The sequence below is a fragment of the Manis javanica genome, chromosome 7 (genome assembly GCF_040802235.1).
Source record: "Manis javanica isolate MJ-LG chromosome 7, MJ_LKY, whole genome shotgun sequence".
NCBI lineage: Eukaryota > Metazoa > Chordata > Mammalia > Pholidota > Manidae > Manis > Manis javanica.
This window is the reverse complement of record NC_133162.1, coordinates 84624934-85201649: the sequence shown is the minus strand read 5'-3', so window position 1 is coordinate 85201649 and position 576716 is coordinate 84624934. Positions and strand designations below refer to the sequence as shown.

The window sequence follows — 576716 nt, the reverse complement described above, 5'->3', positions numbered from 1 at the left end:
GATATCAATAAATGGAAACTCATCCCGTGCTCATGGATAGGAAGAATTAATATTGTCAAAATGGCCATCCTGCCTAAAGCAATCTACAGATTCATTGCAATTCCTATCATAATACAAACAGCATTCTTCAATGAACCAGAGAAAATCATTCTAAAATTCATATGGTACCACAAAAGACCCCAAATAGTCAAAGCAATCCTGAGAAGGAAGAATAAAGCTGGGGGGGGGGGTTATGCTCCCTAACTTCAAGCTCTACAACAAAGCCACAGTAATCAAGACAATTTGTTACTGGCACAAGAACAGACCCACAGACCAATGGAACAGACTAGAGATCCCTGATATAAACCCAAGCGTATGTGGTCAATTAATACATGATAAAGGAGTCATGGACATACAATGGGGAAATGACAACCTCTTTAAAAACTGGTGTTGTGTTGGCAAATCTGGAAAGCTACATCTAAGAAAATGAAACTGGATTATAGTTTAATCCCATACACAAAAGTAATCCTGAAATGGAACAAAGACCTGAATGTAAGTCATGAAACCATAAAACTCTTAGAAGACAACATAGGCAAACATTTCCTGAATATAAGCATGAGCAACTTCTTCCTGAATGCATCTCCTCGAGCAAGGGAAACAAAAGCAAAAATGAACACATAGGACTACATCAAACTAAAAAGTTTCTGTACAGCAAAGGACACCATCAACAGAACAAAAAGACGTCCTACAGTATGGGAGAATATATTTGTAAATGGCATATTCGACAAGGGGTTATCATTCAAAATATATAAAGAACTCACATGCCTCAACACCCAAAAAGCAAATAACCCAATTAACAAATAAGAAGAGGATATGAAGAGACAATTCTCCAAAGAATAAATTCAGATGGCCAACAGACACATGAAAAGATGCTCCACATCACTAATCATCAGGCAGGGAAATGCAAATTAAAACCACAATGAGATATCACCTCACACCAGTAAGGATGGCCACCATTGAAAAGACTAAGAACAACAAATGCTGGAGAGGATGCAGAGAAAGGGAAACCCTCCTACACTGCTGGTGAGAATATAAGCTAGTTCAACCATTGTGAAAAACAATATGGAGGTTCCTTAAAAAACTAAAAATAGGTATACTATTTGACCCAGGAATCCCACTCCTTGGAATTTATCCAAAGAATAAAACTGAGATTCAAAAAGACGTTTGCACCGCTATGTCCAGTGCAACACTATTTACAATAGCCAAGATATGGAAGCAACCTAAGTGTCCATCAGTCAATGAAGGGATAAAGAAGATGTGGTACATATACACAATGTAATACTATTCAGCCATAAGAAAGAAACTAATCCTACCATTTGCAATAACATGGATGGAGATGGAGAATATTATGATCAGTGAAATAAGCCAGGCAGAGAAGACAAATGCCAAATGATTTTCCTCATTTGTGGAGTATAACAACAAAGGAAAATGGAAGGAACAAAATAGCAGCAGATTCACAGACTCTGAGAAGGGACTAGTGGTTACCAAAGGGAAGGGGTGTGGCAGGGCAGGTGGGGAGGGAGGGAGAAGGGGATTAAGGGATATTATGTTTAATAAACATGGTGTGGGGGTATCATGGGGAAAACAGTGTAACACAGAGAAGGCAAACAGTGAATCTGTGGCATCTTACTACACCGATGGACAGTGACTGCATTGGGGTATGGGTAGGGACTTAATAATATGGGTAAATGTAGTAACCACATTGTTTTTCATGTGAGACCTTCATAAGATTGTATATCAATAATACCTTAATAAAAATTTTAAATAAATAATGCCTCCCCAAAAATACCAACAGCTTTATTAAAAAAACTAGAATAAATAGTTCTAAAATTCATATGGAACCACAAAAAACCCCAAATAGCCAATATAATCCTGTGAAGGAAGAACAAAGCTGGCGAGATTATGCTCCTTAACTTCAAGCTCTACTACAAGGCCACAGTATTCAAAGCAGTATGGTACTGGCACAAGAACAGACCCACAGGTCAATGGAAAGGAAAGAGAACCCAGATATAAACCCATGCATCTATGGTCAATTAATATATGATAAAGGAGCCATGACTATACAATGGGGAAAAGACAGCCTCTTTAACAACTGGTGTTGGAAAACTGGATATCTACATGTAACAGAATGAAACAGGATTATTGTATAATCCCATATATAAAAGTAAACTCAAAATGGATCAAAGACCTGAATGTAAGTCATAAAACATCAAACTCTTAGAAGAAAACATAGGCAAAACTCTCTTGAATATAAACATGAGTAACTTTTTCCTGAACACATCTCCTAAAGGAAGGGAAACTAAATAAGAAATGAATAAATGGAATGATATCAAACTAAAAAGCTTCTGTACAGCAAAGGGCACCATCAGCAGAATAAAAAGGCATCCTACAGTATGGGAGAATATATTTGTAAATGACATATTCAACAAGGGATGACATCCAAAATATATAAAGAACTCACATGCTTCAACATCCAAAAAGCAAATAACCTGATTAACAAATGGGCAGAAGATATGAACAGACACTTCTCCAAAGAAGAAATTCAGATGGCCAACAGGCACATGAAAAGATGCTCCACTGGCCATATCCTGGCTTCAATAGCTCTTCTTTGGTTTGGATTCAATTGTACAGGAGAGGCAGCAATGTGTATGAGCCTATCCACTGGGCTCAAAGCTCCTTTACATGACTTCTCATTCAAATGCTGCAGCACTGTCCTTAGGTGAACTGACCAACCCCGTAGACTATTGCTGTCTGACTTTCAGACCAGATTTCAACAAACCATTGTACCTCTCTATCGTGCCTGCCCTGGTAGGATTATATGGTACATGAAATTTCCACTTTATTCCTAATTGCTGCACCCATTCTTGTAATGCATGTCCAGTAAAGTGGGTGCCTTGATCACTCTCAATCACCTGTGGCCAGCCATAAGCTGCAAAGAGATGCTCCAGACCCCTCTTGGTGGTTTGCTGATCTGCACAATGTGCAGTAAAAGCAACCAATAGTCCAGTAGCTGTGTCCACACATGTCGTGGCATACCGATAACCTTCTGATATGGGAAGAGGTCCAATATAGTCTATTGGCCTCCTTACTATTGTCCCATGTTGCTGTGGGACTCTGTGTAAGTCCCTCTTAGAGCACACAAGGCATTCCTTCTGGGCTTTGCTGACTTCTTCAAAGGTCAATGGCAAGCCCCACCAATGGGCTACAGCCCATATTGTTTTTTGCCCCGCGTGCAACAAATGCTGATACAGCCATTGGGCCACATCAGAGACAGGCTTTCCTTCCAGCCAGTGCACCTGGGCCAATGTCTCTGCTTCATCATTCCCTGGGGATGTCAAAGGCAAATGGCCAGTCACATGATATTCAGTAACAGTCTTAGTCTGACCGGAGGCCCATAGATCTTGCCACAACTCTTGCCCCCAAAGGGGACAGTGACCAACCATCTAGTTGCATGATACCATGTTGGTAGCCACAGGGTCAAACCCCGATAGACGGCCCAGCTGTCAGTGCAGACAACTATGGGATAAGGCTCCTGGGTGATCATGAGCTATACCGCCCACAACTCGGCCCATTGGCTGCTCTTCCCCTCGCTGTCCTCCATCCATATTGCCTCAGTCTTAGGATGGAAAGCCACAGCCCTCCACTTCGGTGGCTGCCCACCACTGGAGCCATCTGTGTACCAAGCATCTTCAGGTATAGGGGATTTGTCTTCCTGATAAGGAGTCTCAGCTACCAGGGGCTGAAAGGCAAGTTCTTCCTGCTTTCCACTGGTATAGGTCTCTGGACCCACTAAGTGTTGGAATTCTCCACTTAAGGGGGTAGTAGAGAGGGCACTGCACTGCTGTAAATATGTGCCCCATTTGGCCAGTGTAGGTGTCTGTGCCATGCCACTTCATGGCCTTTGGTTCCAGTCTTGCACCCACCCCATGATAGGATAGGCGGTTATTACCTTGGTTGGAGCTGTTCCAGCAATGGGCTCCATAGCCAGCAAGGCGTGGTACACAGCAGCCAGTTGCTTCTCTATCAAGATGTACTGGACCTCTGTTCCTTTCAATAGTTGTGACCAGAATCCAATAAGTTGGCGTGTGTGTTCAAGCCGCTGCCAAAGACCCCATCCATAACCATCTTCGGTTGAACATCTAGTTCACAGGGCTTTGATGAGTCCATTACATTCAAGGCCTGTATGGCCTTGACTGCCTGCTTGGCAGCAGTAAAAGCAGCTGCACATGTCTCATCCCAGTCCTACCTGATGCCCTTTTGTACCAACTGGTATAAGGGCTTCAGAATTTGTGCCAAGTGTGTGATAAACACTCTCCAGTAGCTCAAAAGACCCAAAAACTCTTGTGATACTGCCACAGTGGTAGGGGTGGGGAACGCCTGGACCTTGTCTATAACTGCTTTAGGAACTTTAGTTTTACCTGGCCAGATGACCCCCAAGAATTTCACAGACAAACCAGTTCCCTGAACTTGGTGCTTTTCACAGCCTATCGTTTTTACTGTAGATGTTGCAACAGTCTAGGAACTGCCCCTTCTAAATATGAAAGAGAATCAGATGTGAGCATAATATCATCAATGTAGTGATACAACCACACTGTTTGCAGTTTCTTCCATGTGGACAAGCCCTGGGCTACAAGCCCATGACAGATGGTGGGACTGTGGAAATATCCCAGTGGAAGGACAGTGAATGTCCACTGACAGCCTTCCCACGTGAAGGCAAACTGTTCCTGGCTTTCCTGTGCTATGTCAATAGAGAAATAAGCATTAGCAAGGTCTACTACATAATGATACATTCCCAGTTCATGGCTGAGGGTGTCCAGAATGTCTGCTATAGAGGGGACAGCAGCATGCAAAGGGGGTGTGACTTTATTCAATTCCCTGTAGTCTAGTCATATGCCAGGAGCCATCTGGCTTTCTCACTGGCCACACTGGGGAAATAAAAGGACTATGAGTGGGCTTTATGATGTCCACCCTCAAATCCTTTAGAGTTTCTCCAATATCCTTGTGCCCCCAGGCAATTTATACTGCTTAATATTTGTCACTCGCTGAAGTACAGGCAGAGCTACAGGTGGGTGCTTAGCATATACCCTCAGAACTGCCTTTACCACACGCACCCTCAGTCTGAACTCACCTGCAGTGGTCTGTAGCCACAGGCCCTGCAAGATATCTATCCCCAAAATTTATTCACGGATGGTAGAAATGTACACAGTATACTCCTTTGGGGGTAAATGCCCTGTCCTCAATGAGATTTGGGCTTTCTTCACTCTAATTTCCTTACCCCCATAGCCATCTAGCACAGCAGGAGTCCTGGGAAAACACTCAGGGTTGCCGTGAGTCAAAAAACACCAGCGTCAGGACACATTGTACATTCACAAGGGACCAATGAATTGCTAATTCTACATGTGGCCTCCAGTCCCCACCATGTTCCCCAAGGTGGGGACTTTGACCTCCCCTCAGTCAAACTGTGATGCCCAATCATCCTCCTGTGGGATTGAGGGCTCAGCAGAATCCTGAGTACTGTCTATCATGAAGTTTTGCAGGGACACAGGCTGGGCATGAGGCCTTGACTCTGGTTTCCATGTCCTGGACCTCAGCGGCTGGAACTGCTGCTCTGGCTTTAATTGGTGCCACAGTTCTCACAATATTCTATTGGGCTGCCCATCGAGTTTTTCTTTCACTACCATGGCCTTTATCAATTAACCCAAATCTAAGTCCTTGAGACCTTCACAGGGCCTTTTGCACTTCTCCTTTCAGTCATGGCCCGTACTTCCCTCTGTGCCCTTATTGTTTCAACCTCCCCCTGCTAAAGTATGAGTAGCCTCACTTATGGGTTGCCCTAGGTGGGGGGCAAGAGTATTTGCTAGGGACCCAAAGAAAGATGTGGGAGCTGTATGCAACACCAGATTTCTCATTCCTGTAGTGAACATGCCCTCATCAGGGCCCAGGGGGTCCATATTATATATGATATTTTTCATACCCAATTCCTGCAGTACCTGTTGGAGCTCTGCATATGTTTTCCAACTACAGGGAAAATATGGTAAATCACCCTGATTAGGCCAAACTATCCTGATGGCAGCTGTCAGCCATTCCAGGAGTGTTTGATTCCCTGAGGCATGATGGGCATTTTGCAACCACTGCCAGAGGGAAATGTGAGTCATCAGAGAAGCCATTCTACTCATCTCAGTACCCAACACAACAATGTTTTCCACCCCCCATGTCCCAGAGATTCTTCTGGCTTCTGCCTATACTGGACGCTCCTGTCCACTAGCTCATCCTGGGTATAGGGGTGGAGCATGGAGTGCTCCACAACCTGGGGAGAGGGCTGCTCCTCCCCCTGAGGAGTTTGTGGTTGTTTCATTTTTATTTTCTTAATTACAGCTGGGCAGGCCTTTAAAACAGAAGATTGTACCTCCGGCAGTGGCTTGGGGAGCAGATCTGCCAATGGCCCCGCCTTCTCCTCTTCTCCCTTGGGCTTCCCAGCAATGGCTCCCCCTCCATCATTTCCGGGCTGAAGGCACTACTCTTTCCTACCCCTCCCCCACAGCATCCTGCAACTTGGCTTTTCCTGCCATCTCCCCCCTCACCACTGCTAAGGCATCTTCAGGAGCATGACCTGCCTTTTCAGTAACTGTGTTAGGGTCCGGCCTTCCGAGGCTTCTCCAGAGAACAAACTACACAGGCATAGAGATGTAAATTCAAGCAAAGTCTTTATTCAGCCAGCTAGCTGGGGTCCAATGTCAGCCCTAGCGGTCTCAACAAGGACCCTGAGCACTCAAAGCCAAGGGTTTATATAGCATTTTCAAAACACTTAACTCATAGTAATTTTCCACAGCTGCACATTATTCTTGCAAGACATACATCCTGGGGTTAGGCAGGAGCAAGATAAGACCACTCCTCAATTGTCAGGGAGGTTCTGCACGATAAGCTTGGTATGTAGGATTAGCTGACCAAGGTTAGCTGACTAAAGGCCACAGCTGCCCACCATCTGGTGTTCATGATTAGCTTGTTTTTCAAGGCCTTACCCAGTTCCAGTTTTTCTTTCTAAGTCACATACTCAGAAAATGGCTTCTAGGCTTTTAAGATGGCTATGCTTATGCTAACCTATTTCTATTCTTACAACTGTCTCTCTTCTTTAACAGCATCCCATATGTTATTGTCCAGTCCCTCCAAGCAATGCTGAAGTGTGTCTCTCTCCTGCCTAAGTCCCTTGATAATCCTCTCTTTCTCCTGTATAACATTTTCCACTATCTCAATGAAAAGAGACCCTACAATGCCAGCCGCTACAGTGTCCCCTAAGGTCTCCAAGCAGTCTTCCAACTCACGGAGGGCTAATTCTGCAGCTTCCAGTGTTTCCACCCTTTCCCAGTTCTGGGAAAGGCCCCACTCCTCTAAGAGGTACTTTACCCTAGACCAACTCCTCACTGGGGGTTCCCAACTTGGAGGCCCCACAGTTGGGGGGATAATAACAAGGGAAGCAGCACACTTTGCCACTGCATCCACTGGGCACTTCCCCCACCCCCCATCCACAGGAGAAGCCTTCCCAAAGGTTGCACCCATTATGATAGATTTTGGATTCAGAGGCACCCTACCAACTGTTGCCAGATGTAAGTCCAGGGAGAGGAAATCCCGAGGCAAAATACCTCTAAAAACTGAAATAATTCAAATAAAGTTTAAAACCCATTTATTGCTTATAAACTTCAGTCCAGGGCCATCTCTCTCCTCTGCTCCTGAAGAAGCAAGCAATCAAGCCCCTCCCTTCAAACTATCTGGTTCAGACACACCCTTGGATGCTCAGGTAATTACCCATTGATATGGAGATGAACTTCTCTCCACCCGTGAGGATATGCAAATGCACTAAAGCCAGGCGAGATATTCTGAAACTGTTACAATTTTACCCACATACCCCTATGTTTATCACAGCAATATTTACAATAGCCAAGACATGGAAGCAACCTAAGTATCCATCAATAGATGAATGGATAAAGAAGAAGTGGTACATATACACAATGGAATAATATTCAGCCATAAGAGAAAACAAATCCTACCATTTGCAACAACATGGATGGAGCTAGAGGGTACTATGCCAGATAGAGAAAGACAAGTACCTAATAACTTCACTCATTTGTGGAGCATAAAAACAAAACAAAACAGAAGGAACAAAATAGCAGCAGCCTCATAGACTCTGAAAAGGGACTAGCAGTTACCAAAGGGGAGAGGTTGGGAAGGGTGGGTGGGATGGGAGAAGGGGATTAATGAGCACTATAATTCACAATCATAATAAAGGTAGGTCACGGGGAAGGCAGTACAGCACAGAGAAGACAAGTAATGTCTCTATAGCATCCTGCTACACTGATGGATAATGATTGCAATGGGGTGTGGAGGGGGACTTGATACTATGGGTGAATGTTGAAACCACAATGTTGTTCATGCAAAACCTTCATAAGATTGTATATCAATGATACTTTAATAAAAAATACAAGTGTGTAATTACTTAGTGTCTAACTCCCACTAGACTTAAACTCCAGGAAAGCTCTATTTTTTAGCCACAGTATTTCTTGGCCCTAACTCCACCTCCCCACCTAACCTGAAACCTGCCTAAGACCCTAATGACTGGCTTTTGCTACTTCCTTATCTTCCCCTATATAACTGGGCTTCTGATGCAATAAAGCTGAGTTTTGCTGTGCCTCCAAGGCTGACACATCTCCCAGCTTGGTGTGGTTTGTGTTCCCCTGCCTCAGAAGGAGGGGGAGGATCAAGCCGTCAACACTTGCCAGGGAGCAACAGGCTGGTCCCGTTCATCTTCGCTCCATTGTTGCAGAGCTCAACAGGTTTTTAATTATAATAAAAACAACACAGTGACACGATAATATGCAAAATCACCAAAAAAGGGTTTCTGAGCTTGAAACAACATGATTCACACCTTGACCAACTATGGCAATTATTTCTGTTTAATCAATTAATCCTGCCAATAACAGCACATACAGTTTCAATTCATAAGTCTAAAATCATATTATTTCTTTCACTACCTTTTTAAAAACTTGGACAATATATATTATTACACTTTTTCTTCTGTGATAATATTTTTATATCACTATTTCTAAATTTGTAGCCACACAGTCCTATAAAATACGTCTTCATGGGTAAGGAATGAGAACAATAAAGACATGAGAAAGAAACTGATCCAATCTTTAGAACTCTAAGGCAACTGTCTGCAAATAATTTGTAACATCTATGTTATTGTTTTGAACTGATATTGTTGGATTCCCCTGAGGAAGGCGCCGCCCCCAAATCACTCACCAAAGACGTTTCTTGATGCAACAAGCAAGAGGAATTTATTCAGAAGCCAACTAGTTGGGGTCCAAGTCTGCCCGTCGCAGCGGGTCTCAACGAGGACCCTGAGTACTTACAACTAAGTGGTTATATAGGATTTTCTGAGGCATTTAGCCCTAGAGATTTACCATGGTTACAGATTATGTTGTAGTAACAAGATAACAATACTACATAGCAAGATAACAATACTACAAAGGCAGTAATTTTTCAAACCTACGATTTCTGAGTTGGTGCCACGTCCTGGGGGTGTAGCAAGGTAGGGTCAGCTTTTATGTTTAACTAACCGAAAGGTTAGCGCTGCCAGCAGTCATGATTGATTAACTTGTTTTTCCAGAGGAGTTACCTGGTTTCAGTTGTTCCCTCTGAGTCATATATCAGAATGGCTTTTTGGGCTTCAAGATGGCTACTCTTAGGCTAACTTATTTCTCAGGGAGGTTGGGGTCCTACAATATCCTCAACTTTTATTACTGTGTTTTGGGACAAAATCATCTTGAGAATCACTGGTGTAACCATCCCCTCTCCTGCATCATCAGTTTCTCTTCTCTGGGCAGTTCATATGAGCAGCCAGTTATGTGCTGGAAAATGTTTAACATGTGGACTTCAAGAATGGTGGGAAGAGCCCTGTGATGTAGCAGTTGTCTTTCAGTGGTGTAAATACTTCCATTCCTGGCCAATTTCAAGGTACCAACATGGAAGAGATGTGCAAAATTGGCTCTCACAAGCTGGTATGAGCCAGCTCCAAGACATCACTGAAAGTGTCTTGCAAACATTTTAGTGTGTTATAAGCAGCATTTTTTAAAATGCAAGATTAGAATGCTTCACACATAAGAAGAGTACTGTTTTGTGAAATTTTTGTATTCATAATTTTAGGTATGTAACAAATCACAATGTAAATGTAGTTCTTAATGTGGCTTACTTGATAAAGGTCTAAAAGGTGCCGCTGTAGTATCTTCTTTTTTTAAAACAAAAATTTAAAAAATCAGTAACTTCCCTTTACAGCTACAGCTTCCTTAGCTACAACACTGTTTCTCTGTTCCTCTTCACAGCAAAATTTCTTAAAATATTTACAGTCATTATTTCCACCACTTTTTCTCAACCCACTTCAGAGTTAGTCACCCATGTTGCTTCTAATATGCTGTTGAGTTTACCTTTTTATTTTATGTGACTTCTCCTGTTGGATTCTCCCAGAGGAGGACGCCGCCCCAAATCACTCACGAAAGGCATCTCTTGATGCAATAAGCAAGAGGAATTTATTCAGGAACCAGCTAGCTGGGGTCCAAGTTAGCCTGAAGCAGCGGGTCTCAACAAGGACCCTGAGCACACAAAGCCAGAAGGTTTTATAGCATTTTCAAAGGGGGCAACATTTTCCACAATCACAATACAGTGTTTTTTCATAGACACATAAATCTTTGCCTGGGGCCACATCCTGGGGTCTGGTTAGATAAGATTACCTTCGGAATGTTTAGGGTGGTTCTAGCAAGATAAGCTTGGTGTGTATGATTAACTGATTTGAGGTCAGCTAATTAAAGGTCACTACATTTAACACTGGCTGACTAACTTGTTTTTCAAGATTCTAATAATTTTCCTCCTTCTAGGTTAGGGGGTGGTATTTAAGCCTTTAAGATGGCTGTACTTATGCTAACTTTTGATTCTTCAGATCCTACACTCCCACTAAACCATAGGCTCTGTGATTACCGGGAGTTTTTACTGTTCTTGCTTCAATGGAATTTGCATTCCACTGGGGACAGAGATAGTGCTGTGTTTTGGAGATTAGATGTTGCTTCTATGTTGCTAAATCCATGGGTCACTTCTATGTTCTTTGAGCTCTCAGGAGCATTTGGCACAATTGTGTGTTCTTTCCTAAAACACTGTCTTTTCTTCACTTTAAGGGCAGCACTCTTAGCAGATTTCTACAGCTGTCCCTTCTCAGTCTCTTTCATTGGTTTTTCTCTTATCCACCCAGAGTTCAGTCCTAGGTCAACTTCTCCATCTACCAACTCTCCCTAGGGGAACTCATCCAACTCCACAGCTTCATCTCATGTCATTGTTTCCTCAGCTACTCTGCTTCAGCCATCCTTGTGGCCTGTTCCTGAACATGCTAAATGCATTCTCAAGAGCCTCAAGGACTTTGCATTAGCTGTCCCCTCAGCCTGGAATGCTCTTCCCCAAGATTTTCACATAGCTGCCTCCTTTCATTCATCAGCAGCTTGAATTTTCACCTCTCCGGAGAGGCTTTCCCTGACACCCAAGTAAAGTAGCTACCCAAAGCACTGCCAGTTACATCATCCTATTCTAATCTCCAAAATACAGCAGTTTCTGTGTCCCATTGGACATGTGTAAATTCCATTGAAGCAAGAACAGTAAAAACTCCCGTTAATCACAGAGCCTATGGTTTGGTGGGAGAAGTCACATAAAATAAAAAGGTAAACCCAATAGCATATTAGAATATGCTAAGTGCTAGAGAAAAACAAGAGTGATAGGGATTAAGTGTGTGTGTTCTGGGAAGGTGGTTGCGGTCAGGAAGGGCCTCACTGAGAAATGATACCTGAGTATATTTGAAGGAGGCAAAGGAAACATCCAATGCAAAGGTTCTGAGGGGGGAGTATGACAAGTATCTACACTGGTGTGGATGCTGTAGAGGAGGAATGCAGTAAGCAATGAAAGTCCCAGTGTGTGGACACGGGGGGGTGGATCATGAAGTGCTCTTGTAAGGACTTGGGCATTTACTTAATGAACAAAAGCTGGTGGAAATGTTTAGCAGAAGAGTAACATTATTTGAATTATGTTTTGTCACCATCTCTGGCTGCTGGGTTGAGAACAGACTGCAGGCCGACAAGGGCAAAAGCAGGAGACTCATTAGGAGGCGAGTGCACTAATCCAAGAGCTGTGTGACTACGATACACCTAGGGCTCTTCTCTGCAATGACAAGGGTCCGAGGTACAGTATAGTACAGTACATATACTGTGAGGCGTGTGCTAAAGTGAATAAGCGAGTTTTCATGCTGACCCACTCAATGCTATTCAGAAATCAATTGGCTTAGCACTTTCTCATATCCTTAGGTGCATTTAGATTGTCAGAGTTAACCTGCATTTAAAAAAAAAACTAAAAAACAAAATACATGTATATACTTAAAAAAAAATAAGGTTTCCCTCTCGGGAAAACAGCAGCTACATGCTTCTTTCCTATACCACTGTAGCAAACCAAGGCATTGATGAGAGGGCATGCAAATTGTGCCTCACTTTACAGTGTTTATCAGAGCACTTAATAAAATGTAAGGCTGGTATTTATTTGAAGTTGTACAGTATGACTTAATTCACATCCGTTGGAATAGAAAATATATTCTGTTGAGTATTTAAGAGGCTGTACATGTTTTCTTTTGTGTTTCGATTCTTTGTATTTTTTCATGTTCAGTACATCAATAAACAAAGTTGAAGAGAAAAAAAAAAAAAACCTGGGCTACGCCGGGTAGCTGTAGCCCATGAAGCTGGCGGACGAGGCGGCATACGGGTACTGGTCGAAGGTGGCTGGCGGGTACTGGGCGTAGGCTGGGCTGGCTGGTGTGTATTCGATGTAGGGCGAGGGCAGTGACGGGACCGGGGTAGCCGGGATCACTACACTGGGCTGGACAATGGCTTGCGGGTAGACTTAGTGGGGTCAGCCCGTAAGTCCGCTGGATCAAGGTGGGGTGCAGCTGCTGCACGCCAAAGGCAAAGCCCATCTGGAGGCTCCTGGGCTTGGCACCCAGATAGGCCAGGTTCACATACTACAAACCCTGCGTATACCCTACTCTTTATCACTGCCTTGTCTTGGTGGGCACTCAGCACACATTTGCTGATTTTAATGATACAAAAGATGTACTGAGTTCATTGGACAAAACAGGGACTAATCAGTGGGTTATTTATAAGTTCTCTGGGTTTGCGAATAACTTCACTAACACTGGATTTCTGGCTCTTTTATTTAGTTCCATTTGCACCTAAATGCTACTTAACAAAGAAATAGAGCACTGATGTGTATTTATTTCAACTTACTTTGTAAAGGAGAGATACTCAACCCAGGCGAAATGTGAAGACTTTCAGTTGCTCCTCTCTTTATTAGTAACCTATTATTTCAACCTAATATTTTCATGCAAAGCATGACATTAGCATTGGGGAGTGTATGAGACAAGTTCCTCTTCTCAATTTAAAATCGAGTTGGATAGATAAATCAATGCATAGAGAGATAAGTACAAATCCCAGGTGGTGTATGTCAAAGGTTACATGAAGCTATTTAAGAAGGATCCTGAAGAGTGACTCAAACTTTAAAAATAAATAGAAGAGGCAAGTAATAGTGAATTGGAATGTCAGTTCGCTGGCATGAGATATGTAATGAACTCAATTAAAAAAAAAAACAAAAAAACAAAGCCACAGGAGAAAGCCAGTAGCAGCGACACCAAAACATGCCTTTCTAAACAACGTGGATAAATATCAACTAAAGACAAGTAGGACAATGAGAGCTTTGTGGTGTCTAACAGAAAACTGAAAGCAGCCCAGCTGTCTAAAGTGGCTTACATAACTTTATTTGTATTTCTGCTTTTATAGTCAATAGGTCAGACATGCAGTCAATGTGGGTTAATGTGACTGAAAAGTCAGGTATTTATTGAGCATCTAAGATATTTGGAATTGTGCTCCATACTGCTTACGTTTTTCTTTGGGTAAATGTTTAACTTAGAGGGAAAACACCCACACACCAAATAATTAGCCAATAATCTACAGTGGCTGTCTCGAGGGCGTGGGCTAGGTGCAGACCAGCAGTACTGACCTATCTCCCCACCCTTTCACCTAACACCCAAAGGTGTGTAATGGCACGAAGGTGGCGTTCCCAAGTCAGGTAATCTTTTATGGCACCGTTTGGACTCCGATCCAAGGCAGACGAGCAGGCAAACCTTTGAAATACCTGGCACTGATTTGGGCGGCGAGGGTCACGGGTCAAGGCAAGACTTGTACCGGGTCCACACGGCCCTACGCTCCCTCCTAGCCTTTGGGCGACGGAAACACGCTGGCCCATGGAACTCCCGCTGCCCTTTGCCCTCAACTCTCCCGCAACCCTGCCCCGACTACCAACCAGACCCGCCTAGGCACACTGTGCCTTCATCCCCTTCAGCTCGTCCCGCAGCGAGCCGGTAGCGGTCCAAGCGCCCAGAGAGTGCGCAGGAGACGCACGCGGGGAGCCAGCAGGTGACCCCGCCGCAAGGTAGGCCCAGGCTCTTCCCAGACGCAGTCGCCGGCCGACGACAACGCCTGGGGCGCGCGCTCCGAGGACTGGAGGTGGACTGACTCCTCTCGCTCCCCGTAGCCACACACCCCTCGCGCGTCAGCCTCCCCCTCCCGCCGCTGCGGCCGCCGAACAACCTGTGTGGGCGCCGCTGGTTGCAGGTGAGTAGCGGGGCGGCTGCTGCGGTGGGCTCGCTAGCCGAGGAGGGGTTCGGACGTCGCTGTCCCCGAGTCCGAACTGGGCGGGCGAGACCGTCTCGGGCCAGCCCGTCGCACAGACGCTCCCTGCGACGGAGTTAAGACCGGGTGGCCGGGAAGCTGAGGTGTACGCGGGCGCCGCGCGGGAGCCCATGTCGCGAGTGGCCCTTCAAGCAGCGCGCCCGGCATCGCGCTTTGGGCGCCAGGGCGCCGCGCTGCACACCCAGCCCACCGGGGCCGTCGTCTTCCCTGCTCCCCCAGGCCCATGCCGAGCGCCCCCTCCGTCGGGGAGGTTTCCTCCCCGGTGTCTTGAACGACAGATTCTTTACATTTAATGACAGATCTCCAAGGCTTTCCCGGACTCCGAACACGCTCTAAGGTGCCAGGTCATTTGAACGCAGGTTTCCTCGTTGGGAAACGCAAGTCACCAGCGTTGCTTTGAGCGTCCGTAGAACAAAACATGTTACTAACAGCAGGACCGGTCCCTGTGGGTACTTCGGGGAATGGTTCAAATCGGATCACTCTCTGATCTCGAGGTAAATTGTGAACGTGGCTATGGCCTGTCTGTACCTTGTCTTTTTGCTCTTGTACGTACTTTATGCATTTTATGGAGAACTGAGCTTTGAGGTTTTGACAAACGTGTGTTAGTAACATCGATAAGTGCTAAACAGGGATGCAGCTTCTGAATTTATAATAGAGACCAAGTGCGTTTAATGTGTATTGCTGGAAGGTACAATGACAGAATTAGCGGAAGTAGAATGTAGGAAGTTTTGGTTTCGTTTCTCTTTCGGTTCTGCTAAAAGCCTTGAGGTTTCCTCTGGAGTTGTTATGGGTACTTCAGTCATTCAGACTGTGGTTGATGATCCCCCCCTGTGATGAAAGCCACAGGGAAAACTGTCTTTCTAAAGATTGCATTTTTTTCCTTTCATTTGTTTAGAGGAGAAAGAACAAATCCTTCTATTAGTAATAGCTAAAATTTATAAAGCACTTACTATTGCTTTGTTTTATTCATTGAGTCAGAGACCTATGAGGTGAATACTGTTTTATTCTCATAGATGAGAAAAAAAAAGAGTAGCTCAAACAGTTGAACCGGAGTATTTGCTATTATTTTAGTAATTTTAATAAGTTTCATGTTAGAAATGTTCTAGTATGTATTTTTAGATTTATTGTTTTTGTTTGCGCGACCTCAGGATTTTATGGTGATATAAAAGACAGTTAATGCTAATTTTAATGTCACTATTAACCCCTTTGGAGGAGGTTGCTATTATTTAAGTTGCCTGATGATGTAATAAACCTGTTTTTTTTAAATTGATGAATAACTGACATCCGGTATTAGTTTCAGGTGTACAATATAGTGATTTGATATTTATGTACATTACACAATGGTCACCACTTAAGTCTAATTATCTGTCACCAAAGTAGTTGGATTATTCTTCACTATACTTCCTGTTCTGTATCTTACAACCCCCATGACTTATTTATTTTATAACTGGAATATTGTAACTCTGAATTCCCTTCACCTATTGCTTCCAACCCATGCACCCTCCCCTCTGGCAACTGTGAGTTTCTGTTGTGTTTTGTTTGTTTGTTTTGTTTTTTAGATTCCACATGTAAGTGAAATCATGGTATTTGTCTCTTATTTCACTTAGATAATGCACTCTAGATCCATCCATGATGTTGCAAATGGCAAGATTTCATTTTTTTTTATGGCTGAGTAATTTTCTATTATACACCACATCTTCATTCATCTCTCAGTGGACATTTAGGTTATTTTCATATCTTGGTGATTGTAAATAGTGCTGCAGTGAACTTTGTAAGGTAAAATTGAGCCGAAATGACTAGGCGAGGAGGCAACAAAGGAGCCAAAAGTTTAATAGGGCGCAATCCTGGGGAATGTTCGCCAGTCTGGTTAGTCACAGGCCGGAGAAGTCGTGCCCAGCAAGGCAGGCAGCGAGTTTATAATGAAGTTACAGGGAGGGAGAGCATGGTGGCCGGGAAGCTGAGGTGTACGCGGGCGCCGCGCGGGAGCACATGTCGCGAGTGGCCCTTCAAGCAGCGCGCCCGGCATCGCGCTTTGGGCGCCAGGGCGCCGCGCTGCACACCCAGCCCACCGGGGCCGTCGTCTTCCTTGCTCCCCCAGGCCCATGCCGAGCGCCCCCTCCGGGTTTACAGTGGTGTGAGGATTGGCTAGCCTAAGGCACCTTTTCCAGGTTGGGAGGGGGCAGCAGCTGTGGATTTTGGCACGTCATCAGGCAGAAATCTGTTGGTCTCTTTCCCTTACTAGGCTTGAGTTGGGGGCTTTGCTGCCCCCTTTCCCTGTTTGGTGAGGGCTGAGCTTGTCCGATGTGCTCACGCCTCCCTCTGGTGCCTCCAGCCTTACAAAACTTAAAGGTGCATATGGCTTTTCAAAATAGTGAAGTGTCTTCTTCAGCTAAATGTAGAAGTGGAATTGCTGAATCACATATGGCAGTTCTATTTTTAGTTTTTGAGGAAACTCCATACTGTTTTCTAAGTAGCTGCACCAGTTTGCATTCCCACCAACAGTGTGTGAGGGTTCTGTTTCCCCACATCCTCACCAACACTATTACTTCTTATCTTCTTGGCACTAGCCATATTGACAGTGTGAGGTGGTATCTCATTGTGGTTCTGACTTGCATTTCCTTGATGATTAGTGATTTGAGCATCTTTTCATGTGCCCGTGGGCCATCTGCATGTCTTTGGAAAAATGTCTATTCAGGTTCTCTGCCCATTTTTTAACCAGATTGTTGTTTTTGATTTTGAGTTGAGTTCTTCATCTGTTTTGGATGTTGACCCCTTATCAAATAAATCATTTGCATATATTTTCTCCCATTTAGTACCTTGCCATTTTTGTTGTTGATGGTTTTGTTCACTGTGCAGTTTTTTAGTTTGTGTAGTCCCATATGTTTATTTTTGCTTTTGTTGTCTGTGCCTGAGGAGACAGCATCAAAAAAATATGCTAAGACTGATGTCGTGGCAGTGTTTTCTTCTAGAAATTTTGTTTTCAGGTCTTACACTTATGAATTTAATGTATTTTTATTTTGTATATGCTGTAGGAGATCCAGTTTCATTCTTTTGTATGTAGCATTCCAGTTTTTTCAACACCATTTCGAAAGACACTGTCTTTTCTCCGTTGTATATTCTTGCCTCCCCTTTGTCAGAGATTAATTGTCCATGGGTAACCATGGGTTTATTTCTGGGCTCTCTGTTCCACTGATCTACATGTCTGTTTTTGTGCCAGTACCATATTATTTGATAACTATAGCTTTGTGGTATAGTTTGAAATCTGGGTGTGTGATACTTCCAGCTTTGTTCTTTCTCAAGATTGCTTTGGATATTTGGTTATTGGATGTTTTTGTGGTTCCATACAAAATTTAGGATTGTTTTACTTTTTGAAAAAGTTCATTGGAATTCTGATAGGGATTGCACTGAATCTGTAGATTGCTTTGGTTAGTATGGACATTTTTAACAATATTAATTGTTTCACTCCATGAACATGTTATGTATTTCCATGTATTTGTGTGATCTTCAGTTTCTTTCATCACTATCTTAAAGTTTTCAGAGTACAAGCATTGCCTTTTGGTTAAATTAATTCCTAGGTATTTTCTTTTTTATACAATTGTAAATATTATTTACTTAATTTCACTTTATGATAGTTCGTTATTGATATATAGAAATGCTACCAATTTCTATATACTGATTTTGTATCCTGCAGCTTTGCTGAATTCATTTTTTCTTTTTTGGTGGCAGATTTATTTAGGGTTTTCTATATGCAGTGTCATGTCATCTGCAAGTCAGTTTTATGTCTTCCTTTCCAGTATAGATGCCCTTTATTTTTCTTGTCTGATTGTTGTGGCTAGGGCTTCTAATATTCTGTTGAATGAAAGTGGTGAGGTGATAAAACTTATCTCATTCCTGATCTTAGAGGAAAATGGCCTTACATGGTCTTTTGTTAATATATGTTCCCTCTGTGCTCATGTTGTTGAGAGTTTTTATCATGAACAGATGTAGAATTTTGTCAAATGACTTTTATGCATCTATTGAGATGATATGACTTTTATCCTTTGTTTTATTAATATGGTCTATCACACTGATTTGTAGATATTGTATCATCCTTACATGTCAGGAACATACCCCACCTGATCATGTTGTGTGATTTTTTAATGTATTGTTGAATTTGGTTTGCTGATATTTTGTTGAAGATTTTTCTGTTTGTGTTCACTGGGATATTGGCCTGTATTTTTCTTTTCTTAAAATGTATTTGTCTGGTTTTGGTATCAGGGTAATGCTTGCCTGGTAGAATGAGTTTGGAAGTGTTCCGTTCTCTTCCATTTTTAAAAATAGTTTGAAAAGGATAAGTATTAGCTCCTCTTTAAATGTTTGGTATACTTAAGTTGTGAAACCATCTGGTCCTGGACTGTTGTTTGTTGGGAGCTTTTGATACTAAGACAATTTTGTTACTAGTAATTGGTCTATTCAGATTTTCTATTCCTGAGTCAGTCTTGGAAGATTTATGTTTCTAAGAATTTATCCATTTGTTCTAGATTGTCCCATTTGTTGATTTGTAATTATTTGTAGTAGTCTCTTATGATCTGTTGTATTTCTGTGGTATCAGTTGCAACTTCTCTTTCATTTCTGATTTTATTTATTTGGGTCCTCTCTCTTGCTGAAGGTTTATCAGTTAAAATTTTTTGTTTTTCAAACAACCAGCTCTTAGTTTTTTGGGTCTTTTCTATTATTGTTTTAGTTTCTATTTAATTTGTTGCCACTTTGAACTTTATTATTTCCCTCCTCCTAACTATGGGCTTTGTTCTTTTTCTAGTTCCTTTTGGTGTAAGGGTAGATTGTTGGAGATTTTTCTTATTTCTTAAAGTGGGCTTGTAAAGCTGTAAACTTCCCTCTTTGAACTGGTTTTGTTGCATACCTTAGAATTTGGAATGTTTTCATTTTTATTTATCTCAAGATGTTTTTTAAATTTCCTCTTTAATTTTTTTTTATTGACTCACTGGTTGTTTAGTGACTACACGTGTTTATGTTTTTTTCCAGTATTTTTTTAAATTTGTAGTTTTATACTGTTGTGGTTGGAGAACATGCATGATAAGATTTCAGTCTTCTTAAATTTATTGAGACTTGTTTTGTGGCCTAATATGTGCTCTATCCTGGAGATTGTCCCATGTGCACTTGAGAAGAATGTATATTCTGCTGTTTTTGGATAGAATGCTCTGTATATATCTATTAAGTTCATTGTTTAATGTGCATTGAAAGGCAGTGTTTACTTATTAATTTCCTGTCTAGATCTATCCATTGGTGTGAGTAGGGTGTTAAAAATCCCCTACTATTACTGTGTTGCTGTTAATTTCTCCTGTGGTATCTGTCAATATTTGCTTTATATGCTTCGGTACTCCTTTGTCAGGTACATAAATATTTACCAGTGTTGTATCTTGTTGGATTGAGTTCTTTATCATTATGGAATGCTCTTCTTTTTTCTCATTCCAGCCATTGTTATAAAGTCTGTTTTGTCTGATATAAGCTGAAACCCCAGCTTTCTTTTCATTTCCATTTGCTTGGAATATATTTTCCCATTGCTTCACATCCCAATCTCTGTGTGTCTCTAGACTTGAAGTGAGTATTTTGTAGGCAACATACAGATCAGTCTTTTTTTAAATCCATTTAGCCACCTTATGTCTTTTGATTGCAGCACTTAGTCCATTAACATATAAAGTAATGTTAGGTATGTACTTATTACCATTTTATTAATTGTCTTCTGGTTGTTTTTGTAGTTCTCTGTGTCTTTCTTCTTCTCTTGCTCTCCTCCATTTTGATGACTTTCTTTAGTGTTATGTTTGTATTCCTTTCTCTTTATTTTTTATGTCTCTGTTACAGGTTTATGGTTACCATGAGGTTTATTATAACAATCTATATTTATAGTTGTCTATTCTAAGTTGATGGTTGCTTAAGTCTGAGAACATTCAAAAGTACTGACATTTTATGCTTTTAAGATCATATTTTAACTAATTATTGTAGGTATAGTTGATTTTACTACTTTTGTCTCATAATCTTCATATTAGCTTTACAAGTGGTTGATCCACTACCTTTACTATATGTTTGCTTTTACCAAGGAGATTTTTTTTCTTTAATATATTTTCGTATTTTTAGGTATGACCTTTTCTTTTCTGCTTAAAGAAATCCCTCTAATATTTCTTGTAAACATGGTTTAGTGGTGATTAAGACCTTCAGCTTTTGCTTGTCTGGAAAACTGTTCATCTTCCCTTCAATTGTGAACAATAACCTTGCCAGATAGACTATTCTCGGTTGTAGATTTTTTTCTCTTATAGCACTTGGACTGTATTTGTCACTCTCTTCTGGCCTGTAAAGTTTCTGCTGACAAATCACCTGATAGTCTCATGGGGGTTCCTATATTTGTAACTAATTGCTTTTCTCTTGCTGCTTTTTAGATTCTCTGTCTTTACTTTTTGACATTTTAATTATAATATGTCTTGGGTGGATCTCTTTGGGTTCATCTTGTTAGGACACTGTGTGTTTCCTAGACCTGGATGTCTTGTTTCCTTCCCCAGGTTAGGGAAGTTTTATATCCTATTATCTCTTCAAATACATTTTCTACCCCCTTTTCTCTCTCTTTTTCTTCTGGGACCCCTATAATGTGATCGTTACTATGCCATATATTGTCCCAGTGTTCCCTTAAACTGTCCTTGTTTTAAAAAATGCTTTTTGGTGTTCTGTTTGTGTGGGATTAATGGGATTAATACATAAATCAAGTAATATAGAAATCAAATGTACAAATACATGTGAATTTATTTTTTTTCCTACAACTCCTGATGCATGATCAGAAACAGAATGATTAGAACCAAAATAGTTCCTACAACTTGTGACCACCCTCACGTGGTTTCGGTGTCCTTGAGGAGCGTCACACCCTAGGACTAGACTCAAGGTCAGATGATTGTGTGTTGATCATATGTTGAACCCCCTACTCAGAATTCTTTAGGTGTTAAGTTCATTTGCTCAATAGATATGAGGAGGGCCTTTTCGGCATTACTCTTGTGCTGCAACGCCTTGAGTCCCCTGGCTGGCCTTTCAGATCTTCAGCATTCTTTCACATTCCCTCCAAATCTGCAGGTCAGAGGCATGCGGGGAGCCGACACATGGAGCCTGAACAGGGAGCTCAGAGCGGGAAAGCTCCTTAAGATTGTCAGTCCAGTAAGACTCCCGGGAAAGCATACGTAGGGAAAGGATCCAGACATCAGGGACATTATAATAGGCCAACATGAAACTAAAGCAGATAATCCAGAGGATTACTTAAAATTACTCTGTGCCCTCCTAAAAACATCAGGAGTGAAAATTTCTAAAAAAGATTTTGTGCAACTTCATAAATATATTAAAAAACATTGTTACTGGTTGTCCCCACAAGGAACCCTAAGACAAGCTGATTGGAGTAATGTATTAAGAGATTTCAAAAAGGCTCACAGACAGGGAAACATTATCCCTGTACCTGTTTGGGTTGATCAGTGGCCCCTCAATAAAGAAAAACTGGCAGCTTTACACACATTAGTTCAAGAACAGCTTCAGTTAGATAGATTAGAATTTTCGACAAGCCCATGGAATTCCCCTGTATTTGTTATAAAGAAGAAGTCAGGAAAATGGAGACTCTTACATGACTTAAGATAAATTAATGCAGTCCTTAAACCTATGTGTCCTTTACAACAAGGCCTCCCTTCTCCAGCTATGATTCCAAAAAACTGGGACATGGCTATCATTTATCTTAAAGATTGTTTTTTTTACTATTCCTTTAGCTTAAGCAGAGAAAAGTTTGCTTTTACTGTACTCCTTCAATTTACAAGCTCCTTCAGAAAGATTCCAGTGGAAAGTACTTCCTCAAGGAAGTTAAATAGACCTATAATTTGTCAAAATTATGTGCACAGGGCTCTCTTGTTCCTTCCTGGTGTAAGCCAGGAGCTCTGTCTGTCCTTTCACTTTATTGCTAAATAAAAGCCTCCCCTTAGCTCTCCTACCTTAACTGTTTGCTAAGTTCATTCTTTGACTCTGAAAACAAGAACCCCGGCATCATTTTGGGGGGCTTGTCCGGCATAACTTCGGAGGTGAGTATCGGCATCCAAGCCTGCCTTTTCTTTCACTATCCTTATAGAAGGAAGCTGTTTGTGGCACACAACATTGGGCGCTCGTCAGCCACTTAAATGGGACTAGCCTGGCTGCTGTTCTCAAAGTCTTGAGCAACAGGTTCCCCTGCATCTCCCTCAGTGGATACCCATCTCCCTTGGGAGCCGGGAATGTCACCTGAGTGAAGGCCAGGATTCCCTTTCAGAGGCTCTCCTTGGATACGAGGGTGGGCACCTGCAAGAGTCTAGGCTGAGGCTACACTTAAGCAGCTTCTCAAAGGTCTGCGTGTCTGGAATCAGACCCTGACAGCCTGACTGGGTATCTGTGAGGAATGACTATCTCTGACTTCCAGCCTGCTTCTTCAGGCTGCCCTGGCCTCTGGGTGAGGCAGGGGACGTTCCTAACTCTCTTCTAAATTCATCAGTTTCATGGAACCTGATGCTCACCACTGCAAGGTAGGAGATCCATGCTTTGCTCTTATTCCTGACTAAATGCTGTATTCTTTATCTCATGAAATGTGTCTGGGCACCTGTTAGCCACTTAAAAGACGATTAGCGTCAGCTACCAGTCTTAAGTCTCTGATTAGAAAGGCTTGGACCCTGAAGTATACAATATAATAAGGTTATGCAGCTAAATATATTTTGATGCAAAGAAGGGAAATGGTCAAAAATCCCATAGGCTACAGTATGGAACTAGTTATCTAAATGTTTTTGGTGAAAATCTCTTCTACTTATTGGGTGCATCATTATCCTCAAAAACTGGGAGTTTATTTTTTGTTGTTGTTATCATTAATCTACGATTACATGAAGAACATTATGTTTACTAGGCTTCCACCTTCACTACGTCCCCCCAACAAACCCCGTTACAGTCACTGTCCATCAAATGGGAGGTTTTTAAACTAGACTCCCTGAAACAGAAGAAATTTATCTTCTGCAATACAGCCTGGCTTTAGATAACTGGTGCTAGAATTGTACTTGCATTTCATTTCCAGCCCCCTAGACACACAGTCCCTATCAGTACAGAGCCTTCATGGGCCCTGTTCATCTGGGGCTGTCTAAACCTTAACCCAGTTTTGTAAACTGCTTGCCCTTAGAGTGTATTCTTGAAAACTGAGACACTTTTGATCAAATAAGCTGAAAAGAAAGAAGGCAATTGAATATTAGTAACTCAAATCTTTGTATCAGTTTATCTGTCTGTGTATATGTTCTTTTATGAAAAGTGTTGCTAACTGTAGTCATTACATCTCAATCTGTGTGTCTATGTGTGTAAATTTAAAATATTTTTCTACCTCAGGATGGTATTAATAAGAAGTAGTTGATTTAAAAACAAGTGCTTGTAAAAATTGGGCATTCTAAAACTTCTAGAAAATTCTAATAAAAGATTTTAAGCATTAATGCTAATTTAAGTTAAACTGAAATGGACATGTCCTTTTATGGTTATCAGCTGCCTAAGTTTACCTAAAGTCATTTAAGTTGATGTTATCTGTTAAGTCTTTCAAGAAAAAAAGGCTTAAAAAGAGGCTTGACTTTGTCTAATATTTGGTAAAAGTTTTGTGAGCATGGTTCTTACGAATGAGTAAACTAAATAAGTGTAGCAAGTAAACATCTTAATAATTGTGTGTTACAGTGTGTATACCTACAAACAGCCTGGGAATCTTTGTGGTAACCTAAAATCTTAAAAGTTTTGCTAAGTTAAATAGACATTTTATGCTTAGTGAGAGATTGTGCTGTAAAGCACATGGTTCCAGAAATTGTAAAATATGTTCATAAATTCGTCAATCTAAAGAATGCTGGTGTAAGTTTACAATAGCCTACTTCTTAGTGTTCACTGAAAATTAAAGTTCCTAATGGTTTTAATATCTAATTAAAACTACTTAAAATAAGAAGGAAAACATTTCTTTCTGCATGCTAAAGAATGTATCTTTTGATAAAAGAAAGTAACTTAGTTCTAAAGTACAGCTGTTTATTTAAAGAGGAAGAACTCTAAATGTAAAAAAAATCGTAGAAACTGTGGAAGAATTGATATGGTCATGCTGTGTAAAATTAAAGCAAATGAGTCTAGATATCAAGTACACAGCAAATTAGAGTTTTCAGTTAAAAGGACAAAGTTTTCTTAAACTGTTAGTCTGCTCTTAATGTTGAAAAATTGCAAAAGGTTTTCTAATTGTTTTATCAAAGCAGTTTCTCATGCTTAAAGTCTCAATGAGTTGTCTGAGTATTTAAGAAAATAAGATCTTAATATTAAAAGGACTAAAAGTTAACTTTGCTAACAACTGTGTAACCTTCTATCTTTGCCTTTGAGGTATTTTGTTTTCATTATGGTTAAATGGATAATTGTTGCTTCATGGCAACCTATAATTTTATTTAAGCAAGTGCCAAAGAAACTTTTTCTGACAACTTCCCAAAATCAAATTCAAAAAGGTGCTTTTACCCCTATCTAATTAACTCTGATATTTTCCAGAGGGCCCCTGGAACATGTCAGAGGAATTTTTTCTCATTGGGGAAAGTATTTGAGTAATTTGGTTTCTTTATCCAATATGTAAAATTACCTGCTTAATTACCTGGAAAGCACTGTCAAAGGGTATGATGCTAAACTTTGTTACTAAATGTTTTGTGTTACAGAAATACCCAAATTTCCTTATGTCAGCTGTCTTATAGTAAGCTGTCATCAGATCTTTAGCCATTGCCATTTGTAAGTCTTTTGTCATTTATAGTCACTGTTTTATTACTCCTAAACTAGTAAAGAACTACATTTCAGCAGAACAGGTATTGGTTATATACGATTAAGTAAACTAAGGAGATGATTTTGTGGCTTTTTGTTTTCAAATATTGCTGATAAAGTGTTTTGAGCTTTTTCTCTTAAGCTGACAACAGTTTAGTAAATGACAATGAGCAGAATTGAAACATTTATCTTTCTCTCTACCTAATACTTCTAATAAAAATGAAGGTGATTTTAGAGAGAAGTCTTGTTTCAATAATGCAGCGTTGGCTATACTGAATCCTAATACTCATCATTAGGACATAGATTATATCCAGAATTCTAGTTTCCCCAAAATATCTGGCTATGAATTCTCCAGATGTTTTACTTTTCTCTTATCATTTCATTTAAAATTTTACTATTTCTCATATTCAGCCATACATTCTTAATCTCGTCAAGTTGATCCAAAATGCAAAATCCAACTCCAGATGTTGCTACTTAACCTAATAACACAATTTGTTCTATTTTGCCTAGAAGCCATAAAACTGCAATTAGTAATAGAAATGAACCCAAGATGGAAGCGCCAATCTTCCAAGGCCCTCTCGACCGGCCACTGATGGAGACCTAACTGTACCCCTTACTGCGTCCCCTCTCAGCATGAAACAGCCAGACTGGTCATCGCCCCCTTTACCTAGTAGCTTGGGTCTCCATCTGTAGAGCGGGGGATGAGACAGGGACTGTGGGTGTAGTCAGAGTAGGGTGAGGGCCTCCGGAAAAAGGAAGGCATGATATTTACAGTCAAAGCAATGTAACAATGGGCAAAGAAGTCCCAATCGAAACTCTGTGTTAAGCATTGTGCAAAGTCAAGGTCACACTAATTCTCTAAGGTAAAGATACCAGACTAGGAATATAGACATCTTCAGTGAGAACAGTTAAAGGTCAAAAGGCCAGGAGCAACTTGGCCTGGAATGTTTGAGTGTTCTGCAAATAAAGAAAGGTATCTCAGCATAACCCGTGACTTCACTGTAAACAGCTCTGGCAAATAGACAACAACCCAGCCCACCTTAGGGGCAGGGCAGGTGGTACAAGTCCACCCCTTAAGGCCTCTCTTCACATTATCAAGGTATATGTGGCATAGGACGCATCCTTCCTGCTCTAATAAATTATTCCGGAAATAGTCATAAAAGATTTCTCCAAGCTCTGACGTCTGATTGTGACAACTTGAAGCTTTTAGATCCCACTGCTGTTGCAGTTGGAGCTGCATTCATCCTGCTGGTTCCTGGACTTGTTGGTGGCATGCAAAAGGAAATATCCAAGCTGCCCTGTGCTTATAGCAAGACAACGAATTTGACTGCTTCCATATTACCTGAACCTCAATCAAGAGCTAGGAGAAGTATGAACTGCAGTACTTCAAAATCGTGCTCCTATAGACTATCTGCTGTTAAAAGAACATATGGGATGTGAACAATTTCCAGGAATGTGGTGTTTTAATTTGACTTCTCTCAAAAACCATTCAGAATCAACTAGACAATATACATAATATTATTAATAAGTTTTCACAAGTGCCTGGGTTACTTTACTGGTTTTCTTGTCTTTTTGGATACGGCCCTTAATTGTGGGTCTGCTTTTGTTATGTATCTGTATTCCTGTTCTGTTAATGTGTGTACATAGTTAATTAATAGTCTGTTAAAACCTATACAGGCTTATGCTGCTCAACAAGAAGTTATGTCATAGAAATAATCTTCTCACATTTTTCTTCCATTTGCTACTTCTATACCTTTTCTTCTCTCTTCCTGAATACAACCCTTTTTCTAGAATTTGTGCCTCATACATATAATTGTAGTGCATCAAAGCCTTTCCAGATAATGAAGATACCTCAAAACAAGTGCTGGGCATAGTAGCAATGAGGCATAAATTTTCAAAAAGGCAGAAAGCTAACCTCTTAAAAGAATACTACTTCTTTCTCACTTACCAACTTTACATTTCCCTGTATGGCCCCGAAGATGGCTGGTTAGCCAGAGACAGGTAAGATTCCTCAAGGGAGGAACAACTTAAGACAGGCACAGTCACAGAGGGGCCATCAGGTGAGAAATTGGGGGTCAACAGAGGTGAGGCTTAAGAACCTCACCCCCCGAGTTTTGACAGAAAGCTTCTGCACCCATGGCTGTTTAGCTGCCCTTGCCCAACTCAGATCAAAACTCAGTAAATAGGCATAGACCTGATCACCTGTAATTACCTTCTTTTTTTAAAATTTTTATTAAGGTATGATTGATATACACCCTTATGAATGTTTCACATGAAAAAACAATGTAGTTATTACATTTACCCATATTATCAAGTCCTGACCCATACCCCAATGCAGTCACTGTCCATCAGTGCAGCAAGCTGCCAGAGATCCACTACATCCCTTCTCTGTGATACACTGTTCCCCTCATGATCGCCCACATGGAATTACCTTCTAATTGCACTGAATCTATTTTCTATCTTTATTTCACATCACGTAAATTAACTATGTTAAAAGCCTTCTGTTAGAAACTGTCTACTTGCTATATTCTTTATTGTATCTATCTACTACTTAAGAGAAAAGGGAAATGTGAGATTAATTGGATTAATACACAAATCAAGTAATACAGAAATCAAATGTACAAATTCATACCACTTGTTTGTTTTTCCTATAATTCTTGATGCGTGATCAAAAACAGAATGATTAGAGCCAAAACAGTTCCTGCAACTCGTGACCGCCCTCACATGGTTTTGGTGTCCTTGAGGAGCATCACACCCTAGGACTAGACTCAAGGTCAGATAATGATTGTGTGTTGATCATATGTTGAACCCCCTACTCAGAATTCTTTAGGTGTTAAGTTCATTTGCTCAATAAATACAAGGAGTGCCTCTTCGGCATTACTCTTGTGCTGCAATGCCTTGAGTCCCCTGGCTGGCCTTTCAGATCTTCAGCATTCTGTCGCATTCCCTCCAAATCTGCAGGTCAGAGGCAGTGGGGAGCCGACAATGTTTGGATGATTTCTACTACCCTTGTCTTCCAGATAGCTGATCTGTACTTCTGTAACATCTAGTTTGCTGTTTATTTCCTCTAGTGTATTTTTTATTTCCATTACTTTATTCTTTGGTCCTGATTTGTAGTTTCTTACCATTTCCTATCTTTGTGTTGAGGTTTTCATGGTGTTCATCAGTTCTTCTCTTCAGTTTGGTAAACATCTTTATGACCATTACTTTGAACTCTATTGGGTAAATTGCTTATCTCTGTTTCAATTAGTTGTTTTTTTGAAGTTTTGTCTTGTTCTTTTGTTTGGAACATATTTTTCTTTTCCCTCATTTTGCCTGACTCTGTTTCTGTGTATTATGTAGGTCAGCTGTGTCTCCTGATCTTGAAGGAGTAACCTTATGTAGATGTCTGTGGGGCCTAGAACTGTCCCCTGGCCCCCTGAGCCTGGTGCTCAAGGGGTGTCCCCTACATGGGCTGCACGCACTCTCCTGTTGTGGCAGGGCATGACTGTTGTGGGTGCACTGGTGGGTGGGCCTGTACCCTGCCTGGCTTGAGGCCTGGCCAGGCCTGCTGTGGGGTGGGGTGGTCCCCAGCCCTGCTGGCTGTAAGGCCTGCCCATGACTATTGGGGTCTGCTGATGTTCAGGGTTGTTGTCCTGTTGGCCAGGGCCTGGCTGAGGTGGGCCCTGAGGCTGCAATGTCTCAGTCCCAGCAGATGGCCCTGGCTGCCTCCTGACTCCAGCAGGTACTCTGAGATTAGTAAGTGGGTCTTTTTCACCATGGGCTCTGTGTTTTGATTTGGTGTAATTAATTAGTTTCTAGGTAGTAATATCCTGTTATTTGGTATCAGTAAAATAATTTATACCCTGAATTTAAAAATAGTTATGACATGAAAAAAATACTGGATGTTTATTTTTCTTTTCCTTTACTTTGATTTTACACAGGGCAAGTGCCTCAGTTTCAGTCTTGGAAGCCTTTAAATGAAACTTGCTTAAGATCTTAGATCATACACAGAAGAGAGACTCCAAGCAACAATAAGGTGGAAAAGAACGATGTCCTTACATAACCTACAGAATATCATCTATAACCCGGTAACTGATTTTTATAAAATCACTTTTTACCTATGGCAGGATTGAGAGCAAGTCCAAGTGGATAGTTATTATCCATTGCTGGGGAGGGAGGATGAGAATAAGATACAGTAAGCCTAGTAAAGCACCCACTGTGTGGTAGGGGCTGAGGGTGCTGCTGACTGAAACACATGTGCAGCCATTGGAGCTCAGTGTAATGGAAGAGGTTGTGGTTATAATATAAGGTGATGGATGGAGAGCATGGGGGTAAGTGGAGGGAGCCTACTTTAGTGGTGGTGGGAAAGCTCAGATGATCCTGAGACATAATTTTCAAAGGGAAATGGGTTTCTTACTTTACAAGTTTTTAATTTTCTTTTTTAATTAGACCTGTTCATGAGAAGTTAATATTAGCTTTTCCCTCTGCCTTTCAAATACTGCCTGGCACTTGAACAAGGAAAATGTCAAAAGCTGGTGGTGAGATGGAGAATGAGAAATATGAAAGGTCTCATCCTCACCTCAGGCTGGTAGAACCCTTGAGTGACTGTACTGCTCGAAGTTTTAATGTCCATCCTGGGAAGTAGTGAACTTGTGTTAGCTTTATGTGATGATGGGATCTGTAGAAATGTCTAGTTTACACATATGTGAAGCTCAGTCATGTACTTAGTCTAATTAGAGTTGCTGCTTTTTTTGCTAGCCCCTTAAAAGACTCTTGGGCAAAAAGGTGGCTGGGAGCCGTTTGAAGTAAGGCCTTGAACAAGTCCTGTTAGTGTTTGTTCAGTCTTATTATTTACTTTGTAGCCATAACTATATTTTCCTTATGTTTTAATGTCATTGTGCATGAATGAGGTACAACCACCATGTCAAGCAAATTCAGTCTTAGAAGAGAGCTTTCAATCATAGAAGCTTTAAAAAAAGGAACTCTTACTGAGTTTGAAGTTAGTGAGACATTTAAAATGATTTTGTGTATCTTCGAGTTAAAAACATATCAAGGTTAAAAACAAGAAAAAAGGCTGCCTGCCGATGGTGACTGTTAGCTCAGCCAGGAGGAAGAGCAGATGGTCAGGTCACACAGTTCAGTTTTGTCCTTCCTGCGCAAAGAGCCTTATTTGAATGTTATTTAGAAAGTAACTTTATAGGTTAAAATCCCTGTACGTCTTCTGATGGTTTCTGTAATTTCTGGAGTTAGCATATCAACCACAGAGTTGAAACAAAAACAAGTTGACATTCATTTCCTGATGAGGGGCCAGGTGAGGTAGTGCTGCTGTAGAGCACTAGAGGCACTCAGGGCCCCCAGACGGCCCCACAGTTATTCTGAGGATAGTTCTCAGTAACAAGTTTCCAAAGCACATATTGTTGGCAAATAGCTTTTTTGTTTAATTAGTTTTTCTGTTTTATAGTCACATCTTATAAGCAGAAAAATCTAGAGGTAGAAAGACTGAACTGAATGGCGAAAATAACATTTTGATCTGTCTTAAAATTTCCCTTATTGTTAAGAAGTCATAGCATTGAGTGCCTATATGGCACTGAGGCTCTTTCTCCTTCTAGCATTTAAAAGACAATGGGAAAAACAAAGGGGCAGCAAATAAATAACTTAGATATTTTTTTTATTTACCACAAATGTTTTATTGATGAAATTCAAAATGTATGAAGTACAATATTTTGATATACAGGTTTACTAATAAGAAGAATGGAATTTCTGGGAAGTGCCAGAGTCCAGCTCCAGCTGGTGGGGGGCTGGTGTGTGAAGCCCAAAAGGATGAGGCGGAGTCGGTGCACAGAGAGACAGGACACAGAGTCAGATGGAGGTGGTCTCTCAACATAGGGCTAATGACAGCTTTATTTATACCATTTTGCACAAGGATATGTTTATTTTTTATTTGTTCTTTTGATTAACAAGCATAGGCAAGCTTTTTTCTTTCTGTTTTCTTCTAATCTATACATGGTTAGCCAAGTGTTAGACAGGTGATCTTTTTCTATTCCTTGACTGAAACTTTTCCTAGCAACATATACTCTATTGTGTCTCCTGTTTCTATTTAAAGCTGTTTCTAAGTAATGCATGCTACCACAGAAATGTGCAGCATGTAATAGTGACTATGGAGTCTATCAGCTCAGGGTGAAATACAGGTCACTCACTGCTACAGTTAGCTAGGCAGGTATCATCATCTGTATTTCTAATGCAATGGGTACATTTTATCCCCTTATAATATTTATTCTATCATAGGTAGATGCAAGACAAAGATAGAAAGCATGATTTAGAACTGTAAGAAGGCAAGTGTAGATGATCAGGTTTGTGCCTGTAGACTAGGTATTAATCCAAGCCAGATAAGGGCAACAAAATATCCATAGGTATAGACAACTTCTCTCAAAACTGGGGGGGTGAGGTACTAAGCCTCACCTCTGTTGGCCCTCATTTTCTCACCTGATGGCTCCCCTGTGACTGTGCCTGTCTTAGGTTGTTCCTCCCTTGAGGAATCTTACCTGTCTCTGGCTAACCAGCCATCTTCTGGGAACATACAGGGAGATGTAAAGCTGGTAAGTGAGAGAGAAGTAATGTTCTTTGAAAAGGTTAGTTTTTCACTTCTTTGCAGATTTATGCTCTGTGGCTTCTATGCCCAGCACTTGTCTTGAGGTATCTTTACCACTTGGAAGAATTATGGTACTTGGTAATTTCACATATGAGGCACAAATTCTAGTAAAGGGCTGTAATTAGGAAGGAAGAAGAAAAACTATAGAAGTAGCAGAGGGAAGAAAACATGAGTAGATTGATTAAGTGTCAGACAGGGTTATTCCATTCAGTATTCCACTATATCTCTATTTCTCTAAAATTTCTATAAAACTCTTCATCACCAATTTCACAAGGTGAGGCAAACAAGGGGGGCATTCCTACTTAGGTGGAGATGGGGTAGTCAATTTTTGACTAACTGCAGGTTTCAGTATTCTATGCCAACATCGCCATCTGGCCCCTGTGTGTTCTATTCTTCAGGAGCACTGTCCTGAAAAGCTTTTGGGAAGTTTATGTTCTCCTCCTTTCCGTGCTACTTATCAAAGGTTAGCTTAGTCTTTGGCAAAAATGCAAGCAAAAGCAAAGCCAGTAGTATAATGGAGAATAACAAAATCAAGGTAGGTAATGGGGGAGCCAGCTGCAAAGGCCCTTGATTTGTGGAGGTCTTCCTCCAGTCTGAGCTTTGCTACACAGCTTGAGTAGCATGGCTCCCGGCAGGGAAGGAAACCAATTTTGCTTAACCAGTTTTCAAAGGTAGTGTTTTCTTGCAAATTATTCTTCTAAAGAAACCATTCTTCACACACAGACCAGTGGGTGGGATATGCTGGCCCATCGTTAGCTGATCACTGCATTAGATAGTTGCTAGCAGGATGACTGGACAGCCTGGTCTGCTGGGAACAGGCCCTATTCATTCTTTTTTTTTTTAGCTTTTTTGTTTGTTTTTTATTTTGGTATCATTAATATACACTTACACGAACAACATGGTTACTAGACTCACCCATTACCAAGTCCCCACCACATACCCCATTACAGTCACTGTCCATCAGCGTAGTAAGATGCTGTAGAATCACTACTTGTCTTCTCTGTGTTATACTGCCTTCCCCATGCCCCCACCACCACATTATGTGTGCTAATCATAATGCCCTTTTTTCCCCCTTCCCACCCATCCTCCCCAGTCCCTTTCCCTTTGGTAATTGTTAGTCCATGCTTGGGTTCTGTGAGTCTGCTGTTGTTTTGTTCCTTCAGTTTTTTCTTTGTTCTTATACTCCACAGATGAGTGAAATCATTTTGTGCTTCTCTGCCTGGCTTATTTCACTGAGCATAATACCCTCTAGCTTCATCCATGTTGTTGCAAATGGTAGGATTTGTTTTCTTCTTATGGCTGAATAATATTCCATTGTGTATATGTACCACATCTTCTTTATCCATTCATCTACTGGTGGACACTTAGGTTGCTTCCATTTCTTGGCTATTGTGAACAGTGCTGTGATAAACATAGGGGTGCATATATCTTTTTCAAACTGGGCTCCTGCATTCTTAGGGTAAATATCTAGGAGTGGAATTCCAGGGCCAAAGGGTATTTCTATTTTGAGCTTTTTGAGGAACCTCCATACTGCTTTCCACAATGGTTGAACTAATTTACATTCCCACCAGGAGTGTAGGAGAGTTCCCCTTTCTCCACATCCTCGCCAACATTTGTTGTTGTTTGTCTTTTGAATGGTGGCCATCCTAACTGATGTGAGGTGATATCTCACTGTGGTTTTATTTGCATTTCTCTGATGATTAGCTATGTGGAGCATCTTTTCACGTGCCTGTTGGCCATCTGAATTTCTTCTTTGGAGAAGTGTCTGTTCAGATCCTTTGCCCATTTTTTAATTGGACTTTTTGCTTTTTGTTTGTTGAGGTGCCTGAGCTCTTTATATATTTTGGATGTCAACCCCTTATCAGACATGTCCTTTTTGAATATATTCTCCCATACTGTAGGATGCCTTTTTTTGTTCTACTGATGTTGTCCTTTGCTGTACAGAAGCTTTTCAGCTTGATATAGTCCCACTTGTTGATTTTTGCTTTTGTTTCCCTTGCCCAGGAAGATATGTTCATGAAGAAGTCACTCATGTTTATGTCTAAGAGATTTTTGCTTATGTTTTTTCCTAAGAGTGTTATCATTTCATGACTTACATTCAGGTCTTCGATCCATTTTGAATTTACTTTTGTGTATGGGGTTAGACAGTGATCCAGTTTCATTCTCTCACATTTAGCTGTCCAGTTTTGCCAACACGAGCTGTTGAAGAGGCTTCATTTCCCCATTGTATATCCATGGCTCTTTTATTGTATATTCATTGACCTTATGTGTTTGGGTTAATATCTGAACTCTCTGTTCTGTTCTACTGGTCTGTGGTTCTGTTCTTCTGCCAGTACCAATTTGTCTTCATTACTGTGGCTTTGTAGTAGAGCTTGAAGTTGGGAAGTGAGATCCCCCCTGCTTTATTCTTTATTTTCAGGATTGCTTTGACTATTCAGGGTCTTTTGTGGATCCTGTGAATTTTTGAACTATTTGTTCCAGTTCGTTGAAGAATACTATAGGTATTTTGATATGGATTGCATTGAATCTGTAGATTGCTTTGGGTAGGATGGCCATTTTGACAATATTAATTCTTCCTACCCAATAGCAAGGGATGAATTTCCATTTGTTAGTGTCCTCTTTAATTTCTCTTAAGAATGTCTTATAGTTTTCAGAGTATAGGTCTTTCACTTCCTTGCTTAGATTTATTCCTAGGTATTTTATTCTTTTTGATGCAATTGTGAATGGAATTGTTTTCCTGATTTCTCTTTCTGATAGTTCATCTTTAGTGTATAGGAATGCAACAGAATTTTGTGTATTAATTTTGTATCCTGCAACTTTGCTGAATTCAGATATTAGTTCTAGTAGTTTTGGAGTGGATTCTTTAGGGTTTGTTATGTACAATATGATGTCATCTGCAAACAGTGACAGTTTGACTTCTTCCTTACCAATCTGGATGTCTTTTATTTCTTTGTGTTGTCTGATTGTCATGGCTAGTACCTCCAGTACTATGTTGAATAAAAGTGGGGAGAGTGAGCATTCTGGTCTTGTTCCCAATCTTAGGGGAAAAGCTTTCAGCTTCTCGCTGTTGAGTATAATGTTGGCTGTGTGTTTGTCATATATGGCCTTTATTATGTTGAGGTACTTGCCCTCTATAGCCATTTTGTTGAGAGTTTTTATCATGAATGGATGTTGGATTTTATTGAATTCTTTTTCAGCATCTATGGAGATGATCACGTGGTTTTTGTCCTTCTTTTAGTTGATGTGGTGGATGATGTTGATAGATTTCCAAATGTTGTACCATCCTTGCATCTCTGAGATGAATCCCACTTGATCATGGTGTGTGATCCTCTTGATGTATTTTTTAATTTGGTTTGCTAATATTTTGTTGAATATTTTTGCATCTATGTTCATCAGGAATATTGGTCTGTAGTTTTTTTGTGTGTGTGATGACTTTGTCTGGTTTTGGTATTAGAGTGATGCTGGCCTCAAAGAATGAGTTTGGAAGTGTTCACTCTTCTATTTTTTTTTTAAACTTTAAGGAGAATGGGTGTCATGTCTTCTCTATATGTCTGGTAAAATTCAGTGGTAATACATCTGGTCTGGGAGTTTTGTTCTTGGGTAGTTTTTTGATTACTGATTCAATTTTGTTGCTGTTAATTGGTGTTTTTAGATTTTCTGTTTCTTCCTTGATCAGTCTTGGAAGGTCGTATTTTTCTAGAAAGTTGTCCATTTCTTCTAGGTTATCCAGCTTCTTAGCATATAGGTTTTCATAGTATTCTCTAATAATTCTTTGTATTTCTGTGGTGTCCATCATGATTTTTCCTTTCTCATTTCTGACTCTGTTAATGTGTGTAGATTCTCTTTTTGTCTTAATAATTCTGGCTAGGGGTTTATCTATTTTGTTTATTTTCTCAAAGAACCAGCTCTTGATTTCAATTATTTTTTCTATTTTAATCTTCTCGATTTTATTTATTTATGCTGTAATGTTTATTATGTCCCTCCTTTTGCTGATGTTGGGCCTCATTTGTTCTTCTTTTTCCAGTTTTGATAATTGTGAATTTAGACTATTTATTTTGGATTGTTCTTCCTTCTTTAAATAGGCCTGGATTGCTATATACTTTTGTCTTAGAACTGCCTTTGCTGCATCCCACAGAAGTTGGGGCATTTTGCTGTTGTTCTCATTTGTTGCCATATATTGCTTGATCTCTGTTTTAATTTGGCAGTTGATCCATTGATTATTTAGGAGCATGTTTTTAAGCCTCCATGTATTTGTGAGGATTTTTGTTTTGTTTGTATAATTTACTTCTGGTTTTATGCCTGTGTGATCTGAGAAGTTGGTTGGTACAATTTCAATCTTTTTTAATTTACTGAGGCTCTTTTTGTGGCCTAGTATGTGGTCTCTTCTGGAAAATGTTCCATGTGCATTTGAGAAGAATGTGTATCCTGCTGCTTTTGGGTGTAGAGTTCTGTAGATGTCTGGTAGGTCCATCTGTTCTAGTATGTTTTTCAGTGCCTCTGTGTCCTTACTTATTTTCTGTCTGGTTGATCTGTCCTTGGTGTATTGAAGTCTCCTAGAATGAATGCATTGCTTTCTATTTCCCTCCATTAATTATGTTAGTATTTGTTTCACATGTAGGTGCTCTGTGTTGGGATCCTCTTGTTGAACTGACCCCTTTATCATTATGTAATGTCCTTCTTTGTTTCTTGTTACTTTCTTTGTTTTGAAGTCTATTTTGTCTGATACAAGTACTGCAACTCCTGCTTTTTTCTCCCTATGGTTTGCATAAAATATCTTTTTCCATTCCTTCACTTTTAGTCTGTGTGTATGTCTTTGGGTTTAAAGTGAGTCTCTTGTAGGCAGCATGTATATGAGCAAGTTAGATATTTTAAATTAATCAGTTCGTGTGGTGTACAAGCTAGATTTACACAAACTTGTTTTCTTGCATTATGATTATCTTGTGAGTGATCAATTCAAACAATATGGAAGTGTTACCAAGTTTCTACTATATTCTCTATTGAACATAATGAAGACACAGAACTGCCACATGTTCTCTTTGATCTCTGAAGGTTTCTAAAGTTTTGGTCTACATTGGTGGCAGACACATTCTATATTGACTCTTCTTGGAAAAGATAAAGTATATTGTATAACTGGCCTGTGCTTTTTTCATTTTTAATATATTTCATTGACTAGTTCAACCAGTGGAATTGCAAGACTAAAAAAAAGTCAGGCTCACTTTTCTTTCTATTGAAATTGAATGAAAACTTCAGATGACAGTTTTTTCACCATATACCAGAAATAGCCTCAGTGAAATCTATTGTTTGGCAACTCATAGCATGTACCTAAATGTTTTTTTATTGTTGTTCATAGAGTTCTTAAGGTATGATTAAGTGGTAGCTGGTTAAGAAGTAATTTAGAAGTGAAACATATTGATTGTGAGTCCAAGTTAACAAACCACTTGTTAACATTAATTCTACCCAGTCCTAAAAAAGCTCATCATTCCCATTTCCTTGGGATCCTCCATTCCACATTTACCCTCTTCCCCATAGTATTCTTTGTACCTCCCTTTCCACCTTACAATTTAATCTTCAGTCACAGAAAAATACAGTCTTTCTTTTTCAGCCTCCAGGGTCCCGTCCAGCCTTCGTTCCCTTGATGCTCTTCTGCAGAGCCTCCTGAAAGGGGAGGGTGGGTCCGTGTCCACTGCCTTGATTTCTTCAGTGCAGCTCTGCTCTCTGTGTAGTCTTTTAAGTTCTTTCTTTCTTTCATCTATTAACTGATGACATGTAGACCTTTTGAATGTGTATGCAATCTGCATACAGTCACCTAAGATAATCTCCATCTCTCAGATTCCCTGCCAGCCCTTCAGGACTATGGATTCAAAACTAAGCTCACATCTCCTTCCCCACACCCAGCCTCCCTTTTGTGGTTTCCTGTTTTGTCAGTGTCTTTCTGCTGTTTAATTTCTCCCTCGTGGTCTCTCAAGCCCCTAGTAGTTTGAGAATAAACTGTCTTCAAAATTTAAAATTCATTCATGTCAAACCCAGTGGCTTTGCCTTTTTCATTATTATTTTTTAAATAATAGAAATAATGTGTGTAAATCACTTTTTAAATTCCAACAGTATTTAAGGGTTCCATTAAAACAAATTTTCCTTCTGTCTTGGTGCTCAGTTCCCCTTCCTAAAGGCAATTATTTTCTACCTGTTTACTGTGTATTCTCCCTTAGAATATATGTGAATATCCAAGAGTGTGTGGGTAGTGTATATCAACTTTTTTATATCATGTTTCTTTATGTGCATTTATCATACTATATTAATGGTTCTCTACCCTCCTTTTTTTTCCCCATTTAACAAATTTTGGAGATAAAACAGCTCATTTAGAATGCCTCACTTACTTTAATGGCTGCATAAGTAGTCCACTGTGTAGGTGTTCTCTAACTTACTGAGCCAGTTCCTGTTAGAGGGCTGCTCCTTCGGTGATGTACCCAGTGTTACGGTGTACATCCTTGTACAAGCATCTCTGGGCACATGTGCAGGTGTGCCAGTGTCTGTAGGATAAATCTGTAAAAGAGGAATCACTGGGTCAAAGGGTATGATTTTCATTTCATTATCTTTTTTGTTTTGAATCTTCCTTATTTTCCATGTTAAAGATATTGACAGTCCTCAAATTGAAAGTGACTTCCTTGATATGCCCGCCCTTCTCTGATGCTTCTCTTTTCTTTCTCTTCTCACCCCCTGCATTGAGGTCTCTACCACACCCCTAGTTTTGATGATTCACCGGCATAGGTCCTATTTTTTGGCTGGGATTTATTACAGTGAAAGGATACAGAGCAAAGTTACAAAGGGAAAAGGCCCACAGGGCCAAGTCCAGGGGAAGGATACTCTCCCAGTGGAGTCGCACAGGATATGCTCAAGTCTCCCAGCAACCAGCTGTGACAACATGTGTGACATGCTGTCTACCAGGGAAGCTCATTAGAGACTCCCTGCCCAGGGTTTTTACTGGAGGCTGGTCGCAGAGGTAAGCTTCTGTCCAGTACCTACTAAAATTTCAGACTCCCAAAAGGAAAGCTGGTGTTTAGCACAAATATATGGAGAAAATTTAAATCCTGTGCCTCAAAACAATTGTAACACTTTTGATTTATTTCCTTAGAGTGTTTCTTTTTCTTCTAAATGTTTATTAATAATTAAGGTCTTACTGTATATAGTTTTCTAGGCTCTTTTCTTATTGATATTTGTATCCTAATATTTTTATTATTAAATATTCTGTATAATTTGAACATATATAAAATTTGAAGTTAAAAAAATTACTCTCATGTTATTAAGAGATTTACAGTATGGAAGCTGCTGCTCTCAATTCTTGGGATCAGCTGAGGCCCAAAAGATCAGTATAGAGGCGTAATTCCTTCCACATTCTTTACACACCAGAAACCTACCATTCTGATGTGTAGCTGTAGCCACACTCTGTATATGTATTGTGTTTTCGTTTTCTGGTCTGATGGGCTTTGTTCATCCCACCCACACTGCACTCAGCAGTTGCCAAGACACCAGATGATTACTGGGTTTGGTAGTTACTTACTGCTTAAGGCAACAGTGGTGACAGAACTGGGTCTTCAGCAAGCAGCTGCATAGTTGCTACTCTTCTGCGTGTGTGAGGCCTGCCAGAGCCCCTTTTCTGAGCTGGGGGATATCATTTTTTCTCCATGTAATCATTGATCATCTTTGGACCTCTATCCTAGGGATGTAAATGTGATGACCCAAGCCTGCCCCATGCAGCTCACAATTTAGGCAGAGAAGTGTCCAAGTGAACAGAGTATAAAATGCCATGAAGGCCCTCAGAGAGGGGCTCAGTTGGCCTAGGGGGTGTGAAAAGGCTCCACAGAGGAGACAGTGCTTAAGATGAGATTTTTTCAGCTTATAAGCCACCAATTTACAGCTACTTTAATATGGCCTCTTCTTTTATTTATTTATTTCTGCATAATCAGAGCTACTGTGGATAGATTTTAACATATATATCATAAGTTGGATGAGCCTGGCATAAAGCATGATGGTGTCTGGCCTGGTGAGCTTGGTCTGGTGTTCCGAAGTCAGGGAGGAGATGGTTGTGGTGCAGGAGATGCAGCCACAGTGGGCAGGCAGGGCAGTGGAGTGATCTCTGGGCAAGAAAATGACAAGGCCTGATGTGTGTCAGGCCCCAGACAGAAAGGCTGGGTTCCAGGTGATGAAGGGGCAGCTTGAGATGGAACAGTGCAGAACTGCCTGTCAGAGCCCATGTCTGCAGACTGGGCCAGCCAGGAGGGTGTGCCACAGGCCTTTGGAGCTTATCTTAAGGCCACACAGCTCTCTGGTTTCCAGCAGTGTGGCATGGGTTGCAGTCTGGAAGCTGAGTGGAGATTCAGCCTCAGATCCCATCCCAGGTGTGGAGGAGTGACTGAAACCTGAGCTGCCTCCACAGGCAGTGAGTGCCAGCATCTCTGTCAGCCTTGGCTGAGGGCCTTCTGTGGTCTTGCTGCCGTTGGGACATCAGTGGAACATTCACAAAGGGTGGGGTATGCCATTGCAACAAGTTGCTCTTTCTATTTCACAGAAGCACCAGCCAAATAAAAAGTGCTGTGGGTAGTATTTATCTTGTGCCTGTTTTCCACAGAACTCAGAGTGGTTTGCAGACACTGAATATCCTAGCCTTGTTGTTCCCTTATAGCTGTTTGAATAGTGAGGATAACTTGGAAAACTGGGGTCTGTGCAACTTTATATGCAGCCTTTAAGAATGTAGTCTTTCAGTTTTGTTTATGTGAACATGCACTTATTAAAATCATTTTTTCTAGGTAATCCCCTACGTTGGGACCATTCCAGAGCAGTTAGAGCCTGGAACTTTGATCGTAATATGTGGGAATGTTCCTAACGATTCGGACAGGTAAAAGTATTGTGTTAGATGAAAAAACATGAATAAACTGTCTTTGTGATTGTGGAACAACAGCAGACATAACAGGGAGAGCCACTGTGACTCTGTGAGGCCTGACTCTGCTTCCATCAGTAGCCCTGGCCAAGGTGACCAAGTCAAGAAAGGCTATTTGGATTTTTTTTTTATTACTACAAGTCTGATTTCAGTGTAAAGAATATGAAGTTAATGAAGGAGTTGTGGCCAGATGACAGGGACAGTTTGGTTATAGTGCAGCATCCACAGCATGTCTTAAGATCTGTTTGAGGTAGTGGTATCCAGCGCTTGCTTTGGACAAGGCTGTCAGTTACTGGTGGGCTCAACTCTGTGTGGCTGGCATCCAAATTCCAGTGGTTTCAATAAGATGTGAAAGTTAAGTCTAAAGGAGACAGCCAGATATTGCAAGGCAACTCCATAGGGTCTAATATTAGAGAGATAGGCCTCTTCGCTCACCACTTTGCTGTCCCTAGTGTGGGGCCCTCTTTCTCCTCCATGGAAGCTAGAACTCCAGCCCTCACATGTGTGTCTTAGGTAGCTGGGTTGGGTGCATGTGGTCTTGGCAGGGGAGTGGGGGTGTTGATTGCAGGTGAAAAGCAGAGGCCAGTGACTTTTAAGGCTGTTTCCAGTGGTTTTCCCTGAGCGCCGCACTTCCTCCTCAAGGGCAGAGCTGTCAGCCCATGTGCAGGCCTACCTGCCAGGCAGGCTGGAAAATGTGGGTGCTTGTCCTAGACAGATGGGGCCCCAGCAGCAGCTCAGGGGCTGTCGCTAAGGAAGAAGGAAAGGAAGATGAAGCGACCAGGTGTTTAGGCCACGCAGCTGACTGAATGGAGGATTGAACTTCGGACTTGCTGGGCCTTGGCTGGCAGCCTTCCAAGTACTCATGTGGCCATGTTTCCTTCCTCGTGTAGATTCCAGGTGGACCTACAGCGTGGCAGCAGTGTGAAACCTCGAGCTGATGTGGCCTTTCATTTCAATCCACGTTTCAAAAGGGGCAACTGCATTGTTTGTAATACTTTGAAAAGTGAAAAATGGGGATGGGAAGAGATCACCTATGACATGCCTTTCAAAAAGGAAAAATCTTTTGAAATTGTGATTATGGTGCTTAAAGACAAATTCCAGGTAGGTTTTGGAGAATGAATGTTGAATCCTCATTAATGAGAGTAAGCACATGGGGAAGCTTTCCATGTTAGTGAACTTATGCAATACAGAGAGAGTGGCTTTATAATTTTTCTCTAAAGTAGGGGCCAGGCAGGTAGCTAAATGTGAGATGGGGCACAGCTACTGTCTCCCGCCAATGTTGCTGTGCCAGAATGCAGGTCCAGGGCAGCCAGATCATATTATTAGATCCTATTTCTCCCACAAATATGGGCTGAGCTTAGTTCTGAACTGGCACAGTGTTAGATCAATTATGGGATAGTAAATTATAACCACCATGACCCATTTGTGGGGGAACCTGGAACTAACAGAGATGGGGAAACCTATGGTAGAAGGTAGAGCTCAGAAGCATTTTTTAAAATCTGGTCCTGTCACAAATATTCTTTAGGATCAAGAGTTTAGACCCAGAGGTGATCTTAGAAATCCTAGGGGTAGTAAGCAGTACCCATGGCTTTAGTGGAGCATTTTGACGCTAGTGCCCATTGGTGAGGCAGGGTCTGGCCCTGGAGGCATGTGCGCCTGCCCTCCCTCCAGCCTGGAGAGCCTCAGAGCAGACTGGCTCTCCCATCTCAGGCGCAGACTCTGTCCTGCAGACACCACTGCCACCAGAATATCTTCCCTAAATCTCCTAAACCCTGTTCATCCCTCCCTTCTCTGGTCCTTGAGTGCTTGTGTTATCATTCTTTTTAAACTTGTTGCTGTATGGTTGTGTCTTCTGTCTGTCCAGGTGGCTGTAAATGGAAAACATACACTGCTCTATGGCCACAGGATTAGCCCAGAGAAGATAGACACGCTGGGCATTTATGGCAAAGTGAACATTCACTCAGTTGGTTTTAGCTTCAGCTCGGTGAGTGCCCATCCATGACTTTGGGTCATCTTTGATGATGTTTTCTGATGAAATGGTGATGATGAAATAGCTCTCATTAGTATCTTCTATTAAGATAAAAATAATGTAACTTTCTCATTAGTGTATTAATTTCTAGGAAATTAATCTTTCAGACTATTGGGATGCTGTTTATTGACCAGGACTTTATTTTTAACAAAAAAAACCCAAACAATAACAAACAAACGCCTTTTTGGATACATAAGGGGTATTTCCTTGACATAGGAGTACAGTGGAGCATTTCTCTAAGATAGTCTCTTAGAAGTGGAGTGTCTGAGTCAGAGGGTGTTGGCATTTTAAGTTATGACTGACTCTACAATTGCCTGCCAAAGATTAAACAGTTGACAGTCAGCAACTGTGCTCTCAGCTGTTTGCTCACCTCCTTTATGACATTAGCCCTGAAGTCACTCTGATGTAGTCATTCTCTTTGTTTGCCAGTTTGATAGGGGAAAGGACACTAACATTAAGTGCATTTTGGGAGTATAATGGTCCAGCGTATTTTCATTTAGTATCATTTATAGCTCTTTTTGATGGGTAAGCTGCTTATATTTGGAATTCTGATGGATATTAATATTTTATTCTTCAGGATGTAAGAAGTACCCAAGCATCTACTCTGGAACTGACAGAGTTAAGTGGAGAAACTAAGTATTAAATCTTTTAATTACCAGTTTAAGTGTTCTTTTAGCTGCCATGTAAATCAGGTGGCAGGCAGGCTGAGTTTTTTAAATTAAGCTTTTAATATTAACAGGCTGGAAGTAATCATTTGAAAATGAGGCATTTACTTGTGTGGTGCCAGACATTGTAACTGTGCAATGCTTAAACCATCAGTGTATCTATCTGACCACCACCCACCATTCTTAGTAAAAAGGACCCTCTTGCTCTTAACTCTGAATAGTGCTGTGCTGAGGTGTTTGGAAGGACTGAACACCATCATTGCACTGGCAAATGAACTTCCTCACCTGCTCTCTCCCCTGTGGGAACAAGTGCAGTTTAAGCACAGGTTTTATAGGTGTTGGTGGGGGAAGTGAGGGCTGACTGATCTCAGTACACTGAGATCTGAGGCATCTCAGTACCTCATAGGTGGCATGTATTCTCAGCATTCTGGGGGCACCCTGGACAGACCGAGTCAATCATGTTTGAAGCTTATGTGTGATCTTGTCAAAAATTAACTAATAGTGGAAGATAGAGTTCAGATGAGCAGGACTATTGGACTGTGTCCCCAGCCCAAGTGGCCCTTCTCAGCTCCATCCACTCCAGAAAGCCCATAGCCTGTGGGCAGCCCAGGGCGGTGCTAACACCACTGCCCCCAGGTCCAGCCATACAGCCAGTGAGAGCCAGCTGCTGACAAGCATGATGCCGTCTTTGCTTTCAGGCATCCTCATTGTGTCTTTCTCTTTCAATAGGTACAGAAGTCTGGCATGTCACAGTTGGTAAGTATTTTTGCCTTGGTTATAATGTGGGACATTTTATAAAACTGCTGAGGAAAGTGAGTAGTTTAACCTTTGGAAGACAGCTTCCTTCATTCCCTGCCTTATTGTAGAACTGTTTCCCTATAGCCTAGTAATAGAGGAGACATGCCTCAAATTGTCCCCAGCGCTGTCTATACCAAGAGCAAAGATTCGACTGCCAATCACACTTTGCCTTGTGCCAAAATACTGCCTACCATTTATTTGTCAGAGATTTGAAGAGCTAAAAGTTTTCTTAATTCTATATAACGAGTTAAGTTTTAATTAGCTGGCATGTGTAACCTCTACCCTCAGTAGAAGCCCAGAACAGCCACTTTGTATTTATATGCTGTCCCTGGACAGATACCAGTCATCCAGGCATAAGGGCTGAGCCTGAAATGTTTCCTTACCCCCTCCTGTCCAGGCTGCTTCCCCTCTAGGCAGTATACGGAGCATACTTCACACCCCAAGCACAGTGGCTTTCTCAGAATGCATTTCACTCATACAGAGGATACTGGGTTCCACTCCATGTCCACTCATGTCGTCATCTAAACGCCCTCCTGAAGTGTCTTCTGGGAGCCCCGTGCAGTGGAGGCCCACCTGAGACCAAGGCAGATGTAGTTTGGGCCTTCATGGGGTTTACAGAGTCATGGGCTTTAAGCCTTCGCCAGTGTCTTTGGGCAGCTCCTTCATGAGATCTCTTTCTGCAGGCTTCCCTGTGCTGACTGTGGTTTCTTTTCAGACTCTGCCATTTGTTAGGAGATTGAACTCCTCAATGGGCCCTGGGCGAACTGTCGTCATTAAAGGAGAAGTGAATACAAATGCCAAAGGGTCAGTATCATTAGTTTCCATTAATAATAGTGTGCATGCTTTCCACATGTATTGCCTTATGCCCCATAACAGCCTTGTGAAATTTAGGTAGGCCTTGTGTCATAAGCCTTATTTGAAAGGTGAGAGTTTAAATGCAAGACCAGCCAGTAGCATAACCAGCACTAAATTCCAATGTTCTGCCCTCAGCTTTTTATGGCCACACGAAGGGTGGCATTTTGTCCTTGGCATGCCCTTGCCTTGTAGAACTCCAGGACAGCCCTGTGAGAGCAGGTAACTTATTAGGGCCCCTTGTCATTTGACTTAGAAATTTCTGCTTTAGTAACCTTCTCCAGAGATGTTCAGACTTACAAAAGCTTGAAATTAGAGCTGTTACCTAGATAGCAGTACACTCTTAAGAAAAAACATGTAGATATTAGAATACTTGCTTGAAAGAATCCCATATTCGCGCAGCTGGAAGTAATCATTTGGTTTATTTGCTCTAATTCTTCAGTTTCTTCTCAACCATATCTGTAGCTTCAACATTGATTTAAAAGTTTTTGTATTTTTATTTTGGAAGTAACATAGTTTTATCAATGGACTGCTAACTCAAGAGTTTAAGATTTGACCTTCATCTGAATTCCTTTTATGTGCTATGTTTTGTGTAGTTACAATCAGAGTTCAATTCTGACTGTTAAAATTGTAGAAACTGTGCTACTCTCTCTTGTTTTTTTTTTTCTCTCAAAAGCTTTAGTGTTGATCTAATGTCTGGAAAAACAAAGGAGATTGCTCTCCACTTGAATCCACGCCTGAATATTAAAGCATTTGTAAGAAATTCTTTTCTTCAGGATGCCTGGGGAGAAGAAGAGAGAAATATTACATATTTCCCATTTAGTCCAAGGATGTACTTTGAGGTGAGATTATCTTTTTTGAAAATGGGACAGGAAAAAGAATCCTGAAAGTGGGAGTAGGATAAATGGTCCATTTAAATAAAGATTTAGTATGTGGAGATTATGTTGGTTTTGGTTTCTTTGGTGTTTTTATTTTGAATGCCTCCCTTTACACAGTTAATATAAATGTTAAAGCCAGTAGAATATCACATTATTTGCATTGGAATTATTTGACATTTGTTGTTATATTGAAAATTACTGTGTAGGCCCTATTAGTTAAGGTTCTAGACTCAGAACTGGAGTAACATGTTAATCCTAAGTGAACATGAGTATATAGCAACCAGGAAACTGACTTCACTGTCCATCATACCCCACCTTGGTTATACACAGCTTCAGGTGGCAGTCTGTTCTTCCAAAGAGTTAGACCTCAAGGAAAGTGTGCTTAGATATTTGGAACTTGAAGGCGTGATGTAGTTATGAGTCCCTAGTTTTATGATATATTGGGATTATGGAGAGATTCATATGATATACAACTATTATAATATAATATTTCCCAAAATATGTTTCTGTGACACTGAGCAGAGAATGAAGTTTCCCTGACATGTGGATGCTGGGTGGTTGGCTAGGTTCACTCACCAGCTTAGGTGACACTGCCTCACATAGTTATTTAGGATTATTGATTTTCAGCTTAGGTGACACTGCCTCACATAGTTATTTAGGATTATTGATTTTAGGTCACACTTCTGCATTTTAAACTGTCACATGAGCTGGCCCATTTTAGTTCTCAAGGACTAATAAAAACTAGCTGTTAAAAGCATGGACATCAAAGCTGAATAGAACTTGGGTGTTTGACTATTATACTTATTTGTAAGTTCCAGTCTTAATGCTGTGCCCTGGTATGTGGAGTAACATGCATGTGAGCTAATCATAGAAGGTTCCCTGGAAGTTGTGGATATTGGTTTATAATTCAGAATGATGTGGGAGGTTGAAGGTAAAATTGGGTTTTCCAGATTTAGGGGATAATGGAGGTGGGAAGGGCAGCACAAGGTTTTGTTGACTGGCAGGAGTCAGAGTAGAAAGGGTGACTTGGGGTTCATGGAGGGACAGAAGAGGTGAAGTTGAACTTTGTGGTTGGTGATGGGAAACCAGTGATATAACTTGTTTCTTGAACTGAGCCCCAGTTGGAGCTCCTGTATTACAATTATAAAGGGAAATAAATCCTTTTAAATAATCATTTTTCCTTTCGTTAGTTTTCTACTTTGGGGACAGTAGTTATCCTTGTGTAGGAACACTGTTGTCAGTTTTCTGTAGTGATAGATTTTTTTCCAATTGCTTCAAACTCCTGCCTCTTAAATACAGAGATTCTCTGATCTTCCCATTATACCACTACTTTGATTTTAAACTGTATCTTCTGTGCCTTGCCATTTCAAATGCATTTATTGATTCAACTACAGCCTTTTAAAAAAGTATCTTTCAGTTTTATGGTTTCGTGAGCTCTTCTTTTAATAAAAATTCATGTTACCAGGTATTCTGTAACGTCTGGTGGTTGTGAGGGATTTTTGTTCCATTCTTCTAGGCTCTGGGGGTCTTTATTTTGAATGGTATTTACTTTTCTTCTGTTCTGCAATAGCGTGTTTACCTAACTGCAAGCCCTTTCTTTTCTATTTGTTTGTAATGCTTTGGCTCTAATAAAATATTGACTAATATTTGACTAATTGACTAACAAATTGTCTTTTTCCACTGCATCCGAGGCTACTTATTTTCCCTTCTGAGCATGAGGCTGTTTATGTTCTCTTCAGATTTTGTGAAATGTTTATTATTGGGATTTCCACCATTATTGTGGGGAAAGAATCTGATTATGGACATTTTCCCCAGTTCTCCATGTAGTCCTAGAGCCTTCATTTCTGTCAGCTGTGTTATCATGGAATTTCCCCTCTCCTAGTTCCCCCCAGCAGCCATTTCCACAAGTCCTATTGAAAGAACCAAGAGACTCAGTTTGCTTCTCTCTGCAGATCCCGATTTTGTGCCTTAGTCTCGCCTCAGGAGGCAGCCAGGTCAGCAGCAAGGCTGTGCTGCTCCCCTCTGCTCTTCTGAAACCCTGATACAGAGGCCAGAAGCACGGGAGCACAGCACAGGCTCACCCAAATGGCCTTTCCGTGTGGGTGGAAAACGTGGTAGAATTGTGGCCAGACTGGCAGTGGGAAAGTGGTATCAGAAATAAGAGGTTTAGGTCTGAAAGTGATTTAAAAGAACAGTTTATTTTTCACTGGAGTTTTAGACAAAGACAACTTTGAAGGCTAATGCCAGTGACAAATCTGAACTGAGTCTCTCAGAATGCTAATTACTCCATAGAATCATACTGAACTTTGAAGAACTTTTGAAAAAAATAGGAGCCAAGATGTGCTGAGATGGAATGGAAATTAGGGTCACCAAGCAGCTGTGCAATCCCTAGCAAGTACCCTAAACTGAAATTTCATATTGTCTGACTTGTCAAAGATCCTGGAGTTTGAGGCAGAAAAGTCAGAATCCAAGTCCCTCGGTACCCAGCCTATTAGTTGGAGTCAGCTCCTCCATGAATGACATTTAAGACATCAGCAGTTTTCTTCCTTCGCTGGAGTTCCAAACCTTGGTGATGAGGGGCAACTTTCCACTTCCCCAGGGGCTGGACTGCTGCAGAAGAGAGTGCGGGGGAAAGGAAGGCCAGCCAGGCCTGGGACAGTGTGAGGTTCCAAGCATGTTGAGTCACTCCCCTGCATGGGACAAGACAGATGGTGCCAGTACCAGACACATTTTAGATTAGGGTCTTAGAAATCACAGAAGGGGAGCTATTAGCAGCAGGCTGGGAGAACTTCTCTGTGTATAAAGTGAACCAAATGGTTTGCTTTTTGACACTATGAATATGGAGAAACAATCTATTTTAAACCAAGGGGAACCACTAATGGTGTGTGTACTTTCCTTCCAGATGATAATTTACTGTGATGTTAGAGAATTCAAGATTGCAGTAAATGGTGTACACAGCCTGGAGTATAAACACAGATTTAAAGAGCTTAGCAATATTGACACGCTGGAAATTGATGGAGATATCCACTTACTGGAAGTGAGGAGCTGGTAGCTGACTGACTGCTACAAAAACTGAAATATAAAATGGCTTATGTAACACTGCCCTTGTTACAAGGTATCTATCATTATATTGTTTCTATATATTGTTAAATGAGCTTGTATAACATTAAGTTCTACTGGGTATTCTCAGTACTTCCCATGCAGTCCAGCACAGAAAGGAATTTCAGGCAACAGCAACTTATAGTCATTATTAAGGCCTTTCTGCTGTCTTTTTTAAATGACCTTCACATTCAACAAGTTCTTATTAAGTGTAATAAGCCTACTGTGTAATATAGCTAACACACACTGAGCACTTATGTTTTTGCTAGCACTGCGCTGGGAGCTAGGGATACACACACACAGGAGTGCATAAAACAGTTCTCTCTGTCCTGTCCTGGAGCTCAGAATCTCCTGTGCTCTGCCATTGTGCCACTGATTCCTACAGTATCACATATAAATTCACCAGATGCTTAGAAGAATTACTCAGCTATTAAATCACCTAGAGACTAATTTAGAGAAGACATTATTATTTCTCCAGCAATGGCTTTCATAACCAATGTTCTTTCATACTCTGTAATTGAAAAGATTGATGTTGACTTATATCTGGCAATTTTCTTCAGCAGAATACGTAGCTCTGTTAGCTGTTAAGCATTATCAAATAATTAATGTCATGAAATCAGAACATAACACAAAGATTAAGGCAAGAAACAAAACAAAAACAAATGGTGTTTAAATGAACTTGAGGTCAATCCCAAGGTCACAGATTTCTATACCAGTAAGTACTTATTTTAGAATATATGAATTTAGGGTAAGTAAAAGGTCTGCTCATACTCCTGTACAAAGTTTTTGGTAGAAGGTGAGTTTAATTTGTAAAATGTTTATGGGTAATTGGCAGTATCAAGATTAATGACTGTTTATAAAATAGGCACTATCAGAAAATTAAAATATAACCAGACTAATGAAATAGAGAGGCAATATAAAAATCTGTTGTTTGCATGTAAATCAACACCACCTTTTTGCTCTTCTGAAGATTAGTCCATCATCATTAGTGACTTGAGATCAAAACGTTGTTCCGCTTTAAGTGATTAAAATCAAACCTGTGTCAGCAAGTCAAATGTTGCATTTCTGTAATTTTTTCCCATTATTCTTTGAAGTGAGTTGGCAGAAAGTTCTTTGTAGAATTCTCACAGGTCAGATCTTGTTACAGGAAATTTCAAAGGTTTGGGAATAAGGTAAAAAGCTAAATCAGTCAGATAATTTTATTGTATTAAATTGCTGGGCTGAATTCTGCCAGGATTTAGGAATATTTTCCTAACAGATTCTGGTCAGATATTATTTCTAGTCATATGCTGAAAAGAATACTGTTAACTAATCTTAATTTTTAAAAAAGTACTCAGCATAAAAGCCTCTAGTGCTTAATTCTTTTCTACCTTTTCATGTTCATTTGTGCTGATTGAGTCTTGCCAAGCTAAAAAGAACTGTGTGCTTTTTGGGAGAGCAGGGGGGTAGGCGGGTGGTGTTTGGCAAAGTTATAGAAGGCAAGAAGCTCTAGAATCCCTAATAATCAGGTTTTATTTTTCTTTCATTAAAGAACATCAGAGAGCATGACTGAGATGCTGGAGTCTGCAGGCCACTTAGGAAAAAGTAAAAGCCCACTTACATTACTTCTAATTCTTATCAGTTGTAGTTCATGTTAATTTTTGTTTTACATGGAGGTATTACTAAGACCTAAGCTGATTCTTTTGTAGAATACAGTATCTTAACAGTTTTCGAAAAGAAGCTATTAGTGTTCATTCATCTTCAAGATGCAGGCTTTAATCTATAAGACTGCATATCAGCCTTTTGCTTCTGGCATAAATCTGCACTAAATTTCTATTAACTGGGTCAAAGATTTTCAAAGTAAATTTGAACTTTGCATGGGACAGTCCTTAGATGCCTTTAATAAAAGGGCATAAATAAAATAGAGGTGAGTTTGCTTTCCAGCTTTGTGCCCTCACTTTCCAGCTTCACCATGACACAGTGGAGAGACTCGATAACTTCAAAGCTTAAAAAAAAATCGGTTACTTTCTCATACAATTAATTCTTTGGTTAACCACCAATGGAAATGTGATCATTTCTAATCCTGAAGGGGCTCCTTCATGCCACCTAGTGTTTCTGGGCCCTTGCTATCTCAGGAATCAGCAGGTGTAGATCATTTTATAAACAGCCCACCCGCTCTGCCCCCCAAAAGACTGAAGATAAAGGAGACATCAATCATAGTCTTGAGTTAAAAATGTATTCCAGAACTATTTGTCTCTATGGGCACATATAAAAATTAAGGCTGAACTACCATCTATCCAAAATGGAGAATAAAAATCCAAATGGCTTTACAGTCAAAAGCATACTTGTTGAGTGCTGAATCAATCATCTTGAAGAGCTACTTTGAATGAATAATCTGACATGGATGCCACACCATATACATAAGCCATTCCTTTACAGGAGTTTATGGCTTTATAGTTAGCTTTGGGTACTGATAATATTAAACATGCCTGTAATAATATCAATTAGAAAAGATTAAACAAACACAGCAGTCTGTATAAAAATACCATGTATATTTTACTCTTTTTGCAGTTCTATACAACTGGCAGAGAGGCTTATGTGGTAGCATGAACCAGGTGGGAATTTTGGGAAGAAGTCCAAGTGGGTGTTAAGGTACCAAAAGTAACATGGTACCAAACATCCAAAAAAAAATGTATTAAAAATTGAACTCTGAACAGAATATGAAACACCAAAAAACCCTGAAGTTTCAGAAGTAGCTCTGGAGTGGCTCTCCTAGTATAGCTTCCAGTTGCTGAATAGTCTTTTGGCACTGATGTTCTACTTCTTCACATTCATCTAAAAAAAAAAAAAATTAATCTTCCTCATCATTAGCCTAATTATTCATATCTTGCATTCTCTATCATTTCATCAAAAGAGAAATGAAGTGCAATAATGAAGCAACATCATGGACTGCTTCTACCACACTCTTCCTTGCCTTCATTCCCTTCTTATAATTTTAGCCTTGGAAGCTGAATAAGATAGTACCTTAACATAGCAGTATATAAATGAAATCCCCAAATTCCTAGGAGTGGCACTCTTTTTTATTTTCTTTACAGATGGCACATGGTGCCAATTTTATCTGCAGATTTTATAGTACTCCAACTTAAGTTTCCAAGTTATGCCTTTGCCACAGCCTTGGCTAGTGGTACTCTTTTTTGTTTCCTTTTCAAGACATAAGAAGCAAGGTGAATGTTTTGGATAAGCAGCAGTATGAAAGTATCTGCTTGCCTCCATCTCCCCTGCTTGATGGTAGAGGCACCATTATTTCTAGGGTTTTATGGTGGCACACTATTAACTGCCGTCCAGACCTCACAAGCTGGGCTTCACCCAGTTCCACCTGTCACACTCACTGTTTATCAAATTACTTAGTCCTTTTAAAGCCTCTAGTTTCTTCCTGTATAAAACAGGGATAATGGCAAATACCCGGTCATAAGGATTAAATGAGATCATCCATGTGGAGCAGGAAGTAAAAGCTGGTCATACTTACAGGCAGCTACCCTATTGCATCCTCAATGGCATCAGATATTTTGATAAAATAACCCCACTGCTGGGGGCCAAAATATTCAACCATATAAACATAGGAGGTTAATGAAAAACAATATTATAGTCTGCACTATCACAAAAAAACGTAAAAACAAAGACTGAATATTACACTGGTCTCAAGTGATGGTGAGGTGGTCCCTTCCTAATGCCCTCTTCCCTCCACCCGATTCAAAATACAAACTCAGCCTCCCAAGTTTACATATGAGATGGGGGGCGAGATAGAGGACTGGCACCTGGGGCTAATCACATTACATCCAAATCTGCATTATCAGTGGGCACATTTTCACAGAATTTTACTGTACTTAGTAGTTTGGGAATTACCTTCCATCAATTCAGCTAAGAAAGGAATGGATTCTGGTAGCAAGACAATATAATTCTCCTTTAGTTTTTCAGCCAGTGCTAACACAGTGATCAAAGCAGCAAATCGAACCTGAAAGGGATAAAAAGGTACACAATTAAAAAAAACTAGTATTGCTTCATTTATTAACTTAAGATCTGACTTGAGACAAGCTCTCTTTAAGTGTTACTTCACTAGAGTTTATTTTATATCCATTCATTCAACTTTCACCTTAGAATACTAGTTTATTTAACAATTTGGGATCTGTTTACAATATGGGCAACTTTATATAATCAGTTTTTCAAACTGTGTTCCAGTACTGCAGGTCTTTAATGTGAATGTCTTTTTATGGTATTTTCCTAAAAAGAAAGCCACATGCAAACTCATGTATGTCTTCGAATCCAACTACACTGGAGCTCACAGCTCACCTGGCTGACAGATGATGCCATCTGTCTGCACAAAGATGTCTTCAGCCATTGCAGGCAGGACACCTGCCTGGTCACCACTATGGCTGTGTGAGGGGCCAGGGCACTGGCTCTGGTCACACTCTCACCCCAGCTCTGAAGAAGAAAAACTGTGTGTCACCATATCCTCATTTTGGACCTTAAAAAAAGTTTTGGGTGTTTCTCACATGTCTTTTCTATGCCAAGTAATGCATACAGGTGTTTAGATAAAACAGTTGTTAGCAGGTAATTTACTAGTCCTCTCTGGTTTTGGATAATTTGAAGAATATTTGGATTTGGTGGAGTTCTTTAATTCTGCAACTTTCTAAGAACCTACGATTTAAAAATTGGGGCTCCATCAAAATAACCTCGTTCTCGTATTTACTAATGTTATAAATTTCAACTAATAAACCTAATAGTACAAGTCTGCTCTGGTCTGTTTTATCCACCGAGCTTCCAGTATGATGATTAGTTGAGAAATGGCTTCTCTGCTAGAGGAGTTTGAAATCTTGATACTCATGTACGGAACTTCTATTCACCCTCCCCCAAGTTAATGGGCGTCAGCTACCCCCACTTACTTTGTATTATTTCACAAAATCCTAAGCCTAAAACATGAAACAGAGATGATGTACTGCTCTAATGTGAAAAAGTTCTGTGACACTGAAAGCATTCATCTGGGAGCACGGTGACATTTCAATGGTGCTTAAAAGCATTTAGAATGTATTGTAGCATTGTGTATTTAGTAATATTTAGTATTGTGTCAAACACACCATGGTGGTAAGGGAACTCCTATTATCTACAAATAACCTATAAATAAAACCCAAAATTTTCTCAGGCTCAAACTTCTCCCAAACACAGCCCAGCCCCTAGTCCCAGAAGATAAGCAGCAGTTGTCCTTGCTGGCTTGCCATGGTCCTACACCAGGACTGCTTTAAGGCTGCTAGGCTACACGGTGAAGATGCACAGCATCAGAGCTTGTCAAATGCAGCTCCTAACCTTGGCAGAAGAGTCTCTCATCTTTAGAAGAATCTGGTAGTTCAGTGGTTTCCAAAGAGAGTCATCTGCCATGGCCACTGAAAACTGTGCAATGCATGGTATTAGGTGCTTCGTCACCCGTTCCTGGAACTTCTCTTCTCCTCCAAGCCTGTTTTCTAGCTATTAAGAGTAAATGAGACAAGGACTTTCAACAACAGGTTGTAGTTTTGTATGAAAAATACCCAGTGTATAAATAGTATTTACTATCCTTCATGATACTAGTGGGCTCAAAATCCAGAGGTTATTCTAACAACCTCTCTAAAACAAATTTACCACCTTGTGGAATCCAAACGGAATCTCACAGCCTTTAGCATTACCCTTTTTCCTCTAGCAGGACATCTTAAGAGTTCTTCTAGAGGACAGACAAGCCCTGAAATATTCTCAGCAAATCCAGTTTTAAAAAATTGAAAATTTAACCATTAGACCTTTCATTTGAAAAATTCCAAAGTAAAACTCAGTGCATACTAAAAAGTAATAAATTTTGTAGAACAGGGAAAAAAACAAAAAAACAGGAACAAACAAAGACCTGGAGAAAGAAAAAGCCCAGCAGGCTGTCATTTTGGTAGATATAAAACCTATAAAGCTTTAGCAGCAATGGCTTCCTCATCTTTAACAAAAGATGGTTCTATCTGGTTACCTGATCCACCAGGGGCATCATCAAGGCTTCTGCTCTCTCTTTACTTACAAAATGCTGGGTGTCAAAAAGGAAGATTTTATATAAACAATTCAAAACAAACTGTAACAGCAAGCAGCATTTTTCAGGGTCATTTTCAGAGTCGAAAAACACTTCATCTGTAAATAGGGGAGAGTAAAGATGAAGAAACCTGAATTTCACAAATTTTATCTCCACTGTTTAAATTACTATTTAAACACTAAAATCAGAATCATTTCTAAAATGACCTGGAAATCATAATCAGGATGAAGGTACAACACAAAATGATGGGTGTCACACATAAGCAATTCCTTCTTTAAGAATTGTTAAGACTGCTTAAATGACAAGTTGTCAAGTGGACTGCTTATTAGCATTAAAGAATAAACCAATCTTAATTTTTATATTTTAGTTATTTCCAGTAACTTACAGTGATGTCTATCCTCGCAAGTGAGTCAATTAATTAATAACATGATTTCGTTATGCTAAAAAAATACGTCAGTGCCTGACAATGGAGTATGAAGTAAAAAATTCACCCCCCTATGCTGCCTGTACTTTGTGTGATGTACAAAGAACAAGGGTGTCAACTGGAGTCAGCTACCAACCTGTTTTGGAGATGTTCACCTGGTTCAAGGTGTCAGCAAAAGGCTTCACTAAGTGGCCAGCAAACAGAGTAAAAAGCCCTTTCAGTTTTTCAGCAATGCAATCTGCCAAGTTATAAAATGTCAATAGTCTGTCCTTTGGGGCATCCTCTGTTTTAGCCCAATCAAACAGCTAAAAAGATAAAGTCATATTAGTTTCTTCTATATATCTTATAACTTTGTATAGAGGACAAAGGACATGTGGAAGAAGAAAGCTTACCTTGAAGAACAGAGGTCTGAATGTCACTTCAGAAAGTTTCACAACCATGGTTACTAGACAGTCAATGATAAAATTTTCTGTTTTTCCAATTTCCTCGAGATCATCCTGTAAACAAAGAACTGATTTATTAGCCAGAGTGCTGACATCTATCTCTTAGTAATTTTGGCAAATCCTACAGGTTATCAGGTCATGCAGATTTCTGTCTAGCCTTTCAACAGGCAGACGGTTTAGGGTCTGGGTACACACCTCAGGGTGCTGTGCGCGAAAGTCCAGGGCCTCCAGGAAGAACGCAGTGAGCTGAGGCTGATGGGAGCTGAGCTCTTCCTTCTTCATCACCCCCAGGTGCTCTTGCAGAATGCTCATAAATGGACCCATATGATTCTACAGCAACCAGTAAAGAGATATGTCAGTTTTTAATATTCCTAGAGTTTATTAATGAGTTTGTAAAGGAATTAAATAACCATATTCTTAAAGTAAAAAGTATTAAATTTCAGTACCACATCTCCCTTCTCCAAAGTCTAACACCCAACAGAATCTAACCTTCCAGTTCTCAATATGCCTGTACGTTTTGTTGATGGCTGGCAGTAAGACTCGAGGTGAGAGAGTGGTGGCCAGTGTCTTTTTTAGAGATGTGAGATGAACATTAGCTTGTAAGGCAGAACCCATTTCACTGGTGACTTTCTCCAAATGAACCACCTAGAGGAGTATGAAAGAGACGGAAGACCATTACAGGTACTCACAGAACGTCTACACACTTGCAGGGAGTCACAGAGATGAGCTGAGAAACCAATCCAAATGTTATAAACTGGGAAAAGCCCAGCCCACTTCAACTTTACACAACTCCTTTTAAAGCCAACCTGAACATTGTAGGTAAAATGGACAGATGCCCCTTTTCCAACTAGAGTCAGGGATGCAGATTAATGGTGGAAAGCAGAAGGACATGGAGCACTCAGGCTGAAAATTTTTTTAGAGGACAGTAATTCAGGGACTCTGGGAAGTGTCAAATCAAATTCTTCCTAAAAAAATCTAGGAAGCTCCTCAGATGTCGAATCCTTTTCTGTAAGAAGTCTAGTTTCAAGCCCTTTGGGGGGAGTATGTGAATCAATTGAATCATCTGCATCATAGCGTTTTATGACAAGGTGATACCCATATGAGTGCATGATTAAGCAGGAGGGACAATGGGAAAGAAAGAGGCACATAACAGACACTAAAAACTGAAAGTACAAATAAATTTATTACGTCTGTCATTTGTCCCTTTCTCCACCACCACAAACAGCATGTTGTGGCCACTGTGGCTCACCTGTGACAGAACACCTTCGAGGTAGGGGCTGATGAAGTGTGGGAGAGTCTCAACAACCTTCTGCACAGCTGCCAAAGCACTGAGCAAGTAGACTTCTCCAGAGACCTGCTCGCTGGTATTTTTCATTGTTGCCAGCAGTGATGGCATCAGGCTAGAAATAAAGAACATGAGTTCTAGAGTAACTAAGCAGCAAGAAAGAATGGAGAATGGAATAGAAGTCATTATGAAAAAATTCCAACATCTGTGCTCATGTCCCAGCCTACAAAACGCTGTCTGCAGATTATGTGACTAGAGCGAGAAATCCCCCAGGGCCTACAGCACTGACGTAACAGTCATTTTAAAAAACATCTTTCAAAATTTAACACTTGCTGTGTGTCAGGCACTGTGCAAAAAGCCTTACAAGCACTCCCCCCATGGGAATTCCATGAGGTAGATACTGTCTCAGTTGTTCAAACAGGCTAAGTAACCTGCCCAGGCTACACAGCTGGTAAACACCAAAGCCAAGAAGAGTCAGAAGCATCCCACTTCTGAATGTGGTAGCAGGAGGCAGCTTTTGCTCTACTGGGTGGGCCTGTAGAGAAAGGAGCTTCACCTATTGCTTCCTATTTACAATGGTCAAAGGGAAGCAAAAATTAAGGGATAGTAAATATGGTAAAGGTAAATGAGAATGTTCCTTCAGTTTGAAGAAAAGATCAGTTTTTTAAGAAATTTGATTTTATGTTACTGCTACTTACAGAAAGGTTACTAAGATAGGATTTTTCAATTTGTACCAGAAACCCTAGGTAATGGTTCCTCTTCCAGGTCCTAGTCAGCATACCTGGAAAGCTGAGGGATGGCCAGTACTTCGAGGGTAGCAGTCACCTCTGCTACACACAGCAGGGCACTTCCCAAGACATTTTTCTCTTCTTTTGATTTTGGAGCAATCAGTTTCACTGTGGTGTTCAGCACTGAGACAAAATGCTCTGGATTTTTGGCACCAAAATTCTTGCATAAAAGTTTTAGGGTATACAAAGCTGTTTGTCTGTTTATTGCTTGTTCTTCTATCGCCTTTTTTTTATGCTGCACAATGGCCAAAAGGACTGGAACCAGTTTTAGGAAACGATAAACCTGAAGGGGATAGCCAAATTCCCAAATAATTAAAGCTGCAAAAAAAAAAATACTAACTGATTTTTCCTTTGGTACTGCTTGAGACTAAATGGAAATTAAACCAAGAGGTCCTAATCCACACAACTATACACAAGCAGCTGTTTCTCCATCTGCTTTACCTACTGCTAAGCCAGTGCATGTGCTGGTGACCAAATTTCTGACTTAAAGAAAGCATCCTATTGTTTTACAGTAAAAGAGAATTAGAATTATGCTAAAGCTAAGGCAATGCATGGTTTTTATATTAAGCAAGAATTCCATTAAGCTGAAATTCCATTCTAAACTCATATATATACTATTAGAATTAATAGCACATTTTAAACATATGTCACAGCATTATGTTTAGACAATAATATGCCAACTTAAATTGTATTGCTGGACAAACTGAAGGGAGTTAAATGCTGCTCTTTGATAGAGCAAAAAATGGTAAATGTGTCTGATATACACTCTTCACTTACGATTTTCTTTTTCCAGGGTGTATTCTGCTGTAGCTTGTTGTTCAAAAGATCCAATGCTTTCCGGCGAACAGATGGCAGTGGGTTACCCAGCAGCCCTTTGATCACAGAAATGAATGTTTCTGGGGGCAGCAAGGCATTGACCTATAGAGCAGTTTTAACAAAAAAAGTTAAAAAAGGGAAGGTGGACTCAGATTAAGATAGACTTTCACTCAGTGTATACCTTCTAGGCACCAGGGATTTTCATACACATTTTCTTATTTACTTCTTACACTAACCCTTCAGCGTCATTACTAATCACATTTATTAAAAACAAACAATAAGAAAACTGATGCTAAGAGTAACTGAATTGCTCAATGACATATACCTAATTTGGCTAGATTTTGAACAGTGATCCTAATGTCCAGGCCAGTGACATTTCTAATGTACCACATACTCTGCCTAATAGGTAATTTTCCTTATTCCATTTGAATTAGTGAAACATTATATAGTAGTAAATGACTGAATATTCAAAGCATTGTATTTGAGGTACACATTCTCATAATTGGTAGGGAAATAACTATCAGACAGATTTATTTCTAGTCATCAAGAGAATCTTTTCCAAGAAAAATCTGAGCATTATATTAAGAGAAGCTACTGATAAGTTTATTTTCAAAGTAAAACTTTGTTTCAGAATGACACAAATATGGCCTTACAGTGACATAAAAATGGCAACAAAACACAGTAGCAGGGAGACATGAAAACCTACCTTATCCAACATGTCATAAGCTTTACTGAGTAGTGCTCGCCAAAACTTCACAGTTAGTTTGTCTTCATTTTTCTCCACAGACTGTGCTACAGTATTAATATAGCCAAGAACTGTTTCTAACAACCTAAAACACAGGAGACTTGTATAAGAGTTTTGCGTACTACTTTTCCAGCTTTTTGAGAAGAAGGTTGAAGTTACTGCCAAATAAAAACTCAAAGGAGGAAAGTAACATACCTCTGTTCAAGGCCTTTTAAAACCTGAGGACCACCACTTTCAACTACCTACTTTTAAAAGAAGGCATCATTAGAACAGTATGGAAACTAGTAATAAAACAACCATTTCAACAGGCTCAATGAAACTCATCTAAGATTGTTCAACTCAAACTTCCCAGTGACTGTTTTCTGATGTTACAATTTGCCAGGTTCAGATCATCGCCACTATTCTGTAATAACTATTTCCCTTAATTACATTCTATTCCATTTTCATTAGTCTAGAGGTATTTATAAATCTGTAAAGTACTACAAAGATTCAGAAAAATACGGCAAGCAACCCACACTCATTTTACCCACTGCTTTAATGAAATGCTAATCTTCCCTTAGCTCATAGCTAATTTTAAGATGTTAGTTATGAATGCAGCTGCGGTCCCCTATACACTGCTCCCTAATCCTGTTCTCCACTACCTAGCCCTACTAACTTGCCTCTGCTGTTAAACGTTATCAGACAGTATATATCATTCATCAACATGCTTTTCTGGTAATACCAGACTTTTGAGATCTCTCTGTAGTGATTTACATTGGTGTAGTTCATTTTAACTGTTCACAGTATTCCTCTATACCACAACTTGTTTATTCATTCACCTCTTTTGGTAAGCATTCAGTTTATGTACTTTTTGTTACAACAATGTTAAAAAAGAACATTTTTACTTGTTTTCTTGAGCATCTAGGTAGGTGTGTATACCTGAGAATGTACCTGAGAATGGGAACTGTTAGATCATAGATGGTCTTTAACCCGACTGGACACTGCTAAGTGCTTCCTGAAGTGGTTGTACTGAGACTCACACTACCCATGCTCTATGCACAAACAACCAAGTCCCCACTGCCCTGCCACTTCTTGGTGTTGACAAGTTTAAAATTTTTACTAATCTGATGTACATTATAGTGGCCTCTCATTTAATCCCCATTTTCCTTCTTACTAGGGAAGTTCTGTTGTATATTCACTGACCATTTGTGATTCAACTTTAGTGAATCCATGTTCTTTGTCAGTTGATCTAATGGAAACGTATGCTTTTTGATTTAGCCTATGGCTTTCTTTTCATTTTGTTTATGGTGGCATTTTGCTGAACCGAAGTTTTAAAAAAATTATTTTCCATCCTCTGGTCACAATGTTCCCCTTGATTTTCTTCCAAAAGTTATAAGTGTTCCTTTTCACACAAGTTTTTAACCTACCTAAAATTTTCTTTTGTATGTAAGTGTGAGATCAGTCTTTTTCCTCACATGGAAAAATCATGCAAGCTCTAGTTCTTGGACAGGTCTCTTTTCCCACTGCTTTGTTTTGCCACCTGCCATGTAACACATTTCTTACATGTGCATGTGTGTCTGGGCTTAGACTTCAGTCACACTGGTCATTCTGATTGCTCTTGCAGCTCCACTGCCCATGGCAAACTTGCTTGATATAAAACAGGATCTACACTGACCCCATAAGTGAGCTTGCTGAACTAATTACTAGTTTTATGCATTTGCTGATTCTTAAGCTTCATTTCTTTTGCTGAATAGAAACAATGACAGAGGACATTGCTATTCAGATTTTCTGTCTCATCATGAATTATGATGTAAACTCGTTTCTCAGAGGTATATTTATCAGGCCATGGAAGCTCCCATCTATCTTCCATGGCCTGATAAATGGAAGCATAAGTAAGTATTGAATTTACTGAATTACTTCTCTGTAAATATTTCAAATATCATATATGGTTTCCCCTCTTGATCTGTTCATGCACTGTAACATATGTATAACACAGATACTCTAATGGTAAACCGCTCTTGTGTTCCTGGTCATGACCCTGATCCTTCTTTTTCTCTCATTATTTCTTTCTTTCTCCATTTTATTTTTCTATTTCCTTCTTGTTTAAAGTTTAACATTAAACAGAAAGGTGCACAAATCAAATGTACAGCACAAAGAGTGTATTATCAGCACCACAGAATCCCTCTTCTTCTTGGCCCCTATTACTACCTTTCCCCTCTTCCCAAAGACAAATACTATCCTTACTTCTAAAACCAGATCTGTTCTGCCTGTTTCTGAACTTTATACAACTGGAGTCACAGGATGTGTTTTTCTGTGTCTGCTTTCTTTTTCAACATGATATGAGATTCATCAGATGTCATGGAGGTTCATGGGCATCCACCTACAGAGGCAGATACCTTTTCCCACTCCAATGCTGACAGCCTCTTGGGTTGTTGTCAGTTCTGGGCAACCATGAATCATGTGCTCATGAACATTCTTGCTGGTATCTTCTGGTTCATATGTTCATACATTTCTGTTGGGTTGATACCACTCAGAGTGGAATTACTGAGTCAGAGGATTTATATATATACAACCTTAGTAGAGCACACAGGTTTTTCACGGTTAACTGGATTATTTTTTTCTATTATTTTTTAAAGGTATGCCCCACATCTTCATGAGGTATGTGCCAAACTATTTCTACTAGTATAAAACATAGTTCCTTCAGAAAAGCAAAATTATTTTGTCATAAACACATTTAAAGAATACATCACCTTTCTGATAAAATTATTGGAAGCCAGGAGCTGAGACATGAAGGACACTGACAAAAATTTAAAATGCCGTAGTTGCTTGCTAGTGTGAGTCTCTATGTTAAAAATCTGTAGCATGTCTTCTTGTGATTCACTCTTACTAGAGACTGCTTTGGGAATGGTTTCTGAAAAAGAGCAACAAAACAAGTGACCTCATTCATCTTCAACCTGACTATTTAGTGTAGACATAATGAGCATGATAAATGGGATACAATTTTCAGAAAGAAATTTGTGAATCTGTTTCACCCAGTTATTCCTCTTGTAAACTAGTGAATGATGTTAATTGTATAGTGAACCCAGTGATGCTAAGTTACCAACAGCCCTGAGAATAGTGTAGGACAAAAACAAAAACAGAGCAACTGACATAAGTAAATGGAAGACACGAAAATTACAATAGGGCCTTTAAATGCTGGCTCCACATGTGATTCTGAAGCCTGAGGTATTTATACTTGGTGACCCACAGTAGGCTGATATGAGTCATGTCCAGCCTTCAACACTTAATTCTGAAAGTCTGAAGATGTGTGTCCTAAAACTCTGTAGAATCCCATATTCAAATCTATCTAATATAAAAAGGTTGGGAGTGTAGTGGCTGGGAGTCCATGGTAGGCCACTTGAAAACCACTGTCCTAAGAGTGCCTCAAAAATGAAGCCTTCTTCCTTAAGCATGTCACCACATACAGCTCTCCAGGAACCTTCCTTGTCTGTCCTTGCCAAACCTGAGCCCACTATAGGTGAGACAAGTCACCTCCTGGCCAAGCAGAGAAGACAGGACAAGCAGCTGGCCACTTGGGAAACAGTCCCTGTGGAGGTGTTTTGTACCTTCTTTCTAATACACCTTGCTTTTCTGCTTCCAAGGGCAGAGAACTAAGAACCTTCAGCCTATCCACCCTTTAAGCCAGTCTCACTGGTGCTGCAATTACTGGAAATTTCTTCAAGACTCCCATATATGGTAAAATTTAAAATTTTACCACTATCTTTTATTTCTTCTTGTAAATGTCTTAACAGATATTTTAATGGAAAACTAAGAGAGAGGTGATAAGGTCCTGCTAACTTGCTGTCACTTTGCTATAATTGATCCAACACTCCACAGCCAGCATCTCAGGGCAAAGGCACAGAGGTGTAAGAGCCAAGTAGACAGAAAAGGCAAGTGGAAATCCTACTTATTACTCCTCATATGGATCTGAGAATATACACAATTATATATTCAAATTAAAAATTAGTAGCTTAAAGAATCCTTCTAAAGAGGCACTATGACTTCTAAGTATAACTTGCATTGTCTTTTCTTTTTCTTGAATTTCAGATTAAATAGTAATTAACACTTGATTTATGCCTACCTTCTTTTTCCTCTGGCAGCTTTATTAAGTACTGGAGGATATTCATCAAGCTTTGTATCTGATGCTGGACACCAAATTCACAACAGACGGAAATCCAAAATTCAGTGTCTGCCTCTAAAATAGCATCCTATATAGAGAACAGAAAAAGGTAATAAAACTATACCTATCAAATTTATGTTACTTTATAAGCAGAAATAAGGGAAATGTTTTAAAAATTCCTTAGCATGCAAAGGTACTACCTATTGTTCCTCATGGTCATGGGTAGAAGCAGATGAATGAGTTACTGCGCTCCTTGCATAAAAAAGTCAATATATGAACATTGCTGAGGGTGTAATTCCAGAATCACGTGCATCATGACTTCTGGTAGAACTGAACATACTACTGAATACGGTCTAGAGCTGTTCCTAGATCCCATGTCTAAGAAGTCAGTCATTTAACAGTCCTGGACCTAGATGCTGACCCTCATCTATCCAAAAAGGGCTCTTCAAAACAATCACTGTGTCTTCAGGATTTCGACAATGCCTACACTCCTCTTTCCTCATGAAATGCCCTTAAAACCACTTTCGAGAGACACAATTTAATCACTTTACAGTCATATTCTGCTGGGCTTAAAACAGAATAACCCAGTATGGCACCAGGCCTGTTTTGTAAACAAGTCCCCACAGCAGATGACTCACAGTGCCACAGGCTCTGAAAGCAATTCTGAAGAATGTCAAACCACATCTGACACTTCTGAGCAAGTACTGTTTAATAATGCCCATCAAGCATTACTAGCCCCCACATTTAAACTGGAAAACATCACACAATCTGGGTGAAACATCACTTTCTGTCTTACCAGCCCCCCTATATTCTGACCTTTTCTCCATAGGCAGCTGTTAGCACTGTTTTAGTGACATATTGTTCAAAAAGCAAGATGAGGAGAACCCAGAGGAATCTTTCTGCACCCAGTGTGTCAACAAGCTGGACAAGGACAGGCAGGCGCCTGTGCTCGGGAACATGTGGCAGTGCATCCACAAATACACCGATGATTTTCATTGCGACTTCTTCCACGTTTCTCGTAACTTCCACAGTGTCTCCATCAGACTGCAGAGCAGCAAGCAGGCACGGTGAGCAGGAGCATACAACCCTCCACAAAGCAAGCATAAAGTGGTTGCAAAAAGGCCTTCGGATGTGCCCCAAGAAAGCCCTCAAAAGAATTTTAATAATCAAAGACCTACCAGTAGATCTCCTGTGAGTACAAATTATGCCCAGGCACTGTTAGGCCCTGAGGGGAATGTAATCAAGTGTGGGACGTGAGCCCTGCCCCAAAGTGTGGGAGATTTATCATCTGTATTGGAACAAGACACACATGCAAAAAGAGAAAAGCAGGAACTAAATGGTAGGTGACAAATATGTAGCACCAATAACAAGTCTGCTCTCAGGCCATCTCAGAGGTTGTACAAATCAAGCAGGATTTGTGTTTTGCCTCGAGAAGAATGGGTACAATTGAGATAGAGTACAGAAAGATCATCAACTTCCTGCTGCTTTCAGAGGCTGAAATCACTTTACTCTGGTACTGTGCTCTGAGTATAGCTGATGAATGAATGAAAGAATGAATAAATACTTGAATAAATGAAAAAACTAATGCCCTCTACTTCTAGCTGTGTCAACTCTCCACCAAATCAATCTACAGAACATTTTTCATACACACTGTGTATACTCCCAAGCCATGCCTTTTTGCATGCTATTGATGACTCAGCCATTTCCCTGAGCAAATCCTATCCATCTTTCATACCAGTTCAAATTCTGTTTCTTATATAACTGGTTTGGCCCATAAGGACCTTCCCCTATTCTAAACTCTTCACATTTATCTAGTTTATTGGCATATATGGCATTAATGCATGTTTTTTTTTTTTTTAATCTGTGCCCTGTACTTGCCAATTTGTTGGACACAGAGACCATCAACTGAATTAAAAATAGACAGTGTTGAATATGGTCATCCCTGAAATGGTAAATAATGTGAGAAAAGACATTAATGATAAGTGGATGCAAACAGAAAACTCAAGATGTCCACGCTCTTTCACATCCTCCAGGCTGCTTTTTAGTTCCAATGTGTTCATTCCTTACTGGCAGCGACTACATCTCACTCATCTGAGCTCTTTAAATATTATAGGATGCTTGCAAAATGCTGACTTGGCTGTACAGCAGAACTAGCTATGAATGTTTATTCTTGCTTTTGGAAAAGACATTATTTCTAAGATTACTTAACTTCACCATTCTAAAATTTAAGAGGCACAAATACCTGAGCATTGCAGAAAGGCTTTTAATGTCTTGTTTACTTCTACTTGAATTTCGTACCATGTAAAATTTTAAAACTTAAAAAAATACTATTAATGATGGTATAAAGACAGCTTACGTGAATAAGTGCAGGAATAACCATTTTCACTGTCTTGTTAATAACTTGAAAGCTGTAAGTATCATCCAGACGCATGACATTGGCTCCCATAAATGTAAAAATAGACATGATATTGTGTAGAACTTTATCCTGAAAGAAAATAAATCCTTCAACATTTTCTATCTTAAACACATCAAATATCAATGACTCAGCAATAAAGAGAAATAACTCACGGTAAAAATGAGCAAGGTCAAAGATAAACAAATGGTCAATTAGCACAAAAAAAGATGCTCAACATTATTAGTCATTAGGGAAATGCAAAATCCAAATCACAAGACACTGCACCCACCAGGATGACTAATAAAAGACAGACAGTAACAACCATCAGCAAGGATGTGGAGGAATCAGAATGCTCATAACTGCTGGTGGGTACGAAATGGTGCAGGTGTTTTGGAAAATAGTCTTGGCAGTTCCTTAGAAAGTTAAAGTTAACGTTAACTTATGACCCAGTAACCCCACTCCCAGGTACACACCATAGAGAACTGAAAACATGCTCACACAAAGCCTCACAAATGAATGTCCACAGCAGCGTAACTCATAATAGCTAGAAAGTGAAAACTTAAATGTCCATCAGCTGATGAACAGATAAACAAAATGTGGTATCTCCATACAATGGACTATTATTCAGCCACAGGGAGGAATATTATGCCAAGGGAAAAAAGTCAGAAACTATTAGGCCATGTGAAAAGAAGTCAGAACACAAAAAGAGCCTTATATGATATGATTCCATTTGTAGATGTCCAGAATAGGTAAATCCACAGAGGGAAACTGGGTTAGTGGCTGTCAGTGGCAGTGGTTGTGGTGGTACAGGGAATGGGGAGTGACTGCTAACGGGCACAGGGTCTCTTTGGGGGATGACATAAGTCTTCTGGAAGTAGATAATGGCAATGGTTATATAACATTTTGAATATACTAAAACCTCTGACTTGTACACTTTAAATGGTTGCATTTCATGGCACACAAAATATATTTCAATAAAAATAAAGGAAAAAATATTAATAATTGTTTCTGGATTATCAACCCTTTTGAGACACTCTCTTCCAAGAAAAGAAAAATCCTATACACATAAAATCTTGCACATGATTTCAGTGAATCAAGAGGCCCCCTAAAGCTCATGGAGGACCTCAGGTTGAGAATCTCTGACCTAAAATCTCTAATATGAAGGTAGTTTCAGTCTCTCCAAAAATCTTTAAATGATGTCTTTCTCTAAGGGACATGACTAATTTGAGGTAATTTATAATTGAATTAACTTTAAGTCATTGGTTGAAAGCTGTTTGAGAAGTAATGAGATAGTAATTTCCCAAATAACACTACTGCTACCACCTACTGGATAGCTATGCTGAGCCAGGCACCATGCTAAGTGCCAATCCTAAATTACCCAATGGCACCCTTACAGTAACCTGTGAAGAAGGATGCTGTTATTCCCTTTATGAAAAGAGGAACCAAATCTTTAGGAAAATCAGCCAGCTCGCACTGTCTCAGCTAATTAAGAGAGGGCAGAGTCCCACCAGCAGTGTGAGATCCTCAAGTCCACTGAATTCAAACCAGTGAGTACTTATGCATTTCCATGGAAGAAAGTATCTGCAATATCTGCTGAAGTCTCAAATCATTAGTACTTACTGGGAATATTCCAGCAACTGTACCCAAAAGTAAAAGGGCATGGTGGTGGGTCTGAGGCATCTCTGAAACACGGATGCACTGGACTATCAATTCCACATTGAACTTCTCCTCATCTAGAACATCTACAGTGGTGAGAAATAAAAGATCTGTAAGTGGGAGGGACATTCATCCTCTCAGTAGATAATTTTTCTACGCTTTCCTTTCAAAAAGTACGTACCTTTTGGTATTTTGCTGCCATCTGGAGAGAGTTTCTGGCAGATGTTGAGCAAACAACTTAGAATTAATTGTTTGGTGTATTCCATATTTCCCTGCTCCGGTGGCAAAGGTTCTAAACACCTTCAGGATGCCAGGAAGGGAGATGATGGGAAATTAAAGAGTTGTACTATTTCATTGATGCATTAGTGACCACTGTCCAGAACACACTGAATTACAGTAACTACAATATAAGCATTCAGCATAAAGTCTATCAAGAAGAGGTAAGATTTCTAACTCTTCACTTGTACATAAAGGCAAGCACTTGTGTCACATTACCTCCCTTCTCTATTGCGCTTTCCATCCACCTGTTTAGAACATTAGAGGACAACCTTGAGAATTACTTTGCTTTTCAGATGAAAGCACATGTCCACAATTCAATGACATAGTTCTCTATCTAGTGATTTACACCCCCCCAAAAAAAGTGGGTGTCACACTGTATCTTTAAATACATGTAATGATGCCCCAAGGACATGGTATCAAAAGTAAGCGAGCTGTAAGGTGAGTGGTCATTTTCTACACAATACAGAATAAAGGTCACTTTTGGTGACCAGCAATGGGTACCTAAACCATTTTTTTTAATGTTTCAACCACAGTATTTAACCTGCTCTGTTTTATAGACTAGATAAGCAAGAAGATAATCTGTTGAAAAGAGAAAGTTAAATAAAATAAGATGTGCAAGAATTAGAATTCTGTTCTCTCAGGGGTCAGAGGCAAGTGTCATTACCTCGACAGCAGGTTAAAAAGAGTTGGTATCAGAATCTGAGGACTTTTAAGTTTCTTTTTATGCTGCAGTAATTCTAGGATGAGGGTTACTCTTTGCCAGTAAGAATCTCCAACTTCCTGAATGGACTCCAGATCTTGTGATTTTCTGGGAAACAGATAAGATAAAAAACTGGAAAAGCAAGCACTAGCAATACTAAGTAAAAATTATCGTATCTGATTTTGCCAAATTGTTGGGTATCAAAAAAACCAACAGTTTTTTAATATTCAAGGCCTGGGGAACAACAGTATGTTCTCACTGCATTCATATTCCTTACTTCTGCTGCATTTTTTGCCTTCTTGTTTGCTGAATTGTGCCTAAGGACTTAGTTTTATCTGGTGGCTCCAGCTCTATTCTGACTTGTTCAGCATTAACAGAAATCTGAAATAGAAAGAAGAATGGCTGATGATACAATCCACGGGATTAAATTAGAGCAGTACATATTATTTAAAAAGACACAATGAAAACATTTATGTCCACTTTTCTGCCTCCCTATGACTCTAGAGGCCAGACCAGCTGCCTGAGGCGAACACCACTATTTCCTATGTAGTCTTTCGGAAATTTACATAACCAACAGCTGTATAAAGAGTAAAAACAAAACAGTACACAAATAAGAGCATAGTATACACTGCTCTGTACTTAATTTGTTTCACTTAATGTATTTTAGAAATTTGTTAAAATTCTGAGAACTATTGAATCTGGATACTGGGACTTTACTATTATCTGTTTTTGTGAACTTGTTTCCTAAAAATCACAACAAAACAAAACACAGAATAACTAGGTGGTTTTTCTGATATACAGCTAGGTTTCAGTATACAGTTGATCCTTGAACACAGCTTTGAACTGTATAGGGACATGTATACATGGGCTTTTTTCAATAAATACAGTGGAAAATTGGAGACCTACAACAATTTAAAAAAACATTTTCTCTATCTTACTTTAAGAATACGTTATATAATACATACTGACTACAAAGTATGTGTTAATCAACTGTTTATGTTATTGTAAGGTTTCTGGCCAACAGTAGGGGCCGTCAGTAGTTAAGTTTTTGGGGAGTCAAAAGTTATACTCAGATTTTCAACCACATGGGGGATTAGGACCCCTAAAGCCTGCATTATTTGAATCAGCTGTACATATAAATCAATGAGCAGATTCTCAATTCCATTACGTATTTATTTAGTTAAATAGCTTAACTAAATTTAACCTATTTAAATTAAGAATAACCTGTTACCAGTTGAATATCAAGTCACTACTCATTCCTATTCCTTGCTTAAGACAAGTACAACCACCTAATATGACTAAGATCCAAACCAAGACTCATACCCTACCTGGTTAAAACTGTAACTATTCCATACAATAAAAATAATGAAGATATTGCACTTTTCTATGACCTAGTTTTCCAAGATTCTTGTTAGTGGTAAAATCTGACTTCCTAAAAGCATCATAAAATGGAGGAGATGCTTTAACATATTACTTGAAAGAGAAAGAACATAAACAAATTACAGAAAGTATGCAACTCACCCCTTTAAAAACACTGCTAACAGTCTGAGCACAATGTGAATTTTTACAGTTCACCAACAAATCAAACAACATGTGCAAAAGTTTCTGCTGAATTTTTTCATCTGCTATAGTGGCAAAAAATGGCTTTGTAATCTAGAGGAGGTAGAAAAAAGGCAACTGTGATCAACAAACAAATTTGAATTCCAAAAATGATCTCTGTATCATTCTCTCATGATATAAAATTATTATCTATTTTGTCAGTTAAAGTGCAATTCTTTTTAATCACCCATGTACACCATTCAGTTTTGCAAAATAGGTCAAATACATGTTCCTTTAAAACATGTCCAGTCCACTTTATCTTCTCCAAGTAAAATATTACAAGGGCTTAAAAGCGTGAAATGCTTTGGTTTCGCAAAGAACTCACTGACCTTTTCAAGGGCTGTAATCTGAATGGACGATATTCCTGTGCAAAGTTCGCTTGTTGTGTGCAAGGCTTTGATAAATACATCTAGACTCTTTGGGTCTTTATGTAAGAGAGGAGCTGAATATTCGTTATATTTCCCCAGAATGAGATGCAAAACAATGGCCTCATCTTTCAGGACAGCTGTGGGCTCCTTCTGGATCTTTTCTAATAGTTGTTCAACCATTGGCAATAGCTGAGAAAGTACCATCTAAAATTTGGAAAAATTATTAATTGCTATTTATGGTGATACATGTCGCTTGCTTAACAAAGACATCCGAAGATATTAGGTTGGAAGACTGGGAGCTTAGCCTGGAGAAAAAATTCAATAAAGATGATCTCCTGGACCTGGGGATGGCTATTAACCCCATTAAATACTCAGGTCTCCTCTGATAGTTCAGTCTGTAACAGTCAAAAGCTCCAAATCCTTCAGAGATGAGTGAAGTAATTTGTGTGTCCCAAGACTTTTTAAAAACAGGAAATACAAACTAAAATTTCAAGCTATGAAGTTTAACTCTCTCTAAAACACTGCACACTTTCCCAAACAATGTTTCCCACTGGTATAATATAAATTATGTAGGTGAAATCTTTAATAACAAACAAAGAGCCAGCAAATAATGGCTTGTGAGCCAAATTCAGAACATCTGTTTTTGTACATTTTGTTTACTGAAACACAGCCGTGCTCATGTGTTTAGATATGTCTATGGCCACAATACAAAGGTAGTGCTGAGTATCTCCAACAGAGACTGTATGGCCCGCAGAGCCTAAAATATTCACTGTTTGGTCCTTTAAAGAACAAGACTGCCAACTCCTAGTTTAACCTACACCAGGGATGACACGGAACTGAGATACCATCTGTTTGCTCCCACCAGGAAAATATAATAAGCAGTTCTCACTCCATTTTACCCATTTAATTTCTCCAGGCTGCAGTCAACCCCAGGCTAGTGAAGCAGAGAGGTGTTTCTGGAATACTAGGATGAGGAACATTTTCTCTGCTGACTGGCATATAGCATTACGTAAACAAGTGTTTCATAACCTCTTTTCTATTACAAGTGTCCTTGGCAACATAATGAAAGCTAAGGCTTTTCCCCCCAGAAAAATATATAAGCACATACCTTTTAAAAATGAGTGAATGATTTTGGGACGTTCAGACTCTGTGGTCCAAACATACTACCTTGTGAAGAATAGACACAAACCAACAGTTTTTTTCAGCAGTGCATCTTCAGTGTTTTTCCCGATGTGATTTTGAAATTCACTTAAAATCAAGTGATTAGATGGGGATTAAAATGGAGAGATACTCATCCGTATTTGCTTTTTGTGTCCTGTATCATTTTTTCCACCTCAACAATGCACCCTCCCAAAACAGTAACAAAATTTTCACTTCTAAGTATATACATGTAACTCCTGCAAATGTCTTTCTCATACATAAGCATTTGAAATAACTTTTAGTAAGGTCACAAGAAAAGTACAATCTACTTCAACCGCACATACCTCACCATTGACTTCTTGAAGTACTTTCATCAAATCTTTTGCTATGTAAGATGGGCTATTATATACACAATTAAGTAGGTTTTTCAAAGTTTCAGACAACATTTGATGAGATTTCAGTTTCTTTTCTCTTTGCAGTTCCTCAAACAAAGTAGCAAAGTCCTAGGATACCAAAAAGAAAATTGCATAAAAAAGGAATAAGGGACTACAAAGGTTAAATGTACTAATTATGGAAGATTCTTTCCCAAAAGATGTGACATGGCTTATACTTTTCCTTTTTCCCTTGAAACCTTAGTAGGAAAGGGTATTAATACTCGTTACTTTTCTATTAAACACCAAATACTGGTCTTTTAGCCAATGAAAGGAGAGCAGAATTGAAACGTGTTACTGTTATCTTCTAAAAGTGGTGGGAGAAAGACGTGCAGGTACTGACACATCAGTTTTGGAATTTAGTCACTTAAAGTCGATCAAAATCCCAACAAAATGTCAAGAAAAGAAGAAACTTGGATGGAGCTAAATAAAGGGTATTATGCTCAGTGAAATAAGTCAGGCGGAGAAAGCCAAGTACCAAATTATTTCACTCATCTGTGGAGTGTAAGAACAAAGTAAAAACTGAAGGAACAAAACAGCAGCAAACTCACAGAACCCAAGAATGGACTAATGGTTGCCAAAGGAAAAGGTGCAAAAGGACTGGGGAGGGTGGGTGGGAAGGGAGGGAGAAGGGAAATAAGGGGCATTACAATGAGTACACATAATGTAGTTGGGGGCAGCACGGGGAAGGCAGTATAGCACAGAGAGGACAAGTAGTGACTCTGTAGCATCTTACCATGCTGATGGACAGTAACTGTAATGGGGTATGTGGTGGGAACTTGATAATGGGGGGAATCTAGTAACCACAATGTTGCTCATGTGATTGTATATTAATGATACAAAAAAAAAAAAAGAACAGTAAAAATAAAATAAAAAAGAAAAGAGGAAACTGTTCTTGTGTACATACAGGTATGTGTGCACACTCAATTTCTTTGCTGATAAGTTTACCTGAACAACATAGGTGGCATCTGAGGTGATCTCTTCTGCTTTAGGAACCAAATGATCTATTACCAGATGAAACTGGGACCCCACTCCACTGAGGGCCTGGAGACAATGAATGGCAGCCCTTCGTACTTCTTTTATGGGGCTTCCCAGACTAATGAGGAGAGATATCACCACTAAAGCCAAAGAGAGAAATTTTAATAACAATTTAAAAACTGAAAGTACAAAATTTAAATAGTATAAAAGGGTACATGATGAAAAATTTTCTTCCCAACTCAAGCTCCCTCTCAAAAGACCATTTGCTGTTAAACTGTTGACTATCCTAGAAAAATGAGACATATGCTAGTATAGTCTTCTGAAAATACACAAACGAGAGCATAGTGTATATATATCCTGCTCTGCAAGAACTGTTGTATCTCAATGTACTTTCCATATAAGTACATACAGATCCAAATTAACTCATTCTTTAAAATCGTACAGTTCTCAAAGGCATTGTCCATATTTTTAAAACTAGTATCTTACTGGTCAAAGTTTAGGTTGTTTCTAGTCTTTTGACCTTAAAACTGCCAGAACATCCCTGTACATACACCCTTGCACAAGTGTGCAGAGGAAGTTACCCATTTGTGCATCATACTTTGCAAATGTTTTGTCCTAAACTGAAGTTTATTTGACTTTATTTTTCAATGTAGAACTTTTAGTCAAATTTTTAGTCAAATTTTTATCCTAGTTTTGATGTTGGTTAGAAAAGTCCCTCCCTACTCTAAGGGAATTTTAAAATTATCTCTGTTGTTTAGAGAGAGATCATATGCAGTCTCTGTATCTTCTAATACTACAGCTAAGTTTTTTAACATGAACTATTTAGTCCACATACAATTTTTGTCTAGAAATGAGGGTGTAGTCATCAAACTTCTGAAATGTTTCCAAATGGCTAGCCAGCTGTCCTATTTTTAATCATACACCTAAGAATTATTATTAATAATCTGGGCTGTCAGGGTTATCATTCATACTTTCCACAAGTATTTGAGGCATCTGTTTCTGCCAACTAGCACTTCTAGCACCACGTTCAGTAACAGCGATGAATTTATAATAGGAATATTGTGTTTCCCCAACTATGCAATGAAAATGCAAAGCTTTTGATTTGAGAGATATTTTCAGCAAGTTACTCATATTTTGCTGTCACTTGAATAGGAATAATTACTGATTTTTATCTAAAGGTTTTTCAAATCTCAGAACACAATAATGTGGGTTTTCTCCTACATTCGTATGGTCAGTTATACTAACAGAGTTCCTTATTTTGAACCAATTTTATATTGTTGGAATGAACTCTATTTGGGCAAATGCTTGTTTTTAAAAATACGTTGCTGGAGTCAATTTGCAAATATTTTATTGAGGATTTGATTTTTGCATTATTATTCAAAACAACTCTGGCTTATTGTTTTGTTTTTTCTATAAACATTGTCAATTTTCAATGTTATACTTGTTTTAGACAAAGAATCTGGAAGCTTTCCTTCATTCTGTGCCCTGCCCAGTTCAACAGCACTAAATCATAATCTGCTTCAAAGATCTGGTAGAATGCATCTGTTAAGAGCAACTGGATCATAGTTTTTTGAAAAGATGTCTCTGGGATAAAGAGGTATCCATTTTATGGCAACTAGTTATTTAAGTTTTATTCCATGCTATCTATGGGGGCAAATCTTGGTGATACTTATTTTTCTAGAATTGATCTGTTCCACATATTCTACTTCTAGAATGCAAAGAAAGAGACTAACAAGCTTTTAAATTTTTCTGAGATAATATGAAAGCTGGAAATACTTTCTGGTCTCTGTAACATTAATTTATAAAATAAAGTTAGAAATGAACAGCTGTAAAGTTGAATTCACACAAAGGACAGTTTCATGCCAAGATATCTATTTGCTAAAATTCCTTCAATAGGGAATTTTCAAAAACAAATTCAAAATACTAAGTACTACAGTTACCATGTTCAAGTAAGGTACTGGAACTCAAGATCAGTGAAAGCTACATTCTTTAAGCAATCAGCTTTCAGAAACATTCTTCCATTTAAAAATCTACATGCCATCATTCTCCCAACTCATTTTTATATTTAAAATAGCATATTTTACATAAAAATTGACTGAAATATTTGAGTTTTATTTTTAAACATGTAAATAAATTTACTATATTGATCAGGCATAACAAACCAAAGGTAGCTTCTACCTTACAAATGATATTTAATGCTTATTTTTAAGTAAATTAAAACAAACATCAACCAACACTTTCTAGACTCCTCATGGGCAAGTATGGATAGAAGCTCACTGTGGACTCCACGTGGAGAGCACTAAGAGGTACTACAACTAGGTGGCCATCTAAATGAGGCCCTGTGGGACTCTAGTGTATGGTCCACAAGGGGCATCTCTCCTGTTTTCAGTGGAGTACTGTGATGTCTGGGTAGTATAAATGCAAAAGTACTTTAGGAAGCGTGGAGATGACAGCAGATGAGGCATCTGGGGTAGCTAGGAAGCCTGCCGTCTTGCAGCAATGCCAGAGGAAAAATTAAGTGCTTTGGTCCTGCCATTTATAGACAAAAAGACATATATTCCTCAGGGGCCACCACGTTTGATGCCAAAGGATGGTAGGCTTTCATATCTAATTAGAAATTGAAATAGTTATGATCTATAAATAAAATATATATACCTATTGAAAACTCACAAGTTTAACAGTCAATAACCAGTTTAATAAATAATGCCATTTGCATACAATGGGATACTCTGCAGACATTTTTTTTTTTTTTTTTTTTTTCTGCAGACATTTTAAAAGACTTATTTCTGTATTTTTAAATATAGAATGCTTATAACATATTATTTGAAAAATTAAATTTTTAAAAATGTACAATAGGTTCTCATCAAAAAAAACCTGGAAAAAGAAAACCTTTAAAAGTAAATCCCCTAAAATAGTAAAATTCACCTATTCTATGATGAGTAGCAGAGAAATAATTACATTCATGGGATTTTATTTTGTAAGTAAAGCTTAAAATTACGCATTAACTTTACCTTTTATTTAACAAAAGTTTGGCTATGATTGTAATTACTGCTCTTTCAAGAAACTAATAAAAAATAAACATTGAGAAATTATTCTAGGAAAAGCACATGATTATTCACTGTTTTCACAGAACATTTGTAAAAAGCAATTTTGGAATACAAAAATTAATCAAGAGTATCTTCAAGTTTCCCAAGGGTCACTCATTCCTCTGTGAAGTACCAATCACATCCATTATCCTTGGCTTTCTCATATTCAATCACTATCAGGTCTAATTCTCATTCGTCAGTAGCTTTGTAAACCAACTGATGTTTAACATCATATTCATCAGCTCTGTACCTTTTGCACAACTGCAATTTTCCTTTATCAAAAATACAAATTTCACTTTTGGTGATTCATTAATGAGCACCTAACCTGAAAATTACTTATACCTGATGAAAGAGACAAATCCAGGAGGCCTGTCTGAGTGGAGGCCCATTCTTTAAGTAGTCAGTTGAATACTGAATTGTATTATGACTATAACTGCTGAAGTTCAGAAAAATGAAGTTGGATATTAAGAACCCGTGATTAATTATCTACAATTTCTATTACTTATTTTGGTGAGATTTTGCAGTTGACATTTGTAGCTTAGAAGTAACCAGAAATGGTATGTATGTGAGTGTATACGTATGAATGTATAAAACATATGTAAAATGTATGTGCATATAAAAAGAGACCCAGAGAGGGAGTACATGTGGTCTATTTAAAAAATAAAATAAAAAATAAATTTTCCGAACTATAACCAACATCAGCTACATATACAGTTGCTCATGACAGAACATAACAATGCTACTTCCAGTACCTGGAGAAGAGAGAGATGCCAGCTGGTGTTTATACTGTGCCTTCTGAGCAGAGAGCACTGCACAACCTATGTAAAGGGCCTGAGTCTGCAGCACTGTTTTCACGTTGCAGTTAAGTGGATTTGAAAGGCTTGAACTGTAAGTCCATAAAACAGAAAAGAACTTGAATAACTGAAAAACATCTTCCAGATGTACCTAAATGTAAAAACAAAAACAGACAGTGAAATTTAATTTTTACTCATATAGGTGGGTTCCAAATCCTGTTTTCATGAGTGTACATTATAGAAAACAATTTATGTTTTGCTTTGTCTAATCACTTAAAATTACTCTATACTCATTTTAACCAATTGGGAAGAATGTAAATTCAGAGAATTGATACTCAGTGATATTCAGAGGACTTGCTGTAACTTTGCACTTGAACACACTAAAAATGACCACAAAAAAAGATAACACAAAGCAGAAATCCAAGACAAGAGTGATGTTTGGGAAGCCTCATTAGGAATGCACTTCAAATGGAGTGAGCAACAACTGTCAAACGCTGCTGAGGAGCAAGTAAGATAAGAACAAAGAACTGACCCCTGAACCTGGCAACACAGAGGTCACTAAGGCCTGATGAAATTTCTTAACTGGGTGACACTGCTTATGTGAAATCATCTCCCTGAACATTAGTTTCTCACTGGTAGTGGCAGCAACTAAGCAAATAAGTCTGGGTTGCTTGGTTTTATTCCTGCTGCTATGACATACATTTACCAGCCTAACACATTAGTAGGCATGCAGCAGTTTTTGTTAGTCTGTCCAACCTGACTGGTGTCATGTGTACAGTACTGCTTTATAGGGCCTGTGTTTATTATTATAATCTTCACTGTTTAAAGGTCTACTTTCATCTTCATTAAAAACGGTCATAACTAAAACAATCTGCATCTTCTTCTTAAAGGGAAGACCAGGCCTGAAAAAGATAAGGCTGATACCTTTGTGAAGAGTTTCATCAGAATCCTGAAATGGATGGCATCAGCACCATTGAGAACAATCTCAAAGAGCCCAATAAGCAACTGCAGATAGTTTCTGCTGTCTTCTTGCAGTTGTGCAGGATTCCACCATATGTCATCTACATGGACATAAAGAGAAGGAGAAATGATGCATAAATGTATGTGAACACACTACTGGGAACTTTCCACTCAAAACAAAGAACAGTCAAGAAATCAATAATTTAGTTTTTTAGAGCACCACATCAAAAGATTCATACCCTGTCTTACCTTTAGGAAAAGATTTAGGAGGCTTTAGTGCATGAATAAAATTTTTCAGTGAAAATACAAGTAATACTGAGTCCTCCACAGCAATCCTCTGGGCATTGTTGAGCTGTTCTATATAATGTGCCCACAGCTCCACTGGTATCACTCTGTCCATCATCAGCTCAAAATGCCAGTCTTTGGGGATTTCCTGAGATGGTAAGGGAAACAGAAAGAGTACAAATTTAAGGGGTTCTGAACAGAGTTTATATAGGTGGACTGCAATGGATGTATGATAAGGTAATATGCAAAATTTTGTCTATGTGGACAATTAGGTGGGGAGAGGATTAGTAGCTTTAATTAGATTTTTAAAAAGGCTTAATTATCACTACTTAAAAGATAATAAGTTAACATAATAAATTAACAAACAAGTTAACCCTGGCTTCTTTTTATCTATGTTTTCTTTAAAAAACAAAATCCCCAAAAAGAAACGTTATTCATATAAATTGTTCTTTATTAAATGGCACACTTCTAAACAGAAAATGAGTTGGATTTCCAAGAGCTCCTTAAAGAGACTTTTCTAATTTCACATTTTCACTCCTAATCTGAATAAAGTATGTGGTGAAATCTCCAAACTTGGAAATGACTCTAAAAAGAAAATGTTGAGATGTTTAAAAATTATACAGAAAATGCCAAAGGGAAGCATGAGAAAAAGTGCAGGAAAATGACAAATGAGACTCCACATAAGTTAGTCCAGAGTCTTAACTTGGAAAGAAAATAATCCAAAACTAGACTTATATGATAATATCTTTAGTGATGGATTTCATTGGTTCATCATGCAGCTACAGCCAAAAGGATGCTCATGACTCTTAGGGAATTAAATGTAAAACAATAGAAAACAATCTGTTATATAACACAAAACACTCAGTTTGTCCATACTTTTAAGACTGAGAACAAATGCAGTTCAGATTATTACACCTTACAAAAGATAAAGAAAGAAGTTAAAGCCTATCAGGCACAGAGAAAACAAGTAATGACTATTTAGCACTTACTATGCTGACAGACAATGACTGCAATAGTGGGGGTGAGGACTTATAGCTGAACGTTGAACTCACAATGTTGTTCATGTGAAACCTTCACAAGATTGTAATATTAATGATACTTTAATAAAAAAAAAAAGAAGGGCCTATCAGGGCTAATTTTAAAATGCAAAGAATTACTTTTAAGGTTTACATTATTTTACCTAACAATGATCACAGAACTTATAAAATACTGAGGACATATGTAAATATGAAAACACGTGATTCGTTCTGCAAATCCTATGAGGAGCCTCTGAAATGAAGTTTGGAGGAAAAAAGAAACAAAGTATTTTATATTGGTATCATTACCAATATAAAATTTGGTATCAATTAATTTTGGTATCATTAACACAGTCACATGAGCAACATTATAGTTACTAGATTCCCCCCATTATCAAGTCCCCAGCACCTACCCCATGACAGTCACTGTCCATCAGCGTAAGATGCTACAGAGCCACTACTTCTCTTCTCTGTGCTGTACTGCCTTCCCCATGCCCCCCGACCACTACGTTATGTGTGCTAATCATAATGCCCCTTATTCCTTCTCCCTCCCAGTCCCTTTCCCTTTGGTAACTTTTAGTCCATTCTTGGATTCTGTGAGTCTGCTGCTGATTTGTTCCTTCAGTTTTTGCTTTGTTCTTATGCTCCACAGATGGGTGAAATCATTTGGTACTTGTCTTTCTCTGAATGGCAGATCATTAAAAGAAATTATCTTAGTACCTCCAGATGTGGTACTGGCAAAAATACAAACAACTGAAACAAGATCCTTAGTAATAATGTCTGGCAAAATCCAAATCTAATGTAGTATTAGAATAATACTTAGTAAGTAAAGTCATATTTTGTTCAATGATTAATATATTGAATAAATTCTTCATCATTATAGATAGTTACAGTTTGAATAATCACTTAATAAAGAAAATACATGCCAGAGTTGATCATCAGACACCAAGCACTGCAACCCTAAAATTATGTAACTGAATCAAATTTTCTGTAAAATTCACTATTGCTACTCATGGCTTCTTCTCATTTCATGTCTAACATCAAAGACTCAGCATCTCAGCCTCCAATTTTCAGCTTTACTGTGATTAACGGACCAGGCTGTCATTTCACTCAATGTTCAACTTTCCAGACTTTGTACTTCTTACCACTGCAGTAATGATACTTTCGAGCTTCTTTATTCTTTTCTGCAGCAAACTGAAGACTCTTATTGCAAATGGAAAGTGAGTTTCTTTTAAAGATGAACAGCAAGACACCAACACAGCCATGATGACATGAAAAGTTACTTTCTGCTTCAGGCTAAAGGACTCCTTTTCCCCAATACTTATTAAATCTTCCACCTTGAAAAATAAACACATTCCATTACTGGTAACTCTTAGCTATGTAAAATAATCTTCTCTACCTGAGACCTATCTAGGTATTATGCTTTTTACATTTAAAGTACAATGACAAATATAAAGCCTTAAAAAAATAGTAAGCACTGACTTATAAGTATTATAAAAGTACATAATTTCAGAAATTACAATGAACATAATTACAACTGCCAAGTGGATAAATGTCTTTAAATTATACACCTAACACTTTCACAAAGGTTTATTTACTAAGGCAAGGGAAATTTTCTCCTCTTTTAGATTGTATTTTGCTATTTTTTTAAAATATATGATTTCAGTATTTTAAATGAGAAGAAAAAAGGAAGGTGAAATAGAACACATTATTTTTACTGGTCCAATATAAAACCACAATGAAAAAATTATATAAAATGCTAAGGGTTTCAAACAATCTGCAGAATACACTGAAAAATACATGTTTAAGGCAAAACAAAGTACTGAAGAATACAAAATTACTTTTTTAAAAAAAGGCTGATCTAGTAAAATACTGAGAATCTATTAAGATTATGAGAAGGAAACCCAGGGATTATCTTCAAGAGCACACCTACCATCTTTAACATTGAAGAAGGATCCCCCGAATTTATATTGTCAGCCAACAACTCAATCATCTTCTGATTTGCTACACCAATTAGTTTTCCTGACTTTGTGCTTTTAATCACATTTTCAAGAGCTGTAAAAAAACTTTTTTTTAAAATTGAACACAGAAGGCCCTTATGTCATCAATACTCATCTAAGGAGTCCTGTGAATTTAGGCAAAAATTTTACACAATTTTCCTATGAAGATTTGCTTTTTTTTACTTTTCTTTTTATCCAATTCTGAATCTGTCTGCACATCCGTTTTCTTTTCATTGTATACTTTTTATCTTAGCAAAAATTTTTAAAAATCTTGCTGGCATGTATCAACAAACATGATTTCAAATAACAATTATAGCCAGTCTTTAATTGTAATTATCTTCTTTTTTCAAGTGTTTAAAGTGTTTTCCCCCCTTTAAAGAACAACTGAATTTCTTACTTTCTTCCCAGCCTTTTAACATAGGGTGTAGAGAGCAAATCCCTGATTTTGATAAGTATATAGCGAGTTTCATCTCAGCAGATTCCATATCATCATTGTCAATAACGAGAAACGGCAGCAGCTGTACCACTACCTGATCAGACAACTGTTTATTTTCACTCAGTATCTCTTCTTTAATTAGTATGTCTGCTGCTATTTCAAGTACCTTGTACCTGAAAGATACATAAGAAATTTGGTTGAAAGACATGTTAGAAGCTTCAGTTCAGCAAATATCACCATTACATTGTTCTACCTCAACAGACACCTTGGTCTCTTCACCAGACACATTATTCAGAGACACCAAGATAATCACTTAAAATCTATGTAAATAAAGGAGTTATTTTAGGTTAAATTTAGGAGAAATCATTAGGTTAACTATAAACATAAAACATACTTCACACTATGTATCTCAACTTCACTAGAAATCAGAGATTCACTCATGCATTCAAAAAATATCTGAATATATACTGTGCACAAAGAACTAAGTATCATACAAAAACCTGTAAGACATGCTCTCTCTTATGAGCTTACTCATTTTTCCATGTAAAAAGCTTAGGTGCCCAAAATGAATTAATCAGAATTCATCAAATACTTACTATAGATAGGTGCCATATGCCTATGAGCTTATTTTTTATTTGTTAAATATGTATTTTTAATTATAAAGTAATATACTATCCTTATAAAAAATCAATTATATAAAGGATTTCAAAATTATATGAATTATATGCTTTTTTCCATTTTATCAAGAAAATTTTAAAAAATAAAATGAACCCATACAAACCCAAGTTGTTTTTATAATGCAAAAGTGTTATATTAAGATCCTTTCCACTACCATTACCAAGGCATCAATATAACTAAACTGTATGTTGCAAAATTGTAAAGAAAAAGAAAACCAAAATAACCTGATGCAAGAGTATTACTGATTCAAATAGCATAAGGAGAAATGAATACATACCACCCTTTATTTTTTGAAAGTTCTGCTCTTTGAAAGAGATTCAGAAGATTTGAAACAGACACTTCTGAACTAAAATGTTGTTTAAAAACCTAGAGGGAAAAAAATAGCCATGAGCAAATTTGTACTTGCTTCAAGTACTTATGGTGCTTGCTAAATAAACTATGAAAGATAATGAATTATAATTTATCCCTTAAATCCTAGTATAGATTTAAAAGTTTTATGAGAATAATTTCTTAAAATTGGCATTTATGAGCCAATATTCCGTGGTCCCAGGGTATTTACTGATAAAAATTCACAAAGCACTTTATCTTGTTAAAGAACTTCCATATATATAAACTTGTGCAGTCTAATTACGCCTGTCAATTTTCCCTAACAAGCTTAAGTCTGTGTTCTCAAAAGAACAAATTTCCAAGAGAAGAATGATTTCCAAATATACTCTTACTTAAAGCAGAGAATCATGTGAGAAGCACAACAAAATACTTAAAAACAAAATGTATACTTAAAAGGACAACAAATTGACTCACCTCAAAAGCACTTATAGCTGACAAAACAACGTCTATACTATCATCAGCTAATCGGGTTAAAACAGCATCTTTTATGAAAGACTCATCAATGCTCTCCTAAACAAGAGAAAAAATATATTAGTTTACTTGTTTTTAAAATCTCCTAAGACTTTACATTAGAAAGGAAGCTTGGTTTTGTGAACAGCATTCTAGAACACAGTCAAGGAAACAGGTTCTGTCCTGGATGCAAATTCAAACATACTAATTGTATTTGGATTGAACTAGATAATCATTAAAGGCCTTTTTAGATGAGCAACTGTTTGATACAAACTTTTCAGTTTCCACTGACAGTATAATCAAGTATGTATACTCCAAACGTAACTTTGGCATTAAGGAGTTCACCTTGTTAAAATGAGAGCCCAGATATTCAAAATGCATAGAATAAAGAACCAGAATGTCTAGATTTAAATCCTAGTACTAGCTGTGTGACCTTAAGCAAATTACCTAAGTTTCTAGGTCTCACTATTCTCATCTACAAAACAGAGCTAATAATAGTACTCACCTCAAAGGATTGTTAAAGGATTAACTAATACTTGTCATTGCTTAGAAGAGTCCCTTACACACAGTAAATACTGTTAAAAGTTAGCTATTATCATCAAAATTTTTGTAAGGATTAGGATATGCACTGAGAAATGCAGTCTGCCAAAACAAAGATCCTATTTTTTTTAAGTGATGAAATAAAATAAAGCATGTAATCCTTCACAATAACAGAGAAGTAAAACTGCAAATCAACCTGAATATATCCCTACTGTAGGTGGTGAAAAAAAGCTAAATAATCCTACCAAAAAATACAGGTCTATACACTATGCTGGGAAATAAACTAAAATCCCTAGAATTCACAAAACTGAAGTCAAAGTTTCATGTACCAAATGTCACCAGAATTTTCTCAAGAGCTAACAAGTAGCCAAATATCCAATCTGAAATTCTAGAAAACCTATGTCCCATCTGATGAAGAAGGGGAAAATGAAATTAATGCATGCAAAGAAAGACACTAACTGTAATAATATGTAAGTCTGTAAGCTGAAGGTATACAGTGCCCTTCCCTGGAAAACTAAACCAAATCCAGAAGAGGACAGGGGTGGAAGAGATGAAAAGTAAGTATGAGAATAGCTTCAGGAATATTAGGAGATTCCAAGGATCCCTTTTTTTATTCTAGAAACTGAAATTGTCCTATTACTGCAAAGATGTGTAGTCAATGAATTTAATTACCCAACACATCAATAGACAAACCTATCAGCAATTTGCAAAAGCAATGTAATTTATGCTAGCTTGAAAATAAATCAAATAAAGTAATATATTACAAATTTGAGTATTATATCGCCCACTTTTAAAGAAACATTCTCACAGACCCTAATTATTTATATATCATTTTAAAATTAATTTTAACCCTTAAAAATATAAACACTAAAGACATAAAACACTAATTTGTAAGTCAAATATTAAAAAAAAACTCTACAAAACCAGTAAAATTCAAATTGAGATGCCACATTTAATGTGGTCATTATGATTAGCTGAAATTTAATTCTACTTGTAACATTAATCTGGTTCTAATTGTCATGACACAGTTATAGAATTCAACATGGTTATACTACTATGCACAATGGGAGAACTCTGCTATGACTTTTCCTATTCAAGAAAGCTTCCAAATATGCAAAAAATAGCACAAGATGATTTTAGGTATTACACAAATTCTCCTATATTAATTAGAGTTAACTACAGTAAAATGTACATAAAATTTAGTACTTCAAACCCAGGATTTGAATGCTACATAAAATAGTGAGTCCATTTAAAAGATAAAGAAAAATTTTAAGAAAATAGTACAGTGGTAAGCTAATAGCAAAAACTGTGAAGGTACTGCCTGAACAGATAAAGTTCAGAAACTACTGCTCTATTTGAAACACTGCAGTCTTAGTAAAACATCATTTTGGTATAAAGACATTATTTACAAATTAATTCAGCCTCTATACTTACTATTTGGAGCCACCAAAATTTTAGACACAAATACAACTGCAGGTACTGAAATCATGGGGCAATGCTCCAAAAGCTATCATTCTGATATCCCCAAATAAGTTTATGTTAAACTTAATTAAGGCCATCAAAATCGAATTTCAAAACTTTTAGACTTTCAGATAATTTGTGAACCTTTGTAAAGTTATCTATAAACTCCTGTTTGAAAAATACTGAATGAGAAACTAATAATCTGCAGTGTGGAAGCACATAAAACCACTTGTTATTAGGGCATATACAGGTTAAGATGGTGGTTACTGGCACGTACAGCCCTAAATCTTTGTCCCATATTCTCATCCACTTTATTTAGTTTATCTGTGTAATTACAAAGTACTGATTCTAGTTGGTGGCTTTAATTTCTTATTCTAGAATTACATTGTTCATCCTAAGGATAAAAACATCACAAATGAAAGTATTTGATGCAAACCTTTGATGTTTTCATGATATTTTTCAGATGATTAATGGCCAGAAGTCTCACAGGAGCAAGTGGATGATTCAGACTGAGCATCAAGGAGGTATCAGAATCTGCTAAAATCTATAGGATTCAGCAGAAATACCAAATGATTTCACCATTAAATCTGGCAGCATATGATCAAGAAGAAAATCCAAAGAAAACCACCCCAAACTGCCCAACATACTCAGTAACAATTGTCTAACTTCAGAAACCAAAATGTAAAGTACAATCTTTGTTTCTAGAACACAGCAAAGGTTATAACAAATAAAAAAACTGTATCATTAATATTGTGATTTTATGTATACTTATATCTGTGTGTAGGTTTAATTAATTTTTATATTCTTTCTGTAACTCTAATATAGTAAAAAGAATCTAAGATAAATCACCATATTATTACCTAAATGATAACATAAATTTTAAAAAACTGAATTACTGAAGACAATACAATTCACTGAAATGATAAAGCAGTGACACTCAAATTAGCAATGACTTAACTTCAGTTATATAATCAGACTAGGAAGGAAGTCTATAAACATAAGATTTGGAAATGAAACACCATTAAAGTTGAGTCTAATTATTGAAAAGAAAAACCAAAACATATTTCTCTTTCTAATATTTATCTCCAAGACTACTTATTTTAAGAAATGCTCAAATATCTAACTTCTAGTATAAAGATTTAGAGTGAATCATCAGGAAATTTCTCAAGTACTAACATGATCATAAAATAAAATTGCAGCTCCCTTTGTCTTATCAGTGATTTAAATAGCCACACATGGGTAGTGGGTACTGCACTGCAAAGTACAGTTATGGGAGAAAGGTAAGGAAAACTGGAAACCTAAGTAAGATCACCTTTTGGCAATTATTCAACTCCTACCTCACGGCCTTACTTCAGTTAACTATACAAACTGTGTATCTCATCTCTCCATGAAACTTTCCAAACAGAGCAGAGAAGTAGCAAATTTCCTTCTGGAGCTCTTCAAATAACCACAGAAATATACCCCTAAGTGTCATATAATTCTTTTGAAGAAACAAAGTACCTGATACTTTCCTCCACTTGTAGAAAGAGAGATAAATTGGTGAAAAAGCTCTTGTTTTTTTACATCTGTAATTTCTTTTAGGCATTCCTCTAATACAACATCTAATGTTCTAGGATATCTGGAAAGAAATTAAAGAGTTAATTCATTATTCTTAATAAAGTTAATAACCACACACATCAAATATGCATGCAAAACAGAATTTTAAGAATTACTGAAATTAAGAGATAAAATTTTAACAAATAGTGTATGTAAAACCAAATAATATTGATCAAGTTTGTTTCTATGACTATTCCAAAAAGTCTTTTATCAAGAAAGAGAGGGCAAAAAATAAACAAAATCAGAAACAATAAAGAAGTTACAACTGCAGAAATACAAAGAATTATTAGAGAATTATATGAAAAATTATATGCCAATAAATTGGACAACCTAGAAGAAATGGACAAATTCCTAGAAACATGCAATCTTCCAAGACTGACCCAGGAAGAAACAGAAATCCTGAACAGACTAATTTTCAGTAATGAAACTGAATTGGTAATTAACAGTCCAGATCCAGATGGCTTCACAGATTAATTCTACCAAACATTTAAGGAGTAAATAATACCCATCCTTCTTCAATTTTTCAAAAAAAATAGAAGAGGGAATACTTCCAAACTCATTCTGTTAGGCCAGCATCACTCTAATACCAAAAGCAGACAAAAACAATACAAAGAAAGAAAATTACAGACCAATATCTCCAATGAATGCAAAAATTGTCAACAAAATATTAGCAAATTGAATTCAAAAATACATCAAAAGGATCATCCATCACGACCAAGTGGGATTTATTCCAGGTATGCAAGGATGGTACAGTATTCATAAATCAACCCATGTGAAACACATTAACAAAAGGAAGGACGAAAACCATATGATCATCTCAACAGATACTGAAAAAGCATTTGACAAAATTCAGTACCCATCATAATAAAAACTCTCAACAACATGGGTACAGAGGGAACATACATCAACATAATAAAGGCAAAATACAACAAATCCACAGCTAACATTATGCTCAATAGCTAAAAGCTGAAAACTTTTCTTCTAAGATCAGGAACAAGACAAGGATGTCCAATCTCACTTTTATTTAACATAGTTCAAGTCCTTGCCACGGCAATCAGACAATATAGAGATATAAGGCACCCAAATTGGTAAGAAAGAAGTAAAACTGTCACTATTTGTAGATGACATGATACTAGATATAGAAAACCCTACAGATTCCACCAAAGAACTATTAGAATAACTGGATTCAGCAAAGTTTCAGGATGCAAAATCAATACACAGAAATATGTTGCATTCCTATATATTAATAATGAACTAACAAAAAAGAGAAATCAGGACAATTCCATTTACAACTGCACCAAGAAGAATAAAATATGGATAAACCTAACCAATGACGTAAAAGACCTTTACTCTGAAAACTGTAAGACACGCATGAGAGAAACTGATGAAGAGACAAATAAATGGAAATCTATCCCATGCTCATGGATAGGAAGAATTAAGTATTATCAAAATGGCCACCCCGCCCAAACCACTTTACAGATTCAATGCAATCCCTATCAAAACATCGATGGCATTTCTAAATGAACTCTAGAGCAAATAATCCTAAAACTTAATGGAACCACAAAAGACCCCAAATAGCTAGAGCAATTTTGAGAAAGAACAAAGCTGGAAGTATTACACTGACTTCAAGCTATACTACAAACCCACAGTAATCAAAACAGTATGGTACTGGCACCAAGACAGACCCATAGATCAATGGAATAGCCTAGAGAGCCCAGATATAAACCCATGCATATATGGTCAATTAATATATGATAAAGGAGCCATGAATACACAATAGAAAACAGTCTCTTCAATAACTGGTGTTGGGAAAACTGGACAGCTAAACACAAGAAATGAAACTGTATTACTGTCTGACTCCATATACAAATAAACCTGAAATGGATTAAAGACCTAAATATAAGACGTGAAACCATAAAATTCTTAGAAGAAAACAGACAAAAATCTCTTCAATGTGAGCATGAGCAATTTTTTTTCTGGACACATCTCCCCAGGATAAGGGAAACAAAATAAAAAATGAACGAGTGAGACTACATCAAACTAAAAAGTTTCTGTACAGCACAGACCACCATCAACAAAACAAAAAGGCATCCTACAGTATGGGAGGATATATTCCTAAATGATTTATCTGATAAGGGGTTAGTATCCAAAATATATAAAGAACACATACAACTCAATACCAAAAATCAAATAAGCCAATTAAAAAATGGGCTGAGGACCTGAAAAGATGTTTTTCCAAATAAGACATAGAGATGGCCAACAGGACCATGATAAGATGCTCCACATCACTAATCATGAGGGCAATGCAAATCAAAATCACAATGTGACATCACTTCATCCCAGTTAGAATGGCCACTATCGAAGACAGTGTTGGCAAGGATGTGGAGAAAAGGGAACCTCCTACACTGTTGGTGGGAATGTAAGTTAGTACTGCCACTATGGAAAGCAGTATGAAAGTTCCTCAGAAAACTAAAAATACAAATACCATTCAACCCAGTAATTCCACTTCTAGGAATTTACCCAAAGGAAACAAAATCCCTGATTTGAAAAGATAGATGCACCCATATGTTCACTGCCACACTATTTACAATAGTCAAGATATGGAAGCAACTGCAGTATCCATCAATAGATGAATGGATAAAGATGAGGTGATACATATATAAAATGAAATATTATTCAGCCACAAAAAAGAAGAAATCCTGCTGTTTGTGACAACATGGATGGACCTAGCGAGCATTATGCTAAGTGAAATAAGCCAGGCAGAGAAAGCCAATATCATATGATCTATACATAGAATCCAAAAAAAAAAAAGACAAAACAAACAGAACTGCAGTAGAATCACTGAGAAGTGACTGGTGGTTACCATCAGGTGGGGTTAGGGTAGGTGAGTGAAATAGGTGAAGCAGCTAGAGGCACAAAATCTCAATCATAATATAAATTAGTCATGGGGATTAAAGTACAGCATAGAGAATATAGTCAATAGTTCTATAGCCTCTCTTTGTATTGACAGATAGTAACTATACTAGTTGGGGTAAGCATTTAGTAATGTATGTAACTGCCATATCACTATGTCACATATACTTGAAACCAATGTAATACTGTGTATCAACTATACTTCAATAAAAAATTATCAAAGTCTCTACATAAAATATCCTCTCCATGGTCCGCACATAACCCCTATTTCCATTTATAGCTTGCCTATTTTTAAATCCTATGCCTGTCCCTTCCTGAAGGGGAGGAAAAAAAGTAAGGATAGTCTCTTTACAATTCATTCACTACACTAAAATGTTACTTGTGAATACTCTCTTTATAAAACTTTAAGAGAAGGGAACAAACACACAACTTACTTGCTTTCTAAAAGCCTGATAAGTGGAAGAAACTGTTCATTAAGCAAAGACACTTTATTAGGATCAATTTCTTCCTGTGAACTGTATGAAATATACTCTTCAAAAAGAAGGCTGCAAAACAAAACAAGTGTCAGCAGGCACACAAGTTACTATTTAATGAGTACCTATTATATTCTAGGATGGGGATGAAAGTACAGCATAGAGAATACAGTCAATAGTTCTATAGTTTTATATGCTATATAGTCAATAGTTTCTATGCTTTACAAATATCTTTATCACATCTATATGAGGTAAAAGTCATAACCTATTTTCTAGAAACAGAAACTAGAACTCAACAGTCCAACAGTCTTAGAATTTGCCGGAGTCAAATGACAACAGTAACAAGAGTCAACACTTAGTGAGTCCTACTGGGCCACCAAATGTAGAGCACTGCTTTCAGCCCTTATCTGAACTGAAGTTCTCAACAGTACTTCAGGTATGCTCTCATTTAATTCACAAGCTAAACTGAGAGCTGGAGCACAAGTGATACCCATCAGAAGACAAGTATCCACCCCATGTTACAAGATGGCAAAACCAGTTTCAGGCAATCTGAACTCCAGAAACTAACTACTTTCTTGGCAATGACAGAGGCAGGACTCAACCCTATTCCTGACTGCAATGCCTACATTCTTTTCACTGTATCAAGTTGTCCTGTAAGAAAAAGACAGTTTAGAAGACTGAACTATTTTTACAGAAAGGGATGAAATTGTCTTTACTTCCCATCAACCCTCAAACTTCATAGACGTTTGAATACCAACTGTGATGTAGATTTTTCAGGCATCTGGGCCCATTTATTAATAGTAAAGTCTAAAGTCACAAATTACATGTAGCTATAACCCATATTTATCTTAACTATTAACTTTCTGATCACATGTAAGCACTAAAGACAAGCAAGAGAAAGCACTTTTTCTTCTGTTGCCATAATTATTGAACTATGTTTTTATAATTAATGAAATATGGGGAAAGTAAGAAGTACATTATAAAGGGATACTGGAAAACTGCTAACCAACTCTGAGAAATACACTCAGCCACAAAAATACCAATCAAAAGCATGTAAAAAATAGCTTACCTAGCCAATAAATGGTCTAAGTTGTTTTTCAGTGATATATTTGTGAGTATAGCTTCTAAGTGTCTCCTGTAGATTTGACCATCAATCCCTTCAGTTTCTTCTCCTTAGTATAGAACAAAAATTAAAATTAGGGAATATTTTTTTGCATGCTTATACTATTAAATTTATTTACAGCAGAAAAATCTTTCTACAGGAATAACTTTAAAATATATAGATCAACATCCAGGTTTTTACCTATTTTCAAAAGCATAGTTCACCAATATAGTCATTTATATTTTTCAAAGCTTTTTTGTATACGTTACCCTTATTTATCCTTTACCTGATATTCTGTACATTTTTAAAGACAGGTATTATCACATCTATCATTTTAATAAAACAGAAATCCAAAACACAGTCTTTACCCAGGTCATATTACAAGTGGTTTAAGTTGGGACCTGAACATAGACCTCAAAAATCTTTCTGAAAACAGGCTAAGCTTTCATCTCAATACTTCCTTACTGAACCAAGAGCTGTCATCTTCTAGACTGTAGATAAATGAATTGGATGCTAGCCCTGCCTTCAAACACAGGATCATATTACTCATCACCATCAGAACAGGAAAAATACATATTTATGCTAGTCACGTTTCTGAAACCCATGTTTAAATCACGATCTGACTGAGCAAACCTTGATTTTCCAATAGACTCACATTATTTTAAGGGATGGCTTTCTTAGTCCAAGTAGCAATAGGACCAAGTATTCCTTCCTTGTATTTATTTATTTATTGAAGGGTAAAAAAATACCATGCAAATTAAAATTTGGATTTTTATGCAAGATATTTTCTTGGTCTTATATTTGCAATGACTCAAGGGTGAAAAACTTTTTGGCAACTGGGTATTTGTTGTAAATGAATCACTAAATTCACTACATAGCTAAATGAGAAGGGAAGTTTACTTGGTAACTTTTTAAAATTGTTTTCAAATAATTCCATAGTCCTTTTCATGTAAAGACTGTTTCATGTAAACACAGTTTAAAAACAAAAAAATTCTAAGCCACTCAATTAACAAAGATTTCCCTGCAACCAATCTGCTTGCCACCCCAAAAGTTTCTCACATGAGAAAAATTGATAAATTACACAAAAAAAATTGGATAGCAGAAACTTCTAAGTATTTTAAGATATTAAGAAGGGTCTAGGTCCTATTTTAAGAGAATCAAATCTTTTTTTTTTTCAAGTTCAATGAGCTTTTATTTATTAGGTTTAAGGGGAAATTGGGGAGGGTTGTTTTGAACAAATGTTCATCAGCAAAGAACAAGAGTGTGAGATTGTGGAAATTTCTCATCCGCTGCAAGCGGTGGCTACTTCCTTATTTTTTATTTTGATATCATTAATGTACAATTACTTGAACATTATGGTTACTAAACTCCCTGTATTATCAAGTCCCTCCCACATACCCATTACAGTCACTGTCCATCAGCGTAGTAAGATGCTACAGAGCCACTACTTCTCTTCTCTGTGCTGTACTGCCTTCCCCATGCCCCCCGACCACTACATTATGTGTGCTAATCATAATGCCTCATTTTCCCCCTTATCCCTCCCTTCCTACCATCCTCCCCAATCCGTTTCCCCTTGGTAACTGTTAGTCCATTCTTGGGTTCTGTGAGTCTGCTGCTGTTTTGTTCCTTCAGTTTTTTCTTTGTTATACTCCACAGATGAGTGAAATCATTTGATACTTGTCTTTCTCCACCTGGCTTATTTCACTGAGCATACTACCCTCTAGATTCATCCATGTTGTTGCAAATGGTAGGATTTGTTTTCTTCTAATGGCTGAATAATAGTCCATTGTGTATATGTACCACATCTACTTTATCCATTCATCTACTGATGGACACTTAAGTTGCTTCCATTTCTTGGCTATTATAAATAGTGCTGTGATAAACATAGGAGTGCATATGTCTTTTTCAAACTGGGCTGCTGCATTCTTAGGGTAAATTCCTAAGAGTGGATTCCTGGGACAAATAGTATTTCTATTTTGAGTTTTTTGAGGAACCTCCATACTGCTTTCCACAATGGTTGAACTAGTTTACATTCCCACCAGCAGTGTAGGAGGGTTCCCTTTAAGAGAATCAAATCTTAAGACAGTAAGGTTCTGGACACAAAATATACGACCACATACCTGTAATATGATTAACGATGGACACAACTAGATGGGGAAGCATGTAGTGCAGAAGAGGACTGATATCATATATTTCAGAAATCCCATGAAGTATTGTAATAAGATCAGGAACATTACACAACTGAGGAAACGGCCTTGGAAGAAACAAGTACGTAATATGTTGACTTTACAAGTTAGACAAGAAATGGCAATAAATTACAAAATTTATCTGTGAAAAAATTATTCAAAGTCATTTCTTTCACTTCTATTACCATTTCTCAATTCAACTGTACATACTTTTTCCCAAGGCTCTCTGGCTTCTGTCTCTGCAGGAGCACTATCAAGCAACCTAATCCATTCTTGATCAAAGAGGGAATCTTGGTCAGTGTTTTAATGATCTGTGAAGCCAATGAACTAATGAAGGTATCTTCCATTGTCACTTTTACGGAAATCTGACATATTATCATGTATGTTGCAGCTCTGTAATCTGGCAAAGATGATTTCAATCCCTAAATATTTTTTAAAATATAAGGAAAAATAGTAAAATGGTATTATTTTATTCTACTTAAAATGTTACTTTACCTTGACAAAGAAATGCCATAAATCAGAAATTAATACTACCTAATTATATACACTGACACTCAACCACTCCTCGAAAGTAAAAATTCAAGATGTTTCCTGAGTGGACATAGAGATGAAACAAGTCTCCTGGATGACAGAAAGGATCTCAGAGGATCTCCTAACTCAGACACCCAGTACACATCCTAACAGGACTCAAGGAGCCCTTCTTTTATATGCAAACACCCACTTGTGTAAGGAAGACTTCGATCAGAAACAAAACAGTGTCTGATTAAAGACAGTAATTTGGGGACATTGGGGGGAAGAAAAGCAGCACCTCCACAAGGACCCTGGGAGGGTACTATGCAGTAAGGCACTGAGGAAAAAGAAACATTAAGAAGTAGAAGTCAATGCAATAAGAATGATAAGAGTCTATTTCCTCAAGATCTTCTAATCCATTCTTTTTCCAGTGAGGTAGCATGACTGCTAAGAAATTAGATCTGGGAGACTGTGGCAGGGCCAAATAGCCAGTATTATTTTTAGGGAGTCCTAAATAAGATCTGGTAAGGTTTTAAGACAAAAGAACTCATATTTTTTATCTAAGAGTTAAATATCATTAACCATCTGAAATAAATTATCAATTTTAAAACATTTGTGTCTAATGACATTTTCAAAAGCAAGAAAATTCCTTTAAGTACAAAAGAATCTACTTTACACATGAGCAGGGCCAACCTTTTGGACATATGGAAGTAACTTGGCAACTATATTGTCTGATATGTTCTCAGCAGCCACTAGAGCAGACACAATGGTAGAGGCATAAAAAGTTAAGAGAACTCTCAACTGAGCTGAACTCCCAGGAAACTCAGCAAAAACCTGGAACAAAAACACAAAGCACATTTAAGAGTGAAAGGCCAATTTGAAAAAAGAATAAAAATATTTACAACTCTCAACTACCTTCAGGCTGACATTTTCATTTTTTACCATATGTGACACTTAATCAATGCACAAATTCAATGGTCTAGTGAAATCTGAGAAGGAATACTCTTTCTGACATTTTTGGACTCTGCTTAAACAGTCACTGTACATAGAATTTGACAAGGAATAGAGTAATTTAACTTTATAGAAAAATACCTTTGGTGATGAAAGACTGATTAAACTGCTCATGGTGCAAAACTAGATCATTTAACAAATGGAACCTCTTCAAAGTACCATTATTCACAGGGAAGGCCTTAGTAGTTTTCCTCATTCTGAGCAATGTTTCAATGGAATTATAGTCATGAAATAATATACTACTCACCTTCACAGATTTTGTCACCAGACTACAAATGAAATCCATGAATCCAAGATCTTTGTAGCAGTGGGTAATCAAAGTTCCCTTAGCTAAGGGCACTCCAGATTGCTGTTATAAACAGAAAGAACCAAGAATTACTAAGGATATTCATCAACTAATTATTTTTAAAGTACCTACTAAAGTAACAGCTTTATACTGTTACAGTTCATGAATGTAAAATACAGTCTCTCCTTGAAACTGGTGGTACAGATGAAATTAATACATAAAATTGTACCACAAACTCTTAAGAATTCAAGAGGTCAAGCAAGAAAGGTGGAGGTGCTCAGTGAAAAATGCTTATCGTGTTCGTTTTGATGTGTACTTACCTAAATCTGGATTCTCTGGCCTCTTAATAATTACTGGTTATGTTTGTTTTTTGAGCCAATGCGATATGGTTTTGTAGCTACTTTAAAATAACATTAATAGAAATAGACTAGGAACTGGGCCAACTTATACTATTTCCACTGCCTGGCATCATGCATGGCATGTATTGGCTGCCCAGTAAATACTGAATAAATCAATGAAAGGAGAATCTGAAGTGACCTTTAATATGTGAGTGGAGTTTGGATATCTGTAACAAGTGTGCATCAGGGTCTGTGTATAGACTAGGGGAAAAAATGGTCTTGATGTTATTAGTAGGGTAAATGCTGAGAAGTATGAAAAGTTTTATGAGAGGTTGGCCGTATCTTCTTGAACATTCTTTAGTTCAAGGGTTTTAAAACTAAGTCTTAAATTCTTCTTCTAATGAAAAATTCCCATCCCTTTCTTTTTACTAATTCTGATCATTGACCTCACTTTCATCACCCACAAAGTTGACTCTTTCCAGAGTCTCAGTCTGTTAGTCCTCCATCCCCATTTGACCTCCTCCTAGCCTGAAATGCCATGCTCAATATTCAGTAAAATTCCTAATAACCTACATCTACTTTCCTCTACTATATGTTGCAAAGTGATAATGGCAAGTCAGTTGTTTTATTACAAAATGCTGCTATCTGATCTTTGTCGGATCCCTCCTGTAAGGCAACCATTCTTTTATTCACCTATAAATTAATTCCTAGCATCTTTCTTACAACTTTAATATTTCCTGAAGTCCTTCAAGTTATCCTCATCCCTTTAATTTTTTAAAGTATTTTCTGCTTTTCTTCACTTGCAACTTTTTAAAAGCAATTCAGTTGCAAAATTTTAAGTGTCAGACAGCATGGTATAGTGGAAAAACACAGGCTTAAAAGAGATTTGGATTCAAATCCCAAACCCATCACATTATAGTTAGGTGAACTCTGGCAAGTAACTTAATGCTCTGAGACTGTTCTCATTTGTAAAAATGGAGTTTTTGAGAATCCAAGATGTGAATTGCCTAGTCTCATGTCTGGTACTAAATAAAAGTCAGCTCTTTTTCATAATAGCTTTAACTGGAACTTAGGAAATAAAAGTGGTGGAGTAAATACAGACTACCCTCAAGAGCACTAATGACTTTATTTTTGCCAAACTGTATCTCTTAATCAAGATTTATAATGATTATAGATAAGTGTCATTCAGCAACCATACCTTGATTGGCAGCAACCAGAACCACTTATGCTTTGAATTATTAATTTTTAGAAGCTGTATAACTCGCACAAATATTCTTGTCTCATGGTATGGCAAAACACAAGCAATGAGGCTATCTTGATTATAAAGATGGATATGGAACCTGGGGAGGGGGAAACAAGTAATTCAAAACTTAGAAGCACATTATTTCCTTACATGTTCAATCCTCTTATCAGTGAGTTAAAATTACTTAGAATGAATACCAGTAAAAATGCATAGCATCATCAAGATGAGCACTTAAATAAGTCTTCTATTTTGCATTTCTAGAATTTCTTTGCAGTTTTTTTTTTACTTGAAGTAGACATACATTATCAGTTTCAGATGTGCAACATACTGGTGATTTTCTTTTTAGTTAGTCTTTCAGTTTTAGAATTATGACAGTTAGGGTTCTGCCAAGTCTTATGCAATAATGCCTTTTAATATTCAATAAGACAATTTATATTCCATTTACTTTCAATATTTTTTAAACCTATTATTAATGTAACTGTGGGATAATTGCAGTCAAACCAAGAGAAAAAAAAATGGGTCAACTAGGCAGCAATGCTCAACTTTTCTCCATGGTTCTAAGTTTACTGTCCACAGCTCCTTTAGCTTACCTATCATAATTCTAAAACCAAAAGACTAATTAAAAAGAAAATCACCAGTATGTTGCACACCTGAAACTAATACAGTATATCTACTTCAAGTAAAAAAAAAAACTGCAAAGAAATTCTAAACTTAAAAAAAAATTACATTGCTTCCTTTAAATTAAAAAAAATTATCAAATTACAACCATAAATTTGTCCATAACTTGACAAAATTTTGTATTGGTCTCTCCACCCTAACAATGTAAGACAGACTTATTAATTCTGTCAGATACATTAAATCCTTTCTAGCTTTGAAGTCTGAACTCAAATGCCTTTTTCAAGATGCTTTTGGTAATTCTCCTAGCCAAGTGATCTCATATGCCTGTCTATAAACTATCGTTTCATCTTTATCTTTCATAGAGTACACATCACTCTGCCTTATACATTTGGCTTTAGTATGAGCCAAAATGTTACTTTCTCCATAAGCATTCTACAACTACTTCAGGCAGCACTACATGCCCAAAACTTTGCACACACCTTTATTGTGGCATTTACTTCCAAACCAAGGGCAGCCTACTCATCCTTGTATCCAACTTAATGTTGCTAACCAAGTTACATGAATAAATAAATGCAAAAAGTACATCAGTGAACTATCGGGGGGAAATTAAATGCCAGAAACAGAAGTAAAACAGACTTTATTTCTTTGTCTGATGAGTCTGTTCTGATAATCAGAAGACCCAAGTAAAACTTCTGTTTTTTTCAAAGACTCACTTGCTTCCTAAAGGGAAATCATTTTACCTCCATGTGTCCACTTAATGAAATGGGAATCACTCTACTTTTAAAATTCCTATTTGGGGGAATAAACAAAATTGTGTAAGCTGTGAAATAATACCAATATCACGCTAATAAGTGAGAAAATGAACTGAGTAAACTTACTGAAACAATTTTCAAAGTGAATGAAAGATCAGACCTTGGAAACAAACTTGTATCTCAGCTCACTAGTTGTGACTCACGCAACTTAACCCTTAAAATGGAAATAACATAGGTATCTCCCTACAGGAATGCTGTGAGCACTGGGATAATGCCCTTCAAAGGCTTACCAGAGAACTTGGATGCAAATGTTTAATACATATTATCTGCTGCTGGTTTTCTTAAGTTAAATAGTATTTTAGAGGATACCATCTGTCTCTTCTAAAACCAATGTTTATTGTTTTGGAAAGAAGTTTAATAATACTCTTTGCTCCAAATACACAAACAACTTGCAATGGCAAAGCAACATGTGCTCCTAAGAACTAATGACGTTAGACTATTCATTCGAGATCTTCAATAATTCTAGTTTTCTTTAGGAACAAAAACAAGTTTCACTGAAGAACACACCCACACCACAGACATCATGATAATCTCTTAATACACCTGATTTTTAAACTTTATATTGATCTAAATGTTTTCATTATGTTTTTAAGAAAGATCAAAGTCATTAGCCCATAATCATATCCGTAATTCTATTTGCTACCTGTGAATCAACCACTCCAGACATTTCTGTGCTGGTTTCAGCAGGAAATAAGGGGACAAGTGAATAAGGAATAACGAAATATTTTCATTCAGCTCTTTGTTCACTGCTTTGGTCTGAATGCTGCGCTCCAGAGTTTTTGCTAGCTGGCTGAACAACGGTGCTTCGAACTGCTCAAAAGAAGGATCGATTCCAAGCAGCTCTTCCAGGCCAGTGCATCCTAAAAATACACCAGTTTATTTAACAATTCTTTGCAAGCAAACTCAACTCACCCCTCTTTCACAGTTTTACTTACCCCCAAAATCTCTACATTGTTTAATCAAGTTTAATCCATAATACAGACCTAAATACAGATTTCTAGTTTTCAACATAGAGAATAATTCCTATCATTCCTATCTGATCAACTAGGAGAACAGAAAGTACTTCCTGGCAGGGGCTCTTCTTTTTTTAAAATATCCCTACTACAACTAAGCCAGTCCTCTGGGAAGACTCCTCCACTGCAGCCACTGCCTCCAGCAACTTTTTTTTTTTTTGGTATCATTAATGTACAATTACATGAGCAACATTATGGTTACTATACTCACCCCATTTTCAAGTCCCCACCACATACCCCATTACAGTCACTGTCTATCAGCATAAGATGCTATAAAATCACTACTTGTCTTCTCTGTATTATACTGCCTTCCCAGTGGCCCCCTCTACATTATCTGAATTTCACAGATGAAGAAACTAGGGAGGTGCTAGTCGTAATGCCCCTTTCCCCCACTTATCCCTCCCTTCCCAACATCCTCTCCAGTGCCTTTCCCTTTGGTAACTGTTAGTCCATTCTTGAGTGCTGTGATTCTGCTGCTGTTTTGTGCCTTCAGTTTTTTCTTTGTTGTTATACTCCAGATGAGTGAAATCATTTGATACTTGTCTTTTTCACCTGGCTTATTTCACTGAGCATAATACCCTCTAGCTCCATCCATGTTGTTGGAAATCGTAGGATTTGTTTTCTCCTGATGGCTGAATAATATTCCATTGTGTATATGTACCACATCTACTTTATCCATTCATCCATTGATGGACACTTAGGTTGCTTCCATTTCTTGGCTATTGTAAATAGTGCTGTGATAAACATAGGAGTGCATATGTCTTTTTCAAATCGGGCTCTTGCATTCTTAGGGTAAACTCCTAGGAGTGGAATTTCTGGGTCAAATGGCATTTCTATGTTGAGTTTTTTGAGGAATGTCCATATTGCTTTCCACAGTGGTTGAACTAATTTACATTCCCACCAGCAATGTAGGAGGGTTCCCCTTTCTCCACAGCCTCGCCAGCATTTGTTGTTGTTTGTCTTTTGGATGTTGGCCATCCTGATACCTCATTGTGGTTTTACTTTGCATTTCTCTGATGATTAGCGAGTCTGTTGGCCATCTGAATTTCTTCTTTGGAGAAGTGTCTGTTCAAATGCTCTGCCTAATTTTTAATTGGATTATTTGCTTTTGTTTGTTGAGGTGCATGAGCTCTTTGTATATTTTGGATGTCAACCCCTTATCGGATATGTCATTTTATGAATATATTCTCCCATACTGTAGGACGCCTTTTTGTTCTATTGATGGTGTCCTTTGCTGTACAGAAGCTTTTCAGCTTGATATCATCCCACTTGTTCATTTTTGCTTGTTTCCCTTGCCCAGGGAGATATGTGCATGTCCAGCTCCTTTTGACCCTTCTTCCTCCCTACACATTAGTTGACCTCCCTAAGTTTCTTCATCTGTGAAATTCAGATACTGCTGCCTATATGCATGTCAGGCATCTAGCACAGTTATTTGTCACCCTCTTTCCCTGAACAACATGTCAACAAGTTAGAAACTGCTAAGAAGAAGGGCAAATCAGAAGAGAAAATACAGCAACGTCCAGAAAACAAACGTTTCAAAGAGCTCTTCTAAGTTAAAGCGTAGCTCACCAATGGCAAAGGCGGTGTCTCTGTCGATGGTGGCCGCCTCCTTTGGGTCAAACAACAAAGAGGCAACTTCATCTCTAGAAAAGAGACTGGGGTCACTCTGAGGGAGGGCGAGTCGTTGGAGCTGCTGGGCTAAGGACGTCATCTCTCACGCCAGCGAATTTCTGTAAGCACGGGCTAAGAAACAACCACTGTGAGAAGTCTCAGAAAACATAAGGTGGCTTTACCACAAGAACAAACGCCTCATGTAGAAACAATCCCCTGGGCCCCAAAGCTTTCTTTAGCCCCGACCCCGCAGAGACTCGAAAAAACCCGCGGACACCTTAGCTTGGTATGCCACTTACTCATCTGCTGCTTTTCACCCGGAAGACGACTTAAGGCAGCACTTAGAAGTCGGCAACTCCACACAGACTCTCCCGCATGGCACTTCAGGGTCCAGCTCTGGTCCGGAAGCTTAGAGCTCACCTCAAGGGAACTTCCGGCTTCGGGCACTACGGCGAGAGAAGAGGTACAAGCTTGCCGGAAATGCTACGAGACTGGCTCCGCCTCTCTGCGTCAAGCTCCGCTTTTTTCCCCCCAAGCCGTTTGCTTTTGGGTACCTTCTCCTCCCGTGCGGACACGCCGTCTGTGCCCTGGCTTTTTCCTGACAGTTTCAGGCTCACGGTGGGCCTTTTGTGAGCTTAAAGGAGGTGTAGTTGGCATCCTTCATTCAACATGTTTATTCAGCTTTTACTGTGTACCAGCAAGCAGCGCGGTAAGACTATGAGCTGTGAAATCACGTTGGCTGGATTCAAACCGTGACACTAGTGCCTCTGTGGGCTCCCACCAATTTTCTCTCTCTGGGTGTGTTACTCCTCAATAAAGTGAAAGAGATTGAAAATTTCATGATAAGAACTTCTGGTGTCTAGGGGGCCGCTTTATAAATGCTGGACTCCCCTGCAGCTTGGGGCTGTCTGCTCACCACTTTGCATTCATACAGGGCAAGTACTTATTTTTTTTTTTATTAACCTTGTTGAGATTTACTTGACATATGAAATTACCCACCTCAATCGATCAGTTCGATAGTTTTAACAAATGAATATGTAAGTCTAACTATCTCCCCAATCAAGACAAAAAGCTTCTATCGCCCCTAGGGGACCCCCCCACCTTGCCCCTTTGTGGTAAATCACACCCCCACTCCGCGCCCCAGGCAACCCTGGTCTTGGCGACACTAGATTAATGTTACTGAAAAGAGTCCCGTATGGATGCACCACCATCTATTCCCAAAGCAGTGTGGTATGTGCTACAAATCGAGGGTACTGGCCTCTCCAAAAAGATGCACTGGACGCAGGAGTGATTGCATATCCTACCATCTTTTCTAAATGCATTTCTTTCTCTGAAGAGATGGAGTATTTCGATGCCAGGGTATCACTCAGTAACTTTTCCCTGGACAATGTTGAAACACATTTACAAATATGGGCGCTCACTCCTTCCATACCCCACTCAGATTCCCCTCTCTTTTATTAACACAATATTTTGTTGTTGTTTTACTTTAATAGTATTTAAAACAACCAAAAAATATATTCAGTTATTTCTACAATGAGTTAATAATCTCCTTTTGCATGCGGTGTTGATCTCCTTGCCGAGAATAACATGATTTTTAAAGTTCTAATGGTATCTTATTTCATCCTCACAGATCTCTCAAAGGAAATTTTTTGTCCTAATGTGTCACAGGAATTTTACTTTTGCAAATGCAGTTTTGGCAGAAATGAAAGTAGTAAGAAATGAAAGTCAGTACTGTTTTATCCACAAGACATACTTGATTTCTTGCTCTAAAAAACCTCTCAGTATCTTTTTAAAAGCTTTATCAAAGTGAAAATAAAAAGAAAAGTGCTACAGGTGTTTGTTCAACCTTTTCTAAGTCAGTTCCAATGTAATGCGGTGCCATGCTGAATTTTACCTTTGAAGTAAGTTGGCAAAGTGAGAAGAAATCAAGTCAGAGATACTTAAATATAATTCTTTTTACAAAAATCTTTGGCTTAAAAAAAATACTGTGGTCATGGATTATATCTTTTCCTCCATTTTAAAAGAATTCTTCTTATATACTCCTGAGTGTTTTCTGATTATCACTTCCTCGGTTTTTGGATTATATGCCTGTCCAGGTTGATTATTCAGTAGAGGATTAGAGGAAACTGAACTTTCTCAGTTGTTTGAATTTAAATTACCATATTTATATAGTATTGCAATTCTCTTATCTCATAATCCTTTTCATGGCTTTGCTATTTTATCTTCATTAAATCTGTAATTTTATCAATAACTGATACATACTTCTTGATGCAGGGAGGAACACTGTTTTCAGATAGGGCATAACCATACATTCTTTCATCTGATGAGCAATGTCTATGATAGAGTGATGAATTCTGCTCCTCATTTCAATCATTGCTCATGGTAAAGACTCTACCTCAAAAAAAGCAAATTTGTAAGAATGATTTGAATGAATGAGTTTTTTCTTAAAGGACATTCTCCTGCCCTCACCCCACCCCTTTTAATCCAGAGTACTGATACCTTGATTAATTGCAAGTGTATTTTATACCAGGCTAGGCATATGGTGGTGAGTAAGATAGCTGAGGGCTTTACTTGTGGAACTTAGCATTCCACCAGTAAGAGACAAGCAATAAACAAATATATAAACCAGAAAACCATCAGGCAATGAATGTAGTGACAATATTACAAATCCATTAGATGAGGTGATGGAGAGAAGCCATGATGAGTTTCAGGGTCTGGAGAAAGAATCTCAAGAGGGAACATTTAAGCTGAGACCTGAAAGAGAAATTTTGGGAAAAAAGATGGAGGTCATCCCAGAAAGGATGATCATGACATTTAGTCTACTCTAATTGCAGCAGAACTTCTTTCTGTCCATCAAATATACAGGGCTTATGTTGGGGGGTTGAGTTTGTTCTCTGTTCTTGTCCCTACCACAACAAAGAATTGAAGCGCAGAGACACAGCAGAGAAGCAGAGTTAAGGTTTTATTTGAATACACTCCAACAGGGGAGCAGGCCAGAGTCAAGGCAGGCAAAGACAGGTTTACAGGAATAAAGAAGAGAGGAAGGGGAAGCTTATTGAACTGCTTCTCAGCATAGGGCACATCCCCTGCCAACTCCTAAAGCCAGTGTCACCTGGCATCTAGTGTCTGCTTGAATTTGCACAGCATGGGAATTAAGTTGCTACCACCCCAGGGTTTGGGGGAGCTGTAGAGCACTGGATGGAGGGAGATTATGTTCTGAGAACTTCCCAAAGCAAAGAAAGGAGATTTTCAGGCAGGCTATTAAGGAGCATGTTTGTATAGCTGCAGTTCTGTCTGGGTCACCCAGGAGATGGGAACTTGCAAGCCCAAACCAGAGCTCTCAGCAGTCCCTCCCTACTTTTCTGAAGTAGGACAGAGAGAGTGACACAGTTGAAGAAAGGCAAGTGCGGGCAACCTCAGAAATGAGGTGCACTTAAAGGCTTAGAATTCTGTCTTTTAAGGCTTTCAAGAATGGGATAAAGGTAAAGGGTTGGGGGCACAGCCTTGTCAGGTGGGACCCATGATGTCTATCTCTAGTGACAGATAATACGTTATTGTCTATAGCTAGTCCTCTTGGTAACTCTGTAGAATAAACTTTTTGTTCCTCTCCTAGAAAGTGGCTACTCCCAAGCACTGGGAATCAGTTAAGACTGCTTGCCTTACCTTAAGATAAGTCATTGGCTGATTATCAAAGAATATGTTAGGAATCTAACTTCTCAACTCTCTGTTTTTAAAATGAAATCTTAGCCTCAAGATAAGTCCCTCCTGTTCCCACTATGCTATTCCCATCTCGGCATTTTTAGGAAAATTAATCATAATGCTTGTCTCATGTCTCTGCTCATCTCACATCTATTAGCTAGGGCAAGTCTCAAGGTCAGCCCAGATTCAGGGTATGTGGAATGAACTCATATTGCAAAGGGTGTTAACTCTGAGTCTGTTCTGGCTTTCTGGTTTTATCTGGCTAACTCTTTGAGTTGCATTTAGTGGGCTTTACTGGCCTTACTCTCACTCCACCTGCTCATATCTATTTATCTGCCTGACACATGTTTTCTTTACAGTACTTATTACTATCTTAAATGATCTGGTTTGTTTACCTATTTATTTCTTTTATCTCCTCACTAGGTTATTGTCGTCATACAGGCTGACATGAAGCTCTGTGAAGATTTGTAAAGCCTGGGAGCAAGAGTGCAAATGGAGGCTTACCTACTGTCTGTCTAAATATTTATAAGTCATAAATCAACCTAAAACATTGTTAACTAAGGTATGTTATAACCTCTGTCTCTGACGAGTACACATTTATAATGACAAAATAAAAAATGTTTTTATATGGCTGAAAGAAAGTAATATATAAAAGATGACAACATTTAATTATTATTGTACCTGTCTGGTCACAATGTTGATTGGCTAATAAGTTTGAATAAGTAATAAAGACATACAGATCTAATACATTTCCTATATATTTAACCCATAAAAATTAATTTTGTTTAATCCAGATTTTCATGAATTGTGTTCTACTGGCAAAAGAAGATTAAAAAATAAAATTGAATTCAAAGTATACAAAATTTGAATATACTTTCATAAAAATATGAATTAAGTGAAAACTATATTTATTTTTCACTTACTTTCAAAAGTTATCTTTCTTCTAAGTGAAAATATAATTAAAGAGAAAATTGCAAATAAAATTAAATAAAGATAAAGTTTGGTAAATATTATTACCTTATTAAATATTTTCATAAAAAATACATTATTCATGAGTTTATCATTCAATGTCTATCTAGTCACCAGTGTAAAGAATTGACATCACCCTGTATGTTACATTCATATCTACCTATTTTCAAATTTAAGAGGCACGTGAATTGCTTAATGTTGTTAAACAATCCTCAGCTACCACATCCAGTTATTAAGAATACTACACTAATTCATGAGTACATCCAGAACCATAAATTCAAAAACTAAAGGAAACAGGAAATTACATGTTTGAACTACTTGGAAATAATATTTCTTTTTACAAAAATCTATTATGTTCATGCAGTCTGAAAGAAAGAGTGTGACAAGTTGGTCAATTTGTCTTTTCTTTTACCCAAGCACTGAAACACTGCTTGCACTCTGAAGCAATGTCCAGAGGCAATACAATCCATAAACCTTCAGAGTTTTCAAACAGAAAGAAAAAAGAGCCCTGTTCCTTTGAAGCTTAATCAAGTAAGTCAGAGACTGGATTTCAGGGTTATAGGTTATGTGACAGCAGTGCCTCATAACAGATTTTGACAGATAGGCTTCCACATTGTTTAAACAAATTTATTTTTTATGTTTTTGTGATATGCAGGGTGCAGGCCTTTCTCTGGTTCAGGGAGGGGGATGTTGAAGATGGCATTATGGTGTTTACTGCTGAATCCTTGCTATGAAGTAAAGTGCCTGGGACATGGTTGACAATAGATATTTATTAGCTGAACAATGTAATTAATGAATGTAAATGTATCTATCTGTATTTCATGTTCAAGAAATGTATATAAGAATACAGGTGAGTAAGTGCTATTAGAAGAGTAATTTAGAATTATTCTAACTATAATCAAAGTAAATGACTTGGGATACTACCTACTTGACAATGTATCTACTGAGGAGAAAGGAAATAAGATGTATGTAATTAGCAATGTTTATTCAGCATGTAAAAGCTACATTTTAGTCAAGTGTCAACAAAAACATGACCAGTTCAATGACAGAGAAATGAAGTCTTTGTTTCTTCATATTGTGTCTCAAACAAAGTCATTTACATTATTATGAATTAGAGCATTTGTGGTCTTGTCACCAAGAATTACAATTATTTTTCTGGTTAGTTTGAAATGCTTTGGTAGGGATCTTGGGGTTGAAAAAGATGGTTTGGAAATCAACCACAGCAAGTGCCTGGTATATCTTTAAGAACCAGCAGGTGGCACCAAAGGTTTTTTCCTGATCTTGAGCTCATGCAGCAGTAACCCTAGGTACCTGATGTGGAGCAGCAGTTGTCAAAGGTTTTAAATTTGAAAATTATGAACAATTATATATATAAAAATTGGTTCATTAAATCTCTCATATGTTATGGAATGCAATGAAAATAATGTTTTAAGCATTATTTAGAGAACCGTGGCACTTTAAAATGTTTAATTTTCTTAGCTAATGAGAATCATTTAAAGTCATCTGTTTAATAAATACACTAAATTGTATGTGCACCCACACATGAATTCCTTTCTCCACCTCCCCCTCCTTATTCCAAATGAATTTCCATTGAATATTTGCCACTGGGGAGATTTTTGTGTTGATGTAAGTAAAGTAGAGAACTGTGAAGGACAGCAAGGCAAAATTAATAGAAATATATGAGCACACCTCCTGTTATCATGTTTCACTTTATTGTCCTCTGTAGATACTGTGTTTTTTACAAAGTGAACGTTTGTGGCAACTGTACGTCAAGAAAGTCTATGAGCACCATTTTTCAACAGCATCTGCTGCTCACTTTGTGTCTTTGTGTCACACTGGCTGTTCTTCCAGTATTTCAAACTTTTTCATTATTCTCATAACTTAGATCAGTGATTAGGACTCATTGAAAGCCAGATAATGCTTAGCATTTTTTTAGCAATAAAATATATTTTACTAAGGTATGTACATTGGTGTATCAATCATAATGTTATTGGACACTTAGACTACAGTATATTGTAAACAAAACTTTTATAGGTGCTGGGAAACCAAAAAAAAAATATTTGACTTGCTTTATTTTAGTGGCCTGGAACTAAACCCTCAATATTTCCAAAGTATGCCTCTTATGGCAAAGAGTTATCAGAAAATCCAGGAAAGTTTGGGGGCAGGGGGTGGGTGGTAGAGGACTTGACTCTGTATGAGCTGGATTTGAAGAACTTGGGTTAGAAAGAGAGGAGTTTGGGGGATAAATTGGAGAAAAAAGCAGCTCCCTGTGACTGGTGATATTAGATTGATAGGAAGTTAAGTGGAAAGATAAAAATTTTTGCTTTGTGCTACATTTGTATTCTCTCTTTGGTATTCTTAAAAGAATTCAACTTATTTTCAGTTCTATTTGAGAGACAGACTAATATATTTCTATAGTATGTAACTCTATGCTGTAGCTAGTTTCAAAGCGTAGTAAGTCAGCTTAGTTTCATGTGGGTTGAGTATTTGTAAATAAAGAGACAAAAATACCATTATTTCCTAGTGACATGATTATATACTTAGAAAAGCCAAGTATTCAGTTCTAAAAACAAAGGATATAGTATAGAGTATAGGAAACTAGACAGCTGCCAGTATATACACAAAGACACACATACATACATGTGGTGTCAGCAACATTTTATCTGTAATTGTAGGAAAACAAACTGACAAAATAAAGATTAATTTCTAATAGCAAAGCACACACACAGAGTACTTGAGAGAAAAATAAATTTATAAGATCTTTGTGAAGAAACTAAGAAAACCTTACAGGAAATTAAAAGATTTAAATGAGTGGAAAAGATTGACAGCTACATTATGCTCCTAGATAGGGAGACAAATATATAAAAGGTCTGTGTGTCATTCCCAAGTTATTTTACATATTTAATTCAGTCTTTTAAAAAATCCCAGAGTGGCTTTTTAAATTAGACAAAATGCTTCTCAAATGGATATAAAAGAATGACAAAGTACTTTTAAAAATTCTCTGAGGGACACTTAAGGTAAAAATATAATAGGGGAGATTAGCATTACCAGATATTAAAAATATATGACAAAGCAGCTTCAGGTAGAAGAGTATAGCTCCAGGGCAAAAGCAGACAAATAGATCCCCAGTACCAAAGAGCTAATACAGAAATCAGACCCCAATATATGCAAGTATTTAATATAGTATAAGGTAAATATCAAAAACAATCAGGGAAGAAAATATTCACTAATTGATGTTGGGGGTAAGTTCTTTAGGTAGAGGAAAAATATCAAAATAGGTACTCACTTCAATCCATACACAAAAATAGATTCAAGAATACTAAAGAAATGAGAGTTCCAAACATGATGGAGTAATAGAGACCATATTTACACACCCACAATCAAAACATGAACAAAAAGTACATGAAACAACAGTTTGCAAGACACTGTATATTAGGTAACTAAGTTACCAGTGATCCCAGAGTAATATCTGAGGGGAGCCTCCCAGATGCCCCAATGTACTGCTTTGGGAGAGTATCTTGGTCACAGACCAAGGAGAGGAGACCCAGGCAGAGCACAATGGACTCTCTGAGTTAAAGACATGGAGTTAAGAGTCTAGGGAAAACAAGGCAGCTAGAGTTTGCAGGACAGTCCTGAGGAAGAGAAAGCCTCAGAGAGAGCTCTGGAGATCTGCAGGGGGTCCCCTTGAGTGCTGGTCAGTGCTTGCTTGTGAGGAAATTACTCAAAGCTGAAGAAAGAACCAACTTAAAGGATTCAAGGGAGCAGTAATTGCATTCACATGAAGTTGGGAATAGAGCCTGTTCCTAACAGTGAGGTGAAAACCTTGTGCTTGGGTAGAGTTCACAGAAGGGTCTTCAGAAGTGGGGAGTAATTAAGGAAATAAGGGGCCCTAGACTGAGCCCTGCTCCAAGCCCACCTAACATATCTCAGCAGGAAGACATGGAAGACAAAACTGTTTCCAAGTAACCTAACTGCAGAGCAAAACTCAAGAATATCTAAATGAACAGAAAAATGTCCAGCACCCAACAAAGTAAATTTCACAATAAAAAACCTGGTTTCCAATAAAAAATTGTGAGTCATGCAAAAAGGGAAAAAAATATAACATATAAGGAGGAGGAGAAATGTCAGTTAAAACAGACCCAGAACTAATACAGATATTAGAATTAGCAGACAAGGATAAAGAACTGTTTTATAGTTCATATGTTCAAAAAGTTACCAGAGACATGGGATCTTGTTTTTTTTTAAAAAGACTCACATTGAACTACTAGAGAAGAAAACTACCATTTGTGATATGAAAAATGTACTGCCTGGGATTAATGGCAAGGTGATATCACAGAAGAAAAGATTAATGAACTTGAAAGCATAGCAAGAGAAATGATCCAAAATGAGACACCTAGAGAATTGAGAATTTTTTAAATGAACAAAGCATCATGAAACTATGGGACAACTTCAAGTGGACTAACATATTTGTAAAACTGGAGTCTCCAAAGGAAGGAGGCAGACAGAAAAAATTTGAAGAGAAATGGCTAGATGTTTTCCAAATTTAATGAGAAATGATGAATCCATAGACTCAGGAAGCTCAACAAACACACAAGACACAAGAAAATGAAGAAGATACTCAGTTCAGGGGTCAGGCTTCTATAACAGAAGGAGTAATGGGATGAATTCACTCTGTGTAGTATACTTGGACATTGGGACATTTTTCATTATATATCTCAGAAAAATGACTTTCTGTAAAAGTCATAATTATAAAAATTTTAAGCTACAGGTATAATGGCAGACATTAAAGAATTTAAGGCCTCAGATTAAGGGGTGACATATATATAAGGCAGTTATAATTTTATTCTATCAGAAAGGTAAAGGGGGAATCTTTTCTATTAAGAGCTCCAAACTTGATTGGGTCAGAATTATTTGAACATTTTGAAAGTTGGAAGGATGACGGTGCATCTTTAGAAAATAATCGGATGAGCATTAGCCGAGTGACTCCTATTCTACTCTATGCATGTTCCTAGTCTTGTGTTTTCATTGAACATGCTTTCAAACATGTCAAAAGGCCTCAGAATCTCTAGGGATCCATGGCTTTTATACAAGAAATATTTCAATGAAATAAACAGGAGTATATCAATAAACTCTTTCTCATGTCACCTTCTCCCAATAATGAGCTTGAGATCACCAGTGATTTGTTAGTAGTTTGAATAGTTGGTAACCATAGCTTATTTGACAGTGCTTTGTTGGAACTTTTGCCAAAATTACCAAGAAAATGAGTGTTCAGGTAATATGAGATTTGCCACTGTGTCATTCAAATGAGGTCAGTTCAATTAACAGTAACTACTCCTTACAGCAGGCCTGGCCCTTTGATAAATGATGGGAAGATGACTGACACACTGAAAGAAGCATTAGCAGAGTCTACTAGAGAAGCCAACCATTTAAAATAACCTCTGTGGAATACAAAAAAGCTGAGGCACAGAGCAAATAAAGAATCTCTAAGAATGAAAGAATATTGAGAGAACTGTGTGACCAATCCAAACAGAACAATATTTGCATTATAGAAGTACCAGAAGAAGAAGAGGGAGAAAAAGGTATAGAAAGAGTCCTTGAGGAGGTAATTGCTGAAAACTTCCCCAGTCTGGGGAAGGAGATAGTCTCTCAGGCCATGTAGATCCACAGATCTCCCAACACAAGAGACCCAAGGAAGACAACACCAAGACATATAGTAATTAAAATGGCAAAGATCAAGGATAAGGACAGACTGTTAAAAGCAGCCAGAAAGAGAAATAAGATGACATACAAAGGAAGACCCATCAGGCTATCATCAGACTTTCTACAGAAACCGTACAGGCCAGAAGGGAGTGGCATGATGTATTTAATGCAATGAAGCAGAAGGGCTCCAAACCAAGATTACTTTATCTGACAAGATTATCATTTAAATTTGAAGGAGGGATTAAACAATTTCCAGATAAGCAAAAGCTGAGATAATTTACCTCCCACAAACCATCTCTACAGTGTATTTTGGAGGGACTGCTATAGATGGAATTGTTCCTAAGGTTGAATAGCTGTCACCAGGGGTAATAAAACCACAGTAAAGGAAGTAGAACAACTAATTACTAAGAAAATGCAAAACAAATTAACTATCCCCAAAGTGAATCAAGGGATAGACAAAGAGTACTAATGATACCTAATATGTAAAGAATGGAGGAGGATGAAAAAGGAGGAGAAAAAGAAAAGAACCCTTGGATTGTGTTTGTAAGCATATTAAGTGAATTAAGTTAGACTCTTAGATAGTAAGGAAGTTAACCTTGAAACTATGGTAATCACAAATCTAAAGTCTGCAATGGCGATAAGTACATACCTATCGATAATCACCATAAATATAAATGGATTGAATGTGCCAATTAAAAGACACAGAGTCAACGAATAGATAAAAAAACAAGACCCGTCTGTATGCTGTCTACAAGAGACTCACTTTAAACCCAAAGATATACACAGATATTTTTTTGTTTGTTTGTTTGTTTGTTTTTTTTTTTGAGAGGGCATCTCTCATATTTATTGATCAAATGGTTGTTAACAACAATAAAATTCTGTATAGGGGGGTCAATGCTCAATGCACAATCATTAATCCATCTCAAGCCTAATTCTCATCAGTCTCCAATCTTCTGAAGCATAACGAACAAGTTTTTACATGGTGAATGAATTCTTACATAGTGAATAAATTCTTACATGGTGAACAGTACAAGGGCATTCATCACAGAAACTTTTGGTTTTGATCAAGCATTATGAACTATAAACAATCAGGTCAAATATGAATATTCGTTTGATTTTTACACTTGATTTATATGTTGATCCCACATTTCTCCCTTTATTATTATTATTATTTTTATGTTTAATAAAATGCTGAAGTGGTAGGTAGATGTAAGATAAAGGTAGAAAACATAGTTTAGTGCTGTAAGAGGGCAAATGTAGATGATCAGGTGTGTGCCTATGGACTCAGTATTAATCCAAGATAGACAAGGGCAGCAAAACATCCACGGATGCAGAAGATTTCTCTCAAAGCAGGGGGGGGTGAGGTTCTGAGCTTCACCTCTGTTGATCCCCAATTTCTCACCTGATGGCCCCCCTGTAACTGTGCCTGTCTTAGGTTGTTCCTCCCTTGAGGAATCTTACCCGTCTCTGGCTAACCAGTCATCTTCTGGGGCCATACAGGGAAACGTAAAGTTGGTAAGTGAGAGAGAAGCCATATTTGAAAAGGTTAGCTTTTTTACTTCTTTGCAGATTTATGCCCTGTGGCTTCTATGCCCAGCACTTGTCTCGAGGTATCTTTACCACCTGGAGGAATTATGATACTCAGTAAATTCGATATGAGGCACAAATTCTATTTAAGGGTTGTAATTAGGAAGGAAGAAGAAAAGCTATAGAGGTAGCATATGGAAAAAAACATGGGAGTATTGATTATTTCTTTGACATATCTTCTTGTAGAGTACCTTAAGTATGTATAGGTTTTAAACTACTAACTAATTTGCACACACATATTAACATAATAGGAATACAGTGACATAAACAAAGCAAATCTATAATTACCATCCATCTCCAGTGAAGCCAAGAAAACCAGTTAGGCACCCTAGGCATTTGTGAAAATTTATCTATGATATGATGGATATTGTCCAACTGTACTTGAACAGTCTGAGAGAAATCAGAGAAATTAAAGCAGCCCATTTCTGGGATCTGTTCACATCCCATATGTTCTTTTAACCGTAGATAGTCTATAGTCATAAGATTTTGGAGTGCTACAACTTGCACCCCTCCCAACTCCTGGTTGAATTCCAACAGTACAGATCCGGTCAAATTCGTTGTCTCACTGTATGCACATGCCAGCCTAGACATCTCCCTCCTCATTCCAATAGCAAGTCCAGGAAATGGTGGGGTGGATGCAGCCACAACTGCAGCATCACCCAGATCCCTGTGGAGGCTGTTTGTTGATCATCCCCCTGGCACAAGTCCTCCAGAGAGTGCTGATGCTGGAAGCTCCTCCTCATATCATATCTTAGTTCATTTTCTGGGTATCCAAGCTAGGCCTTGATCTTCTGCATAGAAACAAACAGACCCTTTGCCCACACTTTGACATGCCCTCTATACCACTGTGCAGAACTCATTGGAGGTCAGTACATAGGAACTGCTTTTTTTTTTCTTATTAAGAGAAAGGAATATTATCAGAAAAGAGTACCTCCATAGCTGATCATCTGACACTTTTTAAGTGGTCAACATTAAGGATATTTAAAGCATGCGTTGATCTTTGATTTACCAATAGTTTTATCCTATCAAGGAATAATCCCCCTTTTCTTTCTTTCTTTCTTTTTTTTTTTAATCTTTAATCTACACTTACATGAAGAATACTATGTTTACTATGCTCTCCCCTATATCAGGTCCCCCCTAACAACCACATTACGGTTACTGTCCATCAGCTTAGCAAAATGTTGTAGAATCACTACTTGTCCTCTCTGTGTTGTGCAGCCCACCCTCCCCTTTCTCCCTCCCTCCCCATGCATGCTAATCTTAATACCCCCCTTCTTCTTCCCCCCCACTTATCCCTCCCTGCCCACCCATCCTTCCCAGTTCCTTTCCCTTTGGTACCTGTTAGTCCATTTTTGGGTTCTGTAATTCCGCTGCTGTTTTGTTCCTTCAGTTTTTCCTTTGTTCTTATACTCCTCAGATGAGTGAAATCATTTGGTATTTCTCTTTCTCCACTTGGCTTATTTCACTGAGCATAATACTCTCCAGCTCCATCCATGTTGCTGCAAATGGTTGGATTTTTCCACTTCTTATGGCTGAGTAGTATTCCATTGTGTATATGTACCACATCTTTATCCATTCACCTACCGATGGACATTTAGGTTGCTTCCAATTCTTGGCTATTGTAAATAGTGCTGCGATAAACATAGGGGTGCATCTGTCTTTCTCAAACTTGATTGCTGCGTTCTTAGGGTAAATTCCTAGGAGGGGAATTCCTGGGTCAAATGGTAGGTCTGTTTTGAGCATTTTGATGCACCTCCATACTGCTTTCCACAATGGTGGAACTAATTTACATTCCCACCAGCAGTGTAGGAGGGTTCCCCTTTCTCCACAGCCTCGCCAACATTTGTTGTTGTTTGTCTTTTGGATGGCAGCCATCCTTACTGGTGTGAGGTGATACCTCATTGTAGTTTTAATTTGCATTTCTCTGATAATTAGCGATGTGGAGCATCTTTTCATGTGTCTCTTGGCCATCTGTATTTCTTCTTTAGAGAACTGTCTGTTCAGTTCCTCTGCCCATTTTTTAATTGGGTTATTTGTTTTTTGTTTGTTGAGGCGTGTGAGCTCTTTATATATTCTGGACGTCAGACCTTTATCGGATCTGTCATTTTCAAATATATTCTCCCATACTGTAGGGTTCCTTTTTGTCCTATTGATGGTGTCTTTCGCTGTACAGAAGCTTTTCAGCTTAATGTAGTCCCACTTGCTCATTTTTGCTGTTGTTTTCCTTGCCCGGGGAGATATGTTCAAGAAGAGGTCACTCATGTTTATGTCTAAGAGGTTTTTGCCTATTTTTTTTCCAAGAGTTTAATGGTTTCATGACTTACATTCAGGTCTTTGATCCATTTTGAGTTTACCTTTGTATATGGGGTTAGACAATGGTCCAGTTTCATTCTCCTACATGTAGCTATCCAGTTTTGCCAGCACCATCTGTTGAAGAGACTGTCATTTTGCCATTGTATGTCCATGGCTCCTTTATCAAATATTAATTGACCATATTTGTTTGGGTTAATTTCTGGAGTCTCTAATCTGTTCCACTGGTCTGTGGCTCTGTTCTTGTGCCAGTACCAAATTGTCTTGATTACTATGGCTTTGTAGTAGAGCTTGAAGTTGGGGAGTGAGATCCCCCCTACTTTATTCTTCTTTTTCAGGATTGCTTTGGCTATTCAGGGTCTTTGGTGTTTCTATATGAATTTTTGAATTATTTGGTCCAATTCATTGAAGAATGTTGCTGGTAATTTGAGAGGGATTGCATCAAATCTGTATATTACTTTCGGAAGGATGGCCATTTTGATGATATTAATTCTTCCTAGCCATGAGCATGGGATGAGTTTCCATTTATTAGTGTCCCCTTTAATTTCTCTTAAGAGTGACTTGTAGTTTTCAGAGTATAAGTCTTTCACTTCTTTGGTTAGGTTTATTCCTAGGTATTTTATTCTTTTTGATGCAGTGGTGAATGGAATTGTTTTCCTGATTTCTCTTTCTATTGATTCATTGTTAGTGTATAGGAAAGCTACAGATTTCTGTGTGTTAATTTTGTATCCTGCAACTTTGCTGTATTCTGATATCAGTTCTAGTAGTTTTGGAGTGGAGTCTTTACGGTTTTTTATGTACAGTATCATATCATCTGCAATTAGTGACAGTTTAATTTCTTCTTTGCCAATCTGGATTCCTTGTATTTCTTTGTTTTGTCTGATTGCTGTGGCTAGGACCTCCAGTACTATGTTAAATAGCAGTGGGGAGAGTGGGCATCCCTGTCTTGTTCTCGCTCTCAGAGGAAATGCTTTCAGCTTCTCGCTGTTCAGTATAATGTTGGCTGTGGGTTTATCATATATGGTCTTTATTATGTTGAGGAACTTGCCCTCTATTCCCATTTTGCTGAGAGTTTTTATCATGAATGGATGTTGAATTTTGTCAAGTGCTTTTTCAGCATCTATGGAGATGATCATGTGATTTTTGTCTTTTTTTTGTTGATGTGGTGGATAATGTTGATGGATTTTCGAATGTTGTACCATCCTTGCATCCCTGGGATGAATCCCACTTGGTCATGGTGTATGATCCTTTTGATATACTGTTGAATTCTGTTTGCTAATATTTTATTGAGTATTTTTGCATCTATATTCATCAGGGATATTGGTCTGTAATTTTCTTTTTTGGTGTGGTCTTTGCCTGGTTTTGGTATTAGGGTGATGTTGGCTTCATAGAATGAGTTTGGGAGTATTCCCTCTTCTTCTATTTTTTGGAACACTTTAAGGAGAATGGGTATTATGTCGTCTCTGTGTGTCTGATAAAATTCCGAGGTAAATCCGTCTGGCCCGGGTGCTTTGTTCTTGGGTAGTTTTTTGGATTACAGTTTCAATTTCTTTGCTCGTAATTGGTTTGTTTAACTTTTGTGTTTCTTCCTTGGTCAGTCTTGGGAGGTTGTATTTTTCTAGGAAGTTGTCCATTTCTTCTAGGTTTTCCAGCTTGTTGGCATATAGGTTTTCATAGTAGTCTTTAATAATTCTTTGTATTTCTGTGGAGTCTGTTGTGATTTTTCCATTCTCATTTCTGATTATGTTGATTTGTGTTGATTCTCTTTTTCTCTTAATAAGTTTGGCTAGAGGCTTATCTATTTTGTTTATTTTCTCAAAGTACCCGCTCTTGGTTTCGTTGATTTTTGCTATTGTTTTATTCTTCTCAATTTTGTTTATTTCTTCTCTGATCTTTATTATGTCCCTCCTACTGCTGACTTTAGGCCTCATTTGTTCTTCTTTTTCCAGTTTCGATAATTGTGATGTTAGACTATTCATTTGGGATTGTTCTTCCTTCTTCAAGTGTGCCTGGATTGCTATATACTTTCCTCTTAAGACTGCTTTCGCTGCGTCCCACAGAAGTTGGGGCTTTGTGTTGTTGTTTTCATTTGTTTCTATATATTCCTTGATCTCTGTTTTAATTTGTTCATTGATCCATTGATTATTTAGGAGCATGTTGTTAAGCCTCCATGTGTTTGTGAGCCTTTTTGTTTTCTTTGTAGAATTTATTTCTACTTTTATACCTTGTGGTCTGAAAAATTGGTTGGTAGAATTTCAATATTTTGAAATGTACTGAGGCTCTTTTTGTGAGCTAGTATGTGGTCTATTCTGGAGAATGTTCCATGTGCACTTGAGAAGAATGTATATCCTGTTGCTTTTGGATGTAGAGTTCTATAGATGTCTATTAGGTCCATCTGTTCTAGTGTGTTGTTCAGTGCCTGTGTGTCCTTACTTATTTTCTGCCCGGTGGATCTATCCTTTGGGGTGAGTGGTGTGTTGAAGTCTCCTAAAATGAATGCATTGCAGTCTATTTCCCTCTTTAGTTCTGTTAGTATTTGCTTTACATATGCTGGTGCTCCTGTATTGGGTGCATATATATTTAGAATGGTTATATCCTCTTGTTGGACTGAGCCCTTTATCATTATGTCGTGTCCTTCTTTATCTCTTGTTACTTTCTTTGTTTTGAACTCTATTTTGTCTGATACTAGTACTGCAACCCCTGCTTTCTTCTCACTGTTGTTTGCCTGAAATATGTTTTTCCATCCCTTGACTTTTAGTCTATGCTTGTCTTTGGGTTTAAGGTGTGTTTCTTGTAAGCAGCATATAGATGGGTCTTGCTTTTTTATCCATTCTATTACTCTGTGTCTTTTGATTGGTGCATTAAGTCCATTTACATTTAGGGTGACTATTGAGAGATATGTACTTATTGCCATTGCAGGCTTTAAATTCGTGGTTACCAAAGGTTCAAGGTTAGCCTCTTTAATATCTTACTGCCTAACTTAGCTCGCTTATTGAGCTGTTATATACACTGTCTGGAGATTCTTTTTTTCTCTCCCTTCTTATTCCTCCTCCTCCATTCTTCATATGTTGTGTGTTTTGTTCTGCTCTTTTTAGGAGTGCCCCCATCTAGAGCAGTCCCTGTAGGATGCCCTGTACAGGTGGTTTGTGGGAAGCAAATTCCCTCAGCTTTTGCTTGTCTGGGAATTGTTTAATCCCACCATCATATTTAAATGATAGTCGTGCTGGATACAGTATCCTTGGTTCAAGGCCCTTCTGTTTCATTGCATAAGTATATCATGCCATTCTCTTCTGGCCTGTAGGGTTTCTGTCGAGAAGTCTGATGTTAGCCTGATGGGTTTTCCTTTATAGGTGACCTTTTTCTCTCTAGCTGCCATTAAAACTCTTTCCTTGTCCTTGATCCTTGCCATTTTAATTACTATGTGTCTTGGTGTTTTCCTCCTTGGATCCTTTCTGTTGGGGGTTCTGTGTAATTCCATGGTCTGTTCAATTATTTCCTCCCCCAGTTTGGGGAAGTTTTCAGCAATTATTTCTTCAAAGAGACTTTCTATCCCTTTTCCTCTTTCTTCTTCTTCTGGTACCCCTATAATACGAATATTATTCCTTTTGGCTTGGTCACATAGTTCTCTTAGTGTTGTTTCATTCCTGGAGATCCTTTTATCTCTCTCTATGTCAGCTTCTATACGTTCCTGTTCTCTGGCTTCCATTCCTTTAATGGCCTCTTGCATCTTATCCATTCTACTTATAAATCCTTCCAGGGATTGTTTCACTTCTGTTATCTCCTTCCTGACATCTGTGATCTCTCTCCGGACTTCATCCCATTGCTCTTGCATTTTTCTCTGCATCTCATCCCATTGCTCTTGCATTTTTCTCTGCATCTCTGTCAGCATGTTCATGATATTTATTTTGAATTCTTTTTCAGGAGGACTGGTTAGGTCTGTTTCCTTCTCAGGTGTTGTCTCTGTGATCTTTGTCTGCCTGTAGTTTTGCCTTTTCATGGTGATAGAGATAGTTTTCAGAGCTGGTACGAGTGACCGTTGGAAGAGCTTCCCTTCTTCTTGGTTTGTGGCGACCTCTAGTGGCTTATGCTTGTCAGCTGTGTGCAGACAGGGCTTCTGCTATCTGCCCGTTTGCCTTGGAGTTTATCTCCGCTGTTGCTGTGGGCGTGGCCTGGCTGGGGCTGCTCCTCCAAAGTGGTGGAGCCCCATTGGAGGGGGAGCGGCTGGGAGGCTATTTATATCCGTAAGGGGCCTCTGTGCTCCCTGTTGCCCAGGGGATTAGAGTGCCCAGAGATCCCCAGATTCCCTGCCTCTGGTCAAAGTGTTCTGTCCTGCCCCTTTAAGACTTCCAAAAAGCACTCTCCAAACCAAAACAACAACAGCAACAATAAGAGAGGAAACAGCAAAAAAAAAAAAAGGGAAAAAACACGCGATTTTTTTTTGTCCTCAGGTGCCAGTCCCAGGCACCCGCTCACTGGTCCTGCTGCCCTTGCTCCCTAGCACCAGGGTCCCTGTCCCTTCAAGGCTTCCAAAAAGCACCCACCCACCGGTCCTGCAGGGAAAAACGCGCAATATTCTTTGTCCTCAGGCGCCGGTCCCAGGCACCCCCTCACCGGTCCCGCCGCCCTGCCTCCCTAGCACTGGGGTCCCTGTCCCTTTAAGGTTTCCAAATGCACTCGCCAAAAAGAGAGAAAAAAAAGGGGGGAAATCGCGCGATTTCCTCCGTCCTCAGGCGCCGGTCCCAGGACCCGCTCACTGGTCCTGCTGCTCTGCCTCCCTAGCACCGGGGTCCCTGTCCCTTTAAGGCTTCCAAAAAGCCCTCACCAAAAAGAGGGAAAAAAAGGGGGAAAAACGCGCGGTTTCCTCCGTCCTCAGGTGCCGGTCTCAGGCACCCGCCCTCCGGTTCCGCAGGGAAAAATGCGGGATATTCTTTGTCCTCAGGTGCCGGTCCCAGGCACCCGCTCACCAGTCCCGCTGCCCTGCCTCCCTAGCACTGGGGTCCCTGTCCCTTTAAGGCTTCCAAAAAGCACTCGCCAAAAAGAGAGAGAAAAAAAGGGGGAAAAACATGCGCTTTTCTCCGTCCTCAGGCACTGGTCTCAGGCACCCACTCACTGGTCCTGCTGCCCTGCCTCCCTAGCACCAGGGTCCCTGTCCCTTCAAGGCTTCCAAAAAGCACCCGCCCACTGGTCCTGCAGGGAAAAAACACGCAATATTCTTTGTCCTCAGGCGCCGGTCCCAGGCACCCCTCACCGGTCCCGCCTCCCTGCCTCCCTAGCACCGGGGTCCCTGTCCCTTTAAGGTTTCCAAAAGCACTCGCCAAAAAGAGAAAAAAAAAAGGGGGGGAAATCACGCGATTTCCTCCGTCCTCAGGCGCCGGTCCCAGGACCCGCTCACTGGTCCTGCTGCTCTGCCTCCCTAGCACCGGGGTCCCTGTCCCTTTAAGGCTTCCAAAAAGCACTCGCCAAAAAGAGGAAAAAAAAGGGGAAAAACGCACGGTTTCCTCCGTCCTCAGGTGCCGGTCTCAGGCACCCGCCCTCCGTTTCCGCAGGGAAAAATGCGGGATATTTGTCCTCAGGCGCCGGTCCCAGGCACCTGCTCACCGGTCCCGCTGCCCTGCCTCCCTAGCACCGGGGTCCCTGTCCCTTTAAGGCTTCCAAAAAGCACTCGCCAAAAAGAGAGAAAAAAAAAGGGGGGAAAACACGTGCTTTCCTCCATCCTCAGGCACTGGTCTCAGGCACACGCTCACTGGTCCTGCTGCCCTGCCTCCCTAGCACTGGGGTCCCTGTCCCTTCAAGGCTTCCAAGAAGCACCCGCCCACTGGTCCCGCAGGGAAAATCGTGCGATATTCTTTGTCCTCAGGCACCAGTCCCAGGCACCCGCTCACCGGTCCTGCTGCTCTGCCTCCCTAGCACCGGGGTCCCTGTCCCTTTAAGGCTTCCAAAAAGCACTCACCAAACAGAGAAAAAAAAAAGGGGGAGAAACGCACGATTTCCTCCGTCCTCAGGCACCCGCCACCGGTCCCGTAGGGAAAAACGCGCGATATTCTTTGTCCTCAGGCGCCGGTCCCAGGCACCTGCTCACCGGTCCCGCCGCCCTGCCTCCCTAGCAATGGGGTCCCTGTCCCTTTAAGGCTTCCAAAAAGCACTCGCCAAGAAAAAAAAAAAACCGCTCCGGTTTCTTTCCACCCACCGGGAGCCGGCGGGAGGGGCGCTTGGGTCCCGCCGGGCCGGGGCTTGTATCTTACCCCCTTTGCAAGGCGCTGGGTTCTTGCAGGTGTGCATGTGGTCTGGATGTTGTCCTGTGTCCTCTGGTCTCTATTTTAGGAAGAGTTTTCTTTGTTTTATTTTCATAGCTCTATGTGTTTTTGGAAGGAGATTTCCACTGCTTTACTCACGCCGCCATCCTGGCTCCGCCCCCTACACAGATATTTTAAGCAACTAATAGAGAGAAAAAAAGCAGGAGTTGCAGTACTTATATCAGACAAAATAGACTTCAAAACAAAGAAAGTCACAAGGGACAAAGAAGGACATTACATAATGATAAAGGGGCCAATCCAACAAGAAGATGTAACCAATCTAAATATCTATGCTCCCAACACAGGAGGACCTACATATGTGCGACAAATATTAACTGAATTAAAAGGGGAAATAGAGTACAATGCATTCATTCTAGGAGACTTCAACACTCCACTCACTCTGAAGGACAGATCAACAAGACAGAAAATATGTAAGGACACAGAGGCACTGAACAACACATTAGAACAGATGGACCTAACGGACATCTGCAGAACTCTACACCCAAAAGTGGCAGCATACACATTGTTCTCAAGTACACATGGAACATTTTCAAGAATAGATCATATACTAGGCCACAAAAAGAGCCTCAGTAAATTCAAAAAGATTGAAATTCTACCAACCAGTTTCTCAGACCACAAAGGTATGAAACTAGAAATAAATTATGCAAAGAAAATTAAAAATCCCACAAACACATGGAGGCTTCACAACATGCTCCTAAATAACCAATGGATCAATGACCAAATAAAAACAGAGATCAAGCAATATATGGAGTCAAATGACAACAATAATTCAATACCACAAAATCTGTGGGACGCAGCCAAGGCCATGCTAAGAGGAAAGTATATTGCAATACAGGAATTCTTTCCTACCTCAGGAAAGAAGAACAATCCCATATAGGCAGTCTAAATTCACAATTAATGAAACTAGAAAAAGAACAACAAATGAGGCCCAAAGTCAGTAGAAGGAGGAACATAATAAAGATTAGAGCAGTAATAAAGAAAATCCAGCAGAATAAAACAATAGAAAGACTCAATGGAACCAAGAGCTGGTTCTTCAAGAAAATAAAGTAGATAAACCCCTAGCCAGACTTATCAAGAAAAAAAGAGAGTCTACAAACATGAACAGAATGAGAAATGAGAAACAAAAATCACTATGGACACCACAGAAATACAAAGAATTATTAGAGAATACTATGAAAAATTATATGCTAACAAACTGGATAACCTAGAAGAAATGGACACCCTTCTAGAAAAATACAACCTTCCGAGGGTGACCAAGGAAGAAACAGACAATCTGAACAAATCAATTACCAGCAATGCAATTGAACTGGCAATCAAAAAACTACCTAAGAACAAAACTCCTGTACCAGATGGCTTCACAGCTGAATTTTATCAAACATTTAGTGAAGACCTAATACCCATCATCCTTAAAGTTTTCCAAAGAGTAGAAGAGGGAATACTTCCAAACACATTCTATGAGGCCAGCATCACTCTAATACCAAAACCAGGCAAAGACACCATAAAAAAAGAAAATTACAGACCAATATCCCTGATGAACATAGATGCAAAAATACTCTACAAAATATTAGCAAACCGAATTCAAAAATACTCAAAAAGATCATCCATCATGATCAAGTAGGATTTATTCCAGGGATGCAAAGATGGTACAACATTCGAAAATCCATCAACATCATCTACCACATCAACAAAAAGAAGGACATCTTCTCCATAGATGCTGAAAAAGCATTTGACAAAATTCAATATCCATTCATGATAAAAACTCTCAACAAACTGGGTATAGAGGGCAAGTACCTCAACATAATAAAGGCCATATATGACAAACCCACAGCCAACATCATACTTAACAGCGAGAAGCTGAAAGATTTTCCCCTAAAATCCAGAACAAGACAAGGATGCCCACTTTCCCCACTTCTATGCAACATAGTACTGGATGTCCTAGCCACAGCAATCAGACAACACAAAGAAAAAAAAGGCATCTAGACTGACAAGGAAGAAGTTAAACTGTCCCTGTTTGCAGATGACATGATATTGTACATGGTTAATCCTAAAGAATCCACTCCCAAACTACTAGATCTAATATCTGAATTCAGCAAAGTTGTAGGATACAAAATTAATACACAGAAATCTGTGGCATTCCTATACACTTAACAATGAACTAGCAGAGAGAGAAATCAGGAAAACAATTCCATTCACAGTTGCATCAAAAAGAATAAAATACCTAGGAATAAACCTAACCAAGGAAGTGAAAGACCTATACCCTGAAAACTACAAGACACTCTTAAGAGAAATTAAAGAAGATACCAATAAATGGAAACTCATCCCATGCTCATGGATACAAAGAATTAATATTGTCAAAATGGCCATTCTGCCTAAAGCAATCTATAGATTCAATGCAATTCCTATCAAAATACCAGCAACATTCTTCAATGAACTAGAGAAAATTGTTCTAAAATTCATATGGAACCACAAAAGACCTCGAATAGCCAAAACAATTCTGAGAAGGAAGAATAAAGCAGGGGGCATTACGCTCCCCAACTTCGAGCTCTACTACAAAGCCACAGTAATCAAGACAATTTGGTACTGGCACAAGAACAGACCCATAGACCAATGGAATAGACTAGAGAGCCCTGATATAAACCCAACCATATATGGCCAATTAATATACCATAAAGGAGCCATGGATATACAATGGGGAAATGACAGCCTCTTCAACAGCTGGTGTTGGCAAAGCTGGACAGCTACATGCAAGAGAATGAAACTGGATTATTGTTTAACACCATACACAAAAGAAACTCAAAATGGATTAAAGACTTGAGTGTAAGTCAGGAAACCATCAGACTCTTAGAAGACAACATAGGCAAAAATCTCCTGAATATAACTATGAGCAACTTCTTCCTGAACGCATCTCCTTGAGCAAGGGAAACAAAAGCAAAAATGAACTCATTGGACTACATCAAACTAAAAAGTTTCTGTATGGCAAAGAACACCATCAACAGAACAAAAGGGCATCCTACAGTATGGGAGAATATATTTGTAAATGACATATCCAACAAGGGGTTAACATCTGAAATATATAAAGAACTTACACTCCTCAACACTCAAAAGGCAAATAACCCAATTAATAAATGGGCAGAGGATCTGAACAAACACTTCTCCAAAGAAGAAATTCAGATCGCCAACAGACACATGAAAAGATGCTCCACATCACTAATCATCAGGGAAATGCAAATTAAAACCACAATGAGATATCACCTCACACCAGTAAGGATCGCCAGCATCAAAAAGACTAAGAACAACAAATGGTGGCATGGATGTGGAGAAAGGGGAACCCTCCTACACTGCTCGTGGGAATGTAAGCTAGTTCAACCATTGTGGAAAGCAATATGGAGGTTCCTCAAAAAACTAAAAATAGAAATACCATTTGGCCTGGGAATCCCACTCCTTGGAATTTACCCAAAGAATACAGCTTCTCAGATTAAAAAAGACATATGCACCCCTATGTTTATTGCAGCACTTTTTACAGTAGCCAAGAAATGGAAGCAACCTAAGTGTCCATCAGTAGATGAATGGATAAAGAAGAGGTGGTACATATACACAATGGAATACTATTCAGCCATGAGAAAGAAAGAAACAAATCCTACCATTTGCAACAACATGGATGGAGCTGGAGGATATTATGCTCAGTAAAATAAGCCAGGCGGAGAAAGACAAATGCCAAATGATTTCGCTCATTTGTGCAATGTAGCAATAAAGCAAAACTGAAGGAACAAAATAGCAGCAGACTCAGAGACTCTAAGAATGAACTAGTGGTTACCAAAGAGGAGGGCTGTGGGAGGGCATGTGAGGAGGGAGGGAGAAGGGGATTGAGGGGAATTATGTTTAGTACACATGGTGTGGGGGATCACGGGAGAACAGTGTAGCACAGAGAAGGCACATAATGGATCTGTGGCATCTTACCACACTGATGGACAGTGACTGTATATGGGTGGGGACTTGATAATATGGGTAAATGTAGTAACCACATTGTTTTTTCATGTGAAACCTTCATAAGTGTGTTTATCAATCATAACTTAATAAAAAATAATAAAAAAATAAAATAAAATAAAGTAAAATAACCTCTGCCATTAACTGGCACGAGACCAGTTATGATGGACACAAAGATCAGCCTTCCTTGGGGAGTTTACTTTCCCAGAAATGGGGACATTTGAGCTGCGTCTTGAAAGTTTGAATAGAAACAAAGAAGGGGATGATGTGCTGGGAGACAATCATTCTGGGCATCGGGTCCATATGTCAGAAGGCAGATATGAAGCAGTGTTTTTGGAACTGCCTGTCTGATGGCAGGGGTTGGGGCTGGTACCATGGGGTGTGCTGGAAGTAAAAAGGAGAGGGGAGAGGTGGAATCGGGAGATGGCCAGATATGGAAGACATTCTAAGCCAAATCTTCTCTTGTAAGGCAGGGAATAGTAGGTGGTGACTCAGGCCAGGTGAAAGGGGTGGAGGCTGAAACCAGTAGGAGGTGAGTGCAGTAGTACTAGGCTTATGTTAACATTTAAATAAATTTCCCTGCAAATGCCATTTAGAAATTATTTCCTCCCTTCTTATAGTATGATTAACTGAGATTTTAAAAGCTAAAGGTTTTTCCGAAAGTTTCTGTGATGAATGCCCTTGTACTATTCACCATGTAAGAATTTATTCACTATGTAAGAATTTGTTCACCATGTAAGAACTTGTTCATTATGCTTCAGAAGATTGGAGACTGACGAGAATTAGGCTTGAGATGGATTAATGATTGTGCATTGAGCATTGACCCCCCCTATACAGAATTTTATTGTTGTTAACAACCATTTGATCAATAAATATGAGAGATGCCCTCTCAAAAAAAAAAAAAAAAGCTAAAGGTTTTTAAACTGCACAAGGATTTTATGAAACAAAACATACTACCAGAAAAGAAGTCATAAAAAAAAGCTAATGGTTATCAAGAAGTTAACCTTTAGGATCCTGTGGAGTTTGGGGGTGGGGCTCACTAGTGCCCTACAGCTAGGAGGTGGCTTCCAAATGGCAACTGAGCAGACAGGATAACGCTTAATGGAACAACTGAGTACTGGAGCCAGAAGGTGACATCAGTCAGACTGACCTTTCCCTGGTAGATTTTCCACTGCTCTGTTACAGTCTTTTTTCCCTAAGGGCTAACTGTAAGTTTCATTAGCATTGGCATAATATGTACATTCCAAAATTTAGCCAAAAAGCAGATATTAACTGAGATAGTTGAACAGGTAGAATTATCAGCAAGTTATAGAGTCCCTGTCACATGCTGCATTTTAAATACTGAGCTTTTGTCCTTTCTTTATGATATACAGTACTGAAGAAGGATTATATACTTTTAGACTTTATGTTTCCTTTTATTTTTTGTCCTGTTTACCTCCTTTTAGTTAAAATTGCTGAAAATAGCAACGTTTGCCTTCCTTCACTTCCAATGAAATTGACAGGTCCCACATCTCTAACTGGGGCCCCACTTTCACTGGAACTCCCCACGGAACTCTCAGGACTGTGCATTATCATTTCTCCATGGGTCAGTAAGGGACCAGAAAAGCCTATTATCATCCCTGACATTTATGTGTTTAGGTCAGCAATTATATTTTCCATGTAATTCCACACATAGCATTTTAGAAATCAAAGTCCTTAGATATCATGCAATCCAACTCTTCATTTTGTAGATTAAGAAAGTTTCAACAAGGTTCCATTTTCACTGATCAGATTATCAGAATATAAAAAGATATATTATATTCACTTTTGGTCAGGGTGTGAAGGAGGAGCATTCTCATACCCAATTGGTGGAAACATCCAGTGGTAGGTTTTTGGATGGCAACTAGGTACTACCTATATAAATAATGTAAAATACAGATAACTTTTGACTTAGCAATTCCATTTTTAGAAGTAACTTTTTCAAATTATTCAAATGGTTAGGACCAGAACCCAGGTTTTCTAATCTTAACTGGGTGCTTCATCTACTAAAGGAAGGCCTTAAGAGACATTTAACTTTAAATCCAGCTTCCTCCCAATCTAGACAGATCTTATATTTCTTAAGAAATAAATGTGTGATTTCCTGCTTTCATCAAGGCAAATACATTTCTGAGCCTCTTGATCACCAAATATCACTCTCAAGATTTTTTTCTCTGTAAACTTCTGTAGTCATCATAGAAATAGAGTTGCTATACATATATAACCAATTCTGACCACTTCCCTAACCACTAATCCACAAAGGGCAGGATTGAAACCAATTTGGATATTATTCCATAGTTGAACAGAAGATCCAGACTTTCCAACAGAGCACACAGTCTGTTCGTAAACTACAGAGAAATTTGCTATCATATTTCCTCATCTGTTCTTAGTAAGAATATCTTCTGCCAACTTATTCAACTATAGTTGTTGTTCTTAGCTGCATTTTGTGTTCATAATGGATACCACTGCTCTCCATTAAATAAAATAAAATACATGAAATTTTTGCTTACCTTAAAATCGACAGCAATATTAGCTTTTTCCATATGTTTATTTTTGAGGTTTAATTTTAGTGATTCAAAAATTCCAAGGGTAAAGTTAGAATTTTCAAACTTTAGGAATGGACATAATTATTGGGCTGGTTTTGGGAAATACCTGAAAGTAATTCAAGGGTAGACCTTAAAAACAACATGTTTAAAAGAATAATTATGTTGGAAATGTCATAATACCATGTAACATAAAAAGAGACACAAAAAATGTGTATCTCAGATTATCTCTATTCCATAAACATACTCTATATTTTATATGCAATCATATATGCATACAATAAGATCTTGAAAGAAATGTGTGCAAATATTAACATTAGCTCTGGATGATGAGACTATTTCTTCTCTATGCTTCCTTGCATTTTCTCATTTTGTCAAAAGCATGTTTATTTTTGACATCAGAAAAAATTTTTTAAAGATCTGGAAGCCAATATAATGTAAAACAATACTGAGTGGGTATAACAGTCAATTTTAGGCACTTCTAGAGGAGAATGACATAACCTCATATTAACTTGAGTGTACACTTCCTGGTGGAGAAGTTGAATTGAAGTTTGACCTTTGTAAAGAAGAATGGACTTTATTAGAGAGAGAAAAGGAAACCTCGGGGAAATGAAAGACAGGAAGGAGTGAGTAGGCTGGCTGCTGATCTGCTCCGGGCTCAGATTTCAGACAGAGAACGTACAGAGCTCAGGCACTTCCAAAAAGGGACTTGATGGAAGAAGGCAGGCAAAGAAGGTGTGCTAGAGAATGAAAGGAAATGAAAATATTCTCTTGGGCTCAGGCAAGGAGCAGCTGTAACTGGGCTGTCTCTGCTTGGTTTTGCTTTTCTCATCCCCACCCCTCAGCCAGAACTTAGCATGTCTAGCACACGGCAGGCTCTCCACCTTTTTTTTCAAAAAATGATAAATGGAGGCAAGTGCAGCAGCTGTCTGAACCTAGACTTGACTGAAGCTAAAATTACAGGGGAAAATCCCACAAGATAAAATACATGAGTAAACTCTCGCTAGAATCATGATGCTTCTTTTACTCAGCTGAGACTTGAAGAGTCTGTAATTGAAAGCACTGTCTTGGGTACCGGTTTATTTATTGGGCAAAGAATAGACTGAAAAGAGGAAACTGCACTAATTATCATAAAGTATTAGACTTATAGAAGGAAAAAGAAAAGACAAATTATGTAAATAGTTATTCATTGTTTTAATTTCTTAGGGATCAAGAAACCGGTGAGTAGGAGGTAAAAAGCTCTTAGCCACATTTACACAGATTAATCAAAAACCCCAATATCTATTATTTGGTGGGCCACTGACTTTCCAAATCATCTTGTATAATTTCTTTAGTCTCTGTGTGTCAATATTCTCCTCTGTAAAATAGGGTTCAAGTTACACATGCCCCATTATCCTTAAACATAATGCAAGCATTAATGGGCAACGCTTATTGTGACAAGTTAACAGGTAGTAAGTACTCTTGGGGAAAAAATCTCTTACCTACTCATTCCTGTTGAGTAAGAGTTTATTTTAGGTGAAATAAGAAATAACAAGGAATTATTTATAGTTTCCAATATTAGAAAGGTTATTTATTTGGTCCCTTATTTTTCCTCCTTCTCCATCCTTAAGTTCAAAATCAATTGAATGCTCATTACTACCTTTTCAAGTGGTGGTCCAAAATAGGAAGTGTAATGACAATTCCATCCCTTTCTTTTTTTACTTATTAGTACTCATTTCAAAAGTCATATCAAGGAAGACAGTTGAAACTGTAGATTAAAACAAGAAATATTTGATTGTCTATGAATTTCAAGTGTAAACTGTACTTTGCCAATAACCATAATAGTTGACTGCATCATGGAGGGCAGAGTGGAGTTGGTTCCTAGGAAGTAACAGAGTGAAGGTTTGGGAGATTTTGTTATGTTTTGTTTGTAATAATGCATATAAATTAGTATTGTTTTCATGTTCCCACAAGATATCTTGATGTTAGTTTTAAATCTTCTGAAATCTGTGTTTGCTCAAAGACATTTATTAAGAGCTTAATATGACAGAGAGATTTATGCTAGGGGCTAGAAATAAATAACAGTCACAATCTCAGATTACATTCTAAAATATGAAAGAAGCAAAAAATTTTAAAGCTTGGTCCTTTAACACAAAAGTAATATATTTCATTGCCTTTTTTATTTAACTAAGTTAAAGGAGGAAATATAAAATCATCCATTATCCTTACCACCTAGAGAAAACTTTTAACATTTATACACATACACAAGCATGTATTAAGAAGAAATTTTTGAAATGTCTACTGTTTTTTAAACTTCTTTTCCCCTGGGAAAAGCTCTTTTAATAGCTACAAAATTTGAGAATACTATAATTGATAGGTATTATAATTTACTTAAGTACTTTGTGATGGTCAATGAGGCTGTTCTCTTGCCTGCTTCTATACTGCCAGCTTTTCCTTGAATCTTCTTGTCTCTGTGGACTTAGGATCACAATGCTCCTCATGCCCGCCAGCCAAAGCCCTGGTCCTTAAGCGTGGCCCCTAGTCTTTCCATTCCCATGACTATTTTTTCCATTCCCTATGGAGCTGAAAAATGCTGTTCTTAACAACTCCTAAATTACAACCATCCTCCTTACCTACACTTAAGGCAAACTTGGCCTCTGAGCATCACTATCCCAAGTTAGCGTAGCCCTATGTCATACTGTGAGTCCATAGCCTATAAGGACGCTACCCTCCCTATATCTCTGACCTCTTCTATTTCTCTGCTTTTCTCTCTCAACTCCAGCCACACTTGTCTCTTTGCTATCCACTGTTTTTCTAACACAAGAGACACACTTCCACCCCAGGGCCTATGTACTTGCTGCTTCCTTCACATTTAATGCTCTTCCCCAAGATATCTCCAAGGCTCTCTCCCCTTTTCAAGTCTTTGCTTACATATCACCTTTGTGGTGAGCCCTTACTTGAAATCCCATCTAAAACCATCATGACCACCACTGTTGTGATGCTCCTACCTCTTTTCCCTTCACCCTTGTTATCTAACATCTAGGTGTCTTGCTTATTTAGCTTGTTTACTATCTGTCTGTCCATCTAAAACATAAGTGCCATGGATTGGTGGGTTGTTTTTTTTTCCATTTGTTACCTGTGTAGTGTTTAGAACAGTGATTGACACATATCAGATACTCAATAATTATTGGTTGAATTTCTTGATTTCTCAAGTTGGCTTTAGAGTTTCACTTTCTTATAGCCTAATTTCTTCATGAGATGGTGGGCTGGTACCAAATTGCAGACATATCTTGGTGATCCACAATCCTAGTTTTAATTTTTTAATACTCTTCAGTTGGAAGAGTACTCGATCCCAGGTGACTAAGACAGAGGAAATAGAACCTCTAGAACTCCCCCAACATACAAAGTCATGGGTTCCAAAGTTCATTTATAAGCCAACTGTTTGGACATCCTAAACTTATCTGCAGAACACAATTGGGCACATCTAGTTAACTGCACAGAGCCTGAGAAGACTGGAAAGTGCCAGAACTTGGAACCAGATATGCCTCCTGAGCAGGCAGGTGCTGGAAGGACAGGAACAGGTGTCGCGACCCTTCAGGGACTGAAGCAACACACCCAAGGTCTTGATTCTTCTCTAGGCTTTATTGTCTAATCTCTCATGGCGGTTACAGCAGTTGTCGGGCAGCTCCTCTCCCTTCCGGCGGGCTCCCTTATATTCAGTCACCCAACCAATCCAGGACAGTATCATGCGTGACCTTTAAGCGGATAGGTGTCACACGCCACTCTAAGGGGCAGCACGAGCTGTGCATGGGTACGGAAGTCTGCTGGGCCAATCCCCAACAGGGAAGAGGGGAAAGGGTGGTGAGCAGGAAGCAGGCGCCATCGTTGTCCAGCTAGAGTGGGGCTCAGCCTCGGCTGTAGGCCGGGCCTCCACATCTCCCCCTTTATTGTTTTATAACCAAAGGGCTGTCAGGATCATGCCTGTCTTAGGTCGTCCGGAGTCTGCGGCATTCTTACCCGTCCTCAGGCAACAGACAGCTTAGGTCTGCGCCCTGTCTTAGGTTGATATGCGCAGCTCCCGATCTTACCCATCCTTGACTACTGATCATATTAAGAGCATATTAAGCCATACTCTAGGGGAGATGCCTTCCTCTAGCACTGCCATGGCCTGCAACAGGACCTTCTGTTCTCCCCGTTGCTGTTTTTGTAACAGACTTTCCTCCCAGGCAGGAGAGGCCCACAATTAGCAATATTCCTATGACACCTACACCTGACCAGGCTTTGGTGGCATTTAACATCTTGCCTGTCTGGACAAGTTGGCAGCTTTAGAATAATTATGAAAAGGAATACCCCTTTTCATATCAATTATGAAAAGTAATACACCCCTGTATAAGAATGGATGCAGCCCACAGACAAAACCTCCCCCAAGAGGTATTGTTCTTGAAGAAGGTTCATGCGTTGGTTGACCAAGGCCATCCCATTCTTAAAATGGCCATTGATGATGTTCTGCGCTGTCATTGCCGAGGCAGTGGCCTGGGACAGACCATTCAGCGTCTCTGCCGTAGGAATGGTGATAGTCAGCGTGGCAGTGGCTGCAGCTGCAGCTCGGCTCGCCGTCACCTGCTGTAGGATCCATGGCAGGAGCAGAAGCAGTGCGATCATCTTGTACCTCCGCTCCGGGGTTTTCCACTCTGCGTATCAGACATTCAGGCACCCAAACGGGGTTCTGCTGGTCCTGTGGAAAAACACAAACCAAGCCTCGGTCCAGATTATCACTGGGTCCGGGCCTTTCCATGTTCCTTCCAACACATCCTTCCACAAAACTTTAGGCATGTGTTTTGGATTGGATTGTTGGCCGTGCCGCTCTGCTGCACTGCGGCCATTTTTGTCCAGTGTTAAAAAGTTTAAAATGAATAAGATGATGTTTAATTTGTCTCTGGGGGATCTAAAGTCTTCTCCTATTCCCCCTTTTTGTTTATATAAGGCATTCTTGAGGGTGAGGCATTCTCAAGAATGCCTTATATAAACAGGTGCGTTCCACCATACCCTGACCCTGAGGGTTGTCTCTAGCTCCCTGCTGCTCTCATGACACAAAAGGATGTCATCCATATAATGATAGATTATCAGGGGAAACTGTTTCCTGACAGTTTGTAAGGCCTTCTTTACATACACATGGTGGGGCTATTAGCCATACCCTGTGGCAATAAACCTTTGACAGTCTCTGGGGTGAAGCGGGATGGAGAAGAAACAGTCTTTGATACTTTTTCCTAATTACAAAAATAGGTGTGTTCCATGGCGAGGTAGAGGGCTGGAGGTGACCAGCTGCTATCTGTTCTTGTACTAAAGTGTGGGCTGCTTCCTTCTTTTCTTTGGTGAGGGGCCACTGAGGTACCCACATGGGCCTTTTTGACTGCCATGTCCTCATCAGATGGCAGTCCCTGTTCAGATCCCCCTTCCGATGCCTTTGCGAAGGCACGCTCTTCTCATACTTCCTCTAATATTTCCTCCCCCTCTTGGATGGCCTCTCGGCAGCTTGGCTTCTGTCCCTTCAGGCAATTTTTTACTCAACCCCAAATAGGGATTGTCCCTGGTGGAAGGGGCTCCCTCTTGTCTGCCCGGCGTAGGTCATCCCCCAGCCTGTCCCATAAAGGGCTGGTGATCTTTCCTTCATCTAAGAACCATGGGGCATGATTCTCTATAGTGTTCAGGAATGCCCTGGCAGGCTTCATTTTCAAAGGGGTTCCATTAGCTCTAAGGAGCGCTTTCAGAGGTTCCTTGGCCCTAACCCTAGAGGCCTCCGTCCCCATCCTCTCTCTAAAGGGGCAAGTATCCTAGTTATGATTTAGATGGACTACGTCACTAATTCCGTGAACCTTTTGATTTCGTCGCCACTCTGCGAACCTTTTGATTTCGTTCCCGCTCTGCGAACCTTCACTGGCGCCTCCTCATTCCATATATTATAATAAACAATGTCACAAACACTAACAGGACACACACACTACACATAAACACCCACCGCTACTGCCTGCCGTCTGCCCTGCTACGTATACTTTCAGTTTACTCGCCGATCCACTCACCCTCCTCGGTTCCCTCTCCCAGTCTGGCCAGCCGACCGAATGGCGTCCAGCGATGTTCCTGAAGAGTTACAAGCTCTACTTCATTGGCAGGCGCCAGGGTCAGCGGATCAGGTCGCGACAAGGTTTAGCGATTCCCGGGGTTCGGCACCACTTGTCGCGACCCTTCAGGGACTGAAGCAACATGCCCAAGGTCTTGATTCTTCTCTAGGCTTTATTGTCTAATCTCTCATGGCGGTTACAGCAGTTGTCGGGCAGCTCCTCTCCCTCCCGGCGGGCTCCCTTATATTCAGTCACCCAACCAATCCGGGACAGTATCATGCGTGACCTTTAAGCGGATAGGTGTCACACGCCACTCTAAGGGGCAGCACGAGCTGTGCACGGGTACGGAAGTCTGCTGGGCCAATCCCCAACAGGGAAGAGGGGAAAGGGTGGTGAGCAGGAAGCAGGCGCCATCGTTGTCCAGCTAGAGTGGGGCTCAGCCTCGGCCGTAGGCCGGGCCCCCACAACTGGTGCACTGAACTCTGAGGGCATCCAATGAAGCCAGCAAGAGACATTGTCCTGAAGGCAAAGGCACAGGTTGCAGTTAGCATTAGCCAGGCCCCACAGGAAATGGAGTGGCCCCACTGAGGAGTAGGGTTTATCAACTGGCCGTCTAGGAGTTGCACTACCTAAAAAACAATTTTATTAAAAAACACCATGAAGACATTGCAAACACAAGCCAAAGAACAGAGAAAACATTTGTAATATGTATGTCTTATAAATGATGCTTATATACAGAATAGTTAAGGAACCGCTTCCAATCAAAAAGAAAAGAGAGGCAACCCAATAGAAAAATGGGCAAAAGACTTCAACAAACACAATATCTGAATGTCTAAAAGCATATGAGTATGTTCTCAATACCAGTTATAAGCATTCAAATTAAAGCCACAGTGAGATTTTACTACACACCCACCAAAAAGGCTAACACTAAAAAGACTTGCAATATCAAGTGTTGGTAATGATGTGGAACAATTGCAATTCTTTTACACTTTTGGTGGATGTGAAAACTGGTATAATGCTTCATAAAATTGTTATTCCACAATTGTAAAACCTCTTGGGTAAAAACTCAGCCGATATGTAGGCATATGTGCACAAAAAGGCATGTGCAAGAATGTCCATAACAGTGTTATTTGTAATAGCTTAATCTGGAAAATATCCAGATGTTTATCAACAGAAGAATGGACATACACTGTGGAACAGTCATACAATGGAACACCATTCAACAATGAGAATAAAGAAGTCACATCCACATGCGGTATATGACTGATTCTTGCAGGCATAGTGTCAAGTAATAAGTCAAATGCAATAGAATATATACAGCATGGTTGTATCTATATAAAGTTCAAAAATAGTAAAAATTAATCTGCAATAAAGGAAACAATGGTAGTAGTTACCTTTGTGGAGCAGGGATAGCTAGTAATTGAGAGGGGGCAGGAGGGTTTCTGGGGTAATAATAATATTCTATTTCTTGATTTCAGTGGTAAGCATATTTTGTAAACAAAATCATCAAACTATACACACTGTTTTTCCTTATGTATGGTATACTTTAATAGAATATGTATTTATTTGTTTATTTATTAAAGAAAGAAGACACAGGGCCAGCATTAGGAAGCATCTCAGTATATAGCCAGGCCCAAACTCTAGGCCGGGTGTGAGGGATTAGAACCTCATTCAAGCAAGGGGAACTGAAAAGAGTAATTCCATGCCACAGGACTTGTTCAGACAGCTTTTAACCCAGACAACCTGGGCTCTGATTCTTGCTCAACCACTTATACCTTGGGCCACCTAACTAACCCTCTGGATCTTAGTTTCCTCATTTGCAAAACAGGTAATGCAAAACTCTCAAGAACAGCTCTAATACATATTAGCTATTAATAAGAATAGCCATTTTACCCCAACAAGAGCAACGAAGAGATTTACCACATCTGTGACAGAGTTCATGCTTTGCATCTTAAGAACTATGAAGAAACCCACCAGTGGGAACCAAAGATCAAAGTCAGAGCCAAACATGCCCCAGAAGGGACTCTAGTGAATTTCTGAGTCCTGACTAGAGATGTTCATAATTCTGCAAAGTCTTGGGGAAGAGGGTGGGAGGGATGCAGAGGTTGGACTGGACCTGATGGGGGAGTTTGGCTTATAAATATGACCACTAGCAATTTCTCCTCCTACAGGGAGGTGGGGTCTGTTTTTCCTCTCCTTGCCTCAGTGTTGGCTGCGGGACTTGCTTTGACTCATGGAGTCAAAAAGCAATGATGTTGTCCCTGGTAGTTTTCACTTTCTTTCTTGGAAGTCAGCTGTACTGTAAGGCAGTCAAAGCTATTCTACTGGAAAGAGAGGCCACGAGGAGAGGCCCAGGGGATGAAATAGCACATGGAGAGAGAGGCCACATGGAGGAGAAACAAGGTGCCCCAGCTGACCATCAGCACCAAAGCCCCACACATACTAAAGTTTTCCTTCCAGGAAAACTCAGCTGCCAGCTGAAAGCAGACACACACAGGAGTCAGCCTTGGCCAACATCTTGTAGAGCTAAAGAATTGCCCTTTCAACCCATAGAATTGTGAGGAATAATAAATAATTGCTGTTTTAAACCATTAGTTTAGATGGCTTAAAACAGTTAAAATGGTTTATATATCAATAGGTAAGTGATACAGAAATGGGCCCCTGAAAGTAGTTGCTACTGAAACCTAACATGTGTTCCACTGGCTATGGGACCAGGCGAGTGGAGGCGAGAGGGGTGATAAGAACACTACAGAGGGTTGGAGGAGCAATGAAGGAATTGTCACCAGAAGCTGGGAAAAGGGCATTGCACCCTGCAGAATGGCAAAATGCATTGAGCAAAAACATTTGCCTGCTCTACTGGCCGAGCTTGCCAAGAGATTTTCCAGCTGAATGTGCAAAGTGCCAATTGGCTTCTTTTAACTGCCTGTGGTAAAGAAAGGGAAGAGAGAGATGAGTTAAAGAGGGAAAACATTTTCAAGCAAAAGTTAGAAGACATATTTCTGACCCGGACTTTTTGGGTTGGAAAATAAAACTGTGTCTTATTTTTAGCATCTCCGAATGAACAAAAAGTTTTCAAGGTGAGAAATAGTCTCAGGGCAAAGATCCCACCCAGGGCACCGTTAGTTAAAGGCAGTTTTAGGATCAAGATAAAAACAAGGATCTCTAAAGCTCTTTTGAAGGCTCCATACAGTTTGAAGGTGGTGCCTCATAGATCCTTTCTCTCAGGCTTCTGAGAACCTTAAAAATGTTGCTCCGCAGTGCTGTGACTTGGAGATGTGGACTGTCTTGTGGATGTGGAGAGCAGATTGGAAAAGAATTGTGAATGTGGTTTTCATCTAATGAAATAAATCATAATTTGGTAAATAAAAGCCCACAAAGAGTTTGAAAGAATTGTATCAGTTTAGACTAAAGTCAGAAACAGTTCAAGATGAAAAGAGATTTTGGGGTTCCAACTTTCTTTGGATGGGAGGAAGACTGAGAAAACAGTAACAGCCGTTAAGGTGTGGGAAAGGGAACAGGATGCAGGGGGCGGAGTCGAGAGCTCAGAGGGCGGAGCCAAGGGCAACGCCACATCCAGAGAGCAGAACTGGGCCGTAAACAAGAACTTTCTGTGCCTCCCAGGCCTGCCAACGGAGTCAAGGGAATTCATATGGGCTTGGCTAGATTTCTTAATGGGTACAGACCAGTGGCTGCTGTGAATCAGGCTACCTCTGTCTCCTATTAGATGTGTGGGAGGTAAATAACTTATGTAATTCATTCGTATCCAGAACACAAGAAGTCATACCTGAAGAACCTTTTCCACATTCAGATCAGATGCAAACTGCAAAATACCAGACTTCAAGCCATGTCGTGCCATAATTGGGTGAGACTTTGGGAAGTATTGGGAGGGAAGCGAATAGTCATGGTCGGAGGGAGAAGGCTGTAATGGATGGTTTCTAAAGATTGCTGCCAACAATTTCTCTCATCCATGTATCCTGCTTCTGCCACCAAGAAGTGGAATCTATTATTTTTTTTTGAATTTAGGCAGATGTAGTGGGAGTGACATTCTATGACTTCCAGTCCCAGGACTAAGTCATTGCAGCTTCTGCTTTTACTATCTTGGGATCCAGCAGCCTAAAATGGAGTTCCTGGAGAGACGACTAAATCATGAGAAACACCAACAGACGGAAAGACCCCGCCAGCCCCCAGCCTGATCAGCCGCCGTGGCTGAGGTGTATGGTTCCCTTACATACAACTAAGGCAGCCAGCTTTGTTTGTTCAGCTCCAGGGAAGTCCCTGCTGAATGCAGCTGCATGGGTGACCTCAGTCAACACTTCATAAAGTAGAGTTAAGCTGTCCCCAGCAAGCCCTACCCAGATTGCAAAATCATGAGCAAAGAAATGTTGGTAGTTGTTTTAAGACACTAAGTTTTGGGGTGGTTTTCACACAGCAAGAGACAACTGAAGTGCCTGACACTGAACAGCATACAGAAGGTAATGACATTTTCATATTCCTTACCCCAGTGGGAAAGGTCCAGAGCTGTTTTTCTGCCTGCTATTCTTGCTTCATTTGGTATTACTCCCTGTGTTAGTCAGCTGGGCTGTCATAATAAAATACCATAGATTGGGCAGCTTAAATAACAGAAATCAATCTTCTTACAGTCCTGGAGCCTGGAAAGTACAATATCATGGTTCTGGAAAGGTTCAATTTCTGGTTAGGACTGACTCTTTTTTGGCTTGCAGATGGCCACTTTCTCACTATGTTCTCACACATCAGAAAAATAAAGTGCATGTGCTCTCTGATAACTCTGCTGTAAGGACACTGCCCTACCCCAATTGAGGTACTGTGATACCTCAATGCTATCACATTGAGAGGTTGGGCCTCAAATTATGATTTGGGTAGGATATGACTCAGTCCATTGCACTGCCTCTTACTTTTTTCCAGCAACACTACCTTTTCAGCTTCTTTTTTTTATTATTATGGTATCATTGATATACAATCTTATGCACTTGTTTCACATGAGCAACATTGTGGTTAGTACATTCCTACCTATTATCAAGTCCCCCCCACATGCCCCATTACAGTCACTGTCCATCAGCACAGTAAGATGCTATAGAATCACTGCTTGTCTTCTCTGTGCTATACTTCCAATCCCATACCTCCCTACATTATGCGTGCTAATCATAATGCCTCTTAATCCCCTTATCCCTCCTTCCTACCCACCCTTCCCAGTCCCTTTCCCTTTGGTAACCATTAGTCCATTCTTGGGTTCTGTGAGTCTGCAGCTGTTTTGTTCCTTGAGTTTTTGCTTTGTTGTTATACTCCACAGATGACTGAAATCATTTGGTACTTGTTGTTCCCCACCTGGCTTATTTCACTGAACATAATACCCTCTAGATCCATCCATGTTGTTGCAAATGGTAGGATTTGTTTACTTCTTATGGCTGAATAATATTCCATTGTGTATATGTACCACATCTTCTTTATCCATTCAGCTACTGATAGACACTTAGGTTGCCTCCATTTCTTGGCTATTGTAGATAGTGCTGCAATAAACATAGGGGTGCATATGTCTTTTTGAATCTATGATCCTGTTTTCTTAGGATAAATTCCTAGGAGTGGAATTCCTGGGTCAAATGGTATTTCTATTTTAAGTTTTTCAAGGAACCTCCATACTGCTTTCTACAGTGGTTGAACTACATTCCCACCAGCAATGTAGGAGGGTTCCACTTTCTCCACATCCTCACCAACATTTGTTGTTGTTTGTCTTTCAGATGTTGGCCATCCTAACTGGTATGAGCTGATATCTCATTGTGGTTTTAATTTGCATTTCTCTGATGATTAGTGATATAGAGCATCTTTTCATGTGCCTGTTGGCCATCTGTATTTCTTCTTTGGAGAAGTGTCTGTTCAGATCCTCTGCCCATTTTTTAATCAGGTTATTTGCTTTTTGGTTGTTGAGGCCTGTGAGCTCTTTATATATTTTGGATGTCAACCCCTTATTGGATATTTCATTTATGAGTATATTCTCCTATACCATAGGATACCTTTTTGTTCAGTGGATGGTGTCCTTTGCTGTACAGAAGCTTTTTTGTTTGATATAGTCCCACTTGTTCATTTTTGCATTTGTTACCCTTGCCTGAGGAGATATGCTCATGAAAAAGTTGCTTGTGTTTATATTCAAGAGATTTTTGCCTATGTTTTCTTCTAAGAGTTTTATGGTTTCATAACTTACATTCAGTTCTTTGATCCATTTTGAGTTTACTTTTGTGTATGGGGTTAGACAATGATCCAGTTTCATTCTCTTGCATGTAGCTGTCCAGTTTTGCCAACGCCAGCTGTTGAAGAGCCTGTCATTTCCCCATTGTATATCCATGGCTCCTTCATCATATATTAATTGGCCATATATGTGTGGGTTTATATCTGGGCTCTCTAGTCTGTTTCATTGATCTATAGGTTTGTTCTTGTGCCAGTACCAAATTGTCTTGATTACTGTAGCTTTGTAGCAGAGCTTGAAGTTGGGGAGTATAATCCCCCCAGCTTTATTCTTCCTTCTCAGGATTGCTTTAGCTATTTGGGGTCTTTTGTGGTTCCAGATGAATTTTATAACTATTTTCTCTAGTATGTTGAAGAATGTTGGTATTTTGAAGGGATTGGATTGAATCTGTAGATTGCTTTAGGCAGGATGGCCATTTTGACAATATTTATTCTTCCTACCCAAGAGCCTAGGATGTATTTCCATTTATTAGTGTCCTTTTTAATTTCTCTCAAGAGTGTCTTGTCATTTTCAGGGTATAGGCCTTTCACTTCCTTGGTTAGGTTTATTCCTAGGTATTTTATTCTTTTTGATGCAATTGTGAATGGAATTGTTTTCCTAATTTCTCTTTCTGCTAGTTCATCATTAGTGTATAGAAATGCAACAGATTTCTATGTATTAATTTTGTATCTTGCAACTTTGCTGAATACAGATATTAGTTCTAGTAGTTTTTGAGTGGATTCTTTAGGGTTTTTTCAGTACAATATCATGTTATCTGCGAACAATGACAGTTTAAGTTCTTCCTTACCAATCTGGATGCCTTTTATTTTTTTGTGTTGTCTGATTGCCATGGCTAGGACTTTCAGTGCTATGTTGGATAAAATTGGGGAGAGTGGCATCCTTGTCTTGTTCCTGATCTTAGAGGACAAGCTTTTAGCTTTTCACTGTTAAGTATGATATTGGCTGTAGTTTTGTCATATATGGCCTTTATTATGTTGAGGTACTTGCCTTCTATATCCATTTTGTTGAGAGTTTTTATCATGAATGGATGTTGAATTTTACCAAATGCTTTTTCAGCATCTATGGAGAAGATCATGTGGTTTTTGTCCCTCTTTTTGTTTATGTGGTGGATGATGCTGATAGATTTTCAAATGTTGTACCATCCTTGCATCCCTGGATTGAATCCCACTTGATCATAATGTATGATCCTCTTGATGTATTTTTGAATTCAGTTTGCTAATATTTTGTTGAGTATTTTTGCATCTATATTCATCAGGGATATTGGTCTGTAGTTTTCTTTTTGTTGTTGTTGTCTTTGCCTGGTTTTGGTATTAGAGTGATGCTGGCTTCGTAAAATGAGTTTGGAAATATTCCCTCCTCTTCTTTTTAATGGAAAACTTTAAGGAGAATGGGCATTATGTCTGATAAAATTCAGCAGTGCAGCCATCTGGATGGGGAGTTTGTTCTTAGGTAGTTTTTTAATTTCAGATTCAACTTCATTGCTGGTAATTGGAGTGTACAGATTTTCTGTTTCTTCCCGGGTCGGTCTTGGAAGGTTGTATTTTTCTGGAAAGTTGTCCATTTCTTCTGGGTTATCCAGTTTGTTAGCATAGTATTTTTCATAGTATTCTCTAATAATTCTTTGTATTTCTATGGTATCTGTAGTGATTTATCATTTCTCATTTCTGATTCTGTTTATGTGTGTAGATTCTCCTTTTCAGCTTCATAAACATGGCTCACTCATTCATACCTTGGGCTATTCCCTGTCTAGAACATTGTGCCTCCCAGATCTTTACTGTTTCTTTCCTATCATTCTGTCTCAGAACAAATATTACTAGTATTTCCTCAGTATGGCCTTTCCTGACCACTTGCTGTAAAGCATGCCACCTTACCAGTCTATCACATCTCCCTGTAATATTTCACTCACAGAATTGAAATGTCTCTGAAATGATTGTATTTATTTGTTTACTTGCTTGTTTGTCCATCCCCCACTGGGATGTGCTGAGGACATTTTAGTGGCTCCTTGAAGAATGAGTAGCAAATGGGTGAGCAGGTGAAGGGCAATCCTTCCACACCGAAGAAAGACAATGAACAAAGGGAGAAGTTGTGCAGTAGCCTATGTGCAGGGATAGTGCAGAAAGGAGGGAGTGTGACAGACACAGCTGGAGGGCAGAATGGAACTAGGTTATGAAGGGCTGTGGACCACGAGGTATACTCCATCCTATAGGCATTGTGGAAACAAGAGCAAACCCCACTTTGACAGAGTCTCAGCTGTGCATGTCAAGAACTTAAGTCTCCACTGCTGCTGTCCTAAAACTAGATTCAGAACTCCCCAGCCTACACCACCAGCAAGAATCCCATGGCCTATGGCAGAAGTTATGGAGCCTTGGAGCCTGGGAGGAAGAGGTGAGAAAAGGTCAGGTTCCTGAAGAAGATTTATGGCAGGAGATGCTGGAGTGGAGAAGGGCTAGGAGTAGACAGGGCAGGCAGCAGTGGAAGGAGGCCCCTCTGGGTGGTGATGGCAATGGTGTGGCCCAGGGGCTCCAGAGCAGGGCGGGACAGCACTGGGACTGACCTGTTTTGGGTCAGTCTGTGCCCAATCTTCCTCTTAGTTGTCTCATCAAGGACACATAGAGGAGAGAGGTGGTGGGGACGGGGAGGAAGGCACAGCAGCAGGACAAGGTAACAACATGAGGGTGATCCCATGCTTCCTCTCTCCCCTCCACATTCAATACCAGGGGCTAGTGTTGGGGTGGGAGGAATGAAGGGGCCAGGGTGAGGAGGGGGACTCTCTCTCTCCTTTTCTTTTTTCCATCTCTGTCTCCTCGCTTCCCCTTCCTCCACTAAAGGTCCTATTTCCAACAGATACTCATACTAGAACCAGGAGAGGAAGTTGAGGGATGTCATATGGTAAACAGGACTGGTTGTGTTCGGACACAGTAGTAAGCAATGATTCTGCAATGGCAAAAGGAACAGAACAAGGAGAAGAAAAGTGTGTGCATGCACGCGTGTGTGTGTGTGTGTGTGTGTGTACATTTCCAGTGTTACAGAGTGAGGAAAAGGGAACCTCTGGAATAACCTAGTTGGGAGAGCAGGTTCAAGTGGCCAGTGTAGGTCAATATACCACCATCAGGGATGGGCAGTACAGGACAGGAGCCTCTAGCAGACAGGAATGCGGACAGCCTGCTGTTGTGGTTTCACCACGGTGACTTCTGTGGTTTACTGCCAAATGCTGATGGACTCCCACAGGAGTGGTATTGACCTTAGTGGAAAGAATGATTCCCAAAGGGTGGGACTAAAAGAGTGTAAACTAGAGAAAAGTATGCTAGGCATTTGCTGCTAAGCTTGCCTTTATTTTTTTTAACATTAAGGAGCATAGAAGACATATTTTCTTTTAAGCCTTTTCACCAAGCTTCTAGGAAGCTTCCACTTGAAGGCACTGCTTTTCTAAAGCAAAGGTTTAGAAAAATAATTTGCACACTTGCCATTTCCACCAAGACTTCATTCCATTATTAATAGAAATAATTGTTTAATTTTTAATGGAGTCAGTTTAATTATTAAAACCTTTAATATTTAATAATATTAAAAATTATTATAAATGAAGAGCATTTAGATACAAATAACATTTATATATATATTTAATAGGTTCAAAATATAAAAACTCTCTGGTGACACAACCCCAGTATTTTTTCTTAGAATTAAAACACTAAAACGGTGCCTTGGAGAAACCTTATACTTGACCATGTTTTCAGCGTGATCCTCACATCCCATTCTCATTTTGTTGATAAGAGTCAACAGTCAAGGAAATCCCTCCATGTGTCCTTGACTCAATGAAGTTTACATTTTATCCTTCCTCCTCAGACCCAGGATAAGTTGGGGGCATAGTGTGGAAGACTAATACTTGGGTACAGAGCCACAAATGATTAACCCATGAGTGGCAGCCTCCTCCTCTTTTCCATCCCTGTAGAATTTACTGAGGAATAAGAGAGGATTATGAACTTACCATATAAAATCAGCTGATAAAGACATCATTCATTCAATTAAATAAGGAGATATAAATGAGCTTATGAAGAAGGTTTATTAATTTTTTGAGCATTGTATCTCACTGTTCATTTTGTTTTGTTATGCAAGCAACTAATATCTATTTAGAAGAAGGTTCTAGACTCTTGCTGTAGCTTCCAGAATTCTGGGGGTGGGGGAGGGGGGAATTCTAGAAGTATATTCCTGTGCATCCTTCATAAAAATTGCCCTTCTCACGTGTATATGATTCATGGAGAAAACAGAATAAAGCTTATAGACTTCATCAATATTTGATGTTGGAAATGTGCTCTGGAAGAGAATAGAATTTATGCATTTAAAGGGTGAATATATTTCAGCAAAACTTGTCCAAACCCACCTATTTTGTGGTTGTCTTTAACATTTTTGTCCAGAAAAATTCAACATGTACATGTGTACATGTAGAAAAACTCTTTGTATATATGTCTTCTCTTGCTAGCTTATAATCCCCTTTTAGTCAGGTTCCATGTCTGATTTACGTTTGTAGATCTGTCTGGTTTAACACAGTGCCTTGACCACAGTAAGGACTAACTAAGTGGTTGTTGGCTGATATATGGTCCTCTGGACCACAAAAGAAAAATGGGTCTGGACAAGTTTTGCTAAAACATATTCACCCTTTAAATACATAAACTCAATGCTCTTCCTGAGCACCTTTCCAACATCAAATATAGATGAAGTCTACAAGCTTTATTCTTTTTTTAAATTATTCTTTTATTTTGGTATCATTAATATACAATTACATGAGCAACATTGTGGTTACTAGATTCCCCCCATTATGAAGTCCCCACCACATACCCCTTTGCAGTCACTGTCTACCAGCTAGTAAGATGCTATAGAATCACTACTTATCTTCTCTGTGCTATACTGCCTTCCCCTTGCCCAACTACAAGCTTTATTCTACCTTCTCCATAACAAGTAGGCTTTCCAGAAGGCACACCTCAAGCAGGGAAAAGTATACAATTTCATAACACTCCCTGTCCATACTTTTGTCATAAGCACTCAGCCCCAGACCATTCAGCTTATACAGTACTAGCTCTGAACATCACCCGAGGTTACAATATCGTTCAGGCATCCCGCGTCATCACTTTCCATTCCCCCAGCTCCGGAGTCTCATTTTAGCTTTGAAGATCACGTGGCATGGCACGTCTGTAATGTCACTTGGAGAGACACCGGGACTGTTCTGCCTCTGCCGTCTGGTGCTCCGACCCCAACAGCCAGTGTCATGTGCTGCGCATGTGACTTAGAAGAAGAGGGTCTATGCAGACCTCAAAGACCTTGGGGTCTTTGTTCACAGCAAATGTTTCAAAAAGAATATGTGAGCAAGGCAGATTCAGCCACAACATCCATGGAGCTATAACCCACATTATGTGTTCCCGAAGGTGACTACATAGCAAGAGCGTCGATTATCCTGCAAATCCTCCTGTGGTTTTATCCAGATTGGTGAAGGGGATGTTAGTAACCCATTTGTCTATCCAGGAACATCTCTTTAGGACAATCACTTTCATTTTACTGCTCTTCGCTTCCAGGCCCATAAACGTAAAGACGGAAATGCAGAAATAGAAGCAGAGGGACAGGGAAAGCAAGCAATGGAACAAAATACTTTTTAAGAGCTACATGGACTTCATGGAATTTCCTTTCTTACTAATCCCCAGGATCATCAGAAATAGGTCCCGGCTGCCCTTTTTGGTCCTGCAAAGTTCTAGTACATGTACCCCTTCTAACCTGACCACTCAGCAGGGCAGGTGGGAGCACTCAGAGCAGGGGTCCCTTACAGAGCAGCTGCACATAAGCTTCATGAGCTGAGGTTTGCCAGGCCTCCTCTCGCAAGTTGCCAGGTTTCTGGAGTGTTAGAATACTAAACAGTTGTTTCTCAGAAGCAGAGATAGGATTATCCACAACCTCACATGCTAACTTTAAATTTAATAAAGCTCTTTCCTAACAACCTAGATCAGTGATTTTCAGCGCGGGTGAGGGCAAGGACAGGTCTGTCTCCAGGGGTTTGGGGAAGGGAATCTGCATGTGTCATTTGGAAAAGCTCCCTGGGTGACACTGTGTCCCACCTCAAACCCCAGTGCTGCATCTTCAAACCTCTGGCACAGGTCCTGGATGTGAATGGAGTGCCTCTCTAGCTTTTGCTGCAATTGCCCCCAGTGCTCCTGGCATTTCAGAATTAACCTCTGAAGCCCTTAGCGAGGATCACATTGGGAGATGTCCTAAGCCCTTTGCCTCCCTCCCTGGTGTTGCCCTGTGAACTTTCTCACAGTTGTAAGGGAGTAGCTAGAGAGGCTGAACAGGATAATGACCCTGAGGTAGGTATAATTAGATGTTGACAACAGTTGACTGAGAGTCTTAGGTTTGATCCTGGAAGCTGCTGAAGATTTAGAGTGTGAATTTGGATGTCATCAGCCATGTCTTCCATAACTCCCTGGAGAACCGGGGTGGCTGCATGGATAAATGTCAAGGAAGCCTAGAGCAAAAGGCTGAAGGTGGGACTCATCCTTCTGCTGCCTGCGTTGCAGACCCATCCTTCCCCTCAGTACCCTTCTCTTGGAAGGGGAGCTGCCACCTGCAGAGACTCCTGGGAAGAGGGGATACTCAGACATCATTGTTTGCACCATGATTGAAAAGACCTGATGACCTTTGAAATCTAAATGCATATAAGGGAGACCAAACTGAACACATGTTTTTCAAAACTGCTGGTAGTTTTCTGTTTGCTAAGTTATGAACAATTGCACCTAACTGTGGGGAAGATTGTTTCCTGCTTCAGAGATTAACACTTGACTTCTCCATTTAGTTAGGCAAATCAAAGGCGAAGCCCCCACATTGGAACTAGAGATTGGCAGACACCCTTTGATGCGTAACTCAGGGCTTTCAACTAATGATCATACCTGTAGTGCAATGGTCCTCCAAGTGTCCTGAGACCCTTTCAGGAGTGTGTGGGGCCTATGTTTGTAGTGATACTATGACAGTATCAGCCCTTGCCACTCTCATGCCCTTGTGAGTGTAGAGTCCAGTTTTCCTGGTGTTCTGTGATGTTAGATAATGAAACAGATGGTGGGAGCAGATGGGAGAACCCAGCTGTCTTCTATTAAGATACATAATAAAGAGATGTGCAAAAAGGCAAAACATTGCCACTGTACCCACAAATTTTTTGGAAAACAAGAGTTTATGTTTCATCAAAATACATTCTTTGTGTTAAATCTATATTCACATGTAATGGGTTTGTTATTGCTATTTCTAAATGAATTAATAAAAATTCTTAACATGTCTCCATTTTAAAATGGTAAATATTGATAGAGACAGATAGATAAAAGCTCTTCATGGTTTCTCAATTTTAAGATAGTATAAAGGAGTCCTGAGGCCAGGAAGTGTGAGAACTGCTACCCACTGCAGGTGGGAGGCACACTGAAGTGAGCAGAGGATGGGCTTGAGGCTGTAAGCTGCCAGCCTGTGCGGGCCTGTCCTGCTGCCCCGAGGGGGCACTATGACTGCATGGTGACCTGTGTCTTTGCATTCCTGCAGGGGAGCTCTGGGACCCAACAGCCATTCTCAATCCCCCTCTCTTGTCTGCTTCCCACTATCAAAACTGCAGAAAGCAAACAAAACACACACACACAAACAGATAATTTGCTTTCCTGGCCTACGTTGCAGCCAGCAATAGCCATGTAGCTCAGTTCTCACCAATGAGACATAAGAGGAGGTGTGTGGAAATTGTTTCTGAGAAAGCTTTTGCTTCCTTACAAAAGGCACAGGTAGGAAAGAAGAACGTGCTGACATCAGCCCTTCTCCTTTCTCTTGCCTGAAAGCCTGGAGCTTAGGCAGCCATATTGCAACTACGAGAAGCCAAGTACGGGGCCTTTTAAATGGTGGACGGAACACTGGCCTGGACAGCGTCATTGGGCAGCCTCCACATTCTTTCGTCACATCAGAAAAATAAATGCCATTTGTTTAAGCTCTGTTGTTATGATTTTCTGTTCTCAGCATTCAGAAGCACACTAACAGATACAGTTTCCTGGGCTCAAAGTTATATATGTGGCAGGCAAATTGAAGTACTGCACATTTTGGTTGCCTTGAGAAAAAATGTTTTATTAAATTTTTTTTCTTATGTATACTTAGAGATGACTCTGTACCTGAGAAATAAACCAATAAAACAACACACAAAAGGCAATGTACAATGGGAGGAATGCGTGTTTGGTTTGAAAGGTGCTGGGCAGAAGTCAGGGGCACAGTGCTCCCTGCTTCAGCAAAAACAGCCCTGTTTGGGCTCCAGAGACAGACTGTGGGAGTGGAGCAAGGCAAAGGGCTCCAGGGCCTTTCTCGCATCCTCTGTACACCAGCCAAGCCCTAGGGCTCTGGGAATAGTGACCATCCAAAGAAACAAACCTTCAAGACAAGAGTCTGGAAGCATCACTCACACCAGCCCCTTCCCAACTGAGCCTTTGCTTTTGCTGGGACCCATGACTCTGGCTCAGACTTTCAACTCTTTGTCTCCAGTTCTGGCTTCTCTAGTTTGGTGTTCATCTCAGTCCTCAGCTCATCTTAGTGTATGGAATTCAGGGTCCTTCTGCCTTCACCCTCTCCTTGACCCATTGCACTGAGAGGAAAACCTCATGCTCTTGGTCCTGGCCGCTGGGAACCTTACCCCTCCCACCCCAGGATTTCCTCAGTGGTTATCTGGCCAAGCCAGCTCCCTTGAGAGGGCTGTGCAAGCTGCCTCCAATGAACTGAGGCAATCACTCTGAAGAAATGATGTGTGTGAAAATAATGTCTGAGAATACCCAGTCAATATTTACTATTACTGTTGTCCCAAGTTTTGGTCTTTGGTGAGTGTCAGGGTAGAGTAATCCACTCATATTCTTCACCACTTCCTTGGGTGCTTAATTTTTTTCTTAAGATTATCCTAATTTTGGTTTTATGTTGTTTCACTGGTATAAAATATGTGTGTGTGAGAATGTGAGGGAGAGGACAGGTGCCCGGGTGGAGTGGGGCAGGAGACACCGTGCACACCGAGGTGCTACCCAGACCCTGTGGGTCAGGTGCGGAGGTTCTCCTAACTCTCAGAGACCACCTTTAGGACTCAGTACAGAAACACTGCAGGTAGAGTGAGAAGAGGTATAATCCGAAGCATTTCCTCCCAGCGTGGCATTGTAGGGGGTCTTGCTAAATTCCTGCTCATCCTCTTTTTTTCCTCTCTGTGTTTCTAATTACCTGGTTCTTTCTTTCAGGTACAATTTGTATAATATGCACTCCTAACTTCCATTTGTTTTCCTAAAGACTTTCTGGTTTTCTTTCTTAGACAGATCTGCATGTTGAGCCACCAGCTGGGCAGGTACAGTACCGTGCCCCCTGGATTCCCTTCCCAGACCAAGGGGATTTAGACAATGAGATTGTGAACACAGTGTCATTAAGTGCTCTCTCTCTCATTCTGTTGCCCTTTCATGGCTTTTCAGGAAGGGGGAACTATTGTGCACTGCAGCAGCATGATCGGGGAGGGGCAGAGGGTAGACCTAGCCAGTCTCTGTAGTCTGTCCCCAAGACCCCATCTGGGCCAGTTCCCACGAGGAGTCTGCCCTGGGTGCACTACCAGTTGACTGATCCATTCAGCTTCCACCCTTTGTTCCTTTTCCCTACATGCTGGGGAGAAGGTGGGTCTGAATTAAATGTGTTGACTGAAATCAACATGACCTTTGCATTTAAGAAAAAGTTTGCTCAGTGTTTTACTGAGGACCATAGCCTGAGAGCAGTCCATTAGTCTCTTCCAATAAACTGGGTCCAAGGTTCCTTTGTTTGGGAACATCCTAAATACTATTTTTTACAACAGGAGTGGAAGGAGAGAAGAGGTTATGTCAATCAAGACAGTAGGAAGTGACCTAGGAAACAGTGAATATTCGAATACCATCTATGTATGAGAGGAAGCAACGATTAGGATTGCTAATTTTTCTCCTAAAGAATTTCACCGGGGAAACAAGAACCTGACTGGTTTATCTTCTTTTGAATGTTCCAGGCTGGTTGTCCCTGGTCATGGGTGAGGGGTGAGGGTCCTGAGTCTTGGGACACAGGCAAGAGTGGCCTCAGGGTGTATTGTCACAGCACAGCAGCACCTGACCAGGCCAACTTGGGGCCTCTGCCCCTTACACAGCCTTTGCCTGTGCTTTCCCCACCATGGGGAACCACAAAATCACATTTTATTTCACAAAAGCATGAAAATTAATGAATCTGACTGGTTTACACATGGGACTCTAACAAGATGTTAGCCTTATTGCCTCTGTGGCCCAACCACATAGAGAAATTGGTGGTAAGAAAGGGTGGCAAGAAGCTACTGAATCTTAGGCTTCTCAGGTGCCACCTTTCCATGCTCTTTGGGGTCTTCCCAAATTCACATCTGATAATTATCTAGACATGAGGTCTTTTACATGTAATTTGGTGTTGGCAAAGGAAATATTTCAAAAAGAAAAAAATCACTGAGCAAAGAAAAAAGATTAAAGGGTGTCTTTTAGTTTAACAATAAAAGAGACAGACTAAAAGCTAATTCCCAAACCTACAGGAATATTCTTCCATCTGTAAGGATTACCATTAAATAATGTGAATTATGGAACTTGAATGCTTATTTTATATTGATTAAAGGAAACAATGAAGAAGGAGGAGAGGGAGAAGGAGACAAAGAGTAAGAAGAGCAAGAAGGAGAAGAAAAGGCTAAGAGGAAGCGACATGCAGCAGAAGTAACGTGCCTAGTGTGCAGCAAAATTATATTTTAAATGTAATTGGTAATATGTGATAATATGCTATAAAGATGCATGCACAATTAGTATGTAATTATATAAATGTAACTTACTACATCACTTGGTATCCATGTTTAATTAAAAATATTAATTATCATATATAATTACATGTATAAAATTAATAATGGCTTTCCTATATTTATGGAATTAGTGAAGATGCAATCATGCAGAGATATCCTTTAGTGTGCTGTTAGAATATGTACGAATGTGTGACTAAGCAATCTAAATATTTTCTCTTTCCAATCTGCTCTCCACTATTTGATTAAGTGAGATGATGTAAGCGAGCACTTTGTATTGTGTCAGTGCATAGTCCGTGCATCATAAGCAGTAGCTGTTTATGTTCTATACAAATGTGAGTTTCCTGAATGACTTTCCTATTCTAGTTCCAATTTGGAGGGCAAAAAAAGCCAATTCCTAATCAAGAAGGCTATTGAAACCTCTCATGTATTTAGAACTGATCCTCCATCTACAGTGTTCTAGTATTTTGCTTATACCTCTACTGAGGTTTTTCGTTCTTTTTGTGTTGTATTTTGTTGTATCTCCTCTCTAAATTCTTTAAGGTCAAGCCTATAGCACCATTACCTGTGATTTGCACATACCAAAATGTTCTTTGAATGGAAACTTTCAACTTACTGAGTCAAACTTTATAGATGTCTTTCAATATATTGTTCTCATGCCAAATGTATAGTACCCTAGAAGAATCTAGTGAGCACATCACATCTTTTCCTCTGGTAGTTATTAGTAAGGCAAGGATACACAAATACAAGATTTTCATTCATAGTTGAAAGTGTAAAGGTGTCTACAAAAGGATAAGATCAAGACTGAATTAAGTTAAAAAAACTTTGGGCAAACTGGGAACCAGGATGGCGGCGTGAGTAGAGCAGCAGAAATCGCCTCCCCAAACCACATATATCTATGAAAATATAACAAAGACAACTCTTCCTAAAATAGAGACCAGAGGACACAGGACAACATCCAGACCACATCCACACCTGCGAGAACCGAGCGCCTCGCAAAGGGGGTAAGATACAAGCCCCGGCCTGGCGGGTCCCAAGCGCCCCTTCCCCCAACTCCCGGCAGGAGTAGAGAGGTCTGAGCAGGAGGGAGAAGGAGCCCAGGACTGCTGAGCTCCCAGCCCCAGCCATCCGGACCAGAGCGCAGACACAGTGCATGCACGGGGCCCTGGATACTAGGGAAACAAGGCAGCAAGAACAGTGAGCGGGTACTGGAGGCCGGCGCCAGAGGACAAAAGAAAAGTGAGTGGCCATCTTTTTTTTGTTGTTGTTGTTGTTGTTGTTTTGTTGTGATGAGTGATTTTTGGAAGTCTTAAAGGGACAGGGTCCCCAATACTAGGGAAACAGGGCAGCAAGTCCAGTGAGCAGGTGCCCAAAGCTGGTGCCAGAGAATAAAGAAAAACAAGCAGCCATTTTTTTTTTGTGGTTGTCATTTTGTTTTGGTGGGTGCTTTTTGGAAGTTTTAAAGGGGCAGAGCGGGACACTTAGTCCAGAGGTAGGGAATCCCAGGATCTCTGGGCACTCTAATCCCCTGGGCTGCAGGGAGCAGGGAGGTCCCTTATGGAGATAAATAGCCTCCTGGACGTTCCCCCTCCAACACAACTCCAACGCTTTGGAGCAGCAGCCCGAGCCAGGAAACGCCCACAGCACCAGCGGAGATATACTCCATAGCAGCCAGGCAGGAAGCAGAAGCCCTGTCTGTGCAAAGCTACCCAGCACAAGCCACTAGAGGTTGGTATTCCCCAGGAGAAGAAGGCCACAAACCAACAAGAAGGAAAGTTCTTCAAGCCGTCACTAGTCCTAGCTCTGCAAACTATTCCTATCACCATGAAAAGACGAAATTACAGGCAAACCAAGATCACAGAGACACCAGAGAAGGAAACAGACCTACCCAGTCTTCCTGACAAAGAATTCAAAATAAAAATCATAAACATGCTCACAGAGATGCAGAGAAATACACAAGAGAAATGGGATGAAGTCTGGAGGGAGATCACAGATGACAGAAAGGAGATCACAGAAATGAAACAAACTCTGGAAGGATTTATAATCAGAATGGATAAGATGCAAGAGGCCATTGATGGAATTGAAACCAGAGAACAGGAACACATAGAAGCTGACATAGAAAGAGATAAAAGGATCTCCAGGAATGAAACAATATTAAGAGAACTGTGTGACCAATCCAAAAGAAAAAATATCCGTATTATAGAGGTACCAGAAGAAGAAGAGAGAGGAAAAGGGACAGAAAGTATCTTGGAAGAAACAATTGCTGAAAACTTCCCCAAACTGTGGGAGGAAATAATCGAACAGACCACGGAAATACACAGAACCCCCAACAGAAAGGATCCAAGGAGGACAACACCAAGACACATAATAATTAAAATGGCAAAGATCAAGGACAAGGAAAGAGTTTTAAAGGCAGCTAGAGAGAAAAAGGTCACCTATAAAGGAAAACCCATCAGGCTAACATCAGACTTCTCGACAGAAACCCTACAGGCCAGAAGAGAATGGCATGATATATTTAATGCAATGAAACAGAAGGGCCTTGAACCAAGAATACTGTATCCAGCACGACTATCATTTAAATATGATGGCGGGATTAAACAATTTCCAGACGAGCAAAAGCTGAGGGAATTTGCTTCACACAAACCACCTCTACAGGGCACCTTACAGGGACTGCTCTAGATGGGAGCTCTCCTAGAAAGAGCACAGAACCAAACACCCAACATATGAAGAATGGAGGAGGAGGAATAAGAAGGGAGAGAAAAAAAGAATCTCCAGACAGTGTATATAACAGCTCAATAAGCGAGCTAAGTTAGGCAGTAAGATACTAAAGAGGCTAACCTTGAACCTTTGGTAACCACGAATTTAAAGCCTGCAATGGCAATAAGTACATGTGTTTCAATAGTCACCCTCAATGTAAATGGACTGAATGCACCAATCAAAAGACACAGAGTAATAGAATGGATAAAAAAGCAAGACCCATCTATATGCTGCTTACAAGAAACTCACCTCAAACCCAAAGACACGTACAGACTAAAGTCAAGGGATGGAAAAACAAATTTCAGGCAAACAACAGTGAGAAGAAAGCAGGGGTTGCAGTACTAATATCAGACAAAATAGACTTCAAAACACAGAAAGTAGCAAGAGATTAAGAAGGACAGTACATAATGATAAAGGGCTCAGTCCAACAAGAGGATATAACCATTCTAAATATATATATGTACCCAAGACAGAAGCACCAGCATATATGAAACAAATACTAACAGAACTAAAGGGGGAAATAGACTGCAATGCATTCATTTTAGGAGACTTCAACACACCACTCACCCCAAAAGATAGATCCACCGGGCAGAAAATAAGTAAGGACACGGAAGCGCTGAACAACACAGTAGAGCGGATGGACCTAATAGACATCTATAGAACTCTACATCCAAAAGCAACAGGGTATACATTCTTCTAAAGTGCACATGGAACATTCTCCAGAATAGACCACATACTAGCCCACAAAAACAGCCTCAGCAAAATCCAAAATATTGAAATTCTACCAACCAATTTTTCAGACCACAAGGTATAAAAGTAGAAATAAATTCTACAAAGAAAACAAAAAGGCTCACAAACACATGGAGGCTTAACAACATGCTCCTAAATAATCAATGGATCAATGAGCAAATTAAAATAGAGATCAAGGAATATATAGAAACAAATGAAAACAACAACACAAAGCCCCAACTTCTGTGGGATGCAGCGAAAGCAGTCTTAAGAGGAAAGTATATAGCGACATAGGCACACTTGAAGAAGGAAGAACAATCCCAAATGAATAGGCTAACATCACAATTATCGAAATTGGAAAAAGAAGAACAAATGAGGCCTAAAGTCAGCAGAAGGAGGGACATAATAAAGATCAGAGAAGAAATAAACAAAATTGAGAAGAAAAAAACAATAGCAAAAATCAATGAAACCAAGAGCTGGTTCTCTGAGAAAATAAACAAAATAGATAAGCCTCTAGCCCAACTTATTAAGAGAAAAAGAAAATCAACACATATCAACAAAATCAGAAATGAGAATGGAAAAATCACAACAGACTCCACAGAAATACAAAGAATTATTAAAGACTACTATGAAAACCTATATGCCAACAAGCTGGAAAACCTAGAAGAAATGGACAACTTTCTACAAAAATACAACCTTCCAAGACTGACCAAAGAAGAAACACAAAAGTTAAACAAACCAATTACGAGCAAAGAAATTGAAACGGTAATAAAAAAACTACCCAAGAACAAAGCACCCGGGCCAGACGGATTTACCTCGGAATTTTATCAGACACACAGAGAAGACATAATACCCATTCTCCTTAAAGTGTTCCAAAAAATAGAAGAAGAGGGAATACTCCCAAACTCATTCTATGAAGCCAACATCACCCTAATACCAAAACCAGGCAAAGACCACACCAAAGAAGAAAATTACAGACCAATATCCCTGATGAATGTAGATGCAAAAATACTCAATAAAATATTAGCAAACAGAATTCAACAGTATATCAAAAGGATCATACACCATGACCAAGTGGGATTCATCCCAGGGATGCAAGGATGGTACAACATTCGAAAATCCATCAACATCATCCACCACATCAACAAAAAAAAAAGACAAAAACCACATGATCATCTCCATAGATGCTGAAAAAGCACTTGACAAAATTCAACATCCATTCATGATAAAAACTCTCAGCAAAATGGGAATAGAGGGCAAGTTCCTCAACATAATGGGAAGGCCATATATCATAAACCCACAGCCAACATTATACTGAACAGCGAGAAGCTGAAAACTTTTCCTCTGAGATCGGGAACAAGACAGGGATGCCCACTCTCCCCACTGCTATTAAACATAGTACTGGAGATCCAAGCCACGGCAATCAGACAAAACAAAGAAATACAAGGAATCCAGATTGGTAAAGAAGAAGTTAAACTGTCACTATTTGCAGATGGCATGATATTGTACATAAAAAACCCTAAAGACTCCACCCCAAAACTACTAGAACTGATTTCAGAATACAGTAAAGTTGCAGGATACAAAATTAACACACAGAAATCTGTAGCTTTCCTATACACTAACAATGAACCAATAGAAAGAGAAATCAGAAAACAGTTCCATTCACAATTGCATCAAAAAGAATAAAATAACTAGGAATAAATCTAACCAAAGAAGTGAATGACCTATACTCTGAAAACTACAAGTCACTCTTAAGAGAAATTAAAGGGGACACTAACAAATGGAAACTCATCCCATGCTCGTGGCTAGGAAGAATCAATATCGTCAAAATGGCCATCCTGTCCAAAGCAATATACAGATTTGATGCAATCCCTATGAAGCTACCAGCAACATTCTTCAATGAACTGGAACAAATAATTCAAAAATTCATATGGAAACACCAAAGACCCCAAATAGCCAAAGCAATCCTGAGAAAGAAGAATAAAGTAGGGGGGATCTCACTCCCCAACTTCAAGCTCTACTATAAAGCCATAGGAATCAAGACAATTTGGTACTGGCACAAGAACAGAGCTACAGACCAGTGGAACAGACTAGAGACTCCAGACATTAACCCAAACATATATGGTCAATTAATATTTGATAAAGGAGCCATGGACATACAATGGTAAAATGACAGTCTCTTCAACAGATGGTGCCGGCAAAACTGGACAGCTACATGTAGGAGAATGAAACTGGACCATTGTCTAACCCCATACACAGAAGTAAATTCAAAATGGATCAAAGACCTGAATGTAAGTCATGAAACCATTAAACTCGTGGAAAAAAACATAGGCAAAAACCTCTTAGACATAAACATGAGTGACCTCTTCTTGAACATATCTCCCCGAGCAAGGAAATAAACAGCAAAAATGAACAAGTGGGACTACATTAAGCTGAAAAGCTTCTGTACAGCAAAAGACACCATCAATAGGACAAAAAGGAACCCTACAGTATGGGGGAGAATATATTTGTAAATGACAGATCCGATAAATGCTTGATGTCCAAAATATATAAAGAGCCCACACGCCTCAACAAGCAAAAATCAAATAATCTAATTAAAAAATGGGCAGAGGAACTGAACAGACAGTTCTCCAAAAAAGAAATACAGATGGCCAACAGACACATGAAAAGATGCTCCACATCGCTAATTATCAGAGAAATGCAAATTAAAACTACAATGAGGTATCACCTCACACCAGTAAGGATGGCTGCCATCCAAAAGACAAACAACAACAAATGTTGGCGAGGCTGTGGAGAAAGGGGAACCCTCCTACACTGCTGGTGGGAATGTAAATTAGTTCCACCATTGTGGAAAGCAGTATGGAGGTTCATCAAAATGCTCAAAACAGACCTACCATTTGACCCAGGAATTCCACTCCTAGGAATTTACCCTAAGAACGCAGCAATCAAGTTTGAGAAAGACAGATGCACCTCTATGTTTATCGCAGCACTATTTACAATAGCCAAGAATTGGAAGCAACCTAAATGTCCATCGGTAGATGAATGGATAAAGAAGATGTGGTACATATACACAATGGAATACTACTCAGCCATAAGAAGTGGAAAAATCCAACCATTTGCAGCAACATGGATGGAGCTGGAGAGTATTATGCTCAGTGAAATAAGCCAAGTGGAGAAAGAGAAATAGCAAATGATTTCACTCATCTGAGGAGTATAAGAACAAAGGAAAAACTGAAGGAACAAAACAGCAGCGGAATTACAGAACCCAAAAGTGGACTAACAGGTACCAAAGGGAAAGGAACTGGGAAGGATGGGTGGTCAGGGAGGGATAAGGGGGGGAAGAAGAAGGGGGTATTAAGATTAGCATGCATGGGGGGGAGGGAGAAAGGGGAGGGTGGGCTGCACAACACAGAGAGGACAAGTAGTGATTCTACAACATTTTGCTAAGCTGATGGACAGTAACCGTAATGTGGTTGTTAGGGGGGACCTGATATAGGGGAGAGCATAGTAAACATAGTATTCTTCATGTAAGTGTAGATTAAAGATAACAAAAAAAAAAGAAAGAGAAGGGGATTACTCCCTGATAGGATAAAACTAACTGTAAATCAACAATTAATGCATGCTTTAAATATCCTTAATTTTGATCACTTAAAGGGTGTCAGATGATCGGCTATGGAGGTACACTTTTCTGATAATATTCCTTTTCTTAAAAAAAAAAAAAGCAGTTCCTGTGTGGTGACTTCCAATGAGTTCTACACAATGGTATAAAGGGTATATCAAAGTGTGGGCAAAGGGTCTGTTTGTGTGTATACAGAGGAACAAAGCCTAATTTGGCTACACAGAAAATGAACTAAGATACGATATGAAGAAGAATTTCCAACATCAGCACTTTCTGGAAGAGACATACCAGATGATGATCATCAAAAATCTTCAACAAAGATCCAGGTGATGCTGCAGTTGTAGCTGCATTCATCCCACCAGTTCCTGGACTTGCCATTGGAATGAAGAAGGAGATATCTGAGCTGGTCTGTGCATGCAGTAAAACAACAAGTCTGACTGGATCTATACTGTTGGAACTCAACCAAGAATTAGGAGAAGTGCAAGTTGTAGCACTCCAAAATCTTACAACTACAGACTATCTACTGTTAAAAGAACATATGGGATGTGAACAGTTCCCAGGAATGGGTTGTTTTAATTTGTCTGATTTCTCTCAGACTGTTCAAGTACAGACGGACAATATCCATTATATCATAGACAAATTTTCACAAATGCCTAGGGTGCCTAACTGGTTTTCTTGGCTTCACTGGAGATGGCTGGTAATTATAGATCTGCTTTGGTTATGTAACTGTATTCCTATAATGTTAATGTGTGTGCGCAATTTAATTAGTAGTTTAAAACCTATACATGCTTAAGTTACTCTACAAGAAGATATGTCAAAGAAATAATCAATCCTCCCATGTTTTCTTCCATCTGCTACCTCTATAGCTTTTCTTCTTCCTTCCTAATTACAACCCTTAAATAGAATTCGTGCCTCATATCGAATTCACCGAGTATCATAATTCCTCCAAGTGGTAAAGATACCTCAAGACAAATGCTGGGCATAGAAGCCACAGGGCATAAATATGCAAAGAAGTAAAAAGCTAGCCTTTTCAAACAATATGGCTTCTCTCTCACTTACCAACTTTACATTTCCCTGTATGGCCCCAGAAGATGTGGTTAGCCAGAGACGGGTAAGATTCCTCAAAGGAGGAACAACCTAAGACAGGCACAGTCACAGGGGGGCCATCAGGTGAGAAATTGCGGATCAACAGAGGTGAGGCTTAGAACCTCACCCCCCACCTGTTTTGAGAGAAATCTTCTGCATCCATGGATGTTTTATTGCCCTTGTCTAGCTTGGATTAACACATAGTCTACAGGCACACACCTGATGATCTACATTTGCTCTCTTCCAACACTAAACTATGTTTTCTACCTTTATCTTGCATCTACCTACCACTTCAGCATTTTATTGAAAAAAATAATAATAATAATAAAGGGAGAAATGTGGGATTCACATATAAATCAAGTATAAAAATCAAATGAATATTCATATTTGACCTGATTGTTTATAGTTCATAATGAATGATCAAAACCGAAAGTTTCTGTGATGACTGCCCTTGTACTGTTCACCATTTAAGAACTTATTCACTATGTAAGAATTTGTTCACCATGTAAGAACTTCTTCGTTATGCTTCAGAAGATTAGAGACTGACGAGAATTAGGCTGGGGGTGGATTAATGATTGTGCATTGAGCATTGACTTCCCTATACAGAATTTTACTGTTGTTAACAACCATTTGATCAATAAATATGAGAGATGCCCTCTCAAAAAACAAAACAAAACACCATAAACTGCAAACTTCATAAACTGAAGGAAAGCAGAAGTGGTTAGAAGGACCCCTTATAAAAGTCCACTCAGTTTGTATAAATGATTTAAAATAAAAAAACCATTTCTTAATAAATTAATTGAAAAGTATAATTTCTCTTGCAGAAAGAATTCCTGCAAATGTAGCTAATTAATTTGTAAAATAAAAGTGATATAAATGTCATACCTAAGAACACCACCTGCATCTACCAAGTTCTTCTTTAGCATGTTAAAAGCTTTCTCCTGCTCCGTTTGAATTATTTTCTTGTCAATTTTGGGGTCTGTAGGAACTCTATATTCGGGAAACTTCTGTACCTTTTTAATATAAATCGTTTTTATAAGAAAAAGTATTTCATTATACTGTAATCTGAAGAAAATCTAACTTATCAACCAGAAGTTTACTTCAAGCATTAAAGTTTAAAGAAAATTCAATTAAAAACAAAAAAACAAAAAAACTTTGGTACAACCATACTTAGGAATACTATGCAGTCATGCAAAAAGAATGCAGGGTATCTACATGTACTGGTATAAAAAGACCTCTGAGACACACCATTACATAAGTCCTTCTAAGCTTCCCTATTTTTATTAATATGTATTCCACTCTTCTAGTAACACAGGATCATCCCTCTTCTCTCCTCACACCCAGTGAGTGAATCATGCTGTCCTTTGCACTTCAAGATCTGCCATCTTAATTCCAACCCACAGCCCAGCACTCCACATTGAAGACAGACTACAGTCTGTCTGTTTTCTAGTTTCTTCCTTCTGCTGCTTGGTGAGTCTTCCTAAGATATGACTTTACATACATCACTTCTTCACCCCACATTCTTCAGGAGCCTCCATTTAATAGTTTTAGCTAAGTAGTCAAGATTTGCCATAATTTCACTCTTACCAAAACTTGGGTTTAACATTATCTCCCATCATCTACTTGTTTTCTAGCCAAACTCAGTTTGGTTTGGTTCCCAACACTACATTCTTGTTCCCAGAATCCTGGGTACCATGGTGCCCACCTTCATGTTGGGTACTGTAATGAAGGGCACTCTGCTGTGAATCGGAGTGGTGGCCTCTGTTCTCCACTGTGGCCTTCACTAACAGAGGTGTTGCCTGGCAAATCCATCTCTTGGATTCTGCTGCTTCACCTGTGAGAAAAAGATGGTGTCCACTTCACCAACCTCTCCAGGATGCGAGAAAGAGCAGTGAAGCTGTGAAGCTATGTCTGCAGGGGTTTAAAGAAGTGTAAATAATAATGTAATTGGAAGATTTAATAACTGATAAAAATGCAGACCAGGCTAGACCTCTTTAATGAAACCTTTCTCAATGTTTAACAATCACCTTATTGTCATTACACCTGATTTTGCTGCCTCACAGTAATTACTTTTTTGTAAATATCTCCTCTCCCCAGCTATATTTTAGCCTTACATGGAAGAAATTGCATTTTGGGGCTCTTTGTATCCCTAACATGTAACCTAGTACCTGTATACAAGGAACACTCAATCAATGGGTAGTTGTCCCCAACATAACTATCAACAGGCTCCCCCTTCACTTTCAGATATATATGCAAGTTTGGACCATAGATTTTTCTGGTCACTCTGCAAATAAATGACTTTTGAGAGACATCCTTTCTGCTGCATTTTATCTGGCTTCTTTTTTCACTTTCCTTTCCTTTCTCAATGTGACAGCCAGATTTTTGATGTTTGTTATTGAAATCAAAACAAAACCATTCATTAGTGGTTCTTTCAAATGGAAATATATGGAATTGTAATTTTCATTTCAAGTCCAACATTATGTTAGGATGAGATAATATCTCCTGAATGGCTGTATGCAAAATATCGCTTTTCTCCTTTTAGCTTAGCTGACAGAGATAAGGGCAGAAGCTGTTGGCACCGAGATAACTCAGAACAGGCTTGACATTCCTCAAGTAGCCTGAGCTCATTAGGATTTAGACTCTTGTTTCAATTCTTTTGAGAATAGAAGATATTGCCCTGATCCGAATTTAAGAAGGCTAAATTCCTCTGCCTCCCAACTGATAGCACAAATTCATTTTCCAGCTTTCCTAAAATCTTTTTTTTCTAAGTATTATTGATATACAATCTTAGGAAGGTTTCACATGAACAACCAGCTTTCCTAATATCTTAAACCTTTCCTCTGGGAAAACTAGATATAACTTGCTTTTATTCTCTCAGGAGCTGTGCACAAATGAGGTCTATTTTCTTTTACTCTGCCCCCTTTTCTACTTCTCTATCCAAGTCTGATTTGGAAAAGACAAACTGTGATAGGACAGTGTCTTACCAATGGATTTCAACCCCGGGCAAGTTTGCTGTGGATTCAATGTGACCAAAGAAATTGACAGCAAAATGTTCTCGGGATGAAAGGGTTATACCCAACTTTATTTCCAAGTGGCAGGTCGGTCACTAGAATCCCATTCACTCAGAGCAAGTTTGCATGCAGCAAGTGGTCTCTGCCTCTGGGCCTTTCTGCACAGCCGTCCTGCACAGCCATCCTCTGGGCCTCTGTCCTCAGCGCTGCCACCACTCCAGCTTCTGCTCTCCTGCAACCTTGCAGCTCTGCCACTGTGTCGCACCCAGAGCACTGGGTGGAGCTCTTTATATAGAGTCGACATCCATGTATTGCCCACAGGTGTGCAGTGAGCTAGGGCCAGGTGAGAATCCTGGCCACAGGAACTCTCATTTTATACACACTCCACTCCTCCAGGATTCTCTCCTCTCAATCCATGTGCCCTTAGTCCTCTGCAATGGTCCCTGTGCAAGGAAGCTTGAACATTGTTCTCCAGCCTCTCCAGCAAAAAGTCTTGCAGACAAACAGGCTGTACTAGTGGCTCTGTCTCTGACCTCTGCCTCTTTGGTCTTAATGGCTGGAACTGCTGCACTGGTTTCAGTTGTTGCCATAGCTCCATTAAGATCCTATTTGGCTTCCCATTTAATTTCCTTCCATCTTCTCCTGCCCATATCAAATCAACCCACATCTGGGTCCTCATGACCCTCACGGGGCCCCTCAAATTCCTCCTGTGAGTAACAGGTCTTACTTCTTTCCGGGTTCTCATTGCTTCAGCTACTGTATGTGCCACCTTGCATTTTGTAATTGCTGCCTCATGGTGGGCTGCCCTGTCAGGGAAGACAGCTTTCCCATCTCTGATCCCAACAGAACAATTCCATCCACTCCTAAGTCCCACAGCCACCAGCTCAGCCTGAGTAGAGGGGCGGACCATAGAGTGCTCCATGACCTGAGGAGGGGGCTGCTCCTCTCCTTGGGGAACTTTCAGCTTCTGGGTCTTTATTTTCTTTACAACCACTGTGTGTGCTTTCAATACAGGAGGGGCCAGTGCCTCCGGCACCACCCCTTCATCCTTCCCCAACTCCTCCATTTCTGGGACTGATGGCAACTTTCTCTCCACTCCTCCAAGTGCCTCCTCTGCTACAGTGCCTCCCAACAGTGCCAGCTCAGTCTTCAGAAGGTCTCTTACCTTCAGCTCAATGCTTTGCAGTGGATGTTCTCATGCCACCTCTGCCTGTGCTTCCCTCAGGAGTTCATCTTTTTCCTTGATGGCCTCTTCCTCCTTCAGAACACCTGGCAGCACTGCCGTCTTGCCTCCAATGGCACCTTGCTGCCAGCGCACTCATGCTGCCTCCTCCCACATCAAGGCCATCTCCTTCCTCAGGGATTCCATAGAAGTTTGCAGCTCGTGTTCTTGTGCTGCCACTTCTTGGGTCTCCTCTGTAGACTTTTTTAATACTGTGAGAAGCAGCCAACCTACAGTCCCTGCTGCCTCATGGGCACTCTGCTTCTCAAAGGATCTGCTTACTAAACCAAGGGCCACCCCTACAGCCTCAGGTGTCACCTCCACTTACCTCCAGTCCTGGGGTGGGGCCCAGTTCTCTAGGAGGCAAGCCACCTCAGACCACATACCCATTGGGGGATGATCCATTGTTTCCCCATTTACAGGGGCAGCCCACTGAAGCACCCCTCCCATAAGGGCAGCTTGTCTTTTTCCTTGGTCAGCAGTGAATCCTGCCGACTACACCAATTGTCTTGCCAATGGGTTTCTACCCTGGGCAGGTTTGCTATGGATTCAATGTGAGCAAAGAAATTGACAGCAAAACGTTCTCAGGGTGAAAGGGTTATACCCAACTGTATTTCCAGGTGGCAGGTCAGTCACTAGAATCCCATTCACTCAGAGCAAGTCTATGTGCAGCAAGCTAGTCTCTGCCTCTGGACCCCTCTGTCCGCACAGCTGTCCTTTGAGCCTCTCTGCCTACACAGCTGTCCCATACAGCCATCCTCTGAGCCTCTGTCCTTGGCACTGCCACCACTCCAGCCTCTGCTCTCCTGCAGCCTTGCAGCCCTGCCACTGTGTCATGCCCAGAGCACTGGGTGAAGCTCTTTATATAGAGTCAACAGTCATGTATTGCCCACAGGTGTGCAGTGAGCTAGTCAACCAGGGCCAGGTGAGAATCCTGGCCACAGGAACTCTCATTTTATCCACAGACAGGAAGATTCAGAACTGACATTTGTTGCTAGATTTTCTCTTCTAAAGTATGTCTATCTTTGGTACAAGTGATGCTTTATTAGTGTTCAGTGTTCAGTGTGTTTAGATAGGTTTTGAAAAGCACAAGATTTCAGAGGTGGGTGGTGTGCTCAGTTATCCCTGTGCTGTAGAAAAAAAGTCAACTCTTTGATGGAACCAAAGTAATATTTTATTGGTTTGGATGAGAAATCTTACCCTGGGTTCAGGCATTCTGATATAAATTTTAATCCTGTTATCACTGGTTTTGATTGAATTTTGATTCTGGTTTCTTTTCTTGGTCACCTTCTTCTGGAAAGTGTCTTATATTCCCCACAGATATCCTATAGGAACCATCTTCTGAAGTGTTTCTCAATCCACTTCCTACAAAAATTTTGTTGCTCCATATGCTGAACTCAGATGTTCTGCCAGTGAATTCAAAGAATAGTGACTATTTCTTAACCTTCAGAAAACTGCTAATTTAATGGATAGGAGTTTCTCAACTTTAAATGATTTTTTCTATAATTTTCTTTAAACTAAAAACTTGGGTTGACCAAGGACAAAATGGATGAAGATTTAGCAAATAAATAAAAGTTTACAAAATGCTTTAATAGGGTTCCTGTTTGCCTTTTTTTATATTCATAATGACTGTTGTGATTTTTTATCACATCGGTTAAACACAATTATCCCTTCTTTTGGTCATATTGCCTTGGTTTTGATGAAGGAATTGAATGTATCAGTAGGTATCAGAGTCTAACATAATGCAGTTACTCAATAAATGTTTGTCAAATGTCTAATTAGTGGATGACTAGGTCATGGTCTTCTCAGACAGCATGGCCCCTGGGAGTATCCTGCCCCTTAAAGAAGTTGACGGATTTCCAATTAACCAAAAGCCAGGCATTGTTCTCGGCTCTCCCAAAGAGATAAAGAAGAGGTGGTTTCCACCCAGAGAACTGATAATCCTATCCGAGAATTGATCATTTTTGGCAAACTGTAATTGGCAAAATATGGCAAGAACACAGGTTTCTGCATTACCATATAGTTGTCAAAAGAGAGCAATTTCTCAATGGCAGGATGAATATTATACTTGATTGGAGGTAATCTGGAGACTTCACGGTGTTACTATACTTATCCTGGGCTCTGAGGGACATACCGCATGTTGCTGAGTGCTTACAAGATGTGTGGAAGGAATGGTAGTAGGGGCAAAAGCAAAACGTGGGAAAGCATCAGAGCAGATCCAGCAAACCTTGAGTTTGGTGTGTGTGACTTAAAGCAAACTGGGGCTTTTCTATGTGAAAAGTCTTCCAGGTCTGGGCAAGGGGTTATTGCTAAATAGGTAAGCAATGGGAACCACAGAAAGGTTTTGAATGGAAGAGGCTATGTAATTGGTACTGTTCATTGGGAGGGCCTATATGGGATGGATTACTTCCCCACTGGAAATGGGTAGGATCCTACAGTCATCCAGGGAAGAAGTCATGATTAAAATGCTCTTGTAAGTCCTACTTCCACAGCCATACCAAGGTCAATATGCAATAAATATTAATTTTTGACAATGATCCACAGCTGCTACCTCCAGGGAAATAGTAGCTAAAAGACAGATCTGTCAAAATCCCCACAACCATGGATCCTTAGAAAATAGAGAAATTAGTGTTATAATTTTATATTACATCTATTTAATACAGTTACCTTTTCTTTTCATCCAGTTGTTTTGGTTTTGAGGGGACTGACTGTATCAGTAGGTATCAGAAGCTGGCACAGTGCAGTTACTCAATATACATATATGTCGAATGTCTAATTAATGGATGAATAGGTCATGGCCTTCTGCAAAAGAGTATCCTGCCTCCTGAAGAAGTTTAAAGGCTGGGCAAGTTGTACCAATACAACTCCAAGAGCACCATTTACTTTAAGGCATCACAAATTTGTATGGTAATAATGAGAATTTTCTGGCTTATGGCTGCAAATTGTCCTGAGGAAGGACAATTATCTAAAATGCACAAGTCTCCCTTTATGCAGGCAGTGGGGCTGCCAGCACATGATCCTTCAGAGGAGAAGAGAGTTAAATTTCTTGGTATTTTAGAATGGCTTCCCCATGTTAGATGAAAGCTAGCTATTACCTTCATTTCCAATCTGCTAACATCTCATCATTCCAGCCACCCTTTACCAAGTCTGGTGCCTTAAACACTGGCAAAATCACTCCATTCTTAGTGAACGCATCCTCATGTCCCCTAGGTACCTGTGAGACCGAGAACCTTTCTCAGTCAGTCTGATAAATCCTTAATTTAGGCCATGACTCTTTCAATCTCTCATTCTTTTTGTCCTCTTGGCATTGTCTAGGTTGTCTTGTTTCTCTCAGTTAAATGCCAGTTACCTTCAGGAAACAAAATTAATTGGATTTTGGCTTTATACTTTCCTCATTGTTGACATACAACTACAGGACTGTATAAAACCCAAGAACTATTATCAGCTCTGACCAAAAGGAAAACAAGTCAGGAGGTATGCCAGCGCAGGAAACTCCATCCTAAAAAAAGAAGTGGCTGTCTTCACTGTTGCTTCCCTAGCCATGACCCCACTCACAGCTGCCTTGGTCCTGCAGCTGATCTCACTTGTGTGTGCTTTCAGGTGAGGCCCTGAAGTATTTCTCCTCTTAGGGGTAAGATCATGAGGATCCTGACCTGAGAGAAAGGCTTCAGAGGCAGTGCTCCTTGGGCTAAGATTCACCCCTTAAAAAATATGTATGTTTGTGTAATAACATTGTTTTCTCCCTGGAGGTATTATTCTTTGAAATGAAGACTCTCCTGCTTAGAGCCTGTTAAGGCATTTCTGCCTGGGGCAGAGAGGAAAGCCTGGCCCACTGGTGTGCAGGGGACAGGAGGGAGCAAAAGAAGGGGAGAAGTCCTCAGAGTCAAAGGACAGGACTGGACTGCACCCTGCCCTATTTTGGCAGAGGGCTGCCTGCACGCCTCTGCTGGGTGGCTTAGCAGACTGGCAAAATGCCCGTAACTAAAAAAGTAATTTCTAAATAAGCCCATTTCTTTGGATGTAGAAGCAGTTTAAAGGTTCTTAATAGTTTTTAAGGTGCCTGTCCAAAATGACATTTGTTCATTTACCCAAAGTTTATTTGTAACACCAAAACTATGAACAGGATTGGCTACACAATTTACAGGGCCAGTACAAAATGAACATGCAGAACCTTGTTCAGAAATGAAGAATTCCAAGTGGTTGTTGACAACAGAGAATTAAACCAAGCGTGAGACCCTTCCCAGTGGTGTGGGGGCCTGTAGGACTTGCATGGCCATGGAGCAGCCCAGACTACGAATACACTTTATTTAACTACTTCCTTTGACCAGAGTTTTCTCAACTGCCACAAGCTAGTGGCTCTCAGGGGTTAGGCACCCTGGAGATCAGTATTAGCCACATCTGGGAACGTGTTAGAAATGCCCAGTTTGGGGCCACCATCTGGGTTTTATTTAGCAAGCCCTGCAGGTGACTGTCTCAAGCTCAAGTTTGAGAACACTGCCTTCTGACAGATTGCAGTGGTGGGTCTCCGAATGGAAGCCATGTTAGGGATCCTGTGGCCTAACCATCTCACAGCATGAGGAATAAAGGACAGGGTGAAGAGTGGGGTCTAACATTCATGGTTAGGTCTCTTCATGCACTGAAAAATTTACAGAGCACTGAAGGATGTTTCATTAGTAAACTACTCATAGTCGCCTTCCGGTAGAGCCAGCTCATACCCCAGTTTTAAAGATGAGGAAAGGAAAATGCCAAAAGTGTTCAATGAGTCAAAAGTGGAGCCAGGATTAAAACCAGAGCTCCTAAATCCCCTGTCCGCGGCCCGTCACTGGGCCTCCAGGTAACATGAAACAGCCGTCAGGGTAGCTGAGCTGCTTTCCGCCCTCCCACAGCCGCAAACTCAGCACAGTCCGCACAGCCTGATTGGCCCGGGAGGCTGGCTCTTCCAAGCTCTGTTTGGTGTGATGACAAGAGACTGAACGGGGACTTGGTTGGTAAGAAGCTGGTGTTTGTAGGGCACACTGTGGGGACTCGGGATCTCAGCATCACCACAGAAATAAGTGGGACTTCACTGTCCCAGTCTAAGCAGCCACAGGAGAGCCAGTGGTCTGCGCTGGCGGCCCTTGGCCTGTAACGCGGTCTTCTGTATCCTTAGGCCTGTCCCTTGCATTCCTGTCATGAAGTCACTTTGAAAAGCCTTGGCTGCAGCTTATCATTTTTTCCATTCTTAGGCCAAGGCTATTTGTAGTCTCTCCACCTGTCGCAGTACATGTTAGGCTGCAAAGGGCGAGCACGGCTTCATTAATAGCCCCATACCAGCCCAAGCTCATGTAGAACGCCGTGCTTTCTTTGAATGTTCCATTTTAGGGGCACTTCAGGAATCGGCAGAGCTTTTCAGCTGTGCAGTTTCATATGGGGTGGGTAATAAATACTGAGTTAGTATAAATTAGGTTAGTTTCTTTTAAGGCCTCAATTAGTTCCTATTGTAAATGAGGAATCTTTGATAATTTACTAATTGCATTTATACTCATGATTCAAGAAGTTACTAAATGAATCCTAACAATACAGATGGATTATTATAGAAGAAATATTTATGGGAAAGAAGGAGGAAAACAGTAGGATAAAAAGTAACAGGAAAACTGAATTTTCAGAGCACAGGTTTACATTTCAGGGCAAAATGGAGAATAGTCACCAATGCAATAATTAAAATGGGAAATTGTGGACAGCATTAATCAAAAAAAAAAAATAGAATGTATCACAGACCTGCATGTAAAATGAGAAAATGTAAAACTCCTAAGAAATAATGCAGAGGAAATCTAGGTGACCTTGGGTTTGATGAGTTTTTAAATAGAATACCAAAAGTCCATCTGTGAAAGAAAAAATTGTAAGCTAGATTTCATTAAAACTTCTGTTCTGTGAAAGATACTACTAAGAAAAAGAAAAGACAAGTCACAGACTGGGAGAAAATATTTGCAAAAGGTAGGCCCTGCCTCTTCACGTGCACTCTTTGTCCCACCCATCCCATCCCCCTTCCCGGAGATCTTGCTCTGTATTTCCCATTTCTCCCTGGAAACACAACTTTTCCCCTCTCTCCTGAATTCTTTCCCTCAGCATTCAAACTTGTTCTAATATGTTTTACCTTTTTACCATTTTTTCCCTCAATCTAACTTTTCCCCTTTACTACTTTGGAAATTATACACTGTATTTCTTTTTTTTAATGGATTTATTTTTAATTTACTTTCTATTTTTATTAAGGTATCATTGATATACACTCTTATGAAGGTTTCACATGAGCCACATTGCGGTTATTACATTCACCCATATTATCTAGTCTGCCCGATATCCCATTGCAGTCACTGTCCATCAGTGTAGTAAGATGCCACAGAGTCACTACTTGTCTTCTCTGTGCTACACTGTCTTCCCCGTGACCCCCCCACACCATGTGTACCAATCATAATACTCCTGAATACCCTCCCTCCCTCCCCACCTGCCCTCTCCCACCCTTCCCCTTTGATAACTGGTAGTCCCTCCTTGATGTCTGTGAGTCTGCAGATGTTTTTATACACTGTATTTATATTGTTTTAGTGGTTACATGGGGATTTCAATATGATATGTAAACTGTCAACTTTAAAGTTACACATCTTTATCTTCCCCCAGACAATGCAGGGTCTCAGACCACTGCACACTGGGTGCCTGTTCCTGGCTTACATGCTACTGTTGTCATGTCTTTAGTTTCCATCTTAATTTTTTTTGGGGGGTGGAGTTAAAATAAACATGATATAAAATACACATTACAAAAAATTTGACATATTAACCATTTTTAAGTACACAGTTCAGTGGCATTAAGTACATTCACATTGTTGTGCAACCAACACCAGAACCTTTTAATCTTACAAAACTAAACTCTGTGCGCATTAAACAATAACTCTCCATTCCTTCCTCCCCCTGGGTCCTGGCAGCCACCATTCCACTTTCTGTCTCTATGAATTAAATTCCTCTAGGGACCGCATGTAAGTGTAATCATGCAGGATTTGCTCTTTTGTATCTGGTATTTCACTTAGCATAATGTCCTCAAGGTCACTTATGTTGTAGCACATGTAAGAATCTCCTTCCTTTTTAAGGATGAATAACATTCCATTCTGTTAATACCACATTTTGTATATCCATTCATCTGCCAGTTGGTTCTACCTCCTAGTTCTTGTGAATAATGCTGGTATAAACATGGGTGTACAAGTATCTCTTCAAGTTCTGGCTTTCAATTATTTTGGGCATATACTGGATCATATGGTAATTCTATATTTAATTTTCTGAGGAAACATCATACTATTTTCCATAGCAGCTGCACCATTTTACATTCCTGCCAACAGTGCACAATTTCTCTACATCTTCTCCAATGCTGTTATTCTCTGAATGTGGTTTGTTCTTTGTTTTTTGTTTTTGTTTTCACATAGTAGCCATCCTAATGGGTGTGGGGTGGCAGATTCGGTTTCCTTTTAATCAACATGATGCTTCCATATTCAAATTTTGCAAAATGTTAATGGTGGAAGAATATGGTCAATGCTGAAATTCCCATTTCTATGTAGGATTTTTCCAGACACATGCCTCTGTGTTCATGCACGCAGTCCTAAGTGCTCTAACACTGATTTCTCTCATGATATTGGAGCTTTGTAAGATCAAGTTACTTTGGGTTATAAGGGAAAATGGAATTGTGTTTCAGTTACTTGTGTATTTTTTTAGGGTGGGAGTCAGCAAACTCTTCCTGTAAAGGGCAGGATAGTAAATATTTTAGGCTTCATTGGCTACATATGGTCTCTTCTGCACCTACTCAACTTATCATACTTATGAAAATATAATTATTATAATTATATTTTGTACTTATAATGATATAATAATATTCCATTGTATGCATATTCAGTATTGATTTTTTAATCATAAAGACATTACTATTTTTGTTTCCACAGCTTTTTTTAAGATTGCCTACATACATAGATGCAAAAATACTCAACAAAATATTAGCAAACCAAATTCAAAAATACATTAAGAGAATCATACACCATGATCAAGAGGGATTCAACCGAGGGATGCAAGGATGGTACAACATTTGAAAATCCATCAACATCATCCACCACATCCACAAAAAGAAGGACAAAAACCACATGATCATCTCCATAGATGCTGAAAGAGCATTTGACAAAATTCAACATCCATTCATGATAAAAACTCTCAACAAAATGAGCATAGAGGGCAAGTACCTCAACATAATAAAGGCCATATATGACAAACACACAGCCAACATTATACTTAACAGTGAGAAGCTGAAAATTTTTCCCCTAATATCCAGAATAAGACAAGGATGCCCACTCTCCCCAATTTTATTCAACATAGTACTGAAGGTCCTAGCCATGGCAATCAGACAACACAAAGAAATAAAAGGCATCCAGATTGGAAAGGAAGAAGTCAAACTGTCAGTGTTTGCAGATGACATGATATTGTATATAACAAATCCTAAAGAATCCACTCCAAAACTACTAGATCTAATATCTGAATTCAGCAAAGTTGCAGGATACAAAATTAATACACAGAAATCTGTTGCATTCCTATACATTAAAAATGAACTAGCAGAAAGAGAAATCAGGAAAACAATTCCATTCACAGTTGCACCAAAAAGAATAAAATACCTAGGTATAAACCTAACCAAGGAAGTGAAAGAACTATACTCTGAAAACTACAAGACACTCTTGTGAGAAATTAAAGAGGATACTAATAATGGAAATTTATCCCATGCTCTTGGGTGGGAAGAATTAATATTGTTAAAAATGGCCATCCTGCCTAAAGCAATCTACAGATTTAATGCAATCCCTATCAAAATACTGACAGCATTCTTCAATGAACTGGCACAAATAGTTCTAAAATTCATATGGAACCACAAGAGACCCCAAATAGCCAAAGCAATCTTGAGAAGAAAGAATAAAACAGGGGGGATCTCACTTCCCAAATTCAAGCTCTACTACAAAGCCACAGTAATCAAGACAATTTGGTACTGGCACAAGAACAGACCCATAGACCAGTAGAACAGAATAGAGAGTCCAAATATTAACCCAAACATATATGGTCAATTAATATATGATAAAGGATCCATGGATATACAATGGGGAAATGACAGCCTCTTCAACAGCTGGTGTTGGCAAAACTGGACAGCTACATGTAAGAGAATGAAACTGGGTCATTGTCTAACCCCATACACAAAAGTAAACTCAAAATAGATCAAAGACCTGAATGTAAGTCATGAAAACATAAAACTCTTAGGAAAAAAACATAGGCAAAAATCTCTTGGACATAAATATGAGCAACTTTTTTATGAACATAATTCCCCAGGCAAGGGAAACAAAAGCAAAAGTGAACAAGTGGGACTATATTAAACAAAAAAACTTCTGTACAGCAAAGGACACTATCAGTAGAACAAAAAGATATCCTACAGTATGGGAGAATATATTCATAAATGACATATCCGATAAGGGGTTGACATCCAAAATATATGAAGAGCTCATGTACCTCAACAAACAAGAAGCAAATAATCCAATTAAAAAATGGGCTGAGGAGCTGAACAGACACTTCTCCAAGAAGAAATTCAGATGGCCAACAGACACATGAAAAGATGCCTCACATCACTAATCATCAGAGAAATGCAAATTAAAACCACAATGAGACATCACCTCACACCAGTTAGGATGGCCACCATCCAAAAGACAAAGAACAAATGTTGGCAAGGATGTGGAGAAAGAGGAACCTTCCTACACTGCTGGTGGGAATGTAAATTAGTTCAACCATTGTGGAAAGCAATGTGGAGGTTCCTCAAAAAACTCAAAATAGAAATACCATTACACCCTGGAATTCCACACCTAGGAATTTCCCCTAAAAATGCAGTAGCCCAATTTGAAAAAGACATATGCACCCCTATGTTTATTGCAGCACTATTTACAATAGCCAAGAAATGGAAGCAACCTAAGTGTCCACCAGTAGATGAATGGATAAAGAAGATGTGGTAGATATACACAATGGAATATTATTCAGCCATAAGAAGAAAACAAATCCTACCATTTGCAACAACATGGATGGATCTAGAGGGTATAATGCTCAGTGAAATAAGCCAGTTGTAGAAAGACAAGTATCAAATCATTTCCCTCATATGTGAAGTGTAAGAACAAAGAAAAAAAGTGAAGGCACAAAACAGCAGCAGACTCACAGAACCCAAAAATGGACTAACAGTTGCCAAAGGGAAACGGACTGGGGAGGATGGGTGGGAAGGGAGGGATAAGGGGGGAAAAAGGGGCATTATGATTAGCACGTGTAATGTAGGGGTTGAGGAGACACAGAGAAGGCCGTATATACAGAGAAGACAAATAATGATTCTATAGCATCTTACTACACTAATGGACAGTGACTGTGAATGGGGTATGTGGTGGGGACTTGATAATGGGGGGAGTCTAGTAACCATAATGTTGCTCATGTAGTTGTACATTAATGATACCAAAAAAAAAAAGAAGCTTACCGACATATTTGTCACTTTTTGGGGTGCACTTTCTTGCTTCTCAGGCTTTCTGACTGTGCTGACTTTCCTTTAGTCTGAAGTACATTTAGAATTTCCTTCAGCAAAAGCCTATTGATAGCAAATTCTCTCAGATTGTGCTTTTCCTGAAAGTGTTTTTAATTTAAATTCATTCTTCAAAAACAGTTTTGTTGAATGTAATTTAGGTTGATGGAAAATTTCTTATAATACTTTAAAGTGTTATTAGTTTTACACTTTTGCATACTCTACTACCGTCTTCTGGTTTTCCTTGTTGTCTTTGGGAAACAGTTGTGAATCTAATTCTTGTTTCTTTGTGGTATTCTATTTGGGTTTTCTGAGTGACTTCTAAGATCTCTTTCTCTTTGGTAAGCTATGGTTTAACTATGGATGTGTCTACTAGGTATGGATTTCCTTTCGTTTATTCTGCTTGAGATTCAATAAATTCCCTAAATCTGAGGATTAGATTCTTTCATTATTTGGAACAATCTTATATAATTATTTCCTGAAATATTGCCTCCTTCCTATTCTCTATTTTGTCCTCCTCCAACTTCTACTGGTAATATATTAGACTGCCTCAACTCTCCTCCGTATTTTTAAAACCTGCATATTTTCTGTCTCCTCTCCTTGCCACATTCTGGATTTTTTATATAACATCACTCTCCTATTGATAGCTATTTATTTTCTCTACAGCATTTCTGTATTAGTCTTCTCTTTCTGCCATAACAAAATACCATAACTTTAGTGGCTTTAAAAAACACAAATGTATTATCTCACTAAACATCAGGTCAGAAACCCATTGACGATTTCTCTGCCCACCTCTCACAAAGCTGAAATTAAGGTGTTGATAGAATCATGTTACTTTCTGGAGGCTGCAGGGGAGAATCTGTTTCCAGCTGATTCAGGTTGTTGGTAGAATTGAGTTTCATATGGCTATAGGACTGACATCCCCACTTTCTTGCTGGCTGGTAATCAGGGATTGTTCTCAGCTTCTAGAAGCTGCCCTCCGTTCTTGGCTCATGGTCTCCTTCTTCTGTTTTCAAAGCCAGCAACAGAAGGTTGAGTCTTTCTGATACTTGTAATCTCTCCATTGTCTGTCTGCTGCTGCATCTCTCTCTGCCCTTAGCTGGGAAATGTTCTCCACTGTTAAAGGCTCATACGATTACATTGGGCTCACTCAGATAACCCAGAATAATTTCCTCATCTCAAGATCTATAACCCTTAATTTCATCTGCAAAATCTATCTGCATTTGTCACGTAATATAACATATTCATAGGTTCTAAGAATTACAGCATAGCACATGGAGTAGGGGGGACAGTATTATTTGGTCTACAACAGTATATTTCTAGCTGTGTCTAATCTGCTGTTAAATTTCTTTGGATTTTAATTTTCAATTGTTGTATACTTGAAAAGAAAAGTTTGTTTGTTATTTAACAATATTCTTAGTAATTTTTTAGTCCTTTATGTCTTCCTCATGTTTGTAATTTTCTCTTTTATTTCTGTAGACATACTAAGCGCATTTTGTTTTATATTCCGATTTCAATCATTCCAATATCTGAAGTGTTAGTAAATAGATTTTGATGCCTATTTTTTTTTTTCTGTGAGCTCTTGCTTCTGCTTTATTTTCTTAAGTGTTTTGTGATTTTGTAACTTGTGCTCAAATTCTTCTGAATTTGCTTGATGGGAATTTTTTGACACCAGTGCTTAAGGTGTGTGATCCTTCACATTACATTTCTACCAGGTAACTGTGGTCACTAGAAATTGGTGACCATTTTGTTTTGTTTAAAAATTTTATTGAGGCATAATTAACATATAATAATGTACACACATTTAAAATGTATAATTTGATAAAGCTGACACATGCCATGTACCTGTAAAACCATCACTGCAATCAAGATAATGAACATATCACCCCCAAAAGTTTTCTGGTGTCCCTTTGCAATATCCCATTTCTGCCCTTTCCCATCCCCAGGGAGATGATTTTCTGCTTTCTGTCAGAATAATTTGCATTTTCTAGAATCTTATGTAACTGAAATCATGCAGTATGTACTCTTTTTGTTTGTTTTTGGTTTGGTCTGGCCTCTTGCACTTGGCATAATTATTTTGAGATTTAGCTGTATTATTGTGCTATCATGTGTTCGGCCCTTTTTATTATTGAACAGTATTCTTTTGTATGTATGTTAGTTTCCTGGGGCTTCTGTAACAAATTACCACAAACAGAATGGCTTTGAACAACAGAAATTTATTCATTAGCAATTCTGGAGGCTAAAAAAATCTGAAATCCAGCAAGACCACTCTTTCTCCAGGAGCTCTAGGGAAGAAATTGTTCCTTGCCTTTTCCAGCCTTGTCTGGTGATTTCTGCATTCCTTTACCTGTGACTCTGTCACTCCAATCCCTGCCCTTGCCTTTTCTGTTTGTCTTCTCCTCCACATGTCTCTCTCTTTTTTTTTAACCAATACATAATGAGATCTTTATTAATAATTTTAGATTCAATAAAAGAAGGAATGAAATAGACTCAACCTGTGCATTTGTTATTAGACAGGTAGTTGAAAGCTTTATAGAGTTTCTTCCTCTGCAGGCATTTAAGCAGATAGATTATTGACTAATCTTTTTTTTTTTTAGATAATTATTTTTTATTGAAGGGTAGTTGACACACAGTATTACATTAGTTTCAGGTGTACAACACAGTGATTGAACATTTATATACATGATAATTCTAGGTACCAGCTATCACCATACCAAGTTGTTACAATATTTTGACTATATTCCTTATGCTATACATTACATTCCTGTTACTTATTTATTTTACAATTGGAAGTGTGTATTTTTTTTTGTGAGGGCATCTCTCCTATTTATTGATCAAATGGTTGTTAACAACAATAAAATTCTGTATAGGGGACTCAATGCTCAATGTATAATCATTAATCCACCCCAAGCCTAATTTTCGTCAGTCTCCAATCTTCTGAAGCATAACGAACAAGTTCTTACAATGGAGAACAAATTCTTACATAGTGAATAAGTTACATGGTGAACAGTACAAGGGCAGTCATCACAGAAACTTTCGGTTTTGATCATGCATTATGAACTATAAACAGTCAGTTCAAATATGAATATTCGTTTGATTTTTATACTTGATTTATATGTGGATACCACATTTCTCTCTTTATTATTATTATTTTTAATAAAATGCTGAAGTGGTAGGTAGATGCAAGATAAAGGTAGAAAACATAGTTTAGTGTTGGAAGAGAGCAAATGTAGATGATCAGGTGTGTGCCTGTAGACTATGTGTTAATCCAAGCTAGACAAGGGCAATAAAACATCCACGGATGCAGCAGATTTCTCTCAGAACAGGGGGGGAGAGGTTCTAAGCCTCACCTCTGTTGATCCCCAGTTTCTCACCTGGTGGCCCCCCCTGCGACCACATGTCTCTCTTATTAGACTACTTATGTGCTACTTAAGGTTCATCTGGATAATCCAGGATTATCTCTTCATTGCAAGATCCTTAACTTGATCATATATACAAAGATCTTTTTTCCAAGTAAAGTAACATTCAGAGGTTCCAGGCATTTGACTTTGATGTCTTTGGGGGATAATTTTTCAGCCTACCACAGTAGGGATATACTATGGTTATTTTACCCATTCACCTGCTGATGACATTTACTTTATATTCAGTTTTTGGCTATTACAAATGTGGACAGTCATGTATAAATCTTTGTATGGACATATGCTTTCCTATCTTTTCGGTAGAATTCTAGGAGTGGATTGGTTGGAACATAAGGTAGAATGTATATTTAGCTTTTTAAGAAACTGTCAAACTGTTCTCCATCAGCAGTCAGTGAGAATTTTACTTCTTTCACATCCTGCCCAACCCTTGGCATATTGTCTTTTTAATTTTAGCCATTCTAGTAGGATGTAGTGTTATCTTGTTGTGCTCTTATGTGCAATAACCTAACAACTACTGACGTTATGCATCTTTTTCTGTGCTTATTTTCCACCCTTATGTTTTCATTAAAGTGTTTAAATATTTTGCCTACTTTTTAATTGGATTAGTTGGTTTTTTATTATTGAGTTTTGAAACAGCTTTACATATTTTAAATATAGGTATTTTAGCAGATATGATTTGTAAATATTTTCTATCAGTCTATAATTTGTCTCTTCATTCTCTTAATAGTGTCTTTTGAAAAGCAGAATTCCTTAATTTTGATAAAGCCCTATTTATCAGTTTTTTTCCTTTTGTGGATAATGCTTTTGGTGTTCTCGTTAAGATATTATTTGTCTAACAAAGGACAAACAAATTTTCTTCTAGGTTTTCACCCAGAAATTTTATAGGTTTTCGTTCTATAGTTCTTAATGTAAAATAAAAACATTTAGGTCCTTGGTCCATTTTGAGTTAATTTTCGATTACAGAACTTCATTTTTTTTTCATATGGTTATTCAATTGTTCTGACACCATTTTCTAAAAAGACTATCTTTTTTCCATTGAATACTTTTGCACCTTTGTCAAAAATCAGTTGCGCATATGTGTCTGTCCATTCTTGAAATAAGACAGTGTTAGCTGTCCAGCTTTGTTTTTCTTTTTCAAATTTGTTTTGGCTGGCTGCTTAGATTTTCATTTCTGTGTGATTTTTGGAATCAGTTTCTCAATTTTTGCAAAATGCCTATGACTCTGATTGGGATTGCATTGAGTCTATACATGAATTTGGGGAGAAAGTACATCTTAACAATATTGAGTTTTCTGAACTTTGAGCACAATGTATCACTCTTTTTATTTAGGTCTTCCTAAACAAACTTTGGTAGTTTTCAGTGTTTAGGTCCTACATATCTTTTGCCAGATTTATCCCTAAGTAGTTCATATTTTTGATGCTATTATTAATGCCATTATTTTAAAATTACATTTTCTGATTGTTCATTGACAACATAAAGAAATACAATAAATTTTTGTACATCAGTCTTCTGTCCTGCAAACTTATAACCCTAATTGGTGGAATTTATTAGGTAAGCCATCTGAGTCTGGAATTTTTTTTGGTGGAAAGGTTTTTAACCACAATTTCAATCTCTTCAATCAGGCTACTTAGGATATCTACTTTTTGTTGACTGAGATTTAATAAGTTATGTCTTTCAAGGAATCCAACCATTTTATCTAACTTTGTTGACTTTTTATTTGCATATCAGTTGTTCATAATATCCCTCAAATAGTAAATGTATTGGTCTCTGCCCCTGGTTCCCGACACAGCTCCTGAAACTCCTATAGTTTTCTAAGTGATAAGACTATTAGGAGCATCTCTTATTCAAATATTTGTCCTTGACCCTGTTCCTGATAAGTGATAAGACCACTAGGAGTATCTTTTGTCCTAATGAGGTGACTCTGGGTAGGTTCTTGGTTGGGGGCTGGCCACCAGAAGGACCAATGCATGGTTAGAAGCTTGACATTTTCAGTTGCACCCCCCATCATTCAATCATCCAGGTGGAGAGGGCCTGGAGATGGAGTTAACAATGATCATGTCTGTATGAGGAAGCTTCCAGAAATTCCCAATAGAATGGGCTTCAGAGAACTTCCAGTTGGCAAACTTCCACACTGGGATTGGTGCTGCATCCCAACTCCACAGGGACAGAAGGTCCTGTGCTTGCGACCCTCCCAAAACTTGCTTTATGATTGCTCATCTGTGTGCTTTATCATATCTTTTACTACATTGGTCAATGAAAGTAAGTGTTTCTCTGAGTTCTGTGAGCTGCTCTACCAAGTTAGTTGAACCTACAGAGGGGATTGTTGGACCTCTGATCTATAGCTTGTTGGTTAGGAGCCTAGATGAGAACCTGGGCTTGCAACTGGCATCTGAAGTTGTGTGTGTGTGTGTCTGTGTGTGTGTGTCTGTGTGTGTGTGAGAGAGAGAGAGAGAGAGAGAGAGAGAGAGAGAAAGGGGCAGTCTTGTGGGATTAAGTGGGACTGAGCCCTTAACCTGTGGGATCTGATGCTATCTTCAAGCGGTGTTAGAATTGAGCTAAATGTTTTGAGATCCAGTTAGTGTTGGAGACTTGCTTGTTGTTGTGGGGGAACTCGACACACATTTGGTGACTAGAAATGAAGTGTTTTGTGTGAGTTGTAAAGAAATACACAGGAAAGAAAGTCACAATCGGTAAGAAGTAAATAGTAAATAGAAAATATTTACTGTTTCCTCTATGGAAGGAGGAAAACTGTTTTTTTTTTCCTTCTTAATTATCCTTCTGATATTTGAAGAATTTGGTATTTGAAATTCAGGGAAGTGGTGCAAAAATGATACTCTGGCTACTATGTACAGTGATGACTGTTGATTAAACTTATTGTCGTGATCATTTCACAATATATACATATATCAAATCACTATGCTGTACACCTGCAACTAATACAATGTTATATATCAATTATATCTCAAACTGGAAAAAAGGAAAAAAGGTGAATTTCTTATATAGTGGTATATACTTGAGTTTCATTTCTTTATCCAGTCTGATAATCTCTAACTTTTAAGTGGAGACAGATTTATATATAGTTTAATGAATTTATATCTAATGTGATTGTTCACATACTTATGATGTTCTATGGTGTTCATGTCTATCACCTACTTAATTTGTTTTCAATTTGTTCCACCCATTCTTTGTTCCTTTTTCTGCTTTCTCCTGCTTTCTTTTTGATCAGCTGAGTTTCTGATGATTCCATTTTATCTCCTTTGTTAGTGTTTTAGCTCTAACTTTGGTTTGTTAGTTTGGTGATTGCTTTAGGGCTTGTAGTATGCATCCTTAACTTATCAGAGTCTAACATATATATCCAGTTTAGCATATATATCCACTTCACACAGTGTACTTCTGTGTCTCCCTTCCTACTGCTATTGTCATACTTTTTACTTTCATATTAAACTCCATGCTACTTGCTATTATTTTTCTAAACTGCTAATCCTCTTTTAAAGAGACATAAAAAATAAGAAAAAAGCTTATGTGTATCCATTTTGTCATGATTTCTAATATTCTTCATTTCTTTGTAGATCCATATTTCCATATGACATCATTTTCCTTCTGTTTGAAGGACTTCATTTAATCTTTCTTGCTGGTGAAAAATTTTTGAGTTTTATTTGTCTTAAAAAGTTAGTACCTCCATTTTGAAAGATATTTTCACTGGATATAGAATTCTAAGTTTATAATGTTGTTGGAATACTTTAATATATTGCTCCATTGTCTTTTGCCTTGCATTGCTTCCAGTGAAAAATCTGCTATAATCCTATAATCTGTTTGTAACCTGTCTTTTTCTTCTGTGTATAACATGTCTTTTTTTCTCTGTCAATTTTCAAATCTTTTTATCTGGTTTTGAGCAATTTGATGTGGTTTTCTTCATGTTTTTGTGCTTTTGTACCTCTCCTACTGTAGAACTTAAGACCTAAGGCAATTAACTCAAACACAAAGTGCTGTTTAAAATAAAACTTCAAGTGAGAATTTACTCTTTCACTGTTAGAAGAGATTTCCTGATTCCCAGATTCTGTCAAGTGAGAAAACTGGATTGCCTTTAACCTCACAGCACTTGTCATATTTTGCTGAGTTGCCTTAAGGTCTAAATAATAGGGGGACTTGGAACTTGGTTTACTTTCTGTGATTAAGAGGTAAAAACAAAACTCATCCTTCCCTTTATCATTGTCAAATCTCCCAAGAGGGAACTTTAATAGTCATTCCATTGTAGTCTTCCCACACTTCCTTCACTACCTGATTTTTTATTTTGTTTGGTCTCTCATGGTCCATTTTAAGAATTGGAAAAGAGACACTAATAGTATAATTTGTCTTGAAAAGATGTATTTGAAGATTTCTTTTTGATAAAGGTAATAAAAATTCTAATGACTTTCCAGTTTTCCAGAAAGCAAGGATATTTGTATGAACATTCAGAAAAAAGAAAGCATATTACTTAACAGCACATACAAAATAGAGAAAAGGACAAAAATAGAATAGAAAAATGTCAGGCTTTCTACCAAAGAAAAAACTACTCACCTTTTGGTATATATGGTAGTTCCACATACCCTGATTAAATCATTTTGAATATCCTCTAAAGAAAGTTTATCCTACCAATAGGCTTTGTCCTGAGCATGGAATTTCATTTAAACAAACATACTGAAGCAGAACTTTTTCAATGAACAATTTCATCTATGCTAGAGCTGATGCTTTCCACATCTCTCACTCTAACCAGATCTCCATCCTGTGCTCCCGATCACAAATCACAAATTGTGTCTGACTATTGAACAGATCCCCGACTCAGTTCTCCATACCCACCATTGCCTTACCGCCATTGTCTCGAGGTTTAATGGTACATCCTCCCACTGACCAGGTCATGAACTAGGAGGAAGCTTAGATTCCTTTCTCTATATTCCTTTGCCTCCATTTAATTAATCAAAATATCTTCTTTTACTTTACAAATGTCTCTCATGGACATTTCCTCTACTCCACCCCCATTGTCACTGTCCTATCTTGTCCTTTGCTGCTGGAATGATCTTTTTTTTTTTTTTGAGAGGGCATCTCTCATATTTATTGATCAAATGGTTGTTAACAACAATAAAATTCTGTATAGCGGACTCAATGCACAATCATTAATCAACCCCAAGCCTAATTCTCAACAGTCTCTAATCTTCTGAAGCATAATGAACAAGTTCTTACATAGTGAATAAGTTCTTACATGGTGAACAGTGCAAGAGCAGTCATATCACAGAAACTTTCAGTCTTGATTATGCATCATGAACTATAAACAATCAAGTCAGATATGATTATTTGTTTGATTTTTATACTTGATTTATATGTGAATTCCACATTTCTCCCTTATTATTATTATTTTTTAAATAAAATGCTGAAGTGGCAGGTAGATGCAAGATAAAGGTAGAAAACATAGTTTAGTGTTGGAAGAGAGCAAATGTAGATGATCAGGTGTGTGCCTGTAGACTAAGTATTAATCCAACCTAGACAAGGACAACAAAACATCCACGGATGCAGAGGATTTCTCTCAAAACAGAGGGGGTGAAGTTCTAAGCCTCACCTCTGTTGATGCCCAATTTCTCACCTGATGGCCCCCCTGTGACTGTGCCTGTCTTAGGTTGTTCCTCCCTTGAGGAATCTTACCCATCTCTGGCTAACCAGTCATCTTCTGGGGCCATACAGGGAAATGTAAAGTTGGTAAGTGAGAGAGAAGCCATATTGTTTGAAAAGGCTAGCTTTTTACTTCTTTGCATATTTATGCCCTGTGGCTTCTATGCCCAGCATTTGTCTTGAAGTATCTTTACCACTTGGAAGAATTATGATAACTCGGTAATTTTCGAAATGAGGCACGAATTCTACTAAAGGGTTGTAATTAGGAAGGAAGAAGAAAAGCTATAGAAGTAGCAGACGGAAGAAAACATGGGAAGATTGATTATTTCTTTGATATATCTTCTTGTAGAGTAACATAAGCATGTATAGATTTTAACAAACTACTAATTAAATTGCGTACACACATTAACATAATAGGAATACAGCTACATAACAAAAGCAGACCTACAATTATCAGCCATATCCAGTGAAACCAAGAAAACCAGTTAGGTACCCTAGGCATTTGTGAAAACTTATCAATGATATGATGGATATTGTCTAACTGAATTTCAATAGTTTGAGAAAAATCACACAAATTAAAATAACACATTCCTGGGAACTGTTTACATCCCATATGTTCTTTTAACAGTATATAGTCTATAGTCGTATAATTTTGGAACATTGCAACTTGCACTTCTCCTAATTCTTGGTTGAGTTCCAACAGCACAGATACAGTCAAATTTGTTGCTTTACTGTATGCACAGGCCAGCTTAGATATCTCCTTCTTCATTCCAATGGCAAGTCCAGGAACCAGTGGGATGAATGCAGCTACAACTGAAACAGTGTTGAAGTTTCTTGATGATCATCTTCTGGAATGACTCTTCCAGAGGATGTTGATGTTGGAAGTTCTTCTTCATATTGTACCTTAATTCATCTTCCGGGTAGCCAAAGATACCTCAAGACAAATGCTGGGCATATTTCACTGAGCATAATATCCTCTAGCTGATCCTCTGTATAAACACAAACAAACCCTTTGCCCACACTTTGATATGACCTTCATACCACTGTGAAGAACCTATTGGAGATCACACAGGGACTGCTTTTTTTTTTTAAGAGAAAGGAATATTATCAGAAAAATATACTTGCATAGCTGATCATCTGACACCCTTTAAAAGATCAAAATTAAGGACATGTAAAGCATGAATTAATCGTTGATTTGCAGTTAGTTTTATCCTACAGGGAGTAATCCCACTGTTTTTCTCTCTTTTTTTTGTTATCATTAACCTACAATTACATGAAGAATATTATGTTTTCTAGGCTCTCCCCTACACCAAGTCCCCCCCACAAACCCCATTACAGTCACTGTCCATCAGCATAGCAAAATGTTGCAGAATCACTACTTGTCTTCTCTGTATTGCAAAGCCCTTCCATTTCCCCACCCCCTACATTATACATGCTAAAAATAATACTCCCTTTCTTCTTCCCACCCCCTTATCCCTCCCTAGCCACCTATCCTCTCCAGTCCCTTTCCCTTTGGTACCTGTTAGTCCATTCTTGGGTTCTGTGATTCTGCTGCTGTTTGGTCCCTTCAGTTTTTCCTTTGTTCTTATACTCCCCAGATGAGTGAAATCATTTGGTATTTGTCTTTCTCTGCTTAGCTTATTTCACTGAGCATAATACCCTCTAGCTCCATCCATGTTGTTGCAAATGGTAGGATTTGTTTTCTTCTTATGGCTGAATAATATTCCATTGTGTATATGTACCACATCTTCTTTATCCATTCATGTAGTAATGGACACTTAGGTTGCTTCCACTTCTTGGCTGTTGTAAATAGTGCTACGATAAACATAGGGGTGCATCTGTCTTTTTGAAATTGGAGTGCTGCATTCTTAGGGTAAATTCCTAGGAGTGGAATTCCTGGGTCAAATGGTATTTCTATTTTGAGCATTTTCAGGAACCTCCATACTGCTTTCCACAATGGTTGAACTAATTTACATTTCCACCAGCAGTGTAGGAGGGTTGCCCTTTCTCCACAACCTCGCCAACATTTGTTGTTTGTCTTTTGGATGGTGGCCATTCTTACTGGGGTGAAGTGATATCTCGTTTGGTTTTAGTTGGCATTTCTCTGATGACTAGCGATGTGGAGCATCTTTTCATGTGCCTATTGGCCATCTGGATTTCTTCTTTAGAGAACTGTCTATTCAGCTCCTCTGCCCATTTTTTAATTGGATTATTTACTTTCTGTTCGTTGAGGCATGTGAGCTCTTTCTATATTTTGGATGTCAATCCTTTATCGTATCTGTCATTTATAAATATGTTCTCCCATACTGTAGGATACCTTTTTGTTCTATTGATGGTGTCCTTTGCTGTACAGAAGCTTTGTAGCTTGATATAGTCCCACTTGTTCATTTTTGCCTTTGTTTCCCTTGCCCAGGGAGATATGTTCACGAAGAAGTCGTTCATGTTTATGTCCAAGAGATTTTTGCCTATGTTTTTTTCTAAGAGTTTTATGTTTTCATGACTTACATTCAGGTATTTGATCCATTTGGAGTTTACTTTTGTGTATGGGGTTAGACAGTGATCCAGTTTCATTCTCTTACATGTAGCTGTCCAGTTTTGCCAGCACCATCTGTTGAAAAGACTGTCATTTCCCCATTGTATGTCCATGGCTCATTTATCAAATATTAACTGACCATATATGTTTGGGTTAATGTCTGGAGTGTCTATTCTGTTCCACTGGTCTGTGGCTCTGTTCTTGTGCCAGTACCAAATTGTCTTGATTACTGTGGCTTTGTAGTAGAGCTTGAAGTTGGGGAGTGAGATCCCCCCCCCCACTTTATTCTTCTTTCTCAGGATTGCTTTGGCTATTCATGGTCTTTGATGGTTCCATATGAATTTTTGAACTATTTGTTCCAGTTCATTGAAGAATGCTGTTGGTAATTTGATAGGGATTGCATCAAATCTGTATATTGCTTTGGGCAGGATGGCCATTTTGACGATATTAATTCATCCTAGCCAGGAGCATGGGACGAGTTTCCATTTGTTAGTGGCCTCTTTAATTTCTCTTATGAGTGTCTTGTAGTTTTCAGGGTATAGATCTTTCACTTCTTGGTTAGGTTTATTCGTAGGTATTTTATTCTTTTTAAGGCAATTGTGAATGGAATTGTTTTCCTGACTTCTCTTTCTATTAGTTCATTGTTAGTGTATAGGAAAGCTACAGATTTTTGCGTATTAATTTTGTATCCTGCAACTTTGCTGAATTCCGATATTAGTTCTAGTAGTTTTGCAGTGGAGTCTTTAGGGTTTTTTATGTACAATATCATGTCATCTGCAAATAGTGATAGTTTGACTTCTTCTTTACCAATCTGGATTCCCTGTATTTCTTTGTTTTGTCTGATTGCTGTGGCTAGGACCCCCAGTACTGTGTTGAATATCAGTAGGGAGAGTGGACATCCCTGTCTTGTTCCCGATCTCACAGGAAAAGCTTTCAGCCTCTTGCTGTTCAGTATGATGTTAGCTGTGGGTTTATCATATATGGCCTTTATTATGTTGAGGTACTTGCCCTCTATGCCCATTTTGTTGAGACTTTATATGATGAGTGGATGTTGAATTTTGTCGAATGCTTTTTCGGCATCTATGGAGATGATCATGTGGTTTTTGTCTTTCTTTTTGTTGATGTGGTGGATGATGTTGATGGATTTTCGAATGTTGTACCATCCTTGCATCCCTGGGATGAATCCCACTTGGTCATGGTGTATGATCCTCTTGATGTATTTTCAATTCGGTTTGCTAATATTTTGTTGAGTATTTTTGTATCTATGTTCATCAGGGATATTGGTCTGTAGTTTTCTTTTTTGGTGGGGTCTTTGCCTGGTTTTGGTATTAGGGTGATGTTGGCTTCATAAAATGAGTTTGGGAGTATTCCCTCCTCTTCTATTTTTTGGAAAACTTTAAGGAGAATGGGTATTATGTCTTCTCTGTGTGTCTGATAAAATTCTGAGGTAAATCCATCTGATCCTGGGGTTTTGTTCTTGGGTAGTTTGTTTACTACTGCTTCACTTTCTTTGGTCATAATTGATTTGTTTGACTTTTTGTGTTTCTTCCTTGGTCAGTCTTGGAAGGTTGTATTTTTCTAGGAAGTTGTCCATTTCTTCTAGGTTTTCCAGCTTGTTAGCATATAGGTTTTCATAGTAGACTTTAATAATTCTGTGTATTTCTGTGGAGTCTGTCGTGATTTTTCCGTTCTCATTTCTGATTCTGTTGATGTGTGTTGATTCTCTTTTTCTCTTAGTAAGCCTGGCTAGAGGATTATCTATTTTGTTTATTTTCTCAAAGAACCAGCTCTTGGTTTCATTGATTTTTTTCTATTGTTTTATTCTTGTCAGTTTTATTTATTTCTTCTCTGATCTTTATTATGTCCCTCCATGTGCTGACCTTAGGCCTCCTGTGTTCTTCTTTTTCCAATTTTGATAATTGTGACATTAGACTATTCATTTGGGATTTTTCTTCCATATTTAAATATGCCTGGATTACTATATACTTTCCTCTTAAGAATGCTTTTGCTGCATCCCACAGAAGTTGGGGCTTTGTGTTGTTGTTGTGATTTCTTTCCATATATTGCTGGATCTCCATTTTAATTTGTTCGTTGATCCATTGATTATTTAGGAGCATGTTGTTAAGCCTCCATGTGTTTGTGAGCCTTTTTGCTTTCTTTGTACAATTTATTTCTAGTTGTATACCTTTGTGGTCTGAAAAGTTAGTTGGTAGAATTTCAATCTTTTGGAATTTATTGAGGCTGTTTTTGTGGCCTAGTATGTGGTCTATTCTGGATAATGTTCCATGTGTACTTGAGAAGAATGTGTATCCTGTTGCTTTTGGATGTAGAGTTCTGTAGATGTAGGTCCATCATTTCTAGTGTGTTGTTCAGTCTCTCTGTGTCCTTACTTATTTTCTGTCTGGTGGATCTATTCTTTGGGGTGAGTGGCGTGTTGAAGTCTCCTAATATGAATGCATTGCATTCTATTTCCTCCTTTAGTTCTGTTAGTATTTGTTTCACATATGCTGGTGCTCCTGTGTTGGGTGCATATATATTTATAATGGTCATATCCTCTTGTTGGACTGAGCCCTTTATTATTATGTAATGTCCTTCTTTATCTCTTATTCCTTTCTTTTTTTTTGAAGTGTATCCTGTTGTTTGCATGAAATACCTTTTTCCATCCCTTGACTTTTAGTCTGTGCCTGTGTTTGGGTTTGAGGTGAGTTTGTTCTAAGCAGCATATAGATTGGTCTTGCTTTTTTATCCATTCTATTACTCTGTGTCTTTTGATTGGTGCATTCAGTCCATTTACATTTAGGGTGACTATTGAAAGATATGTACTTATTGTCATTTCAGGCTTTAGATTTATGGTTACCAAAGGTTCAAGCTTAGCTTCTTTAGTATCTTACTGTCTAACTTAACTCACTTATTGAGCTGTTATAAACACTGCCTGGTGATTCTTTATTTCTCTCAATTCTTTTTCCTCCCCCTCCATTCTTTATATGTTTGTTGTTTTATTCTGTGCTCTTTTGTGTTTCCTTTAACTGCTTTTGTGGGTAGTTAATTTTATTTTTTGCCTTTAGTTAGTATTTGGTTGGTTGGACTGCTTTGTTTACTGTGATTTTATTTTGTGTGGTGACATCTGTTTAGTCTTAGGAGTGCTCTCGTCTAGAATAGTCCATCTAAAATACCCTGTAGAGGTAGTTTGTGGGAGGCAAATTCCCTCAACTTTGGCTTCTCGGGGAATTGTTTAATCCCTCCTTCATATCTAAATGATAATCGTGCTGGATACAGTATTGTTGGTTCAAGGCCCTTCTGTTTCATTGCATTAAATATATCATGCCATTCTCTTCTGGCCTGTAAGGTTTCTGTTGAGAAGCCTGATGAGAGTCTGATGGGTTTTCCTTTGTAGGTGATCTTTTTCCTCTCTCTTGTTGCCTTTAAAACTCTGTCCTTGTCCTTGATCTTTGCCATTTTAATTATTATGTGTCTTGGTGTTGTCCTCCTTGGGTCCCTTCTGTTGGGAATTCTGTGTACTTATGTGGTCTGATCGATTATTTCCTCCCCCTGTTTGGGTAAGTTTCCAGCAATTATTTCTTCAAAGACACTTTCTATCCCTTTTTCTCTCTCTTCTTCTTCTGGTACCCCTATAATGCGGATTTTGTTCCTTTTGGATTGGTCACACAGTTCTCTTAATATTGTTTCATTCCTGGAGATCCTTTTTTCTCTCTCTGTGTCAGCTTCTATGCATTCCTGTTCTCTGGTTTCTATTCCATCAATGGCCTCTTGCATCTTATCCATTCTGCTTATAAATCCTTCCAGAGATTGTTTCATTTCTGTCATCTCCCTCCGGACGTCATCCCTTAGCTCTTGTATATTTCTCTGCAGCTCTGTTAGCATGGTTATAACCTTTATTTTGAATTTTTTCAGGAAGACTGGTTAGGTCTATCTCCTTCTCAGGGGTTGACTCTGTGATTCGTCTGTCTCAAATTCTGCCTTTTCATGGTAGTAGAGATCGTTTGTGGAGTTGGTGCGAGTGACGGTGGGAGAACATCCCTTCTTGTTGGTTTGTGGCCTTCCTCTCCTGGGAGAACAGTGACCTCTAGTGGCTTGTGCTGGGCAGCTGTGCACAGATGGGTCTTCTGATTCTTCCCTGGCCGCTATGGAGTTTAGCCCTGCAGTTCCTGTGGGCGTGGCCTGCCTCAGGCTGCTGCTCCGATATGGCGGAGCTGTGTCAGAGGGGATACAGCCAGGAGGCTGTTTATCTCCATGTAGGGCCTCCGAGGTGTGCTGCTGCCCAGGGGGTTAGGGTGCCCGGAGTTCCCCAGGATTCCCAGCACTGGGCTAAGTGTCCCAGGACGCTTCCATCCAGCTGTGTTGTCCCTGTCCCTTTAAGACTTTCAAAAAGTGTTTGCTGTTCTTTGTCCCAGGGGCACCAGCTGTGGGGACCAACTCACAGGTCTTACTGTCCTGTTTCCCTAGTTTCCAGCACCCCCTGCATGCACCGTGTCTGCGCTCCAGTGCAGATGGCTAGGGCTGGCTATTTAGCAGTCCTGGTCTCCCTCTCCCTCCCTGCTCTGACTCCTCTCCTCCTGCTGGGAGCTGGGGTGATGGGCGCTCGGGTCCCACCGGGCTGCGGCATGTATCTTACCCCTTCGCGAGGTGCTGGGTTCTTGCAGGTGTGGATGTAGTCTGGCTGATGTCCTGTGTCTTCTGGTCTCTCTTTTAGGAAGAGTTGTATTTGTTGTATTTTCAAAAATATATGTGGTTTTGGGAGGAGATTTCTGCTGCTCTACTCATGCAGCCATCTTGGCTCTGCCCCCTGGAATGATCTTTTTAACATGATCATCCAATTATGAGCCGGAGTAAATTCTCCAGTAGCTCCTCCTGGCTTTTAGAACATCTGCATTGTCCAGTGTGGTATACAAGTACCCTCCTAAAGGTTTGCACCAGCCCATGTGCCCATGTGTTCAGTTATTTCCTGCTATGACCCCTTGCCACCTCCCATTAGACTCTCATACCCAGGACTCTAACAGGCCTCCATACCTTTGTGACTATTGCTCCTTCTTCTTAAACACCAACCCCTGCTTAGGTACCTGGAAAGTTCCTGCTCACACTTAACATCTTAGTTCAAACACTATTGCATTTGAAAAGTCTCACTTGATTAGACCTGTGTCCTGTCTCCCTGTACACCTATGCATTTTTCCTTACTTCCATTACAGCTATTAAATTATTATTGCACTGCAGCCCTTCTTTTGTGTGACTCTCTCCCCTTTAGTCTATGAACTTCTTGTGGGTGACAGAAGTTTGCCTTCTTCTTGGCATCACCAGCACCTACTATGGTCCTTGGTACTTTGAACTGTTCAAAAAAATATTTGCTTAATAAAGAAGTGAACTGTTTAACCCACCTTGTCTAAATTGTTTGGCTGAGCCAGAGATTATTTGGGGAAAATTCTAGAAATTCCTCTCTTGTTTATATGGGAGTATTTCTAAATTGGAGTGGCCCAGGAGGTTGGTTATTCAAGAACAGGAGTTGAACCTACCTTCCCCCAAGCACGTGTTTGGCAAATTATTTTGCCTTGAGTTCCTTATACACTCTTAGGGAACATCATTATACCAAATCCCAGAATTGCCTCAGAGGACATTTGACTAGCTTGGATCAGAGTCAACCAACTAAAATGAGATAGACTGAGATTACTGCCTTTGAGAGAAGCTGTATGACACAGTGGCTAAGAAGTTTGAAATCAGCCAGATCTATGTTTGAATCCTAACTGTGGCATTTACTAGTTTTGGACTGATTAACTCACTGATTTGACAATCATTTTTTCAATGGCCTACTATATGCCAGAGACTGTTCTAGATTCTGGGGGTAATGAGATCTAGCATTAGTGATGCACTTTTAATGTGCATGGCAAATCGCATGCCCTCAACATGTGGTAGATATTTTTACCAGCAATTCCATACTTCGACATCCAAAATTCAGGCATTGATCCCTAAGGAACCAAAAATATGCCAATGGCATTAAAGAGGTCTTTCAGAAGTATTCCAGCCATCACCCAAGTTCTATCTTATAGATAATTACATAACTACAAAGCATGTCAAAGTCTTGGCCCACCTCTCTGACTTCCTCCTTCTCTTCTAACATGTGCTTTGTCCTATGTCATCTAACATCCTAGGTTCCACCCACCCAAGCAGTCTCATTTTGCAGAAGTCCAAATTAAATCTCACCTAGAACTTAAACTCAATATTACCAAGTCCACCTCAAACATTGCCTGTATAAAACAGTTGATGCAAGTGGATGTTTCTGTAAGGGCAAACTTAACCCTGTGTGTTGTCCAACCTCCCAAACCCCACAGGTATTCCAGAATGCTCTCCTGGGGCTAACCAGGACTGAGTGGATCCTGAAGGGCAAGTCTGTCAAGGAGAGGGTCTCCTCCCTAGAGACTTAAACTTGTCTAAATGGACAATAGGGAAACTAGGGTCAGATGGCAGGGAGAGTGTCCAAAGGCATTGTCTGTAGAAGAGCAAAGCACTGAGGCAGATACTAAGAGATGGAATAAAAGGCCAGGGCATGAAGGAGCCAGGGATTTGAGAGTAGTGCCTGAATGGACTGAGCAAATGCAAGGTGACCGTAAAAATGCCTGCAACAGGGGTGCTATCTAGGTGCTTGCTGCGCTGTGATGACAAGGTCATCTGCAGAAACAACATCTGTCTCTTAAATGAAGTCTATCACTCTTGATGCGTTTCCCATTAGTGGAATATTTGGGTGTAATTTTCAGCAGACAGACTTGTCCTTGCCTTCTGAAATTTCAGGAGGACACATATATTCTCCTCTCTACCCTTCCCTCTGGCCCTTCTCCCCAACCCTCCCACATGTACGTCAAGATTGGTGGTCAAGAAGTCAAACATTATTGAAGTAATGCTGCCTTTAGGAAGAATGATTTGCATGAACAATACAGAAAGATATCCAAGATACAATGGTATGTTAAAAAAAGGAAGTTACATAGGTTATATAATTGAATCCTACTTAAGTTTAAAAACCAATACTGATGCATATGTGAATATGCTTACAAAAATTATGAAAGGATTCACAAGAATCTGTCAATACTAATTGTAAGGCTGGGGGAAAGCACTGCATTTGTAAATATACATTTATAAAACCAAACAAATTGAGATACCCCCAAGCCCTGTTGAACAGCTGTATCTGCACACCACCCACCTGTCCCTTTTCATGTTCTTAAGGGACTAAACCTCGTGAAAACTCAAGAAAACTGTAAACATCATCAATAGGACAGAGAATGTGGGTTGATGCATTAATGAATGTTCAAAATGCCAAGGACTTCTTGTTGCTTTAAGTCTGTTCTTAAGAGTAACAGAAATTGGATTGAATTTTATCTCTTGTTATATTACTCATGCTGCTCTCTGGTTCTGTGAAAAAAGACCTTGGTGTCTTAACTGATGACAAGTTCAATAAAAGCCAACTGTAGGCGGACAAAAAATCAAATGCAAAGTTAAACTGGATTAATAGATGTGATGTTCAGTCTTTGTGATGTATTGTTCTCTGAGCTGGAGCGAGCACAGCTGGAGTAATAAAAGCTATAATTTATTATAGATCTAACATGTACTCTCTGTAAAAAACAAATAGTACAAAAGTGCATGAAATAAATAACTGAAGTTCCCCCATCTTTCAAATTGATAAGAACAGTTTGGAGTGTTTTCTTCTAAATACAAACATTTTATAGACATATATAATTTTCTCCCACAGATGAATCACTTTTGCAACTTGCTTTTCATTTCTAAATCACAGACATCAAAACTTAGAAATGGTCCATGACTTCGTTAATCAGCCCCCACACATGGACATTTGTCCTTATCTGTAGGATGGATTCATAAGGACAAAATTTCTGAGTCTGAGAGTACATTCACAATTTTTGATAGGGAGTAACAAATCCTTTCCAAAAAGGTTGCATGGAAATCACATTTTAGAAGCACACACACACACTCACACACACACACACACACACACATTCCACACATTCACATACAGTAGTATGTCCAGGAAAAAAAATTAAGAAGGTAATAAGGTAGGCTGTTGAGTGTAGGGGTTTTGTAATAACCCACTTCATATTTGAGCTGCATGATCTTGGATGTGTTACAAAACCCTTCAACTTATTTCCTCATTGTAAAATAAGAATCACAGCTCTTGTCTCCTAGTGGTTGTGGAGATTTAAAGAGATAATTTATGTAACATGACTTCCACAGTGTGTATTACACATAGAGCCCTTAATAGTGTTAGTATGGTGAAACATCTGGAAAACAAGGTCATGAGATGGTAGGAAAGAGCTTTCTATGTACCTTTGATTGTCTTAAAGTATTTGAAAGGTGATCATGTGGAATCAGATTAGATGTCTTCTCTGGAGCTACAGAAGACAGAGGGGGCTACTGATGGGTAGAAGTTACAACACCCTCTTCCTCCAAAAAATAGGATGAGTTCAGGGAGCTGTATGTTATTCAGTTTGGTGGGCCTTATTTAGGAAAAAAAAGAATACAAAATTATGAATTCGAAATTTGGGATGAAGTCTTGGAAAAGGCCATGCAAGCAAGGATCTCTGAAACTTAAGATTCAATAAATCCACCTCTGCATGTGAGTTGCTTTTGAGGCAGAGAGAGTTCTGGGACTGGAAAATTATTTTCAGGGTCATACCAGCCATGCCTTTGGTCTAGAAATAACACAAATAAGGCTGCTGTGAACATTGGTGTGCAAGTGTTGGTATGGATGTGCTTTCTTTTCTCTTGGATAAATACCTTGAGTGGAGTGGATGAGTCAGTAGGCATATGTTTAACTTTTTAAGAAACTGTCAAACTGTTTTCCAGAGTGGTTATATATATTCCTACCAACAATGTATGAGAATTCTAATTCTTCCATATCCTTGCCAACACTTGATATTTTCAGACTTTTTAATTTTAGACATTCTTATAGGTGGGTAATGGTATCTCATTATGGTTCTAATTTACATTTTTCCAATAACTAATGATGCTGAGCATTCTTTCATGTGCTCATTTGCCATTAGTATATCCTTTCTGGTGAATTATCTGTTCAAGACCTCTGTCCACCTTTTCAGTGGGTTGATTTTCTTACTGTTTCATGAAGAGAGTTCTTAATGTATTTTTGGATATAAGTCCTTTGTTAGATATGCAATTTGCAAATATTTTTACTCTTTTTCCACACTACTGGGTTCAGTTTGCTAGTATTTTATTGAGCTTTGCATCTGTGTTCATGGGGAAATTCGTCTGTAGTTTTTTTTTTTTTTCATACAGCCTTTGTATGGATTTGGTCTGAGGTAATGCTGGTTTCATAAAATGAATTGGGAAATGTTCCTCCCTCTTCTATTTTCTGGAAGAGATTGTGTGTGATTGAAGTTATTTCTTTAAAATTTGTTAGAATTTGCCAGTGAAGCCATCTGAGCCTGGAGATCTCTTAATACAATTGGTTTTTGTACATTAATTTTGTATCCTACAAGACTGATAAATTAATTAATTAGTTCTATTAGCTTTCTTGAAGGTACCATTGGATTTTCTACATAGATGATAACTGTGAATAAACACAGCTTTAGTCTTCTTTTCCAATCTGAACCATTTCTCTTTCTTGACAATTATGATTGCCCAGGCTAGAATTGCCAATCTAATATTGAATAGAAGTTGTGAGAGCAGGTGTAACTGTTTTATTTCTGATTTTAGTGGGGAAGAATTCAATTTTTCAACAGTAAGTATAATATTATCTATAGTTATTGTTTTTAATAGATGCCTTTTATCAGGTTCAGGAAACTTTCTTCTATTTGCTGAGAGTTCTATTACCACTGGATATTAGACTTTACAAATTTTTTTTTGTTGTCTTCTGAGATGACCACATGGTTTTTCTTTATTAGTCTGCCAATATGATGAGTTAAATTGGTTGATTTTTGAATATTTAAACCAATCATGAATTCCTGGAATAAATCCCAATGGATCAAAATGAGTCCAATTTGCTAACATTTGGTTGAAGATTTTTGCATATATTTTCATGAAAGACATTGAGCTATAGTTTTCTTGTACTGTCTTTATCTACCTTTGGTATCAGACTAACATCAGTCTTATAGAACAAGTTGAAGAGTAGTCCTTTGTCTTCAATTTCCTGGTTCTGGATAACTGGTATTATTTCTTAAATGTTTGATAGAATTAACCACTGAAGGGCATCTGTGCCTTAAGAGTTTGTGTGTCGCAGGAACATAGAGGGGAGTTTTAAACTATGAATTGAGTGTCTTTAATACATATAGGGCTATTCAGATTTTTTATTTCTTCTTGAGTGAGCTTTGGTGGTTTCTGTCATTAAAGGATTTTGTTTCATCCAGAGCTGTTGAATTTATTGGCATTTAGTTGTTAATATTCACATAGTATTCTTTTAGTATTCATAGAATCTATAGTGATGTCACATCTTTCATTACTGATTTAGATAATTTGTGTTGTTTCTTTATTTTTTCCCAATCAGTGTGGCTTCAAGTATGTATACCAATTTTATTGATCTTCTCACATAACCAGCTTTAGGTTCATTGATTATCTCTACCGGGTTTCTGTTTTATATATTTAATTGATTTCTACTTTGATCCTTATTATTTCCTTTTTTTTCCCCTTACTTTTCTTACTTTTTACTCTGCTTTTCTCCCCTTAGATTTTTTTTTTTGGTAAAGTATCATTGATATACACTCTGATGAAGGTTTCACAAGAAAAACAATGTAGTTATTACATTCACCCTTATTATTGAGTCCTCCCCATACCCTGTTGCAGTCACTGTCCATCAGTGAAGTAAGATGCCACAGAGTCCCTATTTGTCTTCTCTGAGCTGCAGTGTCTTCGCTGTGGCCACACACACACCATGTGCACCAGTCATGATACCCCACAATCCCCTTCTCCCTCCCTCCCCAACCACCCTCCCCCATCTCTCCCCTTTGGTAACCACTGGTTCCTTCTTGAGTCTGTGAGGCTGCTGCTATTTTGTTCCTTCAGTTTTGCTTAATTGTTATACTCCACAAATGAGGGAAATCATTTGGTATTTGTCTTTCTCTGCCTGACTTATTTCACTGAGCATAATACCCTCTAGCTCCATCCATGTGTTGCAAATGATAGGATTTGTTTCTTTCTTATGGCTGAATAGTATTCCACTGTGTATACGTACCACATCTTCTTTATCCATTTATCTACTGATGTACACTTAAGTTGCTTCCATTTCTTGGCTATTGTAAATGGTGCTACAATAAACATAAGTGTGCATATGTCTTTTTGAATCTGAGAAGTTGTTTCTTTGGGTAAATTCCTTCCCCTTAGTGTTTTAAAGTGGAAGCTGAGGTCATTAATGTAGGATCCTTCTTCTTTTCTAATATAGGTATTCAGTGCTATAAACTTCCCCTTCAGTACTGCTTAGTGACATCCTGCAACTTCTGATATGTATAATATGCTTTTGTTTTCATTCAGTTAAAAAAATACTCTCTAATACCTTTTGATGTTTTCCTTTGGCTCTTGGGTTACCTAGAAACATGTTATTGAATTTCCAAATATCTGGGGATTTTTCTAGAGACACTTTTGTTACTGATTTCTAACAATTCTATTGTGGTCTGAAAACACACTTTGTAAGATTTGCATCCTTTTAAATTTATTGATAGTTGTTTTGTGGCCCTGAAGATGATCTACCTCGCTGCTTGTGCCGGTTCTCCATGATCTCCAAGTCCCACTGGAGTCCTGAGAAGGGCCCATAATGGAAGTCTGCTCACACTGTAGGGTTTTATTCCAGGAAAGAAACATTTAGCTCTGGGTTTCATGACTTTTTAGCAAGCAGAAGCAAGACTGCTCTTTGTTCAAGGGTAGAAACTGCTCATCTGTCGTGATTGTTCACTGCAAATCCAACCCTGAGAAATGGCCTGGAGAAATGCTGCTAGGGTCTCACAATTCTGGAATACCTGCAAGAATGTGGAGGCCTCCAGGACCCATGGCGGTTATGTCTCCAGCAAAGTCACTGTAGCTCTTGTTCTTTTGGATTATTTTTTTCTTTCTGTATTTTGGATAGTTTCTATGTCTATGCTTTCAAATTCACTAACTTTTCTCCTACAATGTCTAATTTACCATTAATCCCTTCCAGTGTATCTTTCCATTTCAGATATTGTAGTTTTTATCTCTAGAAGTTTCATTTGGGTCTTAAAAAAAATGCCTTCTATGCTTCTATTTAACTTTTTGAATATATGGAATATAGTTGTAATAATTGTTTTAATGTCCTTCTTTGTTGACTACTATCTGTGGTAGTCTTGGGCCAGTTGCTTGCTCTTCTTGTTATTATGAGTTGTGTTCTCCTGCCTCTTTTTATACATGGAAATCTTTGATTGGGTGCCAGATATTTGGTTTTTACCCTGCTGGATACTGGATTCTGTATTCTTATAAATCTTTTGAGTTTTGTTCTGTGATGGAGTTCAGTTACTTGGAAACAGGTAAGTTACTTGGAAACAAGTTACTAGGAAAGAGTTTTATCCTTTTGAGTCTTGCTTTTATGATTTAGTGATTGTTTTATGATTTGTTAGGCTGTTTTAGAGCAGTGATCATTCTAGGACTAGTGTAGAAATAATTAGTTCAAACTACTACCAGTCTAGGAATAATTAATTCCACAGTACTGAGGCAAGACCTTCCTGAGTACTCTACCAAGAGCTCTGTGAATTTGAGTTTTTGCAGTCCTCCAGTTGGAGCGGCCCCTGCCTGACCCTGTGTGAATGCTGGCACTGGTCCCGCTAATGCTTTCAGTTGGCTCTTTCCTTGTACGTAAGCTCTGATCAGCACTCTGATGAATACTCAGGTGAGACTCTGAAGAGCTCCAGAGCTGTGTGTGTGTGTGTGTGTGTGTGTGTGTGTGTGTGTGTGTGTGTGTGTGTGTGTGTGTGTGTGTGTGTGTGTGTGTGTGTGTGTGTGTGTGTGTGTGTGTGTGTGTGTGTGTGTGTGTGTGTGTGTGTGTGTGTGTGTGTGTGTGTGTGTGTGTGTGTGTGTGTGTGTGTGTGTGTGTGTGTGTGTGTGTGTCCCTCTCCACTCTGATACACCAGCCTATGACTATTAGCTGCCTTATGCCTGGATTCTCACGGAATCCTCTAGACTCAACCTCAGAGCTCTGCCCTGCAACCTTTCTCAAAGCTGACCTGAGGCAGTCATAGGCCTTTCACTTGTTCCCCAGCTCTCAGGATACCTATCCTTCATTTCCTCATGGCCAGTGTCTTGAAAACCTTTGTTTCATAGGTTTTGTCTTTCTTTCTTTCCCTTCCTCCCTTCCTTACTTTCTTTCCCTCTTTCTCTTCTCTCTTTCTGTGAACTCAGTCACTATTACTGCATCTTGTCCAGACATAGAAGTGTCCTTACTAATTTCTTGACTTTAGCTATTATTTCTTCAAATATTCTTTTCTGTCCTGTCACCTCAGGGACTCCAATTACATATATACTAGGCTTCTTGAAGCTTTCCCATGGTTCACTGATCCTCTGTTTATTTTTTTAAAGTCTTTTTTTCTCTCTGTGTGTCATGTTGGATTGTTTCTATTGCTGTTTTCAAGTTTTTCTTATGCAGTGTTTACACTGTAGTTAAGACCATTCAGTGTATTTTTTATCTCAGATGTTGGACTTTTCACCTCTATATATTCAATTTGGGTCTATTAAAAGTATTTCCCATGTCTCTACTTAGCATGTTCAACCTTTCCTCTAACTTTTTCAATATATGGAATATAGTAATAATTACTTTTAATGTTCTTTTCTACTAACTATCATGTTGATTTTGGATCAGTTCTGAGTCACTTGGTTGTTCTCATTATGAATTATATTTTCCTGTTTCTTTGTATACCTGGTAGTATTTGATACATGCCAGAAACTGCAACTTTTACCTTGTTAAGTGCTGAATATTTGTTTTCCTATAGATATTTTTGATCTTTGTTTTGGGACATGGTTAAGTGTCTTGGAAATAATTTGACACTTGTGGATCTTGCTTTTGAGCTTTTTCAGGCAGGACCAGTATGTCATTTAGTTTTGGGCTAATTTTCTTCCACCTCTGAATATTCTGTCTGATTCTCTGTGAACAATGAGATTTTCCCATCTGGCTAATGGTAGCAAGAACTATTTCTGACTGTTTATGAGTTCCAAGGGCCATTTCTTCTCATTCTTTTGGGTGCTTTTTCCCTTGGCCTCAGGTATTTTTCTCCCATGCTTTTACTGATCAAACTGGGATGCAGAGGCTCTGCAAATCAGGGCTCTCTCTCTTTGGAGCTCTCTCCTCTTCTGTAATTGGCTTAGCGCACTTTACCTGCCTTGATGTCTCTGAACTCTCAGTTGAGGAAGATCACTCAGCTATGCCTGGGTTCCCCTTTAATGTATTGCATCTTGGAAAATTTCTCTAGGCAATAATCTGGGACGACCATGGGGCACATGTTGTTTACTTCCTGTCTTTCAGGGACCATCATCCTTCCTTGTCAGATAACCAATATCTTGAAAATCGTTTTGTTTCATAATTTTTTCACCCCAGATTTCAGTTGTTTCAGGCAGGATGGTAAATTTGGTGCCTTTTATTCTGTCTCATCAGAAAACTGAAATCTCTACACCTCACTTTTGAAGACTAAGATTAACAGTTTTGTAATTATTGATATAGTTTCTAATAAAGTTTACTGATAAACTTGTTCAGAGAGTATGATTAGAATCCAAAAATATAAACCTAAAATTTAAAATTTAAATACAAGCAAACTAGCTCAATCACTATTTCTAAGAGTACTTATTCCTACAACAAATACTTAGCACTTACTATATAGTAGCCACACGTCTAGTTGCTGGGGATTGCAGCTGTGAACAAATCTCTGTCCTCATGTAATTCACACTTTAGTGAGTATGTTTTTTAAAATGTTAATGCAATATACTTGATAATTTGTTAAAAACTTTTTGCAGAAAGCTCAAAACAATAGAAGTTTTAAGGAGCAATGATAACTCCAGGCATACTTTCATCTTGAAACATGTTAACAAATTACTAGCCCTGACCTATAACAGTTGTGTAGCATCTGTGGGCAACTTATATTTAGTCTGGACAAAAACTGCAGGAGGCGAGTCCCCTGCCTAGATTCCCCAGTGCTTAGCAGAGTGTCTGGTGCTTAATAAATGCGTGATGAAAAACTTTCTACCCACTCATCCTTTCTCTTGGTTCCTACAGGGGCATAACTGATAGGTAATAGCTAGCCAGCACCATAAGGATGGAAAGGCACCATAGTGCACCACATCAGGGTGAGATGGAGTTGTAACATGAAGCTGGCTGTTTGCTCTCCATTGTCAGTTCTTTCATATTTATGAATGGCAGGGGAGGAGAGCTGACACTTGCTGCCTTTGGTTTGGCTCCTGACTTTTGAATATGGTTGGTTCAAATCCCTTGCCTTTATTTCCTCAGTTGAGGGCCAGGAAAGGAAGAATAGGGATCCTGTAGCTTTTAAACTTTACTTTTTAGAGTATTTGTGTTTGATATCTAAAGAATTTGCGGAAATATACGGAAAACGTGAATATGCAAATCACAAGTAGAAAATTTGGATGCGTTGGGGGTGGTAAAGGACCCAGACTGTGGGTGTTCCTATCCTGGCCCGCCTACGCCCAACCGCACAGGAACCGACTCAGGCACCCCCAAGTCCAGTAGCGCCGAGAGCCAGAAGGGTGGTGGGAGCCGTGAGCAGCTTGCAGCAGCCTCAGTACGCGGGGCAGAAAGCTGAGACGGCGACGGGAGAGGGGTCCCCGGGGAGGCGCTGCGCCCTTGCGCGTCGGCACGTGCTGGGAAGGCTGGCGCGGGCGGGCCGGGGCGGTGCTGGCAGGGACTGGGGCGGGGCGGGGGTGCGGCCGCGGTAGCGGCCGCGGCCACGTGAGGGGCGGTGCGAGTATTAAGCTGAGCGGCCGCTGCCGGCAGCCTGAGCTGGTACTTCGCCCGCGACCCAGCGCCCAGGCGTGCTTCCCCGAGAGGAGCCGCGCGAAGGTCACCCCGCCCCCGTCTGCCCGCCGCCCGCACCCCGCCGGCCCCGCCGCGTGTCTGTCCGCTCGCCGGTCCGTCTCTCCGAGCCCCGCGCGCCCCGCCGCAGCCCCGGCCACCGACCATCATGAACCAGATAGAGCCCGGCGTGCAGTACAACTACGTCTACGACGAGGATGAGTACATGATCCAGGAGGAGGAGTGGGACCGCGACCTGCTCCTCGACCCCGCCTGGGAGAAGCAGCAGAGGAAGGTCAGCAGGAGCCCCGTGCCCGCCGTCTGCGGGCTTGGCTCGCTCGCGCGCGGGTACCCTTACCCACGGGTGGCGCCGAGAGGGCGCTGGATGGAGGTGCAGTGTTGCCCAGTGTCATCGCAGCCCGGTGCCCCGTTAGAAAGAACACGTCCAGGGATAGGCACGAAACTGGGCATCTTTGTGTGCGCGCGCGGCAGGGTGCGAGAGCGCGCGCGTGTGTAAGTAGCAAGAGTTACAGGAGGAAGGTTAAAGGAAGAACAGTGCGGTGTACGTGTGTTTCTGTTCTATCCTGCTCCAGACCAGAATGTTCGAGTCTTAGGTCTGCCCCTGACCCGTTGAGTGTGAGACCTTGGCCACAGAGCTGCACTCTCCTGGCCCCGTTGTGTCCGTTTCTCTTTAGCCCAACTCTTCCCAAATGTAAGAGGACTATGAACATCATCAGATCATTCCGATTTTCACAGGGCTGCTCCAAAGAGTAATTGAAAATTATTTCTTACGTGTTTTGGGCTCCTTAGAAAGGGATGCTGTACGAACACCAGACATTCACTGATAAAGTCATGATTATTTCACACCCTATTTGTGGTTTATTGAGGTAAGCACATGGACCAGGGAGTCAGCCAACTCTAAAAGCTCCCTGCCCATCTTGGTTGGTGTCTCCGGGGGCCCAATGGAATATTCCACTATTTCAAGGTTTCTTGATCCCCTTGTCTACTGCAAGTAGGGAATGCTCACCAGGAGGCTAAATCCCGCCTCCTGTATGGGCATGGAGCCTGGTTGGGTCAGGCAAACCGACACAGACTTGCTAACCCAACCGTAGACGAGAGTGTCATGGTAAAAGGAAAGTGCCCAGTGCTTTCCCCTCCCTGTTTTTCTGGGAGTGGGGCAAAGTGCATTTCCCTTCTAAGGGCCTGTTTTTCAGTGAATTACCTCTGTTGACCATATGTGTGCATGGTTAGCGCTCTGTGTAGCTGCCGCTGTGGTGATTATGTGATTTGAGTGTATGAACGTGGCAAACACATACGTCCCATACTTCTCTCCCAACAAAGTTATTAGCTGGAAGGAGTGAGGTCCCATATTTGGATACTTGTCAAATAACCCAGCATTATTTTTATAGCAAGATTTCTCTTTTGTTGTCCATCCTATCTTTTAAAATACCACTTACTATTATTTTAAAGCTTTAATTTAGCTGCATTTCATTCTTTACCTTAGTCTCCTAAGATTTTCACTGTTCCTACCTTCTTGGAAAAAGAGAATGGGAGTGATAAATAGAAGTTGAGTCTATAAAGAAAACTACTTCATACGTTTTACAGATTTTTAAATGACTATTGTGAGGGAAACGCATGGCCCCAGGATTGTGAATTGTCATTTGGACTACTTGATGCACCATCAGTCAGCCAGAAGTTAAAAAGTGACTTTAATATTTAACAGTGAGTGTTTCTTTTTAAAAAAATTTTCCCACAATTTGACTTCTACAGTTTGCATGGATTTAAGAAAAAAACACCCCTATATCTTTCTTTGAAAGATTGCTTTTTTCCCTGTGAGAACAGTATAATAGTGAAGAAGTTGGACAGGTAGTCTGCCCATCATTTTTGGAAGTAATCATCTAATCACAGTGGTTTCTGTTGATATATTTTGAAAAGTATAGTACAACAGCAGGATAGAGGCTAATGTCACTTTCCAAAAGCCACATTGACATATGTCTTCTGTCATATTTAATTTTTTAACATGCTCACAATGTTTTGGGATACAATGGCATTTGTCATTTTACATTTGGAATTCCTATAGTATTATTATTATTATAAGCTATGAATATTATAAATACATAAAATAATGATTATAATTTATTGTTAGTATAATACATATTATACTTTTATAGCACTTAAAGTAATATTATTAAAAAATAGGTATACTTCTTAGTCCCAGTTCAAAATAATGCTAAAAAACTTAAAGTGAGAATTCATTTTTTCCCTAAGATTGGCTGAGTGTTGAAGATGCTGGAGGAAAACAAAATGCTCTGTTAGGACATAGACTTGAGCGGTTCCAGAAGATACTGGGGGTCTACTTTTGGTATAGAACCTAAGAAGTCAATAAAATACTGCTGAACTGTGAGCTCAGGGCAGCCAAAGCAGTGGCCTCTATTTATGTCCTATGAGACAAACTCTTGGAACAGGGCAAGGATAAAATGCCATTGTTTCTATTGTGGGCTACCTTTGCACACTTGCCATTTCAGTGATATGCTGGGTATGAGATCTGTCAACAGATGCTGGTAACACAGATGACGTTGGTAGCATTACAATGGATGGGGTGCCTAATTATATCCACAGTTCAGAGAGTCTCATGGGTATGAGACCTGTCAACAGATGCTGGTAACACAGATGACGTTGAATCCTTGCTCTCTGGTGTGGAATTCCTTGCAGTACTTCTTTTTTGTTTTTTTATGAGAGACCTTTTTTAAAATTGTGGTAAAATACATATAAAATGTACATCTTAACCATTTTTAACTGTACAGTTCAATAGTGTTAAGTATATTCACACTGTTGTGTTGTACAATCTCCAGAATTCTTCATCTTGCAAAGCTAAACTCTACCCATTAATAACTATCCATCCCCTCCCCCCAGCCCCTGGCAACCACCATTCTACTTTCTATCTCTATCAGTTTGACTTCTCTGGTTACATCATTTAAATGGAAGCATATAGTATTTGTCCTTTTGTATCTATCTTATTTCACTTGGCATAATGTTTTCAGGGTTCGTTCATGCTGTAGCATATGTCAGAATTTCCATACTTTTTTAAGGTTGAATAATATTCCACTATATGTATATATTACATTTTGTTTATCCATTTGACTGTAAATGGACATATGTGTTGCTTCCCCTTTTGGCTATTGTGAATAGTGTTGGTATAAATATGAGCATACAAATATTTCTTCATGGCCCTGCTTTCTATTTTTTTTTTTTTTGTATCTGGAAATAAGATTTCTGGATCATGTGGTAATTCTGTTTTCAATTTTTTGAGGAAGTGGAATGCTTTTCCAAAAGGCAATTCAGAAGATGTTGAATTTTAGCATGAGTATGTACAGGCATTTCAGAGTGCTCTCCTTACCTGCCAGGGTTGTTTAGTAAACAGGGGCAGGAATATTTATGTTCATGTAAAGTAGACTCTCTTCAGCAGACTTTTGAAATTTCTAGAGTTTGGTTTATAGAAGCAAGCTCCTCCTGAACTCAAGACACACATTCAGCCTTTAATTCATCCCAAGCCTAAGCAGGAGGTGACTTGTCAGGCCAGCAATGCTGAGTATGTGTGCTATCTCCATAAGCACAGGAGCTGTCCTTCACCAGACCAGGAGGCTAGAACAGACCTTTTAAGGAAGTGCCCATGTGTTTCAGTACATGAAGAATCCTTACATCCTTACTCTCTGTGTGGCTAGATGATCCATAAACTTCTCTATCAATTGTTGGGCGCATAAGAGAGTCATTTGTTTATTCCATAGAGTTCTGATTGATTTTATTAGTTTCTAAAGAAATCCAAGTTCTGCAGGTTCACCATTTAGACAGACTGATTTGCCATTCATCTTGCAGCACCTCCTGTCAGTCTTGTCACCCAGCCTAAACTGTTGTCATGTTGGGCCAGGCTGCAAGAAAGGACACATGTGTGAGAGCAGCTGCCCACAGCCTCTGGATTGAATAGTCTGGGAACCTGAGTTTGGCCTTTTTAGTGTCCTGCGGGGAGCAGTGGCTGATTAAGGGCTCAAGGTGAAGGCTCTTCTCCCCTGCACAAGGAAATAGACTCTGGCATGAATTTTTCCTGGGAGAAAGGCACTAATTGTTCTAGCAAGGTGAAGAATTAAAGAAAAGCTTGTGTGATTTTTCAGTGCCCTGAGGTCCAGATAAACCTCAGCTCTGCCTGGGACTCTTGGTTTGGCCATCAGCAAGTCACTAAGCCTTTTGAGTTTCCATTTATTAATCTAGAAAATAAAGATAAATGTTTATGTGTCTTTCTTACCTTGCAGGAGTTTCCAGGACCAAATGGTTAAACTAGTTTAGTGTGAAGGGGCTTTATACACTGTAAATATTCAGATATTATTATCCTTGTTCAGCAAATATTTGTTCATTTTATCAGGTGCTTTAATAGTAATCAGCACTATGCTTGGACTCATGAGAGATGATGAATCATAAGATTTTCTCTTTAGTGACTTTGTTCTATTTTTGTTTTATTGTGGTAAAATATACATAACATAAAATTTACTATCTTAGCCATTTTTAGGTATATAATTCAGTGACATTAGTGCATTCATATTATTGTGTAACCATCACCCAATCCATCTCCCGAACTGAAACTCTGTCCATTAAACAATAACGTCCTATTACCCCTCTATGTACTTTTTAAAGATAAGATTTATACACTTGAACACTTAGAAAATAATAAATCATTTACCCTTAAGTGCCAGATGCTTGTTGTATAAAGAACAAAAATTGTAGGAGGTCAAATGAGGAAGATCATTGTGGGTGAGAATAATGAGGAAACAGCTTTATAAGCAAGCAGGACTTAGATGGGCCTTAATTTGAGTAATATCTAAATTAGCTGAGTGGAGAAAAGGGAAAAATAGCATTCCTGGCTAGAGAAATAGAGTAAACAACCTCTTGTGGATTTTTGTTTTTTTGGAGAGGGCGTGATAAGTGTGGTGTCATCATACTGTTTATTAACCTTTTAGCACTCTGAAAGCACCCTTGCATCCATTATTTTCCAGGACCTCCTTACTTACCCTTTAGTTATGAGGGAACAGGCTCAGAGAGATAGAGTACAGAAGGAGAAAGTAATCCAGGTGGCCAGACCGGGATTTGGGTCTCCCAACTGCCAGCTCCATGTTGTTGGATGTGTCTGCTGCTCATGGTGTGTGTGAGGAAGTGTGAAGAGGAGATAGGCTTAACAGAAGCTAAATTCAGATTCGGATTAGAGAGGAAATCAGATAGGGCCAGGGTACAGAGAACCTGGGATGCTGGGGTGAGTGTGGGCTTTCTTCTCCCAGCAGTGCAGAGCTCTGGAGGTGTTTGAGCTGGGAAGGGCCATGCTTAAAGACGTATATTGTTTGCAGAATGAATCAGAGAGGGTAAGGGCCTGAGGCTGGGAGACCCAGGTAAAAAAACCTGTTATGGGACCATATGGATTAGAATCTTTAGGACTCATAGAAGCAGTAGTAAGGAAGACATCAATTTGAGAGTGATCAGGAGGGATTAGAAAAAGTATTAAATAACCCCATGTTGTTCCACGGCAAGCTGTTGTATAAATCCAGTTAAGCAGACATGATCTCACCATTAGAGCTCCAGGACTTAAAACTCAAGACAGTGGTACTGACAAATAACAAACAAACTAGTGAGGAGAGGCTGCTTATCTGCCCAGAGCTTGTGTCTGGATGGAAAGCTAAATGTTTACAAGATATGTCATTCAGTGCAGGGAGCGCTAAGGGACGAGTTATGTGTCCATATGGCCATTACCTGACAGGTGGGCTGGAGTTTCAGGTAGCCTTTCGATGTCCAGAGAGGGTTGTTGATGGGCAGGTGTGTAAAGGAAGGATCTAGTATTAGCCCTAAGAAACCTCTGCCCCAGAGGGACTGTCATTCTGAATGTACACTTGGTTTGCTGTGCAGAATCCAAGGTACAGGAGTCGTAAGGTAGAAATACCTGTCTGGTCCCTGTATCTTCTCTCTGGCACTTCGGCGGTCCTGGGTTCTGCGCTGCCCCATCAGCCAGATTCAAGGGAGAAACCTGTACTCAAAATAAGATTTTCTATGAGTGTGGGAGGAGAAATAGAACTCTTAGCTGGGAAAGTTAATTAACGCAGCTTCAGAAAACTGTCAGAAAGAGCTGCATCAGCTACTGCAGCTGGGAGACACCTACAGAAAAGACACAGAGCTGGAGTGGGCGCCGAGCTACCGTGCAGAGCAGAGGAGTCAAATTGGAATACGTTGGAGGACAGTCAGGATTGTACCGCTGTTTCCCTGGGAACGGGACTAATTCTTCCAGAGAGAACAGAAAGCAAGGATTGGGGGGGTAAAGCTTGCTAACTACTGGGCTAGACAAATGTCAAAGGAAAGCAAATCTTGAGTGCAAGAAATGGGTCTTTCTAAAGAAGTCTGAGGAACAGTTTTTACACTAACACATATCCAAGCCTGTGCACACACACACACCCCACTCCACCCCACCCCTCCCCATGATTTTCTAGATCAAAAACTGGAAGGTGTTTTTACCTGCAGTCCTACTGAGCAAATGTAAACAAGCACAGCCCAATTGTTCTTTCTTTAATTCATTTCGCAGATATTTATTATTGTCCTGCTAGGGGCCAGTGATGGAGGAGTGAGTTGATACCACCTAGGCTTTAAGGAGTTTTTACAGCCTAATTCAGGAGACAGAAAGGTCAGCAAGAAACAGAGAAGGGACACCCAGGCCAGTCAGGCTGGGGATGGAGAAGAGAGAAGGTCTCCAAAGTGCCCCTCCTGCTGATCCCCTGTCTTGGGGAATGGAAACACCCTCCTCCCTGGAGCCCAAGCTGGGAACAGAGAGTTAGGTGTGTTCCTTCCCAGCTCCTGTGGAGCCTGCCCTTCCTCCCAGTAGGTGTTTCCCTGGGTTTCCTCCCTGGATCGGGCTGCAGCCTCCTGCTTCAGCACCCTTCCACAGGTCATATAACTTCAGGTCTCCTCCACGATGCTGGCAGGAATGAACTTTATAAAACAGAGGCCTGGCCAGGGCATTTCCTGCCTAAAGTCTCTCTGTGGTTCTTACTATCTGCAGGAGAGAGGTCAGACCTCTTGAGAGTGGTTTGTGAGGCCAGGCCTGAGCTAACCTCAACTCCTCTACTTCCCTGCAGGTTCCAGAAGACCCAGCCCTGCCCTCACCCTCACCATGTTACTTGCCCCTTTGCCTTATGCCCAGTCCCTACCTCCCCCACCCCTCCTGGGAGTTCTGCTCCTTCAGGCCACTCCTCTGGGAGGCCCTTTAGAACATGGGTCACCTGGAGTCTTGGTCTCCCCTCAATGCTCTTCTTTGATCCCCTGGGTCTGGCACTGGGCCTGCTGAGGGTCTGCACTCATGTTTGTGGAATGAAGGGACTGTGAGTCACATTTCTGAAAATACTTTAATATCATTCAAAATTTTAAATTTAACAACTGAAAAATTTTCTTGGAATCTTTATAATTCCTTGAGCTATTAGTATATTACCTCCCACTCACACTGGTTGTTTAATGCTTTTAAAGCATGTTTTCTCAAAGTATATTCTCAGGTCCTCACAGTGATGGAGTTGTCTGACTTAATTCTTATTCTAAGACTGAGCCTTCAAAGGCAAGCTGCTAAAAAAAATCCTTGGAATTTAGGGAATTTTTGGAACTAAAAAAACATCATACATGCAGATTTGTTTAAATTACAATAAAATATGTTACCATATTAACGACCAAGGTTCCAGTAACCCTGATTGATTTGAAAAGACATTTTTTTCTAGATGAAAAAAACGCATTCAATTAGTAAAGAAAATCCCAAATTGATTAGAGACTCAGATAAGTATACATTTAAATTTGTATTTTTGTATATGAAAACATGGTAAAAATTCTTTTTCAGAAGGTGTGCTCTGCGTCATAGTAGTGGAACTGGGAAATAGAGAGTAGGTGCAGGGGATTCTGAAGAGTGTGTATGATCCTGGAAAAGAATCTGTGTGAGCAGAACTGATAGGTGCCAAGTCCAAAATAAGACATTAGCATGACTTTCATTGTTTTGTTTGTTTTTGCTGGGGGGGTGGAATGTGTCAGTGACAGTCCCTAGAAATGACTGTACATTGAAAATAGGTTCTTATTAGTGTCCATTACAACCTTTTCATTAAAAGGCGCACTAGCTTGGAAGAAACTCTTATGAGGACCCCGTGGACAAATAGGCAACTGTGAGATTGTTCTGGGGGAATGAGGAACAGTATTTAATAGGAATACATAGACAATTATAATTGAGATTGGCAAATCAAGAAATCCTATTTTTTGGAGTCATAAGGAGACATTAAGTTACTTGAGCATAGTCAAATGAGATGTAAAATAATAATTTAGAAGGTAGGTAATCTCATTGCTCTTCATAAAGATTGAGATACATGTTACAGGTTGAACCACACGAAATTCTCAATGCTGACCATTTTGACCTCTAAAAATTGCAATTTCTTATGGTTCAACCCAAGAAAAGCACGTTACCACTATTGTCGCACTGAGTTTGAGATCCTTGACCAATATCACACAATAGCTGAGCTTTAAAACTGAATTGTAATCATCTCTATAGCCTTATCTCTTATGTCCTTGGCATTCATTTGGGAAAGCAAGGTGGGTGTTGGGTTTTGTAGAAGTTAAATATGTGATGTTTGAGTAGCACAGAGAGGGCAAATAGTGGATTTGTGGCATCTTACTACACTGGTGGACAGTGACTGCATTGGGATATGGGTGGAGACTTGATAATATGGGTAAATGTAGTAACCACATTGTTTTTTCATGTGAAACCTTCATAACAGTGTTTATCAATAATACCTTAAAAAAAAAGTGAGGTTTCGATTGAGGGCTGATTTCCAATGGAAATATCAAGGATAAAAGGCCAGGCTAGGAATTTAGCTTTAGGAGTTCTCTGGTCAGAGGCAACAGTTGAATCTGGAGGGACGGAGAGCGGAAGAAGATGCACCTGGAAGGCTCTGAGGTGCGCTAAGAAGGGCGGCCTCCAGGATGAAGCAGCTCTGACCTGGACCTGGACGCATCTACTGTCTGGATGAAAACCTGTGTGCATTTGGTGATTTGCAACTGCGTGAGTGGTGGAGATAGCTTTGATTTTCTTCCTGGAGCAATCTTACCTTGGCATTCCACTGGAACCTCACCAGTCAGTCTGAATCTGGCATTTGAATCAGTTTAGTTGCTGGAACAGAATCTCAGGGATTTGGTACTGTGGAATAGGTATCTTCTAGCTCATGAGATAAATTATGCTGTCAAAGGAAGTGAAATGGTATAAGGAATTATTTATGGTGTTGTGCTCGAGTCTGACATAAAAGCCTCCCACAATTGGAATGGCCAATGGTAGGCTTTACTGAGGAAGACTTCACTGAAAATTTGCAAGGGTTACTGAAAAGAGTAGCATTTCTTTCATCTTGACATCCTATGTATAGAATTTAACCCTGAGATAGCTTTCCTTCTTCTACCTTATCATTTATAAAATTAAGGACATGAAATGAATTACTGTCCTCAGTTAGGTGTTTTGGTTTAAGGTTTTAAAAAAATATCAGTGTTTTGGTATTGGACAGTATTAGTCATGAAAATGATAGATGACATCTACAGGATTGTAATCAATTGAGAGATTTCCCATAGAGGGTAATATTTTTCTATTTTGAAACAAACACATGTGAGTGGAGGCCAGAGTGAGGGTCAAGTTGGGCTGGGATGTGGGGAGAGGTACTAGTTGGGAAAATGCAAACCGTGTGTTTTACATTTTGCAAACTGTATAATTTCTATCCTGTTATTGCAGTTTATGAAATAGATGGTGGCTGAGTATATACATCATTGGGTGCCCTGATCTTCTTATATTAAATTTTGGGACAGAGAGATGTTTTGTTCAGTATAACACCAAAATGAAAAGAATTCCAAGAAGGCAGTTAAAGTGATATTTTGCTCTGTTTTTTTGCCAGTGGAATAAGAAAAAAGAGCAGGAGGGGATTTGGCACATTTTTCTTAGTATTTCAAAGTATTCACTGCATAGGGCAGAGCAGCTGTTTATTGAGAATTGCCAGGTACTGTTTTAACTGTAGATATTATTTTATTTGATCCCCACAACAGTCATGAGAGATGAGTATTTGTTATCCTCATTTTTTAGCTAGGGAAGTTGAATAACTTGCCCGAAGGTGGTTGAGGGTGGGAAAGTGGTAGCTGGAAAATGCACAGAGAATTTTGTCTAAATTACAAAGAGATATTATGTCTCACAGATGAAGTTTTGTAAAATGTGGACATGCTAATTACTTTATTACGTAGTGCAGTCTACAAGTGGCAGAGCTGAATCTCAAATGCAGGCTACTTAACTCAAAAGTGCTTCTAACTACTAAACTTCTGTCTTTGCTGCTTTTTGCTCAGGTCTGTCACCAACAACCTAGAGCAGAAGCCTGGGATTCAGTATTCCTAATTTCTCACTTATCAGTAACCTACTGCTTCTGTGGAAGAGGTGTGTGTCTGGATTTTTAGTTTCTAAATTGCTACCACTAGGAACATCTGATGAGAAAGAGAAAACTGAATTTTGAAGCATGGTAAATATTGTCATTTAAGTTTTTTTCCAAACCAGCCTCTAGCAGGTGCTTTGTCCAACAGAAATGCTGAAGTAGGACAGAAGGGATGCCAAGAAAAGCCAACTACTCCTCTCATATGGACTCTTATAGGACATGCCATTAAGGGCATATCTTTGGAATTAACTGCTGGTCTGAGTGACTCAGTTCCAAAAGTAGCCAGAGTTCAGGATGCCTAAGTATTTGAGTCAACTCCTTTTGGGAACTAGAAAATGAGACTTCAAGAGGTAGCAAGAGCACAGATTAGAGTTATCCTCCTACAGGCATGATGTCTTAGTGGACAGGAACATGCTCTGCAATTTGGGCTCCACAGAGAAGTGGCCTAACATGTTGTGAAATGGAATGGGGATACCAAGGACTCCCTTTACTTTACATTTTAAATACCCTGCTTTTCTTTTTTCTTTTTACTTTAATTAAAGAAATTTAATTTCTTACTATGAAAAATTTCAAACACACACACAAGCAGAGAGAATATTAGAGAATATTGTGAACCCCTCTGAATCTAACTGGCCAAGGAAAACCCCAGTTTCATGAATAGACGATGCCCAAATCTTTTTTTCTCCCAGCTTTATTGAGGTATTGACAAATAAAATGTTGTATGCATTTCTAGTGTACAATATGTTTTGATATATGTATACATTGTGAATTGATTACCAGGGATGTCTCCTCTAAACAGGAAAAAAAATGTTTATATGTTCAACAAATGTCTTATTCACTAAACAAAATTTTGAAAGAAATTGGCAGGGAGAGCCGAACAGCTATAGTGAGTCAATTGTTGCCTGCTCTACTTGTACATCTCCCCTGACCTCCAGATTCTCCTAATGATTTCTCATGTTTTTTACAATATAATTGTCTGTTCTTAAAAACTAAAGTTTCTCCACACCTGCCTTTCCAGAGATTTTTAAAGGTGACTAATATTTTAAAGGTGAATTTTGTTAGACAATAATCTTGTCTACTTCCAGCAAGTCCCCTAATGGTGAATTTCAGATCCAACAGCAGAAGAGGGTAGAATTCTGCTAAGGGAGCGCTTCTGGCAGAGGTGAAGCCTTGCAACATCCTGTAAATGTGGATGGTTACCCACTCTTTGTGCCCAATTATAAAGTCAGTACTGATTGAATGTATGCTATGTGCAAGGAGTGCTTCCATTCTCTTGCTGCAAACTGATCTCTTCAGCCGACCCTGTAACCTCATTTGGGTTTACTGGTCTGGTCTTCTCTTAGCTCTTATGACCATGGCTCCTCCTGCTTTGCCCGGTGAGCCTGTGTCTGAGACAGGAGGTGGAAACAATGTCTGAGAATGCTGAGTTTAATACTTCTGCATCTTTATTCCCTCCGCCACCCCCAGAGTATAGCTGGAGTAAGGAGAGAACAGACATTTAAAGGGTTCTTGGGCAAAGGTTATTTTTAGGAGCGGTCTTGCCAAGACTGCTTCCAGGGATTTTATTTAGACAAATATCAAGCCCTTGTCTGCTTTGATATGGAAAAATTGCTAGCGTAATCCTGGAAGTGATGGGGGGCTGCATGCATACCACAGTTCTGGGCTCCCTCATTCCTCACAAAGATTCTTGTTTTATTTTATTGTTTTATTTCATCTTATCTTACTGTTCCCCCAGCTTTATTCAGGAATAGTTAACATAACATTGTTTAAGGTGTACAATGTGTTGCTCATGTCTCAGGGCCTATATTTTCATGAAAAGAAATGAGGAAGGAGGGGGCGTAATTTCAGAGGTGGGGGAACTTACATCCAGGTTTGCCCAGGACATCCATCCCCACTTGTGACTGTTGTCCCAGAGACTTTAGAAGTAGGGTGTCCTTTGACTCTTAGATGTGGTCCAGTTTAGAGTACAGACTTCGGCCCCTCTGTTCTGAGGAAAGATGCAAGGCAACCTCAGAGATGGTTAAAATAATGCTGAGTCCCAAGTAATTTATATACAGGATAGTAATGACTTTCCTCAAGTTTATTTCTGAACCTTAAAAAAATGCAAATACTGGTGAAGTGAGATTTCAGATACTTTTTCTCATTTAAGTACCAGAGTCTAGTAATTTCTGAATCTTCTAAATCAGGAGTTCTTTAGGAGACCAAGCCTTGCAGACAGCTGTGGCAGGGAGAGATATGGGACCACCCTCCTCCCTGGAGGCCTCCTGTGGGCCAGCTTCCCCTCTGAAATACTTTTGGTATTTTATATGCTATCTATATAGTTTTGTAAATATTATATATGCTCAGACTTCAGACAATTTGATATTAATATGTGCTAGGCTTTAAGACGCTTAGTTGTTTGGAAAAACTAAGGGTTACACATTCTATAAATATATGAGCCTGTCACCGTCAGAGCTCTCGATTTGTGCTGGCAGTTTAAATCTTCTCTTAAAAAAATGATTTGTGTTCAGACATTTGAAAATCTGGGAATGGAGTGGGGACAAATATAATTACTGTATGATAAAATCATGTTTAATGTAAAAAATCCCCATGTTTCTATAATCAGACATAGGTTGAACTGTCCCCATTTAGAGTCCTTTAAGGACTTGGTAAGGAAGCAGGAAAAATCTTGTCAGAAATACCTGGTGTATGACAGTTGGTTCTATTGCTCTAACTGGTATCTGCGTAACTGGATATGTAGGACTCCAGAGGATTTCTATTCTGCGGCCCTTAATCTTGGACAGTGTGTACCTCCTCCATTAGAATTTTAAAATGTGATGTTGAAATAGGGATTTTAACATGAAACTTCAAAAATCTAGAAGTAGCGCTTCATTAGCTGATTAATCTAGTTAATTCAGAAATCTTGCATTGCTGGATTATATCCAATTCAAGTAGGTTATATCCAATCCTTATTCAGGTAAAAATAAGGAGAATTAATGAAGTAAAGCTAGCTAACATAATTATAGATAACCAGGAAAGAGTGAAGACTTTCACTTTTTAAAGATACATTTAAAAATAATTGCATAAGTCATACTTGTTCCTTGTAGAAAATACAGATACATTTTTGAAGGTCACTTGAAAAAAAATAGTGTTAACATTTTGCCATATTGCCTGCTAAATCACTTAGTGCTATGGTATAGGAGCATATATTTATGGGTTTTATACTATAATACATAATTGCCCGAAATGGCTTAAGATACAAAGCCTTTATTATATACTTGTGTGCAACTTTCCATTCAGCATGAGTCCTAGGGAAGAACTTTTCGATGGAGGAGATCCCAACCTGGTTCCCTCCAGTGTGGAGTGGGCAGGAACAGCTTCCCCATTTTTTTTTATCATTCTGTTAACCAGAGCTTTTCCCATCTGTACACCTGCTTGACTAAGGGCTCGTTCTGACTTAGAATTATGCTGTTGTCCAAAACACCAGTGCAAAGAATGTGTATTTCAGAGAGCTGTTTCATTCTAAATGAATACTTTAATCTCTCTGTGTAGGCAGCCATTCATTTCAGTCCCTGAAAATACTAACAGTATGGTGAACTTGAATTAAAGAATATTTATCTTGCTGTCTTTGTAGTACAAGCTGCTTCCCTAGTCACTGGGGTGGGCTGAGGAGGGGAAACAGTTTGCTTCTCTTGAAGCTTGAATTCACCCTCAAGGAGAGAATATTGAAAGGACAGTAAATGGTGCTATTGCCTAAAACTGAGCAACAGTTGGGTCTGCCCTGTCACGGAGCCACATCTTGCACGTAATTTCCCAGGCTCCAAGGGAACAAGTTATTTTGGGAAGCGTAGCTCAGTATCAATCATATGTAAGGCTGTTTGTTCAGAGCCTGAAATGCTTGCTTACCAGAAAGTCCTCAGAGGAATTCTCCACGTAGGTTGTGCCAACTTGGGGGAGGCAGGTGTGACCCTATCGAACTCCCAGCCAGTGGCTAAGTCAGGCTCCTGGCCTCCAGATTTCTCTAAGCTCGGATCACCAGTCACCAGTAGCTTTCATCTGATTCTTTGAGCTTACCATTTTTTTTAGCCTCTCAGAGCAAAAATGACATAGAGTTTGATTCTTAAGATACTTGGTTTGGTTAGTTTAACATATGCTTCCAGCCCTAAAATAGTTCAGGAAGAATCTGCATATTTCTAATCTTAACTCTTTTTTTTTCCATTTAACAGTTAAAATGGGGAGTTTTATCAGGATCACTTGTTAACTGTCCTTTAGAAGAGAGAATGCTATAACTTTTCTTATAATTAAAATTTTGTTTCAAGAATTTTAAAACACCCGTCAGAATTAAAGTAGAAATAGCTTGGATTGCAAACTAGCATTTGGACCAATGGCTCAGAGAAATGTTCAGTGTCCTTGCTATGTTGCTTAATTCTACCTTGAGGATTATAGACATAGAGATGAGTAATTGCAGCTGAAAAATAAGAATTAGGAAAATGAGTAATAAGGACTCCTTTAAGTGATAATAAAATGTTTGTAGGAAATTTTCTTGAGCTGGAAGGAAATTAACAGATGGAAATACTTTAGTTTCTAGATAAATGTAAGATCTTTATGAAACAGAGAAAAGTGCTAAATAGTTCAACCCAAATCCAGTATTATTGTGGTGATTCATACAAGAGGGAACATGGGGACACATATTGGATTTGAAATGGAGAGTTTGACATGGAAAAGGAATGCAGTAAGCTGAGACTTAGGGCAGTTGTCATTTCACAGGACGAGGGAAGCACACTGTAATTTAAGATCAGCAAGTCATAGACTTCAATTAGTTCTGTGTCTCATTCTTGTGTATTTACTATTCTTTGTCTTCACCGAAGTCAATGAAATTTAGATTGGAATAGTTAGCATGTTGGAATGTTGACCTTTTTCAGAAGAAAGACTCTAAAACTAAATATTAAAAGACAATTCTTAATTAAAGGTAAAATCATGACTCTCCTACAGATATAAAACTGAACACCTGTCAGAGATGTTACGTAACTCATGATGTTAATGAGGAAAGTGGATAGGCATTACAGTCAGTTCAAAAGAAAACTGAAAGAGTAAGCACATTTATAGACCAGCAGCAGTGAAACGAATGTCTAAATGGAGACAGGCTTTTTTCCTTGGGAAGAAGATTGTCCTTGTTCAGAGCAGAATGGATTTCTTTTCTATGGACAGGAGTTATTTTGTGGTACACTCAAGTTATCTGTGACTTAGAGTTGCACAGTAGTGAAGAAGGGGTGCTGTAGACATGCACAAGTTTTCCATGGAAGCCCAGATTTTTCCCTATATGAAGTAGCCTTAATTGCCATTTCCCCTTTCCAAATTCCGTTTAGTTTAATCTGTGCTGTCCTTTCTGGAAGTTATGGCAGTGATTCCACCTATCAGAAAGGTGACTTCTCAAACAGGTACTACTGGCTAGATTTGCCTTTGTTAAAAAAAACCTGAAACACATTTTTTTCCTGTTAGGCAACCTCAGAGTTTTTAGCACCTTTCTTTATGTATTCTGAACAGCCCAGGAAGTAAATGGTGATTGAAGCCTAAAACTCATGGTTCAGAATTTCTGATTAAAAGCAGGCATGGATAGACTACCTGTTCAAGTGCCAGGTAAGCATCTCTAACCTCCCCACTTTTGTATCATCCATTCGCCGCCTTCTATTGTTAGATCCCCACAGCAATGAGGTTGCCTTTTATTTTTTACATGATATTTCTTTTATTTTTTGCAAGATTATAGAGTCTTTTTTTTTTTAACATTTAAGGATTCTGCAGTTAAGTTTGACATGACCACAATTTTTAAAAACCTATAACTTGAGCAGATCAGATTTTTAGCTCCTTGGTCTTTTTTTTTTTTGATCCCTCCAAAAACCTGATTGCTGTCTCTTTGATCTGTCCCAGGAAGTCTGATAAGTAAGATCTTATTCAACCAATAGTTAGAGTGCCAGTATGTTCCAGGCACTGTCTAGAACAAAACAAAGGCCCCTGCTTCTCCAAGGGTCCCTCTCACCAGCATTCTATATTGTTCAGGTGGTGGTGTCACACACCAGGTAGTTCTCTGACAGTGTTCTTCCTGCTGCCCTGCCTAGTCCTTACAGGACTCTAGCAGTGACAGCCTCAGTTAGTTGTGTTGTTTGTGGGCTTTCCTACCCTTTAATTTGAGAGCGTTTCCTGATATTGGAAATAGAAAGAGATCCTGAACCCTGCCGGCTGGCAGAATGTGTCGAGGGTGAATCAACAGAAAAAGGCTGCCTCTCTATTTTTTCTCCTTGCCTTGGAGTAATTACATTTGTATTTATTGTATTGTATTGTATATTGTACTATTAGTATCCCTGAAACTCAAGTTACAAGCAGTATTTTGGTACTGTGGAGGTACCAACTTAATTATGACTGAAATCACCCCAGTTGAGATGTGAAATACTGAAAATTCGAGTAGGTATTAGTTCTCTGTGTGAACACAGGTGCACCAGCTGGGTGCGGGCAGCCTTAGGTGATGCAAAGGTGAAGGAGGTAGGATTAGAGGCTACTGTGTCCATTTTTGGTTCTTAGATTCATAAAATGTAAGTTTGCAGGCATATAAAAGTCTGAGAAACCATTTGAAGGCCTTCTATTTGCAATGAAATGCAACGGGATTTGCCTTTTGACAAGAGTTAATTGTAAGGCTCTTTGTATTATGAATCACATCCTGATTCAAAGGTAGCTCTTGGTATTAGTTGTTCTTGGGAATAAAGTCTTTAAAAAAATCACACGGGCAAAATTTTTACCCTTATCAGCAAATACCAATGTTCTGAACACCTTGTGCCTTGAGGAAGTTAAGATGTGCGAATGATGCTTGTTGTTTCCTGACCAGTGTGAATAATTAGGATAAACCAGGTAACAGTGAAGACCCGGCATTGTTCTGGGTGCTTGGATCACAGACCTTCTTGCAACCCTTTTCTGTCTGTGTACAGCAACAATTTAAGAAATGTGCTCAGCAACTTAATTATTGGAAGTGGAATATTTCCTATACTCACCTTAAATTGCAACTATAAGCTGTCTTTATTTTTCTATGCAATGGCTTAATCCCCTTTCATTTCATATCCCAAGCACCTCAACATTTCTTTGAATTGCTATCACTGGCTGCTGTTCTTTTGTGTTTCTATAGCATTTATATTTCTGAAATATTTTGCAGTCTCTTTAATTCATCATACCTCACAGCACACTAGTTGAATCAGTAGTGCCTTGGGGGAAGAATAAGCCACAGGAGGGATGAGCGGACTTGCCCACAGCAGACACTGAGTTGGTCACAGAGCTGGGCTTCAGATTTTAGGGCCTCTGATTTTCAGGGACTGCTACACAAGCTGACACATGCCATGATATTGAGCAGAATCTTGGAGACTAAACAGAGTTCTGCGGGTGGAGAATACAAGGGCTACCCACTGCATAGTTAGATGCCTGGTTATGCAATTTAGGAGAACATTAGGGCCCGAATGGACTTCTAAGACATCTGATAATTGATTGTAGCACATGCAGAGAAGTAACACTCTTGTACTTACTTGGTTGAATTGAATTTTTAAAATACTGTGTAAGTAGTTGAAAGGTATATAACTTGGACACTGGGCAACTTTGAAGTTTTGGAATGTTTTCAAGATCAGATGATTGATATTCAGTGTTCTCTGTGCTGAAGAGTCAGTTGCCACTGAGAGTGACTTCTGGGTCCAGAGAACTTCCCTGGTGTTAGTGTAAACTCCAACAGAAGCCCTTTATAAATGTTTCAAAAGATTGAGTGTCTGAATATTTAAATTTAAGATCTATTGTTGATTTCTGGTGTGACCCATTGTAGTGTTTATGAGGGTCACTCTGTCATTCCTCCTTTGATGTGTGGATCAAGGTCTTCCTGGATGAGAGGACTGTGAAGCGCTGCCAGGCTCGTGGATGCAGGAATTTCGGTCCCCTTAGAGGAGTGGGCTCCTACTCTTTACAAGGGCAGCATCTCATTCCTTAGGTGCTAAAACTGAAACTTATACTTCAGAGAAACAGCTCTGACCCTCCTCTCTTACCTTAACTGCATATTTTACAAACATGTGCAGCTTTCTAGACACCCCTCACACACACACACACACACACACACACACACACACACACACACACACACACACACACACTTTCCTAATACTTAAAAAGAACCAGGAAAGCAATTAGAAGGAATCTTGGCAAATTGGGAATTTATGAAGTAGAAAACAAAGCACTATTAAAGTGATTCTTATAAATAGAAAAATAAATGGAGCATTTTTAGAAAATCAACTTAAGAAACCACAGAGTGTTTTTTAGTAGTTTTATTTTTACGGGAGAGGGTGTTAAGAAGCATCGTGATAGGTAATGTTGCCCAGTTGGTTTTCATATTTTTGTCCTCCTGATAACCTTTTGAGCTACTTCATAAAGTTGATCATAACAATTACTATTCCTTTTTTGAAGCTGGGAAAGTGTCAGGGCATGAAGGACAAATAATTGCATGGTGTCAGAGTCAGAAATAGAATCTGAGTTCTGGGCCATGGCTGCTGATTGGATGGGCTCCCTTGTCCTTGCAGCCCTGCTTACCTGGGGCTCAGGTGCCCACCCCACAGGATGCAGGCCAGGAATCTACACAGTGAACCTTGTATTGTCTTTACTCACTGCAGAAAGTAAATGTTATGCAACCTCAAAATCACAGAACACTCTGACAGTGCCCCAAACTATTTTCGGCCTGGCAGACAGTGCTGTCTTATAAGAGTGCATTTAATAACTGAACGCTCTTCAGCCCTGCCTACCCCCCAGCCTCAGGCTGCAGGCTCTGCTTGAATCGCCCAGGCCTCAGTAGACCCTATTCTGTTTCACTCAGAAAACCTTCAAAAGCTTTTTTGAGTCTCCATTCCAGGGATCTGAAATCAGTATTTTATGTAATTATTACTAAAGTAAAAGCTGATTTAAAAAGCATAAAGGAAATTTATAGTGTTGTGTTGCCAAATTTTCTGTTTGGGGAAAATGGAATAGTAAATTGAACAGTCTTAGGGGTGTCAGCCCAGGCCTAAAACCTTACTGGTAAAAGAATTAATAATTAACTGACAGCATGCAGTGGGTTCATACTCAGAGAACTGTGCCAGACTCAGTATTGATTTTGTTTTTTTCCTCATGTGTGTATCCAGGTAATAATCTCTTCCAGGTAGAGATGTGAACTTGTGTTGTATAAATAATGATATAAATAATCACAGTCATTACTCGTTTTGATTAAAAGCCCCTTTTCCCCTTATTTCTGTGCATAATCTACAATGTAGGTTATGTCTATAGGCTTAATTAACTTAAAAAGAAACCAGATACAAATGCATAGCATTTGGTAACACAAGCTTATCTCAACATTTCAATAGGGACATAAGTGTTTTTTTGCCATTCAGCACTTGGTACTGATTGTCGTATTATAGAATTTAACTTTGAGAAGGACAATAGTCTTATAGTTGCTATGGACAGGGACTGCTAACAAGTTCTTTATGAAGGAAGGAATGGCCTTGCCTGCCATTGAATGGGGCTAACAATTCTTGCTAACAGATATTCCTGGCAAACTCCTTGGACTGATATTTTTCTCAACTGCCATGTTTTGGGGACTGAGGAACATTTTCTGGGCCCCTAGGTTATGTTCAGGAAAATAATGGAGGAGAGACTACCAATGGTTTGAGTATCCCTCAGACTTTCTGCTGGAGCTCCAGGCCCTCCTTTGCTCCCTGTGGTTGGAGCATTTCCTGACTGTGGCCAGCGAGGGCCTGTGTGGGCACGGAGGCCAGGCTGCACCTACAGGACTGCCTGTTCTGGCCTGTGACTCATGGGCTGTGATTTCTTGGGTTTTGAGAAGAGAGGCTAATATTTGTTCCCCTTATCAGCAGAATATACATAGTGAGGCAGTGACTTCCACTGTCTTTGCTTCTTTTCTCTGTGTCTTGAACAGCCTTTCCCTTACTTTTTTGTTGTGAGCTTCTGTGGAAGGTGATAAGGACTAGAAATATCAGCCTTTCCTTTCTGGAGGTTCAGCTGTTCTTTGACTTACGGTGGGGTTACATCCCAACAAACCCATCTTAAGTTGTAAATATAGTAAGTTGAGCATACACTTAATACCCCTGACCTACCGAGCCCCACAGCTTAGCCTTGTCTACCTTAAATGTGCTTGTAACACTTACATTAGCCTACAGTTGGGCAATAACATCTAACACAGAACCTTTTTTATAATGAAGTGTTGACTATCTCATGTAACATACTGAAGGGCATCCTGAAAACAGACAGCAGAGTGGTTGTGTGGGTACAGAACTGCTGTCAGTGCAGTGGCTGGTTACCCATGTGACTGCATGGCTGGCTGGGAGCTGTGGTTCATTGCTGCTGCTCAGCATCCCAAAAGTGTCTATCATGTATCACTAGCCCAGGAAAATTGGAAGTATGGTTTCTACTGAATGCACACCATTGTAAAGTAAAAAACCATAAGTCGAATTGGGGACCTTCTACAGTGGTTCTGTGGTCCCCCATCTTGAGTCTCTTAGGATGGCTCTGAAAATTTTTTCTGTGCCTATTTTTGAGATGCACTTAGCTGTCCTCCTGGAGAAAAGCAGAGGAAAGTTTGAGTTGGGAGCAAGCAAGGAGGCTGGAGGACCTCCGGTGTGAATGAGCAGCTGCTGAGGTGAGCAGGGCCAGGAAGTCATTGGCCCCTTTCCTCAGTAGTCCAGGTCTGCTTCACTGAGCACTGTTTCTCTTGGGAAGGAACATCTGGCTTGTAGTCTGGTTTGATCCAAGCAGCCTACCTCCAAAACCATGTGGACCTACCTTCATTCCATTTTAGTTTTCTGAGATTTAGTTCTCATAAACCTTAAGCATGTTCCCATCAAACAGTAGGAACATCCATGAAAAGCCTCAGGCAGAATGTGTGAGGTTTTTTAGCTGCTGCTGTTGCTTTTGTTTGATCTCCTCCATAATTAGTAGGCTTTTCACAGAAACAGAGGGTGATGGTAAATGCATAGGAGCAGTCTCTGTAGGCCATAGTAATTTGTAAATAGGATGAAAATTAAACATCTCACAAAGTTTAAAATTCCCTTTTCTGGTGCACTGCCTTTTTGCAAGCTGTTATTACAGAGCGTTGGGGTCCTTCTTCGCATTTAAGTTGGCTAGTTACCATCTTCATTGGCTCTTAGGAATGCTCATTAAAGATAGGGAAACTTCATTAGACTTAACTAAATAAATAGACTTTTAGGTTATATTCATTCCCTGGATTTGCCTAACAGAATAATTACCTATGGTAAATTACCTCCATTGTATGTTTACCCGTGAAAAGGTAATACTAAACAAATTTTCACAGCATTCCATAGTGGGAGTCAAGAAGCTGGCATCAATTTCATAAGGAGCTTTGGGCTTACATCCAGAAGTGCTTCTGATACTTTTATTATAAAGGGATTTAAATAACATGGGAACAAGGTAAGGTAATTTGCCCCAGCCATCAGTTGCTCATTTTTTAAGTAGAATCTAAACAAAAACAACTCTAAATATTCTATATCCTTATATTTTCTCTCTCTATCAGTTCCCTTTTAAAAAATCACAACTGCTATTCTCTTGTGCCTTTCCTTAAAGAGTAGGTGTATGATTAGTCTCAGTATTATTAGTTAAAAAAAAAACCCAACCAAACACCTTTAAAATATTTTTGCTGGCTGAAAATAGGATCTGGGATGTTTTTCACTGTAAGAACTTTGTTATCTAGGAACAACCTAAATGCTCATCTGTAGGGAGCTGGTTATGTAAAGCGTGATATATACACTGCAGTGGAATACTATGCAGCCATAAAAAGGAATGATTTGTACTGATAGGGAATGACCTCTAGTTATGTTTTTTAAGTGGGTAAAAAAAAGCCATGGGTAGAACAATGTATTTTATGATCTGTGTTAAAGTGACAAAAAAAAACTGATGTCTTTGCCTGTGTATTTATATACACATAGAATATCATGAAGAGATGTACAAGAAACTAAATCTGTTTGTTCCAACAGCAGAAGGGAACTGGGTGGCTAAGAAGAAGGCTGAGAGGGACGCTTTTCGCCTAATACCCTTTTGAGCCACTTGAATTTTGACCCAAGGAAATATATTACCTATTCAAAAAGCAAATCAATAAAATTAATATTTAAATAAATAAATAATAGGCCCTTGTAATAATCATAGCCACAAAACCAAACTTTGATTATCTGAAGGTGCACTGTCTAGTTGAACACTCTGTGATGCTGGAAGTGTTCTAGATGTGCACCATTCAGAACAGTAGCTACCAGCCACCTGTGGCTTTTGAATACTTGGAAAGTGGCTTATGCAACTAAGGACCTAAATTTTAAGTTTCCTTTTACTTTAATTTACATATAAATGACCACACTTGGCAATCAAGTGCTGCCACATTGATTGGGTGCACATCTGGAGTGTATGGTTTACAGTATCTCTTCTGTTTAGAACTGACTGAAGTTTAGATGTATTTTAGAAGGAATAGTTATTACTTTAGGCTGTAAGGGTAAAATTTATTATTGTAAATCCAAGAAAATGCCTATATTTTCTTTTTGCCCTGGAATTGAATGCCATCACCTATTTATTGAAATAAGTGACTATTAATCAGATTGGAAAATCCTCTTTATTACCCAGAAAAATCATTTTCATGGAAATTATGGCTTTTCATGTTCTTCCTCAGAAGCTGTGTGCTTCTGGGAGATTTGTTTTCTCATCTATAATACAAACCCTACTTGTGTGTCTCCCCACACACAGCTAGTGTAACATGCTAGCACTTTGTGCTTGAGCCCAACAGCTGTTATGAGACAAGGGGACAGTTTGCGTTCTTAGCCAGCAGGTGCCAGAAGCATTTTCTAATCTGGTTTTGGCAGGAAATAGTGCACAAGTGGAAGGCAAGTTAAAAGAAGCTTGAAAAATAAACAGAATGACTTTGGATGACACTTATTATATAGTCCACCTTTCGGCTGAAGACTGTCCTCGTCATTTGTTAACATGACTAGACTGTGAGCCCTTCTAGGGCAGGACTGTAACTAATTGCCTTTGAAATTCAGGGTCTAGCCTAGGGCCTGGAATATGCTAGTAGGAGGTCATTATTACTATTACTATCATCATTATTATTATTATTATTTAATGGTTGACTGTAGTGCAAATTTATTTAATTGCTTTAGTTACTAGCTTAAAGTCGTTGTTCATACAGGATAAACTAGTTGTAGCTAATTAGGAGTTATGGGCCCCTCCTCCCTTTTCCTTTTTCTACTACACAGTTCCACTCACATTCTGCTTCCAAGTAAGACATTTTCAACATTCTTTCAACACTATTTATTCATCCATTCTGTAAGCAAGCTTATTTTTCTTGTATGCAGGGAATAAGCACATCCTAATTTAGTCCCTTTCCAACAGAGTAAGAGGTTTTTAAGAAGGTGAAGGTGTAGGTGTAAAGGTCGTGCCTTTTAAAACTAAAGGCAAAAATTCCTCAGGTTGGTATATCAAATAAATGAATTTTTGTCTTGAAAGAGGAATTTAACTAAAATTCCACTTTGGGCCTCAAATTATTCTTTCCTTCAAATGTTGTCTGGAGCCTCTTAGGCCTCCCAGAGTATAAGATGTCAAGTGTTGTCCACATGGAGGGGCCGATTGCTGATGGGGCTGTGCTGAACAGTGTTTGGTTCCCATTGCAGACCTTCACTGCCTGGTGTAATTCCCACCTGAGGAAGGCGGGCACCCAGATTGAGAACATCGAGGAAGACTTCAGGAATGGTCTCAAACTCATGCTGCTTCTGGAAGTCATCTCAGGTTGGTCTCAAGTATTTTTCACAGGTGTTATACTCCAATCCCGTGCTTCCATATGGAAGTAGTAGATACAATCTATTTAAAGAGGACTGCATGAAAACTTATCTTTGATCCTGTCTGGGCAAGAACGTGGTATTATTGGCCACAAAAACCTTTCCAAAGAACAATCTGCCTCGAGTTATTTTTCCGTTCTAAGAAAGCAGTGAGTTCTTTTTTAAATTGGCTTATCAAAATAATACCACTGCCTCAAAACAAAATAAGAACAAATGACATTTATATGCCCTGCAGCCACTCTGTGGTTTAACCAGGCTATCCTGACCTCCTCTAATAGCTGGTTGGCAACTCTGAAGGCTCCAGGGACACCAATCAGCTTTTCTCTTTACTCATTCGTAGGTTGGCTCTTACGCCAAAATGTACTCTCCAGTTTGTTCCAGCAGATCTGAAAAACATATGGCTTTAATAGTATGGCTCCCCACTGGTCCCTTTGATCTTAAAGTGTTTTGATTAGTGTTCCCTAATCACAGTGTACTGTGCTTTACAGGAACTGGGGAAACATCAGGAACAGTCAGATAACTATTTCTGTTTATGGAAGGCTGGACTTGTGAATTTTGGCATCTTTGATTCTGCATCAAGGGTTACTTTCTCTATGTCTATACTATTCTTCTTTCATCTAACAGGGGAAAGGCTCCCCAAACCTGACCGAGGAAAAATGCGATTCCACAAAATTGCTAATGTCAACAAAGCATTGGATTACATAGCCAGCAAAGGTGTGAAACTGGTGTCTATCGGGGCTGAAGGTAAGTGAGGTGTGACGGGAAGAACCCTGACTGCCACACCCACCTCACAGGGGAAGCAGGCCTGCTGCTGGGTGAACTCTTCCCTCCCTTTCCCCCACCGTTTACTGTGCCCGCTTCACGTTGGGCTCTCTGCCAGGTTCTGGGCGCACAGCAACGAGAACAAGTGGTACTGAGAATGGGAGACTAGGCTCTAGGATTACTGTAAAGTATAGAGTCCAATGTAACACCCTCTCCTTCAAACTGATTATAGGAATGAGAAAGAACTTGTACATCCCAGGCTTTCTTAATAGAACAAATTCATAGGAAGGAAGTGGTGTCTTCAGTCTCTGTGGGAGATTGGGAGTCTTGGTGAGTTTGGTAGGAGCTGAGATTACCCTGTTTCTTAAACACAACTAAGTTCCACTAACCTGCCCACCAGGCAATGCTGGAAGAAGCATCTGGGTGAAGATGAGCCTGTTTTACTGTATTTGATTATTTAGAGCCTTGACTAAGTGAGTCTTTAAACTTTGGAAACTCCCAGGTTGTTTTCAGTGAGTATGCATATGCAAGACTTGTACTTATTAACTCAGAATTCATTTAAACAGGAGACATTTGGTTATGAATACCATGTTTATAACTAGACATGCTGCAACTCTTATAAAAACATAAACTGGTCTTACCACATATATATATTTCCAATAGCTCTGAAGTCAAAACTTAAAGGAATTTATAACTTACAGGAAAAACTTATGTGCTAATTATGTTATCTTTATACTAATTTGTGCTGTTTTTCTTACCTAAAGAAATTGTTGATGGCAATGTGAAAATGACTCTGGGTATGATCTGGACCATCATCCTTCGCTTTGCTATTCAGGATATTTCAGTTGAAGGTAAAAGATATGGTTAAGCATCTGACTGTATTAAGATACTTAGAGTAATTTGCAAATTGGCCATATAAAGTAAAAGTTGAATAGTTTTTTGTAAAATTCAACAGTTACTTACATGGTTGAATGAAAGATATGTGAGCTGGGTTTTCACAAGTCTTATATTTGTATGAGAAAAGACCCCAGCCATGCTGTTTTATTCGTGGGGGTGGAATCCTTTTGGAAAAGATGAGCACATGTTCAGAACAGAAGTTGTTTTTTAAAATGAGCATTTTTTGAGCTTCTTAATTGCTTATTATGCTGGTGGGTTCACAACTATGAGTTCTTTAGTACAGCTGAAACACTTTTTTTCAGGTGAAAAAAATACTCAATTGAAATCTGAGTTTGCTCTCCCTCTCTCTCCTCCTTGCTTCCTTTCTCCCTCTTCTCTCTCTCTCTTTTTAGCAAAATCTCTATTGTTATTATATCTTTTGGCCTAACAACAACAGTTCCATCACTGTAAGAGAATCCTAAATCTTGGCACTGCCAACTGAAGATGTCCATCTTTAGTCTTTTATGCCCACTGTACTCCTAAATATTTTGATGAATTCAGCACTGTCAAAGAGTGTCAATTTCAAATTCTTAAAATTAGAATTTTACCTATTTAGCCCTCAAATCACAAAATGTGTAGCTGCAGAATGTATTTAAAGGTGGTCTGAATTCTCCAACCAGTCAGCCTCCCCTAACCTTGTCACCTAATGTGTGACCAGATACCTGAATGGTGAGGGGTAGGGGCATTATTTGTAATACTGCCCAGGATGGAGTACTGAGTACTCTCTGATGCTGATCTTCTTAAGTGATTTCAGTTACTAATCAGTCAACAAATATTGAAAAGCAACAGTTTACCTACTGTTGTATCAGATGACATGAAGCCTATGGTACTTACCTTTAAGGAGTTTCTGATCCACTTAGACTATTTCCTTCTATCACTGAAGTCCTATTTATGGCATCTAAAAATCAAAGTAAGATATAATGATATTAAAAGCTCAAAAATTTAACCTTAGGAATGGCAGCCAGCTTGGATTAATAAATAGTCTGAATTTTAAAACCACACAATGTACTTTTATTAAAGTTCATTCCTTTCATGCTAATGAAAATAATAACATGCTTCTTAATATTCCTGCTTTATTAAAGAATAATTTATAATAATTTTATCAATTGTATATACTTCTAAATTTAAATATTTAAACAGTAGAGCCCAACTTTAAGGAACAAATACTGTTTTTAAAAATCTTTTTCACATTATTGTGTTTGCTAGACTAGCAAATCCTTTTCCAAAGAGGTGAATTTGACCTCAGGTTTTTTTCTGATTGCTTTCAAGTTTCAAATTAATGATAATATTAATTGAAGGCAATTCTATTTCAAATGTAGTTATAAATGATATTATCCATTAGAGATTTTTTTCCCCAAAATTATTATCAATGTGCCCCAAATCAGATAATCAAGTCACAGTACTTTGCAAAGCATCACAATACAAAGACATATTAATCAGCTTTTCAGAAGACTCAGAAATCAAACATTCGAAAGTGGTCATTTCTTTAGCAGAGTCTAAATCTCTTCAAGCAGATATCTTTCAGTGTCCAACACAGTAGATGATGTTAGTTTTCTAACTTACATTTTTATTTGTTTTACTTTATGGAGTCATTTCTTAACCTCAACTTCTGTAAGTCTATTAAAAAATAATCTTAATTTGTTTTAATGATGTCTATTATTTAGAAAATTGTTTAATGACACTACATACTTATAACATGTTTTTATACCCATGGTCAGGGTTTTATGGGCGGATGTATGGCTATGTGCCAAATGGCCATGTTTCAGATTTTACCTACTCCTGCAGGCAGTGGTTACCACAGTCAGGCACACAGTTGGCACAGGCTTCTTAACCTTTTGCGGAAAATCTAAAAATGGACGTGGGGCTGTGATTAGAGTAGCCAATTAAAAAGAGGGGAACTTTGTTCGACATTCATGGCCTAAGTGTTCAGACATATTCAGACAGAAATTAGGAGAAACTTAATGACTTGTAAATCTAAACTTTAGTATCAGTTAAAAGATTATATTGCTCTAATTTACCTCCATTTACTTTTCTAACTAAGTTTCATTTCAATTTTATAAGATATAGTACAGTATTTCCTCTTGATATCCTTTTTCTCATTAATTCCATTAGGCAGGACCCCAAAAGCAGGCAGTTACATATATAGCAGAATAACTAGATATGGAGGTCCGTATCACAACATCCACACCAATAATACTTAAATAAAGTCTTAGAACTTTCAGTCTTATTCCTTAACAAGAATTTGCTAGATAAGGGACATGAACAGGAGTTATTCAAATCATTCTTATAGCACATGAAGTTTTGGGAGTGTGTTTATTTCAACAGGTTACGGAGCAAAGAAGAGTCTGAACTAGAATGAACAATTTAGGTAAATAATTACAGAATACTTGCTTTTATTTGAAAAAACCAACTTTAAGCTCTTACTACAATAAAATACCCAATGTTAGCAGAGGGTCTACATGTTTATAGGGACTTTCTAAATTGTTAACACTTAAATCAAGCAGAACCTTAGGTTCTGCGAGTGGCTTTCAGGAGCTGTTTGGATCTATGTACCCTTGAGTCCTCCAAGAAACAAGTGCCAGTGTGGTATGAAAAGCGCAGTCTGCTCTGGTTGCCATGGCAGAGTATCACAGACTGGGGGCTTAAACAACAGAAATTAATTCAGAGGTTGAAGGTCCATGATCAGGGTGTAAACATAGGTGGTTACTGGTGAAGACCGTCTTCTTGGTTTGTAGATGGCCACCTTCCCAGTATGTCCCCACATGGTAGAGAGAGAGAGAGAAGGAGAGGGAAAGAAGTCCTGAAGCCTCCTTGTAAGGGCACTAATCCATCATGAGGCCCTGCCTCGTGACCTCATCTAACCCTAATTGCCTCCCAAAGGCTCCATCTCTAAATACCATCACACTGAGGTTTAGGGCTTCAACACAGGAAATTTTTGTGGGTTAGGGGGAGATACAAGCATTTAGTCTATTACAGAAATGCAAGAGATTGACTGGGGGAAATGCCTGTGGAGGATTAAGTGGGGTGGGGAGAAGCATGAGACGGCTGGGAGAGCCGTCCGGCCAAAGGTCCAAGGAACACCTGTGCAGAAGGGGAAGGGAGGGCACAGGGAAGAAGAGTCTCATTCTGTAGTGCTGTCGTTGGGCTGGTGGGAGTCCTAAGCCTAGGTTTTCCTCAGAGGAGTTGCATTCGTGGCGGGAATGGCCCAGCCCAAGTGGCCCTCTTGCTCGGTCATCAGTTTCTGGGGATTGCAGGAGTGATTCGGAGTGTGGCCACTGGGACATCTGCTGCCTGCCCTCTGCTCCCAGCAGCAGGACACCTAAGGAGCACATCCTCTTGGCTACCTCAGAGGGTCATTGTTCTTTTAACTTGGCCAGAGCTCAATCAAATGGCCAAACTTGAAATTTACCAGTAAAAGCCTTTAAATAGTATATAAGTCACTAGGTAAGGGAATACATTTCAGACATAATGGCCTCTGTGAATTCCATTTACTTAGCCATATAAATTATAAATGAGATGGATGACAGGTTAGTTAAGTTATAAACTATGTTCATTTACAGTTTTTACATTTTCATTTAAAAAAATGGTTAAAATTAAAATTTTTTTTCATTTAAAAAAGTCATTAAAAGTTACCACTAACCCTGAAATCTGGTTTTATGTTTGTTGTGTCACAACTTGCACGGCGCCTGACTGTCCTTTTTAAGTCCCTTATGTGTCTTCAGAACCAGTCCCTGGGAACAGGGATCCAGTTTACATCCTCTTGAAAAGACACAAGAAAGATGATCATTTGTGGTTGTCCACTGTGGGTGGGGGTCTCTTTGGAAAGCACCTAGGAGTTGGGGGAATTGAGTGGTGACTATTTCCCTGTGGACACTTGTCCCTCTCTATCTTTTCAGAAACCTCTGCCAAAGAAGGCCTACTGCTTTGGTGTCAGAGGAAAACTGCTCCTTACAGAAATGTGAACATCCAGAACTTCCACACTAGGTGAGCAGCCAGGGCCCTGGGGTTCTTGTATCTGTGCTGGAATCCTTGGATGGTGGGACAGCACTGTTTGTTTACACCAGTGTTTTCTTCCCTGAGAGTCACCTTATGTAGTAGGAAGACTGAGGCTGTATGATTTTTGGTGCTTTAGGTCTCTTGGAGGAAAATGTTTGATGGAGATTTGGGAGGCTGGTAAACAACATACTATATAAGTGACTCTCATGTTTGCAACTGAATGGGTCTTCAGAATTTGGGAGCGGGTGCAGGAATGCACTTTATGTGGCCTTCACCTTTTGCTAAGAGAAGGCGGCAGGAATGTCTTCTCAGTGAGAAGGAGAGACTGAAGCAGAGTCTGCATACTCACGTCCTGTCTGCACCCTGATCCCTGGTGCACACAAAAATCCATCATCAGGCAGCTTTGTATTCTGGAATTCAAGAGGAGTGGGGAAATCATGTTTAGAAATTATAGAAGCCAGATGAATGAATCCGCATATAATCTGAGAGTGTGATTTTTGTCACTTGCTTCCAACTTCTTTCTCATGCAGATCTTTTTTATTATTCTGTGTGAGTAGGAGAGTGGTTTACATTTCACACTGTGTAGTGGAGTCCTCTGCTGCCATGGATAATCAGACCCTGAGGAAAGGCTCAGAGTTGAGACTTGGAGAAGAGAGGGGAAGAAATCCGGGGCTGGTGGGCACCGAGGAGGGGGCAGCAGAGGCAGTGGGGAGGCATCTGCCCACCTGTCACCGCACAGAGCCAGCAGGGACAGGGGAGGAAGCCCAGGCAAGGGTGGGTCTGCAGCTATAGGTAGAAAAGAGAGCAAGGGGGCAGCTGTCCTCAGCCGCTGAGGGAAAAGAGTGCTTAAGGAAGGGGCCACAAGGTCCTGGGGTGCGTTAAGCCAGACAGAAGGAAGTTCGGGACCACACGTCCCAAATTTCAGGCCAATACCTGACCAAGAGCAGCTCAGGCTGCTGCCTTCTTTCCATTAACATGTGTTCCTGTTCTTCTCGACCGTCATGCAGCTGGAAAGACGGCCTTGGACTCTGTGCGCTCATCCACAGACACCGGCCAGACCTCATTGACTACTCAAAGCTTAACAAGGTCATTCTGGTGGCCCAGCATGCGGTGTCCCGCCCTGCCCCTTAGCATGTCATCCTGCAAATGAGCACATTGAGCACCGAACTTGACCAGACACCCAGGTGGTGCAGCCTAGCCTCCCAGCTGGCCCTGCACACAGTGGGAACAGGAGGGGTAGCCAGGAAAATACTGGCATCATTAGGGCATGACGAAACCCCAAGCCAAGTCACCATTTTTGCCCAAATTAAGATATGCTTGGTGATTTGACTTGATTTCCCATGAAAGCTTCATACATGTTTCTTAGAGATTTTGCATTCCCAGATTTTAAATATGAGAAGTGAAGTGAATAAGGAAAAAAAGTTCCAAATACTCCAAACCTTTTTTAATTCCCTATACCTTTTCTGAAGAATCTAGCTACAGACATATGCATGGGGACTGATTAACTTGTTTTTCACACAAGGAACATTATCATCATTATCTCACCATTGATACAAGATATTAGTTGCCGCCTTAGAAGAGGAATTTTGAGAATTTTTTTTTTTTTTTTTTGGTTTTGCTCTCTTAAAAAATTCAAGTTGGGAAACTTTAATTCTGCCTTTAAGCTTCCATGTGTTTCAGTTTCAATAGTCTTCAAATTTTTTTCTGAATGTAGTTTAAAATTTTAATCTGTGACACAACAAAGAAAAATATGCCCCTCCTAAGTCCTGCAGTGGACAATCTATGCTGCCCTAGAAATAATGGTCCCATGAACAGTCCTACGGGTGGTAATTACAGCACATTTCCTTCTGGTCACTAGCGGGCTTAGCTGGCCACTCACCTCGTGTTGCTGTATTTGGTGTGAAATCCAGTCCTGTTGCATGCTGCCCTCACCTGCGTGGCGTGGATGGTCATTGGCAGAGTGTCCTGGCCTTTGCCACCTGTTTCGTTGCTGACCACCCCTCACTTGCTGGCCACCCCTCTCCTGGCCTGTTTCCACAGACTGCATGGAAGTACCTAAAGAGTTTCCTTGTGTCCTAATGATTAAGACTACATTCTTTGATACTACAGTGCTGTAATGGAACATGGCCTAAGTCACTGTGCAACCAGCATCGCTCAGCTTCATACAGCATGTATTCTCTCATCTCTGAGTTATTTTGAAATATTTCAAGGATAAATACAGTGTATGTTTTTTCCATTAATCTTGATCTCATTTGCAAAATGAGGGGACTGTACTAGGTAGACCTTGTTTCCCTAGCAGTTTATAATGGTAAGTTTTTATTACAAAAGATCAACAGACCTGTGGTAATTGGCCATTTCAGATGAATGAAAAAATTATAGTAATAAATAAGAGCAGTTAATACTGCATAGCTCTAGGTCAGACAGTTATAAATAGATATATATTTATTATATATGTATATTAATGTTATATATGCATATATTATATATACATATATGTATACTAATGCATATATGTTTGTTACATATATGTATATTACACATACACAGTATGTGTTTAGTCTTCACAATGTAGAGTAAATAATCCTATATAGTGGGTACTGTTATTATCCCAGCTTTATAGAGGAAGAAAGTAAGGAATTCAGTAATCTACCCAAGGTCACATAGCCAGGAACTGAGCCAAGAAAATACTTAATTGCCACATTTTATCTCTTTCTGTTAGAGTCTAAACAAGATAGTTTTCAAAAGTCTCAGAATCATTACTCTATTTTTAATGCTGAAATTTTTCTTATACATTAAAGACAAAAAGAAATTTTTACTCAGCTATTTGGCCTTGTGACCATTTGTGTAAAATACACAGGTAAGACTCAGTTTTTGATATGGCTGCTTTTATGAAATGATTATATGCTTTGTTAAAACAACATTTATTTGAAGAAACTTTTTGCCTGAAATAATTGTATACTCTGAGGCTGGAAAGCTTACTTTGGTCTCTTGATTGAGCACTGTAAATATGTTTTGGAAGCCTGCACTCTTTAAATGTTTCACTGCATTAAAATGATTGTGCTCACTGCAAAGCACTGCCATTTCTAAAATGTTTAAATGACTTTGATGTTAAAATACATTAAAGTTATCCCTGGACTAAAACTACTTTTCATTCTGGTTTTTCTATGTTACCCCATCCCATTTTAGATTCATAATTTATCTCTTTAATAGATCAAAACAAGAGGTGTTAAATAAGTCTTCATTTTTCAGTTTTCAGTTGTACACCTCTGGTTAAATTTACTTATATATATATATATATATATTTTTTTTTTTTAAATAAGTTTTACAGTGAAAGATAAGTGTAATCTTAAAATTTTTTAACAATTTTTATTTACAATTTTAAGTTTCTTTAAATTCTTCTAGTCTTTTATAGGCTAGAAATGTAAATCTTGCTCTTTGTGGTTATCTTGTAACAAATGTTCCTCAGTGATCAAAAGTTTCACCATGTAGAGTTTTCTCCCCTTTACGCCTTGACTTTCTAATATTTAAAACAACAATGTTGTAGTGAATATTCTCCATGGTCACCTTCCACATCTGGAAAATGTATGTTTCATGGTTTCTTTTGGAATCATTTAAGATTTGTTGCCAACAGACTTGAAAATAAACTCTGGGTGGTCAGGGTGTTCTTATTAACTGTCCCCCATAAAACATCTGACAACTTTTGTCCTATCTACAAAGCAATTGTTCTCTTAAAGCCTTTTGCTCACATTTTATGAATTAGAGTGTGCATACACTGTGTGGGTTTCATATCATTTTTGATGTTTCTCTAAATGAGGTTGATCAGGAGAAGATAAGGAAAATCGTGTATGCTGTCATGACTATGTGTGGATAGGAAGGTCTCCGCCCGAAAGGGAGTATATAAAACACATTATTCATAAGCCCTGTTCAAAAAAATATTTTTAAAAACTGGTTATATTTTTTATGCAGGATGACCCAATAGGAAATATTAACCTGGCCATGGAAATTGCAGAGAAGCACCTGGACATTCCCAAAATGTTGGATGCTGAAGGTGAGATGAAAATTGTGTTTATTGACTTATAAAAAAACCTGTGGACTACATATGTTAAGGCCATACAGGGGGATTTGTGAAACTGTATAGCCACATATGAAGTACTTAGATTCCTAAGAAGTTTCTGTCATTGGCCACATGAGTATTAGAGAATTTCATGTGTAGCTTTTTCATAAATTATGTTTTAAAATCCTGCTCAAAATCAAGTCAGCAAAACCATAACGAAAGGATTTTGGTTAAAGTTCCACTTTGGCAAATGGAATACTTTGTTTTGTGATTTTCAAAGAAAAACTTCCTGTTTTTGTTTTTTAACAACATAATGTATTTTCCTTACCACGTAAAACTCAAGTCTGTTTGGCAAATAAATCTTCTTGTGAAATGCTTTAGACGCCTAAAGACAAAAATCCTTCCTTCCGACTATAAGTTATAGCATGGGTATATAGAATATGGGACTGTCGGCCAACAGCATACCTCTCAGACATTCACGTTTTATTTTCAATTAGTCTAAATTATATTTAGTTTAGTTAGACCTGGAAGAACTTCTGTTTTGCAGTTTAGCATCACTCATGCTGTGGACTAGTTTCGAATACCTTTTGTGCCCTTTATATGTGATGAATCCTTGAGAGTTGTACCTCTGATACACCATTTAAAGAACAGATATGTGGAGACCATTCATTTCAGTTCACCTATTCATGATGCAGTTATCACTTAACAGACATTTATTGAGCACCTACTATAAACAAGATCCTCTGCTAGGTGCTGTAGGAGATAATGAGATTATAAAGTAGGAACTTATACATCTGCCCTCAAGGAACTTATGTTACTATGTTTGTCATTCATATTATTCCCTAGTGGTCCATTGCTTCCATTAATAAACATTGTCAGGGAAAAACAAAGAACTTGATCATAATCATTTGTCAGTTATTTCCTCCTCCTCTGTTTTGGTGATCACATTTCAGCTACCATAACAGATTACCACAAACTAGGGGCTCAAAAACAGAAATGTATTTGTTTATGTTCCATAGGCTGTAAGTCTGAAATCAAGGTGTTGGCAGGGACTTGCTCCCTCCAGTGCCTGTAGGGGAGGATCCTTCCTTGCTTCTTCCTGCTTCTAGAAGCCCCAGGCCATCCTTGGCTTATGATAACATCACTGTATCTCTGTCTTCCCTCTCTATCTCTATGTCTCCTTCCCTCTTATAAGGACACAGGTCATAGCGGACTCAGGACCCTCCCTGCACCAGCATGACCTCATCCTAACGTGATTATATCTGCCAAGGCTAACTTCCAAATAAGGTCACATTCACAGGAAAGTGGGGGAGATAGGACTTCAACATACCTTTCTGGGGGACACAGTGAGACCCATAACAGTGATCTTTCTATTAAGATTCTGACTTTGCCCACTTACTAATTTAACATTTTAACAAACATGTTCCTGTATTATTGGGTGTTAACACTTGACTATACTCTTCAGAATCTACTGATGGTTTTTAAAAAGCCCTTTAGTGGGAGGAAGACAAAGAAACAACAAAGTAGTAACGCAGAAAAGTTCCTTTTGCCTTTTGTCCATCTGACCTCTCTAAGCTAAGTTTATGTTTGTGTGGTGTCTCCTTTGACCTCCCATATGGTAAATAACCACCTAGACTTTGCCCACTTGAATTGACTGCTAGGGCACTAAAAGCAGGAGAAAGCAGGTGACATGCAGTACATCTTGCAGCTCATCAGTGCCTCCCTCATTTGCTAAAGCTGAGGGTGACTTCAAGCTGACCATCATTGTTACTCTGGCATGCTAACATTCCTCATGGTTCTTGGGGTTTTCCATCACCTCTGAGTCCCCATTCTGGGCATATGTCCAGTCTGTTTATCCTTTGAGGCCAGTGGGATATTTTAGCACTCCATTCATTTCCTTCTTCCTCATGACACATGCTGGTTTCCTTTCCTTTTCTCTTTCTTTTCTTTCTTGGTTCAGAAAAATGCTTACTTGACTACATTATTTTCTTTGTGGAATAATTTCTTGTAAGACTGTTCTGGCAAAGTGCTATGAACTTTGGCAGATGTGGGTATGGGCATGCTGTGATATAGTTACCCAGGAGAACCCCCAGCAAGTGACCCGCAGTGTCTGCTACCTGCTTCTGGACCTACCGTCACCACAAACACGTTCTTATTTTGGCGCTCCTTTATTGTAATATCATGTACCGGCCTTCTCTTGGGTCACTGGTCCCTTTGGTGAGTCCATGCCTTCTCACCTGCAGCTGTCGACCTTATTGTCAGTCATGTTTGTTGGTCTCTGTACCCTAAGTGGGGATTTTGAGTGGCTAATTGGCTACCCACCCATGAACTGTCACTGGAATGAGAACTGGTGAAACTTCCTCATCTTCACTGTCTTCCATGCTTCTAAAAGGTTATGAAAGGTTTTCCCTATTTTTGTGCATGTGAGGTGAGCACCAGTTAGATTTGTGGGTGCATAGGTTCTGTGTGGGCTTGCAAAGGGCTCCTTGTTGGCCCCAGGCCCTCCATGTGTAGAGCTATGGAAAGTCCCTGGGAATGTGCTGTTGTGTGCCCTCTGGAATTCTCAAGGTCTAATTCTGCCTTGGACATGACTCACCTGCTAATTTAGGGCTCCTCTGAGCTAACCGTGCTGTTCTCTTTGGCAAGTCTGAAAAGTGCACAGAGAGTAATGACTTTGCAGGTGTGACCTCTGTGCTTTGTGCCAAAGTTTTAACAACAAAAGTGTGTGTGGATGAGGGGGGAAGGTTCATTACTTTGACATTTGAGGCAGCACTTGGTGGAAGCCTGATGGTATTAGAACATCTGAGCAGTTAAACTTCTTTCTCCACACAGATTTAGTGTACACTGCCAGACCTGATGAGAGAGCCATAATGACTTATGTCTCCTGTTACTATCATGCTTTTGCTGGTGCACAGAAGGTGAGGATGTAAAACATGAGTCATGACTCACCCTCCTTCTGTGTCTTCATTTTTTTTTTCAATTGTTTTTCTCTTTTATCCCTTCTTTTCTGGACATGGAACCCTGTCTCTTACTAAGGAGGCAGTGGTTTGTCTTTCTTAGTCTAGTTTTCTTTGAAACTTACTTTCTGTCCATGCAGTAGTATGCCATTCATGTTTGTTTTCCAGAAGATTCCATACTGTTACACACTGCCACATCCTTTCTATTAATATTGTCTGAAAATACAATGGCTAGGTTTCACCTCAGGGAATTACAAGGTGTCTTTTTAGCTTCATTGTGTCCAGCGACTGAACTGAGTTTAAAGGTAAAAATCAATTCAGCCAAAAATGGTGTTGCCAAGGTAGAGGAAGAAAGGATGTGTGTTCACATGGTTCTGCTTCTCTCTTCCCGTTGGTTATTTCGGCAGCTAGTACAGATAGTAGGAAGGGCCATGAGCAGTGCAGCCATGTATACTCTTCTCCTTAGATATTTTGTCACTCCTGGTAATTTCTATAAATATGTGTGGTAAGTATGTTAAAGGGACAAGAAAAGACGTGCCTTCTCCAATGAATTTTGTCACACAAGCCAGGGCCGTTTGCAGAGCAGAAAGCCAACAGTTCTGGAGGTGGTTCAGGGAGGGGCAGGAGAGAGGGGCATGAGAACTCTGCTGGGGTTCCTGCCACCTCGCAAAGCAGCCTGCACTGCTCAGGGCAAGAGTGGCTGACAACCTGATACAGTCAAAAGGGAGGACGTGGGGCCTCATGAGTCATTTGGAAGTGGTAATAATAAGCTCAGCCATGCGCCACGCGGTTCCTGTGCTACTGTCTGGGGTGCAAGCCCATCGGGGTGGGGGAGCATTTTACCCTCAGTTTGATTATTTGAAAAACATGTCCGTTCAAGTCATTCTGTTCACGAACCTACCAGTACTGTACAGCCTTCCTGAGATTCGGAATTGTGGGCCCCAAAGCTGCAGAAAATCAATGAGTGTGGCCCAGTTTGTCCTTCCCTTTGCTCACCCTGGTTTCTCCTCTTCATCTGTGTGTGTGTTTGTTTCTGTGTTATTTTTTCCCTCCCTTCAGACATTGTGAACACTCCCAAACCCGATGAAAGAGCTATCATGACATACGTTTCCTGCTTCTACCACGCTTTTGCGGGAGCGGAGCAGGTATTCAACACTTGTCCATCTGGGTCATGTGCTGCTCTTCTGCATCGGTTTTAGTTGTGTGTGCGTGTGCATACCTGGGTGTGTGTTTGTGCGCTTCACATCTTACCTTGGACTCTCTCTAAGTGTGTTGTAAAGACCTAATATCGCAAGTTCCAAACTGTGAATACTATTTTTTTAACAGCTTTAACTTTAGTTCCTAAAGTGTTTTCCTCTCTTTCCTTCCAAAGGTCTCACTTTCATTTCATTAGTAAATTGTGGGAAACATTTGTACTTTAGGAAAAACCAATAGCCCTTAAAGCAGCCACACTCACTGAGCAGGGAGGGGGACATTTGACAGGGAGAAGTGAAGGCCTTTCCAGTGCCTCTTGCCCTCCTCTGCCTAGAAATTGCCTTCACTGCTCAGTGATTTGTTCGGATGTCTTGCAAGACTAATCTTAATTTAGCTAAAATAGTGAAAGGGTAACAGTGTTAAAACCTTCAAAAAAATTCACACCCCTTAAGACACAGCCTGAGGGACAGAGTGGATAAATGTCCCTCAGTTTTCCCACACACACCTGTTTCTATCTCTTGCCCCTCCGCATATCTCTACGTGGAGAAGCCTGGTAACTGGGATGGACGGAATATGTATTATTTCTGTGAGCTCTTCAGCCCATCACCAGCAAGTGATAGTGCCTGGAAATCAGCCCATACTAGGGCTTCAGAGGTGAGGCTTTGGGGCGGGCCACAGGCCTGGAAGCCCCCATGCAAATTGCTCTTCTTAGCTCATCATGTGATCATATTTCAGGCGCTTCGCCGCTTCTGGCCCGAGTACCCTTCGCCCAATGATGACAGAGAGTTATTCATACCTTAGCCACTTCTCATGCAGGTTCAACAAAGCCTTAAAGCAAGTTCAGCTCTGTGGAAAGATCCCATCTAGCACTTTCTGTGTATTCATTTCAGGAGCAGAGGCCTTCAGGGAACTCGATGCAGTGACACATATGTTCAGGACACAGTCACTTTTGCTTTGCTTTACAAAGGCTAATGTCATTCAGAGAGTGCTCAGCCCTGTAGTCAGGAGAGTGCTCAGATGGACATGCAGGGAGCAGAGATTTGGTTTCCTTGACCCATATATTTCTGTTACTAACTTGCTTAATGTTTTACAAAGCCTGTGTTTTAGACTAATGGTATCTCCCCATTATTTCCTACAGTATATTCAGCCTGCCGTGTAAGTCTGTGTGAAAACTGTAAAGAAGGTGTGAAATGATTCATAGCATTAAACAACCATGCCCTCAGTCTTACTCCACCCTAACCTAGAATCTGCACCATCTGCAGCCATACCCTCTTTTCCTCTCCTGCCCTGCCATGCTCAGTTTTGTGCATGCACATCCCTGTCGACAGAGCTGTCCTGTTTACCTATTGTGTTTTACAGGCCGAGACAGCAGCTAACAGGATATGTAAGGTTCTTGCTGTGAATCAAGAGAATGAGAGGCTGATGGAAGAATATGAGAGGCTAGCAAGTGAGGTAAAGGAAACGGGTGACCTGCAGTCCTGTCCCATACCACCCAGAGGGTGAACAGGGATTGTTGGTGTTTTTTTCTTTGCATTTTTCATCTCAGATAGAATAAAAGTAGGAAAATACACTTGATCTCAGAGGTTGTTCACCTTGACACAAAGGTAATCCTGATGGGGTCCTCTCAACCTTCCCAAAACATAGAGGTAGTTTGCATGTTTTAAGAAGTAGAATGTGAGTCTGTTCTCAGCCATGCCCTCCCAGGGTCAGACTCCTCTGCATGACATTCACTGCTGGTTTGGTTCCTGCCTCCTTGGCTACTGCCATCACCTCCGGGGCTCCACACAATGGTCCAGCATCAAAGGAACTTGCCCAGCCTATTGGGAGACACGGCTCAGCCTTGTGTGTGTATATAAACATCTGGAGGGAAATACAGGGAAGACAGAGCTCTCTGTCCAAGATATCTGAGCATGAGTTTCTATGTAGAACAGCTTCCTACAGCTCTTCAGCCAGGGTCTTGGTTAGAATAGCACTTTACATGTTGCTCTCCTTTTTGTTCTTATTACACCATAAATAGAAAGTAAGCAGTCTTCTCCCTGCCACTGCATTATTTTCCCCACACAAGGTACAGGCTGTGTGAGGTCCACAGTGATATCCCCTCTAGATTGAATTCAATCATAGTGACGTATACCAACGACCAAATAGTTTTTGCTCTGACTTAATTTAGTTGATATATTTGGTCCGTCCTGGGAAAGGTACCAGGACACTTGGAATAAATCTTCCAAAGTAGTGGTTTCTGCAAATCCAGTCCAGTGATACTGGACTTATGTTGTCATACCGCTGCCATGGAGCGGTTCAATCGGGCAGCTTTGTTTAATGCCAGTGATCAGCTTCAGGGTTGGAGCATGACCAGGACCAAGGACAGATGCTCCTCAGTAATTAAATCCTTCCTTTCCTTATGTGGTCTTTTATTTATCCTCCTCAAAGCCTTATACTAATTTTTATTCTTATCTGCGGTCATTTTTCACGATCAGAAGTGTAAATTATTAGGGCTCTAAGCAGGCCATTTCTAGTTCAAGAGAGAGATATACTGCATCCTTAGGAATTCACTACCATTCTTATTTTACCATGTGGATTTCCTTGAAAGCTAGGTACTAAATTAAAATATATAGGTATTGAGTCACTCCCAGATTTACAATATATTTGTCTGGAAAATAGGTTCATTTGATTTGAGCTTATTTCAAATATAGGTACATTTTAAGGTAAACCAAATTCTTTGCTGATTTTATTGTACTGCATTTCACCTTGTCAGGGTTTTGTTTTTGCTTTTCATTTGAAAGCTCCATCCAGCATTTGTCTGCTAATGTGTGGTCCCTGAGTTTCCTGTAAACATCACACTTTTGTAAACATGATGCGTGCTGACTTTAAGATTCCGTAATGTCCTTGGGGGTGATCACTAGAGCCATGGGCGGACCCTGACATTCTCATTCATGCCACAGTGCATGGGGATTCCTTTCCTCTCGTGCAGTCAGGAGAATTATATTCATACTTCTGTAATTTTAGAAACATTAGGTTAATCCATTCCCAGTTGTTAGGTGCCTCTGTTTTTTCAATTTTTTCAACCTGGGGCAGTTTCCTGGTATTTTCAGCAGTATTTTCATGTTTTGGGAGCAGCTTTTGGAATGGATTCGTCGCACAATCCCCTGGTTGGAGAACCGGACCCCTGAGAAGACCATGCAAGCCATGCAGAAGAAGCTGGAGGACTTCCGGGATTACCGTCGGAAACACAAGCCACCAAAGGTGCAGGAGAAGTGCCAGCTGGAGATCAACTTTAACACCTTGCAGACCAAGCTGAGGATCAGCAACCGGCCTGCCTTCATGCCCTCAGAGGGCAAGATGGTGTCGGTAAGTGACCCAGGCTCAGAAGTGCCCTGGCCTTATGGAAAGGCCACTTTTTCCCATGAAGTCTTTTCTGTGATGGGCTCCAAGAAGGAGGCATTGACTTCTCCAGTCTTTTCAGTTCATTACTATAATTTTAGCACTGCAACCACATCATTCTTGATATTTTCTCCCTACCATCGTGCAGCTCTTGGTCCTAGCTTTGGTGTGATAGCTCACAAAGAGCAGCCTTGATGAACACTTAACAGACAGCTCACCTCCCTGCTTTTGCGGCCTGCCCTTGCTTCCCTGAGCAGGTCTATTCACCAAGGCCCTGCACCCTCTGTCCCCTGGCACCTGCTGGGGCTGCTTTCCTTGCCCTGTCTCCTCCATCCATTTCCCTTACTGAATCATTCATGCCAGTGCACAGGATTAAAACCTCTGAGTCCACATCTCCCTACAGCCACTGTCCTGTTCCTTGGCTCCCCATCATGGCAGAACATCTCAAAACTTCTTTGTGGTACCAATTTCCAGCTCCCCAATGCTCCTTTACTTCTTTTGCTCTTCATCTTGCCATCATCTAGCTTCTGTTCACTTCCCCCTGAGATTGTTCCTTCTCATCATCCACGTTGATAAGCCAATGGTCTCTTTTAGTTTCTCTCTCTGCTCCTCTGACCCACTTAACCACTGCCTCCTTCTTGAAACCCCCTCCCTTCTTGAACTTACTGCTTTCTTCCCACCCTGCCTATGCATCCCAGCATGCCTGGGTCCTGCAGCTCTGTCTCAGGAGGTGGCACAGCTGTCCAGGCTCCTCCAGTGCAGCCCTGTCATCAGGGATTCTCCCTTCAGATCATTTCCCTGCATCCCATTTCTCAGCCAGTCCCATCGGTGCTACCTCCAGATTTATCTGCCACCCATGCCCTTTGCACTACTGGTGCCTTTTCCCTGCACCAGGTCACTGTCATCTTTCCCTGCAGTTACCCCATGATGCTGCTTCCCTTTCTTCTGACCTAAAATCCATTTTCTGCACAGCCACTACATCAGCTTATTAAAATGTGCCTCACAGCATGTCTCTTTCCTTCTCAGAACCCTCCAGTGATGCCCCAAAATATTCAGAATAAGATCCAGATTCCCTATCCTGGCCTGTGGGATAGGCATGATAAGAGCTTGCTGACTGTGACCTGTCTTGCTGGGCCTTGATGCTGAGTACCTCGCACTTAGTGGCCTCACCTGCCACATGTGGTGTGTGTGCCCTGCTCACCTTTGAGCTTGTACCTGGGCCTGCAGCACCCACTTCATGTAACAGCCCTTTTCATCACTGGGGTCTGAGCTCACCTGCCTCCTCTGAGGGGCCTTCTCCAAGTTGCCTGCCTGAAGGAACCCCCTCACTGGCCTCCCAGCATTGCTTAATGACTTATTTATTGTTTTTCTCCCAAAAATCATGACAGCAACACAGGGCAGGGCACCTCAGAGGTGATGCTTACTCTCATATAAAGGTCTCTTGATAGTGCCAGGTGCATGCATCATGCCCAGGAAAGTACTATCGTTGGCTGGCTGGCTGGTTGGCTGGTTGACCAAGTGACCCAGTCACTGAGAGAGTTGTGTTGTTTTGAGGCATCATCTTTTTCTAGCCGGGACATTAAAGCCCTGTAAGCCTTTGTGCACATCTGGAGAAGTATCAGGTATTTATTGGCTATATTCAAACTATATTAGTTTTCTTTTTAATTAAGGCATCATTAACAATCTTATAAAGGTTTCACAGGAGCAACATTGTGGTTTCAACCTTCACCCATATTATCAAGTTGACCCCCCCACCCCACTCCCCATTGCAGTCACTGTCCATCAGCGTAGTGAGATGTGACAGAGTCACTACTTGTCCTCACTGTGCTGTACTGCCTTCCCTGTGACCTACCTATATTGTGTGCTAATTATAATGCCCCTTAATCCCCTTCTCCCTCCCTCCCAACCCACACTATCCAACTCCTTCCCTTTGGTAACCGCCAGTCCCTTCTTGGAGTCTGTGAGTCTGCTGCTGTTTTGTTCCTTCAGTTTTGCTTTGTTCTTATACTTCACAAATGAGGGAAATCATTTGGTACTTGTCTTTCTCCACCTGGCTTATTTCACTCAGCATAATACCCTCTACCTCCATCCCTGTTGTTGCAAATGGTAAGATTTGTTTCTTGCTTATGGCTGAATAGTATTCCATTATGTACATGTACCACATCTTCTATATTCATTCAACTATTGATAGACACTTAGGTTGCTTCCATGTCTTGGCTATTGTAAATAGTGCTGCGATAAACATAGGGGTGCATATGTCTTTTTGAATCAAGCATCTTGTTTTCTTTGGATAAATTCCTAGGAGTGGAATTACCTGGGTCAAATGGTATTTTGATGTTTATTTTGGGGGGGAACCTCCATGTTGTTTTCCACAAGGGTTGAACTAATTTACATTCCCACCAACAGTGTAGGACAGTTCCCCTTTCTCTGCATCCTCACCAGCATTTGTTCCTTGTCTTTTCTATGTTAGCCATCCTAAGTAGTGTGAGGTGATATCTCATTCTGGTTTCAATTTGCATTTCCCTGGTAATTAGCAATGTGGAGCATCTTTTCATATGCTTGTTATTCATCTGAATTTCTTCTTTAGAGAATTATGTGTTCATATCCTCTGTCCATTATTTTAATCAGGTTATTTGCTTTTTGGGTGTTGAGGCATGTGAGTTCTTTACATATTTTGAATGTTAACCCCTTGTCGAAAATGACATTTACAAATATATTCTCCCATACTATAGGATGCCTTTTTGTTCTGCTGATGGTGTCCTTTGCTCTACAGAAGGTTTTAAGCTTGATATAGGCTCATTTGTTCATTTTTTCTTTTGTTTCCTTTGCCCAAGGAGATGTGTTCAGGGAAAAGTGGATCATGTTTATATTCAAGAGAGTTTTGCCTATATTGTCTTGTAAGTTTTCTGGTTTCATGACTTACGTTCAGGTCTTTGATCCATTTTGAATTTACTTTTGTGTATGGGGGTAGACAATAATCATTTCATTCTCTTACATGTAGCTGTCCAGTTTTGCCAACACTGGCTGCTGAAGAGGCTGTCATTTCCCCATTGTATATCCATGGCTCCTTTATCATATATTAATTGGCCATATATGTGTGGGTTTATATCTGGCCTCTCTACTCTGTTCCATTGGTCTATGGGTCTGTTCTTGTGCCAGTACCAAATTGTTTTGATTACTTTGGCTTTGTAGTAGAGCTCGAAATTGGGGGCATAATCGCCCCTAACTTTGTTCTTCTTTCTCAGGATTGCTTTGGCTATTCAGGGTCTTTTGTGGTTCTGTATGAATTTTAGAACTATTAGTTCTAATTTGTTGAAGAATGCTGTTGATATTTTGATAGAGATTGCATTGAATCTGTAAATTGCTTTAGGCAGGGTGGCCATTTTGACAATATTAATTCTTTCTACCCAAGAGCATGGAATTTATTTCATTTATTAGTGTTCTCTCTAATTTCTCTCAAGAGTGTCTTGTAGTTTTCAGGGTATAGATCTTTTACTTTCATTGTTAGTGTTATTCCTAGGTATTTTATTCTTTTTGATGCAATGGAGTTGTTTTCCTGATTTATCTTTCTGCCTGTTCACTGTTAGTATATGGGAATGCAACAGATTTCTGTGTATCAATTTTGTATTCTGCAATTTTGCTGAATTCAGTTATTGGTTCCAATAGTCTTTTGGTGGATTCTTCAGGTTTTTTTATGTACAATATCGTGTCATCTGAAGACGGTGACAGTTTAACTTCCTCCTTATCCTAATGGATGCCTTTTATTTCTTTGTGTTGTCTAATTGTCATAGCTAGGATTTCCAGTACTATATTGAATAAAAGTGGGGAGAGTGGCCATCCTTGTCTTGTTCCCCATCTTAGAGGAAAAGCTTTCAGCTTTTTGCTGTTAAGTATGAAGTTGGCTGTGGGTCTGTCATACATGGCCTTTATTATGTTGAGATACTTGCCCTCTATACCCATTTTGTTGAGAGTTTTTATCATGAAGGGATGTTGAATTTTGTCAAATGCATTTCCAGCATCTATTAAGATGATCATGTGTTTTTTGTCCTTCTTTTTGTTGATGTGGTGGATGATGTTTATGGATTTTCAAATGTTGTACCATCCTTGCATCCCTGGAATAAATCTCACTTGATCATGATGGATGATCTTCAAGATGTATTTTTTAATTCAGTTTGCTAATATTTTGTTGAGTATTTTTGCATCTATGTTCGTCAGGGATATTGGTCTGTAGTTATCTTTTTTTGTGGTGTCTTTGCCTGATTTTGGTATTAGAGTGATGGTAACCTCATAGAATGAGTTTGGAAGTATTCCTTCCTCTTCTACTCTTTGGAAAACTTTAAGGAGGATGGGTATTAGGTCTTCGTTATATGTTTCATAAAATTCAGTGGTGAAGCCATCTGGTCCAGGTGTTTTGTTCTTAGGTAGTTTTTTGATTACCAATTCAATTTCATTGCTGGTAATTGGTCTGTTCATATTTTCTGTTTCTTCCTGGATCAGTCTTAGAAGTTTATATTTTTCTAGAAAGTTGTCCATTTCTTCTAGGTTGTCCAGTTTGTTAGTATGCAATTTTTCATAGTATGCTCTAGTAATTCTTTGTATTTCTGTGGTGTCCATAGTGATTTTTCCTTTCTCATTTCTAATTCTGCTTATGTGTGTAGGCTCTCTTTTTTCTTGATAAGTGTGGCTAGGGATTTATCTATTTTGTTTATTTTCTTGAAGAAACAGCTCCTGGTTTCATTGATTCTTTTGTTTTATTATTCTCAATTTTGTTTAGTTCTGCTCTGATCTTTATTATGTCCCTGCATCTCCTTACTTTGGGCCTTATTTGTTCTTCTTTTTCAAGTTTAAATAATTGTCAGTTTGACTATTCATTTGGGATTGTTCTTTCTTGACGTAAGCCTGTATTGCTATATATGTTCATCTAAGAACTGCCTTCACTGCATCCCACAGGTTTTGGGGTGTTGAGTTGTTGTTTTCATTTGCCTCCGTATATTGTTTGACTTCTTTCTTTATTTGGCCATTGATCCATTGATTATTGAGGAGCATATTGTTAAGCCTCCATGTGTTTGTGGGCTTTTTTGTTTTCTTTGAATAATTTATTTCTCATTTCATACCTGTGTGGTCTGAGAAGCTGGTTGGCACAATTTCAATCTTTTTGAATTTACTGAGGCTCTTTTTGTGTCCTAGTATGTGTTCTCTTCTGGAAAATGTTCCATGTGCACCTGAGAAGAATGTGTATCCTGTTGCTTTTGGATGGAGTGTTCTGTAGACGTCCATTAGGTCCATCTGTTCTAATACATTGTTCAGTGCCTCTGTTTTCCTTACTACTTATTTTCTGTCTGGTTGATCTGTCCTTTGGAGTGAGTGGTGTGTTACAGTCTCCTAAAATGGGTGCATTTAATTCTATTTCCCCCCTTCAATTCTGTTAGTATTTGTTTCACATATATAGGTACTCCTATGTTGGGTACATAGATATTTATAATGGTTATATCCTCTTGTTGGACTGACCCCTTTATCATTATGTAATGTCTTTCTTTGTTGTTACTTTCTTTGTTTTGAAGTCTATTTTGTCTGATACAAGTACTGCAACTCCTTTTTTATCCCTATTGTTTGCATGAAATATCTTTTTCCATCCCTTCGCTTTAGTCTGTTTTTTTTACCCATTTAGTAACTGTGTATCTTTTGATTGGTGCATTCAGTCCATTTACATTTAGGGTGATTATCGATAGATATGTACTTATTGCCATTGCAGGCTTTGGATTCATGGTTACCCCTGGGGTTCAAGGGTAGCTTCTTTACTATATTACAGTCTAACTTAACTCACTTAGTACACTATTTCAAACACAATCTAAAGGTTCTTTTTTCCCCTCCTTTCTTTTTCTTACTCCTACACTTTTTATATATTAGGTTTCATATTCTGCACTGTTTGTCTGTCCCTTGACTGACTTTGAGGATAGTTAATTTAATTTTGCATTTGCTTAGTAATTAATTGAGCTACTTCCTTTACTATTGTCTTATTTTCTCTGGTAACAGCTATTTAGCCTTAGGAGCACTTCCATCTATAGCAGTCCCTCCAAAATCCACTGTAGAGATGGTTTGTGGGAGGTAAATTCCCTCAACTTTTGCTTATCTGGAAATTGTTTAATCCCTGATTCAAATTTAAATGATAATCTTTCTAGGTAGAGTATTCTTTTATTCTTGGGTGGAGGCCCTTCTGTTTCATTGCATTAAATATATCATGTCACTCCTTTCTGGCCTGTAAGGTTTCTGCTGAGAGGTCTAATGATAGCCTGGTGGGTTTTCCTTTGTAGGTGATCACTTTTCTCTCTCTGGCTGCTTTTAATACTCTGCTCTTCTCCTTGATCTTTGCCATTTTAATTATTATATGTCTTGGTCTTGTCTTCCTTGGGTCTCTTGTTGGGAGATCTGTGCCCTTCCATGGTCTGAGAAACTATCTCCTTCCCTAGATTGGGGAAGTTTTCAACAATTATTTCCTCAAAGATACTTTCTCTCTGTGCCTCAGCTTCTTTGTATTCCTGTTCTCTAATTTCTGTTAGATTTACCATCTCCTCTACCTAATCCAATCTGCTTTTAAATCCTCCTATTGTATGTTTCATTTCAAATACTGTATTTTTCAAAGTTTTTATCTCTTTCTTGAAGTTCTCCCTGAGGTCTTGACTATTTCTGTAGCTCCATGAGCATGTTCATGATTTTTATTTTGAAATCTTTATCAAGAATATTGGTGATTTCAGTTTCACTTAGCCCTGTTTTTTGTGTCTGTTCTATTCTTGTTTCTACAAAATTTTGTTGCCATTTCATATTTTTAGTGATTCCTGTGGAATAATAACTTTGTGTAGTCGGTGCCTTCTAGTGCCCAGAAGCTCTACTCTCTGGAGTTGCCCATCACCTGGTGCAATGGCAGGGATCCCAGGTATGCGACACCAGTGCCTTCTGGCAGGAAAGAACTCTTTCCTGCTTCCCGGCTACAGTGCCTGCCTCCACTGCCAGGTCCAGTGGGCCGAGTGCACAGGGAGGAGCCTCTGGGCTATGCTCCTGTAGCTGTCATAGATGTGACCACCCTTTTGCTGGCCTGGTGCAATGGCTGGGGCAGTTGGTGTGTGGACCAATGCCTGATAGGGGGAAGGAGCAGTACGCTGCATATCACAGTCAGGGGCATCAGGGCTGCCTGCCAGCCAAGAGGATAGATTGCCTAAAGCTCCTGAAAGTTTCCAACCTGCTGGGCTGAGTATGCCAGGATGATTTTGTCCACCTGTCCTCTCTCCTGAGTAGCCAGCTCTGTGTAATCCTTGCCCCTTTAGCAGCCCTTTCACTGGTGGGACATCTTTCAAAGCACCTGCCTTTCTTTTATGCTAGAGCAGCTGGTTGTGGGTACCTGTTCTCCACAAGCATCTGGAATCTCAGTCTCTCTGAGTATTCCACCTGTCTGTGCTTTCCAACTCCTCTAATCTCCAGAGCACCATGTAATGTGGGTCCATGCTCCCAGAGAAGATCTCCAGGGGTGAGTGTTTAGCAGTCCTCAGCTTCTACTCCCTCCCCGCTCCCGTTTCTCTTCCTCCTACTGGTGAGCTGGGAGGGCTTGGGTCCTGCCAGATCACAGCTTTGCTACTTTACCCTGTTCTGTGAGGTTTTCTCTTTTGCAGAGATGTAGGGGGTCTGTTCTGTAGTCTTCAGTTTGCTTTTTCAGGATTAGTTGTATTTGCTGTATTTTCATGTTACATATTGTTTTGGGAGAAGGTTGCTGCATCACTTCTCATGCCACCATCTTTTCCCCAAAAAAACCTATTTTTAGTTCTAAAAGGCCCCCTTGATTTAAAAGACAATTAAGACAGTTAGAAACCAAAACAGTTGAATGGTTATTTTGTTGAGGAGGCTTGGAAAAGAAAACAGAAAAGGAAATCCTGTCAATCTCGTTGTGGAAGCATTTATAGAAAAGCCTAAAATTGGATTATAACGAATGTAACTTTGCTTGTCCTCAAATATCCAGGACATTGCTGGGGCCTGGCAGAGGCTGGAGCAGGCCGAGAAGGGTTACGAGGAATGGTTGCTCAATGAGATACGGAGACTGGAGCGTGTGGAACACCTGGCAGAGAAGTTCAGGCAGAAGGCATCGACACATGAAACATGGGCTTATGGTAAGAAAAATGGGTTCCCATTGGGTTTCTGCAAAATCAGAACCAACCTGTGCACAGAGCCACAGTATGCAGTTACTGCTGACTCTGTTCCCAGCACCTGTGACCAGCGGGCAGGTGTCATTCCCTCTCTCTGCTCCAACTGTCCCAGCACTAAAAATCTCTGCAATAGGTGGGATTGAAGATGTATTGTCTAATCAAGCAGCTAATACTTTTCATCACAAAACAGCACTGGAAATGCATCGTTCCCACACTTACTTATATAAGGCCTGGCATCCTCTGTCTTCCCCCAACTTTTTTCTCTTTGACTCGACAAGTATCTGTTTATTCCCTGTGGGTCAGTTAGCCCTTGATTGCATCTGCCAATAGAACAAAGCAATAGAATTTCCCATTTAGAAAATCTGCTTGGAAAGCAAGTGGATGGTATAATTTTCTAGAGTCTTCACTTCCTTCTCTGACTTAGATGATCTCTTCTTTCAGGCTGTGCAAACCAAACTTTTTCCATGATACCATGGTCATAATATTTTTTTGACTGTCTGCTCTTTCCTGAAGTAGAAGAACAAAACATTTCCCCCATCACAGTAATATTTTAAGAAAGATTGGGGCGGCTCCCATTGCCTTTTGCTTTATAATTGTCTGATGATTGCTGTTGCACAGCAGGGTAGGTACAGGTGTGGATCTGGAGACAGGCAGGTTGGAGACCAGCTCTGACACTTTGCATCTGTGGGCCTTGGATGAGTTCTTAACCTTTCAGTGCTATATCCCCTTCAGGGTGGAGTAACTACAATAGGGCTTCGATGGAGATTTAGTGAATTCACATTTACAAAGTATTTAAATTGGTATCTGGCACATAGTAAGTGCTGTGTTGTTTGTCATTGTTAAACATATAAACCTTTGCTTTCCATTCTAGCTTTATAGAATTAAAATTTTAAAGGTCACCACCAAGGGAATAAATGTGGATGCACTTACAGTCACAGCAGTGACTTAATTTAAGAAATATTATTTGTGGGCAAATAAGTGAAGGTTCAGAAAGAAAAATTTCTATTATCTTCAGGAAAAAAAACAGGCTATATTTAGCCACAGTAGAAATTCAAACAAAATGAATTGGGTTAAAGGTAGAACCTATGGATGAGAAAATGGAGTTCTAGTTTCTTACCTATCCCAGGTTACTCTTGTGAGCTAATGATTACTGACTTAGCTGAGCATCATCCTGGAAAACCAGTTACTTATTACTCAGGATTATGAATACTGCAGACTTGTTATTTAGAATGTACTCTGCATGCTTTCCCCCTTATTTGTAGACATGAGCTTTCAAAACACAGAGGGACTCGGGACTCAGTTGCAGAGTAACAGCCCGAGTTCCAGTTGAAATATTGCCTCTGCATCTTCAGTGCGGTCATTTCCTCCTCCTCCTCTTGGTTATTTGGTCTCTTAACCATCACCAGAGCTTTTCTGGTGCAGAGACACTAATGTCTGATGCCAGAAGATTTACACTTCTGGTGCTGCCACCTTTGCAGGCAAAGAGCAGATCCTGCTGCAAAAGGACTATGAGTCAGCATCACTCACTGAGGTCCGGGCTCTGCTGCGGAAACACGAGGCATTTGAGAGCGATCTGGCGGCTCACCAGGACCGCGTGGAGCAGATTGCAGCCATCGCGCAGGAGCTCAAGTAGGTGCTATGTGCTGGTGGGTGCCATGGGCTGTGGGCTTTGGTGCCAGGGTGCAGGGCTGGCAGGGTTCCATACAGGGGCAAGGTGCCTCCCTCCCTGTTCTAGACTGGGAGAGAGACAGGCTGGAGGACTTGGCCAGGGATTCATCTGGGTTCTTTAAACAGATGAGCTGACTCCTGCTCTCGTTCTTTGGTTGTGGTGGCATCCCGGTGTCCCCCATCCACAGCGTTCCCAGCCCCACCACAGACGGCTCATATATCTGGAGGACTAACTCAGCTTGCAAAGGCCAGCCCTCTCAGGCCTGGAGCAGGGGATCTGGAAACCCCACTGGGGAACTACTGCCTGAACTCTGAAGGAAGAGACACCACACCCTCTTTTTCTTTATCATCACTTTCACACTTCTTATTTTATGGAAGGAAGTAGCATGAGATTGAGCCCATGCTGGTTGAAGCCAGAGTGGCAGTTCCAAATCTGGCTCGGGATGCAGACCCTGGCTGTGGCCACCTCCAGAGCACCTCCTGGCAATATTCCTAAGCTTTTTAAGGAAATTCCTTGGCCCCTTTTGACAAATACAAAATCTCATTCCCTTTCCCCCTCACAATCACTCATATATCTGCAAAATTTTAGAGCCTGTCATATATAATCACTTTTAAATATAAGCAATAAATGTTTATTTTATTATGTTACACTTTAAAACCTATGTTCCTCAGTTTGGACTAGAGCAAACTTCTTAATGAACAGATATGGCGTCTTTCAAGGGTGTCGTATATTTTTAGCCTTGCCCAGATAAACTCTTAGTTATTTGTGGTCTTCGTCTCTAAGCTATGCTCTATGTTCATGGTCTTTGCATTATCTTTCTTATGCTTCATGAGTGTCAGATGTTTGCTCTTTAACAATTACAAATAAGGGGATAAAAGAAACTCAAGCTATTTAATGCTCTGTTAAAAGCTCCCATACAGTTTGGAGTGGTTTTAAGTGTTGCTCATAAAATTTAAGTAATAATTTTATATTATTACTACTGGAATCCCCAGTGCCTACTTCTTCACACCATCAAGAGAACAACCACACACAGAACTTAAGTGTATGTTCACTTAATGTTATTAATATTCCTTCCTTTTTCACCTTTCCTAAAATAGAAAAGTGTTTTCTGCAGCTCTCAAAATGCATACAAAACAACATACGCAGTTAAGCAAACCCTAAATCCTTAAAAGCAGACACATATAGAACTCAAAAATGAATTAGAAAGGAGGGAGAAATGTATACCTAAAGACAGCCATGGACAGATGAGTATTGGCATCTCCATTATTCAGTATTCAGTAGATTCCTAGATTTTTATTTTTGTTTTAACTCTTTCTTCCCTTGACTATTTGCCTTCTGAAGAGCCACAGTCTTTTCAGTTTCTATTCAAGGCTGTGCAAATGGCTGATGTGTTTTGGTTTTTGGGTTATAATAATAAGCACAAGAATCTTAGTCCATCTCAGTCTAGTAACGTGTATGTATCTGTAGAAAACTGCTCTTGAGAGCTGGACAAGCTTTAATTGGGCGATGGGAGCATCTTACTGCTGAAAAAATACTGGTCACAACCATGAACTCTTGCTTTATTCAGTAACAGAAGCAATAACATTCAATAAGGACCAGTTAATATTATTTAAGAGGAAAAACAAAGCAATGAACAACCATTGCCTTAACTTAAGGTTGACAGAAGAACTATAACAAAATCAAGCTTCAGGGAAATGGATTTGATAAGACAGGAGGGAATTTCCTGCAGGCTGTCTTATCATGGTCTGTGTAAGAAGTCGTCTCCTGAAGATGTCTTTAAACCTCTGGGAGTTTCACTTTCATCTTACCTAAAAGAGTGATTAAGTTTTGTACAGGAGTCAAACTTTATTCCCCAGAGATACTGGGTTAACCTTCTTGAGAATTTGATGATTTGCTTTAACAGTGAGTTCAAATTATTTCACCTGGAAACGATACCATTAGAATGTAGAGACAGGGCTGGTGAGGAAGAGCATCAGTAAGAAATTACTTCATTCTTGCTGTCTCACTAGTGGCATCAGGCAAGTCAGAACCTCTTTGTCCAGAAGAGGAAGGGGCTGTCCTCCCGGGCTTTGGAAGTCCCTCCGGTGCTTGATGAAATGACAGCGCCCCTGCTGGACATGATGCCCTCCCCAGAGGGAGCCCAGTGCCCTTTGAGAGGAGCCTAGGACACAGTGGGGTGCAAGCTGATGCCTCCACCCCTCCCCGCCCCCTGTGATGTGCCAGGCACTGTGGCTTCAGCTCAGCCCACAGGACTCCAGCTCACATAGTCAGTGTATTTCCAGGCACACTGCCACTTAAAAAAAAGCTCTCCGGGGGCCTGGCCAGGAAGACGAAAGGAGGGTGAAGTTAGCCTGAGGCACTAAGAAGACACCATTTCTCTCTGTCTAGAAATCTGTTGACCACCAGAGTTTTACTAATTCTTCTCGCAACCTGTCAGAGAAGAGTGATCATGTTTGCAGTGGTGACGATAAACAACACCCTGAAATACTGTTCCAATTCTCTGCCAGATCTTTAATTTAAAAAAAAAGAATGATCTGTCTGCTTTGAGCCCATGTCCACTTTTCCTTGTATTATCTGAGTTATTTTTTAATAACTTTAAAGTTAAAATAAAGAAAATAATCTTTATTTTTCACTTTTAATAGTGAACTGGATTATCATGATGCTGTGAATGTCAATGATCGGTGCCAGAAAATTTGTGACCAGTGGGACAGATTGGGAACACTTACTCAGAAGAGGAGAGAGGCCCTGGAGGTGAAGTCTTTAAGCCACCTGTTGACATGAAATCTTTTAATAGAGGCTCTTTAATTAAGTCCCTTGCTATTAAGTTTCTGATTTTCTGTGGCATTATGTGTATAAAACAGATTATCTAGGGAAAGGAGCCATTAAGGAGAATATGAAAAGTAGGAGTAAGAGGGAAATGGAAAGTTGGTAGCTATGTACTATAATTTATCCATAGAGCAGTGAAGCCTACTTTTGATTTAAAAAAAAAAAACCCAGGGGTGATAAAATTATGGTATAAACCCATTTTGTATCAAACAGTAATTACAGTGAATTTCCAAAAATCCTTACATAAGAGTAAACTGAGTTGTGAGTGAGGAAATCAAAAACTTAGCTTGAGATGTGCAAAGGGAAAATGGCAGCAAATGTTGAAGTCAGGAAAAAATCAATATGAAACAGAATCCAGAAGAATTTGGCATTATTCACATGTAAGACTTGGATGAACAGCAGTAAGTGCTTGGTATTTAACTACCTAATTGGCTTTCACTGATGAAGATTCATAGTGTGAAGGAAAGAAGTGGTTGGCAGTTTTCTGAGGCTTTTCACTCTAATAAAACTTATAAAGTACATGATACCAAGCATCCTAGACACAAAATAGCTGTTCCATATCCACCTAAAGAAATAAAAGTGGAGAGAGGAAGGACCAAGCCTATAACAGAGACAGCTCAAATATTTTAGAACAGGAGAAAGATGAATCTAATTACGGGAGACTTAGAGATTCTGCACACTTTCCCTGTCTGCTCCCCGTCAGCTCTGCCATATGACACAAGTGTAGTATCACTCTCTGTTGCTCACAGCCATGTGCTTTCACAGTTTGCCCAGAAAGGCAAAGAGGATCTCTGTGTTAAATCCTGAGTGAGGATTTGAGAACATTTTAATGTAGCTCCTTTGTCTTCACCGGGTAGGTGACTTTTGGAAGAGGCACTCACCTTCTCTTTGCACACTGGTGACTGTAAAATGAGAGAAAGACCTTGAATTTCCTGTTTCCCATCATGGTTAGGGAGTCAGGTCCTCTAACTAGAGAAGTACTGTTTCAGCTGGAAGCAAGTTACTCTATACCGTATGTGGATTCTCAGTTTTCCAAAAGTAGCATGCAGTAGAGTAAGTACTTTTAAAATGAGGCTGCTTTGGATGTTATTAACTCCTTCCTTCATTCAGAAGGCACTTCAGAGACCTGCAGGACTCAGTCTCATCATTTGAACATTAGTTAACCTTTTCTATATACATGCCAGCGATGAGAGATGAGAGCATTGTGATTAACAAAATGTCAAATGATAGTTGATTGTTCCAGAAAGCATATTTATATTTTCAGAGAATTTTTATTATGTAATCTGTGATAACCTTTGCTTCTGTTTAATCTTCAGAGAACTGAGAAATTGCTAGAAACCATTGATCAGCTTCACCTGGAGTTTGCCAAGAGAGCTGCTCCTTTCAACAACTGGATGGAAGGTGCCATGGAGGATCTGCAAGACATGTTTATTGTCCATAGCATTGAGGAAATCCAGGTAATGGAAAACCCAAGTCTGTACTAGAAATGAATGATAATTCTAAAATTATAATTTAAAAAATTTAATTTTACTTCATTTTATTTTTTTACTTAGAAAAATATGCCTAGAAATTACCCTTTGACCTTTAGCTTGAAAATATGTATACTACTCTTAGCTGCGACTAAATTACCATCAATCAGATAATGGTGAATACATCCAAAAGTGTCTGTTTTTAGAAAAGGAAGGCAGAATCATTGAGCAAAACAGACATAGCTGCTCTTGGAATTACAGAAAGTTATGAGTTTATTGACTGCCGAGTTAACTACTTTGTAAATGTGTGGATATTACTGTTTCTTAAGATCTACTGAGTTTTGCTAGATCATAAAGCATAAGAAATCACGTATCAACACAAATTCAAAGAGATATATGCAACTCTGTTCACTGCATCATTATTTACAATAGCCAAGATAATGGAAGCAACCTGTGTTCATCAATAGTGGATAAACTCATCAATGATGAGTGGATAAAGTTCATCAATGAGTGGATAAACACGAAGTGTATGTATATATAAACACACATACAGATACGCACACATATGGTGGAATACTACTTAGCTATAGAAAATAATGAAATATGAAATCTTGTTATTTGTGACAATGTGGATGGACCTAAAGGGTATTATTCCAAGTGGTGTAACTCAGAGAAAGACAAATACCAAATGATTTAATTTATATGTGGAATCTAAAAACAAATGAATAAAAGAAACAAAATAAAACAAACTCACAGATACAGGAAACAAACTGTTGGTGCCAGAGAAGGGCATTGGGGAATGGGTGGAATAGGTGAAGGGGATTAAGAAGTACAAACTTTGAATTATAAAATAAATGGGATGAAATGCACAACACAGAGAGTATAATCAATAATGTTGTAATAACTTTGTATGGCAAGATATGATAACCAGACTATCATGGGGATCATTCTGTAATATATAAAAATATCAAATCACTACGATATGCTCCTGAGACTAATAGAATATTGCATGTCAATTCTATGTCAATAAAAAAATTAATAAGTGGAAATGTCACATTAAAAAAAAGAAACCACAAATTAGCACTTCTGCCTCCTATAATCCACAATGTTCTGCTTCTGATTTCTTCTGGAACTTCAGAGTTATAAATAAGGCTTCTAAGTGGTCATGTTAAGGAGGATGGTTACTCTCAAACAGCCAGGACCCAGTGTATTTAGAGACCAATGTACAGTGAATTTGATGTACAATAGAATACAAAAAGACAAGATTTTTTAATTCTTTTTTCTGTAAAATAGATAGGTCATTGAAAAGAATCCAAATATAAGGGAAATATCAAAGGTTGGGATTTGAACCCACATCTCCCTGCCAAGGAACATTCTAGAAGGGTTTGTACCTAGAAGGTGTAAGGGGAAATATGTTACTTGGTTGAACTCTGCATTTGTGTTCTGAAAGAGGCCACGGTGGTGTTTCTTGCTTGAGCTCTCAAGCAGAGATTAGAAATCTGAAATTATTTTTGGAATAGGTGAGACTTCTAAGTGTGCCTTGGGAGTCATACTTAATGCATGAAGTAGTTTCTTTGTTTACTGAAGGATGTGTTGGCTGCTGATCTGTAACCTGAAGTAAAGGTTAGCTTCACACTGGAAGGTGGCCCACGTGGCACCTCCAAATGGCTGAATTTAAGGGGCTGATGTCATGTATGTTAGAACCAAAGGATAGAGTTTGACAAATGGTGGCTTTATAAAATCTGAGGGGAAGAGTTGACTTCTGTGGCTATTTCTTTTTGAGGAGTAGGGATGGGTTTCCTGGTGGTCTTTAAGTGTAACAGCCGCAAATGTTAGGCTCTTTTGTTGAACTGCAAAGGTAAAAGTGGGCACAGAAAGGGCAGCTAAGGGCAGTTGTGTTTGCCAGTGGAGGGTAAGACCTCAGCAATAGCTGGGGATCAAATATAGTGAAAGCAAACATGACTTATTAAAAAAGAAAAATATTTTTGAAGGCTTTGGATTAATAGTCATCAATTAAATAGTCCTTGTGATGTCTTTTTAACATTTTCAAAGAACTTGACTTTTGTGCACCAAATAGGTTTTCTAAAACATCCAGAATTTGTTTTCCTCCAGAGATTCCTGCAGGTATAAAGGTATTTACACATGTGCAGCAAAGAACACCAAAGCCTGTAAAATTCACACTGAATTCAAGCTGGGTTTTCTCTGCTTCTGTCTCTGGTTAGAGTTTGATCACTGCACATGAGCAGTTCAAGGCAACGCTGCCAGAGGCGGACAGTGAGCGGCAGTCCATCATGGCCATCCAGAACGAGGTGGAGAAGGTGATTCAGAGCTACAACATCAGGATCAGCTCCAGCAATCCCTACAGCACTGTCACCATGGATGAGCTCCGGGCCAAGTGGGACAAGGTGGGTGACTGAGGAGTGGGTGTGGAACAAGGTGGGAGTCTTTGAAGGCAAGGTTGAGGGAAGAGGTAAACACTTGGGGGACTTAGAGTGACTGCCTGATTTTGCATCACAGTCAGGGTTTTCATTCACCCCATATTTCACAGATGTGTTAAAAGGTAAGCTAAAGCATATGAATAATTTTAAAGTTTATTTGAGCAAAAACGGATTCAAATTGGGCAGCCTCCCATCTAGCAGATAGATAGGAACACCAAGAAGCTGTACGAAATGAAAGGCTTTTATAGGCAGAAAGGAGCGGGAACAAAGAAGTTGTCTGGCAAAAATAGCTTGCTTGTTACTGCAAAGTTACTTTCCTCCGAGGGACACGATGGGCCTGTCCGGCAGATGACGTAACTGGTACTGATCAGGCAGTTCCTGATTGACAGGTTTAAAATTCCATCTATGAGAGAGCATAAACTATAATTAAGTTATTTCAGTTTGGTGACATGGGCTTAGCAGAAACAACTCCTTTTGGGGCCTGTTGCCTTGTTTTTAATAGATGAAATTGTTAAATTCTTAAATGCCATTCCACAACTTCTGTGATTTATAAGGAAAGAAAGTAAAAGTGATTTTCTTTAAAGAAAATCTTACAAAAGTTGGCAAAATCAGTAGATGTTATGATACTAATACCAGAAGGGAAACTATTTTTAAAACCCCAACTAAAAATTTGGTGAAATTAGCTTGCCTATAACTTCATTAAAGAAATTTTAGACTGTAGGGTAGACCTATTCCAATTGTGCATGAATTTTCAATGCAGAACACTTGCTTAGAAAACTAGGTCTGGGAAACTAAAGTGCTCCTGTTGACTTGCTGCCTTTTAAGTTTTGGGAGACTGTCCAGAGATGTGATTACAGTCAAAATGGGATCATTTGAGCCTTTTTTGTCTCATTCTTCAGAAAAATTTATTTTCAGGGTTTAAATTATAGCACAGTCAGCTTGGTGTGCTTCTACATAGTCTGTCATGGATTTGAGGTGGCTTGCTGTAAGAACACACATGGCAGCAATCATTTAGTTAAAAACAAAGCAAAGGAGGGGAAAAAATATATGGGAAAGAGAGTGTTCATCTGAGAGAATGTACTTAGCTATTGCACTTGAGCTTTTCATTCAGCTGTAGTCTTCTGACAGCCAAAGTAAAAAGGGAAACATGGTAAACAAAGTATTTCCCTTGAAAAAAAAGGGAAGTAGGCCATTTTTAAAATCAAGACAGAGTTCTCTCCCACCATTAAGTTGTAAAGCAAATTGCCACATGAACTTTTGTAAAAGGGCCATTGAAAAATCATGTCTGTAGCAGTGGTTTTGCAGGAGACACAAACGAGACTGCTGAAGTAGCTCTTTGTGGGTTTCAAGAAAACTGAGGGCCTTAAAATGTAAATCACAGGGTACAAATGGGATGGAGGAGGTAGGCTAGGCAGAGGACTTTCTGTGGCCCCAGGAAGCTAGCGGGGATTGTTAACTTTTTTAGTTTCCTTTGGCAGTCGGGGGGAAGCCCGCAGGGCCCTTCTGATAATATTTGCAAACTGGTAAAAATACTTACATTGGAAACAAATTATATTAAACTATAGTTACTAAAATAGTAAAAATTTGTTTGTTCCCCTAATTTTTTTAAGGTTGGGCCATAGTAATGTAGGTGCTTCTTTACTAACACATTTAAAACCAAGATCTAGCAGCAGGTCTAATAGTTTTGAAGTAGTGATGAATATATATGATCTTTTGAGAAGCAGGCAGTAACTAATGTTCATAATATGAAGGTTTGTGATTCTATCGCCATAAAGTCACAGTACTGCTTAAATACCATGGATTTGCTGCCCACATTCATAATTGAAAGAAATGCTCCCTTTCAATTGAAGACAGTGAAAATAAAGAGGAACAAGTTAACCCCTTTCAAGTTCACAAATCCTCTGCACACTGGACCCAGCCCCTGGGGTTCATGCTACAGGCTGAGAGCCCCTGGCGGGAGGAACAGTCCTCGTCCCTCGTGAGCCTCACCACAGCCTTGCAGCAGACACTCAGGCCCTGGTGGCGGTCCAGGCTAGATTGGGCTCTCCCTTCAGTCCTGCAGTCAGGACTCCCACTCTACCATACTCCCCTCCTCCCCTCCCGCCCCTATCTTTTGTACTGTTGCTAAATGTCTCCATCACCCTTGTTGGGCCAGAGCTGGCTTCTAATCCCTGATGCCCTTGGTCCCTGGTAGGTGAAGCAGCTTGTGCCCATCCGGGACCAGTCCCTGCAGGAGGAGCTGGCCCGCCAGCATGCCAATGAGCGTCTGCGGCGCCAGTTTGCTGCACAGGCCAATGCCGTCGGGCCCTGGATCCAGAACAAGATGGAGGTAGGTCGGTGCCCATCAAGAGGAGGTTTACCATAGCCCTGAATGGAGTCCCTGAGCTGATATAACAGCGACGCGTCTCATGCTGCAGCAGTTCTGGTCACCCCACTCAGGGTGTGCGAGCTCTGCTCCTGCTACTCTGGGCTCCACCCCTTCTGGCCCCTGGGCTTTTGGCCTGTGTGTGCCTGTGGGCATCAGTGCAGCACATGGAGGCTGTTCTTTCTGCACCTGCTCATTTTGTCAGTAAAATGACTGGATTTTACTGGATTTTTCTAGATTTTAAATCATCCATAAAGAGAACATGTGAAGAGTCACAAATGCTTTGTATTTTCAAAACACTTAAGGCAAAGTGACCTCTGAAGGACACTGATTCCTGGGTTCATTTTATCACTAAGAACAGACATTTATTGACCCAGTTATTTTTCTCACAAACTTCCTTCTGGTGATAAAATGCTAACTTTTTTCTTAAGAAGAATATTCAAAAATATAAGCACTTCTGACCACCGGTGAAGGAAGCATCCAGTGGCCTTAAGTCTGCCCGGCAGCTGCAGTGCCACAGGCTCCCCTCCTAGGGAGGTACCCATCTTCACTGGTAAGAGGCCGTGGTGACTCACTGCTTACCCCTCTTAGTTTGCTTTTTTGGATCTAGGTTGTTTTTGGATCTAGGTTGTTTTTTTGTCCATCCTCTAGACAGACTCAAACAAGAGCTTGTTTTGTTCTGTTTCCCACTTCATCTGAGAAAAGCAAGTGGCTTTGCTGCCTAAGGCTGGCATAGCTTCTGAAGCATTGTCAGGAATGACAGCTTCTGCGTGGTTTCCTTTGAGGCCAACTCTTGTCCTGTCCTTGCCTCCACCAGGAGATTGCCCGGAGCTCCATCCAGATCACAGGGGCCCTGGAAGACCAGATGAACCAGCTGAAGCAGTATGAGCACAACATTATTAACTACAAGAACAACATCGACAAGCTGGAAGGGGACCATCAGCTCATCCAGGAGGCCCTGGTCTTTGATAATAAGCACACCAATTACACCATGGAGGTACAGTGGCCAGACAGGCTGTGTTGCTGTTGTTTCTAATTGTGACCATTTCACCTTCTTGGAGTTTTCTTTCTGCACTTGTCTCTGGTTGTTCCCATTAAGTTCTACAAGTATGAAAGTTAGGGCTCTTAACGCCTTTCCTGTCACTGTATATGAAAATGCTTTGTGAACTCTATCAAACACTATATAATTACTCATCATCATCACCATCAACAACGTCATCATCATTGTTATTATCACAACAATGAATTCTTTGCACTGCTTCAGAGAGGGCACCAGAAAAAGGACTCGGCCCAATCTGATCACCCTGAGAGCCAGCAGGTGTCTTCCAGGGCCCATTCTGCTACTTGGCAAATGGAAAGATATTTCTAGGGACAAATAGACTCTACCTTGTATATTTTATTTACAGAGTACCAGTTGTCACTCTTAAAATCCTGGTCTAACTTCTAAGTACTTTCTGCTACAGAAATCTTATAGTAAGTGGAAAGGTAAACTAAAACAAGTATAGTGGAGTCTATTCATTAAGCCCCACTTCTCTCCCTTTGAGTCTCTCCCTTTCATAACAGCCCTCCTGTTATGGTAATGGGAAGCAGGATTGACATGCTGAAAGAACCTAGAGTCGATCACTTCCTTTTTTCCATCTGTAGCATATTCGTGTTGGATGGGAGTTACTGCTGACAACCATCGCCAGAACCATCAATGAAGTGGAAACCCAGATCTTGACAAGAGATGCAAAGGGCATCACCCAGGAGCAGATGAACGAGTTCAGGGCCTCCTTCAACCACTTTGACAGGGTACTTCACTCCCTCCAGTTACTTGAAAGACAATACTGGGGACATTAAGTAATGTATTTGAAATAATATCCATGCTATTAATTTATCCATGTGACCTTTAACTTTAAAGGTAACGGGGAAACAGGATGATTAATGCCAAAGGAGATTAGCTGCCAAAATGAAGTGTGCTGAGCTCTGATGTTGCTCAGGGTGACACAGAGTCTAGGTCTGTGTGTGGTTTTATGCAGATCACTTAACAAATGCCTTTGTAGTTGAAAGCAAAGTTAGATTTGTTCTAAGTGAAAGTAGAAACCTCAACACAATGTGATTGCTGGATTTAGATCATTTTCTAAGGACTTAAATACAAAACTCTGATGTCTTTTCCTAAGTATTCACTAAAGCACCTGATGAAAATTTAACCTTCTCTTTTGACACACAAAACTTTTATTTTTTAATTTATAAAGTGAATCTATGAAATGTTTTAAGGAAAATGTACCAACAAAATGCTGATCATTTTCATACTAGAAGCATATAAAGAATGAAGTACTGCTTTTAAAATATCCAGTATTTTGATTTGGATAATATTGACTAAAATCAATTTATAAGAAAATTCCCAGTTGGTTTACCATGTGGCTAAAAGTGACTTTTAAGGCCCCATTCCATTTATTAAAGATCCCTAGAAAAGGGTATTCCACTATTTTGTACAGGCCCCATTTATGACTTACAAATATCACTAAGTGGTTCTTAAAATGCCTCCAGGACAGGTCAGCCAGATTCTGCCTATTAAAAGATTTAGACAGTGGACTTCTGATCAGGGAGCTAAAGCATAAATAAATAATTAAAGACAGAGCTGGATATTGAAGTTTAGCATGGTTACAGCACAACTTAATTGTGTAGAAATATTCTGTAACACCAACCAAACTTTATTCGTTGAGGCTCAGATCACGTTTCTCCCATGGAGGGAAATAATTGATTGCTTTCCCTGGACAGATCTATCTGGGCTTGTTGGGGGCATCATGCACTCATTTGGGCCACCTCCTAGGAAGAAAGCAGGTTGATTGGAATCCAAGCTAATGAGACTGTCTTTTGTGACAGAAGTCCAAAGGACAATGCAGAACCTGCCAAGTTTAAAACTTGTTTAAACTAAATATTAAGGATTACATGTCTTGGGGGGGAAATGAAGTTTGCTTGAAGTAGTGGGGAGGGATGCCAGGGACAGGGAATCCACTTGGCTCCATCTTCTCACCAAGTAGTAACAGCAGAGTGGCGGGGCACAGAGGACCTGAGCTGGGGGAGTTTCCCCGAAGCTTGCGAAGCACAGGGGTAACACGATCAGAGCTGAGGGTACGATGGACTGGAGGCACAGAAGAGGGGAGAGCAGGCAAGCAAGGGGTCAAGACAGGAGGCTCTTAGAGAAAGAAGTGAGAGGAAAGGACCTTCGCCTTCTGGTCTGAGGCATGTAATTGTCCTTTTCTGGCAAGAGGGTCTGGAGAGTAAGAAGAAAGAAGGACCCAGGTCTTAGGGAACTGGCGACATTAAAGGAGGCAGAAAGGCCAGAGCAGGAACACTGAGGGAAGTCAATGGGGGCTAGACATCAGTGAAGTAGGGAAGCGTTGCTTCAGGCAGTATTGCTGAGAGGCCGTGGGCAGCGACTGTGGGCCAGACACAGATGTGACAACAGACACATCAGGTTCCCATCCATAGAAAAGAACTTTAGGGACTGGGCTCTTTCATGGGCAACTGAAAACACCAGAAAATAACCTTCCATTTAATAATTGGCTTGACAGATAATAAGTGTTTTCTTATCTTTAAATTCATATTGATGCTTGAACCTTAGCTGTCCTCTCAAAACCCGCAAGGAAATCTTCAGCACAGCCCTGCACATCCCGTGACATTGAGGGCTTTGCATTGACACCTCTGTAGCTAGGAGCTTGGGGTGGCTGTTTTGCCCTGCCTGGCCATTCCTCAGCTGGGAAAGCCACCATCTGCTCAGGCCTTCATGCACTCTGCTCTGTGTAGACCCTCATTGGATTTTCGGGGGAGGCTGAGTTGCCCGCACAGAGGGGTCACTGACTGCATCCTGGCCCAAGAGCCTGAGAGTGGTTGTGGGGTAATTGTCCTGTTGTTTGCATTCTAAGAATGCTGTTGTCTTAGGGGGAACTTTACAAAACGAAGACTACCTGGGGCCATGAGATCATCCTAATGTCTCAGAGCACTTACCATTTGTTCTGTCATCGGTGGGTGGCAGGTCATTTTTGATGGCACTTCCTGCTGCTGCTTACTTACTTTAATGGGGGGGGGTCTCCTTTCACTTTTCTCTGGTGTTTATCAACTCCCTTCCCCTTTTCCCCTTTTTAATAAATTATTTTATAGCATCCCTGTGTTGGCTTCACCATTCCTGTAAGACAGTGGTGACTTTTACAGTCTCCTTGGCAGAGCTCAGGGTGGCCCTTCTCTTACTAGATTTTGTTCACTTGGGCAAGTAGAGTTACTCATTTTTTTGCCTCTAATTCTGAGCTTCTCTGTTCTTTCTGTTTATTGGCAGAGGAAGAATGGCCTGATGGATCATGAGGATTTCAGAGCCTGCTTGATTTCCATGGGTTATGATTTGGTGAGACAGAAGTTAAAATTTTACCAAGACTTGATATTTTGATTTATATTATACGAGATGAATGGCTTATTTAGATATAATTCACATACCATACAGTTCATCCATTTAAAGTAAACACTTTAATGGCTTTTGATATCCTGACAATTTAAAATGCATTTTCCTCTAATATCTTCAGAGGTTAAAAGTGCTTAGTAATGAAGCAGCTGAGAAGGTCTTACATTTCCCTGTGGGTGGGGAGAGCACCAGTGCATCCTCACTTCTCTGTACCCATTAATGTGTATTTCGTACCATGAGGTGTTCTGATTCCTCTCAGACCTTAAATAGAAAATCACAAAAGCGATCTTCCAACCTGTCCTCTGTTTAGCAGTTTTCTTCTTAATCTGAGAAAAGGCCCCAATCTCTCTCTCTTGATTCTTGTTCCCTAATTACATGAAGGCCTGAAGGCAATATGGGTCATCGAGGAAGGAATTCTAACATTCAGGAGCTTCTGGACTGCGGCCACAGCAACTTTTAAAGTCAGAAGATGGCAATAACTTAAGTTTCCTGTAGGGGAATCTGTTCCAAAGATTGTAGGGCAATGCAGGGAATATTTAAGTTTTCAGATAATAAGGAACTTGCATGTCAGTAAGTAAAAGCAGAGGAATGGCACTATAGAGAATTGTGTACTGTTGAAATAAATGTTTCTTTGCAACCTTTACCCAGGGTGAAGCTGAGTTTGCTCGCATTATGACCCTGGTGGATCCCAATGGACAGGGCACTGTCACCTTCCAGTCCTTCATCGACTTCATGACTAGAGAGACGGCTGACACTGACACGGCCGAGCAGGTCATTGCCTCCTTCCGCATCCTGGCTTCAGACAAGGTCTGCATTGAGAAATGTTCTGCTTTGGCAGCAGTCCACTGCATTATTCTAACAGGAAGAGAAACAGTGCTGCAAATAAAAACCATTTTAATGCTAGTGCATTTTGTACCACATCAGCACTGAGTTCAGAAAGCAGCCTGTAAACGTGACAAAGGTGTACACCGAGCAGAGGAAGTGCAGACATTCTGTCTGTGGCATTTCTGCCCAGGCTCCACAGTGGTTTCTAGAAGGAACAAGGAGTATGTTTTCTGTAGAGTTTTTTCTGAATTTCAGTAGTTCAGCCCTATTTTACATTCTGCGTTGGTGGCTATGACTCAGAAAAGAGAAACCATGCAGTTCAAATATTGTGGAACTGGGAACCTTCTAAGGATCAGTGACCCTGACTTTGTGCCCAGCCACTGGAGCAAAGTTTAATGTAGCCATTTGTCATTTAAAAAATTTGCAAGCTTTTCATTACATGTAACCTAGAAATTAAGTGGAGTTTAACTGCATGTTCAGAATTTTTTAATCTCATTCCCATAACAGTGTAACATCTCAATATGGTACAGATTCAGTTTGGGATATGATTCTTTATCCCGTGTTCTAGCTGAGAGGAAAGAGGAAGTTAGGAATGGTAAAACACATCAGCAGAGCCATGTTTATTTCCTTAAAGCATCAGACAAGGTAAACCATCTTAAAAGGAAAATACATTTGTTTTAAAATGAATCCTTTACCTCGGGGAGGGGGTGGAGGGAAAAGAGAGCCCGCCCCATGTGGGAGGTATTAAACCATGGCCCATTTAGCCCCCCAAAAGTTCCCACTCTAAATTACAATATGGTGTTTGCTGTTTATTTATTTTCACTCTTACCCACCAGTTTGTTTTACCAGAATTATCCTATTTTTCTGGTAGACATTTGACAATTAAAAAAAAAAGACTCCATTGTTAAAGGTCAGCTTTACTTTGTTTTAGAAAGAGGTTTTCTCCAGAGGCAACATATTTCTAGTTTTTAAATGAACTGAATAGGAAAAATGACTCCATTTTCTAAAAGCAGATATCACATACATTAAAAAAAAAAATGCATTGATTATGTTAAGTTAAATATTTCTATGTTCTCAACAGTGTATGATAGAAACCAACTATCCTTTATATTTCTGGTGTGAAATTGAGACCATAGTATTTTTCACTTGCCTTATGGTTCCATCTGAGAAATATTGATGCCTATGTTCCTGTGCTTTTGTAATAATGTTCTTGCTGGCCAAATCACCTCACAGATATGCTCTTATGAGTAAAACTCAGCATTTTTTTGCCTGTCCTCTGCCCATTAGACTCCCTGCCTTTAATCCTTTCTTAAAATGAAACAAATGTAGCAATGTATAAGTAAGTAAAAGCATCTATGTTCTAGTGTCTTCTGTGATCGGTTATGTAAACACTTGTGTATGTTTTCTAGCCATACATCCTGGCAGAGGAGCTGCGCAGGGAGCTGCCCCCAGACCAGGCCCAGTACTGCATCAAAAGGATGCCGGCCTACTCAGGCCCAGGCAGCGTGCCGGGCGCCCTGGATTACGCCGCCTTCTCCTCTGCACTCTATGGAGAGAGTGATCTGTGATGCCGAGGGTCTGTATTCAGTGTCCCATCAGAATGCAATAAAAGCTGAAATCACTGTTTGTTTCTTGGAAACTTTGACAAGGTTTAATAAGTTAAGAAAGAGAAAAAATATTTTGCAGTTCAGTAATTGCCAGCAATGTAACATGGCTGAAATTAAGTTTCTGAAATTATGACATAGTGTGCTTCATTAATCAGGTTATTTCTGAATTTTTATCTAAATGCAATGAAATAATCAGGTTTTTGTTTGTTTGTTTGATAAAACAAAGCAAATTACTTGAGTAATATGAAATTTGGAGGATCAAGAAATACAAGAAAAGTGAAAAAAACTGGAAATTACAAAACACCCAAGACCAGGAAAAAAAAAAATCCACAAGTTTCATAAAATGTTTGATATTTTTAAAAATATTCTTCAAATCTAATATGCTTATGTGATTTATACCTAGGGTAATATATTTGGGATGTTAGTGTTTTACTTTCTTGCTTATCCAAAGATTAGCTATATTTAAGTATAAATGGTACTATCGTCTTCTTAGTTAAATTTAATATTGTGAGATGGAACTTCAGGGACTAGAAATAGACTACCCGAAAGATCTTCAGTACTTAATGTTAATATAGAGATTATAGTCTGCTCTGCATTATTAAGGACTATGTAGTCAAATTAGTGGGTTTCAATGCCTTAGTTATTCTCCAAAGTAGGGACCTCAGGAAATACAGAAGTCTGTTATTGCCAGAGAGGAAGACAGAAGTAGTAGGTAAAGTGAGTTTTATTAGGATTATTTATTCTGTGCTTTTTCTAGAGCTTGTTAGTACAGGTTCTCAAGAGATGCCCATATATAAGTGCTCTGTCTTTAAATAAACAGATGTCTGTAGTAATAATTCATAACAGGGCACAAATCAGAAAGTGGTATCCTTCTAGCTGTCCAGGAAGAGCTTCTCCTTTACTGTAATGAACAAGACTAATCTCAACAACAGTAGAGGTAAGATCTTCCATTGCAGAACCTTTACGTATTTGGGAGTGACTTCATTTGCGGAGTAGAAACTACTAGATATTTTTGCTGGCCCTCGGTATGTGTTCAGCACTGTGCCTGGGGTGGTGCCTCCTAGCAGGTTCTGAGCCAGGCTCTGGCTGCATGTGCAGCCCTATTGTCGAGGACACCACATGTGGTCCCAGGATCGGCTTGATCTCAGCGTTCATTCATTTTCTGCTCATGCTACCCTATACTATAATCACACCCTCTCCCCACCCTGCTCTGTTTTCCCATCTCTTTGACAGCTTGTAGAGAATAAAGCAGGAATTCTTTCTATATCTGAGTCCTTAATGATCAGGAAATGAATTAGAAACAAATGGAAACAGTTGTGAACAGCAATTAAAGTATTACTAGAAAAGCAGTAATGTGCCCATTACCTACAATCTGTTTCCTTAGATTTTTATAGATTTCCACCAACAGCAGGAAGTGTGATATTTTGCATTCATAACTGGTAAACTAATACTTCTACTACATTGGCCCCTTTAGAACCTTCAACCTTTATACATTTTATTAATTTGCTTTATTATTAAGTAGTTGGTAGTTTGCAAATTCCGGAAATATTTGAGTCCTTGAGTTTAATGCCAGACACTTTTGGGGTGCTGTTTAGGTAAACTTTGACCCCTTATTTTATTTCAAGCAGGTGCTATATTCCAGCCATAAATGTTAAGGAAAAGCCTGGAAGCTGTTCTGCCTTTGAGGCTGCTAAGCAGATTTGTGGTGGTGTTGGATGGGTGTAGGCAGTGCATTTACCTAAAATTTAAATTTATTTATAATATTCAGGCTAGAGACTGGATCGGTATGATCTGCTAATAAATGTAGAAAAGAAATCAACTCTGAAAAACACTTAACAAACATGTTTATACTCCCATTTTAGAAGTTATTTTTATTTCTGAAGCTGAATTATCGATTAAACTTAACCTGTAAAAGAAAAAAAAATCCCTGGTTTTGTTTTGTTTTTATTTCAAAGAATAGCCAGTTTCTTTGGTTAACCACAAATGTAGTCACTTAAAGTTTCCCTTATATTTAAAAACTCTCATTTGGGTTAGTATTTGCCTCTCTCACATAATTAGTGACTGGCTTGCTGGGTGGAAAGTGAATTTGAGATGAGGAATTAAAGTTGACTCAATTAGAGGTGAGTGATGAATGGATCAGGAAACTAAGTGATTTAGGAAATTTTTACCTAGGAGATTACTTCAAAAATCCCCAGTAGGTATTTTTAAACTGCGTACATTTTCAGCCCTAACCCCAGAGTTTCAGGTTGTAAAAGTCTGTGTTAAGACCTGGATATCTGTATTTTTTAAAAGGTCCATGGAGGATTCTAATAACTGTCAGTTGAAAATCATTGGATTATAGGTAAAGAGTCATCAGTAGTTAAAAAATCTAAAACAATTGAAGAAGCTTTTACTGGAAAGGCTAATAGTAGACAATATGAATGGCCAGGCAAACTCTGTGCCGTGTGGCTAGTAACATAGAAATGCTTGGCAGTGCTTTAGTTTTAGATGCATACATTTGGTTTGACATTTTTTTCTGCTGTGTACCTGGTTCATGTTTGCTCATGATATAAGAAGCTATAGAGATGAGCTCACTACAGCCATAAGTGAAAAGAAACAAATCTAAATGACACAAAGTTTGAAACTTGTATTTTAAGGAGATGTTGCTAATTATTACCAAGATGACAGAAATTCACCCAGTTTCTTTGACAAGAAGGCATTGAGTGTGCCCAACTGTGTCCTTAAACTTTCTCAAATATCCAGGAGCTTATGCAATGGTTTTACCATCCTGTTTGAGGCATTTTTGTGTTTCAGATGGAATCAGGAGAGGAGACAGAGTTTTTGCCTTTTTGGATTCATTAATTAATAACTCAATACTTGGGCAACCAACAGGCCATCATTCTTTTTAAGGTGGAGGTGGTTGCGATTTGTCAATGAGAATCCCTCATGAAGGATTTCCCAAGGGCCTTGACGTCCCCCCGGCAGTGCAGACTTCCCCACCGGTAAGGCGGCAGTGCAGCAGCAATGCTTGAGGGCCCACCAAGGCACACTTACAAATCCTTTGGAAGCCTGGGTGTTCCAGGAAACTACAGTGGCAGATAGACAAAGTCATCATGTCTTTACAAGCCAAGCCACCAGAAATGGAGAAAGATTAGCTATATACATAGTAATTGTAGAGAGGGTAAAGAGACCTTTTGAGTTGAGTACTCAGTATGAACAATGAAGTGGTATTATGGTCAGCACTGAATTGTCTAATTTCAAAATTTCCTAAGTGACAAGTGGCCAAAACCAAGAATGGCTATGTTCTTCTCCAGACCACTTCCTGGGTGTGCAAAACCTTCATGCTGCCCTCAAGTTCACAGCGATTGCTGGGAACATTTCCTTCCCCTGACCTGGTTTTCCCCAACATGTTCCAGTCTTGTATCTCAACTCCAGATGCACATTAGATTCATCAAGGATGCTTTTTAAAATAAGTGCTTCCTGGACCCCATCCCAGACTAAATCAGTAGTGGCAGAGGTGGGCGTTCCAGTTATCTGTATTAGTTTCCCCCTAGATCAGCCTAATGTAGAGCTGAGGCTGGGAACCACTGTGCTAGGCAATCAAAACATTGTCTTTCTGTGCCACAGGACTCTGTTCTCTGCTATGTGACTGTTGCTCCTGGAATATGCAAATCTAAGGAAGCCAAGTGATAATGTCAGTGCCAGCAGGTGACCAGCTGCTCTCTGGCCACTCTTCCCACATGCATCGCATACCCATCCCTCCCTGAGCAGTCTTCCTTTTTTACAGTCATTTCAAATGTTTCTGAAGTTGGACAGGTTCTTTGCCCTAGAGAAGGGGGCACATCCAGTCATCCTTCTAGGTCTGTCTCCTCCTTTGTGAGGCCTTTCCTAGCCTAGCACAGCCTTCACAGGCTTCATCTCTCCTTTCTGAGTTTATTCTTGCTCCTGCTGTAAGCTTCTCACACTCTTCCCTGGATTCGAGCTGCACAGGGGTCAGCTGCCCCTGCTAGGCAGAGCCCACCGAGGTCAGGGACTTGTCTTTCCCCTGCATCTTGTAGCCCAGGACCTGGCACATGGCAGGTAGTAAGCACTGAATGAACAGTTTTGCTAGACTGTGAGTCTGAGTAGTATTGAATGGCACCCACAAGAATGAGAAAAGATAGAAATAATCAGGTCAGCGGCTCATTGGAGAGGGGAGGGAAAGAATTCAAGCTGATGAATGACTTAGCATAGCGGTTCTCCGCAGGAGTACCCATGCACGTGAAGGTATCCAAGTGCTTCATGGAAATGGAAATGGATGCTTGTAATGCATTTCAGTCTTCACCTTCCATATGTACTCCTTCCTAATAGCACATGGTTGCTTGTGTCACTTCTGCTTGTGAAGCAGAAAAGTACACCCTCACACACTCTAAATCTTACAAAAGTTCATGGACCCAGAGTGTAACAAATCTCCAGGGCTCCAAACAGAGGTAGTTTGAAATATTATTTGGAGCAATCCCTTATGGGGTGCTTCATCAAGGCAGTGTACTCCCACCCTAAAACCTCCTATCTTTTCTTGTCTTATTTATGGTTCTGCTAAAGGTATACTGTGGCATAGGGAACAGGATATTTGGCCCTAGCCAGGACATGGTGAAATCAGATACATGTGCTATAGGGTACTGGGACTGACAGTCAAGCCAGTTTGCAGTTGCTGGCTTCTCCTTTTCCATTCTTAAGTTACTGTCAAAAGAATGAGTTACTCATTAGGGAGATTAATGGGCAATCAGGGCATCAGTTAGAAATATTAACCTCCTAACTGGCTTTTTTTTGCCTTGTTTAAAACATAAGCAATTCTTTTCAACTACCCTCAAGAAAAGTCCTTTGAATGAGTTAGCTGATTGAAAAAGCACCCCTGAGCAACGAAAGCAGCACAGGCCGATAACAGAAACGCTTTCCCAGACAACCACAATTTTCAAGTTTCACTAGATAAAACCTATGGTAATCATTTTACATAATTTCTTTTAGATTTGGTGCATCTTACACAAAAGGTTATTTCAAACATATTAAACATGTATGTTTATATATAAACATATATATTTATAAATTATCTAGAAATATATAGAATATACCAGTTGCAATCTTATTTTGTCTTATAAAATATTTAGTATGTACTATTTTATGTTAGCAAAAAACTAAAATTTATAATAGACACAAAAACAATTAATCTTTAGCAGTCTATACTCTTTCATTAAATACTTGTAAAAGCTCGGTCAGTATGTCTGTCAAAATTAATGGAATTTTTTCTTAATCTTATACATGATTTTTATTTAATTATTTCCAGACACCAGAATTCAGTACACATATACACATTTATGAAAGAAATACCATTTCTTTTATTATCCCCCTTGCTTCATGAATAGCTAAAAGTTGTAGTTACATACTTTACTGCAAAAATGAGAAAAACTTACTTAATGAGAAATTTAGCACAGCAGCATTGTAATCTTGACAACTGTTCTTACAAGATTTGTTTCATTATTTCTCTCTCAGTGGTTTTTTCTACTGTTCCTCAAACTGTGTTGACAATGAATTGAAAAATGAAGTCCAATTTTTTTATGACAGAAAGTAAGACTGATTTAGTTAATCATTTAGCCTGATATTGATAATTAGGCTACATGGGAGACATTTTCCAATTTTTCAATTTTCTAAATCTTCAGCTCCAATGTTTTGATGACAATGTAATTAAAGCACATGATAATATAAAAGCATCTTTTAAAAAAATTTCTTTGTTTAATTGTAAAAAACACAGCAAAATTTACCGTTTTAACCATTTCTAAGTGTACATTTCAGTCATGTCAAGTATATTCACATTATTGCAAAAAAGCAGATCTCCAGAATGTTTTAATCTTATAAAACTGAAACTGTCCCCATTAAACAATACCTACCTGTCCCCACCTCCCCAGTCCCAGCACCTGACAACCACCATTCTCTCCTTTCTGAAAAGCATCTTATTTTTAATAAGGCATTTGCAAATGTGTTTAACAATTTCCCCCAATCCTTCCCAAGAATATTGGACTAAACAAGGAATCTTTAAGAGAAAAATACCAGGTATCGCTAACAGTCACCGGATGGTAAGTCTGAGGGATGGACCAGTACAGCTCAGAAGAAATTTGGGTTCCTTTTTAACAGATTTACCGCAGTGACACAGACTGTTCACCTCAAGACTGCCATGTGGAAAGAGAAATGTGTATATGTTTTAAGCCATTGTACTCAGGGGCTCTGTTACAACAGCTTAGCTTTACCCTAAATAACACATTATTAACCTTGACAGCTTCCTGACTTGGCAGTATGGCTACATTTATAATATTTTAGATTGTACTAAACATTTCCCCATTTTTTTCTTTCAACTCTTTGTATGCTTTTTAATAACAAAAGATAATGACATTTTGTACCAAATTCAATACATTCATTCATTCATTCATTCATTTTATTTATTTGTTTGTTTGTTTATTATTTTGGCTATCATTAATCTACAATTACATGAAGAACACTATGTTTACCAGGCTCCCCACTCACCAAGTCCCCCCCACACACCCGACTACAGTCACTGTCCATCAGCGTAGCAAGATGCTGTATAATCACCACCTGTCTTTTCTGTATTGTACAGCCCTCCCCGTACCCCCCACAACACTATACATGCTAATTGTAATGCCCCCTTTCTTGCATTCATTCATTTTAGAACTTCTGCATATTATTTAATTTTAAACAATTTTCAGATGTTTCCTCTTCACGTGCTTTATTCCTGTCTTACTCTGCAGTGCCCATCTGACTCCTTCCCATCAGAGTAAATGTGAGCAATTTGCTGTCAGAGACCTTTTATCTCTGGCATTAATGTTCTTTGCCCTTCCCAGTTCCCCAACCACCTGTTGTTCTTTTTAAAATAATAACTTCTGTTCTCTTTTGAGAACATTGTGAACATATGTTTGTTTATTTTTAACAAAAAAGCCGGTACAATATGGATCTAGGAGGATGACCATGCCAAATGTCTTCTCTTCCACTTGGGCCTTCCATCACCACATCTTATGAGCAGATTTACAGGAACCAATGACAGGCTCCTGCCCAGACCTGCCTCACTCCTTGTCATTTCTCTTTTTGACCCCTGATCATTCAGTGTGTTTGGGATGCTGGATATACTGGCATGTCACATTGCATTGCTTCAGCCTGCTTCTCTTGCCACACTCTTACTAATGCACTGCCTCTGAGCCCAAGAAATCGGCCACAAAGGTTAAAGCTACTGCCTGTTCTTTCCCTACACTGTTGTGACCTCAGGGCCAGGGGCTCACACAGCAGTACCAGACTCAGCTCTCTCCCTGCAGCAGAGGGATCTACTTTGGGATTCCTCTGGAAGCTCACATGCTGAATGAGTCTACATGTCTTGACCCCATGGGGAGCTGTGTGGGCACCACGCTGTTGCTATGGAACTAAACGAAAGCCTTCCTTCCTATATCTGGCAGCCCCCAATAGTTACCATAAAACTAACCACTTACTGCCCCACTTACTTTTGATAATTATGCAAGGCTGTGGGATAGTCTTGATAGGCAGCTGGAGTTTGTGAGGCTGAGTAAATCGCAGGCCTCAGGCATATCTCCTGAGCAGTGCTGGACCTCTTATCAACTCTGCCTTGTCTGCCATAACTATTCCAATAAGGAATGTTCTTTCACATACCTAAAAAAAGTATGTTTGCAGAAATATTGATTTAAAGATATAAACAAGATTTCAAAAAATTATGTCCCAGAGAAAAATCTCCTCCAGATCCCTTCATCTGATAGGAATGAGGCCCAGAGAAGATAGGGGACACATGTTATCATAGTTCTTCATAGTAGTCCCTTGTGTTAAATATTTTCATTCTATAGAAAACTGATACCATAATAGTTAAGTGATTATGGTCACCCAGCTAGTAGAGTTGGGGCTAGAATTCTTATCTTCTGACTTCCGGGACTTCTTATCCATTACTCCAAAATGGATTTTGAAGGTAGACAATTCTGAGTCTTATTGTAATACCAAACATTGGCCACATTCCATTTCCTTCCAGGGTGTAGACTGTGGTAACTATTCTTCGATACATCGAAAATCTTCACTTCCCCAACACAAGGCCAGGTGTCTGAATCACCCAATTCTGTTCTATGCATGAAATGTTCCATCCTAAATGGCTTACAGAAAAAAAAGTGGACACATAAAATATTAAATGGAAATAGGTGAAATTTTCAAAGCGAAATTAATCCTTAGCCTGCTGGAGTATTATTAATTTAAGCAGTAAACATAAGAAGCAGGCTATTTGCTTCAGAAGAATGAAAACCCTATGGCTCTGGATTTAAACCTAAACATTAAATTTACATTTAGTATTTATATTTATGTCCTAATACATGTACATCTTCAACTTTATTATGAGGTTGACAATGAAACAGATTACTTATAAGCCTGGAGATCAGAAACAAACCAAGTCTCTCAGATAATGCAAACTACCTGTCTTTCCCTGACTTTGCTAACGACTTTTCCTTAAAAGTCAATGGAACCACTGATTTGGAAGTCTTTATCACCTGTAGACTGCAAATTCTTTAAAGGCAGGGGACATACCTTATGTTTGAATCTTGACTGCTTATTATTACAATGCCTGCATACAACAGGTGCTCAAAAAATCTGTGTTGAATGAATGACATCTAAACTTCTAAATATGTTTTGGTTTTCTTTTTTGGCAAGGAACACACGGCCTTGGTCAGTGCTTGCATATTCTTCATGCTATATCCACTGCTACCCCAAAGCTTTCCGGTCTCTGTTCCAGGCTTACGCCTCCAGTGGTTTCCCAGAGTCTCCTGGGTGAGTGCTTTCTCTAGTGCAGCTCACTGAAGGAACAGACTTGACAGATACTCCTGGGCTCACTGCCAACTTCCTCAAGGTTGACTGAGCCTATTTCCCAAATGCTTGCAAGGTCTCTTTCTGCTATGGTATGTCCCACTAACACATTTTTAAAAATAATCAAAATGGAGCTTGCAAATGAACGTGGCAGTAAAAAATAAAACAGAATATCCTGATGATTCAAGGATGACCACCAGTCTGAATATTACATATCCTATTTCTATTCTTTTATCCAATTTTGTTTTTGTTGTTTTTACATTCTCTTTAAGATTTAATAAAATCTGGATGTACCTTACAATTTATGGTGTTACAATTGCTGCTAGCCAGATGCCAGTTATAACATAGTTATGTGAAACTGTTGAAAGATTCTGGTAAGATTAAAAAAAATAACATATCAAGGTATCTTAAATTCAGTGGGATACAATAATATAGATACCCTAGAAAAAAATTAATTCTAGGTCCATGCAAACATGGAGGAATTGCTGAAAGTGATTTGGAGAAATCAGAATGAGTTGAAAACAATTAAGATGACAAATTTTAAAAAAGAGCTGACATTAAAAAAAAGGTACATGAGAGGAGAAGGAGAGGAAACCAACGATACAATAACAGAACTAAAATCTGCAACAGAAATTTTTTTAAAGACAAACTATTTTGCAAAAATTGAAAGAGGATGGAGGAGTAGCTCAAAATTTTAAAACCCTAAATATAATTATTCTAGAACAAGTAACAACAGCTAGAACAGAAGCATTAATCAAAGATGTTAGTAAATATGATTTTCTAGAACTTAATTAAAGATTTAATATTCAAGGCAAAAAAGCACACCTATACCAGGCAAGATGATTTAAAAAAAACTAACACCTAGACACATTCTGCCATTTTTTAGAATTATAAAGATAAGGAAGAAAAAAAATCTACAAATAACGAGACAAAGAAAGAGAGAAAAAAGATAATCTATAACATAATAAAAATCATTCTGGTATCAGACTTCTCTGTCATATGAAATACAAGAAGACAACAGAGGAAATGACAGAGAAGATGGCAGAGTAGTAAGGTCCAGATATCTGTCCCTCCACCAAAACAACAATTGAATTGGTAGATGTCTGAAGCAATGACTTTGGAACTCTGGTTCTAGCAGAACACTCACAGAGTCTAAGAGAGAGACAGATGAAGCAGCTGGTGAATTTCCTCAATTTTAGCCAATTTCAAGCAGCTACCACCTCAGTTCCTTCAACTCTGTGGCAGGAAACTGGGGCAAGCATTCCTGGTGCCACTTGTTGGCGCTAGACTGGGCAATAAGGACTTCATCCTCTAATAATCAGGGTTCTGTATTTTGCTGACTGCTGCTTTTGATCACTGGGGGGACAACACAGAAGTCATCCACTGGGCAGTCACAATTGGATTAAATATGGCAGCATGAGAGGTGAAACAGAGACCTCCTCCAAAAACCATATATAATACAAAAATATAAATAATAAAACTAATCCTGAAAGAGAAATGGGAAAGAAGGCTGCACCAGACTGTTTACACCTGGAGAAAAGAGCAGACCTCACAGAACAGGGTAATGTACCACAGCAGTGACCCAGCAGGACCCAAGCTCTTCCCCCACCCCAGCTCAGCAGCAGGAGGAAGAGAAACAGAGTGGGGAAGAAGTGGAGGCCTGGGACTCCTGAACATCTAGCCCTGTAGATCTGCTCTGGAAGCACAAACCTGCATTGCATGGTTCTGTGGTGATTTAGTGGGATTGGAAAGCTAAGACAGGTGGAATACCTGAAGAGACTCAGATTCCAGCTGCTTGTGGAAAACAGGGATTCATATCCGGCTGACCTGGGGGGGCAGTCTGAGAGACTTACTAAAAGCAAGAGGGCTGCTAAAGGGGCAAGGATTGCACAGAGCTTACTGCTCAGGAGAATGGACAAGTAGACAAAATTGTCCAGGTGCACTCTGCCCAGCAGGTTGAGACCTTAAACTATCTTGAGATGCTCCATCCCCCTGGCTGGCTACTCAGCTCCAAGGCCCCCCTCAATGAAAAGCAGCCTGCTGTGTCTTCCTGCGGGCTAGCCTGCACCTGGCTCAGGCTTGCAAACCAGCAACCCCTGCCCTGGCATCAGGCCAGCCAGAAGGAAGCCCTGCCTATGGCAGCTACAAACACAAAGCATAGAGGCTTACACCTGTGTGTTTGGCCCACTGGTTCTGGCAGTGGAGACATATATAGCAGCCAGGAAGAAGGAAACAGCTCATTCCTCCCCGCAAGAACTAACACCACTCCACTGGGAAACCTGACATTCCTCCAGGGGCTGAGCAGTTCCAGAGAGTAGAGCTTCTGGACACTAGAGGGAACCACAGACAAAATTATGAAACGTCAAAGGAACCTGGTTCAAAGCAAAATTATGAATATACCTGAGAAAGATTCTAATGAAATGGACCTCATGCAACTTCCTGAAAGACATTTCAAAATAAAAATCATTACCATGCTCATGGAGATACAGAAAAATATTCAAGAACACAGGAATGAATTTAGGAAGGAGATCCAATCACTGAAGAACACAATGAAGGGCATTAAAAGCAGATTAGATACAGTGGAGGAGAAGATAAATGAAATAGAAATTAGGGAAGAGGAATACAAAGAAGCTGAGGCACAAAGAGGAAAAAGGAACTCTAAGAATGAAAGTATACTGAGACAACTGTGTGACCAATCCAAACAGAACAATATTTGTATTATAGGGGTACCAGGAGAAGAAGAGAGAAAAAGAGAAACTGTCTTTGAGGAAGTACTTGCTGAAAACTTCCCCAATTTGGGGAAGGAGATACTCTCTCAAGCCATGGAGGTACACAGATCTCCCAACACAAGGGACCCAAGGAGAACAACACCAAGACATATAATAATTAAAATGGCAAAGATCAAGGGTAAGGACAGACTATTAAATGCATCCAGAGAGAGATGATCACATACAAAGGAAAGCCCAACATCTATCATCAGACTTCTCAGCAGAAACCTTACAGGCCAGAAGGGAGTGGCATGATATATTTAATACAATGAAGAAGGGACTTGAACCAAGAATACTTTATCAGTCAATATTATCATTTAAATTAAAAGGGGGGATTAAACAATCTCCAGATAAGCAAATGCTGAGAGAATTTACCTCCCACAAACTATCTCTACAGTGTATTTTGTAGGGACTGCTATAGATGAAAGTGTTCCTAAGGTTAAATACCTGCCACAGAGATAATAAAAAGGGATAGACAAGGAGTACAGAATATGATACCAAATATGTAAAGAATTGAGGAGAAAGAAAAGGAGGGAAAAAAGAAAAGAACCTTTAGATTGTGTTTGTAATAACATACTAAGGGAGGATAGTTAGATTCTTAGATAGTAAGAAAGTTACCCGTGAACCTTTGGTAACTAAGAATCTAAAGACTGAAATGGCAATAAGTACATACCTTTTGATAATCACCCTAAATGTAAATGGTCTGAACGCACTGTTGAAAATACATAGGGTCACTGAATGAATAAAAAAACAAGACCGAACTATATTCTCCCTACAAGAGAGTCACTTCAAAGCCAAAGAAATAAAGAGACTAAAAGTGAGGGGATGGAAAAAGATAATTCATGCAACTAATAGGAAGAAAAAAGCACATGTTACAGTACTTGTATCAGACAAAATAGACTTTAAAACAAAGAAAGTCACAAGAGACAAGGAAGGACATTACTTAATGATAAAGGGGTCAATCCAATAATAGGATATAACCATTCTAAATATCTATGCACCCAACACAGGAGCACCGATATACATGAAACAAATACCAACAGAATTAAAAGAGGAAATAGAATGTAATGCATTCATAATAGGACACTACAACGCTCCACTCACTCCAAAGGACAGATCAACCAGACAGATAATAAGTCAGGAGACAGAGGCACTGAACAACACATTAGAACAGATGGACCTAACAGACATCTACAGAACTCTACACCCAAAAGCAGCAGGATACACACTCTTCTCAAGTGCACATGGAACATTTTCAAGAATAGACCACATATTAGGCCACAAAAGAGCTTCAATAAATTAAAAAAGATTGAAATTCTACCAACCAACTTCTCAGATCACAAGGGTATAAAACTAGAAATAAATTGTACAAATAAAACAAAAAGGCTCACAAACACATGGAGGCTTAACAACACGCTCCTAAATAATCAATGGACCAATGACCAAATTAAAACAGAGATCAAGCAATGTATGGAGACAAATGAAAACAACAGCACAATGCCCCAATTTCTGTGAGATGCAGAGAAGGCAGTTCTGAGAGGGAAGTATATAGCAATCCAGGCCTATTTAAAGGAAGAACAATCCCTAATGAACAGTCTAAATTCACAGTTACTGAGACTGGAAGAAGAACAAATGAAGCCCAAAGTCAGCAGAAGTAGGGACGTAATAAAGATCAGAGAAGAAATAAATAAAATCAAGAAGAATAAAACAACAGAAAAAATTAATGAAACCAAGAGCTGATTCTTTGAGAAAAAAAACAAAATAGATAAAAAACAGAATTTACACACATTGTAAAAAACTTATTGAGAAAAAAACAGAATCTACACACATAAACAGAATCAGAAATGAGAAGAGAAAAATCACTATGGACACCACAGAAACACAAAGAATTATTAGAGAATACTATGAAAATCTATATGATAACACATGGATAACCTAGAAGAAATGAACAACTTTCTAGAAAAATACAACCTTCCAAGACTGACCAAGGAAGAAACAGAAAATCTAAACAGAACAATTACCAACAATGAAATTGAATCGGTAATCAAAAAACTACCCAAGAACAAAATCCTCAGACCAGATGGATTCACCACTGAATTTTATCAGACATTTAGAGAAGACATAATACCCATTCTCCTTAAAGTTTTCCAAAACAGAAGAGGAGGGAATACTTCCAAACTCATTCTATGAAGCCAGCATCACTATACCAAAACCAGGCAAAGACACCACAAAAAAAGAAAACTACAGACCAATATCCCTGATGAACATAGATGCAAAAATACTCAATAAAATATTAGCAAAGCGAATTCAAAAATACATCAAGAGGATCAAACACCATGATCAAGTGGGATTCATCCCAGGAATGCAAGGATTGTACAACATTTGAAAATCCATCAACATCATCTACCACATCAACAAAAAGGACAAAAACCACATGATCATTTCCATAGATGCTGAAAAAGCATTTGACAAAATTCAACATCCATTCATGATAAAAATTCTCAACAAAATGGGTATAGAGGGCAAGTACCTCAACATAATAAAGGCCATATATGACTAACCCACAGCCAACATCATACTTAACAGTGAGAAGCTGAAAGCTTTTCCTCTAGGATCAGAAAGACAAGAATGCCCACTCTCCCCACTTTCATTCAACATAGTGCTGGAGGTCCTAGCCACAGCAATCCAACAACACAATAAAATAAAAGGCATCCAGATTGGTAAGGAAGAAGTCAAACTGTCAGTGTTTGCAGATGACATGATATTGCAGATAAGAAACCCTAAAGAATCCACTCCAAAACTACTAGATTTAATATCTGAATTCAGCAAAATTGCAGGATACAAAATTAATACACAGAAATCTCTTGCTTTCCTGTACACTAATGATGAACTTGCAGAAAGAGAAATCAGGAAAACAATTCCATTCACAATTGCATCAAAAAAGAATAAAATGCCTAAGAATAAACTGAACCAAAGAAATGAAAGACTTATGCCCTCAAAACTACAAGACACTTCTACAAGAAATTAAAGAGGATACTAATAAATGGAAATGCACCCCATGCTCTTTGATAGGAAGAATTAATATTGATAAAATGGCCATCCTGCCTAAAGCAATCTACAGATTCAATGCAATCCCTAGCAAAATACTGACAGCATTCTTAAATGAAGTGTAACACATAGTTCTAAAATTCATATGGAACCAAAAAAGACCCCAAATAGCCAAAGCAATCCTGGGAAGGAAGAATCAAGCATGGGGGATCTCACTTCCCAACTGCAAGCTCTACTACAAAGCCACAGTAATCAAGACAATTTGGTACTGTAGACCAGTGGAACAGGATAGAGTCCAGATATTAACCCAAGCATATATGGTCGATTAATATATGATGAAGGAGCCATGGATATACAGTGGGGAAATGACAGCTTCTTCAACAGCTGGTGTTGGCAAAACTGAACAGCTACATGAAGAGAATGAAACTGGATTACTGTCTAACTCCGTACACAAAAGTAAACTCGAAATGGATCAAAGACATGAATGTACATCATGAAACCATAAAACTCCTAGAAGAAAATATAGGGAAAACTCTTGAATATAAACATGAGCAAATTCTTCATGAACATATCTCCATGGGCAAAGGAAACAAAAGTAAAAATGAACAAGTGGGACTATATTAAACTAAAAAGCTTCTATACAGGAAAAGACACCATCAGTAGAACAAAAAGGCATCCTACAGTATGGGAGAATATATTCATAAATGACATATCCAATAAGGGGTTGACATCCATAATATCACAAAGAGCTCATGTACTCAACAAACAAAAGCAAATAACTCAATTAAAAAATAGTCAGAGGATCTGAACAGACACTTCTCCAAAGAAGAAATTCAGATGGCCAACAGGCACAGGAAAAAAATGTTCCACATCGCTAATCATCAGAAAAATGCAAATTAAAACCACAATGAGATATCATCTTGTACACACAAAAGAAAAACAACAACAAATGTTATCAAAGATGTGGAGAAAGTGGAATACTCCTATACTGCTGTTGGGAATGTAAATTGGTTCCACCATTGTGAAAAGCAGTATGGTGGTTACTCATAAAGCTCAAAATAGAAATACCATTTGACCCAGGAATTCCACTCCTAGGAATTTACCCTAAGAATGCAGGAGCCCAGTTTAAAAAGACATATGTACCCCTATGTTTATTGCAGCACTATTTACAATAGCCAAGAAATTGAAGCAGCCTAAGTGTCCATCAGTAGATGAATCCAAAGAAGATGTGGTACATATATACAATAGAATGTTATTCAGCCATAAGAAAACAAATCCTACCATTTGCAACAACATGGATGGAGTTAGAGGGTATTATGCTCTGTGATATAAGCCAGGCAGAGAAAGTACCAAATGATTTCACTCATCTGTGGAGTATAAGAACAAAGAAAAAACTGGAAGAACAAAACAGCAGCAGAATCACAGAACCCAATAATGGACTAACAGTTACCAAAGGGAAAGGCACTGGGGAGGATGGGTGGTAAAGGAGGGATAAGGGATATAAGGGGCATTATGTTTAGCACACATAATGTAGCAGGGGGGCACAGGGATGGTAGTATAGCACAGAGAAGAGAAGTAGTGATTCTATAGCATCTTACTATGCTGGTGGACAGTGACTGTAATAAGGTATGTGGTGGGGACTTGATAATGGGGGGAATCTAGTAAGTATATATTAATGATACCAAAAAAATTAATGAAAAATAAATTTAAAAAAAAAAAGAAAGTCATCCACTGTTTCAATCCCCACAAGCTGAAGTGGTTTCCCAGCAAGGAGGGTATTTAAAGAAACAGGATCTATGTTTTCCCCATTGTGGGAGCCAGATATTTAAGGAAATCTTTGTAAGGTTAAGACTAATTGCAGAGACAATGGAAGAGAAAGAGAAACTTTAGTGATCATGCCTAACCTATCATGATCTAATAAGGACAATACACTTTGAAAAATTATTTTAGAAAATTCACGTGGCTCCAGCCCTGAACATGCAAAAACTGCAATCCCTAAGAAGTTGGACAATTCAATTTCCAGAGTTACCACATTATACTCAGAATAGCCAGATTTCAACAAAGAAAATACTAAATACATTAAGAAACAGAGAAGTTTGGTCCATTCACTAAAAATAAACAATTTGATAGAATACTGAAGAATTCGATATTAGTATTACCAATCAAATACATTAAATTAACTGTGTCAATTATATTCAGTCAGCTAAAGGAAACCATGAACAAATAACTAAAGGAGGTCAGAAAAGTGATGAATGAATAAAAAGAGACTATCAATGAAGATATAAAAATGACCAAAAGAAACCAAAGATAAATTCTGGTTCTAGAAAGCACAATAAGTGAAATGAAAAACTCAGTAGAGGAATTCAACAGATTTGAGGAGATAGAGGAAAGGATCAGCAAGCTTGAAGACATTTGAAATGACATAGTGTTGAACAGTAAGAAAAACAAAATAAATAAAAATGAACAAAGCCTGAGGGACCAGTGGGGCACCATCAAACGTGAACATATGCATTATAGGAATCCCAGGTGGGGAAGAGAGATAGAAAGGGGCAGAAAAATTGTTTTGAAGAAATAATGGTCCCCAAACTTCCCCAGTCTGCATTAAGGCATTAATACACACATCCAAGAAATACAATGAACTTCAGCTGGAAGAACTTAAAGAGATACACACTGAGACATATTATAATCAAACTGTTGAAATCCAAAGACAAAGTTAGAATTTTGAAAGCGGCAAGAGAGATGTGAATAGTCACAAAGGATCTTCAGTAAAATTAACTGCTGATTTCTCATCAGAAACAATGTAGGACAGAAAGCAGTGGGATGACATATTTAAAGTCCTGAGATTACAAAAAGTAACAACAATTCTTTATGAGGAAAACCTATCCTTAAAGAATGAAGGTGAAATTAATGCATTTCTAGATAAACAAAAGCTGAGGGGATTCATTACCAGTAGAACTGTTCTAGAAGAAATTCTAAAAGGAGTCCTTCAAGCTGAAATGAAAGAACATTAAACAGTAACTCAAACACATAAGAAAAAAAATATTAGTAAAGGTAACTTCATAGGTAAATACAAAACCTAGTATTACTACACTTTTGATTTGGTTTGTAACTCTTTTCATTTTTCCTATATGATTTAAAACATAAGGGTATAACACAGTAACTATAAATCTGTTAACAGGCACACAGTGTGAATAAATATAATATGTGAAAATAACATGGAGGAAAGAGAGAATATAGGAACAGAGTGTATTATTGGTATTACTCAAATTAGATTGTTATAAATTTAAGATTCACCAAGGCAACTACTTAGAATATAGAGATATACATAAAAGGAATTAGGGGAATAAAAATAAAGCACTATAGACAGCAACTAAATATTTTGAAAAAGTCAGTAATGGAGGAATTGAGGAACAAAAAATACGAGACACATGGAAACCAAAAAGATTAATAGAAAACATAAATTCTTTTCTTCAGCTTTATTGATATATGTGCCATACAGCATTGTAAGTTTAAGGTACACATTAAGCATAATATACATAATGTACATAATATATGTACTGAGGTGGATATATTATAAAATGATTACCTCAATAAGTTTAGTTAACATCCATTACCTCATAAGGTTTGAGGTAAAAAAAAAGAATTTTTTGTCTTGTAATGAGAACAATTAAATTTACTCTTTTAGCTAGTTTCAAATACAGTACAGCAGCATTACATACCCAGTACTGATTTATTTTATAACTAGAAGTTTGTGCCTTTTGACCACCTTCACCCAATTCCCCTATACCCTATACCTACCTCTGGTGACACAAATCTAATCTATTTTTCTACATATATCTTTCTTTATCAGTAATCACATTAAATATAAATGAATTAGATTCTCCTATCAAAAGTCAGAGATTGTCAGGCCAAATAAAAAACAAAGCAACAACAAAAAAAGGGGCTCCTGTGTGCTGCATGGAAGAGATTCACATTTGATATAAAGACACAGGAATTACAAGTATAAGGATAGAAAAAGATATTTCATGCAAACAATAACCAAAACAGAGCTGGAATGACTATAATATTGTCAGACAAAGTAACTTTTAAGTCAGAAAAGTTTTTTTAAAAAAAGACAATGATACTATATACTAATAAAAGGCCAATGAAGCAAGAATATGTAACAACTTACAAACAAATATAAAACAAACAAGGAGCCCCAAAACATATGAAGCAAAAACAGATAGAATTAAAGGGAGAAATAGTTCTACATAATGGTTGGTGGCTTCAACACTTTACTTTCAATAAGTGATAAAACAGCCAGACATAAGATAAGTAGATATGGAGGTCCTGAAAAATACAATAAGCAAACTAGATCAAATAGACATATACATAGAGAACACTCTTGTGGATACAAATTGTTCTTGAGTGCACATGGGACATTTTCAAATTAATTCCTTAAGAAACTAGAAAAAGAACAAAGTAAACCCAAAGCTAGTAGAAGGAAAGAAAGAAAAGTTAGAATGGAAATAAATAAAAGAGAATAGAAAAACAATAGAGACAAGTCAGTGAGACCAGAAGTTGGTTCTTTGAAAAAAATCAACAAAATGAATAGACCTTTAACTAAGCTGACTAAAAAAAAAAAAAGACTCAAATTGCTGAAATAAGAAACAAAAGTGGGGATATTACTCTGATTTCATAGATATAAAAATGATTAAAAGAGAATATATTGTGAACAGTTGTTCAACAAATTAGATAACCTAGATAATGTGGACAAATTCCTAGAAACACACAGTCTGTGAAAACTGACCCAAGAATAAATAGAAATCTGAATAGAGCTGTAACTAGTAAAGGAATGAATTAGTAATCAAAATCCTTACAACAACAAAAAAAAGCACAGGACCGCAGGACAGTATTTTAAAAAGTAAACTAGGAAGAGAGGGCAACTTCCTCAATCTGGCAAAGGCCATATGAAATGAAAAACTCACAGCTCACATTTTACTCAACAGTGAAAGCCTGAAAGCTTTTCCTCTTAGACTAGGAACAAGACAATACCTGTTGTCACCACCTCTATTCAATGTACTGGAAGTATAAGAAGTTCTAGACAGAGCAAATAAGCCAGAAAAAGAAATAGTTAGAATGGAAATAAATAAAAGAGAATAGAAAAACAATAGAGACAAGTCAGTGAGACCAGAAGTTGGTTCTTTGAAAAAAATCAACAAAATGAATAGACCTTTAACTAGGCTGACTAAAAAAAAAAAAGACATAAAATTGGAAAATTATCTCTGTTAAGAGATGAGATGATCTTATATACAGAAAACCCTAAAGAATCCACAAAAAATTTCTAGAGCAAATAAATGATTTCAGCAAAGTTGCAGATACAAAATCAACACCCCTAAATAGTTTTATTTTATACTTGCAATGAACAATCAAAAAAGGAATTTATTAAATGATTCCATTTACAACAGCATTACAGAGAATAAGACACTTATGAATAGATTTAACCAAGGAGGCGAAAGACTTGCACACTTAAAACTACAAAACATTGCTAAAAGAAATTAAAGAAGACCTGAATAAATGGAAAGATATCCCATGTTCATGAATTGGAATATTATTAGATGTCAATACTACCAAAAGCAACCTACAGCTTCAGTGAAATCCATATCAAAATTCCAATGGCATTTTTATAGAAACAGAAAAACAACTTAAAATTCATATGAAACTTCAAGGAACCCCAAATTGCCAAACTCTCTTGGGAAAAAAAAAATAAAGTTGAAGGAGTCATACTTCGTGATTTCAAAACTTACTTACAGTGAACATCGTATGTGAGCACAGTCATCTCTATTACACTAAGATTTCATATTTGAGGTGCTGTATCTTATTGAAGTATCATAACACAACTGAAAGAGATTGGGGGCTGTCACCAAAAATATGAGCAGTAATGAAAGAAAACATAGGTAAATGTGACCAAAGTCACAGTATCAGAATCCCCAAAATAAGGACCACATGAGGAAAAAAGACAAAGCTGAACAGTGTGGTACTGGCATAAGGATAAACATATAGGCCAGTGGAATAGAATAGAGATGCCAGGAATAAAACCTCACATACGTGGTCAATTGATTTTTTTTTTTTACCCGGGGCTAGACAATGGTTTATTACATATGACACCAAAAGAACAAACAACAAAAATTAAGACAATGGGACATCATCAAGCCTTTTAAAACTTTCATCACGATTTTCAATTCTTTTGGATATATACCCAGGCCTGAAATTGTGGGTCACATAATTCCACGTTTAACTTTTTGAGGAACCTCTAAAGTGGTTTCCACAGCAGCTGCACAGATTTACATTCCCACTAAATATTCATAAGGGTTCCAGATTCTCCACATTCTTGTCAACATTGTTCATTTTCTATTTCCAGTGTTTTGGCTTTGTTTTATTTCTAATTATGATGGGTTAAAGTGGTTTTCATTTGTATTTCCCTCATAATTAATGAAGTTGTTTTCCTGTGTTTCCCATTATTTGCATATCTTCTTTGGAAAAATACCTATGCAAATCCTTTGCCCATTTTTAAACTGAATTCTCTTTTTACTGTCAGGTTATGCAAGTTCTTTATATATTCTGGGTACTAGACCCTATCAAATAAATGATTTTCTCCCATTCTGTAGGCTGTCTTTTCACTTTCTCAGTAATGTCCTTTGATGTACAAAAGTTTTAGATTTTGATGAAGTCCAATTTACCTATGTTTTCTTTTGTTGCTGCTCATATTTTTGGTGACAGCCCCCAATCTCTTTCAGTTGTGTTATGATACTTTGATAACATGCAGCACCTCAAATATGAAATTTTAGTTTAATAGAGATGACTTTGCTCACATACGATGTTCACTCTAAGATTACACTGTTGCTAACATAGCTAAAATCCTTAAAACAATACTTTTTCTAACAAAAGTAATGAAAAATTCCCTCTCCCCAGCCTGTTTTTTTAAGCATACCTCCTATAGAAGTACCAGTCATACTATTGCTTGTAAGAGAGCTGACATCTCTGACACTGTGTAGGCTTGGCTACTAGTGACAGTTGAAGCCGTATCAGAGGCCTGCTCAGAGGCAGATGAATCTGAATTGTTGTGAATGCAAGTGCTTGTGGTCTGAGATTCCATTCTTGAACAAGTGAGTGGTACTACAGTAAGTTCGTCTTCATGATCATCAACAGTGAGGTCCACAACTTCTGCTGCATTCTGCATCAAAGGCTGCATCACAAATCCTGCTGTAGGGGCTTGGCTCCTGTGGCCAACTTGTATGGAGGCTTGAACTTTGGCTCCAGGGATATCTGGAGTGTCCAAGTGTTGACCATTCTCCAGCTATCATGGTCTCCACCTCACTATCAGTCAAGGTAACATCAATTTCTGCATAGGCAGTGACCTGGGGAGTGGAGGAAGCTTCTGAAACCACCACATCTTCCTCAATTTCATCGATAGGTCCTGAAGGAAGAGGTGGATTGTTTTGGTGGTTTTTAGCAGCAGAATCAAACACATCTTCCTCTCCTGCAGGTGATGGGTGAGGAGAGGATTCATTCCTGAGCTCACTCTCACTGGAACTACTGGAACTAGGGAGCAGCGCATATTTTCTCAGAGCTGGCACTTCTTGTTTCTTCCTCTGCATTAACATCCTCTTTTTTTGTTTCTGTGTCCTCTGTGAGGAATTCTTTTTTACAAACCTCTTTCTGCATGGACTTTTCCTTAATGAACTGCCATGAAAACAGGATCTTTCCATTAACAGTCCTGAGACTGATTCAATCTCAGTGCGAGGCCACTTTTGGCATCGTGCACTATGAGTTCTACTTTGAGCATTCAATATTCCCTGGGAATGTCTTGCAGTGACTTCTTTATCCTCATCCGATGTCACAGTATCAGAATCCCCAAAATGAGGACCACATGAAGAAGAAAGACAATGTCTGAAAGAGGAATCATTATTTTCATCATTTAGTGTTTCTAGGTGTTGCCTCAATCCTGATATTCCCTGGTTCTCTTTAACACAATTTTGCATGTGTGAAGGGCCAGTCTGCTGGCTTTTGTGTTTTTTCTCATAGCAGCACATTTTCTTGCTCTTGTTGGTTACAATTTATGTCCTTCTCTTGTTTTTGAGAATCATCACACAAATGAGAGGATTCACTCCCCACTTCACTATTAATCATCTCAACTCCTGCAGGAACTCTTCTGGCTGCCCCAGTGGGCTCTGGATGCATGAGGGTTCCTTTAAGGCTCTTCTGTGTCTTTGACACATCAGGAGGAATCTCCCTCTTCACCCGCACTGTTAATGTATAGGGTTTGTTATATTCAGGAGTCCATTGAAACATGAGAAGCTTTAAGGAAGGCCTCTGAAGTTATCCTGGACGAGCCCCAAAAGATGATGCCGGGGTTCTTGTTCACAAAGCCAAAGAATGAGCTTCACAAACACTCAAGGTAGAAGAGCAAGGTACAGGCTTTTATTTAGAGATAGGGTGAAAGGACAGAGCTCCCAGCTCACACCAGGAGGGGACAAGAGAGTCCCTGGTCAATTGATTTTTTACAAGGATGCCAAGATCATTCAATAAAGGACAGTCTTTTCAACAAATGAGTGGGAAAATTTGGATTTCACATGCAAAGGAATACACTTGGTTTCTTATGTATACCATATGCAAAAATTAACTCAAAATGAATGAAAGACCTAAACTTAATAGCTTAAACAATAAAAATCTTAGAAGAAAACATAGGGGAACATAGGAGAAAATGTTCACAACATTGGATTTAGAATGATTTATTGGATATGACACAAAGAGCATAGGTGATAAAATAAAAAAATAGATAAATTGAACTTCAACAAAACTAAAAACATTTGTGTATCAAAGGACACTATCAATAGAGTGAAAAGTACCCACAGAATGGGAGACAATATTCAGAAATCACATATCTGATAGGGATTAATTACCCAAATATATAAATAACTTCCATAATACAATGAAAACAAAAAAATATACAACCCAATTCAAAAATGAGCAAGTGATTTAAGTAGATATTTCTCCAAAGAATATATACAAATGGTAATAAGCACATGAGAAGTTATTCAATATTACTAATCATTAGGGGAATGTAAATCAAAACTACAATGGTATATACCATTTTACTTTTATTAGGATGCCTATTGCAAATAAAATTTAAAATAGCAAGTGTTAGGAAAGATGTAGAGAGAGTAGAACCCTTGTACATTCCTGATAGGAAAGTAAAGTTCTGCAGCTCTTATGGAAAAGAGTGGGTAATTCCTCAAAAAGCTATTGTCATGTGACCCAGCCTTGCTAACTCCTAGGAACTGAAAGCGGAGAATGGAACAGATACTTGTAAGTACCAGTTCACTGCAGCATATTCACAATAGCTAAAAAGTGGAAACAACCCAAGTATCCATTAACAAACAGATAAAAAACATGTGTTTATGCAACGGAATATAAGTCAGCCTTAAAAAATAATGAAACTCTGATACATGGACCTTGAAAACATTATGCTAAGTGAAATAACTCAGGCACAAAAGGATAAATATTATATAATTCTACTTATATGAGGTATCTAGAGTAGGCAAATTCATAGAGACAGAAAGAAGATTATAGGTTGCCAGGGACTGAGATGAGGAGGAATCGGGGTTTGCTTAATTGTTAGAGTTTCTGTTTGGGGTGGTGAAAAAGTTTTGGGAAGAGAAAGTGGCGATGGTTACACAACAGTGTGAATATAATTAATGCTACTAAATTGTATTCTTTAAAAATGGTTAAAATTGCAAGTTTTATGTTACATATTTATGCAATTTTAAAAATTAATAATGTAATACATAAAAACTATCAAACTGTATTCCTTAAATAAGTGAATTGCATGGTATTCAAATATATCTCAAAAAGATGTTTAAAAAGGTAAAAACAACTCAGCAATCAGCTTTGAGGGGAAAAGGTAGTGATTCAAGAATTTCATAGGCAGCCAGCCAGTTGTTGATGTATATGAGCAGAAAAAAGACACTTTATATAGGACAGAGTTTAGAACATCTATTGTCTATGTTCCCTTCTTCAAAAAATTACTTGCAACCAAGGAACAACCTTTTATTTTAAAATACATATGTTAAAATAATATGTAACATAAAATTTGCCATTTTAACCATTTAGAAAGAGTACAAGTTAGTGGCATTAATTACCTTCGCACTATTGCATAATAATCACTACTATTCATTTTCCTTCCTATCCATTTATTTTAACCCACTTGGGCCACTATAACAAAATGCCGCAGACCGGGCAGCTTACAAACAACAGAAATTTATTTCTTACAGTTCTTGAGTCTGGGAACTCCCATATCATGGTGTCAGCATGGGCAGGTGAGAGCCCTCTTCTGGGCTACTGACTTCCCATCATGTCCTCTCATGGGGGAGGGAAAACAGGGGACTCTCTTGGGCTGCCTTTATAGGAGCTCCAATCTCATTCATGAAGGTTCCACACTGTGTCACTCAAGGCCCACCTCTTGATACCATCACACTGGTCATTAGGGTTTCAACACACCAGTTGTGGTGGTGTGGGGGGTGGAGATTGACACTCATATCCAGCCTATAGCATTGATTTTTACATTGCAGTCCAAACCCCTCCCCTTCCATGAATCTTCGGGTCTTTATATTTGGACTTTTTCTTTTTCTCTAGTCAGTACCTTTTCATTTGTATTTCCTTTATGCCATTTATTATGATCTCCTTTGTCCTTTTCATTTATAATTTCCCTTGGTCTATATTCTAGTATCTTTGGGGAAGGAATCCTATCTCAAACATCTTTGTATTCCCCAAAGCACCTGACAGTGCTTATCCACTTTAGGCACTTAATTAGCACTTGTTTCATTGAATTTTCTAAAGCCCTGCTGTCAATATTAATTATGTATTTTGATAATATGAACAATGTCATCAGTTTTAATTTATTTGAAATTAAATTGGTTTTTAGTTTTAAAAAAACAGCAAGATATACAGCACTAACCCTGCAATGTATATTAATGGTGTTTGGCAAATAGAATAAATAATTAGAGATTAAATATTTATTTGAAGAAAAACATTATTTCATTTTACGAATTCAGGAAATATTTGATTTTTGTGAGGCATACAAATTAATGGTTTTAATAAGAACATAAGGTCCTTAATACCAAGTTGCCATCCAAGTATAAAAGCAACTTCAGATACTATTAGTAGTACATGATAGTTTATGCATGGGTATTCTTAATCATACACCAGGTATATTGCTCCATTTTAAATGGAAAGAAGAATCTAAACATGGTTATTTGTCACCAGAGAAGGGGTAACTGGTCACCCAGGCAATAGCTGGATGACTCTGAGGATTAGTATTGTCAAACCATCACAACCTGAGGTATGGCACAGCCCATCCAAATGCCAGCTGCACCTTCACCACTAGCAAGGTAGGTGCACACTCCTGAGTACCCTCTGTGCGTCCATTCCTAACCAATGCTCAGCCCCACCCCATCTGACACTGGCTAACGCCCTGAGCAGCTTGAAACTGTTTGTTTTGACCCATTTTTATGTTAAGACGTGACGTTTTTCAAAGTTGTTTTTCAGTTAAGTTCCCAGAAGCAGTGTAACCACCAAACTGCACAAATGTGGGCAAAGCCTCACCTCAGGGGAGGCGTCTGCGCACAGGCCAGCAGGTGCTCCAGAGCAGCGCTTCACCTCGCAACCATGGTGACGCCCGCTCGGGGAGCATAACACAAATCCAGGTACAGGATGTGTGCAGAAGCATGATCAGCTAACACGCCTGTGCCCGCTTCACCCCACTTTACATGTAGCCACAGAACTTCCCAGTTAGGACATTCATCCCCCTCAGGAACCTGCTTCCCCTCAGGCAGCGAGTCATGGCTTTGAGACATGATGCCCCATGGTCTCCTGATTTGCTGCAGATAAAATTTACTTTGTGAGCCAATTACTTTGGGTGAAGGCTTTTGATTTCAGCTCACCAAAAAGCGGACCCAGGTCAGTTCAGTAACACATTCCCCACATTTTCTGAGGGACACGGTGTTTATGAGGATTAATACCATTCATCAAATTACAGTCAGCTGGACCTGGGGATTATTTTGTGTTATTTAATGTTAGCCTAGAGAGGGCTATCTTACCATTGGCAAGTAAAGGAATCATATTTCTCTAAGGTAAAATCGAGCCAAAATGACCAGGTGAGAAGGCAACAAAGGAGCCAAAAATTTAATAGGACGCAATCCCGGGTGATGTTCGCCAGTCTGGTTAGTCACAGGCCAGAGAAATCATGCCCAGCAGGGCAGGCAGTGAGTTTAAAAAGAATTTAGGGGGAGGGAGAGCGTAGGTTTACAGTGGCGTGAGGATTGGCTGGCCTAAGGCATGTGTCATTGGCCTTTACAGTAGACAAAGGACTAGGAAGTTACTACTCCTTTTCCAGGTTGGGAGAGGGCAACAGCCGGGGATTTTGGCAAGTCATTAGGCTGGAATCTCTTGGTTTCTTTCCCTTATTAGGCCAGGGTTGGGGGCTTTGCTGCCCCTTTCCTTACTTGGTGAGGGCTGAGCTCGTCTGATGTGCTCACCCCTCCCTCAGTGCCTCCAGCCTTATATTCCAGCCTTTTGGTAATAATAATGGGCACCGAGTCCATCTGGCTACTTCTGGCTGAGGAGGGGTGGCATGGGCAGGGTTAAGGCAGTGCTAGGCCGGAGGAGGTGTGGAGGGGAAGGGGCGACTACTGATGTACCAGCATAGTCTTGTGCATCTCTACTGTCCGACCTCTCTATCCGTGGCTGGAGGTCCCAGCAGATATGTTGTCCTTGTCTCTCAGGAAAGACATATCCAGCATGATTACCCAGGCTTCGCCCCGTCCAGTACTCTTGTCCTGAAGATGAGAGACAGATGGAGGCTCATTCGTAGCAGGCAGCCTGGATGAAGGAATGGAAAGACAAGCATTAGGTGGGACAAGGGGGTATCTTTCCTTGGGGATTTGGTGGAGGGTCTGGTACCCAGCAAATGGTATTGCCGAGTCCTCCTGTGCAACCAGTTTGGAAATTTATTAACATTATAGCAGCCCAGTACAATTGGTCTCCCTGCTGACAAGGTACTTTTTGAAAGTAGCATGTCTGGGGGACCAATTGGTGTAGTTGGAGCATACCCAATATGACGCACTGGTTACAGACCCAGTTTGCCAGAGCCAGATAGGTCATTGTGCCCAGCACCAGTGCAAGTATGGCACAAATGGAGGGGCCCTGTCTCTCTAGACCTCCACCTATAATGACTGGGCACTCATTTGAGCCTGGAGATGTGGTACCATGGGGAGTGTCCCAATAGCTTGGCAGCTGTGGGAGTGGTAATGATCGCCATGTATGGCCCCATCCACCATGGTTGGAGTGACCGAGGTTGGAGTTCTTTAAGAAGGACTTCATCTCCCGGCTGTAGAACCTCCGTGATTCCTGGATCAAAGGGGGAGGTGGGTTGAGGCAGGAACTGGTCTGCGGGTACCCTGAGGAGATGTCTTAGGAGTGAGAAGTAAGGTAGGTAGGAGGCTAGAGAGGGTGGAGTTATAGGCAGGCCTGTGTTTAGAAGGAAGGGTCTACCATACATTAACTCAAAGTCACTTAGTCCGGTGGGTCCCCTAGGGGCTGCTCGCAATCGGGTGGGAACAATTGGGAGTAGTTCTGGTCAGAAGGTCTTTACCTCTAAGGAGAGTTTGGTAAGTTGATCCTTGAGAAGGCCATTGGCCCTTTCCACCTTACCTGAGGATTGAGGTTGATAGGGTATATGTAGTTTCCAGGAGATATTTAGAGAGTCAGCCACCAGTTGTGTGACCTTTGAGATGAAAGCTGGTCCACTGTCTGACTGGAGCAATATAGGGAGGCCAAAACAAGGGATGATGTGTTCCACCAATGTCTTTGCCACCACTGATGCAGTCTCTTGGCAGGTAGGAAAGGCCTCCATCCAACCTGAAAATGTATCAACCATGACCAGTAAATATCTGAACTTTTTGTGTCTAGGCATGTGGGTAAAATCAATCTGCCAATCCTGTCCAGGTAGTGCACCCTGCAGCTAGTGGAGGGCCACATGGTGTTTGAGGGTGCATTGAGAAGAAACATGATGACAGGTGGTGCAAGCCATATGTACCTGGTTAATGGTTTTTCGGAGCCCAGGTTGGGTGAAGATAGGGGAGAGAAACCTGTATGTAGCCTCTGGACCAATATGGAGGAATTGGTGAACTGTAGATACGATTTCTCTGGTCTGGTTCTGGGGAAGGGCTATCCTGTCCTTAAGATGTATCCATCCCTGTTGTCCAGCCATTCCGTCCTGGTCTAAAAGTTGTTGTTTTTCCTCTTTGGAATAATTAGGAGTTATACAGGGGGAGAGAAACAATACTGGGGAATAATCAGGACCCAAGGTTAGTTGTCGGGCAGTAGCATCAGCTAGAGCATTGCCTTTAGTGTCTGGTGTCCCCGGCAATGAACAATAGCCATCTCCTTGGGTTCCTGTAAGGCCTGGAGTAGGTAATGAATTGTTTGACCATTTACAATTGGGGTCCCTCGGGTAGTGAGGAATCCCCTTTCCTTCCAGGTCACCGCATGGCTGTGTGCGATTAGGAAAGCATACTTTGAGTTGGTGTAAATGGTTACCCTAAAGCCCGCCGCCAACTGTAAGGCTTGGGTGAGGGCTACTAGTTCTGCCTTTTGGGAGGTGGTCCCCATTGGCAGGGGAGCTGCCTCCACTGTTTCTGAGGAGGAGGAAACTACTGCATAGCCCACCCACCGGCACCCATTTGAATCCCTGACTGAGCTTCCATCCATGAACAGAGTTAAATCTGGTTCAGTGAGAGGTGTGTCCTGGAGACCCCAGCGTGGGAGTCGAAGGGTTTCCACCAGCTCCATAAAGGAGTGGCTGGGCGTGGCAGATGAACTGGCAGGAGGAAGGACAGTGGTTGGGTGTAATGATGGTGACACCTGTAAAGTTAACTGGGTGTTTTCAATAAATAGGAGGTGAAATTCCCACACTCGTGATGGGCTGAGAGAGGCCAAGGATTTGTGGCCCAGAAGGTCCTATAAACGATGAGAAGAGTATACAGTTATCACCTGTAGGAGGGTTAGTTTTAGAGCTTCTTTGGCGAGCACTCTGCCACTGCCAGGGCTCTAAGGCAGGGTTGCCACCCCTTAGTGGTGGGATCCAGTTGTTTTCACAGGAAAGTGACTGGTCAGTGTCTGGGTCCTACTGGCTGGACCAGCACCCCAGTTGCTATTCCCATCTTTTTTGTAGTATATAAGAGAAAAGGTTTGTTAGGTTTAGGCAGCATAAGTGGGGTTGAGGAGAGGAGGGCATTTTGCAGTTCTTCAAAAGCATGGGCCACTGCTGTAGGAGAGGTGAGTGGCCCAGAGGGTGTTTCTTTGGCAGCAGCATACAGAAGCCTAGCTAATAAGGCAAAGATAGGGACCCACTGTCAGAAAAACCCCACAAGTCCAAGAATCGACAAGATATCAGCTCCTGAGGTGGGTGGTAGAAGAGATCTAATGGAGGCTGTTCAGTTCACCGTGAGTGCCCTTGAAGAAGGAGTTAGGGCCGCTCTAAGGTATGTAACTTGTGGGGTGGATAAGTGAGCTTTAGATGGAGAGACTCTATATCCCCGCTGAGCCAGGAAGTTTAGGAGGGAAGCCATGTCTTGAACAGAGGCCTCTTTTGTGGGGCTACATAGGAGGAGATCATTGACATACTAGAGGAGAGTGCTGACTCCCATGTCATAATGGGACAGATCTTCTGCCAGTGCCTGTCTGAAGAGGTGAGGACTGTCCCTGAAGTCTTGAGGGAGGATCGTCCAAGTTAGTTGTCTAGTTCGGCGGGTGTCTGGGTCCTCCCAGGTAAAGGCAACCAGTAACTGGGAATCAGGGTGTAGAGGGATGGTGAAGAATTCATCCTTAAGGTCTAAAACTGTAAAGTGGGAGGTGTCCAGGGGAACCTGAGACAAGAGAGTATAAGGGTTAGGGATGATCAGGTGAAGAGGGACTACAGCCTCATTGATTATCTGCAGGTCTTGAACGAGCTGGTAGGCTCCAATGGCTTCTTGACTGGAAGGATGGGAGTGTTACAGGGAGAATTAGTACCAGAAGCCCTTGGGAAAGAATACGGTTAATGATAGGTTGTATGCCTTTGCGATGGGCTTGGGAAATAGGAAATTGGGGCCTAGAAGGAAAGGAGACAAGGTCCTTGAGGTGGATGAGGACCGGAGCATGATGGCTCACCACTACAGGAGTAGAGGTGTACCAGACCATCAGGTTAACATTGGTCGATGGTACAGGAGCGTCTGTGGAGGCCTCAGGGCCACCACTTATCCTGGCTAGGGTGATGAGTGAACTTGGTTGGGGATGACTAAGTGGCTGGGAGATCGAGGCACCAAGTTTGGATAGGAGATCACTCCCTAACAAAGGGGTGGGACAGGATGGGATGGCTAGAAATGAGTGGGTAAGAGGATGGCCCTCAAACATGCAGGCTACTGGACCTGTCTCCAGAGGCTTAGAGGGGATTCCTGTGACACCCATGACTGAGACCTGGGAAGGATGTAAATGCCCATGAAAGGAAGGTAAAACAGAGTAGGTAGTCCCTGTGTCCACCAAAAAGGAGATGAACTTACCCGCTACCCACAGCGTGGCCCTGGGCCTGGCAAGGGTGATAGGGGTGTTCGAGTCCAGACAGCTTCAGTCTTCGAGTAGGCTCAGCAGGTCTGGAGGGGAGTCCCTCAGGGACCCTACCTCTCACGAGACTCTGTGACAGTGGGACGACCTTCTCCAGCTGGGAACTCTATCTTCCAATGACCTCTCTTACTGCAAACCAGGCAGGGTTTAGTCAGCTTATTGGCCGGTTTGGGGCATCTCTTTGCCCAGTGGCCTTCCTGACCACACCAGAAGCAAGATCCTGGAGGCTCACTAGCTCCTGACCAGTCTTTGGTGTGATGAGACCCCTGTTCTGCCAGTTGTAGGACCGCCGTGAAGGCTCGGGTCCAGGATGCTATCCTCCTCTCATGTTCTTCATCATGGGTATTAAAGACTTTAAAGGACATGGTTACCAGGTCATGGAGTGGAGTCTGGGGCCCCTCTGCTTTTTTTAACTTATGTCTTATGTCTGGGGCTGACTGGGTAATAAAATGAGTAGCCAACACCGTGGACTCCAATGATGAGTTGGGGTCAAGGTGGGTATGTATAGAGAGAGACTCGGTGAGCTGGTTAAGAAAACAGGCTGGGTTCTCACCAGGTCTCTGAGTAATCTTTCTCAGCTTATCATAATTAATGGCCTTTTGAGCCATCTTATTCATACCTGCCTATAAATACCAGAGCATTTAGTCCCACTCAGTTCCCCCATCTTGGGTATTATAGTCCCATTGGGGGTTTGTGAGAGGAACCACCTCCATCCCAATTGGTTTGGCCTGATCCATGTTATGGGCCTCATTTTTACAATGTCAGGCAGCGGAGGTAACATGGTCATATTCTTCAGAGTTAAGAGTGGAGGTTAGGATAACATGTATATCATGCCAGGTAAGTTCATAGGCCCGAGTTAGGTAGTCAAACTCTTTGGTATAAACTGTGGGGTTAGAGGAAAAAGAGCTCAGGCATTTTTCAATCTGGGATAAGTCTCCTCCGGAAAAAGGGGTGTGAACCTGGACAACCATTTCTGCCCCTGCAACCTCTCAGAGAGGGGCTACTAGTTGGGCCTTTGTTTGGGGCGGCCACTGGGCCTTGGAACTAGTGACCAGATGGCTACACCAACTGGGTGCTAAGGGCAGCACAGGCACATAAGATGATGGCAGGGTGGGAACAGGAAGTGAGGGACAAGATGGCAGTGATGCTGGAAGAGGAGGATACAAACTGGGAATGGTGGGTGTGGGGAGGGTTGTAGGGTCAGGAGAGAAAGGAGACAGATCTGCGCTGGGAGGAGTCTTGTCCATGGCTTCTGGAACCGGTGTGCAGGAGGAGCCTGTTCTGGTGGGGAAAGAGGGCAGTGAAGATGGAAGGAGAGGGGGAGGGTGTGGCACGGACACCGGAAGAGGAGAGGAGCAGGAAGACGGTGTGGCTGAGAACGAAGGACCTCAATATGGCGGCGACGTGTGTGAGGACAAAGGACCTAAAGATGGCAGTGATCATGTGAGAACAAAGGACCTAAAGATGGCTGTGGTGAGAGGGGGAGGTGAATGTGGGCTGACGGAGGCAGGCAACTGAGGTCCTCTGGTGGATATGAAAAGGAGGAAGGACTGGGCAGACTTAAAGGATGACAAACCTTAACTGGAGATCGGGCCAGGAGAACCTGGGTCATTGAACACCTAACATAAAGGTCAGGGTGGGAGCGCAATGTCCAAAAGGCCTGGACATACGGGCCTTCAGACTACTTCCTGGTACCGTGACAGAAATTAGTTAGGGTGGTGAGAAGGTGAAAATCAAAAGTTCCCTCCAGGGGCCAGTGAGATTGATTGTCCAGAGGATACTGGGGCCAAGTCTGAGAACAGAGTTGGACCAGTTTCCATTTACACATCTCCTCCACTATATCTCGGGTCACCAGATTGGATATGAGATACCACAGAGGGGTCTGAGCCTCCAGTTTAGAGGACTGGCCCCCCATGTCTGTTATCTGTTTCCTGGAGCCCCTAAACTGGCAAACCCAGCATCCCAAACTCGCTCAGATTAGGAGGAGACAGGGAAGTATCCTACTCTTCTCCAGAGATCTGGGAGCCTGGATGAGAACGTCTCCTCTGTCTCGGGACCAGGACAGGCTTAATGCATGGAGAACCTGGATGTAGCTATGATTTCAAAGTTAACTGAACCAGGTTGAGACAGGACTGGGAAAACAGACCGGAGGAAAGGAGGGACTCACTGAATCGCTGTCTGAGGTGTTGAGAGTAGGCGGAGGCCCCAGATCAGGGAAGAAGGGGTGGGAGCTACCGGTGGCCAGCCGCCCCACACCTTATCTCCTTCCCAGGTTTCAGCACCAGATGTAAGGTAAAATCGAGCCAAAATGACCAGGTGAGAAGGCAACAAAGGAGCCAAAAGTTTAATAGGGCACAATCCAGGGCAATGTTTGCCAGTCTGGTTAGTCACAGGCAGGAGAACCCATGCCCAGCAGGGCAGGCAGTGAGTTTATAAAGACGTTAGGGGGAGGGAGAGCATAGGTCTACAGTGGCACGAGGATTGGCTGGCCTAAGGCACATGTCATTGGCCTTTACAGTAGACAAAGGACTAGAAAGTTACTACTCCTTTTCCAGGTTGGGAGGGGGCAGCAGCCAGGGATTTTGGCAAGTCATCAGGCTGGAATCTGTTGGTCTCTTTCCCTTGCCAAGCCAGGGTTGGGGGCTTTGCAGTCTCCTTTACTTATTTGGTGAGGGTTGAGCTCATCTTACGTGCTCACCCCTCCCTCCGGTGCCTCCAGCCTTACAATTTCCAATTTTAGAGAATGATTTCAGCTTTCAAGTTTTAGCCTGGTAAAAACAAACAGACAATCAAAAGCTCTCTTCTACAGAGTCTGTTGTGAAGTGAGCTATTAGTATTCATTTGATAATGCCCCCAAAATGGTGACTGCTGTATTTCTTCAGTAATTTATTCTTGCAAATGTTATTTATTCACTTGTTGCTGTGTGCCAGTTATTAAATGTTGCTGTAGATACAGCTGGGTGAAAAGGTATATCTCCATGACCCTCCTTACCCCAGAATGACTCAGGAGACATGGGCCCATGCAAGAGATTTTATTATCTGAAAGAGAAAATGGCTGCCCCCAGAGAGAGGGAGCAGCAGCTCGTGGGTGAGGAAGCATGTTTTTACGGAGTAGGGGTAGAATGTGTTTTGCATTGGTGATTGGATCTTAAGGGGTGGGTGACCATCTGGTCATTGGTGATTGTATCTTAATGGGTGGGGGTCTTTGTGAGCCAGAATTTGCCTTCATTCCCATCTTTTTCTTTTCTTAATTGGGTCTCTGGGGAACTGGGCTTAGAATCTGATTCTCTAGCTACTTCCTCCTGGAAGTTAGTGAGGCCATTGCTGTAGAGTTGGGGAAGGGTGGGCATCCTGAGATGATCCATGATGTTATCTAGCTGGTTTCCTTTCTTCGTGAGAAGGCCTTTATAGCCCTGGAGGAGTAACTGGTTGACAGTATGGTTATAAATTATCAAAATTTGATTGTGAATGAATTTTTGGAATAGGTTAATGAATCAGGGAAGGAAAAGGAGAAGAAGAATAATAAAGGTAATAGGGGCTAGGAGGGGCAGAAGCCAATTGAAGGGGTAAGGGAATGGATAGTTAGGGGAGTTTTCTAGGAGTTTGGAGGCTTGTTCATGGAGGTGTTTTGCACCATTCTGGACGAGACCAGATTTGTTGGTGTAGAAGCAGCATTGTTCTTGGAGTAGGGCACATATGCCACCTTATGCAGCTGTAAGGAGGTCCTGTTTGTGTTGTAGAGTAGATTTCTGGACGATTTGTAAGTCTGTGGAGTTCAAGGTGTAAGTGATCCCATTGGGATGGAGGAGAATTGTGAAGAATGCATTTTTGAGGTCAAGGACAGAAAAGTGAGTGGTGGAAACAGGAATGGTGGACAATAAAGTATAGGGGCTAGGGACTACTGGATGGATTGTAATAACAGCTGCACTGATAATTCTTAAATCTTGAACTAGCCTATAAGAGCCATTAGGTTTTTTGATAGCCAGTATCAGGGTGTTATAAGGGGAATTGGCTGTTCTCAAAAGGTTCTTTCATAGAAGGGGTATTGAGATTGTGAGGGGAAGTAGGCAGAGTCTTTGTGTTTGATGGTTATGGATGGGCAGGTGGTGATGGAGGAGGTAGAGGTATCCCAGACTATGGGGTTAACTTGACAAAGGGTAAGGGAAAAGAGGAGGGAGGTGGGTCTGGAATGGTTTGGAGAGCAAGTAGGAAAGGGATCGAAGGTGAGTCAGGGTTGAGGCATGGGCTAAGAGTAAAGGTGATGGAGGCCCCTAGCTTAGACAATAGGTCCCTTCCTACAAGGGGAACTGGACAACAGGCAATAACTAAAAAGAAATGGGAGAGAGCAATGCCCTTAAAGAGGCAGTGAAGCATGGGAGTTTGTAAAGGCTGATAGGGTATGCCCTCTACCCTGACTATAGAGGACTGTGAAAGGGAGGTAGGTCCCCAAAACTCCTTTAGGACTGAGTAGGTGGCCCCGGTGTCCAAAAGGAAAGAGATGGGCCTACCCGCTACCACACTGGTTACCCTGGGCTCCTGTACAGTGATGTTAGTGGTCTGGTGGAGGAGTCCTGGGCCCCATCAATCATCAGTTGCCAGACCCAGAAGGTCTATCTGTGGAGTGTTAGAGCTGAATGGCCTGGCACCTCTCAGTGTGTGAGGACAGTCAACAGCCCAGTGTCCCTCCTGATGGCACTTAGGGTATAGACTGGGGGGCTTCCAGGGATTTGGGCAGGGTCTAGCCCAATGACCCTTTTGACCACATTTGAATCATGGACCAGGAGGTCCTCCTGGCTGCTTCTTAGGAAGTAAGAGATACCCAAGCACCAGTAGTTGGGGTAGGTTGAAAGGCCTTAGCCAGCATTTGATATTTTTGTTTATGGGCCTTTTCATCTCTTCCATTATATACTTTGAGGGCCACTGCCAGGACTTCTGCCTGAGGAGTTAAGGGTTCCTTCTCTAGACATTTAAGTTTAGCCCTAATGTTGGGGAAACTCTGGGTGAAGAAGTAGGTCATTAATAATTGTCTCCCATCTGGGGTCTCAGGGTCTAGGTTTGTATATTGTAAGGGAGCTTTGGTGAGGTGGTCTAGGAACATAGAGGGATTCTCATTTTTATCCTGAATAACCTCTTGGAGTTTTTCATAGTTAATGGCTTTATTGGCTGACTTCATTAGAACCACCACAAGGAAGGTGATGAATTGATTTCAACTGGTGACTCCCCCTGCTGAATTATAGCCCCATTAGGGTTTCAGTCAGGAACCACCTCAGCACCAATTGGATGAGCTGGAGTAGTTTGGTGAACCTCATTGGCATGAGTTCTAGCTTGTTCCCAGACTCACCTATGCTCCTCAGGCAAAAGTGTGTCAGATAGGATCATGTGAATATCATGAAAGGTAAGATCATATGACTGAGTTAGGTACTGGAACTCTTTTATGTAAGTAGCTGGGTTGGGGTCAAAAGAGCCTAATCTTTTCTCAGTTTGAGGTAGGTGAGAGAGAGAGAAAGGGACATGGACCTGGACGATGCCCTCTGTACCAGCTACTTCCCATAGTGGGACTAGGATCTGGGTTCTAGAGAAAGTGACTGGAGGGCTTGGTGCAGGACTGGGTGAGGGAAGGGGAACTGGTTGTGGAGGAGGAGTGTGGCTCCTGCAATGGCACTAGGGGAGCTGGAGGGTTGGGAATTTGATCTTGCAGAGAAGGAGGTTGGGGTGGAAGAGGAAGTAGTAGTTGAGGGGGAGCTGTAGGGGTTTGAGATCAGTAGGGTGGAAGTTCATCAGCAGAGTGAAAGTCAGAGAATGTGGTGGGAATTGATGGGTGGTGGGGTGAAGTTTTTTAGAGCGAGGAAAAGATGTTTAGGATTGCAAGGGAGACAGAGAGCAGGCTTGGTTCAGAGGTAGGAGAAAGCCTGTATATATGGGATCTCTTTCCATTTGCCCATGCACTCACAGAAGTTGTATGAGTCATGGAGAATTTATGATCTAAAGAGCCACTGGGAGGTCATTTGCACGGATTGTCCAAGGAATATTGTGACCAGATCTCATTACAGTAGCAAATAAGCTTAAAAGGTTTGAGGTCTGGAGTGAGGTGGAGGAGTTTTAGATTACTGAGTAAGCACCCTAGTGGTGAATCTGCAGGAATGGAGGGGCCAGATCCCATGGTGAGAATGAGACTGTTCACAAGTTGCTGAGGTGTCCTAGAGTGATTGAGAAGGTCACAGAGAAGACCAGACACAGTTAGGGGGTCATCACCACCTCTAACCAAGTTGTTGAGGCAAAACTGCTGAGGAGGCTCGGTACCTGGTACCAGGAGTTTATGAGTAGATAAAGGGAGATGGGGCCTCAGTGAATGAGGATTCTCACCATGGGGAGGCAGAGAAGGGTTGGCTATGGGGATTAACCATGACTCTGAAATTTGTGGTTGGGGGTGCCCCCTGTTCCAGAAGAGCCCTTGGGGGTGCTGGACACTCAACGGTCACTTCCCAGGTTCCAAAGGGACATTTAAATTGACCATGAAGGGGAGACTTACCAAATTTAAGGCCAGTATTGGGCGAGAAGACAAGCGACTGGGGAAATGGATGGTGAGCCCGTGGAGGACGATCAGGCAGCGAGGGTTCCCAAACCAGCTCAGATTCCTGGAGGAAGAGTAAAGTCAATGGGAGAACCTCATCCAAAGTCACGGCACCAATGAAAGGGTATCTCACCGAGACCCTCCTTACACCAGAACGACTCAGGAGACACGGGCCCATGCAAGAGATTTTATTATCTGTAAGAGAAAATGGCTGCCCCCAGAGAGAGGGAGCAGCAGCTTGGGGTGAGGAATCGCATTTTTAAGGAGTAGGGGTAGGGTGTGTTCTGTGTTGGTGACTGGATCTCAAGGGGTGGGGATCTTAGTGCACCAGAATTTGTATTCACTGGGACCAAGCCAGAAAAAGTCTGTGCTTGAATAAGACTTTCTTAAACTGAGTAAGGTAATGTATGTATGTATGTATGTATGTATGTATGTATGTATGTATGTATGTATGTAATGCATGTATGCAAGTTAAGAGGGTGCACAGCATAGCCAGCAAGGTACCTGGCCCACCAGAGCTCAGAAAGATCTTGTACTAACACTCTGAAAATGATGCGTGACGATTTTCCTTTGAATACTATATTTTTATCTATCCCAAAAAGCTGAGGATTTTCTCCCATTGAAAATATAGCATACTTAATTAAAGGTTCCAGTGTTTCATGAGTGAAGATGGCATTTGTTAAACTATAAGGATGTGGCAACATTTTATAAATTCATGTTATTTCTGTAAATGAAAGCCAGGAGATCTAGTAACAACTGAAATTATAAGCAATATTGTGTGTCTGTTTTCTACAGAAGGGGCTCTCTCAGCAGCTGCTCAGAGGGAAGTGTTGAAAGGAAAGGAGCGACACACAGCAGCAATTCACCGGAGAATTCCACTTTATTAGGGAAAGGTGCTGGGTTATATAGGAAGGGGCATGAATTGATTGAGGTGTCACTTCTACGGGGCTGGTGGCTGTTGGCTAGGTGCTGGGATTGGGAGGGGGGCGAGAGGTGATTGGGCTTCAGGTGGCACCGGCGGGAACTGAGTACCCCAAAGAGAAGCCGGAAGTTTGCCATCTTACTGGTGGAGGCCCTTCATTCCCCACTTTCTCCTCTATGGGGTTGTGGACGTTGCTTTCTCTCTGGCTGCTTCCTGCTGAACGGGGGCGGAGAAGGGAGTGAGGGCTTGAGGACTGGGAGGAAAGGGTTGATAGGACTCCTTACAGTAAGGACGAGTAGATGTGGACTTCTTCAGGTTGGAAATCAATGAAGATTCCCTGTAACCATAGGTTGAGGACCTGTTGATTCTAATGGTGCCAAGAGGATATGGGTGTCAGGAGCCAGGCGTCTGTGGCCATTGTTTCCAGGAACAGTTTCCAGTGGAGAGATGGGTCCATCTCAGCATGTGGTGAGGAGGTCACGTGAGGGTGAGGGATCTTCTGTGGCCAGAAGCTGGTAGTTCCTGAGTAAAAGTTGGTTGAAAGCTTGATTAGAGATTTTTCTGACTTGGGATTTGATGAACTTTATTATACAGGGTAAGAAGAGACAGGTGAGAAGAATGATTATTATGGGGCCTGCAATGGGCCAGAGCCAGGTGAGGAGGGGGTTTGTTAGTATTGAAGAGAATGGGTTGGAATTGGAAGCAGAGTGGAGGCTGGAGGCAAGGTCGGTGAGTTTGGTAATGTCAGTTTCTACAATGCCGGATTCGTTGATGTAATAGCAGCACTCCTCTTGAAGGAAGACGCAGGTGCCGCCCTTCTCGGCTGTAAGCAGATCTAAGGCCCGCCAGTTTTGAAGGGTGACTTTAGCTAGCGAAGTGACCTGTCTTTGGAGAGAGGCTAGGGAATCGGCAGTGGATGTCAGGGCTCCCTCAAGTTTGCGTTGAGATCTCTAACTGCCCATAGAGAGTGACTCAAGGCTTCTTCCGAAAACCCTGCCCCAATGGCTGAGGTGATCAAAGAGATACTGACCATGATGGGAAGGAAAGCAGCCCTTTTTGTGCGCAAGGGCAAGGGAGGTTGGAGCTCAAGGAATTCTGCCATGCTGTAAAGTGTAAACTGTGGGATTAGGGTGACGAGAATGCAGGGTGTGCTGGAGTTGGGAGGCAGTGAAGTGCGCTGGAGAGGGGTGGAGTTGGGCCTACACAGTGGTGGATGGTGAGATTATCTGCGTATTCTGGTTCTCATAGGGGTATGTCTGCCAGGGGGCAGAGGGGTTGTCTTTCTGCATGGAAGGAGTAGTTGGAAATATTAAGCGGCACGGCGGCCAGCAATGGGCGCTGTAGTGATGTGCACAAGAAACAATTGGCGGTGTTAAGGGTGTGGTTGAGAAAGATGGTGGTGTCCTGAATGAGCTGTAACGAAGAGTAGGAGAAATGGGAGGAGGGGCGGGGATAAGAAGATGAAGAGGCGCCATCAAGAGTTTGGATAATGACTTTTTCAGAATGTCTGATATCTGATGCAACTTGAGAGATCTGGGAATGAGAGGGAACATACTTTTGAGAGATATGAAGGGCACCGTGGGGGGTTGAGGACCCCCCCCCATAGTAAACTGAGGCTGTGACTCTGGCAGCTCATCAAGAGTCCCAGGGATCTGGGATTGATAAGGAGAATGAGCCGTTGGGATATTTCATGAAATGGTTGGAGGAGTAATACTGTGGGTACTGGAAGTTACTCATGTAGTGAATTGCACAAGACCAGTAGGGACATCTCTTGTAGGTGTCTGGCTATCGCCTGCAATAGACTTGTTTTTGGTCATAGAGGAAGCAGAGGTAGGGAGAATAAGGGTAGCTGCTAGTGAACACTTCGGTGGAGGGAGGAAAGTGGAGGTATAAAGGCTCAGAGCAGCTTTTCAGAGGGCAGTCTGGTGTGGTAATGAGGGCAGTAACTCTTGTTTGATGCTGTGTGTAAGTCTGTCTGACTTTGAATAGCCATACAAAGGAGGCTGGGGTGGCGGGGAAGACAATAAGAATGAGGAAAAAAGCAAGAGAGCAGTAAAGGAGGAAAAAGTTATGATTCGGGTATGGATGGCAAAGGGGGTGAACGGGATTTTGGAGGAAAGAGGACAGTAAGGTCAGGAGTCTGGAGGGAGGGAGAGTCTGTAAACTTTTGTAGGTTAAGAGATCTTTTAGGTGATGTGGGGACAGAATGGTAAGGGGCGCCCTGAATGTCAGTTTATGAGCTGCCTTCTGCAAGAGCTGTCTAGCGATTAATGCTCGTAGGCAGGGGGCCCATTTCAGAACTGTGGGGTCTAATTGCTTGGAGAGATAAGCTACTGGGGCAAAGGATGGGCCATAATATTGGCCTAGGACTCTTAGAGCTTGACTGGACCTCTCATGAATGTATAATGAGAAGGGCTTCGACAAATCAGGAAGATGGAGAGCTGGGGCTTCTACAAGGGCTTGATGGAGCTTAATGAAGGAGTGTCGGGGTGAGGAGGATAATGGTTTTTTGGGGGGGAGGGGCTCTTGCTGAGGTCATATAGGGGTCTTGCCAACAGGGAGCAGGGAGAAGTTAGGGATCTACGTTCTAAAATATTTAGCCAGGCTTAGAAAGGGCCTAGAAAAGAAAGGATTTCTGTCTTGGTTTTGGGAATGGGCAGGTCAGAGAGGAGCTATTTTCTGTCTAAGGTAATGGACTTTCTTTGTTGAGATAGAAGGAATCTGAGGTAAGTGACAGGAGGGGAAGAGATTTGAGCTTTGACGGGGGATACTCAGTAACTTCTGGAAGCTAGAAGGTTAAGTAGGGAGGCAGTGTCAAGTTGAGACTGTTCTCACGAGAGACTGCAGAGTAGAAGATTGTCCATGTATTGTAATAAGGTGGACTTGGAGTGATCATGATGAAACTGTTTGAGGTCCTGAGCTAGGACCTGTCTAAAAATATGGGGACTATCTCGGAAGCTTTGCGGCAAAACTGTCTAAGTGAGTTGTTCAGAATGTCTTGTGTATGGGTCCGTCCAGGTGAAGATGAAAAAATCTTGGGAGCAGGGGTCTAGAGGGATAGAAAAATGGGTCCTTGAGATCTAGGACTGAGAAGTGGGATGGTGAGGCTGTATGGATTTGGAACTAAGGGATGGATAGGAACAATGGCTATGTTGATGAGGCAAAGGTTTTGGACAAGGCAGAAAGATCCGATGGTTTTTTTAACAGCTAATATGGGGGTATTAAATGGGGAGTGAGTGGGTCTGCTTGAATGATGGGTTGGAGGCCTATGAGGGCTGAAGTGGTTAGGGGGTATTGGGCCTGACAGATATACTGAGAGGGGTCACATAATTTGATAGAGGCAGGGGGACATAGGGCCATGGAGGGGCTTGTAATGTCCCAAACTTTGGGATTTACAGGGTGTATGAGGGCGGAACTGGAGCTTTCATTGGGTAGAGGGGGGTTGTCGGCTATGAGGGCCATCAGAAAGGGAGTACGGGGGGCTGTGGGAGTGGATATAGTTATGGAAACGTGGAGGAGGGAAAGGTTGTCTCGTCTTAGTGAAGGGACACTGGGGCATAACTAGGAAGGAGTGGAAGAAAGGTATGGGACTGTCTAGGATTGTGCATAAAAGGGGGGGGGGTTTAATGGGAAAATCTGTTTACCTCCTACCCCGACTATAGGAGTAATGGCTGGCGTGGTAGGGCCCCAGTATTCTTGCAAGACTGAGAAGGTGGCTCTTGTATCTAGGAGGAAGGAGATGGGACAACCGTCTACTGTTAAAGTAACCCTGGGCTCCTGTTTGGTGATGGAAATGGTCAGGGGAGAAGCCCCTAGGCCCCGTCAATCTTCTTCTGCCAGCCCCACTATGGCGGGCTTAGGATGGGGGTTGTTCATCCAGCCTCCCCTTTGGGTGGTTGGGCAATCAGACCCCCAGTGGCCCTTTTTGTGGCATCTGGGGCATGGGATGGTTGGAGATCTGGGGGAGGAGAACGCCCTTGACCAATGTCCCTCTTTTCTACACTTGAAACAAGCTCTTGGTGGGCGCTTGTTTGTAGAGGGGCGCCCAGGTTGTGATTTTATCAGCTGGGCCAATATCTGGAAATTGGCCTGATCAGCCTTTTGTTTACGGCCTTCTTTCTCCTCCTCCCAGTTATGGAAGACTTTAAAGGCCACTGTTAGGATCTCAGTCTGTGGGATAGCGGGGCCCTGTTCTAATTTTTTGAGTTTAGCTTTAATGTCGGGTAGCTTTGAGCTAGGAAGTATGTCATAAGGACATGTCTTCTTTCAGGTGTTTCTGGGTCCAGGCTGGTATGCTGTAATAGGGCTTGAGTGAGTCTAAGAACTCAGAGGGGGTTTCGTCTCTCTTTTGAATTATGTCTTGGAGCTTTTGAAAATTGACTACTTTACGAACTGCCTTTTTCAGACTTGCTATTAAGCAGGAGGCAAAAATATTTCGAGAGCAGAGACTCATGGCGGTGTTATAATCTCAGTGTGGATCTTGTTCAGGGACAGCAGTGGGGCCAGGGGGATAGGTGGGGTCAGTCTTGTGGGTTTCGGTAGCTTGCATTTGGGCGAAGTCTCAAACTCATCTACGCTCTTCAGGGAGGAGAGTATTGGCCAGGAGCATGAAAATGTCATGATGTGTGAGGCTGTAAGACTGGAGGGTCCATTGAAACTCCCTGATGTATGTCATGGGATCAGTGGAAAAGGAACTTAGGCGTTTCTCTAGTTGGGCTAAATCTCCTAAGGAGAAAGGGATGTGAATGCGCACGAGGCCTTCGGATCTTGCTACTTCCCAGAGGGGGGCGATAATTTTGGGAGGCTCTCGGGACTGAGTCTGAGGGGGACTGAAGGGTTCTGGCTCAGTCTGTGGGGGAGTGACGTGGTCTAGCTGCGCCTATTCAAGCAGGTCCTGAAGTGCGGAAGGGGGGCAAAGAAAATACAGAAAGATAGAATCAGACTCACGTGTTGCCAGCCTGCAGCCCAGCTGCTTGCCTCTGCTGCTTTAGTTGGGCTTGAATTCATGACTCTGAGGTTAAGAGTCTCATGCTCTACTATTTGAGCTATAGCAGGGCTCCAGTTAATTACTTATGGAATGCGTTGTTTTCTATTCTTGCCACATCGGCAAGTGGAGGAAGGGCATAGCTAGAAGCAGGTGTGGTGTTTCTACACATCTTTAAGGTCTCCCTATTTTCAGAGTGAGGAGTCATGGCAAGATATGTTTTTGTGGACAGATAACTTCTAAGGACTGCACCAGTTTTGTGCTTTCCCATGCTGCATTCAGACATGGGGAGAGGTGCTTTCCCATTCTCTCTACAAACATGTGAGAAGACAAAGGCAGTCCCTAACAGGGGAGAAACAGGTGATGAGGGCAAAGACGGAGGAGGCCCCTGGGACTTAGTTAAAGAGGGGCTGAAAGGCTCAGGCTTAATCTGCAGGGAATGAAGGTGGAGGAGGTGAGATGGGGGAGGAGATGGTTGGGGAGGAAGGGAGGAGGGCTGTTGTAGGAGAAGAAGGGGAAGGGAGTGAATGGGAGGCTTCTGCGGGGGCGGTGGCTTCCAGGCTAGGAGAACTTGGGAGGGGGCCGGGAGAGGAGGAGGCAGAAAGCTTCGATATAGGGAATCTCCTTCCATTTTTTCAGGCGCTGGCAGTAGTTAAAGAGATTGCGAGTGATGTTAGGATCAAGAGTTCCCCCTGTGGGCCATTGGTTGTTATTGTCTAGGGGTATGTCAGCCAATCTTGGGAGCAATATTTACGGAGAAGTTTTGGTTTTATATCATGCGTCAGGGAGAGGGTAGCCAGATGCTTAAGCAGGCATTCAAGAGGTGAACTTTCAGGGAGGGATGAGGAGGCTCCCATGGCTAAAGGACAGAGAAGGAGACAAACAGGGGAAGACGAACAGAGATCCTCGGACTGGAAGCAGACCACAAGGAGACAAAGGGCGTCCCCGATGATCCTTGGTGGTCTGTGGAAACTCGTATACGAGTCGGAATTTCTTAGGAAGTGTGGGTTGTCACCCAGACTTCCCTAAGAAGGCAGAGTGCCGGAGTCACGAGGTACCTAGCGCTAGGCATTTTCGGCGGACGGAGCAGAAGGAGGAGGGGGGGAAAAGGGAGCGTTCTCAGACACAAAGGAGTCACCTCATTTATGGCTGTTGGAGGGGGGTGCCTCAGTGTCGGCCGCAGCCGTGAAGGCCTGAGGCGGGGATTAATGACTGTCGGAGGAGGGGCCTGAGTGTCAGCCGCAGCCGTAAAGGCTTGAGGCGGGGATTTATGGCTGTTGGAGGAGGGGCCTGAGGGTCCGCTGCAGCTGTGAAGGCCTGAGGCGGGGAGCGTTCCTTCCTCATCCCCAAGCGTCAGGGCCTTGCCAGACGATCACGGTCAATGGCACTGCGATAGCTTGGAAAAGAGTGGCCCACTCCGGGGGGAAAACTTACCTAAAGGCCAGAGAGGAGTGGTGAATGTGATGAGCCAGCGCCGGAAAAAGAGGACGAGGGCAAGCTGCTGCTGGTGTCGGGGGGGGGGAGACGGGGCCCAGTTGGGGTGTCCCGGCTCCCGGGTTTCGGCACCAATGAAAGGAAAGGAGCGACACATAGCAGCAATTCACTGGAGAGTTCCACTTTATTAGGGAAAGGTGCTGGGTTATATAGGAAGGGGCATGAATTGATTGAGGTGTCACTTCTACGGGGCTGGTGGCTGTTGGCTAGGTGCCGGGATTGGGAGGGGGGCGAGAGGTGATTGGGCTTCAGGTGGTGCTGGTGGGAACTGAGGACCCCGAAGAGAAGCCGGAAGTTTGCCATCTTACTGGTGGGGACCCTTCAGTGTCAATAAATATTTGTTAAATAAGAAACAAATATAACCCCAACAGTTCATAGGATCTGAATGTAAGAATAGAAATAGGTTAGCATAAGCATAGCCATCTTAAAGGCCTAGAAGCCATTTTCTGAGTATGTGACTTAGAAAGAAAAACTGGAACTGGGTAAGGCCTTGAAAAACAAGTTAATCATGAGCACCGGGTGGTGGGCAGCTGTGACCCTTGGTCAGCTAACCTTGGTCAGTAAATCTTACATACCAAGCTTATCGTGCAGAACCTCCCTGACCATTGAGGAGTAGTCTTACCCTGCCCTTGCTTAACCCCAGGATATATGTCTTGCAAGAATAATGTATAGTTATAGAAAATTGCTATGAGTTAAGTGCTTTGAAATTGCTATATAAACCCTTGGCTCTGAGTGCTCGGGGTCCTTGTTGAGACCCGCTGCTTCGGGCTGACTTGGACCCCAACTAGTTGGCTGAATAAAGACTTTGCTTGAATTTACATCTCTATGCCTGTGTAGTTTGTTCTCTGGGGAAGCCTCGGAAGCCTGGACCCTAACATTTGGGGGCTCGTCCGGGATACGAGCAGCTTCCCTGAGAACAAAGGACAGCTGGAGGCAAGGTCTAATTGTCCGGACGGGGCAGTGTAATTCGAGGGTCGCCCCCTCGTGTCTGCATAAATCCATTATAAAGCGGGAGTCGCCATCCCGTGTATGGTCTCGGGTTAGTGGTCCCGAGTGAGGAAGTCCGGGCTGGTAGTCCCGGCCCCCAGGTTAGCGACCCTGGGTGAAGCCCAGGTAACCAATCCTGGCCCTAGGGTCCGAGTGACTCGGCCTTAGGAAGGCAAATCCGATCGGCAGAAAACTGGCGCCCGAGGAGGAAAAGATCGAGCTCGTCACCCTGCGGCAGTCCGAGTGGACGCCCTTCAGGAGAATTACGAGAGTTTTTGAAGACCCTGAAAGTGGTGAGTGTGGTGCGCACCAGAGTGAGAGAAGGACCGGTCCGAACGAGTGCGATCAGATGTGGTGTGTGTGTGCTTAGTGTTATCATTGACTGTTTTACTGTGTTTTGGTTTCGGTTTATATTTTTTTTCGCTTCTCATTTTAAGTTTCCTTGTTCTAAGGTTCTCCTGCTCTCTCCGTTCCTCCTTTCTGCCACTACATCATTCCCCGCGGGCACGGGTCGGGCAATTAAGAGCCATTAGGGCGCCCGCCGCTAGAAGACTCCCGTGACAGGATAAGGGGGTCACAGCCGCGAATCCCAGATAAATTTGCGTCCCCCGTGGAAGGAAAACTGTGCAACGACAGGCACTCGTTCACAAGCACATACAACAGTCATTTTGTTTGAAGTGGCATCTTCATCCTTCGCCTTTGTCTCCCTCATATTCTTTTTCCTTCTTTCTCACCATGAGACAGACTCAGACGACCCCCTAAGTGTGTAAATGAATATATCTTTCTACCTCCGGATGGTATTAATGAAATTGATTTAAAGACAAGCGCTTGTGAAAATTAGGTAGTCTAAAACTTCCAGAAAACCTGATAAAAAGTGTTAAGCATTAATGCTAATTTGAGTTTGCCTGAGGCGGGCATGTCCTTGTAGTTATCAGCTGCCTAAATTTACCTGAGGTCATTTAAGTCATGTTATCTGCTAAATCTTTTAAAAATAAAATGCTTAAAGGCTTGGCTTTGTCTAATATTCAGTAAAGGTCTTGTAAGTAATCTAGAATAGTTGTTACGAATGAGTGAACTAAATGACTGAAGCAAGTGAACCTCTTTTTAATTGTGTGTTACAGTGTGTATACCTACCTACTGCCTGAGAATCTTTGTAGAAACCTAAAACCTTAAAGTTTTGCTAAGTTAAGAAGATATACTCTATGAGAGATTGTGCTGTAAAGCTCATGGTTACAGAAATTATAAAATGTGTTCATAAATTTGTCAATCTAAAGAATGTTAGTTTAACAGTTTACAATGGCCTGCTTCTCGGTGTTCACTGGAAATTAAAGTTTCTAATGGTTTTAAGTTTTAATTAAAACTATTTAAAGTAATAAAACATTTCTCTATGCTAAAAAATGTATGTTTTAATAAGAAAAAGTATAAAGAATGAAAAGTCTTCTGCATGCTAAAGAATGTGTTTTGTGATAAAGAAAGTAACTTTGTTCTAAAGTACAGCTATTTGTTTAAAGAGAGAAAACAGCGTGGTGCCTTTTGTTGTAGAAGACCCGCTCAGCCTGTTGCTTTGGGGGGGAGGGTCAGGATGTTTAGAGATTAAGTGAGATAAACCCAGTCAAGCCGCAGGCAAGCCCAGGCTAATTCTCACCGGCTTATGTGCTTGGGACCATAGGGCAAATGAAGAATAAATTACTATATTCTTACAGATATAGTCCTGCCTAGTGAAATTAAAGCAAGTGAATCTTGATATCAAGTGCACAGCAAAATTAGAATCTCGTTTCTAGTTAAACAGTTTTCTTTAACTGTTAGTCTGCTCTTAATGTTGAAAGATCAAAGCAGTTTCTCATGCTTAAAGTCTCAGTGAGTTGCCAGAATATTAAAAAAAAAAAAAATGAAATCGTAATATTAAAAAGACTAAAAGCTAAAGTTTGTTAACAACTGTATAAGCTTTATTTGCCTTTGAAATATTTTGTTATTGAAAACGATTGCATGGCCTGAGAAATTGAATTATTTATTCCATATATTTTTATAAGTGGAAAAATCTCTAACCAACAAATGATTAAAGTTGTTACTGATTATTTGTTTTCTTAATTTATCCTCCTAAGCAGAATGGTAACAAAGCTTTTTTCAGCTGATTAAATGCACTTAGTTAACAAACCAAAATTTATTCTTAAAAATTAAACTAGAATCTAGACAAGATTATGTTTCTCCCAGAAAAACAAGTTTCACTGTAAAAGTTTAAATGGACAAACGTGTGACCACTTTTGAGAAAGGTTGTAATAGATTTTTTTGACAACCACCAGGTCTTCTTGTTTAATTTATATGCTGTATGTTTTAAAAAAAAAAAAAAAAAACATGGGGGATGAAAGGAAAGGAGCGACACATAGCAGCAATTAACCAGAGAGTTCCGCTTTATTAGGGAAAGGTGCTGGGTTATATAAGAAGGGGCATGAATTGATTGAGGTGTCACTTCTACGGAGCTGGTGGCTGTTGGCTAGGTGCTGGGATTGGGAGGGGAGCGAGAGGTGATTGGGCTTCAGGTGGCGCCGGCGGAAACCAAGGACCCCCGAAGAGAAGCCGGAAGTTTGCCATCTTACTAGTAGTAGTCCTTCAGAGGACTCTTCATATTTTTTTAATGCAAATGATCTTAGAGCTTTTAATAGAATTTGCATAGCAGCTTATATCTACTATTAAAGAGTAAAACATTCTTGAAGCTTTCAGAGAAGACCTGTAGACTTAAGCACTTTCTCTGCTTTTTTTGTATCTGGTCTTGGACACTTATGCTAAGTTCAAAAAAAAGTGCTTTTACCTCTAGTTAACTCTGATATTTTCCAGAGGGCCCCTGGAACATGTCAGAAGAATTTTTTCTCATTAGAGAAAGTATTTGACTAATTTGGCTTATTTATCTGATATATATTTATTTATTTACCAGGAAAGCACTGTCAAAGAGAATGATGCTAAACTTTGTTACTAAATGTTTTGTATTACAGAAATATCAGAATTTCCTTATGTCAACTGTCTTACAGTAAGCTCTCATCAGATCTTTAACCATTGTCATTTGTAAGTCTTTTGTCATTTATAGTATTATCCCTAAACTGGTAAAGAACTAGATTTCAGCAGAACAGGTATTAGTTACATAAGATTACATAAACTAAAGAAAATGATTTTGTGTCTTTTTGTTTCAAATGTTGCTGATAAAGTGTTTTAACCTTGTTCTCTTAAACTGACAACAGTTTAGTAAATGACTATCTTTATGAGCAGAATTGAAACTTCCTTCTCTCTACCTGATCCCTCCAGAGTTTAAAAACTTTCAGTGACTGTTTTTGTATTCCATGGCAGTATGTTTATTTGCATGAGTTCAATAAGAATCTGCTTTCCTTGTGAGAAGACTACTTAAGAACACTGGTTATACTGCCAGGGCTTTGACTGGAATGTCATACCTGAGAGACATGTGCATGGACTCAGATGTGAACAACTTTAAGGAACTAAGATTGACTTTATAAAGCCAACAAAGCCCCTTGGAAGAACTGGCCTGGTACCTTGCTTACAGAGTTCCCAGCAGCCTTACCAGGTGAGTAAAGAAGGTCACTTCCTGGCAGGTTCAGAGACCTCGAGAAGAGAAGAATTCATCCAAATCTACAGGTACTGCAGGCAAAGCCTGATGGCAAGTCTAGCTTGGCTGTCTGGCCTCAAGAGGCCTTTAAAAGTTCAATCTGAAATTCCTTACAAAAAGTTCCAGCAAAGCATATTTAAAAGAGCCTGTGTAATCAATTGCTCTTCTTGCTGCACTTGTGCAAATGATCAAGCCAGCTGTTAATTATTTTCTTAACCTGGTTACTTCTAATAAAAATGAGGGTGATTTTAGAGAAAAGTATTGTTTCAATAACTGCAGCCTCCAGAATAGAAAATCCAACTCCAGATGTTGCTACATAACCTAATAACACAATTTGTTTTATCTTGCCTAGAAGCCACAAAACTGCAAATAGTAATAGAAGCGCCAGCCTTCTGAAGCCCTCTCAACTGACCAGTAATAGAGACCTAGCTGCACCCTTTACTGCACCCCCTTCTCAGCACGAAGCAGCCAGAGCGGTCATCGCCCCTTTTCCCTAGCAGCAGCTAGAGTCCCTATCTGTAGAAGACAAAGACCGAGACTCACTTTATCCTCTGCAAGTAGGCAAAGAACCTGCATTGAGAGAGTTCCTAAAACTTACACCTCCCTCTACAACAAGACAGAAGTAATCAGCACCACCCCAGCTTATTCTAACAAGTAGTAGGCCCGCCAAACCGGAGTCACTCCATGTGTTACCTTTATCAAAGAACGCATTAGCATCGTGCAAATCATAGTGTTGAGACAGAACTATCAGAGTGTTAACCAAACAGATGACCCCTAATTTCATGATTGAAATAGATACAAGAAGAAGAGGGGAATGTAAGAATAGAAATAAGTTAGCATAAGCATAGCCATCTTAAAGGCCTAGAAGCCATTTTCTGAGTATGTGACTTAGAAAGAAAAACTGGAACTGGGTAAGGCCTTGAAAAACAAGTTAATCATGAGCACCGGGTGGTGGGCAGCTGTGACCCTTGGTCAGCTAACCTTGGTCAGTAAATCTTACATACCAAGCTTATCGTGCAGAACCTCCCTGACCATTGAGGAGTAGTCTTACCCTGCCCTTGCTTAACCCCAGGATATATGTCTTGCAAGAATAATGTATAGTTATAGAAAATTGCTATGAGTTAAGTGCTTTGAAATTGCTATATAAACCCTTGGCTCTGAGTGCTCGGGGTCCTTGTTGAGACCCGCTGCTTCGGGCTGACTTGGACCCCAACTAGTTGGCTGAATAAAGACTTTGCTTGAATTTACATCTCTATGCCTGTGTAGTTTGTTCTCTGGGGAAGCCTCGGAAGCCTGGACCCTAACATGAACATTTGGACCTCTAAATGCCAGTGTACCAAGGATTCTTATCTTTTAATGTTTTTGAATTATGTCTCTGATACTATACAACTGGATTATCTTAATTGGGCCTGCCTTCCAAGCAGGGCCATAAAACAGTACTGGCAAGTTCACTTGTTTTTTGTTTTTTCTTTTCTTTCTGGCTATCTCATGTAATTCTTTTAAATCACCTCTATTTAAAAATTTGCCTTAAAAGGAAAATAAAAGCAAAATACTAACTTGGCTTAAATTGCAGGACCTTGTAAGCACTGAACATAAATTTTTCTATTAATGAGTGTAAGTTTGGGGAGAGGAAATCCCGGGGCAAAATACCTCTAAAAACTAAAATCAGTCAAAGGGAGAAATAAAGTTTAAAATCTGTTTATTGCTCACAAACTGCAGTGTGCGGCCATTTCTCTTTTCCCTGCTCCAGCCCTCCCCCTCACCTCTCAGGTACAGATAAGCTCTCTTTGCCCAGGTAATTACCCATTGATATGGAGATGAACTTCTCTCCATCCCTGAGGAATGATGCAAATACATTAAAGTCATACTTCTTTCCACCTCTGAAGGCCTATTGATACGCAGATGTACTAAAGCCAGGTGAGATAGTCTGGAAATGTTACAATTTTATTCACAATGAGTCAATTCAGTTATGAGAAAAGAATTTTTTCTCATTGAACTCTTTACTTAAAAAATTATTTCTGATTTCCCTCTATGTTTATGGTGTCAATTTTAAGTGTTTGTCAGATCACTTTCCCCTCCTTATATCTCATTTATAAAAGAGATTCGCAGTTAGCAGTTGTAACTCGGTGGGGGGGGGGGGTAGAATCCTGGATCAGAATACCTTTGAAACCAAAATCAGTCAAAGAGAGAAATAAAGTAGGAGAAACCTATTTTTTCTTACAAGAAGTCATCTCTGACCAGCTGTAGAAAAAGAGAGAGCTCCACCCAACCACTCCATATAAGCCATGTAACTACCTATTCATTTGGAGTGGACTACTTCTCTCCACCCCCTGGAAACACCTATTGATTGGAGATGCCCTAAAGCCAGGTGAGATATCTGGAAATATTGCAATTTTACCCACAGCAGTTGTCAAGTTTATTTCCCCATTCACCGTCTTAAACTGATGAAGTACCAAATCCTGTCTATTAAGCAAAAATATTTGTACTCTTAGTCAATGCAAAGCAAACAAGTAAACAAACCCAAATAAAAAATCCAAACCAAATCAAATAAATATAAGCAAAACCCTCCACACTTTGGATTTTCTGGAGAATCTTGAAATAATCATTGAAATGAATGCATAGATGTTCTCCTGTCTTCTAAATATTAATGCTGTTGGGGGGGTATTGTTTATTTTCCTGGTTCTTGTCCCCACCGCAACAAGTAATTGAAGGGCAGAGACACTTATTAAAGTAGAGAAGCAGAGTAAAAGGTTTATTTAAAGTTACTTATTTAAAGAGAGAAAAAGTGCAGGCGACCTCAGGGAGGAGAGGAGCCCTGAAAGGTTTAAGTTTTATTGAGAGAAAGTGCATTGTGGGTAAAATTGTAATATTTCCAGAATATCTTGCCTGGGTTTAGTGCATCAGCATATCAACAGATGTTCTTCAGGGGTGGATAAAAGTTCATCTCCATAGCAATGGGTAATTACCCGGGCAATGGAGGGCTTATCTGAATCTGAGAGGTAAGGAGGAGTGCTAGTTTTGCTTCTGCTGGATCAGGAAAGGGAACCATTCCCAGACTGAAGTTTGTAAGCAATAAATGGGTTTTAAACATTAGTTCTCCCTTTGACTGATTTTGGTTTTAGAGGTATTTTGCCCTGGGATTTCCTTTCCCCAGAGTTACATGCACTTTTAGAGAAAGGTCAGGAGTGCACGCTACCTCAGAGAGAGATGTGTTAGGGTCCAGGACTCCGGGGTTTCCCAGAGAACAAGACACACGGACACGGAGATGAAAATCCAAGCAAAGTCTTTATTCAGCCAGCAAGCTGGGGTCGACAGCACCTCCCCTGACATGCAGGCCGATTCCGAGCTGCCGACCCCGAAGCAACTTTGGGTACTGATTATATAGGATCTTCACAGCCATTACAACAAAGGCCGTGCAGTTCTACAACTAATAGGTTTAAAACACACTCTATATTGTGACCAATGGGAAACATTGTAACCTTTTTAGGGGACGCTCCAGTTGCCTGCCCGCTTCAATTGTTATCTCTTGCTTACCCAAGCATGTCTATGTGACTTATCATGGGTTACATCCCCAGGCATTCCCAGGCTGTTGCCCACTTCTAGTTATCTAACTTAGGGTAGGCGCATTTCTCAGAAGCCTTGGGTAATTTACACAAGAAAAAACTGGGTGGCTCTCGCTCTAGGCAGTCAGGTTAAGTGTCATTAGTTCTTTTTCCTGACTCTTGATGCTCTCTGCACTCCGTTACATTTCCCCCCTTTTTTTGATCAGACTAAGGAATCTTCCGCAGCAGTTTCTAGGCCCTGATATTTTTGGCCAAGGACCAGGAGTTGGATGGTGTCAAACTTCTCCTGCACAAACTTAAGTAGCCTGTTTATTATACACAGACCGATGGTAAGCAAAAACAGCAGGATGACCAGTGGCCCTGCAACGGCTGAGAGGAGGGTAGCAAACCATGGCTTGTGCTTGAACCAAGACTCAAACCAGCCTTTGCTGCTGCTGCTTTCATGTTCTTTATGCAGCCTGTCAAGATCTTTTTTTAGTTTGGCTAAGGAATCTCTGACTGCACCTGTCTTATCTACATAGAAACAGCATTCTTCTTTTAGGGCTGCGCATAACCCACCTTCTTTTAAGAACAAGAGGTCCAAGCCTCTTCGGTTCTGTAGGACCACCTCTGACAAGGAGGTGAGGGATTGCTCCAGGTCTGATATTGACTGTCGGAGTTGTTCTAGGTCCCTGTCGACTGCCAGCCTCAGGGCTGTGAGCCCTTTTTCCCACGTCACAAGGGCTGTGACCCCAGTGCCTGCCCCTGCTATCCCTAGGGAGAAGAGGGTCCCAATGGTCAGGGCGGTAACAACCTCCCTCTTGCTCTGATGGGGGCTCGGCCTTTCTTCCCAATAAGAAAGGAGAGATTCATGAGAATGATACATTAGACGAGGTAGAATGGCCACCAGAACACAAAACTCACTGTTAGCATTGAACACAGAGGTGGATAGGGCCGGAGTGAGGCCTGTCTTTGAGCAGAGCCACCAGCCTGAGGAGGGTATAATCCACTTTCCCTGCTCTCACGTAGTGTTATTATAGGAGGAGCATAACTGGCTCTGGGTCATTGGGACTGTGCCTACACACGTACCAACGACTGAGACTTGAGCGATTGTAAGTCCCCACGGTCTCCCATCCCAGTAAGTGGGATGGGAGTTGTTGATAATGTAGGAGCCATTTATCCCGATTGCCTCATAGAAGGGGGGTGATCCTGGGTAGCATAGCCAACAGGGATCGGTGAGGGAAGAAGTGGTGTGGTTAAAAGTCTCTACTACTGCCTGCACCATTTCCCACATGGGATTATCTAACCCGGAGGGAGTGTACTGGGCCCATAACCCAGAGGTCGATGGACCCGGTCCTCTTGTGGGCTCGGGAGCAAGCTTTCTGGTCAGCATTTTCTTATCCTTTTTGCTCAGGCCCTTGTCCTGGATTGAAGGTTTCTGGGGATTTATAACCGGGTTGGGACCTACGGCAGCGGTGGGAGTTGACACGGTTAATTTAATGATGAGGGTCGAACCAGCATGCCCCCCATATTTATAATACACCATTCCCCACATTAGTCCATTTATCCAGCGCGATACCTCAGTGTTTTTGCCCGTCTCGGTGAATTGAACTCTTACCCAGTCCTGGTCCGTTTTGTCACAAGCCTTGGTTTTGTAAAGGGTCATAGGCTGGTGACAAGGGATGCCCTTGTTGACATAAGTAAATTTGACAGAATCTATTTTTGTAACTGTACATCTCCAATCCCCATCGTTCGAGGTTACACAGTCCGAGCTGGCACAAAAGAAGTCATGCCCCCCGCCACAGTGCCTTCCTTTACCTGTTCCTGGGCAAGCATAAAACCCATGGGAGCGAGCCAAGTTTGGAGGGATGGATCGGTAAACAGGGGTGATCTGCCAAAAGCAGAAATACAGGTCAGGCCACCAGGTTCCGAATGGCACACTGTGTTGTGTGGAGTTGATGACTTCCCCATTGTCACTATCAATCAGCATCCAGGTCAGGTTCCTTGGTTGATGGGGGTTGGTGCCTCTGATCCCCACAGATGTGGCTCCCGTGAAGATCCATACTAAGGAGCTTATTAGCAGGATCTCTTTCATCTTCGGCTTAAGTGTAGTTTTAGGGGATTGGCAGGATGCTGCTGCACCTTCCACTCTTCTTTTCGGTTCCTTGGATCGTTACGAGGTAGGATCCGAACGTGGGTGTGGTGCACCCATGGAGCGATACCATCAACCTTGAGAGCAGTGGGGGTGGTAAACAATACAACATAAGGTCCTTTCCACCTGGGCTCGAGAGTCCTCACTTGGTGCCTTTTGACCCATACCATATCCCCTGGGACTATGCCATGTTCCGGGCTCAGAATTTTCCTGCCCTCGTAATATGCTCTGATCAGGGACCAGATTTTCTGCTGCACTTTAGCAAGAGTTTGCAACACATTCAGATAGTCAGGGGATGGGTCCTCTGCACCGGGAAGCTGCACTCGCTGGGTTATGGGTGGAGGGGCCCTGTACATTATCTCAAATGGAGTTAAACTATGTACATAGGGGGAGTACCGAGCGTGGAAGATGGCTAAGGGAAGGAGAGTCACCCAGTCCCCGCCAGTCTCTAATACCAATTTAGAAAGGGTCTCCTTCAGGGTCCGATTCATTCTTTCTACCTGCCCAGAGCTTTGTGGGTTATAAGCACAATGTAACTTCCAATCTACTCCCAAAGCTAGGGCTAGTCCTTGCAGGATTTTGCTAACGAAAGCTGGGCCGTTATCGGAACCTATTGCTTCAGGGACACCATATCTGGGGATGATTTCCTCAATTAATCTTTTTGCTACTACCTGGCTAGTCTCATGCTTGGTTGGAAAGGCCTCCACCCACCCAGAGAAAGTATCTACCATAACCAGCAAATACTTGTATCCATACTTCCCTGGTTTTATTTCGGTGAAGTCTATTTCCCAACTCCTCCCTGGAGCCCTCCCCCTTTCCCGGGTAAGTGCCGGGTGCAGCCCTCTTGGGGCTGATCTTAGCATTGCACAGCTACTGCATTCTTTCGTGATCTGACAAGCTGCCTCATTCTGGTGGGGAAACACCAACTGCACGGACTGGAAAAGGCTGAGCAGCTTTTTCCAGCCTAGATGGGTGGACTTATGCAGATTAGCAAGCATGTACTGCCCCAATGCTTCTGGCAGGATCAACCTACCTTCTTGGTCCCTACTCCAATTTCCCTCCCCAAACACTTTCCCCGAGACTTGTTTCTTAATCCACTCAAGATCCTGGGGGGAATACTCAGGTTTGGGTGGCAAGGCGGGCAGTTCAGGTATGGGTATTTCAAGGGCTGCAAGTACAAGGGAGTCCGAGAGGGCTGCCCTCTTGGCTTCCGCATCAGCATGGCTGTTGCCAATGGCCTCAGTTGTCTTCTTTGATTGGTGGCCCGGTACATGTATAACTGCTACCTCTTTGGGTTTTTCGACAGCAGCTAGTAGTCTTTGGACTTCTTGCAGATTCCTCAGTCCCTTCCCTTCTATGGAATGAAATCCTCTTTCTCGGTAGATGGCACCGTGGACATGGACAGTGCCTATCTGTGTAAATGTTGGCCCGCTTGCCTTCTGCTCTTTCCAGGGCCTCAGCGAGAGCAATAAGTTCCGCCTTCTGTGCTGAGGTGCCAGGGAGCAGAGCTGCACTCCAGACAACTTCCCCTTTGTGGGTTACTACTGCTGCCCCTGCTCTCCTGACCCCCTCCTGCAAAAATCTGCTCCCATCCATATACCAATTTAGCTCACAGTTTGGTAACGGTGTGTCTTTCAGGTCTGCTTGCACCTGGATAATTCCGGAAAGGATGTCTCTACAGTCATGGATGGGGGTCATCAGATCTGGGTCTGGCAGAAGGGTGGCAGGATTTAGGGTTACCGGGTCAGAGAAGGCAATTCGTGGAGAATCTAGTAGGAGCCCTTGGTAGTGGGTGAGTCTTGCGTTCGTCATCCATTTTCCTGGAGGATGCTTGAGGATCCCCTCTACGGTATGTGGGGCTGTTACTCTCAGGTTCTGGCCAAAAGTCAGCTTGTCTGCCTCCTTTACCAGTAGAGCAATAGCTGCTAGGATACACAGACAAGGTGGCCACCTGCAGGCCACTGGGTCTAGCCGCTTGGACAAATAGGCCACAGGTCTTTTCCACGGGCCCAGCTGCTGAGCCAGGACTCCTTTAGCCACTCCCTCCTTTTCATCTATAAACAGGATAAAGGGTTTTTCTGGGTCTGGCAGAGATAGAGCGGGGGCCCGGAGGAGAGCTTCTTTTAGTCTGCCAAAAGCCTCTTGTTGTTCCTGAGTCCATTGCCAGCCTGGCCCTTCTTTGGTCGCTTCATATAGCGGTCAGGCTATTTCTGCGTACCCTGGAATCCAGAGCCTGCAAAACCCGGCTGAGCCAAGAAATTCTCTCATTCCCCAGGGTGAGGAAGGGACGGGGATAGTCAGGACAGTTTGTTTCATGGCCTGCATTAGCCACCTGGCCCCATTAGATATTTTGTACCCCAAGTAGACTACTGACCTCTGACAGATGTGGGCTTTCTTGGTGCTGGCTCGATATCCCAGTTCACCCAGTTCAGCCAGCAAGATCCCTGTGGCTTCTTCGCACTCTTCATGGGTTTCCGTGGCCAGCAACAGGTCATTCACATACTGCAGCAGTGTCACACAGGGATGGCTCCTGCAAAAGGGCCCCAGGTCCTGGCTTAGGGCTTCATTGAATAAGGTGGGAGAGTTCTTGAAGCCCTGTGGTAGTCTAGTCCAGGTAAGCTGCCCTTTTCTCCCCCCCCCCACCCGGCTCTTGCCACTCAAAGGCAAACAAAGGCTGACTAACTTCAGAGAGTGGGATACTAAAGAAGGCGTCTTTCAGGTCCAGAGTAGTATACCACACATGCGTGGGTGGCAGGTGGCTGAGTAGGGTGTAAGGGTTGGGCACTGTAGGATGGATGTCTTCTACCCTCTCATTGACTTTTCGCAAGTCCTGCACTGGTCTGTAATCTCTAGTGCCAGGCTTCCTCACTGGAAGCAGGGGCGTATTCCATGCACATTGGCAGGTTTTAAGGATTCCTGTCTCCAACAGTCTATGGATATGGGGTGCTATTCCTTTCCTGGCCTCTTCCGGCATTGGATATTGCCGGACCCGGATGGGTAGAGCTGCGGCTTTGAGTTGAACAATGACCGGGGATAGGTGTTTAGTGAGACCAATTCCTCCGGTCTCGGCTCATGCGGAAGGGAACCTCTGCAACCAAGAGTCCATTTCTCCCCGGCCCCCCCTTTTCTTGATCTGCCTGAAACAGATGATGTTCATCGGTCAGGGACAGAGTTAACACATGCGCCAGTTGTAGGGGCTGCCCTTCTTTGTCCATGATTTTTATTCCTTCAGGTTCAAAATGAATGCACACCCCAACCTTGGTTAGTAAGTCTCTACCTAACAACGGTGCGGGGCTCTCAGGTACGACCAGAAATGAGTGAGAGACCTGATGCCTTCCTAGGTCCACTTTTCTGCTAGTGGTCCAGGCACATTTCTTGGACCCTGTCACTCCCTGGACTATACTTGTGCATCCTGGGTTCAGGGGACCGTGGGCCTGGTTAAGAACTGAATATTGTGCCCCAGTATCTACCATGAACCCAATGGGAGTCCCCTCCACGCACAGGGTTACCCAGGACTCGGGGAGGGGTGCCGAGCCCCATCCCTGTCAATCCTCCTCTCCTAGGTGCAGGGTCTTAACAGGGTTCCCTCTTCCTTGTTCCCTCCTTTGGGGGCACTCCCTCTTCCAATGTCCATATCTCTTACACAGGGCGCATTGATCTCGTCCTAGTCAGGATTGGCGGGGTCCTGTTGGCCTAGGGCCCTCCTTCACCCCGGCCAGGAATATCCTGGCCATCTCGTCCCTCTGCTTCTTGTTCTCCCTCTTCTGAAATTCTCTGTCTTCCTTCCTATTTTTCTCCTGCATTACCCATTTCTCTTTCCTCAGCCTTTCCTCTCTATCCTATGAAGTTCCCTAGCATTGAAGACCTTCTCTGCCTGCTGCAGCAGTTCACTAATAGAGATCTCCCCCAGGTCCTCCTGCTTGTGGAGTTTTCTCCGGATATTGGGGGCTGCCTGGTTGATGAATGAGAGGACTACAGCTGATCTATGTTCCTCTGCTTCCGGGTTTATGGGGGTATACTGCCTGTAAGTGTCAAACAGCCTTTCCAGATATGTGGCTGGGCTTTCCATTTCCCCCTGAACAATAGTTTTTACCTTAGCCAGGTTAGTGGGCCGTCTGGCGGCCACCCGGAGACCGGTCATCAGAGTCTGGCGGTAGACCAGGAGACGCTCCCTACCTTCTGCAGTCCCGAAGTCCCAATCCGGGTGCGTAAGTGGGAACGCCTCATCAATGATGGGCTAGAGGGTAGTGGGTCTTCCATTCTCTCCGAGGACATTTTTCCTGGCCTCACTGAGGATACGCTCTCGCTCTTCCATCATGAAGAGAGTGCAGAGCAATTGCTGGCAGTCATCCCATGTGGGACGATGGGTAAACATAATGGACTCCACTAGACCTATAAGACACTTGGGGTCCTCTGAGAAGGGAGCGTTCTGAGTCCTCCAATTATAGAGGTCACTAGATGAAAAGGGCCGGTATTGATATTGTTGAGTGATTCCTGTACCGATGGCATGCACAGGCAGAACCGGCACTACTCCTTCTGAGGTGGAGGAGGGAGCCTCCCCTTCTTGTTCCCTGGCCCCCCGAGGCCTTAACTGCATTCCTCCTGTTCTACCTGGCGCCCAGTGTGGGGCCAGGGCGGGGTAGTGTGGGGAAGCTCTTTCCAGCCTCCTGGCTCCCTCTGCTGAAGAGTCTGGGGAAGCTGTGGCTGCCTGGTTCCCGCTGGGTTCCGCAGCCTCATTTTCTATCCTCCCGGCAGCTTCACCCCTCTCCTCCGCATACGGGGGTGGCTGCTCAATCAGCAGAAGGGGGTAGAGAGGAGAACTGTCGGAGAGGACAGGCAGTGCACTCGGGCTCACAGGATTTCTGGCCCTGCGATCAGAGGGCTTTAATTTTTCCTGAGCAACTAGGACGGAGGTCTTTAGTGGGTCAGTATGAGGTTTCCCTACCAAAAAGGGCCTCAGCCAGGATGGAGGATTCTCGGCTAGATTTTCCCATACCAAGATATAGGGGAGTTGGTCAGGGTGGCCCTCAGGGTCTGGTTGGGAGATAATGGTTTTGACTTTGCCGATAAGGTCCAGGGAAAGAGACCCCTGGGTTGGCCAGCCTACTCCAAAGGAAGGCCACTCGACTGAGCAAAAGGTGTCAAGCTTACCCTTCTTGATGCCAAGGCTCATATTAAGGCCTGTTCCTTGACCTTCGGGAAATGGGAAAGGATCAGACTCTTAGGAGTAGCCTGAGTCTGACCCATAGAGAGAAAGAAGAAGAAAAAGAATATGAGGGAGACAAAGGCGAAGGATGAAGATGCCACTTTAAACAAGATGACTGTTGTATGTGCTTGTGAATGGGTGCCTGTCGTTGCACAGTTTTTCTTCTGCGGGGGATGCAAATTTATCTGGGATTCGCGGCTGTGACCCCTTTATCCTGTCACGGGAGTCTTCTAGCGGCGGGTGCCCTAATGGCTCTTAATTGCTTGACCCATGCCCGCAGGGAATGATGTAGTGGCAGAAAGGAGGAATGGAGAGAGCAGGAGAACCTTAGAACAAGGAAGCTTAAAATGAGAAGCGCAAAAAAAAAAAATAAATAAACTGAAACCAAAACACAATAAAACAATCAATGATAACACCCAGCACACACACCACATCTGATCGCACTCGTTTGGACCGGTCTTTCTTTCACTCTGGTGCGCACCACCCTCACCACTTTCAGGATCCTCAAAAACTCTTGTGATTCTTCCGAAAGGCATCCACTCGGACTACTGCAGGGTGATGAGCTCGATCCTTTCCTCCTTGGGCGCCAGGTTCCTGCTGATCGGACTTGCTTTCCTAAGGCCGAGTCACTCAGACCCTAGGGCCAGGATTAGTCACCTGGACTTCACCCAGGGTCACTAACCCGGGGGCCGGGACTACCAACCCGGACTCTCTCACTCGGGGTCACTAACCCGAGACCATACACGGGATGGTGACTCCTGCTTTATAATGGATTTATGCAGACACGAGGGGGTGAACCTCGAATTACACTGCCCTGTCCGGACAATTAGATCTTGCCTCCAACCGTCCTTTGTTCTCAGGGAAGCTGCACGGATCCCGGACAAGCCCCCAAATGTTAGGGTCCAGGACTCCAGGGTTTCCCAGAGAACAAGACACATGGACACGGAGATGAAAATCCAAGCAAAGTCTTTATTCAGCCAGCAAGCTGGGGTCAACAGCACCTACCCTGACACACAGGCCGAGTCCGAGCTGCTGACCCCGAAGCAACTTTGGGTACTGATTATATAGGATCTTCACAGCCATTACACCAAAGGCCACGCAGTTCTACAACTAATAGGTTTAAAACACACTCTATATTGTAACCAATGGGAAACATTGTAACCTTTTTAGGGAATGCGCCAGTTGCCTGCCCGCTTCAATTGTTATCTCTTGCTTACCCAAGCATGTCTATGTGATTTATCATGGGTTACATCCCCAGGCATTCCCAGGCTGTTGCCCAGCTCTAGTTATCTAACTTAGGGTAGGCGCATTTCTCAGAAGCCTTGGGTAATTTACACAAGAAAAAACTGGGTGGCTCTCGCTCTAGGCAGTCAGGTTAAGTGTCATTAGTTCTTTTTCCTGACTCTTGATGCTCTCTGCACTCCGTTACAAGAGGTACACTGATAGACTGGAAAAATGTTTTAAGGCAAAAAGTTTACACACTTAGAAAGTGTGGGCAACCTGAAACAGGAGCACACTGAAAGGTTGGGGGTGCCCCCTTTTAAGGATTTTTCAGGAATGTGACAAAGGACTAGGGGTGTGGACTTGTTGAGTGGTCTCAAGATGTTTATCTTTGATGAGACATTAAGTTTCTTATTGATGCCGGGGTTCTTGTTCATGAAGCCAAAGAATGAGCTTCACAAACACCCAAAGTAAGAAAGCAAGGTACAGGCTTTTATTTAGAAATAAAGTGGGAGGAAAGAGCTCGTGGCTCACGCTAGGAGGGGACAAGAGAGCCCAGAGTGGTGCATTGTCTAGGGAATTTATAGGCAGTTGAGGACTTTTGGGAACTGAGGGCTTAGGGTGTGGACTTGTACCACCTGCCCTGCCCTCAAGGTGGGCTGGGTTGTTGTCTGTTTGCTAGGGCTGTTTACAGTGAAGTCATGGGTTATGCTGAGATACCTTTGCGGAACCCTCAAACATTCCAGGCCAAGTTGCTCCTGGCCCTGTTGATGCTGGGGTTCTTGTTCACAAAGCTGAAGAATGAGCTTCACAAACAGTGAAGGTAGGAGAGCAAGGTACAGGGTTTTATTTAAAGATAAAGTGAAAGGACAGAGCTCTTGGCTCACGCTAAGAGGGGACAAGAGAGTCTGTAGTGGTGCGTTGTCTAGGGGGTTTTATAGGCAGTTGAGGATTTTTCGAGAACATGAAAACACTTAGGGGTGTGGACTTGTTAAGTGATCTCTGAATATTAAAAATTAACATAAGGAATTTCTTGCCTTGCTTTCTCTCTGGAACATTGGCGCTTTGGTCTGGGAGCATATCAAAAGGCTCCCTGCCTAGCCCCTAAGGTGGGCTGAGGTATTGTCTACTTGCTAAAGAATCTTGCCTCTTGAACTTCCTGGGTGTTTAAAATGCAATCTTATCTTTAAAATGGAATTCTTCTTGCCTTTTACTATGTGTCTACAGCTGGGTCTGCATGCTAAGTTAGTTGCTCAGTTTGCAAAATCACTTTGTCAGATGTGAAGGAGGAAAGACAGCACATAGGCCTGGGCCATTTAGTATGCTAAAGTAAATCTTACACATGGTTACAAATGATTAGCATAACAAAACATGTGCCACTCTTCTTTATCTGGGGAACATTAACTGATTTCACTTAAGAATGATTCTAGAGCTCAATGTTTAACATAGAGTTTTAGTAGGGGGGTTTCCTTGCATGTAGTTACATTGCTCCGACTGCAAATATTCTGCTCTGCCCCCTCCAGAGGCCTTCACTCTATTCTGATTACATCTATGGTCCTTGTCTCACTGTGACCTTTAACTAATCTCACTGAAGATGTCTATATTCATAGTCTGTTATCTTTACCCTAGAGAATTAGTGTGACCTTGACTTTGCATAATGCTGAACATAGTTTCCATAGGGACTTAAAATTGTTATATTGCTTTGACTGTAAATATCTTGCCTTGCTTTTTCTGTGGACCTTCACCCTACTCTGAACCCATGGACCCTCTCTCATTCCCCCCTCTACAGATAGAGACCCTAGCTGCTGCTAGGGAAAGGGGGTGACGACCACTCTGGCTGCTTCATGCTGAAGAGGGGCAGTAAAGGGTGGTGCAGTTAGGTCTCCATCAGTGGTCATTCAAGAGGGCCTCAGAAGATGGGGACTTCTAATCCAGGTTCCATTTCTATTACTATTTGCAGTTTTGTGGCTTCTAGGCAAGATAGAACAAATTGTGTTATTAGGTTAAGTAGCAACATCTGGAGTTGGATTTTCCATTCTGGAAGGACAAACTTGATGAGATTAAGAATGCATGGTTGAATATGAGAACTAGAAGTCGTAAAACTTTAATTGAAATGATGGGAGAAAACTAAAACATCTGGAAAATCACGGTGAGATATTTTGAAGAAGCTAGGATTCTGGATCTAGTTTATGTCCCAATGACTAGTATTAGGATTTAATATGGATAAGGCTGCATTATTGAAACAATACTTTTCTCTAAAATCACCCTCATTTTTATTAGTAACCAGGTTAAGAAAATAATTAACACTTGGCTTTATTATTTGCATAAGTGCTGCAAGAAGAGCAATTGATTACATTGGCTCTTTTAAATATGCTTTGCTGGAACTTTTTAATAAGGAATTTCAGATTGAACTTTTAAAGGCCTCTCTAGGCCAGACAGCCAAGCCAGACTTGCCATCAGGTTTTGCCTGCAGTACCTGTAGATTTGGGTGAATTCCTCTTTTCTCGAGGTTCCCAAGACATCCTGAGGTTCCTGCACCTGCCAGGAAGTGACATTCCTTACTCACCTGGTAAGGCTGCTGAGAACCCTGTAAGCAAGGTACTAGGCTAGTTCTTCCAAGGGGTTTTGTTGGCTTTATAAAGTCAACCTTAGTTCCTTAAAGCTGTTCATATCTGAGTTTATGCATGTGTCTCTCAGGTATGACATTCCAGTCAAAGCCTTGGTAGTATAACCTGTATTTTTAATTGGTCCTCTTACAAGGAAAGCAGGTTCTTATTGAACTTAGGCAAAAAAATATACTGCCATGAAATATAAAAATAGTCAGTGAGAGTTTTTAAATTCTGGAGGGATCAGGTAGAGAGAAAGATAAATGTTTCAATTCTGCTTATAAAGATAGTCATTTACTAAACTGTTGTCAGCTTAAGAGAACAAGCTTAAAACACTATCAGCAACATTTGAAACAAAAAGCCACAATATCATCTTTCTTAGTTTCCTTATTACTTTAAGTAGTTTTAATTAGAATTTAAAACTATTAGGTACCTTAATTTTTAGTGAACACTGAGAATTAGGCTATTATTATAAACTGTTACACTAGCATTCTTTTTTTTTTTTTTTTGAGAGGGCATCTCTCATATTTATTGATCAAATGGTTGTTAACAACAATAAAATTCTGTATAGGGGAGTCAATGCTTAATGCACAATCATTAATCCATCTCAAGCCTAATTCTCGTCAGTCTCCAATCTTCTGAAGCATAACGAACAAGTTCTTACATGGCGAACAAATTCTTACATATACACTAGCATTCTTTAGATTGACAAATTTATAAACACATTTTATAATTTCTGGAACCACATGCTTTGCAGCACAATCTCACTAAGCACAAAATGTCTAAACTTAGCAAAACTTTAAGATTTTAGGTTACTACAAAATTTCTCAGGCTGTAGGTATACACACTGTAACACACAACTATTAAGATGTTCACTTGCTACACTTAGTTTACTCATTCCTAACAACTATGCTAGATTACTTACAGAACTTTTACTGAGTATTAGACAAAGTCAAGCCTCTAAGCATTTTATTCTTGAAAGATTTAGCAGATAACATCAACTTAAATGACTTTAGGTAAACTTAAGCAGCTGATAACCATAAGGACATGTCTGTTTCAGTTCAACTTAAATTAGCATTAATGCTTAATATTTTCTGTAAGAATTTTCTGGAAATTTTAGAATGCCCAATTTTCACAAGCGCTTGTCTTTAAATCAATTTTATTAATACCATCCGGAGGTAGAAAAATCTTTAATTTATACACTTAGACACACAAACATACAGATTAAGATGTAATGACTACAGTTAGCAACACTTTTCATAAAAGAACATATACACAGACTGATAAACTGATACAGAGATTTGAGTTACTGATATCCAATTGCCTTTCCTTTTAGCTTATTTGACTAAAAGTATCTCAGTTTTCAAGAGTACACTCTATGGGTGAGTAGTTTACATAACTGGGTTAAGGTTTAGATGGCCCCAGACTAACAGGGTGGATGAAGGCTCTGAACTGATAGGGACTGTGTGTGTCCACGGGGCTGCTAATGAAATGCAAGTACAATTCTAGCACCAGTCATTTAAAGCTAGGCTGTATTGCAGAAGATAAATTTCTTCTGTTTCAGGGAGTCTAGTTTAAATGCCTTCCAATATTTGAAGATAATGAGTCCAATAAATAGAATAGATATTCACCAAAATAATTTAGAAAACTAGCTCCATATTGTAGTAGTCTATGGGACTTTTGACTATTTTCCATCCTTGCATTAAAATAAATTTAGCTGCATAACCTTATTATATTGTATACTTCTCTCAGATCAGAGTTTAGGATAATTCTGCTGCAGCAAATTGGGCATTTTCCCAACAAGACGTACAGTGTGCTAACAAGAATAGATATACTTTTTCTGGTGGTGGGAGAGTGGAGCACCCAGAAAGGGTGTGGAAACCCAGGCCCCTTCCCACACACAGTGCCCTACGTGTCTCTTCCATGGGCAATTGATCCACCAGAGGAGGGAGCTGTGAGAAGATCAAGTCATAACTGGAGGGTCCGAAACAAAGGTAACTAAACAAGAGTACATAAACCTTTACATTAGAAAGTAAAAATTAAATTGCCTAAGGTCTGTTGCTTAGGGAAGACCACCCAAATGGCCCAGGTTATTTGTCTCTGACAAAAACTGTTATATTTAACTATACATAAATTAATGCCTAACATCCAAACATATTGTGTATGTATTTGTGTATGTATTCAAAATATGCACAATTTGGACAGATCCAGAAGAAGATACAATGTCAAAGGCAGGCTGAATTTTTTTCATTTCAGAAAAACAAGTCATTGAACATTAATACACAAATCATGGCAAAAATTCATATATCTCTATATGCATACTTTCATAAACCCTCTTTATAATGATAGGTGACATTGAAAGAATAAGACATAAAACACCTTTTTGGTTTAAATATTTCTGGAACTTGAGTAAGATTTCAGCACTATTGTATGCATTTATTTACCCATGCTAAAGTAATTAAACAAGGAGGCAGCTCCACCGAGGTGGCTTTAATGTTTTGGTAGCCGACTTATGCAAATGAACCAAAGCAATGGTCAATTTCTGTAAATGCCTCAAAGTTAAGAAATCTAAACTTACAAGGAACCAATCATTAATAGACAATTACTTTCCCAAATAAGGTAACTACTTAAAGTAGAGCCCATCAAATGATTTCCTTGTTTTGCTCCTGAGGCTGCTTTATAAAAGCCTTACACTTAGCCCCTGCTGGTGGAGCACCCCTAACCACTTTTGGATTGTCTCTGTCCAAATCAAATCAATGTTGCCTAAATAAACTCTTCAAAAATTAATGTGCCTCAGTTTCTTTTAACAACACTCTGACTCACTTCTCATCACCACATCTGTGCTAGTTTTTTGCAACATCAACCAATTCTGTGACACAATAGGTACCAAGCCTCTCCATTAGAGGGTTTGTATTGAGGGAAGGCTTGTGTGCAGAAGATAAGACATTTCTTCTTTTTCAGGGTCTGGGGTTCAAAATTGCTCCCAGTTCTTTAGAATGCAAGCTAGAGGCATGTCTGGCTTTAAACTTGAAGAGGAAGCTCCCACCTGGGAGAGAGAAAGACAGGTGTGCGACACCTGGTCAGCCTTTTCTCTGTGTGAGGGCGTCCCCTCACCTTGGAACCTGGGTGACAGTGGTCAATCTCCTCCTCTGCCAGTCCTACTGGATTTAACCACTCCTTACCAGCATGGCCTGTACCTTGCCTTCATTCCCCTCTTGCCTTCCCATGAAGCAAGAGTTGCTTCTGAGCCCTGGATCTAGTGGGGACCTCACTAGTATGCTCTTACTTTATGCCTTTCAGGAGTCCTGATCCAGACCCTAGTTTCTCTGCATGGGCTTTAGCATAGTACACTCAAGATCATTCCTTGAGAGCCCCCTGCCTGTCCCATAAGTGCAAGGACTGTGTGACCTCTGGCTGCCAGAGCCTTGGTCAGAGTCACAAGCCTGTTTCACTTCCCTGGAGCTCAGAAAAGGAAATGCCTAGCCCCAGGATGACTGCCTCTAAGGAAAGGAGGTCAACAGAATAGAGCCATTTATATGTTGGGCTCAGGGTTCAGTCTGATTACTTCACAGACTTCATTTACATTGCACAGGAGAAAGTGGCACAGGCCTAAGAGGAGTGCTTTGAATGGGGAGCAGGGAACTTTTTCCAAGGCCAGAGATAAAATTCAGAGGCCACCACAGACATTTATAGGGGTCGGGGGTCTATGCTCTTAAACACCAGTTTCTTCCACTGCCTGGGAATCATCCTGCTAGTTACTGTAAGAAATCTGATTTGTGTGACAAGAGGTCGGGGAGGGTCATCTACGACTCTCGCAGAGGCAGCAGCCTACCCGGAGATTCACTCAGTGCCATGGATCAATCGGCTGGATCTGAGATCCAAGGACCTCTGTGTACTAGTCCGGTCTGCCCTCAGAGTCCACAGATTAGGATAGGAAAGTAGTAAATTGGTTCAGCCACTCCCCAACATTCCCGTTCATCCAGAGGCAGGGGATCAAGGAGCAGCAGACACCGGGAAACCTTTCACCCAAGACTTAAGACTGGTAGCCAGTTAATCATCTTTTAAGTGGCTAACGGGTGCCCAAACACATTTTTATGAGATAAAAAGTACAGCATTTAGTTAGGAATAAGAGCAAAGCGTAGATCTCCTACCTTGTGGTGGTGAGAATTGGGTTCCGTGAAATTGATGAAGTTAGAAGAGAGTTAGGGATGCCCCTTGCCTCACTGAGGCCAGGGTGGCCTCACTGAAGCAGGCTGGGAGTCAGAGACAGAGAGAGAGAGACACTCCTCACGGATACCCAGTTGGGCTATCGGGGTCTGATTCCAGACACTCGGGCCTTTGAGAAGCTGCTGAACTGGAGCCTCAGCCTAGACTCTTGCAGTTGCCCATGGCTTTCCTCAGTCCCTCTCATCCGAGGAGATACCTCTAAAAGGGAATCCTGGCCTCCACTCAGGTGACATTCCCGGCTCCCAAGGGAGATGGGGGATTCACTGAGGGAGACGCAGGGGAACCTGTCACTCCAAGACTTTGAGAACAGCAGCCGGGCTAGTCCCATTTAAGTGGCTGACCAGCGCCCCATGTTGTATGCCATAGATGGCTTCCTTCTATAAGGACAGTGAAAGAAAAGGCAGGTTTGTGATGCCGGGGTTCTTGTTCCCAAAGCCAAAGAATGAGCTTCACAAACAATCAAGTTAGGAGAGCAAGGTACAGGCTTTTATTTAGAGATAAAGTGAGAGACCAGAGCCGGGAGAGTCCATGGTGGTGTGTTGTCTAGGGGTTTCATAGGCAGTTGAGGATTTTTTGAGAACATGGAAAAAAGCTTTGGGGTGTGGACTTAAGTGGTCCCCGAATATTAAAGATTAACTTAACATAATGAATTTCCTGCCTTGATTTCTCTCTAGGACACTGGTGCCTTGGTCCAGAAGCACATCAAAAGGCTGCCCACCCAGCCCCCAAGGTGGGCTGAGGTATTGTCTATTTGTTAAAGAATCCTGCCTCTTGAACTTTCTGGGTGTTAAAATGCAATCTTATCTTTAAGATGGAATTCTTCCTGCCTTTTACCATGTGGTCTACAGCTGGGTCTGCATGCTAAATTAATTGCTCAGTTTGCAAAATCACTTAGTCAGATCTGAAGGAGGAAAAACACCACATAGGCCTGGGCCTTTCAGTATGTTAAAGTGACTATTACACATGGCTACAAATGATTAGCATAACTGAATATGTGCCACTCTTCCTCAACCGGGGAATATTAACTGACCTCACTGAAGAATGGTTCCAGAACCTAATGTTTAACATAGAGTTTCAATAGGGACTTCGATGCCCATTGTCACATTGTTCTGACCGTAAATATTCCATCCTGCTTTTCCCAGAGGCCCTCACCCTACTCTGACTACACCCACGGTTCCTGTCTCACTTGGATGCCGATACTCACCTCCGAAGTTATCCCGGGTGAGCCCCCAAAGATGATGCTGGGGTTCTTGTTCATGAAGCCGAAGAATGAGCTTCACCAACACTCAAGGTAGGAGAGCAAGGTGCAGGCTTTTATTTAGAGATAAAGTGAGAGGGAAGAGCTCCTGGCGCATGGCAGGAGGGGACAAGAGAGCCCATACTGGTGCATTGTCTAAGGGGGTTTTATAGGCAGTTGATATTTTTCGTGAACATGAAAAAAACTTAGGGGTGTGGACTTGCATCACCTGCCCTGTCCTCAAGGTGGGCTGGGTCATAGTCTGATTGCTAGTGCTGACAGCAGTCACAGATTATGCTGATACCTTTGCAGAACACTCAAACATTCCAGGCCAAGTTGTTCCTGGCCTTTGACTTTTAACTGATCTCACTGAAGATGTCTATATTCTTAGGTATCTTCCCTAGAGAATTAGTGTGACTTTGACTTTGCATAATGCTTAGCACAGTTTCAATAGGAACTTCTTTGCCCATTGTTACATTGCTCTGACTGTATATATTCCACCCTGATTTTCTCCCGGAGGCCCTCAGCCTACTCTGATACACCCACCATCCCTGTCTCAGTGTTGTTTGGAGTTTTACCTCTACACAATAGGTTTGTGTTGCATGAGCTTAATGAAGGTGAGGGAAGGGAGTGGGTAGGGGAGCTAGCAGACTATCTTCAAAACAACATACTAGGTTCTGTCTACAAAGAGAGAGTAATGAGGCTGTGCCTTGGAGGTCCGTCCCATTTACAGATGTGTTTGTATTAGTTTCCTCCTAAACCAAGGTGTGTCAGCAATCCTTCAGGGCAGAATCCTTGTCTCTTCTAGCTTCCAGTGTCTGCTGGCAATCCTTGGCATTCCTTGGCTTATAGAAGTTTCCTGTTCAGTTATTAGTCTTAACTTTTCAGTTATAATAACTTTCCTATTCAGTTATTAGTCTTAACTAGTGTCTTGCTTTTCACTCTCCCATTTTGCCTGTTTTCTTCTTGTGTGTCTCTCTCCTCTTCTTATAAGGACACTAATCACAGTGGAGTAAGGGTCCACTCTACTTTTGTATAACCTCACTTTGACTAATTACATCTATGCCAACCTTCTTTCCAATGAAGTCACATTCGGAAGTACTGGAGTTTAGGACTTCAATGTATCTTTTGGGGGGACACAATTCAACCCATAATAGTATTCTTGGAACTTTCCTTTGTGTGAGTTTTTGTACTAGGAATTCACTGCCCAGTAACACTACGTATTCCTTTTAGTCTTATCTGCCACCCTTTTATGACTAAGAAAATACTGGATTTGGTTAGTCTTAGCTTGGCAAGAAAACATCTGATGACTTGCTAAAAATAGACATACAGAATTTCTGGAATTTCTGCAAAGACAGGGCATAGTGAGTAGGTGCATGAAAGGTTATTTTTCAAGCACACAGTAAACTTGGCCAGCCAGGTGATAATTTAAAAGTAGCCTTTACAATCTTAACAAGATCTTCAGCTATTCAGGGCCAAATCATCCTCCAACCCTCTTATTTCATTCTCTCCCTGCTCATTCCATTTACCCCGTTCAAGTATGACCCTCTTTGGTAAAGATCCTATACACATTATCATGATGATTTTTTTTTTTTTTTTTGAGAGGGCATCTCTCATATTTATTGATCAAATGGTTGTTAACAACAATAAAATTCAGTATACGGGGGTCAACGCTCAATATACAATCATTAATCCATCTCAAGCCTAATTCTCATCAGTCTCCAATCTTCTGAAGCATAACGAACAAGTTCTTACATGGTGAACGAATTCTTACATAGTGAATAAATTCTTACATGGTGAACAGTACAAGGGCAGTCATCACAGAAACTTTCGGTTTTGATCCTGCAATATGACCTATAAACAATCAGGTCAAATATGAATATTCGTTTGATTTTTGTACTTGATTTATATGTTGATCCCACATTTCTCCTATTATTATTATTATTTTTATTTTTAATAAAATGCTGAAGTGGTAGGTAGATGCAAGATAAAGGTAGAAAACATAGTTTAGTGCTGTAAGAAGGCAAATGTAGATGATCAGATGATCAGGTGTGTGCCTATGGACTAAGTATTAATCCAGGCTAGACAAGGGCAGCAAGATATCCACGGATGCAGAAAATTTCTCTCAAGGCAGCGGGGGTGAGGTTCTGAGCCTCACCTCTGTTGATCCCCAAGTTCTCACCTGATGGCCCCCCTGCGACTGTGCCTGTCTTAGGTTGTTCCTCCCTTGAGGAATCTTACCCGTCTCTGGCTAACCAGTCATCTTCCGGGGCCATACAGGGAAATGTAAAGTTGGTAAGTGAGAGAGAAGCCATATTGTTTGCAAAGGTTAGCTTTTTACTTCTTTGCAGATTTATGCCCTGTGGCTTCTATGCCCAGCACTTGTCTCGAGGTATCTTTACCACCTGGAGGAATTATGATACTCGGTAAACTCGATATGAGGCACGAATTCTATTTAAGGGTTGTAATTAGGAAGGAAGAAGAAAAGCTATAGAGGTAGCATATGAAGGAAACTTGGGAGGATTGATTATTTCTTTGACATATCTTCTTGTATAGTACCTTAAGTATGTATAGGTTTTAAACTACTAACTAATTTGCACACACATATTAACATAATAGGAATACGGTGGCATAAACAAAGCAAATCTATAATTACCATCCATCTCCAGTGAAACCAAGAAAACCATTTAGGCACCCTAGGCATTTGTGAAAATTTATCTATGATATGATGGATATTGTCCAACTGTACTTGAACCATCAGACAAATTAAAGCAGCCCATTTCTGGGATCTGTTCACATCCCATATGTTCTTTTAACCATAGATAGTCTATAGTCATGATATTTTGGAGTGCTACAACTTGCACCCCTCCCAACTCCTGGTTGAGTTCCAACAGTACAGATCCGGTCAAATTCGTTGTCTCACTGTATGCACATGCCAGCCTAGACATCTCCCTCCTCATTGTTATGGCAAGTCCAGGAGACGGTGGGCTGGATGCAGCCACAACCGCAGCATCGTCCGGATCCCTGTGGAGGCTTTTTGATGATCATCCCCCAGCACAAGTCCTCCAGAGAGTGCTGATGCTGGAAGCTTCTCCTCATATCGTATCTTAGTTCATTTTCTGGGTATTCAAGCTAGGCCTTGATCTTCTGCGTAGAAACAAACAGACCCTTTGCCCACACTTTGACATGCCCTCTATACCACTGTGCAGAACTCATTGGAGGTCAGCACACAGTAACTGCTTTTTTTTTTATTTTTAATTAAGAGAAAGGAATATTATCAGAAAAGAGTACCTTCATAGCTGATCATCTGACACCCTTTAAGTGATCAACATTAAGGATATTTAAAGCATGGATTGATCTTTGATTTACCAATAGTTTTATCCTGTTAAGGAGTAATCCCCCTTTTCTTTCTTTCTTTCTTTTTTTTTTTTTTTTAATTTTTAATCTACACTTACATGAAGGATACTATGTTTACTATGCTCTCCCCTATATCAGGTCCCCCCTAACAACCACATTACGGTTACTGTCCATCAGGTTAGCAAAATGTTGTAGAGTCACTACTTGTCCTCTCTGTGTTGTGCAGCCCACCCTCCCCTTTCTCCCTTCCCCCCATGCATGCTAATCTTAATACCCCCCTTCTTCTTCCCCCACCTTATCCCTCCCTGCCCACCCATCCTCCCCAGTTCCTTTCCTTTTGGTACCTGTTAGGCCATTCTTGGGTTCTGTAATTCTGCTGCTGTTTTGTTCCTTTAGTTTTTCCTTTGTTCCTATACTCCTCAGATGAGTGAAATCATTTGGTATTTCTCTTTCTCCGCTTGGCTTATTTCACTGAGCATAATACTCTCCAGCTCCATCCATGTTGCTGCAAATGGTTGGATTTTTCCACTTCTTATGGCTGAGTAGTATTCCATTGTGTATATGTACCACATCTTCTTTATCCATTCATCTACCGATGGACATTTAGGTTGCTTCTAATTCTTGGCTATTGTAAATAGTGCTGCGATAAACATAGGAGTGCATCTGTCTTTCTCAAACTTGATTGCTGCGTTCTTAGGGTAAATTCCTAGGAGTGGAATTCCTGGGTCAAATGGTAGGTCTGTTTTGAGCATTTTGATGCACCTCCATACTGCTTTCCACAATGGTGGAACTAATTTACATTCCCACCAGCAGTGTAGGAGGGTTCCCCTTTCTCCACAGCCTCACCAACATTTGTTGTTGTTTGTCTTTTCGATGGCAGCTATCCTTACTGGTGTGAGGTGATACCTCATTGTAGTTTTAATTTGCATTTCTCTGATAATTAGCGATGTGGAGCATCTTTTCATGTGTCTCTTGGCCATTTGCATTTCTTTTTTGGAGAACTGTCTGTTCAGTTCCTCTGCCCATTTTTTAATTGGGTTATTTGTTTTTTGTTTGTTGAGGCGTGTGAGCTCTTTATATATTCTGGACGTCAAGCCTTTATCGGATCTGTCATTTTCAAATATATTCTCCCATACTGTAGGGTTCCTTTTTGTTCTATTGATGGTGTCTTTCGCTGTACAGAAGCTTTTCAGCTTAATGTAGTCCCACTTGCTCATTTTTGCTGTTGTTTTCCTTGCCCGGGGAGAAATGTTCAAGAAGAGATCACTCATGTTTATGTCTAAGAGGTTTTTGCTTATGTTTTTTTCCAAGAGTTTAATGGTTTCATGACTTACATTCAGGTCTTTGATCCATTTTGAGTTTACTTTTGTATATGGGGTTAGGTAATGGTCCAGTTTCATTCTCCTACATGTAGCTGTCCAGTTTTGCCGGCACCATCTGTTGAAGAGACTGTCATTTTACCATTGTATGTCCATGGCTCCTTTATCAAATATTAATTGACCATATATGTCTGGGTTAATGTCTGGATTCTCTAGTCTTTTCCATTGGTCGGTGGCTCTGTTCTTGTGCCAGTACCAATTGTCTTGATTACTATGGCTTTATAATAGAACTTGAAGTTGGGGAGTGAGATCCCCCCTACTTTATTCTTCTTCTCAGGATTGCTTTGGCTATTCAGGGTCTGTCGTGGTTCCATATGAATTTTTGAATTATTTGTTCCAGTTCATTGAAGAATGTTGCTGGTAGTATCATAGGGATTGCATCAAATCTGTATATTGCTTTGGGCAGGATGGCCATTTTGACGATATTAATTCTTCCTAGCCATGAGCATGGGATGAGTTTCCATTTATTAGTGTCCCCTTTAATTTCTCTTAAGAGTGACTTGTAGTTTTCAGAGTATAAGTCTTTCACTTCTTTGGTTAGGTTTATTCCTAGGTATTTTATTCTTTTTGATGCAATGGCGAATGGAATTGTTTTCCTGATTTCTCTTTCTATTGATTCATTGTTAGTGTATAGGAAAGCTACAGATTTCTGTGTGTTAATTTTGTATCCTGCAACTTTGCTGTATTCCGATATCAGTTCTAGTAGTTTTGGAGTGGAGTCTTTAGGGTTTTTTATGTACAGTATCATATCATCTGCAAATAGTGACAGTTTAACTTCTTCTTTACCAATCTGGATTCCTTGTATTTCTTTGTTTTGTCTGATTGCCGTGGCTAGGACCTCCAGTACTATGTTAAATAACAGTGGGGAGAGTGGGCATCCCTGTCTGGTTCCCGATCTCAGTGGAAATGCTTTCAGCTTCTCGCTGTTCAGTATAATGCTGGCTGAGGGTTTATCATATATGGCCTTTATTATGTTGAGGTACTTGCCCTCTATTCCCATTTTGCTGAGAGTTTTTATCATGAATGGATGTTGAATTTTGTCAAATGCTTTTTCAGCATCTATGGAGATGATCATGTGGTTTTTGTCTTTCTTTTTGTTGATGTGGTGGATGATGATGATGGATTTTCGAATGTTGTGCCATCCTTGCATCCCTGGGATGAACCCCACTTGGTCATGGTGTATGATCCTTTTGATATACTGTTGAATTCTGTTTGCTAATATTTTATTGAGTATTTTTGCATCTACATTCATCAGGGATATTGGTCTGTAATTTTCTTTTTTGGTGTGGTCTTTGCCTGGTTTTGGTATTAGGGTGATGTTGGCTTCATAGAATGAGTTTGGGAGTATTCCCTCTTCTTCTATTTTGTGGAACACTTTAAGGAGAATGGGTATTATGTCTTCTCTGTGTGTCTGATAAAATTCCGAGGTAAATCCGTCCAGCCCCGGGGTTTTGTTCTTGGGTAGTTTTTTGATTACTGTTTCAATTTCTTTGCTTGTAATTGGTTTGTTTAACTTTTGTGTTTCTTCCTTGGTCAGTCTTGGGAGGTTGTATTTTTCTAGGAAGTTGTCCATTTCTTCTAGGTTTTCCAGCTTGTTGGCATATAGGTTTTCATAGTAGTCTTTAATAATTCTTTGTATTTCTGTGGAGTCTGTCGTGATTTTTCCATTCTCATTTCTGATTATGTTGATTTGTGTTGACTCTCTTTTTCTCTTAATAAGTTGGGCTAGAGGCTTATCTATTTTGTTTATTTTCTCAAAGAACCAGCTCTTGGTTTCGTTGATTTTTGCTATTGTTTTATTCTTCTCAATTTTGTTTATTTCTTCTCTGATCTTTATTATGTCCCTCCTTCTGCTGACTTTAGGCCTCCTTTGTTCTTCTTTTTCCAGTTTTAATAATTGTGATGTTAGCCTATTCATTTGGGATTGTTCTTCTTCTTCAAGTGTGCCTGGATTGCTATATACTTTCCTCTTAAGACTGCTTTCACTGGATCCCACAGAAGTTGGGGCTTAGTGTTGTTGTTGTCATTTGTTTCTATATATTCCTTGATCTCTATTTTGATTTGTTCATTGATCCATTGATTATTTAGTAGCATGTTGTTAAGCCTCCATGTGTTTGTGAGCCTTTTTGTTTTCTTTGTAGAATTTATTTCTACTTTCATACCTTTGTGGTCTGAAAAATTGGTTGGTAGAATTTCAATATTTTGGAATTTACTGAGGCTCTTTTTGTGAGCTAGTATGTGGTCTATTCTGGAGAATGTTCCATGTGCACTTGAGAAGAATGTATATCCTGTTGCTTTTGGATGTAGAGTTCTATACATGTCTATTAGGTCCATCTGTTCTAGTGTGTTGTTCAGTGCCTGTGTGTCTTTACTTATTTTCTGCCCAGTGGATCTATCCTTTGGGGTGAGTGGTGTGTTGAAGTCTCCTACAATGAATGCATTGCAGTCTATTTCCCTCTTTAGTTCTGTTAGTATTTGCTCACATATGCTGGTGCTCCTGTATTGGGTGCATATATATTTAGAATGGTTATATCCTCTTGTTGGACTGAGCCCTTTATCATTATGTAGTGGCCTTCTTTATCTCTTGTTACTTTCTTTGTTTTGAAGTCTATGTTGTCTGATATTAGTACTGCAACCCCTGCTTTCTTCTCACTGTTGTTTGCCTGAAATATGTTTTTCCATCCCTTGACTTTTAGTCTATGCTTATCTTTGGGTTTAAGGTGAGTTTCTTGTAAGCAGCATATAGATGGGTCTTGCTTTTTTATCCATTCTATTACTCTATGTCTTTTGATTGGTGCATTAAGTCCATTTACATTTAGGGTGAGTATTGAGAGATATGTACTCATTGCCATTTCAGGCTTTAGATTCGTGGTTACCAAAGGTTCAAGGTTAGCTTCTTTAGTATCTTTCTGCCTAACTTAGCTCGCTTAATGAGCTGTTATATACACTGTCTGGAGATTCTTTTCTTCTCTCCCTTCTTATTCCTCCTCCTCCATTCTTCATATGTTGTGTGTTTTGTTCTGTGCTCTTTTTAGGGGTGCTCCCATCTAGAGCAGTCCCTGTAGGATGCCCTGTAGAGGTGGTTTGTGGGAAGCAAATTCCCTCAGCTTTTGCTTGTCTGGGAATTGTTTGATTCCCACCATCATATTTAAATGATAGTCGTGCTGGATACAGTATCCTTGGTTCAAGGCCCTTCTGTTTCATTGCATTAAGTATATCATGCCATTCTCTTCTGGCCTGTAGGGTTTCTGTCGAGAAGTCTGATGTTAGCCTGATGGGTTTTCCTTTATAGGTGACCTTTTTCTCTCTAGCTGCCTTTAAAACTCTTTCCTTGTCCTTGATCCTTGCCATTTTAATTACTATGTGTCTTGGTGTTGTCCTCCTTGGATCCTTTCTGTTGGGGGTTCTGTGTAATTCCATGGTCTGTTCGATTATTTCCTCCCCCAGTTTGGGGAAGTTTTCAGCAATTATTTCTTCAAAGAGACTTTCTATCTCATTTCCTCTTTCTTCCTCTTCTGGTATCCCTATAATACGAATGTTTTTCCTTTTGTATTGGTCACATATTTCTCTTAGTGTTGTTTCATTCCTGGAGATCCTTTTATCTCTCTCTATGTCAGCTTCTATACGTTCCTGTTCTCTGGCTTCTATTCCTTCAATGGCCTCTGGCATCTTATCCATTCTGCTTATAAATCCTTCCAGGGATTGTTTCACTTCTGTGATCTCTTTCCTGACATCTGTGATCTCCTTCCGGACTGCATCCCACTGCTCTTGCATTTTTCTCTGCATCTCTGTCAGCATGTTCATGATTTTTATTTTGAATTCTTTTTCAGGAGGACTAGTTAGGTCTGTCTCCTTCTCAGGTGTTGTCTCTGTGATCTTTGTCTGCCTGTAGTTTTGCCTTTTCTTGGTGATAGAGATAGTCTGCAGAGCTGGTACAAGTGACCGCTGGAAGAGCTTCCCTTCTTCTTGGTTTGTAGCCTTTTCCTGGGAGAATAGCGACCTTTAGTTGCTTGTGCTGGGCAGCTGTGCGCAGACAGGGCTTCTGCTTCCTGCCCAGTTGCTTTGGGGTTTATCTCCGCTGTTGCTGTGGGCTTGGCCTGGCTGGGGCTGTTCCTCCAAAATGGTGGAGCCCCGTTGGAGGGGGAGTGGCCAGGAGGCTATTTATCTCCATAAGGGGCCTCTGTGCTCCCTGCTGCCCAGGGGGTTAGAGTGCCCAGAGATCCCCAGATTCCCTGCCTCTGGTCTAAGTGACCTGTCCTGCCCCTTTAAGACTTCCAAAAAGCACTCTCCAAACCAAAACAACAACAGCAACAATGAGAGAGGGAACAAAAAGAAAGAAAAAAAAAAAAAAAAAAGGAAAAAACAAGCGATTTTTTTTTTTTTTTTTTTTTTTTTTGTCCTCAGGTGCCGGTCCCAGGCACCCGCTCACTGGTCCTGCTGCCCTGTCTCCCTAGCACCAGGGTCCCTGTCCTTTCAAGGCTTCCAAAAAGCACCCACCCACCGGTCCTGCAGGGAAGGAACGCTCGATATTCTTTGTCCTCAGGTGCCGGTCCCAGGCACCCGCTCACCAGTCCCGCCGCCCTGCTTCCCTAGCACCAGGGTCCCTGTCCCTTTAAGGCTTCCAAAAAGCGCTCACCAAAAAGAGAGAAAAAAAGGGGAAAAACGCGCGATTTCTTCCGTCCTCAGGTGCCGGTCTCAGGCACCCACCCACCGGTCCCACAGGGAAAAACGCGGGATATTCTTTGTCCTCAGGTGCCGGTCCCAGGCACCCGCTCACCAGTCCCGCCGCCCTGCCTCCCCAGCACCGGGGTCCCTGTCCCTTTTAGGCTTCCAAAAAGCACTCGTAGAAAAGAGAAAAAAAAAAAGGGGAAAAACGCGCGATTTCCTCTGTCCTCAAGTGCCGGTCTCAGGCACCCGCCCACCGGTCCCACAGGGAAAAACGTGGGATATTCTTTGTCCTCAGGCGCCGGTCCCAGGCACCCGCTCACCAGTCCCGCCACCCTGCCTCCCTAGCACTGGGGTCCCTGTCCCTTTAAGGCTTCCAAAAAGCGCTCGTCAAAAAGAGAAAAAAAAAAAGGGGGAAAAACGCGCGATTTCCTCCGTCCTCAGGCACCTGGTCACCGGTACCGCAACCCTGCCTCCCTAGCAATGGGGGCCCGTCCCTTTAAGGCTTCCAAAAAGCGCTCGCCAAAAAAAAAAAACCGCTCCGGTTTCTTTCCACCCGCCAGGAGCCGGGGGGAGGGGCGCTCGGGTCCCGCCGGGCTGGGGCTTGTATCTTACCCCCTTCGCAAGGCGCTGGGTTCTTGCAGGTGTGGATGTGGTCTGGATGTTGTCCTGTGTCCTGTGGTCTCTATTTTAGGAAGATTTTTCTTTGTCATATTTTCATAGCTCTATGTGTTTTTGGGAGGAGAGTTCCACTGCTCTACTCACGCCGCCATCCTTGATTTTTTTTTTTGAGAGGGCATCTCTCATATTTATTGATCAAATGGTTGTTAACAACAATAAAATTCTGTATAGGGGACTCAATGCACAATCATTAATCAACCCCAAGCCTAATTCTCAACAGTCTCCAATCTTCTGAAGCATAACGAACAAGTTCTTACATGGTGAACAGTGCAAGGGCAGTCGTATCACAGAAACTTTCGGTTTTGATCACACATCATGAACTATAAGCAATCAAGTCAGATATGATTATTTGTTTGATTTTTATACTTGATTTATATGTGAATCCCACATTTCTCCCTTACTATTATTATTATTTTTTAAATAAAATGCTGAAGTGGTAGGTAGATGCAAGATAAAGGTAGAAAACATAATTTAGTGCTGTAAGAGAGCAAATGTAGATGATCAGGTCTGTGCCTATAGACTAAGTATTAATCCAAGCTAGACAAGGGCAACAAAACATCCAGGGATGCAGAAGATTTCTCTCAAAACGGGGGGTGAGGTTCTAAGCCTCACCTCTGTTGATCCCCAATTTCTCACCTGATGGCCCCCCTGCAACTGTGCCGGTCTTAGGTTGTTCCTCCCTTGAGGTTATGATGATTTTTTATACATACACTAAAATAAAAATAGCGTGCAAGTTTATGCTTTTTTTTTTTACAGCTTAGTAAACTTTACAATTTGGTCTCAATTCATTTTTCTAGATTCATTTGCTTTTCTTCCCACCTGCTATGCTCAGCCTTACAGAGCTCTCCTTTATTTTCAAATCCTCAGGTGTGGTGGTCTACCCAAGAAGTTTCTCTCAGTTGGAGTGGCCTCACCTCGCACACACTCTTATTTCAAGACCCAGCTGCTTCCTCAAAGCTTTCCCCCTGCACGGTTAGAGTACCGCAGCTTTCTGTATACTGCATGCGGTTCTCTTCTTTCCTATTCAGTTATTAGTCTTACCTAGTGTCTTGCCAATGGGTTTCAGCCCTGGATAAGTTCACTATGGATTCAATGTGACCAAAGAAATGACAATAGAACATTCTTGGGGTGAAAGCGTTTAAACCCAACTTAATTTTCACGGTGTCAGGTCTGTCACTAGAATCCGGTCCACTCAGAGTGAGTCTGTATGCAGCAAGCCGGTCTCTGCCTCTGGGCCTCTCTACCTTCCCACAGCCATCTCAGTCTCTGTCCTCAGTGCTGCCACCACTCCAGTCTTATTTTCTACTCTCCTTCAGCCTTACAGCTGTGCCTGTCGCACTGGGCGGAGTTCTTCACATAGTAAATAACAACTTATTGCCCACACGTGTGTAGTGAGCTAGCCGACCAGGGCCAGGTGAGAATCCTGGCCACAGGAACCTTCACTTTATCTACAACTAGGCTGTGAGTTCTTCCTCAAAGGAAAGAGGTGGCGCATTCCAAGCGTGTAGGCTGAAACATAAAACGTTACTAGGTGCTCCCCAAAAATATTACTGTCAGTAGTTGGCAATCAGCAGGCATACATGTACTTCAGAGTTTTCACAGCGCGGTCACTCGACTTCATTAATGCCTACCACAACCTTATAAGGTAGAGATTACTGCCACCCTTCCACTTCCTGTTTTAGACTGCAGAGAGGACACTAAGAGGTTAAATTTCTTGCCCAGCGCCAGCAGCAGCGAAACGTGACCAGTACCGGGTCTTCCGACTTCAATTTCCGGGCCTTGGTGCGAGACAATCTGTTGGGACCAGCGCCCACTTCGCTTCTCCACTTAAACTTGGAGAGGGCCTGGGACCGCGTCCCTTTCCGCGCCACCTGCAAAGACACACAAAGCCTCCACGGGAGCAGGGGAATCCCAACTATCTCTCCAGAGAGCCGGGAGGTAACCCTCAGGTGATTGGCTGAGATCGATCAGCCAATAAGCCCGCGAGGGGCTCATACAGACCAATCGCAGGCTTGAGGGGGCGGGCCGTCGCGCGCAGAGGCCTGATTGAGCGCAGAAACCATGTTCTCGCTGTGCAGGCGCGGCGGGAGAGGGACCGTGTTGCCCTCCACTATGGTGTGCGGCGGCCAACCCGGCCTGGGGCCGTGCTGAGGACGGGCCGGGTGCCCGGGGAGAAAGCACCCGCGTGGGCAGCTGTAGTGGCCGAGGGCCCGCCGGCCGTCACCACGCGGCGCCCAGCCCTGGTGCTGCGCCGCGCGGGGCGCGCTCCTGGAGCCCTCAGGGGCCCCCGTGACCTGGGCCTCCGAGGCAGGCTCGCCTGGCGCTGCCTGTCATTGCCCTGGGGCGTCACCTACGCAGAGCGCGTCTTCCCCGCTTCGTTCCTGACCTGAGGAGGACCCTCTGCGGCATGTCGCCCGCGCTCCGGGAGCTGACGCCATCCGGTAACGCTGCTACCAGGCGCCCGCCGTGGGGTTGTTTATTGACTCGCGCTGTGGCGTCCCATCACCTGGGGTGATTCTACGCAGGATATGGGGACGCCTGGTCGTGCCTCCCCGCTGGCTGGCAGCACTTTTGAACTTGCCGGGAGCCCTGAGGTCCCACGCGGTCCGCTCGGTTCCTTGCCCAACCTACACCCTTTCCCTTGCAAACGAGAGGTCAGAATACTCACCGCACCCGTGCCTTCCCCACACTCTTAACGTCAGAGTAACTGAACTGTACATTTTGATGGAGCATATTCCAGCAGGGCTCCACCGAGGTTTTGCATTGATTTAACGTTCTTATTCAGTAAGTATTGAGCACCTGCTGTGCTCATCCAAATAACGTTAAGGAGTTGAGACAGACAAGGAAATCCAGAGACCTAGTTAAAATAAAACTGCACTGCACTTTTATTTTCCACTTCAGGGTTTGAGCAGTGCAAACTTCAATGTGCATTGAAACACGATGGAAAGGTAGGCAAACATACACTCAGTGGGTCGGGATGGAAAGCAGTAATCTCAAGGTGGTTCGGGTGTTTGGTAGCTCTGGGATTAACAGAGGAAAAACGCGTGAGAACTGAATATAATTTCAGCCTTGTAATGAGCTCTGGGTCTCAAGTTATTCCTCGTTATAATTTGTGCACCAATACACCCATAAACACGTGAGGTATTAGGTAGGAAATGGAGAAACAAGAAAATCAGTAGTAAGGACAAAACAGTAGTTACGCTAAGACTGAAGATTTTGCAGCTCCAGAAGGAGGATGAATACTAAATTAATAAACTCAGAAAGAAATTTGTCAGAGGTGAGCTAGTGACTATTGTTTCTAGGGTTCTGATAAGTGGACTGGTGGAATTGTTCTGGAAACCCTTGGAACTGTGACTGAGAAACATTTTATCCATGTTGCTAGAAAATAAAACCTAGTCCTCAGGGTACACGTGACTTATAGCCCCCCCCCCCTTCCCTTTTTCTCAATTAACAACAAAATACCTCAGCTAAGTGGGGGAACTGCAAAACTATATATTTCTAGTGAAAGATGTTAGGGAGAATCTGCTCTATTTAGAACTGCTCTGTAAGAACTTTAGAACTTGACTAGTCTGGAGTAAAATGTACATGTTCTAGACCCAATGAACTGAATACAGATAAATATGAAGGTTGTTCTTCACGGAAGACAAACATTTAAATGAATGCCCACCCTGCCAAGGGAAAGAATTGTTAAGGTAGTCGACTTATTATGAGAAGGTTCTGGAGCGGCAGTGAAGGATAACCCCTACTGGAAAAACTGGGGAAATACATAGGATGAGACCAGTACACTTAGATCAACAAATCTGGGAAGACCTTTTTTTTCTCTCAAAGGGAAATCTGTGTTATCCCCTAAATTAAAAATAAGCATATGGATAATGTAGAAGCAATGGATTTTTAATGGCCTCAGTTGCAGAGGAGTTTTGTTTTCAATCCATGCTATTCTTTCATATTTATTTCTGATGTGTTCCCACTTCTTTTCTGTTCACAAGTTTCCAGCTCTCATCAGCTTATTTCCATGTGTTTGTATGTTTCCTTGTACTCTAGTCTGTGTATGCTTGTATTTTTAATTTATGTAAATAGTATCTTGGTAGCTAACCATTTCTAACTTTTTCACTCAATATACTGTCCTTACAAACAGCAGTATAGTGTTATATCTGGTTACCACGTATGTATTCCATATGAACACCCTCTACATTTTACTTTGCCATTTCCCAAGGTTGTCTCCAACTTGCCACTCCTATGTTCTCTATGGATCTGTGTGAGATTTTGGGAAATATGTGTAGGAGTGAGATTGCTCAGTTTTCCATGTGCTTGATTTTACTGAGTCCTATTAGGCTGCCCTACAGAATGGCTGTATCTATGTTCCAACAAGCTTGGTATTATTTTCTTTCAGATTTTCTTTGGTATTATCCAATCTTCTAATTATCACCCACATATGGGATGTAAATTGATATTGTCTTAATTCTTGTCTGATAGAAAATGTTGAGCTTCTCTTCATATACTTGGTTATTGTTTTCCCCATCCTAGATGTGCCTATTCATATCTTTTGCCCATGTTCTATTTGATTTCATATTGATTTGTATGAGTTCCTTGTCCGTTATAGATTTTAGTCCCTTTCACTTGTAGACATTGCAAAATCTTCCTCCAATCCATACTGTTTATTACTTTTGTCTAATCCTTAGTTTTATGTAGTCAAATTCATTTATTATTTTTTTAACATTATAGATTGGGCTTTTTGAGTCTTATGAAGTCTTTCCCTATTCTAAGTAGTAAAAATATTCTATCACTTTACTTATTTTATGATCAAGTTTTGTGGTATATTCTATTTGATGGGCCAAATAAACTCTTTCTACTTTTTCAAAGTTAATTTAGCTCTTTCTGGACTTTTGTCCGTCTACATAAATTATAGAATAAGTTTGTCAACTTTCTCCTAAAACAATAAGATGTTTACAATTTAAAAAACTGATCTCTTGCATATATGATGAGCACTTAACAAGATCTCGGAATTTGTATGTTTGGGGGCAGGGTTGTTTTATGGTAAATAATAAACTGTCTTAAAGACTGAAAACAGTTTACATTTCTGCATTGAAAAGTGGATGTAGTAGGGGCCCCATGGAAGAATGCTTAGATTTTTTTTATGGAAATGGGAGTAGGAGTAGAGGCACATTCTACTGTCCGATTTGCAGAGAGATGCCAAAGCAACACTGATCAAATGAATCACATGGGAGAAGATAAGGGCATTTCTTATGTTGTTAGTTAATTTCTTCTTTCTTCTTCCTGTCTCCATTGAAAATGTGTACACCTGCTCAGTGGAGGAGATAGGTCGAGAGAGACATAAATAATATGATTGGCTATTCTGCTGATTCCAAAAAACCTATTTTATCGTGGAAAAGTGCATTTTTCTCCCCAGAGGGTTTGAATACTTTTAAAAATTAAATTGCAAATGCATGATCTATACTGCGCTTCCACCAGTCTGGTGATTTAATTACTGTTAAGCTCACATGATCTCATTTCAGAATGGAATTGCAGCAATATCTGTGTAAGAAGAAAGGAATTCAGTCGTGCATATAGGTTAAAGTTTAAAATTTTTCTCCACTCATTCCCCATTTGGAACTCCATTTAATTGTTTCACTGAGTTATTGTCTTCTTTCTGCCAGACTGATGTTCATTTACAAAGCTAACATTCCTGCCACCTTCCCCATTATGAACAGGGCTGAGAGCTTTAGGCTTACATGATGTTTTGCATGGCCCACTGGACTTTGCAGTATATGTGTAGAACACAGTCTTTAGAGCTTCCATCTTAGCTCCACTTCTTAGCTATGTGGCAGTGATGACATAAGAGGAGTAGTTAAGCATGTCTCATTTTATGACTTGCATGATCTGAGAGGTCCAGCTCTTAACATCTGAAATATCCCTTCAACCACATCATGTCATTTTATTATCACAGTTCCTGTGACAAAGGCAAGGCTGATTATTTCCTCATTTTGCAACACACAAAGTCTTGTTCAAAACCCCATACTTACTTGTGGGAGGTGGGACTAAAACCTAGATTTCTTGTTTTTTCTCATCCTTTTAACAGTAGCTTAATCATCAAACTCTCAGTGCTTATTAGCTGATAAGACAGTTACATCATGGGTATCCTAATTAATGCCTTTACCTGATTTTGTTGTGGTGACTTCAGCTTGAAATGACTGGACCACTGCCTGATGCCTACCAGTCTTTCTATTTTTACATGTCTCATTAAGCCCTGCCCTTCTTCACATTGCCCAAGAAGTGATCTTTTTTCCTTTGGTACTTGCAGTATTAACGATCAGATTATTGGACTTTCACTTTGTTCCTTTTTCAGGGAGTGTTTTCTCTCACCCACAAGCTCAAAAAACAATGAGTTGGCTTTGGAAAGGAACGGTACACCATGAAACAAATGTCATGCTCTTTGGGAAAGAAACCAGATGTTGACGAATTTGCCTTGCAGGTCACTGGAGCAGCTTTCCTGAAGCCCCTTTGGTGTGATTCTGGTAAAATATCTCTGTAGCCACCATTCAGCCCCTCTTTCCATATTGTGTGTTTGAGACTCTGGATAGTAGGACAGGGCAGGGTTGTACATTGGCAACCAATGTCAGCTTACAAGTAGTCATACATTACTGGTTTGGATTTTCAGTAACCCCTACTTTTTTGCCATCTCAGTTAAGGAAATATGTATTCAACATTAGGTGCCAGGTACCATCCTTGGTGTTGCTAGGGATAAAGATGATTTGGATCTAGACAGTCATATCCTTCAAGGAGCTCAGAGAGCTTAGAGCCAGCTCTGTTTGCCTCAAGCTTTGCTCCTTTTTCAGAGAGCACAGAAGGAAATATTGACAAAACAGTTTGATATCACTGTGATTTGTTTTGAGTAACTTGTAACTTTGGTAGGCAGTAGGGAGCTATTGAAGATGTTTGAGTAGGGGAAGTACCTGATTTAGAATTGTTTTTTATGGAGATTAATGTGGTTGTGGTGCATAGGATGGACTAGAACATGATTTACCAGGTACAGTGGTGAGCTGGTGATCTCTTTTGTAGACACGGAGGTCCTGCTTTGATTATTTATAAAGCATCTTCACATCTGTCATCTCATTTAGCCTGTAAGACAACTATGTGCAGTGGGTAGAGCAGGTGTTACCATCTTTGTTTTCATGGATGCAAACTGAGGCTCAGAGAGGATTTGTGATGGTGAGGATGTGTAGTGAGACTTGAAGGGAAGGGTTGGCACTATGGATGGAGGGTGGGATTAGTGTGAAAGGCATTCTGGAGGCCAAATCTATAGGGCTTGAGATCTGAATTAATGTTGGTTACAGGGAGAACAATGAGTTAGATAATACTGAGGTTTTCAGGTCAGCTTTCTGGGAAGGGTGATGCCATTCACAGAAATAGGGAGATCAGACAGGGAATGAGGCAAGTTTGGTTTGGAATCTTAGATTGAGGGGCAGTTTGAAATCTGGATCTGAGATGGGAGCCAAGCATTGATGATTAGAAGGTGTTTGATGGTTTTAGAAAATGATTTCAGTAGCGCAGTGGAGAAGGAAGCCACATCAAGAAGCTAAGGACTGGGGCGGGGGGTGGGGTGTAACTACTGGAGGGGGAGGGCGGTGGGGTGGTCAGCGGGAGGTGTTTGTGTGGGGGGACCATGTGCCTTCCTTGGGCGCTGAGGGAAGGAGATGAGAGTGAGCCAAGCCATGGGAGGATTTTAAGGCGGAGAGGAGTGAATCAGAGGCTCTCCCAGTGGAGCACTTTGTACAGGTTGAGGTAAAATCAACTGTACAGTAAAAAGGTGAGAAGCTTTGGTGCCAAAAGAAAGCAGAGGTTTGGGACAGCAGACATGTGAGTGTTGCAGATAGCCAAGAAAAGGTGACCCAAGGGAGAGGCTCAACATTGGAAATGTCCAGTGATCCAGTCAGCGAGTGGTGGCTTTCCAGTAGTTCTTGGAAACCAGAATATAGGGATAGAAGGAGTAGGCACTGGGGGTTTTCAGGGCTGGGATTTAGAAGACGTCAAGGATGTGGGGAGAGTTGAGAAGTAGCAGGGGCTTAGCCAGTTATGTCAGAGATGGAGCAGAGGTAAGTGAGACTCTGTGTGTAGGCTGTTAGTTCTGGCAGTGGGTTGGGGATGCTGTCAAAGGTAACAATTTAAATGGAAGTTTGGAATTATTGATGGTTTTCAATTATCTTGCTGAATCTCTCTACTAAGAGCATGCACACTGAATTAACAGAGCCCTGGAGACCGTCCTCCGCGGCCTGGCCTGGCCTGGCCTTGTATCACTTGGCTCACTGATGCCTGTTGCCTTCATCTCGGAGACAGGAAGGGCTGTAGCCTACCCGTAACCTTGTCTCGGTCCTTCACCAGTGATTGTGCTGTGTACAGTCTCTTATTGCATCAAGCACTGTCACAACTTAGTGAAAAAATGTTGAGGCAGCATTTTTCTAATTCTTTAGAGTTATGAGTGCATCTTTTATGAGTACATTTACTTCCCATTAGGAATTGTTTTAAATTACTCTAAGCTCCCTCCTCACACACCTTTTTCCCATTTCATTTTTTAAAGTCAGATTTTCACTTTCATTAAAGCAGGTATGAAGAAAACCCTTCAGGATGAGATCGAAGCCATTCTGCGGGAGAGGATTATGGTGCTGGATGGAGGGATGGGGACTATGATCCAGCGGCATAAGCTAACTGAAGAAGACTTCCGAGGTCAAGAATTTAAAGGTCATGCCAGGCCCCTAAAAGGCAACAATGACATCTTAAGTATAACTCAACCTGATATCATTTACCAAATCCATAAGGTAAAGTGTCCCCAGCTCCTTTTATTTTCATTCTGTCCTTCTATAAGCTGTTTTGTTTACTGAGGGCCAGTCTAGCCACAACATTGTCTCCACTGGGAAAATGCTTTGTTGTATGGGTGAGTGCCTGAGGCATTCCTGTCCCACAGCATCACTATCGATAGGCAGTGACCTATACCAAACAATATTAAAAACATTTGTTAGCCTCTAGAAATGCTGTCTTTAATGTCCTCCTTTAATTCTTGATAGCTTTCTCCAGAAGAGAACTGAGGTGCAAAGAAGTTAAGTAGCTTTCTTCAGATGACACATTTTTAAAAATGATGAGAACAGATGTGGAATTTGAGGGACATCATATCCAGAGCCCATGAGTGTGATATTGAGCCAGGAAAGAAGGTGGAGAGAGAGGATGAAGAACCATAAAAAATAGCTTTTAAATCTTGTATGATAGAAATTTTCAAATCTATACAAAATTGGAGAAAATAACTGGGCATTTAGAAATATTTTCTCTCTAATTATAAAGATAGTATGTGTTCATAAAAATAAAAAAGTCTAGTTAGATAATATAGAAAAGTATAATAGAAAATAAAAACCACTTCATATTGTTTTATGATTTGCATTTTTTTACCTGGATAGCATGAGCATCAAATATTCTGAAACATCGTTTTAATAATTAATAATCTATTCCATGAGTATTTTCATTAGTTACTTAGCTAATCTTATTCCTAGACATTCAGGTTGTTTTCAGTTTTTCTTGCTCTATTTTGAAAAAATTAATTCTTACAAAATAAAACTCAAAGATAAGAATAAATTCCCTTTTGACCACTACTCCAAATTTCTATCCCAGAGATAACCACTTATATTATACATGTATATCTATAGAAAACTGTAGTACTGTTTGTATTTATATATATGCTTTAAACTTAATGGTGTTATACTTTACATAGTAATCAGTTTAGTTTTTCTACTCAATACTTTTAGAGATCTGTCCATGTTGTGTAAATCTTGATTTTCATTTCCCAGTTCTTCTGCAAACAGTGTTTATCAGCTTAGGAGGGGTTGGGTTTACTCACTATTGGAAAACCAAGGGACTTGGGAGATTCCAGAATGTTCATCAGATTGAGGTTGAGATGGTGTCTAAAGAATGAAATGAGGAAGAAAGGTTTCAAACAGGGAGAACAGGAGGGTAGCAAGGTGCTCAAGGTTCTAGTAAGAGTGTGGATATGGCTCAGAGGGACTAGGAGATAGGGACTGGAACAACTCAGTCAGAATGGAGATCCCCAAGGTGGTGGGGTGCTGGAGGAGGCGGGTCAGATGGTGCTGAAGCAGGGAGAGTGCATCCTTTGCCAGACACTTGATATATTATTTGTGTCGTCATGTAGCCTGGTAAGTAGGGTTATACTGTCAAATGAGGAAACTGAAACTCATCAGGAACATGATTCAGTTTATACAATTGAGCATGTGAACTTTGTCTGAATTCAGATTCTGTGTCTGTTTATTTGACACCACATTTCTGTGAAATCCTTGCATCTTTCTGAATTGCTAGCCTCTGATGCAGTGCCTTATAACTTGAAACTGATCAAAAGGTGTCTGGTGGTGGTGATTATGATGAAAAGACATGTTTACTTTGGGGGACAGGGATTCTAAAACTTGTAGCATTGACATTAGTATCTTTTGTTACAGGATTACTTGCTGGCTGGGGCAGATATCATTGAAACAAATACTTTCAGCAGCACTAATATTGCCCAAGCTGACTATGGCCTCGAACACTTGGTAAGAATTCCATTTTTCCTTGTATCTAAGATGTTCATGAGCATTTGCTGCATTGGTAGTTGCCATGAGGAAACTCCCACAACTGTAGATTCAGGCTGATGCCTAATTATCTATTATTTGTGGTCCAGTGAGGAAGGTGGCTTGACTCTTCTGCTTATGAAAACATCAGCCTGTTCATTTTCCAACTGGTTTCCATTATGGGCAAGTAATAGTCAAATACAAGTGATACTTACTATGCAGTGGCAATAGGTAAAGGCATAATGATTGGCTGTATGTGCAGTTTTGTGAGGCCTTTTTATGTATTGGGTGGCAGATTTGCTTTCCTTTTTTTTTAAAATTATGACAAAATACATGTAACATGAAATTTACCATCTTAACCATTTTTAAGTGTACAGTTCCTTGGCTAGAAGTACATTCACATTGTTGTGCAGTCATTACCACCATCTGTCCACAGAACTTTTTATCTTGCAAAACTGAAACTGTATACCCAGTAAAACATAACTTTCCATTCTCCCCTCCTTCCCACCCACTGAAAACCACCATTCCACTTTCTGCCTCTATGAATTTGATCCCTCTTAAGTACCTCCTATAAGTGGTACAATATCTGTCCCCTTGTGACTGGCTTATTTCACTTAGTTTAATGATCCATGCATGTTGTAGCATGTATCAGAATTTTCTTCCTTTTTAAGGCTGAATAATACTCCATTATATGGATAGATGACATTTTGTTTATCCATTCATTTGTTGTGGCTACTTGGGTTGATTCCACCCTTTGTCTGTTGTGAAAAATTCTGCTGTGTCCTTGGGTGCACAGATAATCTCTGTCCCTGTTTCCGTTACCTTTGAGTACATACTGAGAACTGGACTTGCTTTATCATATGGTAATTCTATGTTGAATTTTTTGAGAAATCACCGTGCTGTTTTCTGGGGCCGCACCTTTTTATATTCACACTAACAGTGAACAAGTATTCCAGTCTTTTCACATATTTGCTAACACTTGTTATCTTAGTTTTTTAGTTTTGTTTTATTTTGTTAGTAGCCATCCTAGTGGGTATAGGATGAAGGAATTGGATTCTTTTTAATCAGCATGATGCTTCCATATTGCAAATTTTGTAAAATGTTAGTGATGAAATGTGTAGTAGATGCAAGTCCCCCTTTGCATGTGGGATTTTTGCAGATACGTGCCTCTGCTTTCATGTTGGGAGTCTCATTTGCTCCAGCATTGATCTTTCTCATGATACTGGGCTTTGTGAAATCATGTTTCTTTTTGGTTATCAAAGGAAAATGAAATTATCTTGCAGTTATTTTTGGGTATTTTTCGGGCAGAAGTTTGTAGTAAAAATTCCAGGTTTTGTTGGCTATATCCACTGTCTGTTGCAATGACTCCACTCTGTCATTATAGTGCAAAGGCGGCAATAGGCAATTTGTAAATGAGTGGTCTTGACCGTATTCCAGTAAAACTTTATTTATAAAAAGTGGCACAACCTTAATCTGCCCTGGGAGATTAGGCTTCCCAGTCCCTATTTTAGGATATTCTGGTTCCTTAATGACTAAATATGATGATCCACAGCACATAGGATCTTACCATTAGAAGGTATCTTGAAGTTCACAAGTCTAGGACCACCTGTCTGTGGAAGGGCTTCAGGAGGCTATCTTTAAATTGTAGGCAGTACTTTGTGTGTTTGTGCATACTTGCATTTTATTTCCTCCTGAGAGGGTTTGTGGCCCTTCCCCAAATTCTCAAGAGGTTAATAATCCACTGAAAGTTCAGAACCACTGATTCCACCCATCGTTTGGTGAAAGAAGTCAGGGCAGAAGTTGTTAAGAGAACTTCCCAGGCAGCAGGGAGGGACTGGAACTTGGTCTCCTGTCTCTGAAGCTGCTGCTTTTTCCTAATCCTCAGAATATTTAACTGCAGCAGCTTATTGTCTGGTACACCAGATATCTAGAGATTGCCCTTTTAACCAGCTAGCTCATGGTTTGGGGGAGGAACCTAAAAGCTGTTCCCAAAGACTTGCCTTTCCTGCTGCCTTTAAGGCTGGGGCAGCTGATAGGCCTTTCCGGCTAAGATTTCACTCAAATATCAGATTAATTCACTCTGTACTTCCCTACTTAATAAAACTGGGACTTAGCAGGTAATGAATGCCTTATTTAGTGTGAGGAGGAAGAGGAGGACTGGCTGCTAACGTTTGTGGTTCATGTATCAGGCCTACCGGATGAACAAGTGCTCTGCAGCGGCAGCCAGAAGAGCTGCTGAGGAAGTCACCTTCCAAACAGGTCAGGAATGTTTTTCTTCCTTCTCTGCAAAGATGATTCCTTTGACACTGTCACCTATAATGTGCTGTTTCTATGGTACTTTTTCCTCCCATGACATTTGACCTGCTGGCGACACTGTAGCTACTGTTTGACTCGATTGTAGGTAACTTCTCTGCCGTTCCTAGTCAAGCAGTGACTCTGCCCTTGTGGGCCATGGGCTCAGGCTTTATTTTGTCTTCCTGGGGGTTATACCTTGACTTTGTAGCTAGGACCATAGCTTTATTGAGTATTTGTGGCTAAAATGATTTTTCTCCTTTGAAAGCTCATCATCAGGTTATTAGGGCAGCAGTTGACTGTTCAGGTTATTTTGGGTGTTATTATGATATTTGATCTTATCCCTTTAAAGCAACCCTCATCCCCGTGATTGGCTTTTTTAGGTTAAGAGGTAATGCCTTTTGAGCATTTTCCACTTCATATCACTAATGCCCTTGAAGATTCTGTGTAGCCCACAGCAGAGTGTGGCATTAGATTCAGTCTTGCTTGGAACTTGAAAAGTGCCTCCCCTAAATAACTAATCGCCTGGCTGAATGCCATTAGAACACTTGAGCAGCAGCTGGTTGGGAGGCTTTAAGGGAGGGAAAGGAATACAAGAAGTATATGGAGCCCCTTAAGATTTGGAAATGTGAAATTATTGCCAACAGCAAAGATGTGAAGCAAAATTGTTAGGAAGTTAGACACAGCATACTAAGAAAGACAAGCAACTTATAGGAACTGTGCTTCTGAGAGGTAATGTTTAACTCCTTGGAAATGCATGCACTCTTACCCCAAGCAGAGTTGCAGGTCAGAGGGTGTTGAACCGGCTAAAGCTGGGAAAGATAAGGACATTTATCTTATACCCACATTATTGTTCAGCTTTGTGGATAATAAAGAGTATTTGGGCCTGTAACCTGTTCAAAGGCTGGGTTATCAACTAGTTGGTAGTCTTCTCCAGTTAAATTAAAGCATAACCCAGGTTATTGAGCTGCTAAAATCACCAAAGGCATGAGCAATGTAGTCCGAGTTACTGTTCTAAAACATAAAGGAACACAACTTCCCAGGCTCTTCTAGAAGCCGTCTAGAGGGGAGGTTATTGAAGAATGATAGAAAGTTACTAAAGTGAGAATTCATCTGCTTCATACTTTAATTTTAGGCTTTGTAATCATTAATCCTGACTTACTGTTTTCCCCCAGTAAAGGGCCTACAATACAATATGGGAGAGCATTTCAAGTTGAATGCTACTGTGAGGAGCTTATATAAAACCTAGGTTAAATTCAGGGTCTTCAAGCTTGCTTAAGAATAGGGAGAGAGAACACTTATCAACTTTACATTTCCCTGTATGGCCCCGGAAGATGACTGGTTAGCCAGAGATGGGTAAGATTCCTCAAGGGAGGAACAACCTAAGACAGGCACAGTCGCAGGGGGGTCATCAGGTGAGAAATTGGGGATCAACAGAGGTGAGGCTTAGAACCTCACCCCCGCTGTTTTGAGAGAAATCTTCTGCATCCGTGGATGTTTTATTGCCCTTGTCTAGCTTGGATTAACACATAGTCTACAGGCACACACCTGATCATCTACATTTGCTCTCTTACAACACTAAACTATGTTTTCTACCTTTATCTTGCATCTACCTACCACTTCAGCATTTTATTAAAAAAAATAATAATAATAAAGGGAGAAATGTGGGATTCACATATAAATCAAGTATAAAAATTAAATGAATATTCATATTTGACTTGATTGTTTATAGTTCATAATGTGTGATCAAAACTGAAAGTTTCTATGATGACTGCCCTTGTACTGTTCACCATGTAAGAACTTATTCACTGTGTAAGAATTTGTTCATGTAAGAATTTGTTTGTTATGCTTCAGAAGATTGGAGACTGATGAGAATTAGGCTGGGGGTGGATTAATGATTGTGCATTGAGCATTGACTCCCCTATGCAGAATTTTATTGTTTGTTAACAACCATTTGATCAATAAATATGAGAGATGCCCTCTCAAAAAAAAAGAATAGGGAGAGAGATAATTTGTCCAAACATAAATTATAGTTATAGAAATGCTGAAATGCTTTGAAGCCAGATAAGTGAGAATTCAATTTTTTGATTGTTGTGGTGATGATATGTGCATATCACCTATAATTCATAATTTTCCTAGTGGGATCTGGGATAGCCCCCATAATCAGACATATTTGCAGTGGAATCTATGAACCAACCCACTAAGTGGGTTAAAGACTGTAAGTAGCCACTTACTGGTTCAAGAGAGGTCATGTTTGTTGTTAAATGAATTAAGAAAAAAATTTGGCTTTTGTGCTTTTTGGATTTCAGAGTTATGGACAAAGGATTATAGACCTGTGTTTTCAGGAAAATCTTGTACCCTACTGGTTCACAACAAAAGGGTTTAGTGATTTCACATTTGTTTTCTCTTCCCAAAGGAATTAAGAGGTTTGTGGCAGGAGCTCTTGGTCCAACTAATAAGACACTCTCTGTGTCCCCATCTGTAGAGAGACCGGATTACAGGAATATTAGTGAGTATTTTTCATATGTAGTCACTGATCCTGGGCAAGTACCTGTTTCAGTAACCTATGAATCTGTAAAATGTGGCTAAAACAGGATCTGTCTCAGGGTTATTGTGACTTGATCCACATAAAAGGCTTAGAACAGTCCTTGGAATATAGTAAACACCTAAATAAAAAGTTAGCTGTTGTTATTATTACTATTATTTTCAGCTTGCTTTCAAGTGTATGTGTGTTGTGTTAGTTTCTTTATCAGCTGTGGAAATAAGACCAATCAAAATAAGGCTTTAAATTGAGAAGTTGAACAAATATGGACACCAGGCCTTGGTGTATTATAGAATAACCCACTATACCCTCATCCTGTTTGTTAGAAAGCAGTCCAAACTATGTAAGCGTACTAGCATTGTAAACATTATTACTAGTATATATAAACATACTTGTGTTGAGATTTTATGAAAAATCTAAAAATCTAGGTCTTAAGCATCAAGACTACAGAAACAAAAAGAACTAAACTGTCAGAGCTGAATAACAGTGATACAGTGTATGGTGAAACATTGTATAGATGACAAGTTCAGGCAAGTACAGGTTCTAGGTTTTTGCTTACAGAACCTTCTATGCAGTGACAGCACACTTTTTCCCCAGGGGGATCGCTTGTTCTGGGCCTATGCGTTGCCCTCGCACTCTCTGTGGTCTGGGCGTCATGGTGAGGAGCTGAGGTTCCCTTTCATTTGTGCTATGTAAGATGAAGTATGCTCATACAGCAAGCATAAATGTACTGTTAGGCTTCTCTATTGATTTTCTGAGCATTTTTTTTTTGGTTGGGAGGTAAAATGGGGAGATGGGTGACTTTTTAGATGGAAATAGGCAACTCATGCTTCTAACAAAAGTTTTCCCTAGGAGTAATTGAACACTTTTGTTTGAGACTGAAATTGCCCATCACACAGGTTTCCTCAGACAGAGTAGGTGTCACAGGGCAGGAGCAAAACTGAAAGAACTGTAGCTGTTTGCCACAGAGACTGTGTGAGAATGTGGCTTGGCCTGTGATGTTTCCAAATCAGTGTGCTGTGTTTCTATAGTTACTTCTCAAACTCAGGCCTTAATTGATTGAAACCACCCCTGCAAAGTATGACTGTTTTAAAGATGCAGAAAATAAGGCCCAGGAAGTCACATGCCTTCCCACTCACGCATTCCCGCCCCCAGCCTGGCAGTGGAGTCCATGTGGCAGGTGTTTAAGAGCAGCGGTGTTCCGTTTGCTAGTTCAACTTCCCATCACTGCCATATTTCTTTTTTTTTTCCCAATAAACAGCAATTTTTGATGTATAAGATATCATATATCATATGTATCGCAAAGGACATACTTTATTCTTTTATCTGAAATTTAAATTTAAATGTGTTATTCATGGTGTCTGATTTACCATTGCCAAAAGGTCAGCACCTGAAAAAACTAAATCAAGCAGATTCTCTGTGCCTGAAATCTGAATCTTGATCTATGTGACAGAACTAAAAAAAATACTATAAATTCACTCATCCCCTACATGCCATATTTCTTTATTTGGTTTCTTATAAAAGGTGGTGTTCTGAAACTGTGCCTTATAAACCAGCAATAGTTTATAGGTGCCAGACCTGAACTCGGTATGTGCTGCCATGCAGAGGATTTTGATGACAGAGGTACTGTGTGTGATTTATTTTTTGCAGCATTTGATGAGCTCGTTGATGCATACAAAGAGCAGGCCACAGGACTTCTAGATGGTGGGGTTGATATCCTACTCATTGAAACTATTTTTGATACTGCCAATGCCAAGGTGAGTTAAGAGAAAAGGGACCAGGCTGGGGTGGGGCCTGTGATAAATCTCCTGATGTGGTGGGAAGACATAATAGCCATTATCAAAGTTAACTAAAATCCTCTATTCCATTTTATTCTTGACTATTTTAAACTGAAGCCAGTAGAATGTGAAAAATTTCAAATGGTTATCTTTTTTTAAAATTTTGTTATCATTAATCTACAATAACATGCAGAACATTATGTTTACTAGGCTCCCCCCTTCACCAAGTGACCCCCACAATCCCCATTACAGTCACTGTCCATCAGTGTAGTAAGATGCTGTAGAATCGCTACTTGTCTTCTCTATGTTGTACAGCCCTCCCCATGCCCCCTCCCCACATTATACATGCTGATCGTAATGCCCCCTTTTTTTTCCCCTGCCCTTATCCCTCCCTTCCCACCCATCCTCCCCAGTCCCATCCCCTTTGGTAACTGTTAGTCCATTCTTGGGTTCTGTGATTCTGCTGCTGTTTTGTTCCTTCAGTTTTTCTTTGTTCTTATACTCCACATATGAGTGAAATCATTTGGTACTTGTCTTTCTCTGCCTGGCTTATTTCACTGAGCATAATACCCTCTAGCTCCGTCCATGTTGTTGCAAATGGTAGGATTTGTTTTCTTCTTATGACTGAATAATATTCCATTGTGTATATGTACCACATCTTCTTTATCAATTCATCTATTTATGGACATTTAGGTTGCTTCCATTTCTTGGCTATTGTAAGTAGTGCTGCGATAAACATAGGGGTGCATCTGTCTTTTTCAAACTGGGCTGCTGCATTCTTAGGGTAAATTCCTTGAAGTGGAATTCCTGGGTCAAATGGTATTTCTATTTTGAGCTTTTTGAGGAACCTCCATACTGCTTTCCACAATGGTTGAACTAATTTACATTCCCACCAGCAGTGTAGGAGGGTTGCCCTTTCTCCACAACCTCGCCAACATTTGTTGTTTGTCTTTTGGATAGTAGCAATCTTTACTGCTGTGAGATGATATCTCATTGTGGTTTTGATTTGCATTTCTCTGATGACTAACGATGTGGAACATCTTTTCATGTGTCTGTTGGCCATCTGAATTTCTTATTTGGAGAAGTGTCTGTTCAGCTCCTCTGCCCATTTTTTAATTGAATTATTTGCTTTTTGTTGAGGTGCGTGAACTCTTTATATATTTTGAATGTCAAAACTTTTTTATTGGATCTGTCATTTATGAATATATTCTCCCATACTGTAGGGTATCTTTTGTTCTATTAATGGTGTCCTTTGCTGTACAGAAGTTTTTCAGCTTGATATAGTCCCAGTTCATTTTTGCTTTTGTTTCCCTTGCCCGGAGAGATATGTTCACGAAGAAGTCGTTCATGTTTATGTCCAAGAGATTTTTGCCTATGTTTTTTTCTAAGAATTTTATGTTTTCATGACTTACATTCAGGTATTTGATCCATTTGGAGTTTACTTTTGTGTATGGGGTTAGACAGTGATCCAGTTTCATTCTCTTACATGTAGCTGTCCAGTTTTGCAGGCACCATCTGTTGAAGAGACTGTCATTTCCCCATTGTATGTCCATGGCCCCTTTATCGAATATTAGTTGACCATATATGTTTGGGTTAATGTCTGGAAAATGGTTATCATTTTTAACTTGAGCAAATTTTAAAAAAATTATGTAAGCAAATATTTTCATATGTAGCTACTATATGTGCATGCATGCCTGGGTAATGAATTCATATGCATGGTTCTAAATTCAAAATATACATAAATGTATGGAGCGAAAAGTAAATGTCATCTCATCTCTTATTCCCTGGTAGCCTGCTCTCTTCCCAGGATAACTGTCACCAGCATGGGGTCCCAGTAGGAATTCTGTGCAGATGAACAGGCATGTGTGTATGCATATATATTCCTTGCATATGCAGAGGGAGATAAGTGTATGGAGTGAGAACTAGACATCCTCATGTATTTGTTTGCACAGCAAATCTAGAGGATAAATTTCTGCAAGTGAAACTATAGGACAAAGGGTGTGTGCATTGTTAATTTGATCTGTAGTGTCAAATTACCATCCCTTGAAATTGTACTGGTTATCCTCCATTCAGCAAGAGGTGCTGGTCTCCCCACACCCTCTCTAACACCATCTGTTGTTAAGCCTTTTGATCTTTTCTATTCTGTTAGGTGAAAAATGCTACCTCACTGTAGTTCTAATTTGTATTTTATTGACTATAAATGACATTGATCATCTCTTTTTAGTTTTAGAACCATTTGTATTTCCTCTTCGGTGATTTGTCATGTGCCCTTTTTTTCTATTGGAGTTTTGGTCTCTTTTATTGAGTCTTTTACTGAAGAAATCAGGCTTTGGCAGTGATGAGTAGCAAATATTGCCCTCCAGTTTGAGTTTTGATTTTATATGCTGTGGTGATGATGATATTGTTTCAGTGTTTTTTAAATTTATTTTAGCTCTTTAATGCTTGTAACTCTGGTGGGAAAAGTGTATTCCCAGCCTATGGCAAAATAAACCTGTGAAGCTGGAATCAATCAAGGGGAAAAAATAAAGTGGAAGAAACCCATTTATTGCTTACAAGAAGCCTGGCTGTGTTTGCTCTCTGACCGCTGTTCTTGCTCGCCTGTTTTTCTCCTGTTTCTGCTGGGGAGGCCAAAAACTTCTCTTGTCCTGGTGCATGCTTGCCTCTCCCCACTCTCTTGTAATCACCTATTGATATGGAGATGCACTAATGCCAGGTGAGAGATTCTGGAAATATTGCAATTTTACCCACAGCCCACCCATCCAGAAATCTTGCCTCACAATCTACTCATTCTCCATCTTCCACAATGGCCCCTGTGCAAGAAAACTGGAGCACTGTAACCAGACTAATAACGATATAAGCACTATAATCCTCAAACTGGAGGATTCAGCTAGGCCCAAAATCCTATTCAGATTAAGTCCATAGCTCATGCATTCCACAGGAGGACAGTAGCTGAACCAGTAGGGAGCTCCATGCATGCTCAGCAAGCAGCAGTTGCAGCCACAGGGAGAGTCCAAACCATAAGGACTGTAGCTGAACACCAGCATAGGCAACACTTGTCCATTGGGTTGGATGCATGCAAGAGAGGGTCCTGTGATAGGACAGTGGCAGGAACGGGGTAGATGTAGTGCTAATGGAAACACAGGCACTGGCCACAATAGTAACACACAACTTCCCTGCAAAGTGCTTTTACTTTCCAGCCATTTGCATACCCTATCGTGACCTTTGGGGGCTGCTCTGTTGTTACTTCAGAAGCACACAGGAGGCCAGCTTCCAGGGCTTGTCCCCAAGGTGCCACAGGGGCCAGTCATCTCTGGACATGTGTCAAAATGTCCAGGCCCATGTCTCTGAGGGCCTCAGGCTCATAATGCCTTCCTGCCAGGCAGAGGCAGGCCTCACCAGCAGACTACAGCCCACATTGTCTTCTGCCCTCGACCAAGTCCTCTGCTTCATCATTCCCTAGGGATGCCAAGGCAAATGACCAGTAAGTTGCTGCTGGGGTCCCCAGGCACACGGACATTTAGTTTGCCCATTTTGCAATGGTGGAGGTAACTGCACACGATTTATCCCAGCTCCACCTGATGCCTTTGCATGCTAAGGGGCACAAGGGCATCAGAATTTGTGCCAAGTGTGGGATAAACACTCTAGTAGCCTACAAAACCCCAAATCTCTTGCAGTAGTGCCACAGTTATGTGTAAGAGAATCAGAGGTGAGCATAACATCATACACAACATTAGACTTCCCTATTCCCAAGGGAGTTCATGCTTATTCCACTCTGACAGCCCTACTCCTGTATAGTAGTGGGGGCCCCAGGACACTACTCAGAGTCACAATAAACCAAGGAGCATCCAGCTCCTGTGTCCACCAAAGCCAGGACATACTATACACACATTGACTGGGAACTGATCATTTACTCAGCATGGAGCCTCTGCTGTGAGACGCCCCAGCCAGTCCCCCAAGCAGGTGCCTTGACTCTCCCTTCAATCAAATTGTAATGCCCAGCATCCTCCGGCAAGAGTCCAGGTGGGTTCTGCATGTCCTCCAGGAAGTCCTTCAGGCACACAGGCCAGATATGGGGCTTTTTTTCCCTCCAGTTTTCATGTCCTGGACCTCAGCGGCTGGAACCACTGCTCTGGGCTGTAATTGGTGCCATGGTTCTAACAAGAGCCTATTGCACTGCCCATGAAGTTTTTCTTTCACTGCCCTGGCCTTTATCAAAACTCACATCTGGGTCTTCGAGACCTTCATGGGGCCCTTTGTCCCTCTCCTTTCAGTCATAGACCGTATTTCCTTCTGTGCCCTTATTTCAGCCTCCCCCAGATCTTCTCTGAGGGCTGCTGTCAGCCAATCCTGAAGCGCATAATTCCCTGGGGTGTGACAGGCACTTTGCAACTACTGCCAGAGGGAAGGGTGAGTCATCAGGGAAGCTCGTCTGCCCATTTCAGAACCCAACATAATGTTTTCCACCCCCATATCCCAGAGACACAAAAGCCATGTAGGCAGAGGTTCCAAGGGCTTCTGAATTTGGGTGCTCAAATCTACCAGCTCATTCAGGGTATCGGGGCAGAGCATAGAGTGCTCCACAACCTGGGGAGGGGGCATCTCCTCCCCCTGAAGAGCACACGGTTGTTGCATTTTTTATTTTCTTTATTACAAATGGACATGCCTTTAATATGGAAGGGGCTGGTGCCTTGGGTGGTGGCCTTGGCAACAGATTGGTCCTTGGGCCCACCCCCTCATCCTCTCCTGACACCTCTTCTACCATCTCTGGGACTGAACGCACTGCTCTTTCCTCCCCCTTCCACATGACCTCCTGCAAAGCGGATTCTGCTGCCTCCTCCCTCACTGCTAATGTGTCTTCCAGAAGTGCAACCTGTCTTCTCAGTAACTGTCTCTCTTTTTTAAGGGCATCCTATAGGTCATTGAGCAGCTCCTCCAAGCTACGCTGAAATAACCCTTTCCAATATCTTGAGAAACAAAAATCCACAATCCTGTCCGCACAGTCACTCAGGGCCTCTAAGTAGTCTCCTATCTCATGGAGGCCTAATTCCACGGCTTGCAGTATCTCCACCCTTCCCCAATTCTGGGGAAGGGCCCACTCTTATTCAAATGACCAAATATATTCATATGACCAAATGTATCATCATACTCAAATGACCCAAATATATTACTTCCCAGGTATATTTGGTCTTCATCCACAGTTCCTGAAAACACTGCAGTCTTCAAGGTGAAATGGGTATTTTATCATGTTAATGAGAGATTTTGGAACCCTCTCAAGAGCAGGGGCTGGAAGGTGAATCAGCCAATGGCCAATAATTTAGTCAGTCACTACGCAGTGAAGTCTGCTCATAACCGTCCTGAGAAGAGCTAATGGTGATCTTGGATCTTGCTTCTCTGTTGGGGAGAGCTTCCATGCTTGGGGAACGAGAACACCTCCATGTGCCACTAGGCCGGACCCCAAGCTCCATGAGGATAGAAGCTCCTTATTTGGGACCTTGCCCTATGTCTCTCTTCACCTTGCCGTTAACTTGTGTCCATTATGGTATCCTTTATTAAACTGGTAAACGTAAGTGTTTTCCTGAGTTCTGTGAGCTGCTCTGACAAATTAGTCAAACTGAAGTGGGAGATCATGGGAATTGCCAATCTGTAGCCAGTAGGTCAGAAGCACAGGTAAGTGCCTGGGACTTGCAACCAGCATCTTGAGTGGGAGGTGGTGGGCAGTTTTGTAGGATGGAGCCCTTAACCTGGAAATCTGGTGTTGTCTTCAGGCAGATAGCATCAGAATTGAGTTCTCTGATACCCTGCTGGTGTTTGAGAATCACTTGGTGTGTGTGTGGGAAGCCTCCCCCTACCCATACATTAGAATCAAATCTGGGACCCCAAAAGGAGTTAAGCACGGCAACACAGTTGAATTTATAGGTTTTGGTGTTTTATTTTGAGGGGAGAGAATTATATTTATAAGGGTACTCCCCATTCCCAGATAAGGAGGAAAAAATGGCCTTTTTATTCCCCAAGTACTATTTTCATCAAACCTTTTAGTTGTTTAAATGGTATGCAGAGAAGACCACAGATTCAGAATTTTTGAAACTCTTTAAGAAATTCACTGAAATACTTGCATACATGAAGAATGAGGGAAGTGACCACCAGCCAGAAGCTGGATGGCTATCGTATCTCTTTTGTAACATATTGCTTGTAATGGTTCTATTTTATGTACCTTCCCAGAAATTGTTTTGTGAATTTCCAGTTAGCAAATTATAATTTAAAGAACAATTCAGGTGTACATCTTCAAAAGAAGAATAATAACAAGCATAATAAGGAATGAGATGCAGCTATATGTTGGAAGTGTGTCACAGTATTGTTTAGATTAGAAATAGGGTGTGTATTAGGTAATCTCAGTTTTCCACCTGTTTCGTCTCCTTTGCTTCTCAAACAGAACATTTCACTTCTGATACTTATGGTCACCAAATGTGTGGGGGTTTTCCCCACCAACAAGCAGTTCTTTGTAACACAAGCTGGATGTCCTACAATTTCACTGCGATCTGACACCATATCTTACCTGGAGATGACATCAGATCCCACAGGGTAACTAATGGTTCATTCCCACAAGATGGCCCCCACTTCACATACCAGTCACAAGTTTTAGATCCCCAGGTTACACACAACTTCTCTTCAATGTGGGTACAAATCAGGGCCTCCCACGACCCCTACCTTGGGTTTGACTCATCTGCTAGAGCAGTTCACAGAATTCAAAGAAACACTATGTTTACCAGCTTAAAGGACACGATAAAGCATACAGGTGAACAGCCAGATGGAAAGGCACATAGGGTGAAGCCTGGGAGGGTCCTGAGCACCAGAGCTTCTGTTTCCGTAGATCGGGGTATCCCCAGGGTGGATATGTTTGCCAAACTGGAAGGTCTCTGATCCCTATGCTGTTGGGATTTTTGTGGAGGCTTCCTTATGTAGGTGTGATCAGTGCTGACTCCATTTCTAGCCCCTTTCGCTTCTCTAGAGAAGTGGTGTGGGGTGGGGGGCTAAAAATTCAAAGCTTCTAATCATGGTTTGGACTTTCTGGTGATCAGTCCCTATTGAGGAGCCACCCAGAGTCACCTCACTAGAGAAAAAATTCTCCTAGTGTTATTGCTTAGGAAATGACAGGGTGTCAGGAGCTCTGTGCCAGGACGTAGGAGCAGAGGCCAGGATATCTGTTTTCTTTTAGCTCATCATAGGGTACAACAACCAGGGGCAAAACATTAAGTGTATAAAGTTGACCCTTGAACAACATGGGTATGAACTATGTGGGTCCACTTATATGTGGATTGTTTTTAATGAATATATTGGAAACATTTTTTGAGATCTGACAATTTGAAAAAACATTTTCTTTTTTCTACCTTTATTGTAAGAGTACTGATATTGTTGATATAATAACTTCCCATGGGGAAAAAAAATGTCACCAACACAATGAAGGTACACATTATTTATAGGTTGTATTCTGATTTTGGAAAACTAATTATAAAAATATGCACACCTTAGAATCAAGAAATATAATGATACAAAGCAAGGGAAGATATGTTCCCTGGAATGTTTAATAAATAATGTTTAAAAGAACATGGACAAGTCCAGAGTAACATGGGATTTGTACCTTGTACGATGCATCTATGCTCACACTCTTTTTTGCAATGACAGATAGTTAGTACACTTACCATCCCTATATGAGGATGTGGGAGGTAGAGGCATTCTTATTTGTCTATTTTTAATTTTGTTTGAGAGAAGGAAGAAAGAGTAGCTCTCCATCTCCTCCTCAGAAGAAAGAAATACCAATTTGTAGGTGAACTCTGGGCCAGCATTTGTTTTGTTTTAATATACTTGAGACAGGGGTGCTGGGGCTGCACATTATAGGCAGGAGATGTTTCTTCTCCTTAGAGAATGTGATGTGGGTCTTATGTGAAGAGCTGTTGGAAGAGGGAATATTCTGATTAGCCAGTTAGACTGACCTTGGACATATTTTCTCAGAAATAAAGATGTTCTGCTTTTTTCCCTTGACAGGCAGCCTTATTTGCACTCCAAAACCTTTTTGAAGAGAAGTATGCTCCCCAGCCTGTCTTTGTAAGTTCTAAAATGTTTGTGTGATCAATTTTGTCTTTTATTAATACTGTCATTTTAAGAGTAGGTTTCTATTTTCCTTGTGTAGTAGAACTATTGATAGTATCTCTTAGAAAACACCTGTTTTAACTTCCTCTGCTCACCTCTCTCCTACTACCAGCTCTACACCAATAGGAGTCTTATCTCTGAAAATGTGAAGAAGATGAACCTAGTAGAGGCGGTGGGTGGAAAGCAGGCTGTTCCAAAGAAGTGTGGCTGAATTGGTCCCCTGAAGCCAGAGGCTTTGAGACTCACTTTCATTAGGGCCCACATGCTGACTGTACAGTACCCAATTCTGAAGACATCAGACTATTGGTTTATTATTTCAAAAGGCAGATGCACATGAGAGACCCCAGATTACTTGGTGAGAGTAAAATAGAATCAAAACAAGGGGTGTTAGACGAATCTGATGTTTAACAGCCAGGATAACCTAAGTTAACTGTGGGAAACCCTTCTCCAGTGGGACTAGATGTGTGAATTTCAGTCATTGCTTTTGCCTCACTGATTTTTCCTTTTTCACTTCTATGGATTACCAGCTCCTCCCCAAGTTACCTTGCACTTTGTCTTTTCTGACCCTCCTAAAGAAAGTGCTGTCTTTGAGTCTGAGTTCCATAAGTCTCTCTTTTATAAAAGAATGTAGAAAGTCAGCCTGCTCATTTATTTTGTCTTTTTGTTTATATTCTTAAATGGATTCCATGTTACTCACTTAGTTTACTTTGTTAATTCAGATTTCAGGGACAATTATTGATAAAAGTGGGCGGACTCTTTCTGGACAGACAGGAGAGGCGTTTGTCATCAGTGTATCTCATGCAGACCCGCTCTGGTGAGTTAGCATTCTTTCCTTGACTCCATTCCTTTCTGGGGATCTTTTCTGATGGCCGCAAACTGACTGTGACCGGAGAGGAGATTGCTTCTGACGTTTCCATAGAACCTCTTAAATGGGATGTTGACTTTCCTTGAAGTACATTCAGATTTTTCTATAAGGGCTTCAGAAAAACACAGCCTAAATGAGGGATTGGGAGAGTTCTCATACCTGATGGGCCAGGTAAATGGTTACCTTTTTGTCTGTATGTGTCTCCCTTACAGTTTAAGACTGCGCTTGGCTTAGTAATAGTGCTTTAAAACTATTATCAACACTTACATTTTTGGGGCAATGCATTGCAAAATTTTTCTACTCCTACATAGGAAGCAACCAGAAGTCCTCTAGCTTGAAATAAGTTGGGAGTTCCAACTCGGATTTTTATTTTCAATGTTAACATAGCTTTTATATTTTTCAAAGTATCTCCCTTTTTTTCTTAGTAAAGTGTTTTGAATTGCATACCATGAAAGTCGAAGCTCCAAGGGCATATTTGTTTTTTGTCTGTGCCTTTTTGATGCAGGTACTAATTCCTTCTGCCTAGGAGCTGTACCTGCCCCCCCCACCTTCATCCACACTACCCCTTGCACCAGCCCAAGGTGGTTCTCAGAGCACTATACTTACTTTTATTGTGGCCTTTGCTATAATAAAAATAATAGTGATAGTGATAGTATTAGTAACAGTAATAGTATTACTGTTATTTTAATTGAGCCTGCTGTATGCCAGGCTCAGTTCTAAATGTTTTATCTGAGTGCTTTATATTTATTTTTATTCAGACCACAATACCTTGAGGTACTGCTCTTCCTTTCCTCATTTTAAGGAGAGGGGAACTGAGACTCAGAGGTTGTAACTTGTCCAACATCAAATAGTGGACCTAGGGATAGGAGCATGCTTTAACTGTTGTGTTATACCCCATTATATCAATTAAGTGATGTTCTTTTTTTCACATTTTTATGTTTAATTTCAGGGTGCATCTTCCAGTTGATTTAATAGGGTTGTAGTGTGATTTCTTTTTTTTTTTTATTAAGGTATCATTGATATACACTCTTATGAAGGTTTCACAAGAAAAACAATGTGCTTATTACATTCACCCTTACTATCAAGTCCCCCTGCATACCCCATTGCAGTCACTGTCCATCAGTGTAGTAAGATGCCACAGAGTCCCTATTTTTCTTCTCTGAGCTACACTGTTTTCCCCGTTGTGTGATGTCTTAACAGCTACTATTAAGAGTGTGTTGTTACATAATTGATTGGGCCTGATAATTAAGAAAATACCTATTAAACTGGATTGTGTTTGACTCCTTAATAATTTATGAGTTTCTCCAGAGCAATCTCTTAATTATCTGTATTTCTTTCGTGCTTAATAGAATCTTTGGCACATAGTAGGGATACAGTACTTGTTTAATAGTAAAGTGGAAGATAGGAGAGTGTAGGGTTCTTTGAAGACAAACTTCAGTTTTTTTTTTAATTTTTTGGTGTTTCCTCATTTTGAGCATTCCTCTTTTTCTTTCTTTCTCCCTGCCCCCTTTCCTAAATTTGTTATCTGGCTGGAACCTCTAGATACTAGATAAAACATCTACATTGTCTCCTGAGTGTGAATTTGGTCCTTGGCACCCTCAGATGATGTTCTCTGTGCCCCTGCCTTACCTGAGGGAACCGAGGGATGAGATTTCATTCAGGTTCAAAAATTTATTTTTCTATTCTCAAGTAAATGTGCAGTTAATTTTGACTTTTGATTCATTCAGTGATAAATTTTTCTTTAATATCTTATATAACCCTTCTGTGTCTTCAGTATTCATCTACAGTTCATCCACAGAGAGGATGTGTTTGGTCTCCATTTTGTTAGGCATCTTACAGACCTATGGGCAGGTAGAAGGCAGCCCATGAGTTAGAGAATTTTATCAGATCCTATTTATATAATAGTTCCAGGTTTAGAATGCTGGGTGGAGCCAATGTAGTTTTCTTTATAGTACAGTACTAAGGGTTGATCTCAGTGTTGAGCAGTCTGGTTAAAGAAATATATGATAATTAAATATGTGTATATAGAGTTGACCCTTGAAGAACATGTCTTTGAACTGAGTGGGTCTATTTATATGTGGATTGTTTTCAATAAACATATTAGAAAATTTGGGGGGATTTGCAACAATTTGAAAAAACATTTTCTTTTCTCCAGCTTACTTTATTATAAGAATACAGTATTTAATATACATAACATACAAAATATATATTATTCAACTGTTTATGTTATCAATAAAGCTTCTGGTCAGTAGTAGGCTATTAGTTTTTAGGGTAATACCCAAATTTTCAACTGTGTGGTGGGGTCAGTGTCCCTAATCCTCATGTTGTCCAAGAGTCAACTGTATAATCAAGCAGTATGTAAAAAGGTGAGTATATATGAAACTATTTTTACTGATTTGCGATTGTCACAAACTGTACATATGTTAAGAACAAAGGGACAGAACCTTTATATTATTATTAATTTATCAAAAATTAATTGAAATCCTATTCTGTGCCCTAGAAGACAGGCAAGTGTGAAATAGTCCACACTAGGAGAAATACATAAGTAAATGAAGGAATAAAATATAAAGTGCTATATAGAAGTATGAACAAAAATCTGGCAATAGATAGGATGGAGTAATGGTGTCCTTATGAGATTCAAGGATGTCTTTATGGAGAACATGATATTTGAGCTGGTTTTTAAAACATGGATCAGAGTTGGCTAAGGAAAAGCAGGGTGGATGTATCAGAATGAGCAAGTAGTATAAGAACTGTATAGTTCATGAAACATTGTCATATATCATATTTCGTTTAACTTTATCATAACCCTGAGAGCCTATTGGGCAGTACTTTTTTCATTCAGCAAGTGAGGAACTAACTATTGAGAGATGAGTTAGAGTGGAACTACCTTTAGAAAAGTGCTGTGATCCTTTCTAATGATAATGTGATGATTTAAAAATATTTTAATTTATTACCTACTGTTGATCTAGATGACAGTATAAGATAAAAGAAAAAGTTAGATTTAGATAGTGGCACAAGTGGAGCTGGTAAAATGGTGAAACTGAACAGGTCTGTTCAAGGCTTGTAAGATAGTCATGCATGGGACCTAGGAATTTTTTATTTTAGGTATAACTGATGTACAATATTGTAGTTTCTGGTGTATAATATAGCACTTCTGTTTTTGTATACATTATGAAGTGATCACAATAAATCTAGAGTTACCACCTGTCACCATACAAAGTTAATACAACATTATTGACTATATTACCCATACTGTACATTACATCCCCATGACTTGTTTATTCTATAACTTAAAGTTTGTATTTCTTGATCCCCTTCACCCATTTAGGCCCCTCATCCTTAACCCCCCTTCCCTCTGGCAACCACCAATCTGTTCTCTGTATCTCTGAGTATGGATTTTGTTTTGTTTTGTTTATTAGATTCCTCATATAAGTGAAATTGTGTAGCATTTATCTTTTTCTATTTGACTTATTTCACTTAGCATAATAACCTCAAGGTCCATCCATGTTGTTGTAAATGGCAAGATTTCATTCTTTCTATGGCTGAGCAATATTTCATTCTTTCTTATGGCTGAGCAATACAATTACATTGTATGTAAGTACCACATCTTTATCCATTCATTCATTGATGGCACTTAGCTTTTTCCATATCTTAGCTATTATAAATAATGCTGCAATAAAATAGGGGTGCATATATCTTTTTTAGTTAGTGTTTTGATTTTCTTTGAATAGATACCCAGAAGTGGAATTGCTGGAGTATCTGGTAGTTCTATTTTTAATTTTTTGAGGAATCTCCATACTTAATGTGTTTCCATAGTGACTGTACCAATTTACATTCCCACCAAGAGTGCATGGGGTTCCCTTTTCTCTACATTGTTGCCAATACTTGTTATTTCTTGTTTTTTTTTTTTTTTTTGAAAGGAGTAAGGTGATATCTCATTGTGGTCTTGATTTGCATTTTCCTGATGATTAATGATGTTGGACATGTTTTCACGGAAACCTATTGGCCATATGCATGTCTTCTTTGGAAAAAAAAAATTCAGGCCCTCTGCCCAATTTTTTAATCAAATTCTTTTTTATTATTGAATTGCATGGGTTCTTTATTTTGGATGATAACCCCTTATCAGGTGCATGATTTGCATGTATCTTCTCTCATTCATTAAGTCGTCTTTTCAATTTGCTGACAGTTTCTTTGGCTGTGCAAAAGCTTTTTAGTTTGATATGATACCAGTTGTTTATTTTTGCTTTTGTTTCCCTTACCTTTGGAGTCAGATTCAAAAAACATCATTGGGGGGCGGGAGCCAAGATGGCGGCGTGAGTAGAGCAGTGGAAATCTCCTCCCAAAAACACATAGAGCTATGAAAATATAACAAAGAAAAATCTTCCTAAAATAGAGACCACAGGACACAGGACAACATCCAGACCACATCCACACCTGCAAGAACCCAGCGCCTTGTGAAGGGGGTAAGATACAAGCCCCAGCCCGGCGGGACCCGAGCGCCCCTCCCCCCGGCTCCCGGCGGGTGGAGAGAAACCGGAGCAGTTTTTTTTTTTGGCGAGCGCTTTTTGGAAGCCTTAGAGGGACGGGCCCCCATTGCTGGGGAGGCGGGGTGGCGGGACCGGTGAGGAGGTGCCTGGGAACGGCGCCGGAGGACAAAGAATATCCCGCGTTTCTCCCTGCGAGACCTGGGGGCGGGTGCCTGAGACCGGTGCCTGAGGACGGAGGAGGTCGCGCGTTTTTCCCCTTTTTTTTTTTTTTCTCTTTTTGGCAAGCGCTTTTTGGAAGCCTTGAAGGGACGGGGACCCCAGTGCTAGGGAGTCACGGTGGCGGGACTGGTGAGCGGGTGGCTGGGACCGGCGCCTGAGGACAAAGAATATCCCCCGTTTTTCCCTGCGGGACCGGTGGGCGGGTGCCTGAGACCGGCACTTGAGGACAGAGGAAATCGCGCGTTTTTCCCCTTTTTTTTTTCTCTTTTCTGCGAGTGCTTTTTGGAAGCCTAAAAGGGACAGGGACCCCGGTGCTAGGGAGGCAGGGCGGCGGGACTGGTGAGCAGGTGCCTGGGATCGGCACCTGAGGACAAAGAATATCCCGCATTTTTCCCTGTGGGACCGGTGGGTGGGTGCCTGAGACCAGCACCTGAGGACGGAAGAAATCGCGCGTTTTTCCCCTTTTTTTTCTCTCTTTTTGCCAAGTGCTTTTTGGAAGCCTTGAAGGGACAGGGACCCCGGTGCTAGGGAGGCAGGGCGGCGGGACTGGTGAGCGGGTGCGTGGGACCAGTGCCTGAGGACCAAGAATATTGAGCGTTCCTTCCCTGCGAGACCGGTGGGTGGGTGCTTTTTGGAAGCCTTGAAAGGACAGGGACCCTGGTGCTAGGGAGACAGGGCAGCAGGACCAGTGCGCGGGTGCCTGGGACCGGCACCTGAGGAAAAAAAAAAAAATCGCGTGTTTTTTCTTTTTTTTTTCCTTTCTGTTCCCTCTCTCATTGTTGCTGTTGTTGTTTTGGTTTGGAGAGTGCTTTTTGGAAATCTTAAAGGGGCAGGACAGGTCACTTAGACCAGAAGCAGGGAATCTGGGGATCTCTGGGCACTCTAACCCCCTGGGCAGCAGGGAGCACAGAGGCCCCTTACGGAGATAAATAGTCTCCTGGCTGCTCCCCCTCTAACGGGGCTCCACCATTTTTGAGGAACAGCCCCAGCCAGGCCAAGCCCACAGCAACAGTGGAGATAAACCCCAAAGCAACTGGGCAGGAAGCAGAAGCCCTGTCTGCGCACAGCTGCCCAGCACAAGCCACTAGAGGTCGCTATTCTCCCAGGAAAAGGCTACAAACCAACAAGAAGGGAAGCTCTTCCAGCGGTCACTTGTACCAGCTCTGCAGACTATCTCTATCACCATGAAAAGGCAAAACTACAGGCAGACAAAGATCACAGAGACAACACCTGAGAAGGAGACAGACCTAACTAGTCCTCCTGAAAAAGAATTCAAAATAAAAATCATGAACATGCTGACAGAGATGCAGAAAAAAATGCAAGAGCAATGGGATGAGATGCAGAGAAAAATGCAAGAGCAGTGGGATGAGATGCAGAGAAAAATGCAAGAGCAGTGGGATGAAGTCCGGAAGGAGATCACAGATGTCAGGAAAGAGATCACAGAAATGAAACAATCCCTGGAAGGATTTATAAGCAGAATGGATAAGATGCAAGAGGCCATTGAAGGAATAGAAGCCAGAGAACAGGAACGTATAGAAGCTGACATAGAGAGAGATAAAAGGATCTCCAGGAATGAAACAACACTAAGAGAAATATGTGACCAATACAAAAGGAAAAACATTCGTATTATAGGAATACCAGAAGAGGAAGAAAGAGGAAAAGGGATAGAAAGTGTCTTTGAAGAAATAATTGCTGAAAACTTCCCCAAACTGGGGGAGGAAATAATCGAACAGACCATGGAATTATACAGAACCCCCAACAGAAAGGATCCAAGGAGGACAACACCAAGACACATAATAATTAAAATGGCAAGGATCAAGGACAAGGAAAGAGTTTTAAAGGCAGCTAGAGAGAAAAAGGTCACCTATAAAGGAAAACCAATCAGGCTAACATCAGACTTCTCAACAGAAACCCTACAGGCCAGAAGAGAATGGCATGATATACTTAATGCAATGAAACAGAAGGGCCTTGAACCAAGGATACTGGATCCAGCACGACTATCATTTAACTATGATGGTGGGATCAAACAATTCCCAGACAAGCAAAAGCTGAGGGAATTTGCTTCCCACAAACCACCTCTACAGGGCATCCTACAGGGACTGCTCTAGATGGGAGCACCCCTAAAAAGAGCACAGAACAAAACACACAACATATGAAGAAGGGAGGAGGAGGAATAAGAAGGGAGAGAAGAAAAGACTCTCCAGACAGTGTATATAACAGCTCAATAAGCGAGCTAAGTTAGGCAGTAAGATACTAAAGAAGCTAACCTTGAACCTTTGGTAACCACGAATCTAAAGCCTGCAATGGCAATAAGTACATATCTTTCAATAGTCACCCTAAATGTAAATGGACTTAATGCACCAATCAAAAGACATAGAGTAATAGAATGGATAAAAAAGCAAGACCCATCTATATGCTGCTTACAAGAAACTCACCTTAAACCCAAAGATAAGCATAGACTAAAAGTCAAGGGATGGAAAAACATATTTCAGGCAAACAACAGTGAGAAGAAAGCAGGGGTTGCAGTACTAATATCAGACAAAATAGACTTCAAAACAAAGAAAGTAACAAGAGATAAAGAAGGCCACTACATAATGATAAAGGGCTTAGTCCAACAAGAGGATATAACCATTCTAAATATATATGCACCCAATACAGGAGCACCAGCATATGTGAAGCAAATACTAACAGAACTAAAGAGGGAAATAGACTGCAATGCATTCATTGTAGGAGACTTCAACACACCACTCACCCCAAAGGATAGATCCACCGGGCAGAAAATAAGTAAAGACACACAGGCACTGAACAACACACTAGAACAGATGGACCTAATAGACATCTATAGAACTTTACATCCAAAAGCAACAGGATATACATTCTTCTCAAGTGCACATGGAACATTCTCCAGAATAGACCACATACTAGCTCACAAAAAGAGCCTCAGTAAATTCCACAATATTGAAATTCTACCAACCAATTTTTCAGATCACAAAGGTATGAAAGTAGAAATAAATTCTACAAAGAAAACAAAAAGGCTCACAAACACATGGAGGCTTAACAACATGCTACTAAATAATCAATGGATCAATGAACAAATCAAAATAGAGATCAAGGAATATATAGAAACAAATGACAACAACAACACTAAGCCCCAACTTCTGTGGGATGCAGCGAAAGCAGTCTTAAGAGGAAAGTATATAGCAATCCAGGCACACTTGAAGAAGGAAGAACAATCCCAAATGAATAGTCTAACATCACAATTATTAAAACTGGAAAAAGAAGAACAAATGAGGCCTAAAGTCAGCAGAAGGAGGGACATAATAAAGATCAGAGAAGAAATAAACAAAATTGAGAAGAATAAAACAATAGCAAAAATCAACGAAACCAAGAGCTGGTTCTTTGAGAAAATAAACAAAATAGATAAGCCTCTAGCCCAACTTATTAAGAGAAAAAGAGAGTCAACACAAATCAACATAATCAGAAATGAGAATGGAAAAATCACGACAGACTCCACAGAAATACAAAGAATTATTAAAGACTACTATGAAAACCTATATGCCAACAAGCTGGAAAACCTAGAAGAAATGGACAACTTCCTAGAAAAATACAACCTCCCAAGACTGACCAAGGAAGAAACACAAAAGTTAAACAAACCAATTACAAGCAAAGAAATTGAAACAGTAATCAAAAAACTACCCAAGAACAAAACCCCGGGGCCGGACGGATTTACCTCGGAATTTTATCAGACACACAGAGAAGACATAATACCCATTCTCCTTAAAGTGTTCCACAAAATAGAAGAAGAGGGAATACTCCCAAACTCATTCTATGAAGCCAACATCACCCTAATACCAAAACCAGGCAAAGACCCCACCAAAAAAGAAAATTACAGACCAATATCCCTGATGAACGTAGATGCAAAAATACTCAATAAAATATTAGCAAACAGAATTCAACAGTATATCAAAAGGATCATACACCATGACCAAGTGGGGTTCATCCCAGGGATGCAAGGATGGTACAACATTCGAAAATCCATCAACATCATCCACCACATCAACAAAAAGAAAGACAAAAACCACATGATCATCTCCATAGATGCTGAAAAAGCATTTGACAAAATTCAACATCCATTCATGATAAAAACTCTCAGCAAAATGGGAATAGAGGGCAAGTACCTCAACATAATAAAGGCCATATATGATAAACCCACAGCCAGCATTATACTGAACAGCGAGAAGCTGAAAGCATTTCCACTGAGATCGGGAACCAGACAGGGATGCCCACTCTCCCCACTGTTATTTAACATAGTACTGGAGGTCCTAGCCACGGCAATCAGACAAAACAAAGAAATACAAGGAATCCAGATTGGTAAAGAAGAAGTTAAACTGTCACTATTTGCAGATGATATGATACTGTACATAAAAAACCCTAAAGACTCCACTCCAAAACTACTAGAACTGATATCGGAATACAGCAAAGTTGCAGGATACAAAATCAACACACAGAAATCTGTAGCTTTCCTATACACTAACAACGAATCAATAGAAAGAGAAATCAGGAAAACAATTCCATTCACCATTGCATCAAAAAGAATAAAATACCTAGGAATAAACCTAACCAAGGAAGTGAAAGACTTATACTCTGAAAACTACAAGTCACTCTTAAGAGAAATTAAAGGGGACACTAATAAATGGAAACTCATCCCATGCTCATGGCTAGGAAGAATTAATATCGTCAAAATGGCCATCCTGCCGAAAGCAATATACAAATTTGATGCAATCCCTCTCAAATTACCAGCAACATTCTTCAATGAATTGGAACAAATAATTCAAAAATTCATATGGAAACACCAAAGACCCCGAATAGCCAAAGCAATCCTGAAAAAGAAGAATAAAGTAGGGGGGATCTCACTCCCCAACTTCAAGCTCTACTACAAAGCCATAGTAATCAAGACAATTTGGTACTGGCACAAGAACAGAGCCACAGACCAGTGGAACAGATTAGAGACCCCAGAAATTAACCCAAACATATATGGTCAATTAATATTTGATAAAGGAGCCATGGACATACAATGGCAAAATGACAGTCTCTTCAACAGATGGTGCTGGCAAAACTGGACAGCTACATGTAGGAGAATGAAACTGGACCATTGTCTAACCCCATATACAAAGGTAAACTCAAAATGGATCAAAGACCTGAATGTAAGTCACGAAACCATTAAACTCTTGGAAAAAAACATAGGCAAAAACCTCTTAGATATAAACATGAGTGATCTCTTCTTGAACATATCTCCCCGGGCAAGGAAAACAACAGCAAAAATGAGCAAGTGGGACTACATTAAGCTGAAAAGCTTCTGTACAGCGAAAGACACCATCAATAGAACAAAAAGGAACCCTACAGTATGGGAGAATATATTTGAAAATGACAGATCTGATAAAGGCTTGACGTCCAGAATATATAAAGAGCTCACACGCCTCAACAAACAAAAAACAAATAACCCAATTAAAAAATGGGCAGAGGAACTGAACAGACAGTTCTCCAAAAAAGAAATACAGATGGCCAAGAGACACATGAAAAGATGCTCCACATCGCTAATTATCAGAGAAATGCAAATTAAAACTACAATGAGGTATCACCTCACACCAGTAAGGATAGCTGCCATCCAAAAGACAAACAACAACAAATGTTGGCGAGGCTGTGGAGAAAGGGGAACCCTCCTACACTGCTGGTGGGAATGTAAATTAGTTCAACCATTGTGGAAAGCAGTATGGAGGTGCATCAAAATGCTCAAAACAGACCTACCATTTGACCCAGGAATTCCACTCCTAGGAATTTACCCTAAGAACGCAGCAATCAAGTTTGAGAAAGACAGATGCACTCCTATGTTTATCGCAGCACTATTTACAATAGCCAAGAATTGGAAGCAACCTAAATGTCCATCTGTAGATGAATGGATAAAGAAGATGTGGTACATATACACAATGGAATACTACTCAGCCATAAGAAGTGGAAAAATCCAACCATTTGCAGCAACATGGATGGAGCTGGAGAGTATTATGCTCAGTGAAATAAGCCAAGCGGAGAAAGAGAAATACCAAATGATTTCACTCATCTGAGGAGTATAGGAACAAAGGAAAAACTGAAGGAACAAAACAGCAGCAGAATTACAGAACCCAAAAATGGACTAACAGGTACCAAAGGGAAAGGAACTGGGGAGGATGGGTGGGCAGGGAGGGATAAGGGGGGGGAAGAAGAAGGGGGGTATTAAGATTAGCATGCATGGGGGGGAGGGAGAAAGGGGAGGGTGGGCTGCACAACACAGAGAGGACAAGTAGTGACTCTACAACATTTTGCTAAGCTGATGGACAGTAACCGTAATGTGGTTGTTAGGGGGGACCTGATATAGGGGAGAGCATAGTAAACATAGTATTCTTCAGGTAAGTGTAGATTAAAAATTTAAAAAAAAAAAAAGAAAGAAAGAAAGAAAAGGGGGATTACTCCTTAACAGGATAAAACTATTGGTAAATCAAAGATCAACGCATGCTTTAAATATCCTTAATGTTGATCACTTAAAGGGTGTCAGATGATCAGCTATGGAGGTACTCTTTTCTGATAATATTCCTTTCTCTTAATTAAAAAAAAAAAAAAAAAGCAGTTACTGTGTGCTGACCTCCAATGAGTTCTGCACAGTGGTATAGAGGGCATGTCAAAGTGTGGGCAAAGGGTCTGTTTGTTTCTACGCAGAAGATCAAGGCCTAGCTTGGATACCCAGAAAATGAACTAAGATACGATATGAGGAGGAGCTTCCGGCATCAGCACTCTCTGGAGGACTCGTGCCGGGGGATGATCATCAAAAAGCCTCCACAGGGATCCGGACGATGCTGCGGTTGTGGCTGCATCCAGCCCACCATCTCCTGGACTTGCCATAAGAAGGAGGAGGGAGATGTCTAGGCTGGCATGTGCATACAGTGAGACAACGAATTTGACTGGATCTGTACTGTTGGAACTCAACCAGGAGTTGGGAGGGGTGCAAGTTGTAGCACCCCAAAATCTCATGACTATAGACTATCTATGGTTAAAAGAACATATGGGATGTGAACAGATCCCAGAAATGGGCTGCTTTAATTTGTCTGATGGTTCAAGTACAGTTGGAAAATATCCATCATATCATAGATAAATTTTCACAAATGCCTAGGGTGCCTAAATGGTTTTCTTGGCTTCACTGGAGATGGCTGGTAATTATAGATTTGCTTTGTTTATGTCACCGTATTCCTATTATGTCAATATGTGTGTGCAAATTAGTTAGTAGTTTAAAACCTATACATACTTAAGGTACTATACAAGAAGATATGTCAAAGAAATAATCAATCCTCCCAAGTTTCCTTCATATGCTACATCTATAGCTTTTCTTCTTCCTTCCTAATTACAAACTTTAAATAGAATTCGTGCCTCATATCGAATTTACCGAGTATCATAATTCCTCCAGGTGGTAAAGATACCTCGAGACAAGTGCTGGGCATAGAAGCCACAGGGCATAAATCTGCAAAGAAGTAAAAAGCTAACCTTTGCAAACAATATGGCTTCTCTCTCACTTACCAACTTTACATTTCCCTGTATGGCCCCGGAAGATGACTGGTTAGCCAGAGACGGGTAAGATTCCTCAAGGGAGGAACAACCTAAGACAGGCACAGTCGCAGGGGGGCCATCAGGTGAGAATTTGGGGATCAACAGAGGTGAGGCTCAGAACCTCACCCCCCCTGCTTTGAGAGAAATCTTCTGCATCCGTGGATGTCTTGCTGCCCTTGTCTAGCCTGGATTAATACTTAGTCCATAGGCACACACCTGATCATCTGATCATCTACATTTGCCTTCTTACAGCACTAAACTATGTTTTCTACCTTTATCTTGCATCTACCTACCACTTCAGCATTTTATTAAAAATAAAAATAATAATAATAATAGGAGAAATGTGGGATCAACATATAAATCAAGTACAAAAATCAAATGAATATTCATATTTGACCTGATGGTTTATAGGTCATATTGCATGATCAAAACCGAAAGTTTCTGTGATGACTGCCCTTGTACTGTTCACCATGTAAGAATTTATTCACTCTGTAAGAATTCGTTCACCATGTAAGAACTTGTTCGTTATGCTTCAGAAGATTGGAGACTGACGAGAATTAGGCTTGAGATGGATTAATGATTGTACATTGAGCATTGACCCCCCTATACTGAATTTTATTGTTGTTAACAACCATTTGATCAATAAATATGAGAGATGCCCTCTCAAAAAAAAAAAAAAAAAAAAAAACATCATTAAGACTGAGGTAAGGAGCTTACCATCTATGTTTTCTTCTAGGAGTTTTATAATTTAGGGTCTTGTTTTCAAGTCTTCTATCCATTTTGAGTTAATTTTATATATGGTGTAATATAGTGGTCTAGTTTCTTCTGCATGTGGCTGTCCAGTTTTCTCTGTGCCATTTATTGAAGAGACTGTTCTTTGTCTTTTACTATGTTCTTGCCTCCTTTGTTGTAAATTAATTGACCATATATGTGTGGGTTTGTGTCTGTCTTTAATGCAATACCATACTGTTTTGACTATGATAGCTTTGTAATATAGTTTAAAATCAGAGAGCATTATACTTCAGCTTTGTTCTTTCTTAAGATTGTTTTGCCTGTGTTCAGTCTTTTGTTGTTCCACATAGTTTTAGAAAATTTGTTCTAGTTTTGTGAAGAATACAATTGAAATTTTGATAGGGATTGAGTTGAAACTGTAATTGTTCAGTAGATTGTAGACTGTAGGATGGACATTCTAACAATATTAAGCCTTATATATAAGCACAGACTATCTTTCCAACTATTTATGATTTCTTCACTTTCATCAGTGTTAAAATTTTCAGTGTACCGGTCTTTCATCTTGGTTAAATTTATTTCTAGGCATTTTTTTCTTTTGGATTCAATTAAAAATGGTATTGTTTTCTTAGAGCTATCTCTCTGAGAGTTCGTTATTAGTGTATAGAAATCGAACAGATTTTTTTATATTAATTTTGTGTCCTGTAATTTTACAGAATTCATTTATTGGGTCTATCATTTTTTTGGTGGACTCTAGGATTTTCTGTATATAGTATCATGTCATCTGCAAATAATTTAGAGTTTTACTTCTTCCTTTCCAATTCATATGCCTTTTGTTTCTTTTTCTTGCCTAATTGCTCTGGCTACTATGTTGAATAATGATGGGGAGAATGGGCATTATTGTCTCATTCTTAATTTCAGAGAAAAAGCTTTCAGCTTTTCACTGTTGAGTATTATATTAACTGGTTTTTTTGTATATGGCCTTTATTATGTTGAGGTGCATTCCCTCTATATGCACTTTATTGAGAGGTTTTTATCATAGATGGATATTGAATTTTGTCAAATGCTTTTTCTGTGTCTATTAAGATGACCATATGATTTTAATCTTTCACTTTGTTAATATGGTATTACATTGATTTGCACATGTTGAACCATGCTTGCATCCCTTGCACCACTTGATCGTGGTGTATGGTCCTTTTAATGTATTGTTGAATTTGCTTTGCTAGTATTTTTGCTGAGGATTTTTGCATCTATGTTCATCAGGGATATTGGCCTATAATTTTCTTTTATTGTATCCTTGTCTGGTTTTGGTATCAAGGTAATGCTGATCATGTAAAATGAGTTTGTAAGTGTTCCCACCTCTTCAATTTTTGGGGAGAGATGGACAAAGATAGGTATTATCTTTGTATGTTTTATAGAGTTCACCAGTGGAGCCATCTGGTCCTGGAATTTTGGTGGTATGCTTTGTATTACTGATTCAGTCTCCTTACTAGTAATCGGTCTATTCAGATTTTCTATTTCTTCAAAGACTGTATGTTTCCAGGAATTTATCCATTTCTTCTAGGCTCTCCATTTATTGGTATATATTTTTCATAGTATTCTCTTATGATCCTTTATATTTCAGTGGTATCAGTGGTAACTTCTCTATTATTTCTGATTTTATTTATTTTGAACCATCCCACTTTTTCTTTTTCTGAATTTAGCTGAAGGCTAGTCAATTTTGTTTATCTTTTCAAAGAAACAGGTTTTAGTTTTATTGATCCTTCTATTGTCTTTTTAGTTTCTATTTCATTTATTTCCACTCTGTTCTTTATTATTTCCTTCCTTTTCCTAACTTGGGCTTCATTTATTCATCTTTTTCTAGCTCCTTTAGGTGTAAAGTTAAATTTTGAGATTTTTATTTCTTGAAATAGGACTGTATTGTTGTGAACTTCTCCGCTATAACTGCTTTTGCTGCATCCCATATATTTTGGTATGTTGTATTTCTGTTTTCACTTGTCTCTGAGTATATCTGTTTCTTCCCTGAGTTTTTCTGTGACCCATAGTTGTAGTTTTCTAATTTTCTTCTTGTAGTTAAGTTGTAGTTTCATACCATTGTGTTTACAAAAGGTGCTTAGTATGATTTCAACCTTCTTGAATTATTGAGACTTGTTTTGTGACCTAACATGTGATTTATTCTGGAGAATATTTCATTTGCACTTGAGAAGAATGTTTATTTTACTGCTTTTGGGTGGAATGTTCTGTATGTATCTGTTAAGTCCACCTAGTTCCATGAATTGTTTAAGGTCATTGTTTCTTTATTGATTTTTCTATCTGGATCTTGATGTTAAGTGGGGTGTTAAAGCCCCCTACTTTATTGTATTGTTGTTGTCAATTTCTTCCTCTAGGTATGTTAGTATTTGTTTTAGGTGCATAGATATTTATAAATGCTCTATCTTTTTGCTGGATTGATCCTTTTATCATTCGGTAGTACCCCTTTTTTCTTTTATTATTGTCTTTGTTTAAAGTCTGTTTTATCTGATAGGAGTATAGCTATTATAACTTTCTTTTCATGTGTATTTGCATGGAACATCTTTTTCCATCCCTTTGCTTAAGTCTGTGTGTGTGTGTCCTTAATTTTGAAGTGAGTCTCTGGTAGGCAGTATATAGATGTCTTGTTTTTTAATTCAGTCATTCTGTGTCATTTGATTGGAAAATTTAGTCTGTTTACATTAGAGTAATTATTGACAGGTATTTACTTGTTGCCATTTTGTTAATTATTTTCTGGCTGTTTTTGTAGTTCCTTTCTATTCCTTTCTTCTCTCTTTCTCTTCCCTTATGGTTTGATAACTTTCTTTAGATTTCTTTCTCATTTTCTTTTATGCATTTAAGTTTTTCCTTTATAGTTACTTTGAGGTTTACATACATCATCCTAAGTATATAACAGTGTACTTGAAGTTGACGGCTTAAATTTGAACACATTCCAACATGAAATTTTTACCACCCACCCCGTTTTATGTGTTTGATTTCATTCATATATTTTTATTTTATATATCCTTTAACTGATTATTGTTGTTTTAGTTAATTTTACTACTTTTGCTTTTAACCTTCATAGTAGCTTTATAAGTGATTAACATACTGCCTTAGTTTATATTTACCCTTTCCAGTGAGATTTTTACTTTTCTGTTTTCTTGTTAATTAGTGCCACTTCTTTTCAGCTTAAAGAAGTCATTTTAACAGTTCTTGTAAGTCTGGTTTAGTAGTGATAACTGCTTTAGCTTTTGTTTGTCTTGAAAATGCTTTCTCTCTACTTCAATTGTGAATGATAACTTTGTTGGTTAAGTATTCTTTGTTCAAAGTTTTTTCCTTTCAGTGCTTGGCTTCCTTTCTGGCATGCAATGTTTCTGCAAAGATAGGTGCTTATAGCCCTGTGGGGTTTCCTTTGTAGGTAACAATTTGTTTTTCACTTGTTGCTTTTAAGATTCTCTCTTTAAATTTTGATATTTTAATCATAAGACATCTTGGTGTGGTTCTTTCAGGTTCATCTTGTTTGGGCTTTCCTGAGCTTCCTAGACCTGGATGTCTGTTTCTCCAGGCTAGGGAAATCTAATTATTTTCAGCCATTATGTCTTCATATAAATTTTCTGCCCCTTTCTTTCTCATTTCTCCTTTTGGGACTCCTATAACGTAAATGTTATTTTGCTTAATGTTGTCTCATTGGTCCCTTAAGTTATCTTCGTTTGATTTTTTTTCTTTTTTGCTGCTCTATCAGAGTTCCATTGCTTTGTTTTCCAACATGTTGATCTGTTCTTCTGCTTCATCCAATCTGCTGTTGAACCCATCTAGTGTATTTTTCTGTTCAGTTATTATATTCTGTAACTTCTGTTTGATACTTTCTTCTATTTTCTATCTCTTTGTTGAAGTTCTCACAGTGTTCATTCATTCTTTTCCCAAGTTTGATTAAAATCTTTAAAACCATTACTTTGAATTATTTATCAGGTTGATTAATTATCTCTGTATCATTAAGGTATTTTTCTGAGGTTCTGGCTTGTTCTTTCATTTGGAACATATTTCTGTTTCCCCATTTTGCTTGACTCTTTGCTTGACTCTAAGTGAAACAGCTACCTCTCCTAGTTTGAAGAAATGGCCTTGTGTAGGTGATGAACCTTCTTGTTATACCTTGCCCTATCTCGTATTGTTTCTTGAACCTTTGTGATCATCTAAGTCACCTGGTTTATTCTTATTATATTCCTATTTTGAGGGTCTGCCAAGACCTTTCACAAGGGGATGAATCTCATTTAACACCTAGTTTCAGGCTGATTGGGAGCCAGCCCCTCAAGCAGCAGCTTTTAAAGCATGCAGATAGGCACAGTCCTTTGGGGTTACAATCATAATCCCAGCTGGTCTCCAGACCATAAGATCTGGAGGTGTCCCCTGATGACAGTTGAAAAAATTGGGGCCTTATATGAATATATAAGCTCCTTTTTGGAGGTCTCATTGAGCTGTAGTGAGGCCAAAGAGTGTGCAAGTATGGTGTCCCCCTGCTTACATTCCTTGGGAGCATGGCCCTAGCCTCTAGCTATGTGAACACCCTGAAGACAGTCCCTCAGGCTGAAGCTCCAGCCTAGGTAAATTGGCATTTTTCATGGGAGAACTGGGATTGCATTTCAGTCTGTTCTCTGTGCAGTGTTCTGGAGGTGGTGGCCTGCTTGGAACTATTTTTCCGATAATGCATTCTCCTAGGGCCCAGGAATGCAGGCCATTTGGCCAGCAGGGTCAGGTGACCAAGGGTCCTGCTCTGTATAGACTGTGCATACCTGCTGGCTTTAGCTAGTCAGGTGGAGAGTATAGGGGGTGGAGTGTGTTCTCAGGCCTCAGAAAGGCAATGGGAAAAATGTCTTGATTGAGTACATTCTCGGGTTTCAGGAATGCTGTAAGAGAGTGTCTCTTATCTGGGTGTATGTAGAGACTATAGGCTGTGAGTGGGAGTGCCAGCTCAGAAGTGGGGAGAACTACAACCACCTGAACTTTGCAGCTTCAACAAGGCAGCGGAATAGTGCCGTGACCACTCACCCTCACCTGTCTTCACTTGGCTTCTGGAAGTTGCTGTACCCAGGCTTGCTCACCTGTGCTAGCAGGGTAGGTGGAGTGTGCAAAGATGGCACCTACCAGCATCTCTGTTTCCAGGGAGAGTTGCAGTTGGCCCCTGCCCCTCCAGCAGATGCTTTAGATTAGCAAATGAATTTCCTTCATATTTAGTCTAGGTGCTTTTCAAACTGCTGTGATTTCCAAAATACTCTCCCCGAGCCCCCACTAACTTCCCCATTATCAGCATCCCCTACCAGAGTGGTACATTTGTTACACTTGATGAACCTACAGTGACCCATTATCCAAAGTCCATAGTTTACATTAGGGTCCCCTCAGGGTTGTACATTTTAGCGGTTTGACAAATGCCCAGTGTTGTGTATCTGCCACTGCTGCAACCCTCAGAGTAGCCTCATTGCCTTGTGGACCCCCTGTGCTGCACCTTATCATCCTTTGTCTGCTGGCAACTGATCTTTTCACTGTCCCTTACAACTTTACCTTTCTGTAGGATGTTATGTAGTTGGAATCATACAGTAGGCAGTCTTTTCAGATTGACTTCTTTCTCCTAGCAGTATGTATTTAAACTTCATCCGTGACATTTCATGGCTTGATAGCTCATTTCTTTTTATCACTAAATAGCATTCCAGTGTCTGGATGGACCACAATTTGTTTATCCATTCACCTACTAAAGAACGTCTTGGTTGTTTCTAGATTTTAGCAATAATGAATACATTGGCAATGAATACTGTTATGGGCATTGATGTGCTGGGTTTTGTGTGGACATATTTTCAACTCATCTGGTTACTTAGAAGTGTAATTGCTGAATCATGTGGTAAGACTATGTTTAGCTTTCTAAGAAACTATCAAACTGTCTTCCAAAGTGACTGTACCATTTTTGATTCCTACTAGTAATAAATGAGATTTTTCTGCTGCTCCACATCCTCACCAGCATTTGGTATTGTAGGTGTTTTGGGTTTTGGCCATTCTTGTAGGTGTGTAGTGGTATCTCTTTAATTTGCAATTCCCTAATGACATGTGATATGGAGCATCTTTTCATACATTTGTTTGCTTGCCATTTGTTTATCTTCTTTGGTGAAAAGCCCAGATCTTTTGTTCATTTTTTTGTAGTTGGGTTTTTTGTTTTCTTACTGTTGAGTTTTAAGAATTTTTTTCATGTTTTGTGTATCATTCCTTTATCATATATGTGTTTTGCAAATATTTTCTCTCAGTCTGTGGCTTGTCTTCCTATGTGCTTAACAGCATCTTTCACTGAACAGAAACTTTTAATTATAGTGAAGTTCATCTTACCAATTTTTTCTTTCATGGATCCCTTTTTTAGTGTTGTATCTATAAACTCATCACCAAACCCATGGCAACCTAGATTTTCTCCTGTGTTATATTTATGTATATTTATAGTTTTGCAGTTTACATTTAGTTCTGTGACTAATTTCGAGTTAAGTTTTGTGAAAGGTGTGAAGTCTGTGTCTAGATTAATTTTCTCAAATGTGATTGTCAGTTTGTTCCTCCACCACTTGTTGGAAAGACTTTACCTTTGCTTCATTGGTTTGCCTTTGCTCCTCTGTCAGAGATCAATTGACTATATTTGTGTGGTTCTTTTTCTAGACTGTTTTGTCTCATTGGTCTATTTGCTTTTCTTTCACTAATACCATTGATGACTATTGATGAGCTTAGCTTTTTCAGTGAGCCTTGAAGTTGGATAGTGTCAGCCTTTTCACTTTGTTCTTCAATATCTTATTAGCTCTTCTTGGTTGTTTGCCTCTGTATAAATTTTATCATCAGTTTATTGATATGCACAAAATAACTTGCTAGAATTTTTATTGGGATTGTGTGAATATATGTATATGTAATTGGAAATGATTGACATCTTGACAATATTGAGTCTTCTTATTTGTGAACATGGGATATCTCTCTGTTTAGATCTGTTTTGATTTCTTTAATCAGAGTACTGTAGTTTTATATTTTGTTAGAGTCATACCCAAGAATTTCAGTTGTTCTGGAGCTAATGCAAGTAGTGTGTTTTAATTTCAAATTTCAGTTGCTCATTTGTGGTATATAGGTAAACAGTTGATTTTTTTTGTATGTATTAACCTTGTATTTTGCAACCTTAAGCTGATAGGTTCCAAGATTCATTCTTTGGGATTTTCTGCATAGACGGTTTTATCATCTATGAACAAAGACAGTTTTATTTTTTCCTTTCCAGTCTGTATGCCTTTTGTTTTCATTTTTCTCTCTCTGAATTAGCTAGGACTTCCAGTATGATGTTAAGTTAAAGATGAAAGTGAACACCCTTGCCTTGTTCCTTTTTTTAGGGGAAAAGCATCTAGTTTTACATCACCAAGTGTGATGTTAGCTGTAGTTTTTTTTGTTGTTACATATACTTTATCAACTTGAGGAAGTTCTTCTATACTCCTAGTTTGCTGAGAGTTTTTATCATGAATGGGTGTTGGGTGTTCTTTAAATTTATTTTGGAATGATCTCAGATTTACAGAAAAGTTGCGAAGGTGGTACAGAGAATTCCCATATACTCTACATCTATGTTAACGTCTTATGTAACTACAGTACTGCAAGAGTATGTTACTCTTAACTGAACTCCAGATTTTATTCAGATTTGAAGTTTCTGTTGTTGGGCAGCTAAATCTGGAGAGGTCTCTTCTTGTGTACTAGGTGAAACCTCAACGTGGATGGGGAAGTGTTCTTGACTCTTAACGAGGAAGAATTCTCAAACAGGTCAGACTAGTGTAGGTAAGGAAGGACTTCATTAAAGTGAGATTGAGATGTAATGACCATAGTTATTCTAGGTTGTAATTCCCCTAAGGGCTGGCAGCAGTTTTGTAGGACCCAACTTGCAAATGGAGTTTTAGCCCACATTTCTCTCCAGCCATATCTGGCCACAAATGTGGTGTAACCCACATTTCTGTGATCATAGGAGCTCCAACCTGATGGTTATTAAGCCAGTTTCACTACACAAAACGAGCTTAGCAATGCCATCCAGGGCTAACATATAAGAACACATACACAGGTAGAGAAACTGATTTTATAGTTATTAGATTAGTTATTGGATCTGTTTTCTAAGATGTAATTTTGAAATGGTGTTCTCATTAAGGGTCTTGTTTTGAGGCCCTTTTTCTATGCTTGGCAGTTTGTATTGAGGCCAAGCAGCATTACAGAAGTAAATCAGCTTGTTTCTATTTAGTCCATCTAATTTAAAAGTCTCTGTTTTTAAGAATACATCTTAAGGGTGAGTAGTTTAGAGAGACATTTAAGGACAGATTGTGTTGCAGAAGATTAATTTCTTCTGTTTCAGGGAGTCTAGTTTAAAGACCTGCCAATTTTGAGGATTCACCGTAATGGGAGTCAATCAGAATGGAGGAGGAGTTACCCATGACTAAATCAGGACCTGAAAGGAAAAGGAATTGCTATCACCAAGGGGCACCAGGCATCCCTGATCCACAAGGGGTTATCCAGGTATCCCCAGAAACCCAAAAGTACCTGTTAGACGCAGGTCATGTGAGGTGTCCCTCCACACCTGGGCCTGTACTGGGCATGCACAGGAGGTCCTGCTGCCCTACACTGGGCATGCACAGAATTCCTGTGGCCCTACCTGAGTGTGCATAGGCATCCCTATGGCTCAACTCCAACCCTGGCTGTGGTCCCAAGAATGGGAGTGTGGGAGAAGGTATGGAAGGAGTCAGGCTCTGAAGTCAGGGGTAGACTCCTCTTAATTGTGCATCCTGATAACCTTACTTTCAGTGACCCTGAGGGAAGATAAAGTATCTCAGTGTGGTGACATTGGGTTAGATGGATTGTAAGATTAGCCCAAAGACCAAGGTCTCATTTTTGGCTGTCTCATACCAACCCAAAATGACTTAAATCCTAGGCAACACTGGCTGATTTATGTACAGACCCATCAGACCATGCATCCCAAAGGCAAAAGTGATAAACATGCTGGCAAGGGGATAGCCATGGAACTAAGAGAAAGGAGTGCTAGGCTGAGTCAGGGAGGCCTTATAGCAGCATAGATTTCCTCCTTACCTAGACTGTTAGTGAGTACTGTTAGGAGTGCCTTCATAGTTGCCAAAATGCTGTTGGACCGCTGTGTCTGGGGAGGTCTCTCCCTGTGCACTAGGTGGAACCTCAACCTGGACAGGGAGGGTTCTTGACTCTGAACGAGAAAGAATTTTTGAGCATGTCTGCCAAGTTTAGGTAAGGAAGGAATTCATTAAAGTGGGAGTAGTAGTGGATGGCAGCAGCCATGCAGGCAGTAGAGAGCAAGGAAGAACAGGGGGAGGAAAGGGAAGCTCACTGATCTTCTCAGCATAGGGCAGATCCCTTTCCAATTCCTAAAACCAGGGTCATCCAGCATCCAGTGTCCACGTCAATCTGCACAGCTTGGGAACTAAGCCCCTACCACCCCAGGATTTGAGGGAGCCACAGAGCACTGGATGGAGTGAGATTATGTTTTGGGAACTTCCCAAAAAAAGGAGATTTCCAGGCAGGCTACTAAAGAGCATGATCATACAGCTGCAGTCTCATCCAGGTCACCCAGGTGATGGGAACTGGCAGGCCCAAATCAGAGATCTCAGTAGCCCTTCCCTACTTGTCTGAAATAGGACAGAGAGAAAAGACTAGTATTTGAGTCTAGAAAATTGAATGAAATAGCAAAGTAACAAATATGCTTACCACTGGGAGAGTACAGAGACAGAACTGAGTAAGTTGAGCAGCAAGAAGGCTTTATTTAGGTCAAAAGTACACACTTGAAGAAAGGGGAGTGCAGGCATCCTCAGAGAGGGGGTGCAGTTAATTCTGTCTTTCAAGGCTTTCAAGAATGGGGCAAAGGGTGTAAGGGGGTGGTGTAGGCTTGACAAGTGGTCTCATGATGTCTCTCTCCAGTGAGAGATATCATGTCACTGTCCATAGTCAGTTCTCTACTCTGTTAGATAAACTTAATACAAGGAATTTATTGTTCCTCTTCTCCAAGATAGTGGTTACCCTCAAGCACTGCTTGCCCTGCTTTAAGATTGGGTGAGCTATTGTCTGATTACCAAAGAATATGTTAGAAATCTTCTCTCTTAACTCTCTGGTTTTTTTTTTAAATTTAATTTGGTATCATTAATCTACATTTACATGAAGGACATTATGTTTACTAGGCTCCCCCCCTTCACCAAGTTCCTCCCACATCCCCGTTCACAGTCACTGTCCATCAACATAGTAAGATGCTGTAAAATCACTACTTGTCTTCTCTGGGTTGCACAGCCCTCCCCGGGCCCCCCCACACTATACATGCTAATTGTAATGCCCCCCTTTTTTTTCCTGCCCTTATCCATCCCTTTCCACCCATCCTCCCCAGTCCCATCCCCTTTGCTAACTATTAGTCCATTCTTGGGTTCTGTGCTTCTGCTGCTGTTTTGGTCCTTCAGTTTTTCTTTGTTCTTATACTCCACATATGAGTGAAATCATTTGGTACTTGTCTTTCTCTGCCTGGCTTATTTCACTGAGCCAGGTCCATCCATGTTGTTGCAAATGGTAGGATCTGTTTTTTTCTTATGGCTGAGTAATATTCCATTGTGTATATGTACCACATCTTCTTTATCCATTCATCTACTGATGGACATTTAGGTTGCTTCCATATCTTGGCTATTGTAAATAGTGCAGCGATAAACATAGGGGTGCATCTGTCTTTTTCAAACTGGAGTGCTGCATTCTTAGGGTAAATTCCTAGAACTGGAATTAGCTCTAGTAGTTTTGGAGTGGAGTCTTTAGGGTTTTTTATGTATAATATCATGTCATCTGCAAATAGTAACAGTTTAACTTCTTCTTTACCAATCTGGATTCCTTGTATTTGTTTTGTCTAATTGCCGTGGCTAGGACCTCCAGTACTATGTTGAATAACAGTGGGGAGAGTGGGCATCCCTGTCTTGTTCCCGATCTCAGAGGAAAAGCTTTCAACTTCTCGCTATTCAGTATGATGTTGGCTGTGGGTTTATCATATATGGCCTTTATTATGTTGAGGTACTTGCCCTCTATACCCATTTTGTTGAGAGTTTTTATCATGAATGGATGTTGAATTTTGTTGAATGCTTTTTCAGCATCTATGGAGATGATCATGTGGTTTTTGTCTTTCTTTTTGTTGATGTGGTGGATGATGTTGATGGATTTTCAAATGTTGTACCATCCTTGCATCCCTGGGTGAATCCCACTTGGTCATGGTGTATGATCCTTTTGATGTATTTTTTAATTCGGTTTGCTAATATTTTGTTGAGTGTTTTTGCATCTACGTTCATCAGGGATATTGGTCTGTAGTTTTCTTTATTGTTGGGGTCTTTGCCTGGTTTTGGTATTAGGGTGATGTTGGCTTCATAGAATGAATTTGGGAGTATTCCCTCCTCTTCTATTTTTTGGAAAACTTTAAGGAGAATGGGTATTATGTGTTCTCTGTATGTCTGGTAAAATTCCGAGGTAAATCCATCTGGCCCGGGGGTTTTGTTCTTGGGTAGTTTTTTGATTACCGCTTCAATTTCATTGCTGGTATTTGGTCTGTTTAGATTTTCTGTTTCCTTCTGGGTCAGTCATGGAAGGTTGTATTTTTCTAGGAAGTTGTCCATTTCTCCTAGGTTTCCCAGCTTGTTAGCATATAGGTTTTCATAGTATTCTCTAATAATTCTTTGTATTTCTCTGGGGTCCATCATGATTTTTCCTTTCTTGTTTCTGATTCTGTTGATTTGTGTTGACTCACTTTTCCTCTAAATAAGTCTGGCTAGAGGCTTATCTATTTTGTTTATTTTCTCGAAGAACCAGCTCTTGGTTTCATTGATTTTTTCTATTGTTTTATTCTTCTCCATTTTATTTATTTCTTCTCTGATCTTTATTATGTCCCTCCTTCTGCTGACCTTAGGCCTCATTTGTTCTTCTTTTTCCAATTTCGTTAATTGTGACATTAGACCATTCATTTGGGATTGTTCTTTCTTCTTTAAATATGCCTGTATAGCTGTATACTTTCCTCTTAAGACTGCTTTTGTTGTATCCCACAGTAGTTGGGGCTTTGTGTTGTTGTTGTCGTTTGTTTCCGTATATTGCTGGATCTCCATTTTGATTTGGTCATTGATCCATTGATTATTTAGGAGCGTGTTGTTAAGCCTCCATGTGTTTGTGAGCCATTTTGCTTTCTTTGTACAATTTATTTCTAGTTTTATGCCTTTGTGGTCTTAAAAGTTGGTTGGTAGGATTTCAATCTTTTGGAATTTACTGATACTCTTTTTGTGGCCTAGTATGTGGTCTATTCTGGAGACTGTTCCATGTGTACTTGAGAAGAATGTGTATCTTGTTGCTTTTGGATGTAGAGTTGTGTAGATGTCTATTAGGTCCATCTGTTCTAGTGTGTTGTTCAGTGCCTCTGTGTCCTTACTTATTTTCTGTCTGGTGTATCTGTCCTTGGGAGTGAGTCGTGTGTTGAAGTCTCCCAGAATGAGTGCATTGCATTCTATTTCCTCCTTTAATTCTGTTAGTATTTGTTTCACATATGTTGGTGTTCCTATATTGGGTGCATATATATATTTATAATGGTTATATCCTCTTGTTGGACTGAGCCCTTTATCATTATGTAATGTCCTTCTTTATCTTTTGTTACTTTCTTTATTTTGAAGTTATTTTGTCTGATACTAGTATTGCCACACCTGCTTTTTTCTCTCTGTTGTTTGCATGAAATATCTTTTTCCATCCCTTGACTTTAAGTCTGTGCATGTCTTTGGGTTTGCGGTGAGTCTCTTGTAAGCAGCATATGGATGGGTCTTGCTTTTTTATCCATTCTGTTACTCTGTGTCTTTTGATTGGTGCATTCAGTCCATTTACATTTAGGGTGATTATTGAAAGATATGTACTTATTGCCATTGCAGGCTTTAAGTTTGTGGTTACTAAAAGTTCAAGTTTAGCTTCTTAACTATCTTTCTGTCTAACTTAACTAGATTATTGAGCTATTATAAACATGATCTGATGATTCTTTATTTCTCTCCCTTCTTATTCCTTCTCCTCCCTTCTTCATATGTTGGGTGTTTTTTTCTGTGCTCTTTTTAGGAGTGCTCCCATCTAGAGCAGTCCCGATAAGATGTCCTGTAGAGGTGGTTTGTGGGAGGCAAATTCCCTCAACTTTTCCTTGTCTGGGAATTGTTTAATCCCTCCTTCATATTTAAATGATAATCGTGCTGGATACAGTATTCTTGGTTCGAGGCTCTTCTGTTTCATTGCATTAAGTATATCATGCCATTCTTTTCTGGCCTGTAGGGTTTCTGTTGAGAAGTCTGATGAAAGCCTAATTTGTTTTCCTTTGTAGGTGACCTTTCTTTTCTCTCTGGCTGCCTTTAATACTTTGTCCTTGTCTTTGATCTTTGCCATTTTAATTATTTTGTGTCTTGGTGTTGCCATCCTTGGATCCCTTGTCATGGGAGTTCTGTGTACCTCTGTGGTCTGAGAGGCAATTTCCTCCCCTAGTTTGGGGTAGTTTTCAGCAATTATTTCTTCAAAGACCCTTTGTATCTCTTTTTCTCTCTCTTCTTCTTCTGGTACCCCTATAATGTGAATATTGTTCCATTTCAATTGATCGCACAGTTCTCTTAATATTCTTTCATTCTTGGAGATCCTTTTATCTCTCTTGGCATCAGCTTCTCTGCTCTCCTGTTCTCTGTTTTCTAGTCCATTAATGGTCTCTTGCATCCCGTCCATTCTGTTTTGAAGTCCTTCCAGAGCTTGTTTTATTTCTGTATTCTCCCTCCTTAGTTCTTGCATATTTCTCTACAAGTCCATCAGCGTGGTTATGACTTTTGTTTTGAATTCTTTTTCAGGAAGACTGGTTAAATCAATCTCCCCAGGTTCCTTCTCAGGGGAAGATGTAGAAGATGTCGAAGCTGTCTGGGTTAGTCTTGTCTGGATCAAATATTTTTGCCTTTTCATGTTGATAGGTGCAGTGGAGTGCTACTGACACGTCTATCAGCTGGGAGAGTCAGGACTCTTTCCACTTGGCTCCTGGCCTTTCTTTACTGGGACAACTGCGACCCCTAGTGGCTTGTGTTGGGCAATTGCGTGTACACTGGGTCTCTGTATCTTGCCTGGCCAGTATGGAGGAAGCTCCCTTGCTGTGGGTGTGGCCAGCCTCAGGCTGGTGCTATGCTATGGCGGGGCCCTGGAGCAGTAATGGACCGGGGGGCTGTTTGGCTGTTTACCTCTGTGAGGGGTCTCAGAACTGTTGCCCAGGGGGTTAGTGTGCCCAGATTTCCCTGGAATTTCCAGCTTCTGGCCTGTTACCCAGGGTGTTTCCGTCCAGCTGTGGGGTCCCTTTAAGACTTTCAGAAAGCACTCGCTTTTCTTTGTCCCAGGGGTGCCGGCTTTGGGACCCACTCAAAGGTCTTACTGTCCTGTTTCCCTAGTATCCAGGACCCCATGCATGCACTGTGTCTGCGCTCTGGTGTGGATGGCTGGGGCTGGGTGTTTAGCAGTCCTGGGCTCCCTCTCCCTCCCTGCTCTGACTCCTCTCCTCCTGCCAGGAGTTGGGGTGAGGGGCGCTCGGGTCCTGCCAGGCTGCGGCTTGTATCTTACCCCTTTCACCAGGTTCTGGGTTCTCGCAGGTGTGGATGTAGTCTGACTGTTGTCCTGTGTCTTCTGGTCTCTCTTTTAGGATTAGTTGTATTTGTTGTATTTTCAAAAATATATATGTTTTTGGGAGGAGATTCCCACTGTCCTACTCACGCCGCCATCTTGGCTCCACCCTCTTCAGCTCCCTGGTTTTTAAAATGGAATCTTAGCCTTAAGATGGATTCCCTCCTGTTCTTACTATACTGCTTATATGTTGGCATTTTTCATCATAGGCAGGAAAAGTTAATCATGATGCTTCTCCCATATCCCTGTTCTACCTCATTTCCACTAATGTCCTTTTTTCTGTTCCAGGATCTAATCTAGTATGTCACACTACACTTAGGAATCATGGTGAAAAAAGAAAGTGCAATATGAAAAAATAAAAGGTTAGATAGTTCAGTAACTTCATAGTTAAGTCCTGAATTTCTGCAGGCACCACCCTGAGAGTGGTCTTGGGGGGGTTTAAGGCCCTCCATTCTTATTTCAGTCAGAGCAGCTCTGTTTTTTCTACTTTATTTGAGTCCACAGAAAGTTTCATTTGCAATACAAAGAGGACCTTGCTTTTATCAATAAAGAAGTCAGCTTAATTTATAAGAGGATGAATTATAAGTTCATGGTTACCTTGTTAGTCATTTGTGGAGCAGGGACTAAGTCTTGGTCTCCTAGTCTCCCAAAGTGGTTTCCATATACTGTTAGTATTCCTTCTACCTCCATGATTTTCCTTTTTCTTTCTCGTAAGTATTGCTTTCAAATCAGAGTTTTATTAATAGTGATAGTTTTTAGGCATTTCTGTTTCACAGTATACCATTAACCAAATTGTGAACTTACACTGGGAGTCACATCCATAGGCAGCACCCCTTAGCCATAAGATCATGCCATCTGACCATGAGAGACAGGCAGAAGTACTCAGTGTTTCAGGGAACTTCAGTGAGATGGCTTTGTCTGTAGCCGAATAAAGGTGCTTTGAATCAGGAGGTTTATTAGCTGCTTGGTTTTAGGTATACTACTTTGTTTAGCTTTTTATATGTGTAACTGTAGTTTGAATATAAGATGATACTTCTAATGTTTTTGTTTTTCCAGCATTGGATTAAATTGTGCTCTGGGTGCAGCTGAAATGAGACCTTTTATTGAAACAATTGGAAAATACACAACAGCCTATGTCCTCTGTTACCCCAATGCAGGTGTGTGTTTCAAAGACATCACATGTGAGGAAATCCAAGTACTCAAGACATCGGTTGGTAGGGTGATGGACCTTGATTGATTAAAAGAGTTTTCTTTGCAGTCCTTGGTACACATTTATTACTCAATAGGAATTTTCAAAGTGAAGAGTATTTAGGTCTGGACCACTCTTTCCCTCTAGACTTGAAGGAACAGTTTGACTCAACCTGAAGGTTTCCGAATTGGATGAAACTTCAGGGAATGAAGCCTAGTCATGTAACTGATCATGGTCGCAATATTCACTTTGTGAATATGACCAAAGAGGATGAGTAAAGGAAGGGTTAGGGAGGCCTCTTTTCTGCTCCACTATATTAACAAGAGAGAAAATAAGGAACCTGTATGTTTTTACTCTTTTCCTTTCTAAAAGTTAGGATTTCTAGTTTACTGTATATAAAAATTCCTAAGATATTTATAGACAGCTCTCAAACTATCCAGCTAAACATTGGTAATCCATCTGGGTTAACCAGATTTCCTGGTGAAAGTGTTTGAGCACTGCTTAGCTACTTAGGGCTAAAAATCATTTTCTAATCTTTCTCCAAATACATATATTTTAATGTGCAGTAAGTTATTTTGTATCAGGAGTAAGATAACTGGAAGGGGATAATAAATAAAGCAGGAAATTAGATAAAAAGATGTAAAAGTCTTACTTGGGAAAATTTATTTGAGAAGAGACTCAGTTGTGTTTTGCTTCTTTGTTTTTAACTCATATGAGGTTGTCATTAGTTCAAAAGATATGTAGTACTCCCCCAGCCCCACCCCAAAGCAGCTAGTAACAAGACTGAATTTCCTTTAGGGGAAGAGGGTGAAGATAGGGGCAGTCTGTCCCATGCAGTACTGACTGTTTTCTTTCAAATGGAAAAGAAATAGTGAATGTTTATTTTCCTTTCTGATTTTTTTTTTTTTTTTGGTGTGGCATCTCTATTTAAATGTTTAATATTAAGAATTACCTTTTTTTTTTTTTTGCCAGAAGTCACCATTTAAGTATAAGTACAAAATTATCTAACTTTTAAAACTGAAGCCTTTACAAATACTGGGTCTATATTGAAGGTTGTTTCCAATAATGGTTGAATTATACTTTCTTAGGTCTGCCGAATACCTTTGGGGACTATGATGAAACTCCACACATGATGGCCACACACCTAAAGGTCAAGAATCCTCTTTTACTTGTTTTTTAAGAAATAGAGAAATGGAGTCTTAGAGTTAGAATATTTAGAATCAGAAATCCCAGCGTGTATGTTAGGGAATGTTGTGTATATTCCTCAGTTCTTGTCCCCGCTGCAACAAATAATTGAAGGGCAGAGACACAGTAATTGTTGGGGCGAGGTCGGTTCAAAGACACAGGGAAGTCAGAGTACAGGGTGAGGAAGTCAGACAGGGACACTGGGTATAGTCAGAGTAGGGTGAGGGCCTCCAGGAAAAGCAGGGTGGAATATTTACAGTCAGAGCAATGTAACAATGGGCAAAGAAGTTCCTATTGAAACTCTGTAAAGCATTATGCAAAGTCAAGGTCACACTAATTCTCTAGGGAAAGATACCTAAGAATATAGACATCTTCAGTGAGATCAGTTAAAGGTCAAAAGGCCAGAAGCAACTTGGCCTGGAATGTTTGAGTGTTTTGCAAGGGTATCAGCATAACCCGTGACTCCACTGTAAGCCCTAGCAATCAGACTACGACCCAGCCCACCTGGAGGACAGGACAAGTGATGCAAGACCACACCCCTAAGTTTTTTTCATGTTCTTGAAAAATCCTCAACTGCCTATAAAACCCCCTAGACAATGCACCACTATGGGCTCTCTTGTCCCCTCCTGGTGTGAGCCAGGAGCTCTATTCTCTCACTTTATTTCTAAATAAAAACCTGTACCTTGCTCTCCTACCTTGAGTGTTTGTGAAGCTCATTCTTGGGCTTCATGAACAAGAACTCTGGCATCAGAAGGGATTTATTAAAGTGAGTGTCAGGGAATGACAGAACAGAGTGATAAAGGGAATTCATTGAACTGCTACTCAGCATGGGGCACATCCCCAGCTAACTCCTGGCGTCCAGTGTCTGCTTGGATCTGCACGGCTTGGGAATTGAATCTCTACCACCTTGGGATTTGGGGGAGCTGCAGAGCACTGGTTAGAGTGAGATTATTCTGTGAACTTCCTAGAGGCAAAGGAGACTTTCAGGCAGGCTACTAAAGAGCATGATTGTACAGCTGCAGTTCCAGCAGGGTCACCCAGTTGATGGTAATCTGCAATGCCAGATCTGTGCTCTCAGCAGCCCCTCCCTACTTACCTGAAATAGGAGAGAGAGAGTGTGGTTTTGAGCTAAAATTGGGAGGATTAGAATGAAAAAGCAAAGTAACAAAGACACTTACCACTGGAAAGGCGCAGAGACAAAATGTTGTAAGTTGAGCAGTGGGAAGTTTAGAGCAAAAATGTGTGCACTTGGTGAAAGGGTAGTGTGGGATACCTCAGAGAAGAGGCACCCCTAAGGGTTTAAGGTCTGGGGTTTTATAGGCGTTTGAGGATTTCCAAAGTGCTAGGGGTATGATGGACTTGTTGTTAAGTGGTCCCAGAATGTTCATCTTTGATGAATCATTAAGTCTCTTTTCTTATTAGTCCTCTAGGTAATTCTGCAAAATTAACATAATAAATTTACTGCTGATTTCTTCCAACAACAGCAGCTTCCTGGTCTGGGGCATATCAATTAAGACCACCTGCCCTGCTCCCAGGGTGGGCTGATTTATTGTTTGCTAAACAGTATGTTAAGAATCTTACTTCTTCCTGTATTTTTTTAAAATGCAATTTTAGCCTTAAGGTGGAATCTTCCTGTCCTTATTATGCTGTTTATACCTGGGCCTTTAAGCAGGCTAAAGTAAATTTTACAATGGCATGATCTAATTGACACAGTGAAGACATGGGCTGTGCTCAGATACTTTTCTTATCTGGGGAATTTCAAACATTCAATGCTAAGTTGCTCCTGGTCTTTTGAGCTTTAATTGATTAACTCATTAACTCCTGAGTCTTTACTGGCTCTCTAGTTTTAACTGGTTAACATTTTGAGTCCCTTTTAGTGGGCTTTACTGGCCTTATTCTCTTTCCAACTGCTCACATCTATTTTCCTGCTTAAGGATGAAGCCATCCTACCCACTCCCTCTCCTTATTCCTAACCCCTGGGCCTCTTCCTCTTCCTTTGGATTTTTAGCCTCTGGGTCACTGAAATTCTCTCCTATTTCTGACTTAATTCTTAGGATTTCAACCCTTATCTAGTAGGTGATCTTTCCAATATAGTCTTGGCTTCCTCTCTCAGTTATTGTCCTCTAACCAGCCTATGGCTGGGCTCCAGATCCACATTGCAATATGTAGCCACTACCACACGTGGTTATTAAGAGCACTTGAGACATGGCTATTCTGACTGAAGAACTAAAATTTTAATTCTTTAATATTAATTCATTTGCATTTAAAAACTGGTAACTTATTTTGTGTGTTATTTGAAAATGTACTGTCCAGCTCAGCATTTGTACAGCTCAGCAAATGGGTAAAAAAATCTTTATTTCATTGCATTTTAAGTGGTGTAAAGAATATCATAGTATCTGAACTATTCTCTACTTTAAACTTGACATCTGGGGCATGTGAAAGCTTTATATGTTGTAGACTTAAGTATGCTTACTCTCTTTTTAATGTAAAATTAGTCATTCAGGAAATATAGATCTCTTTTCTGCTGAATTGGTAGCAGTGAGTTTGGAGTTCAGGTGAATTCTCAGAAACTTTTTCTTTTCCTAAACACAGGACTTTGCTATGGATGGCTTGGTCAATATAGTTGGTGGATGCTGTGGTACAACCCCAGATCACATCAGGTAATAGTCACTTATAAATATTTAACCCTTGTTATGGGATGAGTTGCATCTCCCCTTTCCACCCAAATTCATATGTTGCACTTCTAACCCCACCACCACCTGGCTCCTTAGAATGTGACCTATAAGACCTTTATTAAAGAGGTAAATTAAGGTAAAGTGAGATCATGTGAATGGACCCCAATCCAGTATGACTGGTGTCCTTGTAAGAAGAGAAGATTGGGACACAGACACACACTGAGGAAGGGACCATGTGAGGACACGGGGATAAATGGCCGTCTGCAGGGCAGAGAGAGGGGCCTCAGGAGAACCAACCCTACTTACACCTTGGCCTCAGACTTCTAGCTTCCAGACTTTGAGAAATAGGTTTCTGCTTTTGAAGCTACTCAGTCTGTGGTATTTCATTATGGTAGTCCTAGCAAACTAAGATACTTATATATTTTGAAAAATTCCAAAAATAAAAGTAGAAAAATAGTAAGTCCCCATGTGCCTATCACATAGTTTCTATAATTCTCATCATTTGTTATTCTTACCTTATGTATTCCCCAACTTTTTTTCTCTTAGAATATTGTAAAGCAAATCCCAGATATCATAATATTCTACCCTGAAATGACCTGATTAATATTTAAATGCTCCAGGAGGGAGTGCTCATATTTCTTGTGGGCAAATACATGCCTCCATTAAACTCCCTCATAGAAGGCAAAGCCAGAAAGACAACAAGCACCTGAGGTCAAGAGAAGTGTCTTCACCTTGCCTGGCAGCCATTGCTTAATCCACGCTGTTGAGTGAGTGTGTGGAGGAAGTGGGTGGGGAACAAGAACATGGCAAAAATACGTGTTCAAGTCCTTACAGTTTTGTGGCTTATAAGAAGATTGAAATTCAGTGGAATAGAAGGTAATTTAGGACTATTTATATTTGCTTTTTCTCTAGAGGGACTGATGATCATATTTTGAATGAGTCATCTCACTGTTCTGAGTCTGTTTTCATGCATATAGTATGTTCAGTGAACTGAATTACCTAATGCTTGACTGCTTTTGTTGACTTCTGTGATACTCTATTAAGAACTTGTATAATTTAAGCATCTTTTAAATAATATCTGAAAGCTGTTGATGGTTTATTACAATTTATCTTTAGATATCTTTGTTTTTAAGTTTCTCTCTCCTTTTCAGAAAGATTTGTTTTAAAAATACCTGTGTGTGTATGTATATTTGCTGCTTTTAAATTGACATCCACCAATTTTGGAGGGCAGTAGAGTGAGCCGTTCATACTGGTCCTGATAAATTTAGTGGAGTAGCCAGATTTTTCCAGGTTGATCAAAGACATAATTCCCTAAAGCTGGTAAGGTTAAAAAACATGAATAATTGAAATTTTAGGAATGATTATTTTGGAGTTTTTGTGATTTATTGCTGTGTACCCTCTTTACTGTGTGCTTTTTATGCTTGGAAAAAACAGACCCAAGGATTTAATTTCCTCTGCTTCTGGCACCTACTCTGCTGTTTGCTCCTCCTCCTCAATGATGAAGGCTTTTTTCCTTTTAAACCACTAAGAAGCAAGGACATATTTCATGTGTGGATTTGACAGAGTAAAGGAGATCTATAGGTTTGGGAAAGGGAGGAGGTTTGCTGTTTGCAATTTCGCAACCCTTTCTGTATCTCTAGTTCACCCCTGAGTGAGAAACCAGTACAGTCAGTGCTTGGCAGATGGGGCCCTGTTAACCTATAACTTAATCTTCTGCATTACTGAGAAAACTGAAAGGCATAACGGTTGCTGCACATTTGGAACTAGGTATATAATTATGTGCATAATTATTTTAAATAGACTTAATTTCATAGCTGGAAATTAGTTTTATTAAATTGATTTTACTCTGAATTAATGGGTATAATGTTTTTTCTTTTAACTCAGGGAAATTGCTGAAGCTGTGAAAAACTGTAAGCCTCGAGTTCCACCTGCTACTGTTTTTGAAGGACATATGTTATTGTCTGGTAAGTCATAAAGACATGGTTTTTATGACTCCAGAAACCATTAGTAGATCAATTTAGTCCATATATTATAAGCTGAAGTACTGGTTGTATCAAGCAACTTATTTATTAGGTCAGAGAAGAGTACATGTTTTTCTTGGTACTTAAATGAATTCTAGTGAAGAATGCTTTGCATTTTAGCTGTTGGAGCAGGAAGACAGTAACTTCCTGGGTGATTTGCCCAGAAAGTGCCCTTAGTTGGAATGAGAACACACATCACCCATCTCTATGGTGCACCCCTTTGGAAACATCCTTTGGCCACAGCCTCACAAATTTCATTGTCAGATTTGAGCCTTTCAGACTGCCAAGGCTCATTGCTTTGTAGTGATGGCAGCATCTTAGAAAATTTTGTTTGCCTCTAAAATGTTATTGTTGTGCTCTTACACTTGCCATGTGTTCAGGACTTCACAGCAAGTTGTGGTATTCATTCTGTTTGGTTCTCAACAGTTTCTGTGAGGTAGGTAACCACCCTTTTTTAGAATGAGTTTTAATGTTCAAATACGGAACATTAGTAAAATAGTTCATCATGCCAACTGTTAGAAAAATAACTTCAAATTTTGTATTTTTCTCATGGTACTTCCCTGATGTATTTTTAGGTTATATTACGTAGCAAAAAAAAAAAGTGCAGATTCTTAGAGAACCTACAAATAGCACACATGGGAAATTGCACACCCTAATAATTTAGAACTTAACATCTCTCTAAATTGAAATATTTTCTTTTTTTTTTTTTTGAGAGGGCATCTTTCATATTTATTGATCAAATGGTTGTTAACAACAATAAAATTCTGTATAGGGGACTCAATGCACAATCATTAATCAACCCCAAGCCTAATTCTCAACAGTCTCCAATCTTCTGAAGCATAACGAACAAGCATAACAAGTTCTTACATGGTGAACAAATTCTTACATAGTGAATAAGTTCTTACATGGTGAACAGTTCAAGGGCAGTCATCACAGAAACTTTCGGTTTTGATCACGCATCATGAACTATAAACAATCAGGTGAAATATGAATATTCGTTTGATTTTTATACTTGATTTATATGTGAGTCCCACATTTCTCCCTTATTATTATTATTATTATTTTTAATAAAATGCTGAAGTGGTAGGTAGATGCAAGATAAAGGTAGAAAACATAATTTAGTGCTGTAAGAGGAGAAATGTAGATGATCAGGTGTGTGCCTATAGACTAAGTATTAATCCAAGCTAGACAAGGGCAACAAAACATTCACGGATGCAGAGGATTTCTCTCAAAACAGGGGGGGTGAGGTTCTGAGCTTCACCTCTGTTGATCCCCAGTTTCTCACCTGATGGCCCCCCTGCGACTGTGCCTGTCTTAGGTTGTTCCTCCCTTGAGGAATCTTACCTGTCTCTGGCTAACCAGTCATCTTCTGGGGCCATACAGGGAAATGTAAAGTTGGTAAGTGAGAGAGAAGCAATATTCTTTGAAAAGGTTAGCTTTTTACTTGGCTTCTATGCCCAGCATTTGTCTTGAGGTATCTTTACCACTTTTAAGAATTATGATACTCGGTAATTTCGATATGAGGCACAAATTCTACTTAAGGGTTGTAATTAGGAAGGAAGAATAAAAGCTATAGAAGTAGCAGATGGAAGAAAACATGGGAAGATTGATTATTTCTTTGACATATCTTCTTGTAGAGTAACATAAGCATGTATAGGTTTTAAACTACTAATTAAATTGCATACACACATTAACATAATAGGAGTACAGCTACATAACCAAAGCAGACCTACAATTACCAGCCATCTCCAGTGAAACCAAAAAAACCAGTTAGGCACCCTAGGCATTTGTGAAAACTTATCAATGATATGATGGATATTGTCTAACTGAATTTGAATAGTTTGAGAAAAATCAGACAAGTTAAAACACATTCCTGGGAACTGTTCATATCCCATATGTTCTTTTAACAGTAGATAGTCAATAGTTGCATGATTTTGGAACACTGCAACTTGCACTTCTCCTAATTCTTGGTTGAGTTCTGACAGTATAGATCCAGTCAAATTTATTGTTTTACTGTATGCACAGGCCAGCTTAGATATCTCCTTCTTCATTCCAATGGCAAGTCCAAGAACCGGTGGGATGAATGCAGCTACAACTGCAACAGCATAGATTGAAATGTTTTTATCCCTTAGTTTCTTAAGAAAAGTGAAATAAACTGCAAGTGACAGCAAAAATAATACTTACTTTCTCTCAGAGTCTACTTCATAGGATTTATCCCAGTGAGTGAGTGTGAAATTGGGTTAAAATCCCATTTCAGGCTACCCTTTTTTTCTTTTTATGTTCCAGAAGACAGAGGTTGAGATTAGATGAAGTGGGATTTCTGATTTATGACACACTCTTTGCCATAAAAAAGTGGCTTTTGTCAGATAGAGATGTGGTAGGATAGTTTATTATATCCTTGGATTATAAAGCTATTGATTAACCTCAGCCAATGACTAATAATTAAAATAGTCAAACGTATATAGTTGATAATGCGTGATCAAAACCAAAAGTTTCTGTGATGACTGCCCTTGCATTGTTCACCATGTAAAAACTTATTTACTATGTAAGAATTTGTTCACCATCTAAGAACTTGTTCGTTATGCTTCAGAAGATTGGAGACTGTTGAGAGTTGGGCTTGGGGTTGATTAATGATTGTGCATTGAGTCCCCTATACAGAATTTTATTGTTGTTAACAACCATTTGATCAATAAATATGAGAGATGCCCTCTCAAAAAAAAAAAAATAGTCAAACGTAGCCAAAATTGAAACAAGAGACTCATTTAGATATTGTTTTTTTAAAAGAATTTGTATGTAAGAATAAAAGAATTCTTTTTTTCTGATTTGACTTTCAGGTGATGTTTCTTAATTGCCTTAAAAAATCCCTTTCAATCAGTTTTAAAAGAATGACTTCAAGTGCACTTTTAAAAAATTGTTCTTTTATAAATTGCAAATTAGGAAAATGTAGTTTTTATATCAGATACTTCACATTCACACCAGATACAAAGTGCTTTGTGTGGAAAGGTTTTAGGGCAGTGATGCAGAGCTTTTCGGCATTTAAATGTTGATGCTCCTCTCTGTCTGTGAAGCTCAGGGCCTGCCTAAGCATCAGGGTTTCACCAGTCTAGCATGGAGGGTGAGGCCACTGGGGTCATTGCCAAGGAAAAGGGAGGTCACAGGCCCAAACTGGGAAGCCATGGCCTCTCCAGTCTATGAACAGTCAACCAGGAATAGTTCTATAATTACTCATATCATTATTCATTGTTTTCCTCTTCCTGATAATCTCTTTCTTAGCTAGTGCCTCGGCAAAGGACTCAAAGCCATTTTCTTTTATTAACAACAGTTATGATTGCTGGTGATAACTTTGTGCATATCAATGTTATCTAGTCTCATTTTTACAATAACACTATGAAATGATGTGTGAAAAAAGCATGAAAAACCATACTTGTACTGTGTCTGTTTATAAGAACAGAGGCTGTGAGCAGCGTCACCCGAGCTGTTCACTGAGATAGCCGGGCAGGACTTTGTGAGGCTGCCTGTCCCCAGAACCTGCCTGTAACCATCCAGCAAGACTCACTCTCCTAATACTTTATTTAATGAGTAGAACAAAACTGGCTTCTCTGTAGTGATACTTTACCCTGAATGTTGCTTTTATGTCTGCATATCATACCCACATTCATTAGCTGATACCTGCCCTAAATTGGCCTGTAAGTGGGGAGATGTTATTACCCCTTAGCAATGAGGAGAGAGGTGCAAGTAGCCTGAGTGGCTTGCCCAGAGTCAGCTCATGAATGGTAGGCCTGCCACAGCATGTCCTGTGTTCCAGGGCCGGGGTCCTTCCCCGTGACTCAATTTGCCCTTGCCAGTTGTGGGTTCTTAGCCTCTGGATCAAAGAAATGAGGTAAAATTCTTGGTGAGATTAAGAAAGTTCACTCCATCTGACTTCAAGCTGATATTGAGTGGGCAGCTGTGGAGCAGGCCATTTGATTCTGACTTAATGACTTTTGCCCCAGGCTCTTGGTTAAATAGGGATGTGATATTTTTCCCTTACTTCTCAGAACTGGTATGAATCAGCTCTTTCGAGAAATTTACAATTAAAAACCCTGAAATATTTCTTCTTTTGAAGAGTTCTGGTTGTAAATGTATCTGCAACATACAGTCTTTGTGCGTGTAAATATACCTAGGGGAGAAGGCCATCATCCTATTTCCACATTGGTTCTCCTATCAAGTCAGATGAACTGTGGTACAGAAACTTCTCTTTCTCATGAAAACATGTGTTTTCTGTCTGTCTCATGTCAGCGTATGCATTTTCAGAAATTTTTCAAAATGCTTCTCCTTTTAAGGTCTAGAGCCCTTCAGGATTGGACCATATACCAACTTCGTTAACATTGGAGAACGCTGTAACGTTGCAGGATCCAAGAAATTTGCTAAACTCATCATGGCAGGAAACTATGAGGTGAGCATCTTCGTAAGACCCTTGAGGCATCCGCCATGTCTCCAGCCAGACAGCATGTAAATGAAACAGCTCTGCCTTTGGTAGCATTAGTAGCAGAGCTGGGTATGTGAGAATAGTAATGTGTATTTGCAGCAGGCTGGGCTGATGGGAGGGTGAGGCTTCAAGAAACTGAGTTTCTATTGTTAATATTTGTCAGAAAGTGCTGTATTCTGGGTATGAAGTGGGATGAGATGGGAGGGTTCCAGGCTCTATCTATTTTTGTTAATTGTGAAAAGTTAAAAAATTTGCGAATACTATTTTTTGGGGGTTGAGTTTATTCTCCTTGGTTCTTGTCTCTGCTGCAACAACAAATTGAAGGGCAGAGACACAATAGTGAAGCAGAATGAAAGTTTTATTTGAATATACTCCAAGGGAAGACAGGGCCAGAGTCAAAGTAGACAAAGGCAGGTTTACTTGAATAAAGCAGAGAAGAAGGAAAAACAGGGGGAGGAAAGGGAAGCTCATTGAACTGCTCAGCATAGGGCACATCCCTTGCCAACTCCTAAAGCCAGGGTCACCTGGCATCCAGCGTCTGCTTGAAACTACACAGCATGGAACCTGAGTCCCTACCACTCCAGGATTTGGGGGAGCTGCAGAGCATTGGATGGAGTGAGACTATGTTCTGAGGACTTCCCAAAGGCAAAGAAAGGAGATTTTCAGGCAGGCTAATAAGGAGCATGATTGTATAGCTGCAGTCCTGTCTGGGTCACCCAGGCAATGGGAACTTGCAAGCCCAAATCGGAGATCTCAGTAACCCCTCCCTACTTACCCGGAGTAGAACAGAGAGAGTGACACACCTGAAGAAAGGTGAGTTCGGGCACCTCAGAGAGGAGGCACGCTTAGGAATTTAGGGTCTGGAGTTTTATAGGACTTCTTGGGTAAGGGTCAGCATAAGGCATGATGTATACAGGGGATTTATAATTCCTTTGAAGTTCTGTTTTAAGAATAGGGTTATGTAGGTGACTGTGTTGGCCTGGATCTCCGCATTCTTTGTCCATGTAGGTTTATTTCCACTTCCAAGGTCTGTCTCCTGCCCTGGTTACAAAGTCACTTGATTAATGGCTGGAAGAAGAGGGAAAAACGACATATAGGTTAAGTTAAAGAATAAGCTGGGCCTTTATGCAGGCCAATTAGATTTTACAATGGCATGATCTAATTAGTACAGTGAAGACAGGGGCTGTGCTCAGATACTTTTCTTTATCTAGGAAATATCCAGACATTCTAAGTCACTCCTGACCTTTGGAACTTCAGCTGATTAACTCACTAACTCTTTGAGTCCTTTCTAGCTTTCTAGTTTTATCTGGCTAACTCTTTGAGTCCCTTTTATTAGGCTTTACTGGCTTTATTCTCTCTCCACCTGCTCATGTTATTTTTCTGTGTATCACTATTCACTTTGGCTTCTCACAAATCCTTCTAGGGAAGGGAAAAGCTAAGAAAATTCCCAGTCATTTCCTCAATACAAAATCAAACACTGATGAGGTTTTATGGATTCTTTTAGCTGGGGACAAAAACAAACACGAAAGAATGAACAGGCCCTACCTTGGAAAGTTTACCTGATAATTTAGCCACAGTATTTTTTTTATTCATTTTATTATCATTAATCTACAATTACATGAAGAACATTATGGTTACTAGACTCCCCCTTCACCAACTCCACCCCCCACAAACCTCATTACAGTCACTGTCCATCAGCATAGTAAGATGCTGTAGACTCACTACTTGTCTTCTCTATGTTGCATAGCCCTCTCATGCCTCCCCCCCCAACATTATACATGCTAATCATAAGGCCCCTTTTCTTTTTCCCTGCCCTTATCCCTCCCTTCCCACCCCTCCTGCCCAGTCCCTTTCCCTTTGGTAACCGTTGGTCCATTGGGTTCTGTGATTCTGCTGCTCTTTTGTTCCTTCAGTTTTTCTTTGTTCTGATGCTCCACATATGAGTGAAATCATTTGGTACTTGTCTTTCTCCGCCTGACTTATTTCACTGAGCATAATACCCTCTAGCTCCATCCATGTTGTTGCAAATGGTAGGATTTGTTTTCTTCTTATGGCTGAATAATATTCCATTGTGTATATGTACCACATCTTCTTTATCCATTCATCTATTGATGGACATTTAGGTTGCTTCCATTTCTTGGCTATTGTAAATAATGCTGCAATAAACATAGGGGTGCATCTGTCTTTTTCAAACTGGGCTGCTGCATTCTTAGGGTAAATTCCTAGAAGTGGAATTCCTGGGTCAAATGGTATTTCTATTTTGAGCTTTTTGAGGAACCTCCATACCGCTTTCCACAATGGTTGAACTAATTTACATTCCCACCAGCAGTGTAGGAGGGTTCCCCTTTCTCCACAACCTCACCAACATGTGTTGTTATTTGTCTTTTGGATGGTGGCGATCCTTACTAGTGTGAGGTGAAATCTCATTGTGGTTTTAATTTGCATTTCTCTGATGACAAGTGATGTGGAACATCTTTTCATATTTCTTCTTTGGAGAAGTGTCTGTTCAGCTCCTCTACCCATTTTTTAATTGTATTATTTGCTTTTTGTTGAGGTGTGTAAGCTCTTTATATATTTTATATGTCAACACTTTATTGGATCTGTCATTTATGAATATATTCTCCCATACTGTAGGATACCTTTTTGTTCTATTGATGGTGTCCTTTGCTGTACAGAAGCTTTTCAGCTTGATATAGTTCTACTTGTTCATTTTTGCTTTTGTTTCCCTTGTCCGGGGAGATATATTCATGAAGAAGTCACTCATGTTTGTGTCCAAGAGATTTTTGCCTATGTTTGTTTCTAAGAGTTTTATGTTTTCATGACTTACATTCAGGTCTTTGATCCATTTCGAATTGACTTTTGTGTATGGGGTTAGACAGTGATCCAGTTTCATTCTCTTACATGTAGCTGTCCAGTTTTGCCAGCACCATCTGTTGAAGAGTTGCCACAGTATTTTTAAGCTCAGTCACTCTGAATGAGCAAAAGTTAATCCAAATAGATTCTACCCTAAACATCTGGATAGGTTTTTTTTCTTATGCAAATATGAAGTTAAAAATGGAGGAATTTGGTCTGGGCTTTAACTATGAGTTATTTTTATTATCAAACGTCATTCACTTTAACAGTTTGTATTCTTTAGGAAATAGATCTTCAGAAGTCAGTATCAAAGTAGACTTAGTTTTCATCACATAGCATCCTTTCTGGACTGGCCTACTCCATGGCCTCCCATGGAGGCATCACTCTGAGCACATTAATAGGGCCTGGTTAACAGGTTCCTGTCAGTCCACTTCCCTTCATTCCTGCTGTTACTCACTGCCACCACATGCTTCTCTCATAGTTTGCCCAGTTCAGAAGCTTTCACAAAAATATCATATATTTTTTAGCATATAGGATAAAATCCAAATCCCTCAGGCCGTCATTCAGTCCTCTCCACTTAGGCCTCAAATGGTCTTCACACCCTTACCTGTTACTGAACATTTCAGGAGGCCTGCTTCTGCCTCTGTGCCTTTGTTCACATCTGTTCCCTTCTGATGCCCTTATGGCCCTTCATGTTTATATAGTGTTCTTTTATTGGCAGTGTTTATATTTATGTTTTAATTTTTATGACCATCGTGTAGTGTCCCTCTTTGAGCTCTCAGATTGGATAGGTACAAGAACAGAGGACCTTTTAGGAAGAAGCAAACAGGTGGGAGTAATGATATCTATCATTTAATAAGGGCTTAACTAGATGCATGGCACTGTGCTGACACTTCCCATCATTCCTTGTTTGCTCTTCACAGACCTATGAGACAGATACTGTCTCTATCCCACTTTACAGATGTGGAGTTGGAGGCCTGTGGGGAGGTTAAACTGCTCCCCTGTTGTTAGACAACAAGTAAATGATAGACCTCCAGTCCATCAAGCCCATGCCCTGCCCCAGTGTGCTCTGTCCCAGGACAGAGGAGGAGGCAGTAGAAGCAGAAGGGGGTATGGGCAGGAGAGATCCTCATTCCATGCTAGTTTTCCGTGGTGATTCCTTAAGGCTCTGAGGTTTAATGGAAAGAACACTGACCTGAAAGAAGTTCCAGTCCTGTCTTTTTGCTCAACTTGTGCTTTTTTAAATAAATCACTTCATCTCTGAGTTTGTTGGGTAGGGTTGTCCCTCCAAGCTATTGTTTGATGATGCTAATAAAGTAGAAAATCAGGTATTAGTGTCTTTATTTCCCAAGTCCTTTGAGCTGTGGTCACTTGCTGTGTCCTCTTTCTTCTTCCAGTCCACCCCAAGCAGACAGGTTGCTTATCCTTTCCCAGTTCACAGAAGTCTTGCTCCTTCCTGCTGTTTAGGCCATCTTGGCATTGGACTCACACCTTAGATAGCAGTGCTGGTAGGTTTTATGTGGCCGTGTCATATGCCCCCACTAGATGTAAGTCCTTCCAGAACAGGGATGGTGACTTGTACTTTTTATTCCTTATAGTATTTAATACATGGCTGATCCTGAAAATTGCTCTTTTGAGTTGCTGAATTTTGTTGTGATCCTTTTTCTCTGTGAGATCTTGGGTCATTGTGACTGTTCTTTCCTTGTGGCATAGGCCAAAGTATCTGTCTCATGCCTATTCTGTCACAATCACTGCTAAAAATTTTTATTTGGTTTTCTTTCTGCTAAGAAAAAATTAGGACTGATTTTGCACTTATTTTATCATGCATGAATTGTACAATGAAGACTTAAATAAGAGAAACTCTGTTTGTTAGAAAACATAAAACATGTTTATTTTGCCCAGCATTGTTCAAAAGAGAGTGAAAGACATACAAGAACTTTGTAGATTTCTCCAAACATTTAAAATCTGTTTTGAGGAAGAAGCTAATAACTCATTCAATCCTGAGGATTATGTAATAAATGAGAATTATGTAATAAATAAATCCTGAGGATTATGTGAGGATAATGTAATAAATCATGTGATAATGAATAAAATTGTTATTGAAGTTTAGAGGCAGCAAGCAGATCATTGTGGAATAAGAAGTGTTTTCCAAAGTATGTTCCCTGGAACACTGATCCTACAAGATATTCCTTAAATGGTCATAGGTGAGAATGCTGTTGGATTCTGTTCTTAGAGATTTGAAGTGTATAGTAACGTATTAAAGGATTTGAAAGTCTTTCAGTATAAAAAACTGCTGAAAATTTATTTAACTCCTATTTCATGTAACTCTTACCAACAGCCTGCAATGACTGCTTTGCATGTTTTGGCAGCTGAAAAGCTGCTTAAGTTTGGGTGGTTTCTCTATGGACTTTTCTTGGAGGAGAGGAGACTTGAGCTGGGTCTTAATACAGAAGGGAAGGAGATTGTATTCCAAGCGGAGGGGACAACATGATCTGTGATGCAAAGTGCGAACAAACTTGGCTGGTTGAAGGCTACCAGAGGGTAGGAGGAGGGAGCTCAGCAGGGTGAGAAGATAGGGCTAGGTCACAGGGGGCTATGAATGCTGGGCTGAGGAGTTTGAATTCTTCATGGCAGGAAAACCGAGCCTCAGTGGATTCTGTATAGTGGAAGGATGTGACAGAAGAGCTGTTTCAGAAAGGTTAATCTGTGCGGACTGACAGGAGGAGAGCAGGCCAGAGCTGGTTGGGAGGCTGGTTACTTTGAAGGCCTACTGTGGATGGTGAAGTATTACTGTTGTTAACCTTCTCTCAAGCAGTATTCTCCTAACACTGCTTCCTCTTGTATTCTTTCTTCAGGAAGCACTGAGTGTTGCCAAGACACAGGTGGAAATGGGAGCCCAGGTGTTGGATATCAACATGGATGATGGCATGCTGGATGGTTCAAGTGCAATGACCAGATTTTGCAACTTCATTGCTTCTGAGCCTGACATTGCCAAGGTTGTACAGAATTTTTATTCATCAAGGGTATTTACACGTCTCACTCTGTCACTCATTTAACTTTGTTGTCCTATGGATTTGCTGTCTGATATGCTAGCTATTTTCCTACTTTGAAATACTACTTTGAAAACCAGAAATTTCTGATTGTCAGTTTTCTTGCTTAATGGTAACCTTTTTATATAAACCAGACTTCAGAGAGAGATGTGACTTCAGCTTGGCTGTTTCCAAGATTTCTGGAACTAGTCACAAGAACTCATAGAGTTTCTTTCCTCTGATGTCTAGATTGACTAAGAACCCACTTCTTATGTCTCTAAAGAATATACTCACCGTACCTACTAATCGTTATTTCCATTCCTGTAATAGACAGGAAAACTCAGTTAATTCTTCCTTATTGCAGGAAGAAGAGACTTTTTTAGGATTATCAGAATAGACAAAATTGTAAAATGAGCTTTAATCAAGGTATTATGTCAGCTTTTACATTTATTCTTTAAAAGATGAAAGTTAATTTTTGTTTTAATCTTTTTAAAAATTTCACTTCATTTCTCTACCATTGAATTTGTGATGAGGAGTGATTTTAAGTTCTTTTTTTAAAGACTGTCAGTTTTTCATTAGGCTTCAGTAAATGCCTAAGTTGGAAGTCTTATAAGCAGTGAATTACATTAACCCTCCTTCATTTGTGTCTTAAAACTCCTTACTAAAATACCTCATAACGGAAGGTGACTGGTTAGCCAGAGACGGTAAGATTCCTCAAGGGAGGAACAACCTCAGACAGGCACAGTCGCAGGGGGACCATCAGGTGAGAAATTGGGAATCAACAGAGGTGAGGCTTAGAACCTCACCCCCCGTGTTTTGAGAGAAATATTCTGCATCCGTGGATGTTTTGTTGCCCTTGTCTAGCTTGGATTAATACTTAGTCTATAGGCACACACCTGATCATCTACATTTGCCCTCTTATAGCACTAAACTATGTTTTCTACCTTTATCTTGCATCTACCTACCACTTCCGCATTTTATTAAAAAAAAATAATAAGGGAGAAATGTGGGATTCACATATAAATCAAGTATAGAAATCAAACGAATAATCATAATTGACCTGATTGTTTATAGTTCATGATGTGTGATCAAAACCGAAAGTTTCTGTGATATGACTGCCTTTGCACTGTTCACCATGTAAAAACTTGTTCATTAAGCTTCAGAAGATTGGAGACTGTTGAGAATTAGGTTTGGGGTTGATTAATGATTGTGCATTGAGTCCCCTGTACAGAATTTTATTGTTGTTACAACCATATGATCAATAAATATGAGAGATGCCCTCTCAAAAAAAAAAAAATATATATATATAGTTGTCTAATCACTATCTTGTACATCTGAAATGAATATAATACTGTAAATCAGCTGTACAACACAGAGAAGACAAGTAGTGATTATACAACATTTTGCTATGCTGATGGACAGTGACTGTAAGGGGGTTTGTGGGGGGGGACCTGGTATAGGGGAGAGCCTAGTAAACATAATGTTCTTCATGTAATTGTAGATTAATGATAACAAAAAAAAAGAAAGAAAGAAAAGGGGGATTATTCCCTGATAGGATAGAACTAACTGCAAATCACCGATTAATGCATGCTTTAAATATCCTTCATTTTGATCATTTAAAGGGTGTCAGATGATCAGCTATGGCAGTACGTTTTTCTGATAATATTCCTTTCTCTTAAAAAAAAAATAAATAAAAATAAAATAAAATACCTCATCACTCCTCTGGGTGTAAATATTTTGAGAATTTAAGGTGCTGAGAAGCCCGATGACTGTGCAAAGCCAGTCAGAATCAGTGGGGAGCAGTTTATTGGCTGAGTACTGGAAAGAAGACTGTGCGGGGAGCTGGAGGACTCTCCTTACTGTCCCAGATAAGTGGATTAGCTACTGGCCTGTTTCCTAACTCATCTCGGAAGTAGGAATAATCATACCTGCTTTGTCTGACTCGTGAATTCTAAAGATGAAAGTGCCTTGTTAACTGTGAAGGACCCCATGTAGCTTAAGACATTTTTAATTAGTGTTCTGATTGCTATACTAATTTTTTCCTATTTTTCCTGGTTTTGGCCTATAACCAAAATTTATTTAGATCAAATCTTAACCAGTTGCAGTACAGCGTAAAATGTATGCCCAGCATATTTTTGCTAGCAGAGCTGGGGACACCAAGCTGGCAGCAAGCGCTGTAAAGCATTGACCAGGTATTGTTATTGCATCTGACCCTTCTGCTAGCCGACCTTTCATTACTAGCATGCTGACAAAGAGCAAAATGGATGGACTCCTTGAGCTATTTTGCTTTCCTTTGGAGGTGTGGCTTACGGAAGAGTTGACTAGCTGGGAAACCTTTCCCGAGTTGACTAGCTGGGAAACCTTTCCCTGAATTCTCCCTCTGCACTTTCTCTGTGTCATAGATGGGGTTGGGTGCCTCTGGAATATGCTTTCCTGGCACTCTGAGCTTCTGTTGTGCTCTAGCATTTCCCACACTTTATGCCATTACTCGTTTAATCATTTACCTTTGTAAGTTTGGTGAAGCCAGGGATTTCCCTACCTTACCATTGATCCCAAATCTGCCATGGGGGCTGATGTCGTCACTTGATTATTTATTGAATGAATTAAATAACGGGGCTTAGATCAGCTGCCCTGTTCCATTTCTTTGCATGAATCTAGTCCTTCCTCGAAGCCCTTATTTTTGCCTCTTCTGGAGCAGAGGCACGAATGTATGGACACTGTTAAAAATAAAGCTGTTCTCATCTGTGTAGCCCAATATTGTCTGTCATTTTATTTATATGCATTTGTTGTATTTACATCTACTTTTCCAGTCTAAGTAAAACCATATTTTCTTCCATTCAGGAACTTGATTTTCTAAAGGGAAGACCGAATTTGAATTACTTGACTGGAGGTCTGTTCTGAAGGGTGTGAAGCTAAACATTAATTCCAGAGTCAGATTAGGGATATCTGAATCCTGTTAGGGGTGTTTGCCTCATGGTGTAGGCACTTGAAAGCATGAACTAGTACTGAAGCCAGCAAACTGACCATTTTGTGTTTAGCTGTGGTCTTTGAGTTATGATTTCTGGCCCAGGCATGGGGTCTCTCATAAGACCAGAATTACTCTAAGTATTTTGGGCTTTAAGAACAAGTACATTAAAGTCCTATTTCTGTCACACACTACTGTTATTGTTTGCTGCTTCCCTACAGAAGAAATAGGGAGTCTATCAGCCCTTGAAAGGGAATTTATGCTGACTTGACTTTCTGATTTTCTTGTCCTTCTGATTCCAGGTGCCCTTATGCATTGACTCTTCCAACTTTGCTGTGATTGAAGCCGGGTTGAAGTGCTGCCAAGGGAAGTGCATCGTCAATAGCATTAGCCTGAAGGAGGGAGAGGATGACTTCCTGGAGAAGACCCGGAAGATTAAGAAGTTTGGAGCTGCTGTGGTGGTCATGGCTTTTGATGAAGAAGGACAGGTGAGTGATTTCTTTTGACTGAATTCCATTGTGTTACACGGGATAGACAGAGTAGTGGCAGAGAACTGAGTCCAACACACACATGCACACACATATGTACACATACTGCATATGAAAATTGGCTGTATAATAAGGTCTTTAAGTCAAGGAGAAAGGAATTATTCAATTAATGCTGTTGGAACAACTGTCTATGCATTTAGAGGAAAATAAAGCTAGAGCCCTGTTTCCTAATATATACTAAAATAAAATCTACATCAATTAAAGATCTAAATGTAAAAAACAAATTCTAAAGAATGTATGAGAATACTCATCTAAACTTGAGAAGTCAGAAAGAAAAGGGATAGACCCATGTATGTAAAGATGTAACACTTTGTATGGTGAAAGACATGATGCTGTTTACGATGTGAGTAATAGCAGTAGGATAATAACCCTAACGCGCAAAGAGTTTCTATAAATCAGAAAGTTAAATACCCCAGCTAACTCAATAGAATAGTGAACAAAGGTAAGGAATAAGCACTTTTATAAAAAAAGAAATACAAATAACAAATAAATCTGTGAGAAGAGACTACATTTTGTAATATTTAAAGAAATAAAACATGAAACAATAGTGAGATATTAGTTTCTTTTATCTAATAAAAAAACATTGGTCAAGAATTGCTATAAGGCAGCTCTCTTAATGTCCCTCCCTGCCATGGAGTCAGAGAGGGGCAGTGGAAGTGTCAGACAATGATAGTTTAATTATGGGTGAGCAGTGATTATTGTATTGTTTTGTACCTCACGTGACTTCTATAAATATTTTTGTATCTATTCAATATTTTATTTGAAGCAATTAAAAATACCCATTGCCTTATGATTCAGCCCCTCATGGCAATCTTGCAGTAGGTTGGGTATGTAAGGGTCTGAATTCACATTCACTGCAGCAATATGGTAGCAAGAAAATGACAACATGCTTAAGTGTCCATTAATAGGGAAATGCTTAAATGTTTCTACATGCCATATAGAATACTGTGCAGCAGTAAAAAGAATGAGGTCATGTCTAAAATATGTTGAAAAGTGAAAAAAATAAGTGACACTATCCTTGTTTTACTTAATAAAAAGGCATTTACATGGATATATGCATGTCAGTGTCATCAGCGAAAAAAGTTTGCTTGTCATTAACGGGAGAGTACGGCTGGTCTCGGATGGGGACATATTGACTTCTTTGTATAACTGACCAGTGGTAGGATTATATGTCCTTTTCTTTCTCTGTCTGTTTTTTATATTTGTTCTTAACACATGTAATAATCTTTGTACAAAAGATACATCTTCACCGTAAGAAAAATTGAAGTAATACAGAAAAGCACAAAAGAGACAACTTTGATAATGAAGAAATATTGAACCTTTACTCCTACCAAGCAAGAACACTACAAATATTAAATCAGTTTTTCCTCCACCATGTAAATGTTGGGTATATATTCTTAATGCTTTTGTAATCCATGGGTGGAAACCAAAGCGCAGAGATATGCCTGGCCCACCGTTGTCACACAGGCAGCAAGTGGTAGTGCTAGGAGTAAGCCCAGGAGACCTGGTGCCTCTATTCAAGACCTGTCCTATATGACTGGGGAGAAGAATCCAGGGTAAGCCTGTCAGGAAGAGTTGGTTATTTTAGAAAAAGTGGTCTTGTACAGCCCCTCTAAAAAAGAAACATTTGAAAACATGAATAAAATGAGAAACCCACAGGCCATTTAGGGGAAGAACTAAAGAAGTTCTAGCAATCTAAAAATGTGGGATAAATGAGAATACATCTGCCTTTCTATAACTCTTGCCCTCCACTCCAGTAGAATGTTGGCATTTTCCCATCTTAGTAAACATGGGTTAATTCCATCTTTTATGGTTGCATTATATTCAAGTATGTTTTACTTGGTCTATTATTGAATGAAATTGTGGTTGTTTCTAATTTTTTAGTAGAATGAACAAATGACCAATGACTATCCTAATTCATGGAGCCGTTTTCCCCTTGTAGAATGATTTTCTTAGTGGGATTGCTAGATGTGGACATTTAACATTTAGATGCATATTGTTAAACTCTTGCTCTGAAAAGTTGCATCTAGTTATCTACCACTACTACTGTAATATGCTGAAACTCTTGCCATAGTTCTAGAAGTCTTTTTATGAAAAACAGAAACACCAGCCCTGCAGGTCCTCAGAGGGAACCATTTGCAACATTTTTACCTGATTCTTATAGCATTTGCCTCACTTCAAATTCCAGTTTTAATTATTTATTGCCTGCCGTCAGTGGTTAAGGATTTGGCCTTTTTACTATTCTTTATACCCACAACACACATCTTTATTTTTATCCCCACCCCCACCTCCCCAAACAGTTAATTTTAGTTATAACTATTTTCAGGGCTTACATTATTAAGCAGAATAAGGCTGAGATGTGGTAGTATACCAGGATTCCATTTCCTTTTCTGTACTCTTGTTTCCCAGGGAGTTAATATTTATCTTACTGGTTTCTTTGTTTCTTGTATATTTCATCTTTAAACTATCCTCTAGTTGTATAAATATCCACCACCCATTGTATCAAAACATATTCAGTAGACCATTATTTTAATTTCTTGAGCAGTTCTCTCTCTGAGTCTCCGACATGTTCTGACATGACTCAGTCAGCTGGTGGCACAGCCTCACCTCATCCTGGGATTCTTCTTGCCTCTCTCTTAGGTTTTTAGATCTCATAATTTCCTTGTTGGGTGGAATGCCTCCTCTGGTAGCATTTTGTGAAAGAAAGATGGCAGTAAATGTTTTGAAATTGCAGGTGTTTGAAAAATGGCTTTATTCTACTTTTATAATGAATCGACAATTGTATGGGTATAGGACTACAAGCCTAAAATTATTTTCTCCATGGTTTAAAAGCATGATCCATTGCCTCCATTTCCACTGGTAATGGTAAGAAGTCTAGTGTTATTCTAACCTGTGGTTCTTTTTTTTAAAAATTATTTTATTAAGATATTATTGATATACACTCATATGAAGGTTTCACATGAAAAAACAATGTGGTCACTACATTTACCTATATTATCAAGTCCCCACCCATACCGCAATGCACTGTCCATCAGTGTAGTAAGATGCCACATATTCACTATTTGCCGTCTCTGTACTACACTGTTTTCCCTGTGATCCCCCACACCATGTGTACTAAACATAATACCCCTCAGTCCCCTACTCCCTCCCTCCCTACAGGCCCTCCCACACCCCGCCTTTTTGGTAACCACTAGTTCCTGCTTGGAATCTCTGAGTCTTCTGCTATTTTGTTCTTGTGGTTTTGCCTCATTGTTATACTCCACAAATGAGGAAAATCATTTGGCACTTGTCTTTCTCTGCCTGGCTTATTTCACTGAGCATAATGTCCTCCAGCTCCATCCATGTCAGATTTGTTTCTTTCTTATGCCTGAATAGTATTCTGTTGTGTACATGTACCACATCTTCTTAATCCATTCATCTACTGATGGACACTTAGGTTGCTTCCATATCTTGGCTATTATAAAAAGTGCTGCGATAAACATAGGGGTGCATCTGTCTTTTTGAATCTGAGAGGTTGTATTCCTTGTGTAAATTCCTAGGAGTGGGATTTCCGGGTCAAATGGTATTTCTATTTTTAGTTTTTTGAGGAACCTCCATATTGCTTTACACAATGGTTGAACCACCAGCAGTGTAGGAGGGTTCCCCTTTTTCCGCATCCTTGCCAGCATTTGTTGTTTTTAGTCTTTTCGATGCTGGCCATCCTTACTAGTGTGAGGTGATATCTCATTGTGGTTTTAATTTGCATTTCCTTGATGATTAGTGATGGGAAGCATCTTTTCATGTGTCTGTTGGCCATCTGAATTTCTTCTTTGGAGAACTGTCTCTTCATTTCCTCTGCCCATTTGTTAATCGGGTGTTGAGGCATGTAAGTTCTTTATATATTTTGGATGGTAACCCCTGTTGGATATGTCATTTACAAATATATTCTCCCATACTGTAGAATGACTTTTTGTTCTGTTGATGGTGTCCTTTACCGTACAGAAATCTTTATAGTTTGATGTAGTGCCATGAGTTCATTTTTGCTTTTGTTTCCCTTACTCAAGGAGATGCATTCAGGAAGAAGTTGCTCGCTCATGCTTATATTCAGGAGATTTTTGCCTATGTTGTCTTCTAATCTTCTAAGAGTTTTATCGTTTCATGACTTACATTCAGGTCTTTGATGCATTTCGAGTTTACTTTTCTGTATGGGGTTAAACAGTAATCCATTTTCATTCTCTTACATGTAGCTGTCCAGTTTTGCCAACACCAGCTGTTGAAGAGGCTGTCATTTCCCACATTGTATGTCCATGGCTTCTTTATCATATATTAATTAACCATATATGGTTTGGTTTATAACACGGCCCTCTAGTCTGTTCCATTGGTCTATGGGTCTGTTCTTGTGCCAATACCAAATTGTCTTGAGTACTGTGGCTTTGTACTAGAACTTGAAGTTAGGGAGCATAATCCCCCCAGCTTTATTCCTCCTTCTTGGGATTGCTTTGGCTATTCGTGGTCTTCTGTGGTTCCATATGAATTTTAGAATGATTTTCTCTAGTTCATTGAAGAATGCTGTTAGTATTTTGGTACGGATTGCATTGAATCTGTAGATTGCTTTAGGCAGGATGGCCATTTTGACAATATTAATTCTTCCTATCCATGAGCATGGGATGTGTTTCCATTTATTGGTATCTTCTTAAATTTCTCTCATGAATGTCTTGCAGTTTTCAGGGTATAAGTCTTTCACTTCCTTGGTTAGTTTATTTCCTAGGTATTTTATTCTTTTTGATGCAACTGTGAATGGAATTGTTTTCCTGATTTCATTGTTAGTGTATAGGAAAGCTACTTTTAGCAACTTTGCTAAATTCTGATATTAGCTCTAGTAGTTTTGGAGTGGAGTCTTTAGGGTTTTTTATGTACAATATCATGTCATCTGCAAATAGTGACAGTTTGACTACTTCTTTACCAATCTGGATTCCTTGTATTTCTTTGTTTTGTCTGATTGCCATGGTTAGGACCTCCAGTACCACGTTGAATAACAGTGAGGAGAGTGGGCATCCTGTCTTGTTCCCGATCTCAGAGGAAATGCTTTCAGCCTCTAGCTGTTCAGTATGATGTTAGCTGTGGGTTTATCATATATGGCTGTTATTATGTTGAGGTACTTGCCCTCTGTGCCCATTTTGTTGAGAGTTTTTATCATGAATGGATGTTGAATTTTGTTGAATGCTTTTTCAGCATCTATGGAGATGATCATGTGGTTTTTGTGCTTCTTTTTGTTGATGTGGTGGATGATGTTGATGGATTTTCGAATGTTGTACCATCTTTGCATCCCTGGGATGAATCCCACTTGATCGTGGTGTATGATCCCCTTGATGTATTTTTTTTTTTTTGAGAGGGCATCTCTCATATTTATTGATCAAGTGGTTGTTAACAACAATAAAATTCTGTATAGGGGTGTCAATGCTCAATGCACAGTCATTAATCCACCCCCAGCCTAATTCTCATCAGTCTCCAATCTTCTGAAGCATAACGAACAAGTTCTTACATGGTGAACAAATTCTTACATAGTGAATAAGTTCTTACATGGTGAACAGTACAAGGGCAGTCATCACAAAAACTTTCGGTTTTGATCACTCATTATGAACTATAAACAATCAGGTTAAATATGAATATTCGTTTGACTTTTATACTTGATTTATATGTGAATCCCACATTTCTCCCTTTACTATTATTGGTATTATTATTTTTTTAATAAAATGCTGAAGTGGTAGGTAGATGCAAGATAAAGGTAGAAAACATAGTTTAGTGTTGTAAGAGAGCAAATGTAGATGATTAGGTGTGTGCCTGTAGACTATGTGTTAATCCAAGCTAGGCAAGGGCAATAATACATCCACGGATGCAGAAGATTTCTCTCAAAACGGGGGGTTGAGGTTCTAAGCCTCACCTCTTTTGATCCCCAATTTCTCACCTGATGGCCCCCCCTGCAACTATGCCTGTCTGAGGTTGTTCCTCCCTTGAGGAATCTTACCCATCTCTGGCTAACCAGTCATCTTCTGGGGCCATACAGGGAAATGTAAAGTTGGTAAGTGAGAGAGAAGCCATAGTGTTTGAAAAGGTTAGCTTTTTACTTCTTCGCAGATTTGTGCCCTGTGGCTTCTAAGCCAGCATTTGTCTTGAGGAATCTTTACCACTTGGAGGATTTATGATACTCGGTGAATTCGATATGAGGCATGAATTCTATTTAAGGGTTGTAATTAGGAAGGAAGAAGAAAAGCTATAGGAGTAGCAGATGGAAGATAACATGGGAAGATAGATGATTTCTTTGACATATCTTCTTGTAGAGTAACTTAAGCATGTATAGGTTTTAAACTACTAATTAAATTGTGCACACACATTAACATAAGAGGAATACAGTTACATAACCAAAGCAGATCTATAATTACCAGCCATCTCCAGTGAAGCCAAGAAAACCAGTTAGGCACCCTAAGCATTTGTGAAAATTTGTCTATGATATAATGGATATTGTCCAACTGTACTTGAACAGTCTGAGAGAAATCAGACAAATTAAAACAACCCATTCCTGGGAACTGTTCACATCCCATATGTTCTTTTAACAGTAGATAGTCTGTAGATGTAAGATTTTGGAGCGCTACAACTTGCACTTCTCCTAATTCTTGGTTGAGTTCCCACAGTATAGATCCAGTCAAATTTGTTGTTTTACTGTATGCACAGGCCAGCTTAGATATCTCCTTCTTCATTCCAATGGCAAGTCCAGGAACCAGTGGGATGAATGCAGCTGCAACTGCAGCATCACCTGGATCTTTGTTGAGGTTTTTTGATGATCATCATCTGGTATGTCTCTTCCAGAGAGTGCGGATGTTGGAAGTTCTTCTTCATATCGTATCTTAGTTCATTTTCTGGGTAGCCAAATTAGGCTTTGATCCTCTGTATAAACACAAACAGACCCATTGCCCACACTTTGATGTGCCCTTTATACCATTGTGTAGAACTCATTGGAGATCACCACACAGGAACTGTTGTTTTTTTTTTTTTTTAAGAGAAAGGAATATTATCAGAAAAGTGTACATCCATAGCCAATCATCTGACACCCTTTAAGTGATCAAAATTAAGGATATTTAAAGCATGCATTAATCGTTGATTTACAGTTAGTTTTATCCTATCAGGGAGTAATCCCCCTTCTCTTTGTTTTTTTTTTTTGTTATCTTTAATCTACACTTACATGAAGAATATTGTGTTTACTAGGCTCTCCCCTATACCAGGTCCCCGCTATAAACCCCTTTACAGTCACTGTCCATTAGCATAGCAAAACGTTGTAGAATCACTACTTGTCTTCTCTGTCTCGTACAGCCCTCCCCTTTCTCCCACACGCCCCCATGCATGCTAATCTTAATCACCCCTTCTTCCCCCCCTTATCCCTCCCTACCCACGCATCCTCCCCATTCTGTTTCCCTTTGGTACCTGTTAGTACATTTTTGGGTTCTGTAATTTGGCTGCTGTTTTGTTCCTTCAGTTTTTCCTTTGTTCTTATACTCCAAAGATGAGTGAAAACATTTGGTATTTCTCTTTCTCCGCTTGGCTTATTTCACTGAGCATAATACCATCCAGGTCCATCCATGTTGCTGCAAATGGTAGGATTTGCCTTCTTCTTATGGCCGAGTAGTATTCCATTGTGTATATGTACCACATCTTTATCCATTCATCTACCGATGGACATTTAGGTTGCTTCCAATTCTTGGCTATTGTAAATAGTGCTGCGATAAACATAGGGGTGTATCTGTCTTTCTCAAACTTGATTGCTGCTTTCTTAGGGTAAATTCCTAGGAGTGGAATTCCTGGGTCAAATGGTAAGTCTGTTTTGAGCATTTTGATGAACCTCCATACTGCTTTCCACAGTGGTTGAACTAATTTACATTCCCACCAGCAGTGTAGGAGGGTTCCCCTTTCTCCACAGCCTCACCAACATTTGTTGTTGTTTGTCTTTTGGACGGCAGCCATCCTAACTGGTGTGAGGTGATACCTCATTGTAGTTTTAATTTGCATTTCTCTGATAATTAGTGATGTGGAGCGTCTTTTCAAGTGTCTGTTGGCCATCTGTATTTCTTTTTTGGAGAACTGTCTGTTCAGTTCCTCTGCCCATTTTTTAATTGGATTATTTGAGTTTTGTTTGTTGAGGCGTGTGAGCTCTTCATATATTTTGGACGTCAAGCCTTTATCGGATCTGTCGTTTACAAATATATTCTCCCATACTGTAGGGTTCCTTTTTGTTCTATTGATGGTGTCTTTTGCTGTACAGAAGCTTTTCAGCTTAAGATAGTCCCACTTGTTCATTTTTGCTGTTGTTTTCCTTGCCCGGGGAGATATGTTCAAGAAGAGGTCACTCATGTTTATGTCTAAGAGGTTTCTGCCTATGTTTTTTTCCACGAGTTTAATGGTTTCATAACTTACATTCAGGTCTTTGATCCATTTTGAATTTACTTTTGTATATGGGGTTGTACAATGGTCCAGTTTCATTCTCCTACATGTAGCTGTCCAGTTTTGCCAGCACCATCTGTTGAAGAGACTGTCATTTTGCCGTTGTATGTCCATGGCTCCTTTGTCAAATATTAATTGACCATATATGTTTGGGTTAATGTCTGGAGTCTCTAGTCTGTTCCACTGGTCTCTGGCTCTGTTCTTGTGCCAGTACCAAATTGTCTTGATTCCTATGGCTTTATAGTAGAGCTTGAAGTTGGGGAGTGAGATCCCCCCTACTTTATTCTTCTTTCTCAGGATTGCTTTGGCTATTTGGGGTCTTTGGTGTTTCCATATGAATTTTTGAATTATTTGTTCCAGTTCATTGAAGAATGTTGCTGGTAGTTTCATAGGGATTGCATCAAATCTGTATATTGCTTACGGCAGGATGGCCATTTTGACGATATTGATTCTTCCTAGCCACGAGCATGGGATGAGTTTCCATTTGTTAGTGTCCCCTTTAATTTCTCTTAAGAGTGACTTGTAGTTTTCAGAGTATAGGGCATTCACTTCTTTGGTTAGATTTATTCCTAGTTATTTTATTCTTTTTGATGCAATTGTGAATGGAATTGTTTTCCTGATTTCTCTTTCTATTGGTTCATTGTTAGTGTATAGGAAAGCTACAGATTTCTGTGTGTTAATTTTGTATCCTGCAACTTTGCTGTATTCTGAAATCAGTTCTAGTAGTTTTGGGGTGGAGTCTTTAGGGTTTTTTATGTACAATATCCTGTCATCTGCAAATAGTGACAGTTTAACTTCTTCTATACAAGTCTGGATTCCTTGTATTTCTTTGTTTTATCTGATTGCCTTGGCTAGGACCTCCAGTACTATGTCAAGTTGCAGTGGGGAGAGTGGGCATCCCTGTCTAGTTCCCGATCTCAGAGGAAAATCTTTCAGCTTCTCGCTGTTCAGTATAATGTTGGCTGTGGGTTTATGAGATATGGCCTTTATTATGTTGAGGTACTTGCCCTCTATTCCCATTTTGCTGAGAGTTTTTATCATGAATGGATGTTGAATTTTGTGAAATGCTTTTTCAGCATCTATGGAGATGATCATGTGGTTTTTGTCTTTCTTTTTGTTGATGTGGTGGATGATGTTGATGGATTTTCGAATATTGTACCATCCTTGCATCCCTGGGATGAATCCCACTTGGTCATGGTATATGATCCTTTTGATATGCTGTTGAATTCTGTTTGCTAATATTTTGTTGAGTATTTTTGCATCTACATTCATCAGGGATATTGGTCTGTAATTTTCTGTTTTGGTGGTGTCTTTGCCTGGTTTGGTATTAGGGTGATGTTGGCTTCATAGAATGAGTTTGGGAGTATTCCCTCCTCTTCTATTTTTTGGAAAACTTTAAGGAGAATGGATATTATGTCTTCTTTGTGTATCTGATAAAATTCTGAGGTACATCCGTCCGGCCCGGGGGTTTGGTTCTTGGGTAGTTTTTTGATTACCGTTTCAATTTCTTTGCTCGTAATTGGTTTATTTAACTTTTGTGTTTCTTCGTTGGTCAGTCTTGGGAAGTTGTATTTTTCTAGGAAGTTGTCCATTTCTTCTAGGTTTTCTAGCCTTTTGGCATATAGGTTTTCATAGTAGTCTTTAATAATTCTTTGTATTTCTGTGGTGTCTGTCGTGATTTTTCCATTCTCATTTCTGATTCTGTTGATTTGTGTTGATTCTCTTTTTCTCTTAATAAGTTGGCAAGAGGCTTATCTATTTTGTTTATTTTCTCAAAGAACCAGCTCTTGGTTTCGTTGATTTTTGCTATTGTTTTATTCTTCTCAATTTTGTTTATTTCTTCTCTGATCTTTATTATGCCCCTCCTTCTGCTGACTTTAGGCCTCATTTGTTTTTCTTTTTCCAATTTCGATAATTGTGATGTTAGCCTGTTCATTTGGGATTGTTCTTCCTTCTTCAACTGTGCCTGTGTCGCTATATACTTTCCTCTTAGGACTGCTTTCGCTGCGTCCCACAGAAGTTGGGGCTTTATGTTGTTGCTGTCATTTGTTTCTATATATTCCTTGATCTCTATTTTAATTTGTTGATCCATTGATTATTTAGGAGCATCTTGTTAAGCCTCCATGTGTTTGTTAGCCTTTTTGTTTTCTTTGTAGAATTTATTTTAACTTTTACACCTTTGTGGTCTGAAAAATTGGTTGGTAGAATTTCAATATTTTGGATTTTGCTGAGGCTGTTTTTGTGGGCTAGTATGTGGTCTATTCTGGAGAATGTTTCATGTGCACTTGAGAAGAATGTATATCCTGTTGCTTTTGGATGTAGAATTCTGTAGATATCTATTAGGTCCGTCTGCTCTACTGTGTTGTTCAGTGCTTCCGTGTCCTTACTTATTTTCTGCCCAGTGGATCTATCCTTTGGGGTGAGTGGTGTATTCAAGTCTACTAAAATGAATGCATTGCAGTCTGTTTCCCCCTTTAGTTCTGTTAGTATTTGTTTCATATATGCTGGTGCTCCTGTGTTGGGTGCATATATATTTAGAATGGTTATATCCTCTTGTTGTACTGAACCTTTACCATTATATAGTGTCCTTCATTATCTCTTGTTACTTTCTTTGTTTTGAAGTCTATTTTGTCTGATATTAGTACTGCAACCCCTGCTTTCTTCTTGCTGTTGTTTGCGTGAAATATGGTTTTCCATCCCTTGACTTTTAGTCTGTACATGTCTTTGGGTTTGAGGTGAGTTTCTTGTGATCAGCATATAGACGGGTCTTGCTTTTTTATCCATTCTATTACTCTGTGTCTTTTAATTGGTGCATTCAGTCCATTTACATTTAAGGTGACTATTGAAAGATATGTACTTATTGCCATTGCAGGCTTTCTATTTGTGGTTACCAAAGGTCTCTTGATGTATTTTGAATTCGGTCTGTAAATATTTTGTTGAGTATTTTTGCATCTACATTTATCAGGGGTATTGGTCTGTAGTTTTTTTTTTTGGTGGGGTCTTTGCCTGCTTTTGTTATTAGGGTGATGTTGGCTTCATAGAATGAGTTTGGGAGTATTCCCTCCTCTTCTATTTTTTGGAAAACTTTAAGGGGAATGAGTATTATATCTTCTCTGTATGTCTGATAAAATTCTGAGGTATATCCATCTGTCCCGGGGGTTTTGTTCTTGGGTTGTTTTTTGATTACTGATTCAATTTCGTTGCTGGTAATTGGTCTGTTTAGATTTTCTGTTTCTTTCTGGGTCAGTCTTGGAAGGTTCTATTTTTCTAAGAAGTTGTCCATTTCTCCTAGGTTTTCCAGCTTGTTAGCTTATAGGTTTTCATAGTATTTTCTAACAATTCTTTGTATTTTTGTGGGGTCTGTTGTGATTTTTCCTTTCTCGTTTCTAATTCTGTTGATGTGTGTTCAGTCTCTTTTTCACACAATATGTCTGGCTAGAGGCTTATCTATTTTGTTTATTTTCTCGACGAACCAGCTCTTGGTTTCATTGATGTTTGCTAGTGTTTTATTCTTCTCAATTTTATTTATTTCTTCTCTGATCTTTATTATGTCCCTCCATCTTCTGACCGCAGGCCTCATTTGTTCTTCTTTTTCCAATTTCGATAATTGTGACATTAGAGTATTCATTTGGGATTGTTCTTCCTTCTTTAAATATGCCTGGATTGCTGTATACTTTCCTCTTAAGACTGCTTTTGCTGCGTCCCACAGAAGTTGGGGCTTTGTGTTATTATTGTCATTTGTTTCCATATATTGCTGGATCTCCATTTTAATTTGGTCATTGATCCATTGATTATTTAGGAGCATGTTGTTAAGCCTCCATGTTTTTGTGAGCCTTTTTGCTTTCTTTGTACAATTTATTTCAAGTTTTATACCTTTCTGGTCTGAAAAGTTGGCTGGTAGGATTTCAGTCTTTTGGAATTTACTGAGGTTCTTTTTGTGGCCTAGTATGTGGTCTAGTCTGGAGAGCGTAGTGTGATTTTGACAATATTAAATCTTCCTAGCCATGAGCATGGGATGTGTTTCCACTTATTGGTATGTTCTTAAATTTCTGTCATGAGCTGTAAAACCACTACTTTTCTTCTCTGTGTTGCACAGCCGTCCCCGTGCCACCCCCCCAACATTCTACAGGCTAACTGTATGGCCTCCTTTATTCTTCCCCCCGGCCCCCTCCCTTCCCACCCATCCTCCCCAGTCCCTTTCCCTTTGGTAAGTGTTAGTCCACTCTTGTGTTCTGTGATTCTGCTGCTGTTCGTTTCCTTTAGTTTTTCCTTTCTTCTTATATTTGACAGATGAGTGAAATCATTTGGTACTTGTCTTTCTCTGCCTGGCTTATGTCACTGAGCATAATACCCTCTAGCTCCATCCATGTTGTTGCAAATGGTAGGATTTGTTTTCTTCTTATGGCTGAATAATATTCCATTGTGTATATGTACCACATCTTCTTTATCCATTCATCTATTGATGGACATTTAGTTTGCTTCCCTTTCTTGGCTATTGTAAATAGTGCTGCAATAAACATAGGGGTTCATCTGTCTTTTTCAAACTGGGCTGCTGTATTCTTAGGGTAAATTCCTAGAGGTGGAATTCCTGGGTCAAATGGTATTTCTATTTTGAGCATTTTGAGGCACCTCCATGTTGCTTTCCAGAATGGGTGAAGTAATTTCCATTCCCACCAGCAGTGTAGGAGGGTTCCCCTTTCTCCACAACCTCGCCAACATGTGTTGTTGTTTGTCTTTTGCATGCTGGCGATCCGTAGTGGTGTGAGGTGATATCGCATTGTGGTTTTAATTTGCATTTCTCTGATGACTAGTGATGTGGAGCATCTTTTCATGTGTCTGTTGTCAATCTGAGTTTCTTCTTTGGAGAAGTGTCTGTTCAGCTCCTCTGCCCATTTTTTCATTGGATTATTTGCTTTTTGTTTGTTGAGGTGTGTGAGCTCTTTATATATTTTGGGTGTTGATCCTTTATTGGATCTGTCATTTATGAATATATTCTCCCATACTGTAGGATATGTTTTTGTTCTATTGATGGTTTCCTTTGCTGTACAGAAGCTTTTCACATTGATATAGTCCCACCTGTTCAGTTTTGCTTTTGTTTCCCTTGCCTGGGGAGATATGTTCATGAAGAAGTCACTCGTGTTTATGTCCAATAGATTTTTGCCTATGTTTTTTTCTAAGAGTTTTATGGTTTCATGAATTAAATTCAGGTCTTTAATCCATTTTGGATTTATTTTTGTGTATCAGGTTCGACAGTGATCCAGTTTCATTCTTTTACATGTAGCTGTCCAGTTTTGCCAGCACCATCTTTTGAAGAGATTGTCATTTTCCCATTGTATGTCCATGGGTCCTTTATCGTATATTAATTAACCATATATGTTTGGGTCAATGTCTGGAGTGTCTATTCTGTTCCACTGGTCTGTGGCTCTGTTCTTGTGCCAGTACCAAATTGTCTTGATTACTGTGCTTTTGTAGTAGAATTTGAAGTTGGGCAGTGATATCCCCCCCACTTCATTCTTCCTTCTGAGGATTGCTTTGGGTGTTTGTGGTGTTTGGTGTTTCCATATGAATTTTTGAACTATTTGTTCCTGTTTGTTGAAGAATGCTGTTGGTAATTTTATAGGGATTGCATCAAATCTGTACATTCCTTTGGGCAGGATGGCCATTTTGACAATATTAATTCTTCCTAGCCAAGAGCATGGGATGAGTTTCCATTTGTTAGTGTCCTCTTTAATTTCTCTTAAGAGTGTCTTGTAGTTTTCAGGGTATAGGTCTTTCACTTCCTTGGTTAGGTTTATTCCTAGGTATTTTATTCTTTTTGATGCAATTGTGAATGGAATTGTTTTCCTGATTTCTTTCTATCAGTTCATTGTTAGTGTGTAGGAAAGCCTCGGATTTCTGTGTATTCATTTTGTATCCTGCAACTTTGCTGTATTCCCATATTAGTTCTAGTAGGTTTGTAGGGGATTCTTTAGGGTTTTTTATGTCCAATATCATGTCAGCTGCAAATAGTGACAGTTTGTCTTCTTTACCGATGTGGATTCCTTGTATTTCTTCGTTTTGTGTAATTGCTGTGGCTAGGACCTCCAGTAGTATTTTGAGTAATAGTGGGAGAGTGGGCATCCCTGTCTTGTTCCCGATCTTAGAGGAACAGCTTTCAGCTTCTCGCTGTTCAGTATGATGTTGGCTGTGGATTGTTCATATGTGGTCTTTATTATGTTGATATATTTACCTTCTATACTCATTTTGTTGAGAGTTTTTATTATGAATGGATGTTGAATTTTGTTGAATGCTTTTTCAGTGTTTATGGATATGATCATGTGGTTTTTGTCCTTCTTTTTGTTGATGTGGTGGATGATATTAATGGATTTTTGAATGTTTGCTTCCCTTTCTTGGCTATTGTAAATAGTGCTGCAATAAACATAGGGGTTCATCTGTCTTTTTCAAACTGGGCTGCTGTATTCTTAGGGTAAATTCCTAGAGGTGGGATTCCTGGGTCCGTCCTTGCTTCCCTGAGATCAATTCCATTTGGTTATGGGTCGTCTTTATTTTGTCCCAGAGTGGCCTGATATGGATCCCGCTTTCCACAGGCAGCTGGATTCTCAATCTCTTCAGAAATTGTGCCTGTCTTAGCTTTCCAGTCCTCTAATCACAAGAGTATCATAAAAGCACAATGAAATGTAGCTTTGTTCTCCCAGAGAAGACCTCCAGAGTTAGGTATTCAGCAGTCCCAGGCCTCCACTCCCTCCCTGTTCCATTTCTCTTCCTCCCTCTGGTGAGCTTGGGTCGGGAAGGGCTTGGGTCCCTCCAGGCCACAGTTTTGGTACGTTACCCTGTTCCGTGAGGTCTGCTCTTTTCTCCAGGTGTATGCAGTCTGGTGCAGTCCTCTTTCTTGTTGCTCTTTCAGGATTAGTTTTATTAATTATATTTTCATATTGTATGTGGTTCTAGGAGGAAGCCTCTTTCACACTTGGTTCTTTTTGTGAAGCCTGTTTTCTCATTTTGGCACACTTGGATCCACGTCTGTATTGTTCTGATATCTCATGATTATGGGACAATCCTTTATGTTGGGTACTCAGTTGGGCCTTTCAGTCAGGGAACTTAAAGGTATGGTTGTAGGAAATTTCCTTAAATTGTTCTATCCTCTCTTCTGTCATGTGTATTACTCAGATACTGGATGTTTTGGGAAGGTTGCCTAATTTTCTTATCTTTTCTCTCCTATTTTACTTGTTTTTTATTAAGGTATTATTGATATACACTCTTATGAAGGTTTCCCATGACAAATGTGGTTACTACATTCACCCATATTCTTGATTCTCCCCCCTCCCATACCCCATTGCAATCACTGTCTATCAGTGTAGTAAGATGTAACAGAGTCACTACTGATCTGTGCTTTACCGTTTTCCCCTTGTTCCCCCCCACACTATGTGTACTAATCATAATACCCCTCAATCCCCTTCTCCCTCTCTCCCCACCTGGCCTCCCCCACCCCTCCTCTTTGGTAACTGTTATTCCCTTCTTGGAGTCTGAGTCTGCTGATGTTTTGTTCCTTCAGTTTTGCTTCCTTGTTATACTCCGCTAATGTTCCCTCCTGTTTTCTAACTCTGGCATTTGCTCTGCTCTGTGTGAGATTTCAACATCCACGTTTACTTCCCAAACTTTCTATTGAATTGTATTCTTTTTCCAGGAGCTCTTCTTTTGTTATCTAAAAGTTCTTTTTAAAATTTATGTAACAACCTGTTTAATGGAGGTAGATGTCTGCTGTAATTCCTTCAAATCTGTCTTGAGCATCTAGTATGTGGCCCTGAGGAGATGGCACATAGATCCATGCTTGCCATGTTTGAACACCAGCAGGAAGGCCAGAGCAGAGGGCAATACAGGAGTTTGGAGGATGTGAGAATAGAAAGTGAGCTGGTCCAATTGCATAGTGCCTTGTAGACCATTGGTTACACTTTGGCTTTTAGTGTGAGTGAGCTGGGATGTCACTGACATGTTTGAGCAGAGGAGTGAATGTGGTCCAACTAATGTCTTAAAAGCTCACTGACTCCCTGTGGAGAAGGGGCTGTGGGGAAGAGGAGAACTCCTGGGGATCATTGCTTTAACCCAGGTGAGAGAGGATAGTGGCTAGGACCAACGTGGAAGCAAGAGAGGATGCAAAGTCATCTGTTTCTAGATAGTTTTTTGAAAGTAGAGCCAGTGGGGCTTGCCTTCACATTGATTGTGGGTGGCAAAAGAAAGAGAAGTCAGGTTTGACTTAAGGGTTTTTGGTCTGGGCACCTGAGAGAGGGAAGACTGACAGAAGCAGATTTGGGTGGGATAAGGAGAAGTTTGGGTTTGGACATACTAAGTTAACAGTGGTATGTTCAATGGCCAGTCCTGTAGATGAGTGAGGGTTTCATGGGCAAAGTCTGATTTGATGGTAGGATTCCCTTAATTCAGAATTATTTGTACATAGATGGTATTTAAAACAGTGAGGCTGCCTGGCTCACCAGAGGAGCGAATGCAGGGAAGGAAGAGGGACTAGGACGAGTGAACCTTGGTCCTGCAGTGCTTACTGTTGGGAGAGAGGAGACACTATCAGAACGGCTTGGGAAGGAGCAACCTGTTTGGTAGGAGGGGAGCCAGAAGAGAGGGTTCGCTTGGGAGCCAAGTGAAGAACAAGCTTCAAGATGGGGGCATGATGGCCTGTTTTTAAGAGATGGATAGATTAGGGTGAGACCAAGAACTTAGCACTGGATTTAGGAATGAATGGGACAGTGTACAATCTTACTGTACTGTTTCTAAGGAGATGAAAGCTTAATTGGAGTGGGTTCAAGAGAGAATAGGAGAATTGGAGGCAGCAGGTATAGACAACTTTTTTAAGGAGTTTTGCTGTAAAGGGGAACAGAGAAATAGGGTGGAAGCCACAAATGGATGAGAGGTTAAGAAAGGGTGTGTGTGTGTGTGTGTGTGTGTGTGTGAGATGATAGATGATGCGATGGTATGTTTGTAAGCTAATGGGAGTGATCTGATAGAGACAGAGGGAGGAACTGATGTAGAGAGAATGGGGGCATTTGCAAGGTATATGACTTTGTGAGTGGGGAGGCCTGGCAATCAGTGTGCAAGTGGAAGGGGAGGCAGTTTGCTGGCGGTGCAGGAGAGAAGGCAGTGGAAGGGTTCAGAGCCTCAGGTGCACAGCTGCTGGTGTCATCTGGTGATTGCTTCTGTTTCCTCAGTGAAACAGGAAGCCAGGTGTGTGTGCTTCGCATGTCTGTGGTGTCTAACCCAGTAGAAAACTTAAACCCTCCCACAGGGAAGGGTTGTATTGTACTGTTGGTGCTTTTAAAAATGTACACACCCCCAGCTCCACCCCTGGGTCTCTGGTGGTGTGTTTCAGTACCTGCTTTCAGTAATTTTAGAGGTGGTTCTCATGGATACTCTCCTCGAAAACTGCTGACAGAGTTTATCTCATTAATCCTCCCAGCAGCCACCTGGGGTAGCCTCCCAACAGCCAAGGTCGAATGGCTAGGACATGATGGAGCCAAGTTTTGGTCTTAGGTCTGCCTGGTGTAAAGTCTGGTGCATGTTCCCACACCCTTTGTCCCCTGCTTTGCCTGTTAGCACTGCATGGTGTTTGATCTCGCCTGACACCAGCTTTTCCAGTGTAGATCTGAATGTGACCCCAGGTAAAAAGCAAATGTAGGGGACAAACTTTATTTTTTATTTTATTTTATTTTTTTGAGCATTAAGAGTTGTTTTGGAGGGTAAAATGCAGAGAAAGACAAGAGTACACACCCAAGCACTGGGGTGTGGGCAGACCCAGAGGGGGTCGCCTGTAGGGGAAAATTTTTAAGCTTGCTAGTTGTGAAAGACAACACATATTAAACGGTAATGTTAAGGTAATGTTTTATCCTTGCTAGTTAGTAAAGTAAACTTTAAAGCAATTGAGGTCTGTTTTGGTACGGCAGTGGTAAACAAAAGCCTCATTCACTGCAGGGAGTAGTGTCAACTGGGACCATCCTTTTGCAAGATGCCATAATACCTGTCAAACAATATAAAAGTGTTCTTGTCCTCTTAGTTAATCGACTCACTTCTGGGAATTATCCCAATAAAAGAATTCAGCAGTATAAGAATAGTACATATGCAAAGATTTTTCACCAATTTTATAGAGGATATAACAACCCAAATGCCCAACTTCAGAGAAATGGATAACTCAGAATACATCATTCTGTTGGAATATTATCCAGAGTATTTAAATATTAATTATGAAGACTATGGGGCAGAATGGCAGTGCTTACAAAATATAAATAAAGAATACAAAACCAAAAATTTATAGATACTTTATTATATATGACTATGCAGAAATTACATTTGTTAAAAGTTGGAGGAGGATGCTGTAAAGGAAAACAATTTAGAAGAAGGTAGTGGAATTTAAGATGCCTTTTAGAAAGTGCTTTTATGAGTTAAAAATAACTGTTTTACATGATTATAGACAAATACATTTATTGAAGAATTGGTGGTAATTATTGAAAATTATAAAGAGCAAAACAAAACTTCATGTATTTGTGAGGTTCAGAAACCAACATTATAGATATTTTGGTATAAATGTGTGCCTTCTATAGATGGAGTTCTCATGTGCTATTGGGTGTAACCAAGATTTGCTTTGCTTGGATGACACCATTGGTTGTAGGGAGAAAGCAGCTCCCTTAAAAGGAAAACCACTATTGCAACTAAACAAAGGAGACAAACTCACACCTGCTTTTATTTCAGTATTTGCCTGCTGTCTTTGGTTTATGTTTTTAATCCATGTTGCAGTGGAGACTGCAAGGTCAAGGCCAGATAGGACAGAGGGGGCTGGCCCTGAGACGTCTGGATTAAAAGGCAAATCGGGGAGCATTTCTGTGTGTTTTGTTGATCAACTGTTACTTTTAACACTAATTAAAAAAATATAGAATACCTTTATACTGAAATTTCCATGGGTGGAATAACCTAATCACTGTTCACTTTCTAGTTTTAATCTCCCTTTCTAATGGAAATGATTATTTTTATATGACAATTATGGTATGATTATATATGATTGTTTTTATATGATTTCAATAATTAGGAATATGATTATCACATAGTAGACTATTTCTGTTTGCCCATGTGTAAACTTTATAATAGAATAATGTCATCCTATAAATGCATCTATTATATTCACATTTTCCTGTATTAAAATGACATGAAAATAATTTACCATTTTACAGGTAAATAAAGTACAGTATTGATTAAAATGTAATTACTCCTAAGAAAACAGGCAAAAAGCTCTTGAATATAAACATGAGCAACTTTTTCCTGACTGCATCTCCTTGGGCAAGGGAAACAAAATAAAAAATGAACAAATGGGACTACATCATGCTAAAAACCTTCTGTACAGCAAAGGACACCATCAGCAAAACAAAAACACATCCTACAGTATGGGAGAATATATTTGTAAACAACATATCCGACAAGGGGTTTACATCCAAAATATATAAAGAACTTACGTGCCTCAACACCCAAAAAGCAAATGACCCTGTTAAAAAATGGGTGGAGGATATGAACAGACACTTCCCAAAGAAGAAATTCAGATGGCCAACAGGCACATGAAAAGATGCTCCACATTGCTAATTATCAGGGAAATGCAAATTAAAACCAGAATGAGATATCACCTCACACCAGTTAGGATGGCCAGCAGAGAAAAGACTAGGAACAACAGATGCTGGTGAGGATGAGGGGAAATAGGAACCCTCCTACACTGTTTGTGGGAATGTAACCTAAGTGTCCATCAGTAGATGAATAGATATAGAAGAAATAGTTTGTATACACAATGGAATACTATTCAGCCATAAGAAAGAAACAAATCTTACCATTTGCAACAACATGGATGGAGCTGGAGGGTATTATGCTCAGTGAAATAAGTCAGGCAGAGAAAGGCAAATACCAAATTATTTCCTTCATTTGTGGAGTATAACAATGAAGCAAAACTGAAGGAACAAAATAGCAACAGACTCAGAGACTCAAGAATGAACTAGTGGTTACCAAAGGGGAGGGGTGTGGGAGGGCAAGTGGGAAGGGAGGGAGAAAGGGATTGTGGAGTATCATGATTGGTGCCCATGGTGTATGTGGGGTCACGGGGAAAATAGTGTAGCTCAGAGAAGACAAATAGGGACCCTATGACATCTACTACACTGATGGATAGTGACTACAATAGGGTATGGGGGGGTGACTCGATCGATAGTAAGGGTAAATGTAAGAAGTGCATTGTTTTTCTTGTGAAACCTTCATAAGAGTGTATATCAATGATACCTTAATAAAAAAAACCTGTAATTACTCCTAACTTTGAAAATAATGAGGAATTGGTATCTTGGCAACATTTAGATTTGCCACTCAGGAAATGATATGTCTTTCCATTCCTCTTCAATCCAGTTTCATGGTTTTCCTTAAATAAGAAGGCTCAAGAACGTTCCTAGGTATTTTGTGATGTTCTGTTGTGATTGGCTTTTTTCTTTCATAAATATTTTTCCTTTGGTAGTGATTTTTTTAGGTTTTTATTTCATAAACAGCCTCATTATTGAATTTTGATAAGTTTGTGCTGGTTTTCAGTTGAGTATCTTGTATTTTGCAGAAGCATGTGCACTATTGTATTCTACATAGTTCTGGAAACTCAAGGCAATAGTTCTTAGTCTTCCCTTTATTTCTACCAGGCTGAAGGTAGTTGACCCAAGCCTTAGAGTTGATTCTCAAGTTTTCTTCTCTGACACTCTCTGAACTTTGTTAAAACCGGACATATATTTCTGCATGTCAGGGACCTCTTTTTTTTGTGGCTAGAGGTCACCACTCCTGGTTAAGATAACGTGATTGAGTTTGTCTGTTCTTGGGCCTTTCCTTATAAGATGGGTTTTAAATTGTTTGTAAGAATGAAGCTCCTCCAGATTGCAGTCAGAGGTAGGAGTCATGGCAGGAAGATGAGGAATACAAGCCTTGAAGCCACTCTGGGTCTCAGGACCGCCCCTCCTGGGACATCCAGCTTTTCATTGGAACAGCAGCACAGCCTGCAGTCGGCACACCTCCCAAGCTCGGGTCCCACCCAACTTCCCATCATGTGCCTGGCGTTTCTCTTTGTGAAAGAGAAGATTTGGGTGAGTTCATTTACCACCTCTTAGAATGTGTATTTGTGTTGTGCAGGCCTTAGTATTCAGCACTGCAGAGTAGGATTTTCCAGCAAACAGCTTCTCTCTGTAGTTTCTAGTGGAGAGCCAGCAGCAGGCAGTGGGCCGTGACGGTGGCCGTGCTGAGGAGCCTCATTTCTGATTTCCTCATCTGTATCACCAGTGGTCGCTCTAAACCAGTGGCTCTCAGATAGGGGTAATTTTGCCACCCCAGGAGACATTTGGCAATGTCTGGGCAAATTTTTGTTGTCACAGTTGGGGTAGAGGGAAGGGATGTGCTTCTGACATGCAGTGGGTAGAGGGTATTGAAAATTCTATAGTGCCCAGGTCAGTCCTCTAGAGCAAAGGATTATCTAGTCTAAAATATCAACAGGGCCAGGATTAAGTAACATGTTTCTAATCCAGGGCAGCTTCTTTATCCAGACCCGTTCTTCCCTTGGATGCTGTCCGGTTGATGGAGAAAGGACAAGTGTGGCTTCCATGTTTTAGTCTACTTCTCTGTGCCATGCTCTGGGCTCTGGGGGTAAATAGGATCAGGAGAGGGCTTGGCTCCTTGCAGGATTCAGTGCCTTGCAGAGGTGTTGATGAAAGGGACAGAAAGACCTGATGAGACAGGGAAAGCCTTGGATGCTGGGCATACAGGAAGACACAAACCACAGGGAAACAGTTCATTTTTAGGGATCGGTTGTTAAAAGGAAGGCAAAGCTAGAGCATAGGTTGCAGGTCTTATCTGTATATTTTTGGGTATTGGCTTAAAATCACTGTTTGCCATTCCTATGCACTGTTTCCACTGTATCCCTTTCCTGGCTCTCCTTGGAGGCACTAAGTAAGGCAGATCCATCCTTTGCTCTATTCAGGGTTGATATGTGTATTAAGAAGTTCTTTCTCTATTCTCCCTCCACCCACCACAGGACTTGCTTCCTTTCCTAGAGGGTGGCATTTAAAACAGCCTTACCTTTCTCAAAGGTTCAGAAATTTTCAGTGGCAGCACCTACATTTTCTAGACTGCAGCTGAGACCCTTCTCCCCAGTGTCTCTACGTGGAGCTGGCCTCTTAGTCTTGTTTCCCTGTCTGAAACCCTGCCCATTTCCTCAATACTGAGCGCCTGGCACCCACCTTCTGCCTTGAGATTGCGCTCCGCCAGGGGCACTGTCTTCCAGGTGGAGCTGAACCGGGGAGTAGTTTCCACTGGCCTCCTGGTTCCCATACCCCACCCAGTGGCCTCCAGGCCCTGCTCCATAGGTGGGGTCCCGACTGTCTCCATCCCCTGCAACTGCTCCTGCCCAGACTTTTGCCTGCAGTTGCTTATGTCCATACAGTTGTCACAATAGAGATTGATTCAGAAGATTTTTGAAGTAAGCCAGTGCCCTCGGTGGTTTTGTAAAGCCAGAGTGTCTTTTGCGTGTGTTTTTCCCTTGGAAACTTCCCTTCGGTGTGCTTTCCCCGTTTGTCAGTGCCCTTTTGATGGTGGCACAGGCATCCCTGTCCCTTGCTTCTGTTTCGAACTCTGGCGGCAGGATGAACCTCCTGCTGGGTCCCTGGCACTTGTTAAGCTGGTTCAGTTGGGTTGAAACCTCTAACCTGCCTCGGAGGTTGGTCCTGTTCCCTCTGCTCCTTGTCACGCTGCACTTTTAGTCTAGGTGTCTTCAACCTTTTTTCTTTCTCACAACATTTGCCTTGGTGACTAGATAAAAAATTGTTTTGTATTTATCTCATTTCTCCCCAAGTGTCCAATATTCTGGCAGAGCCTGAGCAATAGATTTTTTTTTTCCTGAAAAGGCACGATTTATTTAAGGTTGAAAGATATAGCAAATGAACACAGGGCTTGTGTTCTTTCTCTTTTTCATTTCTTTTGTTATCATTAATCTATAATTACATGAAGAACATCATATTTAATAGGCTCCCTCTTTCACCAAGTCCCCCCCACAAACCCATTATAGTCACTGTCCATCAGCGTACTGAGATGCTGTAGAATCACTACTTGTCTTCTCTGTGTTGCACAGCCCTCCCCGTGCCCCCCTCACATTAAACATGCTAATTGTAATGTCCCCTTTCTTTTTCCCCCTTATCCCTCCCTTCCTACCCATCCTCCCCAGTCCCTTTTCCTTTGGTACCTGTTAGTCCATTCTTGGGTTCTGTGATTATGCTGCTGTTTTGTTCCTTCAGTTTTCCTTTGTTCTTATACTCCACATATGAGTGAAATCATTTGGTACTTGTCTTTCTCTGCCTGGCTTATTTCACTGAGCCAGGTCCATCCATGTTGTTGCAAATGGTAGGATTTGTTTTCTTCTTATGGCTGAATAATAATTCCGTTGTGTATATGTACCACATCTTCTTTATCCATTCATCTACTGTCAGCAATGGATTTCTTAACTAAAGCCTTCTACCTACTGATGGCTGTCTGGCTTTTCTACAGCTTAGGATTAAAAATGGTAAATCATAAAAGTATAAAAGATATTTATTCCTTCCTTCTTGACCCTTCAATTTTCAATACTATCTCTGAGGTTTTCTGCCAGCTCAGCTATTAGTAGTTCTCATCCTGGCTGTAAGCATTGGACCCATGGAGGAGCCCTTAAAAAATACTGTTACTTAGGCCTCATCTCAAGATTCTGATTTAATTGGTCTAGGGTGAGGTTCCAGTATTAGAAGATAAACAGAAATCCTCCAGGGTATTTTGATATGTAACCAGAGTTGAGCACCCTTCCTCAAAGGTCAGCCCCATTCCTTTCCCTCGCTGGACCTCATTCTGCATCTGAGAGACCCTCCAGCCTGATTGCGGCTTCTAGCGTGTTCATCTCACAGCCCTGGCTGAGAAGCAAGACACAGGGGACCTTGGAGGATCTAACAATCTGCTCCTGTCAAAGGCCTGTACACGGGAGCCTTCATTCTGAGGTTTGTCTGTTCAGCAGACAGGCCAGGAGTGTCGTTGCTGTGGCAGGTACCATGCTCAGTGCTGTGGTAACAAGCTGGCAAAGGCCTCCAGCCCAGTGGGCCTGATAGTTAATGATTCTTCTCTGGCCCGAGAAATAAATTCCTGTCCTGTGAGGACCTTCCTGCTTACTCTGTGTACAGAGGTGCCTCCCCGTACACAATTGTCCCTCCCCACCCCCAAGGTCAGCTGTACACACTGAGGCCAGTTGTCATTCATGGCTCAGGCAGAGAATTAGTCAGGACCTTTATTTCTTGACCTACCAACCAAACTAGGTTACTGAGAAATATGAGCGATGCCTTCTCTCTTAGTGAGCTTAGCTGAACCATGAACCTAGAACCTAGAACTCTCTGGCCCTCTGGTGAAGGGTGAACTGAGGTCCAAGACCAAGGCAACTTGGGGTGACCTGCTTCTGACCACTTCCTTCTGGGCTCACATCTTGGTCTTAACCTTAATTTTATCATACCAACTGATAGGAGAGGGAAGAAGTTGTTGAAATTCACTTAAGGGAAGTGAGAGCCTGCCACCTTCCTGAGGCCTGGGCAGTGGGGCTCAGAGCCCACTGCTTGTCTCCCTGTACCACAGCCCCTTGTCTGCTGAGTCATGGGGGCACTTTCCCAGCAGGAGGTGAGATCTAACCCCTGCAGCTGCAAGATCAGGGAGAAAGGAGAGACCAGAGAGCAGTTGGAAAAGAATACCAGCATAGGTAAGCCATCCAGAGCCTAGATCTAACAGTTCTTCTTATAACCCCCACCACTCCTTTCCCCACAGGATGGAGCCTCACTGGGCATCCCTGGGCTGTGCGGAGCATCCTCACCCCCAGACCTCCTCTCTCACTGGCCTGGAGAGCTCTCTTTGGAGGTCAGGGTGTGTGATCAGTAGCTGATTCTTCAACACATTTGATTCACATGCACTCAGAGCTGTCCTCCCTCAAAGTCATCAGCTTGGAGGACTCGGCACTTAATTCTGTGGTGTTGGCCATTTTTCAGGAACATTTTGCATTTTCATTCAGAATTGTATGTGATTAATTTTTTTGGAATTACTGTAGTAATAGCAAAGGTTCATTTTTCAGAGCAGATTTTTTTTATATAACCAGAAATTATTCAGAATGTAATTTGTTTAATAAGCCCCGTGTTGAGGTTGTAAATTTAATCTGAAGACAGGCTCTGTGACTAAGTTGAAAAATGTTTTGAGTAAAAACAGCATTCCTTCATTCATTCATTCAACAAGTAATGCTGTGCACATACTCGGGCAGGCCCTGCGCCTAGCTTGGGTGACATAGCAAGATGACATTCTAACTTGAGTTCAGAAATTAATAATAAATAATGAAACAAAATGTAATGACCATATTGCCAAATAAATACAGTTTCTAGAAAGAGAGATGATCTGAAGAAGAATGGAGGAGGCAGTTAGAGCTGGTTTGGAGAAGGTGATTAAGGAAGGCTTCTCTGGACAGGGCCATTGAGGCAGAGACCTATGGGGTGTGCAACACAAGGCCATGTCACCTGTGTTCTGGGCAGTGATGAGTGCAGTAAATGGAAAGGCTCCGAGGCAGGGCCTTGGTGCAGGAGCATCCGAGAAGCAGTGCAGGGACTGTGAATAGATGAGGAGGCAAATGAAGGGAAATAAAGTTGGATATGTGGGTGCTGATTCTAAAGAGGGCAGCCGACAGCTGGGGTGAGTCTTACTGGAGTCAGTGTTTTGCTTTCTAGGGTCACTGTTTTGAAGAGCAATGCAGATTTAATTTATACCCATAACTCAAGGCACATATTAATTACCTAGTATTATGATGGGTGGAGATGGAGATGGGGAATAAATTCATGTGCTGGAATCTATGTGGAATGCTGTTGCAGGAAGATCCATGAAAGCTGTGCAGTGTTGCCAGGGTAATGGCTAAAGTCACTGCAGGCAGGTTGAGAGTAGAGGGCCACTTATTTATTTATTTATTTTTATTTTTATTTTGGTATCATAAATCTACAATTACATGAAGAACATTATGTTTACTAGGCTTCCCCCTTCACCAAGTACCCCCCACAAACCCCATTACAGTCACTGTCCATCAGCGTAGTAAGATGCTGCAGAATCACTACTCATATTGTCTGTGTTGTACAGCCCTCCCCGTACCGCCCCCCCAGTACACATGCTAATCGTAATGCCCCCTTTCTTTTTCCCCACCCTTATCCCTCCCATCCCACACATCCTCCTCAGTCCCTTTCCATTTGGTAACTGTTAGTACATTCATGGGTTCTGTGATTCTGCTGCTGTTTTGTTCTTTCAGTTTTTCTTTGTTCTTATACTCCATATATGAGTAAAATCATTTGGTACTTGTCTCTCTCTGCCTGGCTAATTTCACTGAGCATAATACCCTCTAGCTCCATCTATGTTGTTGCAAATTGTAAGATTTGTTTTCTTCTTATGGCTGAGTAATATTCCACTGTGTATATGTACCACATCTTCTTTATCCATTCATCTACTGATGGACACTTAGGTTGCTTCCATTTCTTGGCTATTGTAAATAGTGCTGTGATAAACATAGGGGTGCATCTGTCTTTTTCAAACTGGGCTACTGCATTCTTAGGGTAAATTCTTAGAAGTGGAATTCCTGGGTCAAATGGTATTTCTATTTTGAGCATTTTGAGGAACCTCCATACTGCTTTCCACAATGGTTGAACTAATTTACATTCCCACCAGCAGTGTAGGAGGGTTGCCCTTTTTCCGCAACCTAGCCAACATTTGTTGTTGTTTCTCTTTTGGATGGTGGTGATCCTTACTGGTGCGAGGTGATACCTCATTGTGGTTTTAATTTGCATTTCTCTGATGATTAGTGATGTGGAGCATCTTTTCATTTGTCTGTTGGCCATCTGAATTTCTTCTTTAGAGAACTGTCTATTCAGCTCCTCTGCCCATTTTTTAATTGGATTATTTGCTTTTTGTTTGTTGAGGTGCATGAGCTCTATATATTTTGGATGTCAGCCCTTTGTCGGATCTGTCATTTAGGAATATATTCTCCCATACTGTAGGATACCTTTTTGTTCTATTGATGGTGTACTTTGCTGTACAGAAGCTTTTCAGCTTGATATAGTCCCACTTGTTCATTTTTGCTTTTGTTTCCCTTGCCTGGGGAGATATGTTCAAGAAGAGGTCACTCCTGTTTATGTCTAAGAGATTTTTGCCTATGTTTTTTTCTAAGAGTTTTATGGTTTCATGACTTACATTCAGCTCTTTGATCCATTTTGAATTGACTTTTGCGTATCGGGTTAGACAGTGATCCAGTTTCATTCTCTTACATGTAGCTGTCCAGTTTTGCCAGCACCATCTGTTGAAGAGATGTCATTTCCCCATTGTATGTCCATGGGTGCTTTATCATATATTAATTGACCATATATGTTTGGATTAATGTCTGGAGTCTCTAATCTGTTCCACTGGTCTGTGGCTCTGTTCTTGTGCCAGTACCAAATTGTCTTGATTACTATGGCTTTGTAGTAGAGCTTGAAGTTGGGGAGTGAGATCCCTGCCACTTTATTCTTCCTTCTCAGGATTGCTTTGGCTATTCGGGGTCTTTGGTGTTTCCATATGAATTTTTGAACTATTTGTTCTAGTTCATTGAAGAATGTTGTTGGCAATTTGATAGGGATTGCATCAAATTGGTATATTGCTTTGGACAGGATGGCCATTTTGATGGTGTTAATTCTTCCAAGCCAAGAGCATGAGGTAAGTTTCCATTTGTTAGTGTCCTCTTTAATTTCTCTTAAGAGTGTCTTATAGTTTTCAGGGTATAGGTCTGTCACTTCCTTGGTTAGGTTTATTCCGAGGTATTTTATTCTTTTTGATGCAATTGTGAATGGAATTCTTTTCCTGATTTCTCTTTCTATTAGTTCATTGTTAGTGTATAGGAAAGCCACAGATTTCTGTGTGTTAATTTTATATCCTGCAACTTTGCTGTATTCTGGTATCAGTTCCAGTAGTTTTGCAGTGGAGTTTTTAGGGTATTTTATGTACCATATCATTTCATCTGCAACTAGTGACAGTTTGACTTCTTCTTTACCAATATGGATTCCTTGTATTTCTTTGTTTTGTCTAATTGCCGTGGCTAGGACCTCCAGTACTATGTTAAATAACAGTGGGGAGAGTGGGCATCCTTGTCATGTTCCCGATCTCAGAGGAAAAGCTTTCAGCTTCTCGCTGTTTAGTGTGATGTTGGCTGTGGGCTTATCATATATGGCTTTTATTATGTTGAGGTACTTGCTCTGTATACCTACCTATTTTGCAGAGAGTTGTAATCGTGAATGGATGTTGAATTTTCTCAAATGCTTTTTCAGCATCTATGGAGATGATCGTGTGGTTTTTGTCCTTCTTTTTGTTGATGTTGTGGATAATGTTGATGGATTTTCGAATATTGTACCATCGTTGCATCCCTGGGGTGAATCCCACTTGGTCATGGTGTATGATCCTCTTGATGTATTTTTGATTCAGTTTGCTATTATTTTGTTGAGTATTTTTGCATCTACGTTCATCAGGGATATTGGTCTGTAATTTTCTTTTTTGGTGGGGTCTTTGCCTGGTTTTGTTATTAGGGTAATTTTGGCTTCATAGAATGAGATTGGAAGTATTCCCTTCTCTTCTATTTTTTCGAAAACTTTAAAGAGAATGGGTATTATTTCTTTTCTGTATGTCTGATAGAATTCTGAGGTAAATCCATTTGGCCTGGGGGCTTTGTTCCTGGGTAATTTTTTAATTACCACTTCAGTTTCTTTGCTGGTAATTGGTTTGTTTAGATTTTGTGTTTCTTCCTTGGTCAGTCTTGGAAGGTTGTTTTTTTCTAGGAAGTTGTCCATTTCTTCTAGGTTATCCAGTTTGTTGGCATATAATTTTTCATAGTATTCTCTAATAATTCTTTGCATTTCTGTTGTTTCCATTGTGATTTTTCTGCTCTCATTTCTCATTCTGTTTATGTATGTAGACTCTCTTTTTTTATTGATAAGTCTGGCTAGGGGTCTATCTATTTTGTTTATTTTCTCTAAGAACTAGCTCTTGCTTTCATAGATTCTCTCTATTGTTTTATTCTTCTCGATTTTATTTATTTCTGCTCTGATCTTTATTATGTCCGTCCTTCTACTGAATTTGGACCTAATTTGTTCTTCTTTTTCTAGTTTCATTAATTGTGAGTTTAGACTGCTTATATTAGATTGTTCTTTCCTGAGGTAGGCCTGTATTGCAGTATACTTTGCTCTTAGCACGGCCTTGGCTGTGTCCCACAGATTTTGTGGTGTTGAATTATTGTTGTCATTTGTCTCCATATATTGCTGATCTCTTTTTATTTGGTTATTGATCCATTGGTTATTTAAGAGCATGTTGTGAAGCCTCCATGTGTTTGTGAGCTTTTTGCTTTCTTTGTATAATTTATTTCTAGTTTTATACCTTTGTGGTCTGAAAAGTTGGTTGGTACAATTTCAATCTTTTTGAATTTACTGAGGCTCTTTTTGTGGCCTAGTATGTGGTCTATTCTGGAGAATGTTCCATGTGCACTTGAGAAGAATGTGTATCCTGTTTCTTTTGGATGTAGTGTTCTATAGATGTCTATTAGGTCCATCTGTTGTAGTGTGTTGTTCAGTGCATCTGTGTCCTTACTTATTTTCTGTCTGGTGGATCTATACTATGGACTGAGTGGTGTGTTGAAGTTTCCTAAAATGAATGCATTGCATTCTGTTTCCTCCTTTAATTCTGTTAGTATTTGTTTCACATATGCTGGTGTTCCCGTGTTGGCTACATATATGTTTATAATTGTTATATCCTCTTGTTGGACTGAGTCCTTTATCATTTTGTAGTGTCTTTCTTTATCTCTTGTTACTTTTTTTGTTTTGAAGTCTATTTTGTCTGATACTAGTACTGCAGCACCTGCTTTTTTCTCCCTGTTGTTTGCATGGAATATCTTTTTCCACCCCTTGACTTTTAGTCTGTGCATGTGTTTGGTTTTGAGTTGAGTCTCTTGTAAGCAGCATATGGATGGGTCTTGCTTTTTATCCATTCTATTACCCTGTGTCTTTTGATTGGTGCATTCAGTCCATTTACATTTAGGGTGATTATTGAAAGATATGTACTTTTTGCCATTGTAGGCTTTAGATTTGTGGTTACCAAAGGTTCAAGATAATCTTCTTTAGTATCTTTCTGTCTAACTTAACTCGCTTATTGAGCTATTATAGACACTGTCTGGTGATTCTTTATTTTTCCCCCTTCTTATTCCTCCTCCTCTTTGCTTTATATGTTGGTTGTTTTATTCTGTGCTCTTTTGTGTTTCCTTTAACTGCTTTTGTTGGTAGTTGATTTTATTTTTTGCATTTTGTTAGTATTTGGTTGGTCTGCTTTCTTTGATGTGATTTTATTTTCTCTGGTGACGTCTGTTTAGCCTTAGGAGTGCTCCCATCTAGAGCAAGCAGTCCCTCTAAAATACCCTGTAGAGGTGGTTTATGGGAGGCAAATTCCCTCATCTTTTGCTTGTCTGGGAATTGTTTAATCCCTCCTTCATATTTAAATGATAATCGTGCTGGATACAGTATCCTTGGTTCAAGGCCTTTCTCTTTCATTGCATTAAATATATCATGCCATTCTCTTCTGGCCTGTAAGGTTTTTGTTGAGAAGTCTGATGATAGCCCAATGGGGTTTCCTTTGTATGTACCTTTTTTCTCTCTCTAGCTGCCTTTAAAACTCTGTCCTTGTCCTTGACCTTTGTCATTTTAATTATTATGTGTCTTGGTGTTGTCCTCCTTGGGTCCTTTCTGTTGGGAGTTCTGTACACTTCCATGGTCTGATCAATTATTTCCTTCCCCAGTTTGGGGAAGTTTTCAGCAATTATTTCTTCAAATACTCTTTCTATTCCTTTTTCTCTCTCTTCTTCTCGTACCCATATAATGCGGATATTATTCCTTTTGGATTGGTCACACAGTTCTCTTAATATTGTTTCATTCCTGGAGATCCTTTTATCTCTCTGCATCAGCTTCTATGCATTCCTGTTCTCTGGTTTTATTCCATCAATGGCCTCTTGCATCTTATCCATTCTGTTTATAAATCCTACCAGAGATTGTTTCATATCTGTAATCTCCCTCCAGACTTCTGTAATCTCCCTCCGGACGTCATCCCTTAGCTCTTGCATATTTCTGTGCAGCTCCATCAGCATGGTTATGAGCTTTATTTTTAATTCTTTTTCAGAGAGATTCGTTAGGTCTATCTCCCCAGATTCCTTCTCAGGGGAGGATGTCTGGGTTAGTCTGGTGTGTATTAAATTCTTCTGCCTTTTCATGGCGATAGAGGTAGTTGCAGTAAGCTGGTTTGTGTGTTGGCTGGGAGAACATCCCTTCTTGCTGGTTTGTGGCCTTTCTCTTCTGGGAGACCTGCGACCCCTTGCGGCTTGTGCTGGGCAGCTGCTTGCAGATGGTGTGTCTGATTCTTGCCCCGCCACTGTGAAAGAAGTTCTGCCCTGCTGCCTCAGGCTTCTGCTCCTCTATGGCAGAGCGGCGTCGAAGGGGAAACGGGTGGGAGGCTGTTTATCTCTGTGAGGGACCTCCAAGCTGCGCTCCCACCCCAGGGTGTTAGGGCGCCTGGAGTTCCCCGGGATTCCCGGCTGCTGGGCTAAGTGTCCCCGGACGTTTCCATCCCACGGTGGGGTCCCTGTCCCTTTAAGTCTTTCAAAAAGCACTTGCTTTTCTTTGTCCCAGGGGTGCTGGCTGCAGGCACCCACTTGCAGGTTTTACTGTCCTGTTTCCCTAGTACCCACCACCCCACTCACTGTGTGTCTGCGCTCCATTGTGAATGTCTAGGGCTGGATGTTTAGCAGTCCTGGACTCCCTCTCCCTCCCTGCTCTGACTCCTCTCCTCCTGCCGGAAGCTGGGGTGAGGGGCACTCTGGTCCCGCTGGGCTGTGGCTTGTGTCTTACCCCCTTCACGAGGTGCTGGGTTCTTGCAGGTGTAGATGTAGTCTGGCTGTTGTCTTATATCTTGTGGTCTCTCTTTTAGGGATAGTTGTATTTGTTGAATTTTCAGAAATATATGGTTTTGGGCGGAGATTTCCACTGCTCTACTCACGCCGCCATCTTGCCTCCTGTGTGGCAATTATTTCTTCAAAGACACTTTCTACCCCTTTTTCTCTTTGTCTTCTTCTTTTGGTGACCGTATAATGCTAATATTGTTCCGTTTGAATTGGTCACACAGTTCTCAGTATTCTTTCTTTCCTGGTGATCCTTTTATCTCTCTGCATCAGCTTCTCTGTGTACCTGTTCTCTGATTTGTATTTCATTAATGGCCTCTTGCACCTGATTCAGTCTGCTCTTAAATCCTTCTAGAGATTATTTCATTTCTGTAATCTCCCTCCGGACTCCATCCCTTAGCTCTTGCATATGTCTCTGAAGATCCATCAACATGGTTATGAGCTTTATTTTGAGTTCTTTTTCGGGGAGATTGGTTAGGTCTATCTCCCCTGGTCCTCTCTCAGGGCTTGTCTAGACTATTTTGGCCTGGACTTAATCTTCTGCCTTTTCATTGTGATAGAGGTAGCTGTAGGCTGGTAGCATATGGGGAACATAGTCCTTTCCTGCTTAATGGTTGCCTTGCCCTTCTCCGCTGCTTGTGTCAGTTACCCGCACTCCTGGAGCAGCTTCCGGGTTAATTGCCTTAGCTGCTGTGGGTGGGGTCTCTGTCAGAGTAGCACAGAGCCCTGCGGGGAGAGGCAGGCACGCTGGGTGTGCTGTCCCGTGAAAGTGGTGCCCCTGTGGGCAGCTGTGTGCCAACAGTGGCCCTTGAGTTTGGCCCGGGTGTTTGTGTGCCGGGCTGAGCGGCTGCTGGGGGCACAGCTGCTTGTGGTCTGCTCCTCTGCCACCCCCACTGGCTCCCACAGGCTGCTTCCGGTTCCCTCTGGTGCTGCCCTGGGCTTTTGCGTGTGCCTCTCCCAGGCACATCCGGCACTGCATCCACCAGCATGCGCGGGCTGCTCCCGGGCTGCTCAGTCGTCACTACCACTGGCTTGTGTGGGCTGTTCCCAGTCCCCAACGGTGCTGCTGCCGCGGGCTTGTGCGGTCTGTTCAGGTGCTGCTGCTGTGGGCTCATGTGGGCCGCTCAGCCGCTGCCACCACTGGCTTGCACAAGCCACTCCCGGGCCCCTCTGGCACCCCTCCTCTGGCCTGCTTTGTCGTTCTCCCACTACTGGGCCAGTGTGTCAGGGTCCGCGCTGGTTGGGGGAATGACTGGCAGGCTTCTTATCACCATGAAGGGCTTCAGAGCTGCGCTGCTGCCCAGGGAGTTAGGTCATCTAGAGTTCCCTGCATTCCCAGGTGCTGGGGTGCGTGTGTCAGGACAACTTCATCTAGCTGTGAGGTCCCTGTCCCTTTAAGACTTGCAAAAAAGCCCTCACTTTTCTTTTGTCTCAGGGGTTCTGGTTACGGGGACCTGCTTGCACGTTTTTCTTTTCCGTTTCTCTAATATCCAGCACCCCGTGTACCATGTGTCTGTGCTTCTGGTGTGGATTTCTAGAGCTGGTTGTTTAGCAGTCCTGGGCTTTCACTCCCTCCCCACTCCGACTCCTTTCTTCCCGCATTCGGGTCCTGCTGGGCCGCAGCTTATATCTTACCCCCTTCATGTGATGCTGAGTTCTCGCAGATGTAGGTGTAGCCTGACTGTTGTACTGTATCTACTGGTGTCTCTTTTAGGAATAGTTGTATTTGTTGTATTTTCAAAAATATGTATGTTCTTGGGAGGAGATCTCCGCTGAACTACTCATGCTGCCATCTTGGCTCCTCGACACTTACTTATTTTTAGTTTGTTCATTGGTAGTGTTTAAATTTTTGTCACTTTTATGTTTTTTTTAGAAGTCTGTTTATTAATATACCAAATATGTGTGTGTGTCAGATCTGATTTTTACAAAGGTAGTGTAGCTGTTGTGCTAATGGAGACACAAAGGGACTTTAAATCCCTGCTCTGAGACAGTTTGACAGATGTTTAGAGGTTGCTTGGCATTTGGATGTCTATTAAATCTGAGCATTGATGCTTAAACACTTTCAACAAGTGAAGTGTATTTCTGTTTTTATAGATAATAGCTCATTTTTCTATTTCAAATGATATCTTTTGCTTCTTTCCTCAGGCGACAGAAACAGACGACAAAATCAGAGTGTGCTTTCGGGCCTACCACCTACTTGTGAAAAAACTGGGCTTTAACCAAAATGATATCATCTTTGACCCTAATATCCTCACCATTGGTACTGGGATGGAGGAGCACAACTTATATGCTGTTAATTTTATCCATGCAACAAAAATCATTAAAGTAAGTGTAGGTTTTTTCTCTCTTCCACCCAAGACATTGTTCAAATTCATCTCAGGGCCCCACCGAACAGTTTAAACTAACAAACATATCTATTGGCTTGTAATGTTGACATTTTTCTTCTTAGATAGTAAATTGGTTTTCTGAAATTCAGGGACCTTCATAGTTTTCTTTTATGTGTTATTTTAAACTGTGAAGTATAACACACACTTGGTGAATATATAAAAAATACACCATGTAATTAACAGTTATGAAGCATATCGTAGTTTTAACTTAAGTCCTAAATTAGAACATTGCTAGTGCCCCCAGTTCTCTCCCTTTCTGATTACACCCTCATGCTGAGTTTTATGAAGTCACTTCTTTCTGAATTTTTTTGCTACTACTTTGTTGCTTTTCTTTGTAATTTTACGACTTACATACAGTCTATCTAAATTTTCTGTGGATTTTGTATTTGTGAATTCACCTACTTGCTAAAATTTATTTGTGGCCCCAAATTAATACACCTTGTACTTTGGCAGTCATTCCCAGACATACCCACGTGCAGAGTGGTATAAAATCTGAGTGGTCCAACCCATGTGCTTCCAGATAAAGTAGACCAGGACTTCTTGTTTCTGCTCTCATTCTATAAACAAGTGTCCTTGTCATGATCCATTTAGTGCCAGGTTTTTCACATTTTTGAGCTTTTCGTTGGTGATTGAACTCTGTGATTAATGGTGCCCCAGCCTCATTTTAAAGTGCTATGTTCCTACGTGCAAGAAGACTGTAATATGCCTTATGGAGAAGATACTTGTGTTAGGTGAGCTCTGTGCAGGTGTGAGTTGTAGTACTATGGGCTGTTAGCTCAATGTTACTGAATGAACAGCATATTAAACAAGATATCTTTGAGCAGAAACACATATAAAACAAGGTTGTATTTATCTGTTGATGAAAGTTGTGTGACTAGAGGTTCACAGGTATCTAAGTCTATATTTCCCTTAGAAGCAGTGGTTTTCAGTATTCCCTGATTTAGTGTTCAAGGTGACTTTGTAGAACGTAACTACCACAAATAATGGGAATTGACTGTATTAACAGTATAGTTTACCTGTTTTGAGCTTAGTATAAAATAGAATCTTAAGAATCTGATGCCTTTTTTCCTTACCCCATTTTAAAGATGCGTCTGTGTTGTTGAGCTATACTTCATTCATTTTTTTTTTTTACATACACTTGACCCTTGAACAACACCGAGGTTAGGGCTGTCCATCCCCTGTGCAGTTGAAAACCTGTGTATAACTTTTGACTCTCCGAAAACTTAACTACTAAAAAATATCCAGCAATATTTTGTGTCACACTCACTATGTATCATGGTCGTATTGTGGTCACTGTAGAGTTCTGCAGAGATTTACTTTCCCTTAGAGAGATTAAAGTCAAGTAAGAACTGTTTATGAAGCAGTGCCTTTGTGACACTGTAATATGGGAAGTTTTGGTTTATGTCTAGGTATAAGAAGCTTTGAATTACTTTGAACTTTATATGTTTGCTATTTTCCGCTCTTATATATAAAGCTTAAGAGATGTGATTGCTGCTTTTGGCAAAATAGTGGAATCTTCACATTTTTAAATCTTTGTCAGGAAACGTTACCTGGAGCCAAAGTAAGTGGAGGTCTTTCCAACTTGTCCTTCTCTTTCCGAGGAATGGATGCCATTCGAGAAGCCATGCATGGGGTTTTCCTTTACCATGCCATCAAGGTATAGTAGGATATCTATTAACCTTTTGAGACCAGCTTTTATTTAGACAGGGGATTGAAAACTTTACCCACAGACTAACTTTGGCCTGCTACCAGTTTCTATGAATAAAGTTTTATGGGAAAAAAGCCATACATACTCACGTATATAGCGTGTGGCTGCTTTTTTCTGATATACAGTAGCCGAGTTGAGTAGTTGCAACAGAGACTGTGTATGGCCTCTGACAGAAAATAAAGAAAGGCCCTTTACAGAAAAAGTTGGCTGACCCCTGATTTATACTATCACTGGAATACTCATTGTTATTTGTATTGCCCTTAGTTTGGTATGGACATGGGGATAGTGAATGCTGGTAACCTCCCTGTATATGATGACATCCATAAGGAACTTCTCCAGCTCTGTGAAGATCTCATCTGGAATAAAGACCCTGAGGCCACTGAGAAGCTCTTACACTATGCCCAGGTAGAGAGAAAAGTGTTCTAACAGATGGCTTTTCTTACCTTTGAATTTATCACTCACTCACAGTTATTAGACCTTCATTGTACAATAGAAGCAAGTGTTTAATCATATCTTTGGTGTTAGCAGATTTATGTGGCATTCTAGAGAAAGTGTCTAGTTAGGGTGAGAAAGGAGAAACAGGCCATACCCAGGCTGCTTCAGTGTTCTGAAATGTATGTTTCTTTAAATTGTTTGTAAAATGTAAAATTGGCTTTTCTCACATCTAAGCAACAAATTAATTCTAGAAAATTTCCAAATTACAGATAAGCAGAAGAAATAAAAATCACTTGTAGTCTTACCTATTAGAGCTTTGTTTTGTCGAGATTTTGTTATAGCCTTCTAGTCATGCTTTATGTTTTTTTTTTCAAAATGATTATGTACTCATAGATATGTCCAGACACACACAAATTTTTACAGAAAATTAACCTATGCATGCTTTTGTTTCTTTGTTTCTTTATTATTTATTTTATTTTGTTGTCATTAACCTACAATTACATAAAGAACATTATGTTTACTAGGGTCCCCCCTTCACCAAGTCCCCCACACAAACCCCATTACAGTACTGTCCATCAGCGTAGTAAGATGCTGTAGAATAACTACTTGTCTTCTCTGTGTTGCACAGCCCTCCCCATGCCCCCCACCACATTATACATGCTAATCATAATACCCCCTTTGTTTTTCCCCACCCTTGTCCCTCCCTTCCCTCTCGTTCTCCCCAGTCCCTTTCCCTTTGGTAACTGTTAGTCCATTCTTAGGTTCTCTGGTTCTTCTGCTGTTTTGTTCCTTCAGTCTTTCTTTGTTCCTATACTCCACATATCAGTGAAATCATTTGGTGTCTGTCTTTCTCCGCCTGGCTTATTTATACCCTCTAGCTCCATCCATGTTGTTGCAAATGGTAGGATTTGTTTTCGTCTTATGGCTGAATAATATTCCATTGTGTATATGTACCACATCTTCTTTATCCATTCATCTACTGATGGACACTTAGGTTGCTTCCATTTCTTGGCTATTGTAAATAGTGGCATTTGGATGTAGAGTTCTATAGATGTCTATTATGTCCATCTGTTCTGGTGTGTTGTTCAGTGCCTCTGTGTCCTTACTTATTTTCTGTCTGGTGGATCTGTTCTTTGGAGTGAGTGGTGTGTTGAAGTCTCCTACAATGAATGCATTGCATTCTATTTCCTCCCTTAATTCTGTTAGTATTTGTTTCACATATATTGGTGCTCCTGAATTGGGTGCATATGTGTTTATAATGGTTATATCCTCTTGTTGGACTGAGCCCTTTATCATTATGTAATGTCCTTCTTTATCTTTTGTTACTTTGTTTTGAGGTCTATTTTGTCTGATACTACTGCAACATCTGCTTTTTTCTCCCTGTTGTTTGCATGAAATATCTTTTTCCATCCCTTGGCTTTTAGTCTGTGCATGTGTTTGGGTTTGAGTTGAGTCTCTTGTAAGCAGCATAGAGATGGGTCTTGCTTTTTTATCCATTCTGTTACTCTGTGTCTTTTGATTGGTGCATTCAGTCCATTTACATTTAGGGTGATTATTGAAAGATATGTACTTATTGCCATTGCAGGCTTTATATTCGTCATTACCAAAGGTTCAAGGTTATCTTCTGTAGTATCTTACTGTCTAATCTAACTCGCTTATTGAGCTATTATAGACACTGGTGATTCTTTATTTTTCCCCCTTCTTATTCCTCCTCCTCTGTTCTTTATATGTTGGTTGTTTTATTCTGTGCTCTTTTGTGTTTCCTTTAACTGCTTTTGTTGGTAGTTGATTTTATTTTTTGCATTTTGTTAGTATTTGGTCGGTCTGCTTTCTTTGCTGTGATTTTATTTTCTCTGGTGATGTCTGTTTAGCCTTAGGAGTGCTCCCATCTAGAGCAAGCAGTCCCTCTAAAATACCCTGTAGAGGTGGTTTATGGGAGACAAATTCCCTCAACTTTTGCTTGTCTGGGAATTGTTTAATCCCTCCTTCATATTTAAATGATAATCGTGCTGGATACAGTATCCTTGGTTGAAGGCCCTCTGTTTCATTGCATTAAATGTATTATGCCATTCTCTTCTGGCCTGTAAGGTTTCTGTTGAGAAGTCTGATGATAGCCTGATGGGTTTTCCTTTGTAGGGTTTTCCTTTGTAGGTGACCTTTTTCCTCTCTCTAGCTGCCTTTAAAACTCTGTCCTTGTCCTTGACCCTTGTCATTTTAATTATTATGTCTTGGTGTTGTCCTCCTTGGATCCCTTCTATTGGGGGGTTCTGTGCACTTCTGTGGTCTGATCGATTATTTACTTCCCCAGTTTGGGGAAGTTTTCAGCTATTATTTATTCAAATACACTTTCTATCCCTTTTTCTCTCTCTTCTGGTACCCCTATAATGCAGATATTGTTCCTTTTGGATTGGTCACACAGTTCTCTTAATATTGTTTCATTCCTGGAGATCCTTTTATCTCTCTCTGCATCAGCTTCTATGCGTTCCTATTCTCTGGTTTCTGTTCCATCAGTGGCCTCTTGCATCTTATCCATTCTGCTTATGAATCCTTCCAGAGATAGTTTCATTTCTGTAATCTCCTTCCAGACATCATCCCTTAGCTCTTGCATATTTCTCTGGAGCTCCATCAGCATGGTTATGAGCTTTATTTTTAATTCTTTTTCAGGGAGATTGGTTAGGTCTATCTCCTTCTCAGGGTTTACCTCTGTAATCTTGGTCTGTATCAAATTCTTCTGCCTTTTCATGGTGATAGAGGTATTTGTGGGGAGGTGGCACATGTGTTGTCTAAGAGAAAGTCCCTTCTTCTGGTTTGTGGCCTTCTTCTCCTGGGAGAATAGCGACCCCTAGCGGCTTGTGCTGGGTAGCTGCATGCAGGCGGGATTTCTAATTCTTGCCAGGCCGCTGTGGAGCTCCTCCGTTGCTGTGGGCGTGGCCAGCCTCAGGCTGCTTCTCCAATATGGCAGAGCCACGTCGGAGGTGGAATGGGCAGGAGGCTGTTTATCGCCATGAGGGGTCTCCAAGCTGCGCTGCCACCCAGTGGGTTAGGGCGCCCGGAGTTTCCTGGGATTCCCAGCTCCTGGGCTAAGTGTCCCAGGACGCTTCCGTCCAGCTGTGCGGTCACTGTACCTTTAAGACTTTCAAAATGCAATCGCTCTTCTTTGTCCTGGGTGCGCAGGCTGCGGGGACCCACTCACAGGTCTTACTGTCCTGTTTCCCTAGTTTCCAGCACCCCACGCATGCACTGTGTGTCTGTGCTTCGGTGCGGATGGCTAGGGCTGGGTTTTTGGCAGTCGTGGGTTCCCTCTCCCTCCCCGCTTTAACTCCTCTCCTCCTGCCGGGAGCTGGGTTGAGGGGTGCTCGAGTCCCGCTGGGCCACAACTTGTATCTTACCCCCTTCGCAATCCGCTGGGTTCTCGCAGGTGTAGATGTAGTCTGGCTGTTGTCCTGTGTCTTCTGGTCTCTCTTTTAGGAATCGTTGTATTTGTTGTATTTTCAAGAACATATATATGGTTTTGTGAGGAGGTTTCCGCTGCTCTATTCATGCCACCATCTTGATTCTCTCCCTGCATGCTTTTTTGGTAACTTGTTTGTCTAGCAGCATACTGGAAAGATCTACTTTACTAGATATTTTTCTACTTCATATTTTGAATTGTCTATTTTGTTTTGTTTTTGTGACTGTGTTATTACATGGTTTTATATCTGTGTGTGTGTATGTGTATACATGTCCAGTTTTGTATTTATGTTGTATACCTGTTTGTGTTAGGATGTGGTCCATCTGTGGCAAAGTCCTGCAGTTCAAGCTGTGAGGTCTGTGCACACTGATATTTAGACATGAGAACAGTTATAGTTAACCTATCAGTCAGGTCCTTGTTTCCGAGTTATTATGTATTTGGCAGTCCTAGGAACATTAAGTACCTACCATGGGTGCTGCTTCCTAGGATTTAATTTAAGGGGAGATGAGATCTTTGCCTCAAAAAACTTACTTTTTAATTTATTTTGGAAAACAATTGAAAGGAATACATTTTTCTCCCAAAGCATGTTTGTAAAGTTATATGCTGCTTTTATGTAGATTGCATATATATACATAACATTGTTAATGTTTTCCATGTAAAAGTCTGTATTAAACTTTGATAGGACTGCTAACTTTTCCTTTTCTGTCAAAGAGTACTAAAATGTTCTGGAAAAAGTGTAGCACAGTTTAGGATTGACTGCATCCTTGGGTTATCAGCTTTATGGGTGGAAGGATTTTGCTTTCTGAAACCTTAAGCTCAGCAAACCTGATTGGAGTTCTGACTGCACCAGTGGGCACATGACCCTCCTTTCAGTTACTCAGAAACATTTCTGATAGCTTGTGCAGACTGAGCCCAGAATGTTTCAGTTTGATTGTTGCAAATAAAATCAAGTTCTACTTTTCAGCTCATTATGTAAGAAACAGTCTCTAGGTTTCTCCTATTTCCATGGCTGTTTCTGTTCATGTGCATGTAGTGCTCAGTCCTTTAATATTCTTTGAACATCAAGACATGGGTGTGAAACGCTATTCAGTATTTTTCTTTGCCTATCTTCAGCCTAGTGGGGTACCCTTCACAATAAGTGAGACAGGGCTCTGTTGAAGGCCAAGTGGGCATCACAGCTTTAAGGTCATATCAGAAAGTTATACTAGAGCATTTTTAAATAACCCATAATATGGTGTGCTATTTCATCTTCTCCTATATCCATGAGAGCCAGGAGAGACAGGTTTCTCACTTAGGAAAATCAGGACTTCTTAAATTGTACAGCTATTCTCATTTAAGGTTTTGTTGGCCTTGTATTTAATATGAGTCATCCTTTTTGGTCTGTGCTCACTTTTAGCATATATTTACAAGTTTTTGTTTCTGCATATCAGTTTGAACTGCCAAGAGGTTTTGCCCCTGGGGCACAGCCAGATTGAGGGAGATCTTGAGAGCTATGGCAATAGCTTAACAAACCGTCATATAAGAAATCGCCTCCCTCTTAATGTAAACACACAAGGCTTATTATAAGCCATTGACCCCTCTGTCAAGTGGGCGGTCTACATTCAAGGTGACTTCTGTAACTATTAAGAGAATTAATAACCAAAGCAGGTTTACTTTAATAACTGCCAGGAGCTGCCAGCTATGTATTATTTCCTCCGGAGACACCAGGTGCAAATGGAGCATGACGAGCAGAAATATTATGAGGCAAATAAGGGTTGAGGATTTTTTGTTTTCCTTTATAAGAGAATGATTGTCTTTTTTCATTATACACTGATGAAGTCTATACCCAAGTTCCTGTCTGATACATCATTGAAAAGGGTGGAAAGTTCTGGAATCTGATCTCCCTAAGATCTCTAATCCCATTTTTGCGGAGTAATGGGTTTACTGAAAAACAATTCCTTTAATTTGGTGCAGACTGACCCATGGTGAGTAAATAATTTTTGGTGGTGAGAAGTTTCAGTTATCATGGGGTACCATATGATTCACATGGAGTTTCATTATTAAGCAGTACACAGAAGAGGTCTTGACCCCTTTGGACACTGCATGGAAGGATCTCTGCTCTGAATAGGATGACTCTTGAAGGACCTTAAACTGTGAGAATGCTCGTCATACTTGTCGGGACAATGGGCATCCACTCCTTGATGTGGCCTTGATCATCCCTCTCACTGCCATTGGTGCTCACCTTCTCCTTGGCTTTCTCTCGAGCAGTTTGCTCCCTTAGATGCTGGTCCAGTTTGATGTCAGAAACAAGACGCAGAACACATGAGGTTCCTGGGAGGCAGGAGGTTCTCTAGAGCAGCAGAGTCAAAAGCAAGTAGTAGCCAGGTGCACATGACAGTTGATGGGTAAGTTTGCTTGGTAGCCTTCTGTCTGATGATGGGGAATGAATGGATATTCAAGAGTGATACATGATTTCTGGTTTGGGTAATTGGTGTCACCAGCTGAGATGGAGAAGGACAAGGTAATGTAGTCCTGCTGTGCACCACAAGCACTGCAGTTTGGTCCCTTTGCTGAATCTGTCCACTTCCTCCAAGTCTCTCTTCACCCCAGTTTGTGATGATTACTAGTTCCTTGAAATTACTAGTTTGTATTATGTATAGTCAGTATCATCTACTCATTCAGCCCTTGGCATGTGCTTTCTCTTTTTTTTTAATTAAAAATTTTTTTTATTAACGGATTATTGATATACACTCTTATGAAGGTTTCACATGAAAAAAAAATGTGGTTACTACATTTACCAATATTATCAAGTCCCCACCCATACCCCAATGCAGTCACTGTCCATCAGTGCAGCAAGATGCCACAGATCCACTATGTGTCTTCTCTGTGCTACACTGTTATCCCTGTGATCCCCCACACAATGTGTACTAAACAATACCTCTCAAACCCCTTCTCCCTCCCTCCCCACCTGTCCTACCACACCGCTCCCCCTTTGGTAACCATTAGTTCCTTCTTGGAGTCTCTGAGTCTTCTGCTATTTTGTTCCTTCAGTTTTGTTTTGTTGTTATACTCCACAAATGAGCGAAATCATTTGGCACTTGTCTTTCTCCACCTGGCTTATTTCACTGAGCATAATGTCCTCCAGCTCCATTCATGTTGTTGTAAATTGTAGGATTTGTTTCTTTCTTATGACCGAATAGTATTCCATTGTGTATATGTACCACCTCTTCTTTATCCATTCATCTACTGATAGAAACTTAGGTTGCTTCCAAATCTTGGCTATTGTAAAAAGTGCTGCGATAAACATATGGGTGCATATGTCTTTTTGAATCTGAGAATTTATATTCTTTGGGTAAATTCCAAGGAGTGGGATTCCTGGGTCAAATGGTATTTCTATTTTTAGTGTTTTGAGGAAACTCCATATTGCTTTCCACAATGGTTGAACAAGCTTATATTACCACCAGCAGTGTAGGAGGGTTCCCCTTTCTCCGCATCCTCACCAGCATTTGCTGTTCTTAGTCTTTTCGATGCTGGCCATCCTTACTGGTGTGAGGTGATATCTCATTGTGGTTTTAATTTGCATTTCCCTGATGATTAGTGATGTGGAGCATCGTTTCATGTGTCTGTTGGCCATCTGAGTATCTTCCTTGGAGAACTGTCTCTTTGTTTCCTCTGACCATTTTTTAATCAGGTTATTTGCTTTTTGGATGTTGAGGCATTGTAAGTTCTTTATATATGTTGGATGTTACCCGTTGTTGGATATGTCATTTAAAAATATATTCTCCCATACTGTAGGATGCCTTTTTGTTCTGTTGATGGTGTCCTTTGCCATGCAGAAACTTTTTAGTTTGTTGTAGTCCCATGAGTTCGTTTTTGCTTTTGTTTCCCTTGTCAAGGAGATGCGTTCAGGAAGAAGTTGCTCATGCTTATATTCAGGAGATTGTTGCCTATGTTGTCTTCTAAGAGTTTTATGGTTTCATGAGTTACATTCAAGTCTTTAATCCATTTTGAGTTTACTTTTGTGTATGGGGTTAAACAATAATCCAATTTCATTCTCTTGCATGTAGCTGTCCAGTTTTGCCAACACCAGCTCTTGAAAAGGCGTCATTTCCCCATTGTATGTCCATGGCTCCTTTATCATATATTACTTGACCACATAGGGTTTGGTTTATATCAGGGATCTCTCATCTGTTCCATTGGTCTATGGGTCTGTACTTGTGCCAGTACCAAACTGTCTTGATTACTGTGGCATTGTAGTAAAGCTTGAAGTTGGGGAGCATAATCCCCCCCAGCTTTATTCTTCCTTCTCAGAATTGCTTTGGCTATTTGAGGTCTTTTGTGGTTCTATATGAATTTTAGAATTATTTTCTCTAGTTCATTGAAGAATGCTGTTGGTATTTTGATACGGATTGCATTGAATCTGTAGATTGCTTTAGGCAGGATGGCCATTTTGATAATATTAATTCTTCCTATCCATGAGCATGGGATGTGTTTCCATTTATTGGTACCTTCTTTAATTTCTCTGAAGAGTGTCTTGTAGTTTTCAGAGTATAGGTGTTTCACTTCCTTGGTTAGGTTTACTCCTAGGTATTTTATCCTTTTTGATGCAATTTTGAATGTAATTGTTTTCCTGATTTCTCTCTCTGCCAGTTCATTGTTAGTGTATAGGAAAGCCACAGATTTCTGTGTATTAATTTTGTATGCCACAACTTTGCTGAATTCAGATATTAGATCTAGTAGTTTTAGAGCAGATTCTTTAGGGCTTTTTATGTACAATATCATGTCATCTGCAAACAGGGACAGTTTGACTTCTTTATCGATCTGGATGCCGTTTATTTCTTTTTGTTGTCTGATTGCCATGGCTAAGACCTCCATCTAGTACTATGTTAAATAGAAGTAGGAAAAGTGGACATCCTTGTCTTGTTCCCGATCTTAAAGGAAAAGCTTTCAGCCTCTCACTGTTAAGTATGATGTTGGCTGTGTGTTTGTCATATATGGCCTTTTATAAAGTTGAGGTACTTGTCCTCTATACCCATTTTGTTGAGAGTTTTTATCATGAATGGATGTTGAATCTTATCAAATGATTTTTCAGCATCTATGGAGAAGATCATGTGGTTTTTGTCCTGCTTTTTGTTGATGTGATGGACAATGTTGATGAATTTTTGAATGCTGTACCATCCTTGCATCCCTGGAATAAATCGTACTTGATCATGATATATGATCATTTTGATGTAATTTTGAATTCCGTTTGCTTGTATTTTGTTGAGTATTTTTGCATCTATGTTCATCAGGGATATTGGTCTGTAATTTTCTTTTTTTGTGGTGTCTTTGCCTGGTTTTGGTATTAGAGTGATGCTGGCTTCATAGAATGAGTTTGGAAATATTCCCTCTTCTTCTACTCTTTGCAAAACTTTAAGGAGGATGGGTATTAGGTCTTCACTAAATGTTTGATAAAATTCAGCAGAAAAGCCATCTCATCCAGGGCTTTTGTTCTTAGGTAGTTTTCTGATTACCAATTCAATTTCCTTGCTGATAATTGGTCTGTTCAGATATTCTGTTTCTTCCTTGGTCAGCCTTGGAAGATTGTATTTTTCTAGGAAGTTGTCCATTTCTTCCAGCTTATCCAGTTTGTTAGCATATAATTTTTCATAGTGTTCTCTAATAATTCTTTGCATTTCTGTGGTTTCCATAGTGATTTTTCCATTCTCATTTCTCATTCTGTTTATGTATGTAGACTCTCTTTTTCTATTGGTAAGTCTGGCTAGCAGCTTATCTATTTTGATTATTCTCCATGAACCAGCTCTTGCTTTCATAGATTCTTTCTACTGTTTTATTCTTCTCTATTTTATTTATTTCTGCTCTAATCTTTATTATGTCCCTAATTCTACTGACTTTGGACCTAATTTGTTCTTCTTTTTCTAGTTTCATTAATTGTGAGTTTAGACTGCTTATATGGGATTATTCTTTCCTGAGGTATGCCTGTATTGCAGTATACTTTGCTCTTAGCACGGCCTTGGCTGTGTCCCACAGATTTTGCAGTGTTGAATTATTGTTGCCATTTGTCTCCATATATTGCTTGATCTCTTTTTATTTGGTCATTGATCCATTGGTTTAGGAGTGTGTTTTGAAGCCTCCATGTTTTTGTGGGATTTTTCATTTTCTTTGCATAATTTATTTCTAGGTTCATAACTTTGTGGTCTGAGAAATGGGTTGGTACAATTTCCATCTTTTTGAATTTACTGAGGCTGTTTTTCTGGCCTAGTATATGATCTATTGTTGAAAATGTTCCATGTGTACTTGAGAAGAATGTGTATCATGTGCACTTGAGAAGGATGTGTATTCTGCTGCTTTTGGATGAAGTGTTCTGTATATGTCTATTAGGTCCATCTGTTCTAATGTGTTGTTCAATGTGTCTGTGTCCTTACTTATTTTCTGTCTGATTGATCTGTCCTTTGGAGTGAGTGGTGTGTTGAAGTCTCCTAGAATGAATGCATTGCATTCTATTTCCCGTTTAATTCACTTAGTATTTGTTTCACATATAGAGGTGCTCCTGTGTTGGGTGCACAGATATTTATAATGATTATATCTTCTTGTTGGATTGACCCCTTTATCATTGTGTAGTGTCCTTTTTCTCTTGACTTTCCTTGTTTTAAAGTCTATTTTGTCTGATACAAGTACTGCAACTCCTTTTTTCTCCCTATTAGTTGCATGAAATATCTTTTTCCATCCCTTCACTTTTAGTCTGTGTATGCCTTTATATTTAAGTGTGTCTCTTGTAGGTAGCATATAGATGGGCCTTTTTTTTTAATCCATTCAGTGACTCTTTGTCTTTTGATTGATGCATTCTGTCCATTTACATTTCAGTTTATTATTGATAGGTATGTACTTACTGCCATTGCAGACTTTAGATTAGTGCAGACAGTTAAGTTCCTTACTCTCTAAGAATCTAGTTTAACTCACTTAATATGCTACAAACACAATCTAAAGGTTCTTTTTTTTTCTCCTTTTTCTTCCTCCTCCATTCTTTATATATTAGGTATCATATTCTGTACTCTTTGTCCATCCTGTTATTCACTTTGCAGATAGTTAATTTAATTTTGCATTTGCTTAGTAATTAGCTGTTCTACTTTCTTTACTCTGGTTTTATTACCTCCAGTGACAGGTATTAAACCTTAGGAACAGTTCCATCTATAGCAGTCCCTTCAAAATACACTGTAGAGATGGTTTGTGGGAGATAAATTCTTTCAGCTTTTGCTTATTTGGGAATTGTTTAATTCTTCCTTCAAATTTAACTGATTATCTTGCCGGATAAAGTAATCTTGGTTTGAAGCCCTTCTGATTCATTGCATTAAATACATCATGCCACTCCCTTCTGGCCTGTAAGGTTTCTGCTGAGAAGTCTGTTGATAGCCTGATGTTCTTTCTTTTGTATGTGATCTTATTTCTCTCTCTGGCTGCTTTCAGTAGTCTGTCCTTATCCTTGATCTTTGCCATTTTAACTACTATATGTCTTGGTGTTGTCTTCCTTGGTTCCCTTGTGTTGGGATATCTGTGGATCTCCATGGCCTGAGAGACTATATCCTTCCCCAGATTGAGGAAGTTTTCAGCAGTTATCTCCTCAAGGACACTTTCTATCCCTTTATCTCTCTCTTCTTCTACTGGTCCCCTATAACACAAATATTTTTCCTTTTGGATTGGTCACACAGTTCTCTCAATATTCTTTCATTCTTAGAGATCTTTTTTTCTCTCTGTGCCTCAGCTTCTTTGTGTTCCTCTTCTCTAGTTTCTATTTCATTTTTTGTCTCCTCCACCATATCCAGTTTGCTTTTATTCCCCACCATTGTGCTCTTCAATGATGGGAACTCCAACTGGAATTCATTCCTGATTTCTTGAATATCTTTCTTTACCTCCTTGAGTATGTTAATGATTTTTATTTTGAACTCCCTTTAAAGAACAGTCATGAGTTCCATGTCGTGTTTCTCAGGAGTTATATTAATTTTGCTTTGAACTGGGTTCCTTTGGCATTTCATATTTGTATATGGCACCCTCTAGTGTCCAGAAGCTCTAGTCTCTGGAGCTGCTCAGGGCCTGAAGCAGTGTTGGGGGTTGCAGGGGAGTGGTATTGGTGCCTGGGGGGAGGAAAGAGCTGGTTCCTGCTTCCCGGCTGCTATGCCTGTCTCCACTGCCTGAACCAGTGGGTTGAGCACACAGGTATAAGCCTCTATGATTTGCATTTGTAGTTGCTGTAGACAGATCTTGCCTCTGGCTGGCCTAATGCCAGGGTATAATATGCTAGTTTGTGAGCCAGATGGGGCAGGCCAGGAGAAATGCGCAGTAGGCAGCATTTCACGGAGGGGGTCCTTGGAGCTGTGTAGCCAGCCAGGGAGCTGGAGCACCTGGAAATTGTGAAAACTCCCAACCTGCTGGGCAGAGTGCACCAAGACAATTTTGTCTACATGTCCTTTCTCCTGAGCAGTAAGCTCTGTGTAATCCTTGCCCCTTTAGCAGCCCTCTTGCTAAGATCTTCCTTGTTAGGAAATCTCTCAGCCTGCCTGCCTTTCTTTTGACCCAGTGTGGCCGGATATGGATCCCTGCTTTCCACAGGCAGCTGAAATCTCAATCTCTCCAGGAATTTTGCCTGGCTTAGCTTTCCAGTCGCCTAATCATAAGAGAATCATGAAAGCACCATGAAATGTAGGTTTGTTCTCCCAGAGCAGATCTCCCGAGTTAGGTATTCAGCAGTCCCAGGCCTCCCCTCCCTCCCCACTCCATTTCTCTTCCTCCCACCAGTGAGCTTGTGTAGGGGAAGGGCTTGGTGGCCATGATTTTGGTACGTTACCCTGTTCCATGAGTCTGCTTGTTTCTCCAGGTGTATGCAGTCTGGGGCAGCCCTCTGTCCTGTTGCTCTTTCAGGATCAATTGTATTAATTGTGTTTTCGTATTATATGCAGTTTTAGGAGGAAACCTCTGTCTCACTTCTTGCGCCGCCATCTTTAATCCACTGGTGACTTTGACCGGCATGTGCTTTCTCTTGTATTTTCTGCCTCCCTTAGGATATGGCAATTCCTTGAGAGCAGAGGCCATGACTTGCACCTGTTAGTATTGCCCACCTCCAGATGATGTATGGCTTAGCTTTATTGCAGTCTGTCTACACATATTTGTAGGTAATGATGCTCCTTGTGGAGAACTTTAAAAGTTCATCAGATGTGGGTTATAACTTCTCTTACTGTCTTGGGAATCTTTTGTTCTAAATTATTATCTTCTAGGAAAGAAAGAAAGAAAAAAACTCTGTCCGTCTACTAAAAGTTTGAATTCTGAAGATTTCTCTTTCCTTGTCTCGTGTGAAATATTTCCTGAGATCTTAATTCATGCTGAATTCTCTACTAGAGGCTGTAAATACAAAAGAGGAATAAGGCATAATTTTTTTGCTGCCTTATGGTTCAGTAAGTACCTGCTGTACCCATCTCTCTGACCTAATTTCATTTCAGACACATGGCAAAGGAGGGAAGAAAGTCATCCAGACAGATGAATGGAGAAATGGCTCCATTGAGGAACGCCTTGAATATGCCCTTGTGAAGGTGAGTTGTGGGGGTGCTGAGTGCATGTGACCTGGAGATTGGAGGCTTCTGTCATCATCTGATGTTGTGTCTGGAGGGTGGTGGTGATAGGTGGCAGAGGACATTCCCTGGACTGCCCCTGGGTGACTGCCTCCCCCCAGCCCCTGTTCTGGCGCATTTGGTCAGTGACATTTTTGGTTGGCACAGCTGTGGGTGGGAGGCGTTACTGGCACCCAGTGGCTAGGGGTGCTGCTAAACACCGTACAGTCCACAGGATGGGCTCACATTGCAAAGAATTGCTCAGCCCAAAATGGCAGTAGTGTCAAGGTTGAGAAATACTGCCCTAGAACAAGCTGCTGTCATTCGATCAACGAGCAAGTCCTGGCTCTTCTGCTGATAATTGGAATTTTAGGCAAGATACGTAATCTCTTGGCTTCAGGCTCCTCATTTGTGAGTCAAGAATTTCAGAGTTCTTTATTTGGCTCTAGAATTTAAGTTTAACTTGTTGAACCTTTTCTGATTCACATATCTCAGATTGTGGAGCTGGTCAGCCACATCCAAGGATCCTTCAACTGGCAACACTGGAGGATAGGGCTTGATGAGTAAAGTCCAGATAAGTCAGTGGAAGTTTCATGAATTTGAACTTTGCCTAAGGGTCCTGCCCACTGTCATTCCTCCCCTAGCCCTATAACATTACAGTGAGAAAACATACTGACTTCACGGGAGATATTTATTAATGTATAATATGTTTAATCACTAGGATTAAAGGTGAATTTGATTATGAATTTAAACTTTACTTCCTACTCTTCCTCTCACCAGTAGCTGACTTTTACTGAGCACCTACTTTGTAGCAATAAAGCCAGCCAAGTATTTTACATAGGTTATCTCATTTATCCTCTGAATAACCACATGAGCTAGGTACTGTGTCATATTTCAGTTTAGGAAGCTGAGATTTAATGAATTGTCTAAATAAGTGACAGGAGCCAAGACTTGAACCCATGTCATCTGATTTCAGAACCTGCACTCTTAGGCATTTCCATGATTCACTCTTTAATAACTATGTGGACCTATGCTAACTTTTTGTTTTATTCTTTTCCTTGTTCTTTTTTTTTTTTTTTTTTGTAGGGCATTGAAAAATACATTATTGAGGATACTGAGGAAGCCAGGTTAAACCTGGAAAAATATCCCCGACCTCTGAATATAATTGAAGGGCCCTTGATGAATGGCATGAAAGTTGTTGGTGATCTTTTCGGAGCTGGAAAAATGTTTCTACCTCAGGTTGGTAAAAGATGGGGAAATCTTCACAATTCAAAGAAAATGTCTATGTCTTTGAATAAACATTAAGTTTAGGCATATTTCTTGGGTTTTAATTTTGACAAGAGCTCCAGGGTATTATGTCTGGTCCTTGTTTCTCTGAATGTATTTAGGAGTATGTCTGGGAAAATCCATCTTCAGGGTGATGTGGAAGGTGGAGGTCATCTAGAAATTCTCAGCATTCTAAACTCCTTGCTCTAATCTGTACCCCCTCTTACTCCAACACCTCTCCATCTCCCCCAAAATTAAACTAAAACCTATATTAATGTAAAGTTAATTATACTAACATTTGATGATTTGACCAGTTGATAGGCATCTTTAAGGATGCATATTTTGAAAAAATCATTACCACTTTAAATAGTGCTATACATTCAGTGTTATGTTTTGAGGAAAACCAGAGCTCTTTTTTTGATCTACAGCAGCTACTAACCTTGTCATTGAAGACGTGTTAATTAAGCTGCCTGGGTTTGGAGCTGTATGTCACACAAAAACTAAAAGGCTCCTTTTTTTTTTTTTTTTTTTTTTTTTTTTTTTTGAGAGGGCATCTCTCATATTTATTGATCAAATGGTTGTTAACAACACTAAAATTCAGTATAGGGGGGTCAATGCTCAATGTACAATCATTAATCCATCTCAAGCCTAATTCTCGTCAGTCTCCAATCTTCTGAAGCATAACGAACAAGTTCTTACATGGTGAACGAATTCTTACAGAGTGAATAAATTCTTACATGGTGAACAGTACAAGGGCAGTCATCACAGAAACTTTCGGTTTTGATCATGCAATATGACCTATAAACCATCAGGTCAAATATGAATATTCATTTGATTTTTGTACTTGATTTATATGTTGATCCCACATTTCTCCTATTATTATTATTATTTTTATTTTTAATAAAATGCTGAAGTGGTAGGTAGATGCAAGATAAAGGTAGAAAACATAGTTTAGTGCTGTAAGAAGGCAAATGTAGATGATCAGATGATCAGGTGTGTGCCTATGGACTAAGTATTAATCCAGGCTAGACAAGGGCAGCAAGACATCCACGGATGCAGAAGATTTCTCTCAAAGCAGGGGGGGTGAGGTTCTGAGCCTCACCTCTGTTGATCCCCAAATTCTCACCTGATGGCCCCCCTGCGACTGTGCCTGTCTTAGGTTGTTCCTCCCTTGAGGAATCTTACCCGTCTCTGGCTAACCAGTCATCTTCCGGGGCCATACAGGGAAATGTAAAGTTGGTAAGTGAGAGAGAAGCCATATTGTTTGCAAAGGTTAGCTTTTTACTTCTTTGCAGATTTATGCCCTGTGGCTTCTATGCCCAGCACTTGTCTCGAGGTATCTTTACCACCTGGAGGAATTATGATACTCGGTAAATTCGATATGAGGCACGAATTCTATTTAAGGTTTGTAATTAGGAAGGAAGAAGAAAAGCTATAGATGTAGCATATGAAGGAAACTTGGGAGGATTGATTATTTCTTTGACATATCTTCTTGTATAGTACCTTAAGTATGTATAGGTTTTAAACTACTAACTAATTTGCACACACATATTGACATAATAGGAATACGGTGACATAAAGAAAGCAAATCTATAATCACCAGCCATCTCCAGTGAAGCCAAGAAAACCATTTAGGCACCCTAGGCATTTGTGAAAATTTATCTATGATATGATGGATATTTTCCAACTGTACTTGAACCATCAGACAAATTAAAGCAGCCCATTTCTGGGATCTGTTCACATCCCATATGTTCTTTTAACCATAGATAGTCTATAGTCATGAGATTTTGGGGTGCTACAACTTGCACCCCTCCCAACTCCTGGTTGAGTTCCAACAGTACAGATCCAGTCAAATTCGTTGTCTCACTGTATGCACATGCCAGCCTAGACATCTCCCTCCTCCTTCTCATGGCAAGTCCAGGAGATGGTGGGCTGGATGCAGCCACAACCGCAGCATCGTCCGGATCCCTGTGGAGGCTTTTTGATGATCATCCCCCGGCACGAGTCCTCCAGAGAGTGCTGATGCCGGAAGCTCCTCCTCATATCGTATCTTAGTTCATTTTCTGGGTATCCAAGCTAGGCCTTGATCTTCTGCGTAGAAACAAACAGACCCTTTGCCCACACTTTGACATGCCCTCTATACCACTGTGCAGAACTCATTGGAGGTCAGCACACAGTAACTGCTTTTTTTTTTTTTTTTTTAATTAAGAGAAAGGAATATTATCAGAAAAGAGTACCTCCATAGCTGATCATCTGACACCCTTTAAGTGATCAACATTAAGGATATTTAAAGCATGCGTTGATCTTTGATTTACCAATAGTTTTATCCTGTTAAGGAGTAGTCCCCCTTTTCTTTCTTTCTTTCTTTTTTTTTTTTTTTAAATTTTTAATCTACACTTACCTGAAGAATACTATGTTTACTATGCTCTCCCCTATATCAGGTCCCCCCTAACAACCACATTACGGTTACTGTCCATCAGCTTAGCAAAATGTTGTAGAGTCACTACTTGTCCTCTCTGTGTTGTGCAGCCCACCCTACCCTTTCTCCCTCCCCCCCATGCATGCTAATCTTAATACCCCCCTTCTTCTTCCCCCCCCTTATCCCTCCCTGCCCACCCATCCTCCCCAGTTCCTTTCCCTTTGGTACCTGTTAGTCCATTTTTGGGTTCTGTAATTCTGCTGCTGTTTTGTTCCTTCAGTTTTTCCTTTGTTCCTATACTCCTCAGATGAGTGAAATCATTTGGTATTTCTCTTTCTCCGCTTGGCTTATTTCACTGAGCATAATACTCTCCAGCTCCATCCATGTTGCTGCAAATGGTTGGATTTTTCCACTTCTTATGGCTGAGTAGTATTCCATTGTGTATATGTACCACATCTTCTTTATCCATTCATCTACAGATGGACATTTAGGTTGCTTCCAATTCTTGGCTATTGTAAATAGTGCTGCGATAAACATAGGAGTGCATCTGTCTTTCTCAAACTTGATTGCTGCGTTCTTAGGGTAAATTCCTAGGAGTGGAATTCCTGGGTCAAATGGTAGGTCTGTTTTGAGCATTTTGATGCACCTCCATACTGCTTTCCACAATGGTTGAACTAATTTACATTCCCACCAGCAGTGTAGGAGGGTTCCCCTTTCTCCACAGCCTCGCCAACATTTGTTGTTGTTTGTCTTTTGGATGGCAGCTATCCTTACTGGTGTGAGGTGATACCTCATTGTAGTTTTAATTTGCATTTCTCTGATAATTAGCGATGTGGAGCATCTTTTCATGTGTCTCTTGGCCATCTGTATTTCTTTTTTGGAGAACTGTCTGTTCAGTTCCTCTGCCCATTTTTTAATTGGGTTATTTGTTTTTTGTTTGTTGAGGCGTGTGAGCTCTTTATATATTCTGGACGTCAAGCCTTTATCAGATCTGTCATTTTCAAATATATTCTCCCATACTGTAGGGTTCCTTTTTGTTCTATTGATGGTGTCTTTCGCTGTACAGAAGCTTTTCAGCTTAATGTAGTCCCACTTGCTCATTTTTGCTGTTGTTTTCCTTGCCCGGGGAGATATGTTCAAGAAGAGATCACTCATGTTTATGTCTAAGAGGTTTTTGCCTATGTTTTTTTCCAAGAGTTTAATGGTTTCGTGACTTACATTCAGGTCTTTGATCCATTTTGAGTTTACCTTTGTATATGGGGTTAGACAATGGTCCAGTTTCATTCTCCTACATGTAGCTGTCCAGTTTTGCCAGCACCATCTGTTGAAGAGACTGTCATTTTGCCATTGTATGTCCATGGCTCCTTTATCAAATATTAATTGACCATATATGTTTGGGTTAATTTCTGGGGTCTCTAATCTGTTCCACTGGTCTGTGGCTCTGTTCTTGTGCCAGTACCAAATTGTCTTGATTACTATGGCTTTGTAGTAGAGCTTGAAGTTGGGGAGTGAGATCCCCCCTACTTTATTCTTCTTTTTCAGGATTGCTTTGGCTATTCGGGGTCTTTGGTGTTTCCATATGAATTTTTGAATTATTTGTTCCAATTCATTGAAGAATGTTGCTGGTAATTTGAGAGGGATTGCATCAAATTTGTATATTGCTTTCGGCAGGATGGCCATTTTGACGATATTAATTCTTCCTAGCCATGAGCATGGGATGAGTTTCCATTTATTAGTGTCCCCTTTAATTTCTCTTAAGAGTGACTTGTAGTTTTCAGAGTATAAGTCTTTCACTTCCTTGGTTAGGTTTATTCCTAGGTATTTTATTCTTTTTGATGCAATGGTGAATGGAATTGTTTTCCTGATTTCTCTTTCTATTGATTCGTTGTTAGTGTATAGGAAAGCTACAGATTTCTGTGTGTTGATTTTGTATCCTGCAACTTTGCTGTATTCCGATATCAGTTCTAGTAGTTTTGGAGTGGAGTCTTTAGGGTTTTTTATGTACAGTATCATATCATCTGCAAATAGTGACAGTTTAACTTCTTCTTTACCAATCTGGATTCCTTGTATTTCTTTGTTTTGTCTGATTGCCGTGGCTAGGACCTCCAGTACTATGTTAAATAACAGTGGGGAGAGTGGGCATCCCTGTCTGGTTCCCGATCTCAGTGGAAATGCTTTCAGCTTCTCGCTGTTCAGTATAATGCTGGCTGTGGGTTTATCATATATGGCCTTTATTATGTTGAGGTACTTGCCCTCTATTCCCATTTTGCTGAGAGTTTTTATCATGAATGGATGTTGAATTTTGTCAAATGCTTTTTCAGCATCTATGGAGATGATCATGTGGTTTTTGTCTTTCTTTTTGTTGATGTGGTGGATGATGTTGATGGATTTTCGAATGTTGTACCATCCTTGCATCCCTGGGATGAACCCCACTTGGTCATGGTGTATGATCCTTTTGATATACTGTTGAATTCTGTTTGCTAATATTTTATTGAGTATTTTTGCATCTACGTTCATCAGGGATATTGGTCTGTAATTTTCTTTTTTGGTGGGGTCTTTGCCTGGTTTTGGTATTAGGGTGATGTTGGCTTCATAGAATGAGTTTGGGAGTATTCCCTCTTCTTCTATTTTGTGGAACACTTTAAGGAGAATGGGTATTATGTCTTCTCTGTGTGTCTGATAAAATTCCGAGGTAAATCCGTCCGGCCCCGGGGTTTTGTTCTTGGGTAGTTTTTTGATTACTGTTTCAATTTCTTTGCTTGTAATTGGTTTGTTTAACTTTTGTGTTTCTTCCTTGGTCAGTCTTGGGAGGTTGTATTTTTCTAGGAAGTTGTCCATTTCTTCTAGGTTTTCCAGCTTGTTGGCATATAGGTTTTCATAGTAGTCTTTAATAATTCTTTGTATTTCTGTGGAGTCTGTCGTGATTTTTCCATTCTCATTTCTGATTATGTTGATTTGTGTTGACTCTCTTTTTCTCTTAATAAGTTGGGCTAGAGGCTTATCTATTTTGTTTATTTTCTCAAAGAACCAGCTCTTGGTTTCGTTGATTTTTGCTATTGTTTTATTCTTCTCAATTTTGTTTATTTCTTCTCTGATCTTTATTATGTCCCTCCTTCTGCTGACTTTAGGCCTCATTTGTTCTTCTTTTTCCAGTTTTAATAATTGTGATGTTAGACTATTCATTTGGGATTGTTCTTCCTTCTTCAAGTGTGCCTGGATTGCTATATACTTTCCTCTTAAGACTGCTTTCGCTGCATCCCACAGAAGTTGGGGCTTAGTGTTGTTGTTGTCATTTGTTTCTATATATTCCTTGATCTCTATTTTGATTTGTTCATTGATCCATTGATTATTTAGTAGCATGTTGTTAAGCCTCCATGTGTTTGTGAGCCTTTTTGTTTTCTTTGTAGAATTTATTTCTACTTTCATACCTTTGTGGTCTGAAAAATTGGTTGGTAGAATTTCAATATTGTGGAATTTACTGAGGCTCTTTTTGTGAGCTAGTATGTGGTCTATTCTAGAGAATGTTCCATGTGCACTTGAGAAGAATGTATATCCTGTTGCTTTTGGATGTAAAGTTCTATAGATGTCTATTAGGTCCATCTGTTCTAGTGTGTTGTTCAGTGCCTGTGTGTCTTTACTTATTTTCTGCCCGGTGGATCTATCCTTTGGGGTGAGTGGTGTGTTGAAGTCTCCTACAATGAATGCATTGCAGTCTATTTCCCTCTTTAGTTCTGTTAGTATTTGCTTCACATATGCTGGTGCTCCTGTATTGGGTGCATATATATTTAGAATGGTTATATCCTCTTGTTGGACTAAGCCCTTTATCATTATGTAGTGGCCTTCTTTATCTCTTGTTACTTTCTTTGTTTTGAAGTCTATTTTGTCTGATATTAGTACTGCAACCCCTGCTTTCTTCTCACTGTTGTTTGCCTGAAATATGTTTTTCCATCCCTTGACTTTTAGTCTATGCTTATCTTTGGGTTTAAGGTGAGTTTCTTGTAAGCAGCATATAGATGGGTCTTGCTTTTTTATCCATTCTATTACTCTATGTCTTTTGATTGGTGCATTAAGTCCATTTACATTTAGGGTGACTATTGAAAGATATGTACTTATTGCCATTGCAGGCTTTAGATTCGTGGTTACCAAAGGTTCAAGGTTAGCTTCTTTAGTATCTTACTGCCTAACTTAGCTCGCTTATTGAGCTGTTATATACACTGTCTGGAGAGTCTTTTCTTCTCTCCCTTCTTATTCCTCCTCCTCCCTTCTTCATATGTTGTGTGTTTTGTTCTGTGCTCTTTTTAGGGGTGCTCCCATCTAGAGCAGTCCCTGTAGGATGCCCTGTAGAGGTGGTTTGTGGGAAGCAAATTCCCTCAGCTTTTGCTTGTCTGGGAATTGTTTGATCCCACCATCATAGTTAAATGATAGTCGTGCTGGATCCAGTATCCTTGGTTCAAGGCCCTTCTGTTTCATTGCATTAAGTATATCATGCCATTCTCTTCTGGCCTGTAGGGTTTCTGTTGAGAAGTCTGATGTTAGCCTGATTGGTTTTCCTTTATAGGTGACCTTTTTCTCTCTAGCTGCCTTTAAAACTCTTTCCTTGTCCTTGATCCTTGCCATTTTAATTATTATGTGTCTTGGTGTTGTCCTCCTTGGATCCTTTCTGTTGGGGGTTCTGTATAATTCCATGGTCTGTTCGATTATTTCCTCCCCCAGTTTGGGGAAGTTTTCAGCAATTATTTCTTCAAAGACACTTTCTATCCCTTTTCCTCTTTCTTCCTCTTCTGGTATCCCTATAATACGAATGTTTTTCCTTTTGTATTGGTCACATATTTCTCTTAGTGTTGTTTCATTCCTGGAGATCCTTTTATCTCTCTCTATGTCAGCTTCTATACGTTCCTGTTCTCTGGCTTCTATTCCTTCAATGGCCTCTTGCATCTTATCCATTCTGCTTATAAATCCTTCCAGGGATTGTTTCACTTCTGTGATCTCTTTCCTGACATCTGTGATCTCCTTCCGGACTTCATCCCACTGCTCTTGCATTTTTCTCTGCATCTCATCCCACTGCTCTTGCATTTTTCTCTGCATCTCATCCCATTGCTCTTGCATTTTTTTCTGCATCTCTGTCAGCATGTTCATGATTTTTATTTTGAATTCTTTTTCAGGGGGACTAGTTAGGTCTGTCTCCTTCTCAGGTGTTGTCTCTGTGATCTTTGTCTGCCTGTAGTTTTGCCTTTTCATGGTGATAGAGATAGTCTGCAGAGCTGGTACAAGTGACCGCTGGAAGAGCTTCCCTTCTTGTTGGTTTGTAGCCTTTTCCTGGGAGAATAGCGACCTCTAGTGGCTTGTGCTGGGCAGCTGTGCGCAGACAGGGCTTCTGCTTCCTGCCCAGTTGCTTTGGGGTTTATCTCCACTGTTGCTGTGGGCTTGGCCTGGCTGGGGCTGTTCCTCCAAAATGGTGGAGCCCCGTTAGAGGGGGAGCAGCCAGGAGACTATTTATCTCCGTAAGGGGCCTCTGTGCTCCCTGCTGCCCAGGGGGTTAGAGTGCCCAGAGATCCCCAGATTCCCTGCTTCTGGTCTAAGTGACCTGTCCTGCCCCTTTAAGATTTCCAAAAAGCACTCTCCAAACCAAAACAACAACAGCAACAATGAGAGAGGGAACAGAAAGGAAAAAAAAAGAAAAAACACGCGATTTTTTTTTTTTTTCCTCAGGTGCCGGTCCCAGGCACCCGCGCACTGGTCCTGCTGCCCTGTCTCCCTAGCACCAGGGTCCCTGTCCTTTCAAGGCTTCCAAAAAGCACCCACCCACCGGTCCCGCAGGGAAGGAACGCTCAATATTCTTTGTCCTCAGGCACTGGTCCCACGCACCCGCTCACCAGTCCTGCCGCCCTGCCTCCCTAGCACCGGGGTCCCTGTCCCTTCAAGGCTTCCAAAAAGCACTTGGCAAAAAGAGAGAAAAAAAAGGGGAAAAACGCGCGATTTCTTCCGTCCTCAGGTGCTGGTCTCAGGCACCCACCCACCGGTCCCACAGGGAAAAATGCGGGATATTCTTTGTCCTCAGGTGCCGGTCCCAGGCACCCGCTCACCAGTCCCGCCGCCCTGCCTCCCTAGCACCGGGGTCCCTGTCCCTTTTAGGCTTCCAAAAAGCACTCGCAGAAAAGAGAGAAAAAAAAAAGGGGAAAAACGCGCGATTTCCTCTGTCCTCAAGTGCCGGTCTCAGGCACCCGCCCACCGGTCCCGCAGGGAAAAACGGGGGATATTCTTTGTCCTCAGGCGCCGGTCCCAGCCACCCGCTCACCAGTCCCGCCACCGTGCCTCCCTAGCACTGGGGTCCCCGTCCCTTCAAGGCTTCCAAAAAGCGCTTGCCAAAAAGAGAAAAAAAAAAAAAAGGGGAAAAACGCGCGACCTCCTCCGTCCTCAGGCACCGGTCTCAGGCACCCGCCCCCAGGTCTCGCAGGGAGAAACGCGGGATATTCTTTGTCCTCCGGCGCTGTTCCCAGGCACCTCCTCACCGGTCCCGCCACCCTGCCTCCCCAGCAACGGGGGCCCGTCCCTCTAAGGCTTCCAAAAAGCGCTCGCCAAAAAAAAAAACTGCTCCGGTTTCTCTCCACCCGCCGGGAGCCGGGGGGAGGGGCGCTCGGGTCCCGCCGGGCTGGGGCTTGTATCTTACCCCCTTCACAAGGCGCTGGGTTCTTGCAGGTGTGGATGTGGTCTGGATGTTGTCCTGTGTCCTGTGGTCTCTATTTTAGGAAGATTTTTCTTTGTTATATTTTCATAGCTCTATGTGTTTTTGGGAGGAGATTTCCACTGCTCTACTCACGCCGCCATCTTGGCTCAAGAGTCTCCTTTTTTTAAAGGCTGCTTTTTAAAAATTTTAATTACTCATTCTGTATTTAATTATTAATTGCCCATTTTCCTTCATAACATTCATCCTTTTTTTAAACAGCTTTATCATTTAATAATTAACATGCAATAAATTTCATGTATGTTTGGTGAGTTTTAAATGCATGCTTCTGTGAAACCATGGCCACAGTTCTGGTGTGGAGCATTCAATCATCCTGTCTTCTTGGCCTCCTCCAGTTGGTGACAGTTCCTTAGTCTTTGTTTTTCATGATGTTGACTGATTTGTAAGTTTTCATTTTGAGTTAACTTACAGATGAGTTGCAAATACAGTTTAGCAAGCATCTATATATCTCTCACCCCACACATTCCCCTGTTAGCATTTGTACTGGGCCTTAGTGCAGTCATCCCAACCAGGAAATTAACATTGGTAACACTGTTAAGTAAAGTCCTCTACCAAACTCCACCAGTTTTTCCATACTGTTTCTTTCTCTTCCTGGATCCCATGCTACTTTTAGCCTGCCTTCTCTAACAGCTCCTCCGTCTTGCCTTTTAAACTTGAAGATCTTGACTTCTGGAGTATAATATGGTTATCATTTGGAGTGTCCTGCAGTTTGAGCTTGTCAGATGTTCCCTCTTTTGCGGCAGGAATGACACAGTGATGCTCTGCCCTTCTCAGGGGCTCCCTCCGCAGGCCCATCACCTTACCATGTCTCAGTACTGGTGACGTTTTCCTTGATCGTTTGCTTAAGGTGCTGCTAGGTCTCTCCACTGTACATTTACTTGTAAGGGGAAACTTTGTGCAATACCAAGTTCTTTATTCTACTTCACCCATGAATTTTAGCATGCTTGGTGAAGGCCTTATAAAAGGCTCTGTTCTTGCTTAAGTGAAAGCCTTAATAAGTGAATTGTGATGCTGGGGATTAAGAAGGAAAGGCTGAGAAGGGGCTCATGGTGGAGAAGCTTGAAACCTGAAGGAAGCATAGAACTTGGAAAAGTGATGGAAAGCCTTCTAGGCAGAGGAAAAGTAACTGCAGAAGTTAGGAGAACAAAGATTGAAACATTTGATGTCTAGCCTTGTTTTCCTTCTCCTATACCTCATTCCCTGACTTTGCCTATGAGGAACTCATTCCTTGTCCTGCCCACTGTCAGAAGTGGACTCTAGTGTGGCTGACCTGAGGTAAAAAGTATGCATTCTTCATTTGTTCAAATTTAACGTTTTTCAAATGGCCATTAGCAGCCATTCATGTGGTTTGGTAAAGATGCCTGACCCTGTGTGTTTTCCTCAGGTTATAAAGTCAGCTCGGGTCATGAAGAAGGCTGTTGGCCACCTGATCCCTTTCATGGAAAAAGAAAGAGAAGAAACTAAAGGGCTCCCTGGCACAGTAGAGGAAGAGGCAAGTCATTTTTTCTAGACCTCGTGGGCCCCGTGAAGGACTGACCTCAAGGACTCTTTCGCGAGTGGGAGGAGGGACCATAGAACTTGACTATGTTTGTCATTGAAGATAAAATAGAGAAATGATCTAACTCTTTTAAGTGTCAGATTGCCCTGGGATTTCCCTTTGAATGTGGCTTAATGAAATTTTTAATTGAACATAACTCTTTAAACAAAGCCTATGATTTCAAGACAAAACTCATTTGTTCATTCATCTGCTGGCCATTTACAAGCTCCTCCTGTGTGCCAGCTACTGCACAGTAGCTACAAAGACTGGTAACTACCCTTGAGGTCACTGAGTAATGTTTGATTTTGGAAAACTTAAATGAATATTTTCTGCATACTGGTAATGTCCTTGGCGCTGCTTCTGGATTCAATTTAATTCTTGTTGGCCACACCACCATAGTGAATGATTAAGCTCTGACTTTGTTTAGCTCCCTGTGAAGCTCATTTAGTTTTGGCCCCTAGGATTCTGAATTTTTTAATTTATCTGCATTTGTGGATGGCTCAAACAGACACAGTGTTTCTAAGGATCCATCCTTGCATGACTTTGTCTTGTCTTGTCTTTTTTGTGTGAGGGAAGGGATGCCGACAGTGCGTAGCACAATAGTGTTGAAGAAACAAGATAGTCAAGTGCCCCTGTGACTGGGCTGTTGTGGTGGGTCAGAGTCTGGTAGGACATACACTGTTCACCAGTTCCTCCTCTCTCTCCCACTACTACTAACAATAAACATGTGTTGACAGCTGTCAGGGGTTAAGGATGTGGTCTTCAGCTATGAGACTATTTTATATTTCACCTTAAACTGTTCTTTGAGGTGACAGAACTCATGACCTTGGTTGAGGCTCCCTGAGCTAGCCAACTAGGGAGCGTCAAACTGCTCGGGCTTACAGCTTTCTACCTGCAGGGGACCTGATTTGGATTCTGGACCCATCTCTGAGGTTGTCTCAGTTGTATTAAATTGCTTTGTGTTCTGACAACTCTGGCTTTAGAAAGCTAAGTGATGTGCCTCCAACTGGCCACAGCAACATTTATCTGCTTGAATTACTCTGCAGGACCCTTACCAAGGCACCATTGTGCTGGCTACTGTTAAAGGCGACGTGCACGACATTGGCAAGAATATAGTAGGAGTAGTCCTTGGCTGCAATAATTTCAGGTAAGTTCAGACTCACCTCTTTCAGTCCCTTTCTTCTTTAAAAATAAAAGCATTTACAGGTAATTATTGGGTTGAATAACTTTATTGGGTAGATTATGGCAGTAAATGTTAGAAATTATCTTTTATTTCTTTTCTTACTGTGTTCTCAAATTTTTGGCATTGAACACACCTTTTGAGGTGATACATTAATTATTTAATCTGTTTTATGTTCGGTAAGGACAAAAAGAGAAGTAAAAAGTATTTAAATAGGGTAAAAACAACTAAGAGGCTTCTTCACAGTTCACTGTGGACCAGAGGCTCTGATAACTAGAACACTGGGTTCCTACCCACAGGCAGCAGAGCAGAGTTTCTTTCTCCTCCCAGTGAACTGCCATATTTTAGAACCAATATCTTAAGAGATTTTGGCTAAATGGAGTTTCACAAGAAGGCTTTGTACAGTTTTCTCTTTTTTGCCTAGAACAGGATGATGCATGGGTCTTGGTAATGATGAAGCTAGATGTTGGTATGTTGTATACAAGTAAAGTCCCTTTCTGTTATCTCATTAACTTTATGAGAGCTGTAAGTCAGTGTATGTTTGGCTCTGATTTCAACATATTCTTTATAATCAAAAAAGCCTGTTAAAACTAATGCCTTCTCTGGTCCACATCCAGCCAACAGTCCTTTTGAGTCACCGACTTCTTTCCAATGTGCTATTTTCTCTGTAGAGAAGAGAGGCTTGACTGCAGCTAAGCTGTGGCCCCTAGAGTTCTCATCTCCTGCTGTCAGGAAACACCTGTCCATTATGTCGCTGCCCCACTGTCAGAATTTTTGTCCTCTGCATTCTGGGCCATTGAGGTACACTGAGAACCACAGCAGAAGGCCAGAGATGGGGAGCCTGTCAGGATGGCACCCTTTCCCTCTGACTGCTTCACAAGTACTTTTGTTTGCCTGCCTGCCCACTGCGAAAGACTGAGCAGTCTCGAAGGTAATTAAAGATGGGGCCATGAGAGGTGAGACAGAGACCTCCTCCCCAAACCACATATAGTATGAAAATATAGTTAATACAACTAATCCTAAAAGAGCAACAGGAACGAAGGCTGCTCCAGACTGCATACACATAGAGAAAAAAGCAGATCTCACAGAACAGGGTGATATACCAAAGCCGTGATCTGGCGAGACCCAAACCCTTTGCCCACCCTAGCTCACCAGTGGGAGGAAAAGAAAATGTCTTTGAGGAGGTAATTGCTGAAAACTTCTCTAGTCTGGGGAAGGAGATAGTCTCTCAGGCCATTGAGGTGCACAGATCTCCCAACACAAGGGACTCAAGGAAGACAACACTAAGACACAATATTAATTAAAATGGCAAAGATCAAGGATAAGGACACACTTATAAAAGCAGCTAGAGAGACAAAAAAGATCACATACAAAGGAAAATTCAATTGGCTAATATCAGAGTTCTCAGCAGAAACCTTACAGGCCAGAAGGGAGTGGCATGATGTATTTAATGCAATGAAACAGAAAGGCCTCGAATGAGGAATACTCAACCGGCAAGATTATCATTTAAATTTGAAGGAGAGATTAAACAATTTCCAGATAAGCAAAAGTGAGAGATTTACCTCCCACAAACCACCTGTGCAGTGTATTTTGGAGGGACTGCTATAGATAGAAGTATTCCTAAGGCTAAAAAGCTGTCACCAGAAGAAATAAAAGCACAGTAAAGAAAGTACAACAATTAATTACTAAGCAGATGCAAGATCAAATCAACTACCCCCAAAATCAGTCAAGGGATAGACAAACAATACAGGTATGATACCTAATATATAACAAATGGAGGAGGAAGAAAAAGATGGAGAAAAAAAGAACCATTAGATTGTATTTGTAACAGCATACTAAGTGAGTTAAGTTAGACTCTTAGATAGTTAGGAAGTTAACCTTGAACCTTTGGTAACCATGAATCTAAAGCCTGCCATGGCAGTAAGTACATACCTATCGATAATCACTCTATATGTGAATGGTCTGAATGCACCAATCAAAAGACATAGGGTCACTGAATGGATAAAAAAACAAGACCTCTCTATATGTTGCCTACAAGAGACTCACTTCAAACCCAAAGACATACACAGACTAAAAGTGAAAGGAAGGAAAAAGATATTTCATGCAACTAATAGGGAGAACAAAGCAGGAGTTGCAGTACTTGTGTCAGACAAAATAGACTTCAAAAGAAAGAAAGAAACAAGACAAAGAAGGACATTACATAATGATAAAGGTGCAGTCCAGAAAGAGGATATAACCATTATAAATATCTGTGTTCCCAACAGGAGCACCTACCTGTGTGAAACAAATCCTAACAAAATTAAAGGAGGAATTGAATGCAATGCATTCATTCCAGGAGACTTCAACACACCACTCACTCCAAAGGACAGATCAATCAGACAGAAAATAAGTAAGGACACAGACACACTGAACAACACATTAGAACAGATGGACCTAACAGACATATACAGAACTCTACACCCAAAAGCAACATGATACACATTCTTCTCAAGTGCACATGGAACATTTTCAACAATAGATCATATACTAGGCCAGAAAAACAGCCTCAGTAAATTCAAAAAGATGGAAATTGTACCAACCCATTTCTCAGACCACAAAGTTATGAAACTAGAAATAAATTACGCAAAGAAAATGAAAAAAATCCCACAAACACATGGAGGCTTCAAAACACGCTCCTAAACCAATGGATCAATGACCAAATAAAAGAGATCAAGCAATATATGGAGACAAATGACAACAATAATTCAACACTGCAAAATCTGTGAGACACAGCCAAGGCCGTGCTAAGACCAAAGTATACTGTAATACAGGCCTACCTCAGGAAAGAACAATCCCATATAAGCAGTCTAAACTCACAATTAATGAAAGTAGAAAAAGAAGAACAAATTAGGTCCAAAGTCAGTAGAATTAGGGACATAATAAAGATTAGAGCAGAAATAAATAAAATAGAGAAGAATAAAACAGTAGAAAGAATCTATGAAAGCAAGAGCTGGTTCATGGAGAAAATAATCTAAATAGATAGACCCCCCCTATCCAGACTTATCAATAAAAAAAGAGAGTCTATATACATAAACAGAATGAGAAATGAGAACGGAAAAATCACTATGGAAACCACAGAAATGCAAAGAATTATTAGAGAATTCTATGAAAATTATATGCCAACAAACTGGATAACCTAGAAGAAATGGACAACTTCTTAGAAAAATACAACCCTCCAAGGCTGACCAAGGAAGAAAAAGGATATCTGAATAGACCAATTATCAGGAATGAAATTGAATTGGTAATCAGAAAACTACCTAAGAACAAAAGCCCTGGACGAGATGGCTTTTCTGCTGAATTTCATCAAACATTTAGTGAAGACCTAATACCCATCCTCCTTAAAGTTTTCCAAAGAGTAGAAGAGGAGGGAATACTCCCAAAATCATTCTAGAAGGCCAGCATCACTCTTAATACTAAAACCAGGCAGACACCACAAAAAAAGAAAGCTACAGACAGACCAATATCCCTGATGAACATAGATGCAAAAATACTGAGCAAAATATTAGCAAACCAAATTTGAAAATACATCAAGAGGATCGTACACCATGATCAAGTGGGATTCATCTCAGGGATGCAAGGACTGTACAACATTTGAAAATCCATCAACATCATCCACCACATCAACAAAAAGAAGAACAAAAACCACATGACCTTCTCTGTAGAAGGTGAAAAAGCATTTGACAAAATTCAACATCCATTCATGATAAAAACTCTCAACAAAATGGGTATAGAGTACAAGTACCTCAACATAATAAAAGGCCATATATGAGAAACCCACAGCCAACATTATACTCTTAACAGTGAGAAGCTGAAAGCATTTCCTTTAAGGTTGGGAACAGGACAAGGATTCCCACTCTCCCCACTTTCAACATACTACTGGAGGTCCTAGCCATAGCAATCAGAGAACATAAAGAAATAAACAGCTTCCAGATTGATAAGGAAGAAGTCAAACTGTCCCTGTTTGCATATGCCATGATATTATGCATTAAAAACCCTAAAGAATTCACTCCAAATCTACTAGATCTAATACCTGAATTCAGCAAAGTTGCAGGATACAAAATTAATACACAGAATTCTGTTGCATTCCTACAAACTAACAATGAACTAGGAGAAAGAGAAATCAGGAAACAATTCCATTCACAATTGCATCAAAAAGAATAAAATACCTAGGAATAAACCTGACCAAAGAAGTGAAAGACCTATACCCTGGAAACTGCAAGACACTCATGAGAGAAATAAAAGAAGATACCAATAATTGGAAATATATTCTATGCTCATGGATAGGAAGAATTAGTATTGTCAAAATGGCCATCCCTCCTAAAGCAGTCTACAGATTTAATGCAATCCCTATCAAAATACTGAGAGCATTCTTCAATGAACTGGAACAAATAGTTCTAAAATTCATATGGATCCACAAAAGATCGTGAATAGCCAAAACAATCTTGAGAAGGAAGAATAAAGCAGGGGTGATTATGCTCCCCAACTTCATGCTCTACTACAAAGCCACAGTAATCAAGACAATTTGGTACTGGCCCAAGAACAGACCCATAGACCAATGGATCAGACTAGAGAGCCCAGATATAAACCCAAGCATGTATGGTCAATTAATATATGATAAAGGAGGCATGGACATACAATGGAGAAATGACATCCTCTTCAACAATCGATGCTGGAAAACGTGGACCGCTACATGCAAGAAATGAAACAATTGTTGTCTCTTTCCATACACCAGAGTAAACTCAAAAATGGATAAAAGAAGTGAATATAAGTCATGAAACCACAAAACTCTTAGAAGGAAACATAGGCAAAAATCTCTTGAATATAAAAATGAGCAACTTTTTCCTGAACGGATCTCCTCGGGCAAGGGAATCAATAGCAAAAATTAACAAATGGAACTACATCAAGCTAAAATGCTGCTGTACTGCAAAGGATACCATCAGCAGAACAAAAAGTCATCCAGTATGGGAGAATATATTTGTAAATGACATATCTGATAAGGGGTTAACATCTAAAATATATAAAGAACTCTCACATCTCAACACCAAAAAGGCAAATAACCCTATTAAAAAATGGGTGGAAGATATGAACAGACATTTCTCCAAAGAAGAAATTCAGATGGCCAGCAGGCAAATGAGGAGATGCCCCACATAGCTAATTATCAAGGAAATGCAAATTAAAACCACAATGATGAGATATCACCTCACACCAGTAAGGATGGCCAACATAGAAAAGACTAGGAACAACAAATGCTGGTGAAGATTTGGAGAAAGGGGAACCCTCCTACACTGTTGGTGGGAATGTAAACTAGTTCAATCATTGTAGAAAGCAATATGGAGGTCCTCAAAAACCTAAAAATAGAAATAACATTTGACCCAGGAATTCCACTCCTAGGAATTTAACCAAAGAAAACAAGTTCTCAGATTCAGAAGGACATATGCACCCCTATGTTTATTGCAGCACTATTTACAATAGCCAAGATATGGAAGCAACCGGTGTCCATCAGTAAGTGAATGAATATAGAAGATGTGTATATACACAATGGAATACTATTCACCTATAAGAAAGAAACAAATCCTACCATTTGCAACAACATGGATGGAGCTGGAGGGTATTATGCTCAGTGAAATAAAGTCAGGCAGAGAAAGACAAATACCAAACGATTTCCCTCATTTGTGGAGTATAACAGTGAAGCAAAGCTGAAGGAAGAAAGTAGCAAACTCACGGACTCTAAGAAGGACCTAGAGATTAACAAAGGGGAGGGAGGGAGAAGGGGATTGAGGGGTATCATGATTGGTGCACATGGTGTGTGTAGGGTTATGGGGAAGACAGCGTAGTACAGAGAAGACAAGTAGGGACTCTGTGACATCTTACTACACTGATGCACAGTGACTGCAGTGGGGTATGTAGGGGGGACTCGATAATGAGGGTCAATGTAGTATCCACATTGTTCTTCTTGTGAAACCTTCATAAGATTGTATTTCAATGATACCTTAATTAAAAAAAAAGACTGAGCAATTTCTCAGTCTGGGAAATGAGGAGCATTGTTCTTGGAATGTATTTGATTATTTATTTTTTAAAGAGAAATATATGGTAGTTACAGCAGAGATTGTTAATAATGAGATTTTACCTAAAGATGAAGTATTTGAATGAAGTGGGTGATTTTTAAAATCTACAAGACATTTCTGCTCATCTCACCTTTTCAAACCTGTTGTTGTTGCCTTCTATTTTCATTCATTTCAATTAGTTAAAATACAGTTTTGCTAATAACTGTTTATAGACCATCTGCTTCATACCATGCATTGTACTACTAGAGACACTAAAATGATTTGGTTAACTTTTTTCTGTGTAAGTTTATTGTCATCAGGCTAAATAGTCAGGTACATACATAATCAACTATGGTAACAGGACAGGAGCTGTTGACAAAGGCAACTAAGAGGGGAACTAACTAAAGAAGTTGTTGAGATGTCAGTGTCGTGTGTTTATCATATTTTTATTTTGAAAAATGGATCAGTAGCTAAGGGAATCACACTAAGAATGCCTTTTTTGTCCTCCAGTAAAAACATTGTGAGAGGCCAGGGAGAACAATAGCATTTCTCCAGGGTGCTGCTGGACCTGAATGTCAACAGTGGGGAAGCCTGCTTATTAAATCTGACGCCTTCCTCCACCACATCCAGTTCCTCTCCCTTGTGCATTGAAGGTCTGCTTATCTTTGCTAGTAAGCTAACTGGAGAAACATCTTCTGGTGAAACTATTTCTTTTACAAATATAAAAGTGAATGTGCGAACCTTTTCTTTCAGTCAGATACCCCTCTGGGTCTTGTATCTCATTACACATGGACTCTTGGCATTGGTGAGTTTAGTTTTATGGTGTCAGCTAGTAAATGAGCACCCTGCAGATCTCCGTTAGTGGGTTAAATGTATACTTCTGCTCAGCATCAGTGTTCTGGCCTGGATGCTTGGGTTAGTCACCCAGCTAGTAGATGAATCCAACAAACTCATCCAGTACCAAATCCTAATGCAATCCTTTCCCATTCCTGGATGATGATGAAGTGAATCTTTTTTTTAAATTAATGAATTAATCTTGTTGTCATTAATCTACAATTAAATGAAGAATATTATGTTTACTAGGGCCCCCTCTTCACCAAATTCCCCCGACAAACCCCATTACAGTACTGTCCATCAGCGTAGTAAGATGCTGTAGAATCACTACTTGTCTTCTCTGTGTTGCACAGCCCTCCCCATGCCCCTCCACATTGTACATGCTAATCGTAATGTCCCCTTTCTTTTTCCCCACCCTTATCCCTCCCTTCCCTCCCTTTGTTCCCAGTCCCTTTCCCTTTGGTAACTGTTAGTCCATTCTTTGGTTCTGTGATTCTGCTGCTGTTTTGTTCCTTCAGTCTTTCTTTGTTCCTATAGTCTTTGGGTTTGAGGTGAGTCTCTTGTAAGCAGCATAGAGATGGGTCTTGCTTTTTTACCCATTCTATTATTCTGTGTCTTTTGATTGGTGCATTCAGTCCATTTACATTTAGGGTGATTATTGAAAGATATGTACTTATTGCCCTTGCAGGCTTTAGATTCGTGGTTGCCAAAGGTTCAAGGTTAGCTTCTTTAGTATCTTACTGTCTAACTTAACTCACTTATTGAGCTATTTTAAACACTGTCTGGTTATTCTTTATTTTTATCCCTTCTTATTCCTCCTCCTCCATTCTTTATATGTTGGTTGTTTTATTCTGTGCTCTTTTGTGCTTCCTTTAACTGCTTTTGTGGGTATTTGATTTTATTTTTTGCCTTTAGTTAGTATTTGGTTGGTTTGCTTTCTTTGCTGTGATTTTATTTTCTCTGGTGACATCTATTTAGTCTTAGGAGTGCTCCCATCTAGAGCAGTCCCTCTAAAGTACCCTGTAGAGGTGGTTTGTGGGAGGCAAATCCCCTCAACTTTTGCTTGTCTGGGAATTGTTTAATCCCTCCTTCATATTTAAATGATAGTCGTGCTGGATACAGTATTCTTGGTTCAAGGCCCTTCTCTTTCATTGCATTAAATATATCATGCCATTCTCTTCTGACCTGTAAGGTTTCTGTTGAGAAGTCTGATAGCCTGATGGGTTTTCCTTTATAGGTGACCTTTTTCCTCTCTCTAGCTGCCTTTAAAACTCTGTCCTTGTCCTTTATCTTTGTCATTTTAATTATTATGTGTCTTGGTGTTGTCCTCCTTGGGTCCTTTCTGTTGGAAGTTCTGTACACTTCCATGGTCTGATCGATTATTTCCTCCCCCAGTTTGGGGAAGTCTTCAGCAATTATTTCTTCAAATACTCTTTCTATTCCTTTTTCTCTCTCTTCTTCTTCTGGTACCCCTATAATGCGGATATTGTTCCTTTTGCATTGGTCACACAGTTTTCTTAATATTGTTTCATTCCTGGAGATCCTTTTATCTCTCTCTGCATCAGCTTCTATGCATTCCTGTTCTCTGGTTTCTATTCCATCAATGGCCTCTTGCATCTTATCCATTCTGTTTATAAATCCTTCCAGAGATTGTTTTATTTCTGTCATCTCCCTCTGGACATCTGTAATCTCCCTCCGCACTTCATCCCTTAGCTCTTGCATATTTCTCTGCAGCTCCATCAGCATGGTTATGAGCTTTATTTTTAATTCCTTTTCAGGAATACTGGTTAGGTCTATCTCCTTCTCAGGGTTTGCCTCTGTGATCTTGGTCTGTATCAATTTCTTCTGCCTTTTCATGGCGATAGATATATTTGTGGGGAGCTGGTGCATGTGTTGGGTAAGAGAAAGTCCCTTCTTGCCAGTTTATGGCCTTCCTCTCCTGGGAGAACAGCGGCCTCTAGCGGCTTGTGCTGGGCAGCTGCGCGCAGTCGGGGCTTCTGATCTTGCCCGGCTGCTATGAAGTTTATTTAGCTCTGCAGTTGCTGTGGGCATGGCCTGCCTCAGGCTGCTTCTCCAATATGGCAGAGCCGTGTTGGAGGGTGAACAGGCAAGAGGCTGTTTATCGTGGTGAGGGGCCTCCAAGCTGCGCTGTGGGGCATTGGGCGCCCAGAGTTCTACAGGATTTGCAGCTGCTGGGCTAAGTGTCCCAGGGTGCTTCCGTCCAGCTGTGGGGCCCCTGTCCCTTTAAGACTTTCAAAATTCACTCGCTTTTCTTTGTCCCAGGGGCACCGGTGGCTGGGACCCACTCACAGGTCTTACTGTCCTGTTCCTGTAGTTTCCAACACCCCATGCTTGCACTGTGTGTCTGCGCTCTGGTGTGGATGGCTAGGGCTGGGTGATTAGCAGTCCTGGGCTCCCTCTCCCTCCCTGCTCCAACTCCTCTCCTCCCCCCAGGAGCTGGGGTGAGGGGCGCTCAGGTTCCGCCGGGCCGCGGCATGTATCTTACCCCCTTTGCGAGATGCTCGGTTCTCGCAGGTGTGGATGTAGTCTGGCTTTTGTCCTGTGTCTTCTGGTCTCTCTTTTGGGATTAGTTGTATTTGTTGTATTTTCAAAAATATATATGGTTTTGTGAGGAGATTTCCGCTGCTCTACTCACGCCGCCATCTTGGTTCTCTGATGAAGTGAATCTTATGCAATGATAAAAAATTTTTTTCTTTGTGGGGGAAAAAAAGGACTGAAAGTGCTATCAAGTTCTGTCAAGACAGAAAACTGTGGAGCAGTAGATAACTTGTATAAGAAGAGGCCTCTCCAGGCATGGAATACAGCTTGGAGTTGAGTAAGAGGATCCAAGGGAATACCAAAGGAGATGGAGATGTATGTGGGGGAAGCTGGAAGTTGTAGGAAAGGTGAGAGAAAAGAGAAGGGTTTGATCCACAGCCTCCTCCCTGGCTTCAGACCGTTTCCATTAGTCAGCCTTCCCTAGGACCAGCTGGTTCATGGTTCTGGACCTTTACTGGGAGTTTTGCCTAGAATACCCTATTTTTTCCTTCATTTAACTAATGCCTACTTATTTCTTTGAAATCCAGTGTTATTTTTCAAAATCTGGTATTACCTTGCTTAGGGACTTGTAATTGCTATCCAGCTTAAATGGCTTTCCATTTTATGCTGGAATGCCTCCATCCTAATTCAGAACTTTCCAACGGTTTCTTAATTCAGGTGTGCTGAGAAACTGATCCACTTCTTCTTCGAGGGGCAGCTTGGGGTTAGTTGCCCCAGGCACCCTCCTTCATGTGTCCCAGAGCTGCAGATGTTTTCCATATTGCAAATAGTTGGGAAGTGCTCCTCTCATCAATGATATATTTGACTGTTTCTCAGCAAGACTTCCTAAGTCAGGCTACTAAGTTGGAAATTGAACTTGTAATCAGGCACCTAGCTTACTGACCCCTGATGGTCTCTCTTTTGCTGATTTCTCCCTCTGTATGACCCCTAAACAGAGGAGTGCTACAAGGCTCAGCATTTGCACCTCTTCTCTGTCTGTCCTCACTACCTAGGTTAGTGCTTCTCAGAGTATAATGTGCCTTCTGATTATCTGAGGATCTTGCTGAAAGTCAGAACTGGACCTGAGGTTGGCATTTCTCACAAGTGCCTTGGGGTTTTGGTACTGCTGGTGTGGGGGGCACACCTGGGGACAAGGTGCTAGGACAGGCTTGTATCATCTCGTCTGGTCTCATAACTTTTTAACAGCGTGTAAAATGCAGATGGGCCCCAAGTTTTGTCTCCAGCATGGATCTCTCCCCTGTTCTCCAGTAAATTAAATATCCAGCTGACGCCTGACAGCTCCATTTGGATGGCTAAGATCCCACACCTAGTGTTCTGAGAATTGAACTAATTGCCACTGTTAAGATGCCCTCCGCTCTCCCCCACCTCACTGCCTGTATAGTTTTCTCCTCCCATTTCTGCCCAGCCACAAGGTTGACTTCCTGAAGCACAGCAGGTGTGCAAAAGATGTCCCCATAGGCTTAAAACAAGAAAAAACAATGAGAGTGTGTTGATTCTTGTCATGATACTGATGATTCCTAATTGATTTTTTAAAATCAGTTTTGAAAAACAGTTTTGAAATGTATGCCTTTTTGTCTTTGATTTAAAAGCAATATGCTATTTTGCTTAGCTTTATATGCAGTAGTCTATACTTAGTCATAGTTAACAGAAGATCCAGTTACCAGACATATTTGAACATGCTAAAATAAAAAGTGGCACCATCTCACTTATGCTATAACCTGCCGTGCCACATCATTGAAACCTGAAGCCTTTGTTTTCTGCTGCGTTAGTGCCGACAAAGCTGAACACAGTTGTTGATTTCACATTGTCTTGCTTGTCAAATCCATATGTGCTAGTTCATTTATTTATTTACTTATTAATTGAAAATTACTTTCATTTATTTTTTTATTTTATTTTTTTCTTTTTACCCTTTACATGCCATTTTATTTTATTTTATTTTATATTGGTATCATTAATCTACAATTACATGAGGAACATTATGGTGCTAGTTTATTTTTAAAACTTTTTCAAAGAAATGTGGGAACAAGCTAAAAAATCCAACAGTATAAAAGGGTCTGTAGTGAGAAGTAAGGCTCTTTCCTGCCCCTCGTGTTCAGCACCCGGCATTACCAGCAGATGCTGTCAGGTAGTTGTTCTTAAATATTGATTTTATTTTTTAATTTAAAATTATTTTGCTTATTTAATTTTAAGAATTGTTGACATTATGAAATAAGTGAAAATGCATGCTTTACTTTTCAAGCATCATTTAAACAAATGCTCATGATAGAATTTAATTGCAGAAATGAATGGCAGAAGGGTACTCTAAATCTAGAATAGAAGAGTAGTACATGGAACATTTTCCAGGGCAGAAAATTGTTTTCTCTAAGTTCCAGAAAGCTGTCCCCTTCCACAGTAGGAATTCCTCTGGTATTATCCTGTTCTTTCAGAGCATGCTCCAGGCTTTACTGCACAATGCTTGTGCTTCTCCTCATGTGTGCCCAACCCAGAGTCAGCTTTTCCATTGAGTTTCACCCTCTCTCTTGGTGAACTGTTCCCTGATTCAGTCTCCCTCTCCCTTAACTTAAGTACCCAGATGTCCTATCACCAGCTTTTCATGTGCAGGAACTGACCTCTTTGATTTGTTGAGTGAACTTCCCCAGCATTTTTATTGTCCTAAATCACTAAGAGAATGGGTTTTGGTGTCAGATCCTGGTTCAGACAACAACTCTGCTACGAATTCACTGTGATTGGATGAGCTGTTTAACTTCTCTGGGCCCTGGGCTTCATTAAAATGGAGCTCAGAGTTGTGCTTCCATGCTTGAGGTGCTGTGAGGCTTAAACGGCATTGCTTATGCAAAAAGCCTAGCATGGTGGAAACGACCCAAATGTCCACTGACAGATCAATGAATACACAAAATGTGGTATGTACATTATGCCAAGTGGAGTAAGCCAGACACCAAAGGCAAATAAGGTACTATTCCATTTGTACAAGTATCTAGAATAGGCAAATTCATAGCACAGAAAGTGGAACAGAGATTACCAGGGGCCAGGAGATAAGGAATGGGGAGTTGTTGCTGAATGATTATAGTTTCAGTTTGGGGTGATGAAAGAGTTTGGAGAATAAATAGTGATAATGGTTGCACAGCATTGTGACTGACTGTAACTAGTGCCACTCAGCTGTACACTTAATGATTAAAAGGGCAAATCATATTTCATATATTTTACCAGAGCTTAAAAAAATAGTAATGTAATATACCAAAAACTATTCAATCCTATACTTTAAATGGGTGACTTTTATGCTCTGTTAATTATATATCAATAAAGCTGCTTTAAAAAGCTTAGCATAGTACCTGGCATACAGTAAGTACTTAATAATGGGTAGTTGTAGTTGTGGTTGTTGATATGTAGTGAGCTTTTCCATGTGATTCCTATTTATGTTAGAGCATGATTTGGTGAAATAAAAATGATCATTTCAACAGAGAAGACAAGTAATGACTGTAGAGCATCTTTCTATGCTGATGGACAGTGACAGTATTGGAGTATGGGGGATACTTGATAATATGGGTGAATGTTGTAACCACAGTGTTGCTCATGTGAAACTTTAATAAGATTGTCTATCAATGATACCTTAATTTTAAAAAAGCTCATTTCAGCATTATCTTTAATGGATTTTTACTTATTTTCTCACTTCTCATTTGTGTACCTCAGAGTTATTGACCTGGGAGTCATGACTCCCTGCGATGAGATTCTGAAAGCTGCTCTTGACCACAAAGCAGGTACTGTGTGACTGTGCCTCTGGATGTCTCTCTAAGTTTTGTTTCCCCCACAGGTCTGTCTGTGAGCAGGAATGCCCCAGCCCATGTGGGATCGGCGGGGCCTCGGACACTCGGGTAGCTTCTGCACGGGGGCTGCCGTCATTGCCATTTACAGTGGCGGTAACACCTTTGTGGGTTTGAAGATGGGGAATGGAGACACGTTTCTCCTAAGGGAACAGTGTTGTATTAGACTTTTTCTCTGTGGGTCATTGTGTTTATGTTTCTTCAGACTCTGTGATACGTTTGAGTCTGGGAAATCATGAACGATCAATATATCCTATTGTCTGGCTTCCCCAGACTGTGGCAAGTACATTATTGCAACTTTAAGTTACAGATCATTTTTACTACCAAACGTTAACAATACACTGAAGGGCCTCACTCAGAAAAGGTGTCTTAGAACTAGAAATTGGTAATTCCTGTAGGTATTGTGGGCTTTATTAATAAAGTTTTAAGATGAGTCATCATCCTTTTTTTCTTTTTTTCTCTCATCTTCCTTCTCACTTGTCCTTTTTTCCTTTTTTCAACACTAGATATAATAGGCTTGTCAGGACTCATCACTCCTTCCCTGGATGAGATGATTTTTGTTGCCAAGGAAATGGAGAGATTAGCTATCAAGATTCCATTGTTGATTGGAGGAGCAACCACTTCGAGGTAAGTCATGCTAATGAGCTCTGTGCTTCATTGCAAATTCTCTTCAATGCCACTGTTTAAAAACAGTGATAAAATCTGAGCTGTTTTCCCTTATGATTGGTGCATTGGCTCCTTACTATAAAAAACCATGAACTTTCTGGTCTTCATTTGGCAAGAGCCAGAATACTTGTGGAGTGCACCGTGGGAGACTCCTGGGCCATTTCCCTTCCCTTTGCTGGTTTGGATTCCTTTGGTTTGTGATTGTCTTTTCCTTAATCTCCTCCTATCAGTTCCTGAGATTGTAATAAAAGCTTCTCTACTTAGTCTGATACTGAGAGGAGTAAGTCATGTTTTTGACACCCAGACATTGCTGGAAGTTGAGCCCATTCTGTCCAACTGAAGAACTACAGGTTCCCTTAAAGAAATTCCCACCTTGTTAGAGTTGAAAAAGAAGGCCCACCTAGGGAGAATGAACCAAAGGATCACTCTGACAAGTTGCTTCTGAAAGGTGGAAACTTTTGGGTTAAACAGTTTAAAGAGGAGGAAGTTCAAATTTGGTCTTGTCATCACTATTCATTTTGTCAGATTTTTCCTGGGATCATGATCATAATGATATTTGCTAAGAAATATTTTAGTTATGAGTACTAGATTTTTTTTTCTTGATATCATTAATCTATAATTATATGAGGAACATTTTGTTTACTAGGCTCCCCCCTTCACCAAGTCTTCCCCACAAACCCCATTTCAGTCACTGTCTATCAGTGTTGTAAGATGCTGTAGAATTGCTACTTGTCTTATCTGTGTTGCACAGCCCTCCCCATGCCTCCCCCACATTATACATGCTAATCGTAATCCCCCTTCCTTTTTCCCCCCTCCTTGTCCCTCCCTTCCCACCCATCCTCCCCAGTCCCTTTCCCTTTGGTAACTGTTAGTCCATTCTCGGGTTCTGTGTTTCTGCTGCTGTTTTGTTCCTTCAGTTTTTCCTTTGTTATACTCCACATATGAGTGAAATCATTTGGTACTTGTCTTTCTCCACCTGGCTTATTTCACTGAGCATAATACCCTCTAGCTCCATCCATATTGTTGGCAAATGGTAGGATTTGTTTTCTTCTTATGGCTGAATAATATTCCATTGTGTATATGTACCACATCTTCTTTATCCATTCATCTACTGATGGACACTTAGGTTGCTTCCATTTCTTGGCTATTGTAAATAGTGCTGCAATAAACATAGGGGTGCATCTGTCTTTTTCAAACTGGGCTGCTGCATTCTTAGGGTAAATTCCTAGAAGTGAAATTCCTGGGTCAAATGGTATTTCTATTTTGAGCTTTTTGAGAAACCTCCATATTGCTTTCCAGAATGGTTGAACTAATTTACATTCCCACCAGCAGTGTAGGAAGGTTCTCCTTTCTCCACAACCTCGCCAACATGTGTTGTTGTTTGTCTTTTGGATGGTGGTGATCCTTACTGGTGTGAGGTGATATCTTATTGTGGTTTTAATTTGCATTTCTCTGATGACTAGTGATGTGGAGCATCTTTTCATGTGTCTGTTGGCAGTCTGAATTTCTTCTTTGGAGAAGTGTCTATTCAGCTCCTCTGCCCATTTTTTAATTGGATTATTTGCTTTTTGTTTGTTGAGGTGGTGAGTTCTTTATACATTTTGGATGTTAAGCCTTTATCTGATATGTCATTTATGAATATATTCTCCCATACTGTAGGATGCCTTTTTGTTCTGCTGATGGTGTCCTTTGCTGTACAGAAGCTTGATATAGTCCCACTTGTTCATTTTTGCTTTTGTTTCCCTTGCCCATGGAGATGTGTTCATGAAGAAGTCACTCATGTTTATGTCCAAGAGATTTTTGCCTATGTTTTTTTCTAAGAGTTTTATGGTTTCATGACTTACATTCAGGTCTTTGATCCATTTCAAATTTACTTTTGTGTATGGGGTTAGACAGTGATCCAGTTTCATTCTCCTACATGTAGTTGTCCAGTTTTGCCAATACCAACTGTTGAAGAGACTGTCATTTCCCCATTGTATGTCCATGGCTCCTTTATCGTATATTGATTGACTATATATGTTTGTGTTAATATCTGGACCTTCTATTCTGTTCCACTGGTCTATGTGCCTGTTCTTGTGCCAGTACCAAATTGTCTTGATTACTGTGGCTTTGTAGTAGAGCTTGAAGTTGGGAAGCGAGATCCCCCCCCCCCCCACTTTATTCTTCCTTCTCAGAATTGCTTTAGGTATTTGGGGTCTTAAGTGGTTGAGTACTAGACTTTTTGTGACACATTCCTTATGCCTTATGTAGTTTACTTTGGCAGGGAATGGTGCCCAAGTGGAGCACTAAACTTGAATACCCTACAAGTGAGCAGTTTATTTTTCTAATGTGAATATACAATAGAGGTCTGGTCAGAAGTATTCTAAAATTTCTTTCACACTGGAAAGAACTGTATGTTAAGCCATGTGTATTAGTCAGGGTTCTTCAGAGAAATGGAATCAATAGAATGTGTACAGAAAGATTTGTTTTGAGGACTTGGTTCGTATGATTATTGGGGCTGGTAAGTCTGAAATATGCAGGGAAAGCTGGCAGTCTGGAGAGCAGGCAACAATTAATTACATCTTGAGTCCAAAGGCTAACTGGAGGCAGAATTCCTTTTTTCCCTGGGAGATTTCAGTCTTTTTATTAAGGTCCTTAATTGATTGGATGGGGCCCACCTACATCATGGAGGAATAGTCTGCTTCACTCAAAGTCTACTGATATAAATACTAATCACATCTAGACAAATACCTTCAAAGAATCATCTAGATTGGTGTTTGACCAAAAACTGGATCCCATGGCCAGCCAAATTGACACATAAAATTAACCATCATCCCATTTATAATCAGAATAGATCATTTTCATGAGTAAGCATAGTGTTCTATGTCATTTATCCATTAACTGATCTTCATACTTGAAGGACTCAATAGTTGGCGGTTGGGTGTTGCCCATGTTATGCAACTGGATTTGTTTTTCCATGAAGGACTTTCCCACTAGGATATGTGGCAGATTATTCTCCAGGGATATGACCAACCGTTGGGGACTGGGATTTCAGTGAGCTGAGCTTGTGTACTTGATGTTTATATTGTGAATATTCATTAGCTTAGTAAAGAGAATGTAAGAGAATCTGCAAACTATTGTCAGAATGAGATACCTTTTAAAACCAGAGTTGTAAAATGGAATAAGTAAATATTTAAATGAACAAATGTAATGAAATATATTGTGAGTTATGTAAATGTGATGCTGGCTTCAATATAAGAACCATTTTAAGTGGTAGGACACTACATTCAGTTCAAGATCAAGAAACCACTTATTGCTGCTTGTGCAAATTGGAACATTACCAAGTAGTGCATTCTGCTATATCTCTATCTCTATTAGATCTCAAGTAAGAGCCACCAGATTCAAGAGGCTTTTAAAAAAACATTCAGAAGCAACATGACTAGCCTCCCAAGATTCATAATTTGCAAAATTAGCAATAAAGGCTTTTAACAATTATAAGTTGGTATATCAAGTTATAACTAATCAGATCAGAAGTCGCCCACTATCTCTTCATGCTGTTGCAAAATCTCTATTCTTATTGTCTGGGAAACTGTTATGTTTTCCTTCCCAAAGGCAGAAAGCTGGGTCCACTGACCTCCCAAGGCTTCTTCCAGAACACTAGTGCTTTGTTTCCTGATGAGCTGTTCCTTTCCTGGTTCTCCTCTTTTGTTGGAGAGTAACAGCTACTGGCAGTGGCTTCTCTGGTATAGTTTCCAGGTGAACTTCCCCTTCTCCATTGCAGGGCCAGAGCAGGCTTTGAGAACCAGATTCTTAGTCACCCTCCAAGAACTTCGGTGTAAAATTCCGTTACGAGTCTGTTCTAAAGTGGTGTCGGTGGATGAGGTCTCAGACCTGCCATTTTGCTTCATCAAGTCCTCTTATTGAAGTAAACATTTTTACCAAAGTATAGCAATCATACAAAAAAGCACACAAATCATAGACATACAACTTAATGAATTTTTACAAAAATGAACCCCCCCACCCCAGTAACCATCCCTAGATTAATGGCACATGGGGAACTTTGCTGGGTTCCCACGCTGGTGATCCTTTCCAACAGAAATAACCACTATTCTGTCTTCTGTGTCTTTAGGTTGTTTCTGTCTGCATCTCAGCTTTGTATAAATGGAGTCCTGTTGCATGTATTCTTCTACGTCTAATTTATTTTGCTCAACATTATGTCTGTGAGGCCCAAAGTCATTGCTGTAATGATTTTTTTTTCCATTGTGTAATATAGTGATTTTATTTATGCTACTATTGGTGGATATTTGGGTTTTTCCAGTTTGGGGTTACTACAGAGAATGCTGCTATATGTGTGTTCCTGCTCTGAAACAAACTTGCTCTATCATAAGCTATGCATTATATATTGCCAGGTGGTTTTCCAAAATGATCATATGAACTTACACCCCACCAGCAATCGTTAGAGTTCCAGATATTCTACATCTTTTTCAGTGTTATCCATTTTAGTGTATATGTAATATATCTTGACAGTGTTCTCATTTGCATTTCGCTACCCACTGCTGATGTTGAGTGCCTTTTCATGTGTATATTGACCATTTGGGTGTGCTTTTTAATTCTTTTAAACTGGGTATTCTGTCTTTGTTTCTGTTGATTTGTATATAGTCCTTATATTTATATTAGATTTAATTCCTTTATCAGAAATATATATTGCAAATAGATTCTTCTGAAATGGCTTGGCTTTTGCTGTCTCAGTGCTATTTTTGGATAACAAAAGTTCTTATTTTCTTGAAGTCTGATTTTTTTCCTTTATGTTAGTGATTTTGCATCTGCATAAGAAAGTCATCTACTCCTAGGAGAGTTAGCTTTGCTAGAAAGTGTTCAGGAATTTAACTGTCTCAGAAGCCCTCAGAGAGCCCTTATTATTACCTCCCACAGACCTATTGAGGGCTCAGTGGGCTTCCAGTTCTTTCTGTTGCTAACTATATTTGAGCAGATGGCGGCTCAAGTTGGGTTTTTCCAGTTTGAGGTTTCCTGAAAAAGATGTAGAATATCTGGAACTCAACTCCCAAGTTGTCCTGAAAGCAGATCACAGAGGGAGTATAACGTCATGGCTTTCCAGACTTCCGTGACCTGCAGTAGCATGATGGAATGAGAACCGTACCCCCAGGATACTAGAAATGATGCTTACAGCTGCCTAATGTGGATGGATCCTTGGAGAAGTTGAAAGGGTTATACAGATTTGGAGCCATATATGGGTAGAAATATGCTTAGACTGTCCCTTTTTAACCTGTAGCTATAAGAGCAGAGAAAGCTAAGTGTTCTCCTATCTATAATACAGATGGTTTGGGTATCACAAACTAGAAATGACATTAGGGGAAATCTGGCCCTGTTAGCCACAGAACTTCCCAAGGGCACAAGTCTGGCAGTTAGCTTTCAATTTTTAACTGGTTCAGAGCCAATAGCTGCAAAAATGTCTTTTTCAATTATTTTTTTGAGTAACAGAGAATTCAATAGGAAGTCACATTGCTCAAAGCCAGAGGTAATTTCCTGAGGCTTTTTTTTTAATTGTTAGGAAGTAAGGTGCTGAATCACATAACTGGTATTATTTTGCTCTTTGAATCAACAGCAGGGAAGCTGAGAGCTGAGGACTGGGTGTGGGGCTTCATAGAATGAATTTTAGATGCTGATCTTACTCCCCATGGCTCCTTAATTTTCCCTTTCTCATGTTTTTCTCTTCAAATTTTAAGTTTTGGTCATGTTGCAGTTATATAAATCACTTGAAATTGATTCTGGGATGGGATATAACAGGGAACAAATGCTTAGAGTGCTTCCTCTTTTTCAGAATTTTAAAAAGAATCAGGTTAAAACCCATGCCCATTTGGCAAGTATTGGAGTCGACTAATTAAATCCTAAGGTTGATGAGTGACTTAACAGAGGTGGATTTGCGTTTCAGCCTCAGCATCTAGCCGTTTGTTCCTGGTAGGCAGGAAGGGGAGGAGAGAGTTCAATGTTTTGCATCTTTTCAGACACCTGAGAGATGTCACCTTCCACCTGGAGAAGCTGGCATAAATGGAAGCTTAGAAGAAAGTGAAATCAATATCAAATTATTTTATAAGGAAATTTAAAGGACTCTCAATGGCTTAGGAAGCTCAAATTTCATGCCTGTGCTCATCTAGATTTGTCAGTTTTTGTGTTGGAAAGTAGCACTTCGCTTTTATTTACTAATTTACTTATTTTTAATAGAGGAATCCATCAGTTTCTTTTCAGAGCCCTTGTCCAGAAGATAATCAAAGAGAAAATGGCCAGAATTGTACTGAGACTGTGGATGCCTAATGAATATTAATTGTGTTGCTTTAAAATTTTTAAATTGTACTGGTTCTCCTTAAGAGAAATATCATCTAAGTCACATCAGTCTAAATGTTTCCTGGAGCAACTGCCTGCAGAATATATGTTAAAATATTTCCATGTGCTCAAGTTGCTGACCATCTGAAGAAGAGGAAGCAAGCATAGTCTGATTTGTGTTCTGTTTTGAAACTGGAAGCAGCTTCTTCTTTATAACTTTTCCTGCTGTTTGAAAATCTTCCCCATCCAAGAAATGGAACATAATCTTCAAATCTTTGGTCCCCTGAGTGCAGTGCGGATACAAACCTGTTGTTGGGGCAGTGGAGTTCACTCGCTGCTCCAGGCCGTGGCCCACTTCCCCTATGGCTCTGCACCCAGCCTTCTGGTCCAAATGATGTATCTTGCTTACACTAACTGGCTTAGGCCTGAACTTCCATCTTCAAGCTCAATTCTTGTGGTTTATGGCTTTAATCCTTTACTTTCTGTTTATATGCAGAGATGTGCTTAGAATGGGGACAGGTGAAATGTTAGTGGTCTTGCCTGTCTTATTGGGAATGAATTTTTAGAGCTTTCCATGAGAAGTTTCTTAAAAACACTCACATATATACAGCACTGTGGTATTCTCTTGGTTTTTAAAAGTTACCTCAGTGATCCACACTTGTTAGAACATATCAGGAAGTTCAGAGGAATGTGAAGTAAAATGTGGTATCTCCAGCCCCACCCCAGCCTCCATACAACCAATGTTGATACTGCTGTGTATCTCTCTGTGTTTTTCTAAATACACTGACATGTATATTAGGTTGGCTAGGGCAGATTGAGGCTGGTAGTGTTTGCTTTTAAAAAAACAGAATTGTATTAAACACACTGTTCTGCTACTTTGATTTTTTCCTCACATGATAGCATATTCTGGACATCTTCCCAAATGAAAGTACATTGTAGTTGAGGGGAAAGAATATGAAAGTATCTGCTCTGGGGAATGGCGCTGCCACATGAGGGGAGAAGGAAGGAGGAGAAAAGCTGGAGAGCACCGCTCACCCTGTGGGGACAGTGCCCCCCTTTCAGTGGGACTGGCTGAGCCCGCACCTCTCTCTTGTCTTCAGGGCCTGTCAGCTCCGTAAGGGAGAATATGTACGCCTTCAGCTCTCACTTTCACGTGTTATCTTCTACAGTGAAATAGCCGGTGTGTAGCTTATGTTATTGCTATTAACAGTAATCACTGGGCAGTGTGTTTTGCGCTTTAGTTTATTAGGTGATTATAAGGATTGAAGGATGGTTCTTCCTCAGTATTGACATTTTCGAGTTTTGACAATAGGGATTTGGGGCTAGGCCAATGTTAGTATAAAATATGTTTGTTGTTTTTGCCTCTCTGTGTTATTTCTGTTAGTTAGAGTCTGAGGTTCCATACTACAAGGACAAGGTGGGGTTGGGGCCAAGGAGTGGGGATGTCTCTCAGGAAAAGAGAACAGCAGCTAGGGTGGGGTCTTGTGTGCCCTGCCTGATGGCTGGTTCCCCAGGGGCCCTGATTGGTATCCCAGCTCTTTGGGAGGAAAAAACTAAATGTAACCTTTATGACAGCAGAGTGCAATTGCCTGGGCTGGTTGGCTGCCTTAGCAGAGGGGCTGCTAACCAGTGTGAGGCTGCACGCTTGTTGTCTCTCTGGCTGACAGCTGAGGACAAAGTCGTTCTCATTTTGTCACAGACTTCTTTGTGCCTGGGCCAACAAGTCCATGTCTTCTCCCCTTGGGTTCCCCCATATTAGTGTGGGGAGAAAATCATTCTCATTTTAAAAGGGAAATTTGAAGTGTAATATTTGTTAAGTACCTTGGAATCATTCTCAGGAAAGCCTTGTAGAAACACATTATCTCTAATGGTTCTGAACAGGAGTTGTGTAAGAACTGTCAGCGCTAATGGATGTTTTTCTTCCTGACCCTTCTTTTCAGAACCCACACAGCAGTTAAAATAGCTCCGAGATATAGTGCGCCTGTAATCCACGTCCTGGACGCGTCCAAGAGTGTGGTGGTGGTAAGTGTGAGGCCTTCATTACTTCCATGTGTCTTAAAAGAGAACAAAGGGGCATTAAGAGCTAGGGTACTGTGCAAGATCTTCTATTTGCTTTTGTCCAATTCTACTGAAAAATGTGAAGGACTAGCCTGAAGCGTGTGGGTGTGTCATGCAGCTGTGGACTTTGTAGGAAGGAGGGCCAGCTGAGTGTAACCTGTGCTTGCACTTCCAGGGCAGCAGCCCCTCCCGGTCCACCTTGGAGATGGTAGTCTGAGTGACAGAGGAATGGTACCAAGACACTTTGACCTTGATACCAACCTAGAGAGAGCCCAGCCATTGGGCTGTATAAATTTATACTTTCTTAATTCCATGCCAGAGCTAAAATGAGCATAGAATTTTAAAAAATGACCTATTTCTAGATAGAAAAACTTTTAACCTTGGCCAGTTCATCCTATCCAAAGACAAAAACATTCACCAAATGTTCAAAACCTAAAATAATAGATTCTTTTTCTCAAGTAATGTAGTAAGCAACTTAGCTAAATGCTTTTTCTTGCTTTTCTCCCTGTGAAGCCTAGTATCATCCTCTTCTTGATACATGCTTCATTATTTTCATTGAATAATAAGATATAGTAGCTGGAGGGAATCTGAGTGACCATGTGGTCCAGTGGTTTCCAAGTTTTGGCCACAGAAACCTTGTTTTCAAGTGATGTGTTTCCTGGAAACCCAGTATAGTACAAATACAAGCAACCCCTTCCATCCTCATCCACTCCTAGTTCTCACAGAAAGAAAGAGCACTATTTAAAAACCCAAATCTAGTCCAACCTTCACATTTTGTAAAGGAAAGGTACTGAGGGGGACTGGTATTTGTGAGACCCAGGTGATACCGTGCAGACTGAACTAGGGCGACCACATTTCCTGAGCCATTTTCCAAATGAATTCTTTCAGATCTGTGAATTTATTTATATGAAAGTTATATAATCATTGCTAACATTATTAAAAATTTACAGTGTGCAGACACCATGCTAAGTGCTTTCCATGGATTTTTTTTATCCTCATGCAGTAGACACTGTCATTATCTCCATTTCAGAGACATAGAAACAGGAATGAGGAGGTTAGTAATTCTCTTGAGGCTGCACATCCATCATGTGACAGGTGTGGAATTTGAGTACAGATGGCCTTACTCTGTGCTATGTCAGATTTGCTCCTGTTAATATTTAACAATTTGCCTCTATTAAGAAGGATAAAATAAATTAAAGGGAAATCATAAAATTTCAGTTTTTTAATTGTCAATGATGTAAACTAATATGCAAATAAACTCTGTTTCTACGAATCAATTTTAAAGCAGTTTTTTCTATCTTACATTTAGATTGTTAATGTAATTGTGCTTCATAAGGAGCTTGAATCAAGTCCATGGTTGAGTAACCAATGGGCCTCTTTTTGAGGCTTACTGCTGTTTTCAATTGCTTATGAAGGACTCTGAAGATTTCCCATTTGGAGGCCACACTGTCGATCTATTTAGTTTACAGTGGTAATATTGCCCCTACAGGTAGGGGAAGGGCTTTAGCTGGGAAGGAGTTGGCTTCTTGACCCCTTTGCTGTCCTGAGGAGCTAAGCAATTTGCTGTCCTGAGGAGCTAAGCAATGTGGGCCTAGCTGATAAGGGTCCACTGCCCAACATGCCGTAAGCCAAACATGGGATCCCTGCATTTGCCAAAGGAGAGGCTCTGTTGTGAGGCTGACCTATCAGCAAGGAGACAGGCAAGGTTCAAATAGGTCTCCCTGAATTCAGAGGGAGGACAGAGCGTATACAGAAGGTTTATGCATGTTTATCAGGGATTGGTGAAATTATCAGGAAATTAACAGGTGGGGCAGGACTTGCATTAACCTTGTGTTGGTGTATGTTACCATGCTGCTGCATACATTGCATGCCCTAAAAATGGTGGTTGAACCTGCCCAGAGGCACAGATTTTAGTCTGAATGAGGAAAAGTGACTTGAGGAAATCTGGGAGTGTTTCTGGTTCATCTCCAACTCCATTTTAAGTTGGATCCAGGCACAGTTGCAACTTCCAACAGTTCTCTGAATTTCTGTTGGCTCTGGAAAAGCAAACTTGGTGCATTTTGCTACTGTTCCTTGTGGTGTCCTCAGCCCAAGCTTCCAGTGGCATTAGCCCTGCAGAGTAGGGTTTTGGGATAAGGTGCGGGCTCTTGTGCTCCTGTTTGGTCCAGTGGGCAACCCGCAGGGGTTGGCTGTCTTGCCAGTGGGTTTCAACCCTGGGTAAATTCACTATGGTTTCAATGTGACCAAACATATGAGAGTAGAATGTTCTTGGGGTGAAAGCGTTTATACCCAACTTTATTTCCACAGTGTCAGGTCAATCACTAAGATCCCATCCACTCAGAGCGAGTCTGCATGCAGCAAGCTGGTCTCTGCCTCTGGGCTTCTCTGCCTGCACAGCCATCCCAGTCTTTGTCCTCAGCTCTGCTGTAACTCCAGCCTCTGCTCTGCTCTCCTGCAGCCTTACAGCTGTGCCACCATGTCCCCTAGAACACTGGGTGGAGCTCTTTATATAGAGTCAGTAGCTACACATTGCCCACATGTGTGTAGTGAGCTAGCCAACGAGGGCCAGGTGAGAATCCTGGCCACAGGAACCTTCACTTTATCCACATTAGCCCTTCTCATAGACAAAGAAATAGCCGCCTTTTTGAAATTACTAGAATGTAAGTCTGATGCCACCATCTGAGAGATTAGTAGTGACATTTTCCAGGGGTCAATGTGCAGCGTGTTCGTGCTGACTGTTGGTTCAGTCTTCTGGTCTAACTGCACTGAGCTTGTCCCAGGCCTGTGCTCCACAACTTATTCCCTCTCATTGGGCTGCTATTCCCATGAAAAATGAATAGTGCAGGAAGGAACAGGAAAGCTGTACTGTCTGAATGGTTAACATGAAACCACATGATGAATTCTGATTTTACTTAGAGTAGCCCATATAATTAATTGTCTGTAAACTTGTTTCCATCAAGCAAGCCAGACTGGGCAGGGTGGGTATTGCCACTATGGACCCAGGCACAGGCTGCCTAATGGGTGTGGAAGGTGCTAACTGTAGTGGTATGTTCTTTCTACCCAGTATGCCTGTGTCACGGTATTGTTAAGTTCTTAGTCTGTTAAGGAAATCAGGGTTTTGCCTTCTCAGAATTTAAAATCTAGCAGAATGCAACAATCTTCTAAAACTTTGGTTGTATATACATTGGGGAGCTCAGAAATAAGCATCCCTACTTATATTCACTTCTCTTCTACTGGGTTTCCTCAATGAGGACCCCATTGAAGTAGGGTTAATGCAAGACTGGGCAACGCTCTGTGGTGCCTATTTTTAGGCTTGCCATGATGGCCTTTTCTGATTATGTTCTTTAATATTAAAAGTGACATAGTTGTATATAAACTCATAGGTGGTTGGATTGTTATTAGAGATACTTAGAAAATTCACATAGAATTATAGAATTTGAAGCTGGTAGGCTCTTTAGCCATCACCTGGTCTAACTTGTCCATTTCAGATTATGATACTGAGCTTCCCTTTTTTGTGTTAAAATCCTGCTGGAGGATGCAAAGATGGGGCCACTCTTGGGTGTTTGAACTGATGTCATCAGTAACAGCCATTTCTTCTTTCTCGGTGATGTTATTTTGAGCTTGGGTGGGAGGTATTCTACCAACTTGATAAGCAGTCATAAATAAGATTCAGCTGATACTACTTTTACAGTTTACTGAGTAGCCTCACTTCTCAGAAGATGGGTTTCCTTTCTTATCTAGCAGAAGCTTGTGGTTGAGGAGTGGCCTCATTCCTTCAGCAGACAGGTAGTGAGGATGCATCTGGTACGCACCAGGCACTGAGCTAGAAATGAATGTGGTTAAGGTGGAGTCCCAGGGTACTTGTCCACTACTGACAGACTAAGAGCCTGTGGTAAGCTCAGTGAGGGAGAGATGAACCAAGGATCTTTGAAACACCAAAGAGGAGTACCTAACCAGTGGGCTGTGGGTCCCCAAGACCACCCCCAGTTTCAGTGATTTGCCAGAACGACTCACAGAACTCCGGAATGCAGTTAGACTCACAATCATCGTTTATTACCATGAAAGGCTACAGATTAAAATCAGCAAGGGCAAAGGATGCGTAGAGTGGAATCCAAGCAAGATCAGACATGAGCTTCCCATGTCCTCTCATATGGACAGTGCTTTATTCCTCCACTAGTGAAGTGTGACAACATGTAACACGCAGTACAGAGCACTGCCACCAGGGGAGCTCCCCAGAGCCTTGATATCCTGAGGCTCCTGGGAGTCAGTCATGCAGGCTTGGAATCTTACCACACTGACCTTATACTCAGTCTTCAGCCCCTCCAGCATTCAAAAAATGAAGCGTGAGCCACGTACCCTATAAATCTTTTTGGTAGCATAAACCATCTGGGGTGGCCCAAGGCCCCAGGTAGACAAAGGTACTCTTAACAGGCAGCATATTCCGAGGGCTTAGAGCTTATGTCCCAGGAGCCATCAAGAGCCAATCGTTTCTTTGTTATGTGCCAGATTTGAACGTCTTAGGCGTACTGAATTAGCCCTTTACTGCAACCCAGACAGGAACCAGAGAATTTGGTAAAGGAGAGGAATTGATGTTAACATGGGAAGGTTTCCTGAAGGAGGTGTCACACAACTGGCTAGTATTGTACCTATTTTATCTTCTTCACTGCTCTGTGTACACTGACCCTTGACCTTGCTTTTGCAGTGTTCTCAGCTACTAGATGAGAATCTAAAGGATGACTACTTTGAGGAGATAGTGGAAGAATACGAAGGTATTAGACAGGACCATTATGAGTCTCTCAAGGTAAGTGATGGAGACAGATTCCCACTTATTTGGGTAATAAAATGATTCTATAGTCTATAATGTGACTTTACTGTTTTGAGGAGGGTAAAGGTTTAGGATCATTTTGGAGAGTCCTATTTTCTAGTTAGCAGGGTTCCTCAGTGTCTAAGTTCCCAATAATTTTTGGTTATATTAAAAATAATTTTATTTATTCCAGCAAACATTTATTGGGTATGCAGTAGGTGTTAGGTGCTGTGCTAGATACCAGAGTTGTGAGAATGAATAAAACATGAGCTCATAACCAGCAGGAAAATGAGCTGAGACAGGGTACAGAAATGACTCCCATAGATCTTTATTCTTGAGGAAGTAATGGAAGAAAATTAGCCAGGACTGTTGTAAGCCTCTCCCCGATTGCCTAGCACCACCTGCAGAATGATATTTCAAGGACTGCCCCTCTCTGGGTGAGCTTCAGGCTGCCCATGGAGCATAAGCATGCCCGCCCTCTAGAAGTCACTGGGGTGCTTCTCCTGGAGCAGATGTACTGGGGCTGGCTAGGCAAGTGAAATGAGAGAACAGGCAGCACGACAAAAATCTATGTTTCTGCAGGGCTGGCCAGCCCAGACTCTGGATGGCTTCCCCCTACCCTTAGGTCTGCCCACAGTTGTCAGCTGCTTCATTCTGCCTTCTGATCTTTAAGGCAGTCGACGCAGCCAGTCACACTGGCCTTGTTCTAAAAGAACCTGCTTACCTCACAGCAAGGCTGCAGGTCCGTCTTGTGTTTACATATCACTGCTTAATGGATGTTCACTGAGTTCTTGCTCTGTTATTCTGATGCTGATATGAAGCCTTGTGGGATGGAAAAGGAAGAGCTTCTATATTAATATGAGCATTTGTTTTCTTGCAAACCTTATGTACTTGCTCTCTCAGACCTACTTTCATAGTAGCTTATTCAGCATCTCTGACTAAGTAACTTTCCTTTTTTTCGTAGGAGAGAAGATACTTGACCTTAAGTCAAGCTAGAAAAAATGGTTTCCATATTGACTGGCTGTCGGAGCCTCATCCAGGTCTGTTTGGTTATTGGTTATAGAAAGGCTGCATGTGATACCTGTGAGCAGCCACCAACTCTTACTTGTGTCTAATAATGATGAATGAGAGTGATGATTGAAAATAAAAGGAAATCAGTGCCATTTATGTAGAACCAGACACTGCCCTGAGATTGGCCCATGGCAGCTCTGAGCCCTTGACACAACTCTGTAATGAATGGGCTGTTAGTCTTGTTTGAACATGAGGAAACTGAGGTTTGAGCGATAACTTGAAAGGTTACTAGGATTCTATGTGTGATCTGTCTTCTAAACCCACCCTCTTTCCTCTGTGCTGTGCTCGAGTGGGCCTTCAGCTTGAAGCCTGTTCCAGAGGTCTGCCTGGTTGGTGCTGTCGCTGGGTCGGCCTGGGACCCAGGCAGGCCCACGTGCAGATGTGGAGTGTCTGAAATTGCAGTTGCCTTCATGTTGAGCAGACCTGTGAAACACCTCAGCAAAGCAGGATCTCCTGTTTCTTGTTTACTCTCACTCTAGATGGATGCCTCTTTTTCCTTTATTTGGTTTCTTCCCTTTCTTATATCCAGCCACCCTTCTTGCCTTACATAGGTGTCCACTAGGGAATGACATGTGTAAGATGTTTTGACAGGCTCAGGGATGCATGAGATACAAACGCAAAACTGAGATGTGAACAGGGAGAACAGGGGTTGTGTTAACTGACCCCATATTGCCAAGGTATTTCTCAGATCAGCTTTCCTTGCTCATGTCATCTGCATCCTATACATGCTTAGCAGAGTTGAAAGGATTAAAGTGGAAACATAGGTGAGCTTGGTTTGAATGTCAGCCATGCCGAGTTCAGTGCAGTTTGGTGGAGAAAATGCCATATTGGGAGTTGGGAGGCTTGAGTTCCAATCCCAGTTTGGCTTCTGACTCTAAATTGCTGAGTGGCCTTGAGCATCGAACTTCCATGCTTCACAGTTTATAATGTGTAAAAAAGGAACTATTTTATGGAAATGTTGTGAAGATAAAATATGTATAAGCCTTGAGAAAATATAAACCACTATATAGTCCAAACTATTACTTTCTCTTTACTTCCCAATATGAAGCTGAAAGTTTATCCCAGGGATAAGTCCCTTTTAACCAAGCCCAGCACCCAAAACTCATTTCAGTGGAAATAGGCGTCTGAAAGCCCAGCCTCATGCGATGGTCAAGACGCTTTTTAAGCCCCCGATGCAGGGTTTCTGCGAGGCTCCACCGGCTGCGCAATGGGTATTGAGGCAAAGGTACAGCCTCAGAACTGTTTTTGAGGACAACCCTGTCTTCAGGTGGCTGCAGGAAGTCCATGAAGTGAGAAAGAAGGGTCCTCTTAAGGTCCTTGTTGGTGAAACTTCAGGCAAATCTTAGCCTTTGGAAAACAAGCTTATTCTAAAATAATGTCCTTCAATGACTCGACTCTGCAGCCCATCACCTCTCCCTGCCTTCCTCCTCCAGAGCAGGAGGAAGCTCTGATCTGGAGGATGTCTGTAGTTCTTCTTTATTACCACACAAATGATAGTAGTGGAATAATTTAAAGAAGGGATTATCCTATAGAATAAGAAGATGACCGGGAAGAAATGGAAGTCACTGTGAACATGCCTGAGAAGGTGATTTCCAGGCCACACCGAGATGCTGCTCATACTTTTCTAAACTTTCACCTCTCACTTGTCTTATATAATGAGAGAAATTCCCTGGAGACTGCCCTGTTACCTCACAGTCCCTGATGTTGCCAGGAGAGTGGAAGTTCTCAGATCCCTGTTTACAGAGTAGCAAGTGAGGCTGAGGCCGGGAAGCTGGCAGCCCGGCCGCCATGTGGGCCTCTGGCCTGAGCCCATGTGGCCCAGCGAGGGGCCCAGTACTGCTGCCCTTGGTGTCCCCCAAAGCCCAGCAGCACCACCTGTCTCTGAAGCTTTTACTGATATTTAACTTAAGATGTATTGTAGACTCACTCACTATAAATAATAATATATTGAATATCTATATATCCCTACTAGCCACTTAAGAAATAACCTACTGCCCATTTCTAAAAAAGGAAACAATAATACACATGTATTATTATTCGTGAGGTTGCCCACATGCCCCTCCGCCCCTCCCCTGCATGATCCTGCATTTGACACCTCCTTCCCATGCGTTTCCTTCCACTTTGACTGTGTGCCTATGTATCAGTAGGCAATATAGGTTATTGATACATGTTTTTAAACTATGTCAGCAGCTTACTATATGTGTCTTTCTACAGTGGTCTTTATTTTAGTATGGTCTTCATTTGTACAAACGAAGGTTAGCCCAAGTCTGTTTTTTCTTGGGTGGGCGTGGAAGTGGAAGGGTTGAGTGGGGAGTTAAGAGTGGTGTAGTCAGTCAGCTGCGTGGGAAGAATAGCTTTATTCAAGGTTCACTGAAGAATTACTCCTCCATGATAATTGAAAGTTCCCCTCTTTGTAAAATAAATCCTACGTGTGACAGGAGGGAGGCAAAGCATGGGAGCCAATGGATCAGCAGAGAGCTGGCCAGGAATGCCCCTAGGTCACAGCAGTGGCATTGACGTCCATTCTGTTTCCTATAGTGAAGCCCACCTTTCTTGGAACTCGGATCTTTGAAGACTATGACCTGCAGAAGCTGGTGGACTACATTGACTGGAAGCCTTTCTTTGATGTCTGGCAGCTCCGGGGGAAGTATCCTAATCGAGGCTTTCCCAAGATATTTAATGATAAAACCGTAGGTTAGTTCAGTAAGTCCTTCCTTCCTGCTCTGATATTTGGAACATACATAGTATCAGGGCTTCGAGGACAAGAATAGGTGGTGGGCGGGGGATTTGGATTATACAGGATGTAGTTTACTGCAGTGACATGATATGTATATGATCTGATACATGATGATATGATATAATGTAGTGCTTACCTATCAGCTCTTTGATGATTTTAAACTATTAGGTTGATCCTTATTTATCAATGAAATTTAACATCTCATTTATCCATTCTTTTAGTAAATGTTTATCGACATCAGTCACATGCCGGGCTCTGTACTGGACACTGGGGATAAATGAAAGACAACAATATAATTCCTGCCCTCCTGCAGCCTCCCTTGACAGCCAGTACCCATGCAGCATGTCAGGTTCCTGCTGTAGGGCTGTGCCCAGGCTTCTGGGGACATGAAGATGAGTTGAAGCTCAGACTGGGGGATCACAGAGGCTTCCTTAAGAAAGCGGTGTTTGCACTGCTATTTGGAGATTAACTGAGAGTTACTGAGCCTGAAACTGGAGATGTGGGATGGCATGGAAGAAAAGGACATTCCAAGTGGAGGACACAGAGTATGAGAAGGCACAGAAGTGCATGCCAATTTGGGAAACTGCAGGAGTCCATTGTGCTCGGAGCATAGGTGGGGGTGAAGGGGCGATAACCCAGAGAAGTCTGAGCTCCTTTGAATGGCTTTGACCCCATGTGTCTTGGGGCAGGCTTTGGACCTGGCAGTGTATCCATCCACCGACTGGTAGCTTATCGCCCCCAATACTCCAGCCCCCCAGCCCTCTGGTTGCAATGGGCTTCTGCAGTTTCCCAAATTGGCATGCACCTCTGTGCCTTCTCATACTCTGTGTCCTCTTCCTGGAATGTCCTTTCTTCCATGCCATCCCACATTGCCAGTTCTAGGCTCAGTAACTCCCAGTTATTCTCAAAAAGCAGTGCAAATACCCCTTCCCTGAGGAAGCCTCCTGACACCCCCTGTCTGAGCTCCAGCTCATCTTCTGTGTCCCCAGAAGTCTTACTACTAGCCAGACCAGAGTGAGGTAGAGGGGTGGACTGGTAGAAGTATGGGCTTAGGACTGAAAGGAGCCTGACATACATGGAGAAACCAAGTGTGGAGGGTGTTCCTGGGCACCTTGGGCCAGTCCATCCATGTGCAGTGCTGAAGCCACCTGAAGGGGTTGGAGCCACACTTTGCTGCTCAGCTGGCCCCGTGTCCCCACAGGTCACCATGAGGTCAGGGGAGTTGTGTGCACGAGGAAAGTCGGATAGGGGGACTGGGCCTGCTTTGTTTCGCTCTGACACATTGCTTTGGGAGCCACAGATTTGGCTCTGCTTTTTGTTAAATGGAAACATTTAAATGACTGAGCTGGCAAAGTGGATGATGGAACTACACTTAGCAGGAGCCACTAGGCCTCTAGTTGCTCCCTTGAAGTTTTGCTGCTGATAGACACTGATAAAGCATTTGAGGGAAAAGCAGGTGGAGACCAGAGCAGTCGTTTTGAAAGGAGCATTCTTTGCTGGTTACCAATGGCATCTGTACATAATTTATTATATTTATTTTCCTAATTAGGTGAAGAGGCCAAACGAGTTTATGATGATGCCCAAAATATGCTGAAAGCACTGATTAGTCAGAAGAAACTCCAAGCCCGGGGCGTGGTTGGATTCTGGCCGGCGCAGAGCGTCCAGGACGATGTGCACGTGTACGCGGATGGAGCTGCGCCCCATGCCGCCAAGCCCATAGCCACCTTCTATGGACTAAGGCAACAGGTACTGGAGGCAGGCTACTTGTGGGCACTCTACTTCTGCTTTTGGTTTAAGCCCTGCAAAATGTCAGTAGGAGTTGAGCAAGCCCGAGCTTCGTGTAAATGATAGGTCTGCCCCACCTCAGCCCAAATGGCCAGTCGCAGGCTGGAGCCCACAGTGTTTGTGAGGACGTTGGAGAGAAGGTGCCAGCATGGGCTGAGAGCCAGCTGGGCCTTATAGGCACCAGCAGGAGAATGTTAAATACTGTGCTGGCCTTGTGCTGCTGGGCAGGCGCCTACAGGTAGACACGTACTTGTTCTCGAACATTGGTGTGTGTTGTGCATATCACTGAAATAGGCTGGTGGCTCCCTTTCTCAAGGGGAAGACAGGCGGGAACAAATACTCACTGAGTGTTTACTAGTGCCAGGTGCTTAGTCGGGGGGCACTGCTGGACCACCTTGATGAATTTCCACACAGCCTTGTGGTCAGACAGTTTACAGAGAAGACTGAGGCCAGTGAACCTTGCTTGTCCCATAGCTCGTGGGGCCCAGCCTGTCTGCACCCCATGACAATTGCTCTGTCAATGCACCGATTTCCCTCAGTGTGAACAGCAGGCTACTCTCAACATGGCCCTCTCCCATATGTCCCCACCTTCAGTGCAGATGTCATGTGCATGTTCCTCTAGCTGCTAGAAAATAGAGTCGTGCTAATCAATAACTGGAACCAGCAATCACCAGAGTCAGTAATAAGGGGTTGCAGTTAATTATTTCTGTGAAGTTTTACTGCCACTTTCAGTCATTCAAAAGTCAGCTTTTTTTTAAATGATAACTATGATATAATTCATAATGACAGATACTTGAACTTTAACAACATCTGAAGAGATTCTTAAATTGGGGACAGCCAACGGTGCCATAATAAGGTAGCCAAGGGCAGTTATATCAGCACTATATGCCCTCAGACTCAGGCTGACAGCACCCCGTGCAAGGCAGTGGGCTGCTAAGGTTAAGTCTCAGCCCCTCCTCCACAAGGAGGTGGTAACTTTTTGTAACCAACCTCAGAAGCCTCTGCCTGGGTCCACTTTCTCATCCCTGAAGTCCTGTGTCTTCCGATCTCTTCTTGTGTCCAACACCATCTGTGCCCAGACAGTATGTGAACAGACTGTATTAGGGCATTTAACGTCAGGAACTCACAATATATGTATATTACCTACTCAGATCTCTGAAGAGATGTTTTCTTCCAGTAGTCTGGAAAATTCTGGCTACAGCACTTACTGCTCTGGGAGTCTTCTGTTCTGAGTAGCTGTGATCGGTGTCTCCCTAACACTCGGGGGCTATGCCACCTGTCCCCTGGTGGTGCCAGGAAGCCTCATATCTCCCTCTGGCTTTTGTTAGCAAAGAATAGTTGGTGAGCAGAGTATAGCTGGAGAGCAGCCCCTTCCTGCATAGCTGTCTCTGAGCTCTGTGGCATTCTATGTGCCATTATCACACCCTCTCTTTTCTGCAGCCATTTAACCATTTTATGCCCAGTGTTGTTTAGTCTGTGCTGTTTTCAGAACCAGCAAGCAGAGAGCTCTGAAGCATTTGGGTTGGCTGCTCACTGGTTCATTGGTCATTCCTGAACAGTGCCATATAGTAGCCAAGAATGCTGCTTGTGGTCTCAAGCCCTGGGCCTGCCACTGTCTTCCCTGGAGCTTGCTGATCAAGCTGTCTCTCTGTTTCAGACTTCTTGTCCATAAGATGCAGCTGATGGTATCAGCTATTCCACAAGGTAGTTGAGAGGATTAAAATCACTTAATTCATATAAAGCACCAAGAATAGTGCCTGACATACAGTAAGTACTCAAAGAATAGTTATGAGCTATTTACCCTCTCAGCAAGTATATATTGATTGTGAGCTATGTATCAGACCTTATTTGTAATAGGGAAGAGACAGTGAGCATCCAAGAGCAAGAAGCGAGCAAGGACAGACATGTGGCCTCCCAGCAGGAGGTCATGCTGACTTCTGCACTTGGTTTCTGGCCAGCCTGGGTATCCCTGCCTGCCCCTGAGCCACCATGCATGTGGGCAGCATGCAGCCCCTGTGTAGACCACCCTGGCCGTTGGTTGAGCTGCTTCTGTTGATGAAAAGTTGAGGCTTATATATATCCAGTGGACTCCTTTCAAGCATTCTTGAGAATTTCATGTTGATCTTAAAAACGCTTTTGGGGAAGGATGTTTCTGTGTGAATGTTTAGGATCCAGTTTCCAGCACAGTGCCTGAGGCACTTGGAATCTGTTCGGCCAAAATACTAATGAGAAAAAGGAAGTAATTGGTTTCTTGACTGAGTGTCACATCATGTCATGTGTCGTTTCATTGGTTTATTCTGTAAATATTTATTGAATACCCACTATGTATGAGGCACTCTGAAGTGCTGGGCATGTAACAGAGAACAAAACGGACAGATATCCCTGTTGGAGGCTCACATCACGCGACGAGACGAGGTGGCTGCCCGCTGTGTGCTGGCTCCACGTCCTTGCTCACGGTATCTCTGCCCACTCCTTGGGTTTCCAGGCTGAGAAGGACTCTGCCTGCACAGATCCCCACCACTGCCTGTCGGACTTCATCGCCCCTCTGCATTCGGGCATCCGCGACTACCTGGGCCTGTTTGCTGTCGCCTGCTTTGGAGTGGAGGACCTGAGCAGGGCCTACGTGGAGGAGTGTGACGACTACAGCAGCATCATGGTCAAGGCGCTGGGGGACCGGCTGGCGGAGGTAGAGCGGCAGCCACTGGGGCACCAGTGGACGCGGGGGCATGATGGGCGCCGAATGCGAAGCAGCCCTTGGAATCTGCCCTGGCTGCTCTTCCCAAGTCAGATGAGGCTGGCTTTGACATCATACATAGTGTTAAATCAACTGTTCTTAAATTCTTTTCATACCTCTTCTTTTGGGCAAACAAAAACCTTCCATGATGCCATAGTTTATAGTCACGCTTGACACCTTGACCTCTTTTCTGTTGTTCTGATGTCTCCCTCCCATTGTCATGATGTGACATTTTCCTGAGGAGCCCCCAAAATTCGTGTTTCAGAGCTCCTAGTTCAAATGTGGTATCCTCCGTGAACTCCTCACCTTCCTATGCGTGGAATGGGGTGACCTCAGCCATGGGGCCTTTCCCTTTCCTCAGGCTCCCAGCAAGAAACCAGCAGTTGTGAGGGTCCCGGCTTCTCTTTCTTCTGCCAGCAGCTGCCGGTCGACCGTTAGGGCAGTGTTTAGGTTAAAAGTTCTAGAGTTCTCAGATCTTTCACTCTGACACTTCAGAGCCTAGGTTGAGGCCAAAACTGAGCTGCAGAGCAGCTAATGAAACTATAAATGAATGGAGAAGCCAGTCTATCCCCTCTTGCCAAGCCTTCCCCAGTGCTGGCCCAGGTGAGGGTGGCAACCTGGGTGGCTATCACCAGAGTGGAGGGCGCTGAATGCAAGGGCTTCTGCCTCTGGCTGAACACCTTGTTTCGGCCCCCAGGCCTTTGCAGAGGAGCTCCATGAGAGGGTCCGCAGAGAGCTGTGGGCTTACTGCAGCAGCGAGCAGCTGGACGTGGCAGACCTGCGAAGGCTTCGCTACAGGGGCATCCGCCCAGCGCCTGGCTACCCCAGCCAGCCTGACCACACTGAGAAGCTCACCATGTGGAGGCTCGCAGACATCGAGCGGGGCACAGGTACATGCCAGGCGGGGCGTACCAAACCTTCCCTCCTCACAGATAGACAGGCTTTTATCAGAGTAATGGCACCTGTGGCCAGAATTTTAAATATGGACAGGCCTACCATGAAAGCATCCCTGATCCTGAAATCATCCTTGATCCCATTCTTTTGTACTTGTAGCCATTTTTCCCAGCATCTTACCTACATATTGAATAGTAATGTTCCATCACCATTTTTGGGTTTGTCTGTTTTCATTATTTTGTCTTAACGTGTAACAGATGGAATTTAGCTTATCACCTTACCCTGTACATCCCCTGCCCCACTTCCTTCTGCAGGGGTATAACTGTTTTTAATCTCTTCCTTAGTGGCCCCTGTAACCTTAGTGACATATTTTACATCCCTTTCTCTCCATTGCCATGGACATCATATCTGGAGACTAGTCTTGCAGAATTCCCACCTTCCCTTCCACTCCTTGTTTTTAACACAGCTAACAGTTTCCTGTGGAATTAATCAAAAGCATGCCATCAATGCTGAAGAAGAGAAAGGGATCTGGATTAAAGTGAGGAGCTGTGAGGCTGTTTGGACCTGGATTTGCAGGAATAGCATAGATTCTAGGAGTTGTAAAATGTGTATTTGAGCATCCTGTCTGCCATAAACTGTGTAATCTTTGGAAAAGCTCTTACCTTTGTGCTGCTATTCCTTGTCCATATAGTGAATGGCTTAGACTAGATGTTACTAGATAAACTAGCCTTGATGTCCCCTTTGAGTTCCAAACTCCAAAGGAAAAGGGCCTTTCCTCTGAAGCACTCTTGTGGGTTCATACTCTGCTGGCCATCCCTGGTATTGTCCCCCTAGGAGCCCCTGGAGGCTCTGCAGGTGCTCCCATCTCCAGGATTTGAGCTCCTTATCTGAGAAGGCCCAGGCTTAGGAGCAAATGGGGACCTCTGTGACTGAGCTTGGATGGCGGGGGTAAGGGGAGAGTCTTCCCCAGGCCTGTACTCCTGGGCGAGAGGAGCTGCATGTTCTGAATTCGTTCATCCCCTTGGCGGGGACTTGCAAGTTTAATCCACCTGCGCCTTTCATGCTGTGTACTGTGTCCACCTAGAAGGCATGAGCTCTCTTTCTTCTCTTATTCCCCAAGAGTTGATGGGGCCTGTTGGCTGCCCAACCGCATGGCACTAAGTGATCAGTATTTTCCTCTTCAGGCATTAGGCTAACGGAATCATTAGCAATGGCACCTGCTTCAGCCGTCTCCGGCCTTTACTTCTCCAATTTGAAATCCAAATACTTTGCTGTTGGGAAAATTTCCAAGGATCAGGTAAGTTAGCTGTTTCATTGTATATGGCCTCCCTAGATGCTTGTCTTATTTCAAGTGGAACTGTAGGACCTATTTTATTTTACATGTGAATAAAAACACAGTAAGATGGAAAGGGTAAAAAAATCTACCTCAATTAATGTCTTCATTTGATTTCAACCCATTACCCCGTGTCTAGTCTTCGTGTTTACACACCAGTTCAACACATGCGCACACAGACACACACACCCTAGCCAGCTTCTAAGCATTAGATATTTACTGTATGTTGTTTTTCTGCCCAAAGAATAAGGCAGCTTGGTGAATAGATAAATATCCATCTCCATTTAACTCAGTAGATTGCTATTAAGACAAGAAATGGAAGGTACTTAATGTTTCATAGCAAATCCTATGAAAACTTCAGTTCAAAGAGTCTTATCCTTTGGTTTAATAAGCTGCCTTTAATCTTTTGCAGATTCAGGATTATGCTTTGAGGAAGAACATGACTGTGGCTGAGGTTGAGAAATGGCTCGGGCCCATTTTGGGATACGACACAGACTAACTTCTTTTTTTCCTCTTCTATACTTGATGATTCTCAAGGAAATATACCCTGGAGTGCCTTAAAAATAATAGCAAGAAGCAAGTGTGTCTGCATGAGGCCGACATTGGCCCTGTTTCAGGTTTTTGGAGCCTTTGGTGGAACCTTGTAGAGGAGCAGGGACTTCTGCGGTTTCCAGAAAGCAAGCAGCTCTTTCCCAGGGACCCTGAGTGAAGGACAGGCAGGAAAACTCAGCTGGTGTTCCTGGTCCCTTGGGGATGGGCCAAGCTAGACATGGAGGTCTTTTGCATTTCAAAGTAAGTCAGCTTGCTCTTTTCATTTTTTGCCTTGGCTCTAGGAAGCCATTTAATTTGTTTTTTCCCTCTCTCTCTCTCTCTCTCTTTGAAAAAAGCCTGACACTCAGTTGAACAGAGAAATGTATAGAGAAATGTGACCCTGTGGCAAAATGGCCCTGTGAGAAATGGGGCATTTTAATCTAAAAGGTTACAACTGTAGATTCTGTCAGGGAAGAAGATATGACTCTGCATTCTCTCTGGAAGACCTCTTTTTCCAAGGGCTCGAGTAAATGGTTGCAGAATCCCTTTGGCAAAAGGCATGTTCTCACTGTGGGCTTGTCAGAAATACTCAGCTGTGTGCCCCAGTATGGCCAAGTACAGTACCGTTCCTCAAGCATTCTTGTTCTCTCATCATTTCCTAGTCCCTTGCCCTGGGGGAAAGAAAAGGAGGTGGAGAGAGAGAGTGGTTGTTACGGGTGGTGAACATATATTAGTCATTTTCTAGGATCGAGTGGGTGCTTGGCTAAGCTGTGGTGCTCCGTGCACAGTTGAACAGGTGAAGAGCATCGTGATTCCACTCCATTCTTCCTTTATGGCGCATGAGGTTTAGGAGTAGCACCTTGACTTGTTTCCAGTTATGTCAGGGAAAATGGCTGAGTGTGTGGGCTTTGAAGTCAGACATACACGGATTCAAATTTCAGCTTTTCTAGTTACTTGCTGTATGACACAGGCAAATTGCATAGGCTCTCCAACACTGTCTTGTCATCTATAAAACAGGGACAGTGATACTAGTTCCTGTCTTGTGGGCTTGTGTGTATTGGACGAGATGACGCACATAAGCAGGTGACACGAGACCTGGCATACAGCAAGTGCTTCATGAGTGGTAGCCTCTGGCGAGCTCTGTTCCTGGTGCCTCGAGCCTCGAGCTCAGCACCTGGTAGGAAGGGAATCGAGATTAATGGAGGTGAAAAGATAGTGGGAGGATGCACATGGTACTGACTGGGTTGAGTACACCGGGTGCCCTTTCCGGGATTGTAACCCCATTTACCACTATGACTGGGAAGGAGAAGCTGCCCTCTCTGTCCTGGCATCAGTTGTCCTCATTTTCTCCTCCCCTCTGGTGACATAAGCTGGCCTTCCCCCCAGAGCAGTTCTCTCAAATGTGCATTCAGGACCATTGTTGATGAAGGGGAAAATACCTCGGGAACTGGTGATGCTGCACATCTGCAGTTCATGTATGTGTCCTGCAGAGGAACATACCTTCTTCACAGGCATCACCTGCCCTTAAAGTGAAGAGAACTCTGTGGTCTCCTTAGGTATGTTTGATTTGTGCCAGATGAGGATGGGCCTGTTTCCTGAGACTTAGTTGGAGGACTTATTTTCTGTCCCATAGTAGTATGTTATTCTAGGCATTGGTCCATTCTGATGTGAGAAAAAATAATCTCCCCCAAACATTTTACTGTATGTTATCTGGATTACAGTTGCCAAGAGTCTCCTGATCTCATTAAATACTACCATCTCATAGCTGTGATGGATGTGATGGAATGGCTTCCTTCCATGCAATGTTGAGCTAATCCCCTGATGGATGCCTTTTTATCTAAAGACGAAAACAGTTTGTGCAGTTCAGGTGCCTGTGTGTTTATTAAAGAATATAAAATAGACCTGGAAAACCCCTTCCTTGGTTTATGTCAGGTGACTTTACAGGCAGGCAGGTAGGTAACCCTTCTGAATGTGGGACTTTTCTATGTTGATGCCTGTCCATCCAGAGACTGTCTTATCATCACCACCTGTGATTCTCACATGAACTCACTCTTATCATTTCCTTTCAAGAACCCATGTTCATGTTTCCCTCTGAAGAAGTGCTTGTTGGGAATCTTCCCCAGTCTGCTGCTTGCCTTGCTTACTGTCCTGAGAGGCTTCTTTGTGGCTGATGCGGGCTTTATATAGCCTGTTTCTCCTGAGAGATGTTCTGCCATCGTCCTTCCTCCGCTCATGACCGAGCTAACGTAGAATAGTCTGCCTGCTGTTTCTCTCAAGCTTGCCCTCAACTGATATTTGAGTGTCTCCTGTGTGCCAACCACCTTCTCCCTCTCTCTCATTAACTCAATGAAGAGGGTTTTTTTTTATCCATCTCTTATGTCATTAATGACCTCTGAATTGTTAGATCCAGTGGCCTTTCCAGTGATTTTTTTTCCCTGTGGGTTTGGACAATACTGACCACTTCTTCAAAACTCTCCTTTCTCTAGTTCCCCCTTGACATCACTCTTCTGGCCAACCTTCTGTGTTTCTGGTCATTTCTTAGCCGTTTTCATAGTTGTCTCTTCCTCTGCCATTGACTTCTGGTGTCCTCAAGGGCCTGTCCCTAGTTCCTTTCTCAGTCTGTGCAGTCTCATCCAATCATCATCTCCCTCCCCACTCCTCTGTCCTGAAGAGTATAGCATACAACCAACAGCCTCTTCCAGGAGGACCTGAAGACGTCTCACACCCAGTGTGTCCCGAACCAGCCTCATCTTAGTCTTTAAATGCTTGATATATTCAGTAATGAAGAAGGATGCCACCACGCCAGCCACAAACCACAAACTCATCTCATACCATCTTTCCCCTGGACTTTTGCAGTTATCTAAAAAATTTGCACATAAAAGATATATTGTCCTTCTTTAGTTGTGGTAGTAGAGAAGTTAGGGAAGGTAGTGCTTGGATTAAGGCCTGATTTGGGACTTGAAGGATAAAGATGAAGGAGCAAGGTATGAACAAATGAAGAACTATCTTTGTTTATAAATAAAAATATAAAAGGTTGTAAGGGTACCAAATCTCCCCAAGTTGATCTATAGATTCAGTGCCGTTCCCCACAGAAATTTCAACAGAGGTTTTGTCAAAAAGGGCAAGCAGATTTTAAGTTTATGTGAATTAGGAAAAAACGAAGAATGGCAGAACACTTCCAAATATGAAGAGGTTGAGAGGACTTACCAAATAGTATGTAGAGATTACATGTGGTGCAGAGGTAAGCATTCTGAGCAGTGCATGAAATAAGGATCCTGGAAAATACATGATGCATATGTTGCCCTTTGAGATACAACAGAGGTGGCTTGGCAGATCAGTGAGGACAGGAGAATAACTCCATAAGTAGTGCCAGTCAGTGTGATGATCCGTGTGGCAAAAATGGAATTTGATTTCTGCTTTCCACCTTACCTAAAAATTACAAATACAATAAGGGCTTAAAAATAAAAAGCAAATACTAAAATGGAAAAAAAAAAAAAAGAAACAGGGCAGGAAAGAATCTCTTGAGGCATAAAGCACTAATCATAAAAGGCAATCAAATCAACTGTTTTAAAGCGAGGACTTATGTTAAGCTAATAAATAATATAAAGAGAAGATAAGTCATGACTTGAGACATATGCAGTTACCTAACAAAGGATTAGTAAGCTGAATATATAGTGAATTCTTACTTAAAAACACCCCAAAAACTCAATAGACAAATAGAGAATACTTGAAAAGACATTTCACAGAAGAGAAAATACATAGGGCTTATAAGTGAGTAAAAGGGTGTTCCACAGCATTGGAGATCAGGGAAATATGAATTAAGACCACACTGAGATTCCCTTTTACATCCATAAGATTTGCAAAAAAATGCAGAGTCTAACAGGACTGGATGCTAAAGAAGGTCTGTGAGATTGGTGTGCAGGTGTGTAAACAGGCACCTCTGCTTTAGAAAACAGTTATACCTCAAAAAGCTGAACATCTGCATACTTTGGGATCTAGCTTATGACTCAGGCTCACAGTCATGTACCCAACAAACTGTGTACATGTGCACCAGGAGGTATGGACAAAAATATTCATAGTAACATCATCATAATAGTTAATAACTAGAAAAACTGAAATGTCCATTTGTCTACAGGAGATAGACAAATAAATCAGGCATATTCACACTAAGGGATGTTATTCAGTTGTGAAAACAGTTGAACTACAGCTATACCTGACAATAAAAATGAATCTCAGAAAGTATTAAGAAAAAAATACAAGTTCCAGGAGACCATATGTGGTGTGATACTATTTTATTGAGCTCAAAAACAAGTGAAACCAAAGAACATATTGTCTATGCATACAAAAATGGTAAAACTGTATTGTTAAAAAAGAAAAGAGGTAAAAACAGTAAACCCAAATTTAGCATAGTATTACCTCTGAGGGGAAACAGAGCAGGTAACACAGAGGTGAACTCAGGTGTTAGTGATATTGTAGTCCTTGGGCTGGATGGTAGGTTTATGGGTGTTTATTATGCTTTGTAACTAATATGTAATATGTAGAGTTGTTGTATGTATTGAATATGTGGTACTTAATATATACATGAAATATAAAAAGAATAAGGCAGAATAGTAAGCTGAAGTCTAGGATAGTGACTTTGTAAAAAATGGTTTATGGGTTAAATGTATGTTTTAAAGAAAGGAGGGATGTTTTGGCTGGAGTGAGCCACAGCTCAGAGGCAGGGCCAGGGTGGCACGTTGGTGTCGGGCCAGCCAGCAGTGAGGTAGAGCCCGCACGTGGCCCAAGCCGCTTGGGGCTGAGTGGTGACTGCACCATTTGGTGAGACAGAGGATACAGGAGGGCAGAAGGGTGAGGTCTGGGCAATCTGACCTGCCTGAACATGGGCAGTTGGGCATGTGACTGGATTTGGGAAGCCTGTCTGGCATTAGAACTAGGGTACTTCAACATGGAGATGGACATAGGGCTGCAGCTGGGGCAGGGTCACCTGGGAAGAATGCGAAGGGAGGGGAGTCCAAGGTGGGGCCGGGTTGTAGGAACAGGGAAGGGGTGGTGCAGGTGCAGCTGCAGTAAAGGACTCTAGGAGAGTAGCCTGCAGGGAGGGCTTCCAGCCTGGTCCTCCAGCTGGGCAGGGGCCTCCTCCCAGTCTTCCCCATGGAGCAGTTTTGAGGTGTTAGGGCCCTGGGCAGATGGTGGGTGGAAGAGTGAAAGGGAGGTGAGGAAGACTGGAGGAACATTGGAGGGTAAGGTAGAATGAAGAGATTATCTTTCAACCTAACTTCCAGAGACTGGACTTCCAACTATCAATCACCAATATTTTAAACCTGGGAGTTGTCGTTAACCCCTCCCTTCTTCTCAAACTTCACATGCAATTGGTTCTCACACCCTGAGCATCACCCATGAAATAGTTCCAGTCCTTCTCTCCTGCCCGTGCCCTGATTTATGCTCTGCTTCTCTCCTGGACTCTGCAGCCCAGTGTGCTGGCTTGGCTTCGGCCTGCAGCAGAGGAGTGAGCCCTCTGCCTGTGTGCTGCTTCAGGCCTGCCTCTCAGCAAGCAGCCCCATTACCAGGCACATCCAACTCCTTAGAAAAGGCCCAGCTGGTCGAACTGACCCTGCCTCTATGCCCCAGAGGCCCTACATGCTGCCTTGCCCTGCAAGCACTGAGACGGTGCCTGCTTACACTGTGGCCTCCCCTGAAATAACCCCACCCCTGGGCTTCAGGAAAGTGTCCCAACCATCCCCTGCCCTCAGAGCTAAGCGGAACAATCTCTCCTCTTGCCCCAAAAAGCATTGTGCATATTTCACACTGCTGTTATGGCCACAGAGCCTTCTATTTCCCCATTGGACTGTGATCCTGAAGGGCAGGTTGGGGACTTTGTTCATCTTTGCATGTATCGTGTCTCAGCACTTGGTCCCTGGCCGGTGCTCAGTAGTTTGATTTATGAGTTGGTGGGCAGATCCTCTCGACTGACCCTGGTTTGTAGGGAGAGCAAAGGGCCATGAAGCCAGGAATGCCCCTCCGTGGGCCCAGAGTCCCTACAGCCCTGCCCAGGGTCTGCCGTATGGTTCTTGTAGGTCATCCCATAAAGTGCTTTCGATGGGTGGAGGGGAAACCACGGTGATTTTATCTTGCTCAGGAGACAGGCATAAAAGCCCCAACACCCGTCTTTAAGATCTCATATTAGAAGTGTCCCTGCTGGTGCTCTCTTTACTGCACCGTGAGGACAGCACGTTGGCAGCCCTCAAAAAAACCACCTCTCTTCATGCTTACTTGCTATCTCCAGGTTATAGAACACAGAGTGTATGATAATTGCACACATGTGGGTTTTAAGGAAGTCTGTGCAGTGACAATGTCTGGGAAGACACACAAGGAAGTCTTCAGTGGTCGCCTCTGGAGAATGGGACTGGGGGACCAGGACTGAGGACTCACAGTCTCAGTCTTTCTCATTCTTTCTACACTGTTTCAGGTGTTTACAACAAACGTATCTTATTATACTTTTTAAAAAAGATAAGCTTGGCAACAAATCCAGCTTGAAATGGATGGTATTTTGAACAATCTGAGTGAAAAGTTAGGATTTAAAGGAATTAACCCTCAACTAGGTCCCATTTCTCAACACTTGGAGTATCTAATTCCATTTTCATTCTACCCTTTTCAAATGTTATTTTCAAAGATACCTTTTTGCCTCATATCTTGTTTTATAAGTATTGTTATAACCTTTTGGAGACTCACAAAATAAGCAAGACTCACAGTGTTTCCTAGGAAAAGATCTTAGAATAAATGATTTCTGAGAACTCTGAGATTAGATTTTCCACAAAATGGAAGAAGATAAAACCAAAACAGACTCATGAATGTTGTTACTCCAGTCTCTGCCCAGTCTCTGCCTTCCATAAGGCAAATATACACAGCAACCTACAGGATAGGATGCTTGCAGCAACTGAGAAAGGAATTTTGACCCTTTATAATCCTGTTTATTCTCTTACCCAGAGAGAAACTCAGAATAGAGAAAGGTCATATTTCACTCCATATTGTCAGAAAGATTTCAATTCTTAACTATCTTTAATCATGTGATATTGTATATCCTGTTAGAGACAAATATTTATTTTGTGCATGTTTTCAATAAAAATATGTGAAATCCAGTTGTCTTGGTGGATAGTGCTAAATATCCTTATTTAAAAATATTTAACCAGAGCTGATAAAATCTTGTTTATATTTTGATTCAGTTGAAATGAGCACATCAAGAAAATTCAAGAATTACAGTGAAGAACGTCAGGGTGTCAAAAGTGCTTGGTTGTTCTTTTAATGACGCAACTCTTCTGAAAAGGTAGCTATTTAGCTCCAAGACACATTTCAGTGGCTCGTCTTAGAGAAAGCCTGCCAGCCAGCCTTCACCTGTTTGCTCTGTACATTGCTATGGGCAAGAACTAACACATTCATTTTAATTGTTTAGGAAGGTGAAGTACAGGGAATCTAAGAGCGAGCTTGGTTCCTGGCCTGCAGAGTCCGGGTTCCCTCCAGTATGTCTTCAGATTAATTACATTTTGAATAAAGTTAGGGGTCAAATATCAAATATTCTTTCCCTCCCCCAAAAAGCCCCCAGATCAGTGAGCTACATGACAGAAGGAAGGAGGTAGGGCATAGCTATATATAAGTTTTTGAGCCCATCTCAGCTTGGCATGGGGATATGTTTGGGTACAGCTCTCTTATTAGAAAAATGGTCTACAAAGTGAAAATGATTAAAAAACTTTTTCATGCCTCGCACTTTGTGTAGGCCAACAGACTAGATGAGTCAAGAGAAAACCTTTGAAACTTCTACTCCCATCCGCTCCAGTTGACCACTGTGGGGCAAATAGACAAAAACATATCTTTACCAGAAAGTCAGAAACAGGGATATATGGTACCTTTTCTCTTTGATAAGGTACTTGAGGAAGGAGATCGTTTTTAATAGTTAATACCAGAACCAAATATTTAGAAATTCTGCCAAGCACATTTTAGGAACTTAAATATTTGTTGAGTGGATGAAATCAGATTTCTCACAGAAACCAGTTAGGAAGCAAGATAAGTCAGACAAAGCCAAATGCTGTATGATAACACTAAGATGTAGAATCTAAACACATTGAACTTGTAGATGGTGGTTAACAAGGACTGGCTGATGGGGATTTGAGGAGATGTTTAAGGATGTTTAACAAACTTACAACTAGTAGATAAATAAATCCTGCAGATGTAATGCACAACATAGTAATTAGAGCCAATGATACTGTATTATAAACTCTGGAGTTGCTAAGAGATAAATCATAACTATTCTCAACACAAAAAAGAAATGGTATGTGGCATGATAGAGGTATCAGCTAATGCTACCATAGTAGTCAATGTGAAATGTGACAAGCTGAAATGAAAGCGAAGTCAGCACAGCTAAGGGGAACAAAAAATGGAGCCGGGAGGAAATGGGGTCAGTACTCATCAGTCTCTTGAAGAATGCCAGCCACATTACTGAGACCACCAATTTTTGTGGACTTCTCTGGACACCTGCCTGACTCCAGCCACAGCAAGCAATTAGAAACTAAATAATGTACAAACTCCAATGCTGGCTCCAATCACAAAATGTTCTAAACAACTTATGTAAATGAATAGACTGCCTGCTGTCCATCTTTGAAAACCCTGAACTTTGTCAGCAATTGAGAGCACAGTTTGGGTTGCTACCTAAATTGGTATGTCCTGCAATCGCTAAGACCCCAAATAAATGCAACTAATTGTTTTGCAGCCTTGCCTGTTTTTGGTTACATCATATTAAGTTACATAAATGCATTAAGCCAGCACATTGTACACCTTCAACTTTAGAGAATCTTATGTGTCAGTTACATCTCAATAAAAACAAAACCCATTGAGGGCTCCCTAGAGCTTTTCCAGGTATATTCAGAGATTTGCTGCCCCTATTCAATGCAACAAAAACAACTGAGAAGAAGCAAATCTGATGCATCCATCACTGGCATTTCCAAAACCTACCAGCCAGTGATCACTGATACACATTATGATGAGTCATAAGTATTGCAATATTTCTACAGTGCCCTCTGAATCATCTAAGACTTGTTAAAATTCAGTATAACTTCAATTGTTAAGTACATTTTATCTTGTGGATTACTCTGTTTGAAAGTTGGCTACCCAAGTATGAGAAGGGTGATTCGTTTCCTTGAACCAGAATGTTTAGGAAAAATTCTTCCTTCTTACATTTATCTGTCAGATAACAGTATCTTTGGCCACTATCACCATGTGGCAAAAGAGCCAAACCTGACGTTGTTTAAGCTAGAGAGAGGGGTGCTGACATGGAGAAGGTTCATCAGGTTGAATGAGAAGATAGGGAAGAAATGTGGTTATAAAACGGCGAGTGTGTGGTGACAAGGATGTCAGCAGGCACCCTGGGAACTGAAGGGGCTGGTGCGTGGGAGGGTTGAGTCACTTTGTGCTGTTGGCATTGAGGGGGAAGGAAAATGCTTATTTTGTATGGTTTGTATCAGATCAGCAGGAGTGTTTGACTTAAGACAGCAGAGTAATTATTGGGTTTTATTAAGTGAAAAGTGAGGCTTGCTTTTGGATGCCACCTTTAAGTTTTTACTCGGAAAGTGTGTAGGGTTGGAGGAGAATGGGTAAGTTAAGTTTTCTGGGTGGTGGGAAGCAAGAATACATTTTATAAGGGGTTTGGTAATATAAGTAGCAAACGTGGATGTATTTGGGGGTGGGCTGGGGAAGAAGTGGGAAAGAGTAATGGAGTCATTACTGCCCTAAACAAGGACCTTACCCAAATATCCTACCCACATTAGAGGGAATAAGCCTGCCTTCTGTGGGGAGAAGGATGTGGGTGTGTATTCAGTCATATGGGTATGTCATTGCTGACTACTTGGCTATTATGAATAATAATACAAGCCATTTCTATTACTCCTTTCAGGTAAAAATCTGAAAAACTTATTTGTAGGTTTCGTTGGTACCTTTTTACTGGGCCCTGCTAAGATTTGCAGCAATAGGTGGAAGACCATTTACATCTATCCTTTTAACTTCTTTTCGCATGAGCTCATACAGGGCTCATGTTAGAGAGGAAATGCTGGCTGGGCAGATTACCTCTACTCTTGCTTCTACTGAGGTCCTCAAGAGGGGAAATACCCACTGTCACATGGCATTTTTGCATTTGTGCTTTCATTCATGTTTGTTCAGTTCATTCATCTATATGTTCGTTCCTGGAATATTTATTGGGCCAGGTCCTGTCCTGGGGCTGGGTATACAGTGATAATATATGAGTCAGATTCCCTGGGCTCATGAAAAGTAATATTCTCTGCAGAGTTTGGAGCAAGCTGACCCCCTCCATGACCTTGTATCATTCAAGTTGAACTCATCCCCCATTTGGGATTTAAAAGCAGAGGAGACATCTCTTGGCCTCAGGTCTGAGGAACACTTTACTGCCGTGTATATTTCAGGCCTGTTTCCCAAGATTTTACCCTACCGCTGCTTCTGAGTAAGGAGACCATGAGCTTTTGTTTGGTTCTGCTCCCTTATCACCTCCAGTTTTATACTTCATCAAGCAAGCTTGGTTTCATTTCTTCTTGCTTAACTGGAGTTGAAACCAATATGTTATGTACTACTTTTGAAAACACTGGTATAGTATCCTAGGGACACAACTCATCCTGAGCATCAATCTCTATTGCTGGGCCAGAATCAGGGAAGATGGTTGTGTGCATGCGTGCGTGTGTGTGTGTGTAAGCACCATTCCCTATCTTAGAAGGAAAGGTGGGTGGTTAGCCATGAGCATCAGTTTGGTTCAGGGTTGCTTCGTGAATACAGACTTCAGAACTATTGTCAAGCTTCTCTCCTCATTTCTTTATGACCTTCAAAGGAGCAAAAGTGGCCAGACCTCTCCCCATGAAGATTAATAAGCTGCACTTCTGAGGAGTATTTAGTGATAAACATCTGCCTTCCAAAGAGAAACCGTTTATTTAACAAACTTCTCTTTAGTGATTTCTAGATGCAACTTGCCTTCCTGCCATTGCTCTAAATCATGATACCCTTCTTTGTTGTCTTCTGTTTTTCTTTTCTAAAAATTTACTTTCTGAGCCTTGGTGCTCTAAGGAGTCAGTAATTTCACAATAACATAAATTTTAAAAAAGCCCTCGCCTTACTTCAAAATCTCTTTTTTGCCCTGTCATTAAAGGATATTTATGACAAGTAAAATCTATAGAACCCTGGTTCATCACATTATGCCACTCTGCCTTCAAATGCCTACTAAAGATAAATGCCTTTAACCACCAGTTACCCTTCTGTGATGAGTGCCATTCTTATGCTTTCACTTTGAATGTCTTGGCCTTTCATCACCTGTGTGCATTTTGGAGACTACAGATGCTTATGTTGTGTAGCCTACTTATATCGTAGCCTTGTTACCTCCCAGATTCGATCATAGAATATTTAATTAGGCAAGAACCATCTTTCTTTGTATGCTTTGAACCTTCAAAGAGTTTGAAGAGAGCATACACTTAGGTGTCTGTCAATGAATAGTCTGGCCTGAGATGAACGGTTGTGTAGGGGCACTCTGGGGTCCAACCTTTGCTCTTCACGGTGGAGGGTATGACCAGCGATAGTAGCTATTCCGTGTGGCTTCATAAATGCCTGCGCCTCTAGCCACCCACTGACCACCCTATGCCTCCAGCCATTTCTAGCTGGATGACTGGGCTTCTGTGAGCTACAGCTCTCCATCTGTAGAATGGCCCTGATGCTCACCTCACCTGACAGGGCAAGAGCTTGAATGTGGTATCCACAGAAAGCATTTGGCACAGTGCCTTACTTGAAAAAGAAGAGTTTCCTTAACCCAAGAACTATCAATAATGAAAGCTCTTGAGAGATACTTATTTTTCTCACTTCTTCCCCATGCTTTATATAAAAAAAAATGAATGCAACCCACGTCAAATATACCCCATTTAGAGACAATGTGTATAAATGTAATTATGAAGGCCCTTGGCACAGGGAAGTTTAGGGACAAGAGCCCTAACTGTGGTGAGACTGGAAATTGTCCAGAGGGAAGTGTAAGCAGTGTAGACGAGCCAGCTCACATCATGGGAGCGTATCAAGGCTGCACTGCAGTTTAAGAGAAGGTCGTTTGGGTTTTGTCCAATGTCATAACTAGAATCACATATTTGTATGTTAACCTCAGTATAGGGATTTGATTTTAATTTAATTTTGACTGGGTCCATTCCTGAATAAAGCCATAATTGGGCAACTTATTTGTATATGTATATTATATAAAATATAAAATACCATATATAGTAGTAGTAAATGTAAAGTACTATATATTATATACTATATATAGTTTATACTATAATAAGTGAATATAGTATATATACTATATACTATATACATACTATATATAGAATATATGTATAGTATATGTATATATACATATATAGTATATATAGTATATATCCATGTTATGTATTTTTAACTTTTTGTCACAAAATATACATAACAAAATTTAGCATTTAAATTATTGTTAAATGCACAGTTCTGTGTCATTACGTACATTCACGTTGTTATGCAGCCATCATCACCATCTACAGAATTTTTCCGTCTTCCCAACCTGCCACTCTGTACCCATTAAGCACTAGCTCCCTATTTCCTCTCCCCCAACTCCCAGCCCTTGACAACCATCATTCTACTTTCTGTCTTTATGAATTTGACCCCTCTAGGTACCTCTGTGTTTGGGATCTTATGGTATTTGTCTTTTGTGACAGGCTTATTTTACCAGAATAATGGCCTCAACGTTCATCCATGTTGTAGCATGTGTCAGAATTTACATTCTTCTTAAGACTGAGTAATACTCCATTGTGTGGATAGACCACATTTTGATTATGCATTCATTCATTGATATATAATGACTTGGGTTGCTTTCCCCTTTGGCTATTTTGAATAATGCTGCTGTGAACATGGGTGTACAGGTATCTGTTAGCCTGCCTTCATTTCTCTTGGGTATATTCCAGAAGTGAAACTGCTGAATCATATGATAATTCTATGTTTCATTTTTTGAGGAACTGCCCTACCATTTTCCACAGTGGCTGCACCATTGTACCTCCTCACCAGCAGTGCACAGTGCTCCAATTTCTCCACATCCATGCCAACATTTATTGTTTTCCTTTCCTTTTTTTTTTTTTGTAATAGCCATCCTAGTAGGTATGAAGTGGTATCTCATTGTGGTTTCTACATATATACCTTTTTATAGTACTTTTTCCACTCCTCCAGTTTTATATTAAAATCAAAGATTTTTTAAAAAGCCTATCTAAAAATCTATTCTAAATATGTACTATATTTTATATTATGATCCTTCTGGAACATTAGGTTATTTCTAATTTTACACCACTGTAGATTATAAAAGTGTGAGCAACAATTGAACACTAAACCTTTGTTCACATCTCTGAGAACGTCCTAAGAATGAATTACTCAAAGGAGCATTACGTTGAAAACTATTGGTGTGTTTAACCAAATTGCTTTTCAAAAGGATGTTCTGATCCACACACTATGAGACTGCTGAGTAGGACATCTTTTAAACATATTTTTAAAGGTGGAGTATCTCTAGAATACACATGAGAATGCCCATGAACTTTAAGAACTATAGTAGTAGGATCCACGTGCTTATTTGGGGGCAAAAGGCTCATTTTTCAATGTTGGAATGTTGATTTTAAAGGCAGTAGACCTGGTTCTCCCTTAGCTTTTCAAGAGACAGAAGTTCCATTGGGAAAAAAGACAGATTGCTGGAAAGAACATGATTTGCAGACAACTCAGAAGACCTGGGCTTTGGTATGGCTCAGCCACTAAAAAGCCCTGTGACTCCAGCAAGTCATTTAAAATCTCTGGGTTTCAGATAATTCGGTTATGCATGAGTGCGTTCAACCCTTGAATTTTCTCATGTATCGTAATTATGGATTGTTAGCTTATGTCTGGTGAAGTTTTATCTCCTAGAATCCTGTAGGCTTGATTGAGCTAAAGGTATGTCCCTCCAGATATTTCTTTCTTTCAGGCGCACAGGGTATATTATCAGCCTGAGATAAGCTTTTTATGTGAATCTTTCAATGTAGGGATTCCCAGACCACAAAAGTAGCACAAATTTGAATTATAATCACAGGAGAGAAAAGCGCCATGGTTAGAATTGTCAGAGTGATATTGCTTTTAAAGGCAATTAGACTCAAAGCAGAGGATGAGACCAGGAAGCTATCTTAAAACAACTCTTAGCTGATGGGTGGATGTTATTCTTATTTCACACTTTTTACTGAGGTGGTCAGGCTTTGAGGGTTGACTCCAGATAAGAACTGCTCCATTTTCCTGCCAGTGGGTCCGAGGCTTTATTCCTGTCTCACATGGCTATTAAAATAATACCTTCTTGACTGTCAAGTCCAGCAAAATCCATCAGGGCAGTGTGAACTTCTGGGTTTTTTGGTTCTATTTCTGGCTTCACCCCTAGGGATTTCCCTTATGTTCTTACATGTTTACTTTTACATTTAAAGAGATATTTATTATGTTTTGTGCATCATTTCCAGGCGGGAGAGTTTTGTTATTCTAATCTGCCCTATTGCCAGATATTGAATCAGCCCTCTAACCTCTGATTCCTTGGGTATTAACCACTTTTCTCCATTTAACTAATTTGGATATTTAATGTTATTTTATCTTCATGAATTGGGTATTCAGAGTCCATGATGTGTTGGAACTATTCTGACTCAGTTCTCCTGGAAGCATCCTAATCAGAATGTATAAGTGAACTAAAGTCAGAAACTGCCTAAGTGAATTTAAAAAGCTGCAAGTTAAGGGTTGTCACTTTGTCCCTATGTGCTGTGGCTGCACCTGGCACAAAGAGGTCCAGTTGTCCTCCCTCCACACTTGAGCCTCTGCCATGGTTCAGATATGGTGGTTACTTCTGCTGTGCTGAGCAAGGAAGTCTGCTACATTGTGAAGGAAAAACTCAAACACAACAGTGCATCAGCAAATTCCGGGCAGTGGTGAACTAAGGAGACTCATTTCTCTCTGTCTTGGCACTGGGGTTGGTCTGATTGCACTTGGACTAGATATATTCTTGGTTTTCTTAGACATTGGGTGTGGAGGCACCTCAAGAATGTAAAAGATTATCTGTGAATAAGCTATTAGATTATAAGCCATTAATTGGAAAAATAAAAGCTAAGTGATTGTGTTTCTATCTAGAGTGGGTGAAGTTCACACTGGCTAAGCTTTATTTTTCTCTTCCACTTATTTAATAAAAAAATGTTAACATTTGCTATTCTGGAAAAATGTCGAACTTATACAAAAGTAGAATGACTAGTATAATGAACCCGATGTCCTCATTGCCTAGTGTTATGAGCTGAATTATGTCTCCCCAAATTCCTATATTGAAGTCCTAACCCTTGGTACCTCTGGATGTGAATATATTTGGAGAAAGGACCTCTTTAAAGAGGTAAATAAGATAAAATGGTAAAATAAGATAAAAAAGATAAAATGGTGTTCTTATATAAGAAGAGAAAAATTAGGACAAAGACACATACAGAGGATAAACCATGTGGGGGACAGTGAGAAGGTGGCCACCCACAAGCTAAGGAGAGGGGCCTCAAAAGGAACAAAACCTGCCAATACCGTGATCTTAGACTTCCAGCCTCTAGAACTGTGAGGAAATAAATTTGTTTTTTTTTTTTTAATTTTATGGCAACCCTAGCAAACTTATATGTCCAACTTCAACGATTGTCAAAATATGGCTCATCTTTCTTTAGCTACATCCCCATTGACTCCATGCTGCTTTGGAGCAAATCCCAGACATCACATTATTTCATCTGTAATCTATTTTAGTACATACCTCTAAAAAGACTCTTAAATGGCGAGAATACTATAATGACACTAAAATTTAACAATACTCTAATATCTAATCAGTGTCAGTGTTTATATTATCCTGGTTGCCTCTTTGCTATTTTTTTCTGATGATTTGTTGAATTAGACCTATATGTTCCAGTTTGATGTCTTTTATCTATTTATTTATTTTTATTGAGCTGTAGTTGACATATAATCTTACATTGGTTTCAAGTATACAACACAGTGGTTCACCAGTTACCCACATTATTAAGTCCTCACCCCTTCTAGTTCAGTTACTATATGTCAACATAGGACGATATTACGGAATCATTGACTATACTGTTTTATCCATGCTGTACTACCATCCTCATGACCAACTTACATTATGATTGATAATTTTTGTGTCTTTTAATCCCCCTCTCCTGTGCCACCCACCCATCCCAACCCCTCCCCTATGGTAATCACTAGTCACTTCTCAGTGTCTATTAGTCTATTACTATATTGTTCATTTTGTTTGGTTTGCTTTTTAGATTCTACAAATAAGTGAAATTATATGGTATTTGTCTTTCCCCACCTGGCTTATTTCACTTAGTATAATACCCTCTAGGTCCATCCATATTGTCACAAATGGCAGAATTTCTTTTTTATGGTTGAATAATATTCCATTCTGTATATGTACTACCTCTTCTTTATTCATTCATCTGATGGACACTTAGGTTGCTTCCATATCTTGGATATTGTAAATAAGGTGGCAGTAAACATAAGGGTATATATATCTTTTTGAATTAGGGATTTTTTTTTCATTGGGTAAATTCCTAGAAGCGGAATTACTGGGTCATATGTTATTTCTATTTTTAGTTTTTTGAGGAACCTCCTTACTACTTTCCACAGCAGTTGTACCAATTTGCAGTCCCACCAACAGTGTAGGAGGGTTCCCTTTCCTCCCCATCCTCTCCAACACTTGTTATTTCTTGTTTTTTTGATAGTGGCCCTTCTAACTGGTGTGAGGTGATATCCCTTTGTGGTTTTGGTTTGCATTTCCCTGATGATTAGTGATGTGGAGCATCTTTTCATGTGCCTGTTGGTCATCTGTATTTCTTTGGAAAAATGTCTGTTCAAGCCCTCTACCCATTTTTTAATCTGGTTATTTATTTCTTGGAGGTTGAGTTTTTATATATTTTTATATGAGTTTTTTATATATTTTGGATGTTAACCCATTGTTGGAAAAATCATTTATGAATGTTTTCTCCCATACAGCAGGCTGCTTTTTTGTTACGTTGACGGTGTCCAGTACAGAAGCTTTTTAGCTTGATGTAATCCCACTTGTTCATTTTTTGTTTTGTTTTCCTTGCCCGGGGAGATGTGTCCAGAAAAAAATTGCTCATGCTTATATTCAAGAAATTTTTGCCTGTGTTTTCTTCTAAGAGTTTTATGGTTTCATGTTTTACATTTAGGTCTTTAATCAATTTCAAGTTTACTTTCATGTAGTTAGACAGTAATGCAGTTTCATTCTCTTGCATGTAGCTATCCAGTTTTCCTCAACCCTTTTATTTTTCTTAAAGTATCATTGATATACAATCTTGTGAAGGTTTCACATGAACAACATTGTGGTTTTAGCATTCATGCGTATTATCAAGTTCTTACCCCACCACTGCGGTCACTGTCTTTTAGTGTAGTAAGATGTTATAGAGTCACTACTTGTCTTCGTGCTGTACTGCCTTCCCCATGACCTAACCTATATTCCAACACCAGTTTTTAAGAAGATTGTCTCTTCCCCATTGTGTATTCATGGATCCTTTATCACATAATGACTGTATATGGGTATGTTTATATCTAGACTCTATATTGTGTTCTATTGATCTATGGTTCTGTTCTTGTGCCAGTACCATACTGTATTAATCACCATAGCTTTGTAGTATAGCATGACATCGGGAAGTGTTAATATTGCCAGCTTTGTTCTTCCTAGGATTGCTTTGGCTTATTGGGGTCTTGCGTTTACATATGAATTTTAGGATTATTTACCCTAGTTCATTTAAAAATGCTGTTGGCATTTTGATAGGGTTTGCACTGAATCTATATTATTTTTGGCAGGATGGCCATTTTGACAATATTAATTCTTCTTATCCATGAGCATGGGATACATGAGCGTGGGATACATTTCCATTTATTTCTGTCTTCTTTAAATTTTCTCATCAGTGTCTTACAGTTTTCAGGACAAGGGGTCTTTCACCTCCTTGGTTAGGTTTATTCCTAGGTATTTTATTCCTTTTGATGCAATTGTAAATGGAATTGTTTTCCTGATTTCTCTTTCTGCTAGTTTGTTGTTTGTATATAGGAATGCATCAGATTTCTGTGTATTAATTTTGTATCGTGCAACTTTGCTGAATCCAGCTATTAGTTCTAATAGTTTTTTGGTGGGGTCTTTAGGGTTTGCTGTATATAGTATCATGTCATCTGCAAATACTGACAATTTTGCTTTTTCTTGACTAATTTGGATGCCTTTTATTTCTTTATGTTGTGTGATTACTGTGGCTAGGACCTCCAATACTATGTTAAATAAAAGTGATGGGAGTGGGCATCCTTGTCTTGTTTCTGACCTTAGACGTAAAGCTTTCAGCTTTTTGCTATTGAGTATGATGTTGGCTATGGGTTTGTCATATATGGCTATTGGGTAAATGGAAGTTTTCAACCAGAATTTCTTGCCTGGCCTTGATAGTGATATGCATGTTAGAGCCTATTTGCACATCAGTGTGATGTTTACCATGGCAGAGCTGCTGATCTGTCATGGGACTGCTGGTTGGAGGAAAGGGGTGGAAAGGAAACAGCCATTCTCTCTTCCCCTCTGTTCCTGGTACATAATTGGTCATGTGCACGCCAGTTACTAGGGACCCACCCATGGAGTTCCTTCTGGAGGAAGTGGTGTTAGGAAGGAGAGACCACCAAGGCTTCAGAGAGAGAGCCAGGGAGCTGAACTGAGTGAGAGGGGGTGGAGAGCACTGGGAGAGAGAGAAGTGTGCTGGGAGAGAGACTGAGCCATGAGAAATAAAAAACCAAACCTATCCCTGGGATACAGATTAAAGATGGTGGTGTGAGAGGAGAGACAGAGGCTTCCTCCTAAAACTGGATGCAATTAGAAAATTTAATTTGCACAACTAATCCTGAGAGAGCAAGAGGAGAGAGGACAGCGCCAGACTGCACACACCTGGAGAAAAGAGCAGACCTCAGCGAACGGGGTAACGTACCAGAGCTGTGGCTCCACGGGACCCAAGCCCCTCCCCCACCCCAGATCACCGACAGGAGGAAGAGAAACGGAGCAGGGAGGAAGTAGGCAGCTTGGGACTGCTGAATACCGAGCTCCAGAGATCTGCACTGGGAGCACAAACCTACATTTCATGGTGCTTTCATGAGACTCGTATGACTACCGGGTTGGAAAGTTAATACAGGCAGAGTTCCTGGGGGGACTGGGATTCTGGCCACTTGTGGAAAGCAGGGATCCATATCCAGCTGCTCTGGGACAAAAACATACCTGTGTGACCGGCCCACTGGCTCAGGCAGTGGAGACAGGTACAAGAAGCCAGGAGACGGGGAACAGCTCTTTCCTCCCCTCAGGTACTAGTAACACTCCCCTGCAACCCCCAGCATTGCTTCAGGGACAGAGCAGTTGCAGAATAGAGCTTCTTGCCATATACAAACATGAAATGCCAAAGGAACCTTGTGCAGAGTAAAATTATTAATACAACTCCCGAGAAAGATTTAAATGATATGGACCTTGTGACTCTTCCTGAAAGGGAGTACAAAATAAAAATCATCAACATTCTAATGGAGGTATGGAAAGACATCTAAGAACTCAGGAATGAATTCAGGTCGGAGATCCAATCATTGAAGAGCACGATGGAGGGTACTAAAAGCAGGTTGGATGCGGTGGAGGAGACAATAAATGAAATAGAAACTAGAGAAGAGGAATACAAAGAAGCTGAGGCACAGAGAGAAAAAAGGATCTCTAAAAATGAAAGAATATTGAGAGAACTGTATGACCAATCCAAGTGGAACAATATTCACATTATAGGGATACCAGAAGAAGAAGAAGAGAGAGAAAGGGATAGAAAGTGTCTTTGAGGAGGTAGTTGCTGAAAACTTCCCCAATCTGGGGAAGGAGACAGTCTGTCAGGCCATGGAGATCCACAGATCTCCCAACACAAGGGACCCAAGGAAGACAACACCAAGACACAATAGAAATTAAAATGGCAAAGATCAAGGATAAGGACAGACTGCTAAAAGCAGCCAGAGAGAGAAATAAGATCACATACAAAGGAAAGCCCATCAGGCTAACATCAGACTTCTCAGCAGAAACCTTACAGGCCAGAAGGGAGTGTGGCATGATGTATTTAATGCCATGAAGCAGAAGGGCCTGGAACCAAGATTACTTTATCCAGCAAGATTATCATTTAAATTTGAAGGAGGGATTAAACAATTTCCAGATAAGCAAAAGCTGATAGAGTTTACCTCCCACAAACCATCTCTGCAGTCTATTTTGGAGGGACTGCTATAGATGGAAGTGTTCCTAGGGTTGGATAGCTGTCACCAGAGGTAGTAAAATCATGATAGGGAGGATGGAGCAGCTGATTGTGAGGCAAATGCAAAATTAAATTGACTATCCCCAAAGTCAATCAAGGGATAGATAAAAAGTACAGAATTTGATACCTAATATATAAAGAATGAAGGAGGAAGAAAAAGGAGGAGAAATAGAAAAGAACCTTTAGATTGTGTTTGTAACAGCATACTAAGTGAGTTAACTTAGACTCTTAAACAGTAAAGTAAGTAACCTGGAACCTTTGGTAACCGTGAATCTAAAGCCTGAAATGGCAATAAGTACATACCTATCGATAATCACCCAAAATGTAAATGGACCAAATGCACCAATCAAAAGACATGGAGTCACTGGGTGGCTAAAAAAATAAGACCCATCTATATGCTGCGTACAAGAGACTCACCTCAAACCCAAAGACATGCACAGACTAAAAGTCAAGGGATGGAAAAAGATATTTGATACAAACAATAGGGAGAAAAAAGCAGGTGTTGCAGTACTAGTATCAGACAAAATACACTTCAAAACAAAGAAAGTATCAAGAGATAAAGAAGGACATTACATAATGATAAAGGGTTCAGTGTAACAAGAGGATATAACCATTATAAATATATATGCACCCAACACAAGAGCACCAGCATATGTGAAACAAATACTAACAGAACTAAAGGAGGAAATAGAATGCAATGCATTCATTTTAGGAGACTTCAACACACCATTGAGTCCAAAGGACAGATCCACCAGACAGAAAATAAATAAGGACACGGAGGCACTGAACAACACACTAGAACAGATGGACCTATTTGATGTCTATAGGACTCTACACCCAAAAGCAACAGGATACACATTCTTCTCAAGTGCACATGGAACATTCTCCAGAATAGACCACCTACTAGGCCACAAAAAGAACCTCAGTAAATTCAAAAAGATTGAAATTGTACCAACCAACTTTTCAGACCACAAAGGTATAAAACTAGAAATAAATTTTACAAAGAAAGCAAAAAGGCTCACAAACACATGGAGACTTAACAACATGCTCCTAAATAGTCAGTGGATCAATGACCAAATTAAAATGGAGGTCCAGCAATATATGGAAATAAATGACAATAACACAAAGCCCCAACTTCTGTGGGATGCAGCAAAAGCAGTCTTAGAAGGAAAGTATATAACAATCCAAGCATATTTAAAGAAGGAAGAACAAACCCAAATAGTCTAACATCACAATTATCAAAATTGGGAAAAGAAGAACAAATGAGGCCTAAAGTCAGCAGAAGGAGGGACATAATAAAGATCAGAGAAGAAATAAATAAAATTGAGAAGAATAAAACAATAGAAAAGAAATCAATGAAACCAAGAGCTGGTTCTTTGAGAAAATAAACAAAATAGATAAGCCTCTAGCCAGACTTATTAAGAGAAAAAGAGAATCAACACACATCAACAGAATCAGAAAAGAGAAAGGAAACATCATGACGGACCCAACAGAAATACAAAGAATTATTAGAGACTACTATGAAAACCTATATGCTAAGAAGCTGGAAAACCTAGAAGAAATGGACAACTTCCTAGAAAAATACAACCTTCCAAGACTGACCAAGAAAGAAACAGAAAATCTAAACAAACCAATTACCAGCAAAGAAATTGAAGTGGTAATCAAAAAACTACCCAAGAACAAAACCCCAGGCCACATGGATTTACCTCGGAATTTTATCAGACATACAGAGAAGACATAACACCCATTCTCCTTAAACTTTTCCAAAAAATAGAAGAGGAGGGAATACTCCCAAACTCATTCTATGAAGCCAACATCACCCTAAGACCAAAACCAGGCAAAGACCCCACCAAAAAAGAAAACTACAGACCAATATCCCTGATGAATGTAGATGCAAAAATACTCGATAAAATATTAGCAAACCGAACTCAAAAATATATCAAAAGGATCATACACCACCACCAAGTGGGATTCATCCCAGGGATGTAAGGATGATACAATATTTGAAAATCCATCAACATCATCCACCACATCAAAAAAAAGAAAGACAAAAACCACATGATCATCTCCATAGATGCTGAAAAAGCATTCGACAAAATTCAACATCCATTCATGATAAAAACTCTCAGTAAATGGGTATAGAGGGCAAGTACCTCAACATAATAACGGCCATATATGATAAACCCACAGTCAACATCATACTGAACAGAGAGAAGCTGATAGCTTTTCCTCTGAGATCGGGAACAAGACAGGGATGCCCACTCTCCCCACTGTTATTGAACATAGTACTGGAGGTCCCAGCCACGGCAATTAGACAAAACAAAGATATACAAAGAATCCAGATTGGTAAAGAAGAAGTTAAACTGTCACTATTTGCAGATGACATGACATTGTACATAAAAAACCCTAAAGACTCCACTCCAAAACTACTAGAACTAATATTGGAATGCAGCAAAGTTGCAGGTTACAAAATTAACACACAGAAATCTGTGGCTTTCCTATACACTAACAATGAACCAATAGAAAGAGAAATCAGGAAAACAATTCCATTCACAATAGCCCCAAAAAGAATAAAATACCTGCGAATAAACCTAACCAAAGAAGTGAAAGACCTTCACCCTGAAAACTATAAGACACTGTTAAGAGAAATTAAAGAGAACCCTAACAAATGGAAACTCATCCCATGCTCTTAGCTAGGAAGAATTAATATCGTCAAAATGGCCATCCTGCCCAAAGCAATATACAGATTTGGTGCAATCCCTATCAAATTACCAACAACATTCTTCAACGTTTGGGAACAAAGATTTCAAAAATTCATATGGAAACACCAAAGGCCTAGAATAGCCAAAGCAATCCTGAGAAAGAAGAATAACATGGGGTGGGGGATCTCAATCCCCAACTTCAAGCTCTACTACAAAGCCATAGTAATCAAAACAGTTTGGTACTGGCACAAGATCAGAGCCACAGACCAGTGGAACAGATTAGAGACTCCAGACATTAACCCAAACATATATGGTCAATTAATATCCGATAAAGCAGCCATGGACATACAATGGGGAAATGACAGTCTCTTCAACAGATGGTGCTGGCAAAACTGTACAGCTACATGTAAGAGAATGAAACTGAATCACTGTGTAACCCCATACACAAAAGTAAATTCAAAATGGATCAAAGACCTGAATGTAAGTCATGAAACCATAAAACTCTTAGAAAAAAACATAGGCAAAAATCTCTTGGACATAAACATGAGTGACTTCTTCATGAACATATCTCCATGGGCTAGGGAAACAAAAGCAAAAATGAACAAGTGGGACTATATCAAGCTGAAAAGCTTCTGTACAGCAAAGGACACCATCAGCAGAACAAAAAGGCATCTACAGTATGGGAGAATATATTCATAAATGACAGATCTCATAAAGGCTTGCCATCCAAAATATATAAAGAGCTCACACACCTCAAAAAACAAAAAGCAAATAATCCAATTAAGAAATGGGCAGAGGAACTGAGTAGACAGTTCTCTAAAGAAGAAATTCAGATGGCTAAGAGACACATGAAAAGATGCTCCACATTGCTAGTTATCAGAGAAATGCAAATTAAAACCACAATGAGATATCACCTTTCTATAGTATGGCTACCATCCAAAAGACAAACAACAACAAATGTTGGTGAGGTTGCGGAGAGAGGGGAACCCTCCTACACTGCTGGTGGGAATGTAAGTTAGTTCAACCATTGAAAAGCAGTATGGAAGTTCCTCCAAATACTCAAAATAGACTTACTATTTGACCCAGGAATTCCACTTCTAGGAATTTACCCTAAGAATGCAGCACTCCAGGTTCAAAAAGACAGATGCACCCCTATGTTTATCGCAGCACTATTTACAATAGCCAAGAAATGGAAGCAACCTAAGTGTCCATCAGTAGATGAATGGATAAAGAAAATGTATTACCTATACACAATGGAATATTATTCAGCCATAAGAAGAAAACAAATCCTACAATTTGCAACAACATGGATGGAGCTAGAGGGTATTATGCTCAGTGAAATAAGCCAAGCAGCGAAAAACAAATACCAAAAGATTTCACTCATCTGTGGAATATAAGAACAAAGGAATAACTCAAGGAATAGAACTGCAGCAGAATCACAGAACTGAAGAATGGAGTAACAGTTATGAAAGGGAAAGAGACTGGGGAGAATGGGAGGTTAGGGAGGGATAAGGGCGGGAAAGAAGAAAGGGGATATTATGATAAGCATGTATAATGTGGAGGGTGGGGGAAAGGGGAGGGCTGTGCAACACAGAGAAGACAAGTAGTGATTCTACAACATTTTACTATGCTGATGGACAGTGATTGTAATGGGGTTTGTCGGGGGGACTTGGGGGTAAGGGAGAGCCTAGTAAACATAATGTTCTTCATGTAATTGTAGATTAATGATAACAAAATTTTAAAAATACATGAACATAAAAAAAACCTATCCCCACCTTTCATCCTTGTTTTCTTTTTTTTCTTTGTTTTCAACTAATTTATAGGGAACTTGCCCCAGGCAGGGTACCCCCTTCCTCCTAGAGCCACAATGGCTTTTATTATGTTTCAGCATATACTGAGATGATATGGTTTTTATCCTTTTTGTTAATGTAGTGTGTCACATTGATTGATTTATAAACATTGTACCATCTTTGTATCCCTGGAATAAATCTCATTTGGTCACAATGGATGAATCCTTTTGATGTAGTTTTGAATACAGTAATTTTGAATTTTTGAGGTATTTTGAATTCATTTTTGATGTAATTTTGAATTTCAGTTTGCTAATTTGTTCATGATTTTTCATCTGTTCATCAGGGATATTGGTCTGAAATTTTCTTTTTTTGGAGTGTCTTTGTCTGATTTTGGTATTGGTATGATGCTGGTCTCATAGAATGAATTTGTAAGTATTCCCTCCTCTTCTACCTTTTGGAATACTTTAAGGAGGGTGGGTATTAGCTGTTCTTTAAATCTTTGGTAGAGTTCAGCTGTGAAGCCATCTGGTCCTGGATTTTGTTTGCTGGGAGTTTTTTGATTACCTGCTCAGTTTGTTACTGGCAATTGGTCTGTTCAGATTTTCTGTTTCTTTCTGGGTCAGTCATGGAAGGTTGTGTTTTTCTAAGAATTTGTCCAGTTCTTCTAGGTTGTCCAATTTATTGGCATATAATTTTTCATAGAATTCTCTAATAATTCTTTGTATTTCTGTGGTGTGAGTTGTACCTATTCCCTTTTGTTTCTGATTTTGGTTTTTTTTGTGTCTTCTCTCTTTTTTTCTTGGTAAGTCTGGCTAGGGGTTTGTCTATTTTGTTTATCTCCTCAAAGAACCAGCCCTTGGTTTCACTGTTTTTTTCTGTTGTTTGATTTCTCTTTTGTTTATTTCTACTCTGAAGTTTCATTCCTTATTATGTCCCTCCTACTAACTTTGGGTTTCATTTATTCTTCTTTTTCTAGTTTCTGTAATTGTGAGTTTAGACTATTTGGGATTGTTCTTGTTTCTTGATGTAGGCCTATATTGCTATGTAGTTCCTTCTTAGAACTACTTTTGTGGCTCCCACATATTTTCAACTGTTGTATTTTTGTTTTCATTTATCTCCATGTACTGCTTGATTTCTCCTTTGATTTGTTCATCCATCCATTGATTATTTAGAAGCATGTTGTTCAGCTTCCGTGTGTTTGTGGGGTTTCTTTTGTTTTTTTTGTGTGTAATTTATTTATAGGCTTATATCATTGTGATCTGACAAGATGCTTGATACAATTTCAATCTTTTTAAATTTATTGAGGCTCTTTTTGTGTCCTAATATCTAATCTATTCTGGATAATGTCCCATGTGCACTTTGAAAAATGTGTGTCTTGCTGCTTTTGGGTGGAATGTTCTGTATGTATCTGTTAAGTCCATCTGATCTAGTGTGTTGTTCAGTGCCTCTCTTTATTTATTTATTTTCTGTTTGCTTAATCTGTCCATTGATGTAAATGATGTGCTAAAGTCTAATAAGATTGAGTTGCAGTATATTTCTCCCTTTAGTTATATTAGTATGTTTCACATATTTAGGTGCTCTTATATTGGTTGTATAGATATTTATAAACATCACATCCTCTTGTTGAACTGATCCCTTTATCATTACATAATGTTCTTTGTCTCTTGTTACTTTCTTTTTTTTTAAGTCTATTTTGCCTGACTTAAGTACTGCTACTCCTTTTTTCTCCCTATTTTTTGCATCCCTTCACTTCCAGTCTATATATGTCTTAAGGTCTTAAATGAGTCTCTTGTAGGCAGTATAGCAATGAGTCTTGTTTCTTTATCCATTCTGCTGCCCTGTGTCTTTTGATTGGTGCATTCAGTCTGTATTCATTTAAGGTAGTTATTCATAGGTATGTACTTATTGCCATTTTATTGTTTTCTGGTTGCTTTTGTAGTTCCTGTCTAATCCTTTCTTTCTCTGTTATACTCTTCTCTTTTTATTTTGTGGTTTTCTTTAGTGTTATGATTGGATTCCTTTTTGTAAAATTTTTGTATATCTATTATAAATTTTAGGCTTGTGGTTACCATAAAGTTCATAGACAGTTTCCTAAGTGTATAACAGTCTATATTAAGTTGGTTGTCACTCTATTGTAAATGCAGTCTTAAAGTACTTCTTTTTTATTCTTCTTCCTCTTCCACACTTTATATATTAGGTTTCATAATCTGCATTTTTTATATCCCTCGACTGTATTTGTATATATTTGATTGTACTACTCTTTTTTAACTTGATACTTGCTTACTAATAGGTCTACTACCTTTATTGTGGGTTTTTTTACTGAAGAAAAATATTTAGGCTTAAAAACTTTCCCATCTACAGAAGTCCTTTTATCATCTCCTGTAAGGCTGGTGTAGTGGTGGTGAATTTTTTAACTTCTGTCTATTTGGGAAACTTTTAATCTCTCCTTCAATTCTGAATGATAACTGCTGAATAGAGGATATTTGGTTGAAGGTCCTTATGTTTTGATACATTAAATATTTCATGCTACTACCTTCTGGCCTGTAGAATTTCTTCTGAGAAATCTGCTGATAGCCTATGGGTTGCCTTTAAAAGTAATTTTTTGCCTCTCTCTAGCTGCTTTCAGTACCCTCTCTTTATCCTTAATTTTTGTCATCTTAATTATTATATGTCTTTATGTTATCTTCCTGAGATTCCTTTTATTAGGAGCTGTCTTCACTTTTAGGACCTGGATGTCTATTTCTTGCCCCAGATTGGAGAATTTTTCAGCAATTATTTCTTCAAAGAGACTTTCTACTCTCTTGTCTTACTCTTCTTCTGGTATCCCTACTATGCAAATATTTTTTCATTTGGAGTTACTACACAGCTCTCTTTGCATCCTCTTGAATATAGAGATTCTTTTTTTTCTCTGTTCTTCAACTTCATTATTTTTCTGTTCTCTAATGTCCATCTCATTGATTGTCTCCTCTATTTTCAGCAGTCTATTATTCATTACTGCCACTGTATTTTTTCATTTCTGTTAGTGTATTCTTTAGCTCTGAGTGGCTCTTTTTCAAATCTATCTCTCTGTTGAAATTCTTCCTGAAATCATTAATACTACTCTCCATATCAATAACATATTTATAACTGTTATTTTGAAATATTTATCAAGAAGATTGGTGATCTCTGTTTCATTTAGCTCTCTTTCTGATTTCTTATCCTGTTCTTTTGTTGGGAACATATTCCTCTATCTTGTCATTTTGTCTGTGTTTCTGTGTTTCTTCCTTTGTATTAGATAGATCCTCTATGCCTCCTGGTCTAGAGATTAATGGTTTTATGAAGAAGGCATCCTATGGTGCCCATAAGCTCAAGGCTCTTTGCTCACCTGTGACTGGATCTCCTTCACCGTGGAGCTGCAGTTGCCATTGGCTATGGGTGGGACCACCTTTCTGCCTGTATGCCGGCAGTAAGTGATCTCCCTCTATTGTGGCTGACAGCTCACCTCAGCCATCCCTTTGTGAGCCATGCAGTGGTGCTTCTGCTGGGGTCATTGTGGGTAGGGGCACCTTCTGCTTCCCCTGTAGCAGTGGCAGTGCTGCTAAGTCCATGGGGTGGGTGAGGCAGGTGACAGGGGAGCAGAGCACAGGGCTGGGCTGCCAGTAAAGAGGAAGGAGTGCTTGGAGCTGGCTCTCACAGTCCCTCCCCATTTTGGCTGAGAGAGGGCTGGGAAAGCTTGGAAAGCCCCCCTTCACCATCCAGGCCACAAAGTCTGACTGCTGCTGGGTGCATGCGCCAGGGATGTACACAGAGAAGCACCTCAAGGCTGAGCTGTCAGTGAGGGGAATTGAGTATTTTGGACTGGCTCTTGCAAGCACCCAATCAGTTGTGCTGAAGGAAAGTGTTGTCCACCTGCTCTTTCTGTGGAAAGAACTCCACCAACCCTTGCCCCCTGGCACTCTTCCCACTGCTGAAAAATATTTCAAATTGATGACTCTGTGTTGGGTCTCAGTGTGGTCATCAGAGCATGTCTGTCTTCCAAAAGTGGCAGGAGTCCCAGGCTCCCAGTGTGTTCCAAGTCTTCCTGGTGTCCAGCTCATTAATCATCAAGTTCCAGTGCAATGTTGATTTATGTTCCCTGAACAGATCTCCAGGGCCAGGTGTGCAGAGTTCCTGAGTGCTTATCCGCTCCCCACTCCATTCCTCTCCCTCCTTCTCGTGGGCTGGGATGGGGGAAGGGCTTGAGGTGTGCTTGATAGTGGCTCTGCCACTTTACCCTTCTCTGTGTGGTCTTCTTTTCTTTACCAGGTGTAGATCTGTTCTACAGTCTTCAGGTTATTTTCAGGGTTAGGTGTTTTGGCTCTAGTTGCTTCCTTGGTGTAATGTGGGAGGAGGTTTCTGCCTTGTCTTCCTACTCTGCCATCTTTTTCTGATTGATGTCTTTTAAATCTCTTTAAATCTATGGGTTACCCCTCCATCTCTCTCTTTTAATTGCTGTTTTCACTGAAGGAACTAAGTTGTTTGTCTTGTAGATTTTCCTGGGTCTAGATTTCGTCTTGGTCTCCATGGTGCTGTATAATGTGTCCCTATGTCCCTTATGTTTTATATAAATTGGCTGAGATTGAGCAGATTTAAAGTTTTTGTTGTTTTTGTTTTGTACAACTACTCCATAGATTGTGTTGGGTATGTCTATCAAGAGAGGTAAAATATCTGGAGACTCTTTTTGTGATATTAGCCATTGGTGATCATTACCTAGATCATTCATTAGTAGATGCAAAATGATGAAAATCTCATTCTGTTGGTCCTTCATTTATTAGCTTGAGTACTTATATAAATAGAAACTTGCTTTCTTCAATAATTTGTTTACAATGAAGTCCAGATAATATAGAAACAGCAAAAATAAATGCTTAATTCTTCTCCCTATTTGTAATATTTTGAAGTAATGTTTCCATCTCCTACAAAGTTGACCAATGGGGGTTCTTTGTTTGATGACATTATGAGCTAACTCTTAGAACTAACATATTTGAAATATTTTATTCCATTTATTGTTCCATTTGATGTTCAAATTTTCTTACCTTTGACTGGTGTATTACTCAGGCTAGCTCCGGAGTTCCTGTGATACAAAGTATGGTGGTATTTAATAGTGTCTTTACTTTTTGGTGTGATCCAGGCTTATCTTTTACATTTCCTTCACCAAATCAGATATGGCCATTTCTCTAATAAAATTCTGTATCTTATTAATGGGAAATATTATTTAAAAACCACAGTCTTGGCTCAGGGGTTACTGATTACTACTGGGTTGATACTTTGATTCTTGTTTTATTCAGTGGAAAGAGCAAGGAAATACAGTTTTTAAAATCTTTCTATTGAAATATAACATGCAGAAAAATTCACGAATCTTAAGTGAACAGCTTTCAAATTTTTACAAATGTACACACCATATAACCATCATTCAATTCAAGACATAGTACATTACCACATCTGGGAAGCCTTCCTTTTACTCCTTCCCAATTACTATTATGGCCAAATTTAACTTCTATCATCAATAGTTAGTTTATTTACATTATATCAATGGAATCCTAGTGTATGGACTCTTGGGGTTTTGCATTTTTTGCTTAACATTTTATTTCTGATGTTGAAGTGCGTTGTTGAATGTCATACTAGTTTTTCGCTTTTCATTGATGTATTCTTCTGTTTGAATATACTGAAATTTATCCTGACTGCCGTTGGTAGACTTTCAGGTTGTTTCTTGTTCTTACTGTTCTGAATAAAGTATGTTCAACATTAGTAGTAGTAGATGTTTCCAAAGACTTTTTTCATAGTGTTTGTTACAGTTTACATTCCCACAAGCAATATATTAGTTCTAGTTGTTTCATGTAGTAGTCACTATTTGTTGTAGTTGTACCTATTAACCTCCAACTTCCAGTACCTGCATCTTTCTTTACCCAAGGACTTTCTCCGAAGGCTGGAGCCTGCTCTGCCCATGGAGATGGCAGACTGAAAATACTATAAGGTTACTGCCTATGGGAGTAGTTCTCAATCAGTGATTGACAGGAGTTGGTATATAAATGCCTGAACTCCTCCGGAAGGATAATCCTGAGGCAAGTATTCTACAGTGTCTCTCAGAGTTTTTGTGAGATTAAGCTTCAATTAACTCCCAGTGCTAATTTGCTTGATAATGTATCCTTTATTATTTGTCCTTTGTTCCCTATGTATCCCCTTTCCTCACTTCTCTACCAGTGTTTCTTGGGCCCATATACCAAGTAAATTACTTGCACTTGAAATCTTGTCTCAGCATCTGGTTTGGGAAGAACAAGTGATATTCTTATTGTAGTGATGTTACATATCCTTGCCACACTTGTCATGCCAGGCCTTTAAAATTTTAGGTATTTTGTATGTGAGTTCAGTGTGCATTTCCCTTAGAACCACTGCTGTTGGGAACCTTTTTATATTTATTTAATGCTTTGATTTAAGATAATTTCTTCAATATTCATAAGTAAAATCATTTTTTGGTTTACTTTTTTGGTACAATCTTTATCAGGATTTTGTATTGTTATTATTCTTGCTTCATAAAACAGATTTGGTTTTCTGTTTCATACTAGTTTGAATCTAACTGGGAATATCTGGACTTAGAAGGCTTGATGGAAGTACCCTAAAAAAAAATCTAGGCTTGGTTGGTTGGTTTGTTTCATGTGTGGGTACATGTGAATAAACATTTTATTTTTTTCTGTGGAAAGTAGTCTATTAAAACTTTCTGTATCTACAAGGATCAACTTTTTAAAGTTGTACCTTTAAAAATTATCCTTTTCATCTAGGTTTTAAATCATTGTAAATAGTTGTACAAAGTAGTCTTTTACAGGTTTTTCCTTTTTTCTCTTGGTTAGTTATTCCCACTGGTCATAGATAATTTTGTATTTACGCTGTTTCACTTTTTGTCTTGATTAGGCTAGCTAGTAGTTGACCTATTTTGTTGAGTTTTAAAAGAATCAGCTTTTATATTTGTTATTTTTATAGGCTTTCTGTTTTTTAAGTCATTAATTTCTGTTTGTAGCTTTCTTTTGTCCTCTGCATTATATGGGTTTCCTTCCTGGCCTTTGTATAGCTTTTCTACGTTAATGTTTAATTCATTTTATTTCAGTTTTCCCTATGATACTTAATGTAGGAGCTTTTTCTCTAATAACTGTTTAAGTTTTATCTCATAGAATCTGATATATATTATTTTCATTATTATTTCAAAAGAATTTTGCAATTTCATTTTATGTTTCATCCTTAACCCAAAAGTTAATAATATTTTTTTGTTTGTAACCTAAACTATGGTTAGTTTTCTTTTCTTTTCTTTCTTTCTTTTTTTTTTTTACTTTTCAGAGGTATTTTTTTAAATTTTTTATTAACGTATTATTGATAAACACTCTTATGAAGGTTTCACATGAAAAAACAATGTGGTTACTATATTTACCCATATTATCAAGTCCTCACCCATACCCCAATGCAGTCACTGTCCATCAGTGTAGTAAGATGCCACAGATTCACTATTTGCCTTCTCTATGCTACCCTGTTTTCCCCAGGATCCCCCACATCATGTGTACTAAACATAATACACCTCAATCTCCCTCTCCCTCCCTCCCTACGTGCTCTCCCACACTCCTCCCCTTTCATAACCACTAGTTCATTCTCGGAGTCTCTGAGTCTGCTGTTGTTATCTTCCTTCGGTTTTGCCTCATTGTTATACTCCACAAATGAGGGAAGTCATTTGGCAATTGTCTTACTCCGCCTGGCTTATTTCACTGAGCATAATGTCCTCCAGCTCCATCCACGTTGGTGCAAACGGTAGGATTTGTTTCTTTCTTATGGCTGAATAGTATTCCATTGTGTATATGTACCACCTCTTCTTTATCCATTCATCTACTGATAGACACTTAGGTTGCTTCCATATATTAGCTATTGTAAAAAGTGCTGTGATAAACATAGGGGTGCATATGTCTTTTTGAAACTGAGTTTTATTCTTTGGATAAATTCCAAGGAGTGGGATTCTTGGGTCAAATAGTATACATATTTTTAGTTTTTTAAGGAACCTCCATATTGCTTTTCACAATGGTTGAACTAGCTTATATTCTCACCAGCAGTGTAGGAGGGTTCCCCTTTCTCCGCATCCTCACCAGCATTTGTTGTTCTTAGTCTTTTTAATGCTGTCCATCCTTACTGGTGTGAGATGATATCTCATTATGGTTTTAATTTGCATTTCCCTGATGATTAGTGATGTGGAGCATCTTTTCATGTGTCTGTTGGCCATCTGAATTTCTTATTTGGAGAATTGTCTCTTCATTTCCTCTGCCCATTTGTTAATCGGGTTATTTGCTTTTTGGGTCTTGAGGCGTGTAACTTCTTTACATATTTTGAATGTTAACCCCTTGTCAGATATGTCATTTACAAATATATTCTCCCATACTGTATGATGCCTTTTTGTTCTGTTGATGGTACCCTTTGCCATACAGGAACTTTTTAGTTTGTTGTAGTCCCATGAGTTCATTTTTGCTTTTGTTTCCCTTGCTCAAGGAGATGCATTCAGGAAGAAGTTGCTCATGCTTATATTCAGGAGATTTTTGCCTATGTTGTCTTCTAAGAGTTTTATGGTTTCATGACTTACATTCAAGTCTTTGATCCATTTTGAGTTTACTTTTGTGTATGGGGTGAAACAATAATCCAGTTTCACTCTCTTGAATGTAACTGTCCAGTTTTGCCAACAGCAGCTATTGAAGAGGCTGTCATATACCCCATTGTATGTCCATGTCTCCTTTATCATATGTTAATTGACCATATATGGTTTGGTTTATAACAGGGCCCTCTAGTCTGTTCCATTGGTCTATGGGTCTGTTCTTGTGCCAGTACCAAATTGTCTTGATGACTGTGGCTTTGTAGTAGAGCTTGAAGTTGGGGAACATAATCCCTCCTGCTTTATTCTTCTTTCTCAGGATTTCTTTGGCTATTCAGAGACTTTTTGGTTCCATATTGAATTTTAGAACAATATTCTCTAGTTCGTTGAGGAATGTTGTTGGTATTTTGATAGGAATTGCTTTGAATCTGTAGATTGCTTTAGGCAGGATGGCCATTTTGATAATATTAATTCTTCCTATCCATGAACACTGGATGTATTTCCATTTATTCGTATCTTCTTTAATTTTTCTCATGAGTGTCTTATAGTTTCCAGGGCAAAGGTCTTTCACTTCCTTAGTTAGGTTTATTCCTAGGTATTTCATTCTTTTTGGTGCAATTGTGAATGGAATTGTTTTCCTGATTTCTCTCCCAGCTAGTTCATTGTTAGTGTATAGGAATTCCACAGATTTCTGCGTATTAACTTTGTATCCTGCAACTTTGCTGAACTCAGATATTAGATCTAGTGGTTTTGGAGTGGATTCTTTAGGGTTTTTTTATGTACAATATCATGACATCTGCAAGCAGGAACAGTTTAACTTCTTCCTTGCCAATCTGGATACTCTTTATTTCTTTGTTTTGTCTGATTTCCGTGGCTAGGACCTCCAGTACTATGTTGAATAACAGTGGGGAGAGTGGGCATCCCTGTCTTGCTCCCGATCTTAGGGGGAAAGCTTTCAGCTTCTCTCTGTTAAGTATAATGTTGGCTGTGTGTTTGTCATATATGGCCTTTATTATGTTGAGGTACTTGCCCTTTATACCCATTTTGTTGATAGTTTTTATCATGAATGGATGTTGAATTTTGTCAAATGCTTTTTCAGCATCTATGGAGATGATCATGTGGTTGTTGTCTTTCTCTTTGTTGATGTGGTGGATGATGTTGATCGATTTTCCAATGTTGCACCATCCTTGCATCCCTGGAATAAATCCTGCTTGTTCATGATGGATGATCTTTTCTATGTATTTTTTTATTTGGTTTACTAATATTTTGTTGAGTATTTTTGTATCTATGTTCATCAAGGATATTGGCCTGTAATTTTCTTTTTTTGTGGTGTCTTTGCCTAGTTTTGGTATTAGAGTGATGCTGGCCTCATAGAATGAGTTTGGAAGTAGTCCCTTTTCTTCTACTCATTGGAAAACTTTAAGGAGGATGGGTATTAGGTCTTCACTAAAAGTTTGGTAAAATTCAGCAGTGAAGCCATCTTGTCCAGGAGTTTTGTTCTTAGGTAATATTTTGATTACCAATTCAATTTCGTTGCTGTTAATTGTTCTGTTCAGATTTTCTGTTCCTTGTTTTTTCCTTGGTCAGCCTTGGAAGGTTGTATTTTTCTAGAAAGTCATCCATTTCTTCTAGTTTATACAGTTTATTAGCATATAATTTTTCATAGTATTCTCTAATAATTCTTTGCATTTCTGTGGTGTCTGTAGTGATTTTTCCTTTCTCATTTCTCATTCTGTTTATATATTTAGACTCTCTTTTTTTCTTGATAAGTCTGGCTAGGGGTTTATCTACATTGTTTATTTTCTCAAAGAACCAGCTCTTGCTTTCATAGATTATTTCTATTGTTTTATTCTTTGTGATTTTATTTATTTCTGCTCTAATCTTTATTATGTCCCTCCTTCTACTGACTTTGGGCCTCATTTGTTGTTCTTTTTCTGCTTTCGTTAATTGTGAGTTTAGACTGCTCATATGGGATTGTTCTTCTTTCCTGAGGTAGGCCTGTATTGCAGTGTACTTTGCTCTTAGCTTGGCCTTTGCTGCGTCCCACAGATTCTGCGGTGTTGAATTATTGTTGTCATTTGTCTCCCTATATCGCTTGATGTCTGTTTTTACTTGGTCATTGATCCACTGTTAATTTAAGAGCATGTTGTGAAGCCTCCATGTGTTTGTGGGATTTTTCATTTTCTTTGCATAATTTATTTCTAGTTTCATACCTTTGTGGTCTGAGAAATGGGTTGGTACAATTTCAATATTTTTGAATTTACTGAGGCACTTTTTGTGGCCTAGAATATGATCTATTGTTGAAAATGTTCCATGTGCACTTGAGAAGGATGTGTATTCTGCTGCTTTTGGGTGTAGAGTTCTGTAGATGTCTGTTAGGTCCATCTGTTCTAATGTGTTGTTCAGTGCCTCTGTGTCCTTATTTTCTGTCTGGTTGATCTGTCATTCAGAGTGAGTGGAGTGTTGAAGTCTCCTAGAATAAATGTAGTGCATTCCGTTTCCCCCTTTTATTCTGTTCGTATTTGTTTCACATACATAGGTGCTCCTGTGTTGGGTGCCTAGATATTTATACCAGTTATATCTTCTTATTGGATTGACCCTTTTTTATCATTATGTAATGTTCTTCTTTGTCTCTTGTGACTTTCTTTGTTTTGAAGTCTATTTTGTCTGGTACAAGTACTGCAACTCCAGCTTTTTTCTCCCTATTAGTTGCATGAGATATCTTTTTCCATCCCTTCACTTTTAGTCTGTGTATGTCTTTGGGTTTAAAGTGAGTCTCTTGTAGGCAGCATATAGTTGGGTCTTGTTTTTCTATCCATTCAGTGAGTCTGTATCTTTTGATTGGTGCATTTAGTCCATTTACATTTAGGTTTATTATTGGTAAGTATGTATCTATTGCCATTGCAGGCTTTTGATTTGTGGTTACCAAACGTTCTAGTTTAACTTCCTTACTATCTCAGAGTCTAACTTAACTTACGTAATATGCTATTACAAACACAATCTAAAGGTTCTTTTCTTTTTCTCCTCCTTCTTCCACTTCCATTATTTATATATTAGGTATCATATTCTGTACTCTTTGTCTATCCCTTGATTCACTTTGGGGATAGTTAATTTAATTTTGCATTTACTTATAATTAGCTGTTCTACTTACTTTCCTACTATAATTAGCTGCTCAGCCCCTGAAGCAATGTCAGGGTCATAGGGGAGTGGTATTGGTGCCTGGAGGGAGGAAAGAGCTGTTTCTTGCTTTCCGGCTGCTATGCCTGTCTCCGCTGCCTGAACCAGTGGGCCAAGCACGCAGGTATAAGCCTCTATGGTTTGCATTTGTAGTTGCTGTAAACAGATCTTCTCTCTGGCTGGCCTAATGCCAGGGTACAATTTGCTGGTGTGTGAGCCAGGTGGGGCAGGCCGGGAGAAAGGTGCAGTAGACTGGGTATCACAGAGGGAGTCCTTGGAGCTGTGCAGCCCGCCAGGGAGCTGCAGCACCTGAAAATCATCAAAGCTTCCAACTTGTTGGGCAGAGTGCACCCGGATAATTTTGTCTACCTGTCCTTCTCCTGAGCAGTAAGCTCTGTGCAGTCCTTGCCCCTTTAGTAGCCCTCTTGCTAAGGGCTTCCTTGTTAGTCTCTCAGACTGCCAGCCTTTCTTTTGTTCCCGAACAGGTGAATATGGATCCCTGCTTTCCACAGGTGTCTGGAATCTCAGTTTCTCCAGGAATTGTGCCTGTCTTAGCTTTCCAATCCCCTAATCACAAGAGTATCATGAAAGCACCATGAAATATAGGTGTGTGCTCCCAGAGCAGATCTCTAGACTTAGGTATTCAGCAGTCCCAGGCCTCCACTCCCTCCCTGCTCTGTTTCTCTTCCTCTCATTGGTGAGCTGGGATGGGGGAAGGGCTTGAGCCCCTCCTGGCCACAGCTTTGATTCATTACCCTGTTCCATGAGGTCTGCTCTTTTTTCCAGGTGTATGCAGTCTGGTGCAGTCCTCTTTCCTGTTGCTCTTTCAGGATTAGTTATATTAATTGTATTTTCATATTATATGTGGTTTTAGGAGGAAGTCTCTGTCTCACCTCTCATGCTGCCATCTTTAATCCTCTATCCTATGGTTAGTTTTCTTGACTATTCTATGACCACTTGAAATGGATGTATATCTTTTATTACTGGGGTTCAGAATTTGATGTACATCTAAAAGTCTTATTGATTATCTGTTTAGGTTTTCTATGGCCTTGCTAACATTTTTATTCATTTGGTCTTGGATTGAAAGAATTATATTAAATTCTCCTATCATTATTGTATTTCTGTCATTTTCTAATTACATCTCCTTATGAAAGTTGTTGTTGTATATTTGTACATAAAACTAGTAATTATTATATCTTAATATGAATCAGTAGTTTTCAAGCCACAAGGATAATCATATAGATCAATGGAAGAGAATTGAGAGTTCAGAAGTAAACCCTAATATTTATAATCAGTTGATATTCAACAAGGGTTCCAAGACAATCCAGTGGGACAACTGGATATCCCCATGCAAAAAATTGAACTGTTGCCCCTACCGTACACAAAAATTAAGTCAGAGTGGATCAAAGAATATTTTTAAAAGTGACAACTTGAAAATTCTCTTAGTCAAAAACAAGCGTAAATCCTTGTGATCCTGAATCAGGCAATAGTTACTTTGATATGACACCAAAGGACAAGCACAAAAGGAAAGAAAATGAAATTTAATATAATTAACATTTGTACTTTAAAGGACACCATCAATAAAGTTAAAAGACAACCCACAGAATGGGAAAATTTTTTGCAAACCATAGATCTGGTAAGGGACTTGCATTCACAATAAGAAAGGTACTTACAGATCAATAATAAATAAGCAAACCACCCAATTAAAAAGTGGGGAAAAGATTTAATAGATGTTTCTCCAAATAAGATAAACAAATGAATCATAAGCACATGAAAACACGCTTAATATCATTAGCCATTGGATAAATGTAAATCAAAAGCACAGTGAGTTGCTACTCTACATCTACTAGGATGACTGTAATAAAAACGAAACAACTAAAATAAGACTGAAACTATAAAATTCCTAGAAGAAACATGGAGGGATAACCTCCTTGACATCAGTCTTAGTGATAATTTCTTGGATATGACACCAAAAGCACAGGCAACAAAATCAAAAATAGATAAGTGGGATTATATCAAAGTAAAAAGTTGTTGCACAACAAAAGAAACAATCAGCAGAATGAAAAGGCACCTGTGGAATGGGAGAAAATAATTGCAAACTATATATCTGATAAAGGGTTAATTTCCAAGATATACAAGAAACTCCTACAACTCAAGCAAAAAGCCATATAGCCCATTTTTAAAATGGGCAAAAGACTTGAATAAACACTTCTCCAAAGAAAATTCAAGTATGGATGTCATTTTAAGATTCTTATGTTATTTGTGAAGTGATACAATATCACTTAAGGTAGACTGTGATAAAATAATGTGTACTTGTAAACCCTAAAATAACACAGAAGTTATAGCTAATAACAAAGGAGATAAAATTAAATATGTTTTTAAAAGACATAAAATGAGTAAAGGGAACAAAGAACAGATGAACCAGTAGGTATATGAACAATTTAAGTAAAACCATGTTGATAGTCACTTAAATGTAAATGGCCTTAACACCACAGTACAAATGCAGAGATGATCAGATTTGATAAAAGAACAATATCCAACTATATGCTGCCAACAAGAAGCCTACTTTAAATGTAAAGCAACAACTCTGTTAAGCAAAAAAAAAAAACCTGTACAACCACCACTGCCATTTTTTAAGAATCTCCTCATAATCTTATTTTTAAGTTTTGTACTGTCTTCATTTTTATAAGTTTCATCAAATCCTTTCTCAAATGACACAATATATAAATGCTAAATGTTTGTTGTGGTACTTAGGATGAAATGTATAGCCTTAAACACTTATTTGGAAAAGGAAGATAGGTTAAGTGTCAATATAAAGAAATTAGGGAAAATAAAACAATAGAATATGTCCAAAGAATGTGGAAGCAGAAAGAGAATTAAAAATAAGAGCAGAAATCAACAGTAATGAAAAAAAAAAACCCTAGAAGTCATCAACAAAGCCAAAATTTGGTCTTTGGGAGAAACTAGTAAAGTAATCACATCTCTAGTGAGATTAGTGAAGGAAAAAAATAGTAATATTGAGAATGGAAAAATGATATAACTACAGATACAACCAAAATTAAAACAAAGTAAGGATTATGAACAAGTTTTTACTGATAAAATTTGAAAACTTAGGCAAAGCGGACAAGTCCTTAAAGAAATATGACCTACTGAAATTGTCTCAAAACAGAAACATGGCCCAATATCTATAAGGGCAAAAAACTGAAATAGTAGTTTAAATTTTTCACACAAAGAAAACATCAGACCCAACTGATTTGTAAAGGAAAGTTGTAACAAGTTTTCTAAGGACAAATCATTCTAATCTTAGAGATGCACAAGTGAGAATAAGAAAGATCATATATCCCCAACTCTTTCTATGACCCTACTTTAATCTTGATGGCAAAACCAGAAAAGTCTAGCAGAAGAAAAGAAAAAGATTCATTGCAATCCTAACAAAAGAGAAATTTTAAACAAAATCAAAGAGAATTCAGTAATGTGTATAATATAAGGCAATATATTATAATCAATCTGGATTTATTCCAATAATGAAAGGCTATTTCAACTTTAGGAAAACACACACACACACACACATACATGCACATACACACACAATTTTACAATTAAAAGGCAAAAACAGAATGATTATATAAATAGATGCAGAAAAGTATTTGATGAATTTCAACACCTTTGAATGATGAAAATTCTAGAAAACAATAGAAATAAACATCCTTGATCTGATAAAAACTACTTATTATAAAATTCACACAAAACACCAATCTTATGGGACACCTTGTAAGAATTCCCATTTAAATAGAAATCAAGTTACTTAAAGAACTCATGATCTTAGTGCAATAAGGCAAGAAAAAAAATTAAGTCATAATTATGCTTTGGGTAATGATGGATTAGATTACAGTGGGCTAAAATTTTCATCAAAAACAATCAGAAAGGTCATAGTTTTTAACGAACTATTTGAAAAATCACAGAATTACTGAGCCAAATAGGACCTGAAAAGCCATGATCCCTAGAGAAGAAAACAGAGATAAGCCAACATTATCCAGTCTTTTTTTCTTCTCAGAGTATTTATCAATTCTTGGTAGTGGGATGGAAGAAATTGAAATTCTAGATAGAAGACCTATGAAAATAAGTTTCTGATAAAGAGTAGAAAAGGCAGATGAAATTTTGGCAATCTCACAGAATGGGAAAGGCAGAAATTGGAGTTCAGGGCCAAAATTTGGAGTAGAGGGGAATTAAGATCTTGGTAACAAGGGAGACAGAATAATTGTGCCTGAAAAACCACTGTTTTCCTTTTAGACATTTTCTGAGTTCTCAAACTCTTCTTGAAACAAGACAAAACTACTGAAGAGTAAAGCAAAGTTTTCCTCAATTTGAAAGTGTAGGGAAGACAGAAGTTGGAGTTCAGAACTCAAAGGGAAAAGAGCTTTCCTCAACACTCTATCTTTGTTTGGAGTCCTGGAATGCTGTGTAGTAGGTGTGGGGAAAATTAGAAGGAAATGGAATCTTAAAAATAATTGCAAAGCAGTCCCTGATCAGCTACCACTTTATTTGCCTACCAGGAAAGAGGATACTCTCTCTCTAGAAAACTGGTAACATCATTCAGAGCTTCTTACACAAACAAAAATTAGTAAGGATGTCAATAAAGAGCTCCCCTGCCAATAAGACAATAGAAACAGACCTGCAGATAATTACTGGACTTACCAGAGGTGTGTATTGAAATCTCCATTCATATATTCAAGGAAATGAAAGACAATGAGCAGAATTCCACCTGAGAACTGAGTTTCCAAATCTAGATGGTTCCATTGATTGATTTTCTTCCCAAGTACTAATAAAACCACTGTAAACATTCTTGTACAAGTGTCTTTGTGAATACATTTTAGTTACTTTAGGTAAATACCTAGTGGTAGAATTTCTGGTCATAGATGCAGTTTAACTTTATAGGAAAATGCCAAATAATTCTCCAAAATGTTTGCATCAATTTATACTCTCACAAACTTTATTTATAAAGACCAAAGCTGTGGGGAAAAAAAAACAATGTCCATTAAAAGAAGGAAAATGTGACAATATGAATGACCTTATAGATGTGATGCTAAGTGAAATTTCAGTAGCAGAAGGACAAATACTACATGATTCCACTTATATGAGGTGTCTAAAATAGTCCAACTCATAGAAACAGAGATTAGAATGGTGGTTGCTAGGTGCTGGGGAGAGAGTATAAATTGAGAGTGAGTAAAACTCACTGTGTATAAAGTTTCAGTCATGCAAGATGAATAAGTTCTAGAGATCTGCTACAACATTGTGCCTGTAATTGGCAATACTGTATTGTTCACTAAAAATTTTCTTAAGGGAATAGATCACATGTTAAATGTATTTACCACAGTGTAAAAACCAAAAAACAAGAAAATGCGCTAACAAATTGTGGAATATTCATTCAATGAAATGCTAATCAGCAATAAAAAGAACGAACTACTGATATAGACACAGCAACATGAATAAATGTCAGAAACGTACTGTTGAACACGATAACATGGGCATAGGAGAATACATGGTTTTATGATTCCATTTGTATGAAGGTCAACAATAGGCTGAAGTAACTGGTGAGTTGAGAACAAGATATCTCTGGGGACTGGCACTGATTGGGAGAAGGCACAAGGCAATTTCTGGGATAGTAGAAATGTTTAATGTATCTTTGCTAGAACAATGATTCTATGAGGTATAGATTTGTCAAGCCTCAATGAACTGTACACCTAAGATAGACAATTGCACTTCATGCAAATTTCACCTCGGGAAAAAATGAACAAATATTGAACTATAGTTAAGTTTGGTTATTTGCAGTGGCATGGGCTAACAATTCTAAAACTACCTTTATTCACAGCAAAGGAAACCATCAATGAAATGAAAAGGCGGCCTATAGAACCGGAAATCTGCAAATCACATATCTGATATGGGGTTCATATCCAAACTATACAAGGAACTTGTACAACTCAATGGCACAAAAAAAATTTTTTTAAATGGGTAAAGAATCTGAACAGACAATTTCCCAAAGAAGACATGCAAGTAGTCATCAGGTGCAAGGAAAGGTGGTCAACATCACTCATCATCAGAGAAATGCAAGACAAAACACAGTGAGACATCCCCTCACACCCGTTAGGATGGCCGTTATTAGAAAGGCAGGAGATAGCAAGTATTGATGAGGATGGCAGTAAAGATACATTGTGTGTAAAGTGTTGTATATTATTGGTGGGAATGTAAACTGATGCAGCCATTGTGGAAACTGTATGGTTTCAAAATTTAGGTTTCAAAAATTGAATATGGAACCGCTATATGTCCAGGAATTTCACCTCTGGGTATAAATCCAAAGGAAATGAAATCATTATCTCAGAGAGACATCTGTACAGTCAAGTTAATTGCAGCATTATTCATAATAGACAAGGTGTGAAACAACCTCCATGTCCACTGAATGGCAGAAGAAAAGTGGCATGTGTACACACACACAGAGGAATATTCAGCCCTAAAAAGGAAGGAAATGCTGCCATTTGCAACACCAGCGACAGACTTTAAGGGCATTATGCTAATTTAAATAAGCCAGACAGGGAAAAACAAATGCTGCATGGTATCACTTATATGTGGAATCCAAAAAAAAAAAAATGGTGTGGGATGGTGGGTGTCAGGAGCTGGGGGCTGGGGAAATGGGGAGAGGTTGACAAAAGGGTACAAACGTTGAGTTGTAAGATGACTCTGAGGTCTAAGGACCTAATGTATGACATAGTGCCTGTAGTTGATAACACTGTATTATATAACTGAACTTTGCCAAGAGAGTAGAACTTAAGTGTTCTCACCAAAAAAAAAAAAAACCAAAAAACCAAAAAAAAAGTAAACATGTGAGGTGATGGATGTGTTCATTAACTTGATTGTGGGAATCTTTCACAATATATACATCTCTCAAATCATCACATGAACACTTTAATATATTTCAATTTTCTTTATCAATTAAACCTTGATAAAGCTGAGAGAAAACTGTTAATAAAATATAATGCTTCTCCCTGCTGGGGAAAGAAGTTACAATAGAGAAACAGGAAGGGCCATTGCCAAAACCAGTACTCTGGCATGTCTTTTTAATCTGAATTTTAGAAGATACTCCAGAATTTGGAAACATTTTGGATAAATAAGAATTCATTATGAAATAAATCAGAAATTTGATAGTGACATCTTTTGATTTATGTTGATTCTAACTTTGGATTATTCTAAGACCCTATCCCAGGGATTGACTAGATTTTGTTCTGCCTTGGAGTCCATTTAAAAATTCTTTTCTATAAAAACAAACAGTGGTTTTTCAAAATATGTGCACAGAACAAGAGGAATTCCCCAGCAAAAGTAGGCATAGTCCTTGTTGAAGCCTGAGTCAGCTGATGCTTCCACTTTAAGCCTTTTTAGCTCCATATTTGTTTCTGTGGAGCAAAAGAAGAACCCAGAAGAGTAATTTTTTCTTCTTTTGTAGGAACTTCTTTTTCTGGCAGAAAATGGTAACTAATCAAACTTGCTGTGGAAGGCAACTTTTCAACTCTCAGTCAGTACGATCAACATTAAGCATCCATCAAATGAAGGATTGGGAGTGATAACCTTAAAACATCCTGCTAGGCAACTGGTTATCGATTCTATACTCAGCCTGATGGATGAAGGTGCAAAGACAACAAGTGATTGCACAAAGCACAAACCTGGCTGCCCACCTGCCAGTCTCCATCTAGCCAGGAAGCACCATCTCTGGTTTTACCAGAAACAGAGCTCCTTTGCTATGATCCATCAGAATCTGGCCTTAGCTGTAGGTCTGCTCTTCCTTGCCTTTCCTTGGGGTTTTCAGAAAAGCCCAGAGGACAATTTACAAGGAAACCTAATGACCTTTAGCCTGTTTGTGTGACTGTGGGTCTTTTGGGGATGAAATTTGTGATTTATGCCAAGAAGGAAAAATTTAATAGGTTAATCGTGTGAAGAAGTTTGTAGGAAGGGCTTAATTTACTTTGGAGATTAAATTCTTTTCTGGGGCTTTAGAAGCATTGATTAATATTGAAATAAAAAAAGTGCTAATTATAGTTTATTCTTTTTGCCTCCTTAAGCCAGTACCGCAAGACCTCTCATTAGCTGCGCCACCTTAGTGGGTAAGAATGATCACAGGTGTTGTCCAGGGACTGCAGGAGTTGATCACCTGGCACCCAGCTGACCTACCGTTGAACAGAATCAGAAAGTAAGAGATCTTTCTGGCAGCATCCTTTTCCTAAAACCCACCCTTACAGGTGTCCACAGCCCTTAGGTTTCTGCTTTCACACCTCTGAAAGCTTTCCCAGACCAGTTGCTTTAAGAAGGATCAGGAAAATGAACTGTGCTTTGATATGGGACTTCCTGTTAATGATTTATTCAGGTTTCTCTCCCCACTAGCCTGTACTTTCTAGTCAATAAATTTCTACTGAATAAGTCAGTTCATGACTGATGAAAGTCATAAATGACTGAATCTATTTTGCCTACTTCGAAGTAAGTACTTTTAAAAAACTAGATTGTAAGCTCCTGGTGGACAAAAAGTAGCTCTTATTTAAATTTAAAATACCCTAGAGGATAACACAATGTCTGGCTGCAAACAGCTGTCTGACAGTAATGAGTCAGTTTTCGCTGGTGGTTTCCAAAGAGAGTCAGGATATGTCAGAGTTGCTGGACCAGAATCCCTCCATTGAGAGGATTACATAAGGTTCTGTGGATCATGAACTTATTTTCCCCATCAGTCACCAAGGGAGGACAGTGAACTGTCAGCATCTAACAGGGGCTCAGCATTACCAGAGAAACAACGAACATTTTCCAACTCAGTGTGAAATGCTTGTTGCAACTAGCTGGGATGCTCAAGCACATTGATCAATTCCTGTGTTAATTAGTCAGTGTCTGCTGAGCATCTTGAAAATGAAAAGACCCAAAGAGCTAAAGTTAAATAACAAACCTCTGGCTGCAGCCTGTCCCCTGAAAACCCTTTTAGTAACTTTGTTCTGATGATCCATCTTTGCTGTCTCAGAAATTGTGAACAAACAGGTTAAGGTAAACAACAGGAAAACATTTCGAAACCTCCCCTCCTGCTCGAGGATGTAATTTGGCTGAGTGTTGTATATTTACTTGAGTTGATTGAAAGAAGGATAAAGGAACTCATCTGGCACCATGCAAATCAGTCAGTTAAGTGTCCAGAGGGTGTGATATTTTTACAAAACAGTCCAGCTGGTTTACACTGTTGGTTTAGAAAAAACATATATTCTTTCATCTTCATTCCTAAGCTAAAGTTTTGTTTTGGAAATGGAAGGAAAATTTATGACTCACTTTTGTTCCTAATATTGACATGGAGAGGGTGGGATACAGAGAGAAATGAACAGACGAGGAAGGTAAATCAAAGCCTTGGGTTTCCTGTCTTCTCAGTTTCCTAAATGTCATCCATTGGCAGAGGGGATGAAGTCTTCCTCAAAGCCTGTTAAGGTAGCACGTTTGAGCCAGAAGTGACTGAGACACACATCTGGAAGATGTCAGGAGGAGTGTGTGTGCATAGAAAATAAGTGTTCACCCCAAAGGGCTTTCAAGCTCTAACATCTTTATTTCACCAGAGAGAGGAGATTTGCTTAAGTGACCTTAAGTGACAGCGGTGGTTCAGATGTATGCCTGCAACGGACTGGGAAATGTGTGCGAGAGGAAGAGAGGATGAAAACCCAAGTACTGGAGACAGATGAGAGATGAAAGAAGAGAAACTTGTGGAGAATGGGGAGAAGAGGGAAGGGGAGTGCTAGGGGACATCCAGAGTACCTAGAAAGACAGTCCCTGTCATTGCACATGCTCCTTCTGCGTGCCAGCCACCGAAAGCAGCAGAACTGTGCCATTAGATCCTCAGTCAGTCTGTGGGTCATGAGGTTGTCAATCAGCCGCTTTTGTTAATATGAAATGGGACTGAGTGATGGGCATACAGACCTCGGTGGTCCTTTTGGGAAATGGCCTCTGCTAAGACTTGTAATTCCCAGGCCTCCTGAGGAGGGCGGCTCGGCTTTCAGTCATTGAGGAATGACATGGAGGAACTCTTCTGCTTATTTATATTGTTATGACATTTATTTACAATGAACAATTTATTGTCCAAGACTCACCTCCTCAACTCAAAAAGGCCTTGGGCTAGTGGACTGTCCTCTCTGTGGGTATTTCCTCCTCCCAAACAGGAAATGCACCAGCCTTCCAGGAGGAGCCTGGGGAAAAAGGCAGCCTTGGGTCTCTGTCAGCACGCTGGCTGGGGTGTGGTGTCAGGGTCTTCAAGCTGATACTGGCTTTAATTAGCCCTCCTCCAGGCTGTGAACCTCCACCACCTGAGGCTGGGGACACCACACCCTTGTCAGCTTTGGAATCCACCCAGCCATTCTAGAAACCACTAGAGGAGCAGCCATAACCACTTCCCGTGGCTTCTGAAGTTGTGTTAGTGAAATAGTGACCCTGACAGTGAGCAGTCCCATTTCTACTTCTCCCAAGGCCCCCAAGTCCTGATTATGAAGAGATTTGTGTATATGCTGTAGAATTTAAATTCTCAGTAGAACATGGTAGTGTGGAGAGAAATAATTAAATGTCCATCCCGGATTAGAGTTAGTGTGAGCTGATAGCTTGGTGGCGCCCAGCTCCCCTCGACTGTAAGTGCTCAGCTCTTAGATGCGGTGTCACTCCAGGGCCTCTCTGTGACAGTGTGTGCAGCGGGGTGAGGCTTATGCACGTCCCCATGGACAGGGATTGCTGGGTGCTTAGCAGCACTGGTCTAAGCACTGGTCTTTGGGATTCACGTCTCTTGCGCATCCGGGAGCTGCTCCTCTTGCTGGCGTTTGCAGCTGGGTGACTTACTACTTGGCCTCTCTGGTTAGGGCCATGCCTGTACCGTATCTCTTCTGAAGCCTTGGCTGTGACTCCCACGGGTCTGGGCCCGGCCATCCACCATTGCCCTTTAGAGCCCTGTCCTCCGTTTCTGTAACCTTTGTGCCCCGCCAGCTCCCACTGTGCAGATTCTGCCAGTCTCTGTGCATCTTGTATACTGAAGGAGCACAAAATATACCATCCCCAAATATGCCTCTTTGGTTTAAGGATTATCTTGTGCTGGCTATTTTTAAGAAACAGCAGACAAGAGAATCCCTGAAAATGCAGTCGAAGCTGCCGTTTCATAGAAGGGATGTTTACATTTACAAGGGAAACCTCCATTTGTCAGGGTGCCTCTTTTCTGTACCAGGAAGAGGGGGATGACTTAATCTCTGGAAATTTATCAGTGGAGGAGGTGGGACTTAAACCTGCGTAACAGCCATACTTTGTTTGCTGTGCTTTGACTGAGAACCTCTCAAAACTGGCCTCCCCACCCCAGCATCTTTTGCTTTTAGCGGGAAATAGTATTTAAGGTTGTGGCCTGGGCTGTTTGGGGCTATTCAGATGTACATCTTATTAAACTTCAGTTTGTTTTTCTCTTGTTAATCCTTTTTTTTTAATGGGGGGTCCTTAGCCTGGAACCTAGAAGGGTAGAGGGAGACCTGGTTCCCCCCACCCCGCCTGCCAGCAGTGCACCCCCCCAGAACTGAGGGAAGCCCGGTGAGGATGTGCCCGCGGCCACTCTCCTGACCATCCCATGCGGCCCGGGTTACTGCATGGGTACTTTCCTTCTTTAATCCAATCTCTACCTCCATGGCTTTTGATATGTATTCCTATCATTTATTTAATTGGAAAATGAATTCTGAGTTTTCCGAACAAACTGCCATACAAATAAAACCATGCCACATTATTGGTTTTAAAACTGGGGACTGGTTATTCTGTATTACATTCATCCTATGTAAATTTATACTTCCAAGTACAGATATGCCAGATTTATCAGCCTTCTTATGAATAGTATATTTTTAGCTCGGAGACCTATAATATTATGCTTGAGGACAGGTTTCTGTCCCCTTTCAGGCTGGGGGAGATTCTCAGCCTGCTGAAAACACTAATAAAAGCTACATTAGCTAGCTAGATTCTGGCCACTTGAGGTGGAGCTGGGGAGGAGAAGCAGTGTCTCTGGTGTACTGATGTCTTTTTCTAGAATATTCCTGTAGGTGGAAGGAGTAGGACGTGCTGTCAAGGCCTGAGAAACAGGACCCAGCTGCTTCTCAGAACTCTCTAAGGAGATGGCAGGTTTCCTGTGGGCTGCTGTCTTTCCTCTTTCAGGTGAAACCGTAGTTTAAATATCTCACTCATGGAGTTCTCTGGAGGAGCAGAGGCTGATTTTCTCACTGCAGCCTGCTGCCAACTCTCAGATACTTTCAACAGCTGGTAGGGCTGCCAGCAAATGTGTCCAGAGAAGGATTTGAAAGAGAAGGGAGATAGAAATGGCTTTTCCTTGCCTTCCTTCCTTCCTTTCCTTTTTATCTTTCCTCTTCCTTTTTTAAGCATTAAAAACTCACAGCATTTTTCTTTAAGGGAAGAGCCGATTTTATGCTGCACACTTCAGAACAAAACGCATAGCTCTACGAGGAGCAGAGGGGAAGTTCCAGCTTCCAAGTCCCTCCCCAAAGCTGCATGCTGGCAGCGCCCCACTCTCTCCTAGCCTTTAGCAGCTAAGATTAACCCGGAAGCCAGCGCCAGCCAAAGAGTGATGAAGGCAGGGGTGCGGGTTCACAGTGAGACCCCTGCTTATGGTGAAGAGGAAGAACACTAGCGTTCATCTGGCAGTAGTAGGTGATGAGGCTGAGCTTGGCTCCGAAGAGGCAGCAGTGTGGTTCCAGGTTGGATGGGGATGGCTGCTGTCCAGTGCTTACATACTACAGACTATGTCGACATAGGCTTACACCAGTGCACACAGGAAGCACTTGATAAAAATGTGCCATGGAATACTATTCCACATTGGAAATAATGGACTACTAATGCATGCTACCATGTGGATAAACCTCCAAACATTATGCTAAGACACAAAAGACCACATGTTATATGCTATCATTTCCGAAAAAGTAAAAAACTATAGATATTGTAAATATAATTAAATTATTAAATTAAATAAAAATATATATATATAAATAAATAGAGCATATCAATTATTCAGGCTGCATTGGGGTAATTGAATACAAATGGTTATGATAGAACCTTTTCAGGTGATGGAAATGTTCCAGAATGGATGGTGATGTTGTATGACTCTATACATTCATTGAAAACAACTGTAACATACATGTGTAATGGATGCATTTTTATGGAATGTAAATTATTCTTCTGGGAAATTACCACAAATAAAAACTAAAAAAATAAAGCAAACTTTAAATTTTCAAAGAAATAAAGGAGGGTGCCACATCCATGAAGCTGGTGATTATGAAATAACATGCAGCTTTGAAAAAAGGCTATTTGGATATCTTGAAAACAGAA

The 576716-nt window shown here is 40.3% G+C and overlaps 4 protein-coding genes, 2 long non-coding RNA genes and 1 pseudogene across 28 annotated transcripts; 5 read left to right on the top strand and 2 right to left on the bottom strand.

The window, feature by feature from the left end:
* Window positions 1-14202: 14202 nt before the first annotated feature.
* Window positions 14203-64387, top strand: LGALS8 (galectin 8). 7 transcript variants are annotated; one of them, XR_005058304.2, is made up of 13 exons: window positions 14203-14777; window positions 15155-15349; window positions 28364-28458; window positions 29609-29755; window positions 41118-41206; window positions 42139-42349; window positions 43113-43232; window positions 43855-43896; window positions 44672-44698; window positions 45456-45544; window positions 46269-46434; window positions 49373-49585; window positions 64259-64387. XR_005058304.2 is itself a non-coding variant. In XM_073241256.1 (12 exons), exons 4-12 carry the CDS (start codon window positions 29717-29719, stop codon window positions 49520-49522), a joined length of 933 nt encoding a protein of 310 aa, XP_073097357.1. In that variant the 5' UTR covers window positions 14203-14777; window positions 15155-15349; window positions 28364-28458; window positions 29609-29716; the 3' UTR covers window positions 49523-50624. The 7 variants fall into 7 exon arrangements, 5 of the variants coding, with proteins under 5 accessions (XP_073097357.1, XP_036863199.1, XP_073097358.1 ...); XR_005058305.2 differs by lacking the exon at window positions 64259-64387 and adding an exon at window positions 51101-54337; XM_073241256.1 differs by lacking the exon at window positions 64259-64387 and having other exon boundaries at window positions 49373-50624.
* On the bottom strand, window positions 48650-102067 carry HEATR1 (HEAT repeat containing 1). 3 transcript variants are annotated; one of them, XM_037007301.2, is made up of 45 exons: window positions 101929-102067; window positions 101588-101761; window positions 99649-99865; window positions 97531-97672; window positions 95956-96057; window positions 95391-95531; window positions 94398-94609; window positions 94122-94255; window positions 91969-92071; window positions 90861-90971; window positions 87418-87535; window positions 86354-86461; window positions 83881-83976; window positions 83357-83445; window positions 82363-82574; window positions 81899-82020; window positions 81111-81302; window positions 78914-79097; window positions 78629-78765; window positions 77663-77855; window positions 73795-73964; window positions 72760-72918; window positions 71237-71479; window positions 70830-70961; window positions 69586-69689; window positions 69273-69416; window positions 68511-68629; window positions 68294-68415; window positions 66635-66763; window positions 65095-65322; window positions 64240-64366; window positions 62870-63030; window positions 60336-60382; window positions 60102-60225; window positions 59357-59497; window positions 58573-58862; window positions 57756-57906; window positions 56996-57151; window positions 56702-56836; window positions 56456-56560; window positions 56200-56368; window positions 55583-55737; window positions 54907-55065; window positions 53452-53560; window positions 48650-49160 (listed from the first exon to the last, which is right to left on the bottom strand). In XM_037007301.2, the coding sequence occupies exons 2-45, from the start codon at window positions 101727-101729 to the stop codon at window positions 49153-49155; spliced, it is 6342 nt and encodes a 2113-aa protein (XP_036863196.2). In that variant the 5' UTR covers window positions 101730-101761; window positions 101929-102067; the 3' UTR covers window positions 48650-49152. The 3 variants fall into 3 exon arrangements, with proteins under 3 accessions (XP_036863196.2, XP_017498673.3, XP_036863197.2); XM_017643184.3 differs by lacking the exon at window positions 48650-49160 and adding an exon at window positions 52080-52383; XM_037007302.2 differs by lacking the exons at window positions 48650-49160; window positions 65095-65322 and adding an exon at window positions 52080-52383.
* A 63-nt stretch (window positions 102068-102130) lies between these two features.
* On the top strand, window positions 102131-108161 carry LOC118970384 (uncharacterized). The gene is made up of 4 exons (XR_005058303.2): window positions 102131-102338; window positions 105752-105890; window positions 106715-106828; window positions 106953-108161. It is a non-coding gene; the product is annotated as an uncharacterized lncRNA (long non-coding RNA).
* Window positions 108162-202485: 94324 nt separating this feature from the next.
* ACTN2 (actinin alpha 2) lies at window positions 202486-269985 on the top strand. Of its 2 annotated transcripts, XM_017676341.3 has the most exons (21): window positions 202486-202801; window positions 226706-226820; window positions 227495-227614; window positions 228397-228483; window positions 232465-232552; window positions 233572-233650; window positions 236531-236612; window positions 240635-240720; window positions 242129-242221; window positions 243884-244114; window positions 252153-252300; window positions 253815-253965; window positions 256648-256756; window positions 258148-258288; window positions 260523-260705; window positions 262933-263067; window positions 263921-264100; window positions 264748-264894; window positions 267419-267484; window positions 268187-268345; window positions 269773-269985. In XM_017676341.3, exons 1-21 carry the CDS (start codon window positions 202676-202678, stop codon window positions 269929-269931), a joined length of 2685 nt encoding a protein of 894 aa, XP_017531830.1. In that variant the 5' UTR covers window positions 202486-202675; the 3' UTR covers window positions 269932-269985. The 2 variants fall into 2 exon arrangements, with proteins under 2 accessions (XP_017531830.1, XP_073097356.1); XM_073241255.1 differs by lacking the exons at window positions 202486-202801; window positions 226706-226820; window positions 227495-227614; window positions 228397-228483; window positions 233572-233650 and having other exon boundaries at window positions 232493-232552.
* Window positions 269986-287637: 17652 nt separating this feature from the next.
* LOC108408689 (E3 ubiquitin-protein ligase Arkadia pseudogene) lies at window positions 287638-292982 on the bottom strand (annotated as a pseudogene).
* A 22627-nt stretch (window positions 292983-315609) lies between these two features.
* On the top strand, window positions 315610-321163 carry LOC140850452 (uncharacterized). 2 transcript variants are annotated; one of them, XR_012133307.1, is made up of 2 exons: window positions 315610-316599; window positions 319722-321163. It is a non-coding gene; the product is annotated as an uncharacterized lncRNA (long non-coding RNA). The 2 variants fall into 2 exon arrangements; XR_012133306.1 differs by having other exon boundaries at window positions 319643-321163.
* Window positions 321164-340029: 18866 nt separating this feature from the next.
* On the top strand, window positions 340030-571384 carry MTR (5-methyltetrahydrofolate-homocysteine methyltransferase). Of its 13 annotated transcripts, XR_012133305.1 has the most exons (34): window positions 356557-356701; window positions 358785-358999; window positions 360677-360766; window positions 362974-363043; window positions 365493-365585; window positions 367269-367375; window positions 375437-375496; window positions 376261-376355; window positions 405254-405354; window positions 406475-406536; window positions 409164-409231; window positions 411131-411210; window positions 415590-415702; window positions 421444-421584; window positions 424885-425070; window positions 459818-459997; window positions 461600-461716; window positions 462032-462172; window positions 475121-475210; window positions 476315-476467; window positions 487040-487147; window positions 488239-488339; window positions 501536-501603; window positions 502173-502293; window positions 510591-510672; window positions 515411-515509; window positions 516477-516552; window positions 519122-519277; window positions 520870-521066; window positions 523591-523791; window positions 524537-524729; window positions 525918-526030; window positions 526479-526858; window positions 569185-571384. XR_012133305.1 is itself a non-coding variant. In XM_073241249.1 (33 exons), the coding sequence occupies exons 1-33, from the start codon at window positions 340140-340142 to the stop codon at window positions 526563-526565; spliced, it is 3786 nt and encodes a 1261-aa protein (XP_073097350.1). In that variant the 5' UTR covers window positions 340030-340139; the 3' UTR covers window positions 526566-533733. The 13 variants fall into 13 exon arrangements, 12 of the variants coding, with proteins under 12 accessions (XP_073097350.1, XP_036855194.2, XP_073097349.1 ...); XM_073241249.1 differs by lacking the exons at window positions 356557-356701; window positions 569185-571384 and adding an exon at window positions 340030-340161 and having other exon boundaries at window positions 526479-533733; XM_036999299.2 differs by lacking the exons at window positions 356557-356701; window positions 569185-571384 and adding an exon at window positions 351242-352630 and having other exon boundaries at window positions 358788-358999; window positions 526479-533733.
* The last annotated feature ends 5332 nt before the right edge of the window (window positions 571385-576716 follow it).

Coding starts and splice junctions, on each gene's coding strand:
- LGALS8 (XM_037007305.2), top strand. CDS start 29,717: ATGTCCTTACATAACCTACAGAATATCATCTATAACCCG. Junction 29,756..41,117: donor AGAATATCATCTATAACCCG/GTAACTGATTTT, acceptor CATTTTTTCTAG/GTAATCCCCTACGTTGGGAC. Junction 42,350..43,112: donor TGCTTAAAGACAAATTCCAG/GTAGGTTTTGGA, acceptor CTGTCTGTCCAG/GTGGCTGTAAATGGAAAACA.
- MTR (XM_073241247.1), top strand. CDS start 356,599: ATGAAACAAATGTCATGCTCTTTGGGAAAGAAACCAGATGTTGACGAA. Junction 360,767..362,973: donor ACTATGGCCTCGAACACTTG/GTAAGAATTCCA, acceptor TTCATGTATCAG/GCCTACCGGATGAACAAGTG. Junction 367,376..375,436: donor TTGATACTGCCAATGCCAAG/GTGAGTTAAGAG, acceptor TTCCCTTGACAG/GCAGCCTTATTTGCACTCCA.
- HEATR1 (XM_017643184.3), bottom strand. CDS start 101,729: ATGACGTCCTTAGCCCAGCAGCTCCAACGACTCGCCCTCCCTCAGAGT. Junction 69,690..70,829: donor TTAGCAGTGTTTTTAAAGGG/GTGAGTTGCATA, acceptor TTTCTATTTCAG/ATTTCTGTTAATGCTGAACA. Junction 57,152..57,755: donor TCGAAGGTGTTCTGTCACAG/GTGAGCCACAGT, acceptor ATACTCCTCTAG/GTGGTTCATTTGGAGAAAGT.
- ACTN2 (XM_017676341.3), top strand. CDS start 202,676: ATGAACCAGATAGAGCCCGGCGTGCAGTACAACTACGTCTACGACGAG. Junction 228,484..232,464: donor TCAGGATATTTCAGTTGAAG/GTAAAAGATATG, acceptor CTATCTTTTCAG/AAACCTCTGCCAAAGAAGGC. Junction 253,966..256,647: donor GCCATCGCGCAGGAGCTCAA/GTAGGTGCTATG, acceptor CACTTTTAATAG/TGAACTGGATTATCATGATG.